At 44.6% G+C, this 576,716-nt stretch overlaps 5 protein-coding genes across 6 annotated transcripts in view; 2 read left to right on the forward strand and 3 right to left on the reverse strand.

Annotated features, from left to right (window-relative positions):
* Nucleotides 1-103,065: 103,065 nt before the first annotated feature.
* On the forward strand, nt 103,066-164,443 carry kpnb3 (karyopherin (importin) beta 3). The gene is made up of 26 exons (XM_078546026.1): nt 103,066-103,206; nt 115,527-115,607; nt 118,313-118,505; nt 120,119-120,221; nt 124,276-124,372; nt 126,175-126,279; nt 127,462-127,584; nt 129,097-129,217; nt 131,627-131,714; nt 135,746-135,852; nt 138,452-138,576; nt 138,965-139,054; nt 139,360-139,533; nt 141,078-141,296; nt 141,382-141,465; nt 143,911-144,043; nt 146,286-146,407; nt 150,000-150,096; nt 151,188-151,360; nt 152,514-152,625; nt 152,819-152,874; nt 153,084-153,206; nt 153,301-153,520; nt 155,170-155,398; nt 161,893-162,034; nt 162,731-164,443. The coding sequence occupies exons 1-26, from the start codon at nt 103,129-103,131 to the stop codon at nt 162,815-162,817; spliced, it is 3,282 nt and encodes a 1,093-aa protein (XP_078402152.1). The 5' UTR covers nt 103,066-103,128; the 3' UTR covers nt 162,818-164,443.
* A 10,856-nt stretch (nt 164,444-175,299) lies between these two features.
* farp1 (FERM, RhoGEF (ARHGEF) and pleckstrin domain protein 1 (chondrocyte-derived)) lies at nt 175,300-440,469 on the forward strand. Its single transcript, XM_078546027.1, has 27 exons — nt 175,300-175,582; nt 193,758-193,961; nt 315,022-315,126; nt 316,890-316,932; nt 319,506-319,584; nt 324,109-324,206; nt 325,962-326,076; nt 330,854-331,001; nt 331,103-331,198; nt 332,807-332,967; nt 335,605-335,673; nt 337,733-337,796; nt 339,217-339,430; nt 370,598-370,785; nt 377,272-377,361; nt 388,518-388,651; nt 391,972-392,053; nt 393,467-393,704; nt 400,390-400,520; nt 404,089-404,157; nt 405,676-405,765; nt 407,749-407,831; nt 411,220-411,338; nt 413,482-413,645; nt 429,510-429,617; nt 435,866-436,017; nt 439,777-440,469. The coding sequence occupies exons 2-27, from the start codon at nt 193,779-193,781 to the stop codon at nt 439,856-439,858; spliced, it is 3,105 nt and encodes a 1,034-aa protein (XP_078402153.1). The 5' UTR covers nt 175,300-175,582; nt 193,758-193,778; the 3' UTR covers nt 439,859-440,469.
* A 6,520-nt stretch (nt 440,470-446,989) lies between these two features.
* LOC144683031 (serine/threonine-protein kinase 24) lies at nt 446,990-491,054 on the reverse strand. The gene is made up of 12 exons (XM_078546028.1): nt 490,987-491,054; nt 490,614-490,729; nt 475,558-475,788; nt 464,960-465,016; nt 463,467-463,575; nt 463,234-463,391; nt 460,425-460,610; nt 457,745-457,890; nt 456,150-456,276; nt 454,946-455,014; nt 454,681-454,817; nt 446,990-451,836 (listed from the first exon to the last, which is right to left on the reverse strand). The coding sequence occupies exons 2-12, from the start codon at nt 490,653-490,655 to the stop codon at nt 451,800-451,802; spliced, it is 1,299 nt and encodes a 432-aa protein (XP_078402154.1). The 5' UTR covers nt 490,656-490,729; nt 490,987-491,054; the 3' UTR covers nt 446,990-451,799.
* An 18,174-nt stretch (nt 491,055-509,228) lies between these two features.
* Nucleotides 509,229-562,918, reverse strand: LOC144683032 (solute carrier family 15 member 1-like). The gene is made up of 23 exons (XM_078546029.1): nt 562,358-562,918; nt 562,076-562,113; nt 555,937-556,021; nt 554,760-554,901; nt 550,882-551,001; nt 549,233-549,332; nt 547,080-547,170; nt 544,891-544,971; nt 543,583-543,665; nt 538,209-538,295; nt 536,523-536,612; nt 534,565-534,609; nt 534,433-534,465; nt 534,233-534,321; nt 532,190-532,271; nt 528,274-528,396; nt 523,829-523,978; nt 521,334-521,380; nt 520,549-520,656; nt 518,923-519,019; nt 514,234-514,380; nt 512,878-512,985; nt 509,229-510,439 (listed from the first exon to the last, which is right to left on the reverse strand). Exons 1-23 carry the CDS (start codon nt 562,362-562,364, stop codon nt 510,242-510,244), a joined length of 2,151 nt encoding a protein of 716 aa, XP_078402155.1. The 5' UTR covers nt 562,365-562,918; the 3' UTR covers nt 509,229-510,241.
* A 7,821-nt stretch (nt 562,919-570,739) lies between these two features.
* The window catches only part of LOC144683047 (dedicator of cytokinesis protein 9-like), a 304,955-nt gene continuing 298,978 nt past the window's right edge, over nt 570,740-576,716 (reverse strand). For both annotated transcript variants that reach the window (XM_078546055.1, XM_078546054.1), the window contains exon 53: nt 570,740-572,328. In XM_078546055.1, the coding sequence (XP_078402181.1) occupies nt 572,200-572,328 (129 nt within the window). In that variant the 3' untranslated portion in view covers nt 570,740-572,199. The remainder of the gene's footprint in view (nt 572,329-576,716) is intronic.

Below are 576,716 nucleotides of genomic sequence, written 5' to 3' on the forward strand. Positions count from 1 at the left end.
GATATGAGAAAGCTCTGGCTGGTAAAAGTAGGGAAAATCCCAAGACATTCTATAACTATATCAATGGGAAGAGGATAACCAGGGAAAGAGTAGGGCCCATAAGGGACCAAGGGGGCAATCTATGGGAGGACATCGGTAGAGTGTTGAATGAATACTTCACATCCATCTTCACCCAAGAGAATGAGGATGAAGGTATTGAACGCTGGGAGAGAGACTGCAAGGTTCTTAAGCAAATTGATATAGGGAGTGACAAGGTATTGGAGGTGTTGGCAGGCTTAAAAGTGGACAAATCTCCAGATCTGGATTGTTTGTGTCCCAGACTTCTGAGGGGGGGCAAGGGAGGAGATCGCAGGGGCTCTGACCCAAATTTTTAATTCCTCTCTGACCACGGGGGAGGTGCCAGAGGACTGGAGAACAGCTAATGTGGTTCCGCTATTTAAGAAGGGTTGTAGAGATAAGCCAGGGAACTACAGGCCAGTGAGTCTCACGTCAGCGGTAGGGAAACTATTGGAGAAATTTCTGAAGAAGAGTATCTATCACCACTTGGAGAGGCATGGTTTGATCAGGGATAGTCAGCATAGCTTTGTCAGAGGGAGGTCATGCCTAACAAATGTGATTGAATTTTTTGAGGAGGTGACCAGGTGTGTAGATGAGGGTAGTGCAGTTAATGTAGTTTATATGGATTTCAGCAAAGCCTTTGACAAGGTCCCACATGGAAGACTTTTAAGGAAGGCAAAGGCTAATGGGATACAGGGTAATTTGATAAGGTGGATTCAAAATTGGCTTAGTTGTAGGAGGCAGAGGGTGATGACAGAAGGATGCTTTAGTGACTGGAAACCAGTGTCCAGTGGCGTACCACAGGGATCTGTGCTCGGTCCCCTATTATTTGTCATTTATATAAACAACATAGATGACTATATGGGGGGTAGGATTAATAAGTTTGCGGATGAAACAAAGATTGGCCGGGTGGTTAACAGTGAGGTTAAGTGTCTTGGGCTGCAGGAAGATATAGACGGGATGGTCAAATGTGCAGATAAGTGGCAGATGGAATTTAACCCTGAAAAGTGTGAGGTGATACACTTTGGAAGGAGTAATTTGACAAGGAAGTATTCAATAAACAGCATGGCACTAGGAAGTTCTGAGGAACAAAGGGACCTTGGCGTGTGTGTCCATGGATCTCTGAAGACAGAGGGGCATGTTAGTGGGGTGGTGAAAAATGTATATGGGACACGTGCCTTAATCAATCGAGGCATAGATTACAAAAGTAAGGAGGTCATGTTGGAGTTGTATAGAACCTTAGTGAGGCCACAGCTGGAGTACTGTGTGCAGTTCTGGCCGCCACATTATAGGAAGGATGTGATTGCACTGGAGGGGGTGCAGAGGAGATTCACCAGGATGTTGCCTGGGATGAAACATTTCAGTTATGAAGAGAGGTTTGATAGACTTGGTTGTTTTCGTTGGAGTAGAGAAGACTGAGGGGCGACCTGATCGAGGTGTACAAGATTATGAGGGGCATGGACAAGGTGGATAGGGAGCAGCTGTTCCCCTTAGTTGAAGGGTCAGTCACAAGGGGGCATAAGTTCAAGGTGAGGGGCAGGAGGTTTTGGGGGGATGTGAGGAAAAACTTTTTTACCCAGAGGGTGGTGACGGTCTGGAATGCGCTGCCTGGGAGGGTGGTGGAGGCGGGTTGCCTCACATCCTTTAAAAAGTACATGGATGAGCACTTGGCACGTCATAACATTCAAGGCTATGGGCCAAGTGCTGGTAAATGGGATTAAGTAGGTAGGTCAGGTGTTTCTCACGTGTCGGTGCAGACTCGATGGGCTGAAAGACCTCTTCTGCACTGTGATTCTGTGAAAGTGCATAAACTCACAATTTCCCACATTATCTTCCATCGTCCAAGTATTTGCCCACTCACTTAACCTGTCTACATCCCTCTGTAGACTCCTTTTGTCATCCTCACCACTTGCCTTCCCACCTATTTTTGTGTCATCCACAGACTTTGCGATTGTACATTCACTTCCCTCATCTAAGTCATTAATATATATTGTAAATAATTGAGACCGCAGCACTGATCCCTGTGGCACTCCACTAGTTACAGTTGCCATCCCAAAAATGCCCCCCTTATCCCAATTCTCTGTCTTCCATTAGTTAACCAATCCTCTATCCATGCTAATATACTACTCCCAACACCATGGGCTCTTATCTTATTAAGTGGCCTTATGTGCAGTACCTTATCAAATGCCTTTTGGAAATCTAAATATATTAGATCTACTAGTTCCCCTTTATCTATCCTGCTTGTTATCTCCTCAAAGAATTCTAATAAATTTGTTAGGTATGATTTCCCTTTCATGAAACCATGCTGACTCTGCTCGATTAGATTATGTATTTCTAAATGCTCTGCTATTACATCCTTTATAATAGACACTAACATTTTCCCAATGACATGTTAAGCTAACTGGCCTAGTTACCTGTTTTTGTCTCCCTCCCCTTTTGAATAAGGGTATTACATTGGCCATTCTCCAATCCTCTGGGACTTTTCCAGAATCTAAGGATTCTTGGAACATTTCTACCAGCGCATCCGCTTTCTCTGTAGCTTCTTCCTTTAATATCCTCGGATGCAACCCATCAGGTCCAGGGGACTTATCGGCCTTTAGCCCCATTAGTTTCCCAAATGCTTTTTCTCTAGTGATAGTTACTGTCTTTATTTCCTGCCCCTGTTTTGCCCCTTGAGTATTTAGTATTTTTAGAATGCTATTAGTGTCTTCTACCATGAAGACTGAAGCAAAGTATTTATTCAAATCCTCCGCCATTTCCTGGTTCCCCATCATTATTTCCCCAGCCTTATTCTCTAAGGGGAACCCTCTCTCTTCCTTTTAATATATTTAAGATATATTACTGTCCATTTTTATATTACTTGCTAGTTTATCCTCAAAGTTTATTTTCTCCCTCATTATTTTTTTGGTCATCTTTTGTTGGTTTTTAAAACTTTCCCAATCCTCAGGCTTAGCACTAATCTTTGCCACATTGTATGTTTTTTCTTTCAATTTGATGCACTCCTTAACTTCCTTGGTTGGTTTATCCCCTTGAATCTTTCTTCCTCATTGGGATATCATGTAAAGAAGTCTCCTGAATTCTTTATTGGGTTTACTTTGTGGCTACTTTACATTTATGGTTCCTAGTTTTGGACGACACTACAAGTAAACGCCTACTTTACATCTACCCCATCAAACCCATTCGAAAATATATAATTTTAAAGATCTCTATTAGATCATTCATAAGGGATTGCTATCCATATGTTTCATTACCGCTTATTCTGGCTTTAACAAGTCTTGCATTTCCAGCAATCGAACTATGTTTTTTTGAACAAAAAATTCATTTAAATAAGTTGGAGCTGAGTTGAGAAACACTTTCTTTTCATAAACTTGCCAATGATGCAAAGCAGGAAATGAGGAATCCAGATCAATTGGGTTGACAAGCGGCAGGAGTTTGGGGATTGTGGCGAATTGAGAAGGAACTAAGGATTGTGAATGAGGTTACAAGTAAAATCCCCATTAACCGAATTCCAGGGAATCAGCCCACAAATTTGTGTTAAGCGCAGCTTCGTAATAGCTGAGGAAGCCTCATTCCCATCGGAACGCATCTCAATTAAGACGATACGCCTACAAATGCAGTCTATATCAAAAACAACAGATTCAAGTGCCAAATGAAAATACAGTAAAGCAGCGGATGTGTGAAAAAATCTTTTATTCAATTTGTTCACAACTTACAATAGTCTGACCTTGTGAAAGGATTGGACCAGAGATGCGATCATTCTCTGCTCTGGCTGCCTTGAATCACTTGGCAGAGCTGCTTCAACATCAGCGTAGGCAGCTGTCCTTATCCTCCTCCTCGCTGGAGAGAATGCCTGCTCGTTGAACTGTTTCACCTTGTGTTTCATAGCGGTGGACAAACTTGATGGTGGAATGTCCCACTCCCTTGCAATGCTTTGCGATGTTCGCTTTCTGCTTCGCTCCATGGTTTTCCACTTGCTGCATCAGCTTCACCTTCTCTCCGATCAACAACGCTTTTCACTTTCTCACAGAGTTAGCCATGCTCCCAGGTTTTGCACATCCTTTCATAGGGAGATCTCAATATCAAATGATGGTTTGTCCAGCGTGCCATGATTTTGGCCTCGTGTGATCTCACTCCGCTCTGATTGGTCAGTGCAGTCATATGACAAGCATAGAGAAGTTTGGCTAATCCCGAGTTACCAGTGTGGAATTTTGGCTTATCGTTCTGTGGGATTTGCTCATCTGCTGGTGGGAATGGTTGATGACTTTGATGTAACTGGAGTTTCATGTCATCCTTGTTTGACTTATCGCAATTTCCCTGTAGTATATTGCAAAGCAGAACACAGAGTTATGGATCTGGATGTGAGTGCTGATAATATTGATAATAATTGCAACACAACATAATGGAGGACATTAGAGATCAGGAAGGGCAAGGTCATGGAGGAATTCTAAAATTGAGGAATTGTTTAACCAGGAGCCAGTAAGTGTCAGTGAAAATAGGGGTGATAGGAGAATGGGATTTGGTGCTAGCGTTGCATGAGCTGAAGTTTACAGAGGGTCCAAAGTGGGAGGCTGGTCTGGCGAGCATTGGAATAGTCAAGTCTAGAAGTAACAAAGGCATGGATGAGGATTTCAACAGCTGATGAGCTGAGGCAGGGGCAGAGAAAGATTTGGGTGTAAGTAGGCAGGGTGTAAGATGGTGCAGATATGTGGCTGGAAGCTCATCTCAGTCAAATAGGACAGCCAGATTGTAAACCTTGACTTGTTGTTTCTCCCTAAAGCTTCAGTTTGATCGCTGATTAATCCATTTTGGAAAAGTATAAAATCAATTTTCGCAAAAGCATGTCTCATTCATGGGAGTGAGTCTGAAAGTTTTTACAAGTGATTTTCACTCATGTATCTTCAAGATGAATGTGCTTTGTAGTAAAAATAGAAAATGCTGGAAAATCTAGGCAAATACAGTATTGTTTTATTTTGGGACTGGCCAAATAAAAGACAATGGCCATGACTGGTTCTGTTCCAAACAACTTGTTGATTGGATTTTACACACTTAATATCCTTTTGAAAAATAAATATCAACATTTAAATTGGAAAATAAACATAAGAGTTCAATAGCAATTAATGACATTTAGTATCATTCCTCCTCCTCCTCCTCCAGGTACCATGCCCTAAGAGGGCATTGGTGACCATGGACTTGCATTGGATTGGTCCATGATGATGCTTTGCAAAGTACTGCAGTGGTTTGCCATTACCTCCTTCAGTATGGCTGACCAGGAAACATTCCCATTCTTACTGCCTGCCATCAGGCAGGTATTGGAAGGATTTGCAGGCTGAGAATCAACCTGTTTGGCCACGTCATGAATGTATCTCCCATGGCCATCAAGCCCTGAAGAAGGACTTGAGCCCAGAGGAAGGGACTCCACCGCTGCACCACAAGACAACTGCCCCACCCAGGGCCATTACACGGTATTAAATGCAATTCAGTGCTGTTCATTTACTTTAAAAATTAACCCCCCTTCAAAAAAATGAGATGGCGTGCAATCTATTCAAAAGCACATTATGAAATAACATTGAGACGTTGCATATTTGCCGAAGTCTCAACTTTACTTCAGATACCCAGCATCAGGATTACTTTTCTTTTCTCGAGGAGCTTATAACCCTGGCTTGGAAGACACATCATTCTTATTTTCCGCCCCACCCTCACCATAAGTGTCTGGGTGACCTCTATACAGCCCAGCAATGTTTTTAAAAAACATGTATTTATATAATGCTTTACACAGCACCCCAAAGCACTTCTACAGCAGCTGGAATTCACCTGAAGTGTGGCCCCTCTTGTAATGAGGCTCATGCTTTCAAACAACCACATGAGAATGGTCAGATAATCTGTTTAAGATTGTTGGTTGATGTATAAATGTGGGCCAGGGACCCCAGAGAGAGCTCCACTGCCATGGAATTTTTCATATCACCCGAGAGGGCAGTCAGGGCCTCGGTATCATGTCTTGTGCTGCATCGCCTCCGTGCTGCACTGGGAGGGTCAACCTAGGTTTTGTGCACAAATCGCTCGAGTAGGACTTGAACCCATGACCTCGGATTCTGAGGTGAGGGTACGATCCCTTCAAGCTAGAATAAAATACCAACCCACGAAAGGAAATGCAAGTAAACTGGCACTCTGCCCTAACCACAACTGAGCCAAAGAAATGACAGCACCTTGCCAGATGTGTGCTGCTCCCAGAGGAAGATGGTGACGAGAGCAATAATCTCTCCAAATAAAATTATTTAGTGGCAAGTCACTGCAGTCTAAGGCACCTGATTTGACAGTCATCAGAACATGCACAAAGATGAAAGTGGGAAGCAGATTTTCTTTCTTTGTTCCTCTTGTCCACTTCCAAATGCTTCCTGTTTCTCTTCTTGGGTTTGAAATGGTGTCTACTTATTTTCTTCAATGCAAAATAGAATGTCCGACCATGGAAGAGTGAAGTGTATCAAGTGTAGACTGACCTTGTTTTGCAAGTGATGAAGATATGAGCCACTTTGTTTTAAACTCACCTAGTTAAATTAAACTATAGCTTACAGCTTATCCCATGAGTTGCATTGTTGCCGTTAAACGCTTGAGAGAATCCCGCAGAAGTGTCCTTTAATGTGTGGGATTAATGCACTGGTTCTGAGGGGTTTAGATAAGTGTAAATAAGGAGAAACTGTGGCGGCAATGCCACAGGACCAGAGGATTCAGATTTAAGGTAATTGGCAAAAGAACTAGAGTTTTTTTTAAAAAATAGAGCAAATTGTTATTGTGATTTGGAGCTCGCTCTCTGAAAGGGCAGTGGAGGAGGTTCAACTAGCAAGCAGAAATTGGATAAATACTTGGAAAGGAGATTTTTAAAAAAGGGGTTAAGAACAGGGACTAATTGTAGGACGGAGCTTATTATCATGTGAGACTCATGTACTAAAAGCTATGAGCCAACTTGCTCTGCATCTCATTGATATAGAGGAAAGTAGCTGGCAGGATCTCCACTGCCCCATTCATTCACTAGTCCACTCCCAGCAAGCCCCTAGATTGACATACAGCAACATGGAAGACCCTGGCATCACTGCATCAATTTGTGCCAGAGAGTCAACGATGGGGTGTCTTGAGTGATCAATAGATTGAAACACCTGTGCAATAAATTTTAAATTGGAGCAGGAGCCCCTTAACGTGTTGTCCGATTTGATCATTGTGTTGTTAATCAATGGCATTCATTGAATGCTATACTCTTTATCATTTCCTGAACAGATACAATTTGTTTTGAAATGTCCAGAAGCTGATCACAGTACACAGGAGGAGATTTGACAAAAGACCACATCGTTTTCTTGACTGTTTAATGAAAGTTCTATTTTGACAAAACCTGAGGGAAAGCCAAAGGTTGTTTTTGTATAAAACAGTTTCTGCACTCGCACTCAAATCAATTTTCATCACTCATTTTTTTAAAAATGTTGACATTTAACTTTTTACTGAAGGTATTTTTAGAAGCACTTGTATCTGCAAACTACAATACCATTTCTGACCTCAACCGGAAACCTGATTACATTACTGCAAAATGCTGCTAATAAACCTGGTACTTTCCTTTCATTATTTATAATTATTATTATGGAAAATTGAGAATTATTGCATGGAATTTGATTCTCTCCTTCCCCCACCGACGCACAGCAGCAGCAGTGTGTACCATCCACAAGATGCACTGCAGCAACTCACCAAGGCTCCTTTGACAGTACCTTCCAAACACATGACCTCTACCACCTAGAAGGGCAAGGGCAGCAGGTACATGGGAACACCTTCAAGTCACACATTATCCTTATCTGCAACTATATTGCCATTCCTTCACCGTCGCTGGGTCCAAATCCTGGAACTCCCTCCCTAACAGCACTGTGGATGTACCTACACCACATGGACTGCATCGGTTCAAGAAAGCAGCTCACCACCACCACCTTCTCAAGGGCAATTAGGGATGGGCAATAAATGCTGGCCTAGCCGGCGACACCCACATCCCATGAATGAATAAAACAAAACTGGAAGCCCATAGTTCTATTGAAGCCTACAAAGGGGTCATTATTCTTAAAGCAGTGTTGCGAATGTTGTCACGATCCAGTTAGGGACCAGTAACATTTTGTTTAAAGTAGACAAAGTATGAAATCCTAGTTACCTACTAGAAGAATAAAGCCACAAGATTCCATAGATTCAAACAAACAAGATAAATTTTACTATACAAAGTTCGCAAAGTAAAAGAATCTGCCATCTATCTTATACTCAGAATTAAATGAGTTGAATGTGAAGTATCAGGCAAACAATGCACATTAAACACAGCTGTGACCAAGACAGATCCCACTGATTTCTCAGCAACCTATCCAGACATCAGTAACCTCTGTGAGTCAGAAAATCTCGTTACAACTCTATCACCCACATGAGGGATCTCAACTCTTCACTTTCAAAGGTCTAGCCTCAACGACTGCACACCTCCCAATGTTCAATCTCTTCTCCTGAGACTGTGTTTCACAAATTCACAAAGATGCACATGCGCCTCTGCTGAGAGAATTTCAACTCTTTCACAAACCTCTAACTTCACCAAGCTGGCACTGCCCCTGGGTTTCTCCGAAATCCTGTCTCCCTGCTGCACCAAGCTATAAATCTCTCACAGTGCTTCTCCTGAGCCCTAACTGCCTCCAGTATGGAACCAGCAACCTTCTGCCAGTGTCTCAGCTCCACAGGACTTCTCTGAGCCCTAAATACCTGAAGCCTGCTAACAACAGCATGCTTTCAATATCCAGCCCCTTCCCCTGCTGCAGAATACTCAGATGAATTGAAAACAAAGAATCTTCTTAAACTGCACTCTGAACCAGGGCAAATAAGGATGGGTAATAAATGCTGGCCTAGCCAGCGATGCCCACATCCCATGAACGAATTTTTTAAAAAGCAAACAGGAATTTGGGAACACATAGGAAGTATTTGTGTTTCTATAGGGCCTTTCACAACCTCAGGGTTCCCCAAGCACTCTATGGCTTGGGCCGTACCTTTTTGGTGCAGTCACTGTTGTAGGAAACACGGCAGCCAATTCGCGCACAGCAAGCTCTCACAAACAGCAGCATTATAATGAGCAGATCGTCTTGTTTTTTCCTAGTGATGTTGATTGAGCGATATATATTGAAAAGGGTAGTAGCAATTAGCCACAGTCCAGAAGGCACCAAAGACATCTCTCTCTATTAAAGAGAGAGAATTGGTTATACACCATGAGGGACACCCCACTCCATATGGAACGTGAGGCAAGGCAAGGAGACAGGCCTCCACGAACTACCACAGTCGTTATGGGGATTGAACCCACAAGGAACCCGGGGATAAAACTCCCCTGCTCGTCTTCAAAATAGTGTCATGGAAGTTTTCCCTTCAACTGAGGGGCAGATGGTATTCGGTTTTATATCTCATCTGAAAGACAAGAACAGACTATCACTGATGTCCAATGAAACTGGGATCTGTTTCAGTTTGCATGAGGACATCCTGCTCTTTGAGCATCTTTGGGTTACTGTGTAGAGCCTTGCTCCAGCAATAGATTCACTTTTCTTACCAGTTCCTGCTTTAGAAGATTTTACCCAAGGTGTAGTCTTACTGTGGCTGCTGATAAGAAATGATGTATCAGAAAGATTCATTATTCTGCTGTGATACTTAGTTTGTCCGTTTTTGCACCAAGCCATTCAAATTCTGATCCTCACAGCTCAACTTTTCTTTAGTTAATGTCTGCCTTGTGTCCATTTTCTGAGTCCGTTTCCTTCATCCCGTGCAGACTAATTAAATGTAGATATAAAAATACACTCAGTGAATTCTACAAATACTGATTTGAATATTGCTGAAAAAAGACATGTTGCCAAAGCTCTTCATCTGGCATGAATCAGGACAAACACAAGAATGCCAAATTTCAAACAATCACAACAATTTATACTACAGGAGAAAAGGGAGCAAAATAGATGCAATGCCTGGACATGTTCCTTTGGTCTGCAGAGGATAGGTCCCTTTGGCTGTTCTGAATAGGCAAGAGTACTGACTGTACTCAACTAGCTCATACCTGCAAAACTAAGAACATAACGTTCAACGTTAGATTTGATTCCATGATTAGACAGCACTTGTTGGACAATCCCAAGTGTGCCTAGAATTGCACTAACAACCAATTTAAGATTATCAGTCAGGCTCACAATGTGGCTTACTTATGCTTGCCAGAAGCTACATATATTCATTCTCCAAAAGCTTGGCCAAAGATGTGGGTTTTATTGAGTATCTTAAAGGAGAAGAGAGAGATGGGGAAGTTTAGGGAGGGAATACCAGAGCTTAGGGTCGAGGCAACTGAAGGCCACTGGTGAAGCAATTAAAATAAGGGATGTAGGAGATGCCAGAATTGGAGGAGTGCAAAGATCTCGTGAAGTTGTGGGGCTGGAGGAAGTTAGAGATGGGGAGGGACAAGGAGATCAGAGAAGAATCTGTGCATCTGTAGGAATTTCAGCTGTTTTTTGGCTATAAAATTGCAGAATTCTTAAATTTGAATAAATGAATTGAGCTGATGGTTTGGTTTAAAACTGCCAGAATAAAAAACTGCCAATGAATGCTTCCAATTGACTACAGATGACTGTTCACACCCCTGCATGAAGAGGTTGTGAAATTCACATTACAGACACCAGTAAAACATATATGTTATAAATTTCTGCCTGTGTGTGGTATATGTGAATTTAAGCATTCCCGATTCGGGGCGGATGTTTATAGGGTTTCTGTTTCACCCTCACTGAATGGTCAGGAGGTTTGTACATGTTGACCTCGAACAGAACATCTGCGTCAGCCAGCAGATCCCTGACCTGTGTAGGATTGTATGGAACGCGCAACCTGTGCACGAGTCAGGGTTGCCGACTCTGGGTGAATGTATTCGTGGAGGTTTCAGCACCCAACCTCTACCTGCCTCTGCACGCCACCTGGGTAACCAGCCATTATGTCCCCTTCTCCGATATAACTAATAAATTAAAGTGTTAGCCGTAAATGTTTATTTTTCTAATGATCCTGTGATTTTTTTTTCTCTCTCTCCTGGGTTTGTACACACTAGTTTGCCAGGAAATTAATCTTCAATGATTGGAGACTCCAGGACAATCCTGGAAGGTTGGCAACCTGACAGTGAGACACCAACAATAGGTTTTCAAATCAGCTGGTGCACATTTAATGGCTCAGGTGTAGGGCGACAGGGCAGAATTTCAAAATTTGCAGGTGACTTGGAACTTGGAAGTATATTAAACAGTGAGCTCAATAGTAACAGACTTCAAGGAGGCAAAGTTAGGCTGCTGGAATGGGTGGTCAAATGGCAGATGAAATTCAATGCAGAAGAATGTGGAGTGATACCTCTTGGTAGGAAAGATGAGATATGATAAAAGATAAAAGGTACAATTATAAAAAGTGGAGCGAGAACATTGAGACCTGGGGGTCGTGTATACACAAACCTTTAATGGTGACAGGACTGGTTAACAATAGAATATTTGGGAGCCTGGGGCTTTATAAGGAGCGGTATAGCCAACAAAAGCCAGGAGGTTACCCACCCTCCCCCTCAAACCTACTTAAAACACTGGTTCGGCCCAGTTGTGTCCAATTCTGCGCACTGCACTTTCGGAAGGGCAGGAAGGCTTTGGAGAGGGCGCAGGAGAGATTTACTAGAATGGTTCCAAGGATGGGGGACCACAGCTACATGGGCAGGCTGGTGAATCTGGGATTATTCTCCCTAAAGCAGGGCAGGCTAAGAGAAGATTGGATAGAAGTGTTCAAAGCCATGAAGGGTTCAGATAAAGTAAATAAGGAGAAACTGTTTCTAATGCCTGAAAGGTCAAAAACCAGGAGGCACAAGGTTCAGTTTTATTGGGAAAAGAACAAGAGGCGATATGAAAAAAAAAATCATTTTCAACGCAACAAGTGGTTAGGATTGGGAGTGCAGTGCCTGATAGAGCGATAGATACAGTTCAACAGTGGCTTTCAAAAGGGATTGGATAAACACTTGAAGAAGAAAAAATGCAGTTCTTTCACTGTTGCTGGGTCAAAATCCTGGAACCCCCTTCCTAACAGCACTGTGGATGCACCTACACAGCACGGACTGCAGCAGTTCAAGAAGGCAGCTCACCACCACCTTCTCAAGGGCAACTAGGGATGGGCAATAAATGCTGGCCCAGCCAGCGAAGCCCACATCCCATGGATGAATATTTTTTTTAAAAAGCTGGAGGAATGGAACTGGATTGCTCTCCAAAAGAGCTGGCGAGGACTCGATGGGCCGAATGGCTTCCTTCTAAGATTCTAAGATGTATCAAGCACTGCACTGTTTCTTCCATCTCTTTTCGCATTGAGTACATCTCCTGCGATTGACAAGTGCCCCCGAGTCAAACTGAGCAAGCCACAGAGCGTCTGTAAGTGTTCAATCTGTTTTACCTTCCCTTACTGAGAGAAGGGAAAGTTTTAGAGCTGCCCAAGATGGAGTAGCAACAGGAGACTGCCATTTTCTTGTAGCAGCACTGACACAAATTACATTGTACTGTTATAAACTATTTGTGCTATTATTGGGCTTTTTAAACACAGCTCAATGAGCTTGTGAAGTATCAGCTGTGCCAGGAATGGGTCATCCCTGTTACATTTCCTTACAACTACCTCTTAACAGGCAAAATGGAAGAACCCAGAGAACTGTGAACAGTTCCAGTTTATATTACGAAAAGGATATAGGGGCACTGGAGAAGGCGGGGTGAGGAGAATTTTTTTTTCTCAGAGGGTTGTTAGTCTGTGGAATTCTCTTCCCCAGAGAGCAGTGGAGGCTGGGTCGTTGAATATATTCAAGGCTGAGCTAGATTTTTGATCAACAAGGGGGGTCAAGGGTTACGAGGGAGCAGACAGGAAATTGGAGTTGAGGCCAGAATCCGATCAGCCATGATTTTATTGAGCGGGCGGATCAGGCCCGAGGGGCCGAATGGCCTACTCCTGCTCTGAATTCTTGTTCGAAAAAGATTGACAAGGATTTTACCAGAACTGGAAGGTTATACATATCAGGTAAGATTCAACAGCTTGGGCCTTTTTTCTCCAGAAACGAGAACATCGAATTCTTTACCCAGAGAGTGGGGGAAATGTGGAACTCACTACCACAAGAAGTGGTTGAGGTGAATAGTACAGATGCATTTAAGGGGAAGCTGGATGGTGCCCATGAGGGAGATAGAAAAGGAAGGATAAGTTGGTAGGGTGAGATGATGGCGAGTGGGAGGAGGCTCATATGGAGTATAAACACCAGCAAGGACCAGTTGAGCAGAATGACCTCTGCCTGTCTTACACGTACAATTCTCCTTAAGAGTTATAACCGGAGCCAGAAAAAGTAGCTTTTTCCTAAGTTGGATTCTGCGGAAAATGGTCAAGGGGGAGCTCACTGACCCAGCCGCCACTTATAGAATTATAAATAATATAAAAGGGAAGGAGATCATTCGGTGCATTAAGGCTTGTGCCAAATCTTTGAAAAAACTAACCAATTAATCCTAATCCCCCTGCTCCTTCCCCCATTACACTGTAACCTTTTTCTGCTACAAGTATTTATCCAATTCTCTTTTAAAAGTTATTATTGAATCTGCTTCCACCTCCCTTTCAGGCAGCGCATTGCAGATCACAACAACTTACTGTGCAAAAAAAAATCTCCTCATCTCCCCCTCTGGCTCTTTTGCCCATTTCCTGAAACCTGTGTCCCTCCATTTACCGACCCTCCTGCCAGTGGAAACAATTTCTCCTTATTTACCCTATCAAAAACCTTCAGAATTTTTAACACCTCTATGAAACCCCCTCTTAACCTTCTCTGACCTAAGGAGAACAATCCCAACTTCTCCAGTCTCTCCACGGAATTGAAGTCCCTTATCCCTGGAGCCATTCTGGTAAACCTCCTTTTGCACTTCTCTAAGACCTTGACCTCCTTCCTAAAGTGTTGTGTGGTTGTATACTGTGGTAAATGGAGTACCATGTACCTTTAAGAGAATGCAAGTGGACTAACCATGTTACAGTACTGACCAATCACTGTACAGCACGGAATAGTGGTTAACTGTAACTCTAGAGCTGGAGGTGGTTGTGGGAGCACGCAAGGGTTTAGTGCTCTGCCTTCCGTTTGTCTTTATGTTGGTCTCGCTCCGATATTGATAGCGAGCATCAGCTAATGCGTGTATATGAAGACGTGCAATTTGAGTTTACTTGACTAGTGAACCCATAGACTCAAGACATAAAATTTACATTGTTTATCTGCTAACTAATGGGCCAAAGGTATGTCATGAATTAATGCTGGCTGCACTGACTGCAGGCATCGAGTCACCACCAGCCTGCACCCTAAGTAAACTTCAGTTCATCCAAAACTCTGCCGCTGGTATCTTAACTCGCACAACAATCCATTCGTCCATCACATCAAGTACTCACATTTGCTTCTGATCCTGCAAAGCCTCGATTTTAAAATTCTCATCCTTCTTTACAAATCTCCATGTCTTTGCCCCTTCCCCACCCTGTAACCTCCTCTAGCCCCACAACGCTCTGGGACCTCCGCGTTCCTCCAGTTCTGGCCTCTTGCACCACCCCCCCCCCCCACCCCACCCCCCCACCCCCACCACCCCTATTTTGATTGCTCCACAATTGGCAGCCGTGCCTTCAGCTGTGAACATCCTAAGCTCTGGAATTCCTTCTCTAGCCCTCTTCACCTCTCTACTCTCTCTCCCCTTTAAGACCCTCTGTGATCAGGCTTCTGGTTGCCTGTCCTGTTATCTCCTTATGTGTCTCCAAGTCAAACTGTGTCTGACAGCATTCCTGTGAAACACTTTGGGAAGTTTTACTGTGTTAAAGGGCTAGGCAAAGGCAAGTTGTTTGTTTCCTGTCACTCCACTTACAGCTGCTGTACTATTAACCGGTGCTTGACATTTACATCACATGTAATCCACTGAGCTATCGTGGGAACCCATGAAGAGACATATTTCAGGCTTCACCATATGTTGACAAGTTTTTTCCCTGCTAAGCCCAGGCACACTGAAGGACCTTTGCTGCTGTCCTAGCTATGATCAGTTAACTGAACCCAGACTCTGCTACTCATCATCTTAAACCAGCTGAATCACTGGGTGATACCAAATAAAACTATTTCTTACATAACACAGATGTATTTACTATCATTTTCTTTTATGTACTAATTTTCGGGACCTGAGTGTCGCTCGCAAAGGCAGCATTCATTGCCCATCCCTTATTGCCCCTTGGGAAGGTGGTGGTGAGCTGTCTTCTTGACCCGCTGCAGTCCACGTGGTGTAGGTACACCCACAGTGCTGTTAGGGAGGGAGTTCCAGGATTTTGACCCAGCGACAGTGAAGGAACGGAGATATATTTCCAAGTCAGGATGGTGGGTGACTTGGAGGGGAACTTGCAGTTGATGGTGTTCCCATGCATCTACCGCCCTTGTCCTTGAAGGTGACAGAGGTCACGGGCTTTGTAGGTGCTATCGAAGGAGCTGTTTGAAGTGATTGTTTCCATTGGGTGGAGAGTCGCTGTCTCAAACGGAAATAGTTGGAAACTTGAACGAGGACTATGATTAGACCTCGTTCGAGGTGGTGCCCCGAGTGGTAATATCACTGGGCCAGTAATCCAGAGACCCAGTCTAATGATCTGGGGACATGGGTTCAAATCCCACCACGATAGCTGGTGGAATTTAAACTCAATTAACTAAATCTGGAATTGAAATCTAGTCTCAGTAATGGTGGCCACGAAACTATAATTTCCTGTCATAAGCATGCCCGTCTGGTTCACAAACGTCCTTTAGGGAGGGACATCTGGCGTCCTTGCCTGGTCTGGCTCCACAGCCACGTGGTTGACTCTTAACTGCCCTCTGAAATGGCCGAGCAGAGGCCACTCAGTTCAAGGGGAATTAGGGATGGGCAAGGAATGCTGGTCTTGCCAGCGACACCCACATCCCAACAATGAATTTTTTTAAATTGCCCCAGCGGGCTGCTTGCAAATTGGAAGGGTCAGTCAGTTCAAAAGGCGCAGTTTTCCTGAGCTGTTAGGATCACCATCCGGGAAACTCTCACCTGATTCTGGGAGACATTGATCTGGTCCTGAGATACTCTGCCCCAATTACGGGAGAATCCCGCACCATTCCAGGAGACTCAGTGACACTAACCACAGGACACTGAAGGCTGGAGAAAGCTATTCCAGGGGCTGTATCTTTAATACCCCTGTTCTGCACCATTATTTCTGCCAACAGGTCTAAATAAAACAGGAGTGGGGCGGAGACTCCAAAACGTATTTGAGATGTTGCAATACAAAAGTACAGACCTTTACAAAAATATCTATTGAAGAAGTGCGCTGATTACTATGTTGGTGACAGAAATACTCTAACTCCTTTGCCAAAACTGTAACTCAGTATAAGAGGTGGAGCACTTCATAGAATCAGAATGGTTACAGCACAGGAGGAGGTCATTCGGTCCTTCGTGGCCATGCTGGCTCGCTGCAGAAGCAACTCAATTAGTCCCACAGCCCCGCAATTTTCCCTGTAGCCCTGCAAACTTTTTTTCTCTTCAGATAACGATCCAATTCCCTCTTCAAAGCCTCGATTGAACCTCCTGCCCCCACACTCTCCGGCAGCGCATTCCAGATCCTAGCCACTCGAGGTGGGGAAATGTTTCTCTTGTCGCTGTTGCCTCTTTTGACAATCACCTTAAATCGGCGATTTAATTCTGGTTCTCGATACTTGCACCAATGGGAGCGGTTTCTCCCTGTCTACTCTGTCCAGGCCCCTCATAACATTAGGACAAGGCACCATGGGTTTTGTGCCACAATAAATTTGACAGTTTCTTGACTATTAAGCATTAACACATTCAACTTACACTTATATGGTGCCCTTACTGTCCCAAAGGGTTTCACAGGAGAGATTATGAAACAAATCTGACGCGGGGACACATAAGGAAATATTAGGATAGGGGACCGGAAGCTCGCTCAAAGAGGTAAGTTTTAAAGAGCGTCCTCAATACAGGTGGAAAGGCAGAGAGGTTTAGGGAGGTAATTCCAGAGCTGAGGGCCCAGGCAGCTGAAGGCACGGCCGCCAATGGAGGAGCAATGGGAATCTAGACTGCACAATGGGCCAGAATTCGAGGCATGTGGAAATCACAGAAGCTTTTAGGGCCAGAGGAGGTTACGAAGTTGGAAATGGATGAGGCTATGGAGGGATTTGAAAACAAGAATGAGCATTTTAAATGTAGGCTGTTGTCTGGCTCGGTGTCAATGGAGGTTAGCGAGCACAGTGGGCAAAGGTTGAACGGAACTTGGTGCAAGACAGGATACAATAATATATTGTGAAAGCACAAATTCCGTCTGCGCACTCTATGAGGTACTTTGTGTTTGTTTAACAACAGCTGGGAGGCTGGCATCCTGACAGACAGATTGTGGAGGAAGGGAACAATGTGCCAACTGCTGTTTGATAGAGGTTGTGTAAAATGAATGCAGTAAGGCAGCCATTAAAAGCATTTTATCCTTCAAGTGTCACTCACAGAGAATTACGCATAAACTGAGGAAACAGTCAGTCAGAGGGTCTGGGATTACTCACTGAAGCAAACCTGAGTAAATAGTGGATTACATATTCACAGAATTCAAATATCTTTACAAAGCACTTAATTTCCCAAGTGTTGGGGCTAAACTTTTGGAGTTAATCATTTTAATTTACATTTTCACGCTCTCAGGACACACAGTGTGCTGGGGACATCTGCCTCTCTGCCCAAGGAGGCAGTGAGTCAGTGTACAGAAGGTGGAAATCGACCAGTCTGGAAGGCGACCAGTAACCCCCAGTTTTGAAGCAGAGCTACGAGGTGAAAGCTTTGTGAGAAGGGTTTTCTCACAATGGAATCAAACAATTCCATTTGCAAAATAATGGAGCTGAGAAGTTAGAGGCTCTTGCCTTTAGAAAAGAGTAAGCTGAAGAATGACCTAGTAGAGGTCTTTAAGGTCACAACAGTGCTCAATAAGGTAGATGAAAGGACGTTTCCCCTTGTGGTGAAGTCTAAAACTAGGAGCCATAAATGTAAGATTTTTAAAATTCATTCATGGGATGTGAGCGTCGCTGGCTAGGCACGTCCCTCATTGCCCTGGAGAAAGTGGTGGTGAGCTGCCTTCTTGAACCGCTGCAGTCCATGTGGTGTAGGTACATCCACAGTGCTGTTAGGGAGGGGATTCCAGAATTTTGGCCCAGCTATAGTGAAGGAACGGCGATATATTTCCAAGTCAGGATGGTGTGTGGCTTGGAGGGGAACTTCCAGGTAGTGGTGTTCCCATGTGTCTGCTGCCCTTGTCCTTCTAGGTGGTAAAGGTCACAGGTTAAGAAGGTGCTTTCATATGTGTCTTGACAAGCTGCTACAAGGCATCTTGTAGATGGTACACACTACTGCCACTGTGCGTCGGTGATGGAGTGAGTGAATGTTTAAAGTAGTCCTGTTTAAAATTGTTGCGAATAAATCCAATAGGGAATTCAGGAGAAACTTCTTTATTCAGAAAATGGTTAGAATGTGCAACTTGCTACCACAGGGAGTGGTTGAGATCAGTAGTATTTATGCATTTAAGGGGAAGCTAAATCTGTACAGAGGGATTCAGGGAAAGAAGGTTACACTAACAGGATGGGATTAAGTAGGGTGAGAGGAGGCTGGTGTGGTGCACAGACCAGTTCCCCAAATGGCCTGCTTCTGTGCGGTAAATCCAATGTATTATAACTGGGCCCATGGTTTACAACATCAGTAAGGTTAGAAAAAACAGAAGTGAAAACAAGACCAGTCAAAAAGTAACAGATAGGGGGTATCAAGCATTGCTTACAAAAACTGGAGTAAAGATTGAATTTGAATAATTTTTTTGAGGTCCAGGGTAAAAGCAGCCAAGACATTAGCTTGTGGAAAACGGAGAAAGAAAACCACTCAAATTTCTATCTACACACTCTCAGGACACACTCGTTGTGTTTGGGATGTCTCTCTCTCTCTCTCTCTTTCTCTTTATCTCTCTCTGCCCTCAAGGAGACAGCGAGTCAGTCATGCGGAAGGTACAGATTGACTGGTGGCTGGTACATGAACAGTAACCGGTGGTTTTGGACTAGAGATAAGTGGCGAAAACTTTGTGAGAAGAGTTTTCTCGCATCTGCAAGTCGGACAATTCCATTTGCAACATAATGGAGCTGGTAGTCAAGTAGATCAATGACACAAAACTCTACACCCTGATCCATTCTTGTTGACGTATAAACTATACAAAACATGTTCTAAATCAATGGCTGTAGCACCAACTATTACTTGGATGGATAGTCACAATGAGCAAGAACTACTTAGCATATTTCAAGCAAAGTATATATTGACACCACTGTACCAACCAGTGAGCTGGTGGCGGTGGGATTTACAGCAGGACTTACAGCAAACAATTTCCAGTTACTCGGCAAACCAAATCTATTTAAACAGCACACTGCAGCAAACAGTCTACAGAGTTTATTTAAACAGCACACTACAGAAAATAGTCTAGAGAGTCAATTTAAACAGAACACTACAGTAAACATTCTACAGAATATATTTTAAAAGAGTTACCATGAACTACATGAAACAGAACTCATGGTCTAGGCTATATCAAAGCCTCCTGATTAAAACAGGGTGATTGCTCCAACATAATGCAGTGAGTGGAGAATAGCTACACAGTGCAGATTACGTGAGTAAAATTAATCCCCATAATTTACAGAAGAGCAATCTCTAGGCATGACTGATGGGGGAAATTCCCAATCATCTCCATTCTGGCCAAGACTTGTGCTGTCAGTATATAAACCTGCTTTTAGCATTTTTCACTCTAATGTCCCATCTCAGAGTGACACTGGCTTTTGCTTAGGTGTAGTTTCAAGGATACCTGGGGCCTTCCGATACTTCAGATAAATAGCCATTTCTCCAGTCTAAGACTAAGCATTGAAATCAGGATATTCGGCAGGGCAGGACACTGGAATGTATCCCTGCTCAAATGACGGACTCAGCCAACATCTACACTCTCTCTAGCATGAATAGACAAATAGCAATTATAACCTTGACTAATCTCCTCATCTTGAACCAGCTTCCCTTAGCCCAAGGAAGTTAAGATAAGCACAGATGGTCCCTGCCATCACATGTTGAGAGAAGAAGAGAGTGTGTACCATCTACAAGATGCATTGCAGAAACTCATCAAGCCTCCTTCCAAACACACAACCTCTTCCACCTAGAAGGACAAGGGCAGCAGACATATGGGAACACCACAACATGCAGGTTCCCCTCCAAGCCACACACCATCCTGACTTGGAAATATATCGCCGTTCCTTCACTAGCACTGGGTCAAAACCCTAGAACCCCCTCCCTAACAGCACTGTGGGTGTACCTACACCACATGGGCTGCAGCAGTTCAAGAAAGGCAAATAGGGAAGGGCAACAGATGCTGATCTTGCCAGCAATACTCACATCCCAGGAAATGGTAGGAACAAAACTGAGTCATTGGATAAACTTTGATAAAACATGTGCAAGTAACAACCTGAATTCAGAGGCAGGGAGGGGTGAGGCCAGGGAGGGATTGGAAAGCAAAGATGAGAATTTGAAATACGAGGGGTTACTGGACTGGGAGCAAATGCAAATCAGTTGGATGGGACTTGGTGCATGTTAGGACATGGGGCAGCAGAGCTTTGGATGAACTGGAGTTCACGGAGGGTGGAGGAAGTGACAGCAAAACTGTAAAATATGGTTGTGATAAAAGTAGAAGCAAGATGAAGCACAAAGGGAATGAGACTGATGATGCAACCAAAGCCTGATAGGATATCAGCTGTTTTTGACTGAACTGGAGAATGCTTTTGAGGGTAGCTCACTGCGACATCATAGATGAGTTTTATTGAACTCTTGTAAAGAAGGAGCATTCAGATGGCTTCTCGGGAAAGCTTAACAGACAAGCCAGTCGGAGGGTTTTTCCAGGTCTTAAGAATGCAGCAAAGTCCTTATCATCCATCAGTAAGAGTGGGCAGCTTCGAGATGGTGACCAGGAAGACTGAGGGGGGAGTATATAATCATTGTCCATCTTTTCAGGAAAACACTTGAGTTCACAGCCTTGGTGAAAGAAAATCGTGTACAATTATTTGTTCATTTTCGTGCCTTTAAGGGGAAAATCACTGCTGCAGCAAAGTGTTTGGCAGTTCCATTAATATGGATTAGGGGTTGCCAACACTCCAGAATTACCCTGGAGTATCCAGGAATTGAAGATTAATCTGCAGGATGCTGCTGCCAGGAAAATGAGAAAAATCAGAGTGTCATCGAAAAGAAACAATTGTTTTTATTCATTTCCTCTGAGTGCTTCTGTTTATTCGTCTAAAAAATATTGGAAGATGGTAACAAGGCTGTTTGATTTACTGCCAAGAATCATCCAATCAGATAATGAAGAGTCTTTTTGTTTTCCTGTTGGCTGAGGAAAAGCGAAGCCCCCGGGAGTCTTGACATGCCGGGCAACCGAGGGTGGGAGTGTGGGGGTGGGGCAGTTGGTTAGCAGAGGATCACGTGATGAATGCATCCAACGAGCGTTGGTAACCCTAAGGTGGGGCAATATCTTTATACCAACGTCTGGAGGCAGAGCCAGACACACCAGAGGGTCAGTGCTGGTGAGGAGCTGTAACGTTCAAGGGATACGTTATCTCTGCTGTTCCAAGAAAGACTCAGCAGCTCAGCTCTTCCAAATACACAATGCAACATTACCAAGTCATCCCAAGCTCATCGCCATCTTCAAATTTCATGCTTTTGGATTGCTTTTTGCTTCACTGCATTAAGGAAGGCACAAAATTAGCATTGATAACCAATGGGCCTTAGCACAAAAGGGAACATGTTAGTGCTTGTGTCGTATAGGATCAAGTTTTGCTCCAGTACATAAGAACAAAGCAAAATAAGAACAGGAGTAGGCCATTCGGCCCCTCAAGCCTGCTCCTCCATTCAATAAGATCATGGTTGATCTTCTTGTGTTTTGATTTCCACATTCCCATCTGCCTCCGATAACCTTTGGTTCCCTTGCCTAACAAAAATCAATTTACCTCTGCCTTAAAAATATTCAATGACCCAGCCTCCACCGCCTTCTGAGGCAGAGAGTTCCAAAGTCGCACAACCCTCTGAGAGAAAAAAATTTTCCTCATCTCTGTCCTAAAAGGGCAACTCCTAATTTTAAAACAGTGCCCCCTAGTTCTGGACTCACCCACAAAAGGTAACAACCTTTCGACATCCACCTTCTCAAGGCCGTTCAGGATACTTCAATCAAATCACCCCTCACTCTTCTAAATTCCAGTGGAAACAAGCCCAGTCTGTCCAACCTTTCCTTATAAGACAACCCATTCATTCCGGGTATCAATCTCCTTTGAACCGCCTCCAATGCATTTACATCCTTCCTTAAATAAGGAGACCACTCACTCCAACCAATATAATAAATGTATAGCCAATAATATGCCAACCAATCACCATCTGGGGTCACACATAAAGGATAGCTACAGAGACATGGTACAGCAAAGCAGCTGAACCCTAGAGAAATATATCCCAACATCAGTCTGAACTTCGAGGAAACAAGATGCTGGGCTAAGTAATAATGTACAAAGGTTGTTTGCAGAGCTTTGTCTTTCACACCTTTGACTGATGGTTCTCAGACTGGCATTCATAGACCCTTGGGGGGGGTCTTCAGAGATTTTCCAGGGAGCCCAGGATGTAATCTGAAATGTAAGAGACTTGGGGAGCAGAATGTTTTGCAAATAACTGGGATGATCAGAGAAATCAGCTTGTTGTATATTTTATATATTTTGTATTGATTTGCCTCAGGACCTTGTCACTAGTGTCAGGAAGATATAATCATTTTCATCATGTTATAGGAATTTATTGTAGAGTAATAGTGGGGTCTGTGTCTATGGGTGTGTGTGTCTTTTAATTACAGACCACTGGTCTGGGCGCTTTGATGTATCAAGAAGAGGAGCTAGGTTTAAAATGTTAAATAGGTAAACACGGGGGAAGTTTTACAATGTGAGGTGTAAAGGAAACATTTGCATTTTTAAATAAACCAGATTAGCTTGAATTCAAAAGAGGGGGTGAAATGTTTCATTTAGCCAGAAGTTGTTAAGAAACAGTGTGTTCATTTTTCCCAAAGATTACTGGTAAAATTGGTATTACGATAGATTTTATTATTAGAGAGGTAAAGTCCAAAGACATAGTGAAACAATGAGAATTTGCATTCGAAGGGGAAAATATGTATAAAGGAGAGAAGGCTGTGTGCAAGGGAAGGCATTGTAAGCTCTAACAGTTGTGGAAAGCCTCCAGCATCTAAGCCTCAAGCTGCTGTCTACGAGGAACCGAAGCTGAGAAAAACTCACTTTGAATTCGACTGTCCGGGGTGTGAGCTTTGCCTGGGTCTGTTTAAATGTGTGTGTTTTACTGTTGCCTTAATGAAGGCGTAACTGAGAGTTGGATTAATTAGGGGAGCTAGAAGTTATTATAGTAGTAATTTGTAAACTTATGTATGTGCTTAAAATATTTTTTTATTAATAAAGGTTTAATTTAGTTTTGTAAGAAACCTTTAAGACTCAGTGGTCTTATTACTACTGAATTCAAGGCACACATCTCGAAATAAATACAAATTGCAAAACAGTTGCGGCAGTTGTTTCAAGTTTCCCTTTGGGATCTGAACATTTATCATCAGCTGTGCCATAACTAGTTTCTATTTACAGAAGTTTTAAAGTGTCTCTGCAATCACAAAATGTTACAAATTGTCTGCACTCATGCTCACAGCTCAGCTTCTAGCAGCTTCTGTGGTGTCAGTTTACTTTGCTCTGAGTCCACACCCAGACTTAATCAATTAAGCACGGTGATTTCCCTGATAAGCCCCAGTTATTTTGAGAAGCCCTCTCCTCTCCAAGTCTCCAAAGCTTACTCTTCAGATAATTTCCCAGACCCCCTGGAAAATCTCTGCAGACCCCCAGGGGTCTCTGAACCCCAGTTTGAGAACCATCAGCCCAAGATGTGAAAGACAAAACTCTGCAAATTACCATTATACATTATTACTTATCCCACCATCTTGCTTGCTCAAAGTTCAGACTGATGTTGGGATATAGTTCCCTAGGTTTCAGCTGCTTTGCTGAGCCACATTTTAGTTTAGTCAAGGTTTGCCACAGAGTTCAGCCTATCAGCAACTTTCAGAGCCAACGTTAAGATACAGCAAACAGTGATGATCAAAATATAGCTCATTATTTTTTTTAATCAGTTACCAAGTTACCCGAAGGAATATAAACTTTGATTCCAGTACTTCTGAACTGAATTCCACCAGCTGAAAGCTAACTCTGTTTACTGCTTTACAACATGAAGGAACGACGATAAATTTCCAAGTCAGGATGGTGAGTGGCTTGGAGAGGAACTTCCAGGCTGTGGTGTTCTCATGTATCTGCTTGCTGCCCTTGTCCTTCTAGATGGTAGCGGTCATCAGTTTGGAAGGTGCCGCCTAAGGAGCAGTGACTGCATTTCTAAAAGTGCAGCATTGGCTTTGAAGTGCTTTGGGATGTCCAAGATAAGACTGAAGCATTCGCAAGAATCTTCAGTCAGACGTGCCGAATGGATGATCCATCTCGGCCTCCTCTGGAGGTCCCCAGCATCACAGATGCCAGTCTTCAGCCAATTCGATTCACTCCACATGATATCAAGAAATGGCTGAAGGCACTGGATACAGCAAAGACTACGGGCCCTGACAATATTCCAGCAATAGTACTGAAGACCTGTGCCGCAGAACTTGCCGCGCCCCTAGCCAAGCTGTTCTAGTACAACAACAACACTGGCATCTACCCGCCTATGTGGAAAATTGCCCAGGTATGTCCTGTACACAAAAAGCAGAACAAATCCAACCCAGCCAATTACCACCCCATCAGTCTACTCTCCATCATCAGCAAAGTAATGGAAGGAGTCATCAACAGTGCTATCAAGTGGCACTTGCTTAGCAATAACCTGCTCACTGATGCCCAGTTTGGGTTCCACCAGGGCCACTCAACTCCTGACCTCATTACAGCTTTGGTTCAAACATAGACAAAAGGGCTGAACTCCGGAGGTGAGGTGAGAGTGACTGCCCTTAACATCAAGGCCGCATTTGACCAAAATGGCACCAAGGAGCCCTAGCAAAACTGGAATCAATGGGAATCGGCAGAAAACCGATTCATCACCTGAGGGAGGGCGGTACATGGTAATCAGCAGGAGGTTTCCTTGCCCGTGTTTCACCTGATGCCATAAGATTTCATGGGGTCCGGAATCGATGTTGAAGATTCCCAGGGCAACTCCTCCCGACTGTATCCCACTGTGCCGCCACCTCTGCTGGGTCTGTCCTGCCGGTGGACAGGACATATCCAGAGATGGTGATGGTTGAGTCTGGGACATTATCTGTATAGCTCATTATTTTTTTTAATCATGTTACCAAGTTACTCTAAGGAATATAGACTTTGATTCCAGTATTTCTGAACTGAATTCCACCAGCTGATAGCTAACTCTGTTTACTGCTTTACAACATGAAGTTTTTTTCATATCTATACAGTATTTGCAGCTATCATTCTGTAACATATTGCATAACATTACAGCGGAGAGCTTGGAACATGTAAGATAATAAATGATGACAGTTAGCTACAAGGCAGCAATTCAATTGTGTCCTTCCAATGCTGCAATAAACTGCAAGAATGTTCAAGAAAGAATGCATTTATATAGTGCCTTGCACACCCTCGGGGTGTTCTCAAAGCGCTTTGCAGCCCATGAAATACTTCTGAATTGCAATCACCTGTTGCAATGTAGGAAATGGATCAGCATTTCCATTGGCACACAGCAAGCTCCCGCAAACAGCAATGTAACAATGATTTTCTGTTTGTTCATGATGTTGGTTAAGAAATAAATATTGGCCAGAACACCAGGCAGGATTCCTCTGGTTTTCTTCAAAATGGCATCTGTTAGGTCCACCTGAGAGGGTGAATAGGGCCTCACTTTAAAACCTCTCGCTGAAAGATGGCACCTTCGACAGTGCAGCACTCCCTTGGTACTGCCCTGGGAGTGCCAGCCTAGACTTTGCTTTTGAGTTTCTGTGGTGGGACTTGAACGCACAACATCCTGACTTAGAGAAAAGAGTGCGACTATCTGAGGCACAGCTGGCATCAGCTGATGTTTTTGAACATTGGCAGAACCCCCAGGTGAATTTCCTGCCTTAAATTTGCTGAAAGATATTTGTTGTTCTTTATTAATACATTGTGCACTCGATGCAGTGGAGGAGATTGATTACAGCAGAGGCAGGGATAGAAGTTAAAAAAAGAGCTGAAGTGATTGGACATTATATGACTGGTGCTGAATAATAATGTTTTTTTAAACACCTATAAGGTAGTAATGCACACATTATATGTGTCATATGTTCATTCCACAATCAATACCACTAACTGATTATCTGTCCATGTAAGATTTTTGGATTCGGGCCCACAGATACCTAAATAGGCAGTTGATTAGTCATATGTAATTTTAAGATGGTTTATCAAGTTGATTAAGAAACAACAGTTTAGATATGATACATTAACTACTTAGGCGGAAAAGAAGTATACGACCCATAACAGCTAGTGATAACAGCATTCCGCTCTCTAGTCGAAGTGTTAGGAAACTCTTCCCCTAGATCTCTCGACCTTCCTCCTCCTCCTCAGGTCCATCGTCCATCTGAAGAAGGCCAATGAGCACTGCCACCTCACCAGATCCTCAGCCCCATACCACCAGTATAACACCAGTCTATGTACTCTTTTTGGGGTCTGGTAGCTTACCTGGTGTCAATCATCCATCTAACTATCCTAGCCAATGGATACAGGACAGGTCCTCAAACTATCATATCCTGGTCCTTTCTAAACAATTGCATAGATAAGGGGGTACAGAAGATGGCATTCCATCAGCTTAGGAATGTCAACATGGCAGCCTGAACTAAGACTGTTCAGAGGTCAAAGTGTTTAAAAATCTTGCTTCCAGAGAGCGATTCAATGCTGTGTAGAAAATCCTACCAAGGTTCTATGTTATGCAGAAAATGCCTGTTTATTTGAGACCCCAATTTCTTACATTCATTGTAACATTGCTGTTTGTGGGAGCTTGCTGTGCACAAATTGACTGCCATGTATCCTACAATATTTTTAAAAATTAATTCATGGGATGTGCGTGTCGCTGACTAGACCAGCATTTATTGCCCATCCCTAATTGCCCTTGAGAAGGTGGTGGTGAGCTGCCCTCTTGAATCGCTTCTGTCCCTGTGGTGTAGGTACACCCACAGTGCTGTTAGGGAGGGAGTTCCAGGATTTTGACCCAGCGACAGTGAAGGAACAATGATATATTTCCCAGTCAGGATGGTGAGTGGCTTGAAGAGGAACTTCCAGGTTGTGGTGTTCTCATGTATCTGCTTGCTGCCCTTGTCCTTCTAGATGGTAGCAGTCATCAGTTTGGAAGGTGCTGCCTAAGGAGCAGTGACTGCATTTCTAAAAGTGCAGCATTGGCTGTGTGGTGCTTTGGGACGTCCAAGATAAGACTGAAGCATTCGCAAGAATCTTCAGCCAGAAGTGCTGAATGGATGATCCATCTCGGCCTCCTCCGGAGGTCCCCAGCATCACAGATACCAGTCTTCAGCCAATTCGATTCACTCCGCATGATATCAAGAAATGGCTGAAGGCACTGGATACAGCAAAGGCTATGGGCCCTGACAATATTCCAGCAATAGTACTGAAGACCTGTGCCGCAGAACTTGCCGCGCCCCTAGCCAAGCTGTTCCAGTACAGCTACAACACTGGCATCTACCCGCCTATGTGGAAAATTGCCCAGGTATGTCCTGTACACAAAAAGCAGAACAAATCCAACCCAGCCAATTACCACCCCATCAGTCTACTCTCCATCATCAGTAAAGTAATGGAAGGGGTCATCAACAGTGCTATCAAGCGGCACTTGCTTAGCAATAACCTGCTCACTGATGCCCAGTTTGGGTTCCACCAGGGCCACTCAACTCCTGACCTCATTACAGCCTTGGTTCAAACATGGACAAAAGGGCTGAACTCCCGAGGTGAGGCTAGAGTGACTGCCCATGACATCAAGGCAGCATTTGCCCAAAGTGGCATCAAGGATCCCTAGCAAAACTGTGATGAATGGGAATCGGCAGAAAACCGATTAATCACCTGAGGGAGGGTGGTATGTGGTAATCAGCAGGAGGTTTCCTTGCCCATGTTTGACCTGATGCCACGAGGCTTCATGGGGTCCGGAGTCGATGTTGAGGATTCCCAGGGCAACTCCTCCCGACTGTATCCCACTGTGCTGTCACCTCTGCTGGGTCTGTCCTGCCGGTGGGACAGGACATATCCAGAGATGGTGATGGTTGAGTCTGGGAGTTATCTGTAAGATATGATTCTGTGAGGATGACTATGTCAGGCTGTTGCTTGACTGGTCTGTGAGACAGCTCTCCCAATTTTGGCACTAGCCCCCAGATGTTAGTAAGGAGGACTTTGCAGGGTCTACAGGGCTGAGATTGCCGTTGTCATTTCCAGTGCCTAGGTCGATGCCGGGTGGTCCGTCCGGTTTCATTCCTTTTTTTGTTACTTTGTAGCGGTTTGTTACAACTGAGTGGCTTGCTCGGCCATTTCAGAGGGCATTTAAGAATCAACCACATTGCTGTGGGTCTGGAGTCACATGTAGGCCAGACCAGGTAAGGAGGGCAGATTTCCTTCCTTAAAGGACATCAGTGAACCAGATGGGTTTTTGCAACAATCGACAATGGTTTCATGGCCATCGTTAGGCTTTTAATTCCAGGTTTTTGCCATTGGTCACCCAACCTGTCAATCCTCATGGGGCCCCGCCTTGCCTCAGCCAATCAGAAAGTGAATAGGCTGTTCATTAGGCAATTGGATGATGTTTGACTGTCAGTCACCTGCCTCTTCCACCAACTCCAATATTTTTATAACTGATAAATAGATGTGTTGAAAGAAAACAAAAGAAACAGATTTTTTTTAAAAGCACCTGATGAGCTCTCTCCTGGGTGTTGCTTGCAGCAGTGTCCTGGAGATTAATTTTTACTTCCTAGAGATTCCAATCCAATCCTGGAAGGCTGGCAATCCCACTGTAAGGCTATGGAATGATTTCTTTCAAATTAAATGCTTGCTTCCTGGGTTTTCATTCAGCAGGGAGCTGTTAGCACGTTGGCGATGTCACTGGGCTAGTAATCCAGAGGCCCACACACTGGAGATCTAAGTTTAAATCCCACCATGAATTTAAATTCAATTAATTAATAAATGTAGAATAAAATGCTAGTCTCATTAATAATGATCGTGAAACTATCAGATTGTTGTAAAAACCCATTTGGATCACTAAGGCTCCCCAGGGGAGGAAATCTGCTGTCTCTACCTGGTCTGGCCTACCTGTGACCCTGGACCCACGGCAATGTGGTTGACTGAAATGGCTACCGAGCCACTCAGTTATATCAAACTGCTACTGTAGATGTACTTATACCACACGGACTACTGTGATTCAAGAAGGCAGCTCAAGGGTAGTTAGGGATGGACAATCAATGTTGGCCTTGCGAATGACACTCACATCCCAAGAATGGATAAAAAAGGATTTTTTATGGCTTCAGAAAATGCAGTTTTTTCCCAGGAATGCTCATTATGACAGCACGAGCATTTGACAGATCATCTACCCCAAGTTGCATCCAGGTTCAAAGACATGTTGCCTTCCTCTCTTAGGTTGGATATGGTGATCATTATTTACAAATAACACATTAACTGATGATATAATGATGATGTATCTTCAGTTTGGAGGCTGCTCTCTTTCCACGGGTAGTGCTGCTGATTCGAAATTTCTCCATGTTCGTGCCTCCATTTCTCCCATCGATCCTTCGCAGTGAAAGAGTGTTGAACAATAACATGAGTTTCTTTTTCATTAACTGCATTTTTCTTATTTGGATTCAGACCATCTGAATTGGGGACAACTTGGAGTTTCAATCCAGATCCAAATGCATGATGGAGCTTTTCATCTTTTTTTTGAGGGATGTGAGCATTTCTTGCCCATCCCTAATTGCCCTTGGACATCTGTTTATCAATTATAAAAATATTGGTGTTGGTAGATGAGGCAGGTGACTGACAGCCAAACATCATCCAATTGCCTAATGAACAGGCCATTTGCTTTCTGATTGGCTGATGGGAAGGCAGGGCCCCATGAGGATGGACAGGTTGGGTGGCCAATGGCAAGAGTGTGGGAGGGGACTGGAGGCAGGTGGTCATGTGATGAAACCTCCAGGAATACATCTGAGTGACTTGCTAGGCCATTTCAGAGGGTAATTAGGAGTCAAGCACATTGCTGAGGATCTAGTCATATGTGGGCCAGACCAGGTAAGGATGGTAGATTTCCTTCCTTAAAGGACATTAGTGAACCAGATGGATTTTTACAACAATCGATGATAGTTACATGGTCACCATTACTGAGACTAGCTTTCAATTCCAGATTTTATTGAGTTTAAATTCTGCCAGCTGCAGTGGGATTTGAACCTGTGCCCCCAGGGCATTAGCCTGGGCCTTTGGACTACAAGCCCAGTGACATCACTGTGACACCACTACCTTCCTGCATGATAAGGGTTAATTCGACTTAGAGGCATCCCTGCATGAAAGCGTTGGTGTTTCAGCCTGAGAATTCAATGGTCAAAGTTTCCTGAATCAAGGGATGCTTCTTGTTGTCAAACAAGCGTTTTTTGAAAACAGGAAGCAGATTTTTCAGTTGATAATGAAGCAAGAGTAGATTTTGAAAGCGCTTGAATCTTCGGACTGATATTTTATTACCTTTGTGCCCCTGATTCCAAAACAACATTCGACAAGACTGGATGTAAAGCCTCACTTCCTTCCATTGTAGTGTTGTGTACGGTCAATTCAGAGCCTAAGCAGAATATTCCATGAGGAGCGCTGTTAAAATAAGAAGCCTTACCGTTAACACTTTCCTTGCCATTGTCCTTATTACTATGTACTGAACTTGACAAAATGCTACAGTCGCCAGAGTTTTGGAGAAGTCCTTACTAGAGAAGGAGTGTTGAGAGCAGCTCTGGGCACCACACCTTAAGAAGAATGTACTGGCCTTTGAGGGAGTGCAGCCTATACTTACTAGAACGATATCTGGACACCCAAGGGTTAGGCTTCGAGGAAAGATTAAACAAACTAAGGTTATATTCCTTGGAAATTTTGAAAGTTAAGAGATGAGTAGTTGGAAGATTCCAAGATATTCAGAACAGACAGGGTAGATTGAGAAAACTATTCGCATTGGCTGGGGAGTCTAGGACCAGGGGGCAGAGTCCTGGAAATGGCCAAAAATCCTATGCCCCGCCCCCGAACCTGGCATTTCCCATCTTCGCGGGAGTGGGACAGGAGTCATACCAGCGTATGTTTATGCATGATTCGCTGAGGTGGGCGGCCATTTAAATCACCAGCTCCCTCCACTGAAGTGGGATTGTGGAAGAACAGGAGCATGGAGTCTGGAGTGTGCAGGTTGGAACAAGTAAGAGGAGGTCTGAACTTGGTGGATTCTTATGGATAGCCAGGATACCCCTTTGGATAGGGTCCCAGGACACCTTTGGAAGAGGTAAGGCACCCTTTGGGATTGTTAAAAGTGAACATGATTATGCGCTTTTTACGCCTAAATTCTTTGGACCTGTCAAGCTGTAAAAGATGTGTCCAGCTGTCAAGGAAATGTCTGGCTGTCAAGGAAATGCTCAGGAGCTGTCCAGCTCAAACCTGTCAAAACTATCCAGGAAGTGTCAACCCTGTAAATGTTACCCAGGAAGAGTCAAAGCTGTCAAGGAACTGTCCAAGGATACTAAGTGAGTTGGCATAGAGGAGGTGTGGGGAAAGGGTGGTGGGGGGACATGGGTTTGCATGAGTTGGCACTAAGTTGTCATAGGGGTGTGAGGGCCATGAGGGGATTGGGTAGAGTGTAGCTAAGTTGGAATAACGGTGTGGGGGCCATTACGGGAGGCAGGGGGGCATGGGTGGGAAATAAGGACTGTGTGGGGAGGGTGAGGAGGTAATGTCTGGAATAATGTTTTTTGTTTTATTATTCTTTTTATTTATTCACACAGCTGGGACAAGCCTTGTGCCCGGCCCACCTCCACACCCAGCAGCCTGCAGATTTGTCCCGGGATCGCCTGCCCCAACCCCTATTTCAGCTGCCCCCCCCAACAGGAAACCTCCCGACTCAGCAAACACGACCCGGGGTCGAAAATCTGGGCCTGGGAAGCACCTCTTCACTCAACGGGTGGTAGAAGTTCGGATTCTTGTCCGCAAATGGCAATTGATACGAGATCGATCGTCAATTTTAAAACTGAGATTGAGAGATTTTTGTTGGTGAAAAGGGATTGAGGTATATGGGACGAAGATGGGTATATGGAGTAAAGTCACAGATCCGGCAACCTCTCACTAAATGGCTCAACTGGCTTCAGCGACTAAATGACCCTCCTCCTGTTCATATATTCCGACCACCTTTCAGTTCACTATCTGCCCGCTGCTCAATTGTATCCATGCCTCCTCCGCTGGGAGCCCAAGTGCCTACAGCTCTATCCAGCAGACTGAAAATTGAGTGCGTAAAATAGTCACCAATCTCTGACGATGGCAAAGGTGGAAAGAAATGCAGAAAGAAGCAGGTCCATGAATTTGCAGAAGGGGGAAGGCAGAAAATTAGCAAGCAAAGAACAAAAGCAACTCAGTGACAGAAAGGTAAAGGAGCAGCAGAAAGATCCGCGCCCTTTGGGTCATGAGATCCCATAGCTCCTGGTACATTGAGGATGGCGGCCGGAATCCGCTGCTCTCTCTGGTGGCGGGCTTGGAGGCACGAGGAGCGTGTAATTAGGCGGGATGGCGGCGTAACGGAAGCCCCACTGCCTTCCCGCCTCTGCCAGAGTTAAGTTCTGGGCGGGAAGGCCCAGGGGTGACCTTCCCATCCCGCCTCCAATTGAAGCCCTTTAAGGGGCCAATTAGTGACCACTTAAGGGCCTCATCTTTGCGCCATCGCCGGTATTAATACTGGATATTGGGAAGAGGGCGGGGGTTGGGAGGGGTGGGTGCCCCTGAGAGCCACCTCCCTGTCCTTGCTGCTGACCCCTACATCCCTGTTCCCGCAACCCCTACCCCCACAAACTCTTCCCCCATCCCCCCAATATTAATTACCTTGCGGCCTGGGTGCCCCAAATCCAGATACTCCGGTGCCTGCCCTTCCGGCAGCAGCCACCGCTTACCCTGTGGCGCTGTGGAGCGCAAGAGCTGCCAGTCTCTGATTGGCCGTCAGCTTACAGTCGGTGAGACTTCCGCTCCCGGGGCCTAGATTCCAGCGGAAGGCCTGCCACTGTCCTCGCCACGGCCTGATTGGCATGTGCTTCGGTGGGCCTTCCCGAAAAGAGGCAGCCTGGGTCTCTAGCCACCTGCAGGCGAGACCCCGACCCCTCAACAAGATTCCGCCTGTCAATTAATTAGTTTCCTGGATGAGGGGGTCAGCCATTTCGAACTGAGATGCAGAGAAATTTCTTCACTCAGAGGAATCTTTGTGAATCTTTGGAATTCTCTACCCCAGAGTGCTGTGGATGCTCCATCATTGAGTATATTCAATACTAGGAGAATGCCCTCTTCCCAATACTATCTTCAATAGTGAGGGGTGCAGACAGATGCTTCTGTGGCCGTAGATGTGATTCCAGGATGGTGTGTTGCCTCCCTGGTGCCAGGGTCAAGGATGTCACAGAACGGCTGCAGGCCATTTGGAAGGGGGGAGGACGAACAATTAGAGGTCGTGGTTCACTTTGGTACCAACTACATAGGTAGAAAGAGGGATGAGGTCCTGCAACAAGAATTTAGGGAGCTAGGTAGCAGATTAAAAAGCAGGGCCTCAAAGGTTGTAATCTCTGGATTACTTCCTGTGCCACGTGCTAGTGAGTATAGGAATAGGAGGATAGAGAGGATGAATGTGTGGCTGAAGAGATGGTGCAGGAGGGAAGGCTTTAGTTTCCTAGATCATTGGGTCTGTTTCTGGGGAAGGTGGGGCCTGTACAAGTCAGATGGGTTGCACCTAAACCGGAACGGGACCAACATCCTTGCCGGGAGGTTTGTTAGTGCTGTTGGGGTGGGGGTTTAAACTAATTTGGCAGGTGGATGAGGTACAGAGTGGAGGTACAGTAGAAGGTGATGCACAGCCAAACATAAAAGAGAAACTAAGTCAGCCTGGATGGCAGAGCAAATATAGATCTGTTAAGACACAAGGGAATAATGCAAGGTTGAATTGCATCTATTTTAACACAAGGAGTCCTACAAGTAATGCAGATGAATTGAGGACTTTTATTAACACATGGGAATATGATTTTGGTGCTATCACAGAGACATGGTTGAGGGAAGGGCAGGACTGGCAGCTCAATATTCCAGGGTATAGAATCTTCAGGCGTGACAGGGGGGATGTAAAAGAGGATATGGCATTGCACTATTGATCAAGGAGTCAATTACTGCAGTAAAGAGGGATGGTATCTTAGAAGGCTCCTCAAATGAGGGTAGAACGTAAAAACAAAAAGGGGGCAATCACTTTGCTGGGAGTGTACTATAGGCCTCCAAACAGTCAGAGAGGGATAGAGGAGCAGATATGTAGACAAATCTCAGAGGAGTGTAAAAATAATAGGGTAATAATAATAGGGGATTTCAACTTCCTCAATATTAACTGGCATGGTCTTAGTGTGAAACATAGAAACATAGAAAATAGGAGCACGGGTAGGTCATTCGGCCCTTCGAGCCTGCTCCGCCATTCAATATGATCATGGCCGATCCTCTATCTCAACGCCATGTTCCCGCTTTCTCTCCATACCCCTCGATGCCCCTAATATCCAAAAATTTATCAATTTCTTTCTTGAATATACTCAGTGACCCGGCCTCCACAGCCTTCTGTGGTAGAGCATTCCACAGATTCACCACCCTCTGAGTGAAGAAACTTTTCCTCATCTCATCCCTAAATGGTCTGTCCCGTATCCTGAGACTGTGGCCCCTGGTACTGGACTCCCCAACCAGGGGAAATATCCTCCCTGCATCCAGCCTGTCTAGCCTTGTTAGAATTTTATATGTTTCAATCAGATCCCCTCTCATTCTTCTAAACTCTAGTAAACACAGGCCCAGTCGAACCAATCCCTCCTCATACGACAGTCCTGCCATCCCTTGTATCAGCCTAGTGAACCTTCGCTTGCATATACTATGGCAAGTATATCCTTTCTTAAGTAGGGAGACCAAAACTGCATGCAATACTCCAGGTGTGGTCTCACCAAGGCCTTGTATAACTGCAGTAAGACATCCCTACTTCTGAACTCAAATCCTCTTGCAATGAAGGCCAACATAACATTTGCCTTCCCAATTGCTTGCTGCACCTGCCTGTTTACTTTCATTGACTGGTGTACAAGGACACCCAGATCCCTTTGTACATCCACATTTCCCTAAATATCTCCATTTAAATAATATACTGCCTTTCTGTTTTTCACACGGAAGTGTATAACTTCACATTTATCCACATTATACTACATCTGCCATGTGTTTGCTCACACACACAACTAGTCTAAATCGCCCTGAAGCCTACTTGCATCCTCCTCACAGCTAACAACCCTGCCCAGTTTTGAGTCGTCAGCAAACTTTGAAATATTACATTTGGTTCCCTCATCCAAGGTATTTATGTAAATATTGTGAATAGCTGGGGCCAAGCACTGAGCCCTGCGGTACACCACTAGTCACTGCCTGCCACCCAGAAAAAGACCCATTTATTCCCACTCTCTGTTTCCAGTCTGTCAACCAATTCTCAATCCTTGCCAGTATGTTACCCCCAATCCCATGTGGATTACTTTTGCCCACTAGCCTCTTATGTGGGACTTTATCAAAAGCCTTCTTGAAATCCAAATACACCAGATCCATTGGTTCTCAAATATGCAGTCTACTAGTTACATCCTCAAAAAATTCCAGTAGATCAGTTAAGCATGATTTCCCTTTCATAAACCCATGCTAATTTTGTTTAATCCTGTTAATGCTTTCCAAGTGTTCTGTTACCACGTCTTTTATAATAGACTAGCATTTCCTCACTACTGATGTTAAGCTAACTGGTCTCTCCCTCCTTTTTTAAATAGTGGGGTTACATTTGCCACCCTCCAATCTGCAGGAACTGCTCCAGAGCCGAAAGAATTTTGGAAGATGACCACCAATGCATCCAATATTTCCAGGGCCACTTCCATTGGTACTCTGGGATGTAGATTATCAGGCCTTGAGGATTTTTCAGCCTTTAACCCCATTAATTTCTCTAGCACCATTTTTTTTACTCATACTGATTTTCTTCAATTCCTCCCTCTCACTAGACCCTTGGTTCCCTATTATTTCTGAGAAACTATTTGGTCCTCTTTTGTGAAGACAGAACCAAAATATGTGTTCAATTCTTCTGCCATTTCTTTGTTCCCCATTTTAATTTCCCCCATTTCTGACTTTAAGGGACCTATGTTTGTCTTCACTAATCTTTTTTCTCTTCACATATTTATAGAAGCTGTTGCAGTCAGTTTTTATGTTCCTTGCAAGTTTACTCTCATACTCCATTTTCCCCTTATTGATCAATCTTTTTGTCCACTTTTGCTGAATTCGAAACTGCTCCCAATCTTCAGGCTTGCTGCTTTTTCTGCCAATTTTATATGTGTTGTCCTTGGATCCAATGCTGTCCCTAATCTTTTGTAAGTCATAGTTGAGCCACCTTTCCTGTTTTATTTTTGATCTGGACAGGAATGAATAATTGTTGTAATTCATGCATACGTTCCTTAAATATCAGCCATTGTCTATCCACTATCAACCCTTTTAGTAAGGTTCCCTAATCCATCATTGCCAACTTGAACCTCATACCCTCGTAGTTCCTTTTATTTAGATTTAGGACCTTAGTTTCGGATTCAACTTCTTCACTTTCCATCCTAATGAACAATTATATCATTTTATGGTCGCTCTTCCCCAAGGGACCCCACACAACAAGATTGTTAATTAATCCTTTCTCATTGCACAATCTCCAGTCTAGGATAGCCTGCTCCCTAGTTGGTTCCTCAATGTATTGGTCTAAAAAACCATCACATATACACTCCAGGAAATCCTCCTCCACAGTATTATTGCTAGTTTGGTTTGTCCAATCTATATGTGGATTATTATTATTACAATTACATATACAAGCCCCCCATTATTACAGTTGTACCCTTATTGCATACATCTCTAATTTCCTGCTTAATGCCTTCCTTTACATCGCCATTTTTTTTGGGAGCCTATAGACAACCCCACCAATGTTTTCTGCCCCTTGTTGTTTCTTCTCTCCACCCAAACACATCATGATTTTCAAAGCCAATATCCTTCCTCACTATTGCATTGATTTCCTCCTTTACTAACAGTGCTACCCCACCTCCTTTCCCTCTTTGTCTGTCCTTCCTAAATATTGAATACTCCTGGATGTTCAGTTCCCATTCTTGGTCACTCTGCAGCCATGTCTGTGTAATTGCAACTATATCATAACCATTTATATCTATTTGCACTGTTAATTCATCTACTTTATTGTGAATGCTCCGCGCATTAAGATACAATTCCTTTAGACTTGTCTTTTTAACCTTGTTAGTCATCTTAGCTTTATTTTGCACTCTGACCCCATTTGTTTTTTGCCCTTGTTTTTTCTGCCTTCGACTTTTGCTTCTTACTTTTTTGTCTTTTGTTTCTATCCTTGTTTCCCCCTCCCCTGTCTCCCTGCTCAGGTTCCCATCCCCCTGCCATTCTAGTTTAAAGGCTAAGAGGGGGCAGAATTCTTAAAGTGCATCCAGGAGAGCTTTTTGAGCCAGCATGTAGAAAGTCCTACAAGAGAAGGGGCTGTACTGGACCTAATCTTAGGGAATGAAGCCGGACAAGTGGTAGACGTGTAAGTAGTGGAGCATTTCAGGGATAGTGATCATAACTCTGTAAGATTTAAGGTAGTTATGGAAAAGGACAAAGATGTACCAGAAATAAAGGTCCTGAATTTGGGGAAGGCCGATTTCAATATGATAAGACAGGATCTGGCCAAAGGGGACTGGGAGCAGTTACTTGTAGGAAAATCCAAATCAGACCAGTGAGAGTCATTCAAGAAGGAAATAGTGAGAGTTCACAGCCAACATGTTCCCATAAAGGTGAAAGGTAGGGTCAACAAGCCGAGGGAACCCGGGATGTCAAGATATATAGAGGATTGGGTAAGGAAAAAAAAGAGGCTAATGGCAGATACAGAGGGTTGAAAATGGCGGAGGCCCTAGAGGAGTATAGAAAGTGTAGGGAGGTACTTAAAAATATAATTAGGACAGCGAAGAGTGGACATGAAAAAACACCGGTGGGCAAGATAAAGGAAAATCCCAAGGCAATTTATAAATATATTAAGGGCAAGAGGATAACCAGAGAAAGAGTAGGGTCCATTAGGGACCAAAGTGGCAATCCATACATCGATCCGGAGGGTGTGGGTGAGGTTTGAAATGATTACTTTTCATCTGTGTTCACTATGGAGAAGGACAATGTAGATGTAGAGATCAGGGAGGGGGTCTGTGATATACTTGATTAGTATTGAAAGGGGGAAGGTTTTAGCAGGCTTAAAAGTGGATAAATCCCCAGGCCCAGATGAGATCTATCCCAGGCTGCTATGTGAAGCAAGGGGGAAGATTGCAGGGGCTTTGATGCTAATTTTCAAATCCTCTGCGGCCTCAGGAGAGGTGCCAGAGGACTGGAGGACAGCGAATGTGGTACCTTTATTTAAGAAGTATAGTAGGGATAAACCAGGTAATTACAGGCCAGTGAGTCTAATATCAGTGGTAGGGAAATTATAGGAAAAAATTCTGAGGGATGGGATTAATCTCCAATTGGAGAGGCAGGGATTAATCAGGGAGAGATCATGTCTAACAAATTTGATTGAATTTTTCGAGGAGGTGACTAGTTGTGTAGATGAGGGTAGTGCTGTTGATGTAGTCTACATGGACTTCAGTAAGGCTTTTGACAAGGTTCCGCATGGGAGAATGGTCAAGAAGGTAAGAGCCCATGGGATCCAGGGCAATTTGGCAAATTGGATCCAAAGTTGGCTTATTGGCAGGAGGCAGAGGGTGATGGTCGCAGATTGTTTATGCAATTGGAAGCCAATGTCCAGTGGCGTCCCACAGGGATCGGTGCTGGGACCCTTGCTGTTTATAGTGTACATTAATGATTTAGACATGAATATAAGAGGTATGATCAGTAAGTTCACAGATAACACACAAATTGGTGGTGTGGTAAATAGTGAGGAGGAAAGCCTTAGATTACAGGACGATATAGATGGACTGGTAAGATGGGCAGAGCAGTAGCAAATGGAATTTAATCCTGAGAAGTGTGAGGTGATGCATTTTGGGAGGACTAACACGGCAAGGGAATACACAATGAATGGCAGGACCCTAGGAAGTACAGAGGATCAGAGGGACCTTGGTGTACATGTCCATAGATCCCTGAAGGCAGCAGCACAGGTAGATAACGTGGTTGAGGAGGCATATGGGATACTTGCCTTTATTATCTGAGGCATAGAATATAAGAGCAGGGAGGTTATGTTGGAGCTGGATAAAACTCTGGTTAGGCCACAGCTGGAGTACTGTGTTCAGTTCTGGTCGCCACACTATAGGAAGGATGTGATTGCACTGGAGAGGGTGCAGAGGAGAATCACCAGGATGTTGCCTGGGCTGGAACGTTTCAGCTATGAAGAGAGACTGGATAGGCTAGGGTTGTTTTCCTTAGAGCAGAGAAGGCTGAGGGAGGACCTGATAGAGGTTTACAAAACTATGAGGGACATAGAGTAGATAGGAAGAAACCTTTCCCCTTAGTGGAGGTGTCAATAACCAGGGGACATAGATTGAAGGTAAGGGGCAGGAAGTTTAGAGGGGATTTGAGGAAAAATATTTTCACCCAGAGGTTAGTTGGAATCTGGAACTCACTGCCTGAGGGGGCGGTAGAGGCAGAAACCCTCACAACATTTAAGAAGTATTTAGATGAGCACTTGAAATGCCATAGCATTCAGGGCTACAAGCCAAGTGCTGGAAAATGGGATTAGTGCTTGATGGCCAGCACGGACATGATGGGCTGAAGGGCCTGTTTCTGTGCTGTATGACTATGACTCAATGGCCAGAATTTTCAGCTCAGGAAAGCAGGGACAGAGCCCACTCGCCGAGGTGTAAAATGACGCGGGGTAATGTAGGGCGTGCGTCCCAACGTCACTGCGCATCATTTAGATTTTCAGATCGGCGGGCGCGCAGCCCACCAAACTGTCAAAGGCCTATTGAGGCCATTTAAAAACTAATTAAACTAATAAACTGAGCTACCCGACCAACCTTAAGGTTGTTGGGGGGCAGGCAAAGAGCCCAGGCAGCCTTCGCATTTTTCATGGAACCTCATCCACGGGCGGGATGAGATTTCATGAAGTATTTATAAATTGAATAAAAATGATTATAAAAATTCATTCACATGTCCCAGCTCACGTGACACAGTCACATGAGGGGACACGTCTTAAAATTTTTTCTTTTATTTAAATTTTTAAAACTTAAACTAATCTCTCAGGCAAGCCCCGACTCAGGGAACCCCACCCGCACAGGGAGCGCTCAGGACGTCCAGGCGCACGTCACACTCGGCGGGCCTTAATTGGCTCGCCCATGTAAAATGGCGGCGCGGACTCAATCAGGGGCGCCAATCGGGTCTGTGCCTGCCCTCGCGCAACACCCCCTAACCGGGGGAAAATGCTCCCCTATGACTTAAAGATGAGGAGATTTTGGAACACTAGGGGAATTAAGGGATACGGGGATAGGTGGGGTTGAGGTTGGAGATCAGGATGATCTTGTTGAATGGAGGAGCAGGCTCGTGGGGCCAAATTATCTATTCAGCACCTACTTCCATGTTCCTATGTTCTAACTATGTTTTAAATCAACCAATATCTTGACAACAGGCAACTTTACCATCCGCTGTGTTGATTGCTTTATTCTGCTGGCATTAATCTTTCTACAGTATCCCATTATGTTATCTCGAAATGAAATGTAATAATTACTAATGAAAGTAAAATCCATATTACAGTAGGAAAATACCAAGCATCATCCACAATATTCCGTGATGTCTTGGGATAATCGACAACAATGGAATAGCATCAAAGATCGGAGTATCTTGCGCCTACGAGATATTCAAGGGACGGGAGAGCAGGTTAAAACACTTTTCACCTCTTGGCCTTTGCATTTGAACCCTCTCCATGCTGAGATGGTGCGTTATCTCCCAATAACAAAATGACCATGAGCCATTACTTTCCACCTCCATCCCAGCAAATTCCCTCGCACGATGTGACGCATTGGTCAGGTGTTGAACTTAAAAGGGACAGAAATAAGTTGCGCTCTGCAGGCCAAGTTGCAAAGCGTCTTCGATATGTAGCTACCAACCCCCCCCGGGATTGTCCTGAAGTCTTTAGAGGCTGACACCGCTCGAGCGAGAGCTGGGAAGAAACCAGGGGAACGGTAAAGGTTTGTGAAATAGAAACAGAAAATGCTAGAGGAAAACTCAGCGGGGCAGGTAGCATCCGTGGAGGGAAGAAACAGAGTCAACGACGGGGATTTCTCCACTCCCGCCAGGGGCCTGTCTCCAAATGTTCCCGTCCCCCACCCACGATGATGCCTGCCACTGACGGGAACCGGAAAATCCCGCCTACCATTTCAGGTCTGCGACCTTTCACCAGAACTGGGAAAAACTAAAAATGTAATAGGTTTTGAGCAAGGGGTGGGTGGGACAAGGACCAAAGGAAGGTCTGATGCAACAGTTAGTCCTCCAGGGCTAAAGGGAGTAGAAATTTTTCCAGCACTTTCCGCTTTTATTTCAGATTCCCAGCATCCAGAGTATTCTGCTTTTGGATTAAACGTTTTTTTTATTTTGCTAGTATCATCCATTAGGGTAATGAAGAGTGTTCATAAATTTTTTTAAATGGCTTAAAAAATGGTCAAGAATCCAGCATTTTAGCCAGAGAAAGAATGTGAAAGAAAGCGCGGGAGGGAGGGAGAGAGACGGTAGAGGGAGAGTAGGGAAGGAGGGAGGCAGTGATGTTAGAGAGTGTGTGGGGGAGGATGGGGGGAGACAGTAGAGGGAGAGCGGGGAAGGAGGAGACGTGGTGTTCGAGGGAAAGTGGGGGAGGGAGATGATGGCGTTAGAGGGAAAGTGGGGGAGGGAGATGGTGGTGTTAGAGGGTGTGTGGGGGAGGGGGGAGACGGTGGTGTTAGAGGGTGTGTGGGGGAGGGGGGAGACGGTGGTGTTAGAGGGAAAGTGGGGGAGGGAGATGGTGGTGTTAGAGGGTGTGTGGGGGAGGGGGGAGACGGTGGTGTTAGAGGGTGTGTGGGGGAGGGAGACGGTGGTGTTAGAGGGAAAGTGGGGGAGGGGGGAGACGGTGGTGTTAGAGGGAAAGCGGGGGAGGGAGATGGTGGTGTTAGAGGGAAAGTGGGGGAGGGGGGAGACGGTGGTGTTAGAGGGAAAGCGGGGGAGGGAGATGGTGGTGTTAGAGGGAAAGTGGGGGAGGGGGGAGACGGTGGTGTTAGAGGGAAAGTGGGGGAGGGGGGAGACGGTGGTGTTAGAGGGAAAGTGGGGGAGGGGGGAGACGGTGGTGTTAGAGGGAAAGCGGGGGAGGGAGATGGTGGTGTTAGAGGGAAAGTGGGGGAGGGGGGAGACGGTGGTGTTAGAGGGAAAGCGGGGGAGGGAGACGGTGGTGTTAGACGGTGTGTGGGGGAGGGGGAGACGGTAGTGGGAGAGCAGGGAAGGAAGAGACGGTGGTGTTAGAGGGAAAGTGGGGGAGGGAGACGGTGGTGTTAGAGGGAAAGCGGGGGAGGGGGGAGATGGTGGTGTTAGAGGGAAAGTGGGGGAGGGGGGAGATGGTGGTGTTAGAGGGAAAGTGGGGGAGGGGGGAGACGGTGGTGTTAGAGGGAAAGCGGGGGAGGGAGACGGTGGTGTTAGAGGGAAAGTGGGGGAGGGGGGAGATGGTGGTGTTAGAGGGTGTGTGGGGGAGGGGGGAGACGGTGGTGTTAGAGGGTGTGTGGGGGAGGGGGGAGATGGTGGTGTTAGAGGGAAAGTGGGGGAGGGGGGAGATGGTGGTGTTAGAGGGAAAGTGGGGGAGGGGGGAGACGGTGGTGTTAGAGGGAAAGTGGGGGAGGGGGGAGACGGTGGTGTTAGAGGGAAAGCGGGGGAGGGAGACGGTGGTGTTAGACGGTGTGTGGGGGAGGGGGAGACGGTAGTGGGAGAGCAGGGAAGGAAGAGACGGTGGTGTCAGAGGGAAAGCGGGGGAGGGAGACGGTGGTGTTAGGGAAATCTTTTCATCTCTGAACAAAAAGCTGAGCTGTGAGAATCAGGCATCAAGGTAAGGTGTACAGTTGCTAAGACAACAATATACCATAGTAACTGATAGAACTGAAGTGCTGTTACGGCAATCAGGACCGTGGATGCCTTGCAAGTCCATATATAGATAAAGACAAGCCGATGCATCACATCACAATGAAGCTTGTGGGATAGACTCAGAGGCTAAAGAGATTAGGACATTGCCTAAACACCTCAAGTGTGCTGTCAGCTAGCAGGAGACTGTTTTGAGTAAGTGCAGCTGAAGGTAACCCTATAGAATAAGGGCAGAACCTGTTCCTTCCAAAAGGTAGAAAGCTCTTAAGGGCAAAGGAAGCCCTTTAACCTTAATGCTGACCCATGAAGGTTGCAAGTCTGAACATCTTAGTTTTAGGGGAGGAAACAGATTGTAATAATTTCAAGCAATTGGATGATGAGGAGTGTTGGAATAACTTAAAGTGGTCTAAATCACCATGTATCCCAGCGTGCTTTGCTGTGGAACTGTTGTATCAAAACGCTATTGTCATATAGTCAATGTATATAAAAGCTTTTATAAAAGTAGTCGGGCCTGAACCTCGAGGAGGTTTGTTGCAGGACCAACAGCAACCCTTTCTTAATGACAGTGAACATCCACTAAGCAAGAGTCGTTCACTTTGTGATTTGCGGGGAAAGGCGGTGGGAGGGGGGCATTGTGTTGATGGACATGGTGAGCATGTGGGGGGCGAGATGGGGGGGGGATTAGAAGTCACGTGACGAAACCTCCAGGAATGCATCCTAAGCAGAGTTGACTCCCCTGTTTGCACCTTGGTAGAACAGAACACTGCTGACTGTAGCACAGCGATCCCACAGGCCACATTGCTATTTCCTATAACCACGGGTCCTTTGGAGGGCAATCAAATTCAGTCTTGGCTCTAATCACCATCGATGTGATGGCGATCTTTGTGTAACCACGAAAACAAGGAGCTGAAACTCATGAATGTTCTCCTTCCCTTGGGTTGATGTTTAAACGCTAGAATCCAAAAGCTGCTTTCCATTATTACTCTGATACTTCCCTCATACCTATTAATAAATAACTTTCCCTTAACTGGAAAGTTGATATCTTTGGTACGAACCTGGCACAAGTAACTGGCCAGAAACGGTTGCTTACGTGAGGTCTGGCCATACACACAGTCGCATGTAGTGAAAGGAATGGTAGTTATGCAAATATTAAGCAAATTCTATAATTGTTACCAGGTCCGCTGGTCCTCAAAGGAATGGCTAATCTAACTGCAATAACAGCTTTTAAATCTGCTGCGAAGATAAGCAAATAATGTGGCCTTTAGCACTGAGTTTGAGGAGCTGTTTCAATTCTGGTCCCCCGATTTTTGGGTGGTGCATTGCGATAGATCAGGTAGCAGCAATGTTGTCGGGTAAATAACCACAGATCACTAAACGCTGCGTTTTTATCTTTTGCATCGGGCACTTAAAAAAGATGATTGCCCGCTTTGTAATTCCACTACGGTCAGATAACGTTTTGAAAGTTCGCGTTTTTTTTCTGCCTGGACAGCGAGGGAGAAGCAGCTGTTTTTCAGTCCTTTCCAAACAGCTGAAATGAGCTGAAATAATATTTTTTTAAAAAGGAAAATAACGGGCGGAATTTTCCCAGAGTGGCACTGAGTGCGGTAGCGGGCGGGTAAAATGGAGCCCTACCCGTCGACGAAAATGGTGGGTTTTCACGCCGTATCGTCCCGAGTCCGCCTCCTTATTTGTTCTTGCCCGCTGAAACACGCCGTTTCCATGGCGGGTGGGCTCTCATTCGCCCGCTCGCCATCACCCCGCTGTCGCATCACGCAAACCGCCAACTATAAAAGGCAGCCGCCAGAAAAGCGCTCACCACCGCTGCCTGGGAGTCATGCCCAGCAAAGGAAAAAAGACTGCTGAAGGTGAGGTCAGTGCTGCTCTACCAAGTGAGGATCCAGCAGTGAAGCATCCATCAGACAACCATGCTGTGAGTGATGTGTCCCCTTTCACAGGCCACTGCCATGCATTAATTATCTCCCCTTGCTTCCACAGGCACATCTGCCAAACAGCCGAACAGAGTCCATGACCCAGGGCCTCCAATCAAGTCCCGAAGAAACCTCTGAAGAGGAATCTGAAGGCACTCTCCCTGAAGTCCCATCACAGCGCTCACCCACACCCTCCACCAGCGCAGAGACACACACCTCGGTGGGACCGAGCTTTAGAGTAGCCTCGGGATCACAACCTGGTGAGCACATTGCACTGTCTGATCCACAGCGGACGGAGGCAGGGACTTCCCAGGTCCCCAGCACTCGAAGGATTGCTGGAGGCCGGAACGTTGCTGAGCCCAAGTCAGATGACGAGCCTCTGGACTTGGTCATGTCACAGTTGCTGGAGCTGTAAAGGCAAGCTCCGGAACATCAGGAAAGGATGTCCGCTGCACTCCTCAGTTTGCAAGATGGAGGAGTCTGTCCATCTTCAGGCTGTGATGATAGTGCCAGCATTGCAACGCACCAAGGTCCTCACTGGCAGGATGGTGGCCGCCATGGAGACCTTGGTCTAGGACGTCACTCATGCACTGCTGCGCAGGCTTAACTCCATTGCTGATGCCATAGTTGGCCTCCAACAGTGTGTACACGAGAGGGGTGCTGGGCAGCTCAATCTCACTCCAGCTGCCCCTTCTGCTCACAGAGTCAGCCATGGGCCCTCGGACACCCATAGGGAGGAGGATCAGCAGGTGCACATTCAGGGGCCATCCACCCAGGTGACTCTGGGAATGACTGGCCCATCTGCCTCTCCTCTTCCTGTGACCTCCGCAGGTCCAGCTTCACAGGTTGAGGAGGGTGCCACTGCCACACAGCAGGACCCCAAAAGCAGGCCAGGGCCCACCAAGCCTCGGTCCTCCAGAGGACGCCTGCCAAAGTCGTCACAGTCAGCAGGCTGCCTCCACCTCTGCTGTAGATGTCCAGGGAGCACCAACAGGTGGGAGGCGATGGCGTAGTGGTATTATCGCTAGATTGGAAACCAGAGACCCAGGGTAATGTTCTGGGGACCCGGGTTCGAAACCCACCATGATATTGCAACGTCTAATGATGACCATGGAACCATTGCTGATTGTTGTAAAAACCCATCTGGTTCAGTAATGACCTTTAGGGAAGGAAATCTGCTGTCCTTACCTGGTCTGGCCTACATGTGACTCCAGACCCACTGCAATGTGGTTGATTCTTAAACGCCCTGTGAAATGGCCGAGCAAGGCCACTCAGTTGTAACAAACCGCTACAAAATCACAGAAAAGGAATGAAACTGGATGACCCCCCTATCAACATCCTGGGGGTTACCATTGACCAGAAACTGAACTGGACTAGCCATATAAATACTGTGGCTGCAAGAGCAGGTCAGAGGCTGGGAATCGTGAGACAAGTAACTCACCTCCTGACTCCCCAAAGCCTGTTCACCATCTCCAAGGCACAAGTCAGGAGTGTGATGGAATACTCCCCATTTGCCTGGATGAGTGCAGCTCACACAACATTCAGGAAGCTCAACACCATCCAGGACAAAGCAACTCATTTTATTGGCAACACATCCACAAATATTCACTCCCTCCTCCGCCAACACACAAGAGCAGCAGTGTGTACAAGATGCACTGCAGGAATTCACCAAGGCTCCTTAGACAGCACCTTCCAAACCTATGACCACTGCCATCCAGAAGGACAAGGGCAGCAGGTAGATGGGAACATCACCACCTGGAAGTTCCCCTCCAAGTAATTCACCATCCTGACTTGGAAATATATCACCGTTCCTTCACTGTCACTGGATCAAAACCCTGGAATTCCCTCCCTAACAGCACTGTGGGTGTACCTACACCACATGGACTGCAGCAGTTCAAGAAGGCAGCTCACCACCACCTTCTCAAGGGTAACTAGGGGTGGGCAATAAATGCTGGTCCAGCCAGCGAAACCCACATCCCATGGAAATTTTTAAAAAAGAGCAGGATTAGGAAAGTTATGTAAAAGTAGTTGCACAGCCTGGGCACGGGTGTTGATCACTTGTACATTCTGTTCACTTTTGTCAATAAACTCCCAAGAATGTCTCCCTGCCTGTGGCTCCTAGTTCTGATGGGCAGTGTTCCTGTCACTCAGACGTGAAACCTTTCTGCACAAGATAAGAAGCAGGTATCTCAGTCCAGGGCCTCTCCCCTGTGCTCTGTGCGGCCTTCAGACCACCGTGATGGTCCAGCCTCACACTCCCTGGAAACATTACTGATGCCTGCACCTCAGCGGTGCTGGTTATTGCTGCCAGAATGTAGTGGGCAGGCAGGTATTGTCGCTGCCGTAAGCCAGACCGAAGTCAAACATTCACAACTGTGATGTGAGGAACACCTCACTGCATGTTGTCATCATCCTCCACAAACCTGGAGCTATGATGGCCTCCTGAGCACGCCTGCCTCATCCAGCCAGTGTGAGAGCCTCATCCCCGTCATCATCACCACGAGGACCCCTCATCCTCATCCCTGTCGGCGTCCTCCTCATCCGAGGAGACGTGCAGCTCCCCCATCTCCTCCTCAGCCAGCTCCTCCCCCTGTTGCAGCGCCAGGTTGCAAAGGGCGCAGCAGATGACCACGATGTGTGACACCCTCTGCGGACTGTATTGCAGGGCCCCACCAGACTGGTCCAGGCACCGGAACCGCATCTTCAGCATCCCAATGGTCTCCACCAAGTTGTGAGCTGCTGCATGAGCCTCATTATACCGTCGCTCTGCTGCAGTCTGAGGCCGCCGCACGGGTGTCATCAGCCATGGCCTCTGCGGGTAGCCCTTGTCCCCAAGGAGCCAACCCTGCAGCCTCTGTGGACCCTGGAAGACTGCAGGGATCTGCGAGTGACTCAGGATGTAGGCGCCGTGCACACTCCCTGGAAACCGTGCGCATACCTGCAGGATGCGTTTCTGGTGGTCGCACACCAGCTGCACGTTCAGTGAGTGGAAGCCCTTGTGGTTGATGAAGTCACCGAGTGTAGCGATGGAGACCTGAGCACCACATGAGTGCAGCCAATCGCACCCTGCACCTGTGGGAAACCCAAGATCAGGGAGAATCCCAGGGCCCTTGTATCCTGGCTGTCCCGGTTCCGGGCGAAATGCACAAAGTTGTTGCCATGGAGAAGATGCATCCGTGACCTCATGGATGTATTTGTGGGAGGTGGATTGTGAAATCCCACAGAGGTCACCTGTGGAACTCTGAAATGAGCCACTGGCATAGAAATTGAGCGCCATGGTCACTTTCACAGCCACTGGCAGTGGATGCCCTCCATGTCCCCTCGGCGCCAAGTCCTGCAGTAAGTGGCAGATGTAAGCCACCAGGTCCCTAGACATGCGCAGTCGTCGGCGACACTGGTTCTCAGTCACCTGCAGGAATGGCAGGCGGTGTCTATAGACTCTGGGTGTCGCTAGGCACCGACCAGCCACGGCTCACTGTCACTCCTGGGCAGCGTGTGCAGGAGCCCCTGCTGCCCCTTCTTCATGAGGTTGCTGCTCCTGCCTTTGCACGGCCAGGTGCCTCAGTCATCTTCTCCTCCATCTCCTATGGTCTCTGTGGGCCATCAGGCACACAGCTAGGTCACCAGGATCCATGATCCTTATGTAGTCCTCCTGCAACATGAAAGAGAGAGAGACGTTGTTATCATGACTGTACTTAGCACCTTTCCTGGCCCTGTGTGCCTGCCCCTTAATGCTTCCTGGAGAGTGCTGGTCACCCCTCGGATGGCCAGAGATGAGTGCGCTGCATGGCTGCCCTGTCAACCTGCGACATGGGGGACACTGGTCCAAACCAGGATGCTGAGATTGCAAGAGGCTGTGAGCCTCCAGCAGTGACTGCTACATGGCCAGCGTTGGCGAGGAGATTGTACAACGTGTGCAGCCCAACTGCTCCACGGTCCAATAAAGTGGTGGCGGAATCAAAGTCTGTGCTGGGGCGGGGGAGGTGGTGAGGTATGGAGCGCTTGGTGGCCCTTTGGTGCCTCTGTGATGCTTGCATGGGCAGCCAGGCTAGGAGCCTGACACCAATCATATCACTGTGACTGTGCCTGATCTGTCTCAGTTGCAGAGGCACAGTCAGTTTATACAGGGGGTGTCCCTAATGCGTGGCCACTCCCCTCGCTTACCCTGCCCCCCCACCTCAATTGCCGGTGCACGGGATGCAGCGCCCGGGCAGCACTTGACCCCGCCCCACCGACAACAGTCAACTCCAAGGCTGGCCAGCACTTGCTCCCGGACAACCCCCCCACCAAACAGTCACCTCCAGGGCCAGGCATCGGTTGCCCCCCCCCCCCCACCCCCCCCGGGGCCTGTAAACAACGGACGAACTGTGGAGAACACTACAGGAGTGCACCACCAGCTCACCGGCAGAGAGAAGGACATCCTGCAGGTAAATCCTTCACTCCAGCACAGAGGCGAGGCCAAGTAGGCCCACTTCAAGCCTGCATTCCGTCAGAAAGAACAATGTATTCTGCTTTTCTTCCTTTCTGTTATGTCCTTTCTTCCTTTATGTTATTGCAAGCGGGAACGACTCAGGCAATGGCCTCTATTATGGAATCTCAGCACCAGGGGCTGGGACCTTTTAAGGCTTCCCAACCTGATAAATATTTTATAAGGATCAAGACTTGAGTCATGTAAAGCCAAATTCTCCAGGAATATAGAGGTTTCTTTAGACCTCAGAAGGTTTGTCAATCACTTCATTCGTCCTATTTGAAACACAACCATCATACCTAAAAAGAAATGGCTACGTATGTTACAAATCGATGATAATCGGTCAGATACAGATTGCACGTATAGATGTCGGATACAGATTGCACGTATAGATGTCGGATACAGATTGCACGTATAGATGTCGGATACAGATTGCACGTATAGATGTCGGATACAGATTGCACGTATAGGTGTCGGATACAGATTGTACGTACAGGTGTCGGATACAGATTGCACGTATAGATGTCGGATACAGATTGCACGTATAGATGTCGGATACAGATTGCATGTATAGGTGTCGGATACAGATTGTACGTACAGGTGTCGGATACAGATTGCACGTATAGGTGTCGGATACAGATTGCACGTATAGATGTCGGATACAGATTGCATGTATAGGTGTCGGATACAGATTGTACGTACAGGTGTCGGATACAGATTGTACGTACAGGTGTCGGATACAGATTGTACGTACAGGTGTCGGATACAGATTGCACGTATAGATGTCGGATACAGATTGCACGTATAGGTGTCGGATGCAGATTGCACGTATAGGTGTCGGATACAGATTGCACGTATAGGTGTCGGATACAGATTGCACGTATAGGTATTAGGCAGATGAAGTTAACTAAAGCCACAATTGAATACCCAAAATGTACAGGGGAAAAAAAACTGATCAGGTGACACTCCCATAGTAAAGCTCTATAAGTTCTGTTAGAGGCCAGAGAAATCAATTGAGGATGGGCTCCTGAGGTAGGAGGACCAATAGGAGGTCCCCCAGCACTGTCAGACATGGGTGCTGCCAATATAGGTAAGAGAAAGAGAGGGCACCTCAGAGTGGAGGAATGCTCTGAAGAGCTTAAAGATTTTTGACACTGAAAGAGGCCACAGCTGCCAGACCTCATGGAGGGGAAATCCCAAAGGCTGAAGCTGTGGGCTAATGACAATGGCAGGTATGGGGGGGTTGGGGTGGTTCCTAGTGGGATGGAGCACTGTTCCCCTGGTCTGTCGTTGGGAGGTCGCCTCTGTTCCCTGGTTGTGTTTTGGCTTCAGTTTGAGATGAGCCTTAATCAGCTCCATTTAATTGGCCTACCTGCACACTGGCAGCCATCGCCTCCCTCCCTAACCAGCACATTTAAAAATGGCCGGAAGTTGGGAAAATGCCAGTAATCTGGTATGCTGACCGGTGGTGGAAAACGGGAGGGTGGTTGGGGGCACGTCCGCCTCCTGTTCCATCTCTGCAGCCGTTTAAAAACTCAGCCCAATGTGTGCGACTCTCTATGTGATCAACAAGTGAATTACAATACTTCAAAACAAAGCTGCATCAAGGAATTTTTTGAAAGTGGTCCCCAAATTGCGTACAAACATAAACAATAATGTTAGAGATACGGCAAAATTGCTGGTGAAAAACTATTCTGAAAGATGTGTGGCAAAACATACAAGGGCAATTTGGAACCACCTCATCCATAGAAATCCCCCTGCACTCTTTCCAAATAAGCACAAAAATGAAAAGAGGAAAATCTTTAAAACCTTAAAACTCCTCATTTAGATATTTCGTGTCAAATCTGGGTAGGAACCAGATTGTGTTGACCAAACATTATTTCGTGTGGAATCCTCGCAGACATCAGACAGAAAACTTTCAATCTATCACGAGAGCAAAATACCCCAGAAACCTGAAATAAAGGCTGGGGTTTTCCAGCCCCGTTTCCCCAGCCAGAAGCCCATTGACTTGCGGCGGGACCGGAAGATCCCAGCGGCGGGCGGGTGCGGAAAACCCCGCCCAAAGACAGGAAATGCTGGGAATGCTCAGCGAGTCAGACAGCACCTGTGCTTCCATTACCATCTCCTTTTGTCTTGCACCATCATCCCTTTTATTGTTTAATCTCTCCTGCCCTTTACCGTATCACTGACCTTCCCTGTTGTTCCTTCCCTCGCTCTGCCTTCTCATTTTCCCTGCCCCTCTACTCACGTACAGTCTGTTAAATCTCTAATTGTTTACAGTCCTGACAAAAGGTTAATAACTCGTTAATGTTAACTCTATTTCTCTGTCTCTCTCTCCACAGATGCTGCCTATCCTGCTGAGCAATTTTAGCATTTTCTATTTTTATTTTCCTTTAGTTTGACTGGAAATGTTGACAAAAGCAACAACGCCTCTACCAATCAGAGTCCACTTGCCAACTAATCAGCACTCTCTTCTCATCCCGTATAAAGTTGTTGCTTCCCCTGACATTGGCATTCTTGTGACTGTCCTGATGAGTGCAAGACAAAAAGCTTTGACAAAATGTCTTTTTTCAGCAATACTCAAGTTCTCTACCACCTAACGACTAATTGCTATAATCTTTATGAGCAATCTCTGGTACCCAGAGAGCAAATGTGAGAAGATATTGAGCTACAGAAACTGTATCAATTGTAAGAGCCATGTGTTTAGACTGTTTTCTCACTACTGTCCTGTTATGCGTTTTGTCACTATCGTATATCTTGGTCTCTGTGGCCATGAAGAACAGCAACTCATCTTTTTTCATAACTGTTCATATTTATCACTTGTTGTGGTGAATTATAATTGCAGGATCAACTGAACGGCTGCAGTGAATTCCTTAATATTTAGCACCCTAGAAACCACTTTTTTAAAAAATCAGTTCTAGGTGATTGGCATCTATGAGCTAGTTCCCAACATTTGCACTGATCAGCCCAGCTTCCCGAATCCAGTGACAGATTCAGAGAAGTGTGAAAGAATGTGTCCACATTCCTGTCACCAGGTTAAGACAGCTTCTGTGATTAGATTAGAGGCTGGTACGTGTAAATCAATCCTTTGGTATCAAAGTAAAATGGCAAATCTATATAATTGGTTTAAATGCATTTAAACCAACCCTTTAATTTGGTAAATCTAACATGGAACAATTAATATGCAAATTGCACGATCAAAAATAAAATGAACAATTAAAATGTTTTATAGGAATTAATTGCATGGTGAATCATGAAGTTCCAGGATTTCATCTCTGGCTATTAATCTTGATCATTGTCACTAGTACTGCAATCCCCAATTTCTACAGTATTAATTCTGTACAGTTGTACAGTTATTAAGCCTCTGATGCTATAGTTCTGTACTGATACAGTACTGTCCATCAAAGTGTGAGGGACTAAGACCTCACACTTGATATTTTTATAAAATGTATATAATATTCATTGCTAGTTCTAAAATTATCATGGGACTTTGGCTGAATAAGATCCTTAAAAATGGCTGAACCTATGACTGTCTGTGACCCCAGAACAAAAGAAGTCCCTTTGCAGTTTTGGAAAAACTCACACCTCATTATCTCTGAGGAGCCACTATCGATCACTGGGAGACTGCACAGCCCAACTTCAAAGAGAGCTATCTGCATTTGTTTACCCGGGTTTGTCAGCAGGAGACGGAGGGTCTCCTAAGACAAAGGCCCTTCCAACTTTCCTTTCAACTCATAATGGCTGGGACGTTTAGCAGCCTTTGAGACCCAGCTGAATTCTAGACGATGGATATACATTCTTTGTTGAAGACCTGGTGGAGAGGTGTGGGGTCATGTGACATAGGCCTCTGGCTTGTTGAACAAGTAATATTGCCTTGCTGAGCTGAAGAGTTCAGTCTGCTGCTTTAACATCTGACTAGCAGGCTACACCAAAGGAGCTCTGGCCCAAGGTGGACACATAGCTCCATCTACCCTGCTTCTGCTGGAAGTTCTGTACTATTGCCTACAAAACTGATTCATCTCTGAGTGCTTATTTCATCATGTGAAGTCAACACCACTGGAAAAGTGAATTATACTAACATAGGTTTTCAGCCAACCGACTTCCATGAAGGAATACCTCATTGGACTTTGATTCTGGACTCTGGAACCCACGTGAACCGATATTTATTTTCTCAGTGGTCTCTGTACTGCAAAACACTCTTTTCCCTATCCCTCTCTTTATTGTCTGACTGTCGGAGGTGACATTGCAAACCTTCCTTTTGCATTTTCAATATGTGTAATAAACTAACCCTTTGAGTTCATCCTATCTCAAGTTTGCTGTGGGGTTAATAATAGAAAATTGGATCACACAAAAACTGAGGGGTTGGGAAATACGCCACTGCTTGTAAAGAGGGGAGCAAATCAAAACACCTTTCTGTTTACGGACGGGCGGTAAGAGGAGAAATTAGTGCTGTTTAAATTAACCCCTTCCTGCCTGTAACAAAAGGATGTCAGTGATGAGAACCACAGCCCCTGGGATCCATGAGGAGGTTTCCAAGGGTCGGCCAACAATAACCTAGGAATGTGTAGACAGCGGGCTTTGCAAAATCTGCCCATGCCTCTCTCGCAAATGGATTTTAAAACAGCGACTCACAGCTGTAACACATCATTGTGTCCGCTCAAGGTTGTGTTGGAGAAACTGAGGTTGTTCTCTTTGGAGCACAGGAGGTTGAGGGGAGGTTTGATAGAGGTGTACAAGATTATGCCAGGTTTAGATAAGGTAGACAAGGAAAAGCTGTTCCCATTAGTTGGCGGGACAAGCAATAGGGGATGCAGATTTAAGGTTTTGGGAAACGGATATGGGGGGATGTGAGGAAGAACTTTTTTACGCAGCGAGTGGTAAGTACCCAGAACCCGCTGCCCACAAGGGCGGAGGAAGCGGAGATGATCGATGACTTAGAAGGGAAATTGGATGGGCTCTCGATGGAAATCAACTTGCAGGGCTACAGGGATAGAGCGAGGGGAGTGGGACTGACTAGATTGCTCCGCAGGGAGCCAGCATGGATGCGATGGTCCAAATGGCCTCCTTCTGCGCTGTAAATGACTCTTTGATCGTCTGATACTCATGTTTCAGTCTGCTGCCCAGTGCCAAGTTTCTCATAAAGCAAGTAACAACCAAAATATTAATAAATATATATATTTAATTGTATCGCTAATTTTTGTACAGAAAAATTACTTAGGTCGCGTTTGGGGTTTGGTGGTGGTGGGTGGGGGGTGGGGCAGTTCTATGGATTTTTTATAACACGGGATGGGGGTGTTTTCCTCAGAAGCAGAAGTTTTGAGGACTCCGACTGTACATGGTCACTAATATTGACAGACTGCCTCGGTACAGTGCACAGTCGCTAACTGCAAGACTGTGAGGCTATTTGCTGAACTTCAGTTGAACCTAAACTTGCAGAACTGTTTGATCTTGAGGCTGACCTGCAACTTACTGCTCAGGTCTCAAAAAAAAAGATTGGGGCACTGAGATTGACTGTTTCCTGTCACTGGAATGACTGCTTTTAAAAAGTGTAATTAAGGGATTCAGTCAGCCTGCAGACAGAGATTATGTGCTTTATTACTGGAGGCATTGGCCTCCCTTGATGTATGAGACACAACTTAGATTTTTACTTTCCTGCAGTGTTTTCATTGATCTGTGAGGGGACATCCTTTATGTGCTTAATGGACAAGTCACACTGTTTTTCAATTATATGGCCTGGGGCTTTCCACACTCCCACCATCGATTTGAAGGTGGGAGGGCATGTAAAATCCAACAGGTGCCCTTCCCACCACCCACCACCCACCCTTGGGCCTGTTGTAGTTCTTATGTTAAGACCACATCCCACCTCCGACAGTATGCTAACCATGGTGGAGTGGGGGCCCATGCCATGGAGAAGCCCAGTAGCATTAGCTGCGCGGGCTGGTGTTAGGCTAGGGGGGTGTTGGTGGGGAGGAGCTTCCTTTGCAGTTCCCCTGGACCCATCAGAGACACCTTCCCTCCAAGGCCATCTCCCCCTTTAACCTCCCCTCCTGGCCTGCTGAATTCAGCACCCCAGCCCGTCAACCCCCTCACCAAGACCCCAACGCCAGACTTTACCTGGTTTCCTCGGCATGGTAGGACTGTAATCCCAGCAGTGGCTATCACTCCCGGCTGGGGCTGGGGCTGGGACTACAGAGCTGCCAGTCATCCAATTGGTCAGCAACTCTCGAAGGTGAGACTTCAGCCCAAGATAGGGGCAGAAATCTCACCTTAAAGCAATAAATCCTTCTCCCAGCTGTGGGGAGGGGATGGGGACCACAACACCCCATCAAATCCAGCCCAATGGGCAGATTTTAACACTCTCCTAACCCTTTTCTCCTTCCTTATAAATCCTAAATTCCCAGTTCAGTACTGAGGGAGTGCTGCACTGTCAGAGGTGCCATCTTTCAGGTGAGACATTAAACTGAGGCCTTATTTGTTCTCCCAGGTGGACGTAACAGATCCAACGGACACAATTTTGAAGATGTGCCAGGGTAGTTCTTGCCCATGCCCAGACCGACACTTATCCTTCAAACAACACCACGAAAACAGATTATCGAGTCATGATCATATTGCTGTTTGTGGGATCTTGTTGTGTGTCTGTTGGTCATTGTTTTCTACAACAGTGACTACACTTTGAAAATACTTCATTGGTTGTAAAGCCTTTCGTGACATCCTGATGTCTTTTTTTTTATTCATTCACGGGATGTGGGCTTCGCTGGCTGGGCCAGCATTTATTGCCCATCCCTAGTTGCCCTTGAGAAGGTGGTGGTGAGCTGCCTTCTTGAACAGCTGCAGTCCATGTGGTGTAGGTACACCCACAGTGCTGTTAGGGAGGGAGTTCCAGGATTTTGACCCAGCGACAGTGAAGGAACGGCCGATATATTTCCAAGTCAGGATGGTGAGTGACTTGGAGGGGAACTTCCAGGTGGTGGTGTTCCCATCTATCTGCTGCCCTCGTCCTTCTAGATGGTAGCGGTCGTGGGTTTTTGCACTCTCTCCAATGCCTTCACATCCTTCCAAAAGCGAGGTGCCCAGAACTGTGCGCAATGCTCCAGCTAAGACCGAACTAGTGTCTTATATAAGTTCAACGTAGGTGTGTTCAAAAATCACAAGATGTTTTGATGGCATGAATAAGGAGAAAAAGCCAGGGGTGAGATGAGGAGCAATTTTTTTTACACAACGGGTTGTTGTGACCTGGAATGCACTGCCTGAAAGGATGGGGGGAGCAGATTCAATAGTAACTTTCAAAAGGGAATTGGATAAATACTTAAAATGGGAAAACAGCAGGGCTATGGGAGAAGTGTGGGGGGAGTGGGATTAATTGGATATCTCTTACAAAGAAGCCAGCACATGTGCAATGGGCCAAATGATCTCTTTCCGTGCTGTCTGATTCTACAGTTTTATGAAGGCATTTACCATTTGGTTGACTCAGAGAAGTTTCTGCACAGTGACCTTACCCAAATTCTATTCAGAAGTACACTAATGTAGTTAAATGGCCTCAAAGTCATGATTTTCCAGGCTTCTTGCCAGCAATGTGCTTCGCAATGGCTGAGGCCACAGAAATCGAGAAAAACTGCTTTGTTGCCAAAACAAACCCACATCTTGGCTTTCTTCACATAAAAGTAAATTAGTTATTGCCAACGAAGTGAGGGAAATAACTGACAGGATACCAATTGGGAAATAGCAACAAAGGTTAGAGTTAGTGCACAAGAATAAAAAAAAAATCATTGAGAGTTGAAGACCAGGCATGAGCTTTTGAATGGCAGAGCAGGCTCGAGGGGCCGAATGACCTCCTCCTGCTCCTATTTCTTACGTTCTATGAAGAGGGTGCTGCACTGGAAAAAGGTGAGATCCAGCCCAGATATGAAGGGAACTAAGGGATATGGGGATAGGGTAAGGGAATACAGTTGAGGTAGAAGATCAGCTATGATTATATCGAATGGTGGAGATGAAAAGTTAAGCAACATTTGGGAGTTTTATACATTGGGACATACAATGCAGGGGTGAAGGAATCAAGTTCAATTTGCACAGAAGATTGGTTAGGTCATAGTTAGAATACCTCATGTTGGTTTGAAGACCCCATTATAGAGAGGACATCAGGGCCAGTGAGAGTGTGCAGCACACATTCACTAGGGCAATGCCAGGAGTGTGAAACTATGGTGATGAGGAGAGACTTGACAAACTGGTATTCTTATTTGCAGTAAGAAGAGACGTGGGGTTTGAAGAGATGTATAAAATGTTGAAAGGGGCTTGATAGAGCAAATAGGCAAAGATTATTCCCTTATCCCTTGGGAAATCAGTGATAAAGGGGTCACTAATTTAAGAAAATGAAGGGAAATGTCTTTATACGAAGAGCTGTAGATACATGGAATTGTCTACCATGGGGAATAATTGAAACAGACTATTTCGACCTTCAAAGGAACAGAGAAGGTTACAGGGCTTTGAGGAGAGAGTGTGGCAGTGGGATTAGTTTTAGATTTGCATGAGCAGGGGCCAGTATAGGCATGATAGGCTGAGCGGCCTCCTTATTTGCTATAAGCTTTTATGATTCTGTGATTTGAAAGACATCAGCATGAGCGATGGCTTTGTCCTGTTTCCCCGTGGCAGGATATCCCAAAATACAGGGGATGAATCATCAAGGACCTCATCACAACTCCTATTGTCTTGATAAACTGAAAGGGGTTGATTCATGAACCAGTGGTCTTTGTGTCTAGAATCATAACATGGCAACTGTATCGATGGAGGCCATTCAGTCCGTTTTGTCCGTGCTAGCTTTCTGCAAGGATATCTCATCCGGTCCCACTCCCCCGCCTTTTCCCTGTAACCCTGCAAATTTCTCTTCAGGTCATTATCCAATTCCCATTTGGTAGCCACGACTGAATCTGCCTCCACCACACTCTCAGGCAGCGCATTCCAGGTCCTTACCGCTTGCCTTGTGATAAAGCCTTTCCTCATGTCGTGTTTGCTTCTTTGGCCATTCACCGCATACGGGTGTCCTCTGGTTCTCGACTCTCCCGTCAGTGGGAACAGTTTCTCTCTATCTACTCATTAATTTTACCCCGTTGGGTTCCTGTACTCTAGATATTGAATTGGAACTATTGAACATCAGCAGGGGGAAAGGTGACACTCACTGGATAGGCCTTGACTGGGGTTGAAACCCTTGCCACAGATTGGGTGTTAGTTCCTGTGCTATTTTGCTGTACAGCCTAGTCCCGTACATGATTTGTTTTTTCTTTGTTAAATCAAAGAGGCACGGTAACGGTTGCTGCAAGATATACCACACTGGCCGGGATTTTCCAGCCCCATTGCGGTGGGATCCGATGTGGGAGATTCAGCCACCCAGCCAAAAGTCCGTTGACTTTCAGTGGGACCGGACGATGGCAGCAGTGGACAGGGCCGGAAAATCTCACCCACTGTCGTAGTTTAGGTTACTTCCTCCAGGCTAATGCCAAAGTCCCAACAACAACAGCTTGCATTTACATAGCACCTTTTAAAATAGTCAAACATCGTGAGGTGCGTCGCAGGAGCGTTATCAAAAAAAAGGTGACACCAAGTCACGTGGAGAAGTATTACAACAGGCGGTCAAAAGTTTGGTCGAAGAGGTAGGTTTTTAGGAGCGCCTTAAAGAAGGAGAGAGAGGCGGAGAGTGGAGAGGTTGAGGGAGGGATTTCCAGAGCTCAGGACCCAGGCAGCATAAGGTAAAACATACTGGAACAGAGGAAAGCAATCTCGTTCTGTATGTAGCCTATGCTGTCCCTAATCTAGGGAATGATGCACAAAAATGTGGAAAATAATCTGTCTCCACTGGAAAGTAACAATCAAACTGCAGTTTCCTCACTTAGTGACTCACATTTACTAGCATAAACAGCCAGCAGCACCGGTTAGATACTGCCCCAAACACCAGGAAACATCCACCTACGACTGACCAACCTTATGTTAAACTGAAAATTAGAAGGGTTTTTCTTGTGCACTTTGGTATGTAGAATAGATTCCAATCAAAGCCTCATTATGAAAGGCATCGAGGCTAAATATAAACACTGTTGATCAATAGCTCTGTGGAACATATTGACTTCAGTCTTGCAGAGAGGGTGAGAGTGTCTTCTGTGAAATGCTGTTAAATAGTGTGGTTTCCTGGCGTCTCCCCTTGATTGGCATCAGCCGCCAGTGAGAGATTTCATTACCTTCTCTGAAGAAGGGAAAATAGATTCTTGTGTCTGTAGTTTTATTTTTATTTGTTCTTGGGATGTGGGCATCGCTGGCAAGGCTAGCATTCTTTGCCCGTCCCTAATTGCCCTCGAACTGAGTAGCCTGCTAGGCCCTTTCAGAGGGCAGTTAAGAGTCAGCCACATTGCTCTGTATGTAAAGTCATGTGTAGGCCAGACCCGGAAGGGACGGCAGATTTCCTTCCCCGAAGGACATTAGTGAACCAGCTTAGTTTTTACAGCAATCCCGTATTTCGTGATTATTATTCATGATGAGACTAGCATTTTGTGCCAGATTTATTCATTAGTTGAATTTAAACTCCCCTAGCGACCTTGGTGGGGTTTGAATTCATGCCTTCAGACCAGTCGTCCCAGTCTCTGGGTTACTGGTCCATTATACGACTGTCACCATAATCATAATGAAGGGAAGCTCTTGAGATTAAATAAATTGGGAGGTGTATGACAGAGTGGATTCTACATAGAACATTGAGAAGGAACAGACCCACTTGCTATTTTCTCATTCCATGTTTACATATGCCCTTGGGTAATATTTAATTTTTATCGGCAGCCTGTTTGTGATCTGATGGTCGATAAATGAGGGGCCTCTCCCTAAGCCTCTCTCTCTTCCTTTAAGACTGCCCTCAAAACTTACCTCTCTGAACAAGCTTTTGATCACTTGGCCTAATGTCTACCTTCTGTGGCTTGGTGTCAAATGTCATTCAATAATGCCCCTGTGAAGCACCCTGGGATGCGTTGCCACGTTAAAGGCACTATATAAATGGAAGTTGTTGTTGTAAGGGCAGGTGCCCCTGCAGTTTAACATTGGGCATTGAGAGGCCATATGGCCTTCACTATGCCAACCCGAAATGGCTGGAACAGCATCAGAGTCCTCCACCCATCGCTGGGAGGTGGGATGAGGCTCTTCAGTGGGCACCAGTTGCCCACTTTCGGGTCTCGGTTGTGGGGGAGCGGGAAGGCCATCCATGAGCCTTCCCACCCTGGATTTAATCAAGGGGGAGGCAGGAAGCTGGCATGGTCCCCCCCTGCCATCCTCCCACCACCACCAAACTCACCTGGGGAGAGGGCATTAAATTCCGCCCAAAGATTTTGTTATTGAAAAAATTTGCTTTATTCGTAAAATTTGGAAAAGTACATTACAAAACGGTTCAGGCATTACATAAAGTGTAATACAGTTCAGCTTCTTTCAATATAGTATATAGCCCTCTGAGGTGCTTCACTACGCTTACAGGTTATATTTACAATATACGTTTCATGTCAAACATTCTGTGGTGCATACAGCCCGAGAGGCTTTGTACGGGTTCCAGTCCCTCTATATACTACGGCAGGAGAGCTTGAGACTGTGGCCTTTCCCCATTGAGGCTTTGTGGTGGCTGCCCAAAGCTTTGTGCACCCCTCAGCACATATAGTCCTGGACCTTGGAATGTGCCAGTCTGCAACACCTGTATCGACAGCTATTTACTCGAAGGCCAAGAAATTTCAGGCCTACCAAAGAGCACCTTCCACCAACTTGATGGTTCTCGAGCAGCAGTCGATGTTTGTCTCGGTGTGCAGCCCCAGGGACAGCCCGAACGACACCAAGCCCTACGTCACGGAGCTGCTCCAGATGAAAGTCACTCCACGTCTTTCCAGACCTGCTTTGCAAACGTCCATTCCAGGAGGAGATGGGCAACAGTGTCTTTCTCAACACAGCCCTCCCGAGGGCAGCCTGCAACGGGGTTGGTGGGGGTGGGGCAGGGGGTGTGGGTGGGTGAGACGCCGGGCGTGTAGGAAGGGTCTGATGGGGAGGTCTCTCCTCACCATTGACCAAGGGACATCTTGGCGCTTGTTTGAAAGCTCTGATGAAGAGGTGCTCTGCCATATGAGTTGTAGATGCGATTTTACTGAACCCCACAAACCTTGTACTTAAAATGTACACAGTGATCATGAATAGTCCTGACAGACACCACATGACTCACTTCAAGCTGCTGTTGATCGAAAACAAAGCAGGGTTTTAAGTTACAGGAATAGACTTGATACTTTAATCCCAGGTTGAGATGCACATTGTAAATCAAACATCACTGGAACTCACTCTGCCCCCAGCTTGAACTGCAGAATAGAATATGGAAATCACTTTAATGAAATTCCTAGTCACGATGTAATAACTCTCGAAAAAGCTCGCAGATGAGGGTTCATTTACTTATCTTCCATTGCTTTGAGCGTTGGAAGCAATCTGGAATTTGTCCCTTGCCACCTCACAGAAATCTAAATCTCTCACATTCAGATTCCCTCTTTTCCTTCTTGCAATCTTTGTCTTCCTTTCCACCTTTCGGCGCAAGAAGGGGTAGTCAGGGTTTTGCTGAGTCTCCTGTAAGACACTTAAAAATAAAGACACACACCTTGATTTCTGCACCTCAAAATTCCCCTGCTGCCCCACCCGTCCTTTTGGATACCAAGGCACCTGGAAGAGGGTGAACAAGCTCGATGGGTGAAATTGTATGGCCCTGTAGTGGCGGGGGGGCAGGGCTACAAAATACAACGATCCATTCAAACCGTAAAATCCGGCTGGCTTAAAATTCCGACTGAAAGGTTCGAGATGATACCCCACCCCTCCCAGCATTCCAAAAATAAAACCGTGGCTTCCACCACCTCTTTGAAAAAATTCTGGGTGTTACCTTCATGGCCCTCGCTAAGGTAGCAACTGACTGTTGTTCATTCTCTGTGTGAAGGAGGACTCCTGGCAACAGCAACAACATGTGCTTAGGAAGTGCCTTTAACGCAGTTTTAAAAGTTCCAAAGCGCTTCCCAGGAATGTTAGCCTGGATTTTCCACGCGTCACTCGGGCTCAGCGGGAGCGAGAGTGGGAATGGAGCTGACCACCGCCCGCGATCAGCTCCGCACCGCGATTTCACGCGGACAGGCCAATTAAGGCCCGCCCAGCATGGATCGCGAGCAGTAGCACTGACGCTACCTGCGCAGGTGGGCGGGGGGAGGAGGGAGAGCCGGACCTGGCACCCAGTTTGCACATGCGCACGAGAAAGAGCGCTTCAATCTCCCTGAGGCACGGCGCTGCCTCAGGGAGATTGAAGTGCTTTTTGAAGACGTTAATCAAAACATCAAAAATTTAATGAAACATGTCCCCCTCATGTGACTGTGTCACATGAGATGGGACACGTTTTTATTTTCAAAATAAAGTTTTTATATAATCAGTATGAGCTTTAGGAAACCTCACCCGCTCGTGGATGAGGTTTCCTAAAAAACATAAAGGCCGCTTGGGCTTTTCGCCTGCCCCCCCGCCAACCGTTAGGTTGGACGGGCAGCATTAATTTGATTTTAGTTAGATTGTTAATGGCCTTAATAGGCCTTTCAATTATCGGCGGGTGCGCAGCCGACTCCGGCACACGCCCGCCGAACGAAATATCACGAGACAGGGCAATAACATCGGAACGCACGCCCGACACCATCGCGCGTCATTTTACATTCCAGCGTGTCGGGCCCTCCCCAGCATGCCGAATGTAAAATTCTGCCCCTCATCAAACAAATTTTGCCACTGAGCCATGTAAGGAAATATTAGAATCGGTGACCAAAAGATTGGCTTTGGTGAAGTGGTGAAAGAGAGGGAGAGAGAGAGAGAGGCAGAGAGGTTCAAGGATGATTTTTAAAAATTAATCCATCCATGGGAGGAAGGCCAGCATTTATTGTAAAGGGCAATTACAGGGATTAGGGCCTTGACAACGGAATGCACAGTCACCGATGCTGGACCATTGAAAATTGCGATTGTGCAAGAGGTCAGAATTGGAGGAGCACAGAGATCTCGGGGAGTTGTGGAGCTGGAGGAGATTACAGAGATAGGGAGGGGTGAGACCACGGAGGGATTGGAAAACGATGACGTTTGTTTTAAAATTGAGGTGTTGCCAGAATGGAAGCCAATGCAGGTCAGCGAGTGTAGGGGGAGGTGATGGGTGAACAGGACTTGGTGCGAGTTAGAATGTGGGCGGCAGAGCTTTGGATGAGCTCGGGATTACATCAGTCAAAAAGCTCTCATTAGTTTGAACGTGTGCCATATTATCCAAGGTTGAAATTTCTTGCTTCATTTTCTTTGAAACAATATCAAGACATTTAAATTGAAGGCTTGGGTGGTGCTGGATTTATAAAATCACATGCCTGTCAAGTAATATAGTAACCTGAAGCCGATCTTAGTTGTAGCACTGATTGGGTGATTATATCACACGACATTTTCTATTCAGCTGAGATATTAATTTGCCAACCAAACAACTTTCATGCTGAATATTGCTCTTTTAATTTGGTCGTCCTCCCGATTCTTATCTTTTTTTGATTTAGTTTTTTTTCTCCATTTTTGATTTCCACACCTTCTCCACCCAGAACTGGGGGACAAGAACACAAAAAAACAGGAGCAGGAGTGGACCATGTGGTCCTTCGAGCCTGCTCCGCCATTCAACACAACAATGCTTGATCTTGGGCTTCAACTCCATTTTCCTGCCCGCTCCCCATGTCCCTTGATTCCCTGAGACCAAAATCCTGTCTACCCCAGCCTTAAATGCTTTCAACGATGGAGCGTCCACAACCCCCTGGTGTGGAGAACTCCAAGGCCGGGGTTTTTCAGTCGGCCTGCGGGGGTCGGGCCCAACACGCTGGTGCGTAAAATGACGAGTGATGATGTCAGGCGTGCGTCCCGACGTCATCGCGCTGTGCTGCGTTGTTTCGTTTGGCGGGCCTGCGACAAAATCGGCTGCGCACCTGCCGCTAATTGAAAGGCCTATTAAGGCCATTAACTAGGTAATTAATCTCCAGTTTACGCTGCCCGTCCAACCTTACGATTGTCGGGCAGGCTAAAAGGCCAAAGCGGCCTTTACATTTTTTAGGAAACCTCATCCACGAGCGGGATGAGGTTTCCTAAAGCTTTTAACAATGAAATAAAAGGTTATTCAGAGAAATAAACACTTGTCCCATCTCAGGTGACACAGTCACATGAGGGGACATGTTTCAATAAATTTTTATTACATTTATTTATGTTTTTCAAAAGCGCCTCAATCTCCCTGAGGCAGCTCCGTGCCTCAGGGAGATTGAAACGCTCTTTTGCGCACATGCACAGGTAGCGCTGAGCTACTTCCTCGCCCCCCCCAAACGCTATCCAATCACTGAGCTTAAAGAAAACACATCTTGAGTTGGCTGGATAAATACTTAAAAAGGAAGCATTTGCAGGTCTATGGGGAAAGTGGCACTAATTGGAGAGATCTTTCTGATTATCAGTCAGGAGGTTGTGGGTTCAAGTTCCAATCCAGGACTCGAGCACAAAAATCAAGCCGATGCTTCCAATGCTGCAAAGGGTGCTGCATTGTCAGAGGTGCTGTTTTTCAGGTGAGGCATTAAACCCAGTCCCTGTCCGCCCTCTCAGAAGGATGTAAAAGATCCCATGGTCACAATTTCAACGAAGACCAGGGACATTCTGCCCACCACAGTCACAATCATGAATCATCTTCCAGATCATTTTTCATGACACGGTTGGACAATAAAGTAGCTGGTGCAGGAGAATTTCATTCAGCAGTTAACTCCCTGTCTTATCTCCAGACAGAAGCCATTATGTTACACGGAAAAAGGCCCATCTGGTCTATGCAAACCTCCTCCCACCTCTTCATCTCACCGTATCAGCAAATCTATCTACTCCTTTTGCCCTTAAATGTTTATCTAGCTTTCCCTTAAATAACTGTCTTATGAGGAGAGTTTAGAAGAATGAGAGGTAATCTCACTGAAACATACAGAATTCTTAAGGGGCTGGACAGGGGAGATGCAGAAAGGATGTTTCCCCTGGCTCAGGCACAGTGGGGTGGGGAGGGCTGTCTAGAACCAGGGGACACAGTCTCAGAATAAGGGGTAGGATGTTTAGGACTGAGGAGGAATTTCTTCACTCAGAGGGTAGTGAATCTTTAGAATTCTCTACCCCAGAGGGCTGTGGAACATCAGTTGTTGAGTAAGTTCAAGACAGGGATCGATAGATTTCTAGATACTAATGACATCAAACGATATGGGGATAGCCCGGGAAAATAGTGGTGAGGCAGACGATCAGCTAGAATCTAGTTGAATGGAACAGTGGGCTTGAGGGGCTGAGTGATCTACTCCTGCTCGATTTTCTTATGTTCCTATACATCTATACTGTTCATGTCAACAACTCCATGTGGTAGAGAGTATCATATTCTCTCTCAGTGATCGAGTAAAAAGTTTCTCCTGAATTCTCTATGAGATTTATTGGTGAGTGATATATTCATGGCTCAGGCTTTTGGGCTCCCTCACAAATGGAAACATCTTGTGTACTTCCCCCCTATCCAAGCCTTTCATACGTTTAAAGACCTCTGTCAGGTCATCCCTGAGTTTTCTCCTTTCTAGAGAAAATTGCCCCAGCCTGTTCAGTCTTTCCCTGTGGTGAGAAGCTCTCAGTTCTGGTATAATCAGAGTAGTCTGTGTCCGTATGCAGCAAGGATAACGTTCAGGCTTGGGTTGATAAGTGGCAGGTAACATTCGTGTCACACAAGTGCCAGGTAATGACCACCATCTCCAACAAGAGAGTATCAAATTGAACCATCTCCACTTCACATTCAATGGCGTTACCATCACTGAATCCCCACTATCAACATCCTGGGGGCTACCCTTGACCAGAAGCTCACCTGGGCCAGCCATATAAATACTGTGGCTACAAAAGCAGATCAGAATCTAGGAATTCTTCTGTGAGTAACTCACTCTTTGACTCCCCAAAGCCTGTCCACCATCTACAAGGCACGAGTCAGGAGTATGATGGAACACTCCCCACTTGTCTGGATGAGTGCGGCTCCCACAATACTCAAGAAAGTTGACACCAACCAGGACAAAGCAGTCTATTTCATCATCACCCCATCCAACACCTTAAACATTTACTCCCTCCACCACCGACGCACAGTGGTGGTAGTGTGTACCACCTACAAGATGCACTGCAGCAACTCGCCAAGGCTCCTTCAACAGCATCTTTCAAACCCGTGACCTCTACCACCTAGAAGGACAAGGGCAGCAGATATATGGGAGCACCACCACCTGCAAGTTCCCCTCCAAGCCACACACCATTCTGACTTGGAAATATATCGCCGTTCCTTCACTGTCGCTGGGTCAAAATCCTGGAACTCCCTTCCTAACAGCACTGTGGGTGTACCAACACCACATGGACTGCAGCGATTCAAGAAGGCAGCTCATCATCACCTTCTCAAGGTCAACTAGGGATGGGCTAAAAATGCTGGCCTTGTCAGCGATGCCCACATCCCATGAAAGAATAAAAAAAAATCCTTGTGGACCTTGTTTTGCACCTTCTCCAGTGCCTCTATATCCATTTTATAATAATACCAGCCTTGTGTGTAGAATTCCAAGAATGATCTTTGGGCATGAATGTACAAAGTTATTGCTCCTGCACCTGTACTGCTTGGCATTGGTACAGTTTCATAGATATGGCTCCATTGGAGTTCCTTTTTACAATCAATAAAGTTGCTGTCCTCTGTTAAACTGATCACTTCCTGTATTTGCCAAACTGCTGTGCCACAGTCATTTATTTTTAAATTAAGCACTAAGTCGTGAGGATTTATTAATGCAGTCACTTCTGTGTAACAAAAGGTTACAAAGGCTTGTCAGTGTCCAAGCTTTTTAGTGGCTGATCCCATTAGCAGAAATGAAGCTGGTCCTTTCTTAAACGACATGATGCATTGTCAGCACTGAATGTTGCACAATTCTGCTGCTCTAATCTCTGCCTCCCTATCACTTGCTGGAACAGTGTGTTAAACAAACTTTCAATCCTTTTCGGCATTTGCTGCAATGTGGCCTGAGATGATCAAAGGTTTAATGGTTCCCTTTGTTTGAACACACCTCCAGAGACGACTGGTTATTTAAGTAACTCAAATGAGGAGGAATTTCTTTGGAAACAAGGAATTTTCAATTCATTCCTGATAGTTGGATTTCCACTCCACTGTTAAGTAACTTTTCCAATTAAAAAATCTAATGGTTTTCAGTTATCTGTGTAAACATTTATTGAATGTACTGGGCGTTACAAGTTCAACAATTGCTTTCTCAGTGAGACTTTTTATTGAATTGATGTTAACTGGCAGCTTACAGAGAGATTGCCTCATGGCAGAGGTCACATGACTACTGCAAGCCAGATGGGACTTGTTGTGTTTCAAAACCCAAATATCCCCCTTTTCATAATGAACAAAACACACAAACCACCTCTTTTTCCTAACGAACAAAAGACAAATTTGCATGCAGGGTCATGTGTAACTGTGAGTTACCCTAGTTACCCACTGTGCACCCACTATTCTCATGCATTAACAACTGTTTGTTCTACTCGTCATTCTCTGCACTTGCATTGCATATATAATCTTTAAATCATGCAGGCCTCGTAATGGTATGCATGTGCGTTGTCATCGGCCGTTTATCTAGGTAATGTTCCTTATTCAGAGAGTGTCGTTCCTGTGGCACATGTTGCCATGGCACCCGTTGTTGTTCCATTCCCATTTTTGGGGACCGGTGGACCCCTGGAAGTGATGGTAGTTCTGTACCCAGTACAGCTGGTGAGATCCCATCTTCCTGGCTGGCCGGTTGCAGCAAAGGAATAGCTTCGTTAGTTATACCTGCAGTTGCGCCGGTATATTTGGTCGTGCACTTCCAGTCGAGGTGACAATTTCTCTACACGTGTCCCAAGTTTTCATGTAGGCTGACTTCTGTTGAGAGCGTTTGTACCCTGACTGGCTCTCCAATGCTCAGCCATGGCAATGGTTTGGCCGTCTTGTCAAAATGAAATTTGGCTTTCTGCCGTTTCACCTCGATTTTTTCACACATGCCTGTCACTATTTCTGGTTTCAGTAGCTTTTTTGCTATTGGAAGAGTTGTTGGGGTGCAGAGTGACATTTGTCTTTGGACTGGACTACTTTCCATGCCTTCGGTCGGTGTGTTTCTCCACTCAAGGGTTGCTTTATGTACCTCTGTGCTAGATTTGTTTGATTTCTTGATGATTTGTTTGGCAATTTTCACTGTCGCCTCAGCCTTTCCATTCGACTAGGGATAGTGCAGAGATGATATTTAGTGTTGAGTTTCCCAATTTTGTGAAACAGCTGAAATGTTCACTCGTGAACTGAGAGCCTTTGTCATTCATCACAATGTCTGGAATGCCATAACGTCTGAAATGTGCTCTCAGGCATTCTCCTATTTCTCCTGTCCTCGCTGAAGTCAGCTGGTCTAACTCTCAGTCGTCAGAAGAATAGTCTACAGTGACAAGATAATCAGTTCCTGCTATAGTGAAGAGGTCTACTCCCAGTTTCATCCATGGTCTGTCTGGGATGTCATGTGTCATCAACAGCTCTCTAGCTTGTTTAGCTTGGCACTTTTTACAAGCACTGCACTGGTCTATGTGGTCTTTAATTTCATTGCTTATGTTTGGCCAGTAGAGCAATTCTCTCATTTTTCTCAGATTCAATTCAATTCCTTGATGGTTTGCATGGATGTGCTTCAGCATCTCTCCTCTCATCTCCTTAGGGATGATGACTCTATTTCCTGGGCTGTTGGTTCATCTCGGTGTGCCCAATATGCTCTTGTGACCACAAGTGTGTCCTTGATGTTCTCAGGCCATCCATTCATCACTACTTCTTGTAGCACTTGGAGAGTTGCATCGTGTTGGGTAGTTCACTTGATTTGAGCAAGGCTCTTGTCTGTCAGACTCAACGTCTCTGCTGGGTTGATGACTTCCAGATCATGTCAAGTTGCTGCTTCAAGTTGAATCTGGAAGACTTCACATTCTGTTGTAGCATCCTCAACTTTCTTCATGGGGAGTGCTGCTCTCGACAGCATGTCAGTGATCTACACCCCTTTCCTTTGCGTGTGTTTCATGTCCAGATGATATCTCTGTAAACAAAGTAACATTCTTTGCAGACACTTTGGAGCAGGTAGTAGCTGTTTCAGGAAAATGGTTGGAAGTGACTTGTGGTCAGACTCCACTGCTACCTTGTCTCTCCCAAGCAAGTATTGATGAAAATGCTCACAAGCAAAAACAATAGCCGGGCACTCTTCCTCGACCTGAGGATAGCGTCGTTCAGTTTGCATTAGTGCCCTGGATATAAATACGACTGGTCGTCCTTGCTGCATTAGGGTTGCTCCTAGACCAGTCTCAATGGCATCAAACTGCAAGGTGACTTCCTCATTGACGTTACGGTGTTTCAGCACTGGTGTTGTCGTCACTGGTTGTTTGATTTTAGTGAATGCTATTTCTTGTTCCGTTCCCCAATGCCACTGCACATCCTTGGCAGTGAGCTTGTGTAATTATTCGCACACCATTGACAAATTAGGCAAAATTTTGCTAATTAGTTCATGAATCCGACAAACTGTTGCACTGCTTTCATATCTGTTGGTCATCACATCACTACTACAGCTCTCACCTTGTCAGGATCCAGGCGAAGACTTTTTGCTGTCAGTACATGACCTATGTAGTTGACCTCAGGCGTCTTCAGTTACAATTTTTTCTTGTTCAGCTTCAGGTCATCTGGCGAGATCTCTCTAGCAGTGATATTAAATTCTGATCATGATCCACTGGCTTCTTCCATTGTGTCGCCACATCCACAGACTAGTAGATCATCCACTATGGCTTCCGCTCTGGGAAGATCACTGACTATCTCATGTTGTCTGAGTTGATACTCTTCTAGAAATGCCAAATGGCATGCACAACCATCTGTATCCCCGGAACAGTGTCCAGTATATAGTTAGAAAGTTGCTGCTTTCATCCAGTTTCATTTGTCTGTAACCATCCTTCACATCTAGTGTAGTAAAGATCTTTGCCTTAGCAAGTTGTGGCAGAATTACTCCGATGGTTGGCATGGGGCAGTGAGATCTCTTCAGCGCTTTATTTAGATCCTTTGGGTCTAAGCATACTCACAGCTTTCCAGGTTGTTTTACTGCTTCCATGCTGTTAATCTGGTCTGTGGGAATTGTCACCTTCTTGATTACTCCCCTCTTTTCCAGCTCTTCTATCTTGTCTTTTAGGCTGGACTTGAGGGCAGCTGGAACTCTTCTTGGCAGATGGTGAATTGGCCTTACACTCTCATCTACTTCGGGATGATACGCTCCTGGTAGACATCCCAACCTTGTAAACACACCTTTATTCGCCTCTCAGATCTGTTCAGCAGTCAATTGTTTTGTGTTCTGGGCACACTGTAAATATCAGTTGGCATATTCAGGGTTCCCAGTCCAAGTTGTAGACTTGCTTCAGCCGAGATGAGTGGCTGTTGCATACCACCTTTTTTTTTCAGTCATTCATGGAATGTGGGGGTAGCTGGCTAGCCCAGCATTTATTGCCCATCCCTAGTTGCCCTTGAGAAGGTGGTGGTGAGCTGCCTTCTTGAACCGCTGCAGTCCATGTGGTGCAGGTACACCCACAGTGCTGTTAGGGAGAGAGATCCAGGATTTTGATCCAGCGCCAGTGAAGGAACAGCGATATATTTGCAAGACAGGATAATGAGTGGCTTGGAGGGGAACTTCCAGGTGGTGGTGTTCCCATGTGTCTGTTGCCCTTGTCCTTCTAGATGATAGTGGTCGTCGGTTTAGAAGGTGCTGTTTAAGGAGCCTTGGTGAGTTGCTGCAGTGCATCTTGTAGATGGTACACACACTGCTGCTACTGTGCATTGGTGGTGGAGGGAGTGAATGTTTGTGGATGGGGTGCCAATCAAATGGGCTGCTTTGTCCTGAATAGTGTCTTGAGTGTTGTTCGGGCTGCACTCATCCAGGCAAGTGGAGATTATTCCATCTCACTCCTGACTTGTGCCTTGTAGATGGTGGACAGGCTTTGGGGAGTCAGGAGGTGAGTTACTCGCTGCAGAACTCCTAGCCTCTGACCTACTTTTGTAGCCACAGTATTTGTCACAGGACTAGTCATCCAGAGGCCCAGGCTAATGCTCTGAGGACATGAGCTCAAATCCCACCATGGCAGCTGGTGAAATTTAAATTCAGTTAATAATAAGATCTGGAATTAAAAGCAAGTCTCAGTAATGTTGACTATGAAACTATCATCGATTGTTGTAAAAATCCAACTAGTTTACTAATGTCCTTTGAGGAAGGAAATCAGCCATCCTTACCCAGCCTGACCTACATGTGACTCCAGACCCTCAGCAATGTGGTTGACTCCTAATCGGCCTCTGGAATGATCTAGCAAACCACTCAATTCAAGGGCAATTAGAGAAGGAAAACAAATTCTGGCCTTGTCAGTGGCACCCACATCCCACAAAAGAATAAATTTTTAAAAATTTGGATGGCTAGTCCAGTTCAGTGTCTGGTCACTGGTAACCCCCAGGATGTTGATGGTGGGGGATTCAGTGATGGTAATGCCATTGAATGTTAAGGAGCGATGGTTGGATTCTCTCTTGTTGGAGATGGTCATTTCCTGACACTTATGTGGTGCGAATGTTACTTTGCCACTTGTCAGCTCAAGCCTGGCTATTGTCCAGGTCTTGCTGCATTAGGGCATGGACTGCTTCAGTATCTGAGGAGTCACGAATGGTGCTGAACATTGTGCAATCATCAGCGAACATCCCCACTTCTGACTTTGATGAAGCAGCTGAAGATGGTTGGGCCTAGGACACTACCCTGAGGAACTCCTGCAGTGATGTCCTGGCACTGAGATGATTGACCTCCAACAACCACAACCATCTTCTTTTGTGCTAGGTATGACTCCAACCAGCAGGGAGTTTTCCCCCTGATTCCTATTGACTCCAATTTTGCTGGGGCTCCTTGATGCCACACTCGGTCAAATGCTGTCTTGATGTCAAGGGTAGTCACTCTCACTTCATCCCTGGAGCTCAGCTCTTTTGTCCATGTTTCAACCAAGGCTGTAATGAGGTCAGGAGCTGAGTGACACTGGAGGAACCCAAACTGAGTGTCAGTGAGCAGGTTAGTGTTACCCAAGTGCAGCTTGATAGCACTGTTGATGACCCCTTCCATTACTTTACTGATGATCGAGAGTAGACTGATGGGGTTGTAGTTGGCCGGGTTGGATTTGTCCTGCCTTTTGTGTACTTGGGCAATTTTCCACATTGCTGGGTAGATGCCAGTGTTGTAGCTGTACCGGAACAGCTTGGCTAGGGGCGCGGCAAGTTCTGGAGCACAAACCTTCAGTCACCTCGCGTCATTTCCATTTTCAGGTCGGCGGGGTGCAGCCGAATCAGCTGTGTGCCTGCCGACCTGTCAACGGCCTATTGAGGCCATTTAAAAAGTAATTAACCTCATTACTGGACCTGCCCGTCCAACCTTAAGGTTGGCGGACAGGCTGGGAGCCCTGGCGGGCTTCAGAAAAAGCATGAAACCTCATCCACGGGCGGGACGAGGTTTCATGAGGGTTTTTTAATATTTAATAAAGGTTTGAGTAAAAGTGATGGACACGTCCCAACTCATGTGACAGTGTCACATGAGGGAACATGTCAGGGAAATGTTGTTACCATCTGCCTACCATTTTTAAATTTGGAGCTGATCTCCCCGAGGCAGCACTTAGCCTCAGGGAGATGAATGCGCTCTTTTGCACGCATGTGCGGAAGAGCCCACTCTCGGCTGAGGGAATCCCCCCCCCCCCCAACCCGCACAGGGAGCACATAGCGCTTCCTGGCGGATGTCACGCTGGGCGGGCCTTAATTGCCCACGTAAAATGGCAACATGCCCCCGATCGGGGCGCCAATCGGAGGCGCGCCTGCCCACACCCGCTCCTACACTTCCCCCCGCCGACGGAGAGAAAATTTTCCCCCAGGTCTTCCATTGCATTGAGCTCTCGGACTAACTTATCCTCCCGGTATGAGTATCGTGCCATCACCTTGCCTCAATCTTAATTTCGAGGGCTTCATGTTTGGATCGCTATATTGAACCACTTTTCACAGGTCAGTGAAGGTCATGGTGTTGCATGATGCACCAGTGCCTATCTGACACTTCTTGGTCACTTGATGGTCTCCTTCATCCTAACAGTCACAAACCATTTATCACCTACAGGCTTGATGGAATCAGCCTATCGTGTATGATTCCTCATCAGATTCTCCTGCTGTTATCTCTCCAGTGGCCTTCTGTATCGACTTGTTTTGCAACTGTCTAGCCAAACACTTGTATGCGAAATGATTCAGCTCCTTGCAGTTAAAACACTGCTTTCCCCACGCTGGGTAATCCTTCTTTTCCTTTGTATGATGTCATCTGCAGTATTTGCATCCTCTCCTTTGTCCATGATTGTTTTGCTCTTTCAGTCTAGAATGTCTCTCAGCATAATGTATCTCCTGCTCTGCTCTGCCATACATGTGCTTTGACTGATGTTTCACAAGCTCCACATTTTTATTCACATCTATTGCTTTCCTGAACGTAAGTTCCTCCTCTTTCAGTAGACTTGCTGAGGGATCTCGTAGCCTAAGACGATTCAATCTTTAATCAGATCATCTTTTGGTTGTCCGAATTCACTTGATTCTACAAGCTAGGTTACTGCAGTCACATAATGATCTATGGTTTCCTTTTCACCTTGAGCTCTAGTGTTGAATACATAGCATACATAAGTAATGTTCACTCAAGGTTCAAAATGTGCATTTAAGGCTTTCAAAATCTCTTGCTCTGTTTCCTTTGTTCATTGGATACTTTTAGGGTGGAATAAAATTTGTAGCAGTGCCTCTCCAGCAGTGTAAGAAGTGTGGCTACTCTTATCAGCTCTGGCTTGTTAATTAAATCTGTTGCCAGCTCATAGTTTTGCCATTTTGCCATAGAACTGCCAGTTCTGCCACATATTGCCTTTCATTTCTACCAGAGAAGGGAGAGTTTACAGCCATGTTAACTCACCCAGTATTTTATTTGCAGCCTTCAGTTTGAGTTTGCTTTTCCTTGTCCTTTTTCAGTAGCTTTTTGCAGATTTGAACACTTATGTGTGCTTTTATGAGTGGTGGCTTCTCTGCAGGATTTTCAGGGTTTCAAAACTCTATTTTAGTCTCCATTTCCAACATCATGTTTCAAGTCCAAAGATTGCAGTGCTTTCTCTGTGAGAATCTTTATTGAACTGATGTAAAATTGCAGCTTACAGAGAGAATACCTCATGGTAGAGGTCATATGACTACAGTGAGCCAGATAGGACATATAGCACTGTTGCATTTCAAAACCCAAACGTCCTCCTTTTCATAATGAATAAAAGAAAAAAAAACACTGGGCGTATAGTTGAAACTAAAGCATTTTTTGTTGTATCACTGAAAATACTTATTAAACATCTTGAAATATGCTAGAAAATTAGATTGATAGATTTTTGTTGGGTAAGGGTGTTAACAATTATGAAATCAAGGTGAGCAGATAGAGTTAAGGTACAAATCAACCAGGATCCAATTGAATGCCAGAACAGGCTCAAAGGGCTGAATGGCTTCCTTATGTTCCTATGTTTCTATGATTTATTCCTGGATCCAAAATTATAAACTACCAACTTAATAACAACAAATTGCATTTATGCAGCACCTTTAACACAATAAAAAAAAGTCCCAATGTGCTTCACGAGAATGTTGCCTAACAACATTTGACACTGAGCCACATAAGTCAATATTAGGGCAGATGAACAAAAGTTGGTCGAGGAAGTAATGCTTAAAGAGCGTTTTACAGGAAGAGAGCAGGGTGGGGAGGTTTAGGGAGGGAGTCCCAGAGCTTAGGGCCCAGGCAGCTGCAGGCACGGCTGCCAACGGTGAAGCGATTAAAATTGGCGATGTTCAAGATACCAGAATTGGAAGGATGGAGGGTTGTAAGGGGAGAGGAGATTACAGAGATAGGGAGGGGCAAGGCCATAGAGGGTTTTGAAAATGAGGATGAGAATTTTAAAATCTGTGCATTGTTCAACTGGGTGACAATGATGATCGGCAAGCAGGGAGGTAATGGGTGAATGGGAATTTGGAGCAAATAATAGTATAAGCAGCATAGCTTTGGATGACCTTAAGTCTATGAAGGATAGAACATGGGCTCCCAGCAAGGGCTGCATTAGAAATGTCAAACCTAGAGGTAACAATTATTGTAAAGCTATTCAAAATTTGGAGTATTGTTGCAAAGGAAAGTTAACAAAGGACTGAAAATAGACCTCAAAAGACTGAAGAAGCAAATTAATGAGCTACTTTAAAAACTGAATTTGACAACGAAAAATATCACTTTGACACATGGTCAGGGAGAAATATTGGCCCAGAGAAAACTGAAGGTGGCCCCCTCCAATCCATTCCATCAATAAGGATCTGACTCCACAATCCAGGTCCTCCTCCTCCTTCAGGCCTCATGCCCTAAGAGAACATTGACCACCATGGACTCCATTGGATTGGTCCATGATTATGCTGGGCAAAGTGCTGCAGTGGTTTGCCATTGCTTTATGCAGTATGGCTGACCAGGAAACTCTCCCACTCTTACTGCCTGCCATCAGGCGTATTGGAAGGACTTCTAGACTGCTAATCAACCTGTTTGGCCACATTATGAACGCATCTTCCTTGGCCATCAAGGCCCAGAGTGGGACTCAGACCAGAACGTTTGGTCCAGAGGTAGGGACGCTACCACTGTGCCACAAGAGCTCCTTATAGTTTAGGTATTTTTTTTCTTTTTTAAGTTCACCAATAGTACTTCACATTAAAAGGAAACTTAGCATTTAAATGGGGCTTTTTGACACCACTGGGCGTTTCAAAGCACTTTACAGTCAATGAGGTATTCTGAAGTGTAGTCCCTGTTGTAATGTAGGAAACACAGCAGCCTATTTTTACACAGCAAGATCCCACAATAACAATGTGGTAATGGCCAGATAATCTGTTTTTGTGATGTTGATTGAGGGATAAATATTGGTTGTGACATCAGGGAGAACTCCATTGCTCTTCTTCGAAATAGTGCCATGGGATAATTTGCGGCCAGCTGAGAGGGAGGATGGGGCCTTGGTTTTACATCTCGTTCAAAAAAATGCACCCACAATAGTATAGCATTCCCTCAGTACTGCACTGGAGCATCAGCCCCAATTTTTGTACTCAAGTCCTAGAGCAGGACTTGAATCTAGAACCTCAGGAGTTGGATGGAACAGTGCTACCAACTGAGCCACAGTTGACGCATATTTTAGAGGCAATCAATGCTATCAAACGGTGTGTGGCAGGCATTGCACTAACAATCAGTGACATTGCTTTACAGCGTATGGGGATATCATTGGTCCTGAATCAGCATAGTGCTTGATGATTCAAATGTTTAAATCCTTGTTCTTATAGCTCTACAGTTAAGCTATTTACTACAGACAGTATTTGCAAAGACACCAACTTAGCTTGATGAGGGGTGTGTAGGCATGGCAGTGGACTAATGATGTGTGACCGCAGACATTGAAAGGGTATTTATGCGTGGCAGTAGACTTTAACAAGCTGATGGGGTTTTTCTTTGAATTTAAGCCAGACTTGGAGCTGGTGACATGTTCCATACATGACTGGACATCTATTGGAAGCTGGTGTTGCATTCTTGTGGGCACAGGTAGCATACATGGAAACCATATAGGTGAATAATGCCAGAAATCATGTACAAGTTATTGTGGTATTTAGCATTTTCCAGTGCCCACTCTTTGAGTTAAACATTCAAAAAAGCGCCCCCCCCAAATGCTCAGGTTTAAAAGATCTTACACTCCGAAACAGTCATGGATGCCTTGCCCAAATTGTTGCTGTTTTTTTTAATTAACTAGCAAAAATGATTCCCCCAGTGGCTTAACAGGTATTTTGTTAGGGAAGGGTTTTAAGTTTATGGAATCAAACCAGGTAAATGGGGTTAAAGTACAGGTAAGCCATGATCAAATTCTTCTTCTGCCTCCAGATCAAAGGTTGCTGTTATATTATTGTTATATTATTCCAATATGATTTAGGAACTGTATATTCATGTGTATCTATACAAAAGTAGCCAGAGTGCCACATCACTCACTACTGCACTACAGTCTGTGTATCAAACTCACGGTGGATCAGATACACATGGTGTAGTCTGAAGTACATTCAATAAAACTCCAACATTTGAGTCTAAAAAGGTGATTATTTCAAACTTCTGGGTACCACAGGGCATATCAGTTGTTACTTAAATTAATATTTGGAGGTCAGTCCCCCAGAAGGCATGGATGCATTCTCTTACTATGTGAGAGTCTGTTCTTACACTGGCTTAGATAGGCTCCCATACAAACTATATTTTGTGTTGTCAACACACCTGTGACAGTCCTGTATCATCCATTCTCATATTAATTTCTGTAGTCACTGTTGTCAGTGAGTTATGACCATATGAAAGCCATTTCTCATTTGTGCTGATGTACGGTGTGGCTGTGGTAGTGAGTGAGAGCCCAGTAAGGCAAGTTGCCAAACTGTACAGCTCGTGTGACATTGATGGATGGTTCCCACTCTCATCTCATTCCCTTCCTACTCTTCATTTCAGTGGGAGAGAGCACCCCCTTAAGGACTGAAGCCATAATGCGGACAAGTTTTGATCTGATGCACATTGCAGTCAGAACAAGCCCGTGTTCAAGTATTTCAGTACAAAAAATGATTTTACATGATTTAGGTTTAATCATTATTTCAATAAATTGGTAGCTTAATCCACAGTTCCTAGAGATCTATTAATTTTATAGCTTGTCTTTCGAGGCATTTAAAGTAGGGAAATAAATTAAAAGAAAGATGGATTCGGTGATGGCTTCTCCTGTCACTTCGACAAATAAGTGTTCATCAAGGAGAGCAACTGTTCACCGTCTAGGTTGGTGTCATCTCATATATGTTGTAAGACCAAATCTTGAAATACAGATCCGATTGCAAATATTGCCCATGAGATTATTGTTGGAGGCCTGGGTGAAGGCACTGGCTTTGCGACATGCTCACTTGTCCTGTAGGGTCCTGATTCTCTTCCCCTCAAATATTGAGGTTGCTCGATGACAGAGGCTTTTCCATTTGGATCTGTCCAGGGTTGTTCCTCCCCTGTGTTGTGGGGTACAACTTACAGGCTCTGAGATTGGCTTTCAGAATATTTTTGTACCTGAGTTTTGGACATCCTCCCATGCCCAGCCAGGTGTAGAGAACCGCCTTTGTTAGGCAGAAATCCTCCACGTGACTGTGCAAAGCCAAGCTCTGATGAGCATGCTCTCAATACCAGGTCCGCAGGAACTTTGGCGTTTGGGATTTTGTCCCTCTACTTGATGTTGCAAATAGATCGTAAGCAGCAAAGGTGGAATATATCTAGATATTTAATGTGATGCTGGTAGGTTGCCCATGGCTCACAGCCATAGAGAAGTGATGTGAGACGCACTACCTGGTAGACCTTGATTTTTGTTTAAAGAGAAACTCTATGCTCTCTCCAAAACCTGTCAAATATTGAGCTTGCTTTTGCCAGGCAATGGACAGTGTTTTTTTTGGAGTGGATATTCCAGATAACAGAACTTCTGAACTGAGTTGAGGTGTGTATTGTTGCCTGTGACAAAGTGAAATAAAGAAAAGAGCCACCTGGAAGTTCCCCTCCAAGCCACTCACCACCCTAACCTGGAAATATGTCACTGTTCCAAATGCAACAAGACCTGGACAACATCCAGGCTTGCAGGTAACATTTGCGCTACACAAGTGCCAGGCAATGACCATCTCCAACAAGAGAGAATCCAACCATCACCCCTTGATGTTCGATGGCATTACAATCGCTGAATCCCCCACTATCAACATCCTGGGGTTACCATTGACCAGAAACTGAACTGGACTCGCCATATAAATACTGTGGCTACAAGAGCAGGTCAGAGACTAGGAATCCTGCGACGAGTAACTCACCTCCTGACTCCCCAAAGCCTTTCCACCATCTACAAGACACAAGTCAGGAGTGTGATGGAATACTCCCCACTTGCCCGGATGAGTGCAGCTCCAAAAACACTCAAGAAGCTTGACACCATCCAGGACAAAGCAGCCGCTTGATCGGCACCCCATCCACAAACATTCACTCCCTCCGACGCACAATGGCAGCAGTGTGTATCATCTACAAGGTGCACTGCAGGAATTCACCAAGCTGCTTCGACAGCACCTTCCAAATCTACGACCACTACCATCTAGAAGGATAAGGACAGCAGATACATGGGAGCACCACCACCTGGAAGTTCTCCAACAAGTCACTCACCATCCTGACTTGGAAATATATCACCGTTCCTTCACTGTCACTGGCTCATAATCCTGGAACTCCCTCCTTAAGTGCACTGTGGGTGTACCTACACTGCATGAACTCAAGGGCAATTAGGAATGGGCATTAAATGCTGACTTAGCCAGCGATGCCCAAATCCCATGAGTGAATTTTTAAAAAAATACTGGTATCTCTACACCACCTCAAGGCTCCTCCCACCTCTGTCCATCAAACCTGATAGCATATCCTTCTCATCCTTTCTCCCTTATGTACGCATCTAGCTTCCCCTATTCTAATCCATTTTCCTTTCTCAATATTCTCTGGGTAAAGAGGTTTCTTTATTTTTCCCCTTATTCTTTCATGTGTGGATGAGGCCAGCATTTGTTGCCCATCCCTAATTGCCCTTGAACTGAGTGGTTTGCTCGGCCATTTTAGAGGGAAGTTCAGAGTCAACCACTTTGCTGTGGGTCTGGAGTCACATGTAGGCCAGACCAGGTAAGGATGGCTGATTTCCTTCCCTAGAGGGGCATTAGTGAACCAGATAGGCTTTTAACAAAAATCAGTCATAGCTGTCATGGTCACCATGCACTAGCTTTCCATTCTAGATATATTGATTGAATTTAAATTCCACCAGCTGCTGTGGTGGGATTAGACCACATGTCCCCAGAGCATTAACCTGGGCCTCAGGCAGAGGGCAGGATGGTGGGGAGGTGGGGGTACTAGTAAAAGTAACATTACCACTACACCACCATCTCCCCTTCATCTAGATTCCCCAATGGATTTGTCAGTGACCATCTTATATTGATGGCCCCTCAGCTTGGTCTCCCCCACAACTGGAAACATCTTCTCTACTCCCACCCTCTCAAACCTTTGTAAAATCTTGAAGAGCTCCATGAGGCCACCCATCAGTCTTCTCTTTTCGGTGGGAAAGGGCCCCAGCCCTGTTCAGTCTTTCCTGAAAATTATATCCTTTCAGTTCTTGCATCATCCTTTTTTTTTGCATTTTCTCCAGTGCCTCTATATCCTGTTTACAATATGGAGATAGAACTGTGCACATTAAATGTGGTCTAAGAAAGGCTCAATATGCTTAACATAACTGCTCTGCTTTTCAATGCTATCCCTTTTGAAATCATGGAGCTAGATAATCTCCTATTGATGTGCAGAGGCCTGACACATCACAGGATATCTCTGCAATCTATGATGGCTTCAAATGCCTGATAAACCTGTTGACAAATGATGTGGCTTTCTAAGGGGATGTATGCTGAGCATATCCCAGTACAGCCCTTTTGCAGATGCATAACCTTAATCATCTTTAACCTAACATGTCAACTCAACAGTGAGCAGTGGAGAGTGAACAGAATGCTGAGCTAGTATAATAGCAAAATAGGCCAGTGTTGGAGATCAGAAATATAAACAGAAAGCGCTGGAAACTCTCGGCAGGCCAGGCAGCATCAGCGGAGAAAAACCCAGTTAATGTCTCATTGTCGATGACTTTAGACAGTCTGGAAAAGTTAGAAATATGGTTTAAGCAAATACAGGGAAAGGGGTGGGGGAGAACAACAGGGATAAGGTGGCAGGTAGGTGTGAATAAAGGGATGATGATGCAAGGTAAAAGGGGAGGGTAATGGACAAGGAAAGAAGCGAAAGATGGGTCCAGAGAAGGTGTAAATGGAAGAGCAGTTTCATTCCCAGCGCCTCCTGTCTGAAGCAATGGGGCCAGAGGTTGCAATCTGAAATTGTTGAACTCGATGTTGAGTCCAGATGACTGTAAAGCGCCTCATCAAATAATGAAGCGCTGTTGACTGAGCTTCATCGCAACAGTGTAGGAGGCAAGGTGCAGAGAGATCAGAGTGGAGTGGCTGCAGAATGTTGAACTATATTACTAAACCTGCAAATTATTCAACTGGGCAGCAAACTCAAACTGAACAACATCTCCAGCACTGAGTCTGGTGTTTGCTACCAAGACGCTGGGGAAACATTCAGGCCAGAAAGAGGGTGCAAAGTTCTATTAGCTCATTCGTCCGAGGATTGAATGGGGAAAACAGCAAAAGGATGACTGAGAAAGGTTCTTATAGAATTATTAATTCATTAATTGGCACAGTTTAGAGCAATATGTAGAAGGAAGTTGAGGCACTAGGACAGGGGATTGCAATCTAAACTGGTGAAAGGATGATGTGAAACTAAGCTCAATGAGAACTGCTTCTGGCATTTATAAAGTAATCAGCACTTGGAAAATGAGGGGAAAATATAATATTCATTCAAGACTCAGTTAGACATTGCGATGTTAAGAGCTTTTTCATGGGAATGATGTGCTAGGAAACTGGGTGACTTTCTTTGTTTATAGTTATCTTGTCATTTAACCTCCAGCAAAGTAATTCAGGTCCTTCTGCACCAAAACAGAAATGTGAGACAACTCCAATCTGAAACAGAATTTGAGAGAAACATCCTTCAGTTACTGTGCAACCTCTGTTATGTCTCGAGTTTCCAAGTCCCTTTCATCATTTACATGTTGCCTCCGTCTATAGGCATGAGGCCATATAGAACAAACATCAACTCCATCTTCTATTGCTTCCATGTGCTTGTCTTAAAAATTAGCCTCAGGATGTGGCAACGCACATACCGTCATTTTTTTTCGTAGTGTGTGGGCGAATTGTTTTAAGTATGTTTTAAATGTTTTTGCATGACCACGCACAGTAACTTACAGAGTCTGACTTGTGCCTGACCCATGTGGGAACTTTAGGGTTGCTGAGCTGGAGGGAACACTGGTGGCAAGGCTGGCAAGACAGAGTTAATGTCCATCCCTATTGTCCTGAGAAGATGGTGATGAACCTTCTCTTTGAACTGCTCCAGTCTTTGTGCTGGTGATGCTCCCACAATGGCAATAGCCAGGAAATTCCAGGATAAGGGTCCAAGTCAGAATGGTGTGTGACTTGGACAGGGATGGACAGACTGGATGCAGGGATGATATTTCCTCTGGCTGGGGTAGGGTCTAGAACAAGGGGTCACAATCTCAGGATACGGGGTAGGCTATTTAGGACTGAGATGAGGAGAAACCTCTTCACTCAGAGGATGGTGAACCTGTGGAATTCTCTACCACACAGGGCAGTGGAGGCCAAGTCACTGAATATATTTAAGAAGGAAATAGATAGATTTCTGGACTCTAAAGGCACCAAGGGGTATGGGGAGAGAGCGAGAGTACGGTGTTGAGATAGAGGATCAGCCATGATCATGTTGAATGGTGGAGCAGGCTCGAAGGGCCGAATGGCCTACCCCGCTCTGGTTTTCTATGTTTCTCTTGCTGCTTTTGTTCTGAGTGGGAGAGGTCACAGGGGAGAGAGAAGCAAAGGTAGCCTTGGTACATTGCTGCAGTGCACTTGTCTACAGTGCATACTGCAGCCACAATGCGCCTGTGATGAAGGGATAAATATTAAGCCCACTACCAGGCACCATTACACCATCTCTGTTAAGCTTCTTATGTATTGTCAATGTGCTCATCCAAGCATCATACGCCTGACTTGAGCCAGGTGAATGGCAGGGTGACTTTGAGAGGGTCAGGGCATGAGAGACTTATCACAGAACAGCAGCCTCTGCCTTGCTATCATAGCCCTGGTTACATTCCTGGTCACTAGCTACCTCTAAATGCTGATGGAGGGAGATTTTGAGGAGATGGTTTGTCTTTCTCTTGCCTGGAATGATAAAAAGTGTGGAAGCTTTCTGGCATGTATGTTACTTGCCATTCGTCAGTCTAACCCTGGATGTTATCCTGGTTCTGTTATTTGGCCAGGTAACTGGGAAAACTGGTTCCTCTTGCAGTGATGCTACAAAACTGAACTGGACTAGCCATATAAATATTGTGGCTACAGGAGCAGCTCAGAGGCTGGGAATTCTGCAGCAAGTCACTCACCTCCTGACTCCCCAAAGCCTGTCCTCCATCTACAAGGCATAAGTCAGGAGTGTGCTGGAATACTTCCCACTTGCCTGGATGAGTGCAGCTCCAACAGCACTCAAGAAGCTCCACACTGTCCAGGTCAAAGCAGCCCCGCTTGATTGCCATCCCTTCCACCACCTTCAACATTCACTCCCTCCGCCTCTGATGCACAGTAGCAGCAGTGTGTACCATCTACACGAGGCATTGCAGGAACTCATCAAGGCTCCTTAGACAGCACCTTCCAAACCCACGACCACTACCATCTAGACGGACAAGGGCAGCAAATCCATGGGAACACTACTACCTGGAAGTTCCCCTCCAAGCCACACACCATTCTGACTTGGAAGTATATCACTGTTCCTTCACCGTTACTGGGACAAAATCCTGAAACTCCCTCCCTAAAAGCACTGTGGGTGTAGCTACATCACATGGAGTGCAATGTGTCTCATCTCCAGCCTCTGAAGGGAAATTAGGGAAGGGCAGTAAATGCTGGCCTAGTCAGCGATGCCCACATCCTATCAAAGAATAAGAATTTTAAAAAGAGCCTTTAACATCTTCCTGGACAGATAGCCAGAACCATGATTAAATCACATCCAAACAACAGGTGATAACACATAGGCCCAAATCTGCTCTCCAGTTCGTTGGAGACTGGATGTAAGACCCAAGATGCACACTGGGACCCTGCAGAAGTCCTGACATGCTGACTTCCATGGAAATTGCCTGGGAAGTTTAAACTTCCGATGGGGGATTCCCCTGCTCCCTGGGACCCTCCATGGAAGTCTACACCTCTGAATTAGAGTTGGAGGCTTGGACACTCCCATGGGACTTACCTGAATAGGTACTCAGGAAATGTTCAACAGAAAAACCCTAGTCTAACTCCTGAGTAACTACAGAACTGACCCTCCAATCACACACACTGACAACCCTGACTCCCTCATTGACCTCCCAACTAATCCCCGACCCACCGACTGCAGCCCTGACCAGACCTGACTAGAACCTGACCTGTCTACCCCTCCTGACCTGACCCAACTACCCCCCGACCCACCTACCATCCCACCCATCTACCACCTACCCACCTACCAACATTCCACCTACCCACCTGCCACCTATCCACTTACCACTCTACCCACCTACCATCCCACCCACCTGCCATTTTACCTACCTATCTCACACACCTGCCACCCTACCCACCTACCATCCCACCTACCATCCCACCCACCTACCACCTCACCCACCTAAATTCTCACCCACCTACCATTCCGCCTACCTACTACCTCACCCACCTACCACTCCACCCACCTCCAACTCACCCACCTACCACCCTACCCATCTACCACCTCACCCACCAACCATCGCACACACCTGCCACCCGAACCCACTCACCTCACCCAGTACCCATCCTACCAGCCTATCCATTCACTTATTTATCCACTCACCTATTCACCCATTCACCAACATTCACACTGGACCTTTAATCTTACCATCTGGCAGCCAGTGCTGTAACAAGAGCGTCTTGGCTTGTCTTCCCTCTGACGCTTTAGTGCTGCAAAGGATTTCTCCAATGGACGCTGCACTCTGCGTTTCTGGAGAAATCAGCCTTGGAAGAGCCAGCAAGAAATGCAGAGCAGCGTCTAGACATGGAAAAGTTTGAGCGAAACAGCAATCTGATGACAATTACTGCTCTGTGGAAGGTCTGGGACATAGAGCAGCAGTGTGTATTTGGAGAGGAGCGCATGAATGAGGGAAAGTAACCAACAGTGATGGGGATTATTCATTAACAGTTTTTCTTCATTGCCAACACCACCATTCATTCGCATGCACAGATTTTAACATAAAAAGCAAAATACTGCAGCAGCTGGAAATCTGAAACAAAAACAGAGAATTCTGGATCCCCCCCGGGAGGTCAGGCAACATCTGTGCAGAGAAAAACAAATAATGTTTCAGGTTAATGACCTTTTGTCAGAATCTTAACATTTTGTGTTTATGTTGGAAAACCAACATGTTTTATAATGCGAATTTGGTAATGTCAATGTGCCCTGGGTCCAAGAACTGCTTTCACTATTACTATCAACGAGAATGTTAAGCACAAACACATCCACAGCTGTCGCTATTTAAGGGAATGTTGGAACAAGTTAGATTGCAAACAACATTTAAACAAATTGAGCTATTTTCCACTTTAGTATTCTCAACGCACTCCAAATGGGAAAGTACAAATTGCAGAATTTCCACTCATGTTTATTTATCAGCTTGACATGCATGAGAATTGTGAAGATGGATGTTATCTTTTTGATGTGCTTGTGAATATGGTGGTATTCTGTAAAGAAGGGTGTGCATGTGTGCACGTGTGTGCGTGTGTCTGAGCGCGTGTCCATGATTAATTAAACTGGGAGAAGGTTAGTAAAGACAGCTTGTCCGTGGGAACTGAGAGATGAAAGGTAAAGGCGTTAAGTTCATGCATCTCTAATGAGAGATTGGTGAGGTTGGATTTACATGTAAATAGGTTGGGTAAAATTTGCATTATGAGATAAGTAGGGACTTGACTTTTCAGCTATTGAATTTCAAAGGGGAGTTTATAAGTGACAAGGAATTTTTACAACTTACAAAGGTTTCATGAGCAAACAAGGGAAGGTTATAAAATTATATTTGACCCGAAAGTGGAGGTTACAGGAAAACATGAAAGATTTTTATATTTTGGAAAAGTTGAGTTCAAAGAGGTGCTTAGGGCAATGGAATTGAAGATGAAAGGGGAAAAGGATATTTAAGGGAAGATGTTGAGCTGAGTTGTGTGGCTGTGTGGGGGAGATGTCCTGAGACCCTGCTCTGTGTGGGGGAGATGTCCTGAGACCCGCTCTGTGCTGGGAGAAGGTGGTTAAGTTGTTCATTTGAAGCAGCCATTGAGTTTTCAAGCCAGAGAAGACATTGGGCAGAATTTTCTGCCTGTCGGCCAAGCTGTGCAGGAGTGGGTGGACGTGGACCCAATCACCGCCTGCGATAGGGTCCGCACCGCTATTTTACACGGGCGAGCCAATTAAGGCCCGCCCAGCGTGAAACGTGGCTCCCGAGGACAGCGGGCGTGGCTGGACGGCAGTGGGGCTGCTATGACCGCTGGGTCCAATGGCGACCCGGTGACCTGTTTAAAAGTCCTCCTGCAGTCTTGTGAAGGCTGTCAATCATGGCCAGGAGAAGGGCTCCCCAGAGCGCTGCTGGTGTGCAGGCCAAGCAGGAGGGTAGGGCAGGGGGCACTGTGCCTCTCGTTTCTCAGACGATTGCCTTGCTGCCCTCCTCGAGGAGGTGGCAGCACAGCGGGAGGTCCTGGTACCCCAGGACAGGAGGAGGAGGAGGCCCCCCCACATGACCAAACCTGCCTGGGAGGAGGTGGCGGAGGTGGTGAGCTCCCGCGATGTGGTGCGACGCACCTGGATCCAGTGCCGCAAGCGCTTCAACAACCTTTTGCATTCTGGAAGGGTGAGCACCATGTTGGCATTGGTCAGTGAACCCAGCAGGTCGGCTTTCCCCACTGGCCACACCCCCCACCCCCCAACTCTGAGTGCAGTTACTGCATTGAATCATTGTCAGCATGTGTCCCTCGCTGGGTGGGCCAGCAGATATTGCCCATGCCCACGTCACCCTGAGAGGGTGGTGATGAGATGGATTCTGCACCCACAGCATGTGGTACAGTGACACCCACATGACTGTTTTGGAGGCACCTGGAGGAGCTGCACCCAGGCGCAGTGCTGGAACTGCAAAACCTGTCAAAGTCAGGGTGCTGGCATGCTGGGAGGGGGGCTTCCAGGTGTCGGGGCACCGATCCATCTCCTGTGCTTTGTGTTCCACGTGCTTGTGCCTCCTTGCTCTGCAAGGTTGGACCATGTGGTGCCAAATGTGATGTAGGCTGCGTTTGGCCAAGGGGGGTGGGGGTGGGGACAGGATTGGCATCTTTGTGTGAGTGTTCGGCAGCAGCGGGGTGAGGAGGCACTGGAGCCCTGCAATGTCCCACTCTGGTTGGGGTGGGATGGCAGTGAAGAGAGTCCATGTACAAGTAGCACTAATCAATGCTCTTCTCCCCTTTTCAGGAGAAGAATGCACACAATTCCACCGAGCGGGTGAGTACTGGCGGAGGCCAGGCCCAGTTGGCCATCTTGACTCCTTTTGAGCAGCAGGCCCTCGATCTGGAGAGGCATCATGTGCCCAGGTCCACCGGTGTCAGTGAGGCTGGGGTGCCACGGGCAGGTATGTTTTGCCCAGCAGTGAGGTCACCATTGTTCTCCCAACAGCCATGGCAGTGCTGAATGCTCAGTGATTGAAGTTTGCAACATGGCTTGACCATTGCTTATGGAAGGATGAGCGCATAATGATCCGGGGGACAGGGATGCACATTGACATTGTCTCCCCGTTAACTAATCAAATGTCCTTGTTCTTCCCTACAGCGTCAGTGAATCAGGGCCAGGGGCACCCTCTCACACCTGAGGGTCCTGAAGTCTCTGACCCACCAGAATCACACCATCTCTGCCAGGCAGGCACCAGCACAGATACTTCCACCTCGGTGGGAATTAGATCATCGGCTAGTGTCCCGGGGCACAGTGTTGAGAGCACTTCACAGTTGCTGGAGGAGCTGGCGGAGACAGAAAGTGCCCGGGGCATCAGCAATCAGAGGACAGCAGGGGACCAGGAACATGCTCAGTCGGTGGCTGATGATGTGCCTCTGGAGTCGTCCATGAGGCAGCAAACGCTGGAAGTCCAGCAGGGTGTGCGGGAAGATCTGGCAGAGATACATGAGGCTATGCTTGGCTTGGTCTCCGTGGTGGAGGAGTCCACGGGGACCATCGCCAATGCAATGAGCCTCATGGCTGAATGCCATGCTTCCTCCATGGAGAGAGTGGCGACTCTTGTGAAGAGGCTCCTCCAGGAGACCAATCAGGGCCTCCTGGGTATGCGCACAGACCAGTAAGCCCTCACATCGGCATTGACCTCAGCTGGTCAGTGCCAGTGTGGGAGATGGATTGGGCATCAAATATCCCAGCTCAGTGCCCATCCACCTAAGGTGAGCAGGGAGGTCAGAAGTGACCTCATGTCGGTGCAGCAGCTGCCTGTCGTCTCTGCAGGCTCCTCTCAGGGTGCTCCGGATGAGGGCAGCAGCTCCTCCGCTCCTCTGTCAGTGACTGTTGCATCCCATGAAGCTGCGGTGACTGGGGAGAAGCCAGCCATGGAACTGGCCGCTCCTTCCCAGGCGGGGCCAGCACAGGCTCCACGGGTGTCCGCCAAGGTCATCGAGGCCAACAGGACAGCATAGTGAGCAGGCTGTCTCCATTGCCAGTGCCAGCGAGGGGACAGCACCTAGACGTAGCACCCGAAAGCGTAAATTTAAGGCACATCACGGGTTTCTCACTGGTGCTTTTGTGTTGCCCCGCAATGAGGTCATGATTGGTTAGTGTGATGTTTAACACCTTTGTCATTTTGTTTACTTAAGATTGTTTTGTTATATCATTAAATTTAGACGTGTGACCATGGCTGAGGGTGTTTCTTTTCCTCTACAGGTGGATGGTTACCCATGATGTTAAGACCATAAGTCATAAGACCATAAGACATAGGAGTAGAAATTAGGTCATTCAGCCCATCGATTCTGCTCCGCCATTCAATCATGGCTGATAAGTTTCTCAACCCCATTCTCCCGCCTTCTCCCCGTAACCTTTGATCCCCTTACCAATCAAGAACCTATCTATCTCAGTCTTAAATACACTCAATGACCTGGCCTCCACAGCCTTCTGTGGCAATGAATTCCATAGATTCACCACTCTCTGGCTAAAGAAGTTTCTCCTCATCTCTGTTCTAAAAGGTCTTCCCTTTACTCTGAGGCTGTGCCCTCGGGTCCAAGTCTCTCCTACCAATGGAAACATCTTCCCCACATCCACTCTATCCAGGCCTTTCAGTATTCTGTAAGTTTCAATCAGATCCCCCCTCATCCTTCTAAACTCCATCGAGTATAGACCCAGAGTCCTCAAACGTTCCTCATATGTTAAGCCTTTCATTCCTGGGATCGTTCTCGTGAACTTCCTCTGGACCCTCTCCAGGGGCAGAACATCCTTCCTGAAATACGGGGCCCAAAATTGCTCACAATATTCTAAATGTGGTCTGACCAGAGCCTTATAAAGCCTCAGCAGCACATCCCTGCTTTAATATTCTAGTCCTCTTGAAATAAATGCCAACATTGCATTTGCCTTCCTAACTACTGACTCAACCTGCAAGTTAACCTTAAGAAAATCCTGGGGACTAGGACTCCCAAGTCCCTTTGCACTCCAGATTTCTGAATTCTCTCCCCATTTAGAAAATAGTCTATGCCTCTATTCTTCCTACCAAAGTGCATGACCTCACACTTGCCCACGTTGTATTCCATCTGCCACTTCTTTGCCCTTTCTCCTAACCTATCCAAATCCTTCTGCAGCCTCCCCACCTCCTCAATACTACCAATATGTCCCTCTGCCTATCTTTGTATCATCTGCAAACTTAGCCAGGATGCCCCCAGTTCCTTCATCTAGATCATTAATGTATAAAGTGAAAAGTTGTGGTCCCAACACTGACCCCTGCGGAACTCCAATAGTCACCGGCCGCCATCCTGAGAAGGACCCCCTTAATGCCACTCTCTGCCTCCTGCCAGACAGCCAATCTTCAATCCATGCTAGTACCTTGCCTCTAACACCATGGGCTGTTATCTTACTGAGCAGCCTCCTGTGCAGCACCTTGTCAAAGGCCTTCTGGAAGTCCAAGTAGATAACATCCATTGGCTCTCCTTTGTCTAACCTACTCGTTACCTCCTCAAAGAATTCTAACAGATTTGTCAGGCATGACCTCCCCTTGATGAAACCATGCTGACTTTGCCCTATTTTACCATGCACTTCCAAGTATTCTGAAATCTCATCCTTAATAATGGACTCTAAAATCTTACCAACGACCGAGGTCAGGCTAATCGGCCTGTAATTTCCCTTCTTTTGCCTCACTCCCTTCTTAAACAGGGGGGTTACATTAGCGATTTTCCAGTCCTCTGGGACCCTCCCTGACTCGAGTGATTCCTGAAAGATCACCACTAACGCCTCCACTATTTCTTCAGCTATCTCCTTCAGAACTCTGAGGTGTAATCCATCTGGTCCAGGTGATTTAGCCACCTTCAGACCTTTCAGTTTTCCTAGCACCTTCTCCTTGGTAATGGCCACCATACTCACCTCTGCCCCCCCCGACTCCCTTGAACTTTGGGGATGTTACTCGTGTCTTCCACCATGAAGACTGACGCAAAATACCTATTCAGTTCCTTCGCCATTTCTTTGTTCCCCACTACTACTTCTCCAGCGTCATTTTCCAGCGGCCCAATGTCCATTTTTGCCTCTCTCTTACCCTTTGTATATCTAAAAAACTCTTGCAATCTTCTTTTATATTAATGGCTAGTTTACCCTCATATTTAATCTTCTCCCTCCTTATTTCTTTTTTAGTTGTCCTCTGTTGGTCTTTGTAGGCTTCCCAATCCCCTGGTTTCCCACTGCTCTTCGCCGCATTGTATGCTTTCTCTTTAGCTTTTATGCTGTCCCTGATTTCCCTTGTCAGCCATGGTTGCCTCGTCCTCCCTTTAGTATGCTTCTTCTTCCTAGGGATGAATTTTTGCTGTGTCTCCCAAATTACTCCCAGAAACTCCTGCCATTGCTGTTCCATTGTCTTTCCTGCTAGGCTCATCTCCCAGTCAATTCTGGCCAGCTCCTCCTTCATGCCTCTGTAGTTGTCTTTATTCAACTTTAATACCGTTACATCTGATTCCAGCTTTTTCCTCTCAAATTGCAGGGTAAATTCTATCATATTATGGTCACTTCCTCCTAAGGGTTCCTTCACCTTAAGCTCCCTTATCAAATCTGCCTCATTACACATCACTAAATCTAGAATTGCCTGTTCCCTAGTGGGTTCCACTACAAGCTGCTCCAAAAAGCCATCTCATAGACATTCCACAAATTCCTTTCCTTGGGATCCACTACCAACCTGATTTTCCCAGTCTACCTGCATATTGAAATCCCCCATGATCACTGTAACCTTGCCTTTCTTACACGCCTTTTCTATCTCCTGGTGTATCTTGTGCCCCACATCCTGACTACTGTTCGGAGGCCTGTACATAACTCCCATTATGGTTTATGAGTGGGTTGTGTCACATTGAGCTTTATTGAGGGCCCTTAGTTGATGTCCCTATCCAGGCAGATGTAGCATTCAGGTATCGAGTATGGAGCCTGCAGCACAGGCTTTTGCTGGAGGTCCATCTGTGGTGTTCTAGCTGAAGGTTCATTGGATTAAAGCCTCCCAGGTGTCCCTACCTCTCTAGAGTATGGCCGGGTCAGCGTCTACCTCCTCAGCATTTCCCTGTGCTTGCTCATCCTCGGACTCACTGCTGGACTCATCATGTGCAGCCGCAGCCACTGCGTCTACATATTCTTCATCCACTGCGTCCCCCCTTTCCAGCGCAAGATTGTGGAGAGTGCAGCATGCAACCACTATCAGTGACACACGGTCTCGGGGGTACTGGAGTGCGCCCCCTGAGCGGTCCAGGCATCGGAAACGCATCTTGAGAAGACCAACGGCTCTCTCCACCACAGCCCTTGTGGTGCCCTGGCTCCTATTGTACCGCTGCTCAGCTTCTGTTCTTGGATGGCAGAGAGGTGTCATGAGCCACCTTCTGAGGGGACAGCCCTTGTCACCCAACAGCCATCCATCCAGCCGGGCTGGAGCACTGAAGAGCCCCGGCACCTGGGAGTGTCTGAGGATGTAGGCGTCGTGGGAGCTGCCTGGGTACCTTGCACAGACTTGTAGAATCAGCATCCTGTGGTCACACACTATCTGCACGTTCATGGAGTGGAATCCTTTCCTGTTGACGAAGGCACCAGGCTCACCTGCTGGCACCTTGATGGCCACATGTGTACAGTCTATAGCACCCTGGACGCGGGGGAAGCCAGCAATGGCCGCGAAGCCTCTGGCTCGCTCTGTCTGGCTGGCCTGGTCCCAGCGGAAGTAGATGAAGGTCAATGCACGCCTGAATAGAGTGTCTGTCACCTGCTTGACACAAGCATGGACAGCTGATTGGGAAACACCGCAAAGATCACCCACCGAGCCCTGGAAAGAGCCAGAGGCATAGAAGTTGAGGGCAGCTGGGACCTTTAGAGGCATTGGCATGGGGTGTCCACCCACACAGTTAGCGGAGATCTCAGGGTCTATCATCTGACAGATATAGTTGACTGTCTCCCTTGAGAGATGGAGCCTCCTTCAGCACTGCACCTCAGACATATTGAGGTAGCTGCTTCGCCGCCTGTATACCCTGGCAGCAAGATAGTGGCATCTTCTGTGGCATCTTCCACCTTGGACTTCCTGTTGTCCCTGCGCCCCTTGTGTCTGCGCCTCTCCTCCCAAAGGTGGCTCCCCTGGAGGCTGAATGTGGCCTCCTCCCCCTTCTGGCCCTCCCTTCCTCCGCAGAGGAGGTGCCTGCAGTGGAGAGCACAACAACCATTCCCAGGCTGAGGGAAAGCTTCCTGAAACCTGCAGGCCCCAAAGAGGATCTTCACTGCAGAGTGCTGACCTGAAGGCTGGTATGCGTTTTGAAGTATTTCTGCTCACACAGGCAAGTATCATTAACTTTCAAGAATAAATATCCGACTGAGAACATTCGCGACCCCACTGACCCTTCTTATCCCGCCCGTGGATGAGGTTTATACAAATGTGTCCTACCCGCCTGCCCATTGCGCCCATGTGATGACCTGAAGATCGCACGGGCCCCGAAAAATCACCGTCAATTGGTGCCTCAAGGGCCTTAAGTGGCCCGTTAATTAATGGCGGGTGCACATCAGAGATCATCATGCGCCCGCCCACCGAAATATCGCGTTGGCGCACAGTGACGTCGGGACGCTCGCCCAACGTCACCACACGCCATTTTACGTATCGGCGTGCGGGGCCCGCACCCCACACGCCAATGGGAAAATTCTGCCTTTTGTTTTCAGAAAGCAGTCTGTTTCTGAAAATGTATTTTGGATTTCCACAGCAGAGTCGAAGAGACTGAGAAGTCATGAGGTATATACCTTTACTAAAGTGACAGTGGTTTTTGTCTTGGGTAATATTACTGGATTTTTATGGTTAAAAATCTGTAAGGGAACCGTTGCCAGGTAGTTTACTAGTGTGTTCAGATGAAGTAGGTTTTTCTTGGGGAATGTTTTGTACGACTGTTTTAACTGTCATTTTAATCTTGTGTGCTTAAGTTTTTTTTCTTCTTGCTAATAAATCTTTTAATTTTAAAATCCTAAAAGTGTTACTGGGATTCTATGCTTCTGGGATCAGTAGTTTTCCCCTCATTTTCAAAATACAAAAAAAAGGTTATGACCAGTAAGACAAGTTTCCCTCTGGGATTTGGCTTGCTCAGTGAGTAACATCAGCTGCAGTCGTAACAAAACAGATTATAATTCAACCCAGAAGGAGTGAGTGCCGCTCCTCTCGAGGGTTGGCAGGTCGGAACATGGGGCTAGAATTTATGAGTTTGTGCTCCCAGTGTGGGGCTACTTGTAATGGGAAACCAAATGTGTAATGTTCAGTGTATGATTTATGGAGAGAGCGGATAAGGTAAAGAAAGAAAATTTGTTCCCATTAGCTGATGGTACAAGATCTAGGAGACATTGATTTAAGAATTTGAGCAAGAGATGCAGGGGGAATGTGAGGAAGATTTTTTTTTTACACAGTGAATGGTAAAGACCTGAAACTCACTGTCTGCAAAACTGGTGGAAGCAGAGGCGATTAATAATTTCAAAAGGAAATTGGACGGGCACTTGAGGGAGATAAACTTGCAGGGCTATGGAGGTAGAGTAGGGGAATGGGACTGACTGGATCACTCTACAGAGAGGTGGACTCAATGGGCTGAATGGCCTCACTCTGTGCTGTAATGAGTCTATCTCGCCAAACTTTGCTTGCTATATTCTTACGTCATGCAATTCTGCATCCATTGGTGAATGTGTACCCACAAAGCAAAGGTTATAAAAGGTGAGCAATGGCACATTTTTCCAAACCTGTTATCCTGGGTTAGCTTTAAGTGATCCCAGTTCACTATGGCATGGCCAGAGACAAAAAGAGAGTCAAGCTCTAGTCTGTTCTGGTCCAACAATGTGCCTTAATTGCAAATGTAGAACCACACCCACTACTGCACTAGAGTGATTTTTATTTTTTCTGTTTTCTGCATCTGCCATCCTTATGGTTTCTCTCAGCAATTTATTAGTAATTTGGGCTACCTAATTGTGGGCAGTTTTGTCCTGTGGATTGGCCTGCAGTAGGAACTGGGTTGATACTGTTTTAACTCATAGAATCCTTACAGTGAGCTGACAAAGGGGATACTTTGATCCCAGCACTGCTGGCTAGATTTAGAAATTAAACAGCAATGTACTAACCCACTCTACCACCATTAAAGGTATTTGAAAACCACAATTTCCAGCTTCTTTTTATGTGCTGGACTCTATAAACATTCAAAGGAAAAAAATGACATTTTGCAGAGTGCTAACTGCGGCTGTTGTGAAACAATGCTTTGATGAAGTGGGTGTCAAGATATAAAAGACACAATCCAGGGTACTTCTTTAACCCTTGCACCAATAGTTTACTAATGTAATCCTGAGCAGTGGGCATTATCTCTAACATTAGACATCTGCAGTGTCTTTAAACAATAACTCAGTAACATACAATAATTCCTAGCTGATTATCTTCCTTTAGGTGGAGTATACTGCAATGCAGAAGTCTGCCAATCTGTCGCTCAGCTTCACAGAGATTAGGATTTACATGATGCACTGGGCTGATCCTCAAGCGAAATGTTAAAGCGAAGATCAGTCAACTTCAGGATTCCACAATCCTCAAAAAGACAACCCTCCTGCTAACAGATGAGGAGTAGGAGCCAGGCATTTTTAATGAGCATTGCACTTCTTCAGTAGGAACCAAGCAGAATGCTTATTAAGTAGACATGTACGTGCATGTGTGTGTATGCAGGTGCACGTACACAAGCATGTGCACATGCCTTAACATATATGTGTGCATGTGTTAACATTTGTGTGTGTGTGTATGTGTGTGTGCGTGCGCACATGGGTGTGTGGCAGGTGTGTGTACATGTGTGAATGTACGCATGTTGATGTGTATGCGTACGGGTGGTCTCGTGTGTGTGTATACACGTGTGTTTAAGCACACAAAAAAGGGAGGCTTGAAAGGGATAAGATACAAATTCCAGGGAATGAAATTTCAGGAACATTCTTGGATCTCATAAATAAAGTAGAAAAAATGCAAACTTACAAATTAGGAGCAGGAGTAGGCCATTCGGCCCCTCGAGCCTGCTCTGTCATTGATAAGATCACTGCTGATGTGATTGTAGCCTCAACTCCACTTTCCTGTCTACCCCATATACCCTTTGACTCCCTTGTCAATCAAGAATCTATCTAAATCAGCCTTAAAAATATTCAATGGCCCTGCCTCCACTGGGAATGAGAGTTCCACAGACTCACGACTCTGAGAGAGAAAAAAAATTCTCCTCATCTCCATCTTAAATGGGAGGCCCCTTATTTTTAAACTATGTCCCCTAGTTCTAGTCTCTCCCACAAAGGGTAACACCCTTTCAGCATCCACCCTGTCAATTCCCTTCAGGATCTTTAATGTTTCAATAAGACCACCTCTCATTCTTTTAAACTGCAATGAATACAGGCCTAACCTGTCCAACCTTTCCTCATAGGATAACTCCCCTCACCCAAGGAATCAGTTGAGTGAACCTTCTCTGAACTGCAACTAATGTCCTTTGCTTAAATATGGAGACCAAAACTGTAGACAGTACTCTGGATGCGCTCAATAAGATGCTGCTTTTTTATTCTTCCTGCCAAAGTAGACAAATTCACATTTTCCCACATTATATTCCATCTGCCAAATTTTGCCACTCATTTAACCTATCTATATCCCTTTGCAGACTCCTTGTGTCCTCTTCACAACTTACTCTCCCACCTATCTTTGTGTCATCAGCAAATTTAGCAACCATACATTTGGTCCCATCCTCCAAATCATTCATATAGATTGTGAATGGTTAAGGCCCCAGCAGTTATCCCTATGGTACTCCACTTGTGACATTTTGCCAACTCAAAAATGACCCATTTATGCCTACTTTCTGTTTCTTGTTAGCTAACCAATCTGTAGGCATGCTAATATGTTACCCCTCTACCATGAGCTTTTTTTTTGTGTAGCACCCTTTGATGTGGCATCTTGACGGGTGCCTTCTGGAAATCTAAGTTCATCACATCCACAGGTTCCCCTTTATCCATGTTGCTTGTTACTTCCTCAAAGAACTCTAATAAACTAGTCAAGCATGACTTCCCTTCCACAAAACCATGTTGACTCTGCCCGATTGCACTGAGATTTTCTAAGCATTCTGCTACGACCTCCTGAATGATAGATTCCAGCATTTTCCCTATGTCCGATGTTAAGCTAATTGACCTGTAGTTTCCTTTTTGTCTCCCTCCTACCTTGAATAGAGGAGTTGCATTCATTATTTTCCAATTTGATGGGACTTTTCCAGAATTTAGGGAATTTTGGAATATTAAAACCAGTGCATCTATTATCTCAGCAGCCCCTTCTTTTAAGTCAATCAGGACCTTGGGACTTGTCAGCTTTTAGCTCTGATAATTTTCTCAGTACTCTTTCCCTAGTGATTGTAATTGTTTTAAGTTTCTCCCTCCCTTTCATCTCCTGATTCACAATTATTTCCAGGATGTTAATTGTATCCTTTACAGTGAAGATCAATACAAAATATCTGTTCAATTCATCTGCCATTTCCTTATTTTCCATTATTAACTCCCCAGACTCACTCTGTAGAGGACCAACATTCACTTTACTTATTCTTATCCTTTAGAATTAATTAATGGCCTCATAGTAATGGAGTCCCTGTAGTGATCATAACATGAATGAATTTCACATTCAGCTCGAGGGAGAGAAGAATAGGTCTAAGACTAGTGTTTTGAAGTTAAATAAGAGCAAATATGAGGGCATGAAGACAGAGCTGGCTAAAATGAACTGGGAAATTAGATTAAGGGATAAGTCAGTAGAGTTGCAGTGGCAGACATTTAAGGAGATAGAAGCTCTTGTTATCTGTTTTTATATTTCTAGCTAGCTTTCTCTTATACTCTAATTTCTCCCTCCTTTTTTTAGCCATTCTTTGTCATTTTTTTATACTGTCCAATCTACTAACCTGCCGCTAATCTTCTCAGAATTGTACGTTTTTTCTTTCAATTTGATACAATCTTTAACTTCCTTAGTTAGCCACAGATGGAACGTCCTTCCCCTTTCTTTCTCACCGGAATGTATCTTTGCTGAGAGTTACTAAATGTCTCCTTGCAAAGCTTCTCCTTCAAGTGTCTATCCAATTCGCTTTTGAAAGTTCCTAATGAATCTGCATCCACCACCCTGTCAGGTAGCACCTTCTAGATCACAACAACTCGCTGCAAGTAATAATGTATAAAAACCCCAGAACAGGGAATAATTTTACTCATATTATGGATGTTTAAACATGTACACTGTGATAATATGCACTGAGAATATATAAATTAAAAATTGTTAATTTTAATTATGAATTTAGATAAAACCTTTACATTGTATCAGATTGGATTATGTATATTATGCCAATTTATAAATAATTTGTGTAAGCCACAGTACTGATGAATGTTTACTTCATTCACTGATGTCTGGATACAACAGGATAATTTTGTAACCTTTATTCATGTTGATTACTTTTGATTAAAACCTTTCATTGTGATTCTCAGAAGATTACGAAATGACTTTGCATAGCTTGAATGTATTACTTATAAGAAAAACATTCAGAACTTAATGAAACCTGGCATATTTGGAAATGTATTTATTCATTTGAATTATTGTCTCTGAAAATTGCCTTTAACTTGATGGCGGTGTAATGGTAATGGCACTGAACAAGTAATTCAGAGGCCCAGGCTGTGTGGTCTGGGGACATGGGTTCAAATCCCACAATGGTAGCTGGTGGAATTTAAATTTGGCTAATGAAATCTAGAATGTAAAGCCAGTCTCAGAATGGTGACCATGACAACTATCATCGATCATTATAAAACCCCACCTAGTTCATTAATGTCCTCCAGGGAAGGAAATCTGCTGACCTTACCTAGCCTGGTCTCCATGTGACTCCAGATGCACAGCAATGTGGTTGACTCTGAAGTGGCCTAGCAAGCCACTCAGTTCAAGGACAATTAGGATTGGCCAATAAATGTAGGCCCTGCCAGAAGGATAAATGTTTAAAAATGTCAAAAAATAAACAACAAAGCATTAAAATTGTTCGAGATTTTTTTATTTATGAATATGTGTACAAGATGCATAACATGGAGTTGAATTTCAACCAGTTTGTTGCTATTAAGATGCCTGATGAAGATTCTTTGTTTAATTTAATTAATGCGAAGGGATACAGTTTCTCAACTTTACATGATGGCGATTTTCTTCTATTGCTGCAAATTAAAAATGACAAGTACTTTAGTAGGACAAAAACAGAATTACCTGGAAAAACTCAGCAGGTCTGGCAGCATCGGCGGAGAAGAAAAGAGTTGACGTTTCGAATCCTCGTGACCCTTCAGCAGAACTGAGTCAAGTTAGGAGAGGGGTGAAATATAAAATTGGTTAAGGACCCGAGGTTCCTTTTGTTCACTGGAGAAATTGAAGATGCGGCTACAATTAGCAAATGGAATTATTTTCCCTTTATTTGTCTCAAGCGATAGTCTTTTTCTTTTGCAAGATGTGGCTTTTGAAAGCAGTACAGAGTCAATTCAAGGAATCTTATCAGAAAAATAATGGCGGTAATTTTACGGCTCCTCCCACTGGCAGGATCTTCTGGTTCTGGTGCAGCCGATGGACTTTTGGACGGCTCGCGTGTTTTCCGGTCCTGCCCCTGCCACAATGGGGCCATAGAATTCCTCTCACTGTCTGAGGAAAAAGGCCAAGAGATTCTGTAAATTGTTTCTCGTGCAATTATTTTGGTAAACAATTTTTTTTTTTGACAGAGCACTCTTTTGGTGGTCAGGTTAGAAATAGGGTTAATTGTAGCCCTGAAACCTGGCAGTAAGTAAGCAATGATATTTAAACAAATATATTAGGTGAACATGAGTAAGCAATAATAAGAAACTTGTCTGGCAATCTTGTGCATTCTGTAGATATCGGATTTAGTTTTGCTGAGTCCAGACTGCCCGTTTTGATCTGTTTACCGGATAGTGGAAAATAAAAGCAGAAAGTGCTGGAAATACTCAGCATCTGTGAAGAGAGAAACAGAGTCAATGTCAGAACTGGAAATAACTAGAGATGTCACCGGTATTAAGTAAGTACAGAGGCAGGAAAAAGGGGGGGAAGGGAGAACTAAAGGGAGGGTCAGCGATGGGGTGGAGGGCTGGAGAGATGAAATGACAGACAGGATGATGGTGCAAGGCAAAAGGGGATGTTAATGGGAAAAGTAAAGAAACTTAAGATGAGTCCAGAGCAGGTGTAAATGGGAAAAGCAGAATCTTCAACAGCTGCTGTCCAAAAAGCAAAGCAAAACAAAACAGGAAAATTAATAAATCTTTGGCAGGGTGAGGGTGTGGGCAGAGGTTGTGATCTGGAATTGTTGAACTCAATGTTGAGTGAGTCCAGAAAGCTGCAAAGACCCTAATTGAAAGTCGAGCTGCTGTTTCGTGAGCTTACGTTGAGCTCCATTTGGAACAGCAGAGGACAGAGAGGTCAAGGTCAACGTTCTCAAGAATGTGCGGACATGCAGCAGCCTAGGAAGAGACTGCAAAGGCTCTTCTTCACTTAAATACTGCGTATATGTGCAGGTGGGATAAAGTGATTTACAAGGACGGTGCATTTAAAAAGCTGACCATGTGCATAACATTTTAAGAGAATTACTGATCAGGGTGGGCGTGGGGTGGAAAACTAAAATGACAGGGGTGGGACTGGTGGAAGTGCGATCAAAAATTTTAAAAGCAGCCTGTTCAGATAGTGAAAAAGTGTATATGAAACACTGAAACAAGTAAACAGGGTGCTGGAGATCATATTTAGTGTTTAAATGGTGTAAGCCAGACTTGTCCAACCTTTTCGCTTGGGGCGGGGGCACATTTACATTTTTTTCTCATTCAAGGGGCTGATGAGAAAGTTTCAGAAAGATAAGGTTTGGCACAACATTAAACTGATTTTTTTTAAGTTGAGGTATTAAGAAAAGAAACAATTGCTAAGCAAAAATAAAGCAATGTCATAGTAATAAATTGTTAAGTTTAAATAAAAAAGTAACTAATAAAAATGACCAAAGTGTGAGGGTCAGTGTGTGTGCCAGACTTACTCCCTGTCTCAGGGTGCTCACTTACCCTCACCCACTGTGAGTGGGTGTGTGTATGTGTTGGTGTGCGGTCATGAGAGTGTGAGGAACCTGAGACTGGGAGTAAGGCAGACACACACTCACTCTCTCACTCCCACATACACTCTCAGACTCTCATTCCCACACTTGCAATCTCTCACGCACACCAGCCAGCTTCTTCCCCATCTCCAACCCCAGGCTCCATGGTGTCTCACTCCCAGGCCTCCACCCCCCACCCCCCCCATCCCCCTCCTCTGGCCCTGGTACTGTAGTCCACACACACATGCTCCAGCACTCTGGTCTGCCCTCTCCACTCCCCAAAAGAAAACATCTTTCACCCCAGCAAACTCACTGTTGCTGATGTTTGCTGCTCCTTCAATCACAGGCTATTTCTCTCCCACATTCTCTCACACGAATGAGCCTATCAGCAGCAAACGTGGGAGAGGAACAGGTTGTGATGGGAGGAGCGGCATTCTGAAAACTGGCTTTGGGGGCCACTAGTTGGACAAGCCTGGTGAAAGCCTTCAGCATTTCCAAGGCTGGAGCAGCTGATTTGCACTGAGGAGTAAAGATAAATCATTTTTATTTCTACATCTTTTCTTTTGCCAAAAATACACTTTATTCATAAAATTTGTAAAAGTACATTACAAAACATTTTGACTTGAAAAATTACAGAAAGTGCAATAAAATTCAACTTTTCTCCATACAGTATGTTTCAATGACCTGACACCATTGTAATACCACTGATAATATATATTCCGTGTCAGGCATACAGCCTGAGGGCAAAGCATTTGTTTGATAATTGGTCAGGCAGTCAGCAGCCTGAGCAAATAAGACAAGCTGCCTGCCTGGTGCCTACAGATGGCAGGCGTACCATTCATTCAAAAGCTGTCGTGTCCATTTCCCGCGTTCTGGTGACTGGGATTACATCATCGCGCTTCCCCGCGCACTGCAGGCTCATTTTTTTTTGAATGACCAGCGGCGTCATTTTTGGCGCGCTGCCGCTTCAGCCAATCGGAAGAGGAGGCGGAGGCGCCCGGCCGCCTTGGCGCTGGGGGATGGGGCGGAGGGTAGGAGGGATCGGCAGTACGCATGCGCCACAGTTCCGCCGGCCGACCGCTCGCGTTCCATGCTGCTGGCGGTGCGATGCTTGGACGTCATCACGCTGAGGCTGCGTTGTACTTGTGCGTCAACACGCTGAGGCAGTTCGGCACTGCGCTTCACCACGCTGAGGCTGCGCTGTACTGTACGCTCGCGCCTGGGCACGCATTGTACGTCAGCGCCATGGCCGCGCCCACTGATGGGATGCCCCGCCCCCTCTGCTGGTGTCAAAGGTCATCTGAGCCGGCCTCTCCCCCACTCCCCCATCCCCTCCCCCTTCCCTCCCTCTCTCTCTCTCACACTCGGCGCAATGGCGGAGCAGCAGCAATTTTATCTCCTGCTCAGCAACCTCCTGAGCCCTGACAACGCCGTCAGGAAACAGGCCGAGGTAACTGCGGAGGCATTTTTCTTAATTTCGTCTTATTGTTTTATTCGGCTTAGGGGGGGGGGCTTCACTGGAGTCGGGCTTTAGAGGGGAGAGTGTGGCCTAGTCCCCTGGGCCCTGAGGCAGCAGCTTCTCCCTCCCCAGGGCTGGCTGGCTTGGCCTGGGGGCAGCGGCCCACGTGTAGCCGGCCTGGCCATGAGATCTTCAGCCCATGTGCTTTTTTATGATCTTAGCAACTCCCTCTCCCTCCCTGCCTCTCTGGGAACTCTAACTGTGGAGAAGCTGGGATTCTTCTCCCTTGGACCAGAGAAGGTGAAAGGGGGAGATTGTATTGAAGAATTCACAGTCATGAAAGGGGTAAACAATTCATGCCCCTCCCAAAAGGTGCCCAGAATTGGGCACAACACACCGGTTGAGACCAACCCAGTGATCCAATGTAAACAGCTTCTCCTTATTTACTCAAGTAAAAGCAAAATACTGCGGATGTTGCAGACCTGGATCTAAATTAAAAACATAAAATGCTGGAAAACTCAGGTCTGGCAGCATCTGTGGAGAGAGAAACAGTTAACATTTTGAGTCCAGTTCTTTGGAATTTGACTCGAAACGTTAACTCTTTCCCTCTCCACAGATGATGCCAGACCTGTCGAGTTTTTCCAACGCTTTCAGGTTTTTATTTTAGGTCCAGGTCTGCAACATCCGCAGTATTTTGCTTTTATTTGAGTAAATAAAGAGAAGCTGTTTACATTGGATCACTGGGTTGGTCTCAACTGTTGTGTTGTGCCCATTTCTGGGCACCTTTTAGGAAGGACGTGAATTGGAGAAGGTACAGAATAGATCCAGGGATGAGAGACTTCAGTTGCATGGAAGGATTGGAGAAGGTGGGGCTGTTCTCCTTGGGGAAGGTTGGGAGGAGATTTGGCAGAGCTATTAAGTCATGAGGGGTCTGGACAGAATAAATAGGGAGTATCTGTTCCCATTGGTGGATGGTTTGCAAACCAGAGGATACACATTTAAAGCGATTGACAAAAGAACCAAGGTGGCATGAATAAAAGCCATTTTATCGATCTGAAGGGTGAGGGTGGAAGATTCAATCGTGGCTTTGGGTAAACACCCAAAGTGAAAAGGCTGCAGGGTGATGGGAGAGAAGTGGGGAGTGGGTCCAGCTAAATTGCTCTGTCAAAGAACAGGCATTGGGCACGATGTGCTGAATGGCCTGTGGTTATAACCATTCTAGTGGCAGGAGAATCAGTGACCAGAGAACGTAGATTTAAAATAATTGCCAAAAGAACTAGAGCGAGATGAGCAGATTTTTTTTTAACTCGGTGATCTCTTATGGCCTAGAGCGCGCTGCCTGAAAGGGCAGTGGAAGCAGATTCAATTGTAACTTTCAAATGGGAATTGAATATCAACTTGAAATGGAAAAAAAATGCAGAACTGTGGGGAAAGAGGAGTGCGACTAACTGGATAATTAATTCAGGGAACTGACCATGGGCTGAATGGCCTCTTTGTTTGCTGTATGATTCTTTATGTTATGGGTTACCTGGTCTAGGGGAGTAGATATTCTGTAGCTTGTTAACTGCAGGATTTAATAGAGACCCTTTTTAAATTGCAGACTTGAATATCAACAGTATGTCCCTGATGATAAAATCTTTTTTTGGTTTAATCATATTTTTATTGGGGTAGTGAAGGGATTGGCCTAAACATAAAAATGCAGGGCCTCATCTAGTGCTGTCTTATTTACGCTACAAGTTCTGTAGGAGCTGAAGGTTTCTGTTCATAAACATATTTTCCATTCCATTTATATTCCTGTAGATTTGTACTTTTCTTAACTTGTTTGTAGCTATCTATTGGTTAAAGCTGCTGGAGAGTCCTTGTTTGTTCATTTAAATTGGTTAGTGCGGTTTTTGTGGTGATCAATAAATTAGTCATTTAATGGATTCATTTAATTGTAACCACAATTTCATATTTGTGACACTAGAACTTGCGAATGGGGTGTGATAGTCTTCAGAAGGCCAGGTGCCATGCTATAAGTTGATGGTGACTTAGAGGGGAAGGAAAATACTGATTCTTGAACAATGTGTCTGTGATGGTCAGTGAGGACAGGATTGAAGTTGGGTGAGATGTGATGCTTTCTCTGGACACTGACAAGGTGTGCAGATTAGAAATAGTGATGTGATTGAGGTAACGGAAGGGAAGGTGATACCGATGGGGCCATACCTCAGTGAGTTACTGTTGGCTTCAGGAAGTAATGCTTTGGTTCTGAATGGGGCAGCAGATTTGAATCATTAGTCTTATTTTTGAAATCTGCTCCATTTGTCAAGTTGCTCAGAACTTGAAGCAGTGTCTCAATGATATCATTTGGTAATTTTTAATTAGTGCTGATCTCGTATTCAGGTGTAAGGCTTGGATCTACAAAGCAGACTTGCTAAGTCAGCAGTGGCTCACTTGGTAGCATTCTTGCCTCTTGAGTCAGAAGGTTGTGTGTTCAAGTCCCACTCCAGAGACCTCAGTATAAAAATCGAGGCTGACATTTGCAGTGCAATACTGGTGGAGTACTGCAGTGTCGGAGGTGCTATCATTTGAGTGGGATGTTAAACCAAAGACCCATCTACTGTCAGGCGGATGTAAAAGATAGCATAACACTATTTCAAAGAAGAGCAGGGGAGTTCTGCATGGTGTCCTGACATTGACCAGGACACCATGCAGAACTCCCCTGCTCTTCTTTGAAATAGTGTTATGCCTCGACCAACATCACAAAAACAGATTATCTGGCTATTATCACATTGCTGTTTGTGGGAGCTTGCTGTGCACAAATCGGCTGCCGCATTTCCTATATGATAACAGCGAATACACTTCTAAAAGTTTTTAAACTGCTAACGCCCTAAGCTCTGGAGTTCCCTCCCTAAACACCTCTGCCTCTCCACCTCTTTCCTCCTTTAAGACTTTAAAACTTATTTCTTCAACCAGGTTTTTGCCCATCTGCACCAATTTTACCACCCGTTCTATGAAATGCTCTGGGATGTTTCATTATGATAAAGAGGCTGTATAAATACAAGCTGTGGCTAATCAGCTGTAAAGTGCTTTAGGAGAGCCTGAGGTTGTGAAAGGCACTATAGAAATTTAAGCCTTTATTTTCTTGAAGACTTAGAAGATGAGAAATGCAACTTGCTTGTTGAGCTAAGCTTTGAGCTGCATTGTAATTTTCAAGTTTATTTTGCATCTGCTCTTTAGGTGTTGTGAAATCGGCATAACCTTGCCTAGTTCTCCACTCAACTGTATTTATATTTTGGCTGTGCATAATGTGATCATGGCAAGGCTGTTTAAGAGAAAAACTATCTGGGGAATGATGTTTGGCACTCGCGATGTAGAGAGTTTACACTTAGTGTGCTGTGGGATCCGTAGTTTATATAAATCACTACTCTCTTGAGGGTTATTAGAGATGGCACTTCCAGGATTAGATTATGAATAAAACAGCTTGTAATACAAATTTGTTTCTTAAATTTTGTCTTAAAACTTTTACCAATAAAGTTTTCAACAAGGCTATATTTGGGCTGCAGTATTTATTAAGGCAGTGGAAATGTCGCGGTCCTCAATGTGTCTGAGTTCCTGACATGTGCAAATAGGTTATTACACTGGGAATTGGAATATCAACTGTTGACCAAATTGTGCTCTCTCTTTGCTGCCATTTGTTTGAGTGAAATTAGATTGCTGACTGCCATGGGTTCTGTAATTTTTTTTAAGCTAATGCTTTAGTGTGTTGCTATTATTCTGCAGTTCAGGAAGATGTGGCATTAAGCTAATTCCTGGAGTTACTTTCATAGTGAGTGCATCTGCTAAGTCATGTGTGTGATGGCAAAGCATCATTGAGTTGAAATGGTGTCCCCAAAAATGAGTGTATTTAGTGCACTGTGTAACTATGATAGAAAAAAAACTAATAAAAAGAAAGATACTATTTGTTGAAAGTTGTGCTCCTGTTGTGAAGAATACTGGAGCTGGTAACTGAAATATTTTTGTACATTTAAGCACACAATGTCTGCCGCATGCAGCCCCAGGTCAGTCAGAACATCGAGAGGAGTTGAGCAAATTCTGAACTACTTAGCCTGCACTGCAGACAAGCACCTTGTGCTACGCCACACAGTATAATGCTTTCCCACTTCTTGCATCTGCTCCCCTGTTACTTCTGTAAAGAATTGTCAAAATGGCAGCAGTGAGTCCGGTTACCAGAGGTAAAAGGTGAGTTTTAACTCGTCGATCTGGCCAGTTCCCCATTCTCTCTCTGACTGGGGCATTGACAACATTGCACATTCAGATAAACTGGTTGCATTTAACTGAAGCGGAGGAATAATTTTTCAGGCAATTTGAATGGTATTAGGATTTATCCCAATATATGCAGTCAGTATAGTTTCTGTATGATGTTACAATCGTACTGCGTACAGTAGATTAATACAAGTTGCCAGCCATGACTCGGCACTTAGCACTCTCACCTCTGAGTTAGAAGTACTCCAGAAACCTGGCTGCCACCTGCAGTGCAAGACTGAGGGAGCAACGAGTTTCAGATGGGACATCAAACCGAGGCCCCTTACATGGATGTAAAAGATCCCATGGCACTATTTCAAAGAGCAGCATGGGAGTTCTCCCAAATACCCTGGCCAATGAACATCACAAAAAACAGATTGTTTTGGAGCTTTCTGTGCACAAATTGACTGCCATATTTCCTGCATTACAATAGTGACCACATTTCAAAAATACTTCATTGGCTGCGATGTCCTGAGGTTGCGGAAGGTGCTATAGAAAAGAAAGTACTTGCGCTTATCAAAAGAGGCCTTAAAGTTGGCTGAATGTGTTGCCTGATGAACCGTGCAGACCATAAGGTTCCCTGATTCATCATCTGGTCTCTGGTTGACTAAATAGAACCATAGAAAAGTTACAGCACAGAAAGAGGCCATTCAGCCCATTGTGCCTGCGCCGGCCAAAAGAGAAGAAATAAAAAAACTAGCTTCCCATTCTAATCCCACCTTCCAGCACCTGGTCTGTAGCCTTGCAGATTATAGCACTTTAGGTGCAGATCCAGGTACCTTTTAAATGAATTGAGGGTTTCAGCCACAACCACTAAACCAGGCAGTGAATTCCAGACACCCGCCACCCTCTGGGTAAAGAAGTTTATCCTTATGTCCTCTCTAATTCTTCTACCAATCACCCTAACTCTGTGCCCCCTGGTAATTGACCTCTCCGCTAAGGGAAATGGGGCATCCTTGTTGGTGAAAGATGAGAAGGGGAGGAACCAGGAGTGGGAAATTTGGCTGACTGTTAGTTGAATATGTGTATGCACTGACACGTGAAGGGTGACACCAACAGCAAATAGTATTTATATAGCACCTTTAACCTAGTTAAACTTCCCAAAATGCTTCACAGAAGTGTTATCAAACAAACTTTGACACACAGCCATATCAGGGGAGATGACCCAAAAGCTTGGTCAAAGAGGTAGGTTTCAAAAAGGGCCTTAAAGGAGGAAAGAGAGGTAGACGGTGGAGATGTTTAGGGAGGGAATTCCAGGCTGAGGTGTGGGCAGCTGAAGACACAGCCACCAAGAATGGGGCAATTAAAATCGGGAATGCTGAAGAGCCCAGAATTGGAGGAGCGCAGAGATTTCAGCAGTGGAGGAGATTACAGAGATAGGGAGGGACGAGGCAATGGCAGGATTTGAAAATCAGGACGAAAGTTTAAAAATCAAAGCATTGCTTCACCAGGAGCAACGCAGGTCAGCGAGCACAGGGTGATAAGTGAACGGCGATTGATGCGCGTTAGGACACCAGCAGTGGTATTTTGGGTGACCTCAAGTTTACAGAGAGTGGAATATAGGAGACCAGCCAGGAGAGCATTGGAATCGAAGTAAGAAAGGCATTGAGAGAGTTTTGGCAACAGGTGAGCTGAGGTAGGGGCAGATTCAGATGATACAGAGGTGGAAATAGGCGGTCTTTATGGTGCAGTGAAAGTTGTGAACAGTCTTGTTCTGCCTCAGGCAGTTGCCAGTGAGAGGCATGGAGTCGGTGGCTAGAGAGTGGACTTTGTGACAGGGACCAAAGATAAGTATTGGCTTCAGACTTCCCAATATTTAATTGGAGGTGGGCATGGATTTGGGAGGTGACAATACATTCAAGGACTGGAGAGGAAAGGAAGGTAGGACATGGGCAATAGTTTCCAATGACAGTGTGGTCTGTCTTTTTTTTCCCCAGAGGGTTGAAGAGTGCCTGAAGAGAAAGAGCAGGAGGGTCAGTGAGCAGGAGGTTGATGGTCATTTGACAGCCTTTGGAGTGTAGTTACTGTTGTAATGTAGGAAATGCAGTCATTTTACACAGCTTAGCCCCGCAAACAGCGATGCGATAATGACCAAGATAACTTGACTTTAAAGGTTGGTTGACAGGCGAATAGTGGCCAGGACACCAGGGCTAATTCCCCATCTCTTCTTTGAAATGGTGCGTGATGCTGCTATTGCTGATAATCCCACCATCAGCATGTTTGGAGTTGCTAATGACTGTAAATTCGATCAGCCATAAAAGTGCTGTGGCTGTCTACCCCCACTCCACCCTGGTTTGATGTAAAAGATCTGTCACTTGAGCACTCTGAGTGGCTCATCCCTGACTCTCCATAGCCTCTCTACCATTTGCAAAGCATTGGTCAGGATTGTGATAGAGTACCCTCCACTTGCTTGGATGTGTGCAGCTGCAACAGCACTCAACACTGGACACCAACCAGGCCAAAGCATTTTCGCTTAAACAGCCACACTCCACTAAACAGTGGCTACAGCACCTATCACCTACAGGATGCACAGCAGCTACTTGCCAAGGCTTCCTAAGTGACCTCTACCACCTCGAGGACAAGGGCAGCAGGCTCATGGGAGCATTGCCACCTGCAAGTTCCTCTCCAATCTCACACCTTCCTGATTTGAAACTATATTACCGTCCCTTCACTGTCACTGGGTCAAAATCCTGGAATTCCCTTCTAAAAGCACCTGTGGGTGTACCTACACCATGTGAACTGCAAGGGCTCAAGAAGGCAGTGCATCATTATTTTTAGGGCAATTAGGGATTGGCAATAAATGCTGGTCTGCATCCCATGAATGAATATCAAAAGAATATCTAAGTAAGAAAGCACTCTTATAATAATTGCACATATAAAGTACCATTGATGTCAATATGTTGCAAAACACTTAGACTTTTTGAAATGCAGGTTGTCATGAGAGCGATTAAACAGATATTTTGCATCAACAATGTTCCACAGTCATGAAATGAATGACTAGTTAGCCTGCTGGATAATATTAGCTGAGGAGCAAATATTTTACATAGGACATTGAGAAATCCCTGCTCTTTTTATAATGGTGCTGTGGTATCTTTAATGTCCACTATAAGTAGCAAATGGGGCATCAGTTTAATTTTCCATCTGAAGTACGTCACCTCCAACAACGCAGCTTTCTGGTAGTGCTGCACTGGGGTGTTGGAGATTATGGTGTGGGCCTCAAACCATACAGAATGCTGCGCTTCACTCCAAGCAGGCTTTTGTATTACATAGGAGAGCTCTTTGTGATTCAGTTTGTTCATTCATTCTTAAAAATGCCTGAGTTTCTATTCTTAAGCCTGGTGGGGAATTCCATTATGGATTCAATAAGCTTCATGTGTCTCGTCAGGGCTGAGCTGCTGCTGGGTGCTGAATGGCCATCAAAGCCAGTCCTTTTATCAGTTGCAACACTTTTAATAATCAGCACATTCATTCTTAAAAGACAATTGATTAAGATCTGAAAATAGATAAGTTAATGCTCACTGAATTTTGTAACCTGGCAGGAGATTTTTTTTATGTGTGTCTGTTCAGAAATCTTTTATTCGGGGTTATATGGTGTGGTGTTAACAGCAGTGATCACTGGATCGTGCAGCAACTGTGAAAGGAGCTACAATGCCATTAGTAGTCTAAAATGTATGTTAGGTTAGGGTAATCATTGTTAATGCGTGCCATTATAACTTGAGTGCATTAACCATTTGAAAGAGGATTTCTTTTGCCTTCTGTCCCCGTCTGTTATGTCCTGACTTGAGTTAGTTATCCCCCCTCTGCTGCTCCAATTTTTTTCCTGATCTCTCTTGAAAGCCCAGCTGCTGGGGTTGAATCCCGTAGTTTCTGTCAGCCCTCTGTTACGTCGTCTAAGTGGCCTGTTTAATGGGTGAACTTCTGTGGGGGCATCACAGCCACCCCTGATTCTGTCCTAGACTGATGTTTGTCGAGACTTTATAGCAGAGGTCATTGGAATAGTGTTCAGAGGAAAATATCTTGAGCTGTCTTTACTTTGCCCCCTACCTATAGGATGTTGAAGCCAATTGTAGTTCATGCTCTGCTACATTGTTGAGAGAGAGGAGAAATTTGGCATTGAATTGAATCGGGGCTCTGTCATTCTATATCACTGTACACTGGTTTCCAAGCTATGTTATTTTTCTCCTCCAAGAGGTATCGCTCCATAATCCTGTCAACTCATACACACTCCATTTGATGGAAGAGAAGGTAATAGATAGCAATTGGAAGTGCAAATCTGTCTTCACGCCCCACACCCAGCCTGTAGTTACACAAGTCAGCTATCCTCTAACTCTGCACAAACCATGGGTTTAACTGTGCACTCACCTGGGGAACCTCAAAGTTTTTCACCCTGTCCTTGCCCGACATTTGTCGAGACATTACAGCAAAGGGAAATGCACCAGAAACGATCAGGAGTGGTCTGTTTGATTAACTGCCACTTTGCTATTTGAGGGCTCGATGAGCAGGGTTTTATATCTGATAGTTTGTCTTCAAATCAGCTGAAGTGATAAGTGCACAGTTAAGCTTTATGCTTGCTCAATATGGAGTTCGTGCTCTCTCCCTGTAGATGAGCACAATTTAAGAAAATCTTGCAGTTTCTACACACACAAGGCATTGCTGGAATTTAACCAGTCGCCAATGTTTAACACAAGGCCTCGGACAGTGAGCTTTTGCGAAGTGACACAAGTCAGGTTAACTGTTTCTCCAGGATCTCTTGCATCAGCCTGATGAATCCATTGTCATGTGCTTAGGTGCTGTGAATTGTGAAGAACGTTTGGGACATTCTAAATGGCACAAGGCTAACCAACATTGATGCCTTGCTCACATTTGTTTAAAGGGAAATGACGCTTTTGTGAAGGCGAATCCTTCCTTTAAGTTGAGTCTGCTAGAGCCTCCGTAGAGTTGAGGCACTGTGTTATGGTATAGCTCAATTCCACGCTGAAAACGGAGATTTCCCCAGTGAACCATTGGGAAATCTAGTGTGATGGTATTTCAGGCTTTATGATTGTGTAATCTGTTCTTCCTTATTTTTCGCTGTCCTGTTTCAGTACAGAAGACCAATTCCCTTTCCCTGTATCCAGTTGTTCTCTGCACTGAAGGGTTGTCCAGATTTGTGCTGTCATTTCAGGAACTGAAAGAGGCCATTCAGAGTCTCATTTCTTTTCTGACATTCAGTTGGATCATGTCTATCTGTATCTTAACTCCAACTACTCTCCTTGGTTCTGTAACCCGTAATCCCCTTACCCAATAAAAACCAATCAATCTCGGCTTTGAAAATTTTGTTGACTCGTAGGCTCAGCAGCTTTGGGGGGAGAGGGGGTGTGGTGGAGAGAGTTCCAGATTTCCACTCATCTTTGTGTGAAGAAGTGCTTCCTGACATCACTCTTTGGTCGTTCTAATTTCAATGTCATGCCCCCTTATTCTGGACAGCACTCACCAGAGACCAGAGGAAATAGGGAATGAAGAACCCCTTCAATCATCTTAAGCACCTCAATTAGATCACCCCTTAATCTTCTATTCTCGAGGGAATACAAACTTAGTCTATACAACCTGTCCTCATAACTTGACCCTTTTAGCCCTGGTATCATTCTAGCGAATCTGCACTCTACCCCATCTCTTTCCACCCCCCCGCCCCTCCCAAGATGCGTTGCCCCAAACTGAACACAGTCCTCTAAAAGGGCTCTCCTCAGACCTCTGCATAGCTGTAATACAACTTCTACCCCTTAGTAGCCCCCTTGACGCAAAGGCCAACATTGCATGAGCCTTTTGGCCTTCCACTTGGGTTAGTGTGTATGCTAGTGCGGCTGTTGTGACTGTAAACCTGCCTGTGTTCGGGGGACAGCAGGCTGATCTGAGTAGGATCGCCTTCCCGTTTGGTAACCCGAGCTTTGCTCAGTTGAGATAAACAAGCTTGAGTAACTCAGATGCGAATCAAACATGATGTGGTAGGATGCCAAACTGGTCAGGAATACTAGTCAGGCACTAGCCCCAGTGGCTTGTAGTTGCCCAACTTCTGACTAAACTGTTACTGCCAGAAGTTTCTCATCTTTTTGCTTGGATTCTTGAAGCAATCCAGGTGTTTATTTGTGATGGATTTCTAAGATTTAGGGGCCAGCTCCTTTTTAAAGATAGCATCCAACTGATTCCATTAAGTACTCAACACGTTGGAACAGATAATCTAATAGTTTACTACATGTAAGTTTTTAACTGTTCTTGTGCTGTTTGAACCTTGTTTTGTATGAATCAGTGTTTTGATGATGGTTCCAAATCACCTAAGCTTTTACTGTAAATCAGATCAAATATAATTATCAGGAAGGCAGAGACTTTATTGAAAGATTTAATTATGTACCTGATTATGGGTGCAAAGGTTGACCATGGAAGATGGACTAGACACTATATTTTTGGCTCCTTTTGCTACGGTTGCTCAAAGTTTCAGTTTTGATGATTTAAATTCATTGAGACAGTAATGGTTCATAACCAATGCTGTGGAAAAATATGAACCCTGGCATTGCTCCAGTTTGTCCATAGGCCTGTGCCCTACCACTTAAAGCAAAGACATTCACCAGTGTTGCTCTGACCTCGATGCTGATGAGATAGACGACACATCAGATTCATTCTTAGTGTGGGATGCTATCAACTTCCAGTCACTTGTTGACATGATTGCCAAATGGACATCCCGTCACTCACTGCAGGGCATCCTGTGCTGGAGTCTCAATATACTGTGCAGTCCCTCTCCTCAAAACTCCTATAATTGGCTGTTTTCAAATAAAATTCTCAAGATCATTTCATCGAGCTCCTAAGTCTTTATTTTGTCACCTTCCCTGAACTGTGGGGTGAGTGTGCCTACACCACTTGGACCTCCTTGCAGTTCAAGAAGGCAGCTCTCTTTTTCTCAAGGGCATTTGAAGATGGGCAACAAATGCTGCCCTTGCCTGTGATGCTCTCATTGTATGAATGAATTTTTTTTTAACAACCTTGTGTTTATAGGATCCCATGGGTTGATTGGTAGTCCCTTTCCAGGCCTTTGTCAGTCTTAATCTTGACATTTAAGGCCACTAGTGCCCATTTTATTTTTGTAACTGCAAAGAAGGCTGTATGTAACCTAACCAAATTGACTCATTCTGAGTTCTATTTTCCTACCTTCCCTGTGGAAAGTGGCCCTAGACTTGCTACTCAATCTGAAATTGGGAACTGTACTTGGCGCGAATTGCCTGTGATTGCGTTACCACCGTCTTGGGCTTCCTTTTGACAAAGAAATGTAAGTCAGCGTTATTGTTTGGCTTGAGTGCATGAACAAGGCATTTTAAACTTTCCTCAGTCATGAAGGCACTGTCGTGTGTACTGCAAAATGATTAACCATTTTCACAAATGCTTCCTCATCTCTCTGTAAAAGAAAATCTTCTGGTTATCATGCTTTGTCTATTGAAGTGGAATTGTGGGAAATGTGGGGAGGTGGGAGGTGTAATTTTCAGTAATTGTCTTTGTCTGGGGCAAGGGAGAAAGAATAGTCTCATTCAGGATGGTGAAGTGGTGAATTATACTCGGCCAGTAATTTTATTCGGTTTTTGTCTTTGCATGATTTTTGCGGAGGAGATGAGAACTTATCCTGTGGTAAAAGTGGTATAAATGAATCGCCTGTAATGTGTGCCTGTTGTATTAAACAACTTTGTGCCTTGATCATTTGGATTCTATATCTGTACAAATAAATCTTCAGTGAACGTTTGCTCAGGCTAGTATTTAATATATCTTGATCTGAAGTATTCGATCCTCTTGGTGAGTTTTACTAAGTTGGGATAGTGAATGATAAACTTGAAGCTAAAGCCTCGTGCAGAGTGCACACTTTTCAAAGTTAAAAAGAATTTGAAACTATTGGTTGATTTTAAAAAGTGTTTCTTAATGTGAGACTTCATAACCTTTTAAAAAACCTAAAGGTGTGGTGTGTATGAAGATTAGGTAATGTCTATATGGTTTAATCTCTTTCTGTTATTCAGGAAGCCTATGAGAATATCCCTGGCCATTCGAAGGTCACGTTTCTCTTGCAAGCACTCAGGAATACAGCAGCTGCAGAAGAGGTAATTATCAAAATCTTTGCTTTCCCTTCAGTGCAGCATTGAAAAGCTCACAGTGAATGAGTACCAAAAAGATTACAGTGGATTTAGTGGAGGATGAGCGGTCAAAACTTGTTTCAGTTCTTTCAACTTCAGGCACTATGAAGGGGTTGAATAGGGATTCTGAAACTGTATCTCAATATAAGCAGAGGTCTAATTCTGTTCCACACTACAAAAAAATGTTCGTTTATCAGCCTCTATGTATACCATTTAAATTTTTTAATACTTAAAAAAAAATCTAATTTGGAGGCTGCTTTTACAAGCCTAACTGTGTTATATTAATGGAATATAGGACAGCAAGTTGCATTTGTATAACCACATCAGTATCATACATTATCGAACAGAATTTAACTGAGCCTCATATGGTAATATTAAGGTGGGTGACCTAAAACTTGGTTAAAGAGATAGGTTTAAAGGAGCATCCTAAATGAGAGGGGAGAGTGAGAAAGAGAGATACATGAAGAGGTTCAGAGAGGGAATTCCAGAGCATCTGACCATTTTTCAGTTGAGATATGATTGTGAGTAGGCAGTTCCTCTAGAGAACATCATAGTTGTCATTGTCCGTGTTCGATGGGGATGATTGCATGGCTGAAGACAAGCAATTGGTCAAGTTCAGCTGGCTTCTTTAGATAGGTGGGAATGCACCCAATGTAAGGGTGGTCCTGTGATTGGAGCAGATTTGCCTTTAGGAGGCTAGTGCAGTATAATGTTGAGAAAAGGTTAAGGAGGGTCATGGCACCAGAGTGGAGGATACCTTTCGTGTTTTTGGCCAAGGCAGTTTTGGTATTGAGGATGGAATCCAAACTGGTGTGATTCAAGCATTACAAATGGGCATGGAATTGAGAGAGACAATGACTTGTTCTGCGGGTGGGAGGAAGCTGTTGGAGACAAAGGAATCAGTGAGGTCCCTGCATTTATTTATCTTGGTATTGCTTTTAAGGAATGTGGGATATAATGAGCTTGCCGTTGCCTACATTACAATTCATTTTGTGCAAAGTGCTTTGGGACATCCTGAGGATCTGAAAGGCACTAAAAGAAATGCAAGGTCTTTCTTTTCAGTATAGTTCCTGATGCTTTCCTGCCACTTTGCCCTGAGACCCAACTTTCAGTGCCGAATTCCTGACTTCGCGATTTTGCAAGGCACCTGTGTTCCTGTGAACTGAGGAGGGGACGGTGGTGTGGTGGTATTCTCACTGGGCTAATAGACCAAAATGCAGGCAATGCTCTGAAGGCAGGGGTTGAAATCCTACCATGGCAGCTGGTGGAATTTGGATTCAATTAATTGAAATTGGAAGCAAGTCTCAGTAACGGTAGCCATGACTCTATCATCTGGTTCACTGATTTCTTTAAAATTTATTCTTTCATGGGACGTGGGCGTCGCTGGCTAGGCCAGCATTTATTGCCCATCCCTAGTTGTCCTTGAGAAGGTGGCGGTGAGCTGCCTTCTTGAACTGTAGCAGTCCATGTGGTGTAGGTACACCCACAGTGCTGTTAGGAGGGAGTTCCAGGATTTTGATTCGGGGACAGTGAAGGAACGGCCGATATATTTCCATCAGGATGGTGAGTGACTTGGAGGAGAACTTGCAGCTGGTGGTGTTCCCATGTGTCTGCTGCCCTTGTCCTTCTAGGTGGTAGAGGTCACAGGTCTGAAAGGTGCTGTCAAAGGAGCCGTGGTGAGCTGCTGCAGTGCATCTTGTAGAGGGTACACGCTAAAGTCCTTTAGGCAAGGAAATCTGCTGTTCCTACCTGGCCAGGTCCACAGCAATATGTTTGACTCTTAACTGCCCTCTAAAATGGCCTAGCAGGCCACTCAGTTCAAGGGCAATTGGGGATGGGCTTGCCAGCGATATCCACATCCCATGTAAGAATATTAAAAAGTAACAAATTGACGCAAAACCAGACAAAAATGAAACAGTTGTTTTCTGTCTTCTGTAAAATCAATTCCTCTAGTTCAGCACCAGTTTCCTTTTTGGTACCTTGAGATTGTTAAAGGATCATTCTATACGACACTGCCATGTAACAAGACTGCATCCAGTCCCCTGTACGTTAATATTTCAGCATTTTGAAATGCCTGATGTGGGAAATGAAACAATTCATTCCTGATACAGAGCATTGTACTGTGTACGTGGTAGTGCAGTACTTAACCCTGCAATATCTGATAGGAAATGTTTTGATTCCCCAACATGCATCGGCTTCATTCTGAGCAAAAAAAAGCCTTGTATTCTTGTGGGAATCACCTGAGGATAGATGAAGCCCTGGGTAATTGTAAGACTGTGAAGAGTTTTGATAGAGTAAATGAGGAGGAACTGTTTCCACTGCTAGGAGGGTCAGTAACCAGTGGGCACTAATGTAAGGTTATTGGTAAAAGAAGCAGAGGGGAGATGTAAAGTTTTATTGCACAATGAGCTATGATGTCTGAAAGGGTAAAGGGAGCAGATTCAATGATGACATTCAAAAGGGAATTAAATATATTCTGGAAAAGGAAACAGTTTTCAAGAGCTATGGGAAAAGAACCGGGGACTAACCGGATAGCTCTTGCAGAGCAGGCAAGATGGGCCAAATGGCCTTTTTCCGTGCTGTGTGAATCTATGAACAGCTGAAACTTCTAAGAGATCCTGCATTATCTTTCAACTTAGAGGGTGTATAATTGCATTTCTCTTTATTTGCAGGTCAGACAGATGGCTGCTGTTTTAATGCGGCGAATGCTGTCTGCTTCTTTTGAAGAGGTATTCCCAAGTCTAACCCCTGATGTACAAAATGCAGTCAAAGATGAGCTGCTTCTGGGTATCCAGGTGGAGGGGTCATCGAACATCAGGAAGAAGACCTGTGACATTGCAGCAGAGCTCTCTAGAAATCTGATTGGTTAGTAACTTGATTTATATATGGAGCTTCAGTATTTCTTAGCAATGAATTCTCACAGCTATGGCACTTTACTGAGACTTTCATGAAGTGGAAATTTCCAGTATATAACTGGAGTGCACTTGATGCACCTTCCTCTTCAGTTTCCCCTCCTGCCCCCTGTATGCACATTGGAAAATTAGATTGGGATTTGTGATATGTATCACAGTTTATAAGATGCCAAAGTTGCTTGCCTTTGGACTATTCGACCTAATTAATGTATTGTCACCCAAATCAACTCAATAATTGCAGCACTTTGAAAAAGCAGTAATTGAAGTGTACCCAATTTCTACTTAGCAGAGTAATTAAAAATGAATTCAGAAATATACATGTTGCTTTATTGCCAGCTGTGGCTTAGTTGGCAGCACATTTGCCTTTGAATCATAAATTTCTGGGTTCAAGCCCATTTCCAGGGCTTGAGCACAAAAACCAAGGCTTATGCTCCAGTGCAGTACCTGGGGTGTGCTGTACTATAGAAGGCGTCTGTCAGATGAGATGTTAAATCAAGGGACCCATCTGCCTGTTTCGGTAGATGTCGAAGATTCTAATGACACTATTTTGAAGTAGACCAGGGAAGTTATTCCCAGTGTCCTGGCCAATATTTATCGCTCAATCAGCATCAAAAGCAACATTATCTGGTCATTATCACATTGCTGTTTGTGCTGAGTGCAAATTAGCTGTAGTGTTTCCTCCATTATGACAGAAACCTTTTTTTTTATTGTTCGTGGGATGTGGGCATGCTTGGCAAGGCCAGCATTTGTTGCCCTTCCTAATTGCCCTTGAACTGAGTGACTTGCTAGACCATTTCAGAGGGCAGTTAAGAGTCAACCACATTGCTGTTGGTAGGCCAGACCAGCTAAGGGTGGCAGATTGATCAAAAATATGGCACACCACTGGGCTGTGAAGGCTCGTAAATGGAAAGAGGCCACATGGGTGTTTTCTTAGACGGTTCCAGGTAGCTGCACACCCAACATGTCGGTACCTTGCATAGAGAGGAGGAAGTTGGGTGTTGAAATTCTAGAAGCTGAGCTTCCTTTCAGTTGTGATAACATCTGATAATTTGCAGTTACCTTGAACAATATCAGTTAAAATTGAAGATTTCCTAAAATAAACCTACATCTAATTGGTAACTTAGCTGGCAGGAATTTCCAAGGTGCAGAGAAATTGTTCCCACTTGTGGGAACTAGGTGCAATAAAAATATAAGATGGTCACCAATAAATCCCATGGAAGTTCAAGAGGAATACCTTTACTTAGAGAGTGGTGTTCTCAGAGAATATAAAACTCAACACCATGTGGAGTTGTTGAGGCGAGTAGCATAGATGCACTTGAGGGCAAGCTAGATAAGTAGATGAGAGAAAGGAATCGAAGGATATGTTGATAGGATTAGGATTGGAGGAGGTCCTCCAATTGTTGGGTCGAAAGGCCTCTTTTTGCGTTGTAGGTTCCACATAATCAAGCTCTCGGTTAGTTGCCAAAGCCACTTTCCAAGCTGTCTAACCAAAGTGAGTGAGTGGCTTACCGAAGAATGTTGCTGAAGTATTGATGTAGGCTGAAGATGTTGCGTGTTTATATTTAGATGACGATGGCAACAACCAGTGGCCGGAAATTTTGAAATTTCTCTTTGAATCCGTCAGCTCCCAGAACGTGGCGTTGCGTGAAGCTGCTTTGCACATTTTCTGGTAAGCTCCATTTCTTGCCCCTCACCATGTTAAATTTCATGTTGCTGACAGGGTGGTGGCTGAAGCAGAACAGGATGAGAAAATGTCCCAGAATCGACCCCAGTGAGTGAGTGACTCAGTCACAAATTCTCCATGCCTTCATGTCTTCTCGGCTCTCGTATTTCCATAGCATGTCAAAGTATCCGGCTTGATTCAGTGGCAGTAACTTAGAATCATAGGAACCTGCAGCACAGAGTCCACTCAGGCAGCCTGTGCCAGTTGTTAAAAAAAAAAGCTTTAAAAAATTGTTCTGTCCCCTCGCCCTTCCCCACAGCCCTGCAATTTTTCACCTTCAGGTATTTATCCAGTTTCCTTTTGAAAGTTACTATTTAATGTACTTCCCATTGCCCTTTCAAACTGTACATTCCAGATTATAACTCTGCATAAAAAGAAAATAAATTCTCCTCGTCTCCCCTCTGGTTCTTTTGCCAACTATCTTTAAAACTGTCCACTGGTTATCGAGCCCCCGCTATTGGAAACAGCTTCCCCATATTCACTATCTCAAAACTCTTCATGACTTTTGAGTACTTCTGTTAAATCTCCCCTTAACATTCTCTGCCTTAAGGAGAACACCCCAGCTTCTCTAGTCTCTCCGAGCGACTGAAACCCTACTCGGCACTCCAGTGCAGTCCTTGATTAGGATTGCTGAATCATCTTGGTTGAAACATGAACTGCACGTCTGCCTGCTCTCCAGGCGGATGTAAAAAGTCCAGTGGCATAATTCAAAGAAGAGCAGGCGCGTTCTCGCTGGTGTTCCAAGCAATGTTTATCCCTCAACCAAGATTGATGAAACAGATTATTTGCCAGTAATCTGCTATTTGTGTGACCTTGCTGTGCACAACTTTGCTGCTACATTTCCCTGCATTACAACAGCAATTACTCAACAAATATATGTTGCTTACAAAGCACTTTGGGATGCTTTGTGAATATGGAAAGTGCTAAACAAATGCAAGTTAATTCTTTATAATGCTTGCACCAGGGGTCCTGAATCAGGAGCTATTGGCTGACTCTTCTATCTGTGATACTAGCTGGGAGAGACATTGATACAAATAACATTATATGGAACCTTACTGCTGCATTCCAAGTGAATTTTATGTTGGTTCAGAATGCTGAGCAGGCGATGCAACCGCGGCAGCTCTTGTCTGTCTCACGTTGTGGGAGGCTGCTATTTATGTGAAAAACTGCTGCCTATTTGGAAAAGGAGAAGCTCTTTGACTATTTTTGCTCATGACTTTCACAAGTGCTGTTCCATTAGTCGTGGAAATCAAAACTGTGATTGATGAAAGGTCAGTGACCTGAATGATGCCCGAGCTGCTGAATATTTCCAGCATTTTAAAAAATATTTTAGATTTCCGGCATTTTACTTTTTATTGGGTGAGGGTATTCAGGGATATCGATCCGGAGTGGGTAGAGTGGAGGGACTTTCTTGGGACTGAATGGCCTCTTCCTGTTCCTGTATCACACCAGATGTGGCAATGTATCTGGTAGAAAAAGTGCTTGATTAAAGCTCTCTTGCATAACTCTTGAATAAAGCTGATATTTTGCAGATTTTTTTTTCTTTGTTTTTTTCATGGGATGTGGGCGTCGCTGGCAAGGCCAGCAATTGTTGCCGAACCCTAATTACCCTTGAACTGAGTGCCTTGTGAGGCCGTTTAAGAGGGCAGTTAAGAGTCAACCACATTGCTGTGGATCTGGAGTCACATCTAGGCCAGACCGGGTGAGGTTGGCAGATTTCATTAGTGATTAGGCATTCGTGAACCATATGGGAAAGTATCGATGATAGTTTCATGGTTGCCATTTCTGTGGCTAGCTCTCAATTCCAGATTTTTCACAACTGAATTTAAATTCCACCAGCTGCCATGGTGGGATTTGAACCCATGTCCCCAGAACATTATCCAGGGCCTCTGGATTACTAGGCCAGTGACATTCCCACTACATCACCATCTCCTCCTGACCCTCCAATCATGGCTTTCGAAGCACAGCCACCCAAAATCTGAAACACTGATATCACCAATGTTTCCTTAGACTGAAGAACAGCGTTGCTGCCTTATGCTGGTAGTATAAAAAGGGGCTGAATGACCTACTACTATTCCTATAATAAAACCAGGCAACATTGCAAATGATGAGCAGGTCAGGCAGCATCTCTGGAGAGGGAGCGAGGTAGTGTTTCAGGTTGATGACCTTACATTAGAGCTATTCTTGTTGCAGTGCACCGTGGGCCAGATCTCTACTTTTTTTTTCAAAAATGGTGTTCCGTTTAGATAGGTTTGGTTTTGGCTACTGCAGTACAGCTTCAGTGAATTCCTACAAATACTTGTTTGACAATATTATACTTTGCTTATTTTAAAGGAATAAGGAAACTGAATGCAGATCAGACCTGAAATCTGAACCGGTTTTGAAACGGTTCGACAGAGGCTCTTCAAGCCAATCTGTGAATGTTAGTTTATAAACATGGAAACAGGAGGAGGCCATTCAGCCCCTTGAGCTTATTCTGTCATTCAATTAGATCAGGGCTTCATCTGTATCATCTTAACTGTATCTGCGCACCTTGGTTAATATCCTTGCCTAAGAAAAGTCTTATCAATCTCTGTTTTGAAATGTTCAGTCGAGCCCCAGTCTCAGTAGCTTTTTGGGTGACAGGGTTCCAGATTTCCACTCCCTTTTGTGTGGGGAAGTGCTTCTAGACACTTCCATGAGCAACCTGGCTCTAGTTGTAAGGTTGTAACCCCCTTGTGGACTTCCCTCACCAGAAGAAATAGTTTCTCTCTACTCACCCCGTCAAAATCTCTTTAATCATCTTAAGATTTGATAACCCTTGGGGAGTGGGCTCCTTCTGCCATTCTGAAGAATGCAAAGGTTTTCACTTTAGAGGTTTGTTAATTGTGAAATGAAGAACCTGCAAACTAATAAATGCTTTAATTAGTATTGGAGTCCTGAGGTTGGTAACTGCTGTATTCCAATAGTGAGCAGAAAATTGACGTTAACCCATCTTTGTTTTAAAACTATTTAGATAATGTATTATTTACATTCCCCCATGTTCCCTCCTTTTACTCTCCACCCACTTTCAAATCAAATAGCACAAATGTCATTTTGTAATCTGTCTTATTACACTGGCATTATCTTTATTTTGGTGAAATGTGAAGGCAAAACTCAAATCAATTTTAATACAATTTCAGACACACTTATGAATTGAGTTAAGGAGCTGATGTCCATAATTATTGTTAAAAATTGCTGGTTCAGGTCATTACGTATCTTAGTGAACCGGTGGTGATGCTTCTGAGATTCTGGATTTAATCTATCTGGCATATACTGTTCCCAGCATTAACCTACAGAAATGTGATCTTGACAAGTCTTGCCCTGTGTACTGCTCCTTCTGATACAGACTCCATTATCTGGAATAAATTAAAGATCAGGTGGATTAGTGAGACTGTTCTGTCTTGTACCAAAAATAATATTGACATCTTGAAACTCCAGGACATCTCAAAGCTTGCCAGGTTTCTGTAGTTTTCTGTGATGTGATTTCAAATCAGTCCTCATTAGGCCTTTATATCCTGTGGAGACTGCAGCTTGTTACTCATATCGGTACATTTAAAATGGAAACCTTTATGAATATCTATACTTGAAAGATAAATGGGATTTCATCTCCAGCTTTACTTCCACCTCCTTCCAGTCTTGAATTAAAATGCTGGAAATACTCAGCAGGCTAGGCAGCTTCTGTGGAGATAAAAACAGTTAACGTTTCAAGTTGATGACCTTCTGTCAGAGCTGGATAATGGTTAGAGACGTATCAGTTTTCAAGTGAGTGCAGAAATGGGGAAAAAGATGAAGAGGAAAGAACAAAAAGGTCAGAATGATTACATGACACACAGAGCTGGCAATGGGGCCAGTCTGGTTTGAATTTATGCAAGGCTGACCACAGCATATAATGAAGTTCATTGATGTTGAATTGCTTACAGTTAATTTTCAGTTGCGTGTATTGAGCTGTGAGTTGACTTTATTACCCATCAATGTTTAGGAATTTCCCAGGAATTTTTGGAAACCAACAACAACATTATCTTGATGTTATCAAGCGAATGTTGCTTCAATGCATGCAAGACCAGGAAAATTCAACGGTAAGGACTGTCAGTGTGGGTTAGCACTGTTTTCTATTGTTAGATGCGCTTTATAATAGGAATGCCCAGCTCTTTGAATTTCTGGTTAGAAGGCTAAGAAGCTGATTAACTAGTGACAGTGTGGTTGTTTATCCCATAAAATGAATAACCATTATATGAATTAAACAGAAGACACTTTTGTTGTTACAAGCAATCTCATTACTCTTAATGTGAAATTAATATGAAAGCAGTATGGATAGTGGAAAAATACATTTTTTGCTGATTTTCATAGTCCCTATCTATTTGTATATTTTCTTCCCACTTTTTGTTTATTAAAAAGTAAATAACTATTATTGATTGCCACTTAGGGTTTTGTGTTCCTTCCAAAATTGCACTCAATATTCAATAAGGTGCACGTTAAAGCTATTACACAAGACAATAGCTCATGGTGTTGGGAGTTATATATTAGCGTGGATAGAGAATTGGCTAATTGACAGGAAACAGAGTTGGGATAAATGGGTCAATTTCAGGTTGGTAAACTGTAACTAGTGGAGTGCCATAGGGATCAGTGCTGGGGTCTCAACTATTTACAACCCATATGAATGACTTGGATAAAGGGACAGAGTGTATTGTAGCCAAATTTGTTGACGATACAATGAAAGATGGGAAAGCAAGTTGTGGGAAGGGCAAAGAGTCTGCAAAGGGATATAGACGGATTGAGTGGACAAAAATTTGGCAGATGGAGTCTAGTGTGGGAAAATGAGATTTTCGACTTTGGTAGGAAGAATAGAAAAGCAAAATATTATTTGAATGGAGGGAGACTAGAGAATGCTGCAGTACAGAGAGATCTGGGTGTCCTTGTACATGAATCGCAAAATGTTAGTTTGTGGGTACATTGGTAAATTGGAAAGCAAATGGAATGTTGGCCTTTATTGCAAGGGGAATGAAGTATTAAAAATAGGGAAGCCTTACTACAACTGTATTGAGCATTGATGAGGACACATCTAAAGTAGTGTGTGCAATTTTGGTCTCCTTACTTAGGGAGGGTTATACTTGCATTGGAAGCAGTTCAGATAACGTTTACCAGGCTAATTCCTGAGATGAAGGGCTTGCCTTATGAGAAAAGGTTGAGCAAGTCAGGCCTACAGTCAGTGGAGTTTAGAAGAATGAGAGGTGATCTTATTGAAACACATAAGATTCTGAGGGGACTTAACAGGGTGAATATTGAGAGGATATTTCCCCTTGTGGCCAAGTCTAGAATTAGGGGTCACAGTTTTGGAATAAGGGAGTCTCCTGTTTAAGGTGGTGATGGGGAGAAGTTTCTTCTCTGAGGGCCATTAATCTTTGGAATTCTCTATCTCTGAGAGCAGTGGAGGCTGGGTCATTGAATATATTCAAGCTTGAGTTAGACAGATTTCTGATGCACAATGGAGTTGAGGGTTACAGGGGTGGTGGGAAGGAAGGAAAGTGGAGTTGAGGGCATGATCAGTTCAGCCATGATTTTATTAAATGGTGGAGCAGGCTCAAGGGGCCGAATGGCCTCCCTCAACCCTATTTCTTAAGTTCAGACCTTAACTCATCAGAAATTTGAATGCTTTTGCAGGTTGAATTTATCCACCATTTATTATTTATATTTAATTAGGATCCTTCAATGCATTATCATTAAATTCAAAACAAATAGAAAACTGGATTGCTAGAGATCCACATAGGAGTAGATTATAAACAATGAAGAAAATAGTTTCAAATTCAGGGGAAAATCATATCGAGCAATTTTAATAAATTGGCATGGGGTGTTTAAAGATGCTGTTTGCTGTTTTTGATAGATTCGAATGCTTGCTGCCAGGGCTGCTGCAGCATTTGTGCTGGCTAATGAGAATAATGCTCCCCTTCAAAAGCACTTTGCCGACATGCTACCTGGAATCCTACAGGTATGGAATTATTTTACTCTTTGCATTGTATCAAGGTGCACATTTCTATTTCTTTTTAAATCCTAAAAGCGATTATGTCCATTGCGGAGTTTATGAACTTGGAGTCTAATCGTACACTTAATAAATAGCCAAAGTGCTTGTGGGTGAGCTCTGCTTGTGTAACTTGGCAACTGGCTACTGCAAGGGATCGTTCGGGGTTTCAAAGGATAGGCATAGAGATGATGTTTTCGATTGTAGGGAATTCAAAAATAGAAATCATAAATATAAGATAGTCACTAATAAATCTAATCGGGAATTCAGAGAAACTTCTTTGCTCAGAGAGTGGTGAGAGTGGAACTCACTACCAAGGAGTGGTTGAAATGAATAACATAGAACATTTAAGGGGAAGCTAAATAAACACATGAGGAAGAAGGGAATAGATGGATGTGCTGAACGGGTTAGATGAAGGTGAGGTGGCTTGTGTGGGGCATAAACCCTGACATAGACCTTTTGGACCGAATGGTCTCTTTCAGTGCTGTAAAGTTCTATATAATCGTTGCAGTGAAGTTATTTATAAAATACTGCATTGCTTGTGAATTTTTTAAAGAAGTGGAGTTTTTTTGAATAATTCAGTGTAAATGATTGTTTAACATTGTGGGCAGCAATATAAGTTATAGATAGCACTTAATGTTTATGTTAAATACTTAAAATTATAAACTGTCCCAAGGTGCTTCCAAGGAGGGTTATCAGACAAAATTTGACACTGGGCTACATAGGGAGTACTAGGATAAGTGACTAAAAGCTTGGTCAAATAGATGAGGTTTAAGAGCATCTTAAAAGAGAGATGGCGAGGTTTAAGGAGGGAATTCCAGAGCTTAGGGCCTAAGCAACTGAAGGCACAGCCGTCAGTGATGGAGATTTGAAAATCGGGGATGCGCAAGGGGCCAGAATTTGTGAAATAGAGTTCTTTGTTGTACAATTAAACCATTTAAATGTCTTTGAGGTACTGGTATCCATAGTGGCCATAAGATAACTGAGGAATACCTCTAAATGCTGGATTGCATTTTGGATTTGAGCTTTTAATTCTGGGGATTTTCATGAGCCAAAGTCTCTTAAAATGTTTTAAGTATTCAGTTGAGCTTAAAATGTTTTAGTTAGTGCTGCACTATTCTTTTATTCCTCATCTTTTGTTCTGTGATTTAGGCTGTCAATGACTCCTGTTATCAAAATGATGATTCGGTGCTGAAATCCTTGGTGGAGCTTGCAGACACAGCACCAAAATATTTACGTCCTCATCTTGAGCCCACCTTAACATTAAGCCTCAAGGTAAGCGTTGCACAAATTTGTGCTTATTCTGAAACAAAAACAGAAAATGCTGGGAAGACTCAGCAGGCCCAACAGCATCTGTGGAAAGAAAAAAAAAGTTAACTCTTCGAGTCCTTATGACTCTTCTTCAGAGTCATAAGGACTCGAGGGACTTCTTCAGCTCTGAAGAAGAGTCATAGGGACTCAACGTTAGCTTTTTTTTTCTTTCCATGGATGCTGTTAGACCTACTGAGTTTTCCCAGCACTTTATGCATTTGTTTCCTATTTCCAGCATCTGCAGTATTTTGCTTTTATCTTTGTGCTTATTCTCCTGTTTAAATGTCTATATAAGTTAATTGGATAAATGCTGTTCGGATTTGATCTTGATTAAAGTCAAATTTAAGACTAAAGTTCAGCCAGGTACTGTTCATTTAACTAAGTATTTTAGTATAAATATTTTTATAGGATCATATAGTACAGAAGGAGACAATTCAACCCATTGTCTCTGTGCTGACTCTTTGGCGAGCTACCCAATTAATTCTATTCCCCTGCTCTTCCTCAATAGCTCTACAAGTGTTTCTATATGAGTATATATCCCTAATTTGAGGTGAACTTTCAGCTTTGCATTTATAGAAAAACTCAAGCTCTTAAGGGTGTTATGTTACAGAAATGAACATACAAACCATTTGTTCATGGGATGTGAGCATTGCCAGCTAGGCCAGCATTTATTGCCCATTCCTAATTACTCTTGAGAAGGTGGTGGTGAGCCGCTGCCTTGAACTGCTACAGTCCGTGCGGTGTAAGGTACACCCATATTGCTGTTAGCGGGGGAAGTTCCAGGATTTTGACCCAGGAACAATGATGTATTTCCAAGTCAAGCTGGTGTGTGACATGAAGGGGAACTTGCAGGTGGTGATGTTCCCATGATCTGCTGCCCTTGTCCTTCTAGGAGGTAGAGAACATGGGTTTGGAAGGTGCTGTCGAAAGATATGTAAGAGCTGTGTTGTATTTGTATCTTTTTTTCATCAGTGTAAGGGATTCCATTCCCCAACACGCTTCCAAATATAAAAGCAAAATACTGCAAATGCTGGGAATCTGAAATTAAAAACAGAAAAGGCTGGAAATACTCAGCAGGCCAGGCAGCATCTGTGGAGAGAAGAAAAGAGCTAATGTTTCAGGTCTGTGACCTTTCATCACAGACCTGAAGCATTAAGTCTTCTCTCCACAAATGCTGCCTGATCTGAGTATTTCCAGCATTTTCTGTGACTATTCCAAATATTATAGAATAGTTTTAATCCTAGTGGGTGAGTGCGGTGTTGAATCTGAAGAAGGTGTAATTACACACTAACAGCGTTGGAGTAGGGAAAGGGCTGTGAGATGGTTAGTGTCTATGCTAGGTAACTTTATCTGTGTGCATTATTTAGTTTCTGGTTAGATTTTAGTCGAGTGGTTGAGTGGTTTGCTTCTGTTTGCTTTATCACCTTTGAAAATGATGTTGAGTTAATGTTAATTTGTCTCTATTTTAATCTACAGCTCTGTGCAGACAGTGGACTGCAAAACATGCAGCGTCAGCTGGCACTGGAAGTGATTGTGACTTTGTCTGAGACGGCTTCTGCCATGCTGAGAAAACACAGCAATATTGTATCACAAGCTAGTAAGTAACTGTTAGCACTACCACTTGGAATTTCATAACTCCTCTCGGTTTGAGTTTCATGCATTTATCAGATCCTACACCTAGAAGTTACAACACGGAAACTAACCATTTGGCCCAACTGGTCAGCATTTACATTCCACACAAGAAAATAGTCTTGATCACATTTATCTACTCTGTTCCCATTTACTTCAGCCACCTACCCAGTCTGATATTGAATGTTGACATAGTTTCTGCTTCAACCTCTAATCCTTGAATGAATTCTGCAGCCGCACAACACTCCAAGGTTTCTCCTGCCTCCTGCTATATTTGTTGCATATAATATTGCATCTCTGGCCCCTTGTTTTTGACTCCACAACAGCTTGAAATATTCTGCTTCTCTCTCTGTGATCTCTTCCTACACAGCAGCCTTCAGGGTCTTTGTGCTCCACCAATTCTGGCCTCTTGTGTATTCCTGTTTTTCTTTGCCTAAGCTCTCTACCTCTGTCTCTGTCTGTAAGGTGCTCCTTGAAACCTACTACTTTGAGCAAGCTTTTGGCCACATGGCCTAGCATCTTCTCACATGATACTGTGTTGAACTTTATTTGATAACACACCCGTGAAATGCATTGTGATGCTTTAGTGCATGAGAGGTGCTATGTAAATAGAAGTAGTTGTTAAGTATGCTGGCTCGGGTCTCTTAATGTAGATTTTGGTTGTAACATCTTTAGTTAGTGCATACCATTGAGTGTTCACATTGCCTTGTGGCAACAATATAAAATGCACATTTGTTATGAGGTTCAAATCTGTCCCAATTGCTGCAGTGTGAGAGAAAAAGATAGATGTCCCAGTTCCAATACAATTTTAACGATTATGGTGGAACTCTAGCATATCGGTTGTGCCGCATAGGGTCCTTAAAGGGAGTAAAACATTGGAAAGACTAGAATTTTATACATTTTTTATGATGAAAGCTTGCATACTGTATCAAATAAGGAAAAATGACTTCAAAAATAGACTTCAGATATCTTGGTGTGAATGTCGACACCACAGTGTCGGCCAGTGGAGCTGCAGGTGGGGCTGGAATTGGGTTTTAAATTTGAGTCCCTGTCTTCGTGTCCAAAACAACAGCAAACAGTCGCCTGAGCTCAGCAGGGATATTTCTCCAGGAGATTGCAGTCAGCGGAGGATAATACATAGCACGAGTTGTGTGTAAAATCAATCCCAGTCACTTATTGCAGTGGCAGGGTGTGATTGAGGGCATCCTCATTTTGACCAGGACTTGTTTTGTCATCTTTGAGAGTGCTTTCCCCTTGTTGGGGGGGGTGGCCAAATGAGACCACTGAAAAACTCTGTTTGCATTTTCAAGGAGTCAAAAAACTGCCTTTTGGTGCTACAGCCAATACTACAGCTCAGTTTGCTTCATGCTTAAATATAAATCTTTTTGCAATGTTAATGTTTGTAAGTTGTTGACTGGCCAAAGCAGACAAATTCATTAATGGGTAAGCTATCAGTATATACTTGAAGAAAACTGATGTATTTAAAATAGATCATTGGTACAATGTTAGGGGTCGGTGCAGTGTAAGTAAAATGATGCACGTTCTTTTTATGCATAAATGGTGGCTATAATACTAAAGTTGTGCTTTGCTTATGAACTATAAGTGTCCAGTGGGTGAAGTTCTGCAGTTTGCACTCAAATACTTTGCCTAAAAATGAATGGACTGCATCAGGTACAGCATGAAAGAACGACACTTGGTTTTAGCTGGTTCAGTTTTAACAATATATTTCTATACTTGCTGTTTTAACACCAGATGAAATTCTTCTCCTAGTTGTTATATAAATGCAGGCCATTTTATTTCTGCAGCACTTTGCGTGACCAACAGATATCTCAAAAGCTCTTTACAACCAACGACGTTCTTTTTGAAGCATAGTCACTGTTGCCATTTTAGAAATGTGGCAACTAATTTGCGGTCAGCAACCTCCCACAAACAGCAATGACCAAATAATCTGTTGCTCGTCATGTTGATTGAGGGAGACGTATTGGTCAGGATACAGATGACCCCCAGTTATTCTTCAAAATAGTGCCTTTGGGATCTTTTATATCTACCCACGCAGGTTGGTTTAACATCTCATCTGAAGGACGGCACCTCCAACAGTGCAGCACTCCCTCAGTATTGCACTGGTCAGCCTTGATTTCTGTGCTCATGCCCTGGAGTGGGGTTTGTACCCAGAATCCGCTGATTCAGAGGTAAGTGTGCTACCCGCTAAGTTACAGCTAACACCAGGATTGGGGTACTGGCATTGAGCACATTTTAAACTGATACATGTGCTATAACCCTATTTTTTTTCTGTCTACTTCCAAGACAGGTGTTTATTCTTAAAATGGACGATAACAGATAACTGGATTTTTTTTTACATTAAAATATTTTTCTTCAGTTCCACAGATGCTGGCGATGATGGTAGATTTAGAGAATGATGAAAACTGGTCCATTTCGGATGAACTTGAAGATGATGACTTTGACAGGTAATTCACATTTAATAAAAATTAGCTTATTATGGAAAGACACAGGAGTTTAAATCAAATGATTACCAAGGAAGCTGTATTTCGTGCCCAATTTATCTTTAACGGCATCACATAAAATCTGATCAATTAATGATTTGCACTGGGCAGGTTTAATTAAAACTAAAGTACTAAGATTGTTTATTCTCTGTGTGACTAATTTAATCCTTTCCTGTGGTTAGATAAATGGATTCCATTGCAGTGAATGTCCTCCAGGGTGAAAAAAATTATCCATTGAGAAAGAAGTGCAAAATCTTTGAAGCTCTGTTACGTTTGATTTCAGAAGAGATAGCTGACTATATTGCAAAATAGTGCTATTACCAATTGAGAAGCTCATTAATTTTAATTGTTACTGTGAACAGTAATGCTTTTGTTCTTACCTCTGAGGTTATGCACACTGTAGTGATTAAGCAAGATAGGTAGCTGGCTTCCGGGCTGTCAGTGCTGTTGATTCCTTCTTAACTGGTTACCAGAAAGTGTACAGGAAAAACCTATTGGACTCCAACCCCATCTCAAAAAAATCTCAAGTTACAATCAGTGCCCCACATCTTCATCTGTTTGCTCTATTTACTCGAGTTGTGGATCAGCTCATGTACCTTGGATAGATCAGTCATGATGTGCAAGAGTTAGAAGTTATCAGGGAAACAACATTTTGAAATAATTTTGCACTTGAGCTCTCCTGGCTGGTCTCCCACATTTCAGTACTTTGTCCTAATCTGCTGCCCATATCCAAACACAAACAAGTCCTGTTCACCCCCTTGTGGCCACTGACCTAAATTGGCTTCCAGTGCAGCATTGCCTCAATTTTGAAATTCTCATCCTTGTTTTCAAATCCCTCCAACCCCATCCTTCGATCCCCATCTCTGAAAGCTCCTCTGGCCCTACAAGCCTCCGGGATCTCTGTGCATCTCCAATCTGGCCACTTGCACATCCCCAATTTTAATCACTCCACCATAGGCAGCTGTGCCCTCAGCTGCCATAGGATCCTAAGGTCTGGAGTTCCCTTCCAAAACCTCTCTGTTCTGTGTGTGTGTGTGTCCCCGCCCCACCACTCTCACCCCCCTGTCCCTCCCATCCCCTCTCCAAATAACAGGAGATAGAGGGCATGTAAAAAAGGCAGTACATTAATCATGGGTGACTTTAATCATCTTGTAGATTGGGAAAATCAAATTGGCAAGGTGGCCACAAGCAAGAATGTATTCGGGACAGTTTCCTAGAACAATATGTTGTGGATCCAACCAGGGTTCAGGCTGTTTTGGATCTGGTAATGTGTAGTGAAGCAGGTTTAATAAATGAACTCAGAGTAAAAGACCCCCTGGGGAACAGTAATCATAACATGGTAGAATTTAGCGTTCAGTTTGAGAGTGAAAACTTGGGTTGGAAACAACTGTGCTAAACTTAAATAAGGGTAATTACAAAGGAATGAGGGCAGTGTTGGCTCGAGTGGATTGCGAAAGGAGTTTAGCAGAAAAGACGACTGATGAACAATGGCAGATGTTTAAGAAAATAGTTCATGACTCTCAACAAAGATATATCCCAGTGAGGAAGAAGGACTATAGGAAGGGGGTAAACCAACCATGGTTAACCAAGGAAGTTAAGGATAGTATCAGATTGAAAGAAAAAACATACAATGTGGCAAAGATTATGGTAAGCCAGAGGATTGGCAAAGTTTTAAAAACCAACAAAAGATGATCCAAAAAAAAAAAGAGGGAGAAAATGAACTTTGAGGGTAAACTAGCAAGTAATATAAAACAGACAGTAAGAGCTTCTTTAAATATATAAAACAGACAGTAAGAGCTTCTTTAAATATATAAAAAGGAAGAGAGAGGCAAAAGTGAATGTAGGCCCCTTAGAGAATGAGGCTGGGGAAATAATAATGGGGAACCAGGAAATGGCAGAGGATTTGAATAAATATTTTACATCAGCCTTCACGGTAGAAGATGCTAATAGCATTCCAAAATACTAAATAATCAAGGGGCAAAATGGGAGGGGGGGCAGGAAATAAATACAGTAACTATCACTAGAGAGAAAATACTCAGAAAACTAGTGGGGCTTAAGGCAGATAAGTCCCCTGGACCTGATGGGTTGCAACCTAGGATATTAAGGAAGTAGCTACAGAGATAGTGGATGCACTGGTAATAATCTTCCAAGAATCCTTAGATTCTGGAAAAGTCCCAGACGATTGGAAAACTGTCAATGTAACACCCTTATTCAAAAAGGGAGGGAGACAAAAAACAGGTAACTGCAGGCCAGTTAGCTTAACATCTGTCATTGAGAAAATGTTAGCGTCTGTTATAAAGGATGTAATAGCGGGATATTTAGAAATACATAATATAATCGAGCAGAAATCAGCATGGCTTCATGATGGGGAAATCATGCCTGACAAATTTATTAGAATTCTTTGAGGAGGTAACAAGCAGGATAGATAAAAGGGAACCAGTAGATGTAATACATTTGGATTTCCAAAAGGCGTTCTATAAAGTACCATGCATAAGGCTACTTAATAAGATAAAAGCCCATGACGTTGGGGGTAGTATATTAGCATGAATAGAGGATTGGCTAACTAATTGAGGACAGAAAGTTGGGATAAGAGGGGCATTTTCAGAATGGCAACCTGTAACTAGTGGAGTGCCTCAGGGACCAGTGCTAGGGCTACAATTATTTATAATAAGATGTTAATGACTTGGATAAGGGAAGTGAATGCACTATCGCCAAGCTTGCAAATGACACAACAATAGATGGGAAGGCAAGTGGTGAGGATGACACAAGGAGTCTACAGAGACTGGTTAAGTGAGTGTGCAAAAAAGTGGCAGATGGAATATAATGTGGGAAAATGTGAGGTTATGGACTTTGGCGGGAAGAATAGAGGAGCTGAAGATTATTTAAATGGAGAAAGACTGCAGAAAGCTGCAGCACAGAGGGATTTGGGTTCCTTGTGCACCAATCACAAAAAGTTAGCTTACAAGTTCAGCAGGAAATAGGGAAGCAAATAGAATGTTGGCCCTTATTTCAAAGGGAATGGAGCATAAAAATAGGGAAGTCTTGCTAAAGCTATACAAGGCACTAGTTAGACTATATCTGGAATACTTTGAACAGTTTTAGTTGAGTAGGTTGGGCCTGTACTCATTGGAGTTTAAAAGAATGAGAGGCAACCTTATTGAAACATCAGATTCTTAAGAGGTTTGACAGGATAGATGCTGAGAGAATGTTTCCCCTTGTGGGAGAGTCTAGGACCAGAGGGTATAATCTCAGAGTAAGGGATCGTCCATTTAAGACAAATGAGGAGGAATTTCTTCTCTTGAGGGTAGTGAGTCTGTGGAATTGTTTACTGTAGAGGGCTGTAGAAGCTGGGTCGTTAAGTATATTCAAAGCTGAGATAGACAGATTTTTAATCAGCAAGGGAATTGAGGGTTATGGGGAAAAGGCAGGAAAGTAGAGTTGAGGATTATCAGATCAGCCATGATCTAATTCAATGGCGGAGCAGACTCGATGGTTCAAATGGCCTCCTTCTGTTCCTACATCTGTAAATAATTATTTTTTTTTGGACTGTGACTTTAAAAACTACCATGGCTGCAATTGAAAGACATGTTCACTGGAGCAGGATAAGGAATATCTACAATGTTGCTATCCTGGAACAGAGGGTGCCATAAAGGAACAGGGCAGTGCCGGAAAGGAGTTCTGGTCTAAGGGGAACTGCCTGACGACAGCATTTTAATTGGCTTGTGACCAGGGTTCTGTGTGGTAACAGTGCAGGAAGAACAGCTCCTAGCCTGCAAAGAGGGAAGACCTGGAACCTCTCTCTTGTGTTTGTAAGATTCCAACAATTCTGCCATAATAGCTAGCTGGCTATCCCTCACATCTCTGTAACCTGCTTTCTCTGAAAACCCCTGTCAAGAGGAGAAGGGGGAAAATCGCCAGTAGAGACATTGAAAAGCAAGTGAAGTTAATTTTTAACAGCTTTCTTAATAACTTTATTTTCTCTTGTTTTAACTTAGCAATGCTGTTGCTGGTGAAAGTGCCCTGGACAGGATAGCCTGTGGCCTCGGTGGTAAAGTAGTGCTTCCACTGATAAAAGAACACATCATGCAGATGTTACAAAACCGTGAGTATGGTGCATTCAGTGATTTTTAAATTGCTTCGCAGTAAGTTATCTATCTTGGTCAAATCCATTTTTACAAAATTTATTACCCCAATAAATCTAATCTCAGATTTTCTTCAGTTAAGTTCGTAATGTGTTTAACAAATTCGTAAGATACTGCCTCAATGGAAAAGCAAACATTGCTGAGTAAGGGCCTGTAGTCCAAACTCTAGGACCTCTTGAAAGTTAGTTTCAAAGCTAACTTGAGTGATTGCCTGTCCATCTCTTAGCAAGAATACAATGGAATGCTTGATCAACATCCCATCCACCATCTTAAACATTCACTCACTCCACCACCGCCGACACAGTGGCAGCCGTGTACCATCTACAAGATGCATTGCAGCAACTCACCAAGACTCCTTTAACAGCACCTTCCAAACCTGCAACCTTTACCTAGAAGGACAAGGGCAGCAGACACATGGGAACACCACAGCCTGCGTGTTTCTCTCACACACCATCCTGACTTGGAACTATATCGCCGTTCCTTCACTGTTGTTAAGGTCAAAATCCTAGAACTCCCTTCCTAACAGCATTGTGGATGTACCTGCACCAGATAAACCGCAGCAATTCAAGAAGGTGGCTTACCACCACCACCTCAAGGACAATTAGAGATGAGAAACAAATGCTGGCCTTGCTAGTGATGTCACAGTCAATGAGAAAAGTTTAAAATAAACCTGGAAGGGCAAGAAAGGCAACATATTTCAAGCACCATCAAAGAAGCTTCACTGATATTTTGTTGAGATATCTATGGCCCTTGGTGATCTCAACATAAAAAACTGTTTGTGCTGTTGTAACACGAGAAGGTTTGTGCTGTTGTAACACGAGAAGGGATCCTAGATTCAGGGCAGCCCTCGGCATTCATCTTGGATTGAAACCTAATGTCATTTTACATTTGCGATTGAGGGAATTAAGTAGAATGCGCAATGCCGGTTTCTATACAATTTGGCAGTATTTTGGCTGTAATCTGCAGATTATACCAGATACACACACATTAATTAGGTAGTGTTAATTGAATATGATTTATTTCACTTGGGGATAACTTCCCTGCTGCATTCGCCATGGCAACACCTCGACCAGTCAGTCAACCTGCCAACCAGTCACACTCATCTCGTACAATAGATTGGTGTTCCCTTTTTAATTTGGTATTCTTATGATTCTGGTCAGTACAAGATGAAGAGCTTCAATGGCATGTCTCTTTTGACAGTAAACTTAAGTTAATTTAATTAATTTAAAAGAATCCTGCCACGTGATGTGGTGTTTGGTTTGGAAGTAGTTAGCAGCTAACTTTCTAACTCTGCTACTTGTGCTTAGCTCCTATAATCAATGACACCAAATCATTGCCGTATATCCGACAAAACACTCTGCTCACCAGAAAGCCAAACCCATGATGAATGAGTGCAAATCATCATCTTCATTCCGTCAGATTTTCATGCAAGTCCAAATATCCATTTCTTTTGTTTTTAAAAACGAAAATATGCTGGAAATATATAGCAGCACCTGTGAAAAGCAGAGATGGTTTTGTATTTCAGGTTTATATCAAAAATGGAAAATTCTGGTAGCACCTTGGAAGAACCATGGAAATTAGGTCCCTGCTGTCTCCGGTGCACTGTCGCCTGTTTTGGCAGGGGCACTTTATATTTCTAATTGGCAGAAAAATCAGGGTTCTGAAAGTGTGCGTCAGCTGCATGTGTTATACAAGCACTAGCACAGGTATTATTCACTGTATTCAAACAGTCTTCATGTGCAAACCTTACCTCTGTTAATTTCTGTTGGCTCATAGTTACTGCAAACTAATTTTTTCCCAGTCCCGTGTATTGTATTCCCAGTTTACCATACCTCTGAAAGTTATTCATCCTGAACCCTTATGTGACCACCTGCCCTTCAAATTATTGTCCTGTTGCTTTAGCCTCAGTGGGATGTGAAGTTATGGAAGCTACTTTAATTCTCAGGTTATCCAGCGCTTGAAATTCAGTATTACTTGTGGGACTGTTGTTCTAACTGTGATCCTATTTCCAATGTTGCTCATCTGTGGAATTCAGCCCTTGAGTGAATCATTTATATGTGCCTTGGAAGAGTGCAATGTTGTGCTTGTCAACAAGTTGCCATCTGTTGTGGTTCATGGCTTAACTTCGGAATATTTTTCCACGAATCCATTTTTGTCAAGGGGCCATTAAAAGAGCTGCCGGCATTTATGCTACAGCCAACATTACTAAAATAGATATCTGGCCATTACTGTTTTTGTGCCTTGCAGTATGCGGAAGGGCATTGACATGTTATGACATTGACTACAATTAAAGTACTTCAGCGTTGGTGGCTGTGTCCCCTTCCTCATAGCCCCTAAGCTCTGGAATTCCATCTCTAAACCTCTCCTCCACTCTGCTCCTTTTAAGATGGGCCTTAAAACCTTCTTTTTGACCAAGTCCTTAGTCATTTGTCCTAATACCACCTTTGACACACTCAATTTTTGTTTGACTGCACTCTTTTGAGGTACCTTAGGATGGCTTCTGACATTGAAGTTACTGTAATTATGTATTTTAACACAAATTGTGATGTTTCCTTGCAGCTGACTGGAAATACAGGCACGCGGGCTTGATGGCCTTGTCTGCTATTGGGGAAGGTTGTCATCAGCAAATGGAAGGGATCCTCAATGAGATTGTGAATTTCGTCTTGCTATTTCTTCAAGATCCAGTAAGTGAAATAAATTATATTGTTTCAGTGTGATAAATGTCCTGTCAATGGCCTGCACTTTGCATGTGAAGGCTGGCCATTTCACTGAGATGCTGCCACCTGTGACCCAGTATGAGTCAGCTACTTCTGTTGAGATTGGATTGAGAAAGAATGACATTGGAACACCCGGTGGTCTTGAGTTTGGTAAAATGGAAAAAAATGGTCACTTTGAGCAGTCTTCAGTACATCTGATTGATAAACCTGTTATATTCCTAATTATATACTGATGCAATGGTTTTATACAGTTAATTTTGACTATTCTACAAATTGAAACCCTTACATTTTTTTATGATGGACTGCAGGAATATTACTGAATTTGAAGTGTAATATCCTTTTGATTTCATTTTAGCACCCAAGAGTGAGATATGCAGCTTGTAATGCAGTAGGCCAGATGGCCACAGACTTTGCTCCAACCTTCCAAAGAAAGTTTCATGACAAAGTAAGCATCTTTTTTTTGGAATATGAACCTCTGACTGTTCACCTTTGTAAAGCAATAGGAAGATCTTGTACTTTTACTTGAAATCGTTAACGATTCTTGCTAATATAATGGCAGCTGACAATCTGACTGTTTTGCCTTTAGTTCTTGTTCAGATCTTCATCTTTTTAGATTTTGAGGTTATGACTGAAAATTACAATTGGTTTCTATTCTGTCTGGCTTTTCTGAGAAATTCGTAGAAGCCCCAATGTAGTCGGAGCGAAACAGAAATCAGTTTGGGGTAGTAGTATTTATTTTGTTTCAAACAGGTCATTTCAGCTCTCTTACAAACCATGGAAGATCAGGCTAACCCACGCGTTCAAGCTCATGCTGCTGCTGCTCTTATTAATTTCACTGAAGATTGCCCCAAATCGCTGCTGCTCCCATACCTCGATAATCTAGTAAATCACCTGCACGTTATCATGGTGGCTAAATTACAGGAGGTGAGTTATTTCGATACTTCGCTATCCATTTTTGTTTAGTCCACTTCAGTCTTTATACACATTACTGGCTAAACTTCATTGCAAAGCATAACCCTTTTTAAATATTGTCCTGTCTTATCACTAGTACGCAGCCAAATTTTTGAGTCAGTTAAGAATAAGATTTGTCATTGAGATAGAGATAAGGGGAATATTCTTTGATTGATGGAATGTGACAAGTGGTGTTTGTTGGGGATCAGCTTTTCACCATGTATTTATTTATTAATGACTAATATTAATGTTCCCGGAGAGCAGTGGAGGTTGGGTCATTGAGGATATTTAAGGGTGAGTTAGACAGATTTTTTGATTGACAAGAGAGTCAAGGATTATTGGGTGGGGTGGGAAAACAGACAGGAAAGTGAAGCTAAGGCCACAATCAGATCAGCAATGATCTTATTAACTGGTGGAGCAACTCGAGGGGCCAAATGGACTACTGCTCCTATTTCTTATGTTCTTATTTATTGATTACTTGCATGAAGGAATGAAAAGTTGTGTATCCAAGTTTGCAGATGGTTTCTAGTTAGAAACAAGTTCATTTGTACAGGTAGTTACAAAGGAATATAGACAGACTAAGTGACTGGGCAAAAGTGTGGCAGATGGAGTTCAATGTGGGGAAATGAGATAATGCATAATGAAGGAAAAACAGAAAAGACAAATCGGAACATTTTTGAAAAATGGCAAGAGACTACAAACTGTCGGACCAAAGGGGTCCTGGTGCTGTGGTACAAAAATCAACAAAAACTAGTGTAAAGGTGCAGAAGTAATCAAAAATGATAATGAAATGTTAGGCTTTGCCTCAAGAGGCTTGGAATGCTAAAGGGAGGAAACTTTATTCAATTTTAGACTCTTGATCAGACCCCATCTGAGAACTGAGTTCAGTTTTGGGCAAAGCACCACAGGAGGAATAAATTGTCCTTTTGAGGGGGTACAGTGCAGATTCAGCTGACGGATAAGGGAGTATAAAGGTTACGTTGAGAGGATAGGTTGCACAAACTTGTATTCCTGTGAATTTAGACGGTTGAGGGCTGATGTAGTTGAAGTGGTTAAGATGGTAAATGGATTTGGTGGGGTAGTTAGAGAGAAACTGTTTCCCCTAGTGGGTGAATCCCAAACAACGGGGCACAATCTTAAAATTAGATCTAGGCTGTTGAAAAGAGAAAGCAGGAAGCAGTTTTTCTCACAAAGGGGAGTGGAAATGTGTAATTTGCTTTTCTAAAAGACTGGATGCTGGGCTTCAATTGAAATTTTCACAGCTGCAATCAGCAGATTTTATTTTTTGAGTAAGGGTGTTAAGGGATTTGGATCAAAAGGTGGATATATAAAGATAAGATACTGTTATACCATGATCTAATTGAATGGTGGAACAGGCTTGAGGGGCTGAATGGCCTCCTGTTCCTATGTGCCTAGAGACCTTGAGATGAAAACGTTTTGTTTGCTTATTCACCATTATCCACGTGTATCAAGACTGCAGGGATACTGTATACGTTGATGTTTTGTTCTCCCTTAAGCTCGTGCAGAAAGGGACTAAGCTGGTGTTGGAGCAGGTTGTGACATCCATTGCTTCTGTGGCTGATACTGCAGAGGAGAAATTTGTCCCATATTACGACCTGTTCATGCCATCATTGAAGCACATCGTGGAAAACGGAGTACAGAAAGAGCTCCGGCTCCTGAGAGGGAAAACCATTGAGTGCATCAGCCTGATAGGCCTCGCTGTCGGTAAAGATAAGGTAACCACAGTTCATTAAAAGCTTCGGAGCTATTCCAGGTTTCAGCATTGGTGTTCATTCCACTAACTCCAGTCGTGTTTTATAGTTCATGCAAGACGCCTCGGATGTGATGCAGTTGCTTCTAAAAACCCAAACTGATTCCAGTGAATTGGAGGATGATGACCCACAGGTATGTTGGCTTGTTTTGCAACCCTTTGTGACAATGAGGATTTGGTGTTTTGAGTGCTCAGTGACAATCTGTAAGGAGTCACTTTCTATTGTAAATTGTATTGCTGCAGATATGACCTTCCCGATGAAATGGCCTGGCAGGTTTTTCTGGTTTCTATGAATTGACCCATCTTTTAATTGTTAAAGATCCTTGTATTCTTAATTTCATTGTTTTTTTTTTTAAAAAAGCTTATGTTCTTCCTGAGTGTCTCTGGGTTGAGGATTTATGCATGTTAATTGCTCTCTCTATAAACGTTGCTGACTGTGCCAGTGTACATGTAAAGCAGAAGTTAAATCCTCAGACTGTGCTGATCATAGCTAGCGGCAACTGTTGGGGGAGTAGGGAAAGGGGGACAGTCAGGCATCTGCTACTGTTGTTTGCCATTCATCAGAGTAGCTGGGAGAGTGATCTTGGGTGAGAATGTAGTTTTGGAAGACGTTGCAGCCTTTGCCGATACAAAATTAGCTTGCTAATATATGACTGAATCTTTTAAGCAGCAGTTGCTAGATCAAGGACCAAGAGTATCTATGGATCTGAATGAGAGGAAATTGGATGAGCGATAGTTGTCTTTTTAAAACAGCAAGAACATCGGCCATTCTTTCTCTGAGGCAAAACCTGTTCATTGGCTGCCACCTGTACTGCAAGAGTCTTTTGGCTCAGCGTTTCTCTGCCAGCCCTTCTAAAGAGCTATGAAGTTCGCCCTCTTGAATCCATACACTTTCCTTTTCCAGTTCCCTTTTGAAAGTTACTCATAGTATCTTCACAGTGCAGAAGGAGGCCATTCGGCCTGTCAAGTCTGCACTGTCTCTCTGAAAGAGCACTCCACCTGGTCCCACTCCCCTGCCTTGTCCTTGTAAACTTGCACATTCTCTCTTTTCAGGTAGCAGTCCAATTCTGTTTTGAATACCCTGATCGAACCTGTCTCCACCATTCTTTCAGGAAGTTTGTTTCAGACTCCAACCACCCTCTGGGTGAAAAAAATTTTCTTCTCATCACATTTACTCCTTTTGCCAATTATTTTGAATCTGTGCCCTCTAGTTCTGGATATCCTCTTGAGTGGGAACAGTTTCTCACTATTTACCCTGTCCATACCCCTCAGGATCTCGACTACCTCGATCAAGTCTCCTCTCAGCCTTCTTTTCTCCAAGGGTAACAGTTCCAAACTCTCCAATCTACCCTCATAGCAACAGTTCTTCATCCTGGGAATCATTCTTGTGAACCTCTTCTGTACTCTCTCCAGTGCAATTGAGTCTGCTTCGCTATCCCGATCATTGTAACTCACTCCATAAGAAGAAAATAAAAACACTCTCCTCAACTCTCTGTTTTTAGCTCATTATATTAAATTTGTGCTTTCTGGTACTGACCCTCCTGTCAGTGAAAAGCCTTTGAAGTGGGTTTATTCATATGGAACGGTTCTCTTTTAACTGACTAAAAGAAATGTTCGCTTAGCTACACAGTGCCAGATCAGAACGACAATGTGCAGTGGTTCTGTCTACAGTAACCTAAACTCATAATGTCAAACTGTTTAATATTGATGGTCTTTTCCATAATGAGAATGGAACGAGGAAACTTAATTTTCAGCATGATCCCACTTGCCATGGGCACAGTAGTATAGTGGTTATGTTACTGGACTGGTAATCCAGAGACATGAGTTCAATTTCCACCATATGGTGGGGGAATTTAAATTCAGTTAATTGAATAAGGATGTGTACTGGGATTGTCATGAAAAGCCCACCTGGTTTGCTAATGCCTTTTGGGTAAAAGAAACCTGCCGTCCTTACCTGGTCTGGCCTATGTGTGACTCCAGACCCAAAGCGGATGTGTTTGCCTCTTAGCTGTCCTCCAAAACGGCTGAGCAAACCAGTCAGTTGTGTCAAAAATGGCTACGCAAAGCTATAATCCACGTGGACTTAGCGGTTCAAGAAGCCAGCTCACCACAACCTTCTCGAGGCCAATTAGGGATGGGCAGTATGAATGCTGGCCTTGCCAGCAACGCCCACATCCCATGAATTATATTTAAAGGAGAGAGTTGGAATGTCTTAGATGGAAGAATTTGACAGCATTGCTGATGCTTGATAAGTACTACATCAATAATCCACACTTTTGCAGAATATCAATTTCTCTACTGTTTAAAAAAAAAAATTGGAAATCCAATTTCAAACTAAAATAATTTTCAATTCTTTCTCTAATTACATGTTTTTCATATTGTTACTGTTAAACAAACACATTTTCTTCAATATTCTGTAAATAAATCTTGATTTAGACTTGTGTAAACTTAAAGAACCACACATGCCTCTCTGAATATTGCTGTAAACTGTTCATATTAAATGTTAGCTCTGAAAAGGATCGATAAGAGATTTTGAAATTCAGGCTGTCAATTGAGCTAATTTTCTGTTTCTCATATAGATATCTTATATGATCTCTGCTTGGGCAAGAATGTGTAAGATCCTTGGTAAGGAGTTCCAGCAGTATCTTCCTGTTGTTATGGGGCCACTGATGAAGACTGCTTCGATTAAGCCTGAAGTGGCCCTCCTAGACAGTAAGTACCAGTGGATGCACATGAGCCCATCTCCCTGCCCTCACCCATTCTACGTGGGAATGTTGTGAGCTGTTTGTTGAAAATAGGCTATCAACCAATTAACTACTGTCTTTAGTGTTTTTCTATCCAGTAAACCATAACTCCACTTGACTTTTTTTGAGTAATTGTGATAGCGTTTTGAGCAAAAAGATATAAATATTTTGTAATAAATTAAGCACTGAAACAGGCCATTCAGCCCAACATAGTGTATGCCGATTATATTTAATAGCTGTTTACTTTAACTTCTTTATAAAACAATTTATTTGTGCCTGAACTGCCCTGGTGAATATTATCCCAAGGCTCAGGTTGAGACAAATTGTGGCTCTCCTGAAGCCTACTGGGTAAGATCACTTAATGGTTTTAGAACCAATCCTGCAAATCAAAAGATCCCAAGCTAACTCTGCCTCTGAGCAAATCACCTAGACTTATTGCTGTCACACTGCAAGGACTGTCAGTTTATTCATGTTTGCTGCATGAAGGATTGGATTTGATAGTTAATTTTAGCCCGCAGATAGCGGAGTTACACATGGGCCAGTTCGGTGAGATATTGAATGGTTGTGGGTACACGTGGACCTGGACCCATGCACGCTTATGCGGCTTTCCTTCAGGCAAGCGCAAGAGGCATTGGAACAGAAAGGAGGGAGGTATATTCAGCATTATCGACTCTGACGTCACATAGATTCCAGCCCAATGCAAGCATTGGGTGCCAAACCTATTTTTAAAGCTATAGTCTTATTTTTAGTTGAAATTTTATAAAAAACATATGCACCTCCAGAAAAACTGCCGTTCAATGACACTGAAATGCTCTGTTTCACGCACTGCATTGCACTGATGCAATGCTCTGTTGGAAGAACAAGACCATTGTTTAAAGGGGATAGATTTTTTAACAAGTTGACTAGGAAGGAATTCTCAAAGGCAGAAGATATTAGTTTTCACTCAAAAATAGACAGGTGGGGCAACAGTTGGTTCAAGGGTTGCTCGAAATAGAGAATAATTTCATATAGGACAGTTTAGTTTACAGTAGGTTGCGGTTACCATTAAACTTGTACTTTCTTCAAAATGCAGACGTGACCATACAGTTTCCTAATCAAGCAGCTATGATGTTTGGGCGCAGACTGTGTGTCCTCTAGGCCGTGCTAAGCTTTTGCAAAATTGCTGAAAATCAACCTGTACCTTTTTGGAATGGAAGTCACGCTCCCAGAAGGAACCTGCTGTTCACTCTGTTTCAAAAACTGGCCAAGTTGGGTTCCTCCCTCCCAGCAGGATTTGTTCACTTGTGAATTCGGTTCACACATTAGTGATTTGTAGAAATAGAAGGTACATAAACCCTTTCTGCTGGTTTTCAGTGCGCCTTTGGTCATCACCTTGAAAGTTGCTATGACTTAGTGGGAAAAGGTTTTGAGTCCATCCCGCAGAAAATCTGCTCAGAATTATGGTGTCAGTGGGTCGCACTCAAGTCAGAGTCAGAAGGTCGTGGGTTCAGTTCTCGTTCCAGAGACTTAAGCAGCCAATTGGCTGCCGTGTGCCCGACATTAAACCAGTGACTACGCTTCAAAAGTGGAGTGCAAGTGGAATAAAATGCCGTGTCTACATTATTGCACAGTAGCAAATTGTTATCCCTTTAGATTTCTGCAGTGTGTGTTATTGGCTGTGATGAACTTTCGGAGATACTGAGGGCGTGAAAAGTACTCTAGAAATCCAAGTCTTTATAAAATAGTCACTAGCTCGATTAGGATAAGTAGAAAAATCATCTGACCTGGGTTTAATGGCCCACAAATTGAAGTTTTGACAGCACTGTCACATTAGTATTTTTTAAATGTACAAGAATGTTTCCAGGAATAGTTTGTGTTTAAGTAGCATCTCTAACCTACTGCTGCCCCTAGGTCTCTGCGCTTCTCCAATTCTTGCCTCTTGTGCTTCCCCGCACAATTTCATCCTCCCCACCATTGTCAACGTGGCCTCAGCTACCCAGGTCCTGACACCTGGAATTACCCCCTCGACTCCTCCCAAAATCCCTCCCCTTTACAAAGCTCCTTTAAAACCCACTTCTTTGACTAAGCTTTTGATTGCCTGTCCTAATATTTCCCTGCATTGCTTGGTGTCATATTTTGTTTGAGCACACTCCTTGGGATGATTTTTTTTTACTGAAAGCAAAGTTGTTGAGCACGATGAATAAAGTACATTTTAATTTTTTTTTTATTAGCACAAGATATGGAGAACATGAGTGAGGATGATGGCTGGGAATTCGTAAACCTTGGTGATCAACAGAGCTTTGGAATCAAAACCGCAGGGTTAGAGGAGAAAGCAACGGCTTGTCAAATGTTGGTGAGTGGTAGTTTGGCTTTGATTAATGCAGCCCACATTAAACTTTCGTTTTAAGCAAAATGTTTCAGAGCCTGGTGTGCAATTTCTTGAAAGATTTAACATCAGGTTTAGATCACTTGAACAATGCTGTGTCTACATTATTGCACTGTAGCAAATTGATTCACACAGTGAGTGTTATTTAAAATACAGGCCTTTAAAAGCAAACCCAGGTTTCTGTTTTTTTTAAGGAGTGTAGTTATAATTTTTTTTTTCTTCATTTATGGGATGTGGGCGTCGCTGGCCAGGCCAGCATTTATTACCCATCCCTCTTTGCTCCCTAGTTCAGAAGGCATTTTAAGAGTCAACCACATTGCTGTGGGTATGGAGTCACATGTAGGCCAGACCGGGTAAGGACAGCAGATTTCCTTCCCTAAAGGACATCAGTGAACCAGATGGATTTTTACAACAATCGACAATGGTTTCATGGTCATCATTAGACTTTTAATTCCAGATTTTTTTTATTGAATTTAAATTCCACCACCTGTGGGATTCGAACCCGGGTCCCCAGAGCATTACTCTGGATTACTAGTCCAGCGACAATACCACTATGCCATCACCTCCCCAGCATTTAAAAATGCTGAGGCTATAAAGCTGATTTAGAACGTTGGAAGATTCCACGAACTCTGGCTGAAATATAGGCCTCCTGTAAGGAAAGTAGAAATGTGTGTTTAACACTGTTGGACATATCCAAACGGTCAGGCAGTAAATGGACTGCACGGGTGTACAAGATCAGGACGCTCCCCAACACCCCCCTCCCAAACTTATCAAAATAACTGAATGCTGGAAATAATCAGTAGGTCAGACAGTATCTATGAAGAGAGAAAGTTAATGTTTCAGGTAATAAATTGTTAACTCTGTTTCTCTCTCCACAGATGCTGCCAGTCCTGCTGAGTATTTCCAGCATTTTCTGTTTTTTTAATTCAGATTTCCAGCATCTGGAGTATTTTGCTTTGTTATAATATTTCGGGTCTGTTATGGTACAACTGATGGTAAATGCTGAGCTGCTCAAATCCCAAAGGGAAACTTGAAACAACTGCCACAACTGTTTTGCAATTTGTATATATTTCGAGATGCGTGCCTTGAATTCAATAGTAATACCACCAAGTCTTATAGGTTTCTTACAAAACTAAATTAAACCTTTAATAAATAAAATAAGTTATGTTAAGCACATACATAAGTTTACAAATTACTACTATGATAACTCCTAGCTGTCCTAGTTTATGTAACTCCCAGTTACACCTTAAGGCAACAGTAAAACAACATAGATTTAAACAGACCAGGCAAAGCACACACCCTGGACAGTCGAATTTCACACTTGGGTTAGATCTTAAAATGCCTGCCCTTACCAACAACCTTTGCTCATTTGTACATATTTTCCCCTTTGAATGCAAATTCCCATTGCTTCACTATGTCTTTGGACTTTACCCTTCTAATAATAAAAATCTATCATAGTACTAATTTTACCAGTAATCTTTGGGAAAAATAAACACGCTGATTCTTAACTTCTTCTGGCTAGGTGTAACATTTCACCCCCTCTTTTGAAGTCAGGCTACTCTGGTTTATTTAAAAATGCAAATGTTCCCTTTACACTTCACATTGTAAAACTTCCCCCGTGTTTACCCACTTAGCATTTCAAACCTAGTTTATCCTCTTACATCAAAGCCTTCAGACCAGCTGTTTGTAATTTAATTAAAATCTTTCTTCCCCCTCCTCCCCCCCCCAGGAGTGATGAATTAACAAAAGGAAGGGTGGCTCAAAGCAAAAAGGAATGATTATTGGAATAAATAAAGAAACAAAAGATGTTTTCAAAGGGGGTGTAAGTAGTAACAGCACGATTGTCACCAGCAGCTGCTCTCTGTGGAGAATAATGGGGTTGGAGGCTAGGATCTAAAGTTGTTGAACTTGGTGTTGACACTGGAAGGCTGTACAGTGCTTCAATGAAAGACGAGCTGCCTTTCTAGAGCTTCTGTTGAGCTTCATTGGGATAACGTAAGAGACCAAGGGCAGAATAAGAGTGGGACGGACGAGGATCTCTGCTGGGCAGGGGGACACACTACAGTCAGCCTGGGTCTTGAGAAGGGGGGAACCATCTTACATGTTTCCCAATTCTGATGGCATTCCGGAACCCACTGTAGATGCATATGCTGGCCAGTACTGCTAGAAAAGTGCCCGAGGATATCAGCAAGGAAAGAATTTTAAGCCCGGATATCTCTCACTTTTTAACACCACATCTTGCTAAACTTGAGAGTACCGTTTCAACAGGCGAGACGGTAGCGTAGAGGTAATGTCACTGGACTAATAATCCAAGGTAAAAGCAAAACACTGCAGATTCTGGAAATATGAAATAAAAGCAGAAAATGCTGGAAAAACTCAGCAGGTCTAGCAGCATCTGTGGAGAGAGAAACAGAGTTAATGTTTTGAGTCTGTATGACTCTTCAAGAGCTCTGAGGAAGGGTCATACAGACTTGAAATGTTAACTCTGTTTCTCTCTCCACAGATACTGCTAGACCTGCTGAGCTTTTCCAGCATTTTCTGTTTTTGTTGTAGTAATCCAAAGGCCCAGGCTAATGCTTTGGGGACACTGGTTCAAATCCCACCATGACAGCTGATGGAATTTAAATTCAATTAACAATAAAATCTGGAACTGAAAACTAGTAATGGTGACCATGAAACTATCATCGATTGTCATTAGTGAACCAGATGGGTTTTTTTTAATGCCCTTTAGGAAAGGAAATCTGCCATCCTTACCTGGTCTGATCTACGTGTGACTCGAGACCCACAGCAATGTGGTTGAATCTTAAACTGCCATTTGCAATGACATGGTAAGCTATTCAGCTCAAGGGCAATTAGTGATGGGCAATAAATGTTGGGCCTTGCCAGTGATGCTCTCATCCCATGAAAGAACCAAAAAAAAAAATTGATTATTGCGATATTGAGTGCTGTGCTGGGAAAGATCCACATGCGAGAGTCTGGCTAGGGTTTCAAGGCCTTTCACCGTCTGAAAATTGTTGATCCCACCTCCCCTAACAAAGGCTCTGAATGGTAACGTGGTGGAAAATTGCAAGTATTACCAAGTGATAACATTGAGCTTTGACTCTCTCCAGCCAGAAAGTTGCCATTAGTTTGGAATTTCTGTAGATACTTAACTAATTGCTGGATCCACGTGTCCAGTTAAATATTTAGACCAATGCCAACCAACCAGATGCTATTGCATCTTTCAGCAATCCTATTGGCAAATCAACATTGCTATCATTACATTCGCCCACCTCATAATATTTCTGAAGAAGGGTCATACGGACTCGAAACGTTAACTGTGTTTCTCTCTCCACAGATGCTGCTGGACCTGCTGAGTTTTTCCGGCATTTTCTGTTTTTGTTTCATAATATATCTGATTCATTTAATTGAGGTGACAAGTCAGGTTTTTCTTTTTTAAAAGTATTAGTTCATAATTTGAACCAGAATTTTTAAAAAGTAGTGAATGTGTGTTCTGGTAATGATTTGAATTCTTCCCACTGATTTAACTGTACAAACAAATTGTGATTTCTGTGCCTAGGTCTGTTATGCGAAAGAGCTAAAGGAAGGGTTTGCTGAGTACACTGAGCAAGTGGTGAAACTGATGGTGCCGCTTCTTAAGTTTTATTTTCACGACGATATCCTTTCTTTTAAAGCTTGTTTGTAATTATCTTTCTGATTTCTATTTGGCTGCTGCGATTCCTACATTTCAACAGTGACTACACTTCAAAGAGTACTTAATTGGCTGGCTGTAAAGTGCTTTGGAGACGTCCAGTAGTCATCAGAAGCGCTATATAAATGCAAGTCTTTCTTTCTTATTGTATGAAAACTGTCAAAAATCTAGCGTGTCAATATTGAAGCAAATAATGACAAGCTAGCTTTATAACATGCCCATTTTAAATGGGTTAATGGCCCTCTAACAAAATGAAGGGGAAAGTCTTGTTCCTAATTAAATGTGTGTTTTGATAATATTTGAAAAGTTGTGATGTACAATTGAGTGGTATATTTTTAAACTTTCTACATAAGAATATTGTGTTGGGACAACTTAATTACCGTATACTTTGTTTCTAGAATGCAATTAAGAAATTTGGGTTAGGTGCCTTTATATGTTGAAACAAATTTGGTGAAAAGAAAACTCTAACCATATCATACAGTAATTGATTTAGAACCAGGTGTCGGCTGTGGCTCACTCTTGCCTCTGAGTCAGAGGTTGTGGATTCAAGCCCCACTCCAAAGCTTAAGCACAAAAGCTAGCCAGCGCAGTACTGAAGAGAGTGCTGCACTGTTGGAGGTGCTTCTTTTGGATGAGTCGTTAACCCGAGACTGCATCTGCACACTCGGGTGGATGTAAAAAAAAATTCTCATGACGCTGTTTCAAAGAAGAGCAGGGGGAGCTCTCCCCAGTGTCCTGGTCAATATTTGTGTCTCAATCAGCATCACCAAAACAGATTATCTGGTCATTATCATATTGCTGTTTGTGGGAGGTTGCAGCGCACAAATTGGCTGCTGCATTTCCTACATTACAACAGTGGTTACACTTCATTTATTTTGAATTTAAATTCTTCATTTATTTTGAAGCGCTTCAGGACATCCTGTGGTTGTGAAAGATACTATTTAAATGCACGTCTGTCTTTTCAGGTTATGAATTTAATATTGAATCCTCTTGACAGTGAGTTAAATTTGTCTTTTTATATTTTTAATACGGTGCATTCTTCCTTGACCATGAAACGTGTTCGTGTTGCTGCAGCTGAATCAATGCCTCTGCTACTTGAATGTGCCCGTGTCCAAGGGCCTGAGTACGTGACACAAATGTGGCATTTTATGTGTGATTCCCTCATCAAAGGAATTGGTACAGAGCCAGATTCTGATGTTCTTTCTGAAATTATGCATTCTTTTGCAAAGGTAATCTTTTATGTAGAGTATTGGAAATTTGTTCAAGTATATTTTGCCTGAAAAAAAAGGATGCCTCTAAAGATTCATACCAAATTGGATTTGATAGTATCTTTAATATATATGGAAGAGCATAACATGGAAACAAAAATAGGGCTAGGGATACAGGAATAGGATGTTTTGCTCTCTGAGCCTGCTCTACCATTCAATAGAATTATGGTTGATCTTCAACCTCAACTCCACTGTCCTGCACTATCCCCAGATCCCTTGATTCTCTTAGTGTCTAAAAACCAATCGCTCTGTCTTGAAGATAAAATAATTGGTTATGTTGCTACAAGATATTGTAATCTGTATTGTTAGTTCCTACTTGAACAGCTTTAGCTCTAGATTTCCAACTAGCAACATCCTTCCTTCCTTTGACTCGTTACCTACTGTGAAATAAAGCAGTTAAAAACCTACTGAACATTGAATATCAAGGGAGACAAAGCATATGCAAAGTTCACACTGTATGATTACACAGACATTTAGAATGCACATGCATAAGCCCACTATGCTGGGCCTTTTACTTAACGTAGAACCAGGGTAGAGCTTCTTCCATTATAAGACTTGCTTGCTTCCATGCCTGCCTTTATAGACAAGGAGAGTCTTGCCTTCACTGTGGCGTAGACATCTTTCTGAATGACCAACTATTGCTGGTGAATTTAACTTTTTATACAACCTGTGCCAAAAAAACAATGGCCATCCCGTATTTTAAAAGTTTCTTGCGGTGCAATCCACTGCTCAGACTACACTATCCCTGGAAAAAAAACCTAATGCCTTTTGGAAAGGCATTACTTTATATAAAGTTCTTAAAGCCCTAAATATGAGAGAACCAAATCCAGCAAGCATTTAACTGCAGAGTGACTAGTACTGTAAATACATCCAGTGCAGAACTCAAGGAAATAGACTGGTCACACACCTCGAGTGGAGAAGACACAGAGGAAGTGACTACCTGACAGTAATGTCAGACTGCTTTAAATTAAGTAGCAAAAGCAAAGCTTGAGTCACTTACTTGGAACACCTGAAGTGAAACTAACTGGATTCAGATGTTTCTCTATATTTGTTAATATTGTAATCTTTTGAGAACTGTTTTATTTATGCAGTTGTTGCGCATTTCTCTCTTTAGTGTATAGAGTTGATGGGTGAAGGCTGCTTAAATAAGGAACATCTTGAGGAACTAGGAAACATCATGAAGGGAAAATTGGAGGAACACTTCAAAAATCAAGAATTGAGACAAGGTAAACGTGATACATCTGTACAGTTAAACTTGGGAGGAAAAGGTATCATGCGGTGTTGGTTATGCTTTGTGGTGTCTTTGTGCATGGTTCTATCACCTCTACCTTTCTTCCCTCCTCCCCTTGTGTTCTGTTTGTAAAGTTTTTAACTATAGATTTATAACATTGCAATTTGATTATTGGTTTTTGCCTTTAGCAAAAAGACAAGATGAAGACTATGATGAACAAGTTGAAGAAAACTTGCAAGACGAAGTAATATTTTATATCTTAATTTAGCATAATCTATAATTATCTTAAAATTATCTGTAATAATTCTCTAATGACAAAGTAATTTGGTTGCGGGGAAAGAATTGTTAAGGATCTTTTATTAATATGAATTCTAATTTTTACCATGGCCATTTCTGAATGAATTCTGACTAATTTTAAATTTGTGTGTAATGCTGTGTTTTAATTGCTTATAGGATGATAGTGATGTTTACATCTTGACTAAAATTTCGGACATCCTGCACTCAATGTTCAGCTGTTACAAAGAAAAGGTGCTGCCGTGGTTTGAACAAATTCTACCACTAATAGTCAATCTAATCGTAAGTTTAAAGCAACAAAATTTCCCAGACTTTTTGGCATTGTCTCCAATTCTCCCAATGTTTTCCAGCTGATGCATACTTTTCATTTCTGTAGTGTCCACACAGGCCATGGGCAGACAAGCAGTGGGGTTTGTGCATCTTTGATGACGTAATTGAGCATTGCAGTCCTACGTCCTTTAAATATGCAGAGTACTTCCTGAGGCCCATGTTGCAATACATCTGTGACAACAGTCCTGAGGTCAGACAAGCAGCAGCATATGGCGTTGGAGTTATGGCACAGTTTGGTGGAGAGAATTACAGGCCATTCTGTACCGGTAGGTTTAATGGGTTACGGTTTTCCATTTGTACAGTTGAACAACAAAACGAAAAGTTACAAACAATGTGGGATTAAAGCAGAAAGTTAGCATGTGGCATTCAAGCTCTTTTAGCTGTGCACCTCCTTTACAACATGTCTTGACGTGATATTCTCTTAATTTCGGGACGCTGCAGTGATTTTAGGATCGTTTAACCAAACTATAAACAGATCATGAGCGGTTAAACGATCTCATCCATGTCTGTTGCTTACCAAAGCTTTCTACTGAATTTCAGCATGTTTACCCTTAGGGGTGGGTGACAACCTGAGATTGTTGAACTGCGACTGATTTATTTTAAAGCCCAGTTTATTGGTGTTATTGCTGAGTGCTGGATCCTGAGCTGTTTCCACGATGGGGCAACAGTCTTATCTGGAACGTGCTGTTTTATTTCAGTCTGACCTCAAAAGAGAGATTCTGATCTTTCTTTTGAAAGCCAGAGGTGACCTAGGTTGTGCATATTTATTATTATTTTTTCTGTAACCTTATCCAGTGTGTGGCTTTTCTTTTTTCTCTTTAATGCGTGGGGGATGGAGCCTGTTTCAAAAATGACACCATATAATTGTAAATTGTAGTGAGAGAAGTGTGTAATGTGGATTTTTCTTAATATTAGCTTTGCCGAACATTTTGTTTTAAACAAATGATCACAGGTTCAACTTTAACTTTAATTTTCAAGTTGCAACTAAAGTGACTTTGAATTGGGGGTGGTGGGGGTTCCATAATAGAGGTATAAATTTTTGTACACTTTACAATCTAACTTGATTTGATTTATTCGCCCCACAACCTTAACCTTATCCTTGTGGGGGATACTTTTTGATCAAAATTTCGTGTTCTCACCTTTTAGGATGGGTCGCTAAACATTTTAACTATGCAGTTTTGCGATATTGTTGATGATTAGGACAATAAATGCTTTGCTCCACAAGCATCCATAATACCAATAATTAAACTCTCCTCCATATGTTGCATCTATTCTGGTGGGCGAAGTCCTGTAGTCGCAAATTTGGATAAATGTGGCATGGAGATGGAATTTCTCACCATGGCTGTATTTTACGTGTAGCTTAATGGTTATCATAAGCGTTTGTTGTATAGAATGATGTTCTCTAATTCAACCATATTTTATCTTTATTTGTTCTATTGTATTGATCTTTTTGCGGCATGCTTGAATTGAAAGTTTCATTGTCAAACTTTGTTCAATCTAATTGCTGCGCTATGGTTCTGTGGTATTGGTTGAATCACATTCCGATTAGTGAGTAAACTCACTGTGGTACTGAACACTGAAATTGAAGCTTTGATCTTTCACTTGGGCTTCCTGGGTGATTCTGAGTGCTGCCGACAGCGTGAGGTTGTTAGGCTCAGTGGGAAGGTGCCACAGTTCCCGGTAGCTGGTACCTAGTGAGCCCTTGCTGGGGAATGCACGCCTGTGGGCAGAGCTAAGAGCAATGGTCAGAATTTGGCAATGAAATAACCTGCTGACATTGCCTTATCAGGAGGTGCCTTGTGTCCATGGGCATTGGGGGGCTGTTGGGCAGGGCAGCTGGCAAAGAGGGGTATGTGTCAGGTCACTTTCTAGACAGAATAATAGAAATGCTAAATATTTTGTTCTTACCCAACAGAGGCAATCCCGCTCCTGGTAGGAGTTATTCAGATGGAAGGGTCCAAAACCAAAGAAAATATTAATGCAACGGAAAACTGTATATCTGCAGTAGGCAAAGTCATGAAGTGTAGACCAGAATGTGTAAATGTCAACGAGATTTTACCTCACTGGCTCTCTTGGCTACCACTGCATGAGGACAAGGAAGAAGCAGTTCACACTTTCAGTTATTTGTGTGACCTTATTGAAAGGCAAGTTTTATATATCACCATAATTCTGATTCCAACTGAATATAAATATGACTTGTAATAACTTGTAGTCTTAAAAACTTAAGGGAATATATGCAAGGCTGCAGTTTAGAAAGGAGCATGGGGCTAATTGCATAGCTCCTTCAAGGAGCTGGCACAGGCACAATGGGTTGAATGGCCTCCTGTGTACTGTGGTTCTACAACATGCTATTCAACATGTATGTTTACTGATTTTAGCCTCTTATGACTGAAGAGGCTTCACTTCCCTTAGCGAAGCTGTAGGTAGATGAGATCTGCCGCTTTTGAACTCTAGAAATATTGCTAATTTTTAAGGGAATTAAAAGGACGATAATTTATTCTAACTACTGTTTGAATTAATTTTGGTCGATTTAAGCAGTTTATAAAATTTATTCATCTGCAGTGGGTTATATAACACCAATTGAGGTTTTGGACTAAAAGCAGAAAATGTTGGAAACTCTCACCAGGTCTGGCAGCATCTCTGGGGGGAGAAATTGTTAAAGTTCCCGCTTGGTGACCTTTCATCAGAACTGGAAGATGTTAGAGATGTAACAGGTTTTAATAAGTAGGGACAGGGGTTGGGGTGGGGGGTTGGGTGTGTAAGAAGAGCAAAAGGGAAGGCCTGTGATGGGGTGAAAGGCAGGAAAGATTAAGTGACAAGAGGTGATGGTGCAAGGCAAAAGGAGATGGTAACAGAACAAGTAAAGAAACAGCAGATGGATCCAGAGGAGGTGTAAATGTGAAAAACAGAATCAATGCCAGTGCCTGCTGACCAAAGAAACAGTGGCAGGGGTTACAATCTGAAATTGTTGAACTGTGCCGGGTCCAGAATGCTGTAAAGTGCGTTTAAGACAGGCATCGTTTTTAGAGTCCATCTCCTCACTCAGCTGGCTCTGCTTTTTGTGCTCGGTTCAGATTTGGAAAGAGAATCGGGATCGCTCAGCTCCACTTAAGGATTAAATCTGTACCTTTGCATCCTCTACCCCATTAATTTTTTTTTTTACAAAAAGGACCAGAGATTCAACTCGACGATAAACATATTCCATGTTTCAGAAAATGCAGGTTTGCTTTCTTTGTTAGTGCTGCACTTACGACTGTTTGAGCTGCTACACTAAAAATGTCATGTGTGTTTGCAACTTGTGGGCACCACATCAACTTCAAGCCCTAGCTTTGTTTCTAAAGTTTTTCCTTAAATGAAAACAGTCGACAAATCTTTTCACCCGCAATGTCATGGTATTCATGACTTTTATTCATGGTTGTCTGTTTCCCTGGTCTTATTGCTCGTCTTGCTTGGCTCAATCAAACATCCAATTTTTTTTTTGGTATAGATTCGGTTGCAATGTAAGGTGGATGAAGATTAACACAAGAAACAAGGTTGTATGTATAGATGGGGAAAGAAAGTAAATTGGAATTTGCCTGTGCATCTCCTCACCGCTGGCCCTAACTATGTTGACGGAGAGCTGAGAGGAGATCATCAGTCAGTACTCTGGCGAATGCCACGGTCGTTCTGGTCTAACAACACCACTGCTGGCCTAAAAATAATTTATTCCCGGGCATAGCGGATTCCACTTGTCTCCATTTGCAGCTCCTTTACTTTGAAAAGAACCTGCAGCAATGACCTGACTGATGGGGCAGTCAGAACAGGAGTCTTGCCTTCCATGTGCTCAAATTGCCTTTGATGCAAAGGTTTGCATTTTCTGAAACATGGAATATGTTTATCGTCGAGTTGAATCTCTGGTCCAATTTTTAAAAAAAAATTAATGGGGTAGAGGACGCAAGGGTACAGATTTAATCCTTAAGTGAAGCTGAGCGATCGCTATTTTCTTTTCAAATCTGAACTGAACACACATGATTTGACATTAGTTGAACCTGAAGTGAATAACCCAAATGCTCTTAGTTCTAATTTGAGACCCGCCAGTATTAGAGGCAAAATTGAACATGGCCATCAGGGATCTTTGTGGGAGGAGACTAATTGGATGAGTTAAGGGTGAGGATTGACATGTGGAATTGTGATATAGTAGCCATCACTGAGATGTGGCTGAGGGAGGGGCAGGATTGGCAGCTCAACATTCTGGGGTATAGAATCTTCAGGCGAGACAGGGGAGGGGATAAAAGAGGAGGAGGCGTTGCATTATTAGTTACGGAGTCAGTTACTGCAGTAAGGAGAGATGATATTTTGGAGGGGGCATCGAATGAAGCTTTGTGGGTAGAGCTTAGGAATAAAAAAGGGGCAGCCACATTGTTGTGTGTTTATTATAGTCAGCGGGAAATTGAGGAGCAAATATGTGCACAATTTGTGGAGGTGTGTAAAAACAATAATAGGGTAATTATATTAGGTGATTTCAACTTTCCCAACATTAATTGGGATAGACATAGTGTTAAGGGCTTGGATGGAGTGGATTTCTTGAAATGTGTACAGGAGAACTTTTTAGGTCAATATGTAGAGGGTCCAACAAGGGACGGTGCATTGCTGGACCTAATTCTGGGGAATGAAGCTGGACAGGTGGCTGAGGTGGTGGTGGGCGAGCATTTTAGCGATAGCGACCACAACATGGTACAGTTTAAGTTTCTTATGGACAAAGAAATCGAGTTGCAAAAAAATGTTTTGGATTGGGGGGAGAGTGGATTTTAGTAAAATAAGGCAGGTAGACTGGGAACAGTTACTTGTGGGGAAATCTACAGAGGGACAGTGGGGAGGTGTTCAAAAAGGAAATGGGGAGGGTACAGGCTCAACATGTTCCCTCTAGGGTGATAGGAAGGAGTAACAAGCCCAGAGAACCATGGATGACCAGAGATATTCAGGTTACAATGAGAAGGTAAAGAGAGGCTTTTAGCAGGTACAGGGAAACAAACCAGCAGAGGCATTAGTGGAGTACAGAAAGTGCAGGGTGGAGCTTAAGAAAGCAATTAGGAGAGCAAAGAGCGGTTATGAGAAAGCTCTGTCTGGTATAAGTAGAGAAAATTCCCAAGATATTCTATAAGTATATCAATGGGAAGAGGATAACCAGGGAAAGAGTAGGGCCCATAAGGGACCAAGGGGGCAATCTATGGGTGGAGCCAAAGGACATCGCTAGAGTGTTGAATGAATACTTCACATCCGTCTTCACCCAAGAGAATGAGGATGAAGGTATCGAACTCTGGGCGAGAGACTGCAAGGTTCTTAAGCAAATTGATATAGGGAGTGACAAGGTATTGGAGGTGTTGGCAGGCTTAAAAGTGGAAAAATCTCCAGGTCCGGATGATTTGTGTCCCAGACTGCTGAGGGAGGCAAGGGAGGAGATCGCAGGGGCTCTGACCCAAATTTTTAATTCCTCTCTGGCCACGGGGGAGGTGCCAGAGGACTGGAGAACAGCTAATGTGGTTCCGCTATTTAAGAAGGGTTGTAGAGATAAGCCAGGGAACTACAGGCCAGTGAGTCTCACGTCAGTGGTAGGGAAACTATTGGAGAAATTTCTGAAGGAGAGTATCTATCGGCACTTGGAGAGGCAAGGTTTGATCAGGGATAGTCAGCATGGCTTTGTCAGAGGGAAGTCATGCCTAACAAATGTGATTGAATATTTTGAGGAGATGACCAGGTGTGTAGATGAGGGTAGTGCAGATGATGTAGTTTATATGGATTTCAGCAAAGCCTTTGACAAGGTCCCACATGGGAGACTTATAAAGAAGGCAAATGCATATGGGATACAGGGTATTTTGATAAGCTGGATTCAAAATTGGCTTAGTTGTAGGAGGCAGAGTGTGATGACAGAAGGATGCTTTAGTGACTGGAAACCAGTGTCCAGTGGCGTACCACAGGGATCTGTGCTGGGTCCCCTATTATTTGTCATTTATATAGATGACTATGTGAGGGGTAAGATTAATAAGTTTGCGGATGACACAAAGATTGGCCAGGTGGTTAACAGTGAAGTTGAATGTCTTGGGCTACAGGAATATATAGACGGGATGGTCAAATGTGCAGATAAGTGGCAGATGGAATTTAACCCTGAAAAGTGTGAGGTGATACACTTTGGAAGGAGTAATTTGACAAAGAAGTATTCAATGAACGGCATGACACTAGGAAGTTCTGAGGAACAAAGGGACTTGGAGTGTGTGTCCATGGATCTCTGAAGGCAGAGGGGCATGTTAATGGGGTAGTGAGAAAGGCATCGATTACAAAATCAATCAAGGCATAGATTACAAAAGTAGGGAGGTCATGTTGGAGTTGTGTAGAACCTTGGTGAAGCCACAGCTGGAGTACTGTGTGCAGTTGTGGTCGCCACATTATAGGAAGGATGTGATTGCACTGGAGGGGGTGCAGAGGAGATTCACCAGGATGTTGCCTGGGATGAAACATTTAAGTTATGAAGAGAGGTTGGATAGACTTGGGTTGTTTTCGTTGGAGCAGAGAAGACTGAGGGGCGACCTGATCGAGTTGTACAAGATTATGAGGGGCATGGATAGGGAGCAGCTGTTCCCCTTAGTTGAAGGGTCAGTCACAAGGGGGCATAAGTTCAAGGTGAGGGGCAGGAGGTTTAGGGGGGATGTGAGGAAAAACCTTTTTACCCAGAGGGTGGTGTTGGTCTGGAATGCGCTGCCTGGGAGGGTGGTGGAGGCGGGTTGCCTCACATCCTTTAAAAAGCACCTGGATGAGCAGTTAGCACATCATAACATTCAAGGCTATGGGCCAAGAGCTGGTAAATGGGATTAGCTAGGTAGGTCAGGTGTTTTTCACGTGTCAGTGCAGACTCGATGGGCCGAAGGGCCTCTTCTGCACTGTGATTGTGTCATAACATTCAAGGAAACACAGTTTCTCGCAAGTAGTTGCCAGAACTTTGGACGAATGGCAGGAGGTCCATTTGCTGTTAAGTTGCCTTGCTGCTGAGGTTCCAACAGCTGATCAGGAAAACTCGCAAGGGAATTTGGAACATTGAGTATTATGAGCTATTGTTAATTGTATATTAATTGGATGTTTGTTGTAGTCTGATGATGGATATTAACTGGGGATTCACTTGAGCATCAATATATAGGAGCAGCCTGAAACTTTGGCTGTTGGCTTTGAAGCACGTGTTTGTAATATGTGTCTTTGTAAATAAAAGCTTACAAAGTGTGTAAAGATTAGGCTGCTGTTCTATTCTAGATAGCCAGGCGGTGAAGGACACTTGAGCCAATGTTGATTAAATGCTTCTGAAGCTGGGTACAGCCCCCACTGCTTACAGTGAGCATGTTCGACCTAATGCAATTTGACTGCTGTATGTAGTGGGCACTTAATACGCATCGAATAACCCTGTAGCGCAGGAGCAAATCTCACTGATGGGTATTTGCTTACCCTAGCTTTTCTTCAATCAAACAACGATAGTGGGACCCGGTGCCAGTAATCGTACGTTGAATCCTGTCAGCTTTGCTGAGATTAAAGTCCGGAAACTGTTTTGAAGGTGGCTAGGCTAGGCTGTGTTGAGGGTGGTGGGGTGGGAGGTGACCCTGAATCTGTAACATGACCTGTTGTACTCCCTCCCAGTTCATGAGAACACTCGCACAACTGTTAACGATTAGTTTATTGGATGGGGCAACAATTGACATCACTTGCTCTGATTTGCAGTGGGGAGGATTAGGACAGCTAAGTGCTCAGCTGTTTGAACTGTCTGATATATCTTGCTCAATACAGTTTACGCAGCTCCTTTGTAATCGCTGCCTGCAAATGGTCAGTGCCGTTTGCCTGATTACAGGCAGGGGCAGTGTTGAAGTGATTGTAACTGAAAGTTAATTGCTGCTGTGCGTCCACATGAGCCTTTAGATGGTGCTATAACACAGTGTAACCCGCTACTCGGGAGCATCGACACACGAGTCATATTTTCCCACGTCCGGAAAAGATGACAACTGATCCTTAACATGCTGTCACCCTAAAAGGGTGATGATTTGGATTGATATAGTTAAGAAAACATGAGGCAGTTATGTTTGAACAATCTGCATTTCTACAGTGCCTCTTAAAATAGCAAAGGAACATTCTGTAGCAGATAAATTTTGAGATCAAGCCACGTAAGATTTTGGAATAGGTAACCCAAATTGATCTGAGGCGAGTTGTTGTTTTAAAGGAGGCGTCTTGAAGGAGGCGAGAGAGGCGGAGGGGTCTAGAGAGGGAATTCCAGAGCTGAGGACCCAGGCAGCTGGAGGCACTGCCACCACTGGTAGAGCAATGGAAATCGGAAACATGCAAAAGATCAGAATTGGAGGAGCACAGTGTTGTCGGAGGGTTGAGAGTCGGGGTGAGGTTACAGTAATAGGGATAGAGTTTCAGTGTAAGCTCTTTGGTCCTACAGGTGAATGGTGTTGAGAGCAGTGGGAAAATTGGTTATTCATTTTATAACTAGTCTGGTGAGGTTGAATGGCAAATTTTGGTACTGTCTATAATTTCAGAGCAATCTTACAATGAGGTAAACGCAGCAATCCAAGGCTTAAATAGGTTGGTTTCACAAGCAAAATAATTTTTAATGTTTTCTCCACAGTAACAATCCAATTGTTCTTGGGCCTAATAATTCCAGCCTCCCCAGAGTGTTTGCTATCATTGCTGATGGTCTCACTAGTGAAGCTATAAAGAATGAAGATGCCTGTAGTAAACGGCTGGCAAATGTAATTCGACAAGTACAGGTAAATATGTTAGAGCATTAACTGTGACTAGTTAGCAGATGAAATGGCTTTCAATTCAGATACTTCTACTGCGTATGTTATATTAAAACTGACTGGTTTGCTAAAATGTACCAACTGAATCTATGTTGCATTAAGGGAAGATGGTGGCGTAACGGTGATGCCACTGCATCATCCAGAGGCCCAGGCTAACGCTGCAGGGACACGGGTTCAAATCCCACTACGGCAGCCAGTGGAATTTGAATTCAATTCATAAATCTGGAATATAAAGGTAGCCTCGGTAATGGTGACCATGACGACTATCATCGATTGTTGTAATAATCCATCTGGTTCACTAATGTCCAGAAGGAAATCTGCTGCCCTTGTTTGGGTCTGGATGTGACTCCAGATGCACAGCAATGTGGTTGACTCTTAACTACCTAGCAAAGCACTCAGTACAAGGGCAATTAGGCATGGGCAACAAATGCTGACCTTGCCAGTGACACCTACATACCATTTTTTTTTAAAAAGAGAGAAAAAAATACTTCCGATGTGCCGATTTTTAAAAAATGCATCTGTTCAAAGAATTTCTACGTGACACAATTTGTATTCTCTACCACGTGGTGCAGTTCACTTCAGCCTGCACTGTGCAAAAACATTTTATGAAATGAATATACTGTGTCGAAATTGCTGAAAGGCCTGTTCTCCTTTTGATTTCAGGGTTCAGGAGGGCTGTGGACCGAGTGCATGACATCGCTTAATGAAGCTCAGCAGGCAGCAATACAAAATCTGTTGAACACTGCTTGAATGGCCTTAAATATTAACATGCAAAAAAAAAATCATTCATGATTTGTCCTTTTTCTCCCTCTTCTGTGAGAGAACTGTTGTGTGGGTCACTTATGCAGACCGCAGTGAGTACCAGGCAGCTCTGTGGTTCAGTACGTTCTGTATTAAGACTGCTGCAAATTACAGAGGAATATCTTCATAATCGCCCCCCTCCTCTTACAGCACTGATAGTTATTTTTCTACTTATATCACCAGAACATGGCACAAATGCAGTCAGTTTAAACAAACAAAAACCTTTCATATCGACCATAACTATTTTGAAACAAGTTGCTCTAGTGTTGGTATGCATTAAACTGGTAAGATATTTCTATACATCTAGTATTGTACTTCTAAATAGTGTGGAAATTGTTTTCTTTTTCAAGGTAGGCAATAGATTCTCCTGCCGGTTAAACCCGCAGCATGCAAGATCTCTCATTTGTGCTATTGTTTTTGATCATGCTGCCCTCTTTCCTTTTTTTTTTCGAGCACTGAATGATGTCCTGCAGACGATTCTGAAATGTGAATTTTAGTGTGTTCAGCAGCACACCCCAGTCCAATAAAAATGATAAAATGCAATGGCAAATCGATGTGAAGTGCGCCTTTATTAACTCGAACGCAGCTTTCATTTGATGCCCCGCCACCTACGAACAGACAAATCTGCTGATGAATTTACATGGTGACTAGGTGTTTTAGCTGCTGGAGGATACCACTTCCCTACAACGACAGTCTTCGGGCAGTGCTAATTTGACTTCAGCAGTGAGTGAGGGTAGCAAGATTGGGCTATTTCTAGAGACAAATTGGTAATTGTACCTTGCTTTATTATGCAACTTCAAACTTGCAATAATAAAAGTAGCGTTATTAAATTGTCTGGTGTCACAGATTTATATACATTCAAAAGGCACATGGTTTATATTTCAACCATTGCTTTAAATGATTTTCGTTCATATTTCAGTACATTGCCGCTTCCATCCTAATGTACGTTTTATAGGAAACGCACCCTGGAAACTATGAAACGGTGACATTTCTGCTCTTTGGAGTAGTTTGAAAAGTTTTGTTGAGATGTGCAAACTTTAGAGCAGGGATTGCATGGCACTGTGACACTAACAGCTAGGAGCCAGAGAACAGCACTACACTTAGTGCATGGGTGTAAAGCAGTTTTAATTTTTTTTTATTAAACATTTAGGACAAATGAAGAGATGTTCTACAAAAACTGGCTGACTTAATTTCCCTTACATTTAAATAACTTGAAAGTAGAAGTAAATTTAGCAAAGGAATCAAAGTACTATTTGAAACAACCTGGAACTTTAATGAGTAATGGTGGACCTCTATTCCACTAATAGCTGCTCTGGCAGTATTAAAAATATTTATAGTTAATTTTCTTAGACCTCATTTTTTTCACATTGCTAAATTTTGATTTTACTAACTTCTGTAGAAAGCAACTCTCAATGTAATTGCAATTTCAGAATAAACAATGCAAACACGCCTTGTTCTGGTAATGTCTTTTTGTAGTTTACATTTTGTTCTTGGGCTTGTCAGTGTTTGCCAAATAAATAAACATTTTAGATTTGCTGTTTTTAAAATCTGGAAATAAATGAAAAGAATGCTGTCCTCCTTTGTATTTTGCTGTGTTATACACACACCAGCATTAGTTTATTTATTGAATAGTGCGCAGATCTTTTCTTTGTTCCTCTCCTTTCTTTTCCCCTCTTTCACATCTCACTCTCCTCCCTGCCCCTCTGTCACAGAGTGGTGAAGAAAATCAGTGCTCGTGGTCACCTCAACAACAGCACCTCGGGGAGAATTTTCTCTCGGTTGGGTGGGCCGGTTGGGAGCGGGCAGGCGCGGAGCCAATCGCCGTCTGCGATCGGCTGCGTGCTGCCATGTTATGTGCGCCCAGTGTGACGCGCACCTGGAATCGCTCAGTGCTACCTATGCAGGTGGGGGGAGGAGGGAGAGCCGGGGTCTGCGCTGTTTCGCGCATGCGTGCTAAAGAGTGCAGAAATCTCCCTGAGGCACGGAGCTGCTATTTGATTATGAAAAATTGAAAAAGAAAAATTATTCAGACATGTCCCTTCATGTGACAGTGTCACATGAGCTGGGACATGTCTATGAATTTTAATAATTTTTATTTAAGTTATAAACCCTTCGTAAAACCTCATCCCGCCCGTGGATGAGGTTCCATGAAAAATGCGAAGGCCGCCTGGGCTCTTCGTCTGACCCCCCCCCCCCCCCCCCCAACCTTAAGGTTGGATGGGCAGCCCTGACAACTACTTTAATTAGATAATTAATGGCCTTAACAGGCCTTTGACAGTTCAGCGGGCACGCAGCTGACGCTAGTGCGCGCTCGCCACACTGAAGGTTGGAATAATGCGCGGTGACGTCAGGGCGCACGCCTGACTTCACCCCGTGCCATTGTACACGCCGTCATGCGGGACCCGCCCCTGCACGCCAAACAGAAGATTCTGGACCTTATATCTTTAATATAATGAAACATCCCAAGGCGTTTCACAGGAACATTATAAAACAAAGTGCAACAACAAGCCACATAAGATAGTAAGTCAGGTGACCAAAAGCTTGGTAAAAGAGGTAGGTTTTAAGGAGTGCCTTTAGGAGGAAAGTGAGGTAAAGAAGCTGAGAAGTGTGGGGAGGGAATTCCAGAGCTTAGGGCCAGGCAAACTGAAGGCACGGCCAGCAGTGGTGGAACAGATAGAATTGGAGGTGCACAAGAGGCCAGAATTAGAGGAGCACAGATATCTCGGAGGCTTGTGGGGCTGGAGGAGATGAGATTGGGAGCAGCAAGGCCATGGAGGGATTTGAAAACAAGAAATGAGAATATTACAATCAGAAGTTGCTTGACCAGGAGCCAATGTAGTGTCAGTGAGGACAGGGGAACAGCAGTTGTTGTGACATTGGGCATCAGGGTTTTGAATGACCTCAAGTTTACAGAGGTTAGAATGTGGGAGACCAGCCAAGAATACATTGAAATAGTTGAGGTTAGAGGTAATAAAGGCACGAATGAGGGTTTCAGTAGCAGGTGGGAATAGGTGGTCTTTGCAAATATGAGGCCAGAAGCTCATCTCGGGATCATATGTGACACCAAGGTTATGAACATACTGACTTAATCTCAGATTATTGCCAGGGAGAGAGATGGAGTCGGTAGCTCGGGAACAGATTTTGGAGAGGGGTGGGAAGACAATGACTTCAGTCTTTGCAATATTTATTTGGAGCTAATTTCTGCCTATCCAGTACGGATGTCCAATGAGCAATCTGATAAGTTAGTAACACTGTAGGGGTTGAGAGATGTGGTGATGAGGAGTACCTGGGTGTTGTCAGCATGTTTGCGAAAACTAACACTGCCTGTGGATGATGTCGCCAAGGGGGCAGCATGTACCTCTTCAGTAATCCTGCAGGAAAATAGGTTTGTCGGATGAGGAAGGAATTCGGGATTGAGTTGGTTACTGTGTCTCCCCTTGTACAATAACTGGTGATATTGTCAAAGCTCAAACATTTAGAATAAACACTTTGACCTTCCTTGGACCAAGTCAAAAGTGCCTCAATACCTTTTAAAGGAGGGATGAAATGCACATTCCTTGACCTAATACGAATAGGATTGGGAGCAGGAGTTGGCCATCAAGCCTGCTCTGCCATTTGATATGATCATGGCTGATCTGATTGTGAGCTCTACTTCATGGTAACCACATTGAGGAATTTCAACTGTTCCATGAAAACTCTTTCATTGAGTACTGCCATTAAGGTGATGGCAGTTACTCATTATGTAGCTAACCTCTCAATACTATTGATCTGTGTCTACAGTGGAAGTCGGATGAATATCTTCATTGTGAAGACCATGGGGTGAAGTTTACACTTTGGACGAAATCAAGAATGCGCTCAAGACACTATGGTTATGTTACAATTCAAGTTTCTGCTAAAATTCATAATTGTAGGTAAAATCTTCCATGAACAAGCACAATCGGGCAGTGGAATAGAACATAATCAATTCTTTGCATTGGGAAGTATTCCTTGATGTATTTCCAAGCATGTAACCTTTGGCAATTTTATTAATTCAGCTGAAAATGGGTTTATCACCAAAAATAAGAATTTGTAATCAGGATGTCCTAAGAGTAATCAGATTTTAAAATCATTGAAAATGATTTTTAAAAACTTATGGAACCATTTCAATGGTGCACACTAGTCAATTTCTTAGTTTTTTTTTTAGTGAGAGCTTTAGGAATGTGCCTGTGAGCCTAAGAAAATGGGGTGTAATTTAAAGAGCCTTCCTGAACCACTGTGATCGATGGAATCTCTCAAACTTTGACCAGGAGGCATAGCCAGTTTTGTGGGTGACACAAATTCAAACTTCAGTCAGCTTTAAAAGATTGCCAAAAACATGGGCGTAGGTCTGTAACTCCTTTACAGACAGACTTCTCTCCTCTTCTAAACTTTTGTAAACTCGCATCCAGGGTCAGGACCTCTTTTTTTTGTAAGTTAAGACAAAAACATCAGGGGATCGACCTTCACTGAGGCTGGAGTTGCCACTAAACTAAACAAACATGCTTGTTCAAAATACTGTTGGCGCTTAGCATTAACAAATATGCAGCAAAACTTTTTGTACGGTTACTAAATTTGGCTGTTGGCTTCTGCTACAGTTCACTTATCTGATCATATCGTTTACTCAGCAATTTGACCAAGGATTATGTTTGCACCAAAATATTTGTAGAGGTAATGGTTTTGCTGCTTTTCTGACATTGTTGCCAATTGTCCTTTCCCCAGCGTAGGGATGTCTAGAACTCATTTTTTTGGAATCCGAACTTTGTATCAAGGAAATATTTAAGGATTTACCACATCTGCCTTGGCTGAAAAAGGGAGAATAGTTCACACGGGAGTTTTTCTCTGGTGTTCAAGATGACTAAAAGTAGCAACTTACTTCTCCATAACGCCTGAGATTTTATCACATGGGAAACTACAGGGGGGGTGAATTGTCCTTGGCCCTTTCTGTAATTCAATCCAGTCTTCCTGCTCTCCATTCTATTACAGACCATCCCATATGTTCTGTCCTCCTCCTCCCGCTGTACTTGCTTAAAACCTTTTACTTCAAAAGGTCATCAACCTGAACCATTAACTCTTGTTTCTCTCTCTACAGATGCTGCCTTACCTGCTGAGTATTTCCAGTAGTTTCTGTTTTTATTAGTGCAAAATGCTGGAAATCTCTATTTTGCCTCTGTAGGAGAAAGAATTGTCTATTTAAATAACCATGCATTCTGACTGCAGTGGTTATAAGACCGCATACTGCTTTTTGTTAAATGCTGTTCGCACCACTTACAGCAAAGTGTGTTCATGCCACACAGTTTGGCTGCTATATGCAATGGCTTGTATGACACCTGAGGGAATGCATTTGGACACGCACCACCTGTTGAGGACTAATATGTGAAAAAGCTGGGGGCATGCGACTATTTGGGGTAGTACTGTCAAAACAGCTGTCACAAACACGATGGGCCAAATGGCTTGTGCTTTAAAATTTTATCCCCCCCTTCCCTCCGTAACAAACCGTCCTAGAGTAAGCTGATTTTCAGCCTCTTCAATGGGAGTGGAAAAGAAAATGTTCTGGCAAAGTTTACCTCTTTGTTTTCTACCTGGATGTAGCCAGTCTCTGTCACAGACACAAAAGATTTTCACCGACACCTGACCCACTACCATTGTAGAGGCTGGAAATCGGAGAGCTCTGGCTGGCATATTTCAGGGAGCGAGAGAGAATAAAAATTCTCCAGGTGTAATGCAACAACAACTTGCATTTATTTAGCACCTTTAATGTAGTCTAACATCCAAAGGTGCTTCACGGGCACGTTATCTGGCAAAATCTCCCACTGAACCACGTGAAGTATTTCGACAGATGACCAAAAGCTTGATGGGTTTTCTGGGTGTGTCTTAGAGGAGAGAGGCAGAGTGGTTGAAGGAGGGAATTCCAGAGCTTAGGGCCCAGACAGCTAATGGCACGGTCGCCTATGGTGGAGCAATGAAAATCCAACGGCTAATATTGGAGGAGCGCAGAGATCTCGGAGAATTGTAGGACTGGAGGCGATTACCGAGATGGTGTGTGGGTAGGGTTGCCAACTGTGATTAAATGTATTCCTGGAGGTTTCATCACATGACTTGCCCCCACGCTCCAGCCATTCGTCAGCCAACATTTCCATTCTTGTGATGCACTGCCTTCCTACACCAATTGGAAAGCAAAAAGACGCATGACCCAATTGGATCATGCTTGGCTGTCAGCCAAACAGCCTTTATTTCTCATTTTCAGTATTTTTATATCTGGTGAAGAGAAATGTTCAAAGAAAATGACAAATAAAAGCGAACATTTTTAATGTCCTGATGATTTTTCTCCATGTCTGCACAGACCTGTGTCCTGGAGATTGACTTTCAATTCCTGGAGACTCCAGACCAATCCTGGAGGGTTGGCAATCCTAGGTTGGGTAGGGGGGGCGGGGACATTAATTTGGAAATAAGGGTAAGATTTTTAAAACTGAGGATGTTGTTGCAGTGACCATCATATGACGGCAGGACTTTCCACTTGTACAATATCGTTCCACGCCATAGTAAAACTAATGAAAGCTGGGGGAACGGAGATCGAAAGTAAGCAGTGGCCTCTTCCTTGCCAATGACAGTGTGCAAAAACCTGCAGGGATGTGGTTTGGGCAAGATGATCAGAGGTTTGTAACGCTCTAAACTGTGCTAAACCAGAAGGAAGGACTGGATATGGAGGTGGATTTAATGTGGGTAAAGTTTTACTTTGAAATTAGCCATTATCCATTTGCATCAACATTATCACCTTTTGACTGAAATAATCATCTGCCTTTTTCAAATGTGGACTTTGTGGTGGGAACTGTACCTCTGATCTACGGTAACCAGTAATACATATTTTGGTGTTTTATTACATGCTAGCCTTTAATTTCCTGCCAGACAGTAAATTTCCAAACTATTATAATTATAAGAGCTCAATTAAGGCAGTTCATTGTAAACATTCAGCAGACCTATTAATCGGATCAGGGTAGCCCAGAGGCACTGTTGACATTGATTTTTTTTTTCCCAGTGAATGGTAAAGTTCTATATTGGCGAACCACAAAATGCAAATATTTACCTTGATTTAAAGTTGCTGTTCAGGAACTGCAGTCCTGGTGGGTCTCGGGACTTCAGTGCATCAGCTGGGAGATGGCCGCATGTGCGTAGTTCGTTGATTTCACTGTCTTTAGGCAGGGAACCGGCCCTGCACACGAAGGAAGAAACTATGAAACAGCGCAAAACTGCAGGTCAGGTGACCTGAACCGGAGTGCCAATAGAGGGACGGTGTCCCAGGGAGCAGAACATGGGGAGGGGGGCACAGAGAAGGTCCCAAACCAGGGAGTGGGGCAGAAAGATCCCAGAAGGAGATTCCAGGCAGGGACAAAGAAAGGGATCGGGGATAGATCCCATTGAGTCAAGATAAACGACAGGAGCAAAGCGGATTCGAGAGAAACCCAGAAGATCTGAGTGGGCAGCCGAAGTTGGTGACTCCGTGACGCGGGCCAAAAAGGCGAAGGTACGCTTTTGGAGCAGAGGTGTTCTGCTCAGCACAGCTGAAGATCGGAAAGCGTGCTTGGAAGGTGAAACGTCAGTGTACGCGGAGATCCAGGAGAAAGGGATCTCAGAAAGCGAGCTTGAAACCCTGGAGGTTGATCCTGGTTGAAGCCAAGTGGGAGCGACAGTTGGAGAGAATTCCGAGGTGAATTCTTCAGATGTGGAGATTGGAAACATGTGAGAAAGACAGAGTTTCAGTGAGACCAGTTGGCTGACGGTGTGATAAACCATTGAGAAATCCATAGAATCTGCTTTGGTCACGTCATTTACTTTGGAGTGTGGTGTGTCTGACCACAGTTTGCCTGCTGATTCACATGTACTGCATACTTACTATGAGTATTAGAGTATAAGATAGATGTGGTAAATTGTTTTATCTTTCTAAATTTGTATGTGTAAAGTTATATCTGGGGTGAAGGATTAGTGAATATTTGGATTTTTTTCTGTTTGTATTGAGATCTTTCCAACAATTTTTGCCTGGTGTAATATATTTCATTTCTCTTGTTTGATAAATTTTTTCTTTGTGTTAAAAGTTCATCAGCAGACTCCTGTGAATTTGTTCAGTAACTTCTCTCCGCAGTTTCCAAAAAAAATAAAAGTTGGGATCTATCAAGCCAGGTTTCCCTCTGGGACATGACTTGTCCAGTGTTAACATCAGTTGGGATCATAACACCATTCTTTATTTATTTATCAATCAATACTGGCATTTATATAGCATCTTTAAAGTAGTAAAATGTTCCAAGGCACTTTGTAGGAGCTTAAAACAGACAAAAGCAGACAGGAGCAAATGATGGAGACAGTAAGCACAGGCAGCTAAAAGCTTGGTTAGGTAAGTTGGAAGGAGGGTTTTAGAGGTGGAGAGGTTTAGGGAATGAATGACACAGCTTAAATTTTTTGGCATTATCTTAAATTTGTATCATCTCACAATCCTTACAAAACCCTTCATAATCTTGCAAACCTCTACTGGGTAATCCTTTAATTTTTCTCCTCTGCTCTAGTGAGTAAAGCCATTTACTTCTCAACTCCATCTATTGTCACTCCTTATCTCTAGTACACTTCAATTGCTTTTATATTTTTCCTGTAATAGTGTGTTGCAAATATGCACACAACTCCTAATGGCAGCCTAGTTAGGATCTTGTTCACCAGGCAAAATTCGACACCAGACTACATAAGGAGATACTAGTACAGGTGACGAGGTAGGTTTTAAGGGGAATCTTAGAGGAGAGAGAGAGGCAGAGAGATTAGGGGAGGGAATTTCAGAACTTGAGTCCCTGACAGCTGAAGGCACAGCCTCCAATGTGGAGCGATGCAAGTCCAGGACACACGAGGCCAAAATTAAAGGAGTGCGGAGACCTCGGAGGGTTGCTGAGCTGGAGAAGATTAGAGGTAGCAAGGAGCATGATCTTGAAAGGATTTGAATACAATTTTAAATTTGAGGGACAAAAACAGAAAATGCTGGAAAAACTCAGCAGGTCCAGCAGCATCTGTGGAGAGAGAAACAGAGTTAACGTTTTGAGTCCGTGTGACCCTTCTTCAGAGGGCCAGCATTTTCTTATTTTTGATTCAGATTTCCAGCATCCGCAGTAATTTGCTTTTATCTTGGTATTAAATTTGAGGGGCTTCGGTACTGGGAGCCAATGTAGGTCAGTGAGCAGTGGGGTGATGGGAGAATGGGACTTGGCATGAGTTAGGATACGGGCAGCAGAGTTTTGAACAAGCACAAGTTTACTAAAGTTGAAGATGGGAGAACATTGTTGTCAAGTGTAGCACATCCCAAATTTTGTGCCATTGGCTAATTTTGATATTGTTCATTTAATTCCTAAGAACAGATCATTTTTGCTTTTAACAGCCCCCACCCACAACCCCTGGAACACCCCTCCCTATGTTCTTCCAGTCTGTAACGCTTCTCTGTTTCCCATCTATTTTCTACTCGCCAATGATCTCATTATTATTTATGTGACACACTCTCTTCATTCTCTTTGCCGTGGAGTCTCTTAAGTGGTGTTCATCAAATTCCTAAACAAAAACAAAAGTGCCTGGAAAAACTCAGCAGGTCTGACAGCATCTGCGGAGAGGAACACAATCAACGTTTCGAGTCTGTATGACTCTTCAACAGAACTAAGGAAAAATAGAAAAGAGGTGAAATATAAGCTGGTTTGGGGGGTGGGGGGGGGGGGGGGGGGGGGTGGGAGTGGGACAGTTAGAGCTGGATAGAGGGCCAGTGATAGGTGGAGATAACCAAAAGATGTCATAGACAAAAGGACAAAGAGGTGTTGAAGGTGGTGATATTATCTAAGGAATGTGATAATAGGTGGCATTAAAGGTAGAAAGCAGGACGAGCAAGGTACAGATAGCCCGAGTGGGGGTGGAGTAGGGGGAAGGGATCGAAATAGGCTAAAAGGTAGAGATAAAACAATGGATGGAAATACATTTAAACATAATGGAAATAGGTGGGAAAAGAAAAATCTATATAAATTATTGGAAAAAGGGGGATCAGAAAGGGGGTGGGGATGGAGGACAGAGTTCATGATCTAAAATTGTTGAACTCAATATTCAGTCCGGAAAGCTGTAAAGTGCCTAGTTGGAAGATGAGGTGCTGTTCCTCCAGTTTGCGTTGAGCTTCACTGGAACAATGCAGCAGGCCAAGGACGGACATGTGGGCATGAGAGCAGGGTGGAGTGTTGAAATGGCAAGCGACAGGGAGGTCTGGGTCATGTTTGCAGACAGACCGAAGGTGTTCCGCAAAGCGGTCACCCAGTCTGCGTTTAGTCACTCCAATGTAGAGGAAATGTCAAATTCCTTCTGGAAATCCACATAAACCACATCCACTGCATTTCCCTTCCCCTTCCAGGATGATACTAGGGGTGAGGGACTGCAGTTCTGAGGGAAGAATGGAAAAACTGCGATTGTTTTCCTTCGAGCTAAGAGTTTAAGGGGAATTTAATAGATATATTCAAAATTATGAAGGGTTTTGATGGAATGACTAGGGAGAAACCTTCCTCTGACACGTCACCAAAGATGGTGGATTTAAAATTATTGGCAAAAGAACTGGAAGGGAATAAAGATTTTTTATTCATGCAGAAGTTTAAGCTGTGGAATGTGCTACCTGAAGAATGGTGGTGGAATCGGATTCTACAGGAACTTTTAAAAGGCAATTAGACCTGTAGTTGAAGAGGATAAATTTGCAGGGCGATGGGGGGAAAAGAGCAGGGTGAGTGGGACTAAATTGGACAGCTCTTTCAAAGAGCTGGCACAGGCATGATGGGCTGAATGGCCTTCTGTACTGTAAGATGATATAATTCCTCGCTGTTATTTCTCCAGTAATTCTACAAGGTTGGTTCAGCACCACCTGTCTTTTGGAAACTGGCACTGACTGCCTCAGATGAACTCATTTCCACAAGAGTGGAATACACAATTCCTGTTTGCTAACCGGTGTTCTGTAATTATTATGCAATTCTTTCTATCATTTCACATACTTTCTGTCCCATAGTGCATTACTCCTTAGGTGCCAGTTGGGAGCATTCTTGCTGTGGACTCAGAAGATTGTGGATTCAAGTCCCATTCCAGGATTTGAACACAAAAATCCAGGCTGATATTACAGTGCCAGAACTGAGGGAGTGTAGCACTGTTGGGGGTTCTGTCATTCAGATGAAACAGGCCCTGTTTGCCCTCTCAAGTGGATGTAAAAGATCCGGTGGCACTGTTTCAAAGATAAGTAAGACATAAATGAATCATAGAACAGTTGCAGCACAGGAAGAGGCCATTCGGCCCATCATGTCCATGCTGGCTCGCTGTGAGAGCAACTTGGCTAGTCTCACTTCCCCTGGACTTTCCCCTCAATCAACTTCACAAAAACAGAGCATCTGGTCATTATCACATTGCCATTTGTGGGAGCTTGCTGTGCACAAATCGTCTGTTGTGTTTCCTCTATGACAACAGTGACTACACATCAAATGCACTTCATTCGCTGTAAAGTGCTTTGAGGTGTCCTGTGGTTGTAAAAAGATGCCATAGAAATGCAAGTCTTTCTGTCTTTAAGACAATGCTACATCTAATGGGCAACCAAAGCAAGAAGATTCCGACATTGGAAAGTCAGGGGCAGGGAAAGAGTAGGTGGTCCATCAAAGCCTTTCCCACATCCAATGATAGTTGGGCACAGGGATGCCAACTGTGATTAAATATATTCCTGGAGGAATCACAAGACTTGCCCCCACGCTCTTGCCATGAGTCAGCCAACACATCCATCCCGGTGATGCACTACCTCCCCATGCTGACTGGAAGAAGAGCACTTGCGCTCTGTACCCAATTGGATGATGTTTGACCATCAGCCAAACAGCCCTTCACCGCCCCCCCCCCCCCCCACCAATTTTCAATATTTTAATATCTGGTAAAGAGAAACGTTCAAAGAAAATGAAGAAAAACAACAATCTTTTTTTAGTGCGCTGGTGATTTTTCTCCAGGATTGCACGCAACAGTGACCTGGAGATGGCTCTTCAACCCCTTGGAGACTCCAATCCAGGCCAATCCTGGGGAGTTGACAACCCTCCTGATTCCATATTTCCTTTGTAAGCTCCTGGAGAGGCAAGAGAATCAAATTCATTCACTAGTTGAGGCAAAAGAAACAGAGTATCTTCAAATTAATTCACCAGTTTTTAAAAAAATTTGGTATCTCATGAAGCCTAGTTCACTTTGCACACTTTCCAACTCTTCCTGGGTTTTTTAGTACTCTTATGAAGTTACCCATTGATTGAAAGGAGGGGGGTAAGTTTGGGTTATTGCACTGGGCGGCGCTTCTGCTGTTCCATGTCTGGTGGGGATGGCGCTGTTCATCAATGCACACACACACAATCTGGAAATGTGAAGCTCACATCCCTCAGCAGTTGGGATATTATGGCGACCCGGAGCCTCTCTTCCTCCTCCTTCTCCACTCTCTGAAACACCTGAAGTCTCTTTACCCCCACCCCACCCCACCCTCCTCTCCTTGCTGGCTCTGAGCAGCCCCGACCCTCCTCTCTGTCTCCCCACCCACCCAACAACAACGACCCAAGAGCGTCCTCCAGTCCCTCTGGTGGGGGGGGGGGGTGGAAGAAGAAGGAAAAGGGAAGGCAGCAAGAGCCGAAGAAAAGAATCGCAGTGGCCGAGGTGAGGGTTGGATTTGATCCACCACAGCGGCTGGGAGAGCAGGAATGAGCCAGCACTGAACAGGGACTGGTTTGGTTGGTGGTGGGAGAGGCTGATCCTGGGTTTGTCTGGGATTGGGAGCTGGGGTTTGGAGTTAGAGAGAGAGAGGGTGTGGGTGGGGGGTTCAGTGGCTGTGAATTACCTGGGGCTGCAGACCGACTCTGCGCTGCATATTCCGCTCCCTCTACCCCGGGCAGCCTCGCAAACAAAACCCTTTCTCTCTGTTCGCACCCCGGCTGCAGCCAGATCCCCCAGTCTCTCTCTGTCTCTGTCTCTCTGTCTCTTACCTTTGCGCTCACTCAAGGTTAGACAGAGAATTGGGGGGTGGGGGTGGGGGGAGATTCTTGCATCCCCCTCTTTCAGATTATTTTTGGTGGGTGTGAAAAATATGTATCACTGGGATTACCAGGAAATTAACACAAAAGTTTTATTTCTCTCTCTCCCACTGACAAAAAATTTAAATGGAAAGAATTTCTTCACCCTCCCTCTCTCCCTCTCTCTCAGTTTTCTGGTTAAACATTTCCTTTTTTTTTAAGGGATCAGATTTCACTGGGAAATGAGGTTGATTATTCAGGGATTTGCAGACGGTTCCAGGTCCTGTTGGTCTTTTTCTGTGACACTTTGATCACTTTCCCAGTGTGGTTTTAAAAAAAAAAGAAATAGACCAAAAAAAAAGCGTTCACCCTGTTTCATTTTTTTTTTAAATGATAAGGATTTTTTTTTATTTGGAGGCAGAACTCGCTTTGAACTGACTCTGTTAGAAACCGCGTCAAATCTCATGGTTGGGCTGGGAGCGGGGTGGGTGGGGGGGGGGGGGGGGTGTGGAATAGCCCAGCAAGACCTGAATTATCGTTAGGAGGTTAATTAGTCCTGAGGATCTGATTGCATTTATATAGCGCCTTTCATGACCACAGGACGTCCCCCAAGCGCTTTACAGCCAATGAAGTCCCTTTTTTGAGGTCTAGTCACTGCCGTATTGTACACAATGCAGCAGCCAATTTGCGCACAGCCAGCTCCCACCAACAGCAATGTGATCATGGCCCAGATCATCTCTTTTTTTTATTGATGTTGGTACAGGGATAAATATTGACCCCCCCAAGATACTAGGGAGACCTCCCCACTGCTTCTTCAAAATAGTAGCTGTGCGGTCTCTTACATCCACCTGAGAGAAGGCAGGCTTAATGTCTTATCCAAAAGACAGCACCTCCCAACAGCGCAGCACTCCCTCAGTACTGCACTGGAAGCACCAACCTCGATTTTTGTGTCCCAGTCTCTGGAGTGGGACTTGGAACTCGCCACCTCCTGATTCAGGCAAGAGTGCTACCCAGTCAGCCACAGCTGCCAACTCCTGCCTTTGGACAGACAATGATTTCCACCTGGGAACTAACCCAATGTGATTTTTGTAAACAATTAGAGTCATCTGTCTTTGCATATTATGCAAGTGTACAAAGAAACCCCATAAAAATCAGGAACCAATTGTTAAGTGCATTTAATGTTTCTTCCCACCCCACAACTGGTACAATTGTTATTTTTGTTGGGTCTCTGTTGGAGTTCTGATAGATTGTAAATGCAAATAATGTCCCTAATTCTTAATGCTTAAGTACATATGTTACCTTACCTCAACTTTTGATAACATATCGATTTGGAGCCTCACGTTACTGTATTTAGAATTATTATTAAGGTAATTGAGTTTTCTTACATGAGTGAAGTTGGTACTGAACAAAGTAAGTTCCCCAGAGCTTGTGTGGTGTTTCAGAGAGATTACAAGCAAAAATTACAACAGACACTTGAAGCTTAGCAGAATATTTTAAAACCAATTGACTGCTTCAGGGCTTCCGATTTCAGTTCCAAGCTGAGAGTTCGCCAAATCATTCTGAACATTAACAGCAGATCCAGTGCCTTTCCTTCCTTGTGTGTCTTTACTCACTTCATGTTGACAGGAAATTAAAGAAGTTTAAAACGATGCATAATTTCAGCTCATCCAACAATCGCTGCACCAGGTCCTGTTAGCCATCACCTCTGTGCTCAGTGACCGACACTGGCTCCCAGTCCTGCAATGCCTCCATTTTAAAAATTCTCCCACCCTCGCTTTCAAATCCCTCTCTGGCCCCACTCCTTCCTATCTCTGTAGCCTCCTCCAGCCTGACAATCCACTGTTTAAAATTCTCATCCTATTTTCAAATCCCTCTATGGCCCCACTCCTCCCATATCTCTGTAGCCTCCAGCCCTACAGTCCGCTGAGACCTCTTAGCCCCTCCGATTCTGTTTCCCGCGCGTCCCCCGATTTCCATCGCCCCATCATCGGTGGCCGCGCCTTCAGCTGTTTGGTCCCTAAGCTCTGGAATTCCCACCTGAACTCTCACCGCCTCTCTCTCTCTCTCTGTCTCTCTCTCCCTCTTTAAAACCAACCTCTGTCACCAAGCTTTTGGTCATCTGTACAAGTCTCTCCTTATGTGGCTCTCAGTCAAACTTTGTCTGCTTGACTACACTCCAGTGAAGCACCTTTGGACATTTTACTATGTTAAAGACACTGTATAAATGCAAGTTGTTGGTAGCAGACATTGATAATGTACTTAATGGCAGCAATTGTTGGAAACACATAATAAGCCTATCTGGCGTGAGATATAGAGTCTCCAATACTGTTCTGATTTAAGAGCTAAACCAAAACATTAATCTTGTAAAGATGGACCTGCTATACCTTTCAGTTCTATTGAATTTGATGGTGTGTGTCATTTGTAATTTTGTTCTGTAATGATTCCTAAACACCACATGGACTGAGAGTTGGAGCTCGCCTCACTCTACACCAGCCTCACTTACTTAATAAAGCACAACTGACAAAATGTGGATGAATTACAGTAAGAAAATCAACCATGTAATTTTAATAGTTGACGTACCAGATGCACTTTAAGAGCGAGGCACGTTATTTGCGTATAGATGCTACTTACCGGAACTGCAGCCGAGATCCAGCAGAAAGAAAGACTTGCATTTATGTAGCACCTTTCACAAGCTCAGGTTGTTCCAAAGCGCTTTACAGCCAATGAAGTACTTTGAAGTGTAGTCACTGTTGTAATGTAGGAAACGCGGCAGCCAATTTGTGCACAGCAAGCTCCCACAAACAGCAATGTGCTAATGACCAAGTTAACATATTGACTGATGGGTGAATATTGGCCAGGATGCTAGGGGATAACTCCCCAGCTCTTCTCTGAAATAGTGCCACGGCATCTTTTATATCCACCTGGGAGGGCAGATGGGATTTAACGCCTCATTGAAAAGACGATACCTCTGACAGGCCAGCACTCCCTCAGTACTGCACTGGAGTGTCAGCCTTGATCTTTGTGCTTGAGACTCTGGAGTGGGAAATGAACCCACAACGTCCTGATTTGGAGGAAAGAACAAAATATAATTTTTATCAGTGGAAAAAATAGCATAAATGCACTTAAGAGCATATATAAAAAAAAACAAGGCATAGGAAGTGACCCGCTTAGCCTGACCAGCCCATCCCACAAGGTCGTGAGGCTGGGTCTGTCCGATAAACCCCATTTTCACCCAGCTCCTCCCAGAGCCACGCAATCTCCTGGGAGCAATGAAAATAAAACAGATTAAAACCCAGGTCAATTGTAGGGGGAAACTGGAAAATTCTTCCACAACCCCTTTAGATAATCAATGCTAGACCAGTGAACACCACCACCCGCAAATTCCCCTTCAAGTCATTCACCATCCTGACTGGGAAATATATCACTGTTCCTTCACTGTCGCTGGGTCAAAATCCTGGAACTCCCTCCCTAACAGCACAGTGGGTGTACCTACACCACATGGACTGCAGCGGTTCAAGAAGACGACTCACCACCACCTTCTCAAGGGGCAATTAGGGATGGGCAATAAATGCTGGCCCAGCCAGTGAAGCTCACATCCCATGAAAATGAATTTTAAGAAAAATACTGGGTCTGGTTTATGTTACTTTTTCAAAAATTCTTTCATGGGATGTGGGCACGGTTGCAAGGTCAGTATTTGTTTCCCATCCCTAGTTGCCCCTTGAGAAGGTGGTGGTGAGCTGCCTCCTTGAACCGCTGCAGTCCATGTGGTGTAGGTACACCTACAGTGCTGTTAGGGAGGGAATTCCAGGATTTTGACCCAGCAACAGTGAAGGAATGGCGATATATATCCAAGCGACAGTGAAGGTGTTTTCCATGCCTGGGTTGACAGGTGGTCCACCCAGTTTTATTCTTATTTGACTTTTCTGAAGGAGTTTGATGCAACTGTGTGACTTGTTGGGTCATTTCAAAGGACAGTTAAAAGCCACCCACATTGCTCTGGGTCTGGAGTCATGTGTAGGCCAGACCAGGTAAGGATGGCAGATTTCCTTCCCTAAAGGACATTAGTGAACCAGATGGGTTTTTAATGCCAATCCGGTAGTTTCATGACCGTTATTAATGAGACTAACATTTTATTCCAGATTTAGTTAATTAACTAAACTTAAATTCTCCAACTGTTAGGGTGAGGTTTGGACCCATGTTTACAGGCCATTCCTAGTCCAGCAGTATTACCACTATGCTAATGACTCCCGTAACAGAGCGGTGCCTTTAGGGGAAAGCTAAATAAACAAATGAGTGAGAAAGGAATGGAGGAATATGTTGGTGGCACGAAATGGAGAGAGGTGGGAGGAGGATCATGTGAAGTACAAACACCGACATTGACTGGTGGGGTCAAATGGCCTGTTTCTGTGCTGTAACCTTTCAACGAAACCCCCAGGCCCCGAGTAAACCTTATTCAGGTAAAATAATTGGTTCACATTAACACATGCTAGTTTTTTTATAAACCTTGATCAGATCACTCCCAAGTCCACGCTGCGGTGAAATATAGCGACCCAGTGTCTATGTGGGTAGCTGGTAACATTTGCATTAGCTGTCGGGCACAGCTAAAGGGCCTATGTGTATTTCTTGCTGACTGTGTGACATAAAAATATGCCTCCAAATTTTGCACAGGGATTGTTAACATCTTATTTGAGATGTCCCAGTACAGTTTTCTTAGCAAGCAGACTATGTTGTACTAATAATGGTACATCTCTGGATTTTTAGCTGAAGGTTTATAATTCCTAAAGCACTGGCCTTTGCCACAAGTGCAATAAACCTCCTAATAAGCTCAATTTTGCCAGTATGCTCTGGACATTAATCACCTCAGGCAACAATGAAGGAGGGCTTTCAATTGAAATGGAGAATGACAGATTCAGAAAGTGACAGCCAAGCAAGAAATCTTATAAAGGAGTCTCAGAGATCACTTTACTCGTGAGTGCAATGCTATCAAAACCCTGATTTCAGATTACTACCACATTTTTAAAGGAAATATATCTCTACTGGCATATTCATGACATGCTATTGCTTTTGAGTCTCTTGCTTCACTTTTCAAATAGGTTCGTGGTAGCTTATGCTGTTGGATCATTTGAACAAGTTGGTGTCTGTTTTGAGCTCTGGTTGTGCAGCGTTTGTTCATCTCTACATTTAAGGACATAAGAAACAGGCAAGAGTAGGCCTCGGTACCCACCCCCCCTACCTGTGCTCAGTTTCCCTTACTGCACTAGTTTCTCCTTATAGTCTACCAGCGCAGTACGGAGGGAGTGCTGCACTGTCGGAGGTGCTGTCTTTTAGATGAGATGTTAAACCGAGGCCCCTTTTCTCCTCTGAGGTGGCTGTAAAAGATCCCAGGGCACAATTGCACAGAAGAGCGAGAGAGTTGCCCTCTTGTGTAAAAGCACAAAATGCTAGAAATACTCAGCAGCTCAGGCAGCATCTGTGGAGGGAAAAACAGAGTTACCGTTAACTCCCTTTCTCACCACAGATGCTGCCAGACCCCCTGAATGTTTTTCCAGCAATTTCTGTTTTTATTTCCGATTTCCAGCATCCGCAGCATTTTGCCTTTGTGTTCGTGTCCTGGCTGATATTTATCCCTCAACCAATAGCATTGCAAAAACAGACCATGCGGCCATCATTGCATTGCTATTTGTGGGATCTCACTGTGCACAAATTTGTCGCTTTCACGTGTTCTACAATATAACATTGGCGCTTTGGGATGCCCTGAGGTTGTGAAAGGTGCTGGAGCAATGCATGTTCTTTCTTTCTGCCTGGGTGACCTTACTATGGCTCCCCCCCTCCTGCCCACGCCCCTCGTCTGCACTGACAAGTGAGGAGTGGCAAAGCACCAAACAACAACTTGCATTTATATAGCGCCCTTAATGTAACAAAACAACCCAAGGCGCTTCACAGGTGTGTTATCCAATGAAACTTAACACTGAACCACTGAGATGTTAGCTGGATAGATGATTAAATTTGGTGAAAGAGAGGGGTTTTAAGGAGTGTCTTAAAGGAGGAGAGAGGCGGAGAAGTCTAGGGAGAACTTAGGGCCCAGGAAGCAGAATGGCCGCTAATGGTGGAGCATTTAAAATTGAGGTTGCTGAAGAGGCCAGAATTGGAGGAGTGCAGGGATCTCAGAGGCTTGTAGAGTTGGAGGAGATTACAGAGTAAGGGAGGGGCGAGGCCATGTTGGGATTTGAAAACACGGATGAGAATTTTAAATATAAAGTGTTGCTGGATTGACAATGGGCTGCCAGTGTTCAGTGAACTCCTAGAATCCATGTCTTCAAGGGAAGAGGAGAGAGCAAAGGAAGAAAGTTAGAGAAATAAATAATAGCGATGCAAACATTGCAGGTTTACCAAAAATCAGGCATGGTACCTCTCTGGGACATTCGTCAACATCCCGCTTTAAATCATGGATGATTTCAGTCCATGGTTCATGGAATTGTAGAAAGTTTCCGGCACAGGAAGAGGCCACTCGGCCCATCGTGTCTGCGCCAGGCGAAAAACAAGCCCCCCAGCCTGACCCCGCTTTGCATCGCGCAAAGCTGCAGCTTACAGTACTTTAGGGGGAGATGGTGGCGTGGTGGTAATGTCAGTGGCTGAGTAATCCAGAGGCCTGGGCTAGTGCCTTGGGACATGGGTTCGAATCCTACTAAGGCAGCTTGTGGAATTCGAATTCAATGAATTAATAAATCTGATTGATTACTTTTTTTTAAAAAAAAGCCCAGAATACAAAGCTGGTGTCAGTAATGGGGACCATGAAACCATTGTCGATTGTTGTAAAAACCCATCTGGTTCACTAACGTCCTTTAGGGAAGGAAATCTGCTGCCCTTACCCGGTCTGGCCTACATGTGACTCCAGACCCACAGCGATGTGGCTGACTCTTAACTGCCCCCTGAAACGGCCTAGCAAGCCCCTCAGTTTAAGGGCAATTAGGGATGGGCAACAAATGCTGACCTTGCCAGCGATGCCCACATCGCATGAAAGAATTTTTTTTTTTTAAAGTGCCTGCCCGGACACCTTTTTAAGAAGAGATGAGGGTTTCTGCCTCTACTACTCTATCAGGCAGAGAGTTCCAGACCCCCCCTCAACGTTCCGGGTGGAAACAATTTTCCTCAAGTGGGTGGTTACTTTTCCACATCGTCTTAGGCAAAGGATGGAAATAGGCCGATTTAAACTTCTAAAATTCATCATTTGCCTGACTCTGCAACAAAGATCAGCACGTTTGTCAATCCAGGGCTGCAAGTGACAGTATCTCAAACATCCCGTGTTTAGTCATTATTTTCACTGCACTTCAGCCTTACCCAGATTGAGATGGTTGGTGACCAGAGGGCACACGTTTATGGCGCTGGCAGAAGAACAGAGGGGGCCATGAGGAATTTTTTTTTTTCGCACAGTGAGTTGTTGTGATCTGGAATGCGCTGCCTGAAAGGAGGGTGGAAGCAGACTCAGTAGTAACATAAAAAAGGGAGGTGGATAAATATTTGAAGAGGGCATTTTTTAAATAACCGTCCACGGGATGTGGGCATCAGTGGCAAGTCCAGCGCTTATTGCCCTTGAGAAGGTGGTGGTGAGCTGACTTCTTGAACCGCTGCAGTCCATGTGGTGTAGGTACATTCACAGTGCTGTTAGGGAGGGGAGCAGGGATTTTGACCCAGCGACAGTGAAGGAACAGCCGATATATTTCCAAGCCAGGATGGTGAGAGACTTGGAGGGAAGCTTTTGGGTGATAGAAGGGTTTGGAAGGTGCTCTTGAAGGAGCCTTGGTGAGTTGCTGCAGGGCATCTTGTAGATGGTACACACTGCTGCTACTGTGCTACAGACTGTATGTAGGTCTGTATATGTGTAACATTGAGACTGATAAAACGTGTGAAGTTATGTCAGAATGATTTTATGATAACCCAATCATATATTATTGAAATGATTAAATTACATTCATAGACAGTAATCTTGAAATGTGGTAAAAAGCCTTTGTTAAAATGTATACTCAGTGTCTTGTACTGAAATGAATCTGAATATCAAACTGGATCCAGTCCAACTCAGCCAGGCATTAATAGCCAGAAGACTAAATACACACTGTTCTTCTGAAAATTGGACGATAATAGTTAATTAGCTTCACGTACAATAGAAGTCAGAGCATGGAGAGCACATACGTGTTGCTGTATGTATATACACAGTGCACTGTGCCCGCTGACCTGCACTGGCTTCCAGTCGACAACCTCTCAACTTCTAAAATCCCCATCCCTGTTTACAGATCCCACTCTGGCTTAGCCCCCTCCCTTTCTCTGTAATCTCCTGCAGCCCCACAACCCTGGGAGATCTCTGCGCTGCCCCATTCTGACTTTCATTCGCTTCACCATTGGCGGCCTTGCCTTCAGCTTCCGGGGCCCAAACCTCTGGAATTCCTTCCCTTGCCCCTCACTGCCTCTCTCTTCCTTTAGCACCCTCCCTAAAATCTACTTCTTCGACTGAGCCTTTGGTCACCGGCCCTGACATCTCCTTACGTGACTCCTGTCAAGATTTTGCCTGAAGGTGCTTCCGTGGAGCACCTTGGGAGGTTTGCTTACATTAAAGGTGCGATATAAATGCAAGTTGTTGTTGACTGCACAAGTTAGTCACTTACTAAATGGGGAATTCGAGTTTCTTTTTAACTCTCACGTTCTCTGCTGGTGCCACTGACTCTTGCTGAGATGTGGAGTCCTGCTGGTATCTTCCCCAAGTGAACACTTTGCCTGCTGTGTGAGCCCAGCTTTCTGCAATGTGGCTATGGTGGTGGGTGGGGGTGGAGAGGGGCAAAGGCAGTTTGATCTTTAACCAATGCAGCATACGTTTCCAGCCAGGTCCTTCTGGAGAACAGCCCAGAAGATTTATCTGCTTAATTCAACCATCCGCCACCTCTCTCTAAGACTGGGTTGCTGAGGGAAGTTGTAATGTTCCCAGTGCCACTTGCATGACATAGCTAATTACAGAACAGGAATTGATACCGGGATTGTTTATTAACATCACTGTGTAATATTAATTAGGGCAATATCTTCATTTCCCCTTTCTGGGAAAGGTATTAGTTAGTTAAAACTGTGCGAGTACCTCAGACAACTTCAAAAACGTGCAATTGGTTTCATGGGGAGGGGGTGGCATAGTGGTCCAGGATTAAGCTAGTAATTCTAGTAATCCAGGGTAATGCTCTGGTGACCCGGATTCGAATCCCACCACGACTGATGGTGAAATTTGAATTCAATAAAAATCTGGACGATGAAAGCATTGTGGATTGTCGGAAAAACCCATCTGGTTCATTAATGTCCTTTAGGGAAGGAAATCTGTCTGGTCTGGCCTACATACTCCACAGCAATGTGGTTGACCCTTAAATGCACTCAGTTCTCAAGGACAATAAAAGGCCAGTGAAGCCCGCAAATATATTTTGAAAGATCATAGATTGAGAGCATGTTAGCGCTTTGCTGATGTCGAGGTGGAGGAAGTATAAATTCTTGTCCACAGTTCCCAGTGAGTTTCTGATCTTGACCGTCACTTGTGCTACTATCTCATTATGTGTCTCAGTGTCAAATTTTGTTTGATAATGCTAACGTGTCATTAAAGGCGCTGTATAAATGCAGGTTGTTGTTGGTGAGATTTCTGCACGGCTTCAGTTCCGGCCTCTTGAGCATCCCCGATTTTTATTGCTCTACCATTGGCGGCCGTGCCTTCAGCTGCCCAGGCCCTAAGGTTCTGGAATTCCTTCCCTAAACCTCTCCCTTAAGGGCACACAGCCCTTAAAACCTACCTCTTGGACCAAGCCTTTGGTCACCTGACCCAATGTTTCCTTATGTTTGGAATTCTCTATTGCAGACGGCTGTGGATGCTCAGTCATTGAGTATATTCAAGCATGAGATTGATAGACTTTTGGACACTAAGATAATCGAGGGATGAGGGGGAAGGTAGACTTGAGGTAGAAGATCAGCTATTGTCTTGTTGAGTGACGGAGCAGGCTCGAGGGGCCATATCGTCTGCTGCTGCTCCTATTTACATTCCTATTTGGCTTGGTGTCAAATTTTGTTTGGTGCTCCTCTTGGAGCATTTTACCATGTTAAAGGTGCTATATAAGTGCAAGTTGTTGCTGTTTCTACTCAGAATACGTGTTGACTAATTTTGAGAAATGTGGAAATTTTGACATTTGATGTCGCCAGGAACACGGAGTAAATCGAATGTCAGCAGCATGACCATATAAAAAGGTCACAGTTCTTTAACTGAACTCTTATTCTGCAATACTGCTCCATGGGCATAGGGAACACCCAGGGCACATCACCCAAGCAGCAATTCCTCAGGTGTGAGCTTCGATGCACTCTGGCCGCTGTGAGAGCGAGTGATAATCGCAGACCAACTGGGATTGCCTCCCCTCCAACACCCCCTCCCCCACCACCTCCAGTGTCCAAACCTGTCTACCTACTTCCCAGCAATGTTCAAAGGGGTAGTGGTCAGGGCCAGTGAACTTACTGTCACCCTGAGTGAACTCAGCTCACTTGGCGCAGAACAGGATTCAATCTGGGGACTTTCTAAACTGTATAGTGTAGCACCATAACAGATGGTGCATTACTCACTCACTGAGCGGCATTGGGCCTATCGCTCGTTTCTTAATCACAAACCATGCTCTTCAAAGAGCTAACAAAAATGGATAAGTTGGAGAGTCCTATTTCAACATAAAATACTGGAATATTCATTATTTATTGCATTTAGCCGATCATAAATGAGTTACAACCCTAAGCTCTGATTACAGGAAGTCTTAACCAGTTTCATTTGAAATACAAAAGTCCCTGTATGTTTCAGTTTTAAACAGCGGCTCTTGTTAGGGAGGCTGTGGTTTAATGCAGGTCAGGGACGCCTTCGGAACAACAGGAGGTAAACTGGTACCAGGGGTGGAAAGGGAATGGAGAGGGGGAGGAAGGGAAGAGAACCTGTTTTGATCCATGTGTTGGGATTGCTTGAAGGAATATTACAGGAGTTTCAAGTCTCTGACAACTTGTTTTCTACACCAGCAAGTGGAGAAATCTGCAGTAACTCAAGTCAGTTAATGTACACCTCATGTCTTTATTCATCAAAAGAAAGACTTGGCTTTTACACCCCCCCCCCCCCACCCCCAACAAACGCTCTAAAGCCAATGAAGCACTTTTGAGGTGTGAACGCTGTTGTAATGTAGCAAACTTGACAATCTGTGCACAGCAAGCTCCCACAAGCAGCAATGTGATTGAGGTCGGGCAGTCTGCTTTGTTTTTTAATGATGTTGGTTGAGGCATAAGTATTGACGTTTTTCACCGGGGGCTGGGGTTGGGGAGCTTCCTTGCTCTTCTTCAAAACAGTGCCCTTTTACACCGACCTGATTGCATCAGATATTTGACTGCATTAAAAGCGCTACTTAAATGCATGTTGTTGTTACCCATCAGAGGCTAATTCGCTGACACATCAGTACATGCACCTAAAAGATGCTGATTTCACATTTAAACCAGCGCTGCATTTCATAGCAGCATTTATTTTAATTGGGATTTGATTTTCTCTCCGCGTGTGCACTATTTTCATGTTACCAGCGAGAAAGGACACAGGCTGGGTTGCTTTTAGACCTGATGCTCCAATGGTCCATGACCTGGGTAGCTGCCCCCTTCACCCCAATCATAGAGTAATGGTTATCAAACTTTCTAGTTTGAAGGACCCCATTTCAAGTGGATTAATAATCACAAACTCCCATCTAAATTATAATACTTGACGCGAGACATCATTTTAAACTCGCAGCCTGCAGTATAACTCCAGATTAGTCCTGACCGGCTTCCATGTTTCATACCGTTTATTTCTGACCATTTCTGTTGTTGCTGCCGAATCTTGTTTATTTGCCTTTGCTGCTTCTCATGGCCACAGGAAAGAATTTATAGAAAACAAAACTCCCGCGAGATAAACCCCCAACTTTTCATTCTTTTGTTGCAGAGACATCGGGGGGGCGATTGGGTGACGTTTACAGGGGAGGTAGCGGCGTAGAGGCCCAGGTTAATTGCCTGGGGACATGGGTCCAATCCCCACCACGGCAACTGTGTGGAATTTGAATTCAGTGGATAAACCTGGAACTGAAAAGCTAGTCTTGGTAATCTTGACCACGGTGGATTGTTGTAAGATCCTTTAGGGAAGGAAATCTGCCGTCCTTAACTGGCCTGGCCTACATGTCTCTCCAAATCCACAGCAATGTGGTTGGCTCTTAACTGCCCTCTGAAATGGTCTAGCAAGTCACTCGGTTCAAGGGGCAGTTATGCTGGCCTTGCCAGCGACCCCCACAGCCCATGAAAGAATAAAAAAAACAGGTCAGTCATTAGCAGCACACCCGCAAGTATTTGAAATATTCACACGGGAGTGGGGTGCCAGTGGGATGTGAAGAGGCGTTGTGGGCGAGATTGGCTGTCGCTGGTTTGCTCCTGATTATCAGCAATGGCCCATAGACACCTGGAGGTGCTGCTAATGACTGACGCGACCTGAAGAATGTCTCCAGCCGCCGCTCATCACTAAATCCCCTGGGAAGGCTCTACAACCCCCCCCAAGGGTCCACAGATCCCAGCTTGACTCCCACTGTCAAGTTATTTATTTATCTATTTATCGGGGAAAGTTACCACACTGCCGTTGGTTTATCTCTCTTGAACCTATACTATTCTTTGCCCCCACTTACCTGCAGGATCATTTTGGAGGCTGATTTGAGGGAAGAAAGAGAAAAGACAAGCTATACAACTCCTGAATTTGTATCCAATTGGTTTATGGAACAATTGAGGCCAAGATGCTGACAGCACTGGAGGTGGTCATTTGGCCTGTGCTGGATCTTTGAAAGAGCCTTCCAATTAGTCCCACTCCTCCTGCTGTTTTCCCCCCACATCCCTGCAAAATTTTCCTTGTCAAATATTTATCAGATTCCTTTTGAAAGTTACTATTGAATTTGTCTTCAATTATCGTAACTCCTCTGGTTACCAACCTTCCTGCCAGTGGACTGCACACGGACTGCAGCGGCTCAAGAAGGCGGCTCATCAGCACCTCCTCATGGGCAATTAGGGATGGGCAATAAGTGCTGGTCCAGCCAGCGACGCCCACATCTCATGAATGAATCTTTAAAAACTTTCTGCTTATTTATGATATCAAAACCACGCCTCTATTAAATCTTCCCTGACCACCTCTGCTGTAAGGAGAGCAGCCTCAGCTTCTCCACATAACTGAGATCCCTCATCCCTGGTACCATTCTGGTAAATCTACTCTGCACCTTCTCCAAGATCTTGACACCTGGTGTCCAGAATTGGAGACACCTAAAAGGGCAGTTGGGGCCTTGGCTTATCTGAAGTCTCTCCTGAAGGACAGCACTCCCTCTGCACTGCACTGGGAGTATCAGCCTGGATTTTGTACTCAGGCCCGTGGAGTGGGACTTGAAACCATGACCTTCTGGCCCAGAGGTGCGAGTGCCACCTTCTGAACTCACTGCTACAGTTAGCAGATGGGTTTGGCTGTACGTAGAGTCATGGGAACAGATTCAGACGGTAATATTGAGGGCAAAGAGTCCATGGGGCCACCCAGCAAGATGTGAAGACGCTTGGGCCAATTCCGAAAGGACCCCCTACGTTGCACTCGATGTTGGGGAGGGTGGTGACCTGTGCCCTCGTGGTTTTTTTATTCGGAAATCTAGCCTAAGCCACTTTTGTAGACCGGGAGTGGTGAAGGTGGGGGTGGAGGAGGTTAGGGAAGATATTGAATTACTCGTCTGTCTCAATCTGCAACTCTTGAAAGATGTTTATTTTACCCTCCTGTTCCGTGTCTCCCATTTGTCAGAGGCGTCAGCTTCAGTAGCAAGAGAGGTAAGGACAACAAGGCAGCAGGCGGGAGTAAACAACTCTGCGTCATTTACACCGCACACAGAGAACTCAAAACTGATACAAATTCTGCAGCGTTGTGGCCGGGAGTGAATGTCATCAGTGTTGACAGTCCAGAACCCAGATAATTATGTGTCCACAGCATAGTAAAAAGAAAATGGATGAGTGAATGGAAACCAAGCACACAACGTGACTTGGACAGGCTCATGTTTCATAAGGATTGTTCCCGTTTTAGTGGCTGAGAAGTCAGCGAGAGATCTTTTTCTTTTTGCAAAGCTTTGTCAGCGTCATGGGGCTAAGATTTGCCATCCCCGCGGGAGGTTTACAGCTTCCTGGCACGCAGTTAGTTCCATTTTCAGACCTGCACGGTTCTCCGCAAATCGTCCCGCCTAACGATGCGGGCTGTCTCTCTGGTGTTTTGTGTAGGAATGGCACGCTAGCCTGTGCAGAGGTGAAATGTATAAGAGGACAAGTTCCCTCTTGCTCACAGCTGGTTCTCCTGTTCGTTATGTCGATCGTTTCTATGTCATGTGTGAAGTGCAAAGTGCAAAGTTGTGGTTTCTCAAAACTGCCGTAAATCGCGGCGTATGACTAAGACGTCTACCGTACCCAAAAATCATGTTTTTGCATATACTCGATGTATAAGTTAACCTCCCCTTTTCAGTCACGATATGCTAGACTTGCATTAGTAGTCAGCCTCAATTTTTTCCCCCCAAAAATACATGTTTTACTTAACTTATTACTGTGCGCGAGAGATCAAACCGCTGATACAGGCTGTGTTGCGTGGGAATTTAAGACGTGCCCACTCTTTGCGTCAGACGCCGATGACATTTCAAATTAGCGACCACCCACACCCACGCTGCTGTTTCACTTTTATATTCTGTGTATACATTGACCCCCTTTGGAGGGATTTTATGGGGCTTCAGAGGTCGACTTATACACCAACTAGGGTTGCCAACCCTCCAGGATTGACCTGGAGTCTCCAGGAACTGAAGATCAATCTCCAGGACACTGCTGTGTGCAGCCCTGGAGAAAAACCATCGGGGCATTAGGAAAGATAGGGGGGTTTTTTTTGTCAATAACTACCTCAGCTGGCACAGGGATTGAATCCACACTGTTGCTGTTATTCTGCACCACACCCTAGCAATCTAGCTAACCGACCCTTACAGCAGAAACTACACCTCAAAAAATACTTCATTGGGTGTAGAGTGTTTTGGGACATCTGAGGTGGTGCTACATGAATGCAAACTCTTTCAAAGGGCTGAGGCAGTGCTGGAGTGCTCTTGCTGGAAGGGCTAGTCTCAGGAGTGAATGTGACCGGCTATTCACCTGCAGGGGCTTCACAGTTGAATTGAATACTTCACTGGGCCACTTGTACATGGTCTCACTGTGATATGCATTCTTCACTATCTTCCCGAATCATTTTTCATGAAGGAATTACCCCTTTAAGGTGTTGATGCCTCCCACTATTACATTAAGAGCAACTGACATTTCCGCATAGCACCTCCAACATAGTAAATGGCCCCACGGTGCTTCACCGGCACGTAATCGAACAAAGTTTGGTGCCGAGCCACGTTATTTTTTTCAGACAAGTGACCAAAAGCTTGGCTGAAAAGGGAAAGGTTTAAGCCGCGTCTTAAAGGAGGTGGAGAGACTGAGAGGTTTAGGGTGGGAATTCCAGAGCTTAGGGCCCGGAGAACTGAACAGTGAATGCAGTTTAAGGGGAAACTAGATAAACACATGAGGGGGAAGGGAATAGAGGGTTACGATGATATATTTAGATGAGGAAAGATGGGAGGAGGCTCGCGTGGAGCATAAACACCAGCACGGACTGGTTGGGCTGAATGGCCTGTTTCTGTGCCAGATATCCTGTGTAACCATGTGATCACACCAGCCATTCCTTTCCTATCGCAGAAACAACGCTGTTAAATAAATCAAGCAAACAAAGCACTTTGATCTTTAGAGTAAATTAAACCAACAATTAAAATGTTGTCACAAAGAAAAACCTTTAAACTGTTCCAACCGTCAATGTGCAGCATTGTGCTTTCTTATAGTGTACAGTATTTGAATTTGTTTTGTGTGTTGATTTGAGATAGCTCCAGTCAAAATATTTTCAAATACTGCTCAGCTCTGCGGGGAGGCCGGAGAAGTTGGGGTTGTTCTCAGAGCGGAGAAGGTAAAGGGGATATTTCGTAGAGGTGTTCAAACTTAGGAGGGGTTTTGATAGAGTAAATAAGGAGAGATGGTTTCCACTGGGAGGAGGGTCAGTAACCAGGGGACACCGATTTAAGGAAGTTGGAAAAAAGAACCAGAGGGGAGATGAGAATGATTTTACACAGTGAGTTGCTGTGATCTGGAACGCGCTGCCTGAAAGGGCGGTGGAAGCAGATTCAGTCGGAACTTTGGAAAGGGAATTGGATAAATACTTGAAGGGGAAAGTGTTGCATGTTTATGGGGAAAGAACAGGGGAATGTGACTAATTGGAGAGCTCTTTCAAAGAGCTAGCACAGGCACGATGGGCCGAATGGTCTCCTTTCTGTGCTGAATCTATGATGTCAGGATAATTACAAGTTCTGAGTTTCAATCATATTGATTCCTGGTTGTTCTTTCTCTCATCTGCAAATGTTTTAACCTTATTTTTGGTCCACATAAATCTTTTTTCCTTTTACCTTCGGATTTCTGTACTGTGAATCGTGGGGTGCTACTACCACTGTGAGGGAAGCTGAGAAACTCAAAATTCTCCTTAATCTCTCCATGGCCTCCCCTACTGATCTTCATTAACCTCCTCCATCCCACTGAGATCTTTGCGCTCCTCCAGTTCTGGCCTCCCACACACCCCTATTTTCTTTGCTCCATCGTTGGCGACTGTGCCTTCAGCTGCCTGGGCCCTGAGCTCTGGAATTCCTTCCTTAACCCTTTCCGCCTCGCTACCTCTCTCACCTTTTAAGGCGCTCCTTAAAACCTAACTTCTTGGCCAAGTCAAATACCCAAATATCTCCCTGTTGGACTCAGTGTCAAATTTGCTTCGGTGAAATGCCTTGGGCCATTCCACCATGTTAAAGGCGCTATATAAATGCAGGTTGTTGTTACACACTTCAATTACGTCACTGCTTAATCTTCTTCACTCCTGAGAATAGAAGATGCCCTCATAATTTAACCTTTTTAGCCCCACTATGTTTCCTCGTCAGATAATATGACATGTTGGCTTTCTGCAAAGAGACTAAACTATAAGCTGACCTGACATGAGGGAAGCCTGGAAGGGTAAGAGGCAGAGGTGTCCTCATAGAGCTCTTTAAAATTAAGGAAGGAGATTCGATGGGGTGAACCTGGAGAAGGTGTTTCCACTTGTGTGGGCAAGACCAGAACTAGGGGCCATCAGCGTCAGATAGTCACAGATAAATCCACTCGGGAATTCAGGAGAAATGTCTTTACCCAGAGAGCGTTGAGAATGTGAACTCGTGAGCACAGGGAGTGGTTGAGGTGAATAGCCTGGGGAAACTGGATAAATACCTGATGGGAAAAGGAACAGCAGGATAAGTCAAAAACAGAAACAGAAATACCTGGAAAAACTCAGCAGGTCTGGCAGCATCGGCGGAGTTGACGTTTCGAGTCCTCATGACCCTTCAACAGAACTAAGTAAAAATAGGAAAAGGGGTGAAATATGGTAAGGATAAGTTGATAGGGGGAGATGGAGGGGCTCGTATCGAGCATAAACACCAGTTGGGTCGAAATGGCCGGGTTCTGTACTATGCACAAACCTATTTGAAAATTCCCTTGAACATAAACTTTGCTGATTATATCCGTCTTGTATGTAGATGGCCTCCTCCATTGTGCCAGCCGTAGCTTACAACAGATATCAATAGAAAAATACATTGTATTGAACTTCATTTCAATGATTCCATCCTTCTTGCTTTTCCTAGCTGGCAGCTGTTACTGTAAAGATGGCGGACGTGGAGCTGATGCACCATTCACCTCAGACTGCTGGGGCAAGGCTAGGATCACAGGAGAACACTGGAATTAGCACCCTAGAACCTGGTCAGAAACCACCCCACTCACCCTCTGGCAAACTTGTCCCCATCAAGGTCCACCTCCTGGATGACACCCAGGAGGTATATGAGGTTCCGGTAAGATTTGATTTTTAATAAGCATTAAAACAGGTCCTGAAGGACTGGAATTCTCATACCCCTCCTACCCCCCACCCCCCACCCCCTTCCACTCTCTCTCTCTCTACCAAAGGGTGATTGCTACTTTGCTTTGTATTAATTGGTACTGTATGTGGAATGGCTTGATCCTGCAGTTTATCACCAGCAACCTCCTAATTGATCATTTATTTCCCGTCTGGGTGAATCGAACAGACTCCTGATTCTGCATTTCCTGCTCGTTACCCGAGTGCGCGTACCGTTAATGGGTGATGTGTCATCAAAAACGTTTTGCTGAGCTTTTTAAGAGGTTGGAAGACAAGAAAGTAAATTGTTGCCCTTCTGCTGTATCATTATTTCCCGTTCATGTTGGCTGTGGGAAGTAAGGCTGTAAGGGAACACTTTGTAACTGGTTTTGCTGTTGTGTCTTTAAGTATTCATGACAGAGAGAGAGCTCTCTCTTGTATTTGTCCTGCATTCTGAGTAATGGTGATTTCTAAATCATGTCTACATTGAATCATTTTTTAAAAAGAAGGGATGTGAATGTCACTGGCAAGGCCAGTATCCATTATGAATCCTTGGTTGCCACTTGGGAAGGTGGTGGTGAGCTGCTGCCTTCTTGATCTGCAGCAGTCCATGTGGGGTAGGTACATCCACAGTGCTGTTAGGGAGGGAAGATTTTGACCCAGCGACAGTGAAGGAACGGCGATATATTTCCAAGTCAGGATGGTGTGTGACTCGGAGGGGAACTTGCAGGTGGTGGTGTTCCCATGTACCTTCTGCCCTTGTCCCTCTAGTTGGTAGAGGTCGTAGGTTTGGAAAGTGCTGTCAAAGGAGCCTTGGTGAGTTGCTGCAGTGCATCTTGAGGATGGCACATACTGCAGCTGCATTCCTTGTGGTGATTGGCTAATGTTGGCTCTAATAGACTTTGTGTGGCCATTTGTAGTGGCATATCCTGACTTGAGGTTCCCAGTGCTAAGTCTCACTTGCCTAAATACAGAATTGGGCAAGAGATTAATATAAAAGCAAAATACCGCCGATGCTGGAAATCTGAAACAAATACAGAAAAGGCTGGAAAAACTCAGCAGGTCTGACAGCGACTGTGGAGAGGGAAACAGAGTTAACGTTTCGAGTCCATATGACCCTTCTTCAGAGCAGGACCCTTCAGCAGAAATTAATATAACTGACGTGGAGTGCTGAAATGACAGAGGATAGCAGGGGCTTATGGATTCAAATTCCACTGTTTTACACTTGTCTGTCTGAAATTTTACCTGCCTTTGCAGCCCACCTAGTTACTTTGTCCATCTTGCTCTGTGAATTCTGAGAAGCCTCCTCTGATATGCCTTCCCTTTCTAACTTTGTTAACCAGTTTGCATTGTTTCTGAGACCAAGACATTGATATCAATTAGGTGCAATAGTGGTCCAGGTAGTGAAGCCTGGGACACCCTGGTTAGGACTACCCCACACCTGAATACTAACATAGCTTGCACCGAGCAGGTACTCAAGGGGAAGACTGGCAACTGAACCTGGGTATGTTCGTAGATAATGCGTGATTCCTTTCCTCTTGAATTCTTATTTGGAATTTTTATTTTTCTTGGCCCATAATGAAATTGATGTCTTTGTGGGCTCATAATTGGCAGGGAATTTTCATTTTTGCCAAACTTGTGAGGAATAACTTTTTGGTTGATGTTGATTGCAGCATTCACTCCGGGGGGGTGGAAGGGAAAGGTGATGGGATGTGTAGAGCTTTACCCAGCAGGAGTCTCTGGTCAAACAATGCCGATTTAAACTGGAAAAGGGGGAACTGACAGGGTAGATAGGGAGAGACATTTTCCGCTTTTGGGAAGTCGAGAACGAAGGGACATGGCCTCCAAATTGGAGTCAACCCTTTCAGGAATGAAATTAGGAAACACTTGTACGCATGGAGCGTGGTGGAAGTTTGGAGCAGTCTTCTGCAAACAGCAATTGGTGCTCTATCAATTGTTAATTTTAATCTGAAATTGATAGATTTTTGTTATCCAAAGGTATTAAGGATGTGGGGCAAAGCCAGGTTGGGTCATAGATCAGCCATGATCTTTTTGAATGAAGCAACAGGTCAAGGACCTGAATGGCCCCATGTTCCTATGTGTATTTGTAAAACACTTTGGAACATTAAAGCTCCTACATAATGCAGAAAAGATTCATCAGAATGGCCCTAGGGATGAGGAACTTCAGTTATGTAGATGGATTGGAGAAGTTGGAACTGTTTTCCTTGGAGAAGAGAAGGCTGAGAGGAGATTTGATAGAGATATTCAAAATTCTGAGAGACCTGGACAGTGTAGATAGGGAGAAACTGTTCCCATTGGCGGTTGGATCGAGAACCAGAGGGCACAGGTTTAAGTCAAAAGAAGCAACGGCGACATGAGGAGAAACCTTTTCACACAGCGAATGGTTGGGATTTTGGAATGCGCTCTCCGGAGAGCGTGGGGGAGGCAGGTTCAATCGGGGCATTCAAGAGGATTCTTATCTGAAAGGGAAGAATGTGCAGTATGGGGAGAAGGCGGGGGAGCGGCATTCAGTGAATTGCTCGTTTGGAGAGCCAGCGTAGACAGGATGGGCCGAATGGCCACGGTTTGTGCTGTAACAGTTCTGTGATATAAATGTAACTTAAAACGATGCCAATATGTTTTAGATAAGTAGGTTTGAGCCAATGCTTTAACATTATGCAGCACTCTCAACCCACCATCAGGAACTGCTCGACACTGACAGGTGTACAGGCGTCGCGTGTAATCCAACTGAAAATGTTCCACCAGGTGCAGCCAGAATTTGGACTGACCGACTCTCCAACTGGGCTGTTGTAGGTTTCCAGTTCAAGTGGAAAAGTACAAAAATCACTCATGTCTATAAATCAGCTGACTGATCTTTCCAGTGCCTGAGGTTGTAACTGTGGAGTTGAGGTCAATTTTCAAAGCAGATCAAACATCTTCAGCACATTCGGGTGGGGGAGGGGGGGTGGAGTCAGCATATTTAGCGTTTTAGGTTGTCCTGGTTAGGGTGGGAAGGGCGCAGTTAGGAATTAACGTGCGGCATTTTAAAAAGGGACAAATAAATTGAACCCCAGGGCTGGAATTTTACATTCTCCCACTGGCGGGTTTTTAGATGGGACGGGGTGGAGGGAGTGTGAAGTTGAAGACACGGGAATCTCTCTGAGCTCCCGCCACCCCCCCCGACCACACTGCGATTTTTACGCTGGGGTGGGCAATGCCTCGGACCCTGCCCTTGCCCCAATTGAGGCCCGTAAGTGGCCAATTATTGGCCATTTGAGGGTCGTTTCCCAGCCAACCTCAGCTTTTAGGCAGGCGGGAGGATTGAAGTTGTGTGGGGGAAGCCTGCAAATCAACGAACTTAGCCCAGGTGGGGGGTGGGTGCCTCCAACAGAAGCCCTTTCTGTAGTCGGACACCCCCCTGTGCCTCCCATTAAGGTCCAGTGGCCTCCGGGCCTCCTTCCCCCTTCACTCCCGGCTCTTTGTCTGAGACCCCGATTGCCCCCTTTGCACCCTGCACCCCCCCCTCTTTCCCCCCCCCCCAACCCTTTCACCCTCTCCCCCCCCTCCTCCCCGCCCTCCTCCCCCCCGCCCTCCTCCCCCCCTTTCACCCTCTCCCCCTCTTCTCCCCCACCTCCTCCCCCCTTTTCACCCTCTCCCCCCCTCCTCCCCCCTCTCCCCCTCTCCCCCTCCTCTCCCCCTCCTCCCCCCCTCCTCCCCCTCCTCCCCCCCTCTCCCCCCTCCCCCCTCCTTCCCCCTCCTTCCCCCCTCACCCCCTCTCACCCCTGCTCCCCCCCGTTCCCCCTTCTCACCCCTGCTCCCCCCCTGTTCCCCCCTCTCACCCCCTCCTTCCCCCACTCACCCCTCTCCCCCCTCCTCCCCCCCTCTCCTCCCTCCTCCCCCCCTCTCCTCCCCCCTCTCCCCCCTCCTCTTCCCCTCCTCCCCCACCTCACCCCCTCTCACCTCCTTTCACCCCCGCCCCCCCCAGTCAGGCCTTCCCTACCCTCCCCACCCTGGGACCCTTTAAACTTACCTTGGCCTCTGGCGCCCAGACTGAGTCTCGGGCGTCCTCCCGCATTCCCTCACCAGCCCCCGGCAACCAGATTGGCCGGCAGCTCGTTAGGGCAGGACTTCCTCCTGAGCGAGGGGTGGAAGTCCCGCCTGCAGCCGCTTAACGCTCGGCTGTGGCCTGCTCGGGGTGGGCGGGGATGAGTTACCCGCCAACTCTTCGGATGGCAGGAAGCGAGACGCCACCATCTGAAAAACTCAGGCCCAGGCCTGGCCTGGCATCAGATGGAGAACCTAGCATTCCTTTCAAATCATAATCATTAGTAAGCATTAAATACAGCAGTTTCTGTCATTACTTCTGTTGCAATGGATACAAAATTCATTACAAAGCCCCTGCAGTGATTAGTAAATACATTACTGAGAAAGATTTGCCGTTAATCATAATGAAACTTTGATGCTAAACTCCTGGGCCATAAATGCCTCAGAATTAAAATTCTCATCCTTTTTTTCAAATCCCTCCATGGCCTCGCCCCTCCCCATCTCTGTAATCTCCTCCAGCCCCACAACCCACTGAGACATCTACGCTCCTCCGATTCTGGCCTCTTGAGAATCCCTGATTTTAATTGCGCCCCACTATTGGCGGCTGGGCCTTCAGCTTCCTGGGTTCCTAAAGCCCTGGGATTCCCTCCCTAAACCTCTCCATCCTCTCGCTCCTCCTTTAGGATCCTCCTTAAATCAGCTCTAACGCAAATGTTTACTTATTCTTTCTTTTTTTCTCTCTCCTTTTCTGGCTTGGTGTCAGGTCTCTCTCGTTTGATAACGCTCCCGTGAAGCATCTTGGGATGATTCCCCACTTTAAAGACGCTGTATAAATGTCGGGTTGTTGATGTACAGGATCGAGTTTGAGGTGAATGCAGCTTTGAGTGGGTTGTTTGCTGAGTATAAAATATATACTGTAATGTCATGGAGCTTTCTGTACCATTGCAGCATGTAGGAAGGAGTTTGCCAGCTTGAAAATGCATAGCTGTTTCCAATGTTTTATGGGTAAGATTCAAAGACAATCTTCACCTTATAGTGTGGAACTAATTGAAATCACAACTGTGAGAGGTCATTGCAATGTAGTCTTCAGCCTCTGGCTAGACAAAAGCTATTCATTCCTTCTGGATTGTGCAGCAGAGAGGTGGGTGTTGATTAAAACCAGTTAGGTGGGGAACATGTCTGCTTTCCACATTATACAATGTTTTAAAGACAGGCTGCTGTTTGAAATTTTGTGGAGAAACAGGAAACAGGATGCCCCAAGGAGAGCTTGTTTAATTGGGAGTGGATAAATGAGACACTGGAGATGCATTTATGGGGAGCTAGAGGCAACTCTGTAACGGTGGGGGTTATAAGTACATGCAGTGTTTGGATAGCACTGAACATTGACTGCCCATACTCCTGTGAATCATGTTCCTCAAAGTTCCTTTCAGTTGCAACATGACCTTACAATGTACAGAATGTTTTTTGGTTTGCATTTATGTGTGTAATTGTGGCTCAGTGGTCACATTCTCACCCCTGAGTCAGAAGGTCATGGATTCAAGTCCCGCTCTGCAGACTGGGGCTCAAAATCCAGGCTGACGCTCCCACTGCAACGCTGAGGGAGTGCTGCACGGTTGGAGGCGCTGTCTTTCAGATGAGACATTACCCTTTCAGGCGGGCGCAAAAGACCCTGTGAAGTTATTTGAAGAGGAGGAAGGGGAGTTCTCTCCTGTGTCCTGGCCAATGTAATCCCACAACAAACATCACGTTGCTGTATGTGGCAGCTTGCTTTGCGTGTATTGGCTGCTGTGTACGTTACAATGGCGTCTCCACTCCCAGCAAAATATTTCAGTGGTTGTTCAAAGCTTTGGATTACCCTGAGCTTGTGAAAGGTGCTACATAAATGCATTTGCTTTGTTTTTAATGAAAAAAAATTCGGACACAAAAACATTCAGAACAGGTTTCCACACTGCGTGTTTGTGGGAGAATGTTATCTAACTGGTGTCTGTGCACGATTGACTCGGGACCAGTCTTTGCCTCCATTCTCCCTGCTGTCCCACTGGAGGCTGATTTGAGAAGATGAGCTGTAAAAATTCTGAACTTGTGTCCAACTGGTTTACAGGGTACTGGAGGCTGGCAACACAGGAGGAGGCCATTTGGTCCATCGTGCCTGTGCTGGCTCTCTCAAAGAATTATCCAATCAGTCCCCTCCCGCTGCTCTTTCCCCCACAGCCCTGTGAATTTTTCCTTTTCAAGTATTTGTCCAATTCGCTTTTGAAAGTTACTATTGAATCTGCTTCCACTGCCCTTTCAGGCAGCATGTTCCAGATCACAACAATAATATTGCATAATAAAGTTAACAAATTAGTCTCTGCCTTGCCCACACCTTTGGGAACACCCTGGGCATGGTTGCCAGTCATATCCTTTGCGATTGTAATTGTGCTATCCCACCTGACCTCACTAAATCTGTGTTATTAGGGCGATCCCTCGTTCCCCCCTCTGTGTCCCACCTTCAGAGCCTCCCCTTTTGCTGCGCTCCACTCCTAACATGATTGGTACATTTCCTGCATGGGAGATGGTGGTGTCCGTGGTAACGTCACTAGACCAGTAATCCAGTTAACACAGGCTCAAATCCCATCATGGCAGCTGGTGGAATTTAAATTCAATTAATAAAAAAATCTGGAATTGACAACGATCCTCAGTAATTTGTGACCACGAAATTTAACATCGATTGTTGGAAAAACCCACCTGGTTTACTAATGTCCTTTAGGGAAGGAAATCAGCTGGTTCTTACCCGGTCTGGCCTACATGTGACTCCAGCCCCACAGCAATGCGGTTGACTCTTAACTGCCCTCTGAAATGGCCTAGCAAACCACTCAGTTCAAGGGCAATTAAAGATGGGCAACAAATACAGGACTAGCCAGTGACCCCCCCCTCCCACATCCAATGAATGAATAAAAAAAAAACTATTCCCACACCATGCATCGGAGTTCTGCCTGCTACCCCCTCCCAAGATTTCATCCTTTAACCCCTTCTTTTCCAAACATAACATTTGCCAAACGTGTTTATGTTACAGTAATTCTATGGCTTGACTGGAGGAGCTAAGTTTAGATTTCCAGAGCAGTCCCGGGAGATGTAGTGCCTCAGAGACCAGAGCTTTTCGTTCTTGAGGCTCCAGTTAATTTGAAGTCTGACATTAAAGTAAATACCATTCAAGGAAATCCCACTTCCTGGCCAGCTGTCATTCCAATTTTAATTGTTGACCACGGGTCCACCCTCATTTTGAAGTTACATTCCTTCTCCATCTAGCTGCTGCAGCTTTGATTTAGCGCGTTCTCTTTGTCTCACACACACATACACACACACACATGCAAGTGTGCACACATACGGTGGGACACGAACACACAACCTTCTGACTCTGAACCGAGAGTGCTACCCGCTGAGCCACAGCTGACACTTGGGCAGAACTGGCTATTTCTGTGCTGTAAATTCGATCGACATACACCCAGGCTTCAACAAGTGCTGCTGTAACTACAGGGCATTGAAATAATATGAAAGAATTGGTGTAATTTCCCTAAGTGCTTTACAGCCAAAGAAAGACTTTTGATGTGTAGCCACCGTTATATCATCAGTACAGACTAGCTCATTCCACAATGTTCTGCGGGCCCATTGTGTTTTATGACTCTGCCACCACGCTGGACTTTGTTCTGACTGTTAGAAATGTGTTCACTTTTTGGGCGGGAGGTGGGGTGTAAATACATTACGTACAGAGAAGGAAGGGCCAATATCCAGTTTTTTGCTTGAGCCAAGTGCGCCAACAGAGCTTCCGAAACCTTTCCCCTTGTGTAGGAGAGGGGGAAGAAACAGCCCCTTTGTAACTGTTAATTATTAGCCAATGCCACTGTGTGAACGCACAATTGTGTGCATACAGTCACTTGGTAGGGCAGAACTTGAATATTGCTTAAAAGAGGGTCATGCTGCTGAATCTTTTTGTCTTGCACTCGTCAGCACAAACACAAGAATGTCAAATTTCAAACGATCACAACAATTTATACTTCGGGAGAAAAGGGTGCTGATTGGTTGGCAAGTCAATTCTGATTGGCCAAGGCTTTGCCATGGGGAAAGCAGTGGGGAACTATAGGCTCCCAAAGCCTCTGGGCAATTCAAAGAAAAAGGCACCAGGCTTTAACATATTCCTTTTGTTTGCAGAGAACGCTGGGATTGTTAGCCATATGTCCCACTGATTGGCTGAGTCAAACCACATGTTCCTTCGGTTGTTTGGAATAGGCAGTGTACAGACTGTACTTAACCAGCCCGTGCTCACAGAACCCAAAACAAAATATAAACTGTTAGATTTGATTCTGCAATTGGGCAGCACTTGCTGAACAACTCTGAGTGTGCTAATAGCTACACTAACAACCGATTTAAGATTATCAGCCGAGCACATAATGTAGCTCATTTACACTTGCTAGAAGCAATATACATTCATACATAGGAATATATTCTCTTCAAACAAAAGGAATATGTTCAAGCCTTGCACTTTTTCTGAACTACCCAGGAGCTTAGGAAGCCAATAGCTCCCCACTGCTTTCTCCATGGCAACGCCTCAGCCAATCAGCACCCACTTCTCCTGTAGTACAAATTGTTTTGATTGGTTGAAATTTGGCATTCTTGTGTTTGCCCTGAAGAGTGCCAAGATGGAAAGATCTGACAACGTGATAGGCCGAATGGCCTCCCTCTGAGCTGTAAGAATCTTTCTCTCATTTCAGCAATTGTGTACATGTTGGGCAGGGTCCAGCAGGGTTAAGCTGCAGTATTGATCACCAAATAACTTGCTGATACTTATCACCCTGACAGCGAACAGGTAGAGCTGGGCCCTCCAAGATCTCCTTACGTTAGCCTCCCTGCTGGTCTGATCTTTGCTGGGCTCTCTAATGCTCCCTGCTGTGCAGCTATCTGCCTGATCATTCACCTCGATTCAGCCCTTTCATGGGTAAATTATATCTCTCCCACTGTTGAGGATTGACTTTGACGTGAGAAATAAATGAGGTGAGTGACCTGTTTCCATGCATTAGGATTGTGATGGTCAAAAATAAAACAAACCTGACAGTGAATAAAATGATCCACTTTTGCGCTCTGCTAAACAGACAGAGAGAAGTCGCACATCCCCATCATTTACTATTCTGCCCATTAAATGAGAGGGTGGGAAATTGCAGATTTGGATGGTGGAATTTCTTGGCTTGCCAAAACCGAAACGTAGTTTAAGTACAGAAATAGAAATAGCCACTTGGCAGTACAGAACTTCAATATTGCTCAAAAGAATGTAAGATAATCAGTCGAGCTTGTAGCATGGCTCATTTATGCTTGCTCGAAGCGACAGGGAGCAGTTCTCTGCAAACAAAAGGAATATGTTCAAGTCTTGCACCTTTTTTTTGAATTACCCAGGAGCTTGGGGAGCCTATAGTTCCCCATTGCTTTCTCCACGGCAACACCTCAGCCAATCAGAGTCAACTTGTCAGCCAGTCAGCACGCTTTTCTCCTGCAGTATAAATTGTTGTGATCCATTTGAAATTTGGCATTCTTGTGTTTGTCCTGATGAGAGCAAGATGAAAAGCTTCGACAACCAGGCTCTCTTTTCAGCAACAAGCAAGTAGAAATGAACTTTGAGAAATCAAACAGGTCGGCCATGATCTTATTGAATGGTGGGGCAGGCTCGAGGGGCCGAATGATCTACTCCTGCTCCTATTTCATATGTTCATAAATCAATACATGGGATGTTGTTGTTGAAGATAAATATCTTGATAAATAAATTACAATTATTAGTTTGGCAGTATAATTAAAGTGCTTGGTTGTTTTTTTTAAAATTCATTCACAGGGTGTGGATTTCGCTGGCCCAGCATTTATTGCCCATCCCTAATTGCCCTTGAGAAGGTGGTAGTGAGCCGCCTTCTTGAACCGCTGCAGCCCATGTGGTGTAGGTACCCACAGTGCTGTTAGGGAGGGAGTTCCAGGATTTTGACTCAGTGACAGCAATGGAAAGCCTATATATTTCAGGATGGTGTGTGGCTTTGGGGGAAACCTGCTGCACTTGTCCTCCTAGATGGTAGAGGTTGCGGGTTTGGAAGGTGGTGTTGAAGGAGGCTGGTGGCCACTGTGCGTCAGTGGTGGAGGGAGTGAATGTTGAAGGTGGTGGATGGGGTGCCAATCAAGCGGGGCTGCTTTGTCCTGGATGGTGACGATCTTCTTGAGTGTTGTTGGAGATGCGCTCATCCAGGCAAGTGTACCATCACACTCCTGACTTGTGCCTGCTGATGGTGTAAGGTTTTGGGGAGTAGGGGGGGGTGCTGAATTACCACAGAATTCCCAGCCTCTGATCTACTCTTATAGCCACATTATTTATGTGGTGTATTTATGTAATTAAGCGGGCGTTAAACACATTGGGGATATTTGCAGTATTTATATAGTGTTTCTGTATCCTCGAACAGTTTAAGAAGCTAAGACTCTAAACGGTCCCATTCCCTTTTTGCATCCAGTAGCTGAGAGAGAGAGAAAGCAGCCATTGCTGTTCACTTGAGTTTTGATGGAAGGTAAAATGAGGGAGTGTGGTGGGAGACCTTGACAGGTGAAAAATCCGAGATTACTGAGCATTAGAATATATTGGTAGTGCTGTGTAGAGGATGTGTTTATTTGCCTAGGATTACATTGAATTTACACCACAGAAACAGACCATTCATCCCAACTTGCTTGTGCTGGCTCTTACACTCTCATCTCACCCTATTACTCATTGCACCATGGATATTGCTAATTTGCATGAATTTGCCATTCCTGCCTGCTGACCAATATTCAATGAAATGTGAAACGTCAACCGCGTTGACAACTCATCCGATGGCACTGGTGGGTAAAGGCAACGTGTAGCATTACACTAAAAAGCCATTGTACATATCGTAAGGTCCCCACAGTCATAATGTAGGGGTTTCAGTTAATGTGGAGAAGACTGGGGAAGCTGGGATTGTTCTTCTTAAAGCAAAGAAGGTCAAGGGGAGATTTAATTGAGGGGTTCAAAGTTTCGACAGAGTAAAGCGAGAGGGAAATATTTCCAGTGGCAGAAAATCAATAGCTAAAGGTCACAGAATTGAAATAATTGGCAAAATAGCTGGAGGGAGAGAAACTTCTTTCATGCAGCGAGTTGTTGTGATCTGGAATGTGCTGCTTGACAGGGCGATGGAAGCAGGTTCAATAGTAGCTTTCAAAATGGAAATCGGATAAATAATTAAAGGAGAATAATTCAGAAGGATATTTGAGGAAAGAGCAGGTTGGGGGGGATTGAGACTAATTTGATAGCTCTTTCAATGGGCAGAAAGGCCTCTTTCTCCCTTTGTGCTGTCAAGATTCTGTGATTTTATGAATTAGGAACATATGAATATAAGAACATGGAGCAGGAGTTAGGCCACTCGGCCCCTCAAGCCTGCTCCGCCATTCAATAAGATCATTGATCTGATTGTAACCTCCCACCTACCCTCCTCCCCCCAATAGCCTTTCAAACCCCTTGTTAATCAAGAATCTATCTAGCTCTGCCATAAAAATATTTAAAGGCTCTGCTTCCACTGCCTTTTGAGGAAGAGAGTTCCAAAGACTCACGACCCTCTGAGAGAAAAAAATTCTCCTCATCTCTGTCTTAAATGGGCAACCCCTTATTTTTAAACTGTGAGCCCTAGTTCTAGATTCTCCCAGAAAAGGAAACATCCTCTCCTTATCCACCCTGTCAAGACCCCTCTGGATCTTAAAGGTTTCGATCAAGTCACCTGTTACTCTTGTAAACTCCAGTGGATACAAGCCTAACCTGTCCAACCTTTCCTCATAAGACAGCCTGCCCATTCCAGGTATTAGTCTAGTAAACCTTCTCTGAACTGCTTCTAAGGCATTTACATTTTTCCTTAAATAAGGAAACCAGTACTGTACACACTGCTCCAGATGTGATCTTGTGATCTCACCAGTGCCCTGTACAACTGAAGCATAACCTTCCTACCTTTCTATTCAATTCCCCTCACAATAAATGATAACATTCTATTAGCTTTCCCAATTACTTGCTGTATCTGTGTGCTAGCCTTTTGTGATTCATGCACCAGGACACTCAGATGCCTCTGAATTGCCAGCTGAGATTCACTAACTGGCCTATGGAACTGTGCCAAAGGGTAGATCACTGCTCACATATGAAAGGAGGGTGATAAAAATGTCTTATTGATTTTTTGACAAGTGCGGCAAGGCTGGAGGTCAGGGTCAAGAAGTTAGTGAAATGAGGAAAGAGAAGTTGGACTCGAATTTATTTCCTGCCAATTTCCTCCTTTCGTTATGCTGCTATTCTGAAGCGATGGCTCCTTCTGATACAGTTCTACCTGTACCTCATCGAAGGGATCATTGCCCATCTGATAGAGAGTTCTGGCCTATTTCTCTATGAAAGGCAGCACTGTCAAACTTGTTCTTGTTCTCACCTGACTTCCACTTTCCAGCAGAGGTCAAGTCAATAGCAGGAACTCTGGCAGAGTCCCCAGCACCCAGCCTAGAGTCACTGAAGTAACCCAGCCCAGTGACTGCTTTGTATATGACATTTTACTACTCCCCTGAACATTGCACTCAGATGCCAACTTAATTCAGTTTCTGGTACTGTTACCTCTAAGTCAGAGCATTAAGGATTCAAGACCCAGTCCAGAGTTTGAACACATAATCTAGACTGATTCTGCTCTTTGTTAGTGAGGTGCTGTCCTCACATGAACTGTGTCACCAAAGCTCCAGCTGCCTGTTCAAGTGGATGCTAAAGGTCCCCACTCCCAAGGAACCTTCTAACAAAAAACAGGGACAACAGAAGAAAGACATGCATTTACACAGCTCCCTTCACATCCGCATCATCTCCCAAAGCGCTTTACGGACAATTAAGTATCTTTTAAGTGTAATTGCTGTTGAAGGGAACCTGGGAGCCAGTTTGCACACCTGATAATGACTAGATAACCTGTTCTTTATGTTGTTGGTTGAGGGACAAATATTGATCAGGAAACCAGGGGAGGGCTCCCATGTTCATCTTTGAAATAGCATAATGGGATCTTTTAAACCCACCCAAACCTGCAAACAGCAGCCCAACTTAATGTCTCATCTGAAAAAACAGCACCATTGACAGTGCAGCACTCCCTCAGTACTGCACTGGGAGTGCCAGAGCCTAAATTATGTGTCAAGCCTCTGGAGTGGGGCTCGAACCCATGGACTCTGACTATGATAAGGTGCTCTGCAAATACAAGTTTTTAACAATTCGCTCTCACCAGCAATGTCCTGCATGTAGTCCGGGGGAGCAATCAGCTACAAATGAGCAGATTCTTCATACCCACAAGGAACATGGGAAATTAAAGTTCAATTAGATACAGACTTGTCGAACAATTATTCCCTGGAACCTCGTGTGTGAAGTAAATCAGGGATCTCCACATTTAGTACATGGGACTCGGAGAGACGTACGTATAGATGCTTGGGAGTACGGAACCTGAGTATTGCTGAAGAAAGAGAGACGCTATCGAAGATTTTCATCTTGCACTCATCGGGACAGATACAAGAATGCTAAATTTCAAAGGGAACAGCAGTTTACACTGCAGTGAAGGGTGCTAATTGTTTGGCCGGTGACTCCGATTGGTCAAGGCATTGCCATGGAGACTGCACAGGGCTCTATTGCCCCCCTCCAAGCTTTTGTTTAATTCAAAAAAGGTGCAATGATTGGATGTGTTAATATATATATATATATATAAAACATATATATATATATACACTATACACACACATATATATTGAATAATATATGTATACATACATATGCCTCGACCAATCAGAGTCAAATTGCGAACTAATCAGCATCCTTTTCTATGCAGTATAAATTGTTGCTCCCTTTGAAATTCGGCATTCTTGCATCTGTCCTGATGAGTCCAAGACAAAAAGTTTCTACAGCAAATCTCCCTTTTCAGCAACATTCAAGGTACAAATGTACTTTATTCAGGCTTCGCTACTAATACAAAAGCAAAATACTGCAGGTACTGGAAATCTGAAATAAAAACAGAAAATGGTGGAACCTCTCAGCAGGTCTGGCAGCATTCTGTGGAAAGAGAGTTGACGTTTCAGGTTGGTGACCTTCCATCAGAAGTGTGTGTGAACTGACAAAAGGTCATCGACCCGAAACGTTAGCTCTGTTTCTCTTTCCACAGATGCTGCCAGACCTGCTGAGAGTTTCCAGCATTTTCTGTTTCTCTAGTAGAGATTTGCAGCTGTCCACGATACATGGAGAATGCTCCGATGAGGGGACACAATGTAAGATTGGGCCAGATCTTGCTGGAACAATAACGGTGTGTTAATAATGCATGGCATTAATTTATAAAGCAGGCAGCCAGCAAGTTCAGATGTTGGGGCGGATACGCAGTGAGTTGTGGATCTGTAGACATTGCAGTTTGATTTATGCCTTCGCACTGTTTGATTCCTACAGACGGAATCTCGCCTTCAACCTCCCCATTATTTTTAAGAACTTGCTGTATTTGACCTTTATATTCACCACAGAAAGTTAGGACTGGAACTTAACAACGTAAGGATCTTTTTAACAAAGTATAATTGTTAATGCAGTCAGCCTCCTGGACCTAAATGAGAAGAATTGAAACTGTTCAATCTCATTCCTGCAGGTAGTAGATTCTCAGAGATTTGAAGCAAGTTAAATTGTTCTTACTTTTCCTTTCTGTCTCTTTATTCTCGCTCTTAATCCAATCATCCTATTCCCCCCACCTTTATTTCTCTTTCTGTCCCTGATTTGACTCTAATTCACCTGATTTCCTTCCCCGTCGTTCCTCTGTTTCTTCCTCAATCCTTAAATCTGATTGGTTAAGGAGATAAACAGTTGCTCCTATCATTCACTGGGGTTCCAGTGCCCTATTGCCCTCACCACACCGTTATCAGCTCACCCGCCTAGCGAGTTATGGCTTGAAACATTTCCGAGCTGAAGGAAGAAGTCTAACTAACAGGGCACGGCCAAAACACGTCCCAGTCCAGCAAATTGTGGCCCAATAAATGCTTGACTGTTGATAATGGTTTCTCTAAAGAAAACAGATAAATGGAGCAACGGCTTTTACATGTACAGGGAGTGTAGAACTCTTCAGAGTAATAACCTCCGTGATACCTTTGAACTGATCGGTGGTTAACCACGAGCCAATCTTTGCCCTCTAGTGAGGGCATTGGTCATGCCCAGTAAACAAAGGAGTGCCCTTGTGTCTGGGAGTGGGGAGGGGAAGGGATACCCCTGTTTCTCCTTGTCAGGGAGGCATTAAGCAGGGGTTTAAAGGGGTGAACGATTGGTAATTGAGATACAGGAGCTAATAACTTCTAGCCCCAACACAACAGTAACTTGCATTTATATAACGCCTTTAACATTGTTTAATGTTACAAAATGCTTCACCGAAGCATTGCCACACAATACTTGACATGTCACATAAGGACGTATTAGGGCAGGCGACCAAAAGCTTGGTCAAAGAGCTGGGTTTTCAGGGTCACAGCTGAGTCATTAATCTATAAAATTCACTGGTTGGTACAACTCAGACTAATTTCCTGGAATTCCAACTGAATTATTAAGCACAGAAAATATCTCCGAGCTGGATAGTGTTCGTCCCCACTTGCGAAGAACACACACACAATTTATTCACCAGCATGTATGGGGTCAATAAAGACATTATTGATATAACAGTGCCTTGTTGCGTTAAATGCCTCCACTTGAAGGAAGGGTTACTTTTATTCAGGGCACTCATTGTTGGAAATGTGCCAGCCATTCTGATTTATCCAAGTTCCAAGAACAGCAATGAGATGAATCACTTTGTCAATCTGTTTGTAGCTAGTGTTGCTTTAGGGAGGAAGAACAAGGGAACTCTATAGTACTCTATCTAATCCACCTTGGCTCAGTGGATAGCACAGAGTCTGAAAGCTACGAGTTCAAGTTCCACTCCAGTAACTTGAGCACATAATCAGCGAGGGAGCACTGCACTGTCAGAGGTGCCATCTTTCAGATGGGATGTTAAACAGGCCCCCGTCAGTTAGGCATGAAAGACCTTGTTGCCACTATCTGAAGAAAAGTAGTGGACACTCTGCCAAGGGTATAGCCAGTCTTTGTCCCTCTAACTACAGTGTTCCTCTAATTCTGCCCTCTTGAGCATTCCCAACTTCAATCGCTGCACCATTGGTGGCCGTGCCTTCAGTTGCCTGGGCCCCAAGCTCTGGAAATCCCTCCCTAAACCCCTCCGCCTCCCTGCCTTGCTTTCCTCCTTTAAGGCACTTCTTAAAGCCTTCCTCTTTGACCAAACTTTTGGTCACCTGCCCTAATATCTCCTTAGGTGGCTCGGTGGTTTTATAACGCTCCTCTGAAACGCCTTGAGACCTTTCGTTACATTGAAGGCGCTACATGAATATAAGTTGCTGTTGTTGTGGTCAATGATTTAATTAATCACCATTAGTGGGAATAATTCCCAGGTCAGATGTGGTAAACTAAACACAACTGGAATCTGATATGTGGGTGACTTGGCAAAAGAAGGTCAATGTTTTTGCATTGGGGTTCAGGGTTTCGCATTTTATTTACCTGTGCAACATGTTGACAATTTGAACTTTTATTCGGCATCTCTTGCGATTTTGTCCTTCATGGAGGTGAATGTACTCTGTGCCACACCTCAGCTCTGAAGTATGTCACAGACCATAATAAACACAAGCTAAAACTGCCAACCCTGTCATTGTTCTGTACCAGACCCTGTGGTTGCCGTGGGGAGGATCACACAACACTGCACACGGTCATTGTGTATGAACGTTTTTATTTTGAAGTCTGTAATCTGGTGGTAAAAATGTGTGTGTTTTATATCTCTCTAATTCTCTCCATGGTGCCCCTTTTGGAAACTTGGCCACGCTCTGTGCCACAGCTCAAGAATTTTATCCTTAAACAAAAGGAAAATACTGGAAATTTGAAATGGAAACAGTAAACGATGGAAACACTCAGCAGATTTGGCAGCCTCTGTCTGAAAGGTCATCAACCTGAAACATTAATTCTTTCTCTGTCTCTCCACAGATGCTACCTGAGTGTCTTCCAGCGTTTTCTCTCTTTTTTTATTCCAATATTATTTTGTCTGCAATATTTAATCCCCGATCTCACCCCTGGTTTTGATCAAGGCAACATTACCGTGTCCCTCAATTTCAATTAGTACCTCTGAATCCTTTACTTCAATTCCAACGCTTTGCACATGCATGTAAAAAAAAAGATTTGTGCCTCTGATTTACATTTTCCCTCCTGTTTTACCTCATTCACTCTCCTTAACTTGTCTCGTTCACTGAGCGTTATCGGGCAAAGTTTCACACCGGGCCATGTAGGGAGATGTCAGCACAGTTTGGCCTGAGAGTAGGTTGTAAGGAGCTTCTTCGAGGAGGAGACACAGAGGAAGGGACGTTTATTGGCGGGGGGGGAATTCCAGAGTTTAGGGCCTAAGCAGCTGTGGACATCGCCATCGGTGACAGAGTGATTAAAGTCCAGGATGTGCAAGAGGCCTGAATTGGAGGGGCACAGAGACCTCGGAGGACTATAGGGCTGGAGGAGGTTACAGCAAATCAAAGCAGAGCCGCCACACGCCACTCTCAAGTTCTGCCTGGTTGACTGGCCTCAGGTTTGCTTTGGGGGGAAGCCTGGAATTGGGTCACTTGTGATCACAGAATCGGAATGGAACGGGAGAAGGCCGTTTGACCCATCAAGTCCCTTTCGAAGGTGGGGACTAAATAGGATTAGGAAAAACTACTGAACGTTTTAAAGGAAAATTAAGATCTCCATATCAAAACAAAGTCATTACGTAATTATAGTCAATCGAAATAGTCATCACAAATGATCTGAACTGATGAGTGGTTTGTCAGATTAAAGGGAAAATGATTTAATTAACCAGTTAAGAGTGTGGCCTCTCCCACAATGTTTCACCCTATGTTTAAAAGGGTACTTTGCTGTTACACTGAGTTATTCCTCCCAGATCCTCAGTACAGATAATGTTAAAGATAAAACTTTGGGTAGTTTGTTTTTTAATTAAAAGGAAAAACTGAAATCTGAAACAACAATTTGCACCACGTAGCAAAGTGCCAGAAGATGCTTCACAGGAGTATTATCGGACAAGACTTGACCTCAGGCCGCATAAGGGGCAGGGTGTTCTTGGATGGTCTCATAGAGCTGTGGCAAATCTGATTGGCTGGCAGCTCCATAGTCCCAGCAGCGCTAACAGCAGCAGTGGCCAGGACTGGAACTACAAGATGCCCCCAGATATTAAGTCCCGCTGTCCAGGACCAGGTAAGTGTGGGGGAAGGGGGGCAGTGGGAGGAGTTCTCATGGTGGGGAGGAAAGGTTAAGTCTGGGGTAGGGAGAGAGGAGTGGGGGGTTTTGATGGAGAGGCCAAGTGTGGAGGGAGCACCCGTGGAGAACAGACCCTGGAGGAGGGGGGGATGCATGATGTGGAAAGGGGGCTGTTGAGGGAGACACACACACACACACACCCCCCCCCCCCCCCCCCCCATATAAATAGCCAATAATTGGCCACTTGAGGAAGTGGGGCGAGGGTGAGCTTAGGCCTCACCCTCCTCCGCCCCCCGCCTGAGAAACTGTGGACAGGTCCAGGGGCAAGCAGGAGGGTAGCGGGGAGGCCAGCTGGGGAGTTTTACACCTGCCCCCCACCCCCACCCCGGCAGGGGACTATAACAGGTGACCAGAAGCTTGGTCAGAGTGGTAGGGTCTGATTTAAAAGGAGAGAGAGTGACAGGGCGGTTTAGGGAGAGAATTCTAGGGCTTACGGCGAAGGTAGATGAAGGCATGGCTGCCAACAGTGGAGCGATGAAAACCATTTGCGAGATCACTCCTTTCACAAACTGCGGGTGGAGTTCAGGGGTGGCTGGGGGCAGCCTGGCATGTTACCCTTTTTGGGCCTTGGGAAGGTCACCTCCCTCAAGGGCCCTTTTTCCACATCAGGCAGACCCTGCCCCCTCCCAGTACATCCCCTACGGGTGCTCCCTCCACCCTTGGTCTCTCCATCAAGATCCCCACTCCATTCTCCTTACCCTAGTGCCCCCCACCCCAGACTTAACCTCCCCTCCTAACCATGAGACCCCTCCCCACCAAACCCCCACCCCTCGCCACATTTACCTGGTTCTGGGCAGTGGGGCTTAGAACCTGGGGGCTGCTTGTGGTCCCAGTCCGGGCCTCTGCTACTGCTGGGACTGCGGAGCTGCCAGCCAATCAGATCTCAGAGGGTTGTAGAGCTGGTGGAGATGACAGAGTTGGAGGTAGAGTGGGTTGAGACTATAAAGGGATTACTTCACCTCTCCACCCCTTTCTCCTCCTTTCAGACGCTGCTTACAATTCACCTCTTGAACCCGGGTGATCTTTTGATCAGCTACCACCTCTAATATCCCTCGACATAGCTTGGTGACACATTTTGTTTGAGGCAGCTTCTGTGAAAAGCCATGGAAGGATTTTACTATACGAAAGGTGCTATGTAAATACAAGTTGTTGTTGTTCTGAGTAGCAAACAGAACTGGATAAAATCTGATCCATCTCACTGACCTGTCACCTAGCGGAATGACTGCCCCCTCTAGCAAGAGTCCGAGCCTAGTGATAGAAAGGAAATCCTGCATTTCTGTAGTGTTTTTCACAAACTTGGGCTGTCCATGAATGATATACCACCAATGAAGTACTTTTTTTGAAATGTAGTCACTGTTGCAATAAAGGAAACATAAATGTGCGCACAGCAAGATCCCAAACCGCAATGAAATGATGACCAGATAACCTGTTGCGACGGTTGAGGGATAAATATTGACATGGACACCGGGGTGAACTCCCCTGCTCAGCTTCGAAATAGTGGCCCACGGGACCCTTTTACATCCACCCGAGGGGGCAGGTGGGGTTTAACATCATCCCAAAGACCGCACCTCCGGCAGTGCAGCACTCCCTCCTGATTGCACCGTGTTCAGGTCTCTGGAGCGGGACTCGTACCCACAACTTTCTGAGTTGAGGGTGAGAGTGTGACCCACTGAGCCATGGCTGGCAGTAGGAGGTTGTGCCCATCGAGGAATGTGGGGGGGTATGTCTGAACAAGACAACAAGCAGCACCTCTTTTAATGCGGAGGCTGGGAGGTTGAGTCGTTTTAATTTATGGAACCTCTGCTCCCTTGCAAAGACAGGTCTTCCTTTAATACTCGATGCATCTGGCACTGTCTCAGATTGGATAACTGGTCAATGATCCAAAACAGAGAGCATGTGTTCAATGGGTGCTGTAACTGTGGGTTGGTAATGCATCCGACACTTATCATTATGTATACAAAAGAATGTTCCATAGGTTTAGTCTGGGGCTACATGTAATCTTTTTTGTGATAAGTTTGAATGAAAACATAAGATTACATTCCAAAACAAACGTATGAAATAAGTTTCTACTGTAACCGCTTCAGTATTTGCCAATTGCACAACGTTTCACCAACAGTCAATGGCAGCCTTTCATTTTTTAACCCCCGTTGTTATCTAATCATTCTGCAGCATGGTTGGGTTGCCAACTCAGTTTGGGCGCATTCCTGGAGGTTTCACCATATGGCCCCCGACCTCCAACTGTCCTGTCCCCGCACTCCTGTCATTGGTCACTTGGCATGTCCGTTTCCGTGGTGCCTCACCTTCCCTCAGCCAGTCAGAACGGGAACAGGCTGTCCATTATCTGATTGTCAACAGTCACCCACTGAGTCAAACAGCGTCTCCAATCTCTCTCTTCAGGTACCATGCTCCAAGAGGGTGTTGGCCCATGCTTACACTTGGCAAGGCACAGCAGAGATTTGCCATTGCTTTCTGCAGGTTCTGGCTGACCGGGAGACTCTCCCGCTCTTACTCCCGCCATGTGTGCATTGGAAGGATTTACAGGCTGATGATCAACATGTTTGGCCACGTTATGGTGTCCTTGGCCATCCTGGAGTGGGTTGTGAACCTGGAGCTTCTGGTTAAGAGGCAGGAATGCTACTCACTGCGCCACCAGACGTTCCCCCATCTCCGATATGGTTTATATTTTTTTAAAAATCAATGCTTTTTATAAACCCCATAATTATTTTCCCGGGTTCGTTGGCAGCAGTTCCCTGGAGACTAATCACCAATTCCTAGGGAGCCCAGGCCAATCTTCCACCAGCACTTAGCAGCTGTCGGCCGCCTTGTCTAAGTGTCCGGATTTCTTGTCATCACCGGGATAATGCGGCCTAGATTTTCCATGAAAGTTACACCAGCTCCCAGTGGAATTACTCCAAAAATCCCATGGAATTCTTTGGGCCTTCTCAGTTGATGCTGACTCTTTCCTGTCCGCTCCAGCAGAAGACAGTGAAGTTGGTCAAAGAGAAAGAATAGACTTGCATTTCTATAGCACCTTTTATGCCTATAGGATATCCCAAAGCACATTACAGCGAATAAAATAGTTTTGAAGTGTAGTCACTGTTGTAATGTAGGAAATGCGGTAGCCAATTTGCGCACAGCAAGCTCCCACAAACAGCAATGTGATAATGAATAGATCATCTGTGTTTTTTTTGTATGATGTTGATTGAGGGGATAAATATTGGCCAGGACACTGGATAACTCACCTTCTCTTCTTTGAAATAGTGCTGTGGGAACTTTAACATCCTTCTGAGAGCAGACTCTAATGTCTTTATCTGAGAGACAGCACCTCCAACAGCACAACACTCCCTCCATAGTGTACTGGAAGTGAAAGTCTAGATTTTTGTGCTAAACTCCTGGAGTGGCACTTGAACAGACAACCTTCTGACTCAGAGGGCGAGAGTGCTCTCCGCTGAGCCACGGCATGTTGAAACGATGAAGGATTTTGATAGAGTAAATAAGGTGAAACTGTTTGCAGTGGCAGGAGGGTCAGCAACAGGAGAGTAGGTAGATTTAAGGTAACGGCAAAAAAAACCAAAGAGGAGATGAGTTGCTGTTGTGATCTGGAACGCACTGCCTGACAGGGTGGTGGAAGCAGGTTCAATAGGGAGTTTGATAAATACTTGAAAGGGAAAGCACAATTGCAAGGCTATGGGGAAAGAGCAGGAGGAGTGGGACTATTGAATAAGATGATTTTTACAGTTACGCCATGGAACATTTATTCTGAAAAGAACATTTGTTACCTTGAAAGAGTTCCTTAGAAGAACAGGTAGGCCTCGAGATTTTGGGCAGTGTACTCTGCCCATTGTCTGGAGGAAGCAACTTTTAGTGGGACTTTTAGTCCAGCCCCAACAACACTCAAGAAGCTCGACACCATCCAGGACAAAGCAGCCCCACTTGATTGGCACCCCATCCACAAACATTCACTCCCTCCTGCACCGACGCGCAGTAGCAGCAGTGTGTACCATCTACAAGATGCACTGCAGGAACTCACCAAGGCTCCTTAGACAGCACCTTTTAAACCCACGACCACTACCATCTAGAGGGACAAGGGGAGCAGATACATGGGAACACCACCACCTTCTAAGCCACTCACCATCCTGACTTGGAACTATATCTCCATTCCTTCACTGTCGCTGGGTCAAAATCCTGGAACTCCCTCCCTAACAGCACTGTGGATGCACCTTTTTTTAAAAATTCATTCATAAGATGTGGGCTTCGCTGGCTGGGCCAGCATTTATTGCCCATCCCTAGTTGCCCTTGAGAAGGCGGTGGTGAGCTGCCTTCTTGAACCATTGCAGTCCATATGGTGTAGGTACACCCACAGTGCTGTTAGGGAGGGAGTTCCAGGATTTTGACCCAGGGACAGTGAAGGAATGGCCGATATATTTCCAAGTCAGGATGGTGAGTGACTTGGAGGGGAACTTTCAGGTGGGCGGCAGCGGTTCAAGGGCAATTAGGGATGGGCAATAAATGCTGGCCCAGCCAGCGACACCCACGTCCAGTGAACACATTTTTTAAAAATTGGATAGTCCTTTCATGGGACAAATAGACTCCTTCCTCACTCTTCACCTCTTTGAAGTTTGTATCAATCTATATATCTAATGGGTATGTATCTCCCTATACCGTGTACTACCAAAACATGCTGGTAACCAGTTTGAAGCTGTTGTTTTGGATTGCCTCCCCCAGTAAACAGACATATCCTGAACAAGTTTGGTATTCTCTTCATGCCCTGTCTTTCACAGCATGCTGAGCTTGTACAATTGGCAGGCTTGCCGATGGGTGCTAACCCACTGAGAATGGAGGAACGAGGCTCCCAAGTACAGGGACCCAGCAGCCAAACATGTTAAATAATCAGCCTACAAAGGAGTTGCTTTCCAAAGTAAAACTACCTAAATGCACAAAATCGACGTCAGCCAACTGGCTCTTCTGTGTGCAAGAAAGTCAGACAGAGTGAACAACAAGTCACTGTTGGCCTATTTTCTGGCACCTTCCAAAACTAATTTCAGCCCCATTGTGTTTTACTGTACATCTGAGGGGGGCAACATACTCTGGGACTGTTTCATGCCTCAGTGTGTGGTGGCAGATCTAAGCCTTGCATGTTCGTGCTTGCGAGAGAATAGGTTGAACTGGCAGCCGTTCCTGTCAATGTCTTGTGTCATCTCTTGACGGCTTACAATTAGAGTTTCACTTCTCTCTTTTTCTTCTCCCTCAAACCATCAGCTCTCCTCAGGCTGTTCAGGGCTTTGCTGTTCTAACTCGCAGTCGATGTGCATAATTGGAAGTAGAGCCATCGTCAGTTTTAATCTCCACAATCACTTAACACAATTCCAAAACCTGTTTTCAGTACGTGCGCAGGGACCACACAGCGAGCAAGGGTTTCAAACATAAGAGTGCTGCAAAGAAGAAAGACTTTGCATTTATATAGCTCCTTTAACATCCTCAGAACCTCCCCAAAGCGTTTTACCACCAATGAAGCACTGTTAAATTAAAAACTGAGTAGTCTGGAAATACACAGCGGGTCCGGCAGAACCTGTGGAGAGAGAGAGAGAGAGAGAGAAAGAGAGAGTTAATGTCACATTTCTGATAGAAGATCACAGACCTGAAAAGTTAACTCTGTTTTTCTCACCACTGACCTGCTGAGTATTTTTTAGCACTTTCTGTTTTTTATTTCAGATTTCCAACGTCTGCAGTATTTTACTTTAGTTGAAGTACTATTGAAGTTTAGCCACTATTAGTAATATGAGAAAATGCAGACACAGCATTTAGTGATGTTGGTTGATGTTATATTCTTCTATTCAACATCAATGCCCCAATCACATGACAAGGATTGCTGAAACAATAATGGGCGCTCTTTATTTAAAGATGAGACTATATATAAATAACGTTAACTAGGAGGCTAAGGATACATGTCTGACTTCTACCATCTGCTGCTGTAGACATGGACTAATACATCACATCTTGTCGAGGTCATTGACAGCAGTTTAAGATACGCCCCTTTAAAGGTACATGTTCATCATACCGCAACAGTTGAGGCATAAATATTTAATTGGCCCAAGACACCAGGAAGAACTAGCCTGTAGACTAGATACAGAGAAAGAGAGAGAAATTGCAGGGATGACTCATTCCAACTTAACACCTCTTGCCGGATGGTCCAACAGCATGCTTGGAGTTAAACCTGCTCTTTATGATGGTCGGTGAAATCTTAGCTTTGAGACTGGTGATCAGGGAACATTTTTTAAAAATATTTAAAATGTAATCTAAATAACGTTAATGAAATAAAGGAGTTCATTTATAGACAGAAAGAATTGCAAAGGACAGAATTTATATTGCACTTGCTACACCTTGGTTAGATCACACTTGGGGAACTGTAAACTGTCCCAGACTCCGAATTACAAAAAGGATGTAAAAGGACTGGAGACGGTGCAAAAAATATTGACTAGAATGCAAGAATAACTGAGGGCGGAATCTTCTACTCTCGCTGGTGGCGAGCGTGGAGGTGGGAAGGGCATGTGACGCACTGGAATTCCACCTCTGCCAGAATTAAGTTGTGGCTGGGAAGGCCCATGGCCGAGCTTTCTGTCCCACCCTCACCAAACCCGCCTGCCACCAACTGAGGCCTGGAAGTGGACAATTAACAACCACTTAAGGGCCTCATCCAGCCACCACCAATATTAACCCAGGTGCAGGTAGACCAGTTGCCATGTGGTGTGCGTGACCGGTAAGCCTGTGCGGGCTGCTTGCCTTTGCTGTAATATGCCTTCAAGGGATAGCAGAATGCCATCACTAGAAGGAAAATGTGTTCCACGATCCAGTTTTAGTTTCACTTTAGCTTGTGAGCAGAGCGCACGCACACAGCTCTGCCGCTGATATCTTCAAGCTTCCTACCTTTGTATAGCTGTTCCCATGTGTCTAGTCTCAGTAAATGAACCCACAACATGTTTACACAATCCCTCATGAGTGATTGGTGCCTTTATATCATTATAAAAACACGACAGTCACCTCCAGTAAGAAGGGGGTGGGTGGGGTTGTCCCTCGATCATAGGCACTCAGTGCCTGACTCGAGGGTCTTAACATTGGGAAGGGGGGCGGGGTGGCCTGCTGAGAGCCATCCCTTCCGCCCTTGCTGCCAACCCCCCCCACCACCCCATGACCCCCACCCCCCTCCCGCAAATGCCCCTCCCCCACCCACCTTACTTACCTGTGGCCTGGGTTGCTCCACGATCCTGGGACTTCAGTCGGTGTTTTTTCCGGCAGCAGCCACCGCCTACCCTGTGGCGCTGCTGAGCACAAGAGCTGCCGGTGTCTGATTGGCTGGCAGCTGAGACTCCTCCCTCCCCACCCCCCCCACCCCAACCGGGTCTTGATTCCAGGTGAAGACCCTCTGCTGGCCTCGCCACTGCCTGAATGGGTTGTGGCTCACCGGGGCTTCCCGGAAAGTGGCAGCGCCAGTCCCTCGCTGGCTCTCCAGCCGACGGGTGAGACACCTGGTGCCTCAACAAGATTCTGCCGCGAGAGTCTTCTAGAAAGATTGAACAGGCTGGGGCTCTTTTCTTTGGAAAAAAGAAGGATGAGGGGTGGCTTGATCGAGCTCTTTAAAATGATGTCAGGGTTTGATAGGATTGACATAGAGAAGATGTCTCCACTTGTGGGGGAAGACCAGAACAAGGGGCCCATCAATATAAGGCAGTCACTAATAAATCTAACGGGGAATTCAGAAGAAATGCCTTTACCCAGACAGCGGTGAGAATGTGGAACTCGCTACCGCGCGGAGTGGTTGAGACGAATAGTAGAGGTGCTTTAAGGGAAAGACTCTGGATGAACACGTGAGAGTGAAAGGAACAGGATATGGCTGATGGGGGAGATGAAGTAAGGGGTGGGAGGAGGTCCATGTGGAGCAAAAACACCAGCATGAACCTGAAGGGCTGAATGGTCTGTTTCTGGGCTGTAAATTCTATGTAATAAAATGAAAAAAATTGAATGTGAAGGGATAAAAAGAGAGTATCTTTCTCATGTTCAGCCAACAAATAAAAACCGGGCCTTTTTTTTTTGGCAGTTGAACTGATCGGAAGTGAAAAGCAGCTCATTATCTGGCACTTTGGCTGCCTCTTCAATTTCAATATTAGGAATTTGAAATTTAAAGCTATGGGATATTTGCGAAGATTGTGTAGAGCGGGTCTGTCAGCTTTTGAAATCCTGTGATATGAATACCGATACAATTTTTTTTGTAGCTTTGGTCCGGTAAAAGTTTATTTATCCAAGGTGAGGGACGGCAGACAAACTAACCTGGGAGGACAATCCATGCCAATGTCCCACAGAGTAACGCAGATGGAGAATCAAATCACAAGAAATTAGTATGCAGGTGCAGCAAGTGATTAGGAAGACAAAAGGAATGTTGTCATTTATTGCGAGGAGAATGCAATATAAAAGTAGAGACGTCTTGCTATCCCTTTGATTACATTTTGGTTTAATGTTTGTAAGTTTCCTTTAAATTTTGCCTTTTGTTTTTGCAGTTTCCCTTTAAGGGGCTGCCTTTTAACTTGTCCCCTGATTTGTTAATTTAGTCAATTTGGTTTGACTCAGAGGAGTTACAATTGTACAGGGCGTTGGAAAGATCATATCTGGGTACTGTGTACAATTTTGGTTTTTTGGTAAAGGATACAATAGTATTAGAAGCAGCCCAGAGAAGGATCACTCAATGGATTCCTGGGATGAAGGGGTTATCGTATTCTGTTATCGTGGGTTTATCTCAGGATTCCTTGGCTTCTTATTCTAGAAAAGATCTTGCTTTGTTCAAAAAATATTTATTGACATGCTAACTATTTATAAAGGTTAAATAAGACTAACAAATAGTATTGCTGAAAAAAGAGACATTTTTGTCAAAGCTCTTCATCTTGCACTCGTCAGGACAATTGGCAAGAATACCAAATGTAAAGAGAACAACAATTGATACTGTATGAGAAGGGAGCGCTGATTGTTTGGCAAGTGGGCTGTGGTAGAGGCGTTGCTATGGGGGCACAATGTGTGTACATGTTCCTTCAGTCTGCAAAGAACAGTGTCCTCTGCATTAATATATGTAGTTTCCAGTTATTTTGCAGCAATACTCAAGTTCAGTACTACCAAACAACTAGTAACATATAGGTAGAGCTGCCCTCTGAGATGCTACTCAGACATCGTCTCTCTATGAGTGACATCACTGTAACATAGTTTCTTTTGCACATGCTCAGTATGCTCTTATTAGGAGTTAACCCTTTACTCCAAATCTCCCAACCCACAAAGCCTCACCGAGTCATGATCCCCATACAATTTTATACACATCCCCCAAAACTTTTGAGGAAGGGTTGGACAGGTTGGGTCTGTATCCGTTAGAGTTTAGAAGAATGAGAGATGATCTTTTGGACCTGGATTTTCATCACTGAGGCAGGTAGTGGGAGTCCGGAAGATTCCCGGCTCAGATCGCACACTACCCCCACCCTCACCCACCCACGTCGGGAGAAAGGGCCCACAGAGGCTGGATCTTCATCGCCGGGTGGCGGGTGTGGGCTGAAGTTGGGTCAGCCGATTCAGGAAAGAGTTCGGAGGCAGCCATGGGGGCTGCCGGCTGCTGAGGGGGCTGTTTAAAAGGCCCACTTCAGTGCTGTGGGACTTTATCCCAGTTAAAAGAAAAACAGAGAGGCCCTCCAGCCCTCACTGCTCACACCACACACACTCCCCATGTCCCATCTGTGCCACTCATGCCCCCATAGCCCCTTATGCCTCTTGTACCTAGCTATGGCATTTCCATGCACATTGACCCACTGTATAAACCAATGAACCCTATAGTGACATTGAAACATGTCAAACAAAAAGCCTTAGAACCCCATTATGTATGCTTGGCCAAGAGCCCAGACATCCATTACTCTTGTTGAAACATCCGAGCCCCAGAGAGAACATTGTTTGATTTACAGCTCTAGCTCTCTGATCTCTGCTGTCAATTTCACAATATTTATTTCCACAAAGTTAAGTGGTTTCAAAGACTTGTAGTTTCTGTTATGGATACTTTAAAGGGTCTGGATGACTGACACATTTGTCGCTCTGTAGTGCAATGATTATTTTTTTAACGTAATAGAATGTAATTAATGAATGACTTGAAAAAATGCCTTGGCTCTATACCGTAGGTCAATGGGCATGGAAGGACCATAGCTTGGCATGGAGCGGGTATGAGGAGCCATGAGAATTGTTGGAGGGGCATACCTCGGCATGGGGGGAAATAGGAGGACCTTCCGACCTCTCCTTTCAGAAGGTTCACTCATTCAGACTATGGTTCACGACACCTCTGAGGTGCCACAGCTCTCTGAAAAGCTGGCCCGACTCCATGAAAATTGCAGGGTATGAGGATTTGCCTATCCCGCAATGGAGCCGGCTAGGTCGGGAGATCCTGGGCCATTATTTATCCCTCAACTAACATTATTAAAATAGATTATTTGGTCATTATCACATTGCTGTTTGTGGGAGCTTCCAGTGCACAAATTGGCAGCTATGTTTTCTACATTACAACAGTGACTACACTTCAAAAAGTACTTTATTGGTTGTAAATTTGCGATCTCCTTACGTCATGAATGCAATTCCTTCCCCCTACCTTCCTTCACTTTCTTTATCTCTCTATCGTTCTTTCTCTTTCTCTGTCGCTCTCTCATGCTCTATTTTTCCCTCTCCCCCTAGTGCTCTCTCTTTCTTTCTGTCCCCTTGCTTTCCCTCCCCCTCCATCCCCCCTTTCTCCCCCTCCTCTCCTCTCCCTTTCCATCTCTTGTCCCCACACCCCCTACATCTCCCCCACCCCCCTCTTGCCACGTCCCTCTTTTGCCCCTCCCCCCCACCCCCACCCCTCCCCCCCACCCCCGCCCCTCCTCCCCACCCCCCGCTCCTCCCTCCACCCCTGCCCCCTCCCTCCTACGCCCCCTCCCCCCCCCCCCACCCCCCTTCTATCCTCCAGCACCCCCCTTCTACCCACTGCCCCCTCCTCCTCCCCACCCGTCCCCGTCTCCCGCCTCCCTTCCTCCATTAATGTTTCTGGAAGTTGATTCCACTTATTGGACACTCTCGTCTGAAGGAGAATTTAATATTTTAACAACACTTGTTTTGTTTTATTTAATTCTGCCCCTGTGTTCCCATTGCCGATGTATCCGATCCCTTGATGACTTCACTGTCTGGTGGAAGTGAGTGGGAGGTATAAATCCTGATTGCTTTGCTCTTTCCTTAGCCCAAGGGCACTTTGGGGTTAGTTGGATTTGCTCACTCCGGTCCTCTCTGTGAGGAGCACTGGCTGGGATTTCGAGACTGGAAATTCCTTTATTTGGGAGCTGAAAAGATTTTGAAGAGCTCCTGGTTATATTTCCTGTGATGATGCAACTTACAAACAATGTGACGTGCTTTAATATGATTTATTACATCTTCGGCGCATCTCTAGCTAAATAGGGAAGTGCTGAATTACAATGAATACACAAACTTTACAGGTCAGAAACAGGCCATTCAGCCTAGAGCAATAGGTTCGATGCTGATGTTTACACTTCACATGAGCCTTCTCTAATCCCATCTTCATCTCATCCTATCGGCATAACATTCTTTTTCTTTCTCCCTCGTGTTTATCTAAGTGTATCTTTGCTCTTCGCCTCAAATACTCCCTGTGGTAGCGACTTCCACATTCCCATCACTCTCTGTGGGTAAAGAAATTCCTTCTAAATTCCCTGTTGGATTTATTGGTGGCTGAATTTTACTTATGGCCCTGAGTCTTAGTGTCTCCCTCAAGCAGAATCTTCATCTCTATGGGTGGAATTTTACGTCCCCCCCCCCAACTGACGGGTTTGCAGGTGGGGGGGTGGAGGAGGTGGGTGCACCCATAAAACCCCTTCCCCGTGGGGCTCCTGCCCACCTCGAGCTCTCCACAGTTTTAAGGTGGGATGGGTAAGGCCTTGGCCGGTCCACACGTCCTCGTCCTAGTTGAGGCCCTTAAGTGGCCAATTTTACGACCACTTAAGGACCCTTTCCCACCCAGCCTCAATTTTCAGGCTATCGGGAATTCAGGGCCTCTGCAGAGGGGTTGGGGGTGTTGGTGGAGAGGCTGGGTGGCTGGGGCTGAGGGGGAACGAAGCACCCGCAGTGGCCAGGCCTTGTGGGAGGGAGTGCACCCCAATTTGAAAGGGGGACGCTGATGGAGACCTCCCCCTACCTCGGGCCTCTCCCCCGCCCCGAGACCCCCCCACACTTCCCTGGTCCTGGACTCCCAGGGCTTTGACTCTGAGGAGCGCTTGCAGTCCCAGCTCTGTCCACTGCAGCTTCTGGCGCTGCAGAGACTAGAAAGCTGCTGACCAATCAGATTGGTTGTGGGACTTTCTTCCGCTTCCAGCCAATTAACGCTCCTTGGAGCGTCACATGGCTGCAGGGCAACCAGTATCAGCAGTGGTGCATTGGTCACCAACTCTTTGGGAGGTGGGAAGGGAAACTCCGCCATGAAAAATCCTGTCCTATGCCCAGTCTCACTCTTCATAATCTTAAAGACCCCTATCCGGTCGCCCACTCAGCCTCCTCTATCCTGGAGCCAAAAGCAACCCCCCCCGCCCCGCCTCTTTAACCTTGATAGCTACAATCTCTAAATTTTTATGGCATTGCAAAACCTATTATGCACTTTCTCCTTATCTATCTTATAACACGGAAACGAGAACTACACACCGGATTCCAAGTGTGATCTTAATTAAGGTTCAATATTGGTCAGCCATAACCTTATGGAATGGCAGAGCAGGTTCAAGGTGATATATGGTCAACCTCTGTTTCTCAAATCCTTGTGGCTCTGTTAACCTGCATTGCAACTTGTAATGGTTAAAATAATTCAATTAAATTTTTGCAGAGACCTATTCTTTGGAGAAAGTTAAGGCCAGACATTCTTCTTTGTGCTGGCCATATATATAGCTGCTGAATCCTTGAAACGAAACTCAAGGTACTTGGATTTTTACAAGGGGTGAACTGGCTGCCAGCATAGAGAGGGTGTATGAGGGGGGTGGGGTTGGTTTCCTGGGAATTCTCACAGTGTAAAGGGGTTGGGTGGTATGAATAAAAATGCACAAGGGGCTACCGGGGAAATCTCCCTGTTTTTCAATGGCCAGCCCACCCTCTGGAATTTCAACGTGTACCATTCTCTCCAGGAAAAGATTTTCCTTCTTGAGCCAATGGAGCTAAGAAGTCAAAGCAGTTGCTTGGAGCCGTGATGTGGTTGAGATTTTTCCCCTCTTCGACGCAGTATTTAAAATAGATGGCTACGAGGAAATCAAGATGTATTTTATTAGAGTGCTTGAAGCCACGGTTAAGGATTCCTGAGTGGATTTATAGTTTGATGGGGGAGGCAAGTGGAACCCAGTTGACTATCCAGAATAGTATTGCGAAAGAGCCGGGAGGTTATTCCCACATTAAAGTGGCAAACCCCTGCCCCACAGCCGATCACTTCATTGTTGAAAACACTCAAAGCAATAACAGGAAAGAAGTGGAAATGGAGAAGTTACGTATGAGCAGAGAAGCCACAATGGAGGGTGGCTTTGGACTACCAACAGAGAGAAAAAATGTACAGTTGACCACATTTTATTAAAGACACATGTCGAGAATATTCAGCCTGTTTGTGTGTTTCCTTTTTTTGTTCCTAGCTGTTTTCAGTATTATGTCTTTTCCTCTCTACATAAAATACTTTTCGCACTGGTCAGGCCTCAGCTGGAGTATTGTGTCCAACTCTGGGAAGGATGTCAAGGCCTTAGAGAGGGTGCAGAGGAGATTTACTAAAATGGTACCAGGGATGAGGGACTTTAGTTCTGTGGCAGACTGGAGAAACTGGGATTGCTTTTTAAATTCTCATCTTTGTTTTCAAATGGCTCAATAGCCTCGCCCATCCCTTCCTTGTAATCTCCTCCAACCTCTGAGATCTTTGCACTCTTCCAATTCTGGCCTCCTTAACGTCCCTGGTTTTAATCGCTCCACCATTGACAGCCGTGCCTTCAGCTGCCTGGGCCCTAAGCCCTGGAATTCCCTCCCTAAGGGAATCAAGGGTTATGGGGAAAAGGCAGGAAAGTGGAGTCGAGGATTATCAGATCAGCCATGATCTCATTGAATGGCGGAGCAGACTCGATGGGCCGAATGGCCTACTTCTGCTCCTACATCTTATAGTCTAGGCCTCTCTGACTCTCTACCTCACTCTCCTCCTTTAACATGCTCCTCAAAACCTGCCTCTTTGACCATGCAAGCGTTTGGATCATGTCTCAATGTCAAATGTTGCTTTATAACATGCCTGTGATGAGCCTAAGAACATTTTATTAAAGGCGTTATATAAATGCAAGTTGTTTTCCTTAGAGCAGAGAAGGTTAAGGGGAGATTTAATAATGGTGTTCAAAATTATGAAGAGTAAATGAAGAGAAACTGTTTCCAATGACAGAATGGCAACCAAGAGAGACAGATTAAAGATAATTGGCAAAATAAACAGAGGGGGGATATTGAAATATTTTTTGTAAGTTGTTGTGATCTGGAATGCGCTGCTCAAAAGGGCAGTGGAAGCAGATTCAATAATAACTTTCAAAATGGGTGTTGGATAAAGACTTTAAAAAAGGAAAGTTTTGCAGGGCTAAAGGGTAAGAGTATGGGGTGTGAAACTTATTGGTTAGCTCTATCAAGGAGCTGGTGCAGGCACAATGGGCTGAATGGCCTCCTCCTGCGCTGTGCAGGATCCTCTTAGGCCGCTCTCTCACCCCAGACACCACTCCCAGCCCAGAGAGCAGGAGACCCAGGATCAGCATCATCTGTGAGCGACTAACATGAGAAAATGGCCTGCGAACTCTTTGCTGGCACATTTCCCTGCGTACCATTGGGAGATGTCCAGTCCGAAAGATGCACCAAAATTGCAAATTAAAAACACACCAGCTCCCATCCGAAGATTGAAAAGCAAAAGGAGATTTTAAAGTTTTGGAAATAATTGTTCCCTCATAAAGCCGGTAGTTATGCAGGCATTTCTATTTTTAGACCTGAAGCAGTCATGTCAAAAGGTAAGAGGGCTCGGTCTACAATGAGTTGAGCCTATTCTTGAACTGACAGAAATAGGAACACACAGATGGACAAAGACAGTGAGTCCTTAAAGGCCTTACTGTAAATTAATGGAATCTGGCCAACACCATGTCATGTAAACTGTAACCAGCGTATATTTAGCCTCAACTCCCTTAAGGTTGTTGCTTTGACTACACAGTCTTCCTCAGCAGCTAGAAAAGTCCAAGATATATCTACCTCTGCACGTGCAAAAATTAGAGTTGCTGCTGCTACATTTTCCCTTTTAACAATCAGGCTGAGTAGTTGCTGATTGTTTTTGTTTGATTTTTAACCATATTGGGGCCAATGTTACCCCATCTTACTGGGAACCCCGCTGGGGTCAGGTGAAATGCTGATCTCTTTTTTTTTACACCCCGCCCAATGGGGACAGGATTACTGGGGGAATCGAGAACTAGGGGGCGCAGTTTAAAGATGAAGGGGCTCCCACTTAAGACGGAGATGAGGAGGAATTTCTTCGCTCAGAGGGTTGTTAATCTTTGGGAGTCTCTTCCCCAGCGAACAGTGGAGGCTGGGCGATTGAATATATTCAAGGCTGAGTTAGATTTTTTTGGTCAACAAGGGAGTGGAGGGTTCTCGGGGGGGGGGGCGGGGGCAGAGAGCAAAGTGGAGTTAAAGCCACAGTCAGAACAACCATGACCTTACTGACAGGTGGAGCCTGCTTGATGGGCCAAATGGCCTACTCCTACTCCTAATTCTTATGTAATCCCTCTCTCACCAATCTGGAAACTGATGGGATTTGATACAATGTCAGTTTTACATTCCCTCCTCACGTTACTCTGCATTGAAGCCAACGCATAACATAAGACAGGGCATTAAATGAGGAACCCACCTGATCCTGTGGGCTCCCACCCAAAGCATGAGGTTAAAATTGCTTCCTATGTATACATGATTAAGCTGTGACTACAGATCAACTGGAGTATTATGTCTAACCACCACATTTTAGAAAGGATAAAATGTCCTTATGGAGGGTGCAGACAAAGATTAATGAGAATGATTCTGGGGCTGAGGGACTTCAGTTAGGTGGGATGGATTGGAGAAGCTTGGCCTGACCTCCTTAGAGAAGAGAAGGCTGAGAGGAGATCTGATAGAGGGATCAGGACAGAGGGGAACTGTTCCCATTGGCAAGAGGATCCAGAACCAGGGGATTTAAAGCGATCGGCAAAAGGACCAAGGGAGACATAAGGAAAAACTATTTCTACGCAGCAAGCAGTTAGGATCTGGAATGCACTGCCCGAGAGTGGGGTGGAGGCAGATTCAATCATGGCTTTCAAAAGGGAATTGGATAAGTACCTGAAGGAGAAAAAGTTGTAGGGCGATGTGGAAAAGGTGGGGTGAGCTGCTCTTGCAGAGAGCTGGCACGGGCCATATGGGCTGAATGGCCTCCTGCTACGCTGTAACCCTTCCATGACAGGCGGCTGGCCTTAGCAATGCGAGAGAGCCGAAATAATATTAGCAGATAGTCATCAACCAGTAGCAATTTGGCTTCTCTGGGTACAAGATCCCCTAGTAACTCCACCTTACCATTTTATTCCAGCGGCCTTATCAACATTCGTGGCATAGATAAATACCTGTTAATGTTAAGCACTCTTCCATTGAGCTTCCATTGTGGTTTTGTGCCATGTGGTTATTTGGTGGCTAAAAGGCAAGGAAGTGTGACTTCTGAATCTCTTGATTCAGCCTCAATGAGTACGTGCGTCACTGCCATGGATCTGTTGGGTTGAATGGACTGTTTCTGTCCTGTACACTCTATATAATGATATTGTTCAGATTAAGGCATTGGTCACAATGTGGTGGCCCCAGTTGATGTGGTCAGTAGAGTGAGGAAAGTGACTGTCACCACTTCAGTGGGATAAAGCATAGTAGAGGAAAATCCTGGGGTTTCATCCATTTTGGGGTAATATTGTAGAAAAGAGAGGGATTCTCAGCAAGCTGTGCAGTCAACAACAACTTGCACTTATAGAGCACCTTGAGTGTATTTAAAAACATCTCAGAGTGCTTCACAGGAGTATTGTCAAACAAAATTTGAGACCAAGCCACATGGGAAGATATCAGGATAGGTGACCAAAGGCATGGTCAAAGAGGTAGGAGCAACTTAAAGGAGGAGAGAGAGAGAGACAGAGAGGTTTAGCGAGGGAATTCCAGAGCGTGGGACCCAGGCAGCTGAAAGCACGACTGCCAATGGCGGAGCGATTAAAAATCGGGAGGTGTGCAAGAAAGCAGAATTGGAGGACTGCAGAGATCTCAGAGGGCTGTGGGGTTGGAGGAGAGCACAGAGATAGGGAGAGGGACGAGGCTAGGGACAGATTTGAAAACAAGGCTGAGAATTTTTAAATTGTGGGATCAGGCCTCCAGATCGATGGTGAATCAGATAGTCTTTCCTTGTATATTTTCTAAACACAAAACTGGCCAAGAAAAGTTTAAAAGAACAACCTTGTTTGTTTGTGTTAAATTTCCTGTGCGAAATGCATTGTCAGTCCAGTCTGTTGGAGAAAAATTGTTGAAAGCAGATCTGCTCTGTGCTCTCTCAGCCAAGCACTTTTCCATATAGTCGCACTATATTCCCTTCTATTTTTGATGGCCTGATTCTGTTTACATTGGAAAGCGGGACTGTTCATTTTGAGGTATTGTGTTACTGTTAATTTAAACAAGCATATTCTGCATTGTGTGCCTCTGAGCTAATGGGAGTCACCCAGGAAGATTATTTAAATGTTACTGCAGTGAACATGTCAGTTTGATGGAAAAGCTTATCAGCAGGCATAAGTTCCACCCTATTATCATGTTCCCTTGTCAAGTTCTTGTTAATTTTCTCCCTTTATTTCTTAGCTCATTCACGGTTTGTTTTGGGAGTAGAGTGCATCCTGGAACATAAGAAATAGGAGCAGGAGGAGGCCATTCGGCCCCTCGATCCTGCTCTGCCATTTAATACGATCATGGCTGATCAGACTGTGCCCGTAACTCCACTTTCCCGCCTGACCCTTTTAACCCTTGACTCCCTTGTAGAACAAAACATCTGTCCAACTCAGCCTTGAATATATTCAGTGACCCAGCCTCCACTGATCTCTGTGGAAGAGAATTCCAAACACTAACAACCCTCTGAGAGAAGAAATTCCTCCTCATCTCCGCCTTAAGTGGGAGACTCGTCATTTTGAAACAGTGCCCCCTAGTCCTAGATTCCCCCACGGGGCGAAACATCCACTTAGCATCTAGCCTCAGAATTTTATGCTTCAATAAGATCACATCTCATTATTTCCAAAATTCCAATGGGTGCAGGCCCAACCTGCTCAACCCTTCCTCATAAGGCAACCCCTCCAACCCAGCAATCAGCCGAGTGAACCTTCTCTGAACTGCTTCCAATGCAAGCACATCCTTCCTTAAATAAGGAGACCAAAACTGTACACAGTACTCCAGATGCAGTTTCACCAATCCCCTGTACGGTTGTAGCAAATCTCCCCTACTTTTATATTTCATCCCCTTTGCAATAAAGGCCAACACGTCATTTGCCTTCCTAATCACTTGCTGTGCCTGATTGCTAACTACTTGTCATTCATGTACAAGGACACCCAGGTCCCTCTGTAACATATCATTCTGCAGTATGTTCTGCCCAGTGCTCATACTCCATGTATAATCGTAGATATTGAACGCTGTGGGACGGCAAAGTGCCTTCGAAATAAACACCTCTTCATCGAGCTTAGAATGAGCTGGTTGGTGCTGGTGGGAGAGAATTGGAAATGGCGTCTGAAATCGCTGTCGCACGGATTTTAAGGAGGCTTTTGAAGGATGGAAGAGAGGATAATAACAGAAGGGGTTTAGGAAGACTGTGCCTGAATACTGCTAAGATGCTCCAAGACACTCAACAACAGCAGCTTGCATTTATATAGCACCTTTAATGCAGCATGACGCTCCAACACACTTCACTAGAGTGATTATCAAACAAAATTTGATACTGAGCCACATAAGGAGACAGAAGCTTGATCAAAGAGGCCAGTTTCAATGAGAAGAGAAGTGGGTGGGACACTCAGATTTTGGTAAGCTCCTTCCTTTTTTACGTTTATATAGCGCCTTTCACATAGCAAAAACGCTCCTGCGGAATGCCTTGGAGTGTTATCAGACAGAATTTGACCCCGAATCGAAAAGCGATACTTGGACAGGTGACCAAAAGCTTGGCCATAAGAGTTAGGTTTTAAGGAGCTTTTTAAAGGAAGAGAGCGATAGGTTGAGAGGTTTAGGGAGGAAATTCGGGAGCTTAGGGCCCAAGCAACTAGAGGCACAGCTGCTTAATCGTGAAGAGATTGAAATTGGGATTGCATAAGAGGCATGAATTCATAGAAGGAGGCCATTCAGCCCATCAGGTCTGTGCTGGCTCCTTCAACAAACAATTCATTAAGTCTTACTACCCCTGCTCTATCCCAAATTTCCTGCAATTTTTTTCTCTTCAACTATTTATCCAATTCTCTTTTGAAGGATACTGATGAATCTGTATCCACCACCCTATCAGACAGTGCCTTCCAAATCCTAACCACCTGTTTTGTAAAAACATTTTGCACAGCCTTAACTGTGTGGATTTTCCTTATTAAACCTCTCTGCCCCTCTGTCTCTGTTTCTCTTCTTTTAATAAGTGCTTAAAGGGGGCAATTGGAACCACCTCAGTATTGCCTCTGTGGTCAGAGAACGCAGCTGTATTGTTGGAGGAGCGCAGAGATCCGGATAGGTTGCAGGGCTGGAGGAGGTTACAGAGATAGGGAATGGCGGGGCCAGGGAGAGATTTGAAAACAAGGATGAGAATCTTACTGTTGAGGCGTTGCTGGACCAGGAGCTAATGTAGATCACTGAGGAAAGGAGTGATGGGTAAATGGGTCACTGAACACATGAATAAGTCAATGGCTTTTAGCACACCATACAACAGCAAAGTTATATCTAATCAGATTCTTTCTCAACCTTCATGCACTTTTCAACAGGGGCCAATGGATAGCGATCAGGAACCGGGTGCCTTGGCTAATTTTTCCACCTCCTGAGAACTCTCTATACCTGTGCGCGGGCTCAGTGCCATGTCTTGTAAAACCAGTGTGCCCTCTGGTAAAGCCAGATCCATTGGTGAGCTGTTGGGCAAACCATTTCTACCAGTCCCAGGTTATGATTCATGCCAATGATAGCTGGAATAACTCAGAACCGCCTTCTACTCCTATAGACTGAGAGCCCACAACCCAATGAGAAAAGACTGGAGTACAATGATTTTCTTACTCTCCAGCTAGTTTCCCAAAATGTGATGGGAAATTCCATGCCCTTCTTTTACTTTGAAATTCTTGCATTCGTTTGGAAGCCATGCGTGGGGGCTACATATTTGTTGTTTTCAGTTTTTGGATGTGGGTGTCACTGGCAAGGTCAGCATTTGTTGCACATCCCTAACTGCCCTTGAGAAAGGGGTAGTGAGCTGCCGCCTTTAATCACTACAGTCCATCTGACATAGGTAGGAACAGGGTACTTAGGAGCAGGAGTGGGCCATTCAGCCCTTCAAGCCTGTACTGCCATTCGATGGGATAGTGGCTGATCTGATTGTGGTGTTCACTCCTGTCTTCCCCTCCCCATAGCCCTTGACTCCCTTGTCAATCAAAAAACCATCTAACTCAGCCTTGAATGAACTCGATGACCCAGCTTCCACTGCTCTCTGGGCGAGAGAATTCCACAGACTAATGACCCTCTGGGAGAAAAAGTTTATCTTCATCTCAGTCTTAAAAGGGAGAGTTCTTATTTCCTCTTGGCCTAGTCTCCCCCACAAGTGGAAGCATCCTGGAATCCACCCTATCAAGTCCCCTCAGGATCACAGGAACACCCACAGTGCTGTTAGGAAGGGTGCTTCAAGATTTTAGTGGTAAGGTTCAGGGATCAATACTGGCCAGGTTGCCAGGGAGAACTCCCCTACCCTTTCTTCAGAGAATGGTGGATGTCAAGGACATCCTTTACCCCCAGCACTGCTATGGGAACTAATTAACTGTACCATGTGACGTAATTCTGTTCTTTCAGCATCAAAATATTCCTGGGCCCAAAATGTAGCAAATTTTGATGGGTTTGGGCGGGGTGGGGTGTGGTGAAAAAGTAGATGACCAGGGATAAGCAGGACCAACCAGTTTGGATTAAACTGTTCTTGTGGCCGAAACGTTAAGAAAATTGGGGCCTCGACGCACTCCAGAATTATGCAGAATAATGGTGTGGAACCTGAATCAACCTTCATGATCTGACAGAAATGGTTCCTTTTATTCTTTAAGTGTGAGTAATGCAGGAATTCAGTCAATCGTATTTGGCTTTCTACTCCTGGCCCAGATAGTTTACCTGACTGGGTTACTGTGCTTACGCAGCCAATTCATCAGATGTTTCAATGTGGTCGCTGGGTTTCTATTCAGTCTGTTCCTTTCAACGGCTCAGCAGAGGCAATGATTTAATTATACAATTTGGAGGGACTTGCTGTAACAGTGGACATTCTGTTATTCTTAATTATAGTCGGACTTTTATCAGATTGTATAAACATGTGCAATAAGCCTTTGAGTTGTGGGATGGATCTGGAAAGTTGAATTTCAATTATTAAAGATTGTTTTGAAAGTTTGATTTTTATCAGTGTTTCTACATTGAGTCAACAATGTTAAGAAATATAAAATTCTGGTAGTAAAGGAATTGTGCTCCTGGTGGTTTACAAGGTGCCTTCACTGTGGATCACACGTACCTACACATGTGTACTTAAACATAGTTTAGCTCAGGTGCCCGCTGTGTCTCAGTAGGTCATGTTTTCACCTGCGAGTCCGGGGGGTTGGTGGGTTCAAGTCCAACTCCAAAGACTTGAGGAGCAATTCTTAGCTGACGCACCCATTGCAGAGCTGGGGGGAACGCCGCACTGTTGGAGGTGCTGTCTTTCGGATGGGGTGTTAAACAGAGGACCCTGTCTCCCCTCCCATGGGGATGTGAAAGCTCTCACAACCACTGATTTCTGAGAAGAGCAATGGAGTTCTCCCCTGTGTCCTGGCGTGCGGGTGAGATGCTGAAGAGATAGTACCTTTGGAACTTGGAATTCAGCACTTGGAATTGAACACAGCTGGCAGGAATGTCAGCAAGCAGAGGACACAGATCGAAGATACCGGTAATTGGTAAACAAACCAGAGAAATAAGAAACTTTTTTTAGACATAGTGGGCTGTCGTGATGTAGAATTTACTATCTAAATGGGTGGAGGAAACAGATTCAGTAGTAACTTTCAAAAGGGAATTGGATTTGAACTTAAAGAAAAATTTGCAGAGTTAAGGGGAAGGGTTGGGGCTAATCGGGGCTAAAGAGCTAGCACAGGCACAACGAATGGCCCCCTTTTGTGCGTTGTTATTCTATAAGTAATCTCCTGCAGGAGGGAAGAAGCAAAGGTAAATGCAAGGGTGAGCAGTAAGGAAACTGAAAAATGATGGAATGTAAAAATGTGACATTGTACCCATACAACGTCATTAATATTTGATTCCATAAAAACAAAAACAAAAAACAGCGGATGCTGGAAATCCAAAACAAAAACAGAAACAGAAATACCTGGAAAAACTCAGCAGGTCTGGCAGCATCGGCGGAGAAGAGCACAGTTGACATCTCAAGTCCCCATGACCCCCCCCCAACAGTTCTGTTGAAGGGTCATGAGGACTCGAAACGTCAACTGTGCTCTTCTCCGCCGATGCTGCCAAACCTGCTGAGTTTTTCCAGGTATTTCTGTTTCTGTTAATATTTGATGCCAGTTGGATTCTGAAGCAATTGACCTTTCTCAGTAATACTGGTTCAACTGTGAACTGACTGGGAAACAGAATCAGGTCTACACTTGTCTGCACCCAGTGAGGCCCTGACAGCAATACCCTTAAAACCTGCCACTGTATAAGGCATAGCTGCAAAGGTATATCACTGTAGAAATAAACTCCTCACACGTGTTTCATGTTTATCAGCAGCTGCATCCTCCCTTTCTCATATTATAATGAGATTATATTGCCGTGCCATTCACCCTGATTAACTGTGAACAACTATTATGAACACTCATGAAATAAGGCATTTTAAAAAGTCTGTGGGTTTAATGTTATTTACTCATTACTTTCAACACATAGGAATGAAATTGGTTGCACCTTTTTAGGATTACACTCTGAATTAAGAATAACTAGAGTAGACGTGTTTCCCTCTTGTCTGTCTCCCTTCCTTGCGTGCATAGTAATTATCATATTTTTAAATCAATCTGCACTTCGGAGAACCAAAAAAAAGGTGCACTAGGTTTAAGTCTGGAATTCCCGCCCCCTGAACCAGTCTGAGCCTCTGCCTCTCTCTCATCCTTTAAAATACTCCTTCGACCCTACCTCTTTGACCAAGCTTTTGGTCACCTGCCCTAATATCTCCTTATGTGACTCGTTGTCAAATCATGTTTGATAACGCTCCAGTGAAGCACCTCGGGATGTTTTAATATGTTCAAGGTGCTATATAAGTGCAAGTTGCGGCTGCTGCAGTTGTGTTTAACACACCATTCTGAAGTTACTTTTGGGAAGTTTATTTCACAGCTGGAAAAAGGAGAGATCCAAGAGGCCGTTAATTAACCGTGACCCCTGTTGTTCTCCCCTGCAGCAAGTATCTCTCTTTTTATACAAGAAGGATGGAATTAAATAACTTGTATTTATATAGCACCTTTCACAACCTTGGGGTATCCCAAAACACTTTATAGCCAGCAAAGTGTAATATATGGAAAATTGTCAACCAATTTTCACACATTAAGCTCCCACAAATAGCAGTCAGATACATGGCCAGGTAGATTTTCTGTAGTATTGTGGATTGAGGGATAAGATATCAGCCAAGTACACCAGAAGAACTCCCTTACTCGTACTCCCGTATTGCCCCGGGATCTTTTATGTCCACCTGAGAGGGCAGACAGGGCTTTGATTTAACATCTCATCTGAAAGAATCTGATGCCTTCTTGCCAAGCTTTGTTACAGCTTGTTTTATTGGATGAAAAAGCGAGGGAGTGCTGCGCTGTCAGAGGCGCTGTCTCTCAGATGAGACGTTGGACTGAGTGCCTGTCTGCCCCCTCAGGTGGAAGAGTAAGAGACCCCACGAGCACTATTTCACAGACAAGTAGGGCGGAATTTTCCGGTCCCACCTGCCGCCACGATCTTCCGGTCCCACCGCAAGTCGATGGATTTCTGGCTGGGGGGGTGGCGCCAGACCCACAACAGGGCCAGAAAATCCCGGCCGTAGACCGTATCTAAAAAAAAAGCTCACCTGGTCCTTTTTCTAATTGCTGTTTGTGGGAGCTTGCTGTGCGCAAGTTGTCTCTCAGGTTTCCTACATTACAACAGTGATCACATTCCTAAACTATCTCATTAGCTGTTAAGCGTTTTGGGATATTCTCAGGTCATGAGGAGGCACCAAAGAAATACAAGCTCGTTCTTTTTGAGAATATCAGATTTAAAAGACCGTTTTCACAAATGCTATCAGAAGTGTTTATCCCCGTGTCAAGCGTCTTATCAGTTAATGAAGTAAAGGCCGTGTTCTGGACCACAGATCACAATTCAGAATTAGACCCCCCTCCACCCAGGGAAGACCTGTTCTACCCATACGCTGGGGATGGAATGGGAGAGCGCGATGCCAATTGGAAGGAGTGTAAACATCCCACGTGTGGTCTGAGGTCACACCAAACCAAAATAAACACAGAGCCTGAGTTAAGTTTTGTTTTGGTGTTACAAGTTGGCCATTAGCTGATTTTCTTAATGTGGCAAAAATTGAAAAACAAGCTTATGAGAGTTAACTGTGACGGTTACTTTGTTCCTTTTAAACCTTCGGTTGGACATTGTACAGGCAGACCAGGAGTTGGTATGATGAATTTTTGATGAAAGATGTGCCCATGGATGCATGATGTCATGAAGCTATTAATGTATAAAATATTATTGGAAAATATTTTTATTTTAAAATAGAGGTTTAGTCTGTGGGTATGTCTTAATTGGATTAAAGCCAGCTAGTCTGGGTGCTTTGATGTGTATTAGTTTTGATATGTAAGAGAGATAGAGTGCATTTGCAATTTTTGAATAGAGCATTCAAGAATTGGGGTGATTTCTGGCACCTAGTGAACAGAGACCAAGCAATATGTTTATATTGCTAATAAAATTGGTACTATGAAAGAGGTTTTATTGTTAGAAGAGGCTGGTGATACAATGAGAATTTACATTCAGTGGGCTGTGGTAGGTATAACAAGATGGCTGTTTTGTGTGTGTGTGTGTGTAGAGCAGAGGCAATGTGAGCTCAAAAGTAGCTGTAAGCCTCCAACTGTCTCCACTGGAACCAAAGTGAAAAGAATCTCATTTTGAATTTGTAAGGTGAAAATGCTTTGCCTGGTGTCTGGTTAAGTCTTTGGGTTGCTGTTGCCTTAATGGAGATTAATTTGGGAATTTGTTATGTTACGATCGTGGTAATTTGTAGACGTGTACGTATTTAACTTGTGTAAATTAATAAAATGTTTCATTTAGCTTAGCATAAAACCTCTCGAGAACTGGTGGTCTGATTCGTGAATTTAGAGTTGCGTCTCAAACATAACACTTAAAATTATAGGTTATGACAGTTGTTTAAAGTTTCACTCTGAGATTTTCTTTAAATAACTCAGCTTTACTATCTGCTCGGACATAACACTCGCTCAATGGGAACAGGGGAGTCAAGAATTTGCGGCAAATTGCAGATTTTCTGATTGTTATGTTTAGAATGGGGAATTTGGGAATGCTGTGAATTGGGTCTGATGACTTTTGAGCCCAATTCTTTGTGCTTGTGGGTGTTCATCCCTTTGTGCTATTGGAAACATCTCAATCAATCAGTCCACTTGTCAAACAATTGGCACCCTTTTCTCCTGTGGTATAAATTGTTGTGATCGTTTGACATTTGGCATTCTTGCGTTTGACCTGATGAGTGCTTCAGTTATACAGGGCAATGGTGAGATTGCATCTTGAATACTGTGTGCAGTTTTGGTCTCCTTATTTAAGGAAGGACATAACTGCTTTGGAGGCGGTTCAGAGGAGATTTACTAGATTGATACTGGAATGAGTGGATTGTCTTATGAGGAAAGGTTAGACAGACTGGGCTTGTTTCCACTAGAGTTTAGAAGAGTGAGGGATGACTTGATCGAAATATATAAGATCCTGAATGGTCTTGACAAGGTGGACGTGGAAAGGATGTTTCCTCTTGTGGGTGAGTGCAGAACTAGGGCGTACTGTTTGAAAATTAGGGGTTGCCCTTTAAGGACAGAGATGAGAATTTTTTTCTCAGAGGGTTGTGCAACTTTGGAACTCTCTGCCTCAGAAGGTGGTGGGGGCGGGGTCATTGAACATTTTTAAGGCAGAGGTAGATAGATTCTTGTTAGGCAAGAGAATCAAAGGTTATTGGAGGCAGATGAGGATGTGGAATTTGAAATACAAACAGATCAGCCATGATCTTAATGAATAGCAGAGCAGGCTCGAGGGGCCGAATGGCCTACTTCTGCTCCTACTTCATATGTTCGTATGAGTGCAGGATGAAAAGCTTTGGCAATACGTTTCTCTTTGCGGTATCACCAATGCCCTGTGTAACTGAAGCACTCATCAGCAATATTTAGGCCTGGTTAAGTTAAATTAACACATCCTTGGAGGATTGGCAAGGTGGAGAACAATAGGTGGAGATGTAGTGAGAAAATGTAATTGAATTATTGAAAAAAGAAAAAAGTGTTATTAAAGAAAAAATTGATAAAGGGAAAGAAAGATCTAGAAATGTTGATTTGTAGATAAGGGGGGGAAAATGGAAGATGTGAGATTGAAGAAATATTTTATTGAAGGAAAGTTTCATCTTTTATCATTTATCTTGACAAAGACATCTACTAAAGCTTAAAGAAATAAATCTCATTCATCCCAACAATAACTTGCATTTATATTTATATAGCACCTTTAATGTAAAAGGTCCCAAAATCTTTCATAGGAGTGTCGGCAAATGAAATTTTGACGAGCCACAAAAGGAGATATTAGGCAAAACAAAAACAAAAACACCTGGAAGAACTCAGCAGGTCTGACAGCATCTGCGGAGAGGAACACATTAGGCAGACTTGGTCAAAGAGGTGGGTTTTAAGGAGCTAAAGGCACAGCTGCCAGTGGTGGAGCGATGGAAATTGGGATGCACCCAAGAGGCCAGAGTTGGAGGAGCGCAGAGATTTCAGAGGTTTGTAGGGCTGGAGGAGGTTACAGAGATAGGGAGGTGGGTGTGAGACCATGTAGGGATTTGAAACAAGGGTGAGAATTTTAAAAATTGCCGCTGCTGTCTAACTGGGCATCAGTGTAGGTCATTATCAACCTCTACCAGTCTGACTGCTGGCAAATGGAAAAAATATCTGCTGTTGCAGTCTTAGACATGTGTTTACAATACATATGGCTCTGCAGAATTCAGTTAATGCATTCCTGATCAGTCATTTAGACATTTATTGTCGCAGAGCTGTGCTGGGAAATAGGTCTTCCTCTAGGGCATGCTTATTTGATCAGTGTTAACATTATAAACACAGAAGGTAGGATTGATATAATGAGACAAGAGTGGAGTGCAGCTTTCTGTGGTTAATTTACAGTCTGCTGTAGTTGGGTTTCATGCATGTTCGTTCCTTGTTCAGTCAACAGAGAATAATGAAATCCGATAATAGTGAAGTGAGGTGCTGAGAAACCCCACAGAGATTTGATTTGGTGCCCCTGTCGAAGGTGTTTTTGTCGCAATCCATGTAAAAACACGTGTTCAATGTATGTGGAAAAGTAAGCTGTGAGGTGGACATAAAGGGACGTGGACTGGTTAAGTGATTGGGCAAGACGGTAGTAGATGGAGTGTAATGAAGGGAAATGTGAAATTATCGGTTGGTTACCAAAGTGAAATATAATTTTTCCACACATCTATATTCTTCCAACCACCAATCCACCATGAGAGAACTTGAATCATGAACCTTTCTGGCTGACATCACCACAAGAGGAAATAGGATAGAGAATGCATACTGCTTACATTAGCAACAGGAACAACCTGCATTTATATAGCACCTTTAAGGTAGTAAACCATCCTGAGCAGCTTCACTGGAATGCAGCCAGGCAAAGTTTGACATCGAGCCACGTAAGGCGATGTTAGGGCAGATGGCCAAATGGCCAAAGAGAGAGGTTTTCAGGAGCATCTTCGAGGAGGAGAAAGAGGTAAAGAGACAAAGAGGTTTGTGGGAGCTTGCTGTGCACAAATTGGCTGCTGCGATCCCTACATTACAACAGTCTCTACTCCTCAGAACGAAACTTCCATTGGCTGTGAAGCTCTGGGACGTCCTGAGGCCATTAAAAGGTGATATATAAATGCACACAGGCATTGTGAAGTCCACAACAGCGAAATAATCCAAAAGCACATTAACGTTTGAGCTTCTCAGTGAGTTGTCAGAGGGCTGTTACCAGCCCAAGTATTAATGCCTTCAGGAGATGAAGGGAGAAAATAGTGGGGGTGGGGGAAGCAGTTTTAATTGAGAGCTAAACATTAATCTGGAAGAAGGGCTGGAGACACTTTTATGATTGGATTCTAACATTATTATGTCAGCATGTCATCTTGAAAACCACTAATCATCAGTGTGTTACAAGCCATGTATATAATCATTGGCAAACAACAGGAGGATCTCGATCTGAAGTTTGCCTGGGTAGATATGCATCTGTAAGTGTATGTACATAGTCTGGGAGTGCTTGCAGTGTCTGAGGAGTTGTCTCTTTGACATGAACATAAATCATTCTGCTCATGTCCTTGGACACAAATGAGAAATGGTTGCACAGACTAGGTTTGTATTTCTTTGGGCATCGGTAAGTGAGGGGTAATCTAATCTAATTTGGGGGAGATGGTAGCTGGATAATGTCGCTGGACTAGTAATCCAGAGGCCCAGGCTAATGCTCTGGGGACATGGGTTCAAATCCCACCACAGCAGCTGGTGAAATTTAAATTCAATTCATAAAATCTGGAATTTAAAATTGGTCTAAGTAATGGTGACCATGAGAATTATCATTGATTGTTGTCTAATGTCCCTTAGGGAAGAAAAACTGCTGTCCTTACCTGGTCTGGCCTACATGTAACTTCAGACCCACAACAATGTGGTTGACTCTTAAAAGCCCTCTGAAGTGGCCTAGCAAGCCATTCAGCTCTCAAGGGCAATTAGGGATGGGCAATAAATGCTGGCCCAGCCAGCGACACCCAAATCCCATGAGCGAATAGAAAAAAACCGATCTGGTTCACTAATGTCCCTCATGGAAGGAAATCTGCCATCCTTACCCGGTCTGGCCTACATATGACTTCAGATCCATAGAAATGACTCTTAACTGCCCTTTGACATGACCTAGCAAGTCACACAGTTCAAGCGCGATTAGGGATGGGCAACAAATGCTGGCCTTGATGCCCACATCCCATGAAAAGTATAGAGAGAAAAAAAATTGAAGTGTTTAAGCTGACTAAAGGATTTGATAGGGTCAAGATAGAGAGAAACTATTTCCTCTGGTGGGAGTGGAGGGTAGAGTCCGGAACAAGAGGACAGAACCTTAAAATTAGAGCTGGGCTGGTTCAGGGGTGATGTCGGGAAGCACTCCTTCATTCAAAGGGGAGTGGAAACCTGAAACACTCTTCCCCCAAAAAAGCCATCGAGGCAAGAGGGTCAATTGATAATTTAAAAACCAAGATTTCTAGATTTTTGTTGGACAAAGGTATCAGGGGTTTCACAACCAAGGTGGGTAGACAGAGTTGAAATGCAGATCAGCCATGATCTAAGTGAGCAGGGGAACAGGCTGGAGGGGCAGAATGGCCTCCTCCTACCCCTATGTTTGATGCAACTGAATTGGCAAATTTACTGGAAGTTTCCATTGTTCGGCATGAGGGAGTGTTCATTGCTGGAAGTTGTTATCCGCAATGGGAAAAGCTCCATTCTCCAGCACTCGTGCTAAGGTTACCAAGAAAACAGTCATTAAAAAGGCAAAGTCCGTAACCAAGTGTTGGGATCCCAGAGTTCAGTGTTGCTACTCCAAGAGCTGTGTAGCCAGTCAGCACCCAGCAAATTAACAGTTCAGCATTCATTTTTACATTTCCTCTCAATATCCTGTCCTGTTCCCACTGCCCCAGCAGCTAATGAAGGAGGTTCTTTTTATGTGAACAGTTGTTCAATTTGCTTGGCTGAATAATGTTCTTTTTCCTGACTCCTTTTAATCCTGGTAACATTGCATTGACTCTATCAATGCAGGGACTCATTAATATTGAGCAACCCGATTTGAAAATGCTATCAGGGCACAGATCTATAACTCTTGTCTAAAGGCCTCTCAATTAACACTTCAAAGTATGACTTTAACAGGGACTCCAACTGAGCCTGACCTTTTGCCTGCTTTAGAAGCTATTCACTTCAAACCTTCTATCCTAGAGAGTCGAAGGGAAGATTATTTCAGGCAGTGCTTACATATTTAAAATAGGCAGCGTAATTTCTGCTGATCCCGTCGTTGGCCTCTTGCTGGTTGCAATCTGGTTTTGTTTGGCAGGAATGAAGATTCAAGTCGGTGCTCCCATCTGCTGTGTGCCAAGGTTACCCCAGCTTTCCCTGTGATTCCCTCCCCCAACCTTCCTGCTCCCCCTCACCCATCCTCGCCCCCCACCAACACCCCCACCTCCCGCCCACTCTCGCCTCAGGACTGAACAAAGAAGCCTGACTCTGTCACTGTTGGAATGGTTTTTACTTCAAAGTAGGGCAGGGAGCTCCCACAGAGATTTGCAAATTTGATTGGAGGAGGAGCGGCGTGCTTTAATCTTCCACCGTTGCATTGATAAATCTCATAAACCATCTTGCGTTTCGAATGCGTCAGCTCGAAAGCACAGAAGTGGCAAAACCCTGACCTTTCAGTCTGCCCAGTTTGTGTTGGGCATATATCCTCCGACTAGGGTGTTGCCAGTCCCTCCATGATTGCCCTGGGAATCTCCTGGAATTGAGGAGTAATTTCCAGGAGTGAAAACAAAAACGCTGGAAATACTCAGCCGGTCAGGCATCGTCTGTGGAGGATCAGGCCCGCACCCTGTAACTGCGCTGGTGAAAATGGTGGGGGGGCACTGGGAACGGCCTCAGGAATCCCAGAATCGGGTGCGGCTGCCATTTTTAAACCTCCTCGGAGTCTCCCGGACTCCGTGAAAATCTAGCCCGATGTTTCGGGCTGAGAGACCTTTTATCAGAGCTGACCAAAGGTCACCCGACTTGAAACGGTCACCCTGTTTCTCCCTCCACAGATGCTGCCTGACCTGCTGAGTATTTCCAGCAATCTTTTTTGTTTTTATTTCAGATTCTCAGCATCTGCAGCATTTTGCTCTTGTGTTAACCTCCAGGACACTGCTGCAGGCGAATTTAGCTGGGGGGGGTGGGATATCATGGGTGTTAAAAGAAATGGGCATTTTGATCACTTTCTTTTAATGCATTCATTTAGTAGATATTAAAATATTCCAGATGGGGCAGCGGGGTTTGGGTTGGGGTGGGGTGGGGAAATAGAACAGTTTGCATTTATATAGCGCTTTTCACGACCACCGGACATCTCAAAGCACTTTGCAGCCAATGAAGTACACTTTTAATTTGAAATGTCATGACTGTTGTATTATAGGAAGTACATTGTTTGGCAGTCAGGAGCTGTCCAGTCAGTAACAAAGCCCATTTGCTTTCCTATTGGCTGTGGGGAGGCGGGGGCTTCGCAAGGATGGATATCAGGTGACCAGTGGCTGAGGGGGGCAGTGGTGAGGTGGGAGGCCATCCTGGGGTAAATCTCTCCAGAGCCACAGCATGTCACATGTTAATGTGTTAAAGATTTGGCAAATGGAGTTTACTGTGAGAAAATGTGAAGTTGTTCACTTTGGCAGGAAGAACAAAAAAGCAGAGTATTACTTAAATAGAGAACGGCTGCATAATTCTGAGGTGCAGAGGGATCTAGGTGTTCTAGTACATGAATCACAAAAAGTTAGTATGCAGGTACAGCAAGTAATTAAGAAGGCTAATGGAATGCTATCCTTTATTACGAGAGGGATTGAACATAAAAGTAAGGATGTTATGCTTCAGTTATACAGGGCATTGGTGAGACTACATCTCCAATACTGTGTGCAGTTTCGGTTTCCTTATTTAAGGAAGGATGTAAATGCATTGGAGGCGCTTTGAAGGAGGTTTACTAGATTGATACCTGGAATGAGTGGGTTGCCTTATGAGGGAAGGTTGGACAGATTGAGCTTGTTTCCACTGGAGTTTAGAAGAGTGAGGGGTGATTTGATTGAAGTTTACAAGATCCTGAACGGTCTTGACAAGGTGGACGTGGAAAGGATGTTTCCTCTTGTGGGTGAGTCCAGAATTAGGGAGCACTGTTTTAAAATTAGGAGCCGCCCTTTTGGGACAGAGATGAGAAGAAATTTTTTCTCTGAGGATTGTGAGACTTTGGAACCATCTGCCTCAGAAGGTGGAGGAGGCGGGGTCATTGAATATTTTTAAGGCAAAGGTAGATAGATTCTTGTTAGGCAAGGGGATCAAAGGTTATCAGGATTAGATGGGAATGTGGAAATCAAAACACAAGAAGATCAGCCATGATCTTATTGAATGGCGGAGCAGGCTCGAGAGGCTGAATGATCTACTCCTGTTCCTATTTCTTATGTGTTGCTGCTTTGGCAAGGGGGCATTTGGGCAAGAATTGGGATTGGGTTGTGGGTTATTTGGGGTTTAACATTTAAATTGTTGCTTCACAAAAGTTGCAGGTAGGCTGTCCATTACCTATAAGTGGAAGGTGAATATAGCATTTGGGGTCTGCAAAGCGTAAGATTGCATAAGTGGGGTATATGGCATAGAAACAGACCATTCAGCCCAACCAGCCAATGCGGGTGTTTATGTTCCACTTGAGCCTTCCCCCATCTTTTTTCTAAATCTACCATCATATCCATCTATTCACTTCTCCCTCAAACGCTTGTCTAACTTCCCCTTAAAAACGTCTATACTATTCGCTCCAACCACTCCTCGTGGTAGCCAGTTCCACACGCTCGCCACTCTCTGCCTGGGTAAAGAAGGTTCTCTCGAATCCCCGATTGGATTTCTCGGCGAACTCCCACTGGAATTTGAGGAGTGATTTCGACCCCTGCCACCGGTCCCATTCCAGCTCTGGTCGGACATATTCCTGGAGGTTTTACCACACGGTCACTCGTCTCCCACAGCCCTGCCCCCACACTCCCGCCATCGGCCTCTCAGCCTGTCAACCTGTGGAACGCAGCTGTATTCCTGCACCAAGTATGACGCGAACAAGCTCTTCATAACTCGATTGTGTGATTCTTGATTGTCAGTCAAGTGCAACTTTTCAACAAATAAATGTTCAAAGAAAATTAGAAGCGTGTTTTACAGCCAGCGTGGTGCTTTTGAAGTGTAGTTATTGTTGCAATGTAAGAAACACTGCAGCCATTTTGGCACAGCATCCCTTCCACAAATACTTTATTTTTTTTAGTGTCCCTATGCTCTTTCCCTCCCAGCTTTTCCTGTGGTGAGCTGGAGATTATCTTCCATTCCTGGTCCGTCGATGACCCTACACTCCCTTGCATCTTTCTTCTATTTTAACCCTCTTCTCTGAGCAGGTGTTAAGGACGCACTCCCGGGAAGGTGGGTGTGAGAGGGGGTGGGGTGGGGTTCCTTCCATTAGATAAGGTGACCGTGGTCCCGTGACATTGCCGGACCTTGGCTGCAATTTTAACCGGTGCCCTGAGCGAGGCGGGACGAGGCCATTGTCAGCTTTCCTGCCAGGAAACTCAGAAGGAACTCTGAACCCAGAGGGGGAAATGGAGCCGGAACCAAAATAGGCTCAAAGAGTTATGTTTAATTCTTTTAACGTAGATGAAAATAGAACGTTTTTACTTTTTAGGTGGCTCCAGGAGGTTCCTCCAGGCCCCAGCAAGATAGGCTAAGCCACCCTTGTTGCAATCTCAGGATGTCCCAAAGCGATTTACATTCAGCGAAGCATTTTTGAAGTGTAGTCACTGTTGGAATTTAGGAGCCAATTTGCACAGAGCAAGATCCCACAGGCAGCAACACAATTAAATAGAGAATCTCTTTTAGTGATGATGGTTGAGGAGTAAACCTTTGCCAGGTGACTGGGAGAACTGGCCCTGTTCTTCAGAATCGTGCCATGGGATTTTTTTGCATCCACCAGAGAACATAGGAACAGAGGGGCAGGAGTAGGCCATTCGGTCCCTCGAGTCTGCTCCGCCATTCAATTAGGTCATGGCTGATCATCTTATCTCAACATTATTTTCCTGTGCTATCCCCTTTTCCATTGATGTCAATAGTATCCAGAAATCTATCGACTTCTGCCCTGAACATGCTCAATGATTGAGCTCCACTCCCTCTGGGGTAGAGAATTTCAAAGATTCACCACCCCCTGAGTGAAGAAATTCCTCCTCATTTCAGTCCTAAATGGCCTGCTCCTTATCCTGAGACTGTGTCCTCTGGTTCTAGACTCCCCAGCCAGGGTAAATATCTACACTGTCAAGTCCTGTAAGAATTTTGTAAGTTTCAATAAGACCACCTCTCATTCTTCAAAGCTCTAGAGAATAAAGGCCCAGTTTCCTCAATCTCTCCACATAAGACAATCTCGCATCCCAGGGACTAGCCTGGTGAACCCCCATTGCACTCCCTCTATGGCAAGTACATCCTTCCTTACATAAGGAAACCAAAACTGTACACAATACTCTAGGTGAGGTCTCACCAAGGCTCTATGCGATTGCAGCAAAACATCTTTACTCCTGTACTCAAATCCCCTTGTGATGAATACCAACATGCCATTTGCCTTCCTAATTGCTTGCTGCACCTGCATGTTAGCTTTTGGACAAGGACATCCAAGTCCCTTTGGACATCAATGCTTCCCAACCCCTCTCCATTTAAGAAATACTCTGCTTTTCTGTTTTTCCTACGGAAGTGGATAACTTCACACTTATCCACATTATATCCCATCTGCCATGTTCTTGCCCATTCACTTAGTCTGTCCAAATCCTCTTGAAGCCTCCTTGCATCCTCCCCACAACTTACATTCCCACCTAGTTCTGTGTCATCAGTAAATTTGGAAATATTACATTTGGTCACCACATCCAAATCATTTATATAGATTGTGGCCCCAGCACCAATCCTTGTGGCACCCCACTAGTAACAGCTTGCCATCCTGAGAATGACCTGTTTGTTTCTATTCTCTGTTTTCTGTCTGTTAACCAATTCTCAATCTGTACTAGTATACCACCCCCAATCCCATGTGCTCTAATTTTGTTTACTAACTTCCTGTGTGGGAGCTTATCGAAAGCCTTCTGAAAATCCAAATACACCACATCCATTGGTTCTGCTTTATCTATGCTACAAGTAACATTCTCAAAAAACTCCAACAAGTTTGTCAAAAGTGATTTCCATTTCATAAGTCCATGTTGACTCTACCAATTTTACCATTCTGTTCTAAATGTCCAGTTGCCGCATCCTTAATAATAGATTCAAGATTTTCCCCACTACTGATGTTAAATTAACAGGTCTGTAGTTTTCTGTTTTCTCTCTCCCTCCCTTCTTAAATAGTGGGGTTACATTTCTAGTTTCCAGTCTGTAGGAGCCTTTCCAGAATCTATAGAAATTTGAAAGATAACCATCAATGCATTACATTATCTCTATAACTACCTCCTTCAACACTCTGGGATGTAGCTCATCAGGTCCGGGGGATTTATCAACCTTCAATCCAATTAATTTTTTGAGTACTGCCTCTTTATTAATACCAATTTCTTTCAGTTCCTAATTCTCACTAGTCCCTTGGCTCTCTAATATTTCTGGGAGATTTTCTGTATCTTCCTCTGTGAAGACACGCAAAGTAATTGTTTAGTTTCTCCACCGTTTCCCTGTTCTCCATTATAAATTCTCCTATATTCGCTTGTAACAGATTTGTCCTTTCTAATCTTTTCCGTTTCACATACCTAAAGGAGCTTTTACAGTCCGCCTTTATGTTTCTCACTAGCTTGCATTCGTATTCTCTTTTCCCTTTCTTTATCAGTTTCTTGGTCCTCCTTTGCCGGATTCTAAATTGCCCCCAATCCTCAGGTTTACCACTTTTTTTGGCACCCTTATAAGCCCCTTCCTTTGATCTAATGCAACCTTTAACTTCTTTTGTTAGCTACAGTTGATTCACCTTTCCTGTTGGGTTTTTGTATTTTAGAGGAATGTATATTTGTTGTAAACAATGTAATATTTCTTTAAATACCAGCTATTGCCTGTCTACCATCAGTTTTTTTAGTGTCTTTTCCCAATCCACCATAACCAGCTTGTCCCTCATACATTCAGTTTCCTTTGTTCAGATTCAAAACCCTAGTTTCAAAATGAACTATATCGCATTCAAACTTAATGTATAATTCTATCATATTATGATCACTATTTCCTAGAGGCTCATTTACAATAAGGTCAATTAGCCCTTTCTCATTACATAGTACTAAATCTAAAATAACCTGATCCTTAGTTGGTTCTTCAATGTACTTCCCCAGAAACCCATCTCATACACACTCCAGAAATTCATCCTCCACAGCATTAGTTTACCCAATCTTTATGTAAATTGAAGTCACCCATTATTACTGTATTACCCATGTTACATGCAACTCTAATTTCCTGATTTATACTGTGCCCAACATTACCACTACAGTTTGGTGGCCTATAAACAACTCCCACCAATGTTTGCTGCACCTTGCTCTTTCTTAGCTCGACCCAAACTAATTCTACATCTTGATCCTTTGATCTAAGATCCTCTCTCACTAATGTATTGATCTCATCCCTTATTAAGGCACTACCCCAACTCCTCTTCCTTTTTGCCCATCCTTCCTAAATAACCAATATCCTTGAATATTCAGTTCCTAGTCTTGGTCACCCTGTAACCATGTCTCTGTGATGGCAATTATACCATACCCATTTACCTCTATTGTGCCTTCAAATCATCTACCTTATTGCGAATGCTGCGTGCATTCAGATAGAGTGCCCTTAACTTTGTCTTTTTAACCTTATTCCGCATTCTGATCCTATTTGATGCTTGCCTCTGCTTGTCTGCCTTCTAACTTCGCTTACTACTTTTCTACTTCCCGATACCAGTTTTGCTTCCCTCTAATCTGAACTCCTTCTCAGGTTCCCATCCCCCTGCCAATCTAGTTTAAACCCTCCCCAACATCACTAGCAAATCTCCCTGCAAGAGAGAGTAGAGGAATTCATTTCTTCAAATTTCCATACATTTTTTTGTCTGATTACATTTTTAAAATTCTCATCCATGTGCTGAAATATCTCTGTGTCCTTGACCCTCCCTATCTCTGTAAACCCAATGACCCTCTGAGATCCGTGGGCACTTCCAACTCTGGTCTCTTGAGTGTCCCTCATCCCTTCACTCCACCTGGCGGCCATGCCTTTAGCTGTTTGGGTTCTAAGCTCTGGAATTCCCTCCCCAATTCTCTCTGCCTCTCTCTCTCTCCTCCTTTAAGACGTCCCTTAAAACCTACCACTGTGACCAAGCTTTTGGTCACCTGTCCTACTATCTCCTTATGTGGTTCAGTGTCAAATTTTGTGAAGCGCCTTGGGATGTTTTGCTACATTAAAGGTGCGGCTTTCCTAAACAAAAATAATGAAAAATCTGGCAGGCGCAGTCTCTCACTAAATCATTGTTGTCGATATTCATTATTTTGAAAGATATAGAATTGAAACAAGGAAACAATTGAAAGTGTGCCCCCATTATCAAAGTGATTACTCGCTGTGTGTTGCCAGTTGGGGAAGATTGCTGATTTGTAAAGGTACTAGACAGACCCTCCTGTGCATCGCCATGTCCACAACTTCATACTGGACACATTAAGCTGGAAACATCCTTAATGAGGGCTAGAAAGGTTTGGAAAGTAAAGACATTTGAGCACAGAATAACAAACTGGTGAATATGTGGAGCGCTATGTTCCGTTCGAGATGCAGATCAGACGTACAAGTATCGAAGAATTATATGTGTCATTTGAGACCTTGGATTAAAAGTAGAGATTGTGCCAAGAATGGGCAAGTGTCATTTGTATCCTGCAGCAGGGCCTCTCACTATGTGGAGTTACCACTGCACAGTATTGAAGTAACTAATGCAGTTATATTTCTGTTTGAGTTGTGAATGGCGGGCAACTGAGTTTTATCTTTATTCATTCATGTAATGTACATGTCGCTGTCCAAACCAGCATTTATTGCCCACCCCTTAATTGATCCGCTGCAGTCCATGGGGTGTAGGTACACCCACAGTGCTGTTAGGAAGGGAGGTCCAGGATTTTGACCCAGCAACAGTGAAGGAACGGCGATATATTTCCCAGTCAGGATGGTGAGTGGCTTGGAGGGGAACTTGCAGGTGGTGATGTTCCCACACATCTGTTGCCCCTTGTCCTTCCAGGTGGTAGAGGTCGTGGGTTTGGAAGGTGCTGTCGAAGGAGCCCTGGCGAGTTGCTGCAGTGTATCTTATGGATGGTACACACACTGCTGCCGCTGTGCGTCGGTGGAGGAGGGAGTGAATGTTTAAGGTGGTGGATGGCGTGTCAGTTCTGTTATGAACATGTGTTTTAGCAATTAAATAGGGAAATGAGCTCCAGTTTTCTTGTGACTTGTACTGCAGGGAAGTTGTTAGCCAGCCAGTAGAAAACCTTTTTCTTTGAAGTAAAAGACACTGAGATTACTGAGAATTTATGATCTTCCTGTGTAGATAAATCACTTTCAATTGAAAACAGTGAAACTTATTCTTTCAGGTTTGAATTTTGAAATGTACTGGCAGAAAGGGTTAAAAATCAAGTGACCCCTATAACAGCTGTGACTTGGCGGGGCAATCCCTCTCCTCCGTGTCAAGAGGTCGTGGGAACAAGACGCTCTCCAGAGACTTCAGCACACAATCCAGAATGACACTCCCAGTGCAGTACTGAGGGAGTGCCGTACTGTCAGAGGTGCCGTCTTTTGGATGGGACCTTTACAGAGAGGAAAGAAAAAATTGGAATAAAAATTGGAACAAGATACAGCGCTCTATGCGACAACGTTGCCTGAGGGAGAGTAGCAGAAGTCGTTTCCTAAACCAATCTCTGTTACTAAGGACACTTACTTTAATCAAGATTGTAACAGTAAGCAGGAAGCCTATTTGTCTCTAACTACTTCACTTTAATCTGTCAGCTCTCATTGCATTGCATCATTACTTCTGATTTTCACCTTCTCTCGAGTGTTTCCTAGCTCGTTTCCCATGTGTCTCGACTATTCTAATGCTGTCCTGTTCGGTCTCCCATGCTCCGTAACATTGAGCTCATCTGAAATTCCATTGCACCCTATCCTAACTTGAACCAAGTCCCATTCAACAATCGCCCCCACCCTGTGCTCACTGACCTACATTGGTTCCAGGTATGGCAATGGCTCGGATATAAAAACCTCATCCTTGTTTTGAAACCCATCTCCTCCAGCCTCACGACCCTCCGAGTTACCTGCATTTCTCCAACTCTGGCCTCTTGCGTGTCCCCGATTTTAATTGCTTCCTTGTCTGCGGGGAAGAGAGGCTTTCGGAGAGGTTTAGGGAGGGGGGGATGGGTGATGCTACGGAGGTGGAATTAAATGAATTGACGCCAGATCAGACGCTGCGAGCTGACTTTCTCAATCAGCACTCGCTTTGATCACAACTCTGGCAGCACTCGGGGAATGAGTCTTTACATATCCCAGGTTTACATTATTAACACCTTTCTGATGACAGCTTTTTATTGAAGCTGTTGCTGACTATCCAGGATGCCTTGTATAAGTTGTTAAAAATTCTGATGGTGCAACTCTCTTGATTTGGTTTTGATATCCGAGCATTGCGTTTTTTTGACTGCAGTGATGCAAGCGAAATCCAAGTGACTGTTGGACAATGAAGAATAAACCTGTGTCAGTCGTGGCTAAGCGGGTAAGACTCTCAGCTCCCGAGTGAGAGATGCGAGCACATGATCCAGGCTGTCGTTCCCAAGTGCAGCACCGAGGCAGCGCTGCATTGTCAGAGGTGCTGCCTTTCAGATGGGACACTAAATCAGGGCCCCCGTCTGTCTCCCTCAGGTGGATATAAAAGATCCACATGGCCACTATTTCATAGAAGAGCGAGAGAGTTCTCCCTGCTATTCCGGGCCATTATCTAATGACTCCACCAACATCACCTTGAAACGTCAGATTATCCAGCCATTGTCACAGTGGGGTATGGGGGATCTTGCAGTGCTCAAATTGGCTGGCGGGTTTCCTGATTGGCTGCAAAATGCTTTGGGGCACCCTGATTCTTAAAGTCGTGCCACAGACGTCACTGGATCAGAGAGGAGCTAGGGTCGTTGTTCCTGTTCGCTCTTCAGTGAGAATCAGCCAAGGACAGGATTAGGTATGCCTGTGATGATCTCCCAGTCGAATAGCTTGCCAGCTCTCACCACTGGGGCTCACAGATCAATGCTGGTCACTCTGCTGAGGTATCCGAGGGTGATGGTGACCACAGAGCTGCACCAGAGCAAGAGGCAGGCAAGAATGGCACAAAAACAGAAATTAACACTAAATCAGCATTTGGTGAAAGCGTTAATATTCTCCAAGGTAACGGGCAGAGAGAGGCACCATCTTTGACTTCTAAAGAGGATCATTATCTGTAGTCACTTGTTTTTTTTTTGCTTGTTATTCCTTGATCAAATTAATGGACACAGTGGGACCTTTATGTAATTAGTGCTGCCAACTAGCTGTCTCACACTGAATGGGATGAGCATTAAACTCACTCCCATGTCTCTTAGACTCTTCCTGTACTAACAGTTTCATTTTCATTGGCCAAGGCTGCAGAATTTATTCCCCCTTTTTTCTCATGTGCCTTTAATGCGAGGTTTAGCTTTGGGGTTGGAGGTGAGGGAAGCATTTTTAAAATATCGAATGTAATGGGAATAATGGAGTTCGCTTCTAGAGGGATAGAATTGAAAAGAAGGGAATTTCTATTAAACCTGTATAAAACCTCACACCTGGAAACAGCTCCGGTCTCCATATTACCAGAGGGTTTCGAACCACTGGAGTAGGTGCGAAAAAGATCGATGAGAATGAGATCAAAGCTGAAAGGCTGTACCTAGCAGAAAAAATTTTGGACAGGCTAGGTGAGGTTCTGTTCTCTGGGAGGATGAACAGTGACCTACTAGAGGTCTGTAAGATTCTGAAAGTATTTGATGGGGTAGACATAGGGAAGAGGTTTCCACTTTGGGGAAAGTCCAAAACTAGGGTCCTATAGCATTGTCATTAATAAATCCAAGAGGGAATTCAGGAGAAACATTTTTTTTTACCCAGAAAGTGGCGAGAATGCAGAACTCGCCAAGTTATGAGTGATTGAGGTGAATAGTATAGGTGCATTTAGACCATAAGACGTAGGAGCAGAAGTAGGCCTTTTGGCCCATCGAGTCTGCTCCGTCATTCAATGAGATCATGGCTGACCTGATAATCCTCAATTCCACTTTCCTGCCTTTTCCCCATAACCCTTGATTCCCTTACTGATTAAAAATCTGTCAATCTCAGCCTTGAATATACTCAGCGACCCAGTCTCTACAGCCCTCTGCAGTAAAGAATTCCACAGATTAACTACCCTCTGAGAGAAGAAATTCCTCCTCATCTCTGTTTTAAATGGGCGCCCCCTTACTCTGAGATTATGCCCTCTGGTCCTAGACTCTCCCACAAGGGGAAACAACCTCTCAGCACCTACCCTGTCGAGCCCCCTCAGAATCTTATATGTTTCAATAAGGTCGCTTCTCACTCTTCTAAACTCCAATGAGTACAGGCCCAACTTACTCAACCTCTCCTCATAAGAAAATCCCTCCATCCCCCGGATCAACCTGGTGAACCTTCTCTGGACTGCCTCCAATGCCAGTATATCTTTCCTTAGATAAGGGCTCCAAAATTGTTCACAGTATTCTAGGTGTGGTCTAACTAGTGCCTTGTATAGTTTTAGCAAGATTTCCCTATTTTTATACTCTATTCCCTTTGAAATAAAGGCCAACGTTCCATTTGCCTTCCCTATTGCCTGTTGAACTTGTATGTTAGCTTTTTGGGATTCATGCACAAGGATTCCCAAATCTCTCTGTGCAACAGCTTCTGCAATCTTTCTCCATCTAAATAATATGCAACTCCTTTATTCTTCCTGCCAAAGTGCATAACCTCACATTTTCCCACATTATATTCCATCTGCCAAGTTTTTGCCCACTCACTTAACCTGTCTACATCCCTCTGCAGACTCTTTGTGTCATCCTCACCACCTGCCTTCCCACCTATTTTTGTGTCATCCACAAACTTGGGCAATAGTACATTCACTTCCCTCATCTAAGTCATTAATATATATTGTAAATAATTGTGGCCCCAGCACTGATCCCTGTGGCACTACACAAGTTACAGGTTGCTATCCAGAAAATGCCCCCCTTATCTCAACTCTCTGTCTTCTGTTAGTTAGCCAATCCTCTATCCATACTCATATACTACTCCCAACACCATGGGCTCCTATCTTGTTAAGTAGCCTTATGCGTGGTACGTCATAGAACGCCTTTTGGAAATCCGAATATATTACATTTACTGGTTCCCCTTTATCTATCCTGCTTGTTACCTCCTCGAAGAATTCTAATAAATTTGTTAGGCATGATTTCCCTTTCATGAAGCCATGCTGACTCTGCTTGATTAGATTATGTATTTCTAAATGTTCTGCTATTACAGCCATTATAATAGACTCCAACATTTTTCCAATGACAGATGTTAAGCCAACTGGCCTATAGTTACCTGTTTTTTGTCTCCTTCCTTTTTTGAATGAGGGTGTTACATTGGCTGTTCTCCAATCCTCTGGGACTTTTCCAGAACCTCAGGATTCTTGGAAGATTACTACCAGCGCATCCGCTTTCTCTGTAGCTACTTCCTTTATTAGCCTAGGATGCAACCCATCAGGTCCAGGGGACTTATCGGCATTTAGCCCCATTAGTTTCCTTAGTACTTTTTCTCTAGTGATAGTTATTGTCTTTATTTCCTCCACCCCCCCAACCCCACTTTTATGGGGAAGCTGGATAAAGCATATGAGGGAGAAAGGAATAGAAGGATAGGGTTCAATCGGGGTTGGAGGAGGTTTGTGTGCGGCACAAACACTGGCATAGATCTGCCCCTGAACTCAATTCATTTCCACTTAAAAATTTGGAGATGGGGAGCTGGCAAAACAGTGTTGCTTTTTTAAAGTGATTTAAACAATTTGGGGTTGTGAATGCGCACTGACAGACAGATGATTTACATGAGCTTTTGCTGACATCCTTCATATCTGAGTATTACCAATTTAGGTTTAATAGCACAGAACCTACATTTGTGTTAGCAGTGTGGATACTTTTCCATCCATTACAAATGCCCTGACATTTGTTTCGAGGCAGAATCTGAACATGTTGATGTTAAAAACGAGACTTGACACAAGAATAATGAATACAAATTTCATGTTTACATCTGCCGCCTAAATTATTACATGATTACAAATGCTGTTGCCTAGTTACCAAACAAACTTTAGCCAAGCTATTGAATCACAAAACTAAAATAATTTGATATCAAACCTGTAAATTTGGGCAACACGTTAGGAGCTCGAGATTGTCTGAACTACATAAGTAGAGTTAATAATACACAAAAGAGCAGGATTCAAAAATGATTGACAAAGAATGGTCCACATTTTGTATTTCAAAGGCATCTAGACACTAGGTATGGAGCAAGCAAAATAACCAGCATTGCAATATTTTTACAAAGTCTTACACCATATTTACAGCAAAGCAACAGGCCATTCGGCCCAACTTGCCTGTTTGCCCAAGTGAGGTAGTTGGAAGTGCGAGATTACATAGAATTATATAGGATACAAAAACAGGCCATTCAGCCCAACCAGTCCATGTTGGTGCTCTACTCGAGCCTCCTCCCATCTTTCCTCATCTAAATCTATCATCATAACCCTCTATTCCCTTCTCCCTCTCATTGGCTTGTCTAGTTTCCCCTTAAATGCATCTTTCCTATTCACCACAACCAGTCCCTGTGGTAGCGAGTTCCACATTCTCACCACCCTCTGGGTGAGGAAATTTCTTCTACTGGATTTCTTGATGACTATTTTCTATTGATGGCCTCTAGTTTTGCTCTTCTGCACCAGAGGAAACATTCTCTCTTATCCACTCTATCAAAACCTTTCAGAATTAGGGTTGCCAACTGTGATGAAATGTATTCCTGGAGGTTTCATCACATGACTTGCTCCCACGCCCCAGCCATTAGTCGGCCAACACATCCATCCTTGTGACACACCGCCTTCCTACGCCAATTGGAAAGCAAAAAGATTCAACGTGGATGATGCGTGACTGTGAGCCAAACAGCCTTTTTCTCACCCCACCACCCCCTCAGTGTCTCAGCAACAGTTCCATATAATCAGCATCTAATACTTGTAGTGACACGCAAATTATGCCAACCCACCATTCAGAAGGCAAATGCAGTATGAATAAAGTGCACAAGCCTTCATTCCATCAACTCATAGAGCCAGCTAATTTTCATCCCTATCACCTCTTTGAACTAAATATATGTTCCATGTGTGTATTTTGGTGAGGAAATGCCAGATTCTGCCCTGCTGCCTCGAATTCCCTAAGTGCATAGAGCAAAATATTGAGCAAATACAGTGAGCCGGGCTCTTGCTGTGTAGTTCCCACCCATCAAGTTAAAAACCACCCTTACGCTAGATTCAGGACCGTTCACTCCAGGAAAAGCTACAATGTGGCCTTCGAGCCATGAATTAGGAGTCAACCAAATGTTCAATATCTCCTGGCCTTTAGTCTGAAGCCTCAGGTTAGACAATATAGTTTGGGAATTCTTGGTTTTGTACTTTTTTTTGTATAATAGTTTGGGGGTGAATGTGGACGGCTTCTCTCGCGTGTAGATATCAGCATTTCCAGCGGATATACGGGATCGATGGATTCCCCTGCCCCGCCGAATTGCTGAGTGTGTTTTTATGGAGCTTTGTTACGTCTCGGTCACAATGGCGAATCCTCATGGGAAGGGACAGTGGAGTGGCCCTCCTCACCCCCACGATCGGCGGTGAAAAATGAGGCTCTTCAGAGCCAATAAATTACTCAGCAAAGTGTAGTTTCTATTGGAATGTGGCCAATTTTTGCGCGGCAAGACCCCAGGGAGCAAATTGTAGAACCATAGAATGATCACAGCACAGAAGGAGGCCATTCAACCCATCGTGTCTGCGTTGGCTCTCTGTACGAGGAATGTACCTGGTGCCTCTTCCCGGCCTTTTCTCTGTAGCCCTACAAAATTTTCCCCTTCAGATAATGATCAATTCCCTTTTGAAACGAATGACCAGTTAATCTGTTTTGGCGATGTCGGTTTGGTGGGGTGGGGGTGTTAAATGTTAGTCGGAAGACTGAGACATTCATTGAATGTTGTGGTGGGATCTTATACATCTACCTAGCCAGGCATACGTGGGATCTGTTTGACATCTCACCCAAAAGGTGGCATCACTAAGATACCCAGTGGGGAATTCGGGATAACCTTCTTTACCCAGAGAGTGGTGAGAATGTGGAACTCACAACCGCAGGGAGTGGTTGGAGTGAATAGTATAGAGACATTTAAAGGGAAGCTAGACAATGATTTGAGGCAGAAGGTAATATATAATTAGGATGATCGATTTAGATGAGAAAAGTTGTGTGGAGGCTCGAGTGGAGCAGTAACACCAGCTTGGAGTGGTTGGGCTGCATGGCCTGTTTCTGGGCCTTATAACCTATCTTCTGTATGTAAACAACTACAACAACTCATGTTTACATAGCACCCTTAATGGTGTAAAATGTCCCACGGTGTTTCACAGGGACGCCTTCAAATAAGATTCAACACTGAGCCGCATAAAGTGACATTGGGACAGGTGACCAAAAGCTTGGCATAAAGTTAGGTTTTTAAGGAGTGCCTTAGAGGAGGAAAGAAAGGTGGAGAGGCAGAGAGGTTGGGGGAGGGCGTTCCAGAGCTCAGGACCTGGGCAGATAATGCAGTCGCCTCTCATTGAGGTATTGGACTATCAATCAAGTAGGCAGGTTTGAGACCTGAACGCACAAACTTGGAGCATAGGAAGAGCTACAAACTCCGTAATTTTTTTTTTTGGTTCTTATCATTTGGCATTAGCACAAGCATTTTGGCTTTTGCTAAACTGTGGAAAAATGAGCTTGCCTTGCATATTGCTGAAACGAGAGACATGTTGCCGAAGCTTTTCATCTTGTTCTCATCAGGACAAATGCAAGAATGCCAAATTTCAAATGATTAGTAACTTATACTACAAGAGAAAAGGGTGCTGATTGGTTGGCAAAGGGACTTTGATTGGCAGAAGTGTCGTCATGATGGCATCGCCTCAGCCGATCAGAGTTGATTTGCCAACCAATCAGGACCCTTTTCTCCTGTAGTATAAATTGTTGTGATTATTTGAAATTTGGCATCCTTGTGTTTGTCCTGATGAGTGCAAGATGAAAAGCTTCAGCAACATGTCTTTCTTTTCAGCACGATTCAAGTCCTGTACTACCAAGCGACACCCTTTCTTCGTGTTAATTTTTCTGAAGTCATTAAGAGCCCACTGTAATCTGAATATGAAAATTATGGGGTGCAGTCCAGGTAACTGAAAGCTGCTGCAGAGACCAAGTCCTTTCTGCTGCCTCCTCACCATCTTCTCCCGTTCCCTCTGAAGCTTTGTGAATAGAAGAAACAGATTGGGCGTGGCTTTATTGAGATAATTCAGGTTTGAGGCTTGCGCTAGTCAATCTGCTATTCAGACAATGATGCTGTTGTCTGCCAGTCAGATAAGCTTTGTGAAGTTACTGTCATGTAAAAGATCAAGGTTGATTTTGTGTTTTTCCGTGAGTGACTTTGATGGCGTACACCTGTTATAACGAGAAAAAAATAACATCGGGGAGAGAGAGGCAGCTAAGACTCCCAGTTTAACACCCCGCTCTGACAAAACTCTCTTTATTACATTTGCTAAATTACCACAGAAGAGCTGAGTGAGGGGTGGCTGTCGTGTGCTGGGAGGTTAAGTAGTTTAAGTTAATCTTGAACCGACAAATCAATGCGTCTCACCAAGACCGAAGCATCTGGAGCTGTCAACCTTTATTACTCTGGGGATTATAGCAACAGGCTAATCAGTCAGACCCAGATATCGCTCCTAACTACAGCACCACACAAACACTCACTACATTAACTTGGTCAACACCTCTCAGCCTGCTAATGACCAAGGCAGGCTGACACCTCCTGCAAAATTACAGAAAAAAATACAAGCATACGAGTTAGGAGCAGGAGTAGGCCATTCAGCCCCTCAAGCCTGATCCACCATTCAGTAAGATTGTGGCCTCAAATCCACTTTCCTGTCTACCCCCCTATGCTTTTTGACTCCCTTGTCAATCAAGAGTCAATCTACTGTAAACTCAACTGTAAAATTATTCAGTGACCCTGTCTCTACTCTCTGGGGAAGAGGATCCCACAGACCAACAACCAAAGAGTAAAAATTCACTTCATCCCTATCTTAAATGGGAGAGCCCCACCCACCCCCCCCAAACGCCTTATTTTTAAACTGTGTCCCCTAGTTCTTGCCTCTCCCACAAAGGGAAACATCCTCTCAGCATCCGCCCTGCCAATTCCCCTTCAGGATCAGGAGGGAAGGAAACAACTGTTTGGGCCAACAGCATTGAGTTAGTGTGGGGAGGCCAAGTCAATAAGAAATAGGAGCAGGAGTAGGCCATTGAACCCTCTCGAGCCTCCTCCGCCATTCACTAAGATCATGGCTGATGATCTACCTCAACTCCACCTCCCACACTATCTACATATCCCTTGAATCCTTTTGTACCCTGAAACCTATTCAAACTCCGTCTAGAATATCCTCTGAGCATCCAGAGCTCTCTGAGGAAGAGAATTCCAAGATTCACAATCTTCGGAGTTACTTTTTTTATTTGTTCTAGGGGTGTGAGCGTCGCTGGCAAGGCCAGCATTTATTGCCCATCCCGAATTTCTCTGAGAAGCTGGTGGTGAGCCCTCAGTCCATGTTGGGTTGCCGAGTCTCCAGGAAATGAAGTTCAATCTCTAGGACACTGCTGCGCGCAACCCTGGAGAAAAATCATCCAGACATGAAAAACGATTGTTTTCCTTTTGCCTTTTTTTTTCATGTTTCTCTTTACCAAACATAAAAATATTGAAAATGGAAAAGAAAGGCTGTTTGACTGGCAGTGAAGCATCATTCAATTGGTCAATGAATCTTTTTGCTTTCCAATTGGCGTAGGAAGGCAATGCATCACAAGGATGGATGTGTTGGTTGACTAATGGCAAGAGTGTGAAGGCATGTCATGTGATGAAACCTCCACGAATACATTTAATAACAGTTGGCATCCTTAAGTCCATGTGGTGTATATACACCCAAAGTGCTGTTATGGAGGGAATTCCAGGATTTTGACCCAGCACCAATGAAGGAACGGTGATATATTTTCAAGTCAGGGATGGTGAGTGGCTTGGGAGGGGAACATGGAGGTGGTGGTGTTCCCATGCGTCTGCTGCCCTTGCCTTTCCAGGAAGTAGAGGCCACAGGTTTGGAAGGTGCTGTCGACAGAAGCTTAGTGAGTTGATTAACAAGTGAAGAAATTGGTCCTTATTTTAGATCTAATTCTCAGACTGTGCTCCCTCGTTCTAGCCTCTTCAGCCAGAAAAAAAATCAACCTCTCAGCTTCTACCCTGCCAAGCCCTTTAAGAATTTTATGCTTTTCAGTGAGATCACATATCATTCTTCTAAACTCCAGAGTTTATAGACCCATTCTACTCAATCTCTAAGAATAGGTCAACCCTCTCATTCCAGGGAACAAAGAAGGGCTTTGGGAGCAATAGTACAATAAAACTGATTTATCACCCAACTATCCACCCACTTCTAGATTGTAGCCAATGTAAATACATCATGTTGCTGTGATAATAATACCCAAGTCCAGACAATGTGACAAACGAATTAAAATGTTGAACTATGCAAACAGGGTCTACCAAACAGATACTCAACTTCAGGAGTTATGATATTCAGTCAATAATTGGGCCAGTTTTGCACAGTGTCACTGTAACCAGACAAAAGACTTGTATTTATATAGCACCTTTTGTGATCTCAGGATTTCACAACAGGCACTATACAGACAGTAAAGTACTTTTGAAGCACAATCACTGTTTGTAATGTGGGAAAGATTAGACAATTTGCACATAGCAACCTCCCACAAACAGCAAGATGAGAATGGCCAGATAATCTGTTTTTGTGATGTTGGTTGAGGGATTAATGTTGTCCGGACACTGGGGCGAACGCCCCAGCAGAATAGTCCCGTGGGATCTTTTGTGTCTGCCTGAAAGTAGATGGCGCCTCAGTTGAACGGTTCACCGGAAAGGCAGTGGCTCTGAAAGTGCCACATTCCCTCAGTGCACTGGAGTATCGGGTTTTGTGCTTAAGTCCCTGGATGGGAGCCTGCCCTCTGGCCACTGGGTTGGCCAATTCCAGGAAAACCACTGCCAGGTGACTGGTGCCCCTCCCCCACCGCCCAGTGCGGGACCAGGACCCTCATTTGACCCTGGCGTTGGGATCCTGACCCAAAATCCTGCCGGTTAAACCTGTTTCTACCTCCGCTGATGCCGTCCGAGTACTTGCAGCATTTTCTGTCCCTGTCTCGTCGTTTATTGGCCTTCCGCAGCAGTAATGTTCATTTTAAATATTTACAGAAGCAAAAGGGTCAATGAGAGGGTTTGTGTTTACAGGAGAACTCCCCACCACAACCCCACTGTGCAGGAGACTCTAATCCTGTTGAGATTTAGATGGAAAGCTGCTCATTTTAAAACCATATAAATGATGGGCGGGCAGGGGAGGGTCTCAGGCCTTCAAGCTGTTGCTACTCCAACAGAACCCGTTACTGCACAAGAGTTTTTTCTGTGCTCAGGCATTGAAACTCAAAGTAGTGATGACAAAGCTCAGCGCACAGTCTGACACTCTCTCAAGCTATAAGCAATAAGCAATGGCTAAACCTTTATAAGTCACAGCCTATGGTGGAGCGTTGTGTCCAGTTCTGGACGTCTCTTTAGGCAGGCAACCAAGGCCTTGGAGAAGGTGCAAAGTAGATTTCCCAGAATGGTACCAAAGATGAGGGACTTCAGTGATGTGGAGAAGCTGGGATTGTTCTCCCGAGAGCCCAGAAGGTTAAGGGAGACTTAGTAGAGGTGTTCAAAATTATGAGGTGTTTTGATAGAGTAAGGAGGGAGAAACTGTTTCCACGTGCAGGAGGGTCAGAGGACACACATTTAAGGCAACTGGCAAAAATCCAGAGGGGGAGATGAGAAGGATTTATTTGCACAGCCAGGTGTGATCTGGGATGCACTGCCTGAAAGGGCGGTAGAAACAGATTCAACAGGAACTTTCGAAAGGGAATCGGACAAACATCTGATAAAGAAAAATTTGCAGGGCCAAGAGATATGGGGGGGTGGGGGGAGGAGTGGGACTAATTAATTCAGAGAGCTTCCATAGGCTTGCTGAATGGCCTCCTGCCCTGTAGGACTCCAAGTAACATTGTTCTGCTTTTCTCTCTCATAATTGCAAAGCTACAATGGCAGAGGGTAGATGTGTCTGTTGCATAGTCTCTGTGTAATTTGGGAACCCTGTTCTTCAAAGGTTCTTTCGAAGGAGTGACATGCTTACTGCTTTTTACACAATTCTGCATTCACAGCTTTCAGTATTGAAATCTCAATCATCCTGCCTATAAAACACGCCGAAGCTTTCAAAATTAGTCAGGCCCAATGTCTTCTATCCATAAAATGACTTCCTTGATGATAGTTTGAGGCCCTTAGGTAACACAATGCACACTCATATTGCCAGGTTAATATACACATTCGCAGATATTAATCTGTGAATTATTTATCACATAACTATTCGCTTCATGCTAGACTCTAGCCAGTGTAAATATCCGAGGAACAATGGATGATTATATAATCAATGGGTTTTGAAGCTGTCACCAAACAGAAGATTTGTTGGCTTTGAGTTTCTGCGGTGGCTCCCAGGCCTTTGAGTCGCAAGATTAGGGTTCAAGGCCTACTCTAGATACTTGAGGACTGAGGGGGTGCTGTGGTGTCAGAGGTGCCGTGTTTTAGATAAGATGTTAAACCATGGAAGACAAATGATGTGTCAGCTTTTATCGCAAGAGGATCTGAGTACAGGAGTAAAGGTGTCTTGCTTCAAATGTACAGATCCTTGGTGAGACCACACCTGGAGTACTGTGTAGAGTTTTGGTCTCCTCACCTAAGGATAGATATACTTGCATAGAGGGAGGGCAACGGAGGTTCACCAGACTGATTCCTGGGATGGCAGGATTGTCCTATGAGAAGAGATTGAGGAGACTGGGCTTGTATTCTCTAGAGTTTAGAACAATTAGAGGTAACCCCATTGAAACATACAAAATTCTTAATGGACTAGATAGGATGAATGCAGAAGGGATGTTTCTCTGGCTGGGGGATGGGGGGCATCTTGGTAGGGGGGGGCGTCTAGAACCAGGGGACAGGATTATGAGAAGTTACAGTCTCAGAATAATGGGTGGGCCATTTAGAACCTGGATGAGGAGGAATTTCTTCACTCAAGGGTAGTGGATCTTTGGAATCCTTTACCCCAGTGGGCTGTGGATGATCAGTCATAGAGCATGTTCAAGACAGAAATCGATAGATTTCTGGGTACTAATGACAAGAAGGTATATGGGGATAGTGGGGAAAAATGGTGTAAGAGGTAGATGATCAGCCATGATCTGTTTGAATGATAGAGCAGACTCGAGAGGCTGAATGGCCTTCTCCTGTTCTTATTTCCTGTGTTCCAAAAAGATCACGTGGCAGTATTTGAAGAGGAGCAAGGAGGAGATTTCTCCGATGTCCTTGTCTATATTTATCCCTCGACCAACACCACAGTAGGAGATCATCTGATAATTTATCACGTTGCTGTTTGTGGGAGCTTACTGTGCACAAATTGGCTGCTGTGTTGCAGCCGTGGACGTTTCAAAAGCACTTCGCTTGGTTGTAAAGTGCTTTGGCACACCCTGAGGCTGTATATTAATACAAATTCTTTCCCTCCTTTTATTTGATCCGATCTGTCTGTTGAATTAATATTGTACCTAATGAGTTGCTAATGTGTATCCTCTCATAATCCTGCATATTGGTTCCTGAGGATAATTAAGCCATGTTTTAACTATGGTTTTCTGTAAGGGACACCCTTTTGTACTTTGTGTAAGTTGTCGCATTTCTAGAAACCTGGATTGTTTCACATTTGTAACGTCACTGGACTAATAATCCAGAGGCCCAGGTTAATGCTCTGGGGACATGGGTTCAAATCCCACCACAGCAGCTGGTGGAATTTGAATTCTGTTAATAAATCTGGAATATAAAGCTAGCCTCAGTGATGATGACCATGAAACTATCATCGATTGTTGTAAATACCTAACTGTTCGCTAATGGAGAGTTTGGATAGGTTGGGGTTATTTTCCTTAGAACATAGAAGCCTGAGAGGTGACTCGATTGAGGTGTACAAAATTACGAGAGGAATAGATAGAGTGGACAGGATAAAGTTGTTTCCCTTGGTGGAGAATTCTAGAACCAGGGGACATAGATTCAAGATAAGTGGTAGAAGGTGTAGGGGGGACATGAGGAAGAACGTTTTTATGCAGAGGGTAGCGGGTGTCTGGAATTCACTGCCCAAGTTGGTGGTAGAGGCAGAAACTCTAAACTCTTTTAAAAAGTACCTGGATCTGCACCTTAAGTGCTGTAAGCTGCAGGGCTATGGGCCGGGTGCAGGAAGGTGGGATTAGAAAGGGCACCTGGGTGTCCTTGGGCTGGCATGGACAAGATGGGCCAAATAGCCTCCTTCTGTGCTGTAACTTTTCTATGGTTCTAATGTCCTTTAGGGAAGGAAATCTGCCGTCCTTACCTGGTCCGGCCTACATGTGACTCCAGACCCACAGCCATGTGGTCGACTCTTAACTGCCCTCTGAAATGGCCGAGCAAGCCACTCAGTTCAAGGGCAATTAGGGATGGGCAACAAACCCCGGCCTTGCCAGCGACACCCACATCCCATGAAAGAATAAAGAAAAAAGATGTTCTTTGCCATCAACACTGTTTTCCCTCAGACAACAAATTGGACAGAAAATGGACAGAGTGATGATCTTCCATCTAAAAGAAGTTCATTATTTATTTTACCTCCGCAATATCTGTCCTCCCAACAACCTTATTTAAAAAAACACATGGTTCGGGATACATTACTAAAACAAACTGAAGTTTTTTTTTAATCTAACTCCCTCTTTCTTTTTACAGACCTGGCTTTAATTAAAATGTGGCTGAGCATTTCCTCAGTGTAGTTTGTTTTGTTTACTTTGGCCGATTAGAATTAACATTATACAACATAAAAGATTTCTAGTTCTTATTAAAGACTAAAGGCAGCCTCTATGTTTTAATGCTGGTGCCAGTATTCTCCGTACCTCCCTTTATCTGGTATCTGGTTCAGCTGGGCTTTGATATTCAGTTAAACAAATCACTTAGGCAAACACAAGCAAAATAGGATCCTTAGTGGGCAGACTTAACCCTCTCATGTTTAATGGTTTCCAATTTACCTTCTTTTCTTCCCAGATTGTAAAATGGATGTTTTGTTTGTCCTGAAACACAACCACTGAGTTATAACCAGGAGAAGTGCGAGCGTCTTATTTTAACAAGCACCAGGGACACCAATGTTTAGGTCTCACAGCGGTGGTTTAGTGGGTAGCACTCTCGAAGTTCTGGGTTCAAGGCCCACTGCAGGGCTTGACACTCTTAGTGCAGTACTGAGGGATCTCATCACCAGACACAACCAACAGACGTGCCATCCACTAACTCAAAATACCCCTTTACTGAAGAGAGTGGTGAGAGGGTGGATCTCACCACCAACAGGAAGTGTTGAGGTGAATACTATGAAGACTTTTAAGGGGAAGTGAGATAAGTGAATGAGAGAGAAGGGTGGATTTCTGTTGGATTCAGACCAAGAAGGATGGGAGGATGTTAACAGAATCCAAGCCAGCGAGTGAAGTCAAAACCAAGGCACAGAGCTTTTCTTTACTGAGAGAGTTTATTGACTTTGTTCAGTCTCATAGTTCTCCTCTCACACATCCAGTGTTCCATCTGTCCCCTAGTTACACTCTTTTGAGAGTACCAATTAAACCAATGAACTAACAAACAAATTATCAAGTTTACAGCCCCTCAAAGGTGCGTCCCCTAGTTTTATGTGCTCAAAGTGCTTAATTAAAGCCCTTCACCTGTCTATTTTAAGAGTATAAATAACATACTATTAACACTTGAGTGAAGGAAAATGACGACACAGAGTGGTTGGATTGAATGGCCTGTTTCTGTGCCGTATAAAATTCCTTTTGCTTGGAAAAAAATTCTAACTACTTAGTAAGTACGAATCATACAAATTTAAAAAAAAAGCATGAGATGGTTTTTGAAAATAATTTTAATTTGAATTAAGCTACTTTGAGTTGATCGGTGTAAAGAGGTTGGTTTTCAAGAGTTTTTTTCTAGAATCCTCATCTGTGGATAGTTGGCAGTCTGGTTGGAATTTGGAAACTTTCTGCAAATAGTTTTTTTGCTTCACCATCAAAGACCGTGTGGTCCGGTTTGGACCTCTTACCATCTGCAGCAAAATACCAACCAGGGATTTGACCTGACCAGATAGTTCTGCAGCAGTAACATGACACTTCCGACCTGGTAACATCAGCAGTATTTTAAGCGACCTCGGTATTATTTCCCATTTTATTTACAAGCTGATGAAACTATAGGTGACAGAGAGGAGGTAAAAAATGGTAATTTACTGTGGGCACTCAGTTATGATCCATGGATCAGTTGAATTTCAGCGTTGTGGTTTATAACTTTATCTGAATCTGTAAATTATAGTTTCCTTAATCTCTCCTGACTGTGCCTAATTCGATCGATAAAGCTGATCACTCATCCACTGTGCGTCGAGAGAGGGAAAAACCTTAACTAGGGAAGGTGAACTGTTCTTTCCGATGTAGTGCTACAGACCTGGAAGGATGTGTTGGATGAAGAGGGATGGGAGGAGGCTTGTGTGGCGATAGGGTTGCCAACCCTGCAGGATTGGCCTGGAGTCTCTGGGAATTGTGTGCAATCCTGGAAAAATATTTTCTTTCTTTTTCTTTGAAGATTTCTCTCTACCAGATATAAAAACATTGAAAATGGGGGGAAAAAAGGCTGCTTGGCTGATGGTCAAACATCGTCCAATTGGGCACTGAGCTCTTTTGCTTTCCACTTGGCGTAGGGAGCGCATCACCAGGATGGATGAGTTGGCCGACTAATGGCTGGTGCGTGGGAGAAAGTCATGTGATGAAACTTCCAGGAATACTTTTAATCACAGTTGGCAAGCCTCTGCGAAGCACAAACTCCGGCATAGACCACTTGGGCCAAATGGCCTGTTATTGAGCGTTGTTTGAATGTAAGATTCCTGCTTTGCGTAGGCCTGTGTGGTCTGAGCCAGCTGAGTGATTGGGTACTTCCCGGCTCTCATTGGATAGGGAAAGGAAAGAAAATTCAGCCAGGGTTCCAGCTGCTGATCACTATCGAGCTAAACGTGCAAATACGAGTACCACGCCCAGACTCGCACAGGAGGGAAATCTTTTTTCGGAGAGGTTACTGGCAAAGGCCTCCTTCCAACATAAGACCATGAGTTGGATTCGATAATGGGGCATTAACTTGCCAGCCCCCTGTTTGCTTTCCACTATTATCTGAGATTAAGCCCGTCTGTTCACAACCTTGGTATCTCATTTGACCCCAAGATGAGCTTCCAGCCTCATCTCCGCACTGTCACTAAGACCATCTACTTCCATCTCTGTAACATCACCCGACTCAGCTCATCTGCTGCTGAAACCCTCACCCAGGCCTTCATTACCTCTGGACTCAGCTATTCCAACCCACTCCTGATTGGTTTCCCACATTCTACCCTCCATAAACTTGAGGTCATCCAAAACTCTGCTGCCCAAGTCCCATTCCCCTGCCAACCTCCTGCTTACTGATCTACATTGGCCCCTGGTCAAGCAACGTTTCTTAAAGCTCTCATCCCCGTTTTCAAATCCCTCCATGGCCTCACTCCTCTGTAACCCCCTCCAGTCCCTCAACCTGCCAGGACTTCTAAGCACCCCTAATTCAGGCCTCTTGAGAATCCCTGATTTTACAGCCATTGGTGGTCATGCCTTTGGCTGCCTAGGCCCTAAGCTTTACACCTCTCCGCCACTCCTCCTTTAAGGCATTCCTTAAAACCTGCACCACTTTGACCAAGCTTTTGGTCACCTGACCTAATATCTCCTCACGTGGCTGGCTTTATAACTATCCTGTGAACCGTCAACGTTACTTGAAAGGTGCTATATAAATGTACCTTGTTCTCGTTGTTACAGTAGGAGTTGTGAACTCTCCAGAATTGCCCTGGAGTGTCCAGGAATTGGAGATTAATCTCCGGGAATTGCCGGGAGAGCAAAATCCAGGAGGAAAAAACATCATAGGACCAGTTCCAAAAAAAAAAACAGCTGTGGGTTTTGTTCATTTGTCTTTGAACACCTTTTGTTTATTAGTTTTGAAAATAAAGGAGCTGGAGGAGCAAGAGCTGCTTGGCCGAGAGTCAGGAATGGTTTAATGGAGCCGTGCAGAATCCGCTCACCTTGTAATTGGCTACGGGGAAGTGGTGCACCATGGGGGCGGGAGAGTTGGCACAGTTGGGTTTGGAGGGCGGGGGTGGGGCTGTGGGAGGCAGGGGAGGTCATGTGATGAAATCTCCAGGAATTCCACCAGCCAGAGTTGGCAACCGCGACCCTCCAGCTGGTGTGCTGACCCGGCCTGGTTGGTCCAGATCAGCTTCGTAGGCCCATCGGGAGCAGCCGGGCCTGGTGTTTGGAGTTTGCCAATGGGGTAGGATGGTTGGGGGGTGGGGGGGGGGGGTGGAGGGGGTGGGGGGGGGGGGGTGGGGTGGAATTGGATGGATATTTGAATGGCATAATTGGGCCTAATTACATAGAAGGTACAGCACAGAAACAAGCCATTCAGCCCATCAGGCCTATGTCGTTGTTTATGCCCCACGTGAGCCTCATCTCACCCTGTCAACGTAACCTATTCCTTTCTCCCTCGTGTTTATCCAGCTTCCCTTTAAATGCATCTACACAGATCACCTCAACCACTCCCTGTGGTAGCGGGTTCCACACTCTCAGCGCTCTCTGGGTAAAGAAGTTTCCTCTGAATTCTCTGTTGGGTTTATTAGTGACTGCTGTATGTTTATGTCCTCTAGCTTTTTGGTCTCCACAACAAAGTGGGAACATCTCTATATCAACCCTATCAAAACCTCCTGTAATTTTAAAGCAGGTCACCCCTTAGTCTTCTCTGTTAGAGTCATAGGGCGGAACCTTGTTGAGGGGCTGGGCGTCTCGTCTGCCGGCTGGAGAGCCAGCGAGAGACCCGTGCCACCTCTTTTTAAGGAAGCCCCATTGAACCACAAGTCAATCAGGCAGTGGCCAGCCCTCCCCAGGAATCAAGACCCCAGGGGCGAAAGTCTCGCCTACTGAGAGCTGCTGGCCAATCAGAGGACGGCAGCTCTTGTGCTCAGCATCCCTGCTGGGGGAGACGGTGGCTGCTGCCAGAAGGAGAGGCACCGGAGTCCCAGGATCGCTGAGTGATCCAGGCTGCGGCTAGGTAATGTGGAGGAGGAGGAGGGTGGTTTTACGGGGTGGGGGGTCATGGGGGGAGAGGGTTGCCGGTGGGGGGGGGTCTGCAGGAAGGGCAGGGGAATGGCACTCAGCGGGCCCCCCCTCCCCTTCCCGATGTCAAGCCCCTCGATCTGAGGTACTTGGCCCAGGCACCCCCCAACCACCGAGGTGACAAGCCGGCCACACGGTTTTACCTGTAATGAATGCTGCACGGCAACAGGCTTGGCCTGAAGCTGGGTTGACACCAGCAGCGGTGGGATCGAGGCCCTTAAGTGGTCATCTATGTTGACCACGGGCCTTCCCGCCTGGAATTTAATTCCGACAGGCGCGAGAAGGTGGTGGGATTCCAATCTGCCACCATCCAGCCGAATTAAATTCCTCAGCTCGCACCCTCCTCCCCCCCCAGTAAGAGCGCAGGATTCCACCCACAAGAGTTATTATGGCACAGAAGGCGGCCATTCCGCCCATCGAGTCCGTGCCGGCTCTCCGTAGAGCAATGCGGCCAGGCCCATTCCTGCACTTTATGTCCGTAGCGCCTGCAAGTTTATTTCCCTCAAGTGCCCATCCGATTCCCTGCTCAAATCTTTGATCATCTCCACTTCCATCCTCGTGGGCGGCGAGTTCCAGGCCATTCCCACTTGCTGCGTATAAACGTTCTTCCTCTTTACAATTCTGAAAGGTTTGGATGGAGGGATACGGAGAATGTTTCCTCTTGTGGGGAAGAGCAGAACTAGAGGCCACCGATGTAAGATAGTCACCAAGAAATCCGATCGGGAATTCAGGAGAAACTTCTTCACCCAGAGAGTGGCGAGAGTGTGGGACTCACTGTAGTATAAGGTTCTGGTGCACGGTTAATGTGAGGCTGAGTATAGCACCGCCCACATGGTGATGTAAGAAGACACATGACCCAGAGCCAGGGTCAGTCTAGAGATGGACAGAGATGTGTTAATGACCTAGGATGGAGACGGCTCCATACCTGTACCCGCTCACGTATACCTGCACATAGTTATGAGTTGTTCATAAAGACTTGCTGTTAATATACTTAAGACTACGAAGCCTACTTCATGGTGTCCGAAGCAGAATTCTTCACTTGCTACCACAGGGAGTGGTTGAAGTGAATAATACAGATGTATTTAAGAGGAAACCAGACAAGCGTATGAGGGAGAAGGGAATATGATGATAGATTTAGATGAGAAAAGATGGGAGGAAGTTTGAGTGGAGCATTAACATCATGGACTGGTCGCCTGCGTATTCTTATCTTGCAAAGATTCCCTCCTTAGTAACAAATTCCAATGCTCTGCCTCGCCATGGCCCAGAGGGGGGTCGCTCTCAACCTCTGAGTCAGGAGATTGTGGGTTCAAGTCTCACTCCTGAGACCTGAATACAAAATCTGGACCGTCACTCCCAGTGCAGTACTGAGGGAGTGCTGCACTGTCAGGGGTGCTGTCTTTTTGATGAGACGTTAAACTGAGGTTTTGGCTGCCCCTCAGGTGCATGTAAAAGATCCGATAGCTCTATTTCAAAGAAGAATAGGGACATTCTCCCTGGGTATTCGGATAAATATTTATTCCCTCAATCAACAACACAGAAACAGATTACCTGGTCATCCATCTCATTGTTGTTTGTGGGAGCTTACTGTGCACCAATTGGCTGCTGTGTTTCTGATCGTACAACAATGACTACACTTTTAAAGTATTTCATTGGCTGTTTTTGGGATGCTCTGAGGTTAAGAAAGGTGCTATACAAATGCAAGTTTTTCCTTTTTTTAATTCTGATTCCCTTCTCGCCCGTGGCGATGTGTGCCCACTGGAAACTGGGAGGAGGCTGATTAAAAGCTGAATTCTCTTGACGTATTTCAGTGCTGTTGCGAGGAGGAGATTTCATCATTTCTTTCTTGGGCTGGATTTGATCTCATGTCCCATTAGAGCTCCCACTAACATCATTTCAATCTCCCTTAATGCATTGAAATTATATTAATCTAATCAACAAAGTGGGGTGTGGAAATCATCAAATTATTAAATTGTGTTCTCATTAGCTCAGTAGGGTTAATTGAGCCATTTATCTCTCCGTTGATTGCACTCTAATAAAGAAATGGAATGCGTGGCGGCTAACATCCCTGTCCTTGGCTGGAAGCCTTGCCTTTCAGTGTTACAGTTTGTCTACAGTTCTCATTACACAATCAAAGAAATGAACTCTCTCTTCGTTTAGAAAGGTCCAAGCCCCTCCACATCTCCAGCAAATTGTCCTTGATCCAGCAGGGACACAAGACGGCCAGTGTTTCTCAGTGCGGCCGATCCCCAGAGCCTCGGAGCAACAGTGTTTTTTTGCCATGGTTGCCCCCTCGATCTCACAAGTCCCGGCAGACCCGGTGCCTGTTGCTTTCCGAATCGCTGAACCGTTTGGTTCATTTTCTTGGCGTTTGCTCTTATTGCTAACCTTCTACCATTGTTCATTCACGCCCGCTGTACAAACAAAAAAACTTCTGTTGAGAACCGTTTCCACTGGTTGCCGTGGTCTGATCTGCCCCTTTATTCCCTGCTGTCGGGGGCTGGAGCCTGGGCTGTCTGCAGTGCCTCTGCTGTGTTGTCTAGCTTGGATTGCGAGTCACTTCCTTATTTTATTTCTCCTGCCAGGCCACTTAAGAATAACCACTTGTGCTAATGGTGCAGAGGTTCTGTGTGAGTATAATAACCAGCCTTGTTTCAGGATTGTGAGAAAGACGGACTATTGCCTGTGCTTCCAGAGCATCTGGAGATGGCAAATGAAGATTGTCAATGCAACCTTTGTGATCTTTATTTGTTTGATTCCCTTCCTGAAAGTGTTATCTCCTTGTTGTGGTAGAGAGCCTTGCTTGCTGGTTGTACACCAGTATGTGAACAAACCCGTCGGTAATTCGTCGTGTGTGGTCCTTGACAGTGAGTGTTGCTCAACAAGATTTACAGCAAAGACACAGGCCATTCAGCCCAACTAGTCTAAGCTGGTAAAAGCAAAATACTGCGGATGCTGGAAATCTAGGACAAAAGAGCTGGATAGAGGGCCAGTGATAGGTGGAGATAACCAAAAGATGTCACAGACAAAAGGACAAAGAGGTGTTGACGGTGGTGATATTATCTAAGGAATGTGTCACCCCCTTTCCGACCCCCCCCTTTTCCAATAATTTATATAGATTTTTCTTTTCCCACCTATTTCCATTATTTTAAAAAGTATTCCCATCCATTGTTTTATCTCTACCTTTTAGCCTATTTTGATCCCTTCCCCCCACCCCACCCCCACTAGGGCTATCTGTACCTTGCTCGTCCTGCTTTCTACCCTTAATTAGCACATTCCTTAGATAATATCACCATCGTCAACACCGCTTTGTCCTTTTGTCTGTGACATCTTTTGGTTATCTCCACCTATCACTGGCCCTCTATCCAGCTCTACCTGTCCCAACCCCCCGCCTTAAACCAGCTTATATTTCACCTCTTTTCTATTTTTCCTTAGTTCTATTGAAGAGTCATACGGACTCGAAATGTTAACTGTGTTCCTCTCCGCAGATGCTGTCAGACCTGCTGAGTTTTTCCAGGTATTTTTGTTTTTGTTTTTAGTCTATGCTGGTGTTTGTGATCCACATGAGCCTCCTCCCACCCTCTCCGTCTAACCCTATCAGCTTATCTTTCTTTTTCCATCATGTGTTTATCTGGCTTCCCCTTAAATTCATCAATGATTGTTCATTTATCATTTTCTCCGTAAGGTTCGGGCCCCTAGGAACGCCCAGTGATTACACGAGAACACAGGAACATATAAAGTAGGAGCAGGAGTAGACCATATGGCCCCTTGAGCCTGCTCCGCTATGCAATACGATCATGGGCTGATCTTTGGCTTCAACTCCACTTTCTCTCCTGCTCCCCGTATCCCTTAATTCCCTGAGAAACCAAAAATCTGTCTATCCCAGCCTTAAATGTATTCAACAATGGAGCACCCACAACCCTCTGGGATAGAGAATTCCTAAGATTCACATCCTTTTCAATGAAGTAATTTCTCCTCATCCCAGTCCTAAATGAACGGCCTCTTATCCTGAGGCTGTGCCCCCGTGTTCCAGATTCCCCAGCCAGGGAACTTCACTTCAACAGGACTCTATTGGTTGAAAGCCACTCTGGGACGTCCCGAGTTGAGTTGTTTAGATGATGCTCAGGTGAGAGGAATTCTGCTCGATTTTCCCCTTCCCTAAACCGAGGGTGCTCTGCCTGATTGGAGCACGCCGTACTGCCAGGTTAACCCAGCGGACACCACATCAACCGCAGCACAGGCACCGAAACAAAGAACGTTCAACTGTCTGTGTGTCTGTGTCCCGGTGTCTGTGTCCGTGTGTGTATGTCTGTGTCGGGGCTGTATGTGTGTCTGTGCCAGGGTGTGTGTGTGTGTGTGTATGTCTGTGTCGAGGCTGTGTCTGTGTCGAGGGGGTGTTTGTATATGTGTGTGTATGTCTGTGTCGAGGCTGTGTCTGTGTCAGGGGGGTGTTTGTATGTGTGTGTGTATGTCTGTGTCGGTGTGTGTGTGTCTGTGTCAGGGTGTGTGTGTGTGCCTGCGTCATGGGGTGTCTGTCTGTGTCGGGGTGTGTGTGTGTGTGTGTCTGTGTCGAGGGGGTGTGTGTGTGTCTGTGTCAGAGGGTGTGTGTGTGTGTCTGTGTCAGAGGGTGTGTGTGTATGTCTGTGTCGGTGTGTGTGTGTCTGTGTCAGGGTGTGTGTGTGCCTGCGTCATGGGGTGTCTGTCTGTGTCGGGGTGTGTGTGTGTGTCTGTGTCGGGGGGGTATGTGTGTGTCTGTGTCAGAGGGTGTGTGTGTGTGTCTGTGTCAGGGGTGTGTGTGAGTCTGTGTCGGAGGGTGTGTGTGTGTGTCTGTGTCAGGGGTGTGTGTGTGTCTGTGTCAGGGTTTGTGTGTGTGTCTGTGTCAGGGGTGTGTGTGTGTCTGTGTCAGGGGTGTGTGTGTGTCTGTGTCGGAGGGTGTGTGTGTGTGTTTCTGTGTCAGGGTTTGTGTGTGTGTCTGCGTCAGGGTGTGTGTGTGTCTGTGTTAGGGGAGTGTGTCAGTGTCGGGGGGAGGGGTGTGTGTATCTGTGTCGGGGTGTGTGTGTGTCTGTGTTGTGGGGGGGAGGGGGGTGTGTGTCTTTGTCGGGGTGTGTATATCTGTTGGGTGGAGGTGTGTGTGTGTCTGTGTCGGGTGTGTGTGTGTGTGTGTCTGTGTCGGAGGGTCTGTGTGTGTGTCTGTGTCGGAGGGTGTGTGTGTGTGTGTCTGTGTTGGGGTGGTGGTGTGTGTATGTCTGTTGGGTGTGTGTGTGTGTGTGTCTGTGTCGGAGGGTGTGTGTGTGTGTCTGTGTCGGAGGGTGTGTGTGTGTGTCTGTGTCGGAGGGTGTGTGTGTGTGTCTGTGTCGGAGGGTGTGTGTGTGTGTGTGTGTCTGTGTCGGAGGGTGTGATGTGTGTGTGTCTGTGTCGGAGGGGGTGTGTGTGTGTCTGTGTCAGGGTGTGTGTGTGTCTGTGTCGGGGGGGGTGGTGTCTGTGTGTGTGTGTCTGTGTCAGGGTGTGTGTATGTCTGTGTGTCTGTGTCGGGGGGAATGGTTTTTTGTGTCTGTGTTGGGGGGGAGGGGTGTGTGTGTCTGTGTCGGGGTGTGTATATCTGTCGAGTGGGGGTGTGTGTGTGTCTGTGTCGGTGGGGGGGTGGTCTGTGTATGTCTGTGTCGGGGGAGTGGTGTGTGTGTGTCTGTGTCGGGGTGTGTGTATGTCTGTGTCGGTGGGGGGTGGGTGTGTGTGTCTGTGTCGGGGGGATGTGTGCCTGTGTCGGGGTATGTGTGCCTGTGTTGGGGGGATGTGTGTGTGTGCCCGTGTCGGGGGGATGTGTGTGTTTGCCCGTGTCGGGGGGATGTGTGTGTGTGCCCGTGTCGGGGGGATGTGTGTGTGTGCCCGTGTCGGGGTGTGTATGCCCGTGTCGGGGGGATGTGTGTGTGTGTGCCCGTGTCGGGGGGATGTGTGTGTGTGTGCCTGTGTCAGGGGGATGTGTGTGTGTGTGCCTGTGTCGGGGGGATGTGTGTGTGTGTGCCTGTGTCGGGGGGATGTGTGTGTGTGTGTGCCTGTGTCGGGGGGATGTGTGTGTGTGTGTGCCTGTGTCGGGGGGATGTGTGTGTGTGTGTGTGCCTGTGTCGGGGGGATGTGTGTGCCTGTGTCGGGGGGATGTGTGTGTGTGTGTGTGTGCCTGTGTCGGGGGGATGTGTGTGTGTGTGCCTGTGTCGGGGGGATGTGTGTGTGTGTGCCTGTGTCGGGGGTATGTGTGTGTGTGTGCCTGTGTCAGGGGGGATGTGTGCCTGTGTCGGGGTGTGTGTGCCTTTGTCGGGGGATGTGTGTGTGTGCCTGTGTCAGGGTGTGTGTATGTGTGTGTGTGTGTGTGTGTGTGTGCCTGTGTCAGGGTGTGTGTGCCTGTGTCGGGGGGATGTGTGTGTGTGTGCCTGTGTCGGGGGGATGTATGTGTGTGTGCCTGTGTCGGGGGGATGTGTGTGTGTGTGTGCCTGTGTCGGGGTGTATGTGCCTGTGTCGGGGGGATGTGTGTGTGTGTGCCTGTGTCGGGGGGATGTGTGTGTGTGTGCCTGTGTTGGGGGATGTGTGTGTGTCTCTGTGTCGGGGTGTGTGTGTATGTCTGTGTCGGGGTGTGTGCGTGTGCCTGTGCCGGGGGGAATGTATATATGTCTGTGTCGGGGGGCGGATGTGTGTGTGCCTGTGTCGGGATGTGTGCGCCTGTGTCGGGGGGGGATGTGTGCGCGCCTGTGTCGGGGGGGGGGGATGTGCGCGCGCCTGTGTCAGTGGGGGATGTGTGCGCGCCTGTGTCGGGGGGGATATGTGTGCGCCTGTGTCGGGGGGGATGTGTGTGCCTGTGTCGGGGGGAATATGTGTGCGCCTGTGTCGGGGGGATGTGTGCCTGTGTCGGAGTGTGTGTGTCTGTCGGGGGGACGTGTGTGTCTGTGTCGGGGTATTTGTGTCTGTGTGTCCAGAGTGGAATTAAGAATAAATGTATGATTAGCAAGCATTCCACTCTCTGTTTAAAATTAGAGATTGAATTCTGTTGCCAGTAAAATGGTTTGTTGATTGTTCAAACCACTGATTCAATAAATTAAGCAGCTCAAAGCTACTTATTCTAAAACACGTCAAGAGAAAGAGAGAGAGAAACGCTACCACTACGTCACCCTTTTCCCCGAGTGAGAATGTCACTGGACTAGTAAACCAGAGGCCCAGGCTAATGCTCTGGGGACATGGGTTCAAATCCCACCACAGCAGCTGGTGGAATTTAAATTCAGTTAATAAACCTGCAAAATAAAGTTAGTCTCGGTGATGGTGACCATGAAACTATTATCGATTGTTGTAAAAACCCATCTGGTTCACAAATGTCCTTTAGGGAAGGAAATCTGCCGTCCTTACCTGGTCTGGCCTACATGTGACTCCAGACCCACAGTAATGTGGTCGACTCTTAACTGCCCCCTGAAATGGCCGAGCAAGGTCAGTTCAAGGGCAGTTAGGGATGGGCAACAAATGCTGGCCTTGCCAGCGATGCCCACAGCCCATAAAAAAGAAGAAAATAAACTCGCACTTTACACAGAATCCCATCACATTCCCAACAAAGAAACAGGCCATTCGGCCCAGCTGGTCTGTACCACTGTTTCTGCCCCACAGGAGTTTCCTCCCGGTCCTACTTCATCTGACCCTATCACCACATCCTTCCATTCCTTTCTCCCTCGTGTTCATCCGGCCTCCCTTTAAATTTATCTGTGCCATTCGCCGCAGCTGCTCCCTGAGGCAGCGAGTTCCACATTCTCAGCGCTCTCCAGGCAAAGAAAATTTCTCCTGAACTCCTGATTGGATCCACTGGCAATAATTCACTCCCTGTTTGTATCTATCTTCCTGCGTTAAAATATTCTGTTCATTAAAATTCAGGTTTCGCAGTATCGGGCTCCTGTTGTTATAAATACAGCATATCCTCTGACATGCTGCGAAAGATGCACTCGTGTCGATAAACTTGGCAGTGTTGCCCGCTGCTGTCTGCCAGATATAACGCGATGTGCACTGCAGTCCTTATCCCCATGAGAATAGCAGGCTGGAGAGATCTGAAATTGCTTATTACTGATTTTTCTCAGCTCCAAGAGGAGTTTACATTTTAGCAAATCGTTGCCTTCCAGAGTGGAATAAAAAGCATTCACAGGCACTAACTAATACGTATATAACATTGCAAAACATCGTTGCAAACATTGGACCCAAACTTGGGTAACACCAAAACATCTATTTAGATTTCGCACTGGTTATTAGCCCAGATCTCCCTAGAGTGGGGCACCTCCCGGCCCCGCCTCATCCTTCAAGTCCAAATTCTTTTATTACCCTCTACCCCGCTGGGTGTGTGAGCTGAAAACGGCGCCATAAGGGCAACAGGGCATCTGGGGCCCCAGTGAATGACAGGGACCAACAGGTCTGCCTCCTTAACCAATGAGATTTAAGGATCGAGAAAGGAACAGAGGGACAATGGAGAAGGAAACCGGGTGAATTAGAGTCAAATCTGGGACAGAAAGTGAAATAAAGAGTGGGAAAGAAAGAGTGAAGAAAGAGACAGAAAGGAAAGTAAGAAAAAAAAGACCTCTAACAATAATTAACTAGATGCAGGAATAAGACTCCATAATTTCAATTGTTCTTTTTCTAGGCTGGAGAGTTTGAGTGACTCTGCTGGAGAATAAATCTCGTGATTAAAAGGGCCCTTACGCTGTTAAGTGCCAGCCCTAACTTTAAGCAGTGAGTTTAATGGGTAATTCATGCAGAAACACAGCAATTTCCTGAAACAGACAGGGAGTTGAGGATGAGCTGTCGTTTCGGTGAAGGCTAACAGCAGAATGGAGCAAATCATCCCATAACTTATGGTGATTCACGACTCACGAGGAATCTCTTCACCCCCCTGAACATTTTATATTCGTTCACGGGATGTCACTGTCGCCCGCAAGACACAAGAATGCCAATTTGCTCCCTTTGAAATATGGTATTCTTGCTTCTGTCCTGATGAGTGCAAGATGAAAAGTCTCAACAGCCTGTCTCTTTTTGCAACGCGATACACTGCTGAATCAATCGAAGTCCTGGCTCCTGGTTACTGAAATACTGAGTACTTATTTCCCATTCCTAATTACCCTTGAAAAGCTGGTGGTGAGCTGCCTTCTTGAGCCGCTGCAGTCCATCTGGTGTAGGTACACCCCCAGTGCTCCTGTTAGGAAGGGAGTTCCAGGACTTTGATCCTGCAAAGTATTAATGGCAAGAGGTCACAGACTTGGAAGGTGCTGTTGAAGGAGCCTTGGTGAGTTGCTGCAGTGCATCTTGTAGATGGTACACACACTGCTGCCACTGTGCATCGGTGGAGGAGGGAGTGAATGTTGAAGATGGTGGATGGGGTGCCAATCGAGTGGGCTGCTTTGTCCTGGATGTGTTGAGCTTCTTGTGTTGTTGGAGCTGCACTCACCCAGGCAAGTGGGGAGTATAATCTCACATCTCTGAACTTGCTGGCTGATTTGCTCATCTTCTCCATCTCTCTCTTGCCCCTTGGCTTTCCCCCCAACATCCCTCTCTCCCCTTCCTCCCTCCCTCCCGCCTCCATCTCTTCCCTTCCTCTCTCCCCCTCCTTCCCTCTCCCACCCATCACCACTCCATCCCTCTCTCCCCCTCCTTCTCTCCACGGCTTCCCCCTTTCCCCCCTCCCTCCCTCTCTCCCACACCTTTCTCTGCCGCACCTTCTTTCTCTGCCGCACCTTCTTTCGCCCTCCTCCACTCTCTCCCCCTCCTCCGCTCTCTCCCCCTCCTCCGCTTTCTCTCCCTCCTCCGCTCTCTCCCCCTCCTCCTCTCTCTCCCCCTCCTCCGCTCTCTCCCCCTCCTCCTCTCTCTCCCCCTCCCTCACGCCATCCCTCTTTCCCCTTCCCTCCCCCTCTCCCCTTCCCCCTCTTCACTTCCCCTCCATTTCTTCACCCAGTGACATATGCTGATACAAGAATGTGTGGGCTCAGGAAAGTTGATTTCATGATGCATCCCACGGCCGGATAGCCCACTTGCACCCTAGGACCAGTCTTGCGTATATAGAAGAGTGGCTTGGGCGAGGTACTGGAGGATTAAACCGGCCAACGTGCAGGATTGAAAGAGAAATCGAAGAGTGACGAAAGGGCATTCCTTTTGGCTGATAGTTGATTTCAACAAAAGATCTCGATGCGTAGGTTGTAAAGCGAGGAACATTGGTGTTTATTCATAGCTTCCATTTTCTGCTAAAGTTAAGAAACGGAGGGAACACTTTAAGTGAGATTAGACAGAAGCAATCTCCTGACAGAAGGGTAATGGTTAACTCAGCCAAGGTCAGCGCTGGACACAATGCTGCAGAGCTGGAGCACTGGAGACACTCGGACACATGGAATGCGATTGCACTGCGATTGTTTCACCAGAATACTCATAAATAGTATGTAAATGATTGAATGTTTAATGAACACCAACCTGACAACAAATGATCTATGGACCTTTAATCGACCTTTCATTTTTGTTCTGTAAATTAAAGAGGCCTGTGTTTTGCAACATAATGTAATCGTTTTTAGGTGAAATGTTCAGAAAGGTGCAATCCTTTTACTATTTCGTACTTAATTTCTATTTTAATAGGACCGTAGAAATTCGGAGCAGGAGTAGGCCATTCGGCCCTTCAAACCATTCAATAAGATCCTGGCTGAACTGGTTGTGGTCTCAGTTCCCCTTTCCTGTCTCTGTCCTCCATAGCCCTTGACTCCCATGTCTATCAAAAATCTGTTTAACTCAGCCTTGGATAAATTCAATGACCCAGCCTCCACTGCTTTCTGTGGAAGGGAATTCCACAGACTAATGACCCTCTGAGAGAAAAAAAATTCTCCTCTTCTCAGCCTTAAAAGGGAGACGTCTTACCCTTAAGCTGTGTCCCCTGGTTCTAGTCCCTCCCACAAGGGCAAACATTCTCTCAGCATCCACCCTGCCAAGTCCCCTCGGGATCTTCTATGTTTCAATAAGATCACCTCTCGTTCTTCTAAACTCCAATGGGTATCGGCCCAACCTGCTCAACCCCTCTTCATAAGACAAGCCCTTCAACCCAGGAACCAGTCGGGTGAACCTCCTCTGAACCGCTTCGAGAGCAATTATGTCTTTTTCAAATAGGGAGACCAAAACTGCACACACTCCTCCAGGTCTCAACAAGATCCTGTGTAACTGAAGGAAATGAATAATTAATTCATTAATGATTAATATAATTATTAATAATTAATGTCTATAACTATGTTATGAACTATGATTATTTGTCTTATTTGTATCATCATCACAATTCAGCACCTGCCACCATAATGAGTTTTCAATAAACCAATTATCTATCTCTCTCTATCTCCCTACCTCTCTATCCATTTATCCATCTACCTATCTATCTACAACAATTGTAATTTGTAACGTAATCCCAACGCAGTGTTAGAAACAGATAGGGCTTGCATTTCTATAGCATCTTTCACAACCTCAGGTTCACAGGCAATAGAGTACTTTGTTGAAATGTGGCAACCAGCTTGTGCACAGCAAGATCCCATCATCAATAATGTGATGAAAGAGCAGGTAACCGTCTTTCAATGGTGTCAGTTGAGGGATATATATTAGCCAGGACATCAGTGAGAATGCAAATAAAAACAGAAAATGCTGGAAATACTCAGCAGGTCAGGCAGCATCTGTGGAGAGAGAAACAGGGCTAATGTTTCAAGTCAATGGCCTTTTGTCAGAACTGGAAAAATTTAGAAATATAATTAAATGTAATAACTCCACGGCTGCTCTTTGAAATAGTGCAGTGGGATCTTTTACATCCACCTGAAAGGCTAGATAGGGCCCCATCTAATGGTATCTCTGACAGTGCAGCACTCTCTCTGTACTCACCCTGCAATAGTTCAGCACTCCCTCAGTGCTGACCCTCCGACAGTGCAGCACTCACTCAGTGCTGACCCTCTGACAGTGCAGAGTTCCCTCAGTACTGACCCTCCGACAGTGCAGCACTCACTCAGTGCTGACTCTCCGACTAGTGCAGAGTTCCCTCAGTACTGACCCTCCAACAGTGCAGAGTTCCCTCAGTACTGACCCTCCAACAGTGCAGAGTTCCCTCAGTGCTGACCCTCCGACAGTGCAGAGTTCCCTCAGTACTTACCCTCCAACAGTGCAGAGTTCCCTCAGTACTTAGCCTCCGACAGTGCAGAGTTCCCTCAGTACTGACCCTCCGACAGTGCAGAGTTCCCTCAGTTCTGACCCTCCGACAGTGCAGAGTTCCCTCAGTACTGACCCTCCGACAGTGCAGAGTTCCCTCAGTGCTGACCCTCCGACAGTGCAGAGTTCCCTCAGTGCTGACTCTCCCAACAGTGCAGTGCTCCCTCAGTACTGACCCTCCGACAGTGCAGAGTTCCCTCAGTGCTGACCCTCCGACAGTGCAGAGTTCCCTCAGTACTGACCCTCCGACAGTGCAGAGTTCCCTCAGTGCTGACCCTCCGACAGTGCAGAGTTCCCTCAGTGCTGACCCTCCGACAGTGCAGAGTTCCCTCAGTGCTGACCCTCCGACAGTGCAGAGTTTCTTCAGTGCTGACCCTCCGACAGTGCAGAGTTCCCTCAGTACTGACCCTCCGACAGTGCAGAGTTCCCTCAGTGCTGACCCTCCGACAGTGCAGAGTTCCCTCAGTACTGACCCTCCGACAGTGCAGAGTTCCCTCAGTGCTGACCCTCTGACAGTGCAGAGTTCCCTCAGTGCTGACCCTCCGACAGTGCAGAGTTCCCTCAGTGCTGACCCTCCGACAGTGCAGAGTTCCCTCAGTGCTGACCCTCCGACAGTGCAGAGTTCCCTCAGTGCTGACCCTCCGACAGTGCAGAGTTCCCTCAGTGCTGACCCTCCGACAGTGCAGAGTTCCCTCAGTGCTGACCCTCCGACAGTGCAGAGTTCCCTCAGTGCTGACCCTCCGACAGTGCAGAGTTCCCTCAGTACTGACCCCCCCCCCCCCCCCCCCCCCCGCCCGGACAGTGAAGTACTCCCTCAGCAATGACTCTCCAGACTGTGCAGTGCTCTCTCGGTACTGAGCCTCTGACAGTGCGGAGCTCCCTCAGCACTGACACTCTGACAGTGCGGAGCTCCCTCAGCACTGACACTCTGACTGTGCAGCGCTCCCTCAGCACTGACACTCTGACTGTGCAGCGCTCCCTCAGCACTGACGCTCTGACTGTGCAGCGCTCCCTCAGCACTGACGCTCTGACTGTGCAGCGCTCCCTCAGTACTACACAAGTAGTGTTAGCCTAGATGTTGTGTTTAATAAATGGAGATTAAGAGTATGCTGTTAATGTAAAGGACCATCACACTCAGAGAAAAATATTCCTTTGGCATGTTAGCTGTGATCTAATTAAAAAGCTCATAATGCTAAGTTAACATGTCTACTGTAGATGTACGGTTTAAAATGGAACATCATTGCACAGATATTTGGCTGAAGTTTTGGATAAATATATCCCATCTATTCCATCAGTGCAACTTTCTCCCCTGAGATAGCAGCACCTTCGTAAGCTGTGAATAAGTCTCCCAATTTACAGAACGGATGCACAGGATTACACAGGAGCTATATGGAACCATATGGCAAGCATCACGGTCTCTGCTTGCTGTGTCAGTGGGACACTAGCTTTAACCATCAACATGAGCACTGTGAAGGCTGCAGTGCTTCCCCAGTGCTGCATGAGGCACAGCGGGGGTGGGAAGTGGGAAGGGGGAAGGGGGTGCGATAGCAGAGATTGGAGGAGGGAGGGCAGGGTAGTGGGAGGGAGTGTGAAACCACCTGACCTGGAGCAGGGACAAGGCATATTCCTGCGAGATTTCCAAATCCCACTGCTACGCACATGCACCCCACACATTCCTGATTGCAAAATCTCCTCTTGTCCTTCTTGTACTTTCTAGAACAGAAAAGCAAAAGAAAGTCTTGCATTTGTGTAGCTCTTTTCACGATGTCTCAAAGCACTTTACAAGGAGTGAAGTACTCTTGTCGGCTCTGTTGAAATGTAGGAAACGTGGCAGCCAATTCTCACACAGCAATCTCCCACAATGTGCGATGTGATAATGACCAGATAATCTGTCATTTTGTGATGCTGATTGAGGGATAAATATTGGCCAGGCCACTGGGGACAATGCCCCTGCTCCACTTCGAAATAGCAGCCATGGAATCTTCTCCCAAGCAGACAGTGGGGGCCTCTGTTTAATATCTCGTCTGACAGACGCCACCTCCGACAGTGCAGCACTCCCTCAGCCTGGGTTTTTTTGCTCAAGGGGAAAAAAGGAATCGGGGATCAGCATTTCCTGTTGGTTATGACTGGAGGCTTGAGGCTGCAAAGGGGGCAGAGGTCAGAGGTGAAAGGGAGAGACATCAACTGCCTGTCAGGTTAATGCGTGCCATGCATCAATAGATTTGTAATCATTGCTGGAGGGCTTTCTACATTAGAACAGCCAGTGTTTGACTGCAGTGTGAAGGGTGAAGGATTTCACCACCTTTGCAAATGGAACAGCCTTGTGAATGTTCCTGTTGTTTTATAATAACTGACAAATGCGCGTAAAGCAACAACAAGGCTTCAGTGTTTTGAAGAAAACCTGTTGTAAAGGAACGTAGGTAGGACGAGTGTGTCGAGAAAAGGTAGGCCCTAAATAGATAGATGTTGATGGAAGTTGTTTGTTAGATGATTTCTCTTGAGCAGAGCTTGTGCCAACACGCAGTCAATTCATTTCGCTGCATTGACCTCCACATCTGGAGTTGGTTCTGGTTCAGTCGGCCTTGGTGTGATCCAGCTCCCCGAGTAAACGCCAGGAGACCAGGCCCTGTCTGCGCTCCTGCTTAATGGATTAGTGACACCTGCAAAACAGGAAGACACCTGGAAAAGGAGAAGGCAGCCAGTCACTCCCCTCAGGGGCAGCTTAAATAGAACAACTTGGCAGGAGGAATTTATGAGCGGGGCGGTGGGCGGGCACAAAATTAACATTTCGCTGCGAATTTAAATTTCAGAGACACGCAGCGCGGGCAGAGGCCATTAGGCCCGTCATGCCTCTGCCAGCTCTTTGACTGAGCTACCCAATTAGTTCCACTCCCCCACTCTCTCCTCATAGCCCTGTAAAGCTTTCCCCTTCAAGTATTTGTCCAAATCCTTTTTGAAAATTCCTATTGAATCTGCTTCCGCCGCCCTTTCAGGCAGCGCGTTCCAGATCACAACAACTCGCTGCGTAAACTAATTCCTCCTCATCTCCCCCCCCCCACCCCCCCCAGTTCTTTTGCCAATTATCTTAAATCAGCCTTCTGTTGATCCTGACCCTCCTGCCAGTGAAAACAGTTTCTCCTGATTTACTCTATTAGAATTCTTTGTGATTTTGAACACCTCGATGAAATCTCCCCTTAACCTTCCCTGAGGAGAACAATCCCAGTTTCTCCAGTCTCTCTGTGCAACTGAAGTCCCTCATCCCTGGAACCATCCTGGTAAATCTCCCCTGCAACCCCTTCTCCAAGGCCTTGACGTCCTCCCCAAGTGTTGTGCCCAGAATTGGACAACGTAGTCAACTGGGCCCTAACCGGTGTTGTATCTATGAGAAAAATGGTGTAACTTCCTTGCTTTTGTACTTTTGTACCACTGTTTATAAAGCCCAAGATCCTATAAAGAAAATCGTTTGCTCTCTGCACTTCTGTGTTGGAGAGAAATCAGGCGGATTTGCTCCTGTCTTGTAGTGTGAGCGATTATTTTCAGGGTAAACTGACTGTGATTCTCTACCTGTCTCCAAGGTGAATCTTGTCATCCACCTAACGCTGCATTAACCCAAGGTACAGCAGTGGTGCATTGTGCCAGCTGTGGCTCAGTGGCGTGAGTGCTGAAGGTTACGTGTTCAAGTCCCACTCCAAAAATGTGAGCACAAAAGTCTAGGCTGTCCAGTGTAGTACTGAGGAAGTGCCGCAGTGTTGGAGATGCTGTTTTTTTGGATGAGATATTAAGCTGAGGCTCTGTCTGCGCCCTCAGATGAACATGCCTGCTATTTTGAAAAAGATTTCAGCAGAGGTATCCTGGCCAATACTCATTCCTCAGTCAACATCACAAATAAAAAATGATCTGGTCATTATCACGTTGCTGTTTGTGGGAGCTTGCTGTGCACAAATTGGCTGCCATGTTTCCGATGTTACAACAGTGACTACACTTCAAAAGTACTTCATTGGCTATAAAGTGCTTTGGACCATCCGCAGGTCATGAAGGGTGCTACAGAAATGCAAGTCTGACTGTCATTCACAAAGGCAGGGCCCCTTCCTCTGCCAACAGAGGGAATGAGTTCAGGCCTTGCTCCTTTTTTGAATTACCCGGGAGCTTGATGAGTCTATAGTTCCCATTGCTTTCTCCATGGCAACGCCTCAGCCAATCAGTGTCAACTTGTCAACCAATCAGCAGCTTCTTCTCCTTAGTATAAATTGTTGTGATTGTTTGAAATTTGGTATTCTTGCAGTTGTCCTGATGAGTGCAAGACAAAAAACTTCAGCAACATGTCTCTCTTTTCAGCAAGATTCAAGTCTCTCTTCATTACTGGTCTGTGCGATCCCACATACTCGAGTTCTGTCCCCAGGTTGCAACTCTACAATTCCCAAAGGCTGTACAGGGGTGGAAAAATATCTTTCCTTAGTATCCCCTTTTTTTAACAGTCAATGGGGACAATTTTAACCAAACCCTGATGGGATCGGCTGTAACACTGGTTTTGCCCAACCCCCACACAGGCACAGGCAAACTCTTGGGGCTGGATATTCAACCTGGGGTCGGGAACCTGACGCCATTTCCGGGCCTGACCCTCGCGATGGAGAGTAACTAACTGAGCCGAGGGTGAGCTCAGCTCCCAATTGGCGGTGGAGGCAGGGATCTTGAGTGCGATGCACAAAGGCAGGCAGCAGAAATGACCTGGCCTGTGGTTTCCCTGCAGAATGGAGCAGGTCAGAGCTCAGAGGGCCAGCAGCGTCTCGGATCAAACAAGCGGCCAAATGGTCAGTCAGGAGCTTGTTGACCGGCTCTGTTTGAGTCGCCCTGTTTTTCCAGTATTTTTATTCACCAGCCACCCCCCATTGCTGCCAACATCGGACCCCTCACATGCACCAGACTCTCCGCTTTTCCTGGTTTCCACTTTCAAAATCTTTCTTCTGGCCCTCACCGAGCTCTTCGAGGAGATGAACGGGCCATTCACTGGAGGCTAATGGGTTGCTGGCACCAACCCCCCCGCCTCCAAGCCCCAACTTGCTTTGGAAACAGCCGCTGTTTGTCCCTGAGGCGCCGGAAGATGTGCCGCCCGCGAGTGCTGTTTTTAAAGCAGACCCACGTCCGATCTCACCCCCACGGGCGTTTGGAAATCAAGCTGCTCCTTCCAGTGAGAAGTCGGCAACTGTCTGCAATCTCTGCATTCCTCTCATATAGAATGCTGGCTCTGACACAAGGACTATGGATCAGAAATGGTGCTGCTGCAGCTTATAACCGGGGACCTTTTGCCTAGAAAAGAGAAGACTGAGGGTGGCCTGATAGACGTCTCTGGAATCATGAAGGGGATTCGAAAGAGGCCCCATAAGAGATGTTCCCACTTGTGGGGGAAGCCAAAAGCAGGGGCCATAAATATAAGACGGTCACTAATAAATCCAATAGGGAATTCAGGAGAAACATCTTTACCCAGAGAGGGGTGAGAATGTGGAACGCGCTACCACAGGGAGTGGTTCAGGTGAATAGTACATTTAAGGGGAATCTGGAATAAACGCATGAGGGAGAAGGGAGCGGGAGGATAAACTGTGAGAATGAGATGAAGAGGGGCTGGGAAGAGGCCCATGTGGAGCATAAACAGCAGCACAGACCAGTTGGGCCAAATGGCCTGTTTCTGTGCTGTAAACTCTTAACACACTCTATTGAAGTCAGACCGTAATATTGGGTGGAGTGTTACCACCAATGTTCCACCAGACTCAGGCTCCTTTGATGTTCCCTCCAGTTTAATTGAGCACAGACTGAGAAAGCGCAACCTTTTTTTTTTACCCCACCGCCCGTTACATTTATTCTAAATTATTTCAGCTCGATGGAGTAAAGTCAATCCTGTTGCAAATTATACGTGGAGGAGGCTGTCAATAAACCCGAACCTTTCGACCTGCCATAAATACCAATTTAGAACATTCGGCAGCACCAAGACATCTGCTCTTTAGTTAACTGGCTCTTCCATCTTTAATGTTCGAAAACCCCGGAGACAATCCATAGTGACTTTACATACAGTGTCAGGGCTGACGAGCTGTTACTTCCTGCATAGCAGTCGTATCTGAATGATAATGATGTGTGTAGTTACGGAGAGCAGGATCTGCAACGCAACTGACTAGTCTCGGCACCGGTCGCACTGTCACCTGATAATAGTTACTCGATGTCTGAGCGTTGTACATTTGTTGGTGCTGAGCAGATAAAGTTATTTTGAAACTCTCTTGTTTTTGTTTCTCTTGTACTGTGAAATGTGTCATGCCTGTTGACAATGCCTTATTGAAAAAAAAAAGTTGTTTGAATTATTTACGGGCGATGGAGTACATTAAAAATCTGTTTTGTGGCAGATGCTCTGTTTTCTTTTATTTAAAGCAGCTTTAAGGTAGAATAAATTGGCTCCCACTCCGCTCCCTTGGGCTGGTAACTTAAAGATACCAGCCAGAGTAATTGGAAATGAAAAAACATAGTGCTCAACGTTTTAATCTCTCTGTACATGGTGGGGATATTGTACGTGCACACATAACGAGGGTTTAATTTCTACACAGTGCCAGGTTACTCAGTCTGAAGAAGATCAGTCATCTGGGTGGTGCTATTGGCTTAGTGAGTCCGCCCGCTGTTTCACCCATCACTCGATGTCCACTGACCTCACTGGCTCTGGGTCCAGCAGCAAATTTTAAAATGTCCATCTTTCTCTTCTGTCGCCTCACCTCCTCCAGCCCTGCAATTCCCAAGATCTCTGCGCCCTTCCAATCCTGGCCCCTTGCGCATCCCCGATTTCCATCGCTCCGCCATTGGCGGCCGTGCCTTCAGCTGTCTGGGCCCTAATCCCTGGAATTCCCTCCCTAAACCCCTCTCCCTCTCTACCCAGCTCTCCTCATTTAAGGCACTCCTTAAGACCTACCACTTTGACCGATTCGGTTTTGGTCATCCTCCCTCATACCTCCTTACATGGTTTGGTGTCGAATTTTGTTCGAATGCTCCCATGAAGCATCTTTACATTAAAGGCACTACGTAGATGCAAGTTGTTGCTGCATGGAAGGGAAAATTCAGCCAGGCTCCCTGCTGCTGATGACCATCGCGTGTGCTCTACCGTCAAACAAGTCTGGGGTGGACATCAGCTGGCAAAGAAGGTGAAGGGGAAACGAGAATCCTGTTCACACACAGAGAGTTGTTATGATCTGGAATGCGCTATCGGAAAACAGATTCCGTCATAAATTTCAAAAGGCAACTGGGCAAGTATTTAAAGAGGGTGCGTTTTCAGGGTCAAAGGGAAAAAGCTGCAGAGTGAAAATAAATTGGATAATTCTTTCAAAGAGGCAGCGCAGCCATGAAGGGCTGAATGCTCTGTAAGATTCTGTGATTCTTTGACAGCATCAATTGCTTGGTCCCTCTGGAGTCCAGTATCTCACTGAACCAAAGAGCTCCATGTCTGAAAATGAGGTGCCATAAGGTTTGAGGCAGGGATGGATTGGAACATCACCTTGAGCCAATGACTTCAGAGGAGAAGGGTAGAAAATTTAACATGAATTCCAAGTGTGATTGTGATGCATTGGAAGTACAGGAGAGACATTTTTGGTTTGTTTGATGTTGTCATATTTTAGTCCGGTTATTAAAAGAGCAAGTGACCTGGATGCAGCTCCGATACTCTGCAGCCAGTAACTCACCTCCTGACTCCCCAAAGCCTGTCCACTATCTACAAGGCACAAGTCAGGAGTGTGATGGAATACTCTCCACTTGCCTGGATGAGTGTAGCTCCCACAACACTCAAGAAGCTCAACACCATCCAGGACAAAGCAGCCCCGCTTGATCGGCACCACATCCACAAACATTCACTCCCTCCGCCACCAACGCAGAGCGGCAGCAGTGTGTACCATCTACAAGATGCACTGCAGGAACTCACCAAGGCTCCTTAGATAGCACTTTCCAAACCCCTGACCTAGAAGGACAAGGGCAGCAGATAGATGGGAACACTACCACCTGGAAGTTCCCCTCCAAGTCACTCACCATCCTGACTTGGAAATATATCCCCGTTCCTTCACTGTCACTGGGTCAAAATCCTGGAATCTCCTTCCTAACAGCGCTGTGGGTGTACCTACACCACGGGGACTGAGCTCACCACCGCCTTCTGAAGGATAATTAGGGCAGTAAATACTGGCCTAGCCAGCGACACCCACATCCCATAAATGTTAAAAAATGTATCTGTTACTATGAGAGGCGGTGCCAGGGAACACTGAGGCTTCACGATTTTCACAGTAAACATTCTGGAATAGTGTTTGAAAGCGTTCAAATGAAGAATATACGGTTAAATTTATTGTAAAGCCTTTGCTGGCCTTAAATTTTTCCTTTGCCATCTTAGTTTGCGGTTTAGATCATGCTGATGTGGACACACAGACACTGTTGCTATGGTAACTATCTAAGCTGATCTAAGATGATAATTACACTAAGGCCCTCCTGTCTCTGCCAGCAGGTGGGACACGTACCCATTCATGAAGGGTGTGTGGTAATGATCTGATTCCAGCCCTCAGCACACTGCTGCAAACTGAACCGTTGTTTCTTTTAGCAGGAAATCTTTAGCCTGCCAATAATGATGATTGTACCTATAGGCTCGAGGGACTGTTAGTCTATTGTGCTTCCCAGGTTTCACCTTGACTAACGTGTTTGGTTTGAAGAATGGTCCCCTTTGCTGTGTGACCTGATCATTTACAGGTGTCACCCTGCGGCTCAGTTGGAATCACGCAGAGTCTCCTGGTGGAGTCTCCTGGTGAGCGCACAATCCGGCCTAGGCTCTCCCTGTTTAGTACTGAAGGAATGCTGCACTGCTGGAGGTGCCGTCCTTCTGATAGGGCGTTCAACCATGGCACAATCTGCCCTCATGGACGTACGTACAAAATCCCCAGGGTCACTGTTGGAAGGAGAGCAGGAGAGTTCTGTTGGTGTCCTGGCCAATATTTAGCCCTCAGCCAACGAAAACACAGAGTATCTGACCATGTATCTAATTGCTGTTCGTGGGATCTTGCTGTGCGCATATTGGCTGCCTATACTGTAATGGTGACTAGGCCTCATTAGTACTTCATCGGCTGTGAAGCACTGTGGGATGTACTGCGGCCGTGAAAGTGCTATATGAATTGCAAGTTCTTTCTAAATTTGCATAGCACTGATTAAAATTGCAAAGAAGTATCAAACCCGTATTGTGGAGCTCCTGCTGTATTCACCAGTGCTGCTCTCTGACTTGTCCCCCCCCCATCAGGACCATCCACAGGGTTTGACCATTTCAGCCGCTGACTGACTCTTTTTAATCATCCGACGATTGCATTCCTCAGTCGAAGCCAGTAATTGTCTTCAAAATTATCAAAATCCTCAGCTGCTGACTTGTGTCTGAGCCAGCGATGCACGGTGTGATGATGGTAAATGACTTTGTCTGGATCTTGTTTTAGTTTCAGTTCTCCCTCGGATATCCGTTTCCCTGTTCTTTGAGCTGTAATCCTCGCTGCTTTCACACCTCCTAGGCACCTGCACAGTGACTGGAAGATAATGAGATCCTGAGGGAAGATGTCATGGTTTAGTTTTTGAAGACAGCAAATTTGAAGGAAAAGTTGGCTTATTGCCTCAAACCTTTTCTAAATGTGTATCGTTTAACAAAAGGCTCGTGTATTTTTTTAACAGTTGGACTGTTTTTGGGCGTATGGAAAGATTAATGTCCTTCCCCCAACTTCAACTCATGACCTGCCTCAATGACGACTGGTGGTGGATGTTTCCCATCCAGTTCCTCATGGATTTGATTTCACATTGTGAAGCTGCCCTTAGCTTTGGACCTGTTTGGTGCTAGATAGTGGATCTCACTCTGAGAGGTCAGCAGGGAAAGGAGAGTAGAGAGGGGAAATTGCTGCTACTGCAAATATTCCAATTCTGGTTGGGCGATATGGGCAGGTAATAAAAGAAGGAAAGAACAGCTTGCATTTCTATAGTGCCTTTCACAACCGCAGGACGTCCCAAGGTGCTTTACAGTCAACGTAATGTTTTTGAAGTCACTGTTGTGGTCACTTGGAGGAAGTTACCCATAGGGAAAGTAAATGAGGCATCAGATGCATTTAAGAGGTAGCTAGGTGGATGGGGGAAATGGTGGCCTTAGCTTTGAACCTGCTCAGTGCTAGATAGCAGATCTCGCTCGGATGTCACTGGACTGGTAATCCAGAGGCCCATGGGACCACCACAGCAGCTGGTGGAATTTAAATTCAATTAATAAACCAGGAATTGAAAATATGACCAGTAATGACGACCATGGCAATGATTGTTGTTTAAAAACCCATCTGGTTCACTAATATCCTTTAGGGAAGGAAATTTGCCACCCTTACCTGGTCTGGTGGTCTTGTGACTCCAGAGCCACAGTAATGTGGTTGAGATGAAGTCCGGTGAGAGAGTGAAGAACATATATTCTGGCACAGAGGGAAGCACTGAGGGTGGCAAGGGTACAGACTGTACTCTGGATGAGGGACTTCAATGTCCATCACCAAGAGTGGCTGGGTAGCACCACTACTGTCCGAGCTGGTCGAGTCCTAAAGGACATAGCTGCTAGACTGGGTCTGCGGCAGGTGGTGAGGGAACTAACAAGAGGGAAAAACATACTTGACCTCATCCTCACCAACCTGCCTGCTACAGATACATCTGTCCATGACAGTATCAGTAGGAGTGACCACCGCACAGTCTGGTGTCTCAGGTGGACGTTAAAACATCCCACGACACTATTTGAACGAGGAGCAGGGGAGTAGTCCCTGGGTGTCCTGATCAATATTTATCATTCAACTATCAGAAGAACATAGTGTCTCGTCATTATCACATTGCTGTTTGTGGGAGCTTGCTGTGTGTAATTTGGCTGCCGTGTTTCTTATGTCACAACATCCTGAGGCTACGAAAGGCACTATGTAAATGCAAGTCTTTCTTTCTAGGAGACAGTGGCAAAGATGGTTCCTGTTTAGCCTGTATTTGAGAATACACTATTACAGTGTGACAGGTCAGCATTATCTATTTAAGTTCAGTTGAGCAGGAGACGGGCTTTAGCTTCAGACAGCCCAGAGTTTGTGGTTATCAGTGAAAATATAAAGTGAGGAAATCCATTTCAAGTGGTGTCTGCTTTCTGATGACCAACGATTGAACTGTAGCTTCTTAGTAACAATGGACTAGTGGAGGAATGAAAGGTGCGGCCTTATTGTCACGGTTGACCTGCTTGTGGAGCTTTCTGTGCGCAAACTGGCTGCCGCTTGTCATTTTACAGCAGAGAAGGAGGCAGTTCAGCCCATTGGTTACTAAAATGCTTCAGAAGCACTTCATTGGCTGCAAAGCGATTTGGGATGTCCTGCGGTCGTGAATGGCGCTACAGCAATGCAGGTTCTTGCCTACCTTTGAGTCCCAGGGTTTGTGGCTAAGAATTAACTTTGTTCTTAATGAGCGCAGTACTTAATGCCTAAGGCTGGTTATCTATGAACAGGTTCCTGACAGCCAATGTCCCATTCACTGGCGAACTCCTGGGTTCCCGATTGGATTTATTAGTGACGATCCTGTGGCCTCCAGCTTTGGCCTTCCTCACGAGTGGGAGCTTCTCGACCTGACCCTTTCGAACCCCCTTCCTGATTTTAAATACTTCAGTCAGGTCACCCCCCCAGCCTTCTCTTTTCTGCCAACTCTGGGTGGACTGGAGGGTTCATCACATGATCTCTCACCACTAACCGCCCTGCCGCGGCCGCGCTCCTGCCATTGGTCTCCTGACATGTCAATCCTCACAGGTTCCACCCCCCCGCACTCGGGAAGCCAATCAGCTCCTTTTGCTTGTTACCCAATTGAATAACCCTGCAGCTTGATCGTCCGTTCATGGAGACTCCAGGCAGATCCTGGAGGGTTGGGGATCCTGGCTGAGAGTCGGCTCTGCTATGAAGTGAAATATTGGTTCCCCCTTTCGGTAACAGTTAATGGCAGCAAAGCTTTAACGTTGACGGTGCTGGTTGGTGGGGGGGGCGCACGAGAGGCTGGAATCGGAGGAGCCCAGAGATCTCTGAGTGTTGGTGGCGGGGGAGCAGGAAATGGGGGCGTTGAGGCCCGTGGAGGGGGTTGAAAACAAGGCTGAGAATATAACTGATTTGCCGGAAAGGGAGTCAGTGTGGGTCAGCAAGCCAAGGGGCTGATGGGTGAGTGGGGTTGGAGCTGGTTGGGATGAAGGCAGCAGATTTCTGGCTGAATCTTCTTATTGTAAACCGAGCTTAGCAAAAATCATCAGGGGTCGAATTCTCCTCCTGCCGTTGCTCATTTTAACTTAAATCTTTGCTGAAAAACCCCCTACTTCAATTGAAATGCTTCTTACAGTGAGACAGTTGCTCTCCCAGCAACTGTGTGCAGCCCTTGCATTCCTTTGGTTAGAGTGTTGGTTCTGGTACAAGAGAAAGCAATCTGACTGATCAGAACTGGCGCTACTATAACTTATAATTGGGGAACTTTTCTCCAGAAAAGAGAAGGCTGGGGGTGGGGGGGTGGGGGGGGGGTGGGGGGGGGGGGGGGGTTGGGGGGGTGGGGGGTGGGGGGGTGGTGGGTTGACCTGATCGAAGTATTTAAACTCATGAAGGGTGGGTCGAAAGGGTCACGTCAAGAAGTCTCCACACGTGAGGGAAACCAAAGCTGGAGGTCACTAATAAATCCGGTCGGGAATTCAGGAGAAACTTCTTTACCCAGAGAGTGGGGAGAATGTGGAACTCGCTACCACCGGGAGTGGTTGAGGTGAAGAGTATAGATACATTAAGGGGGAATCTGGATAAACACACGAGGGAGAAAGAGTAGAAGGGTATGTTGATGGGGTGAGATGAAGAAGGGGTGGGAGGAGGTCCGTGTGGAGCAGAAATGCCTGCGTATACCAGTTAATGGCCTGTTTCTGTGCTGGAAATTCTGTGTCAGGGCAGGTGATATGTAACAGTGAGTTTTGCTGCGCAAGTTTTGTTGTAGCATCAAGCAACACCGACACGGAACAGGACTCGTCAACAAGAACCAAAAGTGGTTTGGACTGAGGTTCTGAGACACTTAAAACTTGACCAAGTACACAGTAAGGCCAAATGAAATGACTACTTTAAAATGAATTTCTTATGCTTTGATGTTGGAGACCAGGCCGAGTTTGCTTATCTTGGACAATCTGCTTGCTTGTCTCTCTGCCTGCACATCTCTCTCAGTCATGTGGGTTCTCTCTCTCTCAGTCACACACGTTTTCTCTCCCTCTTGCTCTCTCAGTTGCACACTCTCACTCTCTCTCTCTCGGTCATGCATGCTCTCGCCCTTTATTGCGTGCTCTCACTTTATCAGTCTATCTCTGTCTCGTTCTCTCTCATTCTGTCAAACTCTCTCTGCCTCTTTTACTCTCTCTCGTTCTGTCTCTCTGATTCACACACTCTCTCTCTCTGATTCTCTCTCGTTCTGTCTCTCTGATTCACACACTCTCTCTCTCTCTGATTCTCTCTCGTTCTGTCTCTCTGATTCACACTCTTTCTCCCTCCCTCTCTCTCTCTCTCTCTCTGTCAATCTATCTCTCTCTCTCTCTCTCTGACTCTCTGCCTTCTCTGTTTGTTCGAGAGCAGTGTTTGCTCTGAAATCCCTCTGATGACTGATTCACTGCCTATCGTCTCTCACGTGAACAGTGACCACTTGGGCAAAACATTGGGAGCCTGTGTCAGTCATTTGTTTTCCGGGGAGAAAATAAAATCTGTTTACTGTTTAGAGTGTAAAAACTCCGTGCAGTTTGCTGGTTTTCACACACAACCCTGGCCATTAGTGGCAGCATCAACAGCAGCTGAAAGGACAGAATTAAAGGTGTGGCTGAGTCATTCCATAGGGTTCGTACTGCGGGTTGCTACCCTGCACCCCCTGCTGGTGGGTGTGTGTCTGTGTGTGGACAACGAGCAAGGGCAGGCTGGATGAGAATCAGTGAAAACATCTCGCTTCCTAATTTAATTCTTTGTTGACGCTCACACAAGTAATGGGCCTTGTGTGAGGCACCAAGGTAAAACAGGAAAGAACTTTGCATTTATATAGCACTTTTCAAATCCTCAGGACTCTTTAAAGCCAATGGCTGACTTCAGTTTTTGAAGTGTAGTCACTTTGTTAATGTAGGAGATGCAGCAGCCAATTGCCCACAAACAGCAGTTACCACATCTTGTGCATAGCTTATCCCCCACCACCCCAACCCCTCCTTCCCTACATGGATCAGCGTTAGCTCAGTGAGTAGCACTCTTGCCTCTGAGTCACAAAGCGCTGGTTTCAAATCCCGCCCCAGAGATAAATTTAGGCTGACGCTTCCCAGTGCAGTACTGAGGGCGTGCTGCACTGTCGGAGGCGCCATCTTTCAAATCAGACATTAAGCTGAGGCCCCATTTGCCCTTTCAGGTGGATGTAAAAGATCCCATGGCACGGTTTTGAAGAAGAGCAGAGAGGTTCTCTCCACTGGCCTCGTCAATATTTATCCCTCAACCAGAGTGACTAAAACAGATTATCTGGTCGATATCACATTGCTCTTAGTGGGAGCTTGCTATGCGCAAATTGGCATTCACTACATTACAACACTTCAAAAACAAGTACTTCATTCACTGTAAAGCACTTTGAGACACCCAGCGGTGGTAAAAGGTGCTATATAAATGTATGTCTTGTTTTCACAGTCATAGTCTTCTTCAGCTCCGAGTGGCCTTCCACCATTTCACACGTCGGCTACGATCTGCTCACACTGTGGAAGTTTCCAAAAACGTGCCCCTTGAATTTTTTTTTTATACCAGCTGTTCACAGCTAAGAATTTTGGGATGTCACAGCTGTAACTCATTTCCCCCTGGGAAGATGGAGCTGTGGTTTAATGGTGCTTCAACCTGAAACCAGGTTCAGAACTTCCCATACGTGAGGGGGGGATTGGAAGATTTGTCCCAGGGCTGTTTCCTTTGTGCAATAGAAATGGAGGTACCAATACTGTGCTCTAGTTCTGCTCCTGTAGGGTCCTGTACCCGAACTATTCCTGCAGTTTGAATGGTGCCTGGGCTCGGAGAGGATACAGGAATTATAATCAAAGGAATGTCACAGGGTTTTTGTGCAGAGGTTTCCAATAATGGAAAGAAAGGTGTGCATTTCTACTGTGCCTTGTATGACCACCACATATCGCAGAGTGCTTTACAGCCAATGAAGCACTTTCCATGTGTAGTCACTGTTGCAATGTAGGAAACACCGCAGCCAATTTGTGCACAGCAAGCTCCCACAAACAACCATGTGATAATGACCAGATAATCTGTTTTCAACACATTGGCTGAGGGATACATGTTGGCCAGAACACTCGGGAGAACTGCCCTGCTCTTCTTCGAAACAGTGCCCATGGAATCTTTTACAGTCCACCTGAGAGCCTCGGTTTAATGTCTCGTGTGAAAGATGGCACCTCCAACAGAGCAGCACTCCGTCAGTACTGCTCCAGGTGTATCAGCCTTGGTTTTTATGCTCAGTTCCTGGAGTGGGAGCTTCTCACTCAGAAGTGAGAATGCTGCTGAAAGGATTAAACTGCCTGATTCCAAAGTTATTTGTTTTAAGAGGGAGGTTTAGGTATTGGCTCTTTCAGACGAAAAGAAGTATCTTTTTATGCTTTTTATGTACTTGTTGTCTGGCGTCTGTTAGTGTTGTAAGATGTTCCTGCATGCCATTGTAATGTAAAGGTGCTTAGCAGAGCAAGGGTTAATGTGGGACTAGAGAATAGCACCACCGACGGTATGATGTATAGAGTCACATGATGATAGGCTGAGGGAACAGTATAGAAAGAACACTCTAGAAAGAAGTGGCCTGCATGGAGGTAACAGCACCATGCATGACAGTAACGTGGGATCTGTAAATAGTTAAAGACTAACAATATAGGGTTCATGTTTATGTATGAGTCTCAAGATCTCATCATTGATACATCTAAAGAACCCATATTACAATTCACACATGCTGTCTGTGTTCAGGACTCTGCCTCCCTCTAACTTTGCAATATTTTAGTTTATTTTAGAGGCCACTCAGCAGAATCAACTACAGATCTCTTGACGGCCACTAAAATCTTTGACCTGGGTTCCTTTCGAGTGTCCAACAATTGCTTTCCTACTACAACAACAGCTTGTATTTATCTAGCTTCTTAAAAGTAGTAAAGCATCCCAAGCCAGTTCACAGGCGCAACATCTGACAATTTTTGACACTGAGCCACATAAGGAGATATTTGGGGCAGGCAACCGAAAACTTGTCAACGAATTTGATTTTTAGGAGCGTCTTAAAGGAGGGAGAGGTGGAGCGATGGGAATGGTGGAGCGATGAGAATGGTGGAGCAATGGGAATGGTGGAGCGATGGGAATGGTGGAGCGATGGAAAAGGTGGAGCGATGGAAAAGGTAGAGCGATGGGAATGGTGGAGCGATGGGAATGGTGGAGCGATGGGAATGGTGGAGCGATGGGAATGGTGGACCCAGGGGCAAAAGGCCAGAAATGGAGGAGTGCAGAGATCTCGGAGGGTAGTAGGGCTGGAGGAGGTTACAGAGATAGGGAGGGGGCGAGGCTGGGGAGGGATTTGAAAATGAGGATGAGAATTTTAAAAGCAAAATTTCCACTCATCCAACACTGGACGTTGGATGGGCAGTGAGACAAATCAGGGGCAGCACAGGCCACGATGAGGGAAGCGGAGTGAAAAAAAAGAATCAATGAAAATTGAAAAGAAATCTAGATTATTTTTAAATGGCCCCTTTGTTTTCCCTCCTCCTCCTGCTGCTGCTGCTGCTGCTGGCAGTGAAGAGATCAATCTTCAATCCTTAGAAAATGCCAGGATAATCCTGGAGTCTTGGCAAACTGAAGCCAGGGCATAAATATATGTGCACACAGCATCATCAAATCATAACGTGCCACAAGCAATGCTGGATTTTCAGGCTGGGTGATAAATGTAGCTGTGATCTTGCAAAGTTTGTTTTTTCAGTTTGCAGGAGTTAGGAAGCAGCCCAGTGTGCGGAGAGTGGAATTCTCTGTTTGCTGCTGCGCGCCACTTTCTGCTTGCATGGTTTTGGCGTCGTGTCAAACCCACAGCCTTCGGTTTTCCAGTCTGAAGGACACTTCATTTCCTGAGCTCGGTCTGAGTGGTACCTGATCCTTTTTTAAAAATATATAAGCACAGAGTCATTTGGAAACCACCCCAGCGCAGGACAGCCTCACCAGCAGAAAGGCAGGATCGGCAAGGTTTTAAACCTCTTGCATTTGCTACGTTAGAATCTATCTTCATTCCTTCACGGGATGTGGGCGTCGCTGGCTAGGCCAGCATTTATTACCCATCCCTAATTGCCCTTGGGGAGGTGGTGGTGAGCCACCACCTTGAACTGCTGCAGTTCATGTGGTATAGGTACACCCACGATACTGTGGGAGTTCCAGGATTTTGACCCAGTGACAGTGAAGGAACGGTGATATAGTTCCAGGTCAGGATGGTGAGTGGCTTGGAGGGGAACTTGCAGGTGGTGGTGTTCCCAAGCATCTTCTGCTACCCTTGACTTTCTAGGCGGTAGAGGTCGTGGGTTTGGAAGGTGCTGTTGAAGGAGCCTTGGTGAATTCCTGCAGTGCATCTTGTAGATGGTATACACACTGCTGCTACTGTGCATCGGTGGTGGAGGGAGTGAATGTTTGTTTATGTGGTGCCAATCAAACTGACTGCTCTGTCCTGGATGGTGTCGAGCTTCTTCAGTGTTGTAGGAGCTGCACTCACCCAGGCAAGTGGGGAGTATTCCATCACCCTCCTGACTTGTGCCTTGTAGATGGTGGACAGGCTTTGGGGAGTCAGGAGATGAGTTACTCATCACGCGATTCCAAGCCTCTGACCTGCTCTTGTAGCCACAGTATTTATATGGCTAGTCCCGTTCAGTTTCATGGCCAGGGTGTTGATGGTTGGGGATTCAGCGATGGCAATGCCATTGAATGTAAGGGGGAGATGGTTAGATTCTTTCTTGGAGATAGTCATTGCCTGGCACTTGTGTGGGGTACAGTTGTATCACCCTGTTTCGTCAAACAGTCTGTTATTCCTTGCTGTTTAAATTGATCGAGAGAGAATGGCAACTTGACTGAAGACCTTGTGAACCTGCAACTCAGGTGGGATCGCCAACCTTCCTGAGTTACCCTGGAGTCTCCGGGAATCAAAGTTTTTCCAAACCGACAAGCAGTGAAACAGGTTCCATTTTCAGACCTAGTTTATCTCAGCGGTTTCACGGACATTGAGTGACGTCTATTATGTCTGGAAAGAATGAAGATTCCCAAGGAAAGGCCAGGACCTGGTAAGATTGTGAAACACTGAGAAAGGTGACCACAGTAATAACAACTGTGAAAAATGTTTGGCTTTTCAAAACTGCTTCGATGGGTGATTTTGTTCATTTTTTTTCTTTATTCTTTCATGGGGTGTGGGTGTCACTGGTAAGGTCAGCATTTGTTGCCCATCCCTAATTGCCCTTGAACTGAGTGGCTTGCTAGGCCAGTTCAGAGTCAAAGACAATGCTGTGGATCTGGAGTCACATGTAGGCCAGACCAGGTCATAGTTGATGATAGTTGTCACGGACACCATTCCTAGCTTCCAATTCCCGATTTTATTAACTGAGTTTGAATTCCACCATCTGCCGTGGTGGGATTTCACCCCATGTCCCCAGAGCATTAGTCTGGGACCTCAGGATTACGAGTCCAGTGGCATTACCACTAGGCCACCATTTCCCCCTAATAAATTGGGAGTGTGCACAGTGAAGTACACTGTTGTTAAATAACCCAATCCCAAAACAAAACTTTTCCATAGAATAAAAGCAAAAAACTGCGGATGCTGGAAATCCAAAACAAAAATAAAAATACCTGGAAAAACTCAGCAGGTCTGGCAGCATCTGCGGAGAGGAGCACAGTTAACGTTTCGAGTCCGTACATTGAGTACACCACAGACCATTGAGCCCAACTGGCCTGTGCTGGCTCCTCACGAGCCTCCTCCCAATCCAGATTATCCCATCTTGTTGACGTCACCTATTCCTTTATTGTATCATTCTACTCTTTTGCTGTATCATTCTATTCTTTTACTGTATCATTCTACTTTCTCATTGTGTCATTCTATTCTATCAGTGGCATTGCCCACGTGAGGCGTTAAGCTTTTCCCACTTTTGGCTGTTGTGCTTCTGGCTGTCTGCTCAGGATGCTGATGACTTGAAAAGCGGACGTGTCAGCACCAAGAGCCATTACTGATGGTAACTCTGTCTGGGATCTAATCCAGCCCTGGCTGACCTAAGTTACCCCAGACCGGGTGTGGTGGAAACCTGGACTCTCCTTGATCAGTTCATGACCCAAATGTTTAAATGTTTAACCTCCCAAATCACCCCCCCGCAACGCCCCCCACCCCACAAGCAGGTGGTGGGTTCAAGTCCCACTCAAAAGGCGTGAGCGCATAATCCAGACTGACACTCCCGGTGTAGTGCTGAGGGAGTGCTGCACTGTTGGAGGGTGCGGTCAAAACGATGCTCCGTCTGCCCTCCCAGATGGATGTAAAAGATCCCCTACTGTTGTTAAAATTTTATTTTTTTTTAAAAATAAACAATTAACAAATGTTATTTTTTAAAAAAAAAGCCCATGGCACTATTTCAATATTTATTTTTAAAAATTATTTAGCAACCAGAACACTACGCGGTACTCCAAGTGTGGTCTAACCAAGATTTGATACTAGTTTAGCACAATTTCTTCACTTTTCCCGCTAAAAATAAACCTTTGTGCCTAGGGGACTGTAGAATTCTAGATTTTTTGGTGGGAGACAAACATATACTTTAGGCCACATTTGTTATATTATAGATAGTCAGTTGGTGATGGATAGGACTAGGGCCAACTTTTACTCAGGCTTACATTTATTTACAGAGTTACACATTACAAGCATACACCTCCTAACTTAACCACACCACATTTTCAATAAGTGTCACTTTATATGTGCTCAAGTGAATCCCCAGTTAATGCCCACCATCGGCATATAATTAAACAGTTAATGTACAATTAACAATATCAGTGCAGAACCTACTGCTTCTGATATTCTGATATTAGAATTAAAACTAACAGATCCTATAGTGGTGGCGCAGTGGTTAGCGCTGCTGCCTCACAGCTCCAGGGACCTGGGTTCAATTCTGACCTCGGATGTCTGTCCGTGTGGAGTTTGCATGTTCTCCCCGTGTCCGCATGGGTTTCTGCCGGGTGCTCTGGTTTCCTCCCAATGTCCAAAGGCGCGCAGGTTAGGTGGGTTGGCTACGGTTAAAATTGCCCCTTAGCGTGAGTGTGCGCCCTGTGATGGACTGGCGTCCCGTCCTGGGTGTACCCTGCCTAGCGCCTCCATTCCCTGTCTGGATAGGCTCCAACTCGCCAGGACCCTGAATTGGAAAAGCGAGTGAGTGAGATGCTATCGCACTCTTTACATAGTAGCACTTTCGTATTCGGAATGTGTGTGATAATTTAGACGGGGGGGATCCATGATTACTAATCCGTTTGAATAGGGATCCTTCGACCAGAACATTTGGAGAACCATTGAACTATACAGTCGCTTTTTGCGCTGATTGATAAAAGATCGCTTGAGAAGGAGGAGGCTCTGTGGATACAGTTACAGGGATATCTTGGAATAATTTAATGGGTAAAAGAATCAAAATTTGCCATGAGTAGACAGATGCAGAATGTGGAGAGAATGCGACAACTGCCAGGAGATGATGGATTTCTTTTATAGAATTCCAAGTTGCAGCTCATGTTTATAAATTCTTACAAAGCCATGAATCAGACTCTCTGTCTTTGTTCAATGGATTAGGATTTCTAGAATGCAGAGAATTTAGGTCAAGAAGCATATTTAATTCAGGCTAACAAACGGGCATGCATGTTAATCAATAATAAGTGAATTCATAAATGATTTAGATGTATAAGACGGCCAGCTCTCTTGCTACCATTTAAAGGTTAGTACACTTTTGCAATTTAGTGAACAGCCCATTTTCCCTGCCCAGGTGTGACAAAGTTGGCAGTATAACTCGTGTTTTCCAGCACTGCATTGTTAAATATATGTACCTGTTTCAAGTCAGTACCTGGAATATAAAGATGTCTTAATGGATGTGTTGGTAGGTTAAGATGAAGCAGGGTAGGAGGAGGCTTGTGTAGAGCATAAACAGCAGCACGGATATAAATAAAAGCAAAATACTGTGGATTTTGAAACAAAAACAGAAAAATTTGGAAAGACTCAGCAGGTCTAACGGCCTTCTGCGGAGGCAAAGACAGAGTTAACGTTTCGAGTCCATATGACTCTTCTTCAGAGCTGAAGAAGAATCATACGGACTCGAAACGTTAACTCTGTCTTTCTCTCTGCAGAATTCCGTTAGACCTGCTGGGCAGCATGGATATGTTGGGCTGAATGGCCTGTGCTGTAAATTCGATGTGATTCAATGCAAAGCGCTTATAGCAACAAAAAAAAACCACGATGCAAACTCTGCAGCACAAGATTCGTTCCACCGTTGGCAGATATAACAGTGTCAAATGCCGATTAATTTAATTAAGTACGGCCTTGTGTTTATTTATTAAAGTAATGGAACTTTGTGTTCCAGACAGGGCCATTGTAATGAACCAGAATGTGTTCAATTTACAAATGGCCCAGATTTTGCTGCCAAAGTAATGGTGAGTTGAATGGCCCTCACCGTTACTGATCCAAATCCTCCAGCAACTTGTGGTGAGAAAGAGATTTCACCGTGAGCTGTGAATCACCACAAGCTGCCCCACTCCGCCATTAACCTCACAAAAACGCCAGCTCATCCTCAAACTCCCCGTGAGTTTCAGGAAATTGCTGCGTTTGCACGTTAATTACCCATTGAACTTACCGCAGAAAGCTAAAACTGGTATTGAAGGAGCCTTTTAATGAGATTTCTGTTCTTGCCGAAGTCATTCAACTTCTCTGGCCCAGAGGGGGAAACAATTGAAAGTGTGTAGCGTCATTCTTGCAGCTACAGGTTGAGTGTCCTTTATCCGTAAATTCGAAAAGCGACACATCCAAAAACCGCACCTTCTTTCAACCTCACCGACCCTTCAGTGCGGGAAGTCTAGTTGTTTGTCCGCACTGTTTACCTTGTGATTTTTGTGATGAACACGTCAAAAAGAAACCTACTGCCGGTCCCTGTATTGATTGTTCAGTGACACATCTTTCTTTTACAGCCATTTTACTTACTTTAGACTATAGCTAGCCTAGGCTTAGGCTATTGTAATGTACGTTTAGATGCGGTATCCGAAAATCGAAATGACCTGAAATCCGAAACGCAGCTGCCCCCAAGGGTTTCAAATAAAGGACACTCGACCTATATTAAAATGTTCTTCTTAAAATATTGCTGCTGTTTTTTTCTCTCTTCCTTCATCCAGCCTTTTTTTCCCTCCCTTTGTTTCGCTTTCTGTCCCTCATTTGACACTAATTCACCCAATTTCCTTCTCTGTGATTCCTCTGTTTCTTTCTCAATCCTTAAATCTCATTGGTTAAGGAGATAGGCTGTTGGTCCCATTGCTCCATGAGGTCCTAGATGGCCTGCTTCCCTCTCCACACGGTTATTAGCCCACACTCCCAGTGTGTTACGTTGCTATATTCCTTCCAGCTGACTGATGTGGGAATTAATCTAACCAACAAGACACACTCCGAGATTCTTTCATTCCACTCCAGCAAGATGAAACAAGTGCGATTTTGCTTTCAAAAGATCTAGTGCTATTCAAATCTATTCACAATAGCCACATGAACCAAAATAGGCATTTCATAATTTCATAAGAAATGGGAGCAGGAGTGGGCCATTCAGCCCATCGAGCCTGCTCTGTCATTCAATAAGTTCGTGGTTGATCTGGCCTTAAAGCCACTTTCTTTAATAGTGTTCTTCTGAAATGCTTAAATTGACGGCAGTGACTGGTGTTGAGTCAGGTTCCATGGGAACAGGAACAGAACCACTGATATCTCCCTAGTTACCACAAAGGGCCTGTTTCTGTGTTGCAGGTTTGATGTAATTCTACGTAAAGCACTTAAGTTATCAACAAAAAAAAAATTATGTAAATATTGCAACACAATCTTTCCACTGTTAGCAGTCAACTACTTCAGTTCGGACTTGTTACAGTATTATCACATGTATATTTATTAACGTAACAAAACTGTTGGAGCTCTGGAATTTTGCACAAATGCTCACTACCTCGTGGATACTGAGAGGGTCATACACTATATGGGCCTGATTTCCTCTTAACAGATCTTCTGCACAAAACTGTAGGGCAGGAAGGATCACAACCTGCCGTCTTTACCTGGTCTGACCTACATGTGACTGCAGAACCACAGCAATGTGGTTGACTCTTAACAGCTCCCGAGGACAAATAAGGATGGGCAACAAATGCTGGCCTCACCAGCGACACCCACATCCCATGAAAGAATATTTTTTTTAACTCTCTGCCTGATTTCTCTCTGTAGCACTGAATCGAGGCAATCCTCACACCCGTGAGGTAATGAGGGGAAACCATCGCCATTGACAACAGGCACTATCATTGAGCAGGATCAAGCCCCCATTCTTTTAGTACAGATGTTAATCAGATGGCAACAAAGAGCCAGAACTCTGCCTGTTTACCCCACTCTCTATACCCTTGTACCATCTACAAGATGCACTGCAGGAATTCACCAAGGCTCCTTAGGCAGCACCTCCCAAACCCCCAACCGCCACCAACTAGAAGGACAAGGGCAGCAAGACACATGGGAACACCCCCACCTGGAAGTTCCCCTCCAAGTCACTCACCATCCTGACTTGGAATTATATCACCGTTCCTTCACTGTCACTGGGTCAAAATGCTGGAACTCCCTCCCTAACAGCACTGTGGGTGTACCTACACCACGTGGACTGCAGTAATTCAAAAAGGCGGCTCACCACCACCTCCCCAAGGGTAATTAGGGATGGGCAATAAATGCCGGCCTAGCCAGCAAGACCCACAACCTGTAAATGAAATAAAAAATACTCGACAGCAATTGTGCCTGATTTTATAAGTTTCTAATTTTAAGCCTATAGAAACATTTCTATATAAAGATATTGCCAATAATAATATTCAGTGAGACAGTTACTAACCGCCTTTAATTGAAATAGAGCAGGTGACACTACTTGCCATTTTTGGCAAGTCTCTCTGGAATTCGCCTCAATTATCTGAGAACAGCAGGGGAAAGGGCTCCTCACACCGGAGCGATATCCTGCTTTTGAGAACACACAAAGGTTTCCTCAGAAGAATTGCAGTACGGTATCACATTCTTCATCTCATTGTTTGGATGAGACATTAAACCGAGGCCTTGTCTGCCCCCTCGGGTGGATGCAAAAGAATCCACGGTCACCATTTCGAAGAAGGCTGCAAACTTAGATAGACTGGAGAAGTAGGGACCCTTTTCCTTGGAGAAGAGAAGGCTGAGAGGAAGTACCTCCTCTCTCTCACCACGAGGTGTCTGGACAGAGTGGATAGAGAAAAACTCATTCCCGTTGTTAGAAGGATCAAGAACAAGAGGGCACAGATTTAAGGTGATTGGCAAAAGAAACAATGGAGACTTGAGGAAAAGCACTTCCACAGAGTGAGTGGTTAGGATCTGGAATGCACTGCCGAGGGTATGCCTGAGAACCTGGAGGCAGGTTCAACCGAGGCATTCAAGAGGGAATTGGATTATTATCTGGAAAGGAAAAATATGCAGGGCTAGGGGAAAAGGCCAGGGAATGGCACTAGGTGAATTGCTCCTTCGAAGAGCCAGCACAAGCACGATGGGCCAAATGGCCTCCTTCTGTGCTGTATACCTTCTGTGAATCTTGAAAATTCCTCCCGAACAGATGTTTATCCTTCTTAGAGTCCTGAACATGTGTCCTGAACAGATATTTATCCTTCTTAGAGCCTCAAAAAACCCAATTATCTGGTCATTATCACATTCCTGTTTGTGGGAGCTTGTTGTGTGCAAATTAAGGGGCATCTTAAAGGAAGGGGGAGAGAGAGCAGGAGAAAGAAAGGTAGAGAGGTTGAGGGAGGGAATTCCAGAGCTTAGGGCCCAGGCAGCTGGAGGCACAGCCACCAATGGAGTTGTGAAGGAAATTGGGGATGCACAAGAGGCCAGGATTGGTGGAACGCAGAGATCGCGGAGGGTTGCCGGGCTGAAGGAGATTACAGAGATAGGGAGGAGTGAGGTCATGGAGGGATTTAAACACAAGGAGAGAAGTTTTAAATTGAGGCACTGCTGGACCGGGAGACAAAGTCAGGGAATAAAAACAGCCTTGTTGCTGAGTGGCTAACTGAATGTCAACATCCTGAAGCCAAAGACACATCCTTGTCCTAATGTGAGGTGTGGCCTAATGGACTTCAGGTTTGGCTGTTTGGTACTGATGAGGAAAGGTCACACTCGCAGACTCGCAAATCCAGAGTTACTGAGAACAAGTATAGGGACTTCCATCAATCACCTGGGTGGAAGTCAGCTCCTGAACTCATTTTGGGGATTTAACCCAAGGCCTTGCTGATAGGCATCAGCAGTGGCTCGGTTGATAGCATTCTGGCCTCTGTATCAGAAGGTTGTGGGTCCAAGTCCCACTCTGGAAACTTGAACACAGAAATATAAAAAAAAACACACTATTACTGAGGGAGTGCTGCAATGTTGGAGGTGCTAACGTCTGAATGAGACACTAAACTGAGGCCCTGTCTGTTCTCTCCTGTAAGAGAGTTCATGGCACCATCTCCAAGAAGAGTAGGGGAGTTACCCAGTGTCCTGGCCAATATTTATCCCTCAAACTTTGGGCGTCCTGAAAAAGGCTATACAAATGCACATCTTTTTCTTTTAATGTTTGGCTATGCCTCTCCCTGATTCATTAGAGGACCTGTGAATTCCTTTAAGGAGAAACAGTTGAAGAGGAGCTTCTGCTCAGTTTGAATGCAGTGGGACTTTGTGCCACAATAGTTAGTTTTTCAGGCTGGAATTGGTTTATTCAGGCAGGTTACAATGGAAGAAGAAACACTTAATTGTCACACACATGTTTGCTTTATTTATATAATACCCCGTGTTTAAATTACCACAAGTCAAAGTGGTTGGTTAATAGCTTTGGCTTCTGGTGCTGTGTAACGTGCCCTCAGTATATTACAGGGCAGATTCCACAGCACTGAGGTAATGAAGATGTTGCGCAGTGACATATGATAATCACATATTCATTGCTTGAAGGCCAGGAGAAAGCTCGCAAAGGCCAATGATTGGGAAACTGGAATTTTGGCTCATTGTGCCTTCCTTACCTCTAGATTCGACTATTTCAATACTCTGCTGGCCGACTCCCTAAACTTCAGCGCGTCCAAAGCTCTGCTGTCTGCATCCTATCTCGCACCAAGTCCCAATCATCCATCACTCCTATGCTCACTGACCTACATTGGCTGTCAGCCCAGTAACACCTTGGGCATAAAATTCTCATCCTTGTTTTCAAATCACTCCATGCCAACGCCCCTCCCCATTCCTGTAATTTTCCCCAGCCCTACAACCCTCGGTGCTCCTCTTAATTCTGATCTCTTGCACGTCCCCGATTTTCATCACTCCAGCATTGACGCCTGTGCCTTCAGCTGCCTGGGCCCTAAGCTCTGCAATTCCCTCCCTAAACCTCTCCACCTCTCTTTATTTCTCTCCTCCTTTAAGACTCTCTGTGAAACCGAACTCTGAGACCGCCCGTCTTAATATCTCTTTATGCGGCTCAGTGTTAAATTTTGTTTCGTAAATCTCCTGTGAAGCACCTTGAGACATTTTACTGCATTAAAGGTGCTATACAAATACAAGTTGCTGTTAATGTTGCCTTAGGCGAGAAAGAAAATGACTTCTGCTCCAGTGCTATTGCCCCCAGAGGCACTGAGGAGAAATGTCTCTTTGGATGACTCGGCCTTCTCTGGGGGCACCTCGACACAGTTCTTGATGAATAGTAGTACAGAACTTGAATATTGCTGAAAAGAGACACGTTAGCGAAGCTTTTCGTCTTACACTCATCAGGACAAATGCAAGAATGCCAAATTTCAAACTATCACAACAATTTATACTACAGGAGAAAAGGGTGCTGATTGGTTCGCGAATCGACTCCGATTGGCCGAAATGTTGTTAGATGTGATTCCTCGATTGGGCAGCACTTGCTGAACAATCCTGAGTGCGCTAATAGCTACACTAACAACCAATTTAAGATAAATCAGTCAAGCTCATAATGTGGCTCATTTACACTTGCTAAAAGCGACATACGTTCATACACAGGAGCCTGTTCTCTGCAAACAAAAGGAATATGTTCAAGCCTTGCACCTTTTTTTGAATTACCCAGGAGCTTGGGGAGCCTACAGTTCCCTGTTGCTTTCTCCATGGCAATGCCTTGGCCAATCAGAGTCAATTTACCAGCCAATTTGCACCCTTTTCTCTTGTAGTATAAACTGTTGTGATTGTTTGAAATTTGGCATTCTTGCATTTGTCCTGAGGGGAGCAAGATGAAAAGTTATTGAAGAATTTACAGATTTTAGCAAAGTGCAAAAAAGAAACATGGATGTCTTGTGCCAGTGACACCATTTGTTTCACAAAGCATTCCAGACTATGTATGAGTATAATTCTTTTCCAAAAACAACCTTTGTATGTCATTTACTGTTCAACACCACCACCATCCCACCCAGTCCCCCAGGTGTGCTTACAGAGAAAAAAAAAAATCGCAATAAAATTAATTTTTCAAGAACTCAGAGGTTGTTTAGAAAGAAATGTGACTGATGAATTTGCTGCATTTGCTCCTGGTTAGCTGTAGCTTTGTTGGATTCGCTCTTACCTCTGAGTTGCAAGGTTCTGGGTTCGCATCTAATTCTAGGGCTTGAGCACAAAAATCTAGGCTGCCACTCCAGTGCAGCACTGAAGGGGTGCTGCACTGTCAGAGGCGCTGTCTTTCAGATGAGAAGTAAAAGCAAGTGGATATAAAAGATCCCGTTGCACTATTTGAAGAAGAGCAGGGGAGTTCTCCTTGATGTTCTACTTAATACTTATCCCTTAACCAACATCACTGAAGCAGCTTATCTAGTTGTTATCACATTGCTGTTTGAGGGAGTTTGCTGTGTGCAAATTGGCCCCGCGCTCCCTACATTACAATTGTAACTACAATTCAAAAGTATTTCATTGGCTGTAAAGTGCTTTGGAACGCCCCGGGGTCCTTTTTTTCTTTACAGTTGATGTTTTTCTGTACTCGACGGGATTGTCTCGGATCAGGTTTCTCTTATCGAAGACTCTACTCATGGTGGAACATGGCTCAGTGAACACCAAGCTCCCTGTGATGCCTCTTCCAAGTGAGGCTCAGTTGTGAATCTAGGATTACTAAAGTCAGTGTTGATCATTTTTTTTTATTCTTTCATGGGACATGGGCCTTGTTGGCAAGGCCAGCGTTTGTTGCCCATCCCTAATTTCCCTTGAACTGAGTGGCTTCTTAGGCCATTTCAGGGGGCAGTTAAGAGTCAACCACATTGCTGTGGGTCTGGAATTACACGTAGCCAGACCAGGTAAGGGTGGCAGGTTTCCTTCCCTAAAGGGCATCAGGCGATCAGATGGGCCTTTAGGACAATCAATAATAGTTTCACGATCACCTATTTTTTCAATTGCAGATTTTTTAATTAATTGAATTTGAATTCTGCCGGCTACTGTGGTGGGATTTGAGCCATTATCCCCAGAGCATTAGCCTGGGCCGCTGGATTACTCATCCAGTGATGTTACCACTAGGCCACCATCTGCACCTTTTATGCCCTTTTCAGTAGTGTTGTCACTAAGTAACCATCAGGAATGGAACTCTCACTGATTTTACTTTGAGGGGTATCCAGGGTAACTGAAGGCCCTTTCCTGCCATGACATCGGAGATCAGTCAGCTGAGCAAGACTAAAAATCAACAACACCGACTTGCATTTATACAGCACCTTTTAATGTTGTAAAATGCCCTAAGGCTCTTCACAGGAATGATTATCAGATAAACGTTGACACCAAAAATACAGAGGGAGATATTAAAACAGGTGACTGAAAGTATGATCGTAGACAGAGGTTTTAAGGAGCGTCCTAAGGAAGGGGAGAGAGACAGAATGGTTTAGGGAGGGGATTCCAGAGCTTAGTGATTCAGCGGCTGAAGGCGTGGCCGCCGATGCTGTAGGGATGAAAATTGGTGATTCGCAAGTGCGTGAAGATCTCTGAGGATTGTGGGGCTGGAGGAGGTTACAGCGATGAGGTAAACCTACCTGATCTGTGCGGCTTGGTTAGATGCTGTTGCATTGCAGTTAAGCTCTTGCGGAGCCTAATATTCTACAGTGAGGAAGAGCTGGTTTGAGAACGGCCTCGGTGGTGGGAAAGTTACTAGAAAGAATTCTGAGAGACAGAATATATCTGCACTTGGAGAGACACGAATTAATCAGGGATAGTCAGCATGGATTTGTTAAGGGAAGGTCGTGTTTGACAAATTTGATTGAATTTTTTGAGGAGGTAACCAGGAGTGTTGATGAGGGTAATGCATTTGATGTGGTCTACATGGACTTCAGCAAGGCTTTTGATAAGGTCCTTCATGGCAGACTGGTCAAGAAAGTAAGAGCCCATGGGATCCAAGGCAAAGTGGCGCGTTAGATCCAAAATTGGCTGAGAGGCAGGAAGCAGAGGGTGATGGTAGAGGGATGTTTCTGTGACTGGAAGTCTGTTTCCAGTGAGGTTCCGCAGGGCTCGGTGCTGGGGCCCTTGCTGTTTGTGGTGTACATAAATGATTTGGATTAAATGTAGGGGGTATGATCAAGAAGTTCGCGGATGACACAAAAATTGGTAGGGTGGTAAATAGTGAGGAGGATAGCCATAAACTGCAGGAAGATATCAATGGACTGGTCAGGTGGGCAGAGCAGTGGCAAATGGAATTCAACCCAGAAAAGCGTGAGGTAATACACTTGGGGAGGGCTAACCAGGCAAGGGATTACGCTATAAATTGCAGGACCCTGGAAAGTACTGAAGATCAGAGGGACCTTGGTGTGCATATCCACAGATCCCTGAAGGTAGCAGGGCAAGTAGATAAGGTGGTTAGAAGGCATATGGGATACTTGCCTTTATTAGCCGAAGCATAGAATATAAGAGCAGGGAGGTTATGCTGGAACTGTATAAACCGCTGGTTAGACAACAACTGGAGTACTGCGTGCAGTTCTGGTCACCACATTATAGGAAGGATGTGATTGCACTGGAGAGGGTGCAGAGGAGATTCACCAGGATGCTGCCTGGGCTGGAGGGTCTGAGCTATGAGGAAAGATTGGATAGTTTTCCTTGGAGCAGCGAAGGTTGAGAGGGGACCTGATAGAGGTGTATAAGATTATGAGGGGCATAGATAGGGTGGAAAGGAAAGTATTTTTTCCATTAGTAGAGGGGCCAATAATCAGGGGACATAGATTTAAGGTAGGAAGTAGAAGGCTAAGAGGGGAGTTAAGGAGAAATTTTTTCACCCAGAGGGTGGTGGGAGTCTGGAACTCACTGCCTGAAAGGGGGGTTGAGTCAGAAACTCTCGTAACATTTAAGAAGTGTTTAGATATTCACTTGCATTGCCATAGCCTCCAGGGCTATGGGCCAAACACTGGAAAACGGGATTAGTGTAGTCAGATCTTTGTTGACTGGCGTGGACACAATGGGCCGAATGGCCTCCTCCTGTGCTGTAAACATCTATGAGTCTATGAGCTTTGTGTGATGATGTACGGTCTCAGATTTTAGCTGTCTCGAGCCCACAGTATTAGGACTTTGTGTAACACTCGGCTAATGAGCAAGTCTTGCGTATTACAAATATCAACAGGCATAAGGGTGATAGGCTGCAGGCAGTTATAATTTACTTGTAGAATGTTCCTGATGGGGACTAAAGACGGTGTCATGTTTTTCAGTCTGATTGGATTTGTATCGCTTCTTTCTTATTTTTCCCTGTTGACAAGTACAAGTATATGAATAACCTATTTGGCAATTTCTGTTTTCAATGCTTGACTTAATGAAGTTATCTTGTCATTCTAATCCGTTCTGTGAAACTAACTAGGGCTCCGATCCCATGGGTCTCGCTTCAGTATCTTCATGTATTATTGAATTACCCTGGAGCTGACAGTACAGAGATGAGATGAGGACACAGCAGTGCCTACCTTACCCGGCAGCCTGCTCTGGAAGCTAGGAGGGGAAGGTGGATGAATAGGTTTGAGTCAAGCAGCAATGTTGAACACTGGGATCAGTCACAGTCTCGGAATAAGGGGCCGGCAGTTTGGGACTGAGTAGAGGAGAAATTTATTCACTGACAGGGCTGTGAAGCTTTGGAATTCCCTAGCCCAGAGAGCTGTGGATGCTCATTCGTTGAGTATGTTCAAGACAGAGGTTGATAGATTTTTGGACACAAAGGAAATTGAAAGATATGGGGGGGGGTGTGGAGCCGAGGTAGAAGACCAACTGTGATCCTGTTCTGAGTCAGAAGGTTGTGTTTCAAGTCCCACACTCCAGAGACTTGAGCGCAAAATGTAGGCTTGACACCCCAGTGCAGGGCTGGGGGAGTGCTGCACTGTCAGAGGTCCCTGTAAATGTTGAAATTGTGCTGTGTTGAGCACATGCTTTAAGTTGGTCATTAGGAGCCGCCGCCCCCAATTGGGGAAGGGTTAGGGAATCATTGCAAGAGTCTAAAAACCAGTTCACACTGGGTGTTTGAGGTGGGGGGGGAACAAGAGGAATCTGTGCCTTTACTTTGTAGTCGTGGAAATAAACCTGGATTCAGGAAAAGACTGGCTTCAGATTCATCCTTTCCTCAGTGAATGAATGTAAAATTAACAGTGCTGCCTTTCAGATGACAGGTTAAAGTGAGGCCCCCTCTACCTCTTCAGATGAACGTAAAAGATTGCATGGCACTATTCCAAAGAAAAGCAGAGCTTTTCTCCCTAGTAAAGTGGTCAATGTTTATCCCTCATTACGGTGCAGTTACCCCTGTAATGTAGGAAAGCTGTTTGACAGCAAGACTCCACAAACAGCAATGCGACAATGAACAGACAATCGGTTTTTGTGATGTTGAGTGAGGGATGAACATCGACCAGGACACATTAACTTCACAATAAGTAACTATGTTGCTGGGTTTGATGAGTAAATCTTTGCTTATTTTCTTTTGAAATGCAAATTGTTGTCGGAGTCATTATGGCACACAAAGATGCCATTCGGTCCATCATATTGACTATAACAATTTTTTATTACTCCTTACAGCTAAAGGCACCCGGGAAGTATCTGTTGGATTTGATCTGCCAAAACCTTAACCTAGTTGAGAGTGATTACTTTGCACTGGAGTTTCTGGATCATCGAAAGGTTATGGTACGTAAATTAAAATATTACCATATCATGCTGCCCCACTGCTCCCTCCATCTAACAACACAAAGACGGCCCCGCTTAGAAACACAAATCACTTGAATTATGATGTTACAGAGGACAGCCCAACCACACTTTCCTGAAATATTGGTAGAGCCGATGTTTTTTTTTGTCAAAACCACAGATTTGGAGTTCCTGTTGGAGTGTATTTATCCTGGTGTACTGTATTTTCTTCATGATGTGTTGTTGGAGCTGCACTTATCCAGGCAAGTGTGAGCCTTCTTCAAGTATGGGTGAGGAAGGAGATAAGGCCACAGAGTGGTGGGAGGGATAGGGAATAGATATCCCAGCCTAGTTGAATTTTGGTATCTCCCAATGGCTGGGAATTGACCAGAGCTAATGTGCAGAAGCCAGTGAATAATGCGGTCACTTACTGCTAATGCTGATAACGAAATAGAGTAACTGGGTTCTGTCCTCTGGACACTGAACCTTGGGAAGATTTATTGGCCTTGGAGGGGGTGCAGTACAGATTACTCACAATCATACCAGGACTAAAAGGGTTAAATTACGAGGACCGACTGTATAGTCTAGGCTTGCATTTTGTCGATTTTAGAAGATTAAGGTGTGATTGAAGTGTTTAAGACAAATAAAGGATTCCATAAGGCCGGTATCGAGAAACCCTTTCCTCTGTTGGGTGGGGAGTCCAGAACAAGGGAGAAGAATCATAAAATTCGAGCCAGGCCATTCAGGGAGCACTTCTTCACACAGAGGGCAAATGGGAATCTGGAACTCCCTCCCCCAAAAAGCTGTTGAGGCTGGGAGTCGATGAAAATTTCACAACTGAAATTGACAGCAGCCTTGCCTAACTAAAATCTAAGAGATATGGACTCGAAACAAGTAGGTGAAGAAATGGATCTAATTGAGTTGCATTAGAGGGGCTGAATGGACTCCTCCTGTTCCGATTTCCGTGTGACAGTAAAACTGGTGGTGGCATCAAGAGCTTAAAGGAAAGCTGCATAAGATTTGATGCAATTCTGTGTGAGAATGGGGGAGGCAGTGATGTAGCAGTATTGTCACTGGGCTGGTAATCCAGAGACCCAGGGTGATGCTCTGGAGACCTGGATTTGAATCCCGCCACGGCAGATGGTGAAATTTGAGTTCGATTAAAAAAAAAACCTGGAATTAAAAGTCAAATGATGAACATGAAACCATTGTCGATTGTTGTAAAAGCCCATCTGGTTCACTAATGTCCAGGGGCTGGACATTATAAAGGACTAATGTCCTTCAGGGAAGGAAACCTGCTGTCCTTACCTGGTCTGGCCTACATGTGACTCCAGGCCCACAGCAATGTGCTTGATTCCTAAATGCCCTCAGCTCTCAAGGGCAATTAGGGATGGGCAATAAATGCTGGCCTAGCCAGCGACACCCACTCACATGAATGCATTAAACGAAAAAGAATATTTAAGGGAAATTATTTAACTTCGGCATCTTTCTCACATGAAGTCTGATAAGGCATTATCAAATACTTCTAAACAATTGGACATCATTTTGACAAGTAAAATAATTCAGTCGGACCCTACAAAGCACATGATAAAAAAACCAAGAAAGAAAATCAATTTAAAGTAATCACATTAACGTTAATCTCATTCATGTAAATAGCGTTAAAGGTCATTTGAATCCTTCCTGTATTGCTAAAATGGAAACGGTTGCATGAATGATTAGATAAATATTTGATGCCAAATGGTAAATACAAGGTTTTGTACTTTTAGGTGTGGTTGGACCTTTTGAAACCAATTGTGAAACAAGTCAGAAGTGAGTATGGTTTATTTTGTATTTTTTCCTTTTGTGAATTATATCATTCCATCAGACTCAGAGCTATTACTTGATCAGATATTCACAGTGCCGGTATTTGGATTAAACTTATCTTTTCATTCCAACGGGACCGCTTTTGCCTTTCCTTTTATGGGGTGGGTGGGTGGGGGGGGGGGGAAAGGTCATGCCGCTGCCTCACCAAATTTTCTACCTGCTCCGAGGTGAACCTGTCCTCCATCAGATAGGCCAATTCCCTTCGGACGTAAGGGAGAGAGAGGTTTGTGAAGAGAGTTGCTGTCAGAGTATCTGTCCAAAATCTTGGGTGGCTAACCGCCGAAGATTCAGGTAGAGTCATAACTGCGCCGAAGGAGGCCATTCGGTCTATTGTGCCTGTGCCGGCCCTTTGAAAAAGAAGTCCAGTTAGTACCACCCTCCTGCTCTTTCCTCATAGGCCTGAATATATTTCCTGTATATTTATAGATACATACAACATATGTATCCAATTCACTTTTGAAAAATCACTGTTGAATCTGCTTTCACCACCCCTATCAGGCAGCACATTGCAGATTATAATAACTCGCTGCAGAAAAAAATTCTCCTCACCTCCCCTCTGTGTCCCCTCATTACTGACCCTCTTGGCATTGGAAACAGTTTCACGCTATTTTTCCATCGGAAACCACTCATAATTTTGAATGCCTCTATTAAACTCCCCCCTTAACCTTCTCTGCCCTAAGGAGAACAATCCCGGCTTCTCCAGTCTCTCCTTATTAACTGAAGTCCTTCATCCCTGGTACCACTCTCATAAATCTCCACTGCACGTCAAAATCTTTAAGGGAAACTTCCTTGTCTCCTTGAATAGTGGGAATGTTTTTGAAATTGGCCATAAATATCCTGCTCATGTCACTGTGGGAGTTGCATGTTTTTATTCAAGTGCATATTTTAAAAGATCATTGCCAAAGAGCAACTTCCTTCCCTCAGACTCACGGTTATTTTTGTCAACCTATCTCTGGGAACCATCCCGTGGCACATTTAGCAGTCAGATGCCAACGATTGGTCTGGCGAGGACAGACAGAAGATCAAATCTAGCCCATGTTGGAATTTGAACATGTACCAATTAGGATGAGAATCAAACAATTTATAACCAAGCAGAAATTAAACTGGGTGATGCACTTCTACCTATAAAGGGCAGTAATTAGCTGCCATTGTGTGTACAATATATGGTACATTTAAATATGCAACCGTAAATTGTCATTTTAGACACAATGTCAACTATGGCTCAGTGGGTAGCATTCACACCTGAGTCAGGAGGTTGTGGGTTCCAGTCCCACCCCAGTGCAGTACTGAGGGAGCCCCGCACTGTCAGAGGGTCAGCACTGAGGGAGCGCTGCACTGTCGGAGGGTCAGTACTGAGGGAGCACTGCACTGTCGGAGAGTCAGTGCTGAGGGAGCCCCGCACTGTCAGAGGGTCAGCACTGAGGGAGCGCTGCACTGTCGGAGGGTCAGTACTGAGGGAGCGCTGCACTGTCGGAGGGTCAGTGCTGAGGGAGCGCTGCACTGTCGGAGGGTCAGTGCTGAGGGAGCGCTGCACTGTCGGAGGGTCAGTGCTGAGGGAGCGCTACACTGTCAGAGGGTCAGCACTGAGGGTGCACTGCACTGTCGGAGGGTCATTACTAAGGGAGCGCTGCACTGTCGGAGGGTCAGTGCTAAGGGAGCACTGCACTGTCGGAGGGTCATTACTAAGGGAGCGCTGCACTGTCGGAGGGTCAGTGCTAAGGGAGCGCTACACTGTCAGAGGGTCAGCACTGAGGGAGTGCTGCACTGTCGGAGGGTCAGCGCTGAGGGAGTGCTGTACAGTCAGAGGGTCAGCACTGAGGGTGCGCTGCACTGTCGGAGGGTCAGCACTGAGGGTGCGCTGCACTGTCGGAGGGTCAGCACTGAAGGAGCACCGCACTGTCAGATGGTCAGTACTGAGGGAGCGCCACACTGTCGGAGGGTCAGCACTTAGGGGGTGCTGCACTGTTAGAGGGTCAGTACTGAGGGAGCGCTGCACTGTTGGAGGGTCAGTACTGAGGGAGCGCTATACTGTCGGAGGGTCAGTACTGAGGGAGCGCTGCACTGTTGGAGGGTCAGTACTGAGGGAGCGCTGCACTGTTGGAGGGTCAGTACTAAGGGAGCACCGCACTGTCGGAAGGTCATTACTAAGGGAGCACTGCACTGTTGGAGGTGCCATCTTTTGGATGAGACTTTAAACTGAGACCCTGTCTTCTCTCTCAAGTGGATGTAAAAGACCCCATGGCACTATCTTGAAGAAACAGAGGGGGTGTTCTCCATGATCTTATGGCCAATATTTATCCCTTGAGCAACATCACTAAAGAAAGACAGGAGAGCTGCTCATTATCACATTACTGTCTGTGAGAGCTTGTTGTGCGCAAATTGGCTGCTGCCTTTCTATTACTGCATTGGCTGTAAAGCGCTTTGGGGCATCCGGAGGTTGCGAAAGGTGCTATAGAAATGCAGGTTCTTCCTTCCTTCTGTGCTTTTAAAGAAAAAATCTTAAAAATCTCGTCCTCTAGGACCAAGGCATGTTGTGATGAGATTCGTCGTGAAGTTCTTCCCACCTGACCATGCACAGCTGCAAGAGGAGCTCACACGGTTGGTGCCATTTTCCTTCTTTGACGCTTTGGGGCTGGATTTCAGTGGCTGTGACTGTGGTTGGGCAATGCGGTGGAAGGGACGGAGATTAGACCGAGACCTTGGATCCTGACCGTGCGCGGGAGATTCGGGTGTGGGCAGTGGAGCCAGTTGGGTGGGGACACCCTTCCTTTGTTTGGCAGAGTTACTGAGCATTGCGAAAGCCAAGGCTCAAGTGGACGGAGTTAAGAGATTGATCCGACCATGATACCATCGAATCGATAAGCGAGGACCTTTTATGGGGCATTTAGTTCTGCTCTCAATCTTTAGAGAAAATGGATTTTTGTAAATGTTTCCCCTGAATTTAACATTCAAAGGGGTTTAATTGTGTACAGTTACTGTTTTCAAAGCTCGACCCCCAAGTGGAAGTACATTTCAAATGTGCTTTTTTTTTAAAGAGTTGACATGATTTTGGATGGAACATTCCGGGTGTATGAAGGTAGCAGTCTTGATACCTTCGAAAATGAAAATCTGCAAGAATACAAAAAAATGTCCCAAGCAGCAGAACAGGCTGGAGCTGTTGACCGGCCTCCTCCTGTTCCCATGCTCGATGGTAATGAACAATAGGCGGGGGCTGGAATTCCCTCCACTGGGATTCGCGGTTCTTAGAGGGAGTCTGCCTGGACAGGATGTCATCTATTTTCAGGGGGTGTAATGTGGACCCCATTGCTGAGTCCAGACCAGGACATGCCCGGGACCATTGGCAACACCTCTCTTACCCTCTCACCCACTTCAGGCTATCCGATCTCTTCTGGGGTGGGGGCAGGTGCTCAGCATCGCCATGGTGATGAAGCGGTTTGCCCACTCTCCACCCCACCCGCCAACTCCGACCCCGCGGTAGAGATTCAGAACGGATGAATCAGGAATGTTACTGGGGGGGGTTTTTTTTAGTCCCTTTTGTCATGAGTCCTCAAGAATGATTTTTTTTTCTCAGGTAGATTTTTATTTATAGTTGCTCGATAGTACAGTGTGTTGCTGAAAAAAGACACATGTTGCCGAAGCTTTTCATCTTGCACTCATCAGGACAATTCACAAGATTACCAAATGTAAAAGGAACAACAATTTACACTTCACGAGAGGAGAGTGCTGATTGGTTGGCAAGTGGACTCTGATTGGTAGAGGCATTGCTAGTTAACTATTACCTGGCAGTTATGAATTGTCCTAATGAGCGCAAAATGAAAAGCTTTGTCAACTTGTGTCTTTTTTCAGTTTTTATTTTCCAAGTTATCAGGACCACTACCTTCATGCCCCCTGAATCCTCCAGTGGGGGATAGTTGCACAATACAAATTCTGTGCATTAAATCAATCCTAGCCATTTACAGCCGTGCAGGATGTAGGTGTGATTGACAGGAGAATTAGCCAATTATCTCCATTCTGGCTGGGAGTAGTGGTGTCACGATACACAGCTGTTATACTGAGGATCGAAAAGCATGACTACTCTGTAATTGAAAAAAAACATGTTTGACATGTACTTCCATCTGGTCAGGAATTGAAAAGCATGTTTACGTATGGGTAAACTCCTTTGGCTAGTAAATACAGCTGAAACATTTACAAATTTGATTTTCTGTAAACATTGAGCTCAGAACTAAATGCTCTTAAAAGCCTGAAGTGTCCAATGATGCCATTGTGTTGGCCAATGAGTTAGAGGTGGGACAGAACTCACAGCAAAGGGTATATTTTACAACAAACTGAATCTATTTACACTATATACACAAGGCCCATTCAAATAAGAGGGTGGTAGCCTAACAGTAACGTTACTGGATTTATAATCTAGAGATCAGGACTAATGCTCCAGAGTCACAAGTTCAAATCTCACCACAGAAGCTAGGGAAAGTTTAAATTCAATTAATTGATAAATCTCTTTATTTAAAAACCCACCTGGTTCACTAACGTCCTTCATGGGAAGAAATCTGCTGTCCTTGCTCAGCCTGGCCTACCTTTGCCTCAGACCCAGTGCAGCGCGGTTGACGCTTAACTGAAGTGACCTAGCAAGCCACTTCAGTTGTATCAAACCACGACAGAAAAATAAAACAGCACTGTGGGTGTACCTACACCACATGGACTGCAGAGGTTCAAGAAGCTGGCTCACCAGCACCCCCTCAAGGGCAACTAGGGATGGGCAATAAATGCTGGCCTAGCCAGTGACACCCACATCCCCAGAACAAAATAAGAAAAAAGTCTCTAAGCAAGCAGAGCTCATGATTGAAACTACAGCAAAGTTTTCCGATTAAAGGCAGGATTATTTGTTCAGAAAATTGCAGTCAGTGGAGGATAGTTTCACCACATAAATTCTGTGCATTAAATCAATCCCAGCCATTTACAGCAGTGCAGGATGCAGGTGTGATTGACAGGGGAATTAACCCAATTATCTCCATTCCGGCTGGGAGTAGTGGTGTCACGAAACACAGCCGTTATACTGAGGATCAAAAAAGCTACTTTACCTGTTCTGCTCTTATAAATTGCCCTGACAAGATCTGTATTCTTCCTCACTGGAGTTGTGCTGCTAAGGTTTGCTTTGCTGTGGCAAACTGCTGGTGAGGCTTCAGGTTTAAGAAGATAATCCTGGGCTTTGCCTGCACAAACAAGGCAAGAGCAGTGTTGTTGCGAGTTTTGACAGATTTATTGCTTGGACCAGAGTTTCTCTTTAGCACTGATGATGATGCTGTTAATTGCATATTAATTGTGTTTAATTATAACTGGGGATTCAATTGTGCTCTTATAAATAGAAATAGACTGAAACTATGGTGGTTGAGTCAGGTGGTGCATGTTTGTAATCTCTGTAAATAAAAGTGTGTAAAGATGGGCTCCAGTTCTATCCTTCACCACCTGGCTATCTATACCATAAAAGACACCTGCTACTATATTTTGCTGCTGCTTTCATCGCTTGCATTTATCAAGCTTTGGATCCATTTTGAGATCAAACTTTCTCACAAAAAGAAACATTTCCTCCCACTCTCCCACCCACCGCCTTTCAACAAAATCAGCCTTGTGAGATTATTCTTGAAATATCTCTCAATATCGTATAAACATTTCAAAGCAGCTTATAGAAGCGTCTGCTATGAAATATTATTAGGGAGATATGGCAGGGAAACATCACTGAGAATGTTATTAAAAATCACATTGCTGTTAACAAAAAGGAAAATAGTTGTCTGGCAGATGAATGGCTACATGATTCTTTTTACCTATTGAGCTGGATTTCAGGTTTTAACTTGGGTTGCCAACTTTGATTGGATGCATTCCTGGAGGATTCAGCACGTGGCTGCCTGCTTCCTACAGTTTCCGCCCCCCCACCCCCACCCCCAAATTCCTATCATTAGTTTGCCTGACATGACCATCCTCACTTAGTCCCATCTTCCCACGCCAATCAAAAAGCAAGGAATCTCTTCATAGTCAATTGGATGATTCTTGACTGACAAATCAGGCAGCCTTTTGTTTTCCATCTCCAGTATTGAAGATGGAAGAAAAACACTTTTATTTTAAGGCTGCTATAATTTTCCTCGCTGTGTCTTGGCTCCTCGCGGTGTCCTGGAGATGAATCTTCAATTCCTGGAGACTCTAGTCTAATCCTGGGGTTGGGGGTGGAGGCAGCCCTGGCAACCCTAAATGTAACCCAAGAGGCAAGATGAAGGTCTTGTCTTATGAGGAAAGGTTGAGAGGAGGTTTGGCTGATGCTCACTGGAGTTTAGGAAAATGAGAGATGATCTTGTTGTAACATATAAGATTCTGAGGGGGCTTGACAGGGTGGATGCTGAGAGGATGTTTCCCCTTGTGGGGGAGTCTGAACTAGGGAACACAGTTTAGGGATAAGGGGCCCCCCATTTAGGACTGAGATGAGGAGGAATTTCTTCTCGCAGGGAGTCATTAGTCAGCATGGGACCTGACGTCTGCCCATGGTGGGTATGAGGTGAGTTGGCATGAAGGGCATAAGGGCAAAGGATGGTGGGTAGGGAGCATGGGCTGGCATGAGATGGCACTAAGTTGGCATAGGGGCAATAAAGGGCCATGGAGAGTGGGTGGAGGGGCATAGGTTGGCATGGAGGGTATAAGGAGCCATGGAGGGGTGGGTAGAGAGGCATGAGGTGCCGTGGGTTGGCATGGATGGAGCATGGGGTGTGGCGGGGGGGTGAGTGGTGAGGGCTGGTGGGCTTTGTTTTTTTTTGCAGGTGGGTCAAAGTGCCGGATCATTGAGGCTGGCCTGCTGCCCAACCCTCCTCCACACCCGGCAGCCTCTGCGCTGCCTTCAAACTGTAGCCGGGACGGCAGACGTGACTTCTGTTAACAGCAGCCGACCTACACCCTGCCACACGGTCATGGCTGCAGGGGAGTGGGACTAATTGGATAGATTTTTCAAAGAGCCAGCACAGACACGATGGGCTGAATGGACTCCCCCTGCTCTAGGATGCTCTGTGCCTAGACTGGACATGACGAAGGTTTTATTTCATTGTTAGCAAGGTGACTGATTTGGCCAAATTTTATGTTTTGCAGGTACCTCTTTGCTTTGCAAATCAAGCAGGACCTGGCTTCAGGGAGGATGACCTGTAATGACTCAAGTGCGGCCCTCTTGGTGTCTCATATTGTCCAATGTGAGTGAACTTTACGCAGATTCTCCCATCTGGGTGTTGGGTGGTAAACTGCTTAAAGGCTCCTTTCGATATTTCATCCCAACAGATTTACTTCTGCACGTGTGCAGGATGTACCATGTGTGCATTAGTGTCAGAACTAGGAATTATATCAATGTCACAGCGGAGAAACAGGCCTCCCATCCCTCCTCATCCAGTCCCATCAACAAAATCCCTGGTCCTTTCTCACACCTTTCTTATTGGTTAGCTCTTTCAAGGAGCTAGCTCAGACTGTGATGGGCTGAATAGCCTCCTCCTGTGCTGTAGGATTCTATTAGCTGATAGATATGACAGCTGCCCCAGGCTGTTAACTCTGCCTGTATATCTCCCATCTTGGGCGCTAATCACTAAATGCTGGTGAAGATGACTTTATAGGTTAAATTGGGTTGGGATTGCATGAATCTTGTCCTAATCCGCTGACTAGCTCAAGATACGGGAGATGTTTTAACAAAAAATTAGTAAGATAAACAACGGGCCAAATCTCCCAGCCTCCGGATTGTCAGAGACCAGACGAATGGTCGATGCTGCACAGCGGGACGCTGCAGAAATGCTAGCGCACAGACCCATTTCGGAATTGCCCAGGAAGTTCGAGCTTCCGATGGGCAATTCCCGTTCTCCCTAGGACCCTCCACGAATGTATCCGACTCCAAGTTGGGGTTGGAGACTTTGGACAGTTCTGTGGTACTCAACTGTGTAGTTACGCAGGAAATGTTAGACTAAAACCTAGTCTAATTCCTGGGTGACTACACAACTGATACCCCCCCTCAAAAAAATCACTTACATTGACACCCCCCCCCACCACCCACCCCACAGATCCCCCAACTATGCCCCCAGTCGACTACCCAGACTGCCCATGATCACCCGCCTACCACCCCAATCATCCAACTACCCCCTGACCTAACTAACCCACCCAGCTACCTGACTACCCCTTCTGACCCAACCTAACACCCTGATCTGACTACCCACTCACTTCACCCAATCAGCTACCCATCTCATCCACCTTACCCACTTACCCATCCTATCCCACTCACCCACCTCACCCACTTACCCCCCTCTCGCCCACTTACCCCCCTCTCGCCCACTTACCCGCCTCTCGCCCACTTACCCGCCTCTCGCCCACTTACCCCCCTCTGGTCCTCTTACCCCCTCCCTCACCCACTTACCCCCTCACCCACTTACACCCCCTCTCACCCACTTACCCCCCTCTCGCCCACTTACCCCCCTCTTGTCCACTTACCCCCCTCCCTCACCCATTTACCCCCTCGCCCACTTACACCCCCTCTCGCCCACTTACACCCCCTCTCACCCACTTGCCCCCCTCTCGTCCACTTACCCCCCTCCCTCACCCATTTACCCCCTCACTCATTTACCCCCTCACCCACTTACACCCCCTCTCGCCCACTTACACCCCCTCTCACCCACTTGCCCCCCTCTCGTCCACTTGCCCCCCTCTCGTCCACTTACCCCCTCCCTCACCCACTTACCCATTCACTTGCCATTCACTAACATTCAAATTGGACATTTAACCCTATATACTGACATACGGTAGCTAGCGCCATAAAAATGCGACACGTCCTGTCGGTCCCCCAACTCCACTCCGCTCCGACAGAGTTCCCCAAGGGACCGCACTGCGCGTTTCTGTGAAAGCCGGGATGGGGAGATCCGGGCCCTTGTGTGTGAACTGATCGAACTAACACAAGTTTCTCTGCTTTCCTGCAGCGGAAATTGGGGATTTTGATGAAGCGCTTATCCGCGAGCACTTGGAGAAAAACAAGTACATACCTCAGCAAGAAGCACTGGAGGATAAGATAGCGGAGTTTCATCGCAGACATGTGTAGGTATTCACATCCTGCTTTGCACAGCATTGTGGTCAGAGGACTTTTTGAACCTGGTTCATTTCGACTCATTCTAATTCTAGCAGCCGATTAGAATGGTGATAGGGACTCAGAGCCAATGAGAGGGGAAATTGATGACGACGATTGCTATTCATTGTGGCATGTGAAGTTTGTGACCCAGCTTCCAGTTCATGAATTGATGGGGGCAAGTGAATTCTCAAAAATTGACGATCTCAATAGATCTGCAACCCAAGTCTTGTTTCTATCAACTTAAGAGGATGCAATGTAAATGTTCTCAAATGCTACAAACAGGACTGCGTTCTTCCTGATATCTGTCCATCCATTCAGAGTGTCCCTGTTGTGGTACACCTTCATCAAGTAGATATGGTTATGTTTTTATATGCGTCACTGGAGGGGAAATGTACCACGTGGTTCAGGCTTAGTCTCTGTTTGTTCTGAGGAAGCTACCAGCTCAAACGTGTGTACAAGCCCTCCAACTATGTCATACTGCTACCAACTTCCCAGATCCTTGATAAGTGAACCTACATATTTTTGTGTTAAGCAATCCTTTTATCAGTATGAATTGTAGATAAATAGGTTAGTCAGTGTAGGAGATTAATCAACACTGGCCTAGACTGATCAGAGTTCCTCAAATATAAAGAAATTTGTCACCAAAGGGGTCAATTGAAAACTTCAAAATAGCAACAGAAACAAAGCATTTTTATAGCACCTTTAAAATAGTTAAAGGTCCCAAGGTGCTTTGCACGCGTGTTATCAAACAAGATTTGACATCAAACACGGCCGCCAGTGGTGGAATGATTAAAATGGGGAATGTGCCAAGAGCATTACATAGAATATCCAGCACATAAACAGGCCATTCAGCCCAACCAGTCTGTGCTGTACTTTATCATCAAATTGAGCCTCTCCCATCCTTCCCATTTCACCCGATGAGCATAACCTTTTATTCCTTTCTCCCTTGTGTTTTTATCCAGCTTCCTCTTGTACCTATCCTACTCACCTCAACCATTCCCTGTGATACCGAGTCCCACCTTCTCACCAATCTCTAGGCTGAATTCCCTATTGGGTTTCTTGCGGACTGTCTTATATCGATGGTCTCTGGTTTTTGCTCTTCTCCACTCCATCAAAACCTTTCAGAGTTTTAAAGACCTCAATCAGGTCACCCCTCAGCCTACTCTTTTCTAGAGAAAAGAGACCCAGCCTGTCAATCCTTTCCTGATGGGTATAAACTCGCAGTTCTGGTATCATCCTTGTGAATCTTTGTTTGCATCTTCTGCAATGCTTTTAATAATGAGGTGACCAGGGCTGTACCCAGGACTCCCAAGTGTGGGCTTATCAAGAGTCAGTACAACTTTCACCTAACGTCTCTCTTTGGTTCATAACTTCAATTCTATAATCTCTAGAATTAAATCCCAGTGCTTGGCTTGATTTTTATTTTGATGGCTTCACTAACCTGTGTCATGTCCGAGGGATTGTGAATTACAGCCGGCACAATCTCTCTGCAGGTCCAACCCCTTTTATTAGCAAGAAAAAAAGCTTAAACCTGGGAGTTACAAAGCAATTTTAGAAAGCATTCAGGGCTGGATTTTCCGGTCCGGCGGACTTTTAGCTGACCCGCCACACCCCCCCCTCCCTCCCCCCACAACGGGTCCCGCCATAGCGGAGCCGGACAATCCCAGCCTCAGTTAGCCTCTGGGTAGTCAGTCGGGGTTGACTGCAGGATGATTGGATCTGACCTGACTGGGGCCAATCGGCTTTCCAGTGGGATCTCCTCAATGGTCTCGCCCTGATGGTGCTGCGCTTAGCCCCCATTTTTATCCTTTGGCTGCACAGCAACTGTCCTCGTGTCGATCCTTCAGCGCCCCATTGATTGGCTGCTGGGGTACACGATCAGCCTTTGATTGGTCCACGTCAAACTGAACTTTAGTCCGAATCGTCACGTGTCATCGGTTTTTCCCACAGTCGGTGCTTCCTGTGGTCGGTTTTTCCCAGTGGTTTAGCTGTAGTTGTCTAACCACAGGATGTCTGGTTCACTCGTCGCTTGTGTCTTTCAAAGTTCAGGGCGGTGGTGAGACCACCCAAGTTAAGAGCCATTGTCTGTATCAAAAATCGTTTGAGCAAACACAACAGCAGAAAAGGCTGTTATTTTTTTTTGCAAGGTTTTCAGGAATTGTCAGCTCGTTTCTGCAGGTCCCTCTGCAATAATTTTAAGCATATTCTTACAAGGAGGTTCCTCATGTCGGGAGGAGATGGGGATTGAAAGATCTTTGTTAGTCAAGAGCATTAAGTGTCTTGGAACTAAAGCGGGCGGATGGAGGTAAGATACTAAGAAGTAAGGTACTAAGGCACTCCTCGTGTCACCAGCCCTGTCCGCTACCAGCCTGTCTGTGGAGATTAAATTGACAGCCCTGGTGCTTTTTTTCTTTGTATGAGTGGGGGGAAAGCTGATTTTGTGGGGAATTTAGAAGGTAGCTCTGTAAACGCTGTGGGGCTGTGGGATCCCAGCGCTCGGTTTGATGCTGGCATCACACTGGATGTGTGGGATGCGATGTGACAGCATTGCAATTCATTTGGAGCAAAGGCGGTGTTTAAAACATTACCAGCAAAGTGGATTTTGATGTTTTCTTTCCAAATATTCCAGCAGACATGCTTTCATACTCGCACTGTTTCTCAAGTCGGATAACAATGCTGATTGTTAAATGGCAAAAACTTAAAAGACAATTTTATTGAGTGTTCCCACTGAGAAGTAAAAAGCAGCTGGAAGTGCGAACAGAAATTACGTTTTGCGAAACAGCCCAGTCTGCCGGATCGAGGATTGTTAGAGGGTAATTGAACTGTGACAGGCTCTTAAAGATAACTGAGCTATTGTGAGACTGAGTGTTTTTGCAGTGTGCAACTCCCAGATTGGGACTTTTCCCTTTCAGGTAACCCATCTCGTCTGAGCCCAACAAGTCTTCAAGGTCTTTGCACTCTTCCAATTCTAGTCTCTTGCTCATCCCCAATTTTCATTGCTTCTCTATTAGTAGAAACACAGAAAATCGGAACAGGAGTAGGCCATTCGGCCCTTCGAGCCTGCTCCGCCATGCAATATGATCAAGGCTGATCCTCTATCTCAACACCATACTCCCTCTCTCTCCCCATACATCTTGATGTCTTTGGAGTCCAGAAATCTATCTGTTTCCTTCTTAAATATATTCAGTGACTTGGCCTCCATGGCCTTCTGTGGTAGAGAATTCCACAGGTTCACCACCCTCTGAGTGAAGAAGTTTCTCCTCATCTCAGTCCTAAATAGCCTAGCCCGTATCCTGAGACTGTGACCCCTTGTTCTAGACCCCCGCCCCCACCCCAGAGCCAGAGGAGATGTCATCCCTGCATCCAGTCTGTCCATCCCTGTCAGCATTTTATATGTTTTAATGAGATCCCCTGTCATTCTTCTTAGTGGCTGTGCCTTCAGCTGCCTGGGCCCCCAAGCCCTGGAATTCCCTCCCTAAACCTTTCTGCCTCTCTCTCCTACTTTACGACACTCCTTAAAACCGACATCTCCAACCATGCTTTTGGCTACCTGTCCTCCTATCTCTGTGACTCAGCGTCAAAATCTGTTTGATTTGCGCCCTCGTGGAGCACCTTGGGATGCTTTACCACAGTAAAGGCGATATATAAATGCAACAACAAATTACAGCCACAACTCAAGTGCTGAAAATTGCACAATCTGCTTGCACCCAGGTAATAAAGCTGTTACTTTGACGGGTGTCTGAGGCTCACAGGACACTCACCCAATGAAACTTGACCCTGCACTGTAAACAACTCAGATCTGCCAGCGAAGAGAATTCAGGAACATTTCAACTTTCAATTGTGAGAGCTCTGTGAGAAATAAATGTTCCTGAATTGGAGGAGCCCAGAGATCTCAGAGGGTGATAGAGCTGGAGGAGGAGAGGCCAAATGAAAGCCAAATTAGAATTGCAAACAAAGATGAGAATGTTAAAATTGAGGCATTGCCAAACTGGAAGCCAGTGTAGATTAGTGAGCACAGAGGGGTGAGTTGAGTTAACTGCGTTGACACCCAAGCACCCGCAACCTTTTAAGCTCATTCGACAGAGACTTTGACCGTGGGACATTTTATTACCTCAAAAGGTGCTTTATAAATAATAATTTTGCAGCCAGATTCTGGGACAGGGAGATGGGAATTTGGCGAGCTGGTTACCCTGCAGGGTCATGCACCCTCTGGTGGAAATTCTTTGCATGGCTTTGCCAAGGACCACTTCTGTTGAAGTCAATTGTGGCAGGAGAATAGTGGTAATGTCACTGGGGCTCAGGCTAATGCTGGTTCAAATCCCACGAAGGCAGCTGGTAGAATTTAAATTCAATGAATAAGTAATTGTTGTAAAAACCCACCTGGTTCACTAATGTCCTTTAGGGAGGGAAATCTGCTGTTCTTACCTGGTCTGGCCTACATGTGAGCAATGTGGTTGACTCTTAACTGCCCTCTGAAATGGACAAGCAAGCCACTCAGTTCAAGGGCAATTAGGGACGGGCAACATATGCTGGCCTTGCCAGCGACGCCCTCATCCCGTGAATTTTTTTAAAAAATCTTGGGGGTTTGGAACCTGTTGGGGGGGGCGATTTTGGGTGGGGGGGTGGGTGGAAGTTGGTGAATGCATAATTGAAATTGGCATTTTAATGAATTCTGAAATTGTATTTTTCCTCTTCACCCATCCCCCCGCCCATCCCTCTGTTTCCCACCGGCCCCCCCACACAAAGTGGACACACACCTGCCGCTTCTGATTACCAACTGCTGGAGATCGCCAGACGATTAGAAACGTATGGAATTCGGCAACATTGCGCCAAGGACAGAGAGGGGACGAAGATCAACCTGTCTGTGTCTCATGCTGGCATCATAGTGTTCCAGGTAATAGTCGTCACACAAGACACTAAAACAGGACCGCGGATTGAGCCATTCCTCTTGCCTGATTCGGAATTAAACTGACCCCCTTCGTGTTTCTGACACAGGGTAACAACAAGATCAACTCGTTCAATTGGGCCAAGGTTCGCAAACTGAGTTTTAAGAGGAAACGATTCCTGATTAAATTTCGTCCAGAGATGAATGTGAGTGGGTCCTGGTGGACTTCATCCTAGGATCTTAAAAGAGAAGTGGCTCGGGAATTAGTTGATGCGTTTGGTTTTAATTTTCCAAAGTTCCCTAGATTCGGGTGTCATTTGATTAGAAGATAGCAAAACTATCTCCTTTATTCAAAAAGGGAGGGAGACAGAAAGCAGGAAAGGACTGGCCGGTTAGCCTAACATCTGTCATAGGGGAAATGTCGGAAGCTATTATTAAAGATGCTATCACAGGGCACTTAGAAAAATTCAAGGCAATCAGGCAGAGTCAACATGGTTTTGTGAAAGGGAAATCATGTTTAACCAATTTGTTGGAGTTCTTTGAAGGAGTCCCATGAGCTGTGGATAAAGGGGAACCGGTGGATGTACTGTATTTAGATTTCCAGAATGCATTGATAAGGTGCCACAGCAAAGGTTATTGCGGAAGTGGAGTAGGGATAGCATGTTGACATGGATAGAAGAGTTGGCTAGCTAACAAAAATAGAGGACAGCCATAAATAAGCCTTTTTCTGGTTGGCAGGATGTAACGAGTGGTGTGCCACAGGGATCAGTGCTGGGGCCTCAACTATTCACAATTTATATAAATGACTTGGATGAAGGGCCAGATGGAATGGATGCTAAATTTACTGATGACACAAAGATAGGTAGGAAAGTAAATTGTGAAGAGGACATTAGGAGGCTGCGAAGTGATTTCTGCGAAGTAAGTTAAGTGAGTGGACAAAGATCTGCCAAATGTAAAATTGTCCATTTTGGCAGGAAGCATAAAAAAGAAGCTTATTATCTAAATGGTGAGAGGTTGCAGAGCTCTGAGATTCAGAGGGATCTGGGTGTCCTAGTGCATGAATCACAAAAGGCTAGAATGCAGGTACAGCAAGTAATTAGGAAAACTAATAGAGTGTTACCGTTTATTGTGAGGGGAATTGAATATAAAAGTAGGGAAGTTATGCTTCAGTTGTACAGGACATTGGTGAGACCACATCTGGAGTATTGTGTACAGCATTGGTCTCCTTATGTAAGGAAAGATGTAAATGCATTAGAAGCAGTTCAGAGAAGGTTTACTAGACTAATACCAGGAATGGGTGGGTTGTCTTATGAGGAAAGGTTGGACAGGTTAGGCTTTTATCCACTGGAGTTTAGAAGTGTTAAGAGGTGATTTGATTGAAACCTTTAAGATCCTGAGGGGTCCTGACAGGGTGGATGTGGAGAGGATGTTTCCTCTTGTGGGAGAATCTAGAACTAGGGGTCACTGTTTAAAAATAAGTGGTCACCCATTTAAGACAGAGATGAGTAGAAATGTTTTCTCTCAGAGGGTTGAGTGTCTTTGGAACTCTCTTCCTCAAAAGGCGCTGGAAGCAGAGTCTTTGAATATTTTTAAGGCAGAGCTAGATAGATTCTTGGTAAGCAAGGGGGTGAAAGGTTATCGGGGTTAGGTGGGAGGATCTTATTGAATGGTGGAGCAGGCTTGAAAGGCCGAGTGGCCTACTCTTGCTTTTAGCTCGTATGTTCATATGTCCTTACCCAAAGGTGTTGAAGCTCCTTTTCTGGTTCGCTGTGTATGTGTTTGTTGAGGTTTGTGTTTCTGGTTTGTCCTTGCAGTCCTGTCAGGATACCTTGGAGTTTTCCATGACCAGCCGTGACTCCTGCAAGGCTTTCTGGAAGATCTGCGTCGAGTACCATGCCTTCTTCCGACTGTTTGAGGAACCCAAACCAAAACCCAAGCCCATTCTTTTCAGCCGCGGGTCTTCGTTCAGATTTAGGTAATAATACTATACCCTCCTCCAGGTACTCAATGTTATTGTTACTTACGTGGAGGATGAACGGATGAGCATTTGTTCTGTTCAATTAACTTGTTTATGCAAAGGTCCTTTTCTTTATAGCTGTTTTCGCCCCTCTTATGGAGTGTGTCACACAAGCTGTTGCCATTGTGGCTCAGTTGGTAGCACTCACCTCTCCATCTCAAGGTTCTTGCTTCAAGACCCACTCCAAGACTTCAGCACAAAAATCAAGGCTGACACTCCAGTGCAGTACTGAGGGAGCACTGTACTGTCACGGTGCTGTTGTTTGGTTGGGATATTAAGCTAATGCTCTGTCTACCCCCTCAGATGGATGTAAAATATCCTATGGTGCGCTTTCAAAGAAGCTGGAGCAATATTTATCCCTCAATCAACATCACTAAAGCAGATTATCTAGTCGTTATCACTGTCCTGTTTGTGGGAGCTTGCTGTGCACAAATTAGCTGTCATGTTTCTACATTGCAACAGGAACAACACGTCAAAAGTACTTTATTGGCTGGTCGTTGTGAAAAGCACTATATAAATGCAAATCTTTCTTTCTCAAGGAGTTTGGATGGCTTACACTAGCCTATTCAAATACGTGTCAGAGACTGGGCACAATAATGAGAGCCAGCAACCCCCTTTACATATCTTGCACCTCCCTGTCAGGGTCAGTAACCAGAGGACACAGGCTTAAGGTAATTGGGAAAGGAAATAGTGGGGGTTAGGTAGGGTTGCCAGCTGTGATTAAATGTATTCCGGGAGGTTTCATCACATGACTTGCCCCCACATTCCAACCATTAGTCAGCCAACACATTCGTCCTTGTGACATACTGCCTTCCTACACCAATTGGAAAGCAAAAGGATTCAATGGGGAGGCGGTGGTGTAGTGGTATTGTGGTACTGGACTAGTATCCCAGGGCCCCAGGTAATGCTCTGGGGGACCTGGGTTCGAATCCCACCACAGCAGAAGGTGAAATCTGAATGCAGTAAAAATCTGGAATTAAAAGTCTAATGATGACCATGTAACCATTGCTGATTGATATAAAAACCCATCTGGTTCACTGAAGTCCTTACCAGGTAGATAGCCAGAAGCTTTTTCCCAGGGTGGAAGAGTCAATTACATGGGGACATAGATTTAAGGTGAGAGGAGAAAACTATAGAGGAGATGTGCGGGACAAGTTTTTTACGCAGAGGGTAGTGAGTGTCTGGAATTCGCTGCCAGAGGAGGTGGTGGAAGCAGGTACGATAGTGGTGTTTAAGAGGCAGCTTGACAAATACATGAATAGGATGGGAATAGAGGGATACGGAAGTGCAAAATGTTTTAGTTGACAGGCAATATGATTGGCACAGGCTTGGAGGGCCGAAGGGCCTGTTCCTGTGCTGTACTTTTCTTTGTGCTTTGTTCTTATTCTTTGTCTGGCCTACGTGTGGCTCCAGACCCACAGCAATGTGGTTGACTCTTAAATGCCGTCTGAACAAGGGCAATTAGGGATGGGCAATAAATGCTGGCCTAGCCAGTGACACCCGCATCCCATGAGCGAATTTTTAAAAATTGGGTGATGCTTGTCTTTTTTTCCTCTCGTTTTAAATATTTCCCATAAAGAGAAATGTTCAAAGAAGAAGCCATCTGTTTTAATGCCTTGGTGACATTTCTCTAGGATTGCGCACAGCAGTGCCCTGGCGATTGATCTTCAATCCCCGGAGACTCCAGGCCAGTCTTGGAGGGTTGGCAACCCTAGGGGTAGATGAGGAGAATTTATTTTTTTTTACACAGCAAGTTGTTGTGATCAAGAATGTGCTGCCTGAAAGGGCGGTGGATGGAGATTCAATAGTAACTTTCAAAAGGGAATTGGATAAATGTTTCCAGGGGTGAGAGACTTCCGTTACCAGGATAGATTGGAGAAATTGGGGCTGTTCTCCTTGGAGAAGGTTGAGAGGAGAATTGATGAGAGGTTTTCAAAAATATGAGGGGTCTGCACAGAGTAGATGAGGAAAAACTGTTCCCGTTGGTGGAAGAGAACCAGAGGAAACTAATTGAAGGTGAAAAGGCAGGAGAGCCAATGTGACATGAGAAAAAATAGTTTCCTTGCGCAGCGAGTGGTTAGGCTCTAGGATGTGCTGCCTGAGAGTGTAGTGGAGGCAGGTTCGATTGTAACTTTCGGAAGGGAAATGCAAAATTACCTGAAGAGAAAAAAATTGCAGGGCTATGGGGAAAAGGCGCTGGAATGGGACTAACTGAGTTGCTCTTGCAGAGAGCCAGCACAGACATGGTGGGCCGAATGGCCTTTTTCTATGTTCTAACCGTTCTATTCTATCCTATCAAATACTTGAAATAGGGAAAAAAATTTGCAGGGTTATGGGGAAGGAGCAGGGTGGAGTTGGGGGCTGTGTGGAACTCTTTAGATAGCTGTTTCAAAGAGCCAGCGCAGGCACAATGGGCTGAATGGCCTCCTGGTGTGCTGCAGGATTCTCCATTCGGGGAACTGGAACCCATACCAATTAACACTTAGAAATTGAGAACAGCTCTCTGAAGACCAGAAAACTTGCAACAAAAACCCACAGGTTCCTCTGGCATTAGAGAAAAATGCAATCTTATGATTAACCTTTCCTCTGTTCTAGTGGAAGAACGCAGAAGCAACTCCTGGATTATGTTAAAGAAGGAGGTTACAAAAAGATACAGTTTGAAAGGTGAAAATGTCTCTTTTCTACGTGTTCTGCAATTGCCCCTCTCACTTGTGCACCTTGTCCTATCAGAGGCCAACAAAAATCAGGAAAAAGATCGTTAAAACTAGTTTACTGCTGTTATTAAAATCAAAATACTGCAAATGCCAAAAATTCTGAAACACAACAGAAGCACCAACAGGTCAGACAGCATCTATGGAGAGAGAGAGAGAGAGAGAAACTGAGTTAAATATCTCAGTCCTTCATCAGCATTAAATCTTGTCTCTCCTGTAACCTCCCTGCAGCAAATCTGCTTTCTAACTCTGATCCTTCCCAGTCCCTGGTCTCCCTCAATAGTGGCCGTGCTTTCAGCTGCCGGGACCCAAAGCCCTGGAATTCCCTCCCTAAACCTCTCCACCTCTCTCTCTCTCTCTCTCTCTCTATCTCTCTCTCCTTCCTTAAGGCGCTGCTTAGAACCTGCCTCTCCAACCAAGCCTTTGGTCACCTGTGCTCCTATCTCCTCAGGTGTCTCCGTCTCAAATCTCTCCTGTAAAATGCTTTGGAATTAAGGCGCTCGATAAATACAAGTAGCCGTTCTCTCCATGGATGCCGCAGGACCTGCAGCATCTTCTCTGCTCTTTATGTATTGCATGGTTTTGCTGCATTTTGGAATCTGTGCAACATTCTGTTGTGTGCAGGAGTGCATCAGAGTGATAAATAAGTGTGTAATAGTGGGCTGGTACTGGAAGGTGACCTGTCACTGTTGAGGGTAGTCCATTGTCTATAATCTAAACCCAGGTAGCACAATGCATAGCCAACAAAAAAAAGTAGGCTTTTAGAATTAAAAACAAAACCATTGACAACTTATTGATTGATGAGAAGAGCTAATGAGACATTGAAATAGTTCAGGCTGGTAAGGGTCAATGATCGACTTCAAGTGGATGCGTCGGGCCATTCCTGTGTGAGTTCTGCCTTCCTACAAATCTCGGAGCATTGTGAATCTTTGGAATTATCTAGCCCAGAGAGCTGTGGATGCTCGGTCGATGAGTATATTCAAGACAGAGGTCGATAGATTTTTGGGCACTAAGAGAATGAAGGGATATGGGGATCGGGGTGGGGGAAGTGGAGTTGTGGTAGAAGATCAGCCATGATCTTATTGAATGCTGGAAAAGTCCCGAGGGGCCGAATGGCCTACTCCTGCTCCTATTTCTTAGGGTCTTAATGTTAGTGAAAACACTGTGAGATTGAAGCCAATTCTGCCACTGACATCACACTCCAAGAACTGTATCTGCTGTTATTGAAATTTATAAGATCCTGAGGGGACTTGACAGGGTGAATACCCAGAGGATGTTTCCTCTTGTGGGGGAGACTAAAACTAGGGGACATAGTTCAAAAATAGGAGGTCTCCCTTTTAAGACAGAGATGAGGAGAAACTTCCTTGTCCCCAGAGAGCAGTGCAGTTGCAGTGCTGGGCAGTTACATTTATTTAAGGCAGAGTTAGACAGATTTTTGTTAGGTTAGGGAGTCGAGGGTTATTGGGGGCAGACAGGAAAGTGGAGCTGAGACCACAACCAGATCAGCCATGGTCTTAAAGAATGGTGGAGCAGGCTTGAAGGGCCGAGTGGCCTATTCCTGCTCCCATGTTCCTAAACATCCATCTCTTCCTTCACTCTTCCCTGCTCGCGCTCTCTTTCTCACACACACTTTTCTCATCAATCTTCGTTCCTTTCTCCTCCTGTGGCCTGTTTATTGTTGTGCTGTTTGTTTTTATCTCTCTCTTTCTCTCGCTCTACTTGATGTCATTACGGGAACACCATCGGCACACAGATTCACGTGGCCCTCTCAGACCGGGGAACATTTCGCGTGGCGATTTCTGCGGCTGATCCACTGCATTGAAGTTGTTAACCTGTGCTTTGCTCTGGCATTTCCACTTTCAGTGCAAGTAAACCATCCCTAATCAGAGAGAAGTCGCTTCCTGTCGCTAGTGTTTTTTTTCTGAGGAGTGGGTGGAAATGGGTTACTATTCAGATTAATCATTGCCGTTAACGCTGTTGTGCACTCATCTTATTCTTTATTTCACTTTCAGGAAACATAGTAAAATGCGATCCATCCAAAGTTTGCCTGAACAGCCGACACTGGTGCCAAAACAAGTCAGTAAATCAAGAATATCGCCTAGCAAAGAGGTTTATTGCAGACGAGGCCTATTTTGTTTTATTTTCACTTGAGTCAGTTGAATGTTAATGACATAAAGGGAGGAATGTATACAGGGGTCATGGAATGGCCAGAGGCGATGGTGGTGGAGCACAGAAGCCCTGACCTACTTACCGTAACAAACTGGTCACAATCTGATTTTTAAAAAACTTCCTTTGAAAAGAAGAGCGTAAGTAAGGAGAAAGATGTCTCCACTGGCAGGGACACTGGGTGACCAGAGGACCCAGATTTAAGATGACTGGCAAAAGAGCCCAGGAAATGTTGTGATCCGCAACGCGCTGCCTGAAAGGGCGGTGGAAGCAGATTCAATAATAACTTTCAAAAGGGAATTTGATAAATACTTGAGAAGGAAGAATTTGCAGGGCTATGGAGGAAAGAGCAGGGAGAGTGGGACTAATTGGACAGCTCTTTCAAAGAGCCAGCACAGGCACGATGGGCTGAATGGCCTCCCTCTGTGCTGCATGACTCTAACCTCCGCTTCGCTAGTGTAAATAAACAGTATTAAATCACATGCAATGCTTGTTAAAATAAAACTTGTGTGCGATATTTGAAAATATCAAAGCTCTTTCATTGTTTGACAATATCAGATGATTGACTTTTTCTGAGAGTTTCTCTAGGGGGGGTTTATTTAGTTAAAAACCATAATCTGTAAAGGATTGAGCGCGGTTCCCATTTCAGTCCCTGGCCTGTGCTGAGCTAGTTGACCTCAGGCTTAACAGTCGTGCGTTTTGGTGAGTGAGGGGGAAGAATTCAACCCACTCCACGTGACCAGCCAGATGACCCCTTACAGTGCGGACGCCAGGTTGTGGACAACAACAACAACAACAACGTGCATTTATATAGCACCTTTAATGTCGTAAAACATCCCAAGGCACTCCACAGGAGCATTAGCTGACCCAATTTGACATTGAGCCATGTATGAGGGTATCAGGACTAGTCAGAGAGATAAGCTTGAAGCCGCGTCTCAGTTTAGTGGGAGAGGTCGAGGTGTTTAGGGCTGAGATGTGTAGAAATTTCTTCACTCAAAAGGGGTGTGAATTTTTAGAATTCTCTACCCCAGAGGATTGTGGATGCCCCACCGTTGAATATAATTAAGGCTGGGTTAAACAGATTTTTGGTGTCTCAGGGAATCAAGGAATATGGGGAGTGGGCAGGAAAATGGAGTTGGAGCCCAAGATCAGCCATGATGATTTTGAATGGGCGAGCAGGCTCGATGGGCTGAATGGTCTCCTGCTCCTATTTCTTGTGTTCGTTCAAAATTGGGAGGAAAAATTACTGAGGGTTTTATTTTTTTTTAAAAGATTGCACAGAAGTATTTTACCCAATAACTTATTTCCAAGGTGTCTCTTGTCTTTCCAGAGCGGTAGTTTTACCTTCGGGGAGCGGTCAGCGTCGACGGGAGCACCGTCTCCCAGCCAGAGGAAGGACCTCGGGGTTTCCCGGTCATCGGCTGAAGACGGGGTTGAGCAAAAGAGCCCGTCACCATCGAGCAGCCCAAAGAGGGACAGACAGGAGGAAACTGCGAGGGACAAAGCTCACCAGGCAAAGGCCCAAAGAGAGCCACAGAATGCAGGTCCAGCATCTCAAACTGCTCATGGGAGCAGCTGTTCCATTCCTTACATTGACGGCAGTGATATAGATAGTGAGCATGACTTGATCAGAGGGCGGATAAACAGGTCGAGGTCAAAAACAAATGACAATTATGAGGATGAGTTTAGCAGCGGCGAATACTTTGAGGAAAGGGATGAGAGTGTGGCCCACCTTAGATGTATGGGGTCCTCTGATTTCCAATTCTCAGGTACTCCGATCCACATTAGGGGAGAGCTGACGGACGAGGAACTCTCCCTGTACACCGGGAGGACTCCTCGAATGCCCAGACACAGCTCTTTGCTTCACGAGGTATTTCGTGGCCCAGAAAACCAGAGCCCCTCAGCCACGCCAATACGCCCAGCTGGTAAAGAGACAAGTCCCAATGCCAGTGTTAACAGGGCAGGATCCAAGGGCACTATTGTACAAAACGGCCATTGTAGACACAGACTAGAAGATACAGATAGCCGTACACACAGCCAGCATGTTTACAATAACTATTCCCCCACTTTAAGGCCAGCACATTCACAGAGGGCTCAGGGCAACCGAAATAGGTCAGAGACTGACCCATTCATCCTCAGTCACATGGCCTCCACCCCGTTGAACGAGTACAGGAGCAGCAGCCAACGCAAGCCCTGCTCCCCCAGAGCGCCATACCCAGAAGGCAGACACGTGGCCAACAGCCACCTCTCTGCTGCACTCACAAAGTCGAGTCCACCAATTCAGAGGCTCTTCCCAGCTGGCCTTGTGGACCGTGCAACAGGGGGCCAGTTGATGGACGGGTCGACCAGCAGCGGGACAGAATCCAGCGACTCCGACTCGGAGGCGATTCATTCGTTCAGTCACCCGCTGGTGCTGGGGAACCCCATTGCCGTAAATTCCTCGGCGAGGCCACGAGAGACGTTTTCTTTCGGGAGTCTGCAGCTAGAGGAGGAATTGGAAGAGGACAGTTCGATTAGCTTCAGTGACCCGGACGAAAGCAGTCCGGTGAGCAAACATGGTGTCATCACATGTTAGAGACTCTTCAGCAGTCTCTGAACTCTGTCCAGTCTCTGATCGACAGTCATATACTGCCAGTTGGTTGTCTTCCTGTGCTAAAACTATCATCAATACTTGTCCAGGCATAAACTAGGGACCAGTAAATACTATTGTAATATCCCACAGTATTCTCTGATTAACAAAGTGGCATCTCTAATACTATGCCAACGGCCATTGATGGCGTTGCAGGAGATTTTGTCTGGCTGGTGTCCGTGTACAATAGCAACATCTTAAAGGCTCCTTGGCAGGGATTAATGTTCAGGAGTTGCATCGGAAACGGACTGTACATTGCTGTTTACAGAAATATTTAGGAAGGAGAGATAAAAGGCAAAAAAAAATGTTTAGAACTAAAACTCAATGTCTAACTGTCTTTAAAAAAAATTGAGGTTAAGTTTTCAAACAGTCAACAAATGCTGTTAAAAATGAAAGTAGATGCAATGAATTACAGTTGACAAAAAAACTTTTTAACTAGTGACTCCTATTAGAGGGAACCAGGTACCCCACTCATGATAGGTCCACCCTTGGAATTTATGACTAAGATGAAGCCTAGAGACAGCTTAAAGTTACGATGTTGTTTGTCACTGCTGATATCTACTTGTTCCCCATTGTGCACCAACTTACTCTTTGTAGCATTGGGCACCTATTGCAGGACACGTTGGATGGTAATAAGCACGAACTGGCAGGACCTCAGTTATACTTCAGACTGTGAAGGATTGATAATTGAGGGGTATTCAGGTGTCAAGCAATCGCCTTCATATGTTTCCACGCTGTAGATAAAGATAATAATGGATGCTTGGTTTAATTGGAAAGGATGGAGGGAGAATGGCGATGATTGATGTTAGTCCAATAGTTTGGTTTATCCTTTCTGATGAACTTAATTGACGTAATTTTGTGAAGTTAAGTATTTAGACAGAACTGAGGTAGATCTAGATTTTTACAGCAGTGGGTTGGAGACCCTTAAAGGACTAAAGTCTAGTATTTTGTGTACTTTTATATGCGTGTGTGTCTTTGTCTGTCTATTTAAATATATATGTATACACATCTTTGACAAGTGACTTGATAACCTGTGTAGCTGTCAGTATTAAGTGAGCTTGTTGAGTGAAATTGAACGGTCGTTTATATAGTAAACTGGCTAGGTGTACAATAATTGTGACAAAGTCGAATCCTGCCAAAACCGTATTGCCCACTGATTTTGAAAGTAGAAGGGTCATTTGGTGGAAATTGATTGAAACTGTTCACTTGCGTTAAGAAGTATTTACACAACTTGTTCTTACTTTATACATTGACAGTTGTTATATATAATACAGATCCTCAGACTACTGTTACTGCATGGCCCTCTAACAATTCAAAGAACAGCCAATCTTTCATCAAAGGAAGGAAAATTAAATCAAAGCAAAATTCAAAGTTAAGAAAACATCATAAATTTTAACAAAATTTATTTTCATCGTATCAAACCCATTATATTTCAGCTTTTTAAAGAAAAACTAAGCTCGGTTTCGAGTATTAGTGTGGATAGGGCGGGAAACTCTAAGATGTGAAGGGTGAGTTTCATCTTGCCAGTGATGCGTAACAGCCGGTCATGCTTCAGTGGTGGGTTAGTCCTACACTTGGCCCAATTCAACCTGAGGGAAGTGAATATTGGGTGCAGTATAAGACTTTGGTGCACTAACGCCCATTGCACACGACTGGCAAGATGAATTCCACACACGTTGATCCTGCACAAGGAACAAAACTCAACATCCCAAGTGTTAGCAGCAAAAGCATACCACACCCTTACTTTGTAAGACTCACGTGTACAGCTTTGGTCTCCATACTTAAGCAGGGACATACTTACTTTGGAAGAAGTTCAGAGAAGATTGACGCGGCTGACTCCTGGGATGAAGGGGTTGCCTTTATGAGAAAAGGTTGGACAGGCTGGGCCTGTACTCATTGGAGCTTAGAAGGATGAGAGGTGATCTGATTGAAACATATAAGTTTCTGAGGGGGGTTTGACAGGGTAGATGCTGAGAGGATGTTTCCCCTTGTGGAGGAATCTAGAACAAAGGATTTAAAAATAAGGGGTCTCCCAATTAAGACTGAGATGAAGAGGAATTTCTTCTTGTGGGGGGTTGTTAGTCTTTGGAATTCTCTTCTCCAGAGAGCATTGAAGGCTGGGTCATTGAATATATTCAAGGCTGCGTTAGACAGATTTTTGATAGACGAGGGAGTCGAGGGTTATTGGGGGGGCAGACAGGAAAGTGGTGTTAAGGCCCCAATCAGATAAGCCATGACCTTTTTGAATGATGGAGCATGCTTGAAGGGCCGAATGGCCTACCCCTGCTCCTATTTCTTATGTTCTTGTGTCCTTTGATGTGTAAAAGTGACCATTTCCCCTCAGTCCTGTGGCTCACGTTCTTTAGAGGATGGGAAAAGATTCCTTTGAATAGAGGATGAGTTCATTTGGTTCTGCCTGGAATCTGGTGAGTTATTGCATCAAGTACCTGAGACATGGAAATAAATTATCCTTTCTCTTTGCTTCTTCCCTCGATGCCTCTCCCAGCCCCAACTGCCAGACTAAATTTAGCTGCATTTGCCTTTCCTGGAAATTTTGCATAAATTGAGCATTTTGTGGTCACATTCCGGGATTGTCCGATGCAGTCGAGTGAGTCACCCTGTCCGATCAAAATGATTGGAAACAGGATCAACTGAGCAGTTACCCGGAGTGTGTTATTTAGGCAGCTGAAAAGCAAGGAAGGAATTTTTTTTTTTCGATGAAGGGTAAATAGGTCGACCTGAGGACTATAAAACATCTGTCAGTTGGCAAGAACTGGTGTTTTTCATCATTCCAAAGCACATAAACCTTGAACCCCTTCAGAGCACCGTAGTCAATACAATGCAAATTCAAGTATGGGTTTTGAAAAAGGCTTGGCACTTGTCAGCTGCTGCAGGTTGGTATATTATTCCTGATCAGCTGTTGCATCCCAGGTCTGGGTACTGAATGGGGCTTTGCATTTTTACCAACCTTGTACAATGGTGATAATCGTAACCCCTTCCTTACCTAGTGGCCAGCTTGGATGGGTGAAATACTAGCCCAATAAGATGATGGCCAATCCTCTGTCCTTTTCCCCAGCTCTGTGGTTTGTCGAGCAATCGGCTGACATCCAGGTTGCATTGAAGAAGCAGAGTATCTGAGATTGGACTGAGTAGAGATTGCCCTGCAGCTCCCTCAGGCCGTGTGTGCAGATGCACCGTATAATGCAACGCCAAGCTGCACAGAGCGTAAGGGGAGGAATTTTACCCATCCCCTGCCTGCAGTTTTGATGGCAGGGGATCTGTAAAATGCGACATGTGGTCAGCTCGCCACCTACCCACCTGCGGCCGCCCTACCTCCCATATTAGGGGAGGTAGTAGAGCAGCCGGAGGGCCAGTCCAAGGGTATATTAAGGCCCTTACGTGGACAATTAACGGCCACTTAAGTGCCTCACCCTGCCCCCCACCGCTATTTTACCCATGGCTGGAGGAGGCCCATGTTGAGCAGGTATCCCAGCAGCTCTAGCTGCAGGGGCTGGTCTTGGGCAAGGGAACGGTACCTCTTTTGGAGGTTCCCTCTGCCCATCGAGGGCACCCTTTCTCCAAGATCATCCACCCCTTTATTCCTTCACCCCCCAGGCCTCTCAAACATGGCTCCCCAACCCCTTCACTTTTCTCACTGGGTTTCCTGGGGTGGGAAACCCCACCATCCAAAAAGTCCTGCCCAAGATCTCAGATTTAATCCTGGTGCAGTAGCCGGCCAGAGCATTAACTGTCCCCTTGAAAAATTTGTCATTGGCTGAGGTAACAGAGGGTGGTTGATGACCCTGACGCCTTCAGCTGCAGAAGAGAGAAGATTGGGAATAAGAGAAAACAGCAAAGTGAAGACATTAAAGGGGAACAATTTTAACCAAACTCGCCTGTCTAGAAACTGACAGGATCGGGGGGCTATGTTGGAATTAAACCCCACCTGATTGAAGTGAACAAAGTATCTGTTAGGATATAAAATCCCCATTCCACGGGGATCCTATTTGGTTAGTTAAAAAAAAAACATTTATATGGTGCCTTTCATGAGCTCAGGACATCCTAAAGTGCTTTACAGCCAATGAAGCATTTTTGAAGTGTAGCCAGTGTTGTAATGTAGGAAACACAGCAGCCAATTTGTGCAAGGCAAGCTCCCACAAACAGAAATGTGATCGTGACCAGATAATCTGATGTTGATTGAGGGGTTAATATCGGCCAGGACACTGGGGAGGACTCCCCTGCTCTTCAAAATAGTGCCAAGGGATCTTTTACATCCATCTGAGAGAGCAGACAGGGCATTGGTTTAAGGTGCCATCCAAAAGACAGCACCTCTGCCAGTGCAGCACTCCCTCAGTACTACACTGGAAGGCTCAGCCTATATTTTTGTGCTCTAGTCTTTGGAGTTTTCTTTTAATTTATCCTTTTCATGAGCTCTGGGCATCGCTGACAAGGTCAGCATTTGTTGCCCACCCCTAATTTCCCTTGAACTGAGTAGCTTGCTAGGCCACTTCAGAGGGCAGTTAAGAGTCACTCACACTGCTGTGGGCCTGGAGTCAAATGTAGGCCAGACCAGGTAAGGACAGCAGATTTCCTTCCCTAGATGGATTTTTACGACAATCAACAATGGTTTCATGGTTGCCATTACTAAGACTAGCTTTTCAATTCCAGATGATTAATTTTGTTTAAATTCCACCAGCTGCCGTGGTGGGATTTGAACCCTTATCCGCAGAACATTAGCCTGGGCCTCTGGATTATCAGTCTAGTGACATTACCACTGCGCCACCAGTGGGACATTGATCCCAATAGCTCAATAGCTCATCCAATGCAGGCAGTACAAGAAGAACTAATAGAGTGAAGGAACATTTTGAGTCCTGGAGATCTGCAACTACTGAGTTGCCAAGCTGAAAAATTCTTCTATATTTGCTTGTCCCAAAGGCCTATTTTACCTATTAGTAGAGCAGAGATGAGATTGCCTTTTCCAAAAACAAGCACTGTAAATGAAACACCAGAACAGGGATGACTACGAGAGATCGTTATCATTCAGCACGTGGAGTGAGAGCCTAAACCAGTGACTGGAGTTGTGTGGAGCTCCTGGATTGTTATTGGGAAGCTGTCCCCTTCCCCTTGCTGTATCGGTCCTCAAACCAGAAGGAACTAGTGCAGAGGAGAAATGGTTCCCCTTCGATCCTCTGTTTGGAGAATGGTCCACCTTCTTTAAAAAAAAAATTACACGTGTTGTTCCATAACACGTGTCATGTTCTTGTGCCATGCATCTGCACTGTTAACACTGGCTTCAGAATCCAACCACAGGAATGAATGTCTGAAGAGCAGAGGGCTGGTAGTATAAGAAATTCCCCAGATCTTGCCTTTAATCCCTGATGTCAATAAATGGGATATTTCCCCTAAACGAATGGTACAAAGGACATTGTCATCCTCCCAGGTTAACTGCTCCATCTCATGTTGAGATGTTTGCATAATTCAGCCATTCAGGAGGCCATTCAGCCCTTCAAACCTGTGCCCCCGTTCAGTTAGTACACGGCTAATCCATATCTTAGCACCATATAGCTGCCTTTAACACCAAGGCTGCATAATAAGGGAAAGCTGTATTGATACATGAGGGAGCAAGGATTTGAAGGATATGCTGTTAGATTGAGATTGGAGTAGGGTGGGAGGAGGCTCATGTGGGGTATAAACACCAGAATAGACCAGTTGGGCCGAATGGCCTGTTTCTGTAAATTCTGTGCAATCTATTCACTATAACCCATGAAGGTGTTTTTGAGAATTTTCATTATAAATAATCTTTCCACCACTTAGCTGACAGAGAGACAGTTTTTGGTATAAAATTCCACAATTCTGCTCCAAGAATGTATTGATGCCAATTGCTCTATTTTAACCCCTTCTAGCAGCAGCTACACAATGGCACTATCTTTGCAGCACCTGTGTTCAAATGGCGCACAGGAGGAGTGTATTTCATTTTATTGAATGGTCAGGAACAATCTTTGCACTTTTGTGCCAATCTATCTCTGCAACCTCCTCCAGACCTACAACCACCTGAAATCTCTGTGCCCCTCCAGTTGTGTATTGTCAATTTCCCCATTTCCATTGATGGCCGTGCCTTTAGCTGTCTGGGCCTAAGCTCTGGAATTCCCTCCCTAAACTTTTCACCTCTTTACCTCTCATTCGTCCTCTCTGTTGCTCCTTAAAGCCTACGGTTATCAACTTAAATGTATTCCTGGAGGTGCCATCACATCACTTTCCCCCACACTCCAGCCATTAGTTGGCCAATGCATCCATCCTACGCCAATTGGAAAGCAAAAGGACTCATTACCCAATTGGATGATGCTTGACTGTCAGCCAAACAGCCTTCTGCACGCGCACCCACCCCCACCCGATTTTCAATAGCTTTGTAGCTGGTAAAGAAAAATGTTCAAAGAAAATGACAAAAAAAACAATCTGTTTTAATGCCCAATGATTTTTCTCCAGGGTTGCACACAACAGTGTCCTGGAGATTGATCTTCAATTCCTGGAGACTCCAGGCCAATCCTGGAGGGTTGGCAACCATATTAAAACCTAGCTCCTTGACCAAGCATTTGACCAAATGCACTAACATCTCTGCATGTGGCTCGGTGTCAAACTTCGTTTGATAACACTTCTATGAAGCACTTTGGGCTGTTTTACTATGTTATAGGTGCCATATAAATACAAGTTTTTATAGAATGCCAAGATAAAGGGAGCATAACCTTAAAGTTAGAGTTGGGGCGTTCAGGGGTAATGTCAAGAAAAACTTCTTTACACAAAGGGTAGTGCAAATCTGAAACTCTTTCCTGTGGAAAGCTGTTGAGGCTGAACGATCAATGAACATTTCAGCACTGAGATTGAAAGATTTTCACTAAGTAAAGTTATTAAACGTGATGGAACCAAGATAGGTAGATGGAGTTAAGATACAGATCAGACAGATTTGAGGGGCTGAATGACCTCCTTCTGTTCCTTTGTTACTCTAGCTATGTTTACATGGGTAACACTGTACAGAAATGAATTCCTTCCTAATTAAATAATGACACTTGGCCAACACTCATCTTAATGATCCAGAGCTTTCCAATAGCTTTAGTGCCATATTTGCAAAGCACTTATCATATCCCTGGTAACCCCTTGCAAAGCACTTATATCCTGGGGGTTACCAGTGACCAGAAACTGGACCAGCCAGACTTCCTGACTCCCCAAGGCCTGTCCACCATCTACAAGGCACAAGTCAGGAGTGTGATGGAATACTCTCCACCTGCCTGGATGAGTGCAGCTCCCACAACACTCAAGAAGCTTAACACCATCCAGGACAAGGCAGCCCGCTTGATTGGCACCACATTTACCACTGTCAACATTCACTCCCTCGACCACCGATGCACAGTAGCAGCAGTGTGTGTATCAACTGCAACATGCACTGCAGCAACTCACCAAGGCTCTTTAGACAGCAACTTCCAAACCCACAACCTCTACCATCTAGAAGGACAAGGGCAGCAGACACATGGGAACACCACCACTTACAAGTTCCCCTCCAAGTCACTCACCATCCTGACTTGGAAATATATCGCCGTTCCCTCATTGTCACTGCCACAAAATCCTGGAACTCCCTCCCTAACAGCACTGTGGGTGTACCTGCACCATGTGTATTTCCAATACACTTTCTAACGGTGTTGGGGGGGGGGGTTCTGACTGATTAGAGATGCCTTGCATACAACAGTGCTGAGTAGACATTATACTGACCATAATCTGTTACCCGAAACTTACAAGGAATAAAGTGTGATGGTCTCAAAGTTTCACCCCAGCCCTAGTGCGTCAGACCGTCTGTAGAAAGTCGAAGGCCCAGATTTTGGTCAGCACTGATTATGAAGATAGCTACCCATACCCAGTAGTTCTCTGGTGGTGTGGATTTCCCCCTTCCCGATGTCAGCTTAAACCTGGCGCCAAGTCAGGGGGATTCTCAGGCGTGTAGCAGCAGCGATGTCGTCAAATAAACTGAGCAGCCACTCACATTAAAATATTCGCAGAGAGCAAACCAGGCAGCGAAATGCGCTAATTGTCACTCGCTTTTCATAAAAAGTTTACAGAGGATCAAAAATCATTTGGACATGCACGTGGCATGAAGATAGAAGCTGAAATATCAAACCAACTACATTTTTAAAATCTTCAGGCATACGTGGATTATTTTTTAATATAGTCAACTTGACATTCCACAAATATAATTAGTTTTTCAGGGCCAGTGAGGCTGTTCAGAAGTAATTATGAACTTAGTAAACCATTAAAAACACAGTTACACCTATTTCAACAAGGTGTCATTTTTTCAAGTTTTTACAGGGCAACTAACAGCATAAAAAGGGCACATTTTCGTCAGTTCAGTGATTACTAGTTAATTAAAGCCTGGGGGGTAGGGGGTGGTGTGGGGGAGGTGATGACTTCAACAGCGCATCCTATGGGAATCACTGGCAGCAACTCCTGGGTTTCTGTGTTTCCCTGTGCACGTGTGGATTCCAGACTTTGCTGTCAGTTTCAGCAGAGTAATGGCAACAAACGATAGTTTCGCCTCATTAATACCACTAAACCCAGTTCGTCAGGTGATTCTTCCAGAATTTCACCCCAGTCCCTCGGTTTGTCAGACTGGCTGAAGGAGGCCATTTTCCCTAGCAAGGATATATCTGTACTTGCTCCCTGGACGATATTCCCAAAAGCAGTTGAACCTTTTGCAAACTTGAGCCTCTTTCATGATCAAAGAAAAGTAGAGTACAGCAAATGTTAGAGTTGGGTTTGATTCTAGGCATACAGGTCAAAGAGATAATTGTTCTGCTGCCTGTGAGACTTTATTTCCCATGGACCCCCGACTAATATCAAAGGATCAAAATTAATTACACCAGAAGCCGGGAGCGGGACCATCCAATCAGTTCTGCTTCTAACTTAAAATTCCATTGTGCTGATTCTGGGCAGCAATCAAGTCTTAACAAAAAAAAACTTTTTTTTTTAAACTAGCAAAAGTTAGGGTTTTCATTCTCATTCTTGTCATTTGTCCTTAAGGGGAATATGATAATATTAAAAATTGTGTGTTTCCTGTGTAATGTAAATACAGTGGTTCTGTCAGCATGTATCTTTATGAAACAGCTCCTCTCGCTCTCTCCTTGCTTTCAATGCATGTTGGGCTGTTCTCGCTGTTTGTAATGTGCTCCAAATGTTCTTTTCCATAATGCAAAATTGTTTGTACACACAAGTGCGTGCTCTAAGGCAAGTGATCCTGTTAAGGTGAAGGTGGCTTCCATAAGAGGGGACTGTAATAGAATGACGCAGTGCAGAGGGAGGCCATTCAGCCCATCGTGCCTGCACCAACACTTTTGTAATTGCTGTGCTAGAGAAACAAGGGGTGGGGGGTGGGGTTCCATTGTAACTTTTCTTCTTTATTAACAGGATCACTGCTTTACCTGGTGAGAAAGCTGCTTTAAAGAGACAGTTGTTGTTGACCTATATTGCGCATATAGTTTTAAATCAGTTTTAGGATTGGATATATCTCCCAATTAGCCCAGTATTCTCAAAACAAACTACACACAAGAGCACAAGAAATAGGAGCAAGAGCCATTTGGCTCCTCGAGTCTGCTCCGCCATTCAATAAGATCATGGCTGATCTGATTGTGGCCTTAACTCCACTTTCCTACCTGTCCCCCATAATCTTTGTAGATCAAAAATCTGTCTAACTCAGCCTTGAATATCTTCAAAGACCCTGCCTCCACTGCTCTCTGGGGATTGGAGTTTCAAAGACTGATGGCCCTCTAAGAGAAAAAAAATCTTCTCCTCATCTCAGTCTTAAATAGGAGGCCCCTAATTCTTAAACTAGACTCCCCCACAAGGGGAAACATCCTCTCAGCATCCACCCTGTCAAGTCCCCTCAGGATCCTGTACATTCCAATAAGATCACCTCTTATTTTCTAAACTCCAATGGGTATAAGCTCAACCTTTCCTCATAAGATAACGCACTCATACCAGGAATCAGTCAAGTGAACCTTCTCTGAACTGCTTCTAACACAATTATATATTTTCTTAAGTAAGGAGACCAAAACTGTATACAGTACTCCAGATGCATCTGACCAAGGCCCTGTACAACGGTAGCAACACTTCCCTACTTTTATACTCAATTCCGCTCTAGGAGTGCTTATTTAGTTTGTAAGCACAGTGTGCATGAAGGACATTTTTCAGGATTGAATCCTTTGCCTTGAGCCAACCCAGTAGCCCCCTTCTTCTTTTCATCCAATCCAAGTGCAAAAATGCTTTCCCTTGTCAGATTCACTTTAGAATCAGTTCTTGGCTTGAGTTCCAGGCCACTGAGGGCAGAATGGATCCACTGACTGAATCCAGCCAACCCCATTATGATCCCCTTTCTGCCAATGACTCGGGCTATGGGCCCGCCCTGAGGGGACAGATTTCCAAATGACAAGAAGGCGTCAATAGTGTAAAAATTATGAGGCCCAAAATTCTGATGGCTTCTTACACCACCGGCAGAATCAACCCTTTTCCAGGATATTTGGCCCTGTCTCAAACTGCGGGGTCATTAGCAAAGTCAAGATGGATGTCTGACCAAGTTCTGGCAGGTCTGAGCACCTCAGCACCGTACACCGAGGGAAAGCCAAGGGACAGCCTCACAGGGAGAGAGGTAGAGAAAGCTTTATGCTCTCTAAGGAGCTCTCGTTTCAACTTTGGGACCAATTATCTTCTCCTTGAGTTTCTTTTTTTAACAATCGTGCAAAATAGAACCAGTCACCTGCTTGCAGTAGGCATGGGTTCACATTGGTCCTATCGGATGGTGCACCAAACAGAATTTTCCCAGGAAATCTAGGAAGTCCCCCCTCTTCCACCTCTACCCCTTGAGGTTAGCAAGCAGAGCAGAGCTCCATAGAGAACCAGCATGGACTTGATGGGCCAAATGGCCTTCTTCTGTGCAGTAATGACAATATGATTCTGTGCCCAAGGTCCTTTCCCACCTGAATTACCTGGCCTCTTCTCTACGGGCTGAATCCTAGGTTAACCTAGGTTAAACTAATCAGTTTCATTCCCCTGCCACCCCCAGCAGTACGCCAGACATGGCTAAGATTAGGATTGCCAACAGATTATCCTGAAGCCTCCAAGAATAGATGGTTAATCTCCTGGAACCTGCAAAGAGAAAACAAAACAAATCATAGAGGTGCTTTTAAAAAAAAATTTCCCCATTAAAAACCCATTTAATAGTTATAAAAATATTGGTGCTGTGGGTGGGGTAAGGCCTCTTTGACTGAGGGGGCTGATTGGAGGCTTGCGGTCATGTGATGTAACCTCCAGGAATGTGCCCAACCAGAGTTGGCAACTCGAGGTTACTGTGGAATTTCAATCCCCATGTTTAAATCTCCTCTTCTAGCAGCAGTTTCCTGGAGTGTAGTCTCTCTGTGTAGTTGCACAACACGTCCCAGGATATTTCAAGTTTGTTGCTGTAGAAGTGCTAATGCAGCTCAAGAGTTTTAGATTAAAAAATGGATAGATTAATAAGACGGATACTGTCTGTTTAATGCACCCTCTCTCTCCTTTCTGTGATTTTGATTACTAAAGCATGTAATAATAAAGATCTTGTAGTTGCACTTTATCACAGTAGCCCTTAGCTTGGTGAATGCTAAAGCATGTTGGGCCCAAACTGCTTATTAACTTTGAATAACAATGTTCTGAATGTATGCATGAAATCTTTTATCCTTTGTTTTCTTGCATAAGCTGAATGGTATTTTCATGTCTTACATACTTTCTGAACTGCTTGTTGCTGTATAAAATTGTCAACCCTTTTTATTTTTGGCCAACTGCTTAACTTGCTGGTCAGTGAAGACTTGTGCATTAACTCTTCCTGACTAAACACCTTCGCAATCATTTTCTCATACTGGCTGATTGACGTTTTTCACCATTAAAAATATGGACCAAAGGATTGTTATTCCGGCATGATAATGGATAAGGAAAATAGCTGTTTTCATCAGTTCCTTTACTGTTCGGTTGCTGGTGCATACAAGTTCTGTTGTGACTCTCGATACAAGCACACTAAATAGCCCATTACAAACGTATGGACAAAGACAGGAAAAGGCGCTCTGGTCCATCCAGCTAACTACAGCAACTTATATTTATATAGCACCTTTGAAATAATGAAACACCCCAAGGTGCTTCATGGAAGCATTACACGAACATACGAATTAGGAGCAGGAGTAGGCCATTCGGCCCTTTGAGCCTGTTCCGCTGACCTGATTTTAACTTCAACTCTACATTCCTGCCTACCCCGATACCCTTTCACCCCTTTGCTTATCAAGAATCTATCTACCTCTGCTTTAAAAATATTCAAAGACTCTACTTCCACTGCCTTTTGAGGAAGAGAGTTCCAAAGACATGACCCTCAGAGAGAAAAAATTCCTCCTCATCTCTGTCTTAAATTTTATTTTTAAACAGTGACCCCTAGTTCTAGATTCTCCCAAAAGGGGAAACATCCTTTCCATATCCACCCTGTCAAGATCCCTCAGGTTCTTATTAAACGTAGCATCAAACCGAGCCACATCAGAAGATATTGGCTTAGGTGACCAAAAGCTTGGTCAAAACAGCAGGTTTTATTGGGTGTTTAAAGCACGAAAGAGAGGTTTAGGGAGGGAGTTCCAGAGCTTTGGGCCCAGGTAGCTGAAGGCAAGGCCACCAGAGGTAGGGCGATTAATGTTCAAGAGGCCAGAGTTAGTCCCACATTGTGACACCATGTGTATCAGAACATACACACTCCCCACCCTACCCTAAAGCTATGTGATATCCTGGGAAAGGTGCCAAATCAGGCCAGTTGGGAGAGGAGGGCAAAAATCTGGGATATTCCTCTCCGACGTCACCTAGACAATTACAGCGAGTCCTTGGAAAGAGACCACTCTGTCCCTGGTAACTCACTGCAGTACCTACTCTTGTTACATGAGGCGATCTCCTTTTCTGTGTCCACTGCATAAGTTGAGCTTCTTTCTTTGGCTATTGGCATGATGGCATTGCCTCCCAGTGTAATCTTAGTGATGTACAAACCTTAGTAGGCACCAGATAACCGCCACATGGTGTCTGCTGGAGCTGCCAGACGTAAGTAGTTCCCTGCTGTGTCACGAGGCATTGCAATGATTTCAGGCTCTGAGGGGCCAAGTCTGCCTCTATGGCAACAATGTGGTTTCTTATTATGTTGTTGGTCCACAAGGGGAAACTTGTTGTCTTTGGCCAGCAAATGAAAGCCAAAAATGTGAGTCAGAAACAACTTCTTATATGTTCCAAGTAACAATATTCTTCGATATAAATAGGGGATAAAGAAAATATATTTTTTTAAAATAACAGTTACAGTGGGCCCAATTTTAACTCTGCAAGTTGGTAGGTTTTAAATGAGTTAAAATTTCATCCAGTGTATGACTTTTAAAATTGGACTGAATTACAGCACAGCCATCAATTATCCCTCACCCTTTAAACCCCCCACCCCCTTCAGTTGAAGACTGTACAGACCTGACTTATCAGGCACATCACTTACAACAGTTTGACTAGTAACAGTTCTAAAAATCTTAAATCTCTGCGCGCTTCCTGTCAACTCTTTTCATTTCACACATCCTTATGTCCGTCTGTATGATGTAAACATGTCACACTGTAATTGTGCCATCTCACCAATGGTGGCGCTGAAGTACCTCAATCTGTCTTCCGGCTCCTGCAAGAAAATCTTATGATCTATCCAACTCCACATGTCCACCTTTTCAAACCCCCTCATATTTTGTTGTCTCGCGATAAATGATCTCATTAAAACCAAATCTGTAAAAATATGGATAGATTGCATGACTTTAACATGGTGGCTTGATTGTATCCACGTGTGCCAGTCCAATTCCTTCGAACCCTGTCTTACCTAATATCGACACTGAATATTTACACCCTCACACCCACCACTGCAATATTTCCTGCATTTTGACTGATATGCAAGATGGCAAAATGTTAGCTGCATATAGGAATTTGATCGTCATATGTATAGGAAAGCCCTTTGCTGAATTTGGACCATGGATGATCCCTGAATGTGCCACTCTTAATGCAAAATGAGAACAGCAGCCATTAAAGTGTCCCCCTTTTTGCCATTACGAACATAGGAACTGGAGGACGCCATTCAGTCTGTTCCATACCATTCAATTGGATCATGGCTGATCTGCACCTTAACTCCATCTACCCGCCTTGGTTCTGTAACCCTTAATATCCTTACCCAACAAAAATCTAACGTTCTCAGAACTTTCAGTTATCTCCCATCCTCAACAGTGTTTTGGAGGAGAGAGTTCCAGATTTCCACTCCCCATTGTGTGAAGAAGTGCTTCCTGACATCACCCCTGAATGGCCTGGCTCCAACTTTAAGGTTCTGCCCCCTTGTTCTGGACTCCACCCACCTCCCCCCCCACAACCACCCGAGGAAGCAGTTTCCCTCGATCCACCCTGTCAAATCGACTAATCACCTTAAACTCCTCAATCGGATCACCCCTTGATCTTCAATACTCAAGGCAATACAAGCCTGGCCTGTCCTCCTAATTTAACCCTTTTAGCCCCGGTTTTGCTCATTCACCTACTTCACACCGCAACATAATAATCCAATAACTCGTGTGTTGGCAATGCTTCTGACACAGCAGCTTGCACTAATAGCATTACAGTAGAGTCCGAACATTATTAAAGACTTCGCTGGAAGCAGTAACATCGGGAATAGAGGAATGAAGGAATGTAGATTTCATTGGGAGTTCAGCATTGAGAGAATGCCGGGTTTGCATTGGATAGTTCTGGGCTCGTCCTCAGAAAGCAGAGAAGTTATTTATCAGATTAAACATTTGCTAGACTGACTGTAAATATAATTCCCCAAAACCACAGAAGCTCATCATTGTTGCATGCTACCCTGGGCTGTAGGCAGTGCTGGCTGGTTCTCTAGGTTGATCCTACGGCGATAACATTAATTGGACAGCATTGCTGCACTTATTCAGTTTTAGGCCTGACCTACTTCTGTCAGCTCTGAATTTGAAACTGGGACAGTAGCTCAGAGTTTTCAATAGTCGGCTGAATATAAATTGGTGTTAATTACATCCAGTCAGTGAACTCGTTTGCATTTTCACACACTGCTAACTCCCGATTCTGTCAAGCCAGACACTTGTGTCTGGAATCCTTGCACGTTTATTTCCTCTGGCTATCTCATTAACGAGGATTTCAGCTTCATAATAACATCACTCGGACACATAAAGTGATCATTGGCTGCTTTTTAAATTGGGTATTATATTTTTAAGCGAGAAAAGTCAAAGTAGATACCGGCTTCCTTCTGGCCCTTTCCCAGTATAGGAGGAAAAGATGTCAAATTAAAACAGATTTTACCTCGCAACAAGGAAATTTTGGAAAGATTATAAACTTTAAAGAGACTTCAAACTTTACATGCAGTTACATCATCCAAAATTCAATGGAATAATGATGCAGCTGGATTATAAGTATATACCTTTTGGACATAAAGGAATATGTACAACAACAATAATTTACATTTATGTAGCGGCTTTAATGTAATAAAATGTCCCAAGACACTTCACAGGAGTGTTAAAGTATGACCACCGAGCCATGTTAGGACAGGTCACCAAATATTTGGTAAAGAGGTAGATGTTACGGATTCCCTTAAAGGACGGGAGAGAGAGAGGTGGAGAGGTCCAAGGCCGAAATTCCAAAGCTTAGAGTGCAGGCAGCTGGAGGTATGACCGCCAACGGTGGAGCGATTAAAGTTGGGGACGCTCAGAAATCAGAATTGGCGAGGTGCGGAGATCTCGGAGGGTTGTGGGGCTGGAGGAGATTGCAGAGATAGGGAGGGGCGAGACCACGAGGGGACTTAAAAACAGGGGTGGTCATTTCAAAATCAAGTCGTTGCCGGGTGAAGACATGTGATGTCACTAAAGCAGAAATAGGCAGTCTTGGTGATGGAGAGGCCGGAAGGTCAAATAGGGCACCATGGTTGGGAATACTCAGTGGTTCGAGAGGGGTGGGGGGGGATGGGGTTTATGGCTCTGGAGCATTGCTTCCCAAGCTATTTCCCAGTGTAACCCCATTTTAATGGTGGGGGGAGGCTTCAGTTGTTGAGGGGGCGGGGTAGAGTTGTCAGTTGAGCGGGGGTGCAGTCGAGGCTTCAGTTGCTGAACGAGGGCGTAGAGGCTTCAGTTATTGAGTGAGGGGAGTGAAATATTTAGTTCTGGTGGCGGGTGGGGAGGTTGGGGGGAACAGAAGTTGAGCGTGTGGGGGGTTGATGAAATGGTGAAGCAGCAATCAGGGCTCAGAGAGCAGTCCATTAGGCCATAGCGCCATAGAAAAAAAACACGAGGATTTAAAGGGACCTCGCAGCTGTCAGAAATTAGTCCAAGCTGCATGGCAGCCATTGTGTGACCTCAGTGGGGGTCATGTGACTCCAGTGGGGGTCGCGAGCCATGGTTTGAGAACCATGGTCTGGAGAATTCAGTTTGCAAACTGTTGCTCCTCCTCTTGTAACATTCAAGTACGAAGCGCTAGTCAGTACATTCCCAGCCACTTTAACATTGTTACAGTCTCTCCACTTTTCAAGTGCATAATTGTCAAAAGTGACATTTTAATGACGAAAACACAGTCCATGTTTGAGGATCGCACTGTCATATTTCAATGTGTAATCACATCTTAAAAGTCATCAGCACCCAGAGAACCATCAACATTATCCTTCCTATCAATTGCGCTTTATCTTATTGAGATTTCCAGTTTTCCGAGTGGCTATCTCAGAGTTAACATTTCAGGAATTGACACGTCTAAGATAGATGCGGACTCCCTGTGATGCTGTTCATGTGGATTATTCTGGTTGGATGACCCGAATATCTGAGTAACATTTTGTCTCTCTTCGTTCCTGATGCACAAATTATTAAAAGTAGCAACGCCGCTTACTAAGGCGATTAAAAACAGCCAGTAAAACGGGGGACGGGGGGATTGAAATGCAGCCAAGTTATGTTAAACTTGTACAGAAAGATTTCGGTTTGTATAGCGCTTTTCACAACCACAGGATGTCTCAAGCTAATGAAGTACTTTGTGAAGTGCAGGCACTGTTTTAATGTAAGAAACACAGCAGCCAATTTGCACTCAGCAAACTCCCTCCAAACAGCAATAACCAGGTCATCTGTTTTTTGTGATGCTGATTGAAGGATAAATATTGGCTGGAGACCAGGGAGATGGTAGAGGCTCTAATACCTTTCCATCACTTGGCTGACCAGGAATCTCTCCCACTCTTTACTGCCTGCCATTGGCGTGTGGTGGTAGGATTGACAAGTTGGTACTCAGCCTGTTGGGCCGCATAATGGACTCACCTTTCTTGGCCGTCAAGTCCTGGGGGCAGGACTTGAACCCAGAGCTTCTGGCTTAGGGGCAGGGACAAGACCTCCAGTTCGTGACCTGATAGCGCTCTTTAAAATTATGAACGGGTTCAATGGGGTAGATGCAGAGAGGATGTTTCCACCAGTGGGGGAGACCAGAACTAGGACAGTTGCTAATAAATCCAATCGGGTATTCAGGAGAAACCACTTTACCCAGAGAGTGGTGAGAATTTACTGCCACATGGAGACTCGTGTGGAGCATAAATACCAACACAGACAAGTTGGGTCAAATTGCCTCTTTCTGTGCTGGGTATATACAATGTAACTTTATCTAATTCTGTATTCTTCTGCCTTCTGTTTTAATGGGGTCTCCAACTGTTCAATTTAAATGGATTAACACTGCCATTAAAATAGCGGCTACAGGAATGTCACTGGAAGACATAAAGCATTCATTTGGCAATGACACCAAGACTCATTTTACAAACCCCCCATATCCTACTTAGCCGAAACCCAGTGAAGGAGGAAATTAATTTGCTTGAATACCAGAGTTAGCAAGAATCAAAAAAGGGATGGGTAAAAAGCCTTACCATCTGCACTGCTTATAGAGGCAGAATAATATCTTTGTATAATCGTTGGCTACATTGTGTTAAGTTCATGCTGCACAATGGCACTGTTACTGCCATTAGTTGACGTGTTTGATTTTCTTTTCATTCTTTTATGGAATGTGGGTGTCGCTGTCAGCATTTATTGCCCATCCCCAGTTGCCCTTGAGAAGGTGGTGGTGAGCTGCCTTCTTGAACCGCTGCAGTCCATGTGGTGTAGGTACACCCACAGTGCTGTTAGGGAGGGAGTTCCAGGATTTTGACCCAGCGACAGTGAAGGAATGGTGATAGAGTTCCCAGTCAGGATGGTGAGTGACTTGGAGGGGAACTTCCAGGTGGTGGTGTTCCCATGTATCTGCTGCCATTGTCCTTCTAGGTGGTAGAAATCACAGTTTTGGAAGGTGCTGTCGAAGGTTACAATATCCCAGCGGTTATTCCAGCATGTGCCTTGTCACCTTAAAGGTCAGAATGTGCAATCGCAGGTATGTGGCAAATGCCTCCCTGAGTTTATGGGCGACTTTCTACTACTGAGGGAGTTGAACAGGTAACTTAAGGTTTTTTATTTAACCCAAAGTACCTGAACTTCTAAAAGAAGTACCCCACAATTAAGGGTTCACTGCAACGTATCAATTTCCCGGTTGGACTAGTAATCCTCTATTAGACCGTAAAAAGATTAGCAATAAATTCCTCAACCTTAAACAAGGTGAATTCACCACAAATGGGGTTGCAATACTTTCGGTAAAGTTGGAGTACAGTATAATTGTGCACCTTCAATTTGGACAACTTGAGCATCCCTGATTTCCTTCACCCACCCATGTCTTCAGCTGCCTGGGCCCCAAGTTCTGGAATTTCCACCCTAAACCTCTCCCCCTCTCCCCTCACTCACTCTCTCCTCCTTAAAGCCGCTCCTCAAAAGTTCTCTTTGGCTGTGCTTTTGTTCACCTGTCCTAATCTCTCCTTATGTGGCCCCCTGTCAATATTTTTAAAATTCTTTCACAGGATGTGGGCATCGCTGGCAAGGCCAGCATTTGTTTCCCATCCCTAGTTGCCCTTGAACTGAATGGCTTGCTAGGCCATTTCAGAGGCCAGTTAAAAACCAACCACATTATCTAGACTCATATGTAGGCCCGACCACTTGGGCTTTTATGGCAATCGACGATAGTTGTCATGGTTACCATTACTGAGACAAGAGTTATATTCCAGATTTTTTATCAATTGAATTTAAATTCCACCAACTGCCATGGTAGGATTTGAACCAGTGTTTCTGTTGAAGGGTCATTCGGACTCGAAACGTTAACTGTGCTCCTCTCCGCAGATGCTGCCAGACCTGCTGAGTTTTTCCAGGTATTTTTGTTTTTGTTTTGTCCCCAGAGCTTTAGCCTGGGCCTCTGGATTACTATTCAAGTGACATTACCACTACGTCTCCATCTCCCCTTAAATTTTGTTTGGTAATGTTCCTGTGAAGCGCCTTTGGATGGTTTACTGCATTAAAGGTGCTGGATAAATGCAAGTTGTTGTTGGGATCGAGCGCTGAACAAGAGCCCCTACCCCTGATCAGGCACGCTGATGGCAGTACAGGTGTGTGTGGGTGATAGCTGAGGCTAGGCTCGGTCTCACCAATGATGATCCTTGTGCTGCCGCTCATTATAGAGACTCACTCATCAATAACGGGCAGGATACTGCAAGGTGGCTGTGGTCTGTAGATGAATACCCCAGGAAGCAGCCATTGCCTCCACAGGCGAAGGGAGAACTTTATTGGCACAATCCGAGGATCGTAGATCAGAACTTCCTGTCTCAATAATAAAAAGACGGTCTTGTATTTATATAGCGCCTTTCACATCCTCAGGGCATCCCAAAGCATTTCACAGCCCGGTTAAATATTTTTGGAAGTATAGTCATCACTGTAATGTAGGAAACACAAACTGCATGATCTATTTTTGTGATGCTGATTAAGGGATTGCTGGTCACAACACCAGGGATATCCCCCCCCCCAATGGGATCTTTTGCATCCACCTGAGAGGGCAGACTTGGTTTAACATCTCATCGGAAAGACCGCACCTCCGATAGTGCAGCACTCCCTCAGTACTGGAGCAGGGAGTGTCAGCCTGGATTATGTGCTCAAGTCTTTGAAGTGGAACTTAAACCCACAGCCTTCTGACCGCAAGGCCAGAGCGCTGCTGACTGAGCCAAGCTGTAGGGATGGATTTGCTTTCCACCGCTCCCTTATGGCCTATGAAACGAAAGAAAAATATCCTTTAGAAACAATTAGCTAATTATTTGTAAAGTTTCCCATCTGTAGCACTTATTTAATTTATTGTTTTATTGCAACACAGGCCTTCTATAAACCTGCTGTTCAATTTGGCACAGTTAGGTGTTCCTAACCACTGTTCATAATGGAATTTGGATGCCGATCAGCAGAGAGGAAACAGGCCTGACCAATACAGGAATCGATGTGTATCCGCTACACTATGAGCCAGTCCGAGGCCGGTTGGCAAGTACTGTCTACCTAAAACTCCGATCTCAGTAACTAAGCCCTATTGGTCTGGTGAAGAGTAAATAAGGAGAGACAGGAGGATTGATAACCAGAGGGGACAGATTTAAAGCAATTGGCAAAAGATCTAGAGCGGGGGAGGGAGAATTTCTTTTTCAATGTTATTTTGTTCTGATCTGGGAAGGGCGCCTGAAAGGGCAGCGGGAGCAGATTCAATCCTAACTCCTGGAAGGGAGTTGGATAAATAATTGAAAAGTAAAAGAATTGCAGGGCTACTGGACAAGAGCAGGGGGGAGTGTGGGACTAATTGGATAGCTCTTTCGAAGAGCCAACACAAGCACGATGGGCCGAATGACCTCCTCCTGCACTGTATCTTTCTATGCTTGAGCCTCAGTTCCATCTGCTGCTGTCATCCTCATCCATTCCCTTGTCCCCTCAAGCTTCTCCTGGGCAGCTTCCCATCTCCCACCCTACATAGACTTGAATTCCAGTCTGGCAACACTTTGATTTTAAAATTCTTGTTTTCAAATTCCTCCATGGCCTCACCCCTCACCCCCCCCCTCCCTATCTCAGTAACCTCCTCCAGCCTTACAACCCTCCGAGATCTCTGTGTTCCTCCAATTCTGGCCACTTGCGCATCCTTGATTTCCATCGCTTCACCGTCGGCGGCCGTGCCTTCAGCTGCCTTGGTCCTTAGCTCCAGAATTCCCTCTCTAAGCCTTTCCGCCTCCCTCTTTTTCTTTAAGGCACTCCTCCAAACCTACCTCTTTGATGAAGCTTTTTGTCACCTTTTTGGTGACCTCTCTGATTAGCCAGTGGGCTGCAGTCTCGCTCCTGAATCAGGAGGTTGTTGGTTGAAGTCCTACTCCTGGACTGGAGTGCAAAGCTCAAGGTGGACACTCCAGCGCAGTACTGAGGGGGTGCTGCACTATTGGAGGTGCCATCTTTCAAATGAGATGTTAAACTGAGGCCACATCTGCCCTCTAAGGTGGATGTAAAAGATCCAGTGTGAACCATCTTGAAGAAGAGCAGAAGCATTCTCCCTGGTGACCTGGGAGTTATCCCTCAACCAACAGCAGTTAAGAACAGAGCATCTGCCCATTATCATATCGCTGTTTGTGGGAGCTTGCTGTGCGCCAACTGGCTGCCACGTTTCCTACATTTCAACCGTGACCGCACTTCCAAAATTTTGGCTGTTAAGTACTTTGGGGTGTTCAGTGGTCATGAAAGATGCCACAGAAATTCAAGTCTTTTTATCCCTTTTACCTGTCCTAATATGTCCTTATGTGGCCTGGAGATTGATGGCACTCCTGTGAAGCACCTTGGGATGTTTTGCTCCTTTAAAGGCGCCATATAAATTCACATTGTGTTGGTGGAAGAAGCTTGAGCAATGCATGAATACTGCTTTCCTCAAATTTAGTACACCACAGCAAATGCAAATGCAGGTGGGGAAATTCTGACTTGGCACACAAACTGCAACAGGTCTTCTTATGTTAAGAGTTTACACGATAGAATTCAACCTATAGAACGTGTTAAAGATCAAACTCATAGTCAGTTGTGATGATAATGGAGTCTCCGTTCTCCAGGTTTTTTCATCTGCTTGTATTTCCTGAGGGTCTTACCCTGCCATTCGGCCCATTGCACGCTGTGTTGGTGGGGTTGGGGTGATCGTGTGGCGCAGTGAGTAGCATCCCTGCCTCTGAATCAGAAGCTCAGGGTTCAAGTCCCACCCAGGGACTTGATGGTCATTGAAGCTGTGTTCATAACACGGTCAAACAGGTGAAGCATGAACCTGCAAATCCTTCCATCACACGCCAGTGACAGGTGGTAAAAGCGGGAGAGATTCCTGGTCAGCCATGTGATGGAAAGCAATCGCTATTCCTAGCTCCAGACTGAGATATGTATGTGGAAGTGCATGTTGCCACAGCAACTGATTCCCCTGAATGATCTATAACATACCACCACAATGGGCTGGCTCTCTGTTCATCCCATTTCCCTACCCTGATTTCATACCTTTTTAATTGTTTCTTTTTCAATCGTTTATCCAGTTTCCTTTTTTAAAAGCTATTTTGCATTATTTTTCTGCCACTTGTTAGGATAAGACATTCCAACCTAGAAACTTGGGCACGCCTATCTTTAGATGCCTTATACCCACATCATGTTAACAGTCTGTTAACGCCAATAGATTTTTGTCCTTGGGCCTCACTGTACTGTACTTGGTGCTGTGGTGGGAATCCGCACAGGTTACTGCTCCCACTTCCAATTGGGTTGAATTGCAGGGTCAAGAGGAGGAACGTTTGGGCCTTGGGAGTCTGGATCAGGGTTCATTGGGGCGGTGGGGATTTGAAGTGGGGGGTGCGACAGGAAGATTGCAGGCCTTTGGGAGATTGAGAGCACTGTCGGCGGAGGGAGGTCAGGATGGGGAAGGTCAGAGTTGAGAGTGAGGTGAGAGATCTCGGGATTGGGAGCGGCATTGATTGTGAGAAGTATTTATTGCTGCACGTGGCGTTTAGCATTGGTCTTCCCTGAGGCTACCCACACTGGCACTGGCTGCCTGAGTGCGAAGTTGCAGCAGGGACCAGCAGAAGGCATTAGGCCTATTATTTGCATTAAAAAATGGCCCAATGCCTGATTGAGACGTGGGTTAAGTAAACCTGTTGCCTGCCCTTTATCAAAATGGCGTGCCTGCACTAACCAAACAGCACCTTCACCCAAACGGACATTACTGATCGCAAACTCGCGCCCTCAATGTCTGACCAATTCACAGCCGTAAATAAATTCTCTACACCTCTTGTTTGAGAGGCATTGCACTTAAGGCCTTTAGTTATCAAGTCACTAATTGATGAAACTGGTTTACCCTGTGTTACCTAATCAAATTATTTTGAGCACCTTGATCGCTTTTTAACCTTCCCTGTTCCTTCACTTCAAGCTTTCCAGTTTTGTCAGCAAATAACTTCTCTGCTTCGTCCAATGGTATCAATATCCTTCCTAAATTAGGGACACAATGTTCTGACTGTGCTGGGCCAATGATTTGTATAAGCCTGGAGTTGCCTCTTTGGCTTTATACTCTGTGCCCCAATTAATAAACACTAAGATCTCGCATGCTTTTGTTTTTACAGCTTAGTCAATGATCCCTTACATTTTTAAAAAGTTTTGTCTATCTGAACCTCTAACTATCAGTACCCCTGGAGTCCTTTTCAAGTTTAACATTTTAATATACATTTCCTCTCACGATTCTCCCTCCCAAAATGAACTGCCTCACATTTTTCCATATTAAATTTCAGCAGGTCTCTCTCTCTCTCTCACCAATCTGTAATATCACCCTGTCCATCTGGTGTTGCTTATTGCCCTCCTCACAGTTACCCTTCCAACCCACAGGGAGATCGTGATATAGTGGTAATGGTAGTGGGCTTGGCTCAGGCTAATGCTGTGGGACCCTAGGGTTCAAACCCCACCATGATACTGATATTAATTCAAATAATAAATTGGGAATTGGAAGCCAGTCTCAGTAACTATTATCAATTGTCATTAAAAAACCCATCTGGTTTTGAGTCATTGCAAATTCTGGCCCCTACATGATTAGTTCAAGGTGCTTTGGGATATGTAAGAAATTAAATAATTTATTTATACATGGAAGCAGATTGACCAGAAAAGTACCAAGGATGAGGGAATTCAGTTATGTAGAGACCAGAGAAGCTTTTTTTTATTCATTCATGGGATGTAGGCATTGCTGGTTAAGCCAGCATTTATTGCCTGTTCCTAGTTGCTGTTGGTCAGAAGGTATTTAAGAGTCAACCACTTTGTTTTGGGTCCAGAGGGTCACATGTAGGTCTGACATGGACAGCAGATTTTCCTTCCCTAAAGGACATTAGTGAACCAGATGGGTTTTTACACCAACCAGCAATGGTTTCATGATCATCATCAGACTTTTAATTCCCGATTTAAAAAAAAAATTGAACTCAAATTTCACCACCTGCCGTGGTGGGATTCGAACCTGTGTTCCCAGCGTATTACCCTGGGTCTACTGTTCACTGTTTATCACTCTTCAGCCAAAAAACACTTCATATCACAACATTCCCTTTAATACGATGCGCCATTTTGAAAATCCATACACAGCTACCGTTTCATTTATCAATAGACTCTGTCACTCCCTAAACAATCTCTTTGACGTGACTTGTCTATTTAAAAAGGAATATTTTTTCCAGTGATCATTAATTTTATCCCTTATTGTTTTTGGAAGCTTTTGCTTTACCTATGTTGGGTTAATTGGTCTGTAGTCGACCTGGGACAGAATTTTAAGTTTCCCCCACCAGCGGGTTTGTCGGTAATGGGGTGACCGTAAAATTTTTTGGATGTCCTTCCCACTGGGCTCCCGCCCGCCCTGAACTCCCCGCAATTTTAGGGTGGGATAGGTGAGGCCTAGGCCAGCCCCCCGCCCCAGTTGAGGCCCTTAAATGGCCAATTATCATACGAACTAGGAGCGGGAGGAGGCCATTCAGCCCCTTGAGCCTGTCCCGTCATTTAATAAGATCATGGCTGATCTGATAGTAACCTCAAACCTGCATCCCACCTACCCCCTGATAACCTTTCACCCCCTTGCTTACCAAGAATCTATCCACCTCTGCCGTAAAAATATTCAAAAACTCTGCTTCCACCATCTTTTCAGGAAGAGAGTTCCAAAGACTCACGACCCTCTGAGAGAAAAAATTTCGCCTAATCTCTGTTTTAAATGGGTGACCCCTTATTTTTAAACAGTGACCCCTAGTTCTAGATTCTCCCACAAGAGGAAACATCTTTTCCACATCCACCCTGTCAAGCTCCTTCAGGATCTTCCATGTTTCAATCAAGTCGCCTCTTACTCTTCTAAACTCCGCTGGATAGAAGCCTGGTCTGTCTAACCTTTCCTCATAAGACAACCCACCCATTCCTGGTATCAGCCTGGTAAACCTTCTCTGAACTGCTTCCAACGCATTTACATCCTTCCTTAAATAAGGTGGCCAATATTGTACACAATATTCCAAATGTGGTCTCACTAGTGCTCTGTATAACTGAAGCATAACCTCCCTACTTTTGTAATCAATTCCCTGCGCAATAAACGATAACATTCTATTAACTTTGCTAATTACTTGCTGTACCTGCACACTAGCCTTTTGTAATTCATGCACTAAGACACCCAGATCCCTCTGCACCTCAGAGCTCTGTAATCTTTCACCATTTAGATTATATGCTTCTCTTTTATTCTTCCTGCCAAAATGAACAATTTCACATTTGCCCACATTATACTCCATTTGCCAGATCTTTGCCCACTCACTTAACCTATCTATATTGACCACTTGAGGGCAGTTTCCCACCCAACCTCAATTTTCAGGCTGGAGGGAGGAGTTTGGGGGCAGGGGTGATGCAGAACGAGTTTTCTCTCTCTCTCTCTCTCTCTCTGTGCATTAGTCATAATTTAATGTGTCTTGTGCCTGGGTATTCCGTCATTACTACTGTCTCTCTTGAAAAGAGGAAAATGGAGCTACAATTATTTTTTCCCCGCATCAGCTATCCTTTGGGAATGATTGGGATATTATTGTGACCGTGTACTAGACCATGCAATAATCCTGCAGCTCAGTGCAACTACCAGTAGATCCAATTGCTGGGTGAGTTTAAACCTGCACTGTCAGCAGAGGGCTTTAGAAGACTTGATTTCTAACGTCAAATGGACAATCAGTTCTTCTGTCACTCATGGGATTAAAATGCATCATTATACACCCGTACACACAAAAATGCTCACATGCACATGCATAGACAAACACAAATGCTCACATACGCTCAGACACACAATACAGACAGATGCGCACACACACAAAACACACACAGACAAACAACACAGACACACAGAGACACACAGACACACAAAACACACACACAGACAATGCAAACACACACATGCACGCACACACAACACAGACACGCAACACACACAAACACAGACAACACACACATGCACACGGACACACAAAACACACACAAATGTGTGTGTGTACACACACAGACATACACACAACACAGACAAACATGCACAGATGCACGCATGCACAAAGACACACGCACACAACGACACACACTAACACACACACACACACAATCACATTCACACACACTTTAAACAGTTAAATTGTTTAATCTGGATTTTGTAAAGCACAGAATAAACAGAATTGCAATTGACTTGTCCCTGAACCTGGATCTAATGCTGAAGACTCATTCATGAAACATTATTCTCTAAGGAAGATACTGTCCCCAGTCCTCGAGGACACACTGTCACTTCTGTCATGTTGCCATGGGAATCTGGAATTCCATTATCCTGCCACAACGCAGATGGTGTCTTCAGGAATCCAATGTGCATCTGTTAATCTTGAAATATTACTGCTCATCCTCAATACATATTACCAAGGAATCATTAGTGACATTTTCCATATGCCTCTTAAAATTAAGGAATAACTTGATTGCAGGATTTACAAACATGCCAGAGACATGCATCTTCCTGGATTTTTCTTTTGCAATGAGAGGGAAAATTATAGAGAGAGCTACATACAGTGAAATCGCAATGATCAAATTCGGGTGACACAAAATTCCAGTTACGTTGAAATCATCAACTACTCCTGCCAGCAAAATAATAAATCCCAAAGAAAGATGCCTGTGGTCAGCTGAAATTCCATACGGGTAACTCTGGATTAACATCTTTTGGTTATCTCCACCTATCACTGGCCCTCTGTCCAGCTCTACATGTCCCACCCCCCTTAAACCAGCTTATATTTCACCTCTTTTCTATTTTTCCTTAGTTCTGATGAAGAGTCATTCGGACTCGAAACGTTAACTGTGTTCCGCTCCGCAGATGCTGTCAGACCTGCTGAGTTTTTCCAGATATTTTTGTTTTTGTTCTGGATTAGCCAAACTTGCCCACGCTCACCAATCGGAGCGGAGTTAGACTACACAAGAGCGCAAAATCACGGAGCGTTGGGCAAGCCATCATTTGGCATTGAGATCTCCCATGACAGGATGTGCAAAACTTGTGAGTGTGGCTAAGCCTGTAATAGATGGCCGCTGCTTAATTCCCTGTTTCCCTAGCCGATCCGCAAAGGGTGTAGAGATGCTCTGGGATTTCACACTGCAGCACGGAAACACCAAAAACACGGTCGACTGCACTGATGACATGGCGACTGTACTGCACATGTCCAAAAACAGCACGCTAAGCAGAAAAAAAATTACAAAGCTTTTCTGGCGCTAACTCCCAACAAGTTCCAGTATTAACTCCCAGTGAGGCAGTGGCATAGTGGCATTGTCCCAGGGCTGGTACTCCACATACCCAGGCTATTTCACTGAGGGACCTGGGTTTGAATCCCACTATGGTAGATGGTGGAATTTAAATTCAATTTTAAAAAATCTGGAATTAAAGGTCTAATGATGACTATGAATCAATTGTCGTAAAAATCCATCTGGTTCACTTAATGCCCTTTAGGGAAGGAAATCTGCTGAATTGAATAAAGACCTTTTCACACATTTACTGCTTTACTATGGACAGAATTTTGCCGTTGGTGAGCAGGGGGTGGGGCCCGCTCACCGACGTGTAAAATGACGCGGGATGACATTGGGCGGAACCCCCGATGTCACCGCGCCCCATTTAAATTTTCAGGAAGGTGGGGGCGCAGCAAAATCAGCTGCGGGCCCGCCGACCTGTCAATGGCCAATTGAGGCCATCGACAGGATCAATTAAACAATTAAAGGACCTGCCCGAATAACCTTAAGGTTGGTGGGTCGGCCAGGAGCCCCGGCGGCAAATAGAGAAAACATGAAACCTCATCCAGCGGCGGGATGAGGTTTCATGCAGGGTTTTAAAAAGTTTAATAAAACTATAGTGTAAATTATGAACATGTCCCATCTCATGTGACATTGTCACATGAGGGGGGGGCATGTTAGGGAATTTTTTTTTCTCTATTTTTGATCTTTTTCAGCGTGGAAGCGATCTCCCTGAGGCAGCACTTAGCCTCAGGGAGATGTGCGCTCTGTCGTGTGCATGTGAGAAAGAGCGCACTGTTGCTTTTGGGGAATCCCCCCCCCCGCCCGCACAGGGAGTGCATAGCGCTTCCCGCCGGACGTCACGCTGGGCGGGCCTTAATTGACCCACCCACTTAAAATGGCGGTGGGGCCCGCTTCTCCAGCGGGGATCAGCTCCCCGCCCGCCGGAGATTGGGCCAGGCCCACCCGCCCGACAGGCAAAAAACTCTGCCCTATGTTTACATTTGGCATTTGAATCTGGTTTTTTTGACATAGTTAGTAGGCATATTGGGTTACATGGAGACGCATTCGCATGGGAATGGGGTCTTCCTCAGCAATCACAAAGCTCTGCTTAATGTAAGTTTGAGGGCGGCTCCCCTGGGATTTGGCTCATCAGGATTTTACTGTACAATGTACATGTCTTCGTGACTGGAACTGAATAGAACCTGTTGTTAACACCCAAAATCCCCTCAAGACAGCCAGTGAACCTGTTAAACCTGCAAGGAGGCATTTTAATTTGAAAGACTCCTATTGCCACAGCAGAGAAAAAGGCCACTCAGCCCATCACATCGGTGCTGACGTTTCTCCCTAGAGGGGCCGCTTGTCCAATTGCACAGTCCCCACCCCTCTAACCAATTCTTTTTTTTATATAATCAAGCAACTATTTAACTTCCTTCTGAGAGAATCAGTGAACACTGGTATCAATGGTGATATGCATTTAATAATTCCACATTCCAATCACTTTATGTCTGAATGTACTTTTCTACTCCAACCCCCTCACCTCTTCGATCCTTTTCCTTGCTACTGAGTTAATTTATAGAACAATCTTTTTATTCGATTTCTATCTTTGGTTGCCCTCCGTACCTGAAAGTAGAGCATGCAGTTGTTATATACCGTGTGTCAGCCACTGTACATGTAATTGTACAGTACAGTGCCTTGAATCTGAGTTTAAGCTTTAGGGCTTGAACACAAAAAATCTCAGCTGACATTTCAGTGCAGCACTGCAGGAGCACCGCACTGCTGGAGGTCCTGTTCCTCAGATGAGAAGTAAAACTGAGGCCCCGTCTGCCTGCTTGGGGGAATGTAAAAGATCCCATGGGCGTTATTTTGAGGAAGAGCTCTCCCCGGTGTCCTGGCCCATACTTATCCTTCAGTCATCACACAAAGCTGATTTATCTGGTCATTATCACTTCACTGTTTGTGGGAGCTTGCTGAGTGAAAATTAGTGGCTGTATTTTCTACATCACAGCAGTGGCTACTCTTCCAAAGTACTTCATTTGTTGTAAAATGCTTTGAGACATCTGGTAGCCCTGAATAGAGTTATATAAATGCAAGTCTCTTTCTTTGTTTCTACTTTTTAAATATATGCCTATATTTGTTAATGTTTTATTCATATAATAATGTATGTAAATATATGTATGTATATCCATCTATCCATTTTTATATATGTATTTTATATATAGATATATACACAATTTATATATCTTCCAGTCAGTTTTGGAGATCTGCATGTGCCAGGGCTGAAGGTCTAACACGAATTTCCCTGCTTGTTCCAGGTTCCCTGGTGTGCAGCCCCCATGTGTCGGAGCTCTCACTGAATTCACAAGTTGGCCCTGGTGTTCAGAACCTCTCCCTGTCTCCTCGCCTGAGCCCAGACGGCAAACAGCACTCGCCACTAATGACTCCGCTCTTGACAGATGCAGCATGCGTCAAGACTGACGACGAAGAAGAAATGAGGAGAAAGGTTTGATATTAATGACCCCCCCCTTCCCCCTGCAGTCCCACTGGCCAAGAAATGTCACGGTCGTGACAGCGAAAGCAATATCATGCAGGAAACCTGATTTCAGGTCGGACATCTGTCACATTTGAGCCAAGGGCACTTCAACTAATCTACAGCCCTAACACACCAATGAGCTGTAGCGTGGTAAATCAAACACTTATTTTGGATGCAGGCAATCCGATTTCTTTTGGCTTGAAATTTAAGGTTTAAATTAATTTCAATGGGTTTAAGGTAATTGGCAAAAGGACCAGATGTGGGGAGTTTTTTTTTATACCTGGTGAGTTGCTGTGATCTGGAGCGCGCTGCCTGAAAGGGCGGTAGAAGAAGATTCAATAGGAACTTTCAAAAGGAATTGGATAAAGAGGAAATGTTTGCCGCGCTGTGAGGAGAGAGTAAGAGAGTGGAACTAATTGTCAATTGACCTCTGTCAAAGATCCAGCACAAACACAATGGACTGAGTGGCCTCCTTCTGACTTCTTTAAAATTTTAACATAGTGAATTGCACAATTCTGCTAAAATACTTCTGCAGATTTTATTGAATATGGGTAGGTACATAAGAACAACATATAGTTTATTTTACATGAATTAATAAGATATATTTGGTTGATTAGATAGATGAAACATCAGGAAAACAAGTCTAGGAATTCTGCATAATACAGTCATTGAGAATAAGCAAACCTGTACCAAAACCATTCATTGCTGTTGTCAGTAATATTCATTCAAAGCTCATTCTTCTTCAATCACACTGATTCTTGCCAATGAGAACTTCATTCCGTTAACACCTTGTACTGTAGCTTGTTTGCAGGTTACAAAGTCAAGAATATATCGCCCCTACTCACCTGCCTCTGGAACTCTCATCCATGTCTCTGTTCTCACTCAATCATTCCAATCCTCTCCTGGCTGGCCTCCCCACCCTCCATAAACTGGAACTCATCCAAAACTCTCAGCCCACATCCTAATTCTCACCAAGTCCTATTCATCCATCACCCCTGTGCCTACTGATCTACATGGCCCCTGATCTGGCATTGCTTTGGTTTTAAAATTCTCATCCTTGTTGTCAAATTTCTCCATGGCCAGCCCCCGCCACCCCCGCTTCATCTGTAACCTTCTCCAGGCCCCTTAAACCCCCTGAGATATCAGCACTCCTCCGATTGGGGCCTCTTGCACCTCCCTGATTTTCATTACTCCAACGTTGGTGGCTGTCAAGGTCCCTGAGCTCCGGAATTCCCACCCCCAATCAATATCACTACAAGAACCTGATCATAATCACATAGCTGTTTGTGGGAGCTTGCTGTGAGCAAATTGGTTGCCGCGTACATCACTCCAAAAGCGCTTCACTGGTTGTAAAGCACTTTGTGATGCCCAGAGGATGTAAAAGGCAATATATAAATGCATGTCTTTTTATATGATATGGAATATCGCCTAATGAACATTTCAAATAAAGTTACAAATCATCAAATCACTTGCTAAAGGGAAGGTCAAAAATCAACACTTATAATATTACTGTTAACTCACAAAATGTGGACCTATAAACTTTTGAAAAGCTCCCTTGCAGCTGAATGGATTGTTCCAGTTAACCATCGCCCAATGGTATGGTACATCCTATAGATGATAGGTTACAGTCGGAGTGACACTGATTGGATGATTCAGTGTAATGGTGAACGTTACAAGTGGAGATTTCCTCATCTGACCGCAGGCGGTGAGAGCTTCTCTTGTGATTAGCATGTTTAAAATAGTTATTAAAACAGACTTATAATTATAATTATTCCTGACACCACAGGCCGGCTTTTTTGTGGACGCTGGAGCCATTTAAAAACGGGACCCAATTCCGGGATTTCCGAACCTTTTCCTGGAGCCTCCCATTTTTGCTGGCACAGGGTAGGGGTGCAGACACTGAAGCCGCGCCCTGAGCTCCCGAACTGGCCGACTCCATTGCCGGGGGTAGACACCTCCTAAACCCCCATAATTTTCCTGGAGCTGGGCCAGCTTCTGGATGACGTGTGGTTCTCCACCCCTCTGGGGAGTTCCATGTTCTGAATTTGGGAACCTTTTGAAAGGTGGGTTCAAAAGGCCTTACCCATGACCCTCATGCCCCCTCAATGCCAACTCATGCTCCCCACCCATCACCATGGCCCCTTATAGCCCCCATGCCAAGCTACTGCCAACTCATTGCCCCCACCAACCCCCAGTGGAATCACAGGATCGCATTAGTAAGTCCCCACCCCTGTCCCGTAACCATACAATTCCCTTTCTTTTCAGGTGCTTATGCAATTCCCTTTAGAAAGTCACAATTGAACCTGCTTCCACCACACTCTCAGGCATTCCAGATCCTAACCACTCTCTTTGTCAAATGTTTTGCCTCATGTGGCCATTGGTTCTTTTGTCCTTCACCTTAAATCTGTGAGTTCGAACTTTGTCTCCTTGTGAATGAAGGAAAGTGAAGTTTTCCAAAAATGGTAGAACTTTGAAAATGGTCAGCTAACATCCTTTTCCTCTTTGATTGTGGGAGTTGTGCACAGCCATTTCCTCTTTGGCAAAACACCCTTCCACATTTCTGGGATATAAATGGAAAAAGGTGTCAGGAGTATGTGTAGTGTGGAGATATTCATTCAGGAATTCATAGCATGCCATTGAACAGCAAACAGAAACTAATGGCCACAGGCTTAATGGAGGCCCTGCCTCCAGCCATTGTTTATTAGCAGTATAATTCCATTCCCTGTGTTATGTTAAATTATACCAACTAAGGATCAGAAACTAAGACCAATAATGCACCATCACATTGTACAGTTCTAATATCATAGAATCATACAGCACAGAAGGAGGCCATTCAGCCCATTGAGCTGGATTTCCCCCACCAGTGGATTTGAAGGCTTGTAAAATGCAACGCGTGACATGCCACCCCACCCCACCACCCCCCGCCACCACCCCCGCCCCTGCCCTGTCTCAAATTTCCACGGGAGCTGGTGAAGGTGTCAAGTGACTGGCCCGGCCTTGGGCCTATTGAGGCTCTTAAGGGCCTGTCCCCACCCCTGGCGCTATTTTACCCACAGCAGGCGGAGGCCCACGGCATATGGGAAGCTCAGCATCTCCAGCTGTGCTGGTTGGTGTCAGGCAAGGACAGAGGAGATCCCCCTTTGCGCTCCCCTGTGCCCATCAGACGCACCCCTCCCTCCCCGCCAAAGACCTCACTTCGCCTTTTACCCTCCCTGCCTAGCCTCTCAAACCTGGCTTCCCCACAAACTCCTCACCAGGGTCTGCCAGCTAGGCCCCAGCGATACTCCGGACCTCCCTTAAGCCCTGGCTCCTCTTTGCCGGGACTACTCCCGCCTGCCGCTGCTGGGACTACAGACCTGCCGGCCATCCAGTTGGCCGCAGCTCTCTAAGGCTGACCTCCTCCCGAGAAAGGGGCGAAAGTCTCACCTCAGAGAGATTAACGCTGCTCCCAGCTTTAAATTGCCGAGGGGCAGCTGTCTCCATGGTGGGCGGGCTCACCACCGACTTTTTAGCCGGGTAGTCAGAGGACAATGGTGCCCAGTAGAATCCAGCCATTGTGCGTGTGCTGGCTCTTTGAAAGAGTGTTCTCTAATTAATCCCACTCTCCCTGCTCTTTCCCCCAATAGCCCTGCAAATGTTTCCTTTTCAAGTATTTATCCGATTAGCTTTTGAGAGTTACCACCGAATCTGTTTCCCCTGCTCTTCCAGTCAGCGCCTTCCACATCACAAAACTCGCCCTTAAAAATAATTCATTTCACCCCACCTTTGGTTCTTTGCAAATCCCCTTCGAAGTAGATACCGTGTTTTGCCTTCTTTCCCGGTCGGGAAAGGGAGGATGCTTCACGCCACAAATGCATTTTCTGTCTGATCAGCTGACACTTAATAATGAAACCTGTCACCTCCTCATTAATTTGCTCCTCTCCCCCCTTAACCTCTGACTCTACGACATGCAACAGTGCAGTCGAATGGAGAACACAAATAGTAAAAGAAATATATGTATATATTTATTTTAATTATTACACCCTTATAGGCTTGAAAATGTCCTGAATCATTGGAAAAAAGCTTTGCTATTTAACCTAGAAGTGTGCGCACCTTTTGTAAAGGAAAACAGCTTGCGTCTGTACAGCTCCTTTCACAACCTCTCCACGTCCCAAAGCACTTTGCAACCAAATTGTAGCCACTGTTACAATTTAGAGAAACGCAGCAGCTGATTTGCGCACAGCAAGATTCCACGTACAACAACGTTCGAACGACCAGATAATCTGTTTTTAGTGATGTCGTTTGAGGGATAAATATTGGTCCCAGGACATCGGGGAGAACTCCCCTGCTCTTCTACGAAATAGTGGCCGTGGGATCTTTTATGCCCCCCCCTGGGAGGGCAGGAAGACCCTAGGTTTAAGGCCTGATCTGAAAGACGGCACTTCAGATAGTGCGGTACTTCCTCAGTACTGCTCTGGAGTGTCTGCAGCCTAGGCTTTTAAGCTAAAAGTCTCTGAGCTCAACCCACAGATGCAGAGTTGGGAGTGCTACAGTTTAGCCACAGCTGACATTAATGTTGCTGTAAATCTTTGTGGTACCTTCTCAAATGAAAATCCAAACCCGCTGCAAATTTTCTCTCCTACCTCTCTTTATTTCTTCAAAAGATTCTTTAAACTTGATCAAGTGTGTAATCTGTACTAACTGACCTTATAAAAGTGCTCAGTCATTTCCTCCCACACTATAGCTGTGTCAACAGCTGAATTAAGATGAACAAGATTTGATTTCCTGTCTGTCTCCGTCCCCAGACTTCAGGGACAATCTACTTTCTACTATACTTTAGATTGTTATACTTCAAGCCTACACTCCCTCAGGATTTTAAGATGCAGATCAAGAGGTCTCATTTGTTTGAGCATCTTAAGTTATAGTGACCTCCTTCGTACCTTCTCTCTTTGAATGGTGGTGGTATATTAGATTCACTTGGGAGGTACAAGTTGCTGTGGCATCAAGCACTGTTACATGCATGTTGTAGTCTGGAGCTATGGGTAGTGATGGTAGATGCTCCAATTTCTTTCCATTACATGGAGGACTAGGAATCTCTCCCGCTCTTCCCACCCGCCATTGGCGTGCGTTGGAATGATTTGCTGGTTGATACTCAACCTGTTTGACCGCATTATGGACACACCCTCCGTGACCATCAAGCCTTGGAGTGGGGCTCGAACCCACAGTTTTTGGCTGAGAGACAGGGACTCATTGTGTCACAAGGCCTCATTGCTGTGGTACTCTCCACCAATTGTTCAATAGGCCGCGCTGATGGACCTACAATCCCACTACCCTTAGTACTTATTTTAATCGAATAGACACAGACAGTGTTTCCTTTGGTAGAGAAGAGCATTACCAGAGGCTGTCAATATAAGATAGTCACCCAGAAATCAAATCAGGAATTCAGAGAAAACGTCTTTACCCAGAGAATGGTGAGAATTTGGAACTCACCTCCACAGACAGTGGTTGAGGTAAAAAGTATAAATACATTTAAGATAAACACACAATGGAGAGAGGAATAGGAGGATATGTTGATAGCTTTAGATGAGAAAGGATGGGAGAGGCTCAAGTGGAGCATAAACTCTGGCATTGGTCAGTTGGGCCAAATGACCTGTTTCTGTGTTGTATAGTCTGTGTAACATCTCTGTCAACCCCTCATTCTTGACTCCAGGTATACTTACACCATCTCATTTGGCTCCACCCTTTACTTTGACTCTCTTGTTCCTAACATGCCTATAGAGAGCCTTTTCTTTTGCTTGTTTTGTTTTTCTGGCTAATTTTCACTCACACTGCATCTTACCCCTTCTAATCTTCACTTTGTACATTTCTGACCTACCCTTTAGCATTGCCTGAGTTTTTATTTATATTTTTAGCCCTGTAAGCACTAAATGCCACTGTTTATAGTTTCGAATTTGATCTAATCTCCCAAATCCTCCGATTCGGTTACTCACTGCAGCTCATGTTTAATCTTACTGAAATCTGTTTTTGGATGGGATGTTAAACTGTAGCCCTGCCGGGCTGCCCCCTCAGGGGGGATGTCAAAGATCCCACAGCCACCATTTCATACAAAAGTAGGGGACTTGTCCCTGGTGTCCTGGCCAATATTTATCCCTCCCAAGGATCATCTGGTCATTATCACATTGCTGTTTGTGGGAGCTTGCTGTGTGCAAATTGGCTGTCACGTTACCTACATCACAACAGTGAATCCACTTGAAAAAACACTTGATTGGCTGTAAAGCGTTTTGGGATGTCCTGAGGCACTATATAAATGTGAATTCTTTATTATTCTTTTTGGTTTACACCCTCTCCATAAGCTTCTAGCACATTCGTTCAATTTGTCAATGTTTCTTTCTATTTATTCTGGACAATAATGTGCAAATAAACTGATAGGTAGCGGATCCTGACCTGTTGGATTTGTGATGTTCTGAATTTTTGCAGCGGTTTCCGGCAGACAAAGCCTATTTTATCGCCAAAGAAGTGTCGACTACAGAACGAACCTACCTTAAGGATCTTGAAGTCATCACATCGGTAAGGAGGAAGGCACCATCTGTGTGTGCTTTACTGTGTTGTCGTATTGGAGAAAGAAGCTTTAACTTCCTGATGTGGCTCAGGGTGGAAAGCTCCCCCTCATTCACTGTTCAGAGGGACTGAACATGCTAAACCCCCTCAGTGACTGAGAGCAGGGAGTTCCACAGCCTCATTTACTACCATTTGTGTGTGTGTGTGCGCGTGTGTGTGTGCGCGTGTGTGTGTGCGCGTGTGTGTGTGCGCGTGTGTGTGTATGTACGTGTGTGCGTGCGCACATGTGTGTGTGTACGTGTGTGTGTGCGCGTGTGTGTATGTGCGCGTGTGTGTGTGTGTGTGCACGTGTGTGTGTGTATGTACGTGTGTGTGTGTATGTGCGCGTGTGTGTGTATGTGCGCGTGTGTGTGCGCGTGTGTGTGTGCACGTGTGTGTGTGTATGTACGTGTGTGTGTGCGCACGTATGTGTGCGCGTGTGTGTGTGCGCGTGTGTGCGCGCGCGTGTGTGTACGTGTGTGTGTGTGTGTGGGCGCGCGCGTGTGTTTGTGTGTACGTGTATGTGTGTGTGTGTGTATGTGTGCGCGTGTGTGTTTGTGTGTGAAATGTCAATGCGGGTGCAGGCCAGCTGCCTCAGGGAGCTGAAGACGCGAAACAGCAAAAATAAAGGTTTCAAAAGCTGGAAAAAAGTGTCCATGCAACATAATTAGTCACCTGAAAAATTAAGCTAATGAAAATGCCGTCCACAGAAATTCATTTATATCTCATCCCGCCCGTGGATGAGGTTTGATGAAAAATGCAAAGGCCACCTGGCCGATTCGCCCGTCCGCCAACCATGAGGTTGGATGGGCTACATAAAATGAAAGACAGTTACGCCATTAATGGGCTTAATTGCCCTCTTAATTGTCGATGGGCGCACTTCTGACTTTTGCGCACGCCCACTGACCAAAATATCACACAAGCGCGGGATGACATCGGGACGCTCGCCCTGTTATGATATAGCAGATGATGTGTGCCAGGTGGATTAAGTCCAGGAGGGAAACTTGGTCACACGGTCACAACTGTTTTGCAATTTGTATTTTATTTCGAGATGCGCCTTGAATTCAGAAGTAATAAGACTATCACGACCTCAGGGGCTTTTAGAAAACTAAATTAAACATTTACTAACACGAGAAAAGATTCCAACATACATAAGTCTACAAATTGCTACCATTGTAACTCCTAAAACCCCTAATTATTCTGGCTCCCAGTTACACCTCCATTTAGGCAACAGTAGAAAAACAAAGTAGATTTAAACAGTCCCAGGCAAAGCAAAACGATACCTGGACAGTGATATTCACAGTGAGTTTTCTCAGCTTTGGTTCCTGTAGACAGCAACTTGATGCACTGAGGCTGGAGGCTTTTCACACTTGGGTCAGACCTTAGAATTCCTTCTCCTCTTACACATAGCCTCTTCTCCTTTATACATGTTTTCCCTTTTTAATGCAAATTCCATTGTTCCGATTTGTCTTTGGAACTTTACCTTTCTCATAATATAAATCTTTTCATAGTGCTCATTTTATCAGTTAGCTTTGAGAAAAATAAACACACTGTTTGGCTTAGCTTCTTTGGGCTGGGTGTAACATCTTACCATCTCTTGGAAATTTAAACTAACCTAATTTATCTAAACGTAAATGTTCCTTACACCTCACATTCTAAAACTTCAGCCATATTTTAGCATTTCAAACCTAGCTTCTCTAATGATGATTCAAAGCCTCCAGACCTGCTGTCCCCGATTCAATTAAATCCCACATACACAGACACGCATAGAGGAACTAACCCAAACCCCACTATTATCCCACTTTTACAATCAATCACAATAATATTATGAGAATTATTATATTTTTCCCAACATCATCTCATGCGATTTCACGCCCAATCAGTGTAAAATTCAGTCCTATGGGTGGGTGTTTTTTTTTAATTCTTCCACAGGATGTGGGGATCACTGGCTGGGCCAGCAGTTTTATTGCCCATCCATAATTGTCCCTTGAGAAGGTGGTGGTGAGCCACCATCTTGAACCGCTGCAGTCCATGTGGTGTCGGTACACCCATAGCGCTGTTAGGGAGAGAGTTTCAGGATTTTGACCCAGTGACAGTGAAGGAACGGCGATATATTTCCAGGTCAGGATGGTGTGTGGCTTGGAGGGGAACTTGCAGGTGGTGGTGTTCCCATGCATTTGCTGCCCTTGTCCTTCTAGGTGGTAGAGGACATGGGTTTGGAAGGTGCATCTTGTAGATGGTACATACTGCTGCTGCTGTGTGTCAGTGATGGAGGGAGTGAATGTTTGTGGATGTGGTGCCAATCAAGCGGGCTGCTTTGTCCTGGATAGTGTCGAGCTTCTTGAGTGTTGTGGGAGCTGCACTCATCCAGGCAAGTGGGGAGTATTTCATCACACTCCTGACTTGTGCCTTGTAGACGGTGGACAGGCTTTGGGGAGAGTCAGGAGGTGAGTTACTTGCCACAGAATCCCCAGCCTATGACCTGCTCTGTAGTCACAGTATTTATATGGCTGATGTGGAGGTGTCTGCCTCTTTCTGTGTTTATGCCTGTGTGTGGGGGGAGGGGGGGGTGGTGTTTCACTGTGTGTTGAGGTGTTGGTGCCAGTGTCTGTGGGACATGTTAATCGCCTAACTCACCACAATTGGATGTATTTTGGTCTGGATAGTTCCAGCACACTGGACTATGCTGTGCTTGTAGAGTGACAGGAAAGTAAAATTGGTGCCACTGTTTGTTTCCAGTTGTTATTTACTCTGCTTGCACTAAGTATCTTTATTATAAGAACTGCTTGGTGCTTCATTCAGTAATGAGAAGCTTTGAGTTATATTGTTCAAAATGACTTGAGTGGCTGAATGGGAATTACAATCTGGTTTGGTTGGTGACTCTAAGCAGATGTTTTACAGCTGCTCAGACTTTATTCAATTCTTTTCAAATGACTGGCGCTGTCATGAGCTATCAATGTACATAATGTTATTGGAAATTTTTTTTTAAATAGAGGTTTAGTCTGTGGGTATCCTTGCGTGTCTTAATTGGATTGAAGCCAGCTAGTCTGGGTGCTTTGATGCATAATAATTTTGAGATATAAACAGGGGTAGAGGTACATTTGCATTTTGTTGAATAAAGCAATAAAGAGTGGGAGTGAAATCTTGCACCTAGCTAGGAGACACCAAGCAATGTTTATATTACTAGTAAAATTGGTACTATGAAAGGAGTTCAAAGGGCCTGGTGATACAATGAAAATCTACATTCAAAGAGAAGTGCTGGGTTTAACAGAAGTGAGTTTGCGTGTGCAGGTCAGAGGCATGTAAGATCAAAGCTGTTGTAAGCTTACAACTGTCTGCAAAGGAACCAAATTGAAAGGAACCTCATTTTGAATTTGTACGGTGAAAATGCTTTGCCTGGTGTCTGGTTAAAGTCTATGGGTTGTTGTTGCCTTAGTGGAGATAAATTTGGGAATTTGTTAAGAATTATGATAGTAGTAACTTGTAGCCATGTACATGTGTTTCATATCTTGTTGTAAATTAATAAGTGTCTCATTTAGTTTGATATAAAAACCTCTCGAGAACTGGTGGTCTTATTCCTGAATTTAGAGCTGCAACACACCAATTGAAAATATAGGTTATGACAGTTGTTTCAAGTTTCGCTCTGGGATTTTAAATAACTCAGCCTTTACAAACTGCTGTGTCATAACAGGCGCTGAATCTCAGGCTGGTTGGGGGAAGCAGAGCAATAATGATATTATCTGTTTAGCACTTATCCCACCCAAGTTAGTGTTGCCAACCCTTCAGGATCGGTCCAGGAATTAAAATCTTTATCTCTAGGAAGCTGCGGTGAGCAACACCCAGGAGAAAAATCAGAGGGGCTTTAAAAAAAAAGTGTTTTTGGCAGTTTCCTTGAAGGCTGTTGGTTTATTGTTAGAACAGTATTGAGGATAGGGGGAGGGGATAAGGGCTCTTAGACTGGCTGGTGCAGTTGGAGGTGGGGGAAGTCATGTGATGAAACCCCCAGGAATGTGTCCCACCAGAGTTGGCAATCCTATTGCGAGGTGAAATTAGACCCAACTACATATTGATGCTGTAAAGGAGGGCATTGTTCTTCATTCCTGTTATGCTTTCAGGAATGGTCAACATTCAAGATTAGATGGAAGAGGCAGCTGAAGGGAATGGGATGGAAAGGGTATGTGAGCAAGGTGGGCAACGTGTTTGGAGCTGTTCGATCACATGGAGAGACGTACTACAGGTTTAGATAAGGAAGAGAAAGAAACACACTTCCCATTAGTTGATGGTACAAGGACTAGGGGACACAGATTTAATGTTTTGGGCAAGAAACACAGGGGGGATGTGAGGCAGAGCCTTCTTACACAGCAAATGGCAATGACCTGGGCCTCACTGCCAACGAGGGTGCTGGAGGCAGAGACGATGAATGATTTCAGACAGAAATTGGATGGGCACTCAAGGGAAATAAACTTGCAGGGCCGTGAGTATGGTGGGGGAATGGGACTGACTGGATTGCTTTCCAGCGATTCAATGGGCTGAATGGCCTCCTTCTGTGCCATAATTACTTTATGGGCAGGGTTTTGCCCTTGGCGAGGTGGGGGAGTGCTCAGCGGGCTTTCCGCCTGCTGCTCGCGATCGGCACCGCACCGTGATTTTACACGGACGGGCCAATTAAGGCCTGCCCAGCGTGGAACGCGAGCAGCAGCGCTCAGCACCGCCTGTGCGGGAGGGGAGGAGGGCGAGCGGGCCTAGCACAAACTTTACGAAGAAGCACTTCAATCTCCCTGGGGCACGGAGCTGCCTCAGAGAGACGTAGCGCTCTTTGAAAAAACTTAATGTACAAAATAAAAATGTCATAAAACATGTCCCCTCGTGTGACTCTGTCACATGAGCAGGGACATACTTTAATTCAAGTGCGAAATTTTTATTTTTATTTGCTTTAGGAAACCTCATCCCATCCGTGGATGAGGTTTCCTAAAAAGTGCAAAGGCCGCTTGGCCTTTTAGCCGGCCCGCCAGCCGTAAGGTTGGACGGGCAGTGTAAATTTGACATTAATGACCTTTTTAATGGCCTTAACAGGCCTTTTAATTGCCGGCAGGCGCACTGCCAACCCCAGCACGAACAAAATATCTCAAAGAATCACAGAACCACACAGTGTAGAAGAGGCCCTTTGGCCCATCGAGTCTGCACCGACACGTGAGAAACACCTGACCTACCTACCTAATCCCATTTACCAGCACTTGGCCCATAGCCTTGAATGTTATGACGTGCCAAGTGCTCATCCAGGTACTTTTTAAAGGGTGTGAGGCAACCCACCTCCACCACCCTCCCAGGCAGCGCATTCCAGACCGTCACCACACTCTGGGTAAAAAAGTTTTTCCTCACATCCCCCCCTAAACCTCCTGCCCCTCACCTTGAACTTGTGTCCCCTCGTGACTGACCCTTCAACTAAGGGGAACAGCTGCTCCCTATCCACCCTGTCCATGCTCCTCATAATCTTATATACCTCGGTCAGGCCGCCCCTCAGTCTTTCTCTGCTCCAACGAAAACAACCCAAGTCTATCCAACCTCTCTTCATAACTTAAATGTTTCATCCTGGGCAACATCCTGGTGAATCTCCTCTGCACCCCCTCCAGTGCAATCACATCCTTCCTATAATGTGGCAACCAGAACTGCACACAGTACTCCAGCTGTGGCCTCACCAAGGTTCTATACAACTCCAACATGACCTCCCTACTTTTGTAATCTATGCCTCGATTGATGAAGGCAAATGTCCCATATGCCTTTTCCACCACCCCACTAACATGTTCCCTCTGTCTTCAGAGATCTATGGACACACGCGCCAAGGTCCTTTTGTTCTCCAGAACTTCCTAGTGTCATGCCGTTCATTGAATACTTCCTTGTCAAATTACTCCTTCCAAAGTGTATCACCTCACACTTCAGGGTTAAATTCCAACTGCCACTTATCTGCCCATTTGACCATCCCGTCTATATCTTCCTGTAGCCCAAGACACTCAACCTCACTGTTAACCACCCGGCCAATCTTTGTGTCATCCGCAAGCTTACTAATCCTACCCCCCACATAATCATCTGTGTCGTTTATATAAATGACAATTAATAGGGGACCCAGCACAGATCCCTGTGGTACGCCACTGGACACTGGCTTCCAGTCACTAAAGCATCCTTCTGTCATCACCCTCTGCCTCCTACAACTAAGCCAATTTTGAATCCACCTTATCAAATTACCCTGTATCCCATGTGCCTTTGCCTTCTTTATAAGTCTCCCATGTGGGACCATGTCAAAGGCTTTGCTGAAATCCATATAAACTACATCAACTGCACTACCCTCATCTTCACACCTGGTCACCTCCTCAAAAAATTCAATCACATTTGTTCGGCTTGACCTCCCTCTGACAAAGCCATGCTGACTATCCCTGATCAAACCTTGCCTCTCCAAGTGGAGATAGATTCTCTCCTTCAGAAATTTCTCCAATAGTTTCCCTACCACTGACATGAGACTATAGTTCCCTGGCTTATCTCTACAAACCTTCTTAAATAGCGGAACCACATTAGCCGTTCTCGGGATTACACGATGACGTCGGGACGCTCGCCCGATGACATCGCGAGTCATTTTACACTCGGCCGGGTCAGGTGAGTGTCCACCCACTGAGCTCAATATTCTGCCCCATGACTCTAATACTGACATGCTTATTTGTGAACAGATGATCATAGTGCAATCCCACTCAAGGGAAAGCGATTGAAATGTACTTACCCAAACTTCAACAGGATTAGTGTTGCTTTGTTCATGCAGTAAAAAAGAAATTTACCAGAAGCTTTAAAGAATACTGTTTGCCATCACTCCAAACTGGCAGTTCCACAATAACGTCCCTGGTTTTATTGAAGCCTTAAGCTAGAAATCTGTTGATTCTTTGTGGTTCACAGGAAAACCAGCATTATTGAAAACTAGAAGATTAACTTGGTAAAACTGGTAGAAATAAGTTGCTGGTTATTGACTCTTCGTTCAAGTTCACCCGCAAAAACAGTGAAAATCGAAGAACCTTTGTACAAGCAGCAATAGTTCCATGGAGTTTAAGATTATTATTATAATTTTTGTAGGAATAACTTTATCCTTCCCTATCTCTGTAACCTCCTCAAGCTCTATAGCGCCCCCACCACACCCCCACCCACCCCCCCCCCTCCCCTCCCTTCCCCCACCCCCACCCCGAGAACTCTGGACTCGTGCAATTCTGGCCTCTTGTGCATCCACGATTTTAATTGCTCCACCATTGGCCTTCAGCTGCCAAGGCTCTAAGCTCTGGAATTCCCTCCCAAAACCACTCTGCCTCTCTTTCCTCCTTTAAGACACTGCTTAAAACTGACCTCTTTGACCAAGCTTTTTGGCATCTGTCTCCTTTTGGTCCCCTTACATGACTCAGTGATGAATTTTGTTTCACAGCTCCCGTCACACCTTGAGTCACTTATTACATTAAAGGCGCTATGTAAAATCAAAGCGTTGACGATTAGCATAAATGTTTAAGGAGAAGTCTTTGCGAGAAATGCCCATTTTTCCAAACCATTCTCTCTGTTGCTTATAGTTTTTTCAGATAAATGTTTCAGACCAAGTGCAGCATTCCTGCCACTGAAGTTAGAGACTGGAACAAATTGATTTGTTTCCAAATTACTTCAAAACAGGAAATTGAATAAAACGAAAAGATTAGGTTTGACTCCTCATCATTAAACAATTATGCGTTTCATTAAAGATGCTCTTTAAAAAAAAACACAAGCAAATTGCATCCTGTCTTCATAACCTATCCTGCAGTGACAAAGACTCTACAGTATAACTGTTTTTATGTCCCATTTTACTGTCTATTTCAGAAGGTTTCCATTATCTATTTAATTTGGCCTAATTACATTGGAAATGTGCAGGGTAACAGCCATAAATAATAGCTCCGATTAATCCCTGGCAATAGTTATCCTTGGGCCTCAAGAGGTTTTGTACAAATTTACACGATCACAAGATAGGTCTGGATGAAGAAACTCTTTCAGCCCACTCAGCCTTGTCTGTCCAGGATGACAACACCACCATTTAGGTTCAACTAAAGTTCATGTGCATGATCTAATCTGTGTGGAGACAGTAGTGTTGTGGCAATGTCACTGGACTGTCAATCTTGAAGCCTAGGCTAATTCCACAGGAGTATGGATTCAAATCCCACCATGGCAATTAAATTCAATTAATAAACCTGGAATTATAAAGCTAGTCCCAATAATGGTGATGATGGAGCTATCATCAAATGTTGTAAAAATCCACCTGGTTCACTAAATCAGCCATTCTTACCTGGTCTGGCCTACATGTGACTCCAGGCCCACAGCAATGTGGTTGACTCTTAACTGCCCTCTGAAATGGCCTAGCAAGCCCCTCAGTTCAAGGGCAATTAGGGATGGGCAACAAATACTAGCCTTGGCAGTGACACCCACATCCCATGAAAGAATAAGTAAAAAAAAAACGGGGAATTGTCTTCGTCCTGCAATTCTCTCAAATTTGGTTGCACCACAGAAAATAGTTCTGCGTAATGGGTCTCCACTCTGGTACATCCTGCAATGGAACCATTCAGGATCAAAGATTGAGCTCTTTCAGAACTGCGGCTGTTACTGTGGTATGGCTTTTGGAGGATACAGATTTCTGATCGCACTCTTCTATGCGGCTGTAGGTGAGAGTGCTATCCTTTTTGGATGTCTCGCTTGGCACTGTTGTCTTAGGAATGCAGACTCTTTAAGGGGACAGAGATTATTGAACCAGGCAGGAAGGGTATTTGATGAGCAGGTCGCTCTTGATTAAATCTGCTCTCGAAGAATTTTGACAAAAGTGAGGAGTGTCTTGAACATTGAGAATCACTCCCTGTCTCAGTATTACTGTTGGATGCATTCAGGGAAAAGGCTACATACAATCCCTCAAGTGCAGGACAAATTGCTTCCTGAACTGGTTTGTGTCCTTCTCTATAAGAACGTTTAACAGGAGTTTGATGTATGGACGATGATAAGCATTCAGGGTGAGAATCACTGACTGATTATTTTAATGTATTGGAATATTACATATTTTAATTTAATCTAATTTAATTAAAATTAGATCCCTGTGATAGGGTAATTTTCTTTCTTTTATTATTATCATTCATTTATATGTAATTTTTTTAATGAACCTGCAATATACCTGAAATGAATTTCAGGATGGACAATGAAGTGAAATTGAATTGAATTGATAAGTTGCCCCCCTCAGCTGCTCCACAAGAGGCAGCAGCAGCAGAGGTAAGACCAAGGGTTGGCAACCTTAAAAACAAAAATTATTTTTCAATTTTAGTCAAAAATGCAATATCCTAAGAGCCAAAATGCTGTTATTCAGATGCCATTAATAATGGAAAACAGGACACAGACATAAGGCCATATGAAATAGGAGCAGGGGTAGGCCATTCAGCCCATCAAGCTTGTTCCACCATTCAATAAGATCATGGCTGACCTAATTGTGGCCTTAACTCCACTTTCCTGCCTGTGCCCCCTAACCCTTGAGACTCCCTTGTTGACCAAAAAACCTGTCCATTTCAACGTTCCAACAATATTTTAAAGTTTTCTTTCTACAGAAATATTGCCAATCGAATGATTCTTTCTCACAGGTGCAATGTTAATAAAAGCTTAAAGAATCGAAACAAGCCGTTTAATTACCATCAAATTGAATTTGATCGATGGAGGTCGGGAGCCTCCCAGCAGTCCTTAGTGTGGCTCTGGGGCCACAGGTTGCAGGCCTGGGTTAGAACATTGCCTTCAGAAAGGGTGAAGCAAACCTGGAGGAATTTTAGGGAGCAACATTGGAAGATTGTCCTCTGTTTATGATGTGGGAAAATCTTAATAGAGCAGAAAGTATTAAAATAGCTTGTGAAGCACAAATTATTCAATTTTACACATGTAGATTGTTTCATATATTAGTATTTAAATTCCTTTTGTTCTCCTTAAGTGTCTTGACTTGTACTTCCTCGAGTATAGAAGATTAAGGGGTGATCTAATCGAGGTGTTTAAGATGATTAAAGGATTTGATAAGGTCGATAGAGAGAAACTATTCCCTTGGGTTGGCAGGAGCCCAGAACAAGGGGGGAGAATCGTAAAATTCAAGCCAGGCCGTGCAGGGGTGATGTCAGGAAGCAATCACACAAAGGGGAGTGGAAATCTGGAACACTCTCTCTGCAAAAAGCCGTTGAGGCTGGGGGGCCAATTGAAAACTTCAAAGCTGAGATTGATAGATTTTTGTTGGGTAAGGGGATTAAGGGTTTCGAGATTGAAGGAAGGTCAATGGAGTTTAGATACAGGTCAGCCATGATCTGACTGGATGGTGGAACAGGCTTGAGGTGCTGAGTAGCCTCCTCCTGCTCCTATTTGTGTCCCCATGCTAGGCCTAGAGGGTGGTGAGAATGTGAAACTCACTACCTCAAGGAGTAGTCAAGGCGAATAGCGTAGGTGCATTTAACAGGAAGCTACAAAAGCAAGAGGGTGAAAGGAATAGAAGGATATGTTTAAATGAGTTGGATGAAGTAGGTTAGGAGGAAGCCTATGTGGAGCAAGAACAACAGCATGGTCCAGTTGGGCTGAATGGCCTGCTTCCTGTGCTGTAAGTTCTATGCAATTCTACATGAGTTTCTCATTTGATGGGCAGGCTGTATATCTTTGTCAAGGTTTTCATCAGTCTCTTAGGAGGTTCACAGATATCTTGTGTAACCTGTTATCCAGGGTTTTTCCCCTTTTCTCCTCAATAAGAGAGCATCTGGTTCACAATCAGTGACTCTCTGCGTCATTGTATTGAGATTGGGAACTCATGGAATTGGCAGTTGCAGGTACAAATCCGTCTCTTAACACTCCATGACAGACCTTTCATTGTTCATTCCCAGTCAAGGTAATGCATTTTAAAGTAATATATCCTGTCATAGTAGTGAAAGGTTACTGATTAAAATGTACTCCACATGGCTGCGGAGAATCTCCTTAAGTCCTAATGGATAACTGTGCATATCTTTTGCAATGTATCGTTTATTGTTATTGTGGTACAGTAACCTCAGTACAGGTCATTATGCTTCCCACTTTCATTATCTCTCCTGTAGTGTTTTCAAAGTGCTGTGGCCAAAGATGATGTAATGCCAGAACCACTGAAGACTTTGTTGTTCTCAAATTTTAATCCACTGTACAAGTTCCACACTGGCTTTCTGAAGGAGATTGAGCAAAGACTTGCACTGTGGTAAGGCCTGCTGCATTTGGTAAGACATACCACCATTCCCCTTCTCACCCCCTACCGACTGTGCCTCAGGCCCAAAATTGCTCCACCCCAAACACCAGTCACAATTTTGTTGCTGTCCATTTGCTACCCCTGTGCCCCAGGTGCCGTGAAACCAGATGTGAGACCATCGCGATGAAAGCATTCTGTCTCATAAGGCAATGGTTTGCGTCTTGGTGGTCAACTCAGTGATAAGCATCGCCTGGTGTGGCTCAGGAGCCCCCAGTCTGGCATGGCAGCCTCCGCCGCATCTGCTGCAGAGGAAGACAGTGGGGCTGAGAAGGTGCACAATTCTCTGGCCTCTGTTTTCCCTGGGCCCTCTCCGCGGCCAGCTGAGCTTTCAGTTTCTGCCCGTCCCCTTCCAAATGCCCTTCCAGACAGTCAGCCAGAGGTCACAGCCGTCAGCGACTGTCTCCCAGTTGTCAGCGTCAATGTCGGGCCATCTTCATATCTCGTTTAAGGTGTCCTTGTAGTGGAGCAATGGAGGCTGAAAGGTGTGGGACTATTCTATGGCAGAATTCAATTTAATTGTGGAATTCTTTCACTTGTTATAGCAAAAGTGCACCAGGTAAATCAAGATTAAGTCAAGGAGTTTCGGAACCCAATTTCTTTTTGAACATCGAAAGATGAAAAGAAATGTGAACCCACTTGCGTGAGATACTTGCTCCTTTTCACGCATTCTGTGGGCGGCCTGACTTTTACTCTCCCAGTGAATGATGCACAAAGGGAGGTTCCTGATTTTATAGTGAGTGCGAGTGCCCTGGAGAAGGACAATTACGCAACGCCTTGTTGTGCTCTGGAATGCGCTGCCTGAAACTGCAGTAAAAGCAGATTCTCAATGGCAGCTTTCAAGAAGGAACTGGGTGAAAATTTCCAGGGCTACGGGGGAGGGGGCAGGGCTGTTGGAGTGGGACCAATTGGTTACGTCTTTCAAAGTGCCGGCACAAGTACGATGGAGCGAATGGCCTCCTTCTGTGCCATAAGATTCTATGATTCAGCCTTTACTTTATGCTGCCTTTCCAAGCAGGTTCTGAAACGTATTCATGGCTGGTTGTAGAAAAAAAGTGGCGGTTCCTATATTTGAATTGGGAGCAGGCACTCCCCCCTTCACGACTCAAGCACACACCACTTCATCAAACAGGGATAAAACCGCCCCTTGGTTTCAAAGTGGAATTTTTGAACGAAATGTCAGCCCAGCCTTGTCTGGTTCACACTTGCCAGCTGACAGCTGTCCTCACTATCGCCTCTTGTGTAACGCACAGCTTTCAGATACATTCACCAAATCAGCTGTGACCTGGGTCTTCACAGTGAAACACTTACAAGGTCATTGGCTTTTTGCAGTGGTAGCTCCCCGGTCCCTGGTGCAAATGAAAATGATTTGCAAATGTTCATCATAAAACTCAAATTGGAAAGCTATTTTTAGCCGTTTAAGTTTTGGCCGACGATCATCTCGAATCAAAACCTGGAAACTGAGAGCAACGAACAAGCCCCAGGTTTCACTCAAATAAGCAGACGTGCAAATCAGGACTTCACAAATGGGTGCAGGCGACATAATCTTTCCGGTTTCTACGTATTCAGGCACAATTATATTAAACTAAAGTTACGTTTTTTTGGGAGGAGGATGTTTTTGTTGCAAGATCTTTCTGTGTTCTCTTTTGCCTTCAGTTAAATTCGTTTCTAAATTCTAAATCCCAGTTGATGATCGCTGAAGTCCATTTTTAAAAGCATTGTAATGCAAAAGACTAAATCCTGCAGCTGCTAGGAGCCTGAACTAAAAAAACAGAAAATGATGGAAACACTCAGCAGGTCAGGCAGCTTCCGTGGAGAGAAGGGCCCGAATTTTGCCAATTGGATTTTTGCCCCAACATCAGCGGGACCGGCACACGCAAGCAGACAGCGGACCTTCCCTCTGAAGTTTACCGGTGGCTGCCAGTTAAGTGGCTGCCGCTGGGGTTACTCTCTTATTTATTCAGCCCAATCAGAGGGCTGTCTGCTCAGCAGCGCCACCAGGAGCAGTGGCCACTGCTGAAGGAGGCAGAGACCCTGCAAACGACAGAAGGTGGGCAGGGCTGAGTACTGGAGGCGGAACACCTCCAGGGAAGTCCCTGGGGCCATAGGTGCTGCCTTCCCTGCCCACCCCAAACCCACCCCCCCACTTTTTTTGCCTTAAAAAGCCTTCAAGCTCCTCCCCCCCAGGCTGCCGCTGGGGGTCCACCCCCCCCCATTTAACAGGCAGCCTCCCTACGTAGTAGGAGTAGTTCTGCCAGTAACAAAATGCCGACAGCCTGGTTAAATGGCCCTTAGTAAGGCCCTTACATATTTAAATTGAGTGCCCACCTCCTTGTGGTGGGCAGCCTGTCCGAAGTTCGATTCCAGTCCCACCATCAGTAATATTCCCTGACAACAGGGCGTGGTGGGGGAGCTGATCCAACACGGCTTCCCCCACCCCGATTTTACCAGCACCCCACCTCAGCCTACCTCCCTGACTGCCTTCTGGGGGGGCTAGTAAAATTCAGCTCAATGGTTTTGCGTTGTCAGAACTGGACCGAAGAAGAGGTTTAGCAGCTTTTAAGCAACTACTTAGTCAGGAGGAAGGCAGGGGGAGGGAAGAATAAAAAGGAATAGGATGGAGGGCAGGTGATTAAAGGACGAAAGGGATGGTAGTTCAAGGCTGCCTTAATTCTCCACCCCGCGCACTCTGACCTCCCTGTCCTTGTGCTGCCGCACTGCTTCAATGTAGCCCCGGTGGGACTGCACCTCTTGGGGGAAGTCGGAAGTCTGCGGTGTATTAAGATTGAAAAAAGTACACAAGATAACTCAGCAATCTCGGGCTTCAAAAGAATATGGATTGGAGGAGGGATTGAAGACTGGGGGATTTGAACAGGTGCACAGTGCTGGAAAGTTAGGGCGAGAGATGGTTACAACACCTGACGAAGGAATATAACAAAAGACAGAGTGAAAGAAGAGCAAGAAAGAAAAAATTAACAGGAGCAACGACGTAGAAACTTGGCATAAAAAGGACTGATTATAATCTGGCTTAATCTTTAGGAGACTGCTGTATTATTTTGTATAGAACTCTATCAACATTACAATTTTAAAAACAATGTTTAAAGCACTGTGGATTTTAAAAAGTTAACATGTTTTCTAATTTTTATTGATGAGAATTTTTCTAACTGTTTTTATGGTGAATAATACCAACCTTTAAAGTTATAGGAAACTTTTGGTACTCGTTTTAAATAGATTTTATGGTATAATGTAGATTCTATTCCTCTGTTCACTAACAGGGAAGGAAGGTCGAATGCTCACATTAAAGGCGATTACCAAAGAATTGGAGATGTGATGCTAAAAAATTTGCGTAGTATGAAGGTGCGTTTCCATGCTCACAACATAAAAATTGTTTGTATCAACTATTTAAAGAGTTAAAAACAAAATGCCTAGTGTGAGATGTGATCCCACGATTATCAGCATGTGCTGAACAATCCTGAGTGCGCTAATAACTACACTAACAACCAACTTAACATAACCAGTCAAGCTCATAATGTGGCTCATTTACACTTGCTAGAAGTGACATACATTCATACACAGGCACCTGTTCTCTGCAAACAAAAGGAATATGTTCAAGCCATGCACCTTTTTTTGAATTACCTGGGAGCTTGGGGAGCCTCTAGTTCCCTATTGCTTTCTCCATGGCAATGCCTTGACCAATCAGAGTCAACTTCTCAACCAATCAGCACCCTTTCCTCTTGTCGTTTCAATTGTTGTGATTGTTTGAAATTTAGCATTCTTGCATTTGTCCTGATGAGTGCAAGACGAAAAGCTTCAGCAACATGTCTCTCTTTTCAGCAAGATTCAAACTCTGTACTACTAAATGACTGTTTAAAAAGTTATTATAATGGGTTTGATTCTACATTGTTTATAGTCTTTACTGTGTCCCAGTGGGTAGCACTCTTGCCTTTGAGCCAGAAGGATTGTGGGTTCATGTCACAGTCCAGAAACGTGAGCACAACAGTATATGCAGACCCCACCCAGTGCTGTACTGAGGGAGTGCTGCACTGTCAGAGGTGCCATATTTAACTGAAAAGTTAAACCGAGGCCCCATCTTCTCTCTCAGGTTGATGTGAAAGGCCACTCGCCACTATTGGAAGAATGGAGTTCTCCCCATTGTCCTGGCCAATATTCATCCCTCAATCAACATCACTAAAACCAAAGATTATCTGGTCATTTCTCGCATTGCTGTTTGTGGGAGCTTGCTGTGCACAAATTGTCCACTGCACTTCCAACATTGCAACAGTGACTATACTTCAAAAGTACCGAGTTGGTTGTATGGTACTTTTGGGGGCCCTGAGGTTGTGAAAGGAGCTATATAAATACAAGTCTTTCCTTTGCACCCTCACTGCAGCTGTTGGGTTTCTTGAGGCCTGGGAAACACAGGGGGCTGTGGTTAAACTAGAAAAGCGGGTCACAGCCGAGGCTCCTGGCCCCATAAAATGAGAACCTACCTCCTGGAGATTGGGTTGGCTGACCAGCCGGAATCTTCCCACCTGGTGAAACCTGAAGTCAGCTTCTCGGCATGCCTGGCATATTTGCTCACTCACCCTCCCCCTACTGGCGCTCAGTGCCCCCTCCATCCTCAAATTCCCGCTGGACTTTGGGACTGAGGACATAAGCACGGTAGATGTTTATTCAGCCCGAGGGCTGAGTGTTGAGACTCTGTGGTGACAGGCCTGTTCGCCGTTGTGTCTAAGTTCATCGTACGCTGTCCGTTCCTTATCTTTGCAGCAACTCACGCTCCATCTGCAGAAGCACAGCGAGATCCTGATGGAGCTGGAGAAAGCTATCCAGAACTCCCGGAGGCTGGAGGCAGTGTGCCGGGAGTTTGAGCAACAGAAAGTCTGCTACCTTCCACTGAACATATTCTTCCTGAGGCCCCTACACCGCCTGATGCATTACAAGCAGATTCTGGAGAGGCTGTGCAAACACTACCCACCCACCCATGTGGACTTCAGAGACTCGAGAGGTAAGGAAGTGGATCGGAGTGGAGAACGGTTTTCGGGACATTTGATAAGCCTTAGGCTGAGGCAGGGATGGTAGAGCAATCCGGTCAGTCCCATTCCCCGTACCCCTGCAAGTTTGTTTCCCTCAAGTGTCTGTCCAGTTCCCCTTTTGAAATTGTTAATCATCTCTGCTTTCACCACCCTCACAGACAGCGAGATCCAGTCATTGCCACTCGCTGTGTAAAAAGGTTCTTCCTCACATCCTCCGTGTCTCTGGCCAAAATCTTAAATCTGTGTCCCTCTAGTCCTTATGCTAATGGAAACAGCTTTTCCTTGTCTACCTTATCTAAACCTGTCATAATCTTGTGCACCTCTATCAAATCTCCCCTCAACTTCCTTCACTCCAAGGAGAGCAACCTCAGCTTCTCCAGCCTAACCTTGTAGCTAAAACCTTTCCTCGCTGGAACCATCCTGGTAAATCTCCTCTGCCCCCTCTCAAGGACCCTCTTATCCTTCCTAAAGTGTGGGTGACCAGAACTGGATGTAATACTCTAGTTGTGGCCTAACCAGAGGTTCAGCAAAACTTCCCTGCTTTTGTACTCAAAACCTCTATGAAGCCCAAGAAAGTGCCTTTATATAGCACGACAGAGAGTTTTTATCATAGTGAGATTGGACTGTGTTAATGTCCACTCCCTCATATGTGGGTGGCACAGAGAGAAAGGCCTGGTTGGGTTTGAACAGGTGAATGGAACTTGCAACTCAGGGTGAGTAGCTTTGTAAATGCTACACTAAATAAGCACCACATAAAGCAAGACTTAAACCCAGTGGCAAAAGATGGGAACTTAATCCTACAGAATGAGATGCCGACAACAACAGTACCAAGTGTGCGGTGAATTGTCTGATGGGTTTGGTTTAAACCCTGCACAGCTCAGTGTGGTATTTTTGTGGTTTATACTCTTTTTTTGAAAAAAGAGTATTGGCCCATTCTCCTTTTAAATTACAGTTGTGTCTGTATCGGCAGTGAGACAAGGGTGCTCTCATGGTGAGCATGCACTGTGTGAGTTCCGAAGGAGAGTCGTATTGGACTCGAAACATTAACTCTGTTTTTCTCTCTCCGCAGATGCCGCCAGACCAGCTGAGTATTTCTAGCACTTTCTGTTTTTATTTCAGATCTGCAGTATTCCGCTCTCACTTCACTGCTGCTTCTCTTCCAGGAATGCCTGTCTTGAAGGAGTATTGCTCTTCTCTCCCGACTGCATTTCCGTTTGCCTCTTTCACCTTGTCTCCCTTCGTTGCTTTCCATTTCCCTTCCAGTGGTCGTTCAGGGTGTTTACCAAAACTTGCTTCCACAGGAGTTTTGAAGAAGTGACAATGGACTCGAAACATTAACTCTATTCCTCTCTCCACAGATGCTGCCAGACCTGCTGAGTTTTTCCAGCGCTTTGTTTTTATTTCAGATCTCCAGCATCTGCAGTATTTTACTTATATATTATTATGCGCTAGGAAAGGTTTGTCTCGATGCATCCAGTGATGGGATCAGTCTGGTGCTGTGCAACAGGGAAAAGAAGGGTTAGTACAGAGAGATAAGCCATCCTTGGTTAAACTGGGAGTCTGGTTTCTATGTCAGCAATCATGCTGGCAGTATGAATTATTTGGAGGCGAATGCTAATTATGCAGAGGTAGGAGATTAATTTTACAAGAACAGAATAATTGTAGTGAGTGCAGCATCATAATTCAGACTAAGTATAGGGAAGTGAGTTTGATCCAGTCGATTCACAATGTGGGGCTGGGGATATAGTGCAGAGGTTGAATTTAATGATGCTTCCAGTTCATGACAATACACAATGGCAGCCCTGTGAAAAAACAGTAGAATTTTGTGGTCAAGTCACCAATTAATTCACCTAAAAGTGTCTAAATAGCAGTGAATGTGATACAATACATTTCCAGCAAAATTGTCCAAATAAATTTGAGTGTCTTGTTTAAGAGTCGTGGGGTCCCTGTGCTTGAAATAGCACTGGTGTGATTCCATTTAAAGTCTCCGTTAAAATTCATCTGCATAATAAGAAACAAAATGTCCCATGAGCCAGTGCAATTGGGTGTCAGAATTAAATATAATTGCTCCTTCCTTTCTATTGAAAAGAATTCCTTGGTGTATTTGGGAGAGTGGTAACCTGGGGCAGTTTGATTAATACGGCTGAAGATACAGATAAGGTTTTTTTTAATAAGAGTGTCTATTGAGCCACTTGATTTAAAATCACTGAAAATAACTTTAAAAACTATACTGAGCCATTTAATAGTTTCACTGGTGCACACGAGGTGATTTGATACAACTGCATAGTTACTAGGCCATTTCAGAGGGCAGTTAACCCATTGTTGTTGTTCTGGTGTCCTATGTAGGCCAGACCATGTAAGGTTGGCAGATTGCTTCCACTAAAGGGAATGAGTGAACCTGATGGGCAGCATTTTTCCCCTGCTGGGGGAGGGGTGTGATGTCCGCCCAGAAGCGCTATGCGCTCCCTGTGCGGGCAGGGGGATTCCCTGAACAGCTCTCTGTGCTCTTTCACGCATGCACACGGAAGAGTGCACAGATCTCCCCGAGGCAAAGTGTTGCCTCAGGGAGATCGGTTGAACTTTAAAAAATTTATTAAAGGCAAGAAAAATTTTTCCTGACATGTCCCCTCATGTGACCCTGTCACAGGAGCTGGGACGTGTCCATTACTTCTTTTTTAAAATTTTCCGAACATTTTAAATCTCTCATGAAACCTCGTCCCGCCCGTGGATGAGGCTTCGTGCTTTCTCGGAAGGCCGCCAGGGCTCTTCGCCTGCCCGACAACCTGAAGGTTGGACAGGCAGGTCCATTAATCATTTCAGTTACTTTTTTAATGGCCTCAATAGGCCGTTGACAGGTCGAACGAACTGAAAATCTAAATGACGCGCGCCCAACATCACCCCACGTCAGCGACCAGGAAATGCTGCCCGATAGGTTTTTACCACAATCTACAGTTTCATGATCATTATTAATTTGACTAACATTTTATTCCAGATTTATTAATGAATTGATTTTAAATTCCCCCACTTAGCATGATGGGATTTGAGCTTGTGCCCTCAGGGCATTAGTCCAGGCCTTTGCATTACAAACCCAGTACCATAACCACTATGTTACCATCATCCTAGGCAGCTTCATGGCAAAATTAAATACATTTGATATGTTAAAAACTTTTATAACGTACCAGCAAGAACTTACGCATCTGAGAGAGCGAGCACAGTATAAAGAGTCTTCTGGAACCAGCGCTGTGGCGTTCAATTGTTCAGTTATTCCGTATTTGATTCTGTGAGTCTGATTGCTCTCTGTGCTTGATTGGTTAAGCCTGGGGCCTGAATTTTTCAGTCAGTGGGCGGGCTCGGTGGGAGCGGGCGGAGCAGTCACTTTAAGCGGGCAGGCCAATTAAGGCCCGCTCAGCGTAAGGGGTGAGCCGTAGCACTCAGCGCTACCTGTGCGGGCGGGGGGGGAGGAGGGAGAGTCGGGGCCAGTGCCCTTTCACGTATGCGTATGAATGAGCGTTTCAATCTCCCTGAGGCACGGAGCTGCCTCGGAGATTAAATCACTATTGAAATAATTAAATAAATGGAAAAAAAAATGTATTTAAACATGTCCCTCACGTGACTGTGTCACATGAGATGGGACATGTTTTTATATTTCACAAAACTTTTTTGTTTGATTCATAAAAGCTTTAGGAAACCTCATCCCGCTCGTGGATGAGGTTTCCTAAAAAACATGAAGGTCGCTTGGCCATTTTTTGCCTGCCCACCGACCATTGGGTTGGATGGGCAGTGCTAACAATGACACTAATTAATTCATTAATGGCCTTAATGGGCCTATCAGCTTTCGGCAGGAGCGCAGCCGACTCTGGCGTGCACTCGCCGAACGAAACATTGCGAGACAGCGCGATGATTTCGAGACGCACGCCCAACGTCATCGTGCATCATTTTATGCACTGGCGTGTCGGGCCCGCCCCCTGAAAAATTCAGGCCTGGGTGTGGACTCAGAGCAAAGCAAACAGACACTTCAGAAGCTACTAGAAGCTGAGCTGTGAGCGTGAGTGCAGACATTTTATGATTGCAGAGATATTTTAAAACTACTTGTTGTAGACTGAGAAACTGGTGTCATCTCTGCGTTGCTCGAAGATATTTAAAATTTACAACAAGCGCAACCGGCTGAACCTCACAGTGTCATTCTGGAGTTATGTCTTGAATCTGCCAATTGAATCTTGAAGCAGCGGAAAACAGGATTGTAAGTGGCTTTGGCCATAACTCCTCGATGTTTAAAATCCCCTGATCTTTTGCACTGCCTCATGGATTCTGCTGGTGTGTGAATCAGCCACTGAGCTCTGCAGGGTTAAACAGTGAAGCAGTCGATGATGGCACTCAATCCAGAGTGAAAGGACAGAATTGTGTTGACTCATATTGTGGTTTTGGGAGAAAGGCACAATGCTAAAGTAGACGTGTAACTGACATGTAACTAACTGACATGCCATTAGAGAAAGGCCCATAACTTGCTTTTGAATAAGTCACAGATGCTTTGGTAGAGATGGTTCATTGTTAGCCACAGATCTTACTTCTCCATTCCAACACAATCTCACCCCCAGTGCTGAGCGACTCTTCTTTATACACATTTGAGTATGATTACCAAATCAATATACACCGCCTGTTAACCTTATTACCTTAAGCTACTAGTTATTCAACATCCATCAACGGAACCTATTACCCTATTAGATGCTAACACACGTAACTAACAAATCACTAGCTGGTGCCTCACCCTGGGCTGTCACCCCCTCTGATTTATTGATTTTAGTTTAATTTATTGATTTTTGATGCACAGAAGAGTCTATAACTAAAGGACTTGAGCTGCCAAATCTGAGGCATTTCCCACTCAAACTCAGACAAGTTGTTCTCTTGAACGTATCATTTGAAAGTACATTGAAAACTCCACATAGTATAGCAGCAGGATGGAATAGAAGCCAATAATATATCAACTAGTTTCTGTTTGAAAGGATTGCGATAGTTCAGTGAACTCCTGGTTGGGTTCCCGTCTCCTACCCTCCATTTCATAAACTTGACTTCATCTAAATCTCTGCTGTCAATCTCGCCTGTGCTTGTGATCTGGCTCCCAGACCAGCAATGCCTCAATTTTAAAATTCTCATCCTTACTTACAAATCCCTCCATAGCCTAGCCCCACAACCCTCCGAGATATCTGCATTCCCCCAGTTGTGGCCTCTTGGACATCCTCTTTTATTCCCCCGCCATTGGCGGCCGTGACTTCAGCTGCCTGGATCGTAAGCTCTGGAACTCCCTCCCTAAACCTCTCCAACTCTCTATGTCCCATTCTCCCTCTAAGTCACTCCTTAAAACCTACCTCTTTGACCAAGCCTGTCCTAAGATTTCCTTATGTGTCTCAAGATCAAATTTTGCTTTGTAATCACTCCTGTGAAGCCTACCCCTCCCCCCCAGGACTATGTTAAAGGTGCTATATAAATGTAAGTTGTTGTTGGAAAATGAAGGGTAATACTTAATTGTTAAGAGTCAAAATGAGATCTTTAGTTATATTCGTATGGTAAGAGAAAGGAATCTTTAACTACGTATAAACAGTGAAAAACCTCCCAACCTGAGTGAAGCAAGACACATTCCTAATGCAGTATTCCTGCTGACTCTTGGTGCTGGGCATGAGGTACAGCCCTTATTCACTGTCACAAGGTGGCAGGCAAACATACACACACACACGTGCAATATGCACACAGACACACGTGCACACCCGCACACACCCGCACACACACACACACACAGACAAACACACACACATGCGCACCTACACACACATGCGCACACACACACACACAGACAAACACACGTGCACACATGCACACAAACACACACACATGCGCACCTACACACACACACGCGCACACACACACATAGACAAACACACGTGCACACAAACACACACACACATGCACACAAACACACACACATGCGCACCTACACACACACGCGCACACACACACATAGACAAACACACGTGCACACATGCACACAAACACACACACACATGCACACACATGTACACGCGCGTTCATACAAAACTGAGTATTGCTTACCAAGCGTGCCAATGGTTAAGGAATAAGGTACGGATTTTTGTAGAATATATGAATTTTTAAAAATTTGTAGAATATAATGAATTTAAAAAATATTAATCTTTTCCTCATGGATATGGCTAGAAATTTTGACCCTTTAAGTAAAAAGAATAAAAACCCTGCCTTTTTTTAAACCTCAGAATTCTGAAAACCCTTCTTCATGTTAAAGTCAAATGAGACATGAAACCAAGGCCCCTTGTGCTCCCTCAAGTACATGTGAAAAATCCCCTCATACACTATTTTGAAGAAGAGCAGGGTGTGGGAATTCCAACCCGCCCCCAGTGTCCAGGCAAATATCTATCCCTCAATCAACATCACAAAAACAGATTATCTGTTCATTATCATATCGCTGCCTGTGGGATCTTGCTGTGCAGAAGTTACCGGCAGCGTTTCCTGCTTTACAACGGTGACTGACTACACTTTAAAAGCACTTCGTTGAGGGTAAAGCACTTTGGGGCTTCCTGAGGTTGTGGATGGTGCTACAGAAATGCCAGTCTTTCTCTTTCTTTCCCCATCTAGCCGCGTTGGCAGAGGTGGCAGAAATGGCAGCCCAGTTGCATGGCACTATGATCAAAATGGAGAACTTTCAGAAGCTCGTTGAGCTGAAGAGGGACTTGATCGGGATCGACAACCTGGTCATTCCTGGAAGGGTACGTCGTGTTTTATTGAATTGATTTTTTTTATTTTTTGGAATGTATTATCTAAAATATCATTGCACCAACTGTCAGGCTCCTCTCCCCGTTAGATTAAGCCATTAGTCCGCCCTGAGCTATCGGCACACTGCTGCCCTGCAACTCTTTATCCGAATGACAGTTCTTTATCTGCATGCTTAATCATTGAACATCAGCGGGTCAGAACCACACAGTTTAGCCTTGTGTTGCCATATGGCTTTAGTGACAGAAAAAAAATCCTAAATCAGCCCTGGGACTAAATTTCAGTAGTCAATATGACAAAGGGTTAAATTATGAGGACAGGTTTACTCAGACTAGGCTCGTATTCCCTAGAGTCTAGAAAATTAAGGGTTGATCTGTTTGAGGTGTTTCAGATGATTAAAGGATTTGATAGGGTCGATAGAGAGAAACTAATTCCTCTGGTGGGGGGAGTCCAGAACAAGGGGGCAGAATCTTACAATTGGAGCCGGGCCATTCAGGGGTGATGTCAGGAAGCACTTCTTCACACAAAGGGGTGTGGAAATCTGGAACTCTCTCTCCCCCCACCCCCCCCCCCACCAAAACGCTGTTGAGGTTGGGGGCCAATTGAAAATTTCAAAACTGAGATTGATCGATTTTTGTTGGGTAAGGGGATTAAGGGTTACGGAACCAAGATGGGTGGATGGAGTTAAGATACGGATCAGCCATGATCTATTTGAATTGCAGCGGAACAGGCTCGATGGGCTGAGTGGCCTCCTGTTCCTAGGAGGAAAAATTGGGAACAGGGAAAGGAATTTTGGGATCTTTAGTTTCGATAGGAATATGTTTTTGTTACCCTTATGTTAAACTTATATCAAAGACTAAACAGACCAACGGGTACTGATGTGAAAAATAAAAATAAACATTTTTTTCCTTTATCCCATCATGGGATGAAGGCATCACTGGCAAGGCCTCCTTCCCCAAAGGGTAGTAGTCAACCAGATGGGTTTTTACAACAATTGATGATAGTTTCATGGTCACCATTACTGAGACTAGCTTTCAATTCCAGGTTTATTAATTGAATTTAACTTCCATCAGCTGCTGTGGTGGGGTTTGAACCCATGTCCCCAGAGCATTAACCTGGGCCTCTGGGTTACCAGCTCAATGACATCACCACTACACTACCATCTCCTGTTTAAGGAGTTGAATTTTGGATCATGACACAAGAGCATATTCGGCGTAAATGATTATATTGTTGTTAATTATCCCTGAGTTTTTTGGTATTAATTATTATCTTGATGGATGTAATTGGCCTGTGGTGTTCCAATCTGTGTTTAGTCTCCCCAGCATAGAGTAGACCGCATGGTGAGCAGCGAATACAGTAGATTAGATTGAAGGCCGTACATGTAAATTACTGTTCCACCTCGAAGGAGTGTTTAAGCTCTTGGACAGTGAGGGAAGAGGAGCTGAAAGGGTAGGTGTTGCATCCCCTGCGCTTGCATGGAAATGTGCCATTGGAAAGTGAGTTGGCCTTGCGGGGGGGAGCAATTCAAGAGTGGGCCAGGGTGTTGCAAAGGGAACGGTCCCTTCAGAAGCTGAAAGGTGAGGGGAGAGGAAGATATGTTTGGTTCGGGGGCTGAGATGAGGCGGGTGAATGGGGACGAGGTGGGGTAGGTAAGTGGGGTGAGAAACCAGGTCAAGGGTGAGCAGGGTTAAGGGGAGGAATGACCTTGGGCCTCCAATGGGCCTAGGAGGACCACAGAGGAGACCCCCCCACCCCTTCATTGCCTGACACAGCTTGTGCTTCAGTCAAAGCTGCAGGTTTCTCACATGGATGGGCCTCCCCGGCCTCCCCACCCAACCCCTCACCCCTCACCCCACCACAGGTAAAATGCAGCAGGAGCAGGACAGGGCCCTTAAATGGCCATTAATTGGACACTTAAAGCTCTCAATGGGCCCAAGAGCGGGCAGGCTGCCCAGCACCTCCCCTGCCCCCTGTAAAACTTCAGACAGGCACGGGGGGTTGGGGGGATGGGCTGATAGGCAGTGGGAAATCCACCCACTGGATTATACATGTCCCCGCTCCCGCCTTCAAACCCACCAGTGGAGGAGTGTAAAATCCAGCCCCTGTTGTGGCTGGTGTCAAATTCTCTCTGATCTACGCTCCTGCAAAGTGTCTTTGGACATTTTTCATCATGTTTTAAAGGGGCTATGTAAATGAAAGTTGTTGTTGTCTTCCCTTTCCTGCAATGCTGCTGAGTGTCTTGTAAAATGACCCGATATATAACTTATTGGCACAACAGCATGAAGAAGGGAATGTCTTTTATTCAGTCAGAACACTCCCTGACAGAAGGAGAAAATTCCATCACCTTTCATTCTGCTTCTCCTGATTAGTTTCAATTAGATTGAGCGGCATCTGGTGTAAGTCCTGACTCTGCTCCCGACCCTGACTGTCTATAGGAATTTGATGATTGATGGCACAGCAGTGTGGGGGTTAGTTGTAGAACCACATCGATCACACCTTTCAAAGAAACGTGTTCAGCTTTGACATTTCAACACCACTCTCCACTGGTTTGTCCTTCAACACTCTGCGGAAAAGGTTGACCAGGACGTCAGCAGAACGCTGAGGATGCAACAATCAGGAGAGATTGAACAGGCCTGAGTCTCCACACACAGGAAGCGGGAAGGCTGAGGGGGTGACCTGACGAAGGGCTCTAACATCGTAAAGGGGTTTGGTAGGGTTAGACGTGGAGAAGATGTTTCCACTTGTCAATGAGTCCAAAGCAAGAGGTCATAAATACAAGATAGTCACCAACAGATCAAACAACATCTTTATCATAGTACAGCGCCTCAAAGGTTGGGAGGGCTTGGGAAGCGTAGGGTGGAAGTTTAGAGGTCGTTGGGGAAAGCAATGGGACAGTAAAGTCGAGAAGTAACAAAGGCAGTGTTTTCAGGTTACAGCAGCAGCAGGTGAAAGACAGGAGATGTTACAGAGCTGGAGCAGATATGTACACGTTAAAGGTGCTAAATAAGTGTATGTTAAACGTGCTATATAAATGAAAGTTCTGGTTGTAGCAAACAGTGTGACAAATCAGACAGTGGAGGAGGCGAGAGAGCTGGTAGTTGTTGTGTATATTATATATCTCAGAGCAATGCAGAGATGACACTAATTTCTAAGTGTGCAACAGATTTTTTTTACAGGAGTTTTAAAATATCTCCGCAATCACAAAATGTTTGCACTCATATTACAGCTCAGCTTCTAGGAGCTTCTGTGGTGTCTGTTTACTTAGCTCTGAGTCCACGCCCAGGTTTAACCAATCGAGCACAGTGAGCATAGATCAGTTACCAGACTTGCATAATCAAACACAGAACAATTGAATACTACAGTGATGAGGCAGAGCTGGGTGTTGTCAATGTAAACTGACGTGCTTTTAGATGATGTCACCGAGGGGTAGCATGTAGATGAGAAACAGGAGGGAGGCAAGGATAGACAAGGTTAGGAGCCAATTCCGCATTTTTCCATGCATAGGTGTTTGGTTTTTGTATATAATTTATTTGGTGATGTTTATTCTGTCTGTGTTTGATAAAGGAGTTCATTAGGCAAGGATGCCTCAGCAAGCTGTCTGCCAAGGGACTGCAACAACGAATGTTCTTCCTGGTAAGTAAACCAAAATTAATTGTGAATGAGTTATCTGTTGGACACCATTAAATGGAAGTCTAGACATCCAGTTTTCTTTGATTCTTCACCATTCTTAAACAGCACAAATGAGTAAATGAAGAAATGTCAGAGGTGCCATCTTTCGGATGAGATGCTAAACCAAGGCCCAGCTTGCCCTCTCAGGTGGATGTAAAAGATCCCACAGCCACAATGTCGCAGAAGAGCCAGGAGAGCTCTCTCCGGGGGTTCTGGTTAATATTTATCCCTCAACCAACCACCACTAAAAACAGATTACCTGGTCATTATCACATTGCTGTTTGTGGGAGCTTGCTGTGCACAAATTGGCTGCCTCGTTTCCTCCATTGCAACATTGGTTACACTTCAGAATTAATTCTTTGGCTCTGCAGTCATCTGAGGACATCCTGAGTTTGTGAAAGAATAAAACGAAAGACTTACATTTATACAGCACTTTTCACAATGACCGGACGTCTCAGAGCACCTCACTGCTGACAATTAAGTATTTATTTGAAGTGTAGCTACTGTTGTATTGTAGGAAACACGGCAACCAATTTGCACACAGCAAGCTCTCACAAACAGCAGATTTTTATAATGTCGATTAAGGGATAGATATTGGCCAGGACACCAAGGGGGAGCCCCCTACTCCTCTTTGAAATAGTGTAGTACAACATGCCACACGGCAGAATTTAAATTTATTCATTCCTGGGATGTGGGCATCACTGGCAAGGCCAGTAGTTGTTGCCCATCTCTAATTGCCCTGGAACTGAGTGCTTGCTCAGCCATTTCAGAGGTTGGTTAGGAGCCACCCACATCGCTGTGGGTCTGGGGTCATATGTAGGCCAGACCAGGTAAGGATGGCAGATTTCCTTCCCTAAAGGACATTAGTGAACCAGATGGGTGTTTACAACAATCGATGATAGTTTCATGGTCACCATTACTGAGACTAGCTTTATATTCCAGATTTATTAATTGAATTTAAATCCCACCAGCCTCTGCGGTGCGTTTTGAACCAGTGTCCGTAAAGACAGGGTCCTCACAGTGCAACCTCAGTACTGCACTGGAGTGTCAGCCTTGATTTTTGAGCTTAAGCCCTGAAGTGGGACTTGAACCCAGAACATTGTGACTCGGTGGCACAGCCGACACTACATAAATGCAAGGAGGCTTTTTATTGCTGAAAAGAGACATGTTGAAGCTTTTTGTCTTGCACTCATCAGGACACTTGGCAAGAATACCAATATAAGAGGAAAACCACAATTTATACTGCATGTGAAGAGAATGCTGATTGGTTGGCAAGTGGCCTCTACCAATCAGAGACATGTCTCTTTTTTCAGCAATACTCAAGTTCTGTGCTACCAGATGCTTTTTATATGTGTTTCATATGAACATATTCAGCAGAGTTTAATTTTCAATTGAAGTACTTACTTTACAGTCCACAGGCATGGGAACTGTCCAATAAGAAAATGTTCTTTTCTTCCCCCTTGCCTCACCCCAATGTTACAGTTCAATGACATTCTCTTGTACACAAGTAGAGGATTGACTGCATCCAATCAATTCAAAGTTCATGGGCAGATTCCTTTGTATGGTATGACTGTAAGTATTGAGTTTAATATAAATTGAAGTTGATTCTGGCTGTCATCCTACTTCCAACTCCATCCTGTGGTATATTCCTTTACCATAAATCGCAGCATATAAGTCGATCCAGTGTATAAGACGACCCCATTTTTCCGCCCCACCCATCATGTTTTTGCATATACTTGGCATATAAGTCGACCTCCCCTTTGCAACCACGATCTGCTATACGCGCATTAGTAGTCAGCCTCAAATTCTCTCCTCACAAATACATGTTTTACCCACTGGTACTTTATAACTGGGCGTGAGGGATCAAGCGGGCGACGCAGGCTGTGCTGCGTGGGAGTTTACGACCACTCTTTGCTTCGGATGCAAATGACTTTTCAAAATGATAACCACCCACACCCCACGCCAATGTTTCACTTTTATACTCTGCGTATCAGTCAACCTCTGTTTGTGGAGGGATTTTTCCCAAACTTTAAAGGTCACCTCATATGCTGACATAGCTGTGTCTAAGAAATTGTACATCCTCTGATTTTCATCGCCCCCACCTTCGGTGGCTATCTGGATTCTAAGCTCGGGCATCCCCTCCCTAAACCTCTCCACCTCTCCTCTAAGATGCTGCTTAAATCCTACCTCTTTGGCCAACCTTTTGATAACACGTCCTAATATTTCCTTATGTGGCTCAATGTCAAATTTTGTTCCATAATGCTCCTGTGAAGAGCCTTGGGATGTTTTATTATGTTAAAGGTGCTATATAAATAAACAAGTTGTTGTTGAATGAGAGATGTATTGTCGGAGGTAATTGAACCTCCTGCCTTGAGTGTGAATCTCCTACCTTCCCTCCCTCTCCATTTAATTACCACTTCTTCTGAAGCTTTGATAACACACCGCTTGTGTTGGATTTTACTCTTCACGGTGGGTTTTTTTGATATGACCAATATTCTACCCCCCCCCCCCCCCCCACTCCCCTCCCTCTCTGGACACCAGCACAGCTCAATCATTTCCTAGGCCAAAGGTCATTATCTGTGCACAGCATGATCCCAGCGGGGATTCCTGTCCCTGAGTGGGATTAGAAGTTATGCTACCACTGTACAAATCCCTGGTTAGGCCACACCTGGAGTACTCTGTCCAGTTCTAGGCACCATACCAGGGTCCATCTTTTCTGCAACCCTCAGTTAATTTCTTAGCAGGAGGAATAATATACATTCCAACTTCACTGATCCATAATTATATTCTCCCCATGTACAGGAGGTAGGAAGTGAAGAGATTTATCTCTGGATATATTGCTAGAATGTTGACTTGGAAGATCATTTACATTCCTACAGAGTTACATAGTACTGTACAGCACAGAAACAGGCCATTTAGCCCATCTGGTCCATGCTGACGTTTATGCTCCACACGAATCTGCTCCCACCCCTTCTTCTTCACCTCACCATATCAGCGTATTTCTTTATTCCTTTCCCCCTCGTGTGTTTATCCAACTTTTTCATAAACGCATCAAAGCCATTCACCTCAGCCATTCTCTGTGGTAGCGATTCCCACATTCTCACCGCCCTCTGGGTGAATAAGACCCTCCTGAATTCCCTACTGGATTTATTAGTGATTATCGATGGCGCCGCAGTTCCAGCCCTCCCCTCAGGTGGATTCAGCCCTGTCACTTGACCTGAGGGGCAGTCCTACCGCAAGACATGGAAGAAAAGTTTGGGAGCCTCACCATAAAGTTCGGAGGATAAACTAACATGAACGCCGTTGCTCACCACCAAACCAGAAGTGTCCCAGCTGGCCTCCAGCTGGTAACTAAAGACAGACTAATAAATCCAGTGGGATCCTTCATCAATCTGCTGCCCAACCAGCTGCTCATTCCCTTCATTTTTTTTTTTTGTTTTGATTTCAGATTTCCTGCTCTCCTTCCTTCTCTTTTTAACTCTTTCAATTCCGATGCCACTCGCTTGGCACAAGGCGTCCGCGTGTTTGACGTTTTTTTGATCTTTCCCTCTTTAGATTGAGGAAAGTGAAGACGAGTGGTCACTCCCTCACTGTTTCACCCTCAATGGACAACGTCAGTCCATCATTGTGGCTGCGAGGTAGGGGATCAGCTTCATTCAAGTTATAATTCCTCGGGCTCGTTGCCTTAGTGAAATCGAGCGGGTGTTCAAACATGGTTGCTGAGTAATTGACCTGTACAAACATAGCTTGTGTATTTGAATGAACGAAGAGGCGCACAACACAAAAAGGCCATTTGGCCGAGCCAAACCATTTGCTCACAAACCGGGTAGAACCATGGAATCATAGACCGATGATAGCACAGAAGGGGGCCATTCAGCCCATCGTGGTTTTACAGTACGCCATGTCACATGACAGAATTTGCTCTCGTGCTTCAAAGCACTTGTAGTCCTGCATTTAGAATCAGGTAAACTGGCAGCTGTTGGGCCTGCGATTAACACCAAACACTGTGCGTTAAGTTTAGTGATGCCATTTGTTTAGTGTGATTCCAATTGATGCAGCAAGTACAGGTGTCGTCACTGGCTGGCGATCAGACGCATAGCTTGATTGTTATCTGAGCGTTGTTACTTCTTAGACGATGGGCTTGCCTTTCGTAGCGAGTATGCATGATCAGGCTGGAAAGATTGAAATCTTTTTGGCTGTTGCAGCTGTGATTTGCACTTCCCGGAGCTAATGAGCTGTCATCTTAAGGTGACCCCTTTCCAATCCTCTTCGTGTGGCCGAATGGATAATGAACAACTTTATGCACAAGGCAGAATAAATGGATGCAGTGAGCATTTGAAGCTGTTGCAAATGGAGCATTAATCACTCGGCAGAGAAATGCTCTGAAGAGGATACAGTATCATAGCAACACAGAAACTGGTGCAAACCATTCAGCCCCTTGGGTTTGTTCTATCATTCAATGAGATCATGGTTGATCTGTGACCTAACTCCAGGACCTCACCTTTTCCCATACTCATTAATATCTTTGGATAACAAAAATCTATCAATCTCAGATTAAAATTTAACAATTGATCTAGCATCAGTTACCATTTGCTGAAGAGAGTTCCAAACTTCTGCCCGACTTTTACATGAGTGTTTCCCAATTTCACTCCAGAAAGGTCTGGCTCTAATTTTTAGACTATTCCCCCTAGAGCTGGACTCCCGAGCCTGTGAAAATAATTTCTCTCTATCTACTACCCTATCTGTCCCCCTCAATATTCTGAAAACCTTAATCAAATCACCCCTTAACCTTTTGAATTCCAGGGAATGCAACCCTGGTTTGCGCAACCTCAACTCGTAATTTAACATTTGGAGTCCAGATAGCATTCTGTTAAATCTACACATCAGTTTGCCAGTCTTATGCAAGAAGTCTGTTTAATAATTAATTAAGTAAATTATTAAAAACCTGAGCACAATTGTCACCACAATTCCCAGACCAGGGAGCACACCACATCAACCTGCCCACTAAGATCTGATGTGAAAGGCACCTCATATCTCTGTTAAATTCTTGATAGCCAGTTGGTGAAGGAAGAAACTAGAGCCAGTCTCTACATGGAATAGATTTATTCACAGAGTGAAACGTTACAAGTATATATCTCCTCACTCCACTCCACTCCTGTGTCATTAGGTGTCTCTTTACATGTTCTCAAGTAACCAAACAATCAATCACCTGTTTATACTTAACCTCAATTGAGACGATTAACAATCTCCACTTGGCATCTCAGGTGCTCATCAAAAGGACAAAGATAGTGAGTGTTGGTCCTCTAGAGAGTGAATTAATAATGGAAAATAAGGAAATGGCGGATGAATTAAACAGATATTTTGCGTCTCTCTTCACTGTAGTGGATACAAATAACATCCCAGAAATAATTATGAATCGGGAGGTGAAAGGGAGGGAGGAATGTAAGACAATTGCAATCACTGGGGAAAGGGTTCTGAGAAAATTATTAGAGTTAGAAGCTGACAAGCCCCCAGGTCCTGATGGACTTCATCTTAGGTTCTTAAAAGAAGGAGCTGCTGATATAGTAGATGCATATTTTTCCAAAATTCCCTAGATTCTGGAAAGGCCCCATCAGATTGGAAAATAGTGAATGTGACTCCTGTGTTCAAGAAAGGAGGGGGACCGAAAGCAGGAAAGTACCGGCCAATTAGCCTAACATCTGTCATAGGGAAAATGCTGGAATCTATTATTAAGGAGGTTATAGCGGGGCACTTAGAAAATCTCAATGTGATCAGGCAGAGTCAACATGGTTTTGTGAAAAGGAAATTCTTTGAGGAAGTAACAAGCAATGTGGATAAGGTAATGTGAATGTGCTGTATTTAGATTTCCGGAAGGCATTTGACCAGGTGCCACATCAAAGGTTACTACGCAAAGTAAGAACTCATGGTGTAGGGGGTAAAATATTTCATGGATAGAGGATTAGTTAGCTAGCAGGAAACAGTAGGCATAAATGGGTAATTTTCAGGTTGGCAAAATTTTTTAAATATTCATTCACGGGATGTGGGCTTCACTGGCTGGGCCAGCATTTATTTTCCATCCCTAGCTGCCCTTGAGAAGGTGGCGGTGAGCTGCCTTCTTAAACGGCTGATATGTGGGATGATGGGGAAAGGTTGGACAGGCTGGGCCTACGTCCATTGGAGTTTAGAAGAATGAGAGGTGATTTTATTTAAACGTATAAAATCCTGAGGGGAATTGACAGAGTTGGATGTTGAAAGGATGTTCAGCCTTGTGGGAGAGACTAGAACTAGGAAACACAGTTTAAAAATAAGGGGTCTCCCATTTAAGACAGCGATGAGGAGAATTTTATTTTTCTCAGGGGGGTTGAGAGTCTTCGGAACTCTCTTCCCCAGAGAGCGGTGGAGGCAGGGTCAGTGAATATTTTTAAGGCAGAGGTAGATAGGTTCTTAATTAACAAGGGAGTCAAAAGTTTATCGGGGGTAGGCGGGAATGTGGAGTGAAGCCACAATCAGATCAGCCATGGCCTTATCGAATAGTGGAGCAGGCTCAAAGAGCCGAATCTCATTATAAGCTTTTCCAGTTGTACAACAGTTAGTAATAAAAAACAATCTTGCCGTTCCACTATCCCTCCACACCCACCCTCCAATTTCCTTACCTTACCCCCTGCTGCCCTCAAAGTAGTAACTCATGTAGGGTTACACAGGCACCAAAAAATCCTCTTCAATCTGTTTTTGGCCATTTTTCATTGGTGAGCATAGCCAACCTTTTCAGTTAACGCATTGGCAAGTTATAACGCTAAGTGGACACAACTTGCAGTTTCTTACGGGTTCAAAGTAATGGACAGGTGTGCTGAAGTAGCAATGTTCCAAAATCCTGACTTGGGAAGTAAAGTGTTAAGTGGACAGCAATTGCAAAACTTTCTTATACCAGGAAGAAATGCTTTATCACTAACTGAGTAAGTTCATGAAGACCAGAGTTGTAGTTTGCACCCAATCTGAATAAAACCTCGTGTTTTTTTTTTCCATCAGTGCCCAAGTAGAGATGGACAAGTGGATAGAGGATTTGCAGATGGCTGTTGATCTCGCGCAACAATGCAATGGGTCAACGAGTGAACTGATGACGCCCAGCCCTAGTGATGGACCCCCCAGTAAGTGAACTCGACGCTGAAACAGTTTCTCAGGCTTGGCTAGTGTTTTTCCTTTGAGTTACAGTGTTCACTAGCTCAGGGTTCTCACTAGACCTAAAATAAAGTAATAACCCCCATTATCTAATTTGTGATTTTGGCACCTCATGGTGAGTTTTGAAAAGTCAGGCAAACCAATATGATGGATCCAGCATCTGAGAGCACACAGTGCAATATAACAATCTCAGGATGCGATAGAATTGTGCAATTTTGGGGCTATTCATTGTAAAATTTTGCCTATTGCCTCTCTGTAAAAACGATATCCCTTTAAAATTTTTAGGAACTCCTTTTATCCTTCACCCATTAAAATGAATTGGTTTTGAATCTATAAAAACAAAGCTGTTGACTGGCTTCCTAGTAGAATAACAAATACTTGAGAAAATGATCCCAAATCTAGACTTATGCAATTAGGCCTGAGTGTGCTATTACAGTCCCCGTAGAGACCAATAACTTTTAAAAAGAACTTCCAGTTACCATCTGAAAGGATGATACAACAAGATTTAACGTTTTAAGATTTTTACTGTAATAAGAAAATTAATAGCACTATTGACTAAACACTATTTTTGTAAGCAGTTTATACTTTAAACTACAGAACTGAACTTTCCCCTTTTACGTTTAACACAACTGAGAAACCCACAAATTCTCGTTAATCTTGGAAGTAAATGGACAAATTAAAGCATAACTTTTTACAACCTGACATTCTCAACTTCTTCCTGGGACTTTGAGGGTTACCCAGTCTAACCACTGTAAGCACAGGTGCTCCTACCATTGTCTCCAGTATGAACATCTTACAATCTTTTCCCAGCAAAACAACCCCTTCAATCTTTAACATCCACTTCGTCCAGGCCTGTTGTTAAGCAGACTTCAGAACAGGTCACCTGACCCCCTTCATTTTACCCTAACTTAAAGGCACACTCCCAAAGCACAGCAATCTAAGAAAACTTTGCATTTGTTACGGTGCCAAATCCCAGTTTCTTACTGATTTACTGCACTGTATCTGAGATTTATCCTTCGTCCTGTGCCTCCAAGGTTGTCTCGCGTCATTACGGCACAGAAGGAGGTCATTCAGTCCATCGTGTCCATGTCAGCCCCATTCCCTCGCTCTATCCCCATAGGCCTGCAGGTTTATTATCAAGTCATAGAGTCATTATGGCACAGAAGGAGCTCATTCAGCCTCTGAATTCTGATCTCTGGATTCTAGTGCCAGTATTGGCTTCCTCTTTTGTTTTATTAGGTCTCTCACAAGTTTGGGAACAATATGGCCCTTGTACCCTCTGCCACACTAGAAAACATTGATTTCACCATTTCTAGTGTTAGAAACAAAGGAACAGGAGGAAGCCATTCAGCTTCTCAAGCCTACTCCACCATTTAATTAGATCATGGCTGATCTGTATCTTAACTCCAGCATCATACCCCCAAATAACCTCACCTGATAAAAATCTACCAATCTCACTTCTGAAATGTTTAATTGACGCTGAGCCTCAATAGCTTCGCGTGGGAAAAAGTTCCAGATTTCCAATCCCCTTTGTGGGAGGAAGTGCTTCCTGACATCACCCCTGAAGGGCCCTGGCTCTAGTTTTAAAGGTATGCCCCCTTGTTCTGGACTCCCCCCCACCCCCCAACCAGAGAAAATAATTTCTTGGGCGGGATCTTCCATCCCACCAAAGTCAACGGAGATTTGGCTGGTTTGCCAAATCTGCCGCGGCAGGTGGTGGGGGTGGGGTTGGAGGTGGGGGGATGGTTGGGGGGTGGGGTTAGAAAATCCCGGCCTTTAATACTCCGAATTTCTTTTTTTTTCAATAAAGAATCATTCTCCTGCTTTGAAGCCTTTCAATTTGTTTCAACTTTCAGCCTGAAAGTCAAGTGCAATTCAAACCAATACTAGAATCTGCTATTCCAGAATAATATTGCTTAAACTGTACCTGACCAAACCTGGTGACTGTACCTACTGCCTGAATTTTATGTGTTTTGCGACAATGTGCGGGTCAAAAGGTTCTTTCACCACTTTTTCTCCCTGATGTTAATGCCACTCGTTGGTTTAGCTCTACAGTTGCCAGGTCGGTGGATTATTGTAAATGTTTAAAGGACTTTTCGATCAATTCTTTAGAATCGCCCGATGAGACGTCTGTAGAGCACGAGTCTGAAGATGATCTAAGTGCCTCAAGGACCTCTCTTGAGAGACAATCACCTCATCGTGGCAATACCACAATGCACGTTTGCTGGCACAGAAACACTAGTGTTTCAATGGTGGATTATAGCATTGCTGTGGAGGTACAAGCCATCTCAACTCAAAACTGTACATCTGAATCTCTTTGCGATGTGACACATGCAGAGTTTTATTAAGAAGAAGTCAATGAGTTCCGTGACCGTTAAGATAAGTCTTGTCTCCAACTCCACGCTTTCAAAATTCTGACGAGCAATGAGTTCCAGGCTCAAAACGCCGGGGGGGAAAGGTGATTTAATTGAGGTGTTCAAAAAATTGGATAGAGTAAATTGAGAGAAACTGTTTCCAACTGGAACGATGGGTCGGTAACCAGAGGATACAGGTTTAAGGTAATTGGCAAAAGAAGCAGAGGGGGGAGATGAGGAGACATATTTTTTTACGCAGCGAGTTGTTGTGATGTGGAACGTGCTGCCTGAAAGACCAGGGTTAGCAGGTTCAATAATAACTTTCAAAAGGGAATTGGATAAATACTTGAAAAGGGAAAAAAAATGCAGGACTTTGGGGAAAGAACAGAGGAGCGGGACTAATTGAATAGCTCCTTCAAGCAGACATGATGGGCTGAATGGCCTCCTTCTGTGCTGTATGGTTCTATGAGCTGCTGTAGTCCCCTTTATCTCCACCGCAATTTTGCCAAGGTAACACTCGCGGACTGGGAGAAGCTTGGAAGGATTTTCCTGCCAAGAACTTGTGCCAAAGTTTTGTGTTTTGTTCAAAATAGGGGTCCCCTTTCACTCTGGGTGAACAGTCATCTCAGACTAACATGTCATGGGTTGACCAGACAATGCAAGTTGTGTGGCTACCATCATCTTAAGTACCTGAAGAGTGACAATGCAAATATTATCAATAGAATTGAAGGACCATAAATAAGATTCAAACTTTAGAAAAATATGTTACAGAAACTTAATTGGACAAGTCATATATAATACAGTGGCTGCAAGAGCAGGTCAGAGGCTGGGAATTCTGCACTGAGTAACGCGCCTCCTGACTCCACAAAGCCTGTCCACCATCTACCTGGCACAAGTCATGAGTTGCCTGGACAAGTGCAGCTCCAAAAACACTCAAGAATCTCAGCGCCACCCAGGACAAAGCAGCCCACTTGATCAGCACCCCATCCACCAACTTAAACACTCACTCCCTCTGTTGCACAGTGTGTACCATCCACAAGGTGCACTGCAGCAACTCATCATCGATCCTTCAAGAGCACTTTCCAAACCCACGACCACTACCACCCAGAAGGACACTTGGGAACACCACCACCTGGAAGTTCCCCTCCAAGCCACTCACCATCCTGACTTGGAAATATATTGGCCGTTCCTTCACTGTCACTGGATCAAAATCCTGGAACTCCCTCCCTAACAGCACTGTGGGTGTACCTACAGCTCACCACCACCTTCTCAAGGGCAATTAGGGATGGGCAACAAATGCTGGCCCAGCCAGCGACCCCCACGTCCCAAGGATGAACAAAAGAGGAGCTCTATTACTTGTCAGAATTTTCAAAGTTTGCAGATACTAAATTAGTCTGGAAATGTCCTTTATTGCTAGGATTTAGACTGACACAGAGCTCAGAGAGTTTTAAAAATGATCAGGAGTAGATTTGGAAAAAAGAAATTAACACAGCAAATTATAAGGGAAGCAAGTATGGATCTATGTTACGATATGGTTTGCAACTTGCTAAACGCTGATAATTCCAGTTGGCCAACACTGCTGGGGCTTATACAAGAGCAAAATAATGCAAATGCTGCAATTCCGAGATAAAAATTTTTTAAATGCTGGAAATGCTCAGCAGGTTGGTTGGAGGCTGCGGAGAGGGAAACAGTTAACGTGCTGCTTTTTAATGTGTCACCGCCAGGTGTGTTTTTGGTGGGAGCTGGTGGTGGGGGGGGAGGAGGTGCTATGTAACATAGGGCCCACCACCTGCCTCCCAACCATACCCGAGCTCACCCCCGTAAGACAGGGGTGGAGGTGGGGGCTGCCATATTTAGATGGATAATTGACCCTGATGTTACGCTGCCATAAAACGTTTGACGTGGGCAGTCAAGTGGGAGTTGGGCAGCAGATTTTTTTAATGAATTCTGGAAAGGGCGGGAAGGAAGAGGGGTTCTATCTTCGGGAGCTGCCCTTTGCAGATCGGGGGAGACAGCCCCCACTAAGATAGAAGCCCCCTTTTTCCTACCCTCCTCCTAGTTTAAACCCATTGCCCCCAATACCCAACCCCCTCCCTGATCTGCCCAAACCCACCCTTCCCAAGACCCAAACTTACCTGTTTCCGGGGATCCATTGGGCTGCCATCTTGTCCCTCTTGCAGTCCCGGCCGTACTCACTAATGCGCTGTTGGTGCTGCCGGGTCTGACAGAGCTGCTGGCCAATCGGATTGGCCGACAGCTCCCGAAGGGGGGATGTCCTCCCCAGTGTGGGGCAGAGATCCCACGCTGCCCCGGCTTGGATCACCCCCAGCGCTTTTTGGCCATGGGCTGGGTCAGTGTGGAGCGGGCTGGGTCAGTGTGGAGCGGGTCAGTGTGGAGCGGGTCAGTGTGGAGCGGGTCAGTGTGGAGCGGGCTGGGTCAGTGTGGAGCGGGTCAGTGTGGAGCGGGTCAGTGTGGAGCGGGTCAGTGTGGAGTGGGTCAGTGTGGAGAGGGTCAGTGTGGAGCGGGTCAGTGTGGAGCGGGTCAGTGTGGAGTGGGTCAGTGTGGAGCGGGTCAGTGTGGAGCGGGTCAGTGTGGAGTGGGCTGGGCTGGGCTGGTGTGGAGCGGGTCAGTGTGGAGCGGGTCAGTGTGGAGCGGGTCAGTGTGGAGCGGGTCAGTGTGGAGTGGGCTGGGTCAGTGTGGAGCGGGTCAGTGTGGAGCGGGTCAGTGTGGAGCGGGTCAGTGTGGAGTGGGCTGGGTCAGTGTGGAGCGGGTCAGTGTGGAGCGGGTCAGTGTGGAGCGGGTCAGTGTGGAGCGGGCTGGGTCAGTGTGGAGCGGGTCAGTGTGGAGCGGGTCAGTGTGGAGCGGGTCAGTGTGGAGCGGGCTGGGTCAGTGTGGAGCGGGTCAGTGTGGAGCGGGTCAGTGTAGAGCGGGTCAGTGTAGAGCGGGCTGGGCTGGGTCAGTGTGGAGCGGGTCAGTGTGGAGCGGGTCAGTGTGGAGCGGGTCAGTGTGGAGCGGGTCAGTGTGGTGCGGGTCAGTGTGGAGCGGGTCAGTGTGGAGCGGGTCAGTGTGGTGCGGGTCAGTGTGGAGCGGGTCAGTGTGGAGCGGGTCAGTGTGGAGCGGGTCAGTGTGGAGCGGGTCAGTGTGGAGTGGGCTGGGTCAGTGTGGAGCGGGTCAGTGTGGAGCGGGTCAGTGTGGAGCGGGTCAGTGTGGAGCGGGCTGGGTCAGTGTGGAGCGGGTCAGTGTGGAGCGGGTCAGTGTGGAGCGGGTCAGTGTGGAGCGGGCTGGGCTGGGTCAGTGTGGAGCGGGTCAGTGTGGAGCGGGTCAGTGTAGAGCGGGCTGGGCTGGGTCAGTGTGGAGCGGGTCAGTGTGGAGCGGGTCAGTGTGGAGCGGGTCAGTGTGGAGCGGGTCAGTGTGGTGCGGGTCAGTGTGGAGCGGGTCAGTGTGGAGCGGGTCAGTGTGGAGCGGGTCAGTGTGGAGTGGGCTGGGTCAGTGTGGAGCGGGTCAGTGTGGAGCGGGTCAGTGTGGAGCGGGTCAGTGTGGAGCGGGCTGGGTCAGTGTGGAGCGGGTCAGTGTGGAGCGGGTTGGGTCAGTGTGGAGCGGGTCAGTGTGGAGCGGGTCAGTGTGGAGCGGGTCAGTGTGGAGAGGGTCAGTGTGGAGCGGGTCAGTGTGGAGCGGGTCAGTGTGGAGCGGGTCAGTGTGGAGCGGGCTGGGTCAGTGTGGAGTGGGTCAGTGTGGAGCGGGTCAGTGTGGAGCGGGTCAGTGTGGAGCGGGTCAGTGTGGAGTGGGTCAGTGTGGAGCGGGTCAGTGTGGAGCGGGTCAGTGTGGAGCGGGTCAGTGTGGAGCGGGTCAGTGTGGAGTGGGCTGGGTCAGTGTGGAGCGGGTCAGTGTGGAGCGGGTCAGTGTGGAGCGGGTCAGTGTGGAGCGGGCTGGGTCAGTGTGGAGTGGGTCAGTGTGGAGCGGGTCAGTGTGGAGCGGGTTGGGTCAGTGTGGAGCGGGTCAGTGTGGAGCGGGTCAGTGTGGAGCTGGGTCAGTGTGGAGCGGGTCAGTGTGGAGCGGGTCAGTGTGGAGCGGGTCAGTGTGGAGCGGGTCAGTGTGGAGCGGGCTGGGTCAGTGTGGAGCGGGTCAGTGTGGAGCGGGTCAGTGTGGAGCGGGTCAGTGTGGAGTGGGCTGGGTCAGTGTGGAGCGGGTCAGTGTGGAGCGGGTCAGTGTGGAGCGGGTCAGTGTGGAGCGGGTCAGTGTGGAGCGGGTCAGTGTGGAGTTGTCTGGGCCGGTGTGGAGCGAGTCAGTGTGGAGCGGGTCAGTGTGGAGCGAGCTGGTGTGGAGCGGGTCAGTGTGGAGCGGGTTGGGCCGGTGTGGAGCGGGTCAGTGTGGAGCGAGCTGGTGTAGAGCGGGTCAGTGTGGAGCGGGTCAGTGTGGAGCGGGCTGGGCTGGGCTGGTGTGGAGCGGGTCAGTGTGGAGCGGGTCAGTGTAGAGCGGGCTGGGCTGGGCTGGTGTGGAGCGGGTCAGTGTGGAGCGGGTCAGTGTAGAGCGGGCTGGGCTGGGCTGGTGTGGAGCGGGTCAGTGTGGAGCGGGTCAGTGTGGAGCGGGTCAGTGTGGAGTGGGTCAGTGTGGAGCGGGTCAGTGTGGAGCGGGTCAGTGTGGAGCGAGCTGGTGTGGAGCGGGTCAGTGTGGAGCGGGTTGGGCCGGTGTGGAGCGGGTCAGTGTGGAGCGAGCTGGTGTAGAGCGGGTCAGTGTGGAGCGGGTCAGTGTGGAGCAGGCTGGGCTGGGCTGGTGTGGAGCGGGTCAGTGTGGAGCGGGTCAGTGTGGAGCGGGTCAGTGTGGAGCGGGCTGGGTCAGTGTGGAGCGGGTCAGTGTGGAGTGGGCTGGGTCAGTGTGGAGCGGTTCAGTGTGGAGCGGGTCAGTGTGGAGCGGGTCAGTGTGGAGCGGGTCAGTGTGGAGCGGGTCAGTGTGGAGCGAGCTGGTGTAGAGCGGGTCAGTGTGGAGCGGGTCAGTGTGGAGCAGGCTGGGCTGGGCTGGTGTGGAGCGGGTCAGTGTGGAGCGGGTCAGTGTAGAGCGGGCTGGGCTGGGCTGGTGTGGAGCGGGTCAGTGTGGAGTGGGTCAGTGTGGAGTGGGCTGGGTCAGTGTGGAGCGGGTCAGTGTGGAGCGGGCTGGGTCAGTGTGGAGCGGGTCAGTGTGGAGCGAGCTGGTGTGGAGCGGGTCAGCTCCATGCGACTCCTCTCCCGGTGGGATGAGCGCTCCATCCCCCGGTAATATTTAGCCCAACGTTTCAGGTCGGGGTGACCGTTATCATTATTTTACAACTTGTTGACACTGTCAACCTCAAACCGTTTCTGTGCCTTGACCAATATGTTTGGTGTGGGGATTATGGACAACCAGTGATTCAGGTTTCCCCTCCAATTGCTTTTGTTTTCACCCTTGGGTTCTATCCCTTAATGCTCTTATTTGATCGTTCAGTGTCGATCCCTAATGGTATCATTGTGACAACAGGGCCTTTCTGGTCATCCCAACCTGAAACGTTAACCCTGTTTCGCTGTCCACAGATACTGCCAGAGCTGCTGACTGTTTCCAGCATTTTCTGTTTTATTTTACAGTCGGGGGGGCTTAAACATCTGTGGATGGAGAGGAGGGTAATTGTTTACCAATATGGGTAAACTCCAAAATTTGCCTGTGAGGCGAGGATGCATCCAATAAACTTGGGCTGTTTCTGTTTAAACAATGGAGCCAACGTAAAGTAATTCTCTGATCCTCTGAACTCAGCTCTAATAATTAATGTCCCAGGGACCAAATAAACAGCTTGGTAAATAATGAATTCAGTTGGAAGGAATCCCTGTCTCTCTGCCTGCCTGAAGATTCTGGTTTTTGTGGGATTCAAGTCATCATTTAGGATCCACTTACTTCATTTTTCCCTCCTTGGGGAGAACCTTCTCCTGCTTTCTGGATACACACTGGTGTATGTCCTTTGTGTCACATTTTATTTGTTCTTCCCACACATTAGTGAAGTAAGTCTCTCTGCCAAACACCTGAAACTGCTGTACCCTCTGATATCCTTCTTTATGGCTCCTCCACAGTACCTCACCATACCTGTTTCTGTCCTTCTCTGGCTAAACCAATGTTGTTTTAAGAATAATGTGACTTCTTCTTTAGACTGAGAATATGCTATTTATTAACAGGCTGGTTTGTTTTAAAGGGTAACAGGTTGATGAGTTTCTGAACTGCTTATTCTTTATTTAATTATTCTGAATGTTAGCCATAGAGTTATACAGCACAGAAACAGGCCCTTCGGCCCATCGTGTCCGTGTCAGCCATCAAGCACCTATCCAATCTAATCCCATTTTCCAGCACTTGGCCCATAGCCCTGTGTGCTATAGCGTTTCAAGTGCTCACCTAAATACTTCTTAAGTTTGTTTGTTTCCCATTCATCCAGTCAAAACATTCTCACTAACCAACAACAACTTATGCTTATATAGCACCTTTAACGTAATAAAACATCCCAAGGTGCTTCACAGGAGTATGGCAAAACGAAGCATGAGACCGAGCCACATGAAGAGATATCAGGTCAGATGATCGATAGCTTGGCCACAGAGGTAGGTTTTTGAGGGAGCGACTTAAAGGAAGAAAGTGATGCGGAGAGGCGTAGGGAGGGAATTCCAGTGCTTGGGGCCTAGGCAAGTCATGGCAGAGGCACCCACGGCGGAGTGACTAAAATTGAGAATGCAGAAGAGAGCAGAATTAGGAGCGCAGATACCAGGGTTTTAGGGCTGGAGAAGATTACAGAGTTAAGGAGGGGAGAGGTCATGGAGAGATTTGAAAACAAGGAGAATTTTAAAATCTTAACCAGGAGCCAGTGTAGGTCAGCGAGGAATAGAGGTGATAAAGCGAGACAATTGCCAGGGCATCTTTCTCAGGGAAATAATGTCATGATAGACCGTTAGTCCATGTATAACCCTCCTTTTAAATATAAATACACATTGAAGCATTATCTTCTGTCCTGTCCTGTTCTGTCTGTCGTGATTAGGTGCTAGAAACTACTGCTGGTGGTTTCAACAGATGCAATGTTTAAAATATTATTTTCACTTCCTTCAGTCCGCTCACTTAATGGGGGTGTTAACACAACACAGCTGTTGAAGAATTAGGATTAGAATCGGGCATTCACTTGCTGACTTTACTGCGTGGGCCTGATATTGGTCTTTAAAAAAAATGAAGCAGGTTTGATAGGGTAGACACGAGAGAAGGTGTTTCCGTCTGTGTGGGGGAGAGACAGAGCCAAGTTAGGAGTTATAAATGTAAGATAGTCATGAATATTCCCAATAAGGAGGCACTTCTTCACCCAGAGAGTGGTGAGAATGTGGAACTCCCTGCCACATGGAACAGGTGAGATGAATGGCACAGGCCGGCTTAAGCAGAAAAGGATAAATAAAAGGAAAGAGGAGAATGCTGAAAAGAGTTAGATGAAGAGAGGTGGGAGGACGCTCGTGTGGACTATAAATACCAGTTGGACTGAATGGCCTGTTTCTGTGCTGTAAACTTCTATGTATTGTTGGCAGAAATTTCTAGCCTTGTGCATGGCACAGACCTGGCAGCTCATATGCAACAAATCATTAATGACGTCGGCCTTTTGCATTGCTTTTTAAAAAGAAAATCACATAAACAGATCGAAGTCTTGAATAAATCCTTAAGGTAAAATTGGTTTGGCTCCTTTTTAAAGCGTTTTCTTTTTCAGGCATCCTGTCAAGATCTAACTCTTCTCCTTGTTGCACAGATGGACATGTTTGTGTGCATGTTACAAATAGGGTTGCCAACTCTCATTGGCCGTATTCCTGGAGATGTCATCGCCTGATCTGCGGTTTGCCACCACCATGATCCCACCCCACCCCAACACCATTGGTCAGCCAACATGTGACACCCGGCCCTCCCACGGCCAATCAAAATGCAAACCCACTCTTCATTACCTGATTGGATGATTGTCAACTTCAGTCTTATCTCCCCAATTCCACTGGATTTTTTTTTATAATACATGCAATAAGCAAAAGTTCTCAACGAAATGTTTTCTTTAAAAGAAACACACCAATTGTTATTTCTTTCTTTCTTGAGTTTGCTCGTAGCGGTGCCCCTGGAGACCAACTTTCAATCCCTGAACACTCCAGGACAATTCTGGAGGGTTGGCAACCCAACGTACAACTCATTTACAAAACTGTTTGTCTTCTCCTTACTCCCTGCATCGTTTACAGTCTGTCTCTGTCTTCTCTCCCTTTGTTCTTACTGTCTTGCTGGTGTGATAGAAGAAGTCGCCACTATTAGTGACTCTGCCTCCTCTCTCCCCTCTGGACTGATCAATAATCACCGGCCTCTTGCCATATCTCATGTCTGCTGGTACCGAGTGCAGAGTCTCTCCTTTTATGATTACTTCAGGATTATCGAGGTAACAGTAAAAAATAAATTAAGCCGGCCAGCTGCCGTGCACTTGGATTTAGCAAACGAGGCTGTAATTAAATTGCAAAATCTTTCTTTTGCTAACTTTTGAAACATGCTGTAATGGCTTGTCCTGTCAAATCACAACTGGAAGCTCAATTACACAGTCAGGCTGAATTTAAATTGCCCACTAATTAACTTTTGGCTTTAAGCAAGAGGCCGGATATCGGTTTGTGGAAATGCGAGGAATTTAAATTCAGTCGTACCTCACGGAATGAAAGCAGCATTTTATATGGACTGCAATACCGTTTACTAATATAATTCATAACTGACCTGCCGGGCGGGGTTCAAAGTGCAGCAGCAACAACAACCTTTATTTATATAGCACCTTTAACATAACAAAATGCCCCAAGTGCTTCACAGGAGCATTAGAGAAACAAATTATGACACCAAGTCACATAAGGATATATTAGGGCAGTTGACAAATGCTTGGTCAAAGCAGAAGGTTTTAACATGTGCCTTTCGGGAGGCCATTTGGCCCATCAAGTCTGCACTGGCTCTCTGAAAGAGCATTCCATCTAGTCCCACTCCCCTGCCTTATTCCCGTAACCTTGCACATTCTCTCTTTTCAGGTAGCAATCCAATCCCCTTTTGAATACCTCGATCAAACCTGCCTCCACCACCCTTTCAGGAAGTTTGTTCCAGACTCCAACCAACCACCCTCTGGGTGAAAAAATTTTTCCTCGCATCACGGTTACTCCTTTTATCAATTATTTTGAATCTATGCCCTCTAGTTCTTGATGTTCTCTTGAATGGGAACAGCTCCTCACTATTTACCCTGTCTGTACCCCTCAGGATCTTGACTACCTCTCCTCTCAGCCTTCTTTTCTCCAAGGGAAAGAGTCCCAACCTCTCCGATCTATCCTCATAGCCACAGTTTTTTATCCCGGGAATCATTCTTGTGAGTCTCCTCTGTAGCCTCCCCAATTTTGTAGCCTTCACACCCTTCCTCAAGTATGGTACCCAGAAGGAAAAAGAGAGGCAGAGAGGTGTAGGGAGGGAATTCCAGAGCTCCCGACTTAGGTAGCTGAAGGCACGTTTACAAGTAGTGGAGTGATAAAGAACAGTAGTAAGTTACATCAGGATTCCCACTGGTTTCAGAATGTGACACATCCTCTCATTGAAAAATCAAAGTGCTATATTTTTCTGGGTCAGTTTGAATTCTTTCTACAAATGTGATTAATACTTCAACTTATATTGGTTATAATTTTTTTTTTTTTACTCTTTGATTGAATGTGGGTGTCGCTGGCAAGGCCAGCATTTGTTGCCCATTTCTAATTGCCCCTGGAACTGAGAGGCTTGCGAGGCCATTTCAGGGGGCAGTTAAGAGTCAACCACATTGCTGTGGGTCTGGAGTCACGTGAAGGCCGGACCGGGTAAGGACGGCAGATTTCCTTCCCTGAAGGACATTAGTGAACCAGATGGGTTTTTACGACAATCGATGATAGTTTCAAGGTCACCGTTACTGAGACCAGCTTTCAGTTCCAAATTTTTATCAATTGAATTTAAATTCCACCAGCTGGTTTGGTGGGATTTGAATCCGTGTCCCCGGAGCGTTAGCCTGGGCCTCTCGATTATTACATTTTAAAATGTCAAATGGCCCATTACACAGCATGTAGATATTTGCAGTAACATATCACTGTATAGGGACTTTCAGAATGTTAAATGAGAAAACAGGTTAGCTTTATAAATATTCCAGTTTGACTGACATTCTGACAACCATATATTTTCTGTGATGGGAGAACGTATTCTAGCTGAAGGCTTCTCTCCTTCAGTTAGACGCTGTGAAAACATAGAATCCTACAGCAGGGAAGGAGACCATTCGACCCATCATGCCTCTGCTGGCACTTTGAGCACACTGTATAATTAGTCCCACTCCCCGATGCCCATTAACTCTGCAATTTTCTCCCCTCCAAGTTTACGGCCATTCCCCTTTTGAAAGTTGCCATTGAATCTGCCTCTGCCCTTCCCAGATCACAACAACTCACTGCGTAAAAACATCCTTCTTTTCTTCCCCCTGCTCCTTTGCCAATTATTTTGAATTTGTGCCCTCTGTTTACTGAGTGCCCCCCTGCCACTGGAACCAGTTCCTCCCTAACTACTCCAGCAAAACCCCTTATAACTTTAAACCTCTACTAAATCTCCCGTTAATCTTCTCCGGTCTAAGGCCGGGACTTTCTGTCCCCGCCTGGCGGGGGGGCGGGGGGAATGTGGCGGGCCAGCCGAAAGCTTTTGGTGGGGACCAGACAATCCCAGCTGCGGGCAGGGCCCAAAAATCTCAGCCTATGAAGAAAATTCCCAGTGGAACAGTCTATATACTTCTTCCCTTTTCTAATCTTTCCCATCCTCCTTGATCCGTTCTGTCTTTTAAGGCCGACAATTTCCTGCTGATAAGATGATTGATTGCTCATGACACTGGACGGTGAGAGAGAGGTTTATCTTTCTCCTTCCGTTTCCCATAACCTAAAAACCTTTCATATCGTCATTAGAGTCATAGAGGTCTACAGCATGGAAAAAGGCCCTTCGGCCCATCATCATCATCATTATGGCCACCACTTTCGGGAAAAATAAACTTAATAACTTTGCTTTATTTATTTATGATCTTTGCCAGTTGTAAAACTTCCTGTATGTCTCTCTGAAATTCAACGGCTAAAAATTCAACTCCTTATCTATCTCCTCATGCAAATTCCTATTCACACTGTTTCTACTGGCATCCCATCTTAGCTCGCCCATCTCCACTTCAAAATGCCTGCTTTTACAGCTTAGCCGTTTGATGATTTAAACCTTGCAGTCTGACTGTCTTCAGTTTAATTAAATTAGTCACACACACCCAACAAACACACACACACACACAGCTCCCATAAGCCTGCTTCACAGTATCCCGAAGTAATATTGAAAAAAAAAAATTTCCTTTACACGATGATTTTTCTCCTATGTTCTGCTCACCGCGATGCCCTGGAGATTGGTCTTTAATTCTTGGGGCGTCCAGGGCAATCCTGGGGCATTGGCGACCCTCATCAAGAGTCATGGCCTTAACCCTAGGCAGAATGGTCTAGACTCTAGAGTCAAGTTAGGCTGGGTTTAAACCACACCAGTTTAAGCATTATTAAACCAAAGCAGGTCCATTTCACAGCAAAACTCAGCATAACCCAAACCTTAGTTATAATCTAGAGAATTAGAAATTATTCATTCATAAGTTTAATTTCTTGTGTCATATTCTGTTGGGTGTCTCACGTAGTATTTCATAATAAGTGTTTCCCCTTTAACGCGATTGATAGTAAAATAGGTTAATGTTATTTCAACACTGGCGACATTCTAAAGGGGGTGCAGGGGAAGAGGGACCTGGGTGTATACTCTTTTGAGTAGCAATTAAAACAAATGAACAAATAATCAAATGATCTGCCCCTTAAAGTGCGACGTGGGTGTATATGTGCCCAAGTCTTGGAGGTGCCAGGACAGGTGAAGAGCGTGCATAATAAAGCATATGGTACCCTAGGCTCTATTAGTAGTTGCATAGAGTGTAATAGCAAGATGGTTATGTTAAAATTGTATAAAAGACTGGGTTGGCCTCAGCTGGAGTACGGTGTCCAGTTCTGGGCACCACACTTGAGGAAGGATGTGAAGGCATTAGAGAGGGTGCAGAAAAGACTCACGAGAATGGTTCCGGGGATGAGGAACTTCTGTTATGTAGATAGATTAGAGAAGTGGGGACTCTTTTCCATGGAGAAGGGAGAGTTGAGAAGAGATTTAATAGAGGTTTTCAAAATCATGAGGGGCCTGGATAGAGTAGCTAGGGAGAAGCTGTTCCCAATGGTGGAAGGATCAAGAACGAGAGGGCAAGGATTTAAAGTAATTGGAAAAAGAATCAACGGAGACATGAGGAGAAACGTTTCACGCAGCAGGTGGTTAAGGCCTGGAATGCACTCCCTCAGAGTATGGTGGAGGCAGGTTCAATCTCAGCATTCAAGAGGGAATTGGATTATCACCTGAAAGGAAGAATATGTAGGGCTTCGGGGAGAAGGCTGGGGAATGGCACTAGAAGAATTGCTCGTTCAGAGAGCTGGTGCAGACATGACGGGCCAAATGGCCTCCTCCTGTGCTGTAACCATTCTGTGATTCTGGGATAGTAGATTGGTCATTTAAAAAGTTGTCATCTGATGACTGTGCATGTATAGACCCATGGGAGAAGGTTGATATAAAGACGATGTTTCCACTTGTAGGTGAGCCCAAGATAAGGGACCTTCAGCATGGGCTTGTCACTAATAAATCCAATTGACTTTTAGCTACCACATGGAGCAGTTGAGGTGAATAATATAGATACATTTAAGAGGAAACTAGAAAAACAGGAGAAAATTAAAAAGATATGTTGAAGGGAATGTCCACCATCTATAAGGCACAAGTCAGGAGTGTGATGGAATACTCCCGACTTGCCTGGATGAGTGCAGCTCCCACAACACTGAAGAAGCTTGACACCGTCCAGGACAGAGCAGTCCGTTTGATTGGCACCACATCCAAAAACATTCACTCCCTCCACACCGATGCACAGCAGCAGCAGTGTGCACCATCTACAAGATGTGCTGCAGGAATTCACCAAGACTCCTTAGACTGCACCTTCCAAACCCATGACCGCTACCATCTAGAAGGACAAGGGCAGCAGATAGATGGGAACACCACCACCTGGAAGTTCCCCTCCAAGTCACTCACAATCCTGACTTGGAAATATATCGCCGTTCCTTAACAGTCGCTGGATCAAAATCTTGGGACTCCCTTCCTAACAGCACTGTGGGTGTACCTACACCACATGGACTGCAGCAGTTCAAGAAGGCAGCTCACCACCACCTTCTCAAGGGCAACTAGGGATGGGCAATAAATGCTGGCCCAGCCAACGTAGCCCACATACCTTGAATGTATTTTTAAAAAAGAAAGAATGAGACGAGGTAGGTGGGAGGGGGCTTGTCAGGACCATAAACACCAGCATAGACCAGTTGGGCCAAATGGCCTGTTTCTGTTCTGTAAAATTCCACATAATATATTCCATTGCAAAGCACTGGATTTTGATCAGAATTAGGTTTCCTGGTTGGTTTTTGGGATATTCATGGATTCCACCTCCTCACACCAATCCGCAAGTTAGCAGACTCCTCATTGCCTAACTGGATAAAATCAGACTAGAAATGCTGAAGAGAACTCTATTGCCACCCCATTTGGGATCCTCTAATGTTAATAATCCAGTTATAGTCTGGAAAGTCAGAGCCATAGGTCACATCTTCAGGCCAAAAGTGAAGGCAAATTCACAGTTGCGGCCATGGTACAAAGTAATTGAAAACATAAGCGAAAAATTGAAAGCTGTATCATTTGAAAGCCAAATGGAATCTTGACCATCAATCAAAAAATATGGCTGAGTTTCTTTAGCTTGAATCCAGTAGAGTGAGCCAGAAACTCTGGCATTTTAAATCTAAGTGAATTTAATGAGAACAGACTGTGTATCATGATTTTTTTTTTATTCATTCATGGGATGTGGGCATTGCTGGCAAGGTCAGAATTTATTGCCCATCCCTAATTGCCGTTGAGAAGGTGGTGGTGAGCTGCCTTCTTAAACTGCTGCAGTCCATGTGGTGTAGGTACACACACAGTGCCCGTTAGGGAGGGAGTTCCAGGATTTTGACCCAACAGAGAAGGAACAGCCGATATATTTCCACGTCAGGATGGTGAGTGGCTTGGAGGGGAACTTCCAGCTGGTGGTGTTCCCATGTGTCTGCTGCCCTTGCTCCTCTATGATACAGGTTGCGGGTTTGGAAGGTGCTGTCAAAGGTGCCTTAGTGAGGAGCCTTACGGATGCAAAATAGGGCTGGATACATCGACAATGCAGAAAAATGATGTGGAAAGGGGCTAGGATACATGGTCTTAAATAATTTTTAAAAAGGACGTGATTTTCCAGTCCCACCAGCTGCAGCCATCATCGTGAGTGTGAGGGAAAAATTTGGAGAGCAGCCAAAAGTCAATTGACCTTTGGCCGCTCTCCAAATTTTCTCCTGCCTGCAACGACACCCGCCATTGGCAGGACCAGGAAATCCAGGCCAAGTTTATATCATTAAATATTTCATGGTTTGCTTGTTAAGGATGTTTAATGGGACACCTTTTAAGAGTCATCTCAGTTACTTTTTTTACTTTATTTTTACTTTTTTTACTTAATAACTTACGTAAGCAAATATGTTAATTGAGCAAATAATGGCCGTCAAAATCTAACTATCCAAAACTATTCCAAATGTGAAACTAAGAAGCTGCTTCAATTTGTACACACGACAGCTGACAACACGCTAACATGAACAAGCAATGTTGATCACATTCGAAGGCACAGCACAGTCCTTTGGCGACAGTTAAGGAAGTAAATATGAAAGCCCCAAGGTTGTAAAGTGAGGTTCTAGTCAGTTTAAATGGGATCTAACCCTATGAAGGCTTCTGCGGAATATGGAGAGTTTCTGCGTTATTGGGTGGCAGCATGCAGGCAGTGTCATAGAAATAGTACAAGGCAATGGCCATTCTGAACAAATAAGGAGTCCCAGTAACAGAGCATGAAGGTTTGCAAGGGTATCAGATCAAAATGAAGCTTCTTAATAACAGAGAGATGGCCACTAATGTCGAATGCCTTCAACTGGCAAAAGTATGAACAAATAAATATGTTCTTCACATGCTTAGGATCATCCAATAATATTTCTTTAGCATGAGTTGGGACTGGAGAGCAATTATTTGCCACAAGCCTTCGTTCAGCTTTTTTTTATTTTGGTGAATTCTCATTTTACTGTCTTCCCCTTCAAGAAACACTCGCAATTCGCCCAAGGTCTTCAGAGACTTGAATTCATATATCGTCTAGCAATTGACATTAAGGGTTGCCAATTCTTCTTGGATGCATTCCTGGAAATTGCCTCCCTCCAACTGTCCCCACCCCCTCCACCCCCCCACAGCCCAATCAGATAGCCTTTCCCCATTCATGTCTCCAAAATAATTATACCTGAGTAAGCAAGTGTTCAGAGGAAATTAGAAAAAAAATTAAGCCATTCTGTCAGTGATGGTTCACTATGCTGTTTGCTGGCTGCTGCACCTAGATTAATCTTCAATTCCTCGGGACTCCAGGACAATCCTGGAGGGTTGGCAACCTTGACCAACATCTTTGGGAGCAAGTCTTCCTTTGCTTAAACAAAATCACTAGCGGGCTGTACTTTAACCTTCCTGGTCTTTTTTTCATTGTTTGTAATATCTCTTTTGCGATCGCCTTGCAGCATTATATGTCAACTTAATATTTGTGGTCTCTTCCCATCTCAGAATCAGCTGTCTGGAAACCTGCTGAGAAAGTTCAAAAACAGCAATGGCTGGCAAAAGCTTTGGGTGGTTTTTACCAATTTCTGCCTCTTTTTCTACAAATCGCACCAGGTGAGTCACACAGCTAAGTAAACAAGTATTCATAGAGTTATAGAGTCACAGAGGTCTACAGCACAGAAAAAGGCCCTTCGGCCCATCGAGTCTGCGCTGGTCAAACAAGTACCTAACTATTCTAATCCCATTTCCCAGCACTAGGCCCATAGCCTTGTATGCCATGGCATCACAAGCGCACATCCAAATACTTCTTAAGCGTTATGAGGGTTTCTGTCTCTACCATCCTCTCAGGCAGTGAGTTCCAGATTCTCACCACCCTCTGGGTGAAAAAATTCTTCCTCACATCCTCTCTAAACCTTCTGCCCCTTACTTTAACTCTATGCCCCCTGGTTATTGATCCCTCCATCAAGGGGAAAAGTTCGCTCCTGTCTATCCTATCTATGTCCCTCATAATTTTATACACCTCAACCATGTCCCCCCTCAGTTTCCTCTGATCCAGGGAAAGTAACCCCAGTCTATCCAATCTCTCCTCATAACTAAAACTCTCCAGCCCAGGCAACATCCTGGTAAATCTCCTCTGCACTCTCTCTAGTACAATCACATCCTTCCTATAATGCAGATTTCAGAACTGCACGCAATACTCTAGCTGTGGCCTGACCAGCGTTTTATACAGTTCCAGCATAACCTCCCTGCTCTTATATTCTATGCCTCGGCTAATAAAGGCAAGTATCCCATATGCCTTCTTAATCACCTTATCTACCTGTCCCGCTACCTTAAGGGACTGGTGGACATGTACACCAAGGTCCCCCTGATCCTTGGTACTTCCAAGGGTCCTACCATTCATCGTGTATTCCCGTGCCTTGTTTGTCCTGCCCAAGTGCATCACCTCACACTTATCTGATTAAATTCCATTTGCCACTGATCGGCCCATCTGACCAGCCTGTCTGTATCCTCCTGTAATCTGAGGCTATCCTCCTCACTATTTACCACCCCACCATTCTTCGTGTAATCCGCAAACTCACTGATCAATCCTCCTACATTCAAGTCTAAATCGTTTATATATACCACAGACAGCAAGGGACCCAACACCGATCCCTGTGGAACCCCACTGGTCACAGGCATCCAGTCACAAAAACACCCCTCGACCATCACCCTCTGCTTCCTGCCACTCAGCCAATTCTGGATCCAATTTGCCAAATTGCCTTGGACCCCATGGGCTCTTACCTTCATTATCAGTCCCCCATGTGGGACCTTATCAAAAGCCTTGCTGAAGTCCAAGTAGACTACGTCAAATGCATTGCCCTCATCTAGACACCTGGTCAACTCTTCAAAAAATTCAATCAAATTGGTCAGACATGACCTCCCCTTAACAAAACCATGCTGACTGTCCTTGATTAATCCCTGCCTCTCCAAGTGCAGATTAATTCTGTCCCTCAGAATTGCTTCCAATAGTTTCCTCGCCACTGAGGTTAGACTGACTGGCCTGTGGTTCCCTGGTTTATCCCTTCCTCTCTTCTTGAATAACGGTACCACATTGGCTGTCCTCCAGTCCTCTGGCACCTCTCCTGTGGTCAGAGAGGCATTGAAAATTATTGCCAGCGCCCCTGCTATCTCCTCCCTTGCCTCACTCAACAGCCTGGGATACATTTCATCCGGGCCTGGACATTTATCTACTTTTAAGCCTGCCAGACCACTTGGAACCTCCTCCCTTTCTATGCTAATTTTTAAAATTATACCTCAGTTCTTCTGCCTGATTTCCATACCCACGTCGTCCCTCTCACTTGTGAACACCGACACAAAGTATTCATTTAGAACCCTACCTACGTCTTCCGGCTCCACACACAAATTACCACTATGGTCCTTAATGGGCCCTACTCTTTCCCTAGTTATCCTCTTACTCTTAATGTACTTGTAAAATAACTTTGGATTTTCCTTTATTTTACCTACTAATGTTTTTTCATGCCCACTTTTTGCTCTCCTAATTTCCTTTTTATGTTCCCCCCTACACATTCTATACTCCTCCAGGGCTTCCACTGTTTTGAGCCCTCGGTATCTGCCATAAGCCTCCCTTTTTCTCTTTATCTAATCCTGTATATCCCTCGACATCCAGGGTTCCCTGGATTTGTTGGTCCCACCCTTTGTCTTTACTGGAATATGTTGGCCCTGTACTCTCCCTATTTCCTTCTTGAATGAGTCACACTGCTCTGATGCAGATTTACCTAAAAGTAGCTGCTCCCAGTCCACTCTGGCCAAATCATATCTAATCTTCTTAAAATCGGCCTTCCCCTATTTAGAACTCTGATTTCTGGTCCATCCTTGTCCTTTTCCATAACAACCTTGAATCTAACGGAGTTATGATCACTATCTGCAAAATGCTCCCCCACTGATACCTCTACCACTTGCCCAGCTTCATTCCCTGAAATTAAGTCCAGGACCGCCCCCTCTCTTGTCAGACTTTCTACATACTGGCTTAGAAAGCTCTCCTGGATGCATTATAAGAATTCTGCTCCCTCTAAATCTATCACACTATGACTAACCCAGTTAATGTTGTTGGGGAAGTTGGAATTCTCCACTATTACTACCCTATTATTTTTACACTTCTCCGAAATTTGCCTACATATCTGCTCTTCTATTTCTCTCTGACTGTCTGGGGGCCTATAGTACACTCCCAGCAATGTGATTGCTCCTTTTTTGTTTTTAAGTTTTAAAGTTTTATTCATAGGATTGAATGTGCAGCATTCAAGGATATTGTCTTGACATCCTATTTACAACAGTGACTGCAATATTACAATTATGTCATTGGCCTTGAACACACTGTGGGATGTCCTGAGCTGGCAAAATGTGCTATATAAAAGTGAAATCTCTAAATATAAAAGGCATTTAAATTACTTTTTGTAGATCCCTGTTTTATTCACCTATATCAAGACCAATTCTGAAATTGAGGTTCTTTTTCCCAAGATTTCAGATAAAGGTTGCTTCCCCATTTTCTTATAGGAGGGTATTAGGCTTAATCCTATAGAAGATAAATGTGTGATTTAATTAAGGGGTTGAAGATGATAAAAGGATTTGATAGGGTCGACAGAGAGAAATTATTTTCTCTGGTGGGGGGGTGGTGGGAGGAGTCCAGAACAAGGGAGCAGAATCTTAAAATTGGAGCCAGGCCGTTCAGGGATGATGTCAGGAAGCACTTCTTCACACAAAGGGGAGTAGAAATCGCTCCCCCTGTTGAGGCTAGCGGGTCAATTGAAAATTGATAGATTTTGGTTAGGATTAAAGGTATCGAGGCTGATGTATCCAAGACAGGTAGATGGAGTTAGGATTATGGGTCGGCCATGATCTGACTTAACGGTGGAATAGGCTCGAGAGGCTGGGTGTTTTGAGTTGCCGTCCTCAACAACTTCTGCATTCCACTGACACTCTCATGTACAAATAAAGGTGCCTGCAATAAATTTGATGTAAACTGAGATGTCACATCAGGTGCGACTGTACCCTTAGGATGGTCAGCGTAGCAAGGGTTAATGTGGGACTGGAGAACAGTACCACCTGCGGCATGGCGACCAGTGGAGTACGCGAGTCAGTGTGAAGTGGAGGATTATTAAATCCACGCCAACATCCTGCAAGTTTATTCAAAAAACATCAAAGCAAAAAATAAAATCAAGGCTGTGGAACACAGCATTCCCCAGAAAGAAAAAAAGACTCAGGATTTCCCAACGTGCTCAACAGCCAATGAGGTATTTTTGAAGTGTAGCCAACGTTTTAATGTAGGAAACGCAGCAGCCAATTTGCGCACAGCAAGCTCCCACAAACAGCATTGTCTTAATGACCAGTTAATTTATTTTCGTGCTGTTGGTTGAGGGATAAATATTGGCCAGGACACCGGGGAGAACTCCCCTGTTCTTCTTTGAAATTGTGCCGTGGGACATCCACCTGAGAGAGCAGACAGGGCTTCAGTTTAACATCTCATCCAAAAAGACTAAAACATCTAACAGCAATAAAAATTCATGAGGAAACTCAATTTGATGACCATTTTTTGTGCATGATTGGGAACCTGATTTAAGCTATCACTTGAACATTGGAACTATGAACATATGAAATAGGAGCAGAGGTTGGCCCCTCAAGCCAGCTCTGCCATTCAATAAGATGATGGCTGACCTGTTTGTGTTTTGAATTCCACGTTCCTATCTAACCTCAACAACCTTTGATTCCCTTGCCTGACAGGAATCTGTCTACCTCCACCTCGAAAATATTCAATGACCCAGCCTCCACCGCCTCCTGAGGCAGAGTGTTCCAAAGTCGCACAACCCTCTGAGAGAAAAAAATTCTCCTCATCTCTGTCCTAAAAGGGTAACCCCTAATTTTAAAACACTGCCCCCTAGTTCTGGACTCACCCACAAGAGGAAACATCCTTTCCACATCCACCTTGTGTCAAGGCCGTTCAGCATCTCATGGACAAAAAGAATAAAAAACGTTGTCTTTCTTTGTGTGATTGTCTTTCTGATTGTCTCGTAATCTGTAATGCTTTCTACCTGCCCAATCTTGTTCTGTTTGTTTTTCCCTCTTTCTTTTCCTTGTTCTCTCTCCTTCGGTCTATATCTCCACGGTTTTCTCTCCCTCCAAAATGTAAACTTTGGATTTCATTGGCCTGATTATCTCCTTGGAGACAGGAAACAGGAGCTGGGTCTTATTTTGTGTCAGAAATTCCCTCCCCTGCCTGAAACTAACTGAAGTTCAGATTTTCCTGGGGGTGAGCGTTTAATTGGTATGGAGATGGGTCTCCTGTCTAATTAAAGCTGGTGGCGACAGAATGGAGGCAGGTTTCAGACACCCAGGGCAGCCATCACTCAGGCTGCTGGTCACCCTGAGGGAGAGAGTTTGTGCCAAAGCTTGTCACTGTACCACAGGGAAGGGAGATGCCTTAGGTGAGCCAGAGGACCATGAGGGAGCGGAGGGAAGCCCTCTTCCTGAAGGGTGACAGCAGGGGCACCCCTCAATTCAGTGTCATCTCCACTGCCACCAATTCATCCTCCTGTCTTACCTCCTGCTCCTTTCCTGATGAGCTGTCCCCTCACTGTCCTCAAGGTCCACTGCCCTCTGTTGTGGCGAGCACAGCAGACCACCACAATGTCCGAGACCCTTTCTGGAAGGTATTTCAGGGCACCGCCAGACCGCACCAGGTACTAGGCGCTGTGCCCTCTGAACTTGCGATGCCCCATCAGTTCTGACCCTGATATATTGTCCAGCATTGGTAAAGAGGGCACCTGTCACCTGGGTGATGCACCCATGTGCAGCCGCCTATGAGATGCTGCGGAGGTCTGCACTGACAAGGGCACAGATGCCCATGACCATCTGTCTAGGGAGTCGCAGTCTCTTTGGCACTGGATCTCAGTCATCTACAGGTCTCTTTGTCTCTGCCTGTAGACCCTGTGCTCAGAGTAGTGCCTCCTCTCTTTCAGGCTACCCTCCCCCTCTCCTCTGGCCTCCTGATGCTCTTCCTGTGCAGGCTGCTGCTCCTCACCTCCAGTGGCCTTGATTTCTGAGGGTGCAGCCCTCATTTCCACCAGCACTCTTCCTGGTCTTAAACTTCTGATAGCCAGTCGGTGAAAGATGAGACTGGAGCCAATGTTTAGATTTATTCACAGAGTCAAACATGACAAGTATATATCTCCTAACTCAACTGCACCACAGTGTCAGTGTCTCTTTATATCTGCTCAAGTAACAACTTATCAATGCTCTCCACCTGCATATAGTTAATATAATTGATATACAAATAACATCTGGTGTTCAAGTCCAAACAGCTGTGCCCACTGCTCCAATACCCACACAAAACCCGGAGTGTGACAACCCCTTGACATTTAACTTCAGAGGGTTAAGCCCTTTACCCTATTAAAAGCATTTTACTTACCTTTTTTAAAACTCTTTCTGCCTCCACAACTTGCCCCAGACATGGTCCTCCCCTCCCTTCAGCTGATCAGATTCCGACAGCTGCTAAACCCCAACGCCCCTCAGGGAAAATTACGGGAAACAGGTTTTTAATAAAGCCCGCAACAAGATTAATTGGCCCCGTTGTAGGTGCGCTCCCCCCTTGCCATCCGGTGGGAAATTCGGGGAGGGGCGGAGAGGGAAGTGGGACTTCCGCCATTTTTTTTCCAGCCAGCCTCCGCTTGGACCTAATCGAGCCCGGGAAAATCCGACCCCGTGCTTCCGAACAAAATCCTGGAAGTTGTCTTTGGTGATGTGTTGTTTGTTTCCCAGAGGGAAAATATTTTTGTACGCTGCCTCTGACTACGCTGTGGATCTTTCCTTAGGATAATCATCCACTAGCTAGCTTGCCATTGCTGGGCTATTCCGTCACCATTCCTGCAGAGTCTGACAATATCCACAAGGACTATGTCTTCAAGCTACAGTTCAAGTCACATGTGTATTTCTTCAGGGCTGAAAGTGAATATACGTTTGAAAGGTGAGGAATTTCTGTTAATGGTTTTGAAGTGAGCTCATTATATCACGTACCTGGTGTGAATGTCTGTAGATTAAATCGCTAACTCAGAACTATCTGCTGATTATATACTCCAGCTAATCCCTTCATTTAATGAATTGCTCTTGTACATTTGTGTGGATTTACATAGTACGTGCAGCACAGAAACTGACCATTCAATCTGCGTTTATGCTCCACATGAGCCTCCTCCCATCCCTCTTCATCTCACTCTATCAGCATACCCTATTCATTTTTCCCTTGTGTGTTTATCTAACTTCCCCTAGATGTGCTGTGCATATAAAAACTAACTAAGCTTGGAACACTGGGTTACAATAATGGGATGCCAGCAGTTCTTAAAAATGGGTGACTCGAGAGCTATTTAGCGTATCCCTATGTTCCTCATCAGTTGCTATTTACCAAGGAGGAAAATTAGCTGAGAACACCCTAATTGTTCCTCCAAGATTCCAGAATAAGACACAACAATAGGGTAAGTATCTGCTGCTGGTACTAATGCTAATAAGTGACACATTTTGCTGTAATGCATGAATAGTGAGGTTTGTTACCACAACCAATTTTAATGTCCTTTCCTAGTTGCACTGAGAAGTTGCTGAGTTACTTCCCTGAGCTGCTGCCATTATTACACTGATGGGGCGCACAAGGGCAGCAGACACATGGGAACACACCACCTCCAAGCCACACACCATTCTGACTTGGAAATATATCGCCGTTCCTTCACTGTCGCTGGGTCAAAATCCTGAAACTCCCTCCCTAACAGCACTGTGGGTGTACCTACACCACATGGACTGCAGCAATTCTAGAAGGCAGCTCACCACCACCTTCTCAAGGGGCAACTGGGGATGGGCAATAAATGCTGGCCTAGCCAGCGACGCCCACATCCCATAAATGAATAAGATAAAGAGCCCATGATGGATTTCAGTTGGGAATTCCAGGATTTTGACTCAGCTTATGATGTTGCCTCCCAAAAGAGAAACATCTGTCCATCTGGAACCCTCACTTTGGCACTTTAGGATTTGACTTTTTAGAACGCTCTCTTCACTTACTGACAGATCGCCAAATGTGTCCAACTTGTCGATTTCCCTGTCCTCTATTGGCTTCTGCTCTTCAACACACCGATTTCAAAATATTTGGTTTCCTTTCTAAATGACGTGGCAGCATGTGTCAGAGTTAGGATGTTGTTGAGGCGATAGTGTTCCTATGGCACCGACACTCTTATCATTCTCGGTGGTAGATCTTTGCGGGAATGGTGCTGCCTCAGGGTAGATACGATACATTATGGCCACAGCTGAGTTGCCGGTGGGGAAGATGAACATTGAGTCCATTAGTTCATCATGATTTGTCCCTGGGTGATGTTGTGCTTCTTGAGTGTTGTTGCAACTGCATCCATCCAGGTTAAGTATTATCCCACACTGTTGACTTATGGTGACCCATAATCGCTACCCAACCTCTCTGCTGTGCCCCTGCATCCACAGTGCTAATATAGCTGGTTCCAGTTAAGCTTTGAGTAAATGGCTCCCTCCAAGATGTCAATGGTGCAAGGCTCAGTGACGGTGATGCCATTAAGGTGAGAAGGTGTTTGGTGCTTTTGCCTGTAGGGGATGGTTAATACTTATTTAGCATGGAATTACCCTCAATTTGTCAGCCCAAACCTGGGATGCTGATGTCTGGCATAAGCTACTCCATTATGAAAGGGATTCAGAGGAATTTGGGTGTTCTTGTGTAAGAATGAAAGAAAGTTAATGTGCAAGTTTAGCAAACAATTAGGAAGGTAATAATATGTTGGCCTTTATTGCAAGGGGTTAGAGTATAAGAGTGAGGAAGTCTTGCTGAAATTGTATCGGGCTTTAGAGAGACCACGCCTGAAGTACTGTGTAGAGTTTTGGTCTCCTTACCTAAGGAAGGATATACTTGCTTTAGAGGGGCTGCAACAAAGGACCACTAGGTCAGTAGCTATCTGGGGTGAAGTCCCATGTGGAGAAATTGAATTGACTGGACTTATATTCTCTGAGGTTTAGAAGATTGAAAGATGCTCTCATTGAAACATATAAAATTCTTAGAGCGTTCAACAGGGTAGATGCTGTAAGGCTGTTTCCCCTGTCTGGAGAACATAAAACTAGTGGTCATAGTCTCAGGATAAGGGGATGGCCATTTAGAACTGAGAGGAGGAGAAATTTCTTCACTCAGAGGATTGTGAATCTTTGGAACTTTCTCCCTCAGAGAGCTGTGGATGGTCAGTCATTGAGTATATTCAAGACAGAGAGTGATAGGGGGGATAGTACAGGAAAATGGAGTTGGAGCAGAAGATCAGCCATGATCTTATTGAATTGTGGAGAAGGCTCGCTGGGGGCCGCATGGCCTACTCCTGCTCCTGCTTCTTATGTTCTTATGTAGAAGTTGTGAGTGGAGCTGCACCCTGTAGAACCATCAGTGAATAGCCCTCTCCCTTACTCTGAGAAGGAAGTTCATCGATGGTTTTACTTCATAGGAAGAGCGAGAAAAAATGTGAGGAATGGAAAAATAGGCTTGAATTATATGTTCATTTTAAAAGCAGCAATGATTAAATTGAGGGTTAATAGCCTTAAATTCTAATTAGTTATCTAATCCTTGTACATCGTTGAAAAGAATAATCTCTGGATGCTGTTACAGTAAGTAACATGGTCCTAGTACTGAATATATTTTTGAAGCAGGAGAAAGTGGCACATCAGATAAGGTTTGGAAACATTATGGTGCTTCATTTTTACTCTTACCTGAGATGTGCGCATGACTTGTTATCCATCCCTAATTGCCCTTGAACTGAGTGGCTTGCCAGGCCATTGCAGAGGGCAGTTAAGACTCAGCCACATTGCTGTGGGTCTGGAGTCACATGTAGGCCAGACCAGGTAAGGACGGCAGATTTCCTTCCCTAAAGGACATTAATGAACCACATCAGTTTTTACAAATCTTACAGAGTGTATCTTTATATTCCAGGTTTATTAATTGAATTTAAATCCCACCAGTGCTGTGGTGGGATTTGAACCCATGTCCCCAAAGGATTAGCCTGGGCTTCAGCCCAATGACATTCCCACCATGCCTCTATCTCCCCCAGATTTTGGGAAGCCAGATGTGCATTTTGACTCCTAGTTTTGAATCCCAGACGGGAATGCCTCCTGTGATAAATGATTTTCCATTCCACACCTTGCCTCACAAGAATGGTTCACTGGAACAAAACCTTCAAGAGTTGCCACTTCCATTCAATACTATTTAAATTTCTTATTTTGGCCGAAGAATTTCCATCACTCGTTCCAATTGAAGTTGGTCATCCTTGTGGTCAAAGCCCTCCATGGCCTTGCCCCTCCCTCTCTCTTCAATCACCTCCAGTGCTATACAAGCCCTCCGAGATATCCGTGCTCCTCCAGTTCTGGCATCTTTGCTCATCCCTGATTTCTTTCATTCCTCCATTGGCGGCTGTGCCTTCAGTTTCCTCGGCTCCAAAGCTCAGGATTTCTCTCTCTAGCCGTCTCCCTCTGCCTGCCTCTCCCCTCGTTTCAATCGCTCCTTGAAGCCTACCTCTTTGATCACAGGCCCTGACATCGCCCGATCCAGCTCAGTCCCAAATTTTGTTTGATAATTGCTCCTGTGAAGCGCCTTGGGGTTTTTTTTTTAAACTGCTTTAAAGGCGCTATGCAAATGCAAGTTGTTGCTCGTTACGCGCATTTTAACCTTCATTCACCACTTTTCCCTTAACAGATGGATGGAAGTGATAAGGAGTGCCACCAGTTCTGCCACACGTACTCGCCTATTAAGCCGCAAGGAGTCTCACGCTTATTGATCACAAGGGGGATGAAGCATCTTCTCACCACCTCCAGCTTCAGTTATCACATGGCCTTTTTGGCTCGTTGACCGGAATTCTTTAAAAAAAAATACACATTTATGAGGATGCTGAATACCTAAACCTAAAAAAATAAAAATAGAAACCCGCGCTGATACAGCAATTCAATCTATTTTAGGATTACCAAAACTGAAATGTGCATGTTTTTAATCTCTTCTGCTGCCCTTGCCCCATGAGCCTCAGTTTATTCCAGGATGAGGGCGTAGTATGTTCTGCCCACAGTTCAGATGAGTTTGTACGCACTATATATATATATATATAAAAAAAACCCCACCAATATTGTGTAAAGTTTAGACCTGTACAGGAGAGTTTGAAAGAATGCATCTCTAATTCAGTTCTAGAATTTCAATGTCCCAATCTCTTTGCCCCATGCATTTTCCTGAAACACTAATACAAGCGTAAACTGTATTCGGCGAATTAATCACTGGTATGCATTTTAAAGGATTCGGTTGTATTGTAGGCGGCACTAATGTTTTGAGTGGAATACGTGATCGACAATTCTTTAGACCAATATGGTTTAGGTACTGATTAATACAGACTTTGACAATCAATACTGTTGGTTTGGAATGCGTTTATCTTTGTCGTCCCTTTGATTTAAAGAATCTCCCAACTTTAAAAAGGCCCAAGATTATATGCACAGCCCCATCCTGAACTGCTCTAGGCAGACAGACACTCCACTAGATGTTAAATAACTTCTTTCCGCAGTGAAATAGCTGCCATATTTTAAATAGTTGAGTTTCATTTCCAGTTTGATTGTTGCAAATATAAACACCCTTTGCTAAGAGAGGCTCAAGTGGCAAAAGATTCACTTCTTGCTCGACTGTGGCTGGCTTCTATTGAGTGAGAAAAAAAGATTTCAACTGATCGATTTCCATATCCTGATATTCCTCTAGCTTCCGTATTAATATAGAAACATGGAAAATAGGAGCAGCAGTAGACCCTTCGGCCCTTCGAGCCTGCTCCGCCATTCAATATGATCATGGCTGATCCTCTATCTCAACGCCGTACTCCCGCTCTCTCCCCATACCCCTTGATGCCTTCAGAGTCCAGAAATCTATTTCCTTCTTAAATATGTGGCAGAGAATTCCACAGGTTCACCACCCTCTGAATGAAGAAGTTTCTCCTCATCTCAGTCCTAAATGGCCTACCCTGTATCTTGAGATTGTGACCTTTTGTTCTAGACCCCACCCCCAGCCAGAGGAAACATCGTCCCTGCATCCAGTCTGCCCATCCCTGTCAGAATTTTATATGCTTCAATGAGATCCCCCCTCATTCTTCTATATTCCAGTGAATTCAGGCCTAGTCGACCCAATCTCTCCTCATTTGACAATGCTGCCATCTCAGGAATCAGTCTGGTGAACCTTCGCTGCACTCCCTCTATGGCAAGTATATCCTTTCTTAGGTAAGGAGACCAAAACTGCACACAATACTCCAGGTGTGGTCTCACCAAGGCCCTGTATATTAAGCAAGATGAAATTCTTTGGAATCGGAACTTCCTCTTGTATTTCTTGCAGCACAGAATACATGATTTGATTTTGCCAAAAGGAAAGTAGTCACACTGAGATTAAATTGTTTGAGGAAATACAGGCTAAACAAGAAACGTTTGGTTCCATTTAAATACCAGCTTGTTCCCAAGAACATTCTGGGGTTTTTTTTTAAATCACTTCCAGTTGCTTGGTACTTTTGCCACTGAATTTTTCAGGATTTTTTTTTTTTAAATGCACGTTATTTTTTTAATATAAAATGCACTTTGTAACCGAACAGAATCTCGAACTGTGGCAAGTTGTAACAGATAGTCCTGGAGTTTGCGGCGTTAACCAGGCCCAGGGAAATCTCAGTGATTGATGGTCACATCGTCCCCATGCTGTGATTGAGACTCGCTTTACAACACGGTGACGAAGCTACTGCCAGTGCTACGGTTTTTCTGAAATGGATCTTTCAAATTCTCGGCACCAGACACGATTGGCACGATTTGTATTTTACGTGCTGGTAGCCAAACTTCAGCCTCGGAGCTGAAGTGTGAAAATCAATAGCAAAGCCTTGAGTTACCAGATGTGTAATCCCGATCCATTGTACGATACTGGATTTCCTGTTGCCTGTTGGATTATATTTTTTATTTATTCCATTATTACGAAGATGTCAATGTATGCATTAATTTCAAACGTGGTGGAGAGTATAAACAACAGTGACCTGATATGTCTTGGAATCTGGATTGTTAAATGTCCCAAAGTGGACATATTCCCATTATTTTATTTTCCACCCTCCCCTCCACCATGACATAGAATATCTTACATCTGTTATACCGAGGCATTCTCCCCAGTTTTATAAGATTTCAGGATGCTGGGAACACTCTCCAGCCTCTGAATCGGTCAGCTTGAAGTTCCATGCAGCCTATTGTACCCTCTTGTAGTTGACTGCAAATCTTGTCCCAAGTTCACTTTCATGGTTTGGGTGGAAGCTGCAAAAGCAGCTCAGTGAAGCTGATCCATAACCACTTCATTTAAGAGCATAAGCCTACTCTGCTATTCAGTAAGATCAGGGCTGACTGTTGACGTTAAATCCACCTTCCTCCACTATTCCCAGATCCCTTGATACCCTTAATATCTAAAAATCTATTGATATCTGACTTGAGTATGCAGAACGCCCAAAGTAGTCGGGGGGGGGTAGTGAATTGCAAAGCTGTCTGCTTGAAGTGGCCCCAGGCCTTTCCAAATCAATCGTAAAAGTAAACTTGGTCTCTGAGAGGGGCCACTTTGCCTCCAGGCAGAAGGTATTCAATCCTTTCTGGGTTGGTCATGTTAATCTTGAGTAAGGTTGTGGCCTTTCATAAGGATTCATACCAACCGTCAGCTGGAACAAGGCTGTCTCAAAGTCTGAAGGGTCAAATTCCTGGGGTAACTCGGGCTCTCATGCCCCTCCCCTCGTCATGTTTCTTAGATGTGGGGTGGAGCAGCAGATTACACCCCCCACCCCCACCACCTCCCCATTAGCAAACCCCCCCACCCCCACACCCCAGCTCCCCCACCCTCACCACCACCACCACCATCTCCCCATACAGAAAATGACTGTAGTGTGAAAAATGGAACAGAGTCCTGGCCAAACCAAGATTTTGTCCCAGGTATTGACCCACAAACTGTCCGTGGTTGATTCAGGCTGGAGTATAGGGGCCGTTAATTGTCTTAATTTCATTTGTTGAAAGGTGTCTTGTTGTGTGAAAGAAAATTAAAGTATCTAACCTTGTAAAAGCCAGTTCTGAATGAAGAATTTGACGTGTTGAAGCTAAGGAGATTTTTTTTTAAATAAACAATTGAACGAGTATTTCTATTAAAGCAAAGACTCCTTGTCGGGTAGGATTGCACTAATGATATTAGCACAAAAGTGCGTCTAACTGAAGTAGCAAATAAAGGAAGATAATTGCATGAACATGTTTATACATTAAGACCGCTAAGTGCAATACCACCCTGGTAATGTCTAAAAACCTTTGTTCCAGGACAGTTCCTGTTTTATAAATGGTAGTAGTATTGATTATACCTTTTTTTTAATGGCCTGAACCATTTCAATAAACACTACAATTGACACCCATTGTTGTAGTAACTAATATCTATGGATGTCATATTTTTAAAAAAGTTTCCCATGATCACTGGGCCAAATCTTCCAGTCCCTGGATCATCGGAGACCCTGAGGATGTGCCAGTGCGCTAATCCCCATGGCAATTACCTGAGAAGTTTCAACTTGCAATGGTCAATTACCCTGCTCCCGGGATCCTCCAAGAATGTTTCCAACTCTGAATTAGAGTCGGAGACTTGGGACAACAAGTCCAACCAGTACAAGTTCCAATGTACTTACCTCAATAGTTAGCCAGACAGATTAAAACCTAGTCCAACATCTGGGTTGCCTTCCCCTACCCGAATCACCCCCCGAGCCCCCACTACTGACTCCCCAGCTAGGCTCCCAATTCCCCACCCCCCGACCAACCTCCCGACTCTCCCCCCCACCCCAACTTCCTGACTCCCCAAAACCTGTTCACCATCGACAAGGCACAAGTTAGGAGTGTGATGGAATACTCTCCACTTGCCTGACTGAGTGCAGCTCCAAAACCCAAGAAGTTCAACACCATCCAGGATAAAGCAGCCCACTTGATTGGCTCATCATCCACAAACATTTGCTCCATCCACCACCGACGAACAGTGCCAGCAGTGTACCAATAACACGATGCACTGCAGCTATTCACCAAGGCTCCTGAAGCAGAACCTTCCAAACCCACAACCACTACCATCTAGGACAAGGGCAGCAGACACGTGAACACCCTGCAAGTTCCCCTCCATGTTGCTCACCATCCGGACTTGGAAATATCTCACCATTCCTTCGCTGTTGCTGGGTCAAAATCCTGGAACTCACCACCCCCTGCCCTAACAGCACTGTGGGTGTACCTACACTACAGGGACTGCAGTGGTTTAAGAAGGCAGCTCACCAACACCTTCTGAAGGGCAAGTAGGAATGGGGCAATAAATGCTGACCCAGCCAGTGACGCCCACATCACAGGAATGAATTTAAGAAAACCCAACCACCCAACTACCTGCCCAAAACCCCGGCCACCCCCCAACCATCCGGCTACACCCTGACCTAATTACCCACTCACCCACTTATCCCTACCCATTTCACTCATTCACTAACATTCAGCCTGAACATTTAAACTTAGCACACAACAGCTGTAAAAAGGGGGCTTGTCCTGTCTTCTGCAGCACCCCCACCTCCCCCCGCCACCATTATGATCCGAGGAATTCTCTGAGGGAACGCTACACTCCACACTTCTGGGACAGTCAGGTTCAGAAGCCCGCACTGGAAATGTGGAGCAGCATCAGGTCGGGGAAATTTCCGGATGCAGTGGCAATTCGATAATGGTTGCTGTAGATCGGGGCCAACATGTTTAGAAGCCTCTATTGAAAGAGTAAAATTAAGAAAAATGCTCAAATGTGATTAAAGTTGTGGATATAAAGAACCACTGGCACCCATCAGGTTATCAGACTATTACAAGGTTTGATTGTTTAAAAGATTATGGTAGTAAAAGAGTGGGTTATAATCATGCACTTGATACATAATCCTTGTATATCAGATGAAGTGTTACATCAAGAGCCCATCTGCTCTAGGATGGAAAGGATCCCACGGCAACGTTTCCAAAAGCAGAGCAATTCTTCCTGTTTTTTCATTGATATTTATCCTACAACCAAGGGATTAACTGGTCATTATCACATTGCTGTTCGAGGGCTTGCTGTGCACAAATTTTCTTTTATGGAATGTGGGCATCGCTGGCTAGGTCAGCATTTATTGTTCAGAGCGCATTAGTGTATCTGGAGTCATAATTCCTTCCCTAAAGGGCATTAGTGAGCCAGGTGGGTTTTTAATTACAATTAGCAATGCTTTTTTAATTTAATTCAAATTTCACCATCTGCCATAATGGGATTTGAACCTGGGTCTCCAGAGCATTACCCTGGAATACTAGTTGAGTGATGATACTACTATGCCACTGCCTCACTTTGTGCTCACATTCCTCCATTTCAGCAGTGACCACACTTCACTGGCTCTAAAGTGCTTTGGGAGGGTGTCATAAAGTCATGAAATGCACTGTATAAATGGAAGCCTTTTTCCACTTCATTTTATTAATTTGCCCCAAGTTATATCGTGACACTGTTGACTTTGGAAGATCGATGAGGTGCCACAATAAGGGTAATGTGCATGCTGTCAAGATACCAGGCTTCCCAATCGGGCTTGTTCTTATTAAGTGGATGTTCATGTTTCCACTGAGAGCCATCATTCTCTGTGCATAAAGCAATCATTTAATAATGTCATATGGCCTTGGAGGATGCAGACATGAGGTGTAGCAATGCTCTTCAGATCAGGTCCAGGCATTTGCTGGATGCAATGTGTTCAGGCTACGTTGGTCGAGCTTGTTTCATCTTTGGAAACATCCAGTAGAAAGAAGCTGAGGCCACAGATAGGATTTAAGGAGGGTCATTTACAAATTCCAAGCTTAGGGTCTAGTTCAGTGGAGGGGATTCCATCACACTCCTGACTTTGACTTGTAGATTGTAAAAAGGCTTTCGGGCATCAAGAGGTGACCAACCCCTCTTAACATCATTGAGGGGGAGAAGAACTTGGTGCTGCCACTGCAGGTGAGGGGATGTTAGCTGGGCTTTCCTGTTCACCATAGTGTGGCCACCAGCTGGCACTATGTAGGATTTGGAATGTTACTTCCAGTTCATCAACCCAAGCCTGGTTATTATCTAGGTCCTGCTGTGTAAGGCTGGGATAGGCAGCTGCATTGTCAAATGTGATGAATGGAGCCAAACACTGTAGAACTGTCATCTAGAGTCATTAATTAACCAGTTACAATACCCTTTATGAGGAGGAAATGACAGCTATGTCAACCCCATGCTTGACTATACATTCAAGGTCTCATTCTGAAATTCAAATCCCTTCATGACCTTGTTTCTCCTTGAGTCTGTAACCCCCTCCAGCTCTACAACCCTCAGATAGCTGCACTCCTCCAATTCTGGCCTCTTGTGTACTCAATTTTAATCGCTCCATCAATGGCAGCCATGTCCTTAGCTGCCAGGGCTCTAAGATCTGAAATTCCCTCTGTAAACATCTTTCCTCACCTCTGCTTAAAATTTATTCCTTTGACCAAGCTTTTGGCTGCCTATCCTAATATCTCATGTGGTCCAGTGTCAAATTTTGTTTTGATGATGCTCCTGGTCTTGTATTGGAGAGGTCGGTGACCGAGCAGCTTCAAAGGACAGGGTTTCACCCCTGTGCCCTTCATGGGATGTTTCTTCCCTTTCCCCAAATCCTGGCGATAGGATGTTTTATCATACGCTGCACAAACCTGTGGACTCCTTCCATCGCTTTTGAAAAATTCAGAAACTAAGATAAAAGGGTTGCGAGAAACGGAGGCCACCATTTCCAAGATTGAGCAGGACGAGAGAAGAAATATGGTAAATCAATGGCAGCCCCATCACTGAGTAGGGTCTGTGACTCTTATTTCTAAAAATAACTTGTTTTTCAGAACTGGGATTGTACTTTGCATCAGAATTCACAATTTATTTAAAATCACTTAAAAGCTTACAAGGAATTTCAATACATTGTTTAATGACAGAAGCAAGGATTATATACAAGACTATAAACTGTCAGCAATGTTACATAAAATGAAATTTACACTGAATTAGCATCTTTAAGTATCCCGTCATTATTAAACATCTTAAAGGACAGATTTACTGCAATACTAGCTCTTTACACACAAATATAAAAATATTGTCTTTTTAACTGAATCACCCCGTACATTATACCTGTGTTTAAGAATGTTTCCTGATGATCCTACTACTTTATTGCCATTTTATGCACAGAATACAATAATTACAGTTTCCTTTGATTGTAAAGAAATTGTGGTTAACGGGAGAGAATAGGTACAAAACCGCAACTTACGTACCGTTTAAATTACTAAAGAAATCCTCCCAAAAGTGCAGCCAAGTACACACAAACTAAATAAGGATATAACAATGGCGGAAAGTGCAGCTCAAGACCACAAGAAAGGACACAGAATGAGTCATGGCACTTGTTATAAAATAACAGTGATAGCTTAAAGCTTATAATCAGTAGACAGTGCCTAATTTCACCTCCCTCTTTTTTAAATTACCAATCATATAGTGCAAACTAGTGGAAAATATTCACTTAAAAAACAAAATAACTTAAGAATGGAATGCTAACAGATATTCAAGTTACAGAGAAGATTTTCTGTTTAATGAGCTTTACATAAATGGCTCCATAACTAGTACCTCGGTTACGTACTATTCTGTGTTGATTTAGCCAGCAGTGCAGTGTTAATTTTTACGAGAAGCACATTTCTCTTTTAAACTGGACACAGAATCCAATGATTGGGAAACATTTCTGACAAGTGTTCATATGATCTTACAGCAGGTAATCTGTCTAGACAACAGAAGTGTCAGCCACAAGTTTACAAAACGACGTGCTGTCAATTTAAAAAAAAATTTAGTTAAAGGGTGCTTAAAATGGGTTTGAATAGGCAACGAGGTTGCTTCAAAATAACGTTACGAGGAAACAGGAATGAGTGGCTGTCCCCCTCAGCCACTAAGATTCAAAGTGGAACGCAGCCTGAAACAAAAAAAATGCCTCACCTCAAGTTGAAATGCAATCTTACCAGATTATCAAAATAGACTGACTGCTTATTATGTGAAAACATTTTTAAGTTACATTTTTAAAAAGTGGATAAAAGTACAGTTGCATATCATTTGACTTAAGAATTGGGATGAAAATGTGAAAACTTAAGGTGCTGAATCCGCAGAAATAACAAACTACCTCACACTCTTGTACTTCGCTGGTGTTTATATTGGCACAACTTCAGATAAAAAGCTGCATTTCAGTCACATTAACTGCCCCTAGATCAATTAGCACTGCATGAGCTATTCACTGGCAGTCACAGGGGGACACTGCAAGAGATGCTTTTCTTCAGATACCTTACCTTGGAAAGCTTATTGTGTCGCTGGTGCTTGTTTTTTTTAAATGGCATAAAACCTTCAGTAATCCACCTGAACCCAAGGGCATTAGGTTCTGATGCACAACCAGAAAGTCTCAAGGAATATGGAGTAAAAGGGCTAATTATTGGTTCTTCACAGAAACACAAAGATCGCACTTGTGAAACTGCCAAAAGAATGCCGTAAATTCCATCAATTTGAATACTATTTAAAACCACATTTTCACTGTGTGCTGGAATTTCTAACATACAAGTCATACAATTCTGAAGCACGTCTCTTTGCTATGAAATAAAACCGTGCATTGCTTATTCCTCAAACTGAATTATACTCCACATAATGGGTAAATTAAGCAATCTTAAGCTTGCATGCAGCTGTGGTGTGCTTTCCATCTACACATTCACACACAACCTCCCCATTCCAACATCGTTCAACTCGTCCCTCAGAAGTCTCAACACAACAAACGATGTGCTATACTTTCCTTTTTTCAAACTGACTCTTAAAACAGGCATCAGTGATAAGATTTGAGGCGATGGTTATAACTGTTCAAGTAACTCCACCGACACGATTTGGGACTATATTTTAAAAACTCTTAAAGAGAAAGCTGAGGGGTTACCTGATAGAGGTTTGTAAAAATCATAATAGGGGTTTGATAGATTAGATATTCCCCGTTGTGGGGGAGCCATAAACTAGGGGCCATCAATGTGAGATAGTCCACTAATAAATCCAACAAGGAATTGAGGAGAAACTTCTTTACCCATAGAGCGGGGAGAATGTGGAACTCGATAACACAGGGAGTGGTTGAGGAGGATAGTCGAGATGCATTTAAGGAGAAGTTGGATAAACACGAGGGAGGAAGGAATAAAAGGTCATGCAGACAGGGCGAGAAGTAGGGATGGGGAGAAGGCTCATGTGGAGCATAAACACTGGCATGGACCAGTTGGGCTGAATGGCCTCTGCCTGTGCTGTAAATTCTATGTACAAAGTGTAAATTAGCAGCAGTTGTAGGAGCCTTACAGTGGTGACTACAAAAATAGCAGTCACCCACACCAGGCCCTTAAGGCAGATCTGGCGCTGGGATTCTGTACATGCACCAAGTATCACTGCATAACTCACTTACGGCCAAAACGTTGACCAGGGTAGTCCTCCCTCATGACAGGGTAGGTGGGAGTCAAATGGAGGTCAGGGGGAAAGAGTATCTCAGAGAACATTTCTTTCGGCCTGTATTTCACCGTGCACTTAGCAGACAGAACACTGAGGACTCTGGGGACTGACACGGCACTAACACCAAGAGAGTTGCACGTGAAAGGACAACATTCTGTGGCATTTTCTTCTGCATTAAGCCGTTCTAAAGGATGAACGTGACTTCGACATTTTGAGGGGCAAGGCATATTCAACCACTTTCTTCCCAGATAAATTTACTTTACTGACATCAAAGACAGGGAATGAAAGTGATGAGGTGTATGGGCAGCTCTCCAATTTCTTGGTGGTGTAACAATCAAGCTGTTTTGCTTCTTGTGCTTCTCTTAACAAGGAAAGGTCTCTTAACAAGACAGATGACAAAATCTCAGGACCCAGAGGCCTCCATTGTGATGACAGGGAACATTTCTTAATCTTGCAGCCTGTGCCAAAATGTCACCTACCAGATACAGCGTGTCCTGTAAACCCAGCGTTCACAGTTTGGGGACAAGTTTAACTTAACCCACCCATTGAAAAGCTGACAGCTGCGGGTGCAATGCTGGTTTCATAGGCTGCCCCATCAAACTGAACTTCCAAAAGATAATCCCAGCGCCAGGGCTCAGACCTATCTGGGCCGCTCTCCTTCCTTCAAATCGCAGATACAAGCTGCTGAATCAGTTTATCAGATAGGACACATTTCCCGTTCTGATTGAAGGTGAAAACTGTGCTTCTGCATTGATGAATCACTGAGTATAAAAATCTTCAGCTTGAGGGGAATTTTTCAGTGAAAGGGTGGGGCAGTCATGAGTTCTCAGCTGATCGATGCTTTTTGGCACACACCAAGTCTGATTTGGCCTCTTTGCGTTGGGCATTGTTGAGCTCCTGGAGTCTCTTTCCCTTAAACAAAAACCCTAAAGTTGCCGCTGTGAATCAACTGTTACCATCTGTAACCGGGTCTGAAAGATCTGAAGCCACGTGCTGGCACGATCTCCAAAACACAAGAGAAACTCACTTTCTGATACAGAAAATAATCATCCGAGCCTACTTGCCTAGAAATCGATAGTTAAGACCATAAGACATAGGAGCAGTAGACGACCATTCGGCCCACTGAGGCTGCTCCGCCAGGCAACTGCAGAGGTCATCTTATGGCAGTTCAAAACTGAACCCATTTGAAGGGGCATTCAGGCATCATTCATGCAAAGAAGATCCTAACGAAATATTTCTTAAAGGGACAGACGCCATTCTAATTGCATAGCTTGCCTTATCTAGGAGTGTAAAGAGAGGAATATCGCAAAAACCAGTGACTTCTAGTTTTGCTTATACTACCACGGAAAACAATTTAATGACCAAAGAAACATTGATGGCAGTTTGTTGTTCTGACTTTTTCCATGGTGATGTAAACGTAACTGTTGACAGGGGCTTTTAGCTTATCCAAGTTGCCAGGTTTCAGACAAGATATTTAATTTCGACCAAGGCTTAAAAAAAAACATAGGGCATACGAGGGGAAAGCAATATTTAGATGACTTCTGAGATCTGAGCTTTTCCAAGTTGGGTATTAATTGTCCAAAAACGGCCAGACTCTGGAAACAATTAAAATAAAAGTCACCTGAACATTAATCAAACTTTACAGGTAAATTAGCAAGGCAATATTATGGCCCTTTTGGAGAATCATTCACAAAACATTATCTACATACGCATTCAGTTGTTGATGTGATTTGTACAATTTATACCACTAATGCACTCAGGATTTTCATCTCAAGTAAAAATGACTCTATATACAAATATACACTGAAGCAAGAACCACCTCTCCATCTCCCAGAAATAAACCATCAAATTAAAGCAGGATACCTGAGGTGCTGCAGGGGTTTCAGTACCCTATCCCAGTCCTAAATATACAATTTGGGATTTAAAACAACAACAAAAAAAAAATAATCAGTAGGCGTTTCACCCTACTTGAAAAATGTGCACTATGATAGAAATTGATAAAAACTAATTCCTTTAAGCAGCACAAACTGATGGCTCCTCGGAGAGACTTCATCTTTTGATGTTGCATGCCCAGGCGGGTAGCCAGAGACTGGACAACCCTTGCAAAGTTGTGGTACAATGATCACCCTCAGAGCACCTCTTCAATGCAGACAGCAAGGACCGAACGTTAACCTTCAGTTGGAAGAAGTACCTGCCCCACTTAACGAATATCTGAAATAAGAAATTTTAGAACGTTACTACTTTTTGTTTTATGAGCAGATAAATCAATAACATGATGCTTGATACTGGCCCTTCTTTCAAGATATTCTGTAAGGAAGGTGCATTATTTGTTTCGTTTTTTGACATTTCATTAAATCATATTGCAACTCAGCACGAATAGCTGAAGTGTAATTCAAGTGTACAAAATTAACTGGCAGGAAAAGGCCAACTAGTCAGTCCATCAAGCCTGCCTCACATGATGATGGTGGAAGCATCATGGCTAGTTTATCCCTCTCTCCCCTCCCCTCTGCAGCAATGTACCCTCCTGGAAGAGGCAAAATACAGAGCCAAAAAGGCAAAAAAAAAAATTACACTGGAAAAGCTTCTCTCCAAATCCCTCAGGCAACTGAGAGGAGATCATATAGATCAAGTGTTATCCATAAAGACACAGGCCATTAATCTGACATGATCTCTGCGCCAGTCAGGAATTGGTTGATCTCCCTCTTGAAGGTGATGCAGAGTCAGCAACCAGCGCACCACAATCAATGGCTCACAGAGCATGCTTGCCACTGTATCATTAATGACCACCACATAATGATGTGGTGTTAAAAAATAAATTATGTGTATGACAAAATTAGTCTGCTGTTTAATTATTCAAATTTCTTTTAAAAAGCAATGCTTGTTCTCCTGCTTTGAAGCCATTTCAAATTTCAGCCTTAAATGTAGGTGCAAATTAAACTACCAATAGAATCTGCCTTCCTGAAATAATCAGTATGTCTCAATTGCTTTGCACTCCTACAGTAAAAAATGCTTTTCCCTCAGTGGACTCCAAACTGCTGGCAATAAAAGTTCTTCGAGCGGACATAAACAATTACTGGTCTGGCATTCCCTGCGCATAGTGATAATACTTTGTCTCTAAATGGTTTTCAGAGTAATCATTCCCCTCATTCCCCTTGGAGAAGAAAAGCAACAAACTAAAGCAAGCAACATAAATCACAATTCTCATGTTAATACAATAAAGTCCTCCATACAGAGCTGTTGCTCAGAGGTCAAAACCTGCAACCACTTCAACTGTTTGTGATTTGGGCAGAGTAACAAGAATAGAGTTCGCACTTAGATAATAAAACAGAAGCCTGGAGCACTCGTCTTCAACACTGGATAAAAAAGATTCACTTTAGGTGTATAAGCCAGGAAAGCTAATAGTTATGCATTAGTTCAAGTGGCTTACACACGTACACAGAATTACACAGCATTTTACTGCTTAGAAACAGGCAATTTGGCTCACCTGGTCTATCTCCAGTGTTTTTGCTCCACATTAGTCTCCTCTCTCTTCTACTCAACGTAACCTTCTATTCTTTTTTTCCCTCATGAATTTACCTCATTCCCCTTAAATACATCTCTGTTATTCACTTCAACTACTCCATGTTAGAGTGAATATGACATTCTCGCCACTCTGGATAAAGGAGTTTCTCCTGAATTCCTTATTGGGTTTATTAGTGACTATCTGACATTTATTTCTCCTAAATGAGGATTCTCCCACAAGTGGAAACATCCACTCTAGGTCTACGATGATGAATTATATAGCTTTATTCACACACTTAACAGGCAAAGTTAGATGGGATCGGAGGCTTAGCTCAGTGTCAGCTAGGGCGCTGAGATTCCTAACAGTCTGTGTCAGCCTCAAATAGTGGCTGAGGAATGCAGTCAGTGGCAAGGATAAATAGTTTGCAGCAGGGACGAATGACGCCAGCAAGACTGTCTTCAGGCAAGCAGCATGACAGCATAGAGGAAGTGATGGGGTCGACAGTGGACACGGGGAACCTGAGCTCATGTCTGCAGATGATGTCAAAAGTGGTACGTAGATGAGAGGAGGCAGCCAAGGGAAGATTATTGGGAGAGTCTGCAGATAACGATATAGGGATAAGAACCATATAGATAAACTGACGCTTTTATCATATCCCATTGGATGCAAGGTGCCACAGTACATAAATAACAAGCTGCAAAGGGATAGGAACAATAGAACAGGAGGAGGCTATTTAGTCTGTTCCACCAGTGAGATCATGGCTGATCTGTGACCTAACTCCACCTACCCACCTTTGCCCCATACTCCTTAACAACTTTGGTTAACAAAAATCTATCAATCTCAGATTTAACATTAACAGTTGATTTGGTATCAACTGCTGTTTGTGGAAGAGAGTTCCGAACTTTGTATGATAGTGTTTCCTAACTTCGCTCCTAAAAGGTCTGGCTCTAACCTTTGGGCTGGGTTTCCCCCTGGGCTAGACTCTCCAATCAGTGGAAGTAGTTTCCCCCAGTCTACCTTATCAGTTCACCTCAATATCCTGAAAATGCATATCGAACCACATCCTAATCTTCAAAATTTCAGGAATAACAGCCATACTTTGTGTAATCTCGCCTTGTTATTTAACCCAAAGTGCCTAGATATCAGTCTGGAATGTCTCCACTCTCTTACCTAAGGTGCAGTAAACACCACACAGTACTCCAGGTGTGGTCTAACCAGACTTTGTTGAGCTGTAGCATGACTGCTACCACCACCTATTCTATTCCTTTAGATATAAAGGCCAGCATTCCATTAGCCTTTTTGATTATTTGTAAGATGGTGAAATTAGCATAAAAGCAGCAGATGGAATTCAATGTTGGTAAGTGGGAGGAGGTACTTTGGTGAAAAATAAAGTAATAATCAATTATGCTTTGGGAGCAGTTGAGTGATGTGGAGAAGCAGAGGGATTCCGGGGTTCAGGCACACAAGGCATCACCCGAATGGTTTAACTGAGCTGCGGGAAAACAATTTTGTTTCAACAACTGGGTCCAAAATATAAAATCAATGGGAAATACCTTTGAAGCCTTTGCACGAGCTGGGATACGAGCGTGTCGGAAATGCCTGGACAAGCCTCTTCTACCAAGAAAATAGCCTCCCTCAACTCTTCCACTGCTTCGGTATTACCTCCTCCAGCCCGGCTCTTCTCCTTGAGCTGAAAGAATACTCAATCCATCAATCCACTGGGAATGTGCGTCAATCCAGCGATACAGTGGGAATGTACATTAAGCAATACATCTCCAGCTCCCCACCCCGCACCCAAATAAGTGGCTTTTTGCATACCTCAGTAAATAACGGAGAAATAATTGTCGGTAAACACTGAGACAGCGTGTGCTTTGGGGTGTCTTCTACCTATGGAAGTTGAGAGTTAGAAGTTAATCTCCTTAGAACTGGCAGTCTACAACTCTGCTTCAATGAAACAGAATAGTGGTTAAGGTGGAAACAAATTTGCACACTGAAGCACAAAAGGGTCATATATTTCTCTGCAAACCTCCATGGTAATGGGTGATATAGACTATTAGAGAGTGTCCAGTTAACATATTTGCATAAAACCAAGATACTGCGGATGCTGGAAATCTGAAACAAAAACAGAAAATGGAGAAACTCAGCAGGTCTGACAGCGTCCTTGGAGAGGAAAACAGGGTTAAAGTTTCGAGTCCCCTATGACTCTTCTTCAGAGCTAAAGATAGTAACATATTTGCATCTTCTATTTCCTGATACTGCTACTTTCAACAGTGACACTGAGTGCTTTCTTCATCCAGGAGCCAGACAACTGCTTGAAGTAAAAACAAAAAACTACTGCGGATGCTGGAAATCCAAAACAAAAACAGAATTACCTGCTGAGTTTTTCCAGGTAATTCTGTTTTTGTTTTTAACTGCTTGAAGTGACTGAAACTTCTTCAGCAATAATTATACAGAATTTTTTTTAAACAGCACAGAAGCAGGGCATTTGGTCCAACAGGTCGATACCTGGTGTTTATGCTCCACACCCACCTCAATTCCACTCACCAACAAAATCTTCCTCTGCCCCTCATGTTTATCTTACTTCCCCTTAAATATATCAGTGTGATTCTCCTCATCCATTCCATGTGAGTGAGTTCCAAATTCTAACCAGCTCTCTGTTAAGAAAATCTCTCCTGAACTCATTAGATTTAATATTAGCTATTTTACATTTTGACCTCTAGTTTAGTCCTCTACCCAATCAGGCACTTCCATAATTTTAAAGACTTCTATCGGGTCACCTCTCAGTCTTTTTTTCCCCACTTGTTCAATCTTGCATGAATTGATTTACTAATACTAGATTAGATTTCCTGGGACCTGCTGACAATTACAGGATTACATTGCAAAGAATCTCAATGTTGGCTAAGCTACTGAAGCCAAAATGTTGCAGTTCACCTCACGCTCTAACCAGCAAATTAAGAGTTGGGTGAAGACAATTTTTAAAAAATCACAAGTCAAACTTAAAAGATGGAAACATTAGTTGTACCTGATCCCTCTCGATAAGATCCTCAGGTTGTGCAGCTCCATTTTGCAACTTGATAGGATCTTTCTCTTTGATTGTGAAGATCCAGTCACTTGCGTCATTTCCTCCTGATGCTTGTCTGTCACCTTCCCTAATATTATTAAAGAAAACATTATTGCTTCATCTGTTCTGTAAAAAAAAAAGTCTTCATGGAAAATCATTACACCAGAAACAAATGAACATCATTTTGGCATCAATTTCAAATGGTAGCACACTCGCCTCTGAATCACAAGGCTCCATGTTCAAGCCCCATTCCAGGGCCCGAGCACAAAAACCAGGTGCAGCACTGAGGGAGCATAGCATTGTCAGAAGTGCCGTCTTTTGGATGAGATGTTAAACTGAGGCCCAATCTGCCTTCTGGGGGTAATATAAAAGATCCCATGGCACTATTTCGAAAAGGAGCAGGGGAGTTGTCCCCAGTGATCTGCCTAATATTTATCCCTCAATCAACATCACAAAATAACAGATTATCTGGTCATTATTGCATTGATGTGTGGGGGAGTTTGCTGAGCACAAATTGGCTGCCGTGTTTCCTACATTACAACAGTAACTACACTTCAAAAAATGCTTAATTGGCTGTAAAGCGCTTTGAGACATCCAGTGATCATGAAAAGCACTAGATGAATGCAAGTCTTTCTTTCTCTTTTGCTAGGTCACAAACAAGGGAAGCAACAACTTTCATTTATATAGCCCCTTTAACATGGTTTAACATTCTAAGGTGAAGGTGTTTCACAGGAGGGTTACCTATGAAACGTACACAAGGAGATATTAAGACAGGGGTTGGTCAAAGAGATAGGTTTCAAGGAGTGTCTTAAAGGGAGTGAGGTAGAAGGCAGCAATTCCAGGAGGTTACGGCCTAGACAGCTGAAGGTTATGGAAGAGGTTTGAATTAGAGGCATGCAGAGATCTCAGTTTTTTTTCCCCACCATTCATACAGGTGTCACTAGGAAGGCCAGCATTTAGCGGCCATTCCTAACAGCCCTTGAGACAACTGACTGGCTTGCTAGGCCCTATTGCAATTCTCTTTTGAATGTTACTACTGAATTTTCTCCCAACACTCTTTCAGGCAGTGTATTCCAGATAACACCAACTTGCTGCGTAAGTTTTGTTTTCTTCAAATTGCCACTTAAGGTATCACCTTAACACTGTGTCCTCTGGTTACTGACCCATCTGCCCATGGAGCCAGTCTCTCCTTATTTACCCTATCAAAACCACTCAAGATTCTGAACATCTCTATTAAGTCCCCTCTTCATCTACATGTGGATTGTTGAGGTGCATAGCATGGATTTATTTAAGGGGCAGCTGGATAAGGAAGAATGGAATATAAGGATACATTGATAGGGCGAGATGTAGTAGTGGGGAGAGGGGAGGGGAAGGGGTGGAGTAGGCTCACATGAAGCATAAACACCATCATGGACCGGATGGCCTATTTCTGTGCTGTAAATCCTACGTAAATCTAAGTATATTGCATTTTCAATCAATACAATTGAGCATGTTTTATTGGAAGCAACTGAGCCTTTAGGAGAAACTGGATGAATGCACAGTACAGGAACACTCACGAGTCAGATTCGTCTGAGCTGGAATGATCATGGTTCTGCTCTGCCTTCCACCTCTTGTACCGGTCAATTAGCTCCGTCAAGTAAGAAGTCTTCTTGGAATTTCGTATTATGAATTTATGCTTCAGCAATTCTTTTGCTGTAGGTCTCTTAAGAAAATAAACAAAATATATTAGCTATTCCTTCTTAAACAGCAAAGTGAAACCTACTTATCACTTATCATCATGGAAGCAAAAACATTTCTGTGCAGTGGGTGCTTGGGATGATGATCTTCATAAAACTTGGAGCACTTCTTGCTTGGCATAACTACCTTTAGAGACAACGGGCACGTGCACACCAATATTATACCCAGCCACAACTTCAAACATCACAAGTTGTACTTCAAAAGTACTTGATCGTTTGGCACCCCATCCACAAACATTCACTCCCTCCACCACTGATGAACAGTGGCAGCATTGTGTACCATCTACAAAATGTACTGCAGAAACTCACCAGGGCTCCTAAGACAGCATCTTCCAAATCCTCGACCACTACTATCTAGAAGGACAAGGGGCAGCAAACACATGGGAACGCCACCACCTGGAAGTTCCTCTCCAAGCTACACACCATCCTGACTTAGAAATGTATCGCCATTCCATTACTGTCGCTGGGTCAAAATCCTGGAACTCCCTCCCTAACAGCACTGTAGGTGCACCTACACCACATGGACTGCAGCGGTTCATGAAGGCAGCTCACCACCACCTTCTCAAGGGCAATTATGGGTGGGCAATATATGCTGGCCTAGCCAGCGATGCCCACTGGCAATGAATGAATTTTTAAAAAACTGCCATAACAGTGAGTGCACTTCAAAAGTACTTGGTCATTTGTAAAGCGCTTTGGGATGTTTGAAAGACACAATTTAAATGCAAGTTTGTTCTTTCTTTCCTTTTGTTCACTAATGCCTCGAGGTTTCCATTCATAACTTAAGTGGTTATTTAGGCCCAGAAAACTGTTAAATGTAGCCATCCAACTCAAAGCGTGTGCCATCTGAAAATGTTCATAGTGCAGTCGCAGTTATCAAAAACAGACACAGTCCCTAATCAGACATTTAAAGTCTAGATTTTGTTTTCTTATTGTCCCAGAAAAGGCATATGGATGACAAGACTAGCACCTGCAGGAACCAGACAAATGGGCTACCCGAGGGGTGTGTCTTAGTCCCAGCCTTGTTCAACTTTCACACCAATGACTTACCCTACACAACATCCCGGAAGTTTATCTACGCAGATGACATCTGTTGTGGCATACAGGCTCAGACTTTCCCTGAGCTGACTAAACGACGATATTGCAAAGCTGGCAGACTACTGCAAGACCTGGTGCCTAAAACCGAGTACCAGTAAAATAGTCTCTAGCACATTCCATCTTCACAATGCCAGCACTAGGAGGGAACTGGATATCACCCTGGATGGCCAGAGACTGAAGCACGGTCCCCTCCCTCTTTACTTAGGCGTCACCCTTGACAGAGGCCTCACGTAGACAGCGCCTTATCAAGACTCCAGGAAAAATTAAAACCCGCAACAACCTCCTCAGTAAACTGGCCGATACATCATGGGGATCACAGGCCAAGGCTCTAAGGACCTCTGTGCGTGCCGTCACATACTCTACTGCAGAATACTGCGCGCCCCTGTATGGTACCAATCTTGCCCACAACAAACTTATTGATGTGCAACTCAACAATGCGCATTATCACAGGTACCCTTTGACCAACTCACTTCCCCTGGTTCCCAGTCCTGTGCAGCACTGCCACCCCCCACACCAGGAGGGTAATTGCAACAGGCAAGCTACTGGAGAAGGTCCTTTCCAGTCCAAGCCTGCCCTTATTCGATAACCTCCTCAACCCACCAGCAGTCCACCTTCCCTCACGCCACCCCATATGGTTAAACCCACCATGCCGAGGAGTTACAGCTGAGGGCCTATGGCAGGAGGACAGGCAGGAGAAAACATCCACCAGGAACCACTCTCTCATCATAGACCCCACTGCTCGTCCACCCGGCTTTGATCTCCCATGGTGACAGTCGGCCCTTTTAAACCGTTTCTGGATTGGCCAAGGCCTCTGTGCTGCAACTCAGCATCAATGGGGTCGCCAAGACCATCCAGGCTGCAGCTGTGGTGCAGTCCAAACAATGACTCACATTGTCAGGCATGTCCGCTAACTAAACTTGAAGGCGGGCTTAAAGAACTCCATCTAGCCACTGACAAGGCTAATGCTTGGCTCTGTCACCATGCACAATCTAAACAAATATGCATCAATACTTCTTGGTATTAAAAACTGACTGAATGCTAGTCTGTGCAATATACTTCAAACAACTTAGCATCTGTTCCCTGCTCAGGGGCTCGATAGGATCACAACAGCTGGGTTGGTCGTGAAAGGTCATTGATATGAAACGTTACCGCTATTTCTCACCGCAGATGCTGCCTGACGTACTGCATTTTTCCAGCATTCTTAAGATTTTAATTTGCTGGATTGGTGACGTGTTTGAATCAGGTTAACCTGGGACACTCTGGAGGCCAGGAAGAAAGGACTTCTAGAGATTTTGGGTGGTTAGGAAAAAATAATTAATTTAATTTAGAATAACAGCCAAGGTTCTAATACATAGCCCCTGCCCGCACTTTTTTTGGCAAGACCTTTAGATTTTAAGCCACTTACAAAACTTGGTTCTTTGTTCAAGCATGCTTCTACAAATTCTTTAAGGGGTTTACTGTAGTTTCCCTCCAATGTCGGTGCATTGTTCTTCGGAATAAGGAATAAAACTTTCATCGGATGTAGCTCAGAATGTGGCGGCTCTCCTTTCGTAAGTTCTATTGCAGTTATTCCCAAAGACCAGATATCAGCCTATGAAAACGGAATATAAAAAAGGCTAATTATTTTGTCATAATTTCGAAAGATTTGTTTCTCGAGTACCTTCGATTTCCTTAGGTGCTAATCAATTAATTCAGCGTGCATCACGGATTAAATGCAGGGTCTTCTGACAAAAGACTCAGTACCACTATACAGCACGTCAGTACCACATTAACTGAGCCAATGACACAGTATGCTATTTTACCACTAGGTTACACACTCATTTTTGCTGTCAGCATTTGATGGTATAAGAAAATAGTTGAACAGAAAACGGTAGTCAAAATATAAAACTGAAATACTTTAAATCTTTCATATTCATGTGCCAATAAATGTGGGGTTAATTTAAACCACAGGATCTGTGCACCCCAGAGAGAGAAACATTTTGGTCCATGCTGGTGTTTATGCTCAACACAAGCTTCGTCCCACCCTACTTCTACTCTAGCCTACCTCTATTCCTTTCACAGAATGACGCAGCCCAGGAGGAAACCATTTGGCCCATTGTGCCTATGCCAACTCTTGGGTAGAGCTATCCTATTAATCCCATTCCCCTGCTCTTTCCCCATAGCCCTGTAAAAGCCTTTTAAGTATTTATCTAATTCCCTTTTGAAACTTACTACTGAATCTGCTTGTGCCACCCTTTCAGGCAGTGCATTTTGTATTTGCTTCGTGTAGGAAAAAAATACTCACGTCACCTTTGGTTGTTTGCCAATAATCTTAAATCTGTGTCCTCTGGTTATTGTCCCTTCTGCCACTGGAAACAGTTTCTCCTTATTTACTCTAGCAAATCTAAAACACTCTATTAAGACTCCTCTGAAACTTCTTTGCTCTAAGGAGAACAATCTCAGCTTCTCCAGTCTTGTCGCAGAACTGAAGATCCCCAATGCTGGTACCATTCTAGTAAATCTCTTCTGCACCCTCTCCAAAGTCTTGACATCCTTCCTAAAGTGCAGCGTTCAGAGTTGAACACATTACTCCAACTGGGACACAATCAGTGATTTATAAAAGTTTTGCATATTTCTCCCTCATCTGTTTATCTAGCCTCTCCTTAAATGCATCTATGCTATTCAACTCAATGGCTTCACATGGTAGCATGCTTCAGTCAAACCATATAATCTGGCCATGAGTTTTTATAGCTGACAACAAGTGTCAGGGTTCAAGCAAAAAACTGCAGATGCTGGAAATCCAAAACAAAAACAAAAATAAAAATACCTGGAAAAACTCAGCAGTTCCGACAGCATCTGCGGAGAGGAATACAGTTAATGTTTCGAGTCTGTATGACTCTTCATCAGAACTAAGGAAAAATAGAAGAGAGGTGAAATATAAACTGGTTTAAGGAGGGGTGGGACAAGTAGAGCTGAATAGAGGGCCAGTGATAGGTGGAGATTGCCAAAAGACGTCATAGACAAAAGGACAAAGAGGTGTTGATGGTGGTGATATTAGCTAAGAAATGTGCTAATAGGTTACATTAAGGGTAGAAAGCAGGACTAGCAAGGTACAGATAGCCCTAGTGGGGGTGGGGTGGGGGGAAGGGATCGAAATAGACTAAAAGGTAGAGATAAAACAATGGATGGGAATATATTTAAAAATAATGGAAATAGGTGGGAAAAGAAAAATCTATATAAATTATTGGAAAAAGTTATCAGCACTGTCAACACCTCTTTGTCCTTTTGTCTATGACTTCTTTTGGCAATCTCCACCTATCACTGGCCCTCTATCCAGCTCTACTTGTCCCACCCTACCTTAAACCAGTTTATATTTCACCTCTCTTCTATTTTTCCTTAGTTCTGATGAAGAGTCATACGGACTTGAATCGTTAACTATATTCCTCTCCGCAGATGCTGTCAGGCCTGCTGAGTTTTTCCAGGTATTTTTATTTAAGTGTCAGGGTTCTCCTACAACAGCTTTCATTTATATAGCAGCTTCAACAGAGTAAAACACCCCAAGGTGCTGCACAGGAGCTTTAGTTTTATACCAAGCCACATACGGAGGTATTGGGACAGCTGACCAAAAGCTAGGTCAAAATGATAGGTTTTAAGGAGCATGTTAAAGGAGAAGAGAGAGGTAGAGAGGTGGAGAGGTTTAGGGATGGAATTCCAGAGCTTTGGACTCAGGCAGCTGAAAGAACAGGTGGAGCCAATAAAATCAGGAATGTGTCAGAGGCCAGAATTGGAGGAGTGCAGAGATCTGAGGAGGGCTTGTAGGGCTAGGGGAGATTACCGAGATAGGGAGGGGCAAAGCCATGGAGAGCTTTGGAAACAAAGATGAGAATTTTAAAATTGAGGTGAAGTTAAAACTGGAACCGATGTAAACCAGTGAGCAGAGGGGTGATGGGCGAATGGGGCTTGCTGGAAGTTAGGATAAATGCAGCAGGTTTCTGGATGAGCTGGCACTTACAGAGGCCGGAAGGTTGGAGCCCTAAGAGGAGCATACAGAAACAGTGGAATCTAGAGGTTACAGGGGCACAGATGAGAATTCCAGCAGTAGATGCGCTGAAGCACGGCAAGAAATCAGGCATCGTTACACACACAACATCTGCAAACTCTGCCTTCTCAAAAGGGGTATATTCTTCCAAGAGTTGGTCCACGATTCATCCTGGAGAAATGGTAGCAATCCATACCTTTGAATCATACGCCGACTGTTTGATAACTTCTGGTGCCATCCAGAAAGGCGTGCCCACAAAAGTGTTTCTCTTTATTTGTGTGTCTGTCAGCTGCCCAGCAACACCAAAATCTGCCAGTTTAACTTCGCCTTGCTCCGACAGTAAGACATTGGCAGCTAGAAAAAGGCGATACAAAGATTAGAGGCTTGAACACAATTACTTGGTTTAAAAATACACGTGCAATTTCTCACCTTTGATATCTCTGTGGATTTTCTTTTCTGAGTGCAAATATTCAAGGCCTTTTAAAATTTCCCTTAGTATTGTTGCAATCTGGTATTCATCCAGTGAACCGGGTTCTAACTAAAAGAAAATCAAATTTTTAAGGACCCAGTAAAATATTTCATGAAAACAGGAGGCCATTCAGTCCCTTGATCCTGTTCCACCGTTCCACTAGCTCATAGCTGATATGTACCATAACAACTTCTCTGAGCTCTTAATACCCATGCTTAACAAAAATCTACCAGTCAGTTTTGCCATTTTCAACTGAACCTCAGGCTCAGCTGTTTTTGGGGGGCTGGGGGGGGCGCCGGGAAAGAGTGGGGGGGTGTTGCAGCTTTCCACTCCCCTTTTTGTGACCAAGTGCTTCCTGACATTGCTCATGAATGGCCTGGTTCTAATTTTAAAATGGTGCCACCTTTTCCTGGACGACTCCACCCCTGCCAGAGGAAGTAGTTTCTATCTACTCTTTAGTCATCTTTAACACTCAACTAGATCACCCCTTAATCCTCCATACTCGAGGGAATACAAGACTAGTCTATGCAACCTGCCCTCAAAATTTAACCCTTTTAGCACCAGTATTATTTTAGTGAATCGCCTCCAAAGGCAATACAACTTCCTGAAGTAGAGGGTCGAAATCTTGGTGCAGTACTTTTAAATGAACTTCCTGCCACCTTAGTTCATCTCACCATGTCAACATAACCTTTCAATCCCCTCTCTCCCACATAATCATCCATCTTCCCCTTGCATCTGTGTTTTACAAATCTGTCCATTTATTTGACATGACAAGACAAAGTCGCCAATTTGTATAATGACACTTAAGAATTTTCTGGCGGGGCAGACACAATTTCGGAGTAGTCACAAGAACTGCTTAAAGAGAAAGAATTTCAACGTTGTAGTTAGCTCTCTAGATTATCTTAGCACTTCCTTTCGCTGATTTCACAATTTCAATATCAGCCAGTCTTGTAATGACTTTAGGAGCATTTCAGGTTTTTGACACTATCAAGCCAGCACTATAAAAAGGACTGTACATTTTCCATGCATTATGGAGGGAAAGAAAGTTTGAGCTTTTCTGCTTCAAATTTAAATACCATCAATGCATTTTCTGGAATCTACATTTCTCACAAGGTTACAAAATTCACTTTTCAGCTGCACTGCAGAAAATTGGTTTAGAAAACTGTAATTGAAAATTAAACTAATATTAAGTAACTTCAGTGTCTCCACTATTGCAAGTTCATCTACCTGGACTGGGCAGCTGGCATTCCTCATTTTATTGTCATTGAAACCTATAACCCAATGTTTCTTCCATTTCTTAAAACTGTAGCTCCTACAAGACCTACTCTGGGCAAAGTCACGAAAGAAATTTCTCCACAGTATGTCAGGCAATGCTTAAATTTCTATTTTGAAAAAAAAAGATGCAACATCCCAATGAATTTTCCACAGCAAAATTTTAAAATAACGTACTTACCAGATCTAAAGCAGAACCACCACCGAGATATTCCATTATAATCCATAATTTTGTATCCTGCACATCAGATGAACAGTTATCAAAAAACTGCTTACAGAGTTAATCACAACATATTAACAAGCAATGTGAAAGTCTGGCCTATTGCACATTCCCCATTTCCTTCATTCTACCATTGGTGGCTGTGCCATTAACTGCCTAGGCTCTAAGCTTTACATTCCTTCCTAAACCCCTCCGCCTCTCTCTCCTCAAGACGAGACCTTAAAATCTACTTCTTTATCCAAGCTTAAGGTCACCTGTCCTAATACCTCTTTAGGTGGCTGAATGACAAATTTTTATGCTCCTTGTGGGGCCTAATGCAAGTTGTTTCTGAAAGTTGCACACAATGAACACATTACAAACCACAAGGCCTTATGTTACTATTAGCTAACTTTCCTTAACAAATCTCAAGTACATTTTTATAAAGGAAACAAATCAATGTGAAGGTTGAAAAGGTTGATGCAAAACAACTTATTATAGCAGGATCAAACTAGAACATTAATGGGAAACTGTATTCGCACTTCAGCATAGAGAAAGACTGCAAGGTTATGTCTTATTAAATTGAAAATATACTGGGGTTGCTGCAACTTCAATGAAGTACTTCATGAATTAAAATCCTCTTATGAAGAAAGGTTGAACAGGTTAGGCCTATACCCATTGGAGTTTAAAAGAATGAGAGGCGATTTGATTGAAACATACAAGATCCTGAACTTGATTGGGTGGATGCCCAGAGGATGTTTCCTCTTATGGGGGACTCTAAAACTAGGGGGCATAGCTTAAAAATAAGAGCCCTCCCTTTCAAGACAGAGCTGAGGAGAAACGTTTTCTCCCGAAGGGTCATTGGTGTGTGGAATTCTCTTTGTCAGGAAGTAGTGGAGGCTGGGTTATTACATTTATTCAAGGCTGAGTTATTTGATAGGCAAGGGAGTTAAGGGTTATTGGGAGGGCAGACAGGAAAGTGGAGCTGAGACCACAACCAGATCAGCCATGATCTTACTGAATGGTGGAGCAAGTTTGAAGGGTCAAATGGCCTACTCCTGCTTCGATGTTCCTAAAGGCTGTATTGCTTAGAACTTACAGGTCATTCTGATGTTTAAGCTCCACATGAGCCATGTCTCACTCTGCTTCATCTCATCTAATAAGCATATCCTTTCGTTCCTTTCTCCCCCCCGTGTTTATCCAGCTTTCCCTTAAAACGTATCTGTGCTATTCACCTCAACCACTCCCCGTGGTAGTGAGTTCACATTCTCACCATTCTCTGGGTGAAGAGGTTTCTCCTGAATTTCCTATTGGGTTTATTAGTGACTATCTTATATTCATGGTACCTAGCTTTAGAAACATTTACCCCATGTCTACCCTATCAAATCCCTTCATAATATTCATGAGTTCTATTAAGTCATCTCTTGAGCCTTTCCTTTTTTAGGGACATTTGAGCCCGGAACTGAGGAGTCAGAGGCGCCTGCTGCTAGTCACTGATGTAAGAGCAAAATGTGGAAATTGTTACAGCTCAAGGTATAGGCTATAAAACTGTAATGGAAAATTCACACCATATAAATTTAAAAAGAAAATATTTTTTGCACTTAAAAAGTACCAAGCTTAAATCGCAAACAATTTTCCATTTCAAATTAGATTTTCTAGCCAATTTATTAAGCACAATATCTTCTACAGGCGCATTTAGTCAAATGCGATATCTGCCAGATGTCACATGAGCAGACCTTAAAGCAAAAAGCCCTAAAATTAACAATGAGATCTTGTTTAGCTTTGCTCTAACAGAACAAGCGTGAGGGTTCTTACTGTCCTAAGCACTTTGCAGCAGGCTAAGGACAAGTAAGGCACTATGTAAATGCAAGTTCCGAGAGTCTGGACAAGACCCTGGAACTGACTAAATTAGCTTCCAGTGATTTATGTTATACAAACTAGATAATTTTAGTAAAAGTAGAATGGCAGGGTATTGTTCTGTGCCTTTTCAGTGGTAGAATGACTATACAACACAAAACCACAGTATACCATTCCTTTCATAATCAAACATGTTATAGCAAAGTGAAGATTTAGAGGAATGTTCATCCATTCTATTAACCATAGGCTGAACTAAACTCTCAATCAGCTTGGATGCTGTAATAAGACAAATGAAAAGACTGGAGAAAGGTATTTCCTAATCACTTTTATCTATCCTCATTGATACTGTCTGTTGAATTACTCACTACAGAGCAGCAACAAGAAAGTGACATTATATCAACTTGAATATAGGGTCACTGCCATTCACCAAGAGCTTCCATTTGCATGGCACCTTTAACACAGAAGATTCATAACTTTGTGACCTATCTTACACAGCACTGTGGCTTAGACAACCTATTCGTTATAGGCTGAAAATACAACTACTATGTACTATAAGGCCTTTAACGTGATGAAACATCCCAAGGTGCTTCACAGGAGCATTACAAAACAAGTATGGCACTGAGTCACATAAGGAGATATTAGCTCAGATGGCCAAATGCTTTGTCAAAGAGGAATGTTTTATGAAATGTCTTCGACAGGCGAAGTGAGGTACAGAGGCAGAGGGGTTTAGGAAGGGAATTTCAGAGCTTAGGGTCTAAGCAACTGAAGATATGGCCACCAACGCTGCAGTCATAATAACTGGGGATGCACAAGAGATCAGAGTTAGGGGGGCAGATATCTCCCAAGGGTTGCGGCGGAAATTATACAACAGGGAGGGGCAAGACCATGGAGGGATTTAAATACCGGTATTTTAAAATTAAGATGTTGCTCAACTAACAGCCAGGGGTGATAGGGGAACAGGGTTTGTCGCAAATTAAGATACAGGCAGGGGTTTGGATAACCTCAAGTTTACAGAGGATGAAATACCATACCATTTCAGAGTGAAGCAGAACTCAGAACTGCTGCATATCAATAAAAACCCATAGTGAAAAGAAGAAGTTGCAATAATATAACTAACGTTTTTCGTGATTTCAGGGCATTGCAAAGTGCTTTATAGCCAAAGTGGTGCTTTTGAAGTGTAATCACTGTTATAATGTAGGCTGCTGGAATCATAGAACTGAAATATAATAATCGGTGAAGCTGAGAGAATTTGTCAATAATTACTGATATTACAGTTTGCAGATTCCAAATATTAGGTACTTTAGCCCAGCGCTTCACAAACTGTGGGTCCAAAGCAGCAATGGCACCCGTGAAGCTCAGACTGCGCTCCGACAGGTGCAAGAGTCCTTTAAATGTTCATTTTCTTTCCTGTCATTGGGTGTGGCTTATCATCTGTTCTCTGACGCCTGATTGTTGTCATAACTACAGCCTGTAAAAAGATGGGTCTTTGCTATTTTCAGGGCAACGCCAACAGTTTTGAACACCGACTCCCAAGCCCACCCACCCCCGCCCCCAACAACTCTCCAACCTCCTCCCGGTCAACGACGCTCCAACTACCCACCACTGCCCAATTTTCACTCTCTGCTCGTACCAACTCTGAGGCAATAAAATGGGGCCACAATGGGAAAAAATTTGGGAAGCACTGCTTTAGGCTCTTGAAAGCTTTCCACCAACCAGGTGCCACCTCACTCCATTTGGGTTTGTTGGCAAAAAGTAGGACGCTCTGGCCTCAAACAACTGAACTGGAGAACTGGTGCTAAATCCTTAACCAGGCCAGCCTTTTCCAAAGACTTGCAAAAAGACTTATAGTACCTTTCACAACCTCAGGATGTTCCAAAGCACTTCACAGTCAGTGAAGTACTTTCGAAGTTTAGTTACTGTTGTAATATAGGAAATGGGACAGCCAATTTGGACACTAAGGAATATGGGGATCGGCGGGGGAGTGAAGTTGATGTGGAAGATCAGTCAAGATCATATTGAATGGCACAGCAGGCTCAAGGGGCTGTAGTTTACTCCTGTTCCAATGTATCTCATGACGAGTGTTGGATTTCATCTCACTCATCAGCACGTTATTTTTTGTGTCGCAATTTGCTGTAGCATGAGTTGATAATGACAAAGCGAGAACAATGGATTGTCTGGGACCTCATCAACAACATGACCAACAGTCTATGAAAGGTCACAGATCTGAAAAGTCAGCTCGTTTCACTCTCCACAGATGCTGCCAGGCCTGTTGAGTATTTCCAGCATTTACTGTTTCTATTTTTAATCCAACAGTTTACCTCCTTAGCCAATGAGTTTTAAAGATAGAGGAACAAAAAAGATGGGGAAGGATATAGAGTAGATTACAGTCAAATTGGTTACAAAAAGAGAATAAAGAGAGGAAAAGAAAGATTGGACGATGTCAGCAGAGAAACAAAGGAATTTTTTTTTTAAATTATAAACGTCTCGGAACAATTTACTACTTGTAGGAGTGAGATGTCTGTTTCAACTGTTCTCTCTCTGGGCCAGAGAGATTGAGTTTCAAGTCAGGTTCCTAAATCACATCATTAGCAAGGTCCTTTTAATTTGAAATTAATTTGAATTAAAATTCAAATGCATCGAAGAGGGTAAAAACTAAGACCTCTTGGCTTGAAGCTCATCCCCCTTGGGTTCACCACCATTAGTCAAGCACTCAGTTGAAATAATGCGCTTTACGTCCTAGACTGTACCAAACAGATTATTCCAAGTTTAAGGCCATTGCATAATTCTGGTGACAAGTGATAATGTGGTTTAGTGACTCGAGCCATTCTCTTATGGTCCTTACATCACCAGACATTTTGTTGAATCTAACTGTCGTGTTAATACTATTTTGTTAATGTACGATGCATCAACAGTCACGCAGGGAATTGATGTAGAAAAATAAACCCAGAGAAATCTATTGTATGATTCTGGGTCTAGAAATTATTCATGCTCTACTGGCTAATCTTGTAACAATTTTCTCTTGTTTTGACAGACATGTTAGCCATGGCAGCGACAAGACTTGTAACTCATGGCACAATCCACCCATTTCATAGTGTACAATGGAAAGGTTCGTGGCAAGGGTTTTTTTCTCATTTTTACAAGGCTCATAGTAAAACGCTCAGCAATATGTGATGATTCACAACTCACAGGGTATCTCCTCCTTGTCACAAACTGTTGAGGTTTCTTTCAATTTCTTTAAAATTTCTCAGTTTTGGGAGAACGTATCCAAACAAAATACCAATCATACTGTGGGCACTGTCCGGCTTCCCAAAACTGATACAGCTGTGGCACAGTGGCTAGTATTCTTGCCTCCAAATCACATGGTTGTGGCTTCAAGTCCCAATCATAAAATGAGCACAGAAACCCAAGCTGATACTCCCAGTGCCAGTGCTGATGGAGTGCTACGCTGTTGGAAGCACCATCTTTCGAATGAGATGCCAAACCAAGGCCTCGTCTGCTCTCTCAGGTGGATGTGAAAGATCCCAGAACCGTTATTTTGAAGGGCTTCTCCCCAGCGTCCTAACATGGGGTGTTTCAGCTTACAGGGTCATAAGCCTGGGCCAAGATATTTTATGTACTTCCCACCCCCATCTTCCCATGACATAAATAACAAAATAATTAACTAAAATAACGTATTGGGCAAAGTGTGTTTGTTAAACACATTCCTTATTGAAATTTAAGTGCAAATGTTATTTAAATAATAAATTTGGCATGTTGTCACAGGAACATAGGAACGTAGGAAATGGGAGCAGCAGTAAGCCATTCGGCCCCTCAAGCCTGCTCCATCATTCAACTAGATTATGGCCAATCTTCTACCTCAATGCCATTTTCCTGCACTATCCCCATATCCCTTGATATCTTTAGTATCTAGAAATCTATCGATCTTTGTCTTGAACACATTCAATGACTGATCCTCCACTGCCCTCTGGGGCAGAGAATTCCAAAGATTCGCCACCCTCTGAATGAAGAAATTCCTCCTCATCTCAGTCCTAAATGGCCTGCCTCTTGTTCTGAGACTATGCCCCTGGTTCTAGATGCCCCTGGTTCTAGATGCCCCCAGCCGGGGCAACATCCTTCCTGCATCTACCCTGTTGACCCTGTAAGAATTTTGTATGTTTCAATGCAATCACTTCTCATTCTCCTAAACTTGAGGGAATACATGGCCAGTCTCCTTAATCTTTCCTTATAGGACAATCCCACCATCCCAGAGATCAGTCTGGTGAATCTTCGTTGCACTCCCTCTAAGGCAAGTATATCTTTCCTTGGGTAAGTAGACCAAAACTGTACACAATACTCCAAGTGTAGTCTCACCAAAGCTCTATACAATTGCACAAGACTTGCTTACTCCTGTACTCAACCTCTCTTGCAATAAAGGTAATGTAGGAGGGTTGTCTAAACTTTGGTTATGATAACATCCAGCCCATTAAGTTCCATTGCTTGCCCCCCTGCTCAGCCAAACACAGGTGATATGCTGATTTGTGGGAATTTTATTAAACAAGAAACAAAACAAGCAACTTTATCAGTAGGACGTTTGAAGTTCATGCCCACTGCAGCGCTGCACTTGTACTTCATTCAGGGCCTGCCGCAGGAAACTGCAAAAGCAAACCGTTTGATGCTGGAAATCTAGCCCCGTTGGCTTTGTATTGACAAGGGAGAGCAGCCAAATAACAACTCTCACTTGCACCACCTCCAGTGGCCCAGGTGCAGCCACCCTCAGGATAGGTGGTCTGTATTCCTGTGGTCTCCCCAGCTTTCCCTGTCACAGGATTGTCAGAATCGCTGTGCTTCTTTCCCCCTCTGTTAGTCTGCTGTAACCGTTTACACCTCCTCTGGGCTCATCCATTCATGTCACATTACCCTCCCCCTTTTGCCTTGCACCATCATGTCTCTTATCTTTTAATCACTCCTGTCCACCTCCCCATCACAAAACTTTCTTTTTATTCTTTGCTTCCCTCTTTCCTTGCTCTGTACTCACTGAAAAGCTGTTAAATTACCAACAATTTCCAGTTCCAATGAAACTCCATCGAATTGAAATGTGAACTTTGTTTTTCTCACCGCAGATGCTGCTGACGGGTTGAACACTTCCAGAATTTTCTGTTTTTACTACAATACCCTGGGTCTCAGCTGAGAAACAGCAGTGCTGTCAGGGGGCATGACCTCCATGGTAATCCAGTGCTTGTGATTGAGGCCAGCCCTCCTGCAGCAATGAAAGAATGCTGCAGTGTTAAAGAGGCTGTTTTTTTGGATGAGATATTAAACCAACGTCCTGCCTGCCTCTTCAGGTGGACATAAAAGATCCCAGGACATTTCTTTTTGAAGAGCAGCAAGATGCTTGGTGTTCTGACTCATCCCTCAACCAATGGCACCAAAACAGGTTAATTGGTCATTCAACTGTTTTTGGGGGACCTTGCCATGAGTGAACTTCCAAACAGTGACTACACTTCAAAATTAATATAGGGGCTGTGCAAGTGCTTTCAGATATCTGAGATGCTGAAAGATGCTACATATTGTAAGTGCAAGTTTTTTTTACAACACAGCAAAAGCCTATTCAACCCAACTGGTCTATGGCAGCGTTTATGCTCCACATGAACCTCTGCCCACTCTACCTCTCAGCCTAGCCAGCAAAACCTTCTACTCCTTTCTCCCTAGCTTCGGCTTAAATGCATCTTTGCTATTTGCCTCAACCACCCTCTATGGTCGCAAGTTCTACATTCTCACCACTATCTAGGTAAAGAAGTTCCTACTGAATTCCCTATTGGATTAATTAGTGAACATCTTATATTGAAGAACCCAGTCTTGCTTTCCCCCCAAAAATGGAAATGTCTTCCCTACATCTACCTATCAAACCAAAACAAACCCTTTGCCGGGTTGGACTCTATCTCAGCACAAACATCTGTTTTGAAGACCTGCCATCAATGACATTTGCACGAAGCACTTGCTGTTGGAGAGGGGGGGAAGAGGGGTTTAAGAAAACGGACTGCAGTACAGAAATGAAGCCGAGCATCCTTTCCTTCACATTCCAGAATGATCCTGGAACAGCGAGCAGTTTCGCTAGACAAGACAGCAGGACCCAATAGGGCTTTATGTGGTCCAGCCAGATCTGGTGGTGGATGGTTAAACCAGTTGCCCACCATATCTGTTCAAGTCTGTATTCCTTGGACTTAGAGCAGGGAAGGGAGCCGTTCCTAGGGAACAGCCAGGGTGAGAGAGAGTAATGGTTTTAATGGGGACTAGGACATCAAAGGCAGAAGTAAGGATGCAGTTGAGTAGACCAGCGAACGAAGAAATGGAAAGTCTTAGCGAATGGAGGGCCAAAAGCTAGAGAGTTGAGATTTTAAAAAAGCACTTCCAAGTGAATGGGAGAATAGTCTTTTTCCCCAAGGTGGACATGGAAAGAAATATGGTTAGGAAAGGGAAAGGGAATGTGGGTAGAGGTCAGTGCAAGGAAGTGATCAGAAATGGTCTTATCTGTGATTGATACTATGGGTGCAGTAATGGCAGTTGAGATGCTAAGATCAAGGAGCAAGCTGTGAGTGTGGGTTGGGGAGTTTTTACAAAAGGAGAGATTAAGGACGGAGAGAAGGACAATGAACTCAAGCGGGGAGGGAGCATGATAAAGTGAGACTCAGGTTGAAATCACCAAAGATAAGGAGTTGCTTAGTGCAAAGGTTGAAGGTGGAAAACAGCGAAGCTATCTTGGTGAGAAAATTTATATGGTGCTTGATTGAGCTTAGACAACGAGGATTAGAAATGAGAGGCAAGAGGGGTGGAACAAGGTGCTCAAAGGAGGAAAAAGTGCCAGGAAGTAAGGGGACAGGCAAAGGTGTGATTGGTAGTAAAAGCCACACTGATGGGCTGGGCAGGGCAAGTGATGGAAGGCATAGCCAGATGGAGAAGGCTTCAGATAGAGGGAAGGTGCACTCAGCCAGACTTCTGTCAAAGCCATGAAATCGATAAATCATCTACAATAATCCTATGGACTGTAAGGGCCCTGTTCACGAGTGATGAAACATTCTGGACGGAGATGCGCAGAGGGGTGGTCAGACCTGGTCTGCTGGCAGACTTCACAGGTCAGAGCTGGGAGGATGAGTTGTTCGGTGAGGAGACTGGCAAGATTAGCCCCCAGCAGGTATGCTGGGCAGGAAGGTTGGCAAAAGAGTAGGGTGGGGCAGTTGGGATTGCTGCTCGGGGGGGAGTGATCCGTGCCTCAATGGACACTTTGGAGAATACCAAGAGAGGCACAGAGGTATCCAAGAGGCAGTCAACATTGGGATGGCAATAGGAGAATAGGAAGCTGAAAACTCTGTAGAAAAGAGAGGCCAGAAACCAGCTCAGCAGGGAACAGCAGCAGAGAGGGATGGGCTGTAAGCTGATCGAGTTACTTTAAAATTGAAACAACTGGGCAGCAGATCAGAGACGCAGCAGCTGAGTCTTAGTGTAGTCCAGTGCAGATGCCAGAAGCACAGCTTTGATGCTGAGAAAAATCCAGAAATTTGGAAGCTAAATTTGAAAAAAAATATTTCCAGAGTTTCTTGTGAAAAGCAGAAATTAGGCATGGACTGGGGATGGGCAGGAGTGGTTTAAACTGGCAGTGAACATGTAGTTGGGGCTAAAATGCACCCACTATTAGAACCAGAAGAACTTAAACAGCAGAAGAAAGGAGACTGAGGCAGGAGGGAGAAAGGGTGACAGTAGAAGGGCAAGGATAGAGGTACACAGTAAAGGGCTCTCTTGGGAGCTGATCGCCTAGTAGTCACCTTAAATGGCAACTTGAGCACGATACCAAGGCTTGGTTCAGGCCTATGCAAGTGGGAGGGGTGGCGGGGAAATGTCAGTAACAATCAGCCCCTCCAATAGAAAGCTTTTGAAAGAGGGAGAGAGACTGAGGTAAGAGACTTAAGGTGTACCATTAATTGTCTGGAATTCTATAACAGGGGTGTCCATACTTTCAGATCAGAGGGCTGGATCAATCCTATGATGTAACTAGCAAGTGGGCAGAATCCGATTAAGGGTGCTTTTACATACAACTTATTTATTCAGCAGAAAATGGTCGCCCCAACTTTAAACATTAAAAGGACTATAACAAAAAGCTCTACAGTGCTCATGTGTCACATGTAGTACAGTTCAAAATCTAACAAATTAAGGTTTTTTTTTCTCCTTTGTCACGTATTCCCAATCTATTTGGAATTATTTTTCTCGCAGGTGCTTTATCATTCCCTTAATTCCCATCTTTACCCCTGCAGTAACTGGAACCAAAAGCACATCACGACCCAATCTCAACTAATGTCCAAAGGGCAGCCTGTAAACTCTGACCAGGCAGCACGTGGGTGGGAAGAAGCAGTTGCAATTCCTGCAGTTCCCCTTTCAATAACAATTATAGTCTTGTCCGGAATTCAGACTGCCACACTTCTCTGACCTCTCTTACCCCAGCATTTGTAAATCAATCTTGGTAGAATCATATTAGCAACACCAGGAGAATTAAATGTCAATCTTAACTGTGTTCCAGTGAATTAAGACTACAGGAAAATCAGTGTTCTCTCACTTCATCTCAAAATGGATTTGGACTAAACCCATATTGAAAACACAATAACATTTAATACAATACTTTACTAAAGTCCAACTACCATAGGTTTATTCTACCTCAATATATACCATTCCCCAAAAACAAGTAAAATGATAAGCTTCACCTTCAGATAGGATCCATAGTATTTTGTAACATACGGACTATCACATTGACTTAGGACAGTTATTTCCTGCTGAATATCTTCAATTTCATCTTCAGCTTCTTCAAGATCAATATTTTTTATGGCCACAATTTTCTGAGTCCTGTTGTCTATTCCTTTGAAAACTTCACCAAAAGAGCCCTTTCCGATCTTCTCCAACTTTGTAAATAGTTCTTCTGGATCTGCTTTCAAATTCTTAAGAAAAAAAATGAAAAGAAATGTTAGAACTCAGAAACTTGTGCTAAACTTCAGAAAAAAAATTGTATTTCTATAGCATCTTTCATGACCTCAGGATGCCCCAAATCACTTTACAGCCAATTCAGTACCTTTGAAATATTCACTGTTGTAACAGGAAACGTGGCAGTCAATTTGTGCTCAGCAAGCTCCCATGAACAGCACAGAGATAATGACCAGATAACCTGCTTTTAATGATGCTGGTTAAGGGATAAAAATTGGCCAGACACCAGGGAGAACTCCTTTGCTCTTCTTCATGGGCTTTTTTACCTGAGAGAGCAGATGGGGCTTCAGAACACTGTCTCATCCAAAAGTCAGCACCTCCAACAGTGCAGCGCTCTGTCAGTACTGCCTGAATTTTGTGCTCAGGTCTCCAGGGTGGAATTTGAAACCACAACCTTCTGACTCAGAGGCAAGAACATTTTTATGAATATAGAAATACAGGTCCATACATCAGCTTCTCACCTTTAATTGATATAGCTTATTGGCATTGACAGGTTTTTATTTTTCCAGTATACGTTTATAAAAATAAAATAGATTAAGGTTACTTAAATCACTGCAGATGAATTGAAATGGAAAAATAACTTTTGTGAAGGGGGAATGCTTGCACTAATTAGAAATTTACTGCCATAAATAATTTTTAAAACATCATTAAAGGATCAAATTTGCACTTGAAGTTAAGGAACCAAACATTTTACATTTACGAGATATATAAAGAAAAGAAGCATGCGCATTAAGCATATTCTCTCACAATGGGACATAAATGGTCCTGTGTATTACACATGGTTATAAACCCCCAACTCGAAACAGATTGTGTTTAGAATTTAGAATCTGATTATTAGTACATCTTTCTGCTTCTTGGAATGAAATGAATGTCAATGATGCTGTGGTTCAGTGGGTAGCACTCTCACCTCAGTCAGAAAGCTGTGGGTTCAAGTCCCACTCCAGACATCTGAGCACTCCCAGTTTAGTACCGAGACAGTGCTGCACTGTCAGAGGCACCATCTTTCGGACGAGATATTAAACCAAGACCATGTGGACGTAAAAGATCCCATGGCACTATTCAAAGAAGAGCAGGAGAGCTCTTCTTGGTGTTCTGGAGATTATTTATCCTTCAACCAACATCACTAAAAGAAAGATATCTGGTCACTATTGCTTGGCTATTTGTGGGAGTTTGCTGTGCATAAAACTAACTGGCTGCTGCATTTCCGATAATACAACAGTGAGTACATTTCATAAGAACTGCATTGACTGCAAATCACTCTAGAATGTCCCAAGGTTGTGAAAGGCACGATATAAACACAAGTTCTTTGCAAGGTAATAGTCAGGGATCAGGAGGAGGTGTGTATTTCAGGTAATGCTCTATTAACCCTGATCAATAGATATTCATTCTAGAAAAGCTACCTCTTCGTTGATTAGCAGCGTTGATTAACAGCAATTAAATCATAATTGCCTCTATGCTTCTCAGCTGGCCTCCCATCTTCCATAAACGTGAGCTCATTCAAAATACCACTGCCCATATCCTAGCGTGCACCAAGTCCTGTTCCCCCATTACCCCTGCACTTGCTGACCTACAATGGCTCCTGGTCTGGGAACACCTGGATTTTGAAATTCTCATCCTTGTTTTTAGATCCCTCCCTGGCCTCGTTCCTCCCTATCTCTGTAACCTCCTACAACTCTACAATTCAAGATCTCTGCAACCTGGTGCATCACTGAATTTCCTTGTTCTATCACTGGCAGTTATGCTTTCAGCTGCTGAGGTCCTTAGCTCTGGAACTTTTCTCCCTCGGCCCCTCTGCCTCTTCAAGATTCTGCTTAAAGCCCAGATCTTTTGGCCGCCTGAAATAATATCTCCTTATGTGACTTAGTGTCACATTTTGTTTGACAACACTCCTGTGAAGGACCTTTATTATGTTGAAGTGCTATATTAGTTGCTGATGGTGTATGCTCTCCAAATTGTGCATTGAGCGAGGAGGCAGTGTCTCCTGATAACACTTTGCCTGTTGAAACCCCAATTCCTTCCTAATCACGTTTCCATGCATGCCTCACTCGCAGTCACGTAATCAGCATGCAATAATGACAAATCAATTATTTTTTTAAAATTATACCAATTAATGATTTTGAATGAGAAGGCTTTCAGCTAGTGATGCTATGAGTGCTATGCAAGAGAAGAGCACAAAAAAAAACAGAATATCAAAATGTACAGGATATTGGCTGAGAGACAAGTGTCAACAATGCTTGAAGGGCAGAATTTCAGCAGATGGTTCATTATATTGGAAGCAGTATTGTCGCTTGGATTACAGTAAAGTGGATGTGGCATTTTTCTGCGTTCACTTGAGCTGTAAAGCACTCTGCTATACAATTATCAGGTCTGCCCTTCTAAACATGGGCATAATCTGGCTTGTTTATTGAACTACAGTGATTGTACTAGGAAAATATGAAAGCTGGGCTTTAAAGTACGACTTCTCTTAAAACATATTGGTAACAATACTCTAAACAAGCTTTGTGACAAAATAGGAAATTTCAGGGCTGATTTGTCTATCAATATATTACGTACCACTTAGCAAAGAAACAGGCCCAACCTGTCTATAATGGTATTTAGGCTTCATGTGAGTGTCCCCCCACTCCTCTTCATCTCACCCTGTCAGCATATCTACTTCTTTCTCCTTCGTGAACTTATCTGATTTTCCTTTAAAGTCATCTACGCAATTCACCTCAACTACTATTTCCGTAGTGAGTTCCACATTCTAACCATTCTCTGGGTATAGAGATTTCTTGTGAATTCCCCATTGGAGTTATTAATGACTATCCTATATTTACCCACTTTAACCTTTGCTCAGTCAATGGACTGAGATCTTCTTCCTGCTGCATTCAGTTCAATGACACAGGACAGCAGACGATCCTATTTTACGTCCCCATGAATATTATTGTGCGAAATAATCAGAATCGCAACTGCTCAGCATTGATTAACAGCAATCAAATCATAATTGCCTCTCCTTATGCTGTGTGTCGGTGGGTATTCTGTGGCTGGCAGAAAAACCCAGTGATGAATTCTAATCACATCATAAACTCAAAAAGATGCCTAGAAAGTTTCAGACTTAGACCAATAGAAGTTTGGTGTAGAGATTTGCGCTGCAAAAGCCATACAGTAATAGGTGATGACACACACAGCTCTATGTGGAAACATAGAATGGTTACAGCACAGGAGACCACCACTTGGCCAGAGGTGTCTATGCTGGCTCCCTGCAACAACAATCCAACTAGTCCCATTCTCGCCTCCTTTTTCCTGGAGCCCTGCAATTGTTTTATTTTCAAGAGCTTATCCAATTCCTGTTCAAAAGCCACAATTGAATCTGCCTGCACGTTCTCAAGCAGTGCATTCCAGATCCTAATCACCCACGGCATAAAAGGGTTTTTCCTCATGTCGCTGTTTGTTCTTTTGCCACTCACCTTTAATTGGTATCCTATGGCTCTTGATCCTTCCACCAATGAAAAATCTTTCCCTATCTACTCTGTCCAGGCCCCTCTCAATTTTGAACACCTCTATCAAATCTCCTCTCAACCTTCTCTGCTCTAAGAAGAACAGCCCCAGCTTTTCCAATCTGTCCTCAAAACTGAAGTTATTCATTTCTGGAACCATACATAGATACACAGGCACTGCACCAGACTATAAATGCATCACTTTCTGTTCATTGCTGAGATATTTGTGATCTCCGCAGTTGCTGCTTGGAGCTCACTGCTCTTGTAGCTGCGACAGGGAGGATTTGTTCAATGCTGAATTGCTGGGAAAGTGCTAGCACTCTTATTGAGGTGCTCCATGGTAACTGCAAATGCAAAGACTGAACGCACAATATAAATCAAGTAGGAGTCAAGCTCAAATGTTTTAAAAATACCTTCCTCTGTCTGCAATACATTGCTCTACCATAGAACTGCATTTCATGGGAACACACTAATCTTTAAATAGTCTGCCTACCTTTTGAAGTTTCACCACAATTCAGCGTTGAGGCTTTAGCACAATCATGCAAAAACTATCAAAGTTGCAACTGTTTGCTGAGTGATTACCCAAAATTGGAAAACGCCCATTGCATTGGACAATCCGGGGTACTTTATTAAAAAATCTAATACAGGTACAATGTCTCAAATCTGGCTATCCAAAAATTGGACATCTTTTTAAGCTGCCATGCACGAATTTTAATTATTAGATGAGTAAAATAACTTACCAGCTTGTCGGGCTAGATGCTGCATTGGCACATGGTGGGCCAACTAATTATCAGCTTTGCAGCTCTGTCTTTTCCCACTCTCTGAGTGACCACTGAGCCAACCCAAATTGCCCGACTCACCGAACCGGCCAACCCAAAAACTGGCAAGTTCTGAAATCCAACATGGACTCAGTCCCAAGGTTGGTGGCTTTGAGACACTATATATACCTGTATAGATGATGTTCTATATTTTAGATACAATTGGTTAAATTTTGCAAACTTCATTGGATATCCAATATTCAAAGGATCTTCTCCAGTCCAACAGCAATACACCACAGAGTTTAATCTTAATCTTACAAGCACAACCGTAAAATTGCAACAGGAACCTTGGTTTCAATAGCAAATTAATCTCAACATCTACAAATGACACAGCACTAAAAAGGAACCCAAAAACTGAGCTGATTTTATTTAGGGAGCTAGAGTTTCTACACATTGATGTAAACGTACATTTCCCCTGGTGTGACTACCAGTGACCCAGATAATTCACTTAAGTAAAAAAAATCGGGTTGGAATTTTAATATCACCCAAGGATATCAAATTGGAGAGTCTGAAGAGGCGATTTAGTAGAATGGTATCAGGGGATGAGGGACTTCAGCTATTTGGAGAGGCTGGGCACATTATCCTTAGAGCAGAGAAAGCTAGTGGGAAATTTAACAGAGGTGTTCAAAATCATCAAGGGTTTTCATAGAGTAAATAAGAAACAACCATTTCTTTCAGCATAAGGGTTGGTAACCAGAGGACACAGATTTAAGATAATTGGCAAAACAACCAGAGGGGAGATGTGAATTTTTACACAGGGAATTATGATTTGGTTATGCACTGAATGGGCAGTGGAAACAGATTCAATAGGAACTTTCAAAAGGGAATTGGATTAATACTTGAAAAAGAAAAATCTGGAGGACTATGGTGAAAGAGCAGGGCAGTGGGACTAACAGGATAGATCTTTCAAAGAGTCGGCATAAGCACAATGGACCGAAAGGTCTCCCTCTGTTTTATACAATCCCATACAGATACCAATGTCGAGATCATGTTCGCTCAATATGCTGGTAGACACGGCTCATCCCTGCAGCAGCAACTGGGGGCTCTACTTAATGTCTTTCTCCTTCCCTCTCAGGATAGTAACTAATTTATCTTACTTACCAGAAATTAACCCTTCACAAAGTAATTTCATCCTTTTTTTCCCCATCCCTGCTGTCACCGAATTTCACAGGCACTACTCTTTGTTCACAACGAAACAACACACAACTTCCCCCTTCATATACAGAGGCTACTTGCTTGCTCTCTCATTTTGCACCCTCAATAAACTGGAGTTCATCCACAACTCTGCTACCCGTATCTGATGTGCACCGACTTCCGTTCACCCCTCATCCCTGTGCTTGCTGGCCTACACTGGCTCCTCTTTGAATAGCGCCTTGATTTTAAAATTCTCATCATGACTTCAAATCCCTCCATGGTCTCAGCCCTCCCCATCTCTGTAACCTCCTCCAGCCTTAAACCCTCTGAGATATCCGCGCTTCTCCAATTCTGGCCTCCTACACCTCCCTTATTTTAATAATCCTACCATTGACAGTGGTGCTTTCAGCTGCCTGGGCTCTAAGCTCTGGAATTCCATCCCTAAACCTCTCCACCTCTCTCTCCTCATTTTCTGAGGGATTATTCTGAACACATGCTACTGATGGGAATTCCGCAGTGTTGAGTTTCATTCTTGCAGAAAGCAGCGAAAGGGGTTAATTATGGAGGGGAGTGGGACAGGGTGAGCTTTGGGGAGGACGGGTTGGGAGATGGGAAATGAAACTATGAGTTGTCCAGAAATTGCAACAAAAAAATACAGCCAGTTGCACCAACAATCTGGCAAAAAATAACATTAATCACACACACAGCTACAGCCAAAATTTAATAAACAATAATAAAGGCACAGTTGGAGATTGTTTTCTGCTCCTATTCCTAGCAGACATTCACTTGCAGCAAAATCAAATCAGTATTTTCAAATTCTGTTCCCAATAACTCACACCTCTAGCGCACATTTCACACCTGACACATCCCAAGGTGCTTCAGGCGGTAGATACACCACCAACAATTTGCATTCATACAACACCTTTAGCATGGTAAAACAATACGAGGTGCTTTGCAGAAGCATTGTCAAACAAAATTGGTCACGGAGCCGTGTAAAGAGATGTTAGGCCAGATGACAACAAGCTTGGTTAAAGAGTTAGGTTTTAAGGAACATCTCAAAGGAGGAGAGAAGAAGAGAGTCAGAAGTTTTTAAAGAGAGGATTCCAGAGCTCACTGCTGAGGCAGCTGAAGGTACAGCTTCTATTGATAGGGCAAATAAACTCAGGGTTGCTCAAGGGACCAGATTGGAGGAGCACTGAGATCACCAGGCAGCAGAAAAGTTCGGGGAGGTGTTCGAAGGCCTAGAGGACAGGGTAGGTTTTTGAAAACGCTCTTGAAGCTCCCGGAGAAGGGTAGCAAGATGGGTGGGTGGCAGCGGTTGAGGGAGAGTGGTCCAGAGCACAGGGCTCAAACTGGAGAAGGTCTGCCATTAATGGGGCAACTGGATGGGGCAGGAGTGGAAGATGCTAAGGCACAAGGACAGAGGGTGAACACTGAATAGTATTAGGGGATGAAGAAAATTACAGTGATTGAGGTGGGTTAGGCCAAGGACGGATTCGTCAACCAGTAGGTGGTGTCGGAATTCAATGTGGTAGGAGACTGGGAGCCTAGGGGGATTGCTAAAGTATGGTAGGGATGGGAGCGCAACGCCTGGATCTGGACAGCAGAGTTTGGAAATATTTGAGTTGATAATGGACAGGATCATTTGAAACTTTCAAAATGGAATTGGACAAATACTTGAAAGAGAGCAATTTGCATCACATGGATCACCTTGGACCTCTGTATTACTGGACCTCTGTATTACTAGTCCAGCAACATTACCACTGCACCATCAACTCCTTCTGATGAAAAGTCAGCGACCTGAAACATTAACTCTGTTTCTCTCCACAGATGCTGTCTGGCCTGCTGAGCATTTCCATGATTTTCTGTTTTCATTTCAGATTGGCAACATCCATAGTATTCTGCTTGAGAAAATTGATCTTTCAATCACCATTGGGAGATCTGCTCCTCAGCCCCTTAATTCCAATATCAGCTTCCATCTCCTCCCCCCCTTCACATTGGTAGTCTAGTTTTAGTTGCCACTGCAGCCAATTTTTATATTTTAGGTCTGCAGCAATAAAGCTAAAACTACCATAAGAATTAAATACTTAACATTAAATACTATTCACACAAAGTAAGCTGCAACTCAATTTATACTTAGAGCTTCTGTTATTTTGTCTTACTGTATTTAGTGTGCGAGGAGGTCTTGTGGCACAGTCGGTAGAGTCCCTGCCTCTGAGCTTTGGGTTCAAGTCCCACTCCGGGACTTGATGGCCATGGAAGTTGCATTCATAATGCGGCCAAACAGGTTGGGTAGCAACTTGCAAATCTTTCCAACATTAGCCAATGGCAGGTGGTAAGAACAGGAGAGATTCCTGGTCAGCCACGTGATGGAAAGAAAGTTGCGGCCTCTGTCGTCACTACCCATAGCTCCAGATTACAACACGCGTGTAAAAGTGCACATTGCCACAGCAACTCAGACACTGAGTGAACTGTAACACACCACCTGGCATGCCAAGTATTAATAACTAGATCAGTGGAGAACAGAAGGAATTTTGCAGCATGGCTTAAAAAAAAGGGGAAGAGGTTGAGAATGGCACACTTGAATTCAGCTACAGTCAAGTGTATAATTACCAGTGGAGAAACTATTTCACCATCATAACACTAAGATCTGCCAGTCACAAAAAGGTCAAATATTAAAGTGCTGTAATATCATCACAAGGTCAAATTAACCTACAGTGCCCTTTCAGATTTTCTCTTATTGTTGCTTTCAGACAGAAGCACACCTGCTCTAGGCACACCTTTTGTTTCTTTTCTTACCCCATCTCCATTCCCTTTGGCCCTGCAAGACCAACTCTTCTGTCACTCAATCGCTCCTGTCTTCCCCACCCACAGACCTTCCTTTTGTCATTGCCCCGCCCAGCCCATGATCAAATCTCTACATCTCTAACTTTTCCCAATTCCAATAAAAGGTAATTCTCCTGAAACGTCTCTATTTTCTCTCTCTCTCTCCACAGATGCTGCCAGTCCTGCTAAGCATTTTTTGCTTTTATTTTAATCTAGGGGCGTTTTGCAACATTAAAAGGCACTATACAAATGCAAGTTGTTGTTGAATAAGAAAGCAGGATGTCAAGCCAACTTTGAATCCGCAGGTAATCTGAAATGGGATAAGCAAAGCAGCTGGGATTTTTGCAGTCTAATACAAGTCCATTCTCTACAATTTTGCATTATGCAAATATTATGCAAACACTGTTTATCAAGCTGTTGAGGAAACACTGCTTGTAAAATAAGCAATTCGCAGCTATTTCCAGCATAGCACCTCATAAATTAGTTTAGCATAGAAAGTGACAGGACAGCATGTAGCGGAAATTACAAACAGCAACTTGCAAGCTTCAGCCAGTCCAAGCAGCAATTTGCCAAATGGCAACATGATCTCAGTTGCAGATCTTCAAACAGTTTTGAGATGTCAAGCACAAGATACAGGAAACTGAAACTGCTCAGTGAATAACAGCCACAAGACAGAGACAGAAATGCTCCACTTTACATATTTTGTTTTAAAAAAGCCTCAGAATTTACAACACTGGGCAGCTATTTACATAGTGAAAACACAGCATCCGTCAGCATAAAACTCACGTGGCATTCAGCCCGTCGTGTCTGTGCTGGCTCTTTGAAAGAGCTTTCCAATTAGTCCCACTCACCCTGCGTTTTCCCCCATCGCCTTGCAAATTATTCCTTCTCAAGTATTTATCCAATTCCCTTCTGAAAGTTACTACTGAATCTGCTTCCAGATTACAACAACTCACTAAGTGCAAGCATTTGTCATCCCTCCCCGTTCCTTCCCTCCCACCGCACACACAGCCTTGGGTCTTTTTGCCAGTTACCTTAAGTCTGAGTCCTCTGGTTACTGATCCTCCCGCCACTGGAAGTTTCTCCTTATTTACTCTATTCAAAACCTTTCAGAATTTTACACCCACGGGTTATTTGTTTCACTACTTGGCAGTTTTTTTTTCCGTAGTACATCCTCATTATCCAGAATTACACGACACAACCTGCATTTACATAGCGCCTTTCAAGGCACTGCGGAGGAGCATTCGATACAATTTGATGTTGAGCCACTAAGAAGATAACGACATGGACTTTGCAGCAGTAATTACAGTGGAATCGGGTTTCATAACTACTCCTGATAAACCTTTCTGGGACTAAAAAAAATAATTTTATATTTGTGGAATATCAAATTTCTCCATTATGATAAAAAAATGCACATATTTTTTAAAGTATATTTTTTAAAAGTTTGTTTGTGATATTCCAGCTTCTGAGTACCCTGTGGTATGCCACAATCATTTATCTTGTTCTCTGTAAAATGTAATTAAAAGTGAAAGATAATCAGTGCATTTTATCTCCTGGTTTGCAATCTGTGAAAATACTCCTACGTGACTGGCTGCTTAGTCTGATTGATGACACTACTGTTGTTGGAAGCTCTTGACTTTGTGCCACATTTAAGCTAACATCGGGAAATGAGAAATCCACACAACAGATCTTTGTGGCCAGTTTTCTTAAGAGGTCAGTGTCACTTCACTAACCGTGAAATTCGGGCCCTGAGGACAGGTGGCCAAAATCTTGCTCAGAGAGGAAGGTTTTCAAGAATGTCTTAAGGAAGAAAGGGAGATTGAAGGAGAAAACCCCAGAACTTAGGGGCCAGGCAGCTGAAGGCATGGCCACCAATGGTGGAGTGGTTAAAATCAGGGATAAGGAAGGAATGGGAGAAGCGCAGAGACAGGGAAAGGAGAGGTCATGGAGGGAGAATTCTCAATTCTGTTCCTGGACTGGAAGCCAATGGAGGTCAGTGAGCGCAGGGTAAGCGGGTGGACTGGACAGGATGCAAGTTGGAATATGGTTAGCGGAGTTATGGATGAGTTGAAGTTTACAAAGGATGGAAAATGGGAAGCCGATTAAGGGAGCACTGGAGTAAAGTAAAAAAGGCCTGAATGTTATAGCTAGAGACACACAAATGAGCAGGCAGCTAAATACAGTTTTCCTGAATACCTGAATGAAATCTCTGAAATATAAAGTTTCCATATTTTAACACTTTACTGATAAAGTATAACGGATCTGACAATTTAATTTTAGAATTATAGTTTAAGAAGTGGGCTTAAATTTAGCATTGACAGTGTTTTAAAATTCTTATTTGTGTTTGCAAATCTCTCCATGGCCTCACCCACTACCTCCTTTAAGATGCACCTTCAAGTGTACCTGAGCAAGCTTTTGGTTACCAGTCCTAATGTCTCTATCACACAATATTTACAGTGCAGGAGGCCATTCAGCCCATCGAGTCTGCACTGGCTCTCTGAAAGAGCATTCTACCTAGTTCCACTCCCCTGCCTTATCCCCGTAACCTTGCACACTCATTCTTTTCAGACAGCAATCCAATTTCCTTTTGAATATCTCAATCGAACATGCCCCAACCACCCTCTCAGGAAGTTTGGTCCAGATTCCAGGGGAAAAACATTTCCTCACATCCCTTTTACTCCTTTCGCCAATTATTTTGAATCTGTGCCCTCTAGTTCTTGATGTTCTCTTGAGTGGGAACAGTTTCTCACTATTTACCCTGTCCATTCCCCTCAGGATCTTGAATACCTCTATCAAGTCTCCTCTCAACCTTCTTTTCTCCAAGGGAAACAGTCCCAACCTCGCCAATCTATCCTCATAGCTACAGCTCTTTATCCCTGGAATTATTCTTGTGAATCTCCTCTGTACTCTCTCCAATGCCTTCACATCCTTCCTCAAGTATCCTTCCCCAGAACTGGACGCAGTGCTCCAGATGAGGCCTAACAAGTGTCTTACACAAGTTCAACTTGACCTCCTTACTCTTGTACACAATGCCCCTATTAAGCCTAAAATACTATATGCTTTATTAACTGCTCTCTCAATATGCCCTGCCATCTTCAATGACTTATGCACATATACACCAAGGTCCCTCTGTTCCTGCACCTCCTTTAGAGTATCTCCTTTTATTTTATACTATCTCTCCATAATCCTCCTGCCAAAATGAATCACCTCACGCTTCTCTGCATTGAACTTCATTGTGGCTCAGCACCAAATTTTCCCTGATTAACACTCCTGTGAAGTGTCTTGGGACAGTTTTCTACATTAAATGCATTATATAAACAGTTTAGGGAGAGTATGATGTGGAATAGTCAGGAGTGATGGGGTGATAATATTACAAGGTTCCACCAATTCTGGTCTCTTGCGGATCCCCAATTTCCAACACTTCACCATTGGCAGCTGAGCCTCCAGTTAACTGGGAGCTCTGGAATTCCCTTCCTAAACCTCTCTCGCTCTCTTTCCTCCTTTAAGACGCTCCTCAAAACCAACCTCTGACCAAGCTTTTGGTCACCTATCCTAACATGGACAGGTCCAAACATGTGGCTCATTAAGGTTCCTGTGAAGCATCTTTGCGAGGTTTTAGTATGTTAAAGGTAGTCATACAGTTATACCGCACAGAAACAGGCCCTTCAGCCCATTGTGTTCGTGCCGGCCATCAAGCACCTATCTATTCTAATCCCATTTTCCAGCACTTGGCCCTTAGCCCTGTATGCTCTGGCGTTTCAAATGCTCCTCTAAATACTTTTTAAATGTTGTGAGGGTTTCTGCCTCTACCACCCCCTCAGGCAGTGTGTTCCAGATTCCAACCACCCTCCTGCCCCTTACCTTCAATCTATGTCCCCTGGTTATTGACACCTCCTCTAAGGGGAAAGGTTTCTTCCTATCTACCCTATCTATGTCCCTCATAATTTTGTATACCTCTATCAGGTCCCCCCTCAGCCTTCTCTGCTCTAAGGAAAACAACCCTAACCTATCCAGTCTCTCTTCATAGCTGAAACGCTCCAGCCCAGGCAACATCCTGGTGATTCTCCTCTGCACCCGCTCCAGTGCAATCACATCCTTCCTATAGTGTGGCGACCAGAACTGTACACAGCACTCCAGCTGTGGCTTTACTAGCATTTTATACAGCTCCAACATAACCTCCCTGCTCTTATATTCCATGCCTCAGCTAATAAAGGCAAGTATCTCATAAGCTTTCTTAACTACCTTATCTACCTGTGCTGCTGCCTTCAGGGATCTATGGACATGTACACCAAGGTCCCTCTGATCCTCTGTACTTCCTAGGGCCTACCATTCATTGTGTATTCCCTTGCTGTGTTCGTCCTCCCAAAATGCATCACCTCACACTTCTCAGGATTAAATTCCATTTGCCACTGCTCTGCCCATCTTACCAGCCCATCTATATCATCCTGTAATCTAAGGCTTTCCTCCTCACTATTTACCACACCACCAGTTTTTGTATCATCTGCGAAATTACTGATCATACCTCCTATATTCACGTCTAAATCATTAATGTACACTACAAACAGCAAGATCCCAGCACCGATCCCTGAGGTTCACCACTCGTCACAGGCTTCCAATCGCAAAAACAACCTTTGACCGTCACCCTCAGCCTCCTGCCACTAAGCCAATTTTGGATCCAATCTGCCCTGGATCCCATGGGCTCTTACCTTCTGGACAATTCTCCCGTGCAGGACCTTGTCAAAAGCCTTACTGAAGTCCATGTAGAATACATCCACTGCACTACCCTCATCTACACAACTAGTCACCTCCTCGAAAAATTTAATCAAATTTGTTAGACATGATCTTCCCCTGACAAAGCCATGCTGACTATCCTTGATTAATCCCTGCCTCTCCAAGTGGCGATTAATCCTGTCCGTCAGAATTTTTTCCAATATTTTCCCTACCACTGATGTTAGACACACTGGCCTGTAATTACCTGGTTTATCCCTACTGCCCTTCTTGAATAATATTCGCCGTCCTCCAGTCCTCTGGCACCTCTCCTGTAGCCAGAGAGGATTTGAAAATTAGTATCAGAGCCCCTGCAATCTCCTCCCTTGCTTCACATAGCAGCCTAGAATATATCTCATTTGGGCCTGGGGATTTATCCACTTTTAAGCCTGCTAAAACCGCTAATACCTCCTCCCTCTCAATGCTACTTTGTTCAAGTATATCACAGTCCCCCTCCCTGATTTAGGCACCTGCATTGTCCTTCTCCATAGTGAACACAGATGAAAAGTAATCATTTAAAACCTCACCTACAACCTCCGGTTCCACACACAGATTGCCACTTTGGTCCCTAGTTGGTCCCTACTCTTTCCCTGGTTATCCTCTTGCCCTTAACAGATTTATAAAATGCCTTGGGTTTTTCCTTTATTTGCCCACCGGTGTTTTTTCATGCCCCCTCTTCACTCTCCTAATTACTTTTTTAAGTACCCCCTACACTTTCTATACTCCTCTAGGGCTTCCGCTGTTTTCAGCCCACTGTATCTGCCATGAGCCTCTTTTTTTTCCTTATCCAATCCACTATATCCCTTGACATACAGGGTTCCCTGGACTTGTTGGTCCTACCCTTCACCTCTATGGAAACATGTTTGATCTGAACTCTCGCTATTTCACTATGTGGTCAAAGCTTTTCGGCTCATCGGGACAGACTCAATATTGCCCATACAATGAAAGCAAAATATGTGGATGCCAGAGATCTGAAATTAATAACAAAGTGCTTGAAAAACTCAGCCAATCTGGCAACATCCACAGAGCGAGGAACAGAGTTAACGTTTTGAGTCTAAATGACTCTTTTTCGGAACGCCCAGAATGCCAATGCCTGGCCACATTCCTTTTGCTTGCAGAGCACAGTCCCCTGTGTTTGAACATACAGAGCTTCTTCCCCACCCCCCACCGTGTATGAACATAGAGCTTCTTCCCCACCCCCCACCGTGTATGAACATAGAGCTTCTTCCCCACCCCCACCCCGTGTGTATGAACATAGAGCTTCTTCCCCACCCCCACCCCGTGTGTATGAACATACAGCTTCTTCCCCACCCCCCACCGTGTATGAACATAGAGCTTCTTCCCCACCCCCACCCCGTGTGTATGAACATAGAGCTTCTTCCCCACCCCCCACCGTGTATGAACACAGAGCTTCTTCCCCACCCCCCACCCCGTGTGTATGAACACAGAGCTTCTTCCCCACCCCCCACCCCTCCGTGTAATATAAATTGTGGCTCCCTCTGAAATTTGGCATTCTCGGGTCTGTCCTGTTAAGTGCCAGGGTGAAAGCTTTGGCAGCATGTCTCTCTTTTCAGCAATACTCAGAAACGTTATAGGTGCTACATAAAGGCACGTTATTGTTGTTGTAGCCCCCCTCCCACCCCCCGGACAAATTAAACCCTGGGGGCCCAGGTGGAGCTGGGACTGGGACATGGGGGACGGTTAGGGGGGAGATGGTGGGTCAGGGTCCCAGGACACGGCCTATCCCCCTCTCTCTCTTACCTGTACCCCGGGCAGAGCGGCCTGCCCCGGGGACTGAGCCATCGCCGCCCTGCTCGGTGCGGCTCCCGAGGGTAAGAGCCCGAGTCTCCGAGCGGGGATCGACACCGACCGAGCGCCTGCAAACACAACGAGAGACAGTCAGTTAGAGCCTAGGCCCCAAGGCCTCGGGCCCCCAGTCCCGCGGTCCCCAGCTGGGGTGGGGTGGGGCTGGGTCCCCGGTTCCTTCACGCCCCGCCGCCCAGCCGGTCGGCCTCCCGCTCCCTCCCCCCGCGGCCTCCCGCTTCCCCGCCCCGGATTATTTCCCCTTTAGTTTTAATTTTTCTCAATGGGGGAGGGTTGGGAGGATGAAGGTCGGGGGGGAAAAGCCGCCCACCTGCCCGCCGAGAGCGAGGGACCGGGACCGCGGCAGCCTCTCCGCTCCAACACCCGGGAGATCCTCCGGCCGCCGGGGGAGCTGCCGGCGGAGGGGGCGTGGCGACTGTGGCCGGGGCTCGTCGACACCGTCACCCGGCCGCCCTCCTTCCCACAGATGGCGCTCAGGCTGCGGACCGCCGGCCGCTGGTGGTCGCTGCGGCTGGAGGTGAGGAGCGTGAAGGGTGGGCGTGGGCGGGGGCATGGGCGGGGGGCGGTGTTGAAAGAAGGCGGAGCGTGAGGGGCTGGGGGCGGGGCCAGAGGAGAGCAGAGCAGGGCTTTCGTGATTAACGTCACCCAGTTGACGTCACTCCCGGAGACGGCGGTGACATTGCGTAACGCCCGAGGGCCATACAGGGTGGGGAGAAAGTAGGCGGGGAGATCGAGAGCTTGATGATGAAGTGGGCGGGGCTTAGAGCTCCAACGACACACCATCGCCGTGGAACCGAGAGAGGGCGCTCGTATTGCGGACCGCCGGGTGACGCTGCGGGCGGCGGAGAGGAAGGGGCCTTGTTCACGACCATGTGGGCGTGGCCATAGCTAAGAAGGTGGGGACTGACCCACCGTGTTCCGCAAGGGCCGGGGAGGAGGCGGGGCCAGCCGGGGAGGAGGCGGGGCCAGCCGGAGGAGGCGGGGCCAGCCGGGGAGGGGCGGGGCCAGTGGGCGGACATATTGCTCCGACGTTCGGCACCCAACGGCCTTCATTCTCGGAGACGACGCTAACATTGCGGACCGCCTCCACCGGAGGGCGCTCCAAGAGGAGGTGCTTAGTGGGGAAGGTGTGGTCTGAGGACTTGGGGGCGGGGCCAGAGCGGAGTGGAAGGGCGGGGCTTCGTGATGGACATCACCCCGGCTGCTTTCATTCAAAGGGGCCGCCGACGGCCGGAGGTGAGGAGGTTGATAGGGCCCTTACTGTCACTGTGTTGGAGCTGTGACCGAGATTCAGGCTTTACAATGAGATATCGTTAAAGATAATTATATATAACTAATAAAGGTTTATAATTGATGTCATCCGGTTGCTGTGTCTCTGTGAGGAACAATATTAAAAAAATAGGTCCGCTGGTCACTATAGCGAGCGATGGGAGGTTTTTTTTGGCGGTCTAACGGGCGAGTTCAACGCGACGAACGCTCCCATGAGCGAGGACCTCCGGCCGCCAGATGGCGCTGGTGCTGCTCCCAGCGGTGGCAGTGAGCACCTCCGGCCGCCAGAGGGCGCTGGTGCTGTTCCCAGCGGTGGCAGCAAGGACCTCCGGCCGCCAGAAGGCGATGGTGCTGCTCCCAGCGGTGGCAGTGAGGACCTCCGGCCGCCAGAGGGCGTTGGTGCTGCTCCCAGCGGCGGCAGCGAGGACCTCCGGCCGCCAGAAGGCGCTGGTGCTTCCCCCAACGTTGTCAGCGAGGACCTCCGGCCGCCGGAGGGCGCTGGAGCTGTTCCCAGCGGTGGCAGTGAGGACCTCCGGCCGCCAGAGGGCGCTGGTGCTGCTCCCAGCGGCGGCAGCGAGGACCTCCGGCCGCCAGAAGGCGCTGGTGCTTCCCCCAACGTTGGCAGCGAGGACCTCCGGTCGCCGGAGGGCGCTGGAGCTGCTCCCAGCGGAGGCGAGGACATCCGGCCGGCTAGTAGCGTTGCCAACGGCCGGGCGTCCAGCTCAAGGTGTAGGGCGCAGTGCTTGCCGCCAGAGGACGCTGTGGCCGGATGGTGGAGTGGGGCGGGGCTTAATGTGCAGCATCACTTGGTTGAAGTGCAGTGCTGGGAGAGATGTCAGCAAATGTCTGTCTAAACTGGGCTCTTCCCTCCTTCCCACACCAAAAAAAACTTTAACAATGCAGAGTAAATCACTGGTTATACCTCAGCTGTGCAATATCACTAAAATCAGTTTAAAAGTTCACTGCAATTTGTGGGATCTTACTGTGCACAGTTGTCTGCTGCATTGCACAGAATTGTTACAGCACAGAAGGAGGCCGTTCACCCCATCCTGTCTGCACCAGTTTCCTGAATGAGACTGCCATTGTTTCCAGGACTGTCACTGACCTCATCTCCTCTGGAGATCTTCCTTCCACAGCTTCTAACCTGATAGTCGCCCAACCTCGGACGGCCCGCTTCTACCTCCTACCCAAAATCCACAAACAGAACTGTCCCGACAGACAAATTGGGTCAGCCTGTTCCTGCCCCACGGAACTCATTTCTTGTTATCTTGACTCCCTTCTCTCTCCCCTTGTCCAGTCCCTTCCCACCTACATCCGTGATTCCTCTGACACCCTACATCATATCAACAATTCCCAGTTCCCTGGCCCCAACCAACTCCTCTTCACCATGGACGTCCAATCCCTCTACACCTCCATCCCCCACCGGGATGGTCTGATGGCTCTCCGCTTCTTCCTCGAACAGAGGCCCGAACAATCCCCATCCACCACTATTCTCCTCCGTCTGGCTGAACTTGTTCTCACACTGAACAATTTCTCCTTAAACTCCTCTCACTTCCTCCAAATAAAAGGTGTGGCTATGGGTACCCGCATGGGCCCCAGTTATGCCTGTCTCTTTATGGGGTATGTGGAACATTCCTTGTTCTAGTCCTACTCCGGCCCCCTCCCACAACTCTTTCTCCGGTACATCGATGATTACTTCGGTGCTGCTTCATACTCTCGTCTGGACCTGGAAAAATTTATTAATTTTGCTTCCAATTTCCACCCCCCCATCATTTTCACATGGTCCATCTCTGACACTTCCCTTCCCTTCCTTGACCTCTCTGTCTCAATTTCTGGTGATAGACTGTCCACCAATATTCATTACAAGCCTACCGACTACCACAGCTACCTCGACTACAGCTCCTCACACCCCACTTCCTGTAAGGACTCCATCCCATTCTCTCAGCTCCTTCGCCTCCATCGCATCTGTTCTGATGATGCTACCTTCAAAAACAGTTCCTCTGACATGTCCTCCTTCTTCCTTAACTGAGGTTTTCCATCCACGGTGGTTGACAGGGCCCTCAACCGTGTCTGGCCCATCTCCCGCGCATCCGCCCTCACACCTTCCTCTCCCTTCCAGAAACATGATAGGGTCCCCCTTGTCCTCACTTATCACCCCACCAGCCTCCGCATTCAAAGGATCATCCTCCGCCATTTCCGACAACTCCAGCATGATGCCACCACCAAACACATCTTCCCTTCACCCCCTCCGCCCGGCGGCATTCCGCAGGGATCGTTCCCTCCGGGACACCCTGGTCCACTCTTCCATCACCCCCTACACCTCAACTCCCTCCCACGGCACCTTCCCATGCAACCACAGAAGATGCAACACCTGCCGCTTTACTTCCCCCCCTCCTCACCGTCCAAGGGCCCAAACACTCCTTTCAAGTGAAGCAACATTTCACTTGCACTTCCCTCAACTTAGTCTACTGCATTCGCTGCTCCCAATGCGGTTTCCTCTACATTGGAGAGACCAAACGCAGACTGGGTGACCGCTTTGCAGAACACCTTCAGTCTGTCCGCAAGCATTACCCAGACCTCCCTGCCGCTTGCCATTTCAACACTCCACTCTGCTCTCATGCCCACATGTCCGTCCTTGGCCTGCTGCAATGTTTCAGTGAAGCTCAACGCAAACTGGAGGAACAGCACCTCATCTTCCGACTAGGCACTTTACAGCCTCCCGGACTGAATATTGAGTTCAACAATTTTAGATCAAGAACTCTCTCCTCCATCCCCACCCCCTTTCCGATCCCCCTTTTTTCCAATAATTTATATAGATTTTTCTTTTCCCACCTATTTCCATTATTTTTAAATGTATTTCCATCCATTGTTTTATCTCTACCTTTTAGCTTATTTCAATCCCTTCCCCCACCTCACCCCCACTAGGGCTATCTGTACCTTGTTTGTCCTGCTTTCTACCCTTAATTAGCACATTCCTTTAGATAATATCACCACCTTCAACACCTCTTTGTCCTTTTGTCTATGACATCTTTTGGTTATCTCCACCTATCACTGGCCCTCTATCCAGCTCTACTTGTCCCACCCCGCCCCCCCTAAACCAACTTATATTTCACCTCTTTTCTATTTTTACTTAGTTCTGTTGAAGAGTCATACGGACTCGAAACGTTAACTGTGTTCCTCTCCGCAGATGCTGTCAGACCTGCTGAGTTTTTCCAGGTATTTTTATTTTTGTTTTGGATTTCCAACATCCGCAGTTTTTTGCTTTTATCCTGAATGAACAATTCCTTTCGTGCCATTCTCCCGCCTTCTTCCTTTACAGATAACACTCTAATTCTCTTTTGAATGCTTCAGTTGAACCTGCCTCCACCACACTCTCAGGCAGGGTATTCCAGACTCTAACCACTCATGTGTAAAAGCTTTTCCTCATATCACTATTGCTTCTTTTCTAAATTTTTTTCAATCTGTCTCCTCTCATTCTTGATCTTTTTACAAATGGGAACAGTTTCTCCCTGTCTAATCTATCCAAACCCCTCATGATTTTGAATACCTCTATCAAATCTCCTCTCAGCCACCTTCTCCAAGGAAAACAGTTCCAATTTCTCAAATGTAAGGAACATATCTTTTTATTTTCTGTTGGACTGTGGATTAGAATTTCAATAGCTGCAGGTTGAAAGACATGTCCACTGGAACAGGATGAGAGATATATACAACGCTGCAGTCCTGGAACAGAGTGTGCCATGAATGATGGAAAGGAGTCCTGGACTAAGGGAGCTGCCTGATAACAGCATTTTAATTGGCAACTGACCAGGTGACCAGGGTTTTGTGTGAGGAACAGGGCAGCAGAAAGCCCCTGACCTGCAAAGAGAAAACATCTAAAATCTCTCTTCCTCATATCTCTATAACCTGCTCTCTGAGGAAACCCCTGTAAAAAGGAAAAGGGGAAAACCACTGTCAGAGACAATGAATGCAAGTTCTCAACCAGTGAACTAAAGACTAAAAATGCTGGAAGACCAGCTCATGTCATCAACAAGAACTGAAAGGAATTTGTGAGACATCGATCAAAATCAACCCATGGAATCCTGTACTCCGAAATTGGTGCTTTGAACTGTTTTATCCCACCCTTAAAATCCATGATTTGTGTGTTTTATGTATCTTGAGTTTGTACAGGGAGTTAAGAAGGTGGTAGAGTTTAATTGACAGTGTTAGAAGTTAGCAGTTCATATTTCTTTTGCCACTGGTTTAAGACAATTTGTTCAATAAACAGTTATTTACTTATTATGTTTACAAACCTGGTGCTCAGATTCAGTTAACCTAAATTAAACAGTTGGGTAGAATTGGGGTCATCTGGTGGCCTGGTCAAAATTTTCACATTTGTTGTAGCTTGGGGAATAGAGGAGTTTGATATTATAGCGCACTATCCCCAGTGAGTCATGACCCCAATCACTATCACACTATCCTTACAGTGCAGAAGGAGGCCATTCAGCCCATCGAGTCTGCACTGGCTCTCTGAAAGAGTATTCCATCTAGTCCCACTCCCCTGCCTTATCCCCATAATCTTGCACATTCTCTTCAGGTAGCAATCCAATTCCCTTTTGAATACCTCGATTGAACCTGCCTCCACCACCCTTTCAGGAAGTTTGTTCCAGACTCAAACCACCCTCTGGGTGAAAAAAACTTTCCTCATATCACATTTACTCCTTTTACCAATTATTTTGAATCTGTGCCCTCTAGTTCTTGATGTTCTCTTGAGTGGGAACAGTTTCTCACTATTTACCCTGTCCATACCCCTCAGGATCTTGTATACCTCAATCAAGTCTCCTCTCAGTCTTCTTTTCTCCAAGGAAAAGAGTCCCAACCTCTCCAGTGAGGCCTAACTAGTGTCTTATATAAGTTCAACATGACCTCCTTACTCTTGTACTCAATGCCCCTATGAATAAATCTAAGATACTATATACTTTATTAACTGCTCTCTGAACATGCCCTGTCACCTTCAATGACCTATGTCACCGAGGTCCCTCTGTTCCTGCACCTCCTTTAGAGGCTCTCCCTTTATTTTACACAGTCTCTCCATATATTTCCAGCCAAAATGAATCACCTCACACTTCTCTGCATTGAACTTCGTCTGCCATTTGTCTACCCAATCCACCAACATGTCTATGTCCTTTTGAAGTTCAAGACTATCCCCATCACAGTTGACAACATTTCCAATCTTCGTCTCATCTGCAAATTTTGAAATCATGCCCTGCACACCATAGTCTAGGTCATTAATATGTATCAGGAGGAGCAAGGGTCCCAACACTGACCCCTGAGGAACTCCACTACAAACCTTCCTCCAATCTGAAAAACAACCATTTATCACTACTCTCTGTTTCCTGTCACTCAACCAATGTATTATCCAAGTGCCGACTTCCCTTTTGTTCCATGACCTAGAATTTTGCTCACAGGTCTGTTGTGTAGCATTGTCTCAAATGAAAATCCATATACACCACATCAACTACGTTTCCCTTATCAACCTTCTCTGTTACTTCCTCAAAAAACTCCAGCAAGTTAGTTAAACTTGATTTTCCCTTAATGAATCCATGCTGGATTTCCCTCACCCCACCTATCAGCATTCCGTAGGGACCATTCCCTCCGTGACACCCTGGTCCACTCCTCCATCACCCCCAACTCCTCATCCCCTTCCCACGGCGCTTCCCATGCAATTGCAGAAGGTGCAACACCTGCCCCTTTACCTCCTCCCTCCTCACTGTTCAAGACCCCAAACACTCCTTTCAGGTGAAGCGGCTCTTCACTCGCACTCCTTCAATTTAGTCTACTGCATTCACTGCTCTCAATGCGGCCTCCTCTACATTAGAGAGACCAAACGCAGACTGGGTGACCGCTTTGCAGAACACCTTCAGTCTGTCCGCAAGCATTACCCAGACCTCCCTGTCGCTTGCCATTTCAACACTCCACCCTGCTCTCATGCCCACATGTCCATCCTTGGCTTGCTGCATTGTTCCAGTGAAGCTCAACGCAAACTGGAGGAACAGCACCTCATCTTCCGACTAGGCACTTTACAGCCTTCCGGACTGAATATTGAGTTCAACAACTTCAGACCGTGAACTCTCTCCTCCCTCGTGACCCCTTTTTTAATCCAATTTTTGTTTTTTTTGTTTTATTCTTTTATTTATTTGCTCATTTTTCAATACTTTCTCCCCAACTGCCCCCACCTCACCACCCCCACACCCACACACACACGGGTCCATCTGTCACTTGTTTCTATGTTTTGCTTTCACAGAGCACTGACCCTTGTTCAACTATTCACACATTCTGCTATCTTACCTTTATGCCACTATCAGCACCTTCTTTACTCTTTAACACCACCATTAACACTCCCTTTCTGGTGTGTCCATGACATATTTGTCAATCTCTCCTTAGCTGTAACCTTTCCCTGACCTTCTAACTTACTCCAGCTGCTCCATCCCCTCTTAAACAGTATAAAACCCATCATATTTCCACCTCTCTTTAGCTCTGAAGCAGAGTCATACGGACTCGAAACGTTAACTCTGTTTCTCTCTCCACAGATGCGACCGGACACATTGAGTTTTACCAGCATTTTCTGTTTTTATCCCTCCCGACTAGCAGCACAAAGCTTTTCAATATTGCCTTTTTGTTTGATAATTTCCTCTCATACTCGCTTGTAGCCATTTTAGATTTTATTTTGTCCTTCTTGTTTTATTGTTCTGCCTTCTGAAGCCCTAAATCAGGTTTTAAAAAATTGATCCAGTCAACATCCTGGAGTTACCATTAACCAGAAACTGACCTGACCAGTCACGTTATAAATGTTGCGACTGCAAGAGCAGATCAGAGGCTGGGAATTCTGTGGAGAGTAACTCACCACCTGACTCTCCAAAGCCTGTCCACCATCTACATGACACAAACAAGTCAGGAGTGTGATGGAATACTCCCCACTTACCTGGATGAGTGCAGCTCCCACAACATTCAAGAAGCTCGACACCATCCAAGACAAAGCAGCCCACTTGATTGGCACCCCATCCACAAACATTCACAACCGATGTACAGTAGCAGCAGTGTGTACCATCTACAAGATGCACTGCAGGAATTCACCAAGGCTCCTTAGACAGCACCTTCCAAACCCAGGACCACTACCACCTAGAAGGACAAGGGCAGCAGACACATGGGGAACACCACCACCTGGAAGTTCCCCTCCAGGCCACTCACCATCCTGACTTGGAAATATATCGGCCGTTCCTTCACTGCCGCTGGGTCAAAATCCTGGAACTCCCTCCCTAACAGCACTGTGGGTGTACCTACACCACACGGACTGCAGCGGTTCAAGAAGGCAGCTCACCACCAGCTTCTCAAGGGCAATTAGGGATGGGCAATAAATGCTGGCCCAGCCAGCAAAGCCCACATCCCGTGAACAAATAAAAAAAACTATTAATACACAGAATCCCAGGATTCGCAACATTTTATTTTACACAGGAATTCACCAAAAAAAAACAGACGATATCTTCACTGCAAAAACAGGGCATGCTGAAACTCAGGCCTGTGCTTGGTTTCACCGGTAGCTAGCGTCTGTATCAGCAGCAGGGCCCCCAAAGCCTAGGGCCCTGTCTTCACCACGGAAGATTTCAGCGAAAATTTATTTTTCAATATTGGCTTCAACCATAAGAGGGCGATAGTGACACTTTGTTTGCTTCTGAAAGTGGCTTATCTGCATGTTTGTTCAACTCACATCCTGTTTGGGTTTGAGTTAGTTACGCAGTCTTAGAATATAGAAGGAAACCCTTTGGCCCATCGCGCCTGTGCTGGCTCTTTGAAAGAGCTGTCCAATGAGTAGCATTTCATAAAACAAAAACAAAAATACCTGGAAAAACTCAGCAGGTCTGACAGCATCTGCGGAGAGGAACACAGTTAACATTTCAAGTCCATATGACTCTTCAACAGAACTAAGTAAAAATAGAAAAGAGGTGAAATATAAGCTGGTTTAAGGGGGGGCGGGGGGACAAGTAGAGCTGGATAGAGGGCCAGTGATAGGTGGAGATAACCAAAAGATGTCACAGACAAAAGGACAAAGAGGTGTTGAAGGTGGTGATATTATCTAAAGGAATGTGCTAATTAAGGGTAGAAAGCAGGACAAACAAGGTACAGATAGCTCTAGTGGGGGTGGGGGTGGGGGTGGGGGGAAGGAATCGAAATAGGCTAAAAGGTAGAGATAAAACAATGGATGGAAATACATTTAAAAATAATGGAAATAGGCGGGATAAGAAAAATCTATATAAATTATTGGAAAAAACAAAAAGGAGGGGGAAAAATCAGAAAGGGGGTGGGGAGAGAGTTCATGATCTAAAATTGTTGAACTCAATATTCAGTCCGAAAGGCTGTAAAGTGCCTAGTCGGAAGATGAGGATGAGGATCATTTCATCCTGCTCTTTCCCCATAGCCCTGCAAATGTTTTGCTTGCAAGTATTAATCCAATTCCCTTTAGAAAGTTACTTTACAGTCTGTTTCCACTGCCCTTTCAGGGAGACCATAACAACTTGCTGCGTAAAAATAATTCTCCTCCACCTTCACTGGTTATTTGCCAATTATCTTAAATTTATGTCCTCTGGTTACTGACCATCCTGCATCCTAGGGTCTTAAAAGAAATGGCTGTGGAGATAGTGGGTCCATTGCCCAGTAGGAAATATCTGGTACTGACCCAAACTGGAGTTCCATCTTAAGATGTACAAGACCAGTTCGGACCAGTGCCAGTCATTTCCCAAGTTTTATTGGCTCTTCCCTCTATTTGTAATCTTCCAAAATTCCCTAGATTCTGGAAAGGTCCCAGTGGATTGAAAAACTGCATATGTAACGTCCCTATTCAAGAGAGGAGGTTGATAGAAAGCAGGAAACTATAGGCCAGGCTGGCCTAACTTCTGTCATTGGGAAAATGCTGGAACCCATTATCAAGGAAGTAGGAGATTTAGCAAAATCACAGGCAGAGTCAACCTGGTTTCATGAAAGGGGAATCATGTTTGACATCGTGAAACATTTACAACCCCAGTGAATTATTTTTTATAGCGCTATTACTGTTGTTATGTGGATAAATACAGCTGCCAATTTCTGCACAGCAATACCCCACAAACTTTTTAACTTGTTCAAGCAATAACCAGTCAGCAATTCGACTTGAGTGTTGCAATAGATATGAAATAACAGATTTACAGGGCAATAGAAAATCATTAATATAGACCATGACTCAATCTCCTGGACAGGGAGGGATAAGGCCAAGTGTATCGTTCAGATGAAGCAGGGGGCAATCGAACCTTTGCCAAGGAAGTAATGAAGTGTCCATTTTAAAACTGTATTTATTTTGTCGACTACCTTGATTTTCTATTATTATCTTCTATTTTAAAACAGCAGCAGTCACCACAATATGGGCAACTGAGGGGTAGAGTTGGTTGGAGTTCCACAAGTAGCTGAGGAGCTACAATGCCATGACTGGCGGGAGGGTGGAAATACAGCATGACAAGTTTACATAGGTACATTCTATTGTAAATACGGACAAAAGAATCTGTGGTGGGTTGGACAGCTCGTAAGGTTTTACAAAGAGGAGTGCATCCAAACACAAGATTCTTAATATACAGTAGATGTTAATATCCTGGCTCTAATTTTAAGGTTCTGCCCCCTTGCTCTGGACACGCCCCCACTCCCACCAGAGGAAATAGTTTCCCTCTATTTACCCTATCAAATCCTTTACTCATCTTAAACACCTCAATTAGATCACTCCTTCATCTTCTATACTGGAGTGAACACAAGCCTAGTCTGTGCAACCTGCCCTCATAGTTCAGTGCCTAAAGGGTTAAATTACTCCCAGCTCCAGCATTTTGTTTTGAACAGAGGGCTGGGGGCTCAATGTTCTTGTTTTCCTGGACACCTGGCAGGTGGGGGAGGGTCACATCAATCCGACCCCGCCAATCAGGAACCTTGATGGTACTGGGTGCAATGTTTGTTTGACTCTTGCACCCCCACCCCCTCCTCCCCTGATTTTACTCTCCATTTAAGTAGCATTGAGCGGGTGTAAAATCAGCATTCCACCCAATCCCACCCAGTGAGTTAGGGGTCACATTGCTCTCCATGAGGTTTCTGTATTGTATTTAATCCGTTCCTCCCAATTCCATTGGCAGAATACAAAGGAAATGGGTATAGAAGTGAAAGTTTATTGGAAGTCTTGGCTCTTAGGCATCCTGCCAATGAGCAAGGACAAGGTCCATCATTAAAAAAAGACCAATGTGTTCCTGTCATGGTGGGGTTGGGGGGTGATGGTGGTAGGTGGGGGTGATAGGTGTACAACTGTAACCATGAACTTCCCAGTTGACGGTCTAGTTATTGAAAAGTGATAGTGGTTAGAATAGATCTCCGCTCTACTGGTAGATAAATACTTCTAACTTGTTTGCGAGCTCATGAAACAGCATGGGTAGAATTTTACAGGCCCCACAGTTGGGTTTGAGGGAGGGAGTCTTCCTGTCGCTCTCCTGCTTGCCCTGACCTGTCTGTAATTTTATGTGGTGGGGGGAGGATGTCAGGCCTAGGGCGGCCCACCCAACTGAGGCCCTTCAGTGGACCCACTTCCCACTCGGCCTCAGTTTTGAGGCTGGCGGGAAGGGTTCAGCAGCAGGGGAAGCCCTACAGGTTGCCCTTCTTGGGCCTCAGGCAGGAAGAGGGGAGGGTGCCTACCTCAGGGGCCTCCTTTCCACCACTTCTCCCCAGTGCTCCCACCCCACCTCCTCCTTTGGTCTCTCTGTCAAGGTCCCCAACCCCATCTCCTTACCCCTCCTGGGCCTCACCTCCCCTTCCCACCAAGATACCCCACCCCGCCCTTACCTGGTGCTAGGCTCTGGAACTTAGAATCAGGGACTGCTTGTAGTCCTGGCCCTGGCAACTGCTGCTGCTGCTGGGACTGCAGAGCTGCTGGTCAGTTGGCTTGGCACTGCAAGCACTGCAGAGCTGCTGGTCAGTCGGATTGGCACTGCTGGGACTGCAGAGCTGCTGGTCAGTTGGCTTGGCACTGCTGGGACTGCAGAGCTGCTGGTCAGTCGGCTTGGCACTGCTGGGACTGCAGAGCTGCTGGTCAGTTGGCTTGGCACTGCTGGGACTGCAGAGCTGCTGGTCAGTCGGCTTGGCGCTGCTGGGACTGCAGAGCTGCTGGTTAATCGGATTGGCACTGCTGGGACTGCAGAGCTGCTGGTTAATCGGATTGGCACTGCTGGGACTGCAGAGCTGCTGGGTAATCGGCTTGACACTGCTGGGACTGCAGAGCTGCTGGTTAATCGGCTTGGCACTGCTGGGAATGCAGAGCTGCTGGTCAGTCGGCTTGGCGCTGCTGGGACTGCAGAGCTGCTGGTCAGTCAGCTTGACACTGCTGGGACTGCAGAGCTGCTGGTCAGTCGAATTGGTGCTGCTGGGAATGCAGAGCTGCTGGTTAATCGGCTTGGCACTGCTGGGAATGCAGAGCTGCTGGTCAGTCGGCTTGGTGTTCCTTGGACTGCAGAGCTGCTGGTCAGTTGGCTTGGCGCTTCTGGGACTGCAGAGCTGCTGGTCAGTCGGCTTGGTGTTCCTTGGACTGCAGAGCTGCTGGTCAGTCGGCTTGGCGCTTCTGGGACTGCAGAGCTGCTGGTCAGTCGGCTTGGCGCTTCTGGGACTGCAGAGCTGCTGGTCAGTCGGCTTGGCACTGCTGGGACTGCAGAGCTGCTGGTCAGTCGGATTGGTGCTGCTGGGACTGCAGAGCTGCTGGTCAGTCGGCTTGGCACTGCTGGGACTGCAGAGCTGATGGTCAGTCGGATTGGTGCTGCTGGGACGGCAGAGCTGCTGGTTAGTCGGCTTGGCACTGCTGGGACTGCAGAGCTGCTGGTCAGTCGGCTTGGCGCTGCTGGGACTGCAGAGCTGCTGGTTAATCGGCTTGGCACTGCTGGGACTGCAGAGCTGCTGGTTAATCCGATTGGCACTGCTGGGAATGCAGAGCTGCTGGTTAATCGGCTTGGCACTGCTGGGAATGCAGAGCTGCTGGTCAGTCGGCTTGGTGCTGCTGGGAATGCAGAGCTGCTGGTCAGTCGGATTGGTGCTGCTGGGAATGCAGAGCTGCTGGTCAGTCGGCTTGGTGCTGCTGGGAGGTTAATCGGATTGGCACTGCTGGGACTGCAGAGCTGCTGGTTAATCGGCTTGGCACTGCTGGGAATGCAGAGCTGCTGGTCAGTCGGCTTGGTGTTCCTTGGACTGCAGAGCTGCTGGTCAGTCGGCTTGGTGTTCCTTGGACTGCAGAGCTGCTGGTCAGTCGGCTTGGCGCTGCTGGAACTGCAGAGCTGCTGGTCAGTCGGCTTGGCGCTGCTGGGACTGCAGAGCTGCTGGTCAGTCGGATTGGTGCTGCTGGGACTGCAGAGCTGCTGGTCAGTCGGATTGGTGCTGCTGGGACTGCAGAGCTGCTGGTCAGTCGGCTTGGTGCTGCTGGGAATGCAGAGCTGCTGGGACTGCAGAGCTGCTGGTTAATCGGATTGGCACTGCTGGGACTGCAGAGCTGCTGGTTAATTGGATTGGCACTCCTGGGACTGCAGAGCTGCTGGTCAGTCGGCTTGGTGCTGCTGGGACTGCAGAGCATCCAGTCAATCAGATAGGCTGGCAGCTGTCTGAGGCAGAAGTCCCATCTTCAGCTGGTGAACACTCATTGGCGCATTGAGTGGCTGCGGGGCCGCTATAATCAGCAGGTCATGTTCCTCGCGGACTCTTCGGGTGGCCGGGCTGGAGTGGGAATCTCTACAATCCGAAAAATCCTACCCCGTGTTAAAAATCTCTCCAGTGTTCTGTAAAGTCAGTTATCCCCATCTCAGTGGGAGTGTACTTCAGCTTCCAGAACACCTTGTTTGAAGTTGGTTTATTGCAAGATCTAATCAGGTTACCTTGCAGATATTTTGGTTTTTCAGGACAGGTTTGTTGACACTCAGCCCCCGGCAGCCATTTAAATTCTCAGTGGTTTCCAATTGCAACACTAATTCGGTTCTCCACAACTGAATGCATCCGCCATTCATCTTTTCAACCTCTTAAATATCATACGTATAAAGGTATTGCTGTTAGTGGTGGGTTCACTGTCACAACTCACTGGGGATATGTAATATCAAGCTGCACTGTTCCCCAAGATACAACAAATGGGAAAAAGTTTGATCAAACCACCAGATTGCTCCAATTCAACCCAATTGTTTAATTTAGGTTAACGGAATACGAGCACCAGGTTTGTAAACTTAATAAGTAAATAACTGTTCATTGAACAAATTGTCGTTAACCAGTGGCAAAAAAAGGAATATGAACTGTTAGCTTCCAAAACTATAACTTAAACTCTACCCCCTTCGTAAATCCCTATACACACACACACACACACAGACACATAAGACACACAAATCATGGATTTTAAGGGTGGGATAAAACAGTTCAATAGCACCAATTTCAGAGTACAGGATTCGAAGGGTTGATTTTGATCGATGTCTTCCAAATTCCTTTCAGTTCTTGTTGATGACACAAGGTGGTCTTCCAGCACTTTCAGTATTTAATTCACTGGTGGAGCACTTGCCTTTCAATGTCCCCAACAGTGATTTTCCCCTTTGCCTCTTGACTTGGGTTTTCAGAGAGAGCAGGTTATGGAGATACGAGGAGAAAAAGCCAGCTATCTATTGTTGAGGAATGACTGGAATCTTACACACACAGGTGGGAGAGGTTTTGGGTCTTTTTCTTTGCAGGCTAGGAGCTATTCCGCTGCACCGCTCTCACACAAACCCTGGTCACCTGCCAGTTGCCAATTAAAATGCTATTATTAGGCAGCTCCCTTGGTCCAGGGCTCCTTTCTGGCACCATCCTGTCTTTCATGGCACACTCTGTTCCAGGACTGCAACATTGTATGTATCTTTCATCCTGTTCCAGTGGACATATCTTTCAAACTGCAGCCATTGTAATTTAATTCCACAGTCCAACATAAATAAAAAGATACGTTTATTGTTTCAACCATCCAATTTAAAGATTTTTCACATTGCCAGTTAGGGTAATGGGCTGAATTTAGCCCTTGTCGAGTGGGTTCGGCGGGGACGGTCAGGAAGCTGACCGCCACCTGCGACTGAGGCCAGAAGGCAATTTCACGCTGGTGGGCCAATTAAGGCCTGCCCAGCATGAATTGTGAGTGGCAGCACTCAGCGCTGCCTGTGCGGGTGGTGGGAGGACAGGGGGGAGTGCGAGCAGGGTGAGTGCGAACTTCGCGCATGCACTTGAGTGCGCACTTCAGAATCTCCCTGAAGCACGGAGCTGCCTCAGGGAGCTGAAGAGATTTAAATTAAAAAAATAAAGAACTGAAAAATGTAATAAAACATGTCCCCCTCATGTGACAGGGACATGTTGTTAATTACCTTTGAAAACTTTTATTTTTATTTCCTTTTGGAAACCTCATCCCGCCCGTGGATGAGGTTTCTAAAGAAAATGCAAAGGCCACTTGGCCTTTTCACCCGCCCGCCAGCCGTAAGGCTGGACCGGCAGTGAAAAATTTAACTTAATTGATTCTTTAATGGGCTTAACAGGCCTTTTAATTGTTGTCGGGTGTGCTGCTGACTCCGCGCACACCCACCGACCGAACTATTGCACAACTGTGTGTCGATGTCAGGACGCTCGCCCGATGTCAACATGCGTCATTTCACGCTCGAGCGGGTTGGGCAGTCACCCACCCGCCGAGGTGAAAATTCTGCCCAATGTGATGTTAAAAATCTCTCCAGTGTTCTGTAGAGTCAATTATCCCTATCTCAGTGGGAGTGCCCTTCAGCTTCCAGAACACCTTGTTTGACGTTAGTTTAATGCTCGATCTAATCAGGTTACCTTGCAGAGATTTGGCTTTTCAGAGCAGGTTGTTAACACTCAGTCCCCGGCAGCCATTTAAATTCTCAGTGGTTTCCAAATGCAACACTAATTCAGTTCTCCACAAATGAATGCATCCGCCATTCATCTTTTCAGCCTCTTAAATATCATATGTATAAAGATATTGCTGTTAGTGCTAGGTTCATCATGTGAAATTAGTAAATTGCAAATCCTTGTTAGATGAGTTGCACTTGACGTGGCATTCTGACTGTGTCAGGAAGAATATAATTTTCATAATGTCATTGGAATTTATTGTAAAGCAGAGTAATATTGGGGCCTGTGTCTAAGTCTATGTGGGTATGTGACTTAATTGAATTAAAGGCAGCTGGTCTGATGGCTCTGATGCATCAGAGGATAAGCTAGGTTTGAAATGCTAAGTGGGTAAACATGGGGGAAGTTTTACAATGTGAGGTGTAAAGGGAACATTTGCATTTTTAAACAAACCAGGTTAGCTTGAATTCAAAGAAGGGGTGAATTGTTTCACCTAGCCAGGAGAAGTTAAGAAACAGTGTGTTTGTTTTTCCCAAAGATAACCGGTAAAATTGGTACAATGAGAGATTTTTATTATTAGAGAGGTAAAGTCCAAAGACCTAGTGAAACAATGGGAATTTGCATTCAAAGGAGAAAATATGTATAAAGGAGAGAAGGCTGTGTGTAAGGACAGGAATTCTAAGATCTAACACAAGTGTGAAAAGCCTCCAGCATCTAAGCCTCAAGCTGCTGTCTACAAAGAACCAAAGCTGAGAAAATCTCACTTTGAATTTGACTGTTCAGGGTATTGTGTGTTACTTTGCCTGGGTCTTTTAAAATCTATGGGCAGAATTTTCCCCCCTATTAGTGGGGGGAAGTTGAAGAGCGGGAGCGCAGATTCCAATCAGCGCCCCTGATTGGGGGTGTGCCGCCATTTTACATGGGTGGGCCAATTAAGGCACATGCGCACGAAGGAGCGCACTCATCTCCCTGAGGCTAAGTGCTGCCTCAGGGAGATCGTTTCTACTGTAAAAAATCTTAAAAATAGGAAAAAAAAATTTCCCTGGCATTTCCCCTCATGTGACACTGTCACATGAGTTGGGACATGTCCATCATTTTACAAGACACTTTAATTACCTCATCCCGCCCATGGATGAGGTTTCCTGCTTTTTCTAATGCCCGCCAGGGTTCCTGGCCTGCCCGCCAACCTTAAGGTTGGACGGGCAGGCCCATTAATTACTTAAATGACTCTGTCAATGGCCTCAATTGGCCATTGGCAGGTTGGCGGGTGCACAGCTGATTTTGCTGAGCCCCTGCCCACTTGAAAATTTAAATGGGGCGCGGTGACATCGGGAGTTCAGCCCAACCGTGCGTCATTTTACGCATCGGGGAGTGGGCCCCATCCTCCCGCTCGCCGACGGGAAAATCCTGGCCTATGTGTCTTACTGTTGCCTTAATGAAGGTGTAACTGGGAGATACATAAACTAGAGGATTTAGAAGTTATCGTAGTAGTAATTTGTGGATCTGTGTATGTGCTTAAAATCATTTCTTCTATTAATAAAGTTTTAATTTAGTTTTGTAAGAAACCTATAAGACTTGGTGGCCTTATTACTACTGAATTTAAGGCACGCATCTCGAAATATAGACAAATTGCAAAACAAGTTTTGGCAGTTGTTTCAAGTTTCCCTTTGGGATTTGACAAGCTTAGCATTTACCATCGGCTGTTCTGTAACAGACTGGTTCTGAGGAATCTTCTAGAGTTCCTACCAAATGTAGTTTTGCACTTTCATTTGGGCCAAGAAATTGTAATTTCATCAGTTACTGTACCAACCACTGGAGTTCAAAGTTATCAGTTTGTCATTTGGAACAATGTTCAGAAGCCTTGAGCTATTATTTTACTAGGGAGCAATGACATTGGGCAACAGGCAACTAAATAACCAGTGGTCAAGTGATTGGTGGAAGGCATTATACATCTCTTAAATCCATGTCCACTACCGTCTAGGACAAGGGCAGCAGTTACATGGGAACACCACCATTTCCACGTTCCCCCCACTCACCATCCTGACTTGGAAATATATCGCCGTTCCTTCACTGTCACTGGGTCAAAATCCTGGAACTCCCTTCCTAACAGCACTGTGGGTGTACCTACACCACATGGACTGCAGCGGCTCAAGAAGGCAGTTCACCACCACCTTCTCAAGGGCAATTAGGGATGGGCAATAAATGCTGGCCCAGCCAGCGAAGCCCAGATCTCAAGAACAAATCTTGTCAACAACTGGTTGCACAAACTATTTGGTTGATGTGTAAAAATATCTCAGGGACAATTTTTCCAGAAAATGAGACAAGTAAATGAAATTCAAGGAAAATAATTTTAAAAAATGCAAACCAGACTTTGAATACACATAAATACATATCTTTATGATCAACTTTGGTGCCATCTTCAGCAATCATGACTTGGAAAATACATTATCCACATAATCCTTCCTTCACCAAGCATTCCGATTGCTTCAAATGGAATCACTCAGTCTTCTGATATTTATTCTGGTATTTACTTTGGCAAAGTCTGTCTGAAAAAGGGCAGCATCCAGTTAAAATACAAAATCAAAGAAGTTTGGTCCAGCCTATTAAAATACTTTTGGGAGTGGGTGGATCACCTAGCCTCTCAATTTCCTTTGATATTTAAAGTTTGTGCAATAATATTCAGAATTAACAACAACACATATATCCTTGAAAATTACAATATCTTGGTAAAAAAAAAATAATGAGAATTGTAAATGCGTCTCACATTAAATGGTAAGCATTTGATTCTTGGGCTGTGAATTTGAACATCAGGCATCAAGAAATATGAAAGAATGCTGAAAATTGCGATGGCCATTTCAGTGCCATGTGTTTACTATTTATTTCCTCAAACATATTCCAGGTTTAGATATAATACTGAAACATTGGCTAGTATACGTGAAAGGGTACGGAAAAAGACGTTCATCGTGAGGGACGGCTAACACAATTGCCAGGAGATCGATAAAATAAAACCAGAAAATGCTGGAGAAACTCAGCAGGTCTGACAGCATCTGTGGAAAGACAAACAGAGTTAATGTTTCGAGTCCGTATGACTCTTCTTAAGAGCTCGGAAGAAGCACCATGCTGACTTGAAACGTTAACTCTGCTTCTCTCTCCATAGATGCTGTCAGACCTGCTGAGTTTTTCCAGCCTTTTCTGTTTTTAATTTCAGATTTCCAGCATCCGCCGTATTTTGCTTTTATTATACCAGGAAATCAAGGCAGGTGTCACGTTGTATCTCGTACAGAGGCAGTGGCTGACTCAAGGTGAGTTATTCTCAGTCTGTAAGTTCCATCTGTGCCGATGTTACGTCTGGTTAAATTTAAGAGTGTTCGGTTTGCTACATTCTAGAGATTCGATTGAACAGTTCCATTCTCGTAGTGGGGCTCTTTCTCTAATTCCTCTGCTTTCTTCTTTGCTGCTTCCTCTTCTGCAAACCCAGCCTCTATCTCCAACGGATCCTCGTAAGTGTAGAAATAAGCTATGCCAGCGAACACTATGCAAACAGCTATCAACAGCGCAGCAAATAAGATGTACTCAGCCCACTGTGCGAGGAAGAAAAGACAATGATGATTAGCAAAGCAATCAATCCACTTCTATCTAATGCTCCCCCTAAACCTGGTTTGTGTTGCACTGTCTGTTCGTTTTGAATGTGCTGTACCTTCCAGATTGCCGCATGTTGCCAGACATACGCACAGCTTAGCGGCAACGTGGGTTCTGCCCCGCGTGACACCAAGTGCAAAAAAAAGAACTGCAGTGCATTTATACAGCGGGTCAACAGGAACCTCTTGTATTATCAGTGTTCCATTCACATTATGTTGGATGTGGCTTTCATTCCATATTGGGGTCCATTAACACAATGCACACCAGACAGAGTTATTACCATGTGACACCAAGGCTGCTGACAATGAACTCGAACGCCTGGAATATCTTTTGGATTTTGCTCTGTGCAAGCCGCTTTCACTGCTTGATGCCTTGGTCAACAAGCAGCTAAATCCAGCGAGTCATATTACTGATCCTGAGGTTATTTATGTTCCGCTGCAACATTCCCAATTGTTCCTGATCCAGACACAATGTGGCTTGTGGTTGGTAATGGGGTGGGGGTGGTAGGTGGTGGTTGGGGAGTGGGGGGAGAGGGTTGCGTTGCTGGTGTGGAGAAATGTTCCTGTAGTCAGGCTGCTACCTGTGTGACCCACAAGGCATTCTTCAATGCTATTTTCAGAAGGCTTTTGATGATTTGCCCCCACAGGAGGTTGATTAGCAAAATTAAAGTACATGTGATAGGGGGAATTAAAGATTGGTTAATAGGCAGAAAACAGAGAGTAGCGGGGCAGCACAAGGATCAGTGCTTGGGCCCCAGCCGTTCACAGTATAATACCAATGATTTGGATGTGGGGACCAAACGTAATACTTCCAAGTTCTCGGATGACACAAAGCTAGGCAGGAATGTGTGTTGTGAGGAAGATGCAAAGCGGCTTCAAGAGGATTTGGACAGACTTAGTGAGTGGCAAGAACATGGCAGATGGAATATAATGTGGAAAAATGTGAGGTTATCCACTTTGGTAGGAGGAACAGATGTGCAGAGTATTTCTGAAAAGGGTGAAAGGGGAAAGGTTTAGGGGGAACATTAGGGGGAACTTCTTCACTCAGAGAGTGGTGAGAGTGTGGAACAAGCTACCATCTGACGTGGTAAATGCGGGCTCACTCTTAAGTTTTAAGAATAAATTAGATAGATACATGGATGGGAGAGGTCTGGAGGGTTATGGACTAGGTGCAGGTCAATGGGACTAGCGGAATAATATTTTGGCACAGACTAGAAGGGCCGAATGGCCTGTTTTCTGTGCTGTAGTGTTCCATGGTTCTATGGTAAGAGATTAGGAAGTGTAGATATGCAGAGGGACCGGGATGTTCTTCATAAGTCATTGAAAGCTAACATGCAGATACAGAAAGAAATTAGGAGGCTAATGGAATGTTAGCCTTAATCGGAAGAGGATTTGACATGAGTAGCGATGTCTTACTTCAATTATATAATACCTTGGTTAGACCGCACCTAGAGTACTGTGTGCAGTTTTGGTCCCTTTACCTTAGGAAGGATATTATTTCCATAGGGGGACTGCAACAAAGGTTCACGGATGGCGGGACTGTCCTATGAAGAGAGATTAGGGAAACTGGGCCTGTATTCTCTAGAGTTTCGAAGAATGAGAGGTTATCCCATTGAAACCTACAAACTATTTAAAGGGACAGACAGGGTAGATGCAGGTAAAATGTTTCCCCTGGTTGGGGAGTATAGAACCAGGGGACACAATTTCAAAATAAGGAGGAAACCATTTAAGACCGAGATGGGGAGAATTTTTTTTACTCAGAGGGTTGTGAATCTTTGGAATTCTCTATCCCAGGGGGCTGTGGGAGCTCAGTCACTGAGTATGTTTAAAGCAGAGATTGACAGATTTCTAAATCCCAATGATGTAAAGGGATATGGGGATAGTGTGGGAAAAAGGCATTGAAGGCATTGATGATGGACCATGATTGTATTGAATGGCGAAGCAAGCTTGATGGACTGAATGGCCAACTCCTGCTCCTATGTTCCTATTAACACACCATATTCTCAAGGAGAAAGACCGGTACTGTTAGATGCAGAGCCAAGTGCTCTCTACACTGCCAAAGCAATGCCCCTCAGCCCCAACATTCAGGTAAAGACACCAATTACACCAGTGTTACATTTCTACATCTCAATTGATTGACACCATTCCTCAGCAGACATCCTGTGGTTTCTGAGTAAGATTTGCAATTTTCTACTAATTTTCTTACACTGTAGGCCCAAACTCAGCTGGACAAAATGTCAGATTCTGGGGGGAGGGGGAAGGGGTTGGTGTGAGGGATATTGTGGGGAGTATTTATCCAATGCTGCATCATTGAATCTAACATTGTGACCCAGCACACAGTATTGCCAGGTGGTTTTGTTTAGTTCCCATTATTCACATACCTGCTCCTGAATAGTTGAAGCTTCTGCTACTATTAACACGATAATGTTACCAACCGCATTGGTCAACAGCCAACCAGCCTGGAGTACTGATTTCATGTTGGAAGGTGCCTAGAAAACATAAAACAGAAATTAATTTAAAAAAAACAATTCCTCTGGTCTGTGACAAGAGGTAAAAACATTATATAATTGTTAATATGGTGATAAAAATGCTGGAAGATAAAGAGGATATAATTACTTTTTTTTCTTAGGTAATTTAATGAACAAAAGAGTGTTACCACAGCATTTCCCAGAGAACTGGATAGAATTTACAGCGCTGAATCAGGCCATTCGGCCCCATTGGTCTATGCTGGTGTTTATGTTCCACACCAGCTTCCTCCCACCCTACTTCATCTCATCCAGTCAGCATATGCTTCTATTCCTTTCTCCCTCATATACCAGAATGAGATTAAGTAGGTAGAGTCTCATGTGGAGGATAAACACCAGCACAGACCAGCTGGGCTGAATAGCCTGTTCCTGTGCTGTAAATTCTAGGTTTTTTTAATTCATTCATGGGATGTGGGCATTTATTGCCCATCCCTAATTACCCTTGAGATGACGGTGAGCTGCTTTGTTGAATACAATTGAGTGGCTTGCTCGTCCATTTGAGAGGGCAGTTAAGAGTCAACCTCATTTCTGTGGATCTGGAGTCACACATAGATGAGACCAGGTAAGGATGGCAGATATCCTTCCCTGAAGATCACTAGTGAATCAGATGGGTTTTTACATCGCTGCATTAGTTTAATGGTTACTGTTACTGATACTAGTTTTTTTATTCCAGATTTGTTTCATTAACTGCATTCAAATTCCCCATCCGCAATTGTAGGATTTCAATTCATGTCTTTAGTTAGTTCCAACCCTCTGGCTGACTAAATCAGTAACATCCCCTCTATGCCTAATCCACATTACATTTCATCTGATATCTTGCTGTCCAATCCATTAAACTACTGACATCCTCCTGAAGTATATTAGTTCCTTCTTAATAAGTGATCATTGCTATTAGGTTACCAAGAGGGTTGAAGCTTAGAAATACACCATAGAAGATCATTGATATTATCCTTGATCACTGATCTGTGGAACATAACTGTTCAGGATTTAGTAACATCTGGCACAATATTGGGTGTTTGACAAGCCGGATAAACGTCAAATCATTAGCTCCTGTTGGAAGCTTTGAAGGTGCATTGGTCTTTTGGAAGGATCAAGTTTTAATGGCTCAAAACCTTTCCTCTCATTCTGTTCTTTCTGATTGTGGCACAACTTTCAGACACTGAACAGTTGATATCCCGGAAATGCACGATGCTCAAAATCTTTTGCCATTACCTGTGAGTAGGCGAATGCTAGACCAGTGACGGAGAAAACCACTTCACCACTTGTGATAAGGAGGTACTGAGGAATCTGCCATGCCATATGAATGGAGTTTGGTTTGATGTCTTCAGTGTAACTTAAGTTAGCTTTTCCTGTGGGACACTGAACAGGCAAAATGTACAACATTGTCACCAACGTGGAAAAAAATTTAACACATCTTGAAAGTCACTGTAGCTACATTAACCATACCCGAATAAGAAAGGCTGGATACAGTAAGAACATAAAAAACACAAGAATACAATAAATAGGAGCAGGGGTAGACCATTTGGCCTGTCGAGTCTGCTCTGCCATTCAATACAACCATGGCTGATCTTGGGCTTCAACTCCATTTTCCTGCCTGCCCCTTGTATCCTTTAGTTCCCTGAGAGACCCAAAATCTGTCTACCCCAGCCTAAAATGTATTCAACGATGGAGCATCCACAACCCTCTGTGGTAGAGAACTCCTAAGGTTCACAAGCCCCACTCATTGGCATGTGGATGGGATTGTGGGAACAAGAGTAGGCCATTCAGCCCCTTGAGCTTGTTCTGCCATTCAGTTATATTATGGCTGATCTATACATATCTTAACTCGACCCAGTTTTGTTCCATATCCTGCAAGTAAAATTTTCTGTAATTCATGTTTTAACAGGCTTGAATTAAATAATTAAACTGTTGCATAATGAAATTCTAGCTACGCTGAAGACAAATGATTTGAAATGTCACATGGTTTGAAATAAAATGCCTACCGGAACGAATATTTTTAATTTAAAAAGCAGTTTTACTGATGTTTGGGAACTCAAATGATTAATACATAGGAGAACAATGTAATAGTAGATTTAGAAATGATATGGCCAACACATTTTCTTAGAGCTTCTGCCTCAAAATTTCCCACCTCACCACCGATGATCACCTCTCATTCTTCTAAACTCCAGAGAATATAGACCCAATTTACTCAGCCTCACATCATAAGACAACCCCCTCATCCCCAGGGACCAATCTAGTGAACCTTCACTGTACCACCTCCAATGCAAGTATATCCTTTCTTAAATGTACAGGCCAAAACTGCTCATGGTATTCCAGACATGGTCTCGCCAAAACCCTGTAGAATTGTATCAAGACCTTCTTTATTCTTGTACTCCAATCCCCTTGCAATAAAGACCAACATGCCACTTGCCTTTCTAATTGTTTGCTGCAGCTTTCTGCTAACTTACTGCATTCCTTAGCCAGGACTTCCCCCTCAGCAATTTGGGGGCGGGGCCCGCTCGCTGAGGGGAAAATGACGCGGGATGATGTCGTGAGGAACCCCCGATGTCATCCCGGTCCCTTTAAATTTTTAGGAAGGTGGGTGGACAGCGAAATCAGCTGTCCGCCCGCCGACCTGTCAATGGCCAACTGAGGCCATTGACAGGATAATTAAGATAATTAAAGACCTGCCCGTCCAAGCTTAAGGCTGGTGGGCAGGCCAGGAGCCCCAGCGGGCTCCAGATTATTCATGAAACTTCATCCACCCGCGGAATGAAGTTTCATATCCATTTTTTAAAAATTTAATAAATTTTATGTGTTTATTATTAACATGTCCCATCTCGTGTGACATTGTCACATGAGGGGGACGTGTTAATAATTTTAATATTTATCCATTTTTAGACTTTACTTAGCTCTCACTGATCTCCCTGAGACAGGACTTTGCCTCAGGGAGCAGTGCGTTCTTTTGTATGTATATGCAAAAGAGCGCACTTTGACAGATGGGGAATCCCTCCCCACCCCGCACAGAAAGAGCATAGCGCTTCCCATCAGGAAGGCCGCTGGGTGGGCCTTAACTGGCCCGTCCACTCAAAATGGTGGGCCCTGTTTTGGTGGCAGGGGTCAGCTGTCCGCCCGCTGCCGAGCCGGTAGGGCCCACACGCCCACCAAGGGCAAAATTCTGCCCCTTGTACAAACACATCCAAGTCTCTTTGATAATCAACACTCAAGTTTCATATCTGTTTTAAAAAATTCTGCTTTTCTATTCTTACAATCAAAGTGAATAACTTCACACTTCCCTACATTATACTCCATCTGCCATCTTGTTGCCCATTCACTTAATCTGTCTGTATCTCTTTGCAGCCGCTCTGTGTCCTCCCCACAGCTTACCTTTCCACCTCGCTTGGTATCATCAGAAAACTTAGATACGTCACTCTCTATCTCTTTATTTAACACCGAACATAGATTGTAAATAGCGGAGGCCTCAGCACTGATCTCTGCGGCACTCCACTATTCACTGCCTGCCAACTTGAAAAAGCCATTAAGCCCTGTAAATATGCATCTTAGGAAGACAGCAAAAGGCAGAGGCCATTCAGTCCCTCAATCTCTTCTGTCCTTCAATCAGATCGTGGCTGATTTGTATCTTAACTCCCTCTACCCGCTTTGTCTTCGGAACCCCTCCCTAACAAAAATCTCCATCAGTCTCAGTTGTCAAATTTTCAGTTGACTTTCAGCCTCAATGACTTTTTGGAGGGATGGAGTTCCAGATTTCCACGGCCTTGCGTGTGAAGAAGTGCTTCCTGTACTTTTTTATTTGTTCATGGGGTGTCGGTGTCACTGGCAAGACCAGTGCTTTTTTGCCCATCCTTGTTTCCCTCACCATTGAGAAGATAATGGTGAGCCACCTTCTTCATCTGTTGAACCCTGGACAGTCCAGCTCTAATTTTAAAGTTATAGCCCTTTGTTGTGGTCTCCATCACCAGGAAACATAGTTTCTGTCAACCCACCCTATCAACCCCTTTAATAATCTTAAACACTCAGTTAGATCACTCCTTAATCTTCTATACTCCTAAGAATACAAGCCTAGTCTGTGCAACATGTCCTCATATTTTACCCCTTTTAGCGCTTGTATCAACCTCAGAGTCAATGGTGAATGGATTCTCAAAAGTCAATGATTCTTCTTTCTCATTTCTATTGCTAACTTTGCAGTGGTTCAAGGTTCACAGCATTGTGATGCATAATTTTCATAAACTACAGCCTCAACTTGAGTACTGTGACCAAATCTGGGCACCGTGTTCAAGAAGGATGTGAAGGCATTAAAGTGCATAAAAGGTTCACGAGAATGGCTCCAGGGATGAGAGACTTCAGTTACATAGATAGATTGGAGAAGGTGGGGCTGTTCTCCTTGGAGAGGAGAAGATTGAGAGGAGATCTGATGGAGGCGTTCAAAATCGTCAGAATCCGGACAGAGTAGATAGGGAGAAACTGTTCTCACTGGCAGATGGACCAAGAACCAGAGGGCACAGGTTTAAGGCAAAAGCAGCAATGGTGACATGAGGAGGAACTTTTTTGTGCAGCGAGTGGTTAGGATCTGGAATGCACTGCCTGAGAGTGTGGTGGAGGCCGGTTCAGTTGAGGCTTTCAAAAGGGAATTGGATCATTATCTGAAAACGAAAAATGTGCAGGGCTACAGGGAAAAGGTAAGGAGTGGCACTAGGTGAGTTGCTCTTGCAGAGAAGCCAGCATGGACACGATGGGTCAAAAGGCCTCTTTCTCTGCTATAACCATTCTATGATATTAGTATTAGGCATTCATTGTTTCTCTTAGTTATAGCATGAAGCCATACTGAGCTTACTGTGTCTCTTAGCAAAAGTGAACAGTGCATTGAAAAAGAACACTCAAATAGCATTAAACCAATGTTTATGCATCCACCAATATCACTAAAACAGATTATCTACACGTCTTTCATTGCTGATGCTGCAGGAGCTTCCTGTGTGCAAATTGGCTGTCACATTCCTGCATTACAACAGTGACTAACTTTCAAAAGTACTTCATTGGCTGTAATGCACTTTGGGACATCCTGAGATGAGGAAAGGCATGACATAAATACAAGTTCCTCCCTTTTAAGAATTTGAATTGTTGTTACTCATTTAAAAGTGGTTGTTTTCTCTCTACCTCTGTTTTGGGCAATGAGGTTACCTGTCCCCAGGTGTTTGTCAATGTTGTTCGATAAATAAGCAATAATCTCTGCAATTTGCACCAACTCTGTATTTTCCCTAACACTCTGGCAAGGCAAACACCTCAATAGCTTGATGTTTATGTTGCGATGTATTGACAGTAACATGTTGCATAGTGTGTTCACCTGCATCAATGTAGATTTTAGAAAACATGCCAGAAAAGCATAACAACACTTTTGTGTTCAAAACTATCATTCACTTTGCCGGAACACATTCTTTTAACACAACCAGAGACTTGGCTATTTAAAACCTCAACAACTTGCACTTACATAGCGTCCTTTAATGTAGTCTCTAGATACATCGCAGGATGCATCACAAAATGTTCTAAGATTTATTAGAGAAGCAAAATTTATCAAGCAAAATTTGACACTGAGTCACATATTGGGGCATGTGGCTAAAAGCTTGGGAAAAGAGGTAGATTTTAAGGAGGTTCTTTAAAGGAGCAAAGAGAGGTGGAGAGGTTTAGGAAGGGAATTCCAGGGTTTATAGCCTCAGCAGCTGAAAGCACGGCCGCCAATGAAGGAGCGATTAAAATTGGAGGAGTGTAGAGATCTCTGAGAGTTGTCAGACTGGAGGAGGTTACAGAGTTAGAGATGGTGGCTTTCTCTTGGAGAAACATTTTTATGAATAAAATTCAAAGACATTTTCCTATGAATGGGAACCAGCAGGCCATTCATGAACTACCCACCTCTTCATTAATGATGATCGTGTAAGAGCTTCCAAAACCCAATTCCAGTGACATTTGCGAACATTTCTTTCCATTTATGGTATATGTGATACTTTTCCTAAACCAAATAGATAACATAATTAGAAACTCAACCATGAATATTTCACACTCAACAACATACTCAGCAAAGAGCGGTTGCATTAACCACTCTTGGTTCTGATTCTCAATCCCTGCCTTTCTCTCCTTGGCCTCCTGTGTTACTGCAACCAAATTCAAGACAATCTTCAGGAACAATGGGAGTCATTCAGAGATCCTGCACTCCCAGTGGGAAGCAGTTCTTGAAGCGGGAACACAGCTAACCACATTCTGCCATCTGGAGCACATGTCCATTATCCCTACCCTCTGCCCTCTACCTCCTAACCAATTCCCTATTTTCCTTCCTAATCATCCAGGGTTTAAAATATAGAATAGCTTGTAAATCAAAATTAAACTACATGGAAGTGACTAACGAATCTCATATTTCATATTGCCATGACAGGATATGCCTTATCCTCTGATGGACAGTGAGACAACATTGTTGTAGTTGGAGTTATGTAGTGCAACAGCATTTCTTTCCGAAGCCTAAGGTTATGAAGTATCACAGACTTTACAATATGCTTTCAGAATGTAACCCATTTGCTTAATTGGACTGATCTCCCTATCATCAAGTCAAAAGTATTGATGTAACGAACATTGGAGTGATAATCTGTGTCTTTGTGAACGTTGTGGGAATGGGGGAGGGGGTTGGCGGGTCAGGGGGGACGCGGTTTTCAACACAGTGTAGCTCATTGTCCTGGGCTGTTTATGGGTCCATCCCACAATGAGTTAAAACAGCTTTCAGATGAACAGGGATTCTTTGTGAAGCAGGCCTAAGGCAAGGGTGAGGAGACGAAGGAATGTGGAAATATCATTTATCCGTGTCTTGATGGCCTGGGAGATGTTGGTTTGGTCACAGTGTTTATAATAATAAAATGATTAGAAGAGCTTAAGTGGACCATATATCCATGGTAACAAGTGATTAGACGGGGTTCAGATGAGCTAAGTGCATCTTCCTGGCTCCAGGTTGTTAATCCTTTGTGGGTTTTTCGATGTATTGTGTTTGAGTGGTATTGTACATGAATTGTAGAGACCAAAGGTAGAATTGGTATAAGAGTTTTAAGTGAACCATTGTATGTTGTAGTCATACTGGATTGTGGAGTGTGATTTATCCGAGTCCTTATAGTGAATTATGAGCTCAATAAAAACTCGTATACATATTGGATCAGTAGTATGATATACCCGTGTACACATGTCGGATCATTTAACATGTGCTTATTACAGACATGATTTTGCGGTTGTTATGATTGAGGTCTATGTATCCTGTGTTTGAAGGAACAAAATGAAATAGAACAAGAGGGCAATCCCAACAACACATGTGATCCAACAGTTACCACACAGATCATTCCGTGCATGGGTAAAGCTATTTTAGAGCTTCAGAGAAGGCTTATTTCTATGAATGAACAAAATTGACAGACAAGAAGAGACCATCAGCGCTAAGGCACTGGGCCCACCAGGCAACTGTTTCACTTGGGATAGTGAAAGTTCTGTTCTTGTTACTGAATCACTTACTTTCCTCTAGTAAACGATGAATAATTTGATGCAGATAATTTGTCCAAACTTCCAAAATCAGTGCCATCCATTGTGACATTGGTGATATTTGACAATGCAGTCACAAATCTGGAATGAGACCACATTTAAATTACTTTCAAAAATATTAAATGTGCTGAAATATAGGAATACTAGAGAATCAGGATGAATACGCTGAGTTCAGAGTAGCAAAAATAGGCCCAAGAGAAGCATAGCATTCAACAACAACATGTATTTATCTAGCACCTTTAACATAGTGAAATGTCCTAAGGTGCTTCACTGAAACATTATCGAGCAATATCTCACACATAATCATGCAAAGGAGATTTTAGGGAACATGGCCAATAGCTTGGGCAAAGAGACAAGTTTTGAGGAGTGTCTTAAAGGAGGAGAGAGAGAGTGAGAGAGAGCGAGCGAGGTGGAGAAGTTTAGGGAGGGAGTTCCAGAGCTTAGGGTCCAGGCAGTTGAAGGCACAGCTGCCAATCGTGAGGTGGTTAAAATCAAGGATGTTAAAGAGGCCAGAACTGGAGGAGTGCAGAGATCTAGGGAAGGGTGTAGAGCTGGAGGAGGCTACAGAGATACTGAGGAACAAAGCCATGGAGGGATTTGAAATCAAGCAATTTAAATGCAAGGTGTTGTGGGGTCAGGAGCCAACGTAGGTCAGCAAGTTACATTGATGGGTGGACGAGACTTAGTATGAGTTAGGATACAGGCAGCAGAGTTTCGGATGAGCAGGGTGTGGGGATGGCCAGTATGGAGAAGACTACCTGATTGCATTTTTCCCTTCCTCTGGTTTTGCATTAATATCGTCGAGCTGTCAAAACAAAGTCAGAGATTATTACATTAACTTCATCAACTATTGTAGTTACACAGTCAACAGTTCATTTATTCCAAGCTGGTGATGTAATTATTCTCATGAACCCTCATGTATTCAGCTCAACCCTACATAAGGAAGACCCTGGCATCATTTACCTACATTCAGTTTGGGAGAGTGCGATAAAACAACATCTAATAAGGGCAGGGGGTGGGGTATAAAGTTTATGAGTGAAGATCCACTGTGCTACCCAGAGGAGGAGGGCACAGATTTGCTCTTGTGGTTGCTCCAAATACGAGTTCCCAGCCTCAGTGAATATAATCCCTACTCTCCATCTCCTAAGCAATTTGTTGGTTTATTCCCAGGGGTCTAAACTGCTGAATTACTCAAAAATTGAACCAGAACCTGGTGGAAATCACAACTCATACATTTCAAATTTAACGTTTCATATGTACAAAATGAACAAAATTGATGGGCAGGAAGAGACCATCGGGGCCATCAGGCCTGTCCCACATGCTAAGGCACTGGGCCCATCAGGCAACTATTTCACTTGGATAGTGAAAGTTCTGCTTTTGTTGCTGAGGGAGTCACCTACTTTCCTTTAGTAAACAATGTTACAGATAATCTGTCCAAACTACATGTACAAGAACATAGGCAGAATATGCCTTATCCTGTGACATGCAGCAATCTATGAGCTAACATCACTTTAATTAGAAGTATATGTCACAACAGCACTCCCGTTCAAAGCATATGGTGTAAGAACATGTGGAATGACACTGGCTAAACTCTGGCCTAAATTTCACGCTCCCCCGCTGGTGGGTTTTTAGATTGGGGGGGTGGGGGGGAGGGGGGAATAGAAGGAACGGGCTTCCCTCTGGGTTCCCACCCGCCCCGACCTGGTGGCGATTTTACACTGGAATGGACAAGACCTCGGATGGGCTGCCCACCCTTGCCCCAATTGAAGCCACTTAATGGTCATTTCTCGCCCATCCTCAATTTTTAGGCTGGTGGGAGGATTTCCTGGGCATTGGGGAAGCCCAAAGATGACCGGGTTTAGGACTTGGGCGAGAAGTATGAAAGGGGTTGGGGTGGGGGGGGGGCGGTCTCCATCAGAAGTCCCCTTCTAACTTTGGGCGCCACCCCCTTAAAGTCCGGTGGCCACTGGAGCTGCCTCCCCTGCCTCGGCCTCTCGCCCCAACACCCTATTCGCCCACCTTCCACTTCCCCAAGCCTTCCCTACCCTCGACGCCCTGGGAGCCTGAAAAACTACCTTGCTGACCAGTCCCCGGGACTTTGGCTCCGTCATCTTCATGCACTTCCTCTTCTGTCCACTGCAGCTCCTGTCGCTGCAGGGGCTGGAGAGCTGCCGGCCAATCTGATTGGCTGGCGGCTCTCTAAGGCGGGACTTCCTCCTGAGTGAGGGGGCGGAAGTGCCACCTGCAGCCAACTGACGCTCATTCGATCGTGAAATGGCTGCGGGGAAGGCGGTGTCGGCGGGGGTGTTATTGTTCCCCGCTGACTCTTCGGATGGTGGGACAGGAAACCCCACCGTCCAAAATATTCAGGCCTGCGTTTCCAGGATGTAAACTCATCTGTTAACCTGGACCGATTGCCCTCTGATTAACACAAAAATTGAAGTATAATTAATGTCAGAGCGGTTACCCATGTCATTATGATCCAATAGATAAAATGTAGGCAGGTGGTACATGTCTTCCTTGGTTTAAAGAAGACCATTCTATAATCTGATTTCTTGCATTCATTCAGGAAGAGATTTTCATTGCTGTGGCTGGAAACATTTCATCACTTGTTCTTATATCAATAAGGTATTGGCCAGTAAAGCATGACTTAGAAACTTTGAATAAAGATCCCTCACCTTACACCAATAATGTGTCTTCGTCACTATGGAATTTCTACATCAAACATCCTGTGGTCTCTCTAAGTGAAATTGCCAACTTGCCCTAAATTATTGGCTGTTTCCTTTAAAGATTAAGGCTCGTTTGTAACAAGTCAAACACATTTCATACTTCACATTAGTACTGGTGGCCACCGGACCTTAAGTGGGGAAGGTGCCCAAAGTTAGAAGGGGGCTTCTGATGGAGGCGCATCCCACCACCCCCCACTTCCTGCCCATGGCCTAAACCCAATCATTTTTGGGCTTCCCCCACACCCGGGGGGAACACCTTCCCGCTGGCCTAAAAATTGAGGATGGACAGAAAATGGCCCTTAAGTTCAAAGTGAGTTACTGGAACTGATGTGGCAGTCTACCTGTCTCATTGCACTTCCAGATATCACATTTTTATTTCCAATCTAGATGATATATTTGTTGCAAAAATAGAAATTCATATTTAAGAAATATTCCTGTCAAAGTATTCAGCATGTTTTCTTTAATAAACTAAGAATCACAGTGACGCTTGCATTTTGCCCATTGTTATCCAGATTTTCACTAACCAAAGTCACACCAGTGTTCAGAATGTTTGTCATTAGGAGCGTGTGACGAGTTCCGTTACCAGCTGGAATTGGATACAAATATCGCTGGCTTCCATATTGAACAAAAACAGTCTTTCCACTGGTTTCTGACAAGGTGATATATTCACTTGCCTGGAAAAGAAGCAGCTAGGTATTAGATTGACAAAATAAGCAGAAATTGAAAAGAAGTGGGTTTGTTTTTAATGGTATCAGCTGTTTTGTGCTTCTATCTATTGTGGATTTAGGTTTGCTTTGACAGAACCACCCAGCCTTATGATTCATCACCTGAGAAGGACAAGAGTAGCAACACTCCTGGGAACACCTTCACCTGGAGGGTCCCCGCCAAGGCACACACCTCCTTAAGTGCACCACCTATGGCTCAGTTGGTAGCACTTTGATTCAGAAAGGAAAAACAGAATTACCTGGAAAAACTCAGCAGGTCTGGCAGCATCGGTGGAGAAGAAATCAGTTAACGTTTCGAGTCTTCATGACCCTTCGGCAGAACTGAGTATAGTTAGGAGAAAGGTGAAATATAAACTGGTTTAAGGTGGGGGGCGGGGGGAGAGAGAAGTTGAGGGTGGGGTGATTGTGGAGATAAGCAAGCAGTGATAGGAGCAGATAATCAAAAGATGTCACAGACAAAAGGATCAAAGAGGTGTTGAAGGTGGTGATATTATCTAAGAAAAGTGCTAATTAAGAATGGAAGGCAGGATACTCAAGGTACAGCTCTAGTGGGGGTGGGGTGGAAAGACTAACAAAGTTTTAGTTTTAGATTTAAAAATAATGGAAATAGGTGGGAAAAGAAGAATCTATATAAATTATTGAAAAAAAAGGGAGGGTGGAGAAACGGGGTGGGGATGGGGGGAGGGGGAGTTTAAGATCTAAAGTTGTTGAATTCAATATTCAGCCCGGAAGGCTGTAAAGTGCCTAGTCGGAAGATGAGGTGCTGTTCCTCCAGTTTGCGTTGGGCTTCACTGGAACAATGCAGCAAGCCAAGGACAGACATGTGGGCAAGAGAACAGGGTGGAGTGTTAAAATGGCAAGCGACAGGGAGGTTTGGGTCTTTCTTGCGGACAGACCGCAGGTGTTCTGCAAAACGGTCGCCCAGTTTGCATTTGGTCTCTCCAATGTAGAGGAGACCGCATTGGGAGCAACGAATGCAGTAGACTAAGTTAGGGGAAATGCAAGTGAAATGCTGCTTCACTTGAAAGGAGTGTTTGGGCCCTTGGACGGTGAGGAGAGAGGAAGTGAAGGGGCAGGTGTTGCATCTTCTGCGTGGGCATGGGGAGGTGCCATAGGTGGGGGTTGAGGAGTAGGGGGTGATGGAGGAGTGGACCAGGGTGTCCCGGAGGGAACGATCCCTACGGAATGCCGCCGGGGGGGTGAAGGGAATGTGTCCATGCCCACGCAGAAGATGCAACACCTGCCCCTTCACTTCCTCTCTCCTCACTGTCCAAGGGCCCAAACACTCCTTTCAAGTGAAGCAGCGTTTCACCTGCATTTCCCCTAACTTAGTCTACTGCATTCGTTGCTCCCAATGCGGTCTCCTCTACATTGGAGAGACCAAACGCAAACTGGGCGACCGCTTTGCAGAACACCTGCGGTCTGTCCGTAAGAAAGACCCAAACCTCCCTGTCGCTTGCCATTTTAACACTCCACCCTGTTCTCTTGCCCACATGTCTGTCCTTGGCTTGCTGCATTGTTCCAGTGAAGCCCAACGCAAACTGGAGGAACAGCACCTCATCTTCCGACTAGGCACTTTACAGCCTTCCGGGCTGAATATTGAATTCAACAACTTTAGATCTTAAACTCCCCCTCCCCCCATCCCCACCCCGTTTCTCCACCCTCCCTTTTTTTTCAATAATTTATATAGATTCTTCTTTTCCCACCTATTTCCATTATTTTTAAATCTAAAACTAAAACTTTGTTAGTCTTTCCACCCCACCCCCACTAGAGCTGTACCTTGAGTGTCCTGCCTTCCATTCTTAATTAGCACTTTTCTTAGATAATATCACCACCTTCAACACCTCTTTGATCCTTTTGTCTGTGACATCTTTTGATTATCTGCTCCTATCACTGCTTGCTTATCTCCACAATCACCCCACCCTCAACTTCTCTCTCTCCCTGCCCCCCCACCTTAAACCAGTTTACATTTCACCTTTCTCCTAACTATACTCAGTTCTGCTGAAGGGTCATGAAGACTCGAAACGTTAACTGATTTCTTCTCCACCGATGCTGCCAAACCTGCTGAGTTTTTCCAGGTAATTCTGTTTTTGTTTTGGATTTCCAGCATCCACAGTAGCTTTTAGCTTTTTGTTTTGATTCAGAAAGGGTCAAGTAGGTTTGAATCTCACTCCAGACACTTGAGGACAAAAATTTAGCCTGACATTCAAATGCAGTACTGAGAGAGTACTGCACTATCAGAGGTGCCATATTTCAAAGTGAGATGTTAAACTGAGATTTCATCTGCCTTTTCAAGTGAATTGAAAAAAATTCCATAACACTACTTTGAAGAAAAGCAGAGGAGTTCTCCCTTGTGTCCTGGCCAATATTTGTCCCTCAAACAACGCCACTGAAGCAGAGCATCTGGTCGTTATCACTTTGCAGTTTGAGAAAGCTTCCTGTGTGCAAATTGGCTGCTATATTTCTTGCATTACAACAATGACTGGGTGGTGCTGAGGTCATTAAAGGTGCTGTAGCAACACAAGTCTCCTTTTTCATTTTTTAACTTGTTCATATACCAACATGCCTTCAATATGCTTGGGATTCCTGCCTAACACACAGCTGTGGAAAACCCCAACATTACAGTAACAGCCGCAACTCAAGGACTAGTCCCAGAACTAACTGCCCTTGCACAGCCCCGATTTTCATCAGTCCGCAATTGGTGGCTCGCCTTCGGCTGCTTGGACCCTAAGCTCTGGGATTCCTTCCCTTGACCTCTCTCTCTCTCTTCCTTTAAGACTCTCCTTAAAACCTAGCTCTTTGGCCAAGTTTTTTGGTCAACTGTCTCATGATCACTTCATGTGGCTTGGTGTAAATTGCATTTGATAATACATTGGAATGTTACGGGTGCTATATAAATTCAAGATGACTTAGGAGTGTAACCACAGGGATGTAGCTATAATCCTGAATACTCCCCATGCACCCCTTGTAAGGCCCTACGGGGAACAGGCCTATCCCAAAAGGGGACACAGACCTGGAATTGTTAGGTCAGGTGCACTCATAGTTCATTCTGCAGCCCAACATCGGGACACAAAGGGAGAATCATCACTAATTTCTTTCTAAATTGTGGCTCCCAAGAGGAGGTCAACCTGTGCCTTTACTCTGATAAAATGCTTATAGCAAAGTGACAAAAAGGTTTGAAATCATTAACTGGAAATTAAACTGATTCTCGTCCTTTAATCATCCTAATTTTGATACAGTTGCAAAAAATTTTTTTTTTTTACACACAGCAAGTTGCTGTGATTTGGAATGTGCAACCTAAAAGGATAGTGGAAGCAGATTCAATAGCGACCTTCAAAAAGGGAATTTGGATAAATACTTGAAAGGGAAAAAATTGCAGGATCATGAGGAAAGAGTACCAGAGTGAAACTGACTGGACAGCTCTTCCAAAGAGCCAGCACAGGCAGAGTAGGCTGAATGGCCTCCATCTATGTTGTGTGATTCTAAGATACCGTGAATTAATTTAAGGTTTTAATGCTTGACAACAAAGTCCACATTTCACAATGAGACTGGAGAAGCTGGGATTGTTCTGCTTAGTGAAGGCAAAGGAGAGATTTAATCATGAAGGGTTTTGATAGGGTAAATAAGGAGAAACTCTTTCCAGGAGGGTTGGTCACCAGAGGACACAACTTTCAGGTAACTAACGTAAAAAAATCAGAGAGGGAATGCACTACCTGAAAGAACGATATCGCTGTTCCTTCACTGTCGCAGCAGCAAAACCCTGGAACTCCCTCCCTAACAGCACTGTGGGTGTACCTACACCACGTGGACAGCAGCGGTTCAAGAAGGCAGCTCATCCACCACCTTCTCAAGGGGAATTAGGGATGGACAATAAAAACGCTGGCCAAGCCAGTGATGCCCACATCCCGTGAAAGAATAGGGGGAAAAAAAGCAGTGAAAACAAATTGAAATTTCACAAGGGAACTGGAAAAGGAAATGTTTGCAGGGCTGTGGGGGAAGAGCAGGGGGATTGAGGCTAATAGAATTTTTTTTTTTAACAGAACTAGCATAGGTACACTGGGACAAATAGTCCCCAAATACAAATAGCCTTACAATAGTATTGTAAGATTCAATGAATGTTTACATTTGTATAAACATTTCTTTAATAAAACATTTGGGAGCAGGTGTGCCGATTGTGTTTTCTGAATGACACATTGCTGGATGTAAAGTCTGATTGGTGGAAGGCACTCATCGATTCTACGTACCTCTGATGGGCTCAGTAAATGAGATGTGGGAACTCCGTCTAGTGTTACATTGACTGGTAAAATGCCGAGGTTCAGGAATTTAACTTGGCTTTGCTGACTGGTAGGGAAGGTTGGAAGAGTTTTCTGCAAGAAAAAGACAGAAGATGCAGATAGGAACATACAGTTTCAACCTAATGGCAATTGAGACCGACACATTTACACTGAACATTTGTCACCCATACGATATTAATTCCATCAATAGGGTGCAATTGTGTTTTTAATTTTTAAAAAATGTCTTAGTGACTAAAAGGAAAGCTTCCTTAAAGGGGTCACAATGAGGTCTGCACTGGTCACACAGCTCTGAAGATCTCAGTCACACATTTTCTAATGATCATTTTTAGTTTCATTCAGAGACAGGGCAGGATTTGTCCTAGAATCATTACGGCACAGAAGGAGGTCATTCAGCCCATTGAGCCCATGCCGGCTCTCTGTAGAGCAATCCAGGCAGCCCATTCCCCCAACTATCCCCATAATCCTGCAAATTTATTTCCCTCCAGTACCTGTCCACTTGAGGTTTTGAAATCATAAACTGTCTGTATTCAAGAAGTAAATTGGATCTGCTGTAAAGGATCGGGGACATTGTACATGACTAGAGATCTATAAAGACCTTGAGCTTTCCTTCGTGTGTAGAGAGAATCAATATTCCCAACTGAACAACCCACAAAGGCTGAATGGCCCCCTTTTGTGCTGTAATCCCAAGGATTTTATTTCACTTGGATTCTTAGCTTTACACAGAATAAGTGGCAAGAGCGTTTGCAAGTGGGTGGGGGCGGGGGGGTAGAAACAGAATTGTGTAAAGGGTGATCTTGTGTTCTGCTCAGCTTTATTCCCATCCAGTTGTTACCTCACAAGAATGGCATGCTCTCAAAAGAGAAAGAAATACCTGAACAAATAGAATGGCTTAATATCCAGGATTATGAACCAACAGAAAGTGTTGTGTTATTATGTGAAGGGACTGGAGAAGCTGGGGTTTTCCCCCTTTGAACAGAGAGGTTAAGGGGACAAAGATTCATTGAGCAGATGACTCCGTTAACTCTGTTTCACTCTCCTCAGATGCTGCCAGACCTGCTGAGCATTTCCAGTCTTTTCTGTTTTAATTTCAGATTTCCAGCATCCGTTGGAACAATACTTTGGGTTTATCCAAGGTTAAGGGGAGATTTAATAGAAAGGCTCAAAAAGCAGTAACAATTTTAATAGTGTAAGTATGGAGAAACTGTTTCTAGTAGCAGGAGGCTTGGTAACCAGAGGGACCCAGATTTAAGGTAATTGGCAAAGGAGTCAGAGGGGGAGATGAAGATTATTTTTTTTTATGCAGCAAGTTGCTGTGATCTGGATAAATGCTTTTAAGGGGAAGGATTTGCAGGCTGTGAGGAAAATGCAGGCAAATGGGACTACTGGACAGCCCTTTCAAAGAGCCAGCACAGACATTTATCCAATTTCCTTTTTGAAAGTAACTATTGAATCTGCCTCCGTCACCCTTTCAGGCAGCACATTCCACTCTGGCTTGGGAGGCAATGGCAGTGGTGGTCAGTGCCAATGCTGCACAGAAGAGGTCAGCCATCCAGTGCAGATAGAGGATGAATGATCTCATCCATGCAGCCAGGATAAGGCAACCATCTCATCCCTCTAAACTCACACACTCACACGGCCATCACACATTCACTGGCATCTCACTCACTGCCAGCTCAAGGGACATCACCACTCACTCTCTCACACACACCCTCACATGTTCATCTGGCCTCATCTCCCCTGGAGACTGCCTCCTCAGCCCTCACCATCTTGAGGCCACTTGCACAGATCAACATGTGCCCCCCACACCCACCCTGGGAGACCCTCCTTCCCCAGTACAGCCCTTGCCCTTCAGCCTCTTCCCTTGCCTGAGGCCACTTCTCCCCTTTCCCCAAACAAGCCCTAGTCCTGCAGCCATTGAAAAGCCACCTCCGCCTTATGGCTGGCCTGTTAGGTAGAGAGCTGCCCGTGAGCACCCCTAACAGTGATGTGGTGCTGCCTGTGAAGCCTGGCGCTGATGACAGCGAGTGTAGCCCAAAGCGAGGTAGGCAAACAAACCTTGAAGTCCCGAGTGAAACGCAGCTCGCCAAGTGCACGCCTTATATATGCTGTTGGGAAACACGTCAGCTCAGACGATCCACCATGGGGTGATGGTTCTGGCGGGCTGGGCTTCTAATGTATTATAATGAAGTCCCCAATGTCCGATGGCGGGAAACATGACCCGCCATTGATGGGCAGAGCGGACAATTGCAAACCGATTTTTGGCCATCTCGCCATATTGTCCACTCGCGCCATCGATTATGTCCGACACCAGCGGGCACAGAAAATTCCACCCAATGAGTTATACTGTAATAAACTGATAGCTTGACCTCAGGGTGAAACATCAAGATAGATAAGCAAAGTGTATGTTTTGGAACATTGTTTGACCAGGTCATTCCGTGATTATTTTACAAATTCCTCTGGAACTGCGGAGTTGAACTGCAGGGATAGGCAGGAATGTGGGGTTGAGGTTACATTCAGATCAGCCATGATCTTATTGAATGGCGGAGCAGGCTCGAGGGGCTGAGTGGCCTCCCCCTGCTCCTAGTTCGTGTGTTCATATGATTAATGGGTCATTCCATGTTTATTTTGTAAATTCATTTGTAATTAAGGATGTAACAATTAGACATACAAGATAAGAACATTGTGAGTTAATGATCAGTTATCTCAAAGATGGTATATATAAACAACAGAAGCGTTGTAACTTTGAATTGCTTTTAGAGCATTCTAAAAGAGCATTTCCCATATGTACACAGTTGTACTAAATAAAGAACTGCTGCTGAATCTACCTACAGTTGACTCTGTGTCGAGTGTCTTTTAGATACTCCACAACAAAAAAATTAAAACAAAACTATTGTTAAGGTATTTATCTATATATTTTATAAATTTATTCTTTCACAGGATGTAGGCATCACTGGCTAGGCCAGCATTTATTGCCCATCCTTAATTTCTCTCAAGAAGGCAGTGGTGAGTCGCCTTCTTGAACTGCTGCAGTCCGTGTGGTGTAGGTACACCCACTGTGCTGTTAGAGAGGGAGGCAGTGGAAGAACGGCAATATAGTTCCAAATCAGGGTGGTGTGTGGCTTGGAGAGGAACGTGCAGGTGGTGCTTTTACCATGCATCTGCTGCAATTGTCCTTCTAGGCGGTAGAGGTCGTGGGTTTGGAAGGTGCTATTGAAGAAGCCTCGGTGAATTGGTGCAGTGAATCTTGTAGACAGTACACACTGCTACCACTGTATGTCAGTGATAGAGGGAGTGGATGTTGAAGGTTTGGATGGGGTGCCGATCAAGCGGGCTGCTTTGGTCCTGGATGGTGTTGAGTTTGAGTGTTATGGGAGCTGCACTCATCCAGGCAAGTGGGGAGTATTCCATCACACTCCTGACTTTTGCCTTGTAGATGGTGGACAGACTCTGGGGAGACAGGAGGTGAGTTACTCTCCGCAGAATTCCCAGCCTCTGACCTTCTTATGTAGCCGCAGTATTTATATGGCTGGTCCAGTTTAGCTTTTGAGCTTTTGTCCCGGGTTTGCTCACAACAATTTGCTGGAGATTGATTATTAATTCCTGAAGGTTCCACGGCAACCCTGGAGGGTTGGCAACCCTGCTAACACCCAGAGCAGGCCTGTCATGTTGATTTTTGAATCCTTGCAGAAGGTTTGGAGGCTGAGGCTGTGGTGCATCTCTGCCCCTAAGTTGCTCCCAGAGATTGTCGGGAGAGGATTATTGGCCCCTTGTTACTCTGAAACTAAAAAGAACTGGAACCGGCCCAACACTTTAGCTGCAGTCACACCTTGTTCTGAAATTATAATCCCAGTGTTACGCTACTCACATCGATTTCAATCTGCACCAAAGCAGCAGCAACAAATGCCAAAGCTGCAAGAAACATTCCGACTGTCATCTTTCTCAGGGGTCTGAAAACAACACAAACAAAATGCAGGTATCAAATGTTACATCGAGTTTCACAGCAATGGAAACAGGTTCAAACAGTCCATAGTGGTGTTTCCTATATCACAGCAGTGACTACCTAAAAAACGTTAGACACCATATAAATATCATTAATTAATTCTCTCATTCTTCTTCTCCTCCCACCCCTCTTCACTCATCCTATCAACATATCCTGTTATTCCTTTCTCCTTCACGTATTTATCTAACTTCCTCTTAAATGTCTCTGTACCATTCATCTCAACCACTCCCTGTGGTAGCGAGTTCCACACCCTCACCATTCTGCAGATCAAGAAATTTCTCCTGAATTCCTTAGAAGATGTATGAATGACTATTTTGTATTTATCGCCCTTAGGTTTTAATTTTCCCACAAGTGAAAACATGTTCTGAAACGCCTGTCTCACTAGCGATGCCGTTCCTAATTTTAAAGATCTCCATCATGTCACTCCTCAGCTCTAGGGAAGAGAGCCACAGCCTCTTCACCCTCCCCTGATGTTAGTAATGTTGAACAGAATTAATGTCCATTAAGTTTACAACCTTGACTCTGAAAGGGGACTGATTCACAGGATAAAATAATTTCTTCTACGAGATATAACAATTGAGCTATGTACAGAAATAATGTGCATCTGGTCACGTTGTTCCTAGGGATCTCTAGTTTACATCGTACCATTCGCTCATTCCACACTTGGACTATGGATATTCTCATGTACAAAAACAGCCACAACTCTTGACTGTGGGAAACAGTTGCCATGATGTACTCTGTCAAGGCTCCCCTCTCCCTATTGTTGTCTGCCCAAACTATACTTGTATTTGCCCTCTTTTTAAACAGTTTCCTGGGTATTATACTTCATTGGCTGCAAAGCACTTTGAGACGTCTGGTAGTGTCATGAAAAGTGTGGGAAAGGCTAATAACTCGGGGCTTTAGATGAGGTAGGCAGTAACAATGTGAAAATGCCGTCCTTCTAAATGCCTGTATAACGTGAGTCCCTCTCTTGTTCTTTCCCTCATACTAATATGGCCGGGCTGATGTGGCACCAGGCAACTGTAGGGCACTGGGTGTCTACAAAGAGGGCACGGCAGCATAATTGGGTCAGGGAACCTTGCATTTTTCCAGCCCATTCAATTAAATGCTTAAAATGGAAATCCTGTTCAAACAGAGATCTCCCTGTAGATTATGTGGATTGTGTTCACATTGTAAACTGCAATAATGCATGCAAATTCATAAGTTATATATATATATATATACATACACACCCACAGTGGTTCTACAAGTTAATTATACAATCACCATTCAACAACAATAACTTGCATTTATTTAGCATCCGAAGATGCTTCATAAGGGTGTTATCAGACAAAGTTTGACACTGAGCTGCAGAAGGAGATAGTAGGTTTTAAGAAATGTCTCCAAGGAGGAGATGGAGATATAGAGGTGGAGAGGTTTACGGAGGGAACTGCAGAATTTAGGGCTCACACAGCTAAAGGCATAGCCAACGATGGTGGAGTGCTTAAAATTGGGAATGCTCAAGAAGCCAGAATTGGAGGTGCGTTGAGATCTCCGAGGGTTGTTGGGCTGGAGAAGGGCACAGAGATAGGGAGGGGGTGAGGCCCATGGAGGGATTTGAAACTGTGGATGAGCCTAGACAGCTGAAGGCACAGTCTCCAATTGTGGAGTGTAAGAAATAGGGGATTCACAAATGGCCAGAATTGGAGGAGGACAGGAATCTAGGAGGATTGTAGGGGGGAGTAAAATCCACAGCTCCATATTGGAGTTTGAGCCAATATTTATTTGTCACACGGATTCAGCATTCACAGTGCCCAGTTTAGTTCAAACCCTTGTACTACATCATGCTGGAATATTCCACTCTACCATGATTCCAACTAGCCATCCCAGAATTCTGAAAGTATTTGTTTGCCCGATGTTAATACTTACGTAAAGTTTAATTTGCATTTAGCAATCAATGGATACACGATAGCATCAACAACTGGAACCAAGATCAGAATCAGGATTGGGTTGACGGTCTGTACAAAGGTCGGAAGGACAAAATCAATCAGATTGTGTGTCAAGAGAATCAACTACTGGAAACAAAACTCATCATGAGAAATGATATATTTAAACATGAAATTCCATACCTGCATCTGATCAGGTTGAATGTCAATGCCTCCCTAAAGAAAAAGAAATATTTAATAATAAGTATCAGTCCAGTAAAAAAATGAATATTAAATATAGGATGCATAATGTTGAAGTGTTAATTAATATCTTACAAAATTTCCATTCATTGTGGTGGCTTGAAAGGTCCATCTTGAGCCCTGTAAAAAAAATCCATAATTGTTAAAGATCGCACTGCTTAACAATAGAATGTAAATTAATTACTTACCTCATACACAGACACTTGAGCACAAGATCTAGACCCTCAGTGAAGGACTGGGGGAGTGCAGGACTCTCAGAGGTGCCATCCAGCAGATGAGATGCTAAACTGAGATCCCGCTTGCCTTCTTTGGTGAACAGGAAAGATCTCATGGCACAATTACTGTCGTCACTGACGTGAATCCCGAGATATGTTGCCTCTCCAGTGCCAGGGTCAAGGGTGTCAGTGATTGGATGTAAAGCACCCTGATGGGGGAGGGCTAACAGCCAACAGTCATGGTCCACATTGGTACCAACGACATAGGCAGACAGAGGGATGTGGTCCTACAGTCAGAATCTAGGGAGATAGGTAGGAAATTAACAAGAAGGACCTCAAAAATAGTAATCTCCGGATTATTCCCATTACCATGCGTAAGTGAGTACAGATATAGGAGGATAAAGCAGTTGAATGCATGGCTGGAAAGATGGTGCAGGAGGGAGGGCTTTACATTCCTGGGACATTGGGACCCCACTCTTGGGAAGATGGGACCAGTACAGGCTGGACGAGTTGCACTGAAAAAGAGCCAGGCCCAAGTTGCTTGCAGGGTGATTTGCAAGGTGGGGTTCAAACTAACTTGGGAGGTATGTGGTAACCAGGAGGTAATATTAGAGAGGAATACCAAGGTGCACACAATACAGTGAGAGACAGATGGCACTAGGGTAGGAAATATTAAGTTATTAGGTGGTTTCACAGCAAAGAAGAAAGTAGTAAAGTCTGAATTAGGGTTACCGGTAGGTGTGTGGAATGTGTGTGGTAAATAGGATTGGTGAGCCGGTTGCAATGTTGTGACTGTAACAGAGACCTGGCTCAAAGGAGGCCAGTCCTGGGTGTTAAATATTCCTGGATCAGGAAAGATAGGAAATGAGCGAGGTTGTCCCAGAATGGATCAAGGATAGAGTTTATTTGATGAGAGATAAGGAACAAAGAAGGTGGAATTGCATCGCTCAGTGTAGCCTATAGACCATTAACTAGTAGAAAAGATATAGGGAATAAATTTGCCAAGAGTTTACAAAGAGGTGCCAGAATTATAGGGATGGATTCTACAGGACCCTGTCCCACTACACCCACCCCCCAACTGAAAGAGTTTCTGCACTGGAGGGTTTGTGCAGTGTAAATCTCCAAGAATGGACCCCAGAATACCTGACATTTCCTCCTCTTCCATTTCGCACACCATGTATCTTCATGCATCTTCAATGCAATATAGTAACAACAACTTGCATTTATATACCTTTAAAGTAGTAAGGTATCACATGGCATCTCACAGCAGCGATTATCAAACAAAATTTGATAATTGGTAAGAGGTTTAGGGAGGGCCCTGGGCATCTGAAAGCAAAGCCTCCAATGTGGTGGCGTGGTGAACACTGTGGGGATGTGCAAAGGATCTGAATTGGAGAAGTGCAGAAGTCTCCGAGGGTTGGACGGCTGGACAAGGTCACATTAGGGCAAGGCCATGGAGGGATTTGAAAACAAGAATGAGAATTTAAAGTTTGAGGTCTTGTTGGACTAAGTTCCAATGTAGGCCAGTGAGTAGAGTGGTGATGGGTGAATGGGATTTGGTGGGAGTTTGGATCAGCATATTCTAAAACTGATCTTTGGAAGGAATGCATCTTTTGAGCATCGTGTGGGCAATCAAGGGTGTCCTTTGCCATTGACCCATTCCTCAACAAAGAGTCCACAACTTCACGATTGAAAGGAAGCAAATTAGTGCAGGAAGTAGTAACCAAACAAATAATGTTTACTTCAGTATATTTTCTTTAACTGCTTAAGATACCACTTTTCACAGGTAACCTAAAGTAGGAGTTGCTTATTTCTTACCTGTTGGTCATATAAAGCCCAGAACATAGGCAGTGGGATATACAGGAATAATACTTTTAGCACCATCTTGACCTGTGCAATCAAGTGTACCTAAAGCAATTGATAAAGAGAACAGGCATGAGATCAAGACAAATTTGTTCCTAACTGATCTGTGTATTTCCCAAGATGTGGTAAGATTTGGCTGTTGAATATCAGGCTTGGTGGCATCAAACCCCCTCACCATGAGCAACAGGCAATGCTGGACACCACCTTTACAAGCAAGCTAAACCCACTCATTTCAAGTGCAACACTCCAGCTTAACCAACAAGGACAGCCTACATAACATGTCCATTATTGATTTAACTATGTCCTACATGACTGCTGACATGTTTACCATGGCTGCTCTTGGATTTTCAACACCCCACACCCCTCAAATTTAACAGAATAAAAGTACCATATGAGGTTGTGATTTTAAATTATGAGTGATTAAAAACATCGACACGTATAGTCATTAAGCCTTGGCTGAAACATTGTGCCCAATTCCACTTTAGGAAGGATGTCACCCTTGGAGAGGGTGCGGAAGAGATTTACTAGAATGGTACCAGGGACGAGGGACTTCAGTTAATGTGGAGAGACTGGAGAAGCCGGGATTGTTCTCCTTAGAGCAGAAAAAGATAAGGGAAGACTGAACAAAGGCGTTCAAAATTAGGAGAGGTTTTGCTAAAGTAGATAGGGAGAAGCTGTTTCTATCGGTAACCATAGGGCACACTGCTGCTCCTACCAGGAGATCTGCTGTCATAGTATGTCACACTCATCTGCCTTATGCCATCCTCACACATCCACTGTAGCTCGTCTGCAACCACCTCTGTGATGTCCATTATCCAACTATACCCAGGTCGACCCATCTTTCCGCTGCCCTCCGCTTTGCCCTCCAGAAGAGATCTCTGTAACTTTTCAGCCCTGATCAAACTAATATCTGATCCTAGGCCTGGGGGTGGCACTGGTCACAGCCGACTGGACAGGTGGCAACAGGAAGCACCTGAAGCGGGAGCACTGTCTGATGAAACTGTATCAGGGAGTGGGCTCGAGCACCATGTTGACGAGTCATTATGTTTGCCTAACACCCAATAAGCGCAGTAAAAGCAGGTCAATCTGGAACCGATGCCAGGCTCCCTGAAAGACTGGGAGCTCCATAACCAGCTCAAAGCTCATGGGACTGGTAAAAAGAATCTGCACTGTGACGAGTTAGCTATCTGGTACATGAAGGACCAATTGAGCCCTTGCATTGGTGTTTGGAAGCAAAGATAAGTTCCAAGGTTTAGGACCATTCATAGGCATGTACCCAAATGAAGAGAGTGCTGATTGGGTTTTTCTGTACTCTGCCGTATGACCACAGCAAAGATGGATGTAGCCGTTTGATAGGACACAGACTTAATGTAATTGTCAAAATAAAGCAGAGGAGGGAAGAGGCTTTTTTAACGCACTGAGGAGTTGTGATCTGGAATGCACTGCCTGAAAGAGTGGTGGAAGCAGGTTCAGTATTAACTTACAGAAGGGAATTGGATAAATACTTGAAGGGGAAATATATGGGGAAAGAGTGTTGGACTAATGGGATAGCTCTTCCAAAGAGCTGGCACAGGCACAAAGCAATGATTCTATGATTAGAAGGAAATAATACAGGAAAGAAATCTCAACCTACAAACTTACATCATATTTCTCTGTAGCCCAGTCCATAAAATGCGCTCGTTTGGGAAACTGCTTGCTACGATGCCTGAATCTGTTTTTGATAGCGAACTGTTGAAAAGAAACCAATAATTTGTAAATATTATTGACAATGTTATACAGGATTGTAACAGCATGCTAAGGAAAAGTTAATGAATTTAAGTCTGGCACTTATTAGTATTTTACTCACATCAAAGGAATACTATTAATGGGAGGGAAGGGGACATGGTAAGTGTTTGGTGAGACATGGGTTGATGTACTTGATGGTCCCACTGGCTGAGTTTCCAATCCCAGCTTTCTTCCACGCTTGGGGTTGGACATTCAAAGAAATACGGTCAGGGTCTCTTGACATCAGGGGTAAACTGCTAACCTGAAGTACAATGTCCTACTTCTGGAGATTCCTACTTTGAACACAGAGAATTTTACAGTACAGGAACAGGCCTTTCAGCCCAACAGGTCTCTGCCAGTGTTTATGTTGCTCACAAGCCACCTCCCACCTCTCATGCTACCAATGTATCCCTCTGGTGTCAGTTGTGCAGTGGATAGCACACTCACATCTGAGTCAGAGAGTTGTGGTTTCAGTTTCAAAGACACAAACACATTAATGTAGACTGTCCATTGCTCTACAGAGGGAGTGCTGTCTTTCAGATGAGATATTAAACCGAGGCCCTGTCTGTTCTGTCAGGCCCCATGGACACTATTTTAAAGAAGAGCTGGTGCCTTTGCCAATATTTATCCCTTAGTGAACATCACAAAAACAGATTATCTGGTGAATATTGCATTTCTGTTTGTGGGAGCTTGCTGTGTATAAATTGACTGACGGATTTCCTACATTACAACAGTGGCTACACTACAAAAGTACTTCATTGGCTGTTAGACGCTTTGGGACATCCTGTGGTCTATTTCTTTCTCCCTCGTGTATTTATTAAGTTTCCCCTTAAATGCACATATGTTAATTGCTTCAATCACTCCCAAAACTCTCCACCGTGGTGAGGTTTTCCTCATATCCTGGCTCAGTTGTAGACTAACTGATAGAGATCGATTGCCATGATTAGTCAACAACTCCATTATTATTGTATCAAGTGACTACCAAGATGGTGGAAGGTGAACTTGATATCGTGGACTTTATCCAGAAATTCTTATGTTGCTGAAGAGGCATACTGTTGAAGGAAGAATTTGTCCACATGTTGCACCTTTTTCAATTAAACAAAAGCTTGGGGGGTGGGGGGGGGGGTGTGGGGGGGGACAGCCATTCCCTGGTTCATTCCCCATGGCAATGCCTTGACCAATCAGAGCCAAGCTGCCTGGTTTGAATTTAAACAAAAACTTGGCAGCTAACTGTTGCCTGTGCATTCTCCATGCCAACGCCCCTACCAATCTGACTCCACTTGCCAACCAATCAGCACCCACTTCTCATGCAGCATTAATTGTTGTTCCCTTTGAGATTTGGGTCAGGATTTTATGGCCCCACGGCGGCGTGTCTCCCCCCACCCCAGTGGATGCAGCGAGCCATTTAAATCTCCGTTCAGTTCGGCGGGACCATAGTATCCCACCGGGCGGGAGGGAGGGGCCATAAAATCCTGGCCTTGATATTCTTGCAATTCTGTCCTGATGAGTACAAGATGAAAAGCTTTATCAGCATTTCCCTTTTTCAGCAATACTGAAGTTCTGTACTACCAAACGACTATTTCATTCAGTTCTGCTGAAGGGTCATGAGGACTCGAAACGTCAACTCTTTTCTTCTCCACCGATGCTGCCAGACCTGCTGAGTTTTTCCAGGTAATTCTGTTTTTGTTTTTGACTATTTAATTCTTATGTTCCTATGGAGTTGCGCCACCACTGGCCATGCTGGATGGGCATTGCCAATGACCCTTCCCCTTTCATGCAAGATCTTGGACCAGGCAAGCTGCAGAGTTACCTACATTTTGATCTCGACTATACCAGGCATCAGCATCAATATGGAACCACCTGTACCTTCACAAGTTAGAGAGTAAACAGCATTCCCTCAGTCATTGAGAAGTCCCAGGCATTTGAGACTCAATGTCAAAACAGAAGAAATGGAAAGTGTGTAAAAATGGCTGATATGGTGTTTCTGGGCAGACTCTCTCTCACACAATGTGCAAGGATGCAGGATTTGGTTCCTAAGAGAGTCAGTCTACTTGTGGAATTGCTATTTACAAGAGGATGGTAGTGTTATGTACTGTTAGGAAATAGAGACAGTTTAAGTAATTTATATTGGTATTTGTGGGTGTTAGGAATGAGTTATAGCTTTAAAGTTTAAATTTGATTTGTATTTCTGTATTTTTTTATATTTGTTCATTGCCCGAACCTAATTACCCTTGTTCAGAGGGCATTTAAGAGTCAACCACATTGCTGGAGTCACATGTAGGCCAGACCAGGTAAGGACAGCAGATTTCCTTCCCTAAAGGACATTTCAGTGAGCCAGATGGGTTTTTATAGTCAGTAACGGTTTTGTGCTCATCATCAGATGGTTAATTCCAGATTTTTATTCAATTCAAGTTTCACCATCTGCCGTGGAGCAATTCGAACCCAGGTCCCCAGAGCATTACCCTGGGTCTCTGGAATATTAGTCCAGTGACAATACTACTATAATATACACAGGGACTGCTATTCTCTATAATATACACAGGGACTGCTATTCTCTACAATATACACAGGGACTGCTATTCTCTATAATATACACAGGGATTGCTATTCTCTACAATATACACAGGGACTGCTATTCTCTATAATATACACAGGGACTGCTATTCTCTACAATATACACAGGGACTGCTATTCTCTACAATATACACAGGGACTGCTATTCTCTATAATATACACAGGGACTGCTATTCTCTATAATATACACAGGGACTGCTATTCTCTACAATATACATAGGGACTGCTATTCTCTATAATATACACAGGGACTGCTATTCTCTACAATATACACAGGGACTGCTATTCTCTATAATATACACAGGGACTGCTATTCTCTATAATATACACAGGGACTGCTATTCTCTACAATATACATAGGGACTGCTATTCTCTATAATATACCCAGGGACTGCTATTCTCTATAATATACACAGGGATTGCTATTCTCTACAATATACACAGGGACTGCTATTCTCTATAATATACACAGGGACTGCTATTCTCTACAATATACACAGGGACTGCTATTCTCTATAATATACACAGGGACTGCTATTCTCTATAATATACACAGGGACTGCTATTCTCTACAATATACACAGGGACTGCTATTCTCTATAATATACACAGGGACTGCTATTCTCTAAAGTATACACAGGGACTACTATTCTCTATAATATACACAGGGACTGCTATTCTCTAAAGTAGACACAGGGACTACTATTCTCTATAATATACACAGGGACTGCTATTCTCTATAATATACACAGGGACTGCTATTCTCTATAATATACAAAGGAACTGTTATTCTCTATAATATACACAGGGGCTGCTGTTCTCTATAATATACACAGGGACTACTATTCTCTATAATATACACAGGGACTGCTATTCTCTATAATATACACAGGGGCTGCAATTCTCTATAATATACACAGGGGCTGCTATTCCCTATAATACACACAGGGACTGCAATTCTCTATAATATACACAGGGCCAAACTGAGTATTAGTTTCACTTTAAAAAGTGCTTGCATTTCTATTAGGAGCTTTTTGACTGTTGCACCTAAGTTGAACAAACAAGAGCAGAAAAAAGTGCTGTTGCCTAGCAACAGAGGTCCAGAGACGTAGCTCGCTCCCACAGACATTCACAGAAAGAACTAGAAAGGCAGTTTTGAGTTCAATTTTGAAGACAGCTGCCAGGCAGAAGAGGCCTAGAAGAGGTAGATAGCCAGTTCCAAGCTAAAGTTGGTTGAAAGTAGCTGCCAGAGGGAGACCCAAGCAAAAGGGACAGATAGCCAGTCCCAAGCTAAAGAAGAAAGTCCCCAGAAATCCAGGAGAGTGGAACAGGAGAAAGTCCCAAGCAGACCTCCTAGTCAAAGGAAGGACAGGAAGCTGGAAAAGGTCCTTTTAAGTGAAGACAAGAGTGAGGGTCTGAGAGAAAGGCTCAAAGCTTCAGATTCAAAGAGCCTAAAGCTGCAGAAAGCAGATTTACAGTAAGAACAGCTTGCAAAAGGCCAGAAAGTCCAAAGAGACAATTGAAGGTCTGTAACTCTTAGCAACGGGCATGTGAAATAGTGGTGTACTACTGACAGCTGAGTCAGTGAAAGAGAGTACTTGGAAGAATGCTTGAATGCATTTGGTGACCCGGGGTGGATTGTTCGAAACCCTGGAGGTGAACCCTTGCAGAAGGCATCTGAGAGAAAGCATTGGTTTGGGAGAAGATTCCAAAGTGAATCCTTCGAGAGTGGAGATTGGAAACCCTTGTGTGAATGATGGAGTTCAGTGAGACTGGTTGGTTCACGGTCTGACAAACATCTGGGAGGAGTTGAGAAGAGGTCCATAGCATCTGGTTGAGGTGGCATCTGTCACTTGGTTTCAGAGTGTGGTATGTCTGACCACTGGTTGTCTATTGGTTTACATGGACTGTGTACTTACTGTGAACATTAAGTATAAGATAGCTTTTATAACTTGTGTTATCCTTACAAATCTGTATATATCTGTAAGGGTATAGTTGTGGGTGAAGGAGTATTGTAATATAGTTAATCTTTTCTTGTTAAATAGATGTTTTATTCTTTTGTTAAAAGTTCATTAGCTGACTCCGGTGACTCTGTTCAGTAGCTACTCGCTATGTATCTAAACAAACAAAAATAAAAGTTAGGATCTATCAAGCTGGGTTCCACCTTGAGATCAGGCTTGCCAGCGGTAACCTGAGCTGGGATCATAACAGTACCATGCTAGTAATTCAAAGGCTTAGACCAATGATCAAAAGACATGAGTTCAAATCGCACCATCGTAGCTCGGGATTTCAAATTCAGTTAATTAAATAAATTTGGGTTTATAAAAAGCTACTGTTAGTAAGGGTGACCATACAATTGTCAGATTGTCATAAAAACCAGTTGGTTCACTATTGTCCTTTCTTTAGGGAAGAAAATCTGCTGTCCTTTTTCAGTCTGGCCTATATGTGAGCCCAGACCCACAGCAATGTGGGTGACTGCCCCTTGCAATGCCTTAGCAATTAAGGAAAATAATTTTTGACCACACCAGTGGCACCACACCCAGTGAATGAACTAAAAAATAATTTTGTCATGAAAACTTGGGAAGAGCCAAATCTGTAAACGTCCTTATCCTTCTCAGCTGCCCCACACTGCTGTGATATCTAAGTTGCAGCAGTTAACTTTAGTTTGATCACTTACCCAAATGCACTTGCAAACTTGAAGTATAACATTCCCCTTGGGAGTGGACTTCTGGTACAAAGAGCTTCCTCCAATAAATACAGCTGAAACACACAATATGACATGGTTAATGGATTATAATTGCTTTGGCAGGTATAAGATTAAACCTATGTATCCCTCAAGGCTCCCAGTCTGTGGAACCTTACCTGCCAAGAATGCGCATTGGGAAATCTCACATCGTTGCCAACTCTGAATGAGCATGTCACTGGGGATTTAGATCAAGTGATCCCCACAACCGCCCCACTTGATCAAACAGCCCTCCCCTCAAACCCCAAAATATTTTTATAAGGGGCGGTTGGACTGATTGGATAGCAATTTCAACAGGGTTGCCAACTGTGTTTGAATGTACTCCTGGAGGTTTCATCACGTGACTTGTCCCCACACTCCAGCCATTAGTTGGCCAACACATCCATCCTTGTGAGGCACTGCCTTCCTACACCAATTGGAAAGCAAAAAGGCTCATTACCCAATTGGATGATGCATGACTGTCAGCCAAACAGCTTTTATTTCCGCATTTTCAACAATTTTATATCTGGTGAAGAGAAACGTACAAAGAAAATTTTAAAAACCTATCTTGTTTAATGTCCCGATTATTTTTCTCCAGGAAAATTCAATTCTTCAACCCCTGGAGGCTCCAGGCCAAATCCTGGAGGGTTGGCAACCTTAAATTTCAAAGACCCAACACAGACTGAATAGCTTTCTTCTGTGCTGTATCATTCTACAATTCTAAATGAGTGCATTCAAAGAAAATGAAAAAGAGCAGCAATTTTTTGAAGGCTGCATGATTCTTCTCCTGGGTTTTGCTAGCAACAGCCCTTACAGATGAATCTGTAGCTGTTGGAGAATCCAGAGCAATCCTGGATTGGATGGTCATTTAAATAGAAACAACGTGCAGGGTTACGGGGGGAAAGGCAGGAGATTGGCACTAACTTAAAATGCTCAGAGAGCCGGCGCAGACATGATGGGCTGAGCGGCCTCCTTCTACACCATAACAATTCTGCGATTCCGTAATTCTGGAGGGTTGGCAACCCTGTTGCCTGGGCAACATATAATTTTCTATTCATTGAATGAATAAGCAGGAAATGTTAGGCCTTGTGCCCATGACTTCCTGCTAGGTGCCGCTAGTGGGCAAAGGCACCCCCGCCATCCCCAAAATGTGGAGCGCAGGAGCTGAAAGTTTCCCATGTAGTTAATACTTATTTCTCAATATCATGCAGATTGTAGAAATCTACCAAATTGTTTCAGGAGAAGGAAGTTTATAAGACTTACATAAGGCAATTGCCATTAGGGCTGCTGGAACTCCAAAGGCCAGAGGATAACACGCCTGGAGCGCGTGACCGCATTTTTGACCTAAAATATGCAAAGTATGGCAAGTTTAGAATTGTCAAGGTCAGAGGAAAAGAATAATGAGAAAGGCTCGTGTCTTAAGGACTTACATGTAGGGGTCACGATTGAGAAGTTTGCGGATGATATAAAAATTAGCCATGTGGTAATAGTGAGGAAGAAAGCTGGGGGGCTACAGGAAGATATCAATAGACTGCTCAAGTGGGCAGAAGAGTAATAAATGGAATTCAATCCACAGAGGTGTGAGGTAATGTATTTGGGGAGGACAAATGAGGGAAGAGAATATATAATAAATGGTATTGAGACGTGTAGAGAAACAGAGGGACCTTGGAGTGCATGTCTGCAGATCCCTGAAGGTAGTGGGACAGGTAGACGAGGCTTTCAGGAAGGTGAATAGGATACTTTCTTTGATCAGCCAAGCCATAGAATATAAGAGTAGGGAGATTATACTCAAACTGTGTAAAACAGGAGTTAGACTGCAGCTAGAGTACTGTGTACATTCTGGTCACTACATTACAGGAAGGATGTGATCGTACTAGAGAGGAGACCTATGAGGATGTTGGCAGGAATGGAGAATTTTAACTATGAGGAAAGACTGGATAGGCTGGGGTTGTTTTCTTTGGAACCAGGGAGGCCGAGGGGAAATTTAATTGAGGCGTACAAAATTATGGGGGCCCAGGATAGAGTTGATAGGACCTATTTCCATTGGCAGAGAAGCCAGGGGAGATAGATTTAAAGCAATTGGTGGGAGAATTGGAGGGGAGTTAAGGACAATGTTTTTCACCCAGAGGGTGGTGGGAGCCTGGAACACTCTGCCAATGGAAATAGGTCCTATCCACTCTATCCTGGCCCCTCATAATTTTGTACACCTCAATCAAATCTTCCCTCAGCCTCTTCGGTTCCAAAGAAAGCAACCCAGCCCCAGCCTAACCAATCTTCTTTCCTCATAGTTAAAATTCTCCAGTCCTGCCAACATCCCTCCCTTAGTCTCCAGGGCTCACTGAAAAGGTGGTAGAGGTAGAAACACTCATCGCATTAAAAAAATACTTGGATATACAATTGAGATGCTGTAACCTACAGGGCTACAGATCATGAACTGGAAAGGGGGATTAGGTGGGATAACTACTTTTCCAGCAGGTCAGACATGATGGGCTGAATGGCTTCCTCCTGTGCCATAGATTTTTCTATGTTTTTATGTTTCTATCTAATGGAATGCTGGTTTTATCTCAAGGGTGCTAGAATACAAAGAGGTTGAAGTTAAGTTACAGCTGCAGAAAGTTCAGAGGAGGCCATCCAGAGTAGCTGTGTTCAGGTCTGGGCACTGCACCTCAGGAAGGATATACTTGCCCTGGAGTGGGTGCAGCGCAGATTCTAGATTGATACTGGGGCTAAAAGGTTTGAATTATGAGGACAGGTTGCACAGACTGGCCTTGTATTTCCTTGAATATAGAAGATTAAGGGGTGATCTAATTGAGATATTTAAGATGATTAAAAGATTTGATAGGGTCGATAGGGAGAAACTATTTCCGCTAGTGGGTGAATCCAGAACAAGGGGGCAGAATCATAGAATTAAGAGCTAGGACATTCTGGAGTGAAGCACTTCTTCAAACAAAGGGTAGTGGAAACCTGGGACTCTCACTTCCAAAAGAACGATTGAAGCTTCGGGTCAATTGGGAAAATTTCAAACTAACATTGATAGATTTTTGTTAAACGAGGATGTTCAGATTTAGGGACCGAGGCAGTTAGACGGAGGAAGGATACGGGTCAGCCATGATCTAGCCGAGTAACAGAACAGACTCCCAGAGCGGAATGGCCTCTCCCTGTTCCAACATTCCAATGTCAAAATTAAATTATGATCTGATAATCCCATTTGCTATAGGCCTGTTGTGCTGGGTGACCTGATTAATGGACAAAGAAAATAATTACCTACAGAAAATGGCGGAAATTAGGAGCGCAGATGTGCCAAGTGATTAATGATTAACAACATCAGTTTTCAATCAAAATGATGATCAACAAAGATTTTCTTCTTTCTTTTGCTTTTCCAACAATGATTTTGCAATTTATGGTTTGACTTTGATACTGGTTTCAACAAGTGAAGCCAATGACTGCCTTACCTCTCAGGATGGGAGTAACAACTGTAGAAATGAGACTTCCAGCATTGATTGATAAATAGAAAATTGAGAAGAACCTGCCCCTTTCCTTTTCCTTCAGAGAGAGAAGAGAACATTGACTTCAACAACAGAAGAAACCAAAGGACTTTTGAGATATTTACAGAAATTCATGTTCACTCTGTAATGCAAGAGGACATTGCTGTATCTCCTGAAGTCATTTGCTGCCTGGATTTCGCTGCCAAAGTAACAGTGCCACTATTGGGGTGCAAATACTCCGGCAGCCAGAGGTGAGGAAGAGATTCTCCACAAGTTGTGAATCCACCACAAGTTACTGGATGACCTGCTTCGCTCTGTCATGTCATGACCATTGATCCTACCCCAAATTACTTATGGACATACTGAGCTTTTAAGTAAGACATGTTTTTTACAAAAAGGACATATAAGCAAAAACTGGTAGAGACTGCAAAGTAACCACTTGCTGGAAAATTCTTATGTGGATTACTTGACCAACTAGTTCAGGGTGAATGGAATGTTGCACCTAAAAGGTGCGACATGGCATATTTCACTCAGAGGAACTTCAAAGGGAAAGATACAATGAAAACTGAACTGTAATCTCCTGTGGTTGCGAAGGTAATGGAAAATGATTCCTCCCTCAGCCAAAACCACCTCCTGTTGAGTTATATCCCAGACTGCAAACATGAACTGTGTTGAAAAGGAAACAGATCTGGGTGAAAGACATGTTTGTTTTTTCCCTTCCAGGAATACACAAGGAAAGGGGTTTAAAAGAGCCAACTGCAACCTTTGTTCTGTGTGCTGGTCTGGTGTTCTGTTCTGGTGTGTGTGTGTGTGCTGTGAAAGTGACAGCTGGAGAACGCCAACTAGGCATCCCTGCACTTGCAGGTAAAAAAATTATCCCTCTCTGATTACTGGGAGCAAGTCATAAGTCAGCAAATCCACAGTCGAAAAGGAAACAGGATAACTCCTTTCAGCCAACCTGCAGAACCAAGAATCTCCAAGCCAACTGCTCAACTGCCAAAGTCGGCGCTACCGGAATCACCCAACTTAACAGCCGCAACGTTTCACCATCTATTCCTCACAGACAAGCCAAAGGACTGATTTGTATATCTTATTAACTTTAATTATACACATTAATCTTGTGTATGTGTGGTGCATTTTTATTATTTTTTTCCTCACGTTTAGTAACTAATAAACTTACACTTTCTTTGACTCAAGACAGCCTGGTTAAATTGGCATCTTTTAAAACATAAATACATTTGGACTGGGAAAAGGTATCCACGAGGGAAGGGATCCTTTTTAAATTAACCTTGCTGCGACCAACCGAGGGGGTTGAATAAAGAACGGGAGCCAGTTTTTCCCCTCCTCACCTGGGAGCATAACAATTTGAGGTACCTTGTTCAGGATCATAACAAATTAGGGGAACCTCGCGCAGGGACCGGTTGTAACAGTCATTAGCCTCACGAAAATGGCAGGTCATCCTCAAACTCCCTGTGAGTTTCAAGAAATTGCTGCATTGTGCATTAATTACTCATTAAACTCACCGTTGAAAGTTACTTAACGGCGTAAGGATGCTTTTAATGAGGAGATTTCTGTTCCTGTAATGCCATTCAATCACCTAACTCCTGAAAGTGAACAACTGAAACTATACAATCTCATTCCCACAGGCTGCAATTTGTTCTGAGAGAGTTAATACATGAAAAAATGTTAAGATTTTAAAATATTTTCTTACTTTTCCTTTCTGTCCTTATTTTCCTTTCTGTCCTTTCCTAATCCAATCTCTCTTTCCCTCTCTTTATTTCTCTTTCTGTAACTGATTTGACTCCAATTCACCCGATTTCCTTCTCCATCGTCCCGCTGTTTCTTCCTCAATCCTTAAAACCTCATTGGTTCGCTGAGGTCCCAGATGCCCCATTACCCTCACACTCCCGGCTAGTTAGAGGGCAAACAATTTTTGAGCTGTGGGATGCAGGAACCAACGGGCTTTTTAACAGATAACCTGCTCCAGCAAAATCTGGGCGAATGTTTCCAGGCTTGAATAACATCTTTACATAACATGAATAATGGTTCCAGGAAAACTTTCTTTTTATCATTTCTCACGGTTGATATAAATTCGTTATAAACTTAACACTTGTGTTTACCTGATGGTCTTCAAACTGATCTCCACCAAATGCTGACACACAAGGTTTGATGCCACCAGTTCCAAAAGCAATAAGAATCAGACCAAGCATCGCCAAAGCTCTGGAGGAAACAAAAGCAGCAGAGTTATATTATAATTTATAAACGCTGACAGAATTTAATATCATCAGGTGTAGTCTGTGGCTCAGTTGGTGGAAATCTTTCTCCTGAGTCAGATGTTTATGGGTTCCGCTCCCACTCCAGAGGCTTGAGCACATAATCTAGGCTGACACTCCCACTGCAGCACTGAGGGAGTGCAGCACTGTCAGAGGCACCATCTTTCGGTTGAAATGCTAAACGGAGGTCCTATTTGCCCTCTCAGGCGAATGTAAAAAATCGCATGGCTCTGTTTCAAAGAAGAGCAGGGGCATTCTTCCTCGTGTCCTGGCCAATATTTATCCTTCAGCCAAATTATCTGGTTACAATCACATTACAGTTTGTGGGAGATTTCTGTGCAGAAATTACCTGCTACATTTCCTACATTGCAACAGTGATTACATTCTAAAAATACTGAGCTAGCTGTAAAGTGCTTTGAACATCCTGTGATTGCGAAAGGCGTTATACATATTCAAGGGCAGAATTTTACAGCCCCTCCCACTGGCCCAAATCTTCCATCTTTAACAATGCCCCTTGCTTATAGTATCTCAAATTATTGGTAAATCTCCAATACCTGATTTCACCATAGACATTAATTTTGATTAAAATACAAAGAATTCATTATTTTTTAAAACACTCACTGTCAAACCTTAAAGGAATGATAAGAAATCTCAGTTTTAATAAACCATGTTGAAAGTTATATTAAACATCATGCTATAATTTATCAAAGAAAGGCTAAAAGGTTCATAAAACCAGCAGCAACTGAGCCGTGCCAGATATGTTAATAGGTTTAAATGAAATTACAACACAAAAAATACAGACCATTGCAGTGAAGTACATAGAATTTACAGTACAGGAATAGGCCATTCAGCCCAAACCTAATCTGTCAACGTTTATGCTTCACCCAAGCCTCTCCTTTACCCTCTTCATTTCACCCGATTAACATATTCTTCTATTCCTTTCTCCCTCATGTATCTTCTCATTAAATGCATCTTTGCTATTTCACCTCAACTACTCCCTGTGGTAGCATATTTCACATTCGCACCCACTCTCTGGGTAAATAAAATTCTCCAGAATACCCTATTAAATTCAAAAGTAACTACCTTATACTGACGGCCCCTATTTTTGAGTTCCCCCACAAGTAGAAACATCTTCTCTTTGTCTATCCTATCAAACCTTCCTTAATTTTACAGGTCTCCATCCTCAAGAAAAGAGCCCCAACCTCAGATCCTTCCTGATAATTCTAAGCTCTCAGTTCTGGTATCATTCTTGTAAATGGTGGTTGCACGTTCTCAGGCACCCCTATGTCATTATTATAACATGATGATGAGGACTGTGTGGAGTGATCTGAGTGCGGTCTGACCACATTTCAAGAAAAGTTTGGCTTGGCTCCTCTACTTTTCAATTCTATCCCCTTAGAAATGAACTCCAGGACTTGGCTTAATTTTTACGGCCTTGTGAATCTGCGTTACTACTTTTAGTGGTATATTGTTGTTGAACAAGTGAATGTACTCACATATGAAGGTTTAGGTTATTTGGGTGCCCATCGTTGTTACTATCCGACAAATCTGCAATGCTACTGATTGATATCACCAGCTGTCCAATTGTATAGACAATGGACAGGTAGACAATGGTCCTGTTATGATGAAAAGTTAAAATTAATTGAGGCAAGGACATAAAGAGGTTCAACTCATTCAGTGCTTATTAAAACCAAAAACACTCTGATAGTTTCCATTCCTGTCAACAATGGAAAAACTTTCCACAATGTGCATGTACAGACAACCTTCACAACATATCTGCACATTTAAAGAAGAGTTATATTGGACTCGAAACATCGACTGTTTCTCTTTCCGCAGATGCTGCCAGACCTGCTGAGTTTTTCCAGCACTTTCTCTTTTTATTTCAGATCTCCAGCATCCACAGTACTTCGCCAATATTTTAGTGCAAACTTATATTCCTAAATATCATCTCTTTGCAGTGCAGTTCTCTATTACATTGATCTCCTGTTCTAGGAAAGAAAGGCCTTTTCTACTCCGCTAGTAATTGGCCTATTCTGATTTTCCCCAAATAATTAAGAAAACGCACACAGACCAGAGTGATGAGCTCCCACTTGAATGAACCTTGGCATTGCATGTTATTGATTTCATAACTTATGGAGGGTGCAATTTTAACCTCACTCGCCAGGCTGGAATATCAAGGAGTCAGGTGGGACACTGGTTTAAGAGACTGTTCAATGTTACTCTCCAATGAAATCAGTGGTCACCAATAGCAAACATGCTGGAAAATCAGCATTCCATCCCATGCTGCCTGGCAAGTGAGTTTAAAATTAGCCCCATGTTTTCAACTCTCTCCTGTGATTGGCTGGAGTAGCAAGCCAGCATGCCTTGTAGCTGATTGTTAATGGACAAGGGCCCAAATTCCCATTCGTTTAGTGTGAGTGAATGGCAGAAGATTCCAGGATTTCCAATATAAAGCGGATTTGGAAAGTGTAGATACTCAGGGTTATTCTGATAAACCTCCCATCTTTTGCAGCCTAAATTACATTTTCCAGTTCTGCTGTGAGATTGATACACCATTGTACCAACCACTGGTTCCCATGGGTGTGAATGATCAAACAAAAGAGTGGTTATGTCACTGGGCTAGTCATCCAAAAGCTTGGACTAGTGATCTGGTAATATGAGTTCAAATCTCACCACGCAGCTAGGGAATTGGAATATAGCTAATTTAACATACCTGGAATTAAAAAGCTAGACTCAGTCATAGTGACCATAAAACTACCAGATTATTGTAAAAACTCATCTGGTTCACTAATGTGATTTAGGGAAGGGAATCTGCCAGCCTTATCCAGACTGGCCTATATAAAACTCCAGAAGACTCATGGCAATGAGGTTGACTATAAACTGAGTAGCAAGGCACTCAGTTGTGAAGGTGGCTCACCATCATTCTCCCAAGGGCAATTAATGATGGGCAACAAATACTGGTCTTGTCAGCGATGCCCACATCACGTAAATGAATTAAAAAAGTTGATTTTTATCATTGAATCGTATAACGCAAAGGAGGCCATTTGGCCCATTGGACCTGTGCCTGCTTTTTAAAAGATCTATCCAATCAGTCCCACTCTCCCACTCTTTCCCCATAGTCCTGCAAATATTTCCTGTCCAACTCATTTTGAACGATACTAGTGAACAAGCTGCCACCACCCTTTAGACAGCGCATTACACACCACAGTAACTTGCTGTATAAAGCATTTTTCTTCATCTTCCTCTCTGTTTTTTTTTGCCAATCATTTTAAATCTGTGTCCTCTGGTTATCGACCCTCCTGCCAGTGGAAACAGTTTCTCCGTATTTACTCTATCAAAACCCTTCATAATTTTTGAACACTTCTATGAAATCTCCCCTTAACTTTCTCTGCTCTAAGGAGGACAATCCCGGTTTCTCCAGTCTCTCCACACGAACCGAAGTCCCTCATCCCTGGTACTATTGTAGTAAGTCTCTCTAAGGCCTTGATATTCTTCCGAAAACGTAATGCTTAGAATTTGACACAATACTCCAGTGGAGGGCTAACCAGTGACTATAAAGATTTAACATGACTTTTTTTACTTTGGTACTATGTTTATAAAGCTGAGGATTGTGTAGGTTTTTTTTAAAAATAGCCTTATCAAGTGGTCCTGCCACCTTTAATGACTTGTGTACATACATCCCCAGGTCTCTCTGTTCTTGCATACCTTTCAAAATTGTGCCATGTGGTTTTATCATAGTTATATATTTGATTATTAAGTATAATGATAGAGGAAGTGCTGGAGGGACTGACATCCTTGAAGGTGGATAAATCACCAGGGCCAGATGGATTGTATCCCAGGCTGTTGAAGGAAGCCAGGGAGGAAATAGCAGATGCTTTGAGGATCATTTTCCAACCCTCACTAGACACAGGTGAGATACCAGAGGATTTGGGGTCTGCGAACGTTGTATCATTATTTAAAAAGAGTGCGAGGGATAGGCCTGAAAATTATAGTCTGACTTCGGTGGTGGGAAAATTATCGGAAACAATTTTGAGAGACAGGATGATCTGTATCTTAGAAAGGAACAGATCAATCAGGGATGGTCAACATGGCTTTTTTAAGGGAAATATTGTGTCTTACTAATTAATCGAATTTTTTGAAGAAGTAACAAGTAGGATTGATGAAGGTAGTACAGTGGAACCTGTTGTCTACATAGATTTCAGTAAGGGATTTGACAAGGTCCCACAAGCAGACTGGTCAGAAAAGTAAAAGCCCATGGGATACAGGGGAATGTGGCGAGTTGGATTCAAAATTGACTCAGCATCAGGAAACAAAGGGTACTGGTCAATGGATGTTTTTGCAAATGGAAAGCGGTTTCCAATGGCGTTCCACAGGGCTCAGTGTTGGGGTCCTAGCTGTTTGTTGTATGTACTAATGATCTGGACTTAAATATGGGAGCCATGATCGGGAAATTTGCAGATGACACAGAAATTGGCAGTATAGTTGATAGTTAATGACGGACTCCAGAATGATATCAATGATTTGGTAGAATGGGCAGAGAAGTGGCAAATGGAATTCATTCCAGAGAAGTGTGAGGTAATGCATTTGTGGAGGACAAGCAAAGCAGGGGAATACTCAGTAAATGGGAGGATATTGAGAGGGGTAGAGGAAGTTAGAGACAAGTGCATGTCCACAGGTCCCTGAAGTTAGCAGGACAGGTAGATGAGGTGGTAAAGAATGCATATGGGATGCTTTCCTTTATTGGGCGAGGTATTAAATACAAAAGCTGGGATGTAATGCTGGAACTGTATAAAACGTTGGTTAGGCCACAGCTGGAATTTTGTGCACAGTTCTGGTCACCACGTTACAGGAAGGGTAATTGTCCTGGAGAGAGACAGAGGAGATTTACAGCAATGTTGACGGGGCGTGAAAATTGCAGCTATGAGGAGGGATTGGATAGGCTAGGATTGTTTTCCTTAGAACAGAGGCGGCTGAAGGGTGGCTTAATTGAGGTGCACAAAATTATGAGGGGCCTAGATAGGGTCGACAGGAAAGACCCATTTCCCTAGCTGAGAGGTCAATTACCAGGGGGCATAGATGTAAGGTGATTGGTAGCAGGATTAGAGGGGACATGAGGAAACACTTTTTCATCCAGAGGATGGGCACCTGGAATTCACTGCCTGAAACACTCAACGCGTTTAAAAGGTACTTGGATCTGCACCTGTAGTGCTGTAACCTGGAAGGCTCTGGACCAGGTGCTGGAATGTGGGATTAAAATGAGCGGCTGGTTTCTTTTTATTTCTCTTTTTTGGCTGGTGCAGACACGATGGGCTGAATGGCCCCTTTCTGCACCGTAACTTTTCTATGGTTCGATAGTTATTTTCATAATACCTACTTGAATTTTCCCAACCAGGAGTCAGCAATGATTGCTCCAAGGATAGGTGTTAAGTAACACAGAGCAACAAAGGCATGATAAACAGCCGTAGCGAGATCTTCATCCCAGCGTAGAAAATAGCGGAAATACAGGACAAGCAAGGCTGAATGAAGACACAGAATACAGTCGTCAGATCAGAATATTCACTTATTAACAAATATTTCACCATGGAAGGTACTGAACTGTAATACGACATAATGTTTACTGTCACACAGTGGACTCCCTCCCCGCACCCCCCAGTCCTTGACTGTTGTTTAACGCAATGTTTTCAGGTTTTGCTGTCTCCATCACTGTCTCACCTCATCAGCTGCTGAAGCCCTCATCTATGCCTTTATTACCTCCAGACTTGACTGTTCCAAAGCTCTCCTGGCCAGCCTCCTATCAACCAATCCTGGTAAATTTGAACTCATCGAAACTCTCTGCTCCTGTATCCTAACTCGCACCAAGTTCAGTTCACCCACCGCCCCTTTTCCTCCCTGACCTACACTGGTTCCCTGTCCAGCGACACCTTGATTTTACAATTCTCATTTTTGTGTTCAAACTGCTCCACGGCCTTGCCCCTCCCTTTCTTTGTAACCTCCTCCAGCCCTATAATCCTCTGAGATCTCTGCGCACCTCCAATATTGGCCTCCTGAGCATCCCTTACTTGCTCCACCGCTGGTGACTGTGCCTTCAGCTGCCTGGGCCCCAAGCTCTGGAATTCCCTCCATAAACCTCTCCACCTCTCTCTCCTCCTTTAAGGCAGTCCTTAAAACCTACCTTTTGACTGAGCTTTTGGTTACCTGTCCTAATATCTCCTCTTGTGGCTCAATGTTAGAGTTTATCCAATAATGCTCCTGAAGAGTCTTGGGATGTATCACTGGGGTAAAGGCGCTCCATAAACCTACGTTGTTGTTGTTACTGGTCAGAATTATTTGTTGCAAAGATTTTGTGTGGGAGTTCATTTTAAATCATCTTATGAATTAAGGTGAAGGATTATAGATAACATCTTCACTGCTCAGTGACAGAACGCCACACCAAATATTTGCTCGATCCCATAACACATAGAATCAAAGGAGGGCTGAAGCAATGTCTTTATAGGACTCAAGATGATGTGGAACACAGGGTAACAATTCTTGACGTACAAAATTTAAAGTACCTCGCATTCCATAGTAGGAGAACCTTTCACAGAATTCATTGACCACGATGAAGAAGATACTGATGGGATATCCAAAACAACGCACCTGTGAGGAAGCAAATGAATGAGAGGTGAATGACAGCCTAGCTTCATCAAGAAGAAAACAAGATCCCTTAAAACTAAATGTCCACTCTCTGCAACAAAAGATGTCTCATCCAAAACAGAATCCTTGATTTGACAGATCTACAATCTACATGTTTCCTTCAAGTAGATCTTTGCAGGCTAACTTATATTGTACAAGTTAATTGTTGCTGTACCAACACAATAGAAACGCCTGACTCTAAAGAAGGTAAGACTTGCATCTATATAGCGCCTTTCACAACCGCAGAACACCTCAAAGCACCGCCAATAAAATACTTTTTGAAGTGCAGTCACTGTTGCAATGTCAGAAATGAGGCAGCCATTTTGTGCACAGCAAGCTCCCACAAATAGCAACATCATAATGACTGCATAATCGAATTTTTTTTTTTAGTGATGTTGGTTAAGGGATAAGTAATGACCAGGACAGCAGGGATAAGGGCCCCCTACTCTCTCTCTCTCATAATATAGGATCTTTTGCATTGACCTGAGAGGGCAGACGGGGCCTCAGTTTAACATCTCAGCCAAAAAACACCACCTGCCACAGCTTTGATATGTCCTGTGGTTGTTAAAGGTGCCATATAGGGGAGCGCCATTTAGGGGAGGCAGTGGCATAGTGGTATTGTCACTGTAGTAGTATTCTAGAGATCCAGAGTAATGCTCTGGGGACGTGGGTTTGAATCCCACCACAGCGGATGATGAAATTTGAATTCAAGAAAAATCTAGAGTTAAAAGTCTGATGATGGCCATGAAACCATTGTCCATTGTCGTAAAAACCCATCTGGTTCACAAATGTCCTTTAGGGAAGGAAATCTGCTATCCTTACCTGGTCTGGCCTACATGTAACTCCAGACCCACAGCAATGTGGTTGACTCTTAAAAACTGCCCTCTGAACAAGGGCAATTAGGGATGGGCAATAAATGCTGACCTAGCCAGCGACACCCACATCCCATGAACAAATGAAAAAACATGTAAATGCAAATCTTTTTATCCTTCACATATAAATGAATTTTAAATGCAGATAAATCTTTCCTAAGTTTTTGTAAGTTTCTGACTTAGTCCAGAATCACTCCCACCACCATCAGTAACACTATCCAGCTGTTGGGAAAAAATATATCCTAAGATGGTGCTGGACAAGTTGGAGATGTTGGCTGGAAGCTTTCATGCTTATTTTGAGTGCCCATTAATCACCAGATTAATTTCATTTCGGTTTCTGCTTTGGATTTTTGAACCATGACCCCACCTGCGAACATCAAGCCATTGTTTCCAGGGCTGTCACGACCTTGTCTCCTCTGGAGATCTTCCCTCCACAGCTTCCAACCTGATAGTCTCCCAGCCTCGGACAGCCTGCTTCTACCTCCTACCCAAAATCCACACACAGGACTGTCCCAGCAGACCCATCGTGTCATCCTGTTCCTGCCCCACGGAACTCATTTCTTCCTATCTTGACTCCATTCTCCTAACCCTTGTCCAGTCGCTTCCCACCTACATCCACAATTCCTCTGATGCCCTATGTCATATCAACAATTTCCAGTTCCCTGGCCCCAACCACCTCCTCTTCACCATGGACGTCCAATCCCTCTACACCTCCATCCCCCACCAGGATGGTCTGAGGGCTCTCCGCTTCTTCCTTGAACAGAGGTCCGAACAATCCCCATCCACCACTACTCTCCTCCGTCTGGCTGAAGTTGTTCTCTTACTGAACAATTTCTCCTTAAGCTTGTCTCACATCCTCCAAATAAAAGGTGTGGCCAGGGGTACCGGCCCCAGGTATGCCTGTCTCTTTATGGGGTATATGGAACATTCCTTGTTCCAGTCCTACTCCGGCCCCCTCCCATAACTCTTTCTTCAGTACATCAATGACTGTATCTGTGCTGCTTCATGCTCTCGTCTGGACCTGGAAAAATTGATCAATTTTGCTTCCAATTTCCACTCCTCTATCACCTTCACATGGTCCATCTCCAATATTTCCCTTCCCTCTCTTGACCTCTCTGTCTGCATTTCTGGTGATAGTTTGTCCACCAATATTCATTACAAACCCATCGATTCCCACAGCCACGTCGACTACAGCTCCTCACACCCCGCTTCCTGTAAGGACTCTGTCCCATTCTCTCAGCTCCTCTGCCTCCATCACATCTGTTCCGATGATGCCACCTTCCAAAACAGTGCTTCTGACGTGTCTTCTTTCTTCCTTAACCGAAGTTTCCCACCCACTGTGCTTGACAGGGCCCTCAACCGTGTCCGACCCATCTCCGGGGCCTCTACCCTAACACCTTCTCCTCCCTCCCAGAACCATGATAGGGACCCCTTGTCCTCACTTATTACCCCACCAGCCTCTGCATTCAGCATCTGCCATTTCCGCCAACTCCAGCAGGATGCCACCACCAAACACATCTTCCCCTCAACCCCCCTTCTCAGCATTCCGTAGGGACTGTTCCCTCCGGGACATCCTGGTCCAATCCTCTATCACTCCCAACACCTCAAGCCCTCCCATGGCACCTTCCCATGCAACTGCAGAAGGTGCAACACCTGCCCCTTCACCTCCTCCTTCCTCACTGTTCAAGGGCTCAAACACTCTTTTCAGGTGAAGCAGCATTTCACTTGCACCTCCTTCAATTTGGTCTAGTGCATTTGCTGCTCCCAATGCAGTCTCCTCTACATTGGGGAGATCAAACGCAGACTGGGTGACCGCTTTGTGGAACACCTTCAGTCTGTCCACAAGCATGACTCAGACCTCCCTGTCGCTTGCCATTTCAACACTCCACCCTGCTCTCATGCCCACATGTCCGTCCTTGGCCTGCTGCAATGTTCCAGTGAAGCTCAACGCAAACTGGAGGAACAGCGCCTCATCTTCCAACTAGGCACTTTACAGCCTTCCGGACTGAATATTGAGTTCAAAAACTTCAGACCATGAACTCTCTCCTCCATCCCCACCCCTTTTTAAATTTCTTTTAAAAAAAATTATTTTGATTTTTGATTTATTTATTTTTATTTATTTATTCATTGTTTTATCCCCATCTTTTAAACACCCCTTTTTTATTCCTTTCTCCAGTCTTTTTCCCCCACCCCACCCCCCCCACAGGGCCATCTATTACTTGTTCCATGTTGTTCTTTCACAGAGTGCTCACCCTTGTTCTACTATAATCACATTCTGCTTTCTTACCTTTATGCCACTATCAGCACCTCCTTTAGCCCTTACCCCCACCATTAACATCCCCTTTTGTCTTTTTGTCCTTGACATCTTCGTCAATCTCTCCTTTGCCCCCACCTATCGCTGACCTTCTATCCAGCTTCACCCCCCTTAAACAGTATAAATTTCACCACATTTCTACTTCTCATTAGCTCTGAAGGAGAGTCAGGCGGACTCGAAACGTTGACTCTGTTTCTCCCTCCACAGATGCTGCCGGACTTGTTGAGTTTTTCCAGCATTTTCTCTTTTTAGTTCAGATTTCCAGCATCCTGCTTTTACCAAGGAGCATTGAATTGAATGTGGAAAAGTGTCAAAGTTCACCCTATCCAAAGCCAGTCCCGTACCTCAGTGGACAGGACTCTCGTTTCTGAGTCTGAAATTTGTGGATTCGAGTCCCATTTAAGAGGTTTGAGCATGGAATCCAGGCCAGAGGGAGTGCTGCAATGTCGGTGTTTTAACTTTTTGGGTGTGACATGAGACCCCGTCTGCCCTCTAAAGTGATCGTGAAAAAAAATTCCTTGGCACTACTTTGAAAAAGAGCAGGAGAGTTCTCCCCGCGTGCCCCTGGCCAGTATTTATTTCTCTGCCAGCCAATATCACTGAAACAAATCATCTGGTCATTATCACATTGCTGTTCGTGGGATCTTGCTGTGCACAAACTGCCTTGTTTCTCGCATTACAACAGTGACTGGTCTGCAACAGTACATCATTGGCTGTAAAGTGTTTTGGATGACCTGAGGTCATGAAAGGCATCATATAAATGAATGTCTTTCTTTTACCAGGGGAAGCAAACTGAAATTCTGTGATCCAAACTCAGATTAAAAGGAAGTGCTGTCACAGTGCTATCTCATGATTACACCTGATTCTGATCCATATCCAGCAACACTTCAGTCATCGAAAAGCTCTTATGTCACAAAATTCCACAGTTCCTTGAGCATTTGACAATAATATATCCATCGTAACAGTCAACGTGTAATCTTATAAAGCAGAAATAAGCTATGCCAGTTATTGCAGAACGGGAAAATAGTTGACAAATTAAGTTTAATACAGATAAATGTGAGGTAGTAAATTTTGGTAGGAAGAATAGAGAGATCACTTGTTACTGGAAAGGTAAGAGTCTAGCTGCAGTACAGGAACAAAGGGATCTCAAAGTACAAATATATCAATCACTAAAAGTTACGCCACAGGTCAGCAAGCTCATTAAAAAAGGAAACCAAGCACCCGGTTTCATTTCCAGAGGGATAGAGCTGCAAAGTAGGAAGCTTCGCTAAACCTGGATCAAACTACCACCTTCTTACAGACAATTAAGGATGGACTATAAATGCTGGTCTTGCCAGCGATACCTGTAATCCATAAACAAATTGGCTTGAACATGCCCACTGTAGGAGGTCAGGACTATACTTTTACTGGGTACTCTCTGCCACACGGCAGGTTGGCACCAGTGGGATAAAGATCTGTTTTATCTTAAGAGTTGTCAATCTTAAACCTGTATCTTTTAGATCTTTACTTGATGCCACAATATTAATGTTCGTAAAATAACTAAACGAACAGATGGTTGCCTATAACACTGACACACTAATGGCTAAGGTACAGTCTCCAGAACAGAAATGAGAGTAAACGACATTGCAATCTATTTTTAAGTATCAATTGTGGCATCACCTCTAACTCAGAAGACCGTGGGTTCAAATCTCTCCTAAGCACAGAAACTTAAGTTGGTGCTGAGGTTGTGCCAAACTGCTGCAGATGCCGTCTTTTGAATGATAAACTGAGGCCCCATTTTCCCTCTCAGATGGCCTTAAAAAGGTCCCATGTCATTATTTTGAAGAAGAGCAGGGCAGTTCTCCCCAGTGTCCTGGATGATATCTATCCCTCAATCAACATCACAAATACAGATCATCTGGTCATTATCACATTGCTGTTTGTGGGAGCTTGCTGCGCACAAATTGCCTGTCATGTTTCCAACATTCCATCAGTGGCTACATTTCAGAAAAGTGCCTTATTGACTAGAAAGCACCTTGAGTCATCCTGTGTCTAGGTGCATATAGGTTTTTTCAAAAAATGCTCATACCAAACCCACGACCACTATCATCTAGACGGACAAGGGCAGCAGATAGATGGGAACGCCACCACCTGGGATTTCCCCTCTAAGCCACTCAGCATCTTGACTTGGAAATATAATGCTGTTACTTCACTATCGCTGGGTCAAAATCCTGAACTCCCTTCTGAACTGCACCGTGGGTGTACCTACACCACATGGGCTGCAGCGGTTCAAGAAGGCAGCTCACCACCACCTCCTCAAGGGCAGCTAGGGACGGGCAATAAATGCTGGCCCACCCAGCGGAGTCCACATCCCGTGAATGAATATGAAAAAAAAAATTCTGTGTGCGCTTTAGTCGGGGTCCCAGGATATGGGTTGGCAGAGACTATACTATGACTACATGAGGCAACAGTGAAAGTAGTATTAAAAAAAATGGTCAAGTGCTATGGACATTAATGGTAACAAGGGGTCAGTGCAAAACTTAAATAGCCACACCATCTGACCTTTAAATAAAGGTACACCTCACAGGCAGATAGTATGTTAACAGCAAGAGCATGAATAATATTTTAATCATTGACAAAGTTGTCAGGTTAAAAATTATCAAGAAAGCTCTCACACTGCCTGTAAATAATAAAAACATATGATTGGAATATTCTCCAGAACAAACCTGAAAGCCAAACTACTAGATCTTTAGGTCTGAGTTGCAGAACGGGGGTGATATTTTTAGTTACAAGAGCATCCTGCAGAACATTTGTCTATGAGAATGAAATAAATTGAAAAGAAATGTTACCAACCTTTGAGTTTGCCTCTTCATCATATTTGTCCTTTTTGTCTGTAGAATAGTTTGAAAAACAAAAGAGAAGTGAAGGGGGTTTCTTTGACATTTTGGGGGCTGTTTTGACATGGTCACAGTGACAGTCGTGTAACAGGTTTTGTGAGGTATTTGATAAAGTTTTTGACTTGCAGATTGCTCAATGAGCTGACATTTAAAAAAAAAACACACAATTTGACAAGTTGAATAAACCATGTCAGTTTGAATTGAAAAGAATTTCAATGCAAAATGTGAAGTCACCAACCTTTCATTTTGCAGCTGGTTGAAATGCCTTGCTCCTCTCTGGAAGTCCCAACGTGAAAGGATTGAGCAACGGTTTGGGATCAATCTTTAGAATTCAGACATTGAACCTGGTCCATTCTTAATCAGTCAGGTGACCAAGGCTGTTCTCCCATTCACTTTGATGAGATTGAACAGTGATATCCCTAGAATAGCAGCTGAGACTGTTCAGGGGCACCTGCCCCAAAGGGAGGAGAGTTAACTTGGCACCACCCTGCAAAGACAAGACACGTCAAATGGCAGTGAACATGCCAAACATTCCGGGCAACTTTCATAACTTCACTTAATTACCCATTGACAAGACTGGGCATTTTTGTAATGCACCTTATTCATTGTTTGTTGCCTTGTTCTAAAGACAGAACTTCTGAATTATTTGGCTAAAATGCACTTTGGTAACCCAAGTAATAAAAACATGTTATTTTCATGAATTCCAAAAGGCTTTGAAAGGCTAATGCCATTTATCATACATAAAAAACTAAGTGTTCAGACTCCCACTTGTTATTTGGATGAATTCCATTTGTCCGTGACTCATTCTTGAGGGCTCAACATCTCATGTTGGTTTGCAAAGTTTTTCAAAGAAAGGTGCCCAGTTTATTTGTGACATCATGTGGGGTTCACAAACACAACACAAAAAAAACACGGAAAATATATCACAGATCTGGCAGAGTCAGAAAGAGAAATGCTGTAATTTACGCTTTGGTTAGAGATCCCTGGACACAACCAGTGTATCAAACAAAAGGACCTCCCTGTAGTACTGACTGAAACAAACAAGGGAGAGAGGGAGAGGGAGCTACAGGGAAAGGTGAAGAAAGTGGCTCTGCCATGGTTGTTCAGACACAATGACTTACTTTAAGGGCTTCTAAACAGATTTTGACAAGGAAGAGAGTGGGGAGAGACGAGAGTGAGAGAGGGGGTGGTGGGGGAGCTGCAGAGAGAGAGAGATATCTGTGTCTTGGAGGTAAAATACCAGAGTAAATAATTGATCCATTGTTTGGATTGCACAGATACAGAGTAAATTTGGCATCACTTACCATGTGATATTTGGGTTCTAACTAGATACTTTTTAAATTCATTCGTAGGATGGGTATCGCTGGCAAGGCCAGCATTTATTTCCCATCCATAGTCGCCCTTGAAATGGTGCTTTGGGACATCCTGAGGATGTGAAAGGCTCTATACAAATTCAAGTCTTTCTTTCTTTATAATAATTATATTCCCTTACCTGAGACTTTCCACATCTCTGGAGGTTAATGGCAACAATGGGAAATGAAGGAATTGTTCTGACAAATGTTGCATATGTGAACATTTTAATCACAATGGGTCCAACTAAACAAAACTTTTATTTGCTAATTAATGAACCACAATCTTTCCTGTTGCTCACCAATGAAACTTTTTCAATTTACCATTACGTACCGAGTGAAAGAACGGCCTCGGTTTTAGACACTAGAGACTTAATATATAGCAAGACATTTTTTTTGTCAATTTGGATGCTATATTACTTCATTACTGGTTTACAACAGCGTTTTACACAGAATGTATCACACCCTATTCTTCTATTGCTTTCCCCCTCATGTGTTTATCTGGTTTCCCCTTAAATTCAACAATGACAACAACAAAAATGTGCATTTATATAGTGCTATTAGCTTAGTAAAACATCCCAAGGCACTTCATAGAAGATAAGCCATATAAATACTGCGGCTACAAGAGCAGGTCAGAGGCTAGGAATCCTGCGTCGAGTAACTCACCTCCTGACTCCCCAAAGCCTGTCCACCATCTACAACGCACAAGTCAGGAGTGTGATGGAATACTCCCCACTTGCCTGGATGAGTGCAGCTCCCACAACACTCAAGAAGCTTGACACCATCTAGGACAAAGCAGCCCATTTGCAAACATTCACCCTCTCCACCACTGATGCACCATGGCAGCAGTGTGTACCATCTACAAGATGCACTGCAGGAACTCACCAAGGCTCCTTAGACAGCACCTTCCATACCCACGACCACTATCATCTAGAAGGCCAAGGGCAGCAGATAGATGGGAACGTCACCACCTGGAAGTTCCCCTCCAAGTCACTCACCATCCTGACTTGGAAATATATCACCGTTCACTGTCGCTGGGTCAAAATCCATGAATTCCCTCCCTAACAGCACTGTGGGTTTACCTACACCATATGGACTGCAGCAGTTCAAGAAGGCGGCTCACCACCACCTTCTTGAGGGGCAATTAAGGGTGGACAATAAATGCTGGCCTAGCCAGCGATGCCCACATCCCATGAATGAATGAAAAAACAATTTGACACCGAAGATCAGGTTTAAAGAGCATCTGAAAAGCTGGAAAAGGAGGTAGAGAGGTTTAGGGAGGAAATTCCAAAACTTGGGTCCAGGCAGTCAGAGGTGCAGTAGCCAATAATGAAGCGATGAAAAATGGGGATGTACAAAAGTCCAGAGATGACGTGCAATTAGGAATTTAGGATGGGAAGTTCCGAATTCACCTGTTTTCCAAAGGTAATAAATGTAAACAATTTGTAATCACAATCCAGACACAACACAAATATTTGTTGTCACACTTCATTGAAATTCAACTGCAGCAACTTTAAGGTATGAAAACATCATAACCCACACCAAAGGAGGAAATACTAGGAGTGGCTAAAACCTTTGTCAAAGAGGTTGGTTTAAGTGGGGGGGGGGGTGCTCTTAAAGGTAGAGGTCACATTTCTTGCAGAAAATGTTCCCTGTATTTTATTAGGATTCATTAGGTTCATTTTTAGGACGGCAGAAACAGTTCAAAATTAACACAAAAAAATAATCATAAAAACATCCATTTGTGAAATAAATTGAGATGAGCTAATGGATAACTTGCAGGGTTTGACATTCAGTGGGCATCCTGTTTTAAAAATCTTTAAGAGACTGGGATTTGAATGCATGGCTGATATAAAGCAAGCCAAGAAACTGTATTTAATAGAAAGAAAAAATAAACCACATTTCATATGCACATTGTAATTAAAGTTATCATTTCACTTTTCTGGTACTTTATAACATTAAAATAATGGATAATATTTTTAAAATATTTGCCCAATGGTTTTTACCTTAATAATTTTTAACATTTTCTTTTCATTTTCTTCATCAGCACTTCTGCATATAAATTAATTCCCAGAGAAATCCATTTCATTTGTCCTGAAAGTGAGTAACACTGTTTGAAAAAAGAGGGGTTATAGTTTATGTATAATTACTCTAAAGTGGATTCTGTGTTTATTGCCCTTATCTATGGCTGCAATCAGACCACAGTGTACAACACAGGACAGCACAGTAAGCAGAAATTCAGTTAAACAATTCACGCTTTTATTGCAATCAGCACGGTCTGTAGCCTACAGCAGAGGTAGTCCTTTGTCATGGGATAAAATTTAATGCTTTACAGAAACAGTCCATTTGGTCCAACTGGTGTTTATGCTCCACACGAGCCTCCTCCCACCCTACTTCATCTCACCCTATCAATTTATATGCTTCTATTCTTTTCTCCTTCATGTGTTTATCCAGTTTCCCCTTTAAACGTGTCTATGATATTTGCATCAACCACTCCCTGTGGTAGCAAGTTCCACATTCTCACCATTCCTTGGGTGAAGAAGTTTCTGCTGAGTTCCCTATCAGATTTATTAGTGACTATCTTCCCCACAATGTCCCCCGCTACGTCCACCCCCTATCAAAGCTGTTCATCGTTTTAAAGAGCTCAGTTAGATATTTTAATTGTTATCCCTTTTATGAACTAAAACCTCATTTATACTTTCATAACTTCAATTAAAATTGTGTTTAGTTTATTATAATTGTGCTGGCTGCTTCAAATTACTGACCAGCTTACATTAGCAGGAAGGGATTACAAGATTTAGGATCATCTCAGATCTTTAAAATATGCTTGTTTAATCTTTACTTTGAGCATTCATACAAACCAGGAAGCAGTGGAACGCACATACAATGGCTACATTTAAAACAAATGTGGGATGTAGTAGGTGTCACTGGCTAGGCCAGCATTTATTGCCCTCAAGGAGGTGAGCTACCTCCTTGAAACTCTGCAGTCCATGTGATGTAGGTACACCCACAGTGCTGTCAGGGAGGGAGGTCCAGGAATTTGACCCAGTGACGATGAGTCCAGCATTGAAAATTTACTCTCTGATTCCCATAGACTTCAATTTTACTTTTGGCTCCTTGATGCCACACTCGGTCAAATGCTGCCTTGACGTCAGGAGGAGTCACTCTTACCTCATGTCTGGAATTTCAGCTCTTTTGTCCATGTTTGGACAATGGCTGAAATGAGATTTGGAGCCAAATGGTCATGGTGGAACCCAAACTGAGCACCTGAGAGAAGGCTATTGGTAAATGCTGCTGGCAGCACTGTCAACAACTGCCTCCATTTCTTTGCTGATAATTGAATAGGACGCTAATGGGTGGGATTTGATTTGTCCTGCTTTCTGTGGACAGGACATACCCGGGCAATTTCTCACATTGTTGGGTCGGTGCCATTTGGTGCAATGGCAAGTCACATGCTGAACTGCTGGGGGCCGCAAATTCAAAACGACAGAGAATTGGAACGTTTGCTTCCCATTATCCACAGAGTTACAGCAATTATAACAGATTGATTGTTAAAGAGCGGGAATACTTCAACTCGAAAAAATGCTAGTCACAGTTCTTTTCTCCAGATACCCGTCTTTGCCCCATGTACGTTTGATAACCCTTGTCCCACAAAAACCCCATCAACCGTGGTTTTAAAATACACTCCATCGAAGGCCAATATCTCCTTCTGAGAGTGTGGTGCCCAGAACTGCTTACAATAACTCCAGATGTGGTCTAATTTGGGCTTTGTGCAGCTGGAGTAAGACTGCTACCCCCTTGTATTCCAGCCTTCTAGATATAAAGGCCAGCATTCTATTAGTCTTTCTGCTTATTTTCTGTACCTGTTCAGGACATTTTGTCATGAAGAGATATTAATGTGTATAATGTTACTGGAAATTATTTTTAGACTCGTAGTAGGGTCTATGTGTGTCTTTTCACTGGATTAAAGCCAGCTAGTCTGGGTGCTTTGATGTATCACAGTTTGAGATGTTAATTAGATAAACTTGAGTAAAAGGTAAAGTAAAATTTGCATTAGTTGAATAAACCATTCAAAAGAATGGGTAAAATCTTGCACCTAGTAGGAGATGCCAAGCAATGTGTTTATATTACTGATAAAATTGGTGGAATGAAAGGATTATTGTTAGGAGAGGTAAAATTTTAAAAACTTAGTAATACATTGGAAAATTTACATTCAAAGAGGAAGCTAGGTATAAACAGAAAGGAGTCTGTGAGTGCAGGGCAGAGGCATGTAAGATCTAAACAGCCTGTAAGCCAACAACTGTGCCTGCAAATTGAAAGGGACCTCATTTTGAATTTGCAAGGTCAAATGTATTTTGCCTGGTGTCTGTTTAAAGTCCATGGGTTACTGTTGCCTTGATGAAGGTTTACCTGGGAGTGATTAATTTGGGGATTTGTAAAAAGTTATTATGGTAGCAATTTGTCGACGTGTATTTAATTTATTGTTAAATTAATAAATGGTTAACTTAGTTTTATATAAAAACCTCAAGGCTTGGCGGTCTTATTCCTGAATTCAGAGCTGCATCTCAAACATAACAATTGAAAATATAGGTTATGACAGTTGTTCAAGTTTCCCTCTGGGATTTAAATAACTCAGCCTTTATCAACTGCTGTGTTATAAAATTTTTTAATGATCTCTTTTCCTAGGTCTGCATCCAGTAATAACTTCCTTAGTATGGTTACATAGTTATGGTTGCACTTGACTCAATACTGTTAAATTACTGACCCTTGCAAGTTTCCATTTGGTTCAGATTTTCCTACCTTGCAACACTTCAAAATTCTTCATTGCCTGTAAAAGCATCTTGGGATGACTTGAAGTCATGAAAGGTGCTAAATAAATGCAAGGTTTTTTAAAAACTTTATGCAAATTGGTTTTAAATAACATTAAATCACAAATGGTCAACACATTTACCACACCCTTATTAGGTAATTATCAGGTAATGGTTGTGTCAGTGGACTAGAGGCTTGGACTAATGGTCCGGTAGATTCAAGTTCAAATCCCACCGTTGCAGCTGAGGAATTTAAAGTTGGTCAATGAATAAATCTGGAATAAAAATCGAGATTAAGAAATGGTGACCAGGAAACTAACAGACTGTTCCAAAAACCTGTTCCGGACTTTATGCAACTGCAGACATACAATAATGTTTTTGACTCGTGGCTGACCTTTGAAATAGCCAAGCAAGCCACTCAGCTGCACTCACGGCATTGGCTCAGCACCACCTTCTCAAGGACGCTTATAGATGGGCAATAAATGCTGGCCTTGCCAGTGACACCCACATCTTGTGAATAAATAAATAAAATCAGTTCCTTTTTGTTATTAAAGTAAGATGATTTATCTACTCCCTTCATCTAATCCCATTATTTCCTTTTGGTGTATTTCACGTTACAGACCGTTTCCCTCACCATATGCACAACTCGCGAAAAAAAGTAAAGTTTAGCCGAGTGTATGGGAGACAGCGACAAGTGCGCTGAAGTCATTCACCAGGAAACAAGAGGCTTCCAATCTTTCAGTTTATGAAATTATCTCTATTAATTTTGTTAACGCATGAAATTGAGATAATGATATATTAATGATTACATTAATGTCTATTTTTATATTGTGTTTTGTTATCATTATAACCCTTTTGGCTTGTAGTTCCTGTCCTAATGATACCATCTTTAGCTTGAGTCATGCACTTACAAAACACCAGATACTTAGCGAAGGTCTAGGCATACAAGTTGACCAGGCATATAAAGCAATCCCATTGTGGATGTGGAAAGGATGTTTCCTCTTGTGGGTGAGACCAGAACTAGGGGGGAACTGTTTTAAAATTAGGGGTCACCTTTTTAGGCCAGAGATGAGGAGAATTTTTTTCTCTCAGAGGGTTGTGTGACTTTGGAACTCTCTGCCTCAGAAGGCGGTGGAGGCTGGGTCATTGAATATTTTTAAGGCAGAGGTAGATAGATTCTTGTTAGGCAAGGGAACCAAAGGTTATTGGAGGTGGATGGCAATGTGGAAATCGAAACACAAGATCATGAGCCGTAATCCTGTTGAATAGCGGAGCAGGCTCGATGGGCCAAATAGTCGACTCCTATTCCTTATGTTCTATTTCTTAGCGCCAAGATACATGTTTAGGCCTATACTTGGCATATAAGTCGACCCCCCCTCCCCCCACCGCCCCATTTTTCAGCTATGTTTAGGGTTATACTCACATTCGGAGTAGGCCTCAATTTTTCAGCTGAGATATATGTTTAGGGTCATACCTGCTTTATATGTCAGCGCATGAGATCAAGCAGGGGATACGGGCAGTGTTGCCAAGAGGATTCATGTGAGGTTAAGGCACACCCACAGAGAACAGACCGCACATGGGAGCCCATGGGCATAAATAGATCCTCCTGCAACAATGCAGGCAGTCACATTTTATACTTGGCATATCAGTCAACCCCGGTTTTTGGACGGGTTTTTTGAAGTTTCAAAGGTTGACTTACACAATGCGATCTATGTAACTGTACAGCATGACAATGGGCCACTTGACCCAACTGGTCCACGCTGGTATCTGGGCTCCACACGAGCCTCCTCCCACCCTTCTTCCTCTCACCCTATCAGCATGCCCTTCTATTCTTTGCTCCCTCGTGTTTATCTATCTTCCCCTCAAATGTATCAATACTACTCACCTCAATCGCTCCCTGCCAAAGGGAGCTCCACATTCTCACCGCTCTCCGGGTAAAGATGATTCTCCTGAATTTCCGACTGGGTTTATTAATAAATATCTTACGTTGATCACCCCTAGTTTTTGTCTTGCCCACAAATTGCAGCAACCTTTCCATGTCTACCGTCTCAAACCCTTATATAATTTTGAAGGTCTCTATCAGGTCATCCCTCAGTCATTTCTTTATTTGAGGAAGAGTCCCAGCCTGGTCAATCTTTCCTGGTAGTTATAGCCTCTCCGTTCTGGTATCATTCTGGTACATCTTATTGCATGTAAGCTTTCAGTGATGTGTATGGGGACACCCTAATCTCCCTTTTCATCTGCAGTTCCCACCATTCACAATTTTTATTTTTTAAGCACCTATCCTTAGGTCCACATTAGAACTGCTGAATACCGTCCAAGGAAGAAATTGTGTCCCATTTCCAGCAGTAGCTACCCCCCCGACTGAGTTCAGAATTCTTCCAACAACAATTTAAATCAATCATTAAACAAGGAGGGAACGCAAAAATAAATCGGAAAACAGCCAAACAGCAAACAATGAAGTTAAAGAAACTTCGGAACCTGCTTTTATCGGACAGGCCTGAGGTCACACATATACAAAACGAAACTGCAGAAAAACAAATGAGCTGAACTTATTACAGTTGTACAAGAGAACAAATTTAAATTTACATACAGCAGGACAACAGTTCCAGTTTAAATAATATTAAAAACTTTGACTTTCCCCCAAAATATAAAATCTCATTAAGCTTTTTCAAAACAAATCCAATGGGAAAATGATTTAAGTTAAAGGTGCCCCCCCACCCACCCCCAAACAAAGAAAACATGATAAGTGATTGCTGATAATATCCTGTCACTTTGGCAAAACAAAAAAGGACGCTCGCTATGTAACATTCTATAAATCAAAATGTGACAAAGACTGTATACATCTGGTATAATGCATAATGATCAATATTGCACTCAATTATGTACAGGAATATAAACAAAGCACATTTGTAAAATATACTGTACGCGTTTGCGGGAGAAGGTAAAGGTATCCCAGTCCCACATTCCCTCACCAACGCTTTCTTGTTTTTATTGAAGGCAAAGCTGTAAAGCTGGGTCTCTGGCGAAATTTCTACATTATTCAACATTGCACATCATGAAAATACTGTACTACAAACTTGAATGCGTACAGCAAGCTACACGCACTTGGTGATCAGACTGCCCCGAGCACAGATAATTACTGTACAGTTGAATAATTACAAATGCATCTTACATTCAGGCTCACTAATGCACTGTGACAGAATACCAGCATCACCACCAGGGCTAAATCCAGCAGTGGAAAATGACAAAGCTACATGCATAAGTATTTTCACAAGACAGTTTGAATTTGATCTGAATCTGAGGGTATTGCAACCGCACAATTCTGTCCTTTTTTTTTTAATATATAAACCCATGTAAACCAGCATAGAATCTATAATACTCAACCATTTCTTTTTTTTAATAAATGGAAACTATAATTTCAAATGTTGCTGCTTTGTTGTGCTTGATATATATCCTATCTGAAATATATCTTCCTTATGCCACCCCTCATTTTAACATCTTTATAATAATTATGTACAGGTAAAGTGTAAACCAACAGCAAAAATATTGATGGTAACATTATTTCCCTGTTTTCCAATATATTAAACATACAAAGTCTATATTTTTAAGATAGGTTCTTATAGCAAAGCCATGGACCCAATTCCAACACTGAATTCTAAAAACTGTACAATAAAATGCAGACTAGCAAAGCTTCTCAGAGAACTGGTAAAATTCAAATGCATTCTCCGAAGCAGAGCTTAAAATGTGCAAACATGATTTCCTTTGGCTCCATGACCTAGCCGGCTTCATTATCTTGGGTGTCACGACTTAGTCCGAACTCTTCCCGCATCCCATTTTTAAGGGTTTTCAAAGTGTCCTGAGTGAATACATGCAGGAATGATTTGATATGCCGATGAAAAGCGTTCTGCGTTTGTGAACTTTTAAACCATGGAGGAGGAATTGGAAATTCCCTGAACAGTCGTCCCAGTTGGAGTTCCGCTGATTGCATTGAAGATGTGATATGAGTTAGGCAGGAGATTGATCTTCATTCCGTCATCCTCTGGCGACATCTTAACAAGAAAAGCACAACATTAAAAAAAAAAGACACCAAGAAAAGGAGCACAGCCTAGCGGGGAATTTTCACAAATACGTAAATGAGCAGCAAGCGGTTTCTTTCGTTTGCACAAAGTTTCTCTTAAAAGCGTAACTCAATTTATAGATTAACTCTCAGTATGCTGCGCGCACGCACACACACACACACACACACACACACACACTGATGTCATGCATTTCCCGAGTTCACAACTGTGATATTACCATCCAATCTGCTCACATTACATGAGGGCAGCGTTCAGAGAAATAGAAAATGAGAAAATACACTGGTTAGTTTTCATTTTCACAGGATTCATCAATCTTATATTATTGAGATACAGGAAATTGTACAAATGGGGTTTCAGGTGCCTACATTCTGATCATTAAAATGTCCTGCGAGGAGGGGTGTGGATCATAATACATTTGTTCAATGTTCTTATTTATAATTTGGGGGGGCAGCAAAAAAAAATGAAGTCTTTCCTGCCCAAATCTTTGATGAAATTGCAAAGATAGGTTTGCAGTTACATTAACAATGTAGAATTCAGAATTAATACATCTAGTAAAAGAATCTACTTAATACAATGTACCTGTTACATTTTAGACCAGTCTTAATCTGGCCTCCTCAAATTGCTCGATAGATACCTGCAGGACAATTATTCCCAAATGCTACAATACCAAACGCTCTTCTTTTGAAATTCACAATAAAGAGAAAAATCACTAAACATCAATTATTGTAATAAAATCATCTTTTGACCATCAAGTAGAGTGACCATCAAAATTTTACCTGTCTAAAGAGAAAAAACAAAGAGAATTGGGAAATGCACACAAAGGAGTTGAAGGTGTTGCCATGTTTTGATGGGAAGACAATCACTGACCAATATTAAACAGTTAAAGCAAAAAGTTAGTTCTTCCTTGTGTGTCTCAATTGTCTCACTTCCTCTGCTCGACACATCCCCAAGCCAAATAAAATCCTCAGCCAGGATGGAGAAGACAACCATCAGTTTCTGGGATTCTGACGTTGCTATTTATTAGGAGGTGTATGCGAGCGTTCCCAGTCGATTTGCCCTCTCTGCCTATGGAAAGGAGCCAGTCTATTTCAGTGTTCCTGGGCATGACATGGTTGAATGCGACAATTTGCTTATTTATACTTAAAAAAATAATACATTTGAGACGTTACAACTATCAAGAAAGACCAGCTAAAGGATGACCAGGGAATTGATAAAGAGTGTTGGAACAGAATGAGAGAGTAAACTAGCAAAAAATATTAAAATCAACCGCAAAAGCGCTTACAATCTGTGTGAAAAGGGAGTGATCAGAGAAATTAAATTAGGGAGGCAGAGAAATGAAAAATTATAATGGAGAATAAGGAAATCCAGAGACCTTAATGACCAAATGTTCTGTGTCCCTCTAGGCTTACCAAGCTCCCCGGTAATTCAAAAAAGTAATTAACTAATTAATATTAGCAAAGAAAAAGTACTGGAGAAATTGATGGGACTAAAAGCTGATCAATTCCCTGGCCCGGATGGCCTACGTCCTAGTGTTGGCTGTAGAAATGTTTGATGCATTGGTTTTATTCTTCCAGAACGCCCTAGATTCTAGAACAGTTCCCAGTGGGGAGTGAGGTAGAAAATGTAACCATGCTATTCAAGGAAGGAGCAAGAGAGAAAACAGGGAACTATAGGCCAGTTAGCCTAACTTCAATAGCGGGGACAATGTTAGGGTCTATTATTAAGGACATGGTAATAGGGTACTTGGAAAATCACCATAAGATCAAGCAGTGTCAATGTGCTTTTATGAAAGTGAAACTGTGCTTGACAAATCCATTGGAGTGTTTTGAGGATGGAACGAACATGGTAAATAACAGGGAACAAGTGGATGTGGTGTATTTAGATTCGGAGAAAGCACTTGATAAGGTGCCACACAAGAGGCTGTTGCACAGAATTAGTGCTCACGAGATTGAGGGTAAATGTATTAGCATGGGTTGATGGACAGAAAACAGAGTAGGAATAAATGGGTCATTTTCAGGAAGACAGGATGTAACTACTGGAGTGCTGCAAGTATCTGTGCGAGGGCCTCAGCTACGTACAAAGCATATCAATAACTTAGATGAGAAGATCAAGGATAATATATCCAGATTTGCTGAAGTTGCGAGGAGGATGCAAAGCAGTCGGAAAGAGATAGAAACCATGCAAAAAGGTGGCAGATTGTCTATAATGTGGGGAGATGTGAAATGATCCATTTTGGTAGAAAGAACAGAAAAACAGAATATTTTCTAAAAGGTGAGGATAATAAATGTTGGAATTCAGAAAGATCTTTGTAGAAGAACCACAGAAAGTTAGCATGCAGGTACGGCAAGGAAGGTAAGTGGTACAAAAACAGAATTACCTGGAAAAACTCAGCAGGTCTGGCAGCATCGGCGGAGAAGTAAAGAGTTGACGTTTCGAGTCCTCATAACCCTTCAGCAGAACTGAGTAAAGTTAGGAGAGGGGTGAAATATAAGCTGGTTTAAGGTTGGGGGGTGGGGGTGGGGTGGGGGGAGAGAAGTTGGTGGGGGGTGGTTGTAGGGATAAGCAAGCAATGATAGGAGCAGATAATCAAAAGATGTCACAGACAAAAGGAACAAAGGGGTGTTAAAGGTGATGATATTATCTAAGAAAATGTGCTAATTAAGAATGGATGGCAGGACACTCAAGGTACAGCTCTAGTGGGGGTGGGGTGGAAAGACTGATAACAGGGTATTACAGTTATAGACGTCTCAATTTCTCTGCTCCTCTCACCCATTCTAATCTATCTCTCTCTGAACTTACTGCACTCCGTTCTCTCAGGTCCAACCCCAACATTGTCATCAAACCCGCTGACAAGGGTGGTGCTGTTGTTGTCTGGTGCACTGACCTCTACCTCGCGGAGGCTGAGCGTCAACTCGCAGACACTTCCTCCTACCTCTCCCTGGACCATGACCCCACCACTGAACATCAAGCCATTGTTTCCAGGACTGTCATTGACCTTATCTCCTCTGGAGATCTTCCTTCCACAGCTTCCAACCTGATAGTCACCCAACCTCGGATGGCCCGCTTCTACCTCCTACCCAAAATCCACAAACAGAACTGTCCCGGCAGACCGATCGTGTCAGCCTGTTCCTGCCCCACGGAACTCATTTCTCGTTATCTTGACTCCCTTCTCTCTCCCCCTGTCCAGTCCCTTCCCACCTACATCCGTGATTCCTCTGACACCTTACGTCACATCAACAATTTCCAGTTCCCTGGCCCCAACCGCTTCCTCTTCACCATGGACGTCCAATCCCTCTACACCTCCATCCCCCACCAGGATGGTCTGAGGGCCCTTAGCTTCTTCCTTGAACAGAGGCCCGAACAATCCCCATCCACCACTACCCTCCTCCGTCTGGCTGAACTTGTTCTCTCACTGAACAATTTCTCCTTTAACTCCTCTCACTTCCTCCAAATAAAAGGTGTGGCTATGGGTACCCGCATGGGCCCCAGCTATGCCTGTCTCTTTATGGGGTATGTGGTACATTCCTTGTTCCAGTCCTACTCCGGCCCCCTCCCACAACTCTTTCTCCGGTACATTGATGATTACTTCGGTGCGGCTTCATTCTCTCGTCGGGACCTGGAAAAATTTATTAATTTTGCTTCCAATCTCCACCCCTCCATCATTTTCACATGGTCCATCTCTGACACTTCCCTTCCCTTCCTTGACCTCTCTGTCTCAATTTCTGATGATAGACTGTCCACCAATATCCACTACAAGCCTACCGACTCCCACAGCTACCTCGACTACAGCTCCTCACACCCCGCTTCCTGTAAGGACTCCATCCCATTCTCTCAGTTCCTTCGCCTCCGTCGCATCTGTTCTGATGATGCTACCTTCAAAAACAGTTCCTCTGACATGTCTTCCTTCTTCCTTAACCGAGGTTTTCCACCCACGGTCGTTGACAGGGCCCTCAACCGTGTCCGGCCCATCTCCCGCGCACTTCCGACTAGGCACTTTACAGCCTTCCGGGCTGAATATTGAATTCAACAACTTTAGATCTTATACTCCCTCCCCCATCCCCACCCCCTTCCCGTTTCTTCCCCCTTCCTTTTGTTTTTTCCAATAATTTATATAGATTTTTCTTTTCCCACCTATTTCCATTATTTTTAAATCTATAACTGTAATACCCTGTCGTCAGTCTTTCCACCCCACCCCCACTAGAGCTGTACCTTGTGTGTCCTGCCATCCATTCTTAATTAGCACATTCTCTTAGATAATATCACCACCTTCAACACCTCTTTGTTCCTTTTGTCTGTGACATCTTTTGATTATCTGCTCCTATCATTGCTTGCTTGTCTCCACAACCACTCCCCCTCCA

The sequence above is a fragment of the Cetorhinus maximus genome, chromosome 7, assembly GCF_964194155.1.
Source record: "Cetorhinus maximus chromosome 7, sCetMax3.hap1.1, whole genome shotgun sequence".
Taxonomy (NCBI): Eukaryota; Metazoa; Chordata; class Chondrichthyes; order Lamniformes; family Cetorhinidae; genus Cetorhinus; species Cetorhinus maximus.

What these genes read in the sequence shown, in the direction of transcription:
- kpnb3 (XM_078546026.1), top strand. Translation starts at nt 103,129, where the DNA reads ATGGCGGAGCAGCAGCAATTTTATCTCCTGCTCAGCAACCTCCTGAGC. An exon ending in TCGCTGTCGGTAAAGATAAG is followed by an intron (nt 141,297 to 141,381) that starts GTAACCACAGTT and finishes CGTGTTTTATAG; the next exon opens with TTCATGCAAGACGCCTCGGA. An exon ending in CAACGGCTTGTCAAATGTTG is followed by an intron (nt 146,408 to 149,999) that starts GTGAGTGGTAGT and finishes TTCTGTGCCTAG; the next exon opens with GTCTGTTATGCGAAAGAGCT.
- farp1 (XM_078546027.1), top strand. Translation starts at nt 193,779, where the DNA reads ATGGCGGACGTGGAGCTGATGCACCATTCACCTCAGACTGCTGGGGCA. An exon ending in GAGTTTCATCGCAGACATGT is followed by an intron (nt 326,077 to 330,853) that starts GTAGGTATTCAC and finishes CCCCACACAAAG; the next exon opens with TGGACACACACCTGCCGCTT. An exon ending in GGGTCTTCGTTCAGATTTAG is followed by an intron (nt 332,968 to 335,604) that starts GTAATAATACTA and finishes CCTCTGTTCTAG; the next exon opens with TGGAAGAACGCAGAAGCAAC.
- LOC144683031 (XM_078546028.1), bottom strand. Translation starts at nt 490,655, where the DNA reads ATGGCTCAGTCCCCGGGGCAGGCCGCTCTGCCCGGGGTACAG. An exon ending in GTGGTTCTGCTTTAGATCTG is followed by an intron (nt 463,576 to 464,959) that starts GTAAGTACGTTA and finishes ATTTTCTTTTAG; the next exon opens with TTAGAACCCGGTTCACTGGA. An exon ending in AATCCACAGAGATATCAAAG is followed by an intron (nt 463,392 to 463,466) that starts GTGAGAAATTGC and finishes GCCTTTTTCTAG; the next exon opens with CTGCCAATGTCTTACTGTCG.
- LOC144683032 (XM_078546029.1), bottom strand. An exon ending in TCATCGTTTACTAGAGGAAA is followed by an intron (nt 519,020 to 520,548) that starts GTAAGTGATTCA and finishes TATTTGGTTTAG; the next exon opens with GAAAAGTATCACATATACCA. An exon ending in TAGCATTCGCCTACTCACAG is followed by an intron (nt 512,986 to 514,233) that starts GTAATGGCAAAA and finishes TATGTTTTCTAG; the next exon opens with GCACCTTCCAACATGAAATC.